We start from the raw sequence: 576,716 nt of genomic DNA on the forward strand, positions 1-576,716 counted from the left end.
GGCATCACGTTTGGCTCAGGATGCATCCCGGGTGCATTGCGGGAAACCCGCGCGAGTAGGTACGCAATTTCAGTCAGTTTTGATTGCGTTCTGTTGTTCAGCTTTTATCGCGCGGGTGCAATGTGATAAAAAACTGAATGTGGTACCCAGACCCGAACTTCTTCACTGAAGTTCAGGTTTGGGTTCAAGGTTGTGTAGATGTAATTATTTTCCCTTATAACTTGGTTATAAGGGAAAATAATAGCATTCTTAATACAGAATGCTTAGTAAATTAGGGCTGGAGGGGTTAAAAATAAATAAAAAATAATTTAACTCACCTTAATTAACTTGTTCGCGCAGCTGGCATCTCTTCTGTCTTCTTTCTTCAGGACCTGGGTAAAGGACCTATGGTGACATCACTGCGCTCATCACATGGTCCATCACATGATCCATGACCATGATGATGGACCATGTGATGAGCGCAGTGATGTCACTACAGGTCATTTTCCTCCTGCACAGCAAAGAAGAAGAAAGAAGAGAAGCCGGGCTGCTCGAACAAGTGGATTAAGGTGAGTTAAATTATTTTTTATTTATTTTTTAACCCCTCCAGCCCTATTTTACTAAGCATTCTGTATGAAGAATGCTATTATTTTCCCTTATAACCATGTTATAAGGGAAAATAATATAATGATTGGGTCCCCATCCCGATCGTCTCCTAGCAACCGTGCGTGAAAATCGTACCGCATCCACACTTGCTTGCTGATGCTTGCGATTTTTACGCAGCCCCATTTATTTCTATTGTGTGAAAAATGCACAAAGTAGAGCATGCTGCGATTTTCACGCAACGCACAAGTGATGCGTGAAAATCACCGCTCATGTGCACAGCCCCATAGAAGTGAATGGGTCTGGATTCAGTGCGGGTGCAATGCGTTCACCTCACGCATTGCACCCGCACAGAAAACTCGCCCATGTGAAAGAGACCTTAGTGTTTGTTCACACAAAGGAAAGTCCAAAGCACAAAAACAGTCACCTTGTTAGCAAGTTCTTTTTGCGTCCACAACAGGCTTCAGGGGGCCTGTTTCCCCGCATGCGGCTCTCAGCCCTCTAGTATGGCACCATGCCTCAGATCCCAAGACAGAGACCCTGATTCTGAGCCCAGCTGCCTATTTAAAGGACAGCCAGGTGCTGCCAAAACCCGAACCGGCACTTAAACTCCGGTCCGGTATTTGATCTCACCTAGCTGGAAATCAGCCCAGCCGCCCATGTTGGGAGGAAAATACCTGCCTTCCCAAACAAAACCCCTTGCTATGTCACATACCCCCCCTTGCCTTTTGTTCAACCCTGAGGGGGTGAACACACGCCAGACAATGTATCCGGGACAGGGCATCTGCGTTTCCCTGTAACAAAACCCCTTGCTATGTATATATACACATCTTAAACAAAGAAGCAATGTAATGTGGTGAGAATAACCAGTAGACCTAAAAATCTGCTTGATGGAGTGAAAGGATATCTGCCCAGCTCATGTAATCAATAAGGATATGCAAGAATATAAAAAGCATACATATTCTAAAACCTCAGACGTTCACTGCCACCCTCTTTGCACAGAAGCATGCTACACATATGCTATGAGGTCTTGATGGATCAGGTGCTCCCCAGACCAATGTACTTCACAGAAGCAGCGCTCTTAATCCTTTTGCAAAGAACATACTGTACATCAATTTTCAGTGTGTTTTTTATTTTTACATTTGAGTATATTTAAATGTCTATAATGTACTTTCCAATTATCAGTTATGTTTTCTAATGCACAGTCTTTTCTATGCACGTACACCTTTAGGGGCAAATATGTTTATGATTTATTTTACCAATTTTTGGCTAAAAATCATATTTTCAATTGGCCTTTATTGAAAATATTGAGCCATTCTGTCACAAACTGTGTGACTGGTACTTTCACTTTGCCGGTCATCTAATAAGCCTTATCTCTAGACTACTAAGAAGTCATAAACACTTATTAAAGCCACATTCTTATCAGTAAGATAAGGATTGAGCTTTTGTGAGTGTTTATAAGGTTAAAGAGCAGAGATAAGGAGTCCATCAGCTCCTCAGATGACGGAAAAGAAAAAAAATACACAGGCTGCTACTAGAGCATCTCAGCTCTGTACAGAAACAATGGCTCCGTATTTTTTAATACCAATTGAAAAAATGATTTTAGCTAAAAATAAGTACAATACAATCTTGAAAAAAAATTGCCCCCAAAGGTTTACATAGCCTTAAAGGCCAATTTCACACAGTCAGTATTCAGTCAGTATATTGCATCAGTATCCAAGTCAAAACCAGGAAAGGAACCTACAGATAAAATTATAAAGAAAAGATATGTGTCTCTTTGGACCCACTCCTGGTTTTGGCTTAAAGGGGTTATTCAGGAATTAATAATGATTACCTATCCTTAGGATCACATTAGCAGGGGTCTGAGTCCCACCACCCCTGTTTATCATCTCTATTAGGGATCTACCACGCTCACCAGAGCTCTGGTGAGTGCATCTGGCTCCCGACAGCTTTCCAAGCACAACACGGTACATTGTATAGCGGCTGTGCTTAGTATTGCAGCTCAGACCCATTGACTTAAGTGGGGCTTAGCTGCAACTAGGCCATGTGACTGATATACAGCCATGTCACGTGACCTCGGATGAGGCCGTGGTGCTCACGGAGCGTCGACCTCTTATAACAGCTGATTGGTGGGGATCCTGTGTGTCAGACCCCTGATAATCTAATATTGATGACCTATCCAGATAAATATACATTTGAAAAATACTGACCACAAACTGGCCATGTGAAAGTTGCCTTACTCAGACTTTTTAGCCATATTGGTCATAGATCATGTTTTTCACAAGCAGTGGTTTAGAGGTTAGAATGTCATGTCCTCCAACTATGGCAGCTGTCCTTACCTTGCTGTTGCCACTGCTCCATAGATTGTGCTTCTCTTCTTTTTCTTCTCCTAGGCAAACCCTATTCCTGATCGGTCAGTAGGTGTAATTCTCAGCATAGATTGAACCAGGAGCTCTGATGCTATCCACTCTTAGATGGCCACAATAACTGTATAAACATCATCACTCCTGGCCCTGTAAATCAAAGTGAAGAGGGCGTGGCAGTTGCAAAGAGAGCTGAGCATTTAAAAGTAATGGTAACACCCCTGGTGCTCCTAGATGCTTGTTTGCATATATTAAAACATAATTTGTCTCAGCAATGCAGGCACATATGAACATAGGACCAACACAGATGCCTTGAGCTGCCAAGCGCACATGTAACAGGTCAGCCAGTTTCATAGGTACAGAACTGCTGACAGATGCCTTTTAAGTAAAAAATTACAGTCACACCTTGATCTCAGTGATACTACATTGCTCAATTGAACAGACGATTGTTGGGAAAGAAGTGTTCCTTCTCAACAATCACCTGTGCAGTTAAGGAGACCATTGCTATTACATGTGAAGAAGCAATCACTAATTTCTTCAGTCGTCTCCATACAGAATCGTTGTTTGCCTGCAGCGGAGGCTGTTTAGACACTATGATCTATTACCTGATGAACGAGTGTACCGTACGTCGGGCAGTCTAAAAAGGCCTTTAAGTGCATTGAATGTTCTTGAAATATGCACCACTGTCATCAGTTTTGTAATGTCATATCTGAATTGCTCATTTTAGAGAGAAAAGAGAAGATAAAATATTTTTCCCTCATAGGAAACATCCTGACATTGTAGATATAATCCAGAATTCTGCTCTGGTTTTATACATGTCTAAGAAGATTGTAAGCATTATTCTTCTTCCAGATAAATGAAAGCTCTCTTGCACACGTGGATATCTCCGTGGGATGAATGTTTGGAATGTGTCTTACTACATTTGTGAAGATGGAGTTCTCAAAAATACTATAAATTTATCTGGAGATTATAAAATTTTTGGCACATACTGTAACCATCAAACCTATCAGACAGACAGCTATTTTCTCTGACACTGTTTATCCCAGGTTCCAAAATGTCTAGGTACATTGGAATTTAAAAATGTTCATGAAACGAAGGGGGGGGGGGCATTTTAAGGGTTTTCCAAAATAAGGAAAAAGTTTTTTTTTTCTGCAGAAACCATACCTGCTCATGGACTTGTCCTGCAATCATTGCAATTCTGGTTTCACTAGTTGCAGTTAGAGATGAGTGAATCGTAGTTGACGAAGTGGAATTCGATCCGAATTTTAGGAAAAATTCTATTCGCACCGAATCTGAATTTCCTCATGCTTTGTGGTAACGAATCACATTTTATCCTAAAATGGCTGCTGCACGTGTTAGGACATGGAGCAAAGAACTCTGGGAACGAGGGATCACTCACAATGCCATGCATGCAGCCAATCAGCATCCAGCCAGCCCTGTGATGTCACAGCCCTATAAATACACTCAGACATCTTGGATTCTGCCATTTTCCAGTGCACTTAGTGCAGGGAGAGACGTCAGCAGGCGCTAGGGACAGTGTTAGGAAATACTTTATTGTGCTGAAAAAATTATTTACAAGTTCAGGGAAAGATTATTCAAGGTGTAGGGAAAGCATAGGGGCTATAAAAGGAGAACAGGGTGCAATTGGAGAGTGTACAGCCTGGGTAATAGGAGCGATTACTATTACACCTTGCTGCACTTGTTTGCACTAGATGATACCTCTGTAATTCCAGCAAACCTTGCTTGTTATTGGGTTGCAAGTTCTGTATTGCAGGGTGAATTTATAGAAAATATACATACGTTATATTAACCGTTCTGCGGTGCATTTAAATTATTCTACAGCTTTTTTTAAGGTGTCTTAGTGTAAAAAAAAAAGTGTTATTTATAGAGTTGAGCGAACACCTGGATGTTCGGGTTCGAGAAGTTCGGCCAAACTTCCCGGAAATGTTCGGGTTCGGGATCCGAACTCGACCTGAACTTGGCCCTGAACCCGAACCCCATTGAAGTCAATGGGGACCCGAACTTTTCGGCACTAAAAAGGCTGTAAAACAGCCCAGGAAAGGGCTAGAGGGCAGCAAAATGTAGGTAAATCCCCTGCAAACAAATGTGGATAGGGAAATGAATAAAAATAAAAATAAAATAAAAATTAACCAATTTCAATTGGAGAGAGGTCCCATAGCAGAGAATCAGGCTTCATGTCATAGCAGAGAATCAGGCTTCATGTCACCCACCACTGGAACAGGCCATTGTCAGATATTTTTAGGCCCCAGCACCCAGACAGAGGAGAGAGGTCCCATAGCAGAGATTCAGGCTTCATGTCATAGCAGAGAATCAGGCTTCACGTCACCGAGCACTGGAACAGGCCACTGTCAGATATGTTTAGGGCCCGGCACCCAGACAGAGGAGAGAGGTCCCATAGCAGAGAATCAGGCTTCATGTCATAGCAGAGAATGATGCTTCATGTCACCCAACACTGGAACAGGCCACTGTCAGATATGTTTAGGCCCCGGCACCCAGACAGAGGAGAGAGGTCCCATTGCAGAGAATCAGGCTTCATGTCACCCACCACTGTAACAGGCCACTGTCAGATATTTAGGCCCCGGCACCCAGACAGAGGAGAGAGGTCCCATTGCAGAGAATCAGGCTTCATGTTACCCACCACTGGAACAGGCCACTGTCAGATATTTAGGCCCCGGCACCCAGACAGAGGAGAATGGTCCCATTGCAGAGAATCAGGCTTCATGTCACCCACCACTGGAACAGGCCACTGTCAGATATTTAGGCCCCGGCACCCAGACGGAGGAGAGGTTCATTCAACTTTGGGTTGCCCCGCAATATAATGGTAAAATAAAAAATAAAAGATTGAATGAAGTTCCCTGGAGTACAAGAATATATTGTTAAGGGGATGTAGTTATAAATGTCTAATCTGCACAAGGGATGGACAGGTCCTGTGGGATCCATGCTTGGTTCATTTTTATGAACGTCAGCTTGTCCACATTGGCTGTGGACAGGCGGCTGCGTTTGTCTGTAATGACGCCCCCTGCCGTGCTGAATACACGTTCAGACAAAACGCTGGCCGCCGGGCAGGCCAGCACCTCCAAGGCATAAAAGGCTAGCTCTAGCCACGTGGACAATTTGGAGACCCAGAAGTTGAATGGGGCCAAACCATCAGTCAGTATGTGGAGGGGTGTGCACACATACTGTTCCACCATGTTAGTGAAATGCTGCCTCCTGCTAACACGTTCCGTATCAGGTGGTGGTGCAGTTAGCTGTGGCGTGGTGACTTTTCCACATCTCTGCCATGCTAACCCTGCCCTCAGAGGAGCTGGCCGTGACACAGCTGCGTTGGCGACCTCTTGTTCCTCCTCTGCCTTCACCTTGGGCTTCCACTCGCGCATCTTCCTATCACGCTCCAGTGCAGGAAGTAAGGTGGGCACATTGTCTTTGTACCGGGGATCCATTAGGGTGGCAACCCAGTAGTCCGAACACGTTAAAATGTGGGCAACTCTGCTGTCGTTGCGCAGGCACTGCAGCATGTAGTCGCTCATGTGTGCTAGGCTGCCCAGAGGTAAGGACAAGCTGTCCTCTGTGGGAGGCGTATCGTCATCGTCCTGCGTTTCCCCCCAGCCACGCACCAGTGATGGGCCCGAGCTGCGTTGGATGCCACCCCGCTGTGAACATGCTGGGCAGATTATTAAACAAACTACCCAGTTTATTATTATAGACGCTTTTGGTGGCTAAAATGGCTTCTAGAAATAGAGGCAGGCCAGCCAGCCAAGTTGTTGCAGGGACTCACATAATCAATAATCTTGAGGGTCTTATGGCTCTTTATCGCTCTGTGCACAGGTATTATTTGAATGTAGCTGAACAGTGGGCCCTCAGAATGAATTTTACTGGTGGGCCGTAGGTACCCCAGTCCAACACTGTTTTGGGGGTGCTCATGTTCTCATATATAAGTACATCCATTCAAATTTGTTTAAGGGGTGAAAGTGCGTCCTGACACTACTGCTCTTTTACCCTTACAGTTACTGTTACAGTACAGTACGTCTGACAGACAGGTCACAGGCCTTTCTAAGGGAACAGGAAGTGGCCAGAATTTGTCTGGAGCTGGCAGAAGTAGCAGCAGAAGAAGGGGGTGGATAGCAGCACTTGCAGACACAGGCTAGAGCTGCCAGTGTCATCCAGCAGTCGTGTTTTGCCCAGCAACCCAGCTGTCCTTGAATGTCTTTAACATTATCTCAAGTGACATCTGACCCCCCCAGCCAGAAGTCGGTGAGTTCTTCTGACACAACTCTTAGTAAGCATGTCCTGGGAGCAAGTTCTTTGCCCCCACCTGTCCTGAACCTGCCTCTTTCATTTTCTGTTCCTTCTGCTCGGGAAGTATTGTATGATTTTCAGCAAAGAAGAGCTTTTAGAGGACAGACAACAGCTACTGCCCAGTCAAGATGTGGAGAAGAGATCCGCTGCTTCCTCCAGTAGGCGGGCAAGTAGAAACAAAGAGAGTAACGTCGGAACTGGTGTTGCGAGCTGTCAGGCACGTGGCCCTGAGACTGGTGAGGGTGACATCAGTGACATGCAGACAGTAGTGGATGATGATGTAGCTGATCGCATGTGGGAGCTGGGTGAAAAGGGGGCTTCATCATCAGGGGATGAAGGTGGCAGCTTGCACGTGAGGCAGGGGCTGAGCCAGCAGGGTGGTAGCTTGGCCATGGGACAGCAGTGTGAGGTATGGAATCAAACGCACCTGGAGCCAAATGTCTGCTACTCAAGAGCCTACCTGTCCGGAAAGAACTAGCAGTGCAGGTTCACGGAGGCAGCTGCAGCAGGCAGTCAGCATGGACTGGTGGAGGGAAAATGGCATACTCGCCAGTGTGGGAAATTTTTCATCAAGCTACCTGTCACGACAGAGGGTAGGGATAAGTGTAGCCCTAAACCCCACCCCACCTCTGTCCCTGCCTACTTGCACGGCCCATCCTAACCGACGGCGTACAACTTGTGCAGCGTCCCACTCAGGACACGTGGGAACTTCAAAATTACTGTGAAACTGCATTATCCTACTGCATGTGATTTTGTATTGCAACACCTGTTGTATCCCTGTTCATAGGCTGGTCTGGTGTAATATATACATCCAACCACTAGATGGAGATAGTACTTAAGTCATATAAATACTTAGGGCAGGCCTAGTGGGATGGTTCTAGAGTCATTAGGAGGTTAGTGAAGAGCAGAGCCAGTTGTAAAACTGAGGCTACACACCACGGAATAGTGGGTGAAGCCAGATACAGAAATGAGGTAGAGCCAAGGTATGAGGCGCAGGAGAGCGTTTTCCTCCTGTGACCCTCTTAGATCCTAGATCCTATAACCAGAGGATAGCGTTTTCGTCCCTGGAAGAAGATAACCAAGCTAAAGAGAGACATCAGTGATAACAGCCACTACTAAAGGCTTAACCACTTAAGGACCACAGGTTTATACCCCCCTAGTGACCAGGCCCTTTTTTACATATCGGCACTTCACAATTACTTACAGAGCTGCCTGTGTCCCCTGGTGGTCGATCCAAGCAAAAGGGTCCACCAGATGACCAGGTAGCAGGTATATCAGACGCTGTTAACAAAACAGCGTCTAATATACCTTTCTGATGCGATTTTTTAAACATCTACAGCCTGCCAGCGAATGATCAGCGCTGGAAGGCTGTAGTTTAACTTCAGAGCTGCGCGCGTTCACGCAAAATCTCTGGTCTCACGAGATGACTCCAATAGGCATCGCTGAGACCTGAGAGCGCTGCCGTACGGACGCCTACCGGCGTTATAGTGACGGCAAGCGATTAATGGGCACCTTTGCACATGGTGGAGGACAATCTAGCTACAGGCAGCCTCACCATACATTGAAGAATACAGACTAGCTACCTGTTCAAGGGCTTGGAAGATACAGAAACAAAAGGACTAAGCATACCAAATAAGCATTACAGGCAACCTCACCAAATTACTCTGGTTTACTAGGGACCTATAGCAAAGTCACCTACCAGAAATACTTATACAGAACCTTCAAGCTAAGCTATACCCAGCCAAACCTATTAACAGTGGATCGACAGAATTCCTCTAAATTGCAAAAGACTGTATTCTGTCTGGATGTATATGCCGCAACTGGAACCAACATCAGTAAAAGTTGTGAGTTGTATCCTACCACTGTCTACTTCATTCTTACCACTGGTTGTACTGTAACATCCCAGAGTATGTCACTAAACTCTTTCTCCCTGCTACAACATGTTGAGTGTATGTATAATGTCATCTTGTGTAATCTAACAATGCATTCTCCATTATATGTATTTTCCAGGCCTGTATAATGTATTATGCTGTAATTTCTATGTACACCAGCAGGTGGCAGCAATATGTTCAGCAAACCTCAGCCAGTTTAGCATTGCTAGACTGGAATAGTTTATTCCAGTCTAGCTCCCCCCTCTTTGAGGAGGAGTGGAATGTTCCCACATCCTACCTCATGGAGAGGAGAGGAAGTTAAGTTAGTGTGCACCAGCCCCCTGCTTGGGGAAGGCTGTGTTAGTAGGAGCTCCCAGACATAGGGATCCCTACCTAGGATGCAGCCTCGACTGAGGCCAAAGATCACTTCTTCCCAGCCTGAATCATCTACCTCAGCTGGTTGACAAAGCAAGCAGCCACCTCCAAAACTACAGACCTCCAGGACAAAATATACCCTGCGAGCAGTCCTGAGAGTACAGATCCAGAAACCAGGAGAAATCAACTACCTCCTCAGCTAGTCAGGCCCACACTAAGCAGAAGACAGAGCAGAAGATAGATACCTGCTAGATCTACTAGGCATATGAATAGAAGCAGAATACATAGTGATTCCTGCCACATATTTCCAATACTTGCTGGGACCCAAGACCTATGCTGTACTTGTATGGATTCAAGCTGCCAATCATTAAGTAAAGACAAGTTGGATCAGATTTCCTGTCTGGATCTCATTCATTCCTCAATTACTCCTACTAACCGCACTCACTTTATTGCATGTGAGCCAGGATCCAGAAGTCCAGCCGTATCAAGGTAGGAAACACCGTTGACATACACAGAGACATTACCCCCCTCTGGCATTCCTCACCTGGTACGTGAGCTATTACATCTTAAAGGGCCCTGTTACAGTACCTGCGCAAGCTGCAATTGTCATCACGAACTAAAAACTATTAATATTGCGCCAGTGTGCAATTGCCCCAATCCGGCTTACTACAGTACCACCATTAACGGTACTGGCGTCACGACAAATAACACCAAGGAACCCAGCCGCCACAAGCACCCTAAACACCATTGCCATCAAGGGCACCTCGACCTCCATCTAGGCTGGTGCTTCCCTACCACAAAGTGTGCCCCGGAGGATTTTGTGCTGTCTTCCTCAACACTGTGCTGCCAGCCCAGGGAGGCTTTCTGCTAACCGTGAGTAAACCGAATAACTGTGTTATTGTTTGGCCCCTCATCGGCCCACCGTGCACCTCACATGCTGCCCCTGCGGTTCTGGATGGCTGCACTTGGCTGCAGTCCCTCACTTAGACACGTTCAGGGGCCTAAGAAGATAAAGAAGCACCGTAACAGAGTTAGGAAAACCAAGGTCAAAGCCAGGAGGTCACGCAGGTACCTAGGAAGCAATAAAATAACGAGGTCAAAACACAATCCGGAGTCAGAAGCCAAGAGGTCACGTCAATTCCAGGGAGGTCACAAGGTCGAGGTCAAAAACAGAGCCGAGGTCCAAACACACACAGAAAGGCACAATACAAAATGCTGGTGAGTGTAGCAAGACCAATCATAGGCAACCTGTGGCCAGCAGGCTGCCTGTTGAAATAACTCCTACAGGTGAGTCACGTGACTTGGCTAGCATCACGTGACTCTGATTGCTCATAACACAACTGAGCGCCGATTCATTAACATCGGCGCTCAGATCCCCTGCTCATTGTCAGGGGACGGAGGAGGCCAGCCACACTGAGGAGGCGTAAGCGGCAGGGTCCTCCCCGCCCCTGGTCCCCATGGAGACGAGGACGCCGACCGCATCCTCACTCTGCTGTATGCGCGGGGTGCCGGCGGCGCTGCGAATGAAGACCGCGCCGCCAGCTCCCCGTGACACCACCACAGGACGTCATCTTGGCCATTTATAGAATCTGTGGGCAGAAGGTGTAGCGTGGCCAGGGTGGCAATGTTGACACCATGGCCCTGCATCAATACATGCAGCGTCACCATAAATTGGCCTATACAGCAGAAGTATCATTTTATATATTTTTTAGTAATTGTAAAAAAATGTACGGCACAAAATAAATATGTAATTACTAAAAATATATATAAATATATAGAATTATAAAACTTAAAAACTTAAATCCACAGGGTGTCCCCAACAGTGAAAAGCTTGACTATGTTGAAAAATGGAGCAAAATGTAAAATATGATCAAATAACACCCATGTTAATCCACGCCAACATTTTTAACTTGTGTAACCAGTATTTTTTATTGGGAAAGGTGGCAACCCTAACAGCACCCCCACTCAGGACCTCTATTGGTCCGCTCACTGCAGCAAGCCCAGCCTCAGTCAGTGCTATAAACGTCAGGACTCATTTTAGAAAAAATGATTTTTTTTTTCTTTGCATCGCAATATACTGACCCTCATAACTTTTTTAAAGTTGTGTCTATACATAACATTCTGTCCGTCTGGAGGAAAGAAGGTTTGTACACAAACATAGAAGAGGATTCTTTACGGTAAGAGCAGTGAGACTATGGAACTCTCTGCCTGAGGAGGTGGTGATGGTGAGTACAATAAAAGAGTTCAAGAGTAGTGTTGAGCACGAATATTCGAAAAAGCAAATTTTTATCTCAAATATCAGCACTTCGAGAATTCGCTAATATTTCTAATATCGTGCTATATATTCGTTATATCGAATAATTGGTATTTTTTTCCATATGAACACATGATTCCTCCTTGCTTCTTGCTTGTGGGCCAATTAGTCAAGACTACGAATATTAAAAAAATGAATATATAGCACGATATTCAATATAGTGCTATATATTTGTTTTTTAGAATATTCGTCAATGACGAATATTCTAAAAAGCGAATATATAACACTATATTGAATATAGTGCTATATATTAGTTTTTTTGAATATTCGTCATTTTTTTCCATCTGAAGTGAACAGTGTTCAGTGTTCACTTCAGATGGAAAAGAAATGCCGACTATTCTAAAATACGAATATACATATAGCACTATATTGAATATAGTGCTATATATTAGTTTTATTAGAATATTCATCAATGACGAATATTCTAAAAAACTAATATATAGCACTATATTGAATATACACTCACCTAAAGAATTATTAAGAACACCTGTTCCATTTCTCATTAATGTAATTATCTAGTCAACCAATCACATGGCAGTTGCTTCAATGCATTTAGGGGTGTAGTCCTGGTCAAGACAATCTCCTGAACTCCAAACTGAATGTCAGAATGGGAAAGAAAGGTGATTTAAGCAATTTTGAGCGTGGCATGGTTGTTGGTGCCAGACGGGCCGGTCTGAGTATTTCACAATCTGCTCAGTTACTGGGATTTTCACGCACAACCATTTCTAGGGTTTACAAAGAATGGTGTGAAAAGGGAAAAGCATCCAGTATGCGGCAGTCCTGTGGGCGAAAATGCCTTGGGGATGCTAGAGGTCAGAGGAGAATGGGCCGACTGATTCAAGCTGATAGAAGAGCAACGTTGACTGAAATAACCACTCGTTACAACCGAGGTATGCAGCAAAGTATTTGTGAAGCCACAACACGCACAACCTTGAGGCAGATGGGCTACAACAGCAGAAGACCCCACCGGGTACCACTCATCTCTACTACAAATAGGAAAAAGAGGCTATAATTTGCATGAGCTCACCAAAATTGGACTGTTGAAGACTGGAAAAATGTTGCCTGGTCTGATGAGTCTCGATTTCTGTTGAGACATTCAAATGGTAGAGTCCAAATTTGGCGTAAACAGAATGAGAACATGTATCCATCATGCCTTGTTACCACTGTGCAGGCTGGTGGTGGTGGTGTAATGGTGTAGGGGATGTTTTCTGGGCACACTTTAGGCCCCTTAGTGCCAATTGGGCATCGTTTAAATGCCACGGGCTACCTGAGCATTGTTTCTGACCATGTCCATCCCTTCATGACCACCATGTACCCATCCTCTGATAGCTACTTCCAGCAGGATAATGCACCATGTCACAAAGCTCGAATCATTTCAAATTGGTTTCTTGAACATGACAATGAGTTCACTGTACTAAAATGGCCCCCACAGTCACCAGATCTTAACCCAATAGAGCATCTTTGGGATATGGTGGAACGGGAGCTTCGTGCCCTGGATGTGCATCCCTCAAATCTCCATCAACTGCAAGATGCTATCCTATCAATATGGGCCAACATTTCTAAAGAATGCTATCAGCACCTTGTGGAATCAATGCCACGTAGAATTAAGGCAGTTCTGAAGGCAAAAGGGGGTCCAACACTGTATTAGTATGGTGTTCCTAATAATTCTTTAGGTGAGTGTAGTGCTGCTATATATTCGATGTTTAGAATATTCGTCATTTTTTTCCATCTGAAGTGTGCACTGAACATGGTTCACTTCACATGGAAAAAAATGACGAATATTCTAAAAAACTAATATATAGCACTATATTCAATATAGTGCTATATATTCATTTTTTACAATATTCGTCATTTTTTTCCATCTGAAGTCATGATACCTCCCTGCTTAAGTTGCTTGTGGGAAAATGAATCATTGGCACCCAAGCAAGAAGCAAGGAGGAATCATGTGTTCAGATGGAAAAAATGACGAATATTCAATATAACAAATATATAGCACTATATTCTAAATATTCGCAAATTCTTGAAGTGCCGATATTCGAGATAAAAATTAGCTTTTCGAATATTCGTGCTCAACACTATTCAAGAGGGGCCTTAATGTATTTCTGTAGTGTAATAATATTACAGAATATAACTACTAGAGAGGGGTCGCTGATCCAGGGAGTTATTTTGATTGCCTGATTGGAGTCGGGAAGGAATATTTTTCCCTAAAGTGAGGAAAATTGGCTTCTACCTCACAGGGGTATTTTTGCCTTCCTCTGGATCAACTTGCAGGATAACAGGCTGAACAGGATGGACAGATGTCTTTTTTCAGCCTTATAAACTATGTTACTATTAGGGATGAGCGAATCGACTTCGGATTAAACATCTGAAGTCGATTCGCATAAAATTTCGTTCTGATACTTTACGGTACCACTTGGAACTGAACCGAACTTCAGGAAATGTTTTTTTACAGTACACATAAATTTATGAAGTTATTGCGCGAAGTCTTTGCGAGATTTCACAAAGCAAAACCTTTGGCTCATCGGAGCCAATACATTCTAATACTGTACAGAGCTCCTGCTCCATACAGTATTAGAACGAAGTTTTATGCGAATCGACTTCGGATGTTTCATCTGAAGTCGATTCGCTCATCCCTAGTTACTATGTATGTCTACGGAGATGTGTGGGGGCTAATTTTTTGTGGGACGATCTGTCGTTTTGACAATATCATTTTGGGGTGTGTATGACTTGATCACTTTCTATTGAATTTTCTTGGGAGATAAAGTGATGAAAAAACGGCGAATCAGCCTTTTCTATTCTTTTCTGTTACGCTATTCGCCATATGGGCTTTTTTATACTTCAATATTTTAGTTCCCCAAGTGGACCACAGCTCGCAATCATCAGATTGCAACTTATACAGAATAATGGAAATTGCTCAATTATTCTGTATAGAAATCACTGCATCACAGTTCAGTGCTGCCACCTAGTGGCCTGATGGAATATCCTAATAATGAGCCTGGAAGCCTAGTACAGACTGGCGCTCATTATTAGAACAGGGTGCTTTCCCCGTTCTCTGCAGGTAGAAGCGCGCCTGAATAAGAAAGCCTGCGCTTCTTGTTTTTTAACACTCCCAGATGCCGTGGCAATATTTGACCATGACATATGAGTGCCTAAATGTCCAAGTCAGCAATACTGCAGATCGTTGACATTAACCTCAGGTACCTGCTGTATAAAACAGCAGGCATCCGGGTGCTATGGCACTGCTCCGCTCCAGAGTGGGCACCATCTTTAAAGACCCAACATGCGCCATACATTTAAGGTAGATGTCGGAAAGGGGTTAATGGTCACCAAATATTTATAGGACAGAGCTTTCTTTCTGCCCAGACACTGGACTATGTGCATGTACTTTTGGAGAGACGGGTTGTGTATGCCTGAAAGGGCCATATGAGGGAGGGCTCCTGACGAAGCCTTTCTCGGCGAAATGCACGTCAAGGTGCAGCTCCGGTCACAGACTCTGGGTTCCAGCATACCATGGGTAATTTATGTTTTGTTTCATGTTTGGTCAGTTTGTTACTTTAGTGTTACTGCTTACACATAGAACTCTTGCTCTGCCTTCACTTGTGATACATTTGGCTATCTGTATTCTCCAGCTGGCTATTTATGTTACCCAGGGTGGGCAAGTCTGCTATGTGTGACCACATTTATTCTTTACTTGCATGCAGCATATACACTCACCTAAAGAATTATTAGGAACACCTGTTCTATTTCTCATTAATGCAATTATCTAGTCAACCAATCACATGGCAGTTGCTTCAATGCATTTAGGGGTGTGGTCCTGGTCAAGACAATCTCCTGAACTCCAAACTGAATGTCAGAATGGGAAAGAAAGGTGATTTAAGCAATTTTGAGCGTGGCATGGTTGTTGGTGCCAGACGGGCCGGTCTGAGTATTTCATAATCTGCTCAGTTACTGGGATTTTCACGCACAACCATTTCTAGGGTTTACAAAGAATGGTGTGAAAAGGGAAAAACATCCAGTATGCGGCAGTCCTGTGGGCAAAAATGCCTTGTGGATGCTAGAGGTCAGAAGAGAATGGGCCGACTGATTCAAGCTGATAGAAGAGCAACGTTGACTGAAATAACCACTCGTTACAACCGAGGTATGCAGCAAAGCATTTGTGAAGCCACAACATGCACAACCTTGAGGCGGATGGGCTACAACAGCAGAAGACCCCACCAGGTACCACTCATCTCCACTACAATTAGGAAAAAGAGGCTACAATTTGCACGAGCTCACCAAAATTGGACTGTTGAAGACTGGAAAAATGTTGCCTTGTCTGATGAGTCTCGATTTCTGTTAAGACATTCAAATGGTAGAGTCCGAATTTGGCGTAAACAGAATGAGAACATGTATCCATCCTCTGATGGCTAACTCCAGCAGGATAATGCACCATGTCACAAAGCTCGAATCATTTCAAATTGGTTTCTTGAACATGACAATGAGTTCACTGTACTAAAATGGCCCCCACAGTCACCAGATCTCAACCCAATATAGCATCTTTGGGATGTGGTGGAACGGGAGCTTCGTGCCCTGGATGTGCATCCCTCAAATCTCCATCAACTGCAAGATGCTATCCTATCAATATGGGCCAACATTTCTAAAGAATGCTATCAGCACCTTGTTGAATCAATGCCACGTAGAATTAAGGCAGTTCTGAAGGCAAAAGGGGGTCCAACACCGTATTAGTATGGTGTTCCTAATAATTCTTTAGGTGAGTGTATATGTTTATATGTCACTTTGGGCGAACTTACAGCTTTCCCATATTTATGCGGTTCTATACCCAGGGTCTGTGACTCTTTTTCCCTGTTAGTCAGGTATATGTGAGGGTGGCTGTTTATGGTCCCGCTACATGGGGCGTCCCACCCTCCTTCACCCTGTGCCTTGTGTCATATTTATTGTTATTTGATTGTGTTTCAATAAATTACATATATTTTATATGTGTGTTCTCTCATTCATATGGGGTTATTGGTTTTTTCGTTGGTTGGTTCCGGCCATGTGAGGGAGGGTCCTGGGGTACATGCTGTATGATGACCTGCTCCATTGCTGTAGCTTTTTATGAGAAAGGGGAACTTATTCCTGTGAGGGAGGGGGCATGTGGCATATTCTGGCGCCATGAGGGTAAAGAACTGTGAAAGGGGCTTTATTGGGTGTAAATCTGTGAGGAAGGGCCGGAATCAACAGAATGTAACTGTGTTGTAAGTATATTATTACAAGATTTGGGGCCACACTTTTTTGATTTTGTCCAGGGCCACATTTTGTCTAAAACCAGCCCTGTCAAGCAGTCAAGGCTCCACTACCTCAGGAGAAAGGAGCTGTGTTTCCTTCCCATCATCTACTGGTACTGATGCTCCTGCTTCTCCTCCTACTCCTTGTCACTCTTTTGGTCAGCAATCACTGAGGTGATTGAAGAAAGACAACAGTATGCATGCACTCATCTAATCAGAAACTGAATGTGTGCTGCTGGACAAATTGCTTTCTATATGGTTGGCTCTGCACCTTTCAGAGAACTGATGGCTTGCGCCGAGCCAAGGTGGAGAGTCTCAAGCCATCATTACTTCTCCAAAAAGGCTGTACCAGCCCTGCACACGTGTGTTGAACAGAAGGTGGGCCCATTGTCGGACTGGACCACCACTAACATTTATTTAGGGGCCCACTGCACGGATACTTTCAAATATTACCTGCTCAAACAGCATCAAGATGCTACCAGATGATAGAATATGGAAGGGGGAGGGTTTCCTGCAGCAACTTTGAGAATGTAGGTCCTGGGGAAAAGAGGATACTTTCTAGCTTTCCTCTATACCTAGAAGTCATCTCAGTTATCTGATTGTGTCTATAATAATAAACTGGGTACTTTCTTTAATAAAGTTTTTTGTATGAATAGGCAGATTGAGGTGCTGTACATTGAATATATGTATGTAGTGCAGTAAGTCTACTGTGTTATGTGCCACTTTGCTCAGGAAACCACCGGGGAATTTACCAGTACCCCTTTGGCCAGTCCGAGCCGGGTAGTAGTACCTTGTACAGGGACAGAGGATGTTAGTCTGAACCGTGGTCAGTACAAGGACATTCCTCTTGTCCTTGTACCTAACCAATAACATGTCCTCATGGAGGAAAGACCTGTTTTTGCCCTTTCTTAGTGGATGCCCTAGCAGCGATCTAAGGAGGCCTCTCTGATTTTTGTGTGCATTTTTACTGTGCGGCAAGCTACAATACCTCTGAAAGTTACTGACTTATACAGTGGAATAATCATAAAATAGTTATCGACATAGAGGTAGTAACCCTGAGCGAGCAGTGGATGCAGTAAGTGCAGTACCCCAGACCTGCAATTGTTGTTTTATTGTATATAGTGTATTGTAATGTATCTTGTATGTTATTTGGTCTTAACTTCCAGTGGGAAATATGGATGGCAAAAGGTTGGCAGGAACAAGTTTACCAACCCTGTTACTCCCCTCTTGTTAGGAGTAGGCTGGTCCCGCTTTCTGCCAGAGAGGGGGAGTTCTTGTGCAGATACAGAAAGGAGAGGAAGCACATTTCAGAGCTCCTGCTTCTGTGAAAATATTCTCAATTTCTGGCCTCATTCTTTAACCACTTTCCGACCACCCATTACCTATAAACTTTCTGGGCGGTCGGATTTATTTTTTAATGGACTTTCTGAAACGTCCTTTCAGAGATGGCAGATGCACACTAATCGTGCAGCTGCCGAACGGGGGTGACAGTGACAGCAGGGCACCCCAGAGAGAAGGCAGGGACCGTTCCTGGGTGTCCCTGCGTTTTAGATCGCTGTATACACAGCGCTGAAGGAGTACTTTGTATGCAGCTGAGGAAGCGATCTGCCACTTCCTGTCCCGGCCTGGTGGTCGTCATATGACCACCGGGGCTGGATGAGTGCAGGAGCTGTCAGGTCTTCCATAGACCACGATCAGCCCTGCACTGAGGCTGTACAGCATAGTATAGTGCTGTGCAGCCTATCTGGGGGGCTACTATGTCAGCCCCAGTTACAGGAGAAGTCAATAGTTTAAAAAATAAAATAAAATAAGTTAAATGTCCCCCAGAGGTCTTGTATGACCTTATGGGGAACACAAAGTGTAAAAAATAAATAAATAAATAAATAAATAAAGTATTTAGAAAAAAATAAATAAAAAAAAAGGTTCACATGAAAAAGAAAATCCCCCCCCAAATCCTTTATTTAAAAAATTTTAAAAATAGAAGAAGAAGAAAAAAAAAGACATATTTAGTATAACCGCGTCCACAATGACCAGCTCTAAAATAATATCATATGATCTACCCCATCAGGTGAACACCGTAAAAAAAAAAAACATTGCGCCAAAACCGTTTTTTGTAGTGAGCTCAACTCCCAAAAAACATAATGTTAATCAATAAATAAACTTTAAAGTACCCCAAAATGGTAGCAATAAAAACGTCACCTCATCCCGCAAAAAATGAGATCCCACACAAGTAAAAATAGTATGGCTCTATAACATGGCTCTTTGAAAATTGCAACACAAAAACATGATTTTTTTTTTTTAAATGCTCTTATTGTGTAAATTGTAAAAAAATAAATAAAAAATAGACATATTTGGTATCGCAGCATCCGTAACAATTTGCTTTACAAAAATATAGCATGATCTACCCCATCAAGTGAATGGTGTAAAATAGAAAAATTCCAAAAAGCTTTTTTTTTGTCACCTCACAAAAAACATAATATGAAAGTCGAATGTACCCCAAAATGGAAGCAATAAAAATGTAACCTTCTCCCGCCAAAAAAAAAAGCTTTCACACAAGACTATAGCCATAAAATGAAAAAAATATGGCTCTAAGAAAATGGCAACACAAAAACATTTTTTTTCTAAGAATGTTTTTATTGTGTAAAACGTAAAAATAATAAAAATAATAGACATATTTGGTTCGTTGCATCCGTAATCCGTAATGACTGGATGTTTAATATCACATGATCTTCCCATCAAGTGAATGGTGTAAAATAGAAAAATTACACCAAACAGCTGTTTTTGATAAAAAGCAACCAGAAAGCCAAATGTACCCCAAAACGGTGCCAATAAAAACTACAGCTTGTCCCACACAAAATAAGCCCTCACACAGCTCATTCAGCAAAAAATAAAAAAAGTTATCGCTCTTAAAAACCATGACAGAAAATTCCATGTTAGAAAATCTAGATGTCGCTCCTTCCCTTCTGAGCCCTGGTGTATCCCCAAATAACAGTTTACAACCACAATTGGGGTCTTACTGTATTCAGGAGAAAATGGGTAGCAAATTGTGGGTGGATATTCTCCTGTTATCTTTAAAAAAAAAAAAAGTATGGGCCTAAAGCACCATTTTCTAATTTTTCATTTTTACACCTAAGTATTAACCTCTTCAGGACACATGACGTACCGGTACGTCATGTTGTCCTGGTACTTAAAGACACATGACGACCGGTACGTCATGTATGGTTCCGATCACTGCCGCCCGGTGGGAGGTGATCGGAACCCGGTGCCTGCTCAAATCATTGAGCAGGCACCTAGGCTAAATCCGCCGGGGGGTCCTGTGACCCCCCCCCCCATGTTGGGGGTTGCAGAAAACCGCAGGTCAATTCAGACCTGCGGTTTTATGCGTTTCCGGGTTATTCGGGTCTCTGGGGATCTGATAATCCGGACCAGGATGGTGATCGGTGGTGTGATTTTACCCCCCCAATCACCATCCTGCGATCCTGAGTGGTGATGGTGACATCACCTCTCAGGATCGCCTCTGATTGGTTGGTGGGCGGGCCGGCGGGAGATTCAAATGTTGCCAGCGCTCCTCTCCTCCTCCTTTTGTGTCCCGGAGCCGGAGGAGAGAGGAGCTGCCTGCACGTCGTCGATCTGTGCCAGCATCACCCCATCTGTGCCCACCAGGACCCGATCTGTACCCCAGCACCCCCCATCTGATTAGCAGGTACTTAGGGAAAGTATAGGGAAATATTGGAAATAGAGAAATATTGTGGACTGGCACTCTGTATATGTGGGTATAAAATCAATAATATATGCAATATAAAGTGATCACATTCATTTAATATCGAAAAACAAAAAATAAGACACAATATAAAATCCCTATAAAATCACATTGAATCATAAAAAATATAACAGATTATGAAACTACTGATAGCAAATAGATGAGGGTCTGTAGTTGGAGTCAAACGCAAACAGATAACAGTAAAGTACTTGCAAAGACAATAAAGTTATACACGTCTTTGTATCGTCCCTCTATTCCAAATAAGGTGCACTATTAGATGGACAAATGTTCTTGTGTTATTAAATCATGTATTATTTATCGGTCCTTCTTAACAGAAAGGTCTTCAGTGGGAGTCAGTAGTCCTATTGTTTTATATTACTACTGAATGTCCAGACTCGATTTTTAAAAAACAATATGGAGTGATGGTTTGCACAATGTAGAACCCTAGGCGGGTCTTACCTTCTCGTTGGACGGTAATGGTACAATGTATCCGGAGTTACGGCCTTATATACCCGATATTATCGTCACTGCTGTGTTGAATGCCCAGCTTGTTCACACGGACGCCGGCATGTCACGTGATCTATTGCGGGACTGTGGTATGTGGTTCACAGCTTAAGTATCGCGGGAGTTGGTGCCGAAGTTTTGGATACAAAGGTTGTTATGCAATTTGGAGCGCTCCAGTTGTTCAGAAATTATCCGAAAATTTCTTTCAGATTATTATAATCGTCCATGTAGAGGCCTCTTTCTTGGATCTGATGGGAGTAGTAAGCTGTTCACGCCAGACGCGTTTCGAGGACCTCTTACCCCTTCCGCAGTGGCAGCTTCTCTCCCATTTTGGGCTGGTTATTTATAGACCGCCCAGGTCTGCCCTAATTAATGGTACGTAATTGGTAATGAAGGATTCAGCTTTGTTTCTTTATATGCGTTTTTTTATATGCGATTTTTGATGCGTTTTTTCCTCACAGCACAGCTGTGTGACCCTAGACCCCTCAAGGGGGCTGCATCTTGCCCCCCCCCCTCCCCCCCACAACTTTTTTGGAGCACAGGCATTTTTTATTTTTTGTGCATACGCTGACTGTGGCCGGCACTCTTAGCGTCCGGCCACTGTTAGCGCATCGCACACCCCACCGCTGATCAACTTCGGACGGTTGATAAGCGGTTTTGAATTTTTTTTATTACTTTTTTATCACATTTTTCCCTCTTTTTTTAGTTTGTCTTTTTTTTTTCTGTTAGTTTTAGGGATAAGTCCGCGAACACCCGTGCCCCCACACACACGCACACCAAATAAAGATTTACACACACTCACATACACACACAGACACACACTCCCCTATGGCCCGCCGGACGTTCTCGGCCGAGGAGGCATACGCCCAGCTTGCCTCCGACTCCGAGAGTCTCAATGAGGACAAGGATGACCCCACTTTCCTGTTGTCATCCGTGTCCTCCTCATCATCTAGCAATGATGATGAGCCCCCAAGGCGGCGTAGACGCCGCCAGGCAGAGCAAGGGGACCGCCATGCTAGGGACCCTGTGGCCCACCCTAGTACTAGCATCTCTGGGGCTCATGCTAGTTTTCGGGCCCACCAGTTAAATCCACCGGAGTACCCTGCCGGTGAACTAGTCTGGTGTACCCCAGAGCGATATGAGCCCGCGATTCCTGATTTTGTAGGCCAATCAGGAATCCAGATTTCCACAGTGGGCTACACTGAATATGACTTTTTTTTTCATTTTTTCTGTGACCCACTGGTAAATCTGATAGTGGAGCAGACGCCCGGGCTCCTTTTTGGCTAGGCCCGGTGGCTGGACGCCGGTCAGTGCAGCCAAGATGAGGACATTTTGGGGCCTCGTGCTGCATATGGGCCTGGTCAAGAAACCCAGTGTCAGGCATTACTGGAGTGGGGACGTCCTCTACCAGACCCCACTTTACAGTACGGCCATGACACGCTCCCGGTTTGAGGCCATCCGGAAAGGTCTGCATTATTCAGATAATGCAGCATGTCCCCCCCCAAGGTGATCCTGCCCATGACCGTCTGTATAAGATACGGCCAGTCATCGATCACTTTGGGGCCAAATTTGTACAGGCCTATGTACCTGGAAGGGAGGTCGCGGTTGATGAGTCTCTCATTGCGTTCAAGGGGAGACTCATTTACCGCCAGTAGGTTCCCTCAAAGCGGGTGAGGTATGGCGTGAAGCTATACAAAATTTGTGAGAGTACCTCAGGGTACACTTACAAGTTTCGTCTATATGAGGGGCGAGATTCCCGTATTCAACCCCCAGAATGTCCCCCCACTCTGGGTGTTAGGGGGAAACTTGTGTGGGACCTTATGCACTCACTGCTAAATAAGGGTTACCACCTTTACGTGAATAACATTTATACTAGTATCCCCTTGTTCAGGTCCCTTGTCGCCAGATCAACTTCCACTTGTGGGACCGTGCAGAAAAATCAACGCGGCCTCCCTGCCCTCCAGGTACCTATCCCCAGGGGTGAGACCCGTGCCCTTACCACTGGAAACCTGTTGCTGGTCAGGTATAAGGACAAGAGGTATGTCCTTGTACTTTCCACAATTCATGGTAACGGCATCACCCGTCCTTGTGCGAGGTACCGCGGCAACGGTCCTCAAGCCCGATTGTATTGTCGACTACAATCGGTATATGGGAGGAGTCGATCTCTCTGATCAAGTCCTCAAGCCATATAATGCCATGCGCAAAACCCGGGCATGGTACAAAAAAGTTGCGGTCTACTTGGTGCAGGTTGCCATGTACAACTCTTTTGTGCTGTCCCGGAGCGCTGGCAACACAGGGACATTCCTTCCGTTCTATGAGGCAGTCCTCAAGGCCCTGATCTTTTCGGACCGGGAAAGAGCAGGCCGGAGTACCTCGGGAACTGTAGGCGCCCGGATCGTCCCTGGCCAACACTTTCCAGGTGTGGTCCCCCATACTGGAAAGAAGGGACGAACCCAAAAAAGGTGCATAGTATGTCACAGGAGGGGGATACGGAAGGACACCACTACTCATTGTGACACGTGCCCCGATCATCCGGGCCTCTGCATTATTGGTTGCTTCAGGGAGAACCACACTTCCATGGAGTACTAAATTTATATCCCAATTTAGCCACTGACATTGGATAAAAAAACTGGTTCTCAGACCCAAAAAAATGGTAAAAACTAAAATAATTTATTAAAAGTATACCTTACCTTACATAACAAAAAGTTTAATAGCAAGGGATCAAAAAGTCATATAGCCACCAAAATAGTGCCAATAAAACCGTCCTCTCATCCCGCAAAAAATGAGCCCCCACATAAGATAATCGGCTCAAAAACAAACCAAAAAATGACTCTTAGACTTTAGAGATACAAAAAAAAAAAATTTTGTATCAAAAAGGATAATATAGTCTAAAACCTAAATAATTGTAAAAAAAAGTAGACTTATTAGGTATCGCTGCGTTCGTAAGAATCTCCTCTATAAAAATACCCCATGACCTAACCCCCCAGATTAATACGGTCAATACGTTTTTTTCCGGTAACAAAGCAAGGGTTAACAACCAAACAAAACTTTATATTTATTACACTGATCCTGCAGTTTACAGAAACGCCACATTTGTGGTCGTAAACTGCTGTATCAGTAAAAGGGAGGCCGCAAAAGGAAAGGACCGACATGGTTTCTGGAAGGCCGATTTTGATGGCCTTTCTTATTGACACCATGTCCCATTTGAAGGCCCCCTGATGCCCCCCTAGAGTAAAAACTCCCTAAAAGTGACCCCATCTAAGAAAATACACCCCTCAAAACTGATTTTACAAACTATTAACCCTTTAGGTGTTCAACAGTTAATGGAAATGGAGATGAAATTTCAGAATTTCAATTTCTGGTAACCTTGCCTCACAAAAATGTAATATAGAGCAACCAAAAATCATATGTACCCTAAAAATAGTCCCAAAAAAACCGCCCCCTTATCCCGTAGTTTCCAAAATGGGGTCACTTTTAGGGAGTTTCTACTCTAGAAGTGCATCAGGGGGGCTTCAAATGGGACATGGTGTAAAGAATCCAGTTTAGCAAAATCTGCCTTCCAAAAACCATATGGCGCACCTTTCCCTCTACGCCCTACTGTGTGGCCGTACAGTAGTGTACAACCACATATGTGGTGTTTCTGTAAAGGGCAGAGTCAGGGCAATAAAGATACAGTCTTGTTTGGCTGTTAACCCTTGCTTTGTTAGTGGAAGAAATGGGTTAAAATTGAAAATTTGGCAAAAAAATGAAATTCTCAAATTTCATCCCCATTTGCCAATAACTCTTGTGCAACACCTAAAGGGTTAACAAAGTTTGTAAAATCAGTTTTGAATACCTTGAGGGGTGTAGTTTCTAGAATGGGGTCATTTTTAGGTGGTTTATATTATGTAAGCCTCGCAAAGTGACTTCAGACCTGCTTTCAAGATTTGCTTCTAAACTTCTAAGCCTTGTAACATCCCCAAAAAATAAAATATCATCCCCAAAATGATCCAAACATGAAGTAGACATATGGGGAATGTAAAATAATAACTATTTTTGGAGGTATTACTATGTATTATAGAAGTAGAGAAATTGAAACTCCTATAAATAAAAGTGAATTTTTTTTACTTCATTTTACCAGTGTCATGAAGTACAATATGTGACGAAAAAACTATCTCAGAGTGGCTTGGATAAGTCAAAGCGTTTTAAAGCTATCACCACTTAAAGTGACACTGGTCAGATTTGCAAAAAATTGCCTGGTCCTAAAGGTGAAATAAGGCTGTGTCCTTAAGGAGTTAAAAATTCGATGAAACACCTGTTGAGTGAAGTGCTTGCTACACCCCTTAAAAATTCCTTGGGTGGTGTAGTTTACAAAATGTGGTCACTTTTTGGGTGTTTTCACTGTGGGGGTACCTCAGGGTCTCTTCAAATGCAACATGGTGCCCAAAGACCATTCCAGCAAAATCTGCCCTCCAAAAACCATATGGCATTCCTTGCCTTCTGTGGCCTGCCGTGTGCCCATGCAGCAGTATACGATCACATATCGGGTGTTTCTGTAAACTGCAGAATTGGGGTAATAAATATTGAGGTTTGTTTTGTTGTTAACCCTTGATGAATTTCTAGGAAATTTTTTTATTAAAATGTAAAATCTGCAAAAAAAAGTGAAATTTCTATTTTGCTTTAATTCTTATGGAATACCTAAAGGGTTAATAACATTTCTAAAACCAGTCTTGAATAGTTTGAGGGGTGTCGTTTGTAAAATGGGGTCATTTATGGGTTGTGTCTATTATATAAGCCCCCCCAAAGTGACTTCCGAACTGAACTGGTGCTTGAAAAAGCTGACTTTGGAAGTTTTCTTAAAAATTTCTGAAATTGCTACTAAAATTCGAAACCTTCTAACATCCTAAAAAAATAAAATTACATTCCCAAAATTATGCCAACACAAAGTAGACATATGGGGAATGCTAATTAATGAATTTTTTATGGGGTATCACCATCTCTCTTAAAAGCAGAGAGATTCAAATTTAGAAAGAAGAATTTTTTTTGTAAATAAAAAAAGGTAAAACACTTAAAATTTACCATTAACATGAATTACAATGTGTCACAAGAAAACAATCTCTGAATGGCTTGGATAAGTAAAATGTTCCAAAGTTATTACCACATGAAGTTCCACATGCCATATTTACAAAATCTAGGCCTGGTCAGGAAGGCGGTAAATGGCCTGGTCTGGAAGTGGGTAAACTTCATTTCCACTGCACCAATCCTAAGGGAGCAATGGCCTGAGGGACAACACCGTAGGGTTGTTGCGGGTATCGAAATTTCGATACCCAATCAATACTTTTTTTTTGTAAATTCTTTATTTTTGAAGTTTTTCAATAAAGAAATAAGCAGTAACAAACAAGTACAGTTCATAAAGTACAAGCAAGGTACACAGTATTGTTGTAGAAGTTCGAATGGACAATCCCCATTCGAGTAGACAAGAAGTATTTAAAAAAAATGCAAGCATATAGTGATAAGAGTTCCAATCAACTGTGCGATTATCACAAATAATATGTTATGAATGAATATTAAGTATATGGAGCAAAATCACTGAGACTAGTGAGGATTGGTAAGACCATCAGCCTTGGACCACAAAATTCAGCTGAACTGTCAGACAACTGGATAAGAAAATTTACATAAAACATAACAGACGGTAGGGTCCGAGCTAGATTCTTATATCTTGGATGTATAAATATATTGAGTAATCATAGCTATATTCAAGGGTAAGCAACCTAAAATATCTTTGAATAAGATTAGTCAGGATACCTTTATCTTGTGCATGGGCGCCAAATGAGACGTCACTGGCAGAGGCCTAATCAATCCATTAATGAATGCTCTAAAGAAGGAGGGGGGGTCTGATCCGCTAGCTGTATATACGAGAGTAAGTGGATAGACACTTGAAAGGGGGAAGGAGAGCCCCGAGCTACCCTTAGGCCCTATAAAAGTTCAACCATGGTTGCCAGATTTTTAGAAAGGCCTTCCTGTTACCCCTTTCCCAGCTCACCATTTCTTCCATAAGACAAATTTGGTGAGTTTTATCCAGCCATTCTTTAATGGAAGGGGGTTCTGGGCTTTTCCATTTAGTTGGCATAATGTATTTAGCTGCAGAGATCATATGCGTGGCCAGATTTCTACCAGAAGGTTGGAAATCGTTCCGTGACAACCATAGTACAACTAGTGCAGGAGTCAGTGAGATATGAGAGCTGCAGACTTTATTGATAGTATGTTCTACCTCTGTCCAGAACTTTGAAATATTACTACAGGATCACCAGATGTGGGAAATGGAGCCACGCTCTTTCTGACATCTCCAGCACTTATCCGTGGGGGAGAGGTGGGCTCTGTGTAAGAAGTCTAGGGTTTTATACCATCTTGATAGCATTTTGAAAGAATTTTCCTGGATGCGTATACATCTCGAAAATCCGTGAGAGTGTTTTAGTATTACTCTAACTTCTTCCTTTGACAAGGAAGTCTGCAGTTCTCCCTCCCATGCTCGCAGGTAAGTTGGCTTCTCACATGAGGAGTCCAATATCAGTTGAGAATATAGTTTTGAGAAGATTTTAGGGGGGGAATTTGGTAAAAGGGTATAATTTTCAAGCCAGGTGGGATCTTTCTGAGTCTTTACAGACTTGCAACAAAGTTCGAGATCTAACTCCACTAGCACAGATCTTAAGTGACTGGGTATATGGCTTTGGACCAGTTTTAGGAATTCTGGGAGATCTAAGTGTTATTACCTTCAAAGGATCCATAGGAAATGGGTGGTTGCAGAGCAATGGAGGAAGATACATCCCAGTGAGATAAATGTTTCTGGACACCGAACCCGTCTTGAGAAACTATATACAGAACAATAAGTACAGAATCAAGCATGTTAATACTCAAATAAATCATAACAGAGTAGTAACCTCCTGCAAGGTGGGAAATACAGAGAGGTAAAAGGAAGAGAGCCGTTGTTTTTGCCTTCTCAACCTTTAACAAAGCCTGCTTGTTCTTCGCCAATTAGCTTAGGGAGCAACTTTGCTATCCTATGGCTTAGGAGCTTGGCCCATAATTTGACATCCACGTTAAGCAGGGAGATTGGTCTATAGCTGCTACATTTAGTGGGGTCTTTTCCCTCTTTAGGGATAACAGTTATGTGGGCGATTAGTGATTGTGGTGGGAGGGGGTGTCCCTTTAGAAGGAAATTACACAAATCTGCTAGTTGTGGGGCAAGAATGCTTTTAAATTTTTTATAGTACACTATGGGTAGCCCATCCGGGCCTGGGCATTTTCCTGAGGGGATACTCGTCAATACTTCTAGCACTTCCTTTTCTGTAACTGGGGAAAGCAGTGTGTCTTTTTCATCTTTTCCCAAGGTTGGGACTTTAACTGTTTCCAGAAAGTTGTTAATTTTGTCGATGGTTTGGCGTGGGTCATTAGGTGTCAAATTATAGAGAGAAGAGTAAAAACTGCCGAATTCTTCTGCTATTGCAGGAGTATTGGTGAGTTGAAGACCCTTATCTGACTTGATGTTGGAGATAAAAGCTTTCTCTCTTTGACCTTTAATCATCTGGGAGAGAAGCTTGGAGCCTCTGTCTCCATGGATATAAAATTTGTATTTAGCTGATCTAAGGGCTTTAGCCGATTTAATGTTTAATAGGTCCTTCAACTGACTTCTTAGCTTAAGAATATCATTGTAGTTAGTATCCGAGGGATTGCTTTTATTGATATTTCCAGGGCAGAGATTTGGGCTAAAATATAATCTATCATAGCTGATCTTTGCTTGCGCACCCAGGATCCAAGAGAAATAAGCTCCCCTCTAATAAACGCCTTATGGGCCTCCCATATCATGGTCTTATCTATAGAGGGGGTATTGTTTAGTTCTAAAAAGGTTTTAAGTTTCTCTTGTAATTTACCTCTATCTTTTTCATTTTCTAAAAGGGTTTCATTGAGTCTCCACGACCATTCCCTAGGGGGAAGACCGTTTAGCTGAATCACCAGAGAGACAGGGGCATGGTCAGAGACTGTGATCTGTCCAATAGTGGAGGATTTAAGTCTTTCCAATACATGGTTGGATATGAACAAGTAGTCTAGACGCTGGTATGATCTGTGGACAGCTGAGAAAAAAGTATAGTTCCTGTCTCTAGGGTGAGCCAACCTCCATGCATCCGAAATTTGGTGAGTAGACAATGCCTTCCTCAGTTTATGAAGTTGTGCAGCGGAATATTTGGGGACACTGGAAGTGGAATCCATAGGGTGGTCGAGTACTAAATTTAAATCCCCTCCCAGGATCAAAGTTCCCTCTCTAAAATCTTGCAGGGTACCTAGCATTTCAATTAGCCAAGGTATTTGATTGGTGTTAGGGGCATAAACATTAACTAAGGTCAATTTATGACCAAAAAGCGTACCTTTTAGGAACAAGTATCTGCTCTCAGGGTCTATGTACTGCGCTTGGGTTTGAAAAGGGACGTTGGCACCTATTCCAATGGAGACGCCTCTAGAGGCTGAATAGTGAGTGCTGTGAAACCATTTTGTATAGTGTCTGGAAGTGAGAACCGGTATATGGTTATGTCTAAAGTGCGTTTCTTGCAAGAACAGTAGGTCTGCCCCCTCTCTCCTGAGCATTTGGAAGACCTGACTTCTCTTTTGGGGAATATTAAGCCCATTTACATTAAGTGTTATTACCTTCAAAGGATCCATAGGAAATGGGTGGTTGCAGAGCAATGGAGGAAGATACATCCCAGTGAGATAAATGTTTCTGGACACCGAACCCGTCTTGAGAAACTATATACAGAACAATAAGTACAGAATCAAGCATGTTAATACTCAAATAAATCATAACAGAGTAGTAACCTCCTGCAAGGTGGGAAATACAGAGAGGTAAAAGGAAGAGAGCCTCCTAATGTAGGGAGGTGGATAAGTTAAATTATAAAGTGGAGAAAAGAAAGTATAAGGGTTAGAGTGAGGGAGAAGTACTGTGAGATACACAAAGCCTGAGTGAGCCCCTCAGCACCTGCTTTTTAAGACAATCCGGGAGGAGAGGGGGGAAGAAAACAAATAGCACAGGCTTACATACCAAGGGTTATTCCTCCCTCTCCTGCCAGCGTCAAAGCTGTCGATTTATTGATAGCTGAGATATTCTATTGATTTCATGGGCATTCCAAACAGTACAGTGAGATGAGGAGAAAACCAGATGGACAGCCGTTAAATTAAATTAAAATAAAAATAAAGTAAGGGAGACCAAGTACTTGATAACTTATACACTCCCTTAACTAAGGGAGAAAATAAAAGGACTCAGCACTCCACCATCACCCCCTTGTATAGAGCAAGTCAAATCTTTAAATTAAAAGATAAAAGATAAATAAGATCTTGTAGGGACAGATAACACTTAGCATTAGAGTGTTATACATTAAAAGAGGCGACAGCTCATTCCCCCATCACATCTCGATTTAGTTAGCCTAAAGTAAGGGGAAGGCGTGATAGGGTTAAGGAGGCGATGGTAGTAGTGAGAGTCACAGATGCCAACATAAAATTATGGCAGCAAAAATATATGTCACAGAAGATGGACTCAAACATATTAAACCAGGGGCTAGGACTAATACCGCGTTACCGGCATTTTACCCCATAAAGAGGGAAATTAAGCCGAAAAAAAAAAATATTAAACTGTCTTCAAGTGTCCTGAAGTTCTGCTTGGCTCTTCTTTGCCTGAGGGGATTTGAACTTTTTGGCGACCCGCCAGTCTTCCGTTGCAGGCAGGGGTGGCATCTTCAGATCGCCAGCCATAGGCATCCATGAGGGGATATCCAAAAGTTCTATCTGCAGAGCGTCCCACATTTTGGTGAGTTCGTCTGGGTGCCGAATAATAACCTGTTTCCCATTAATAGTGGCACACAGACCAAATGGGAAGAGCCAGCGCAGGGGGTGCCTTCTCTCTCTTAGGAGATCCGTAAGTGGCTTTAATTGCCTCCGCTTGGCTAGGGTACTCGCTGCGAGGTCTTGAAAGAGCTGAATTTTACAACCCTCAAGTATTGTGTCCCCTTTGTGTCTAGCGGCAGTTAAGATGGCGGCTGTATCCACAAAGCTGAGTAAGCCGCATATAATATTGCGTGGCGGGGCATCTGGCGGTGGTTTAGGCCTGAGGGCTCTGTGGGCTCTCTCTACGATTATTTTCTCTGCCCTTTCTTGGCCAAGTAGTGCGGAAAAGATCTGACTGACCGTATCGGCAATATCATCTCTTTGCAAACTTTCCGGGACGCCTCTAATGCGAACGTTCTTTCTTCGGCTCCTGTTCTCCTGGTCCTCCAGGTGCAGGAAGGCTGAATTAATCTGTTCACGGACCTCTGTAACTTTAGTTTGCAGCGCCCGGCTGTGCTTTGTCAGAGCAGCCTGAGATTCTTCTAAGGCTGCCACTCTGTATCCCGTTTGTTTGAACTCCGTTTTAATAGCTGAGAGTTCCTTCAGAACGGGTTCATAAGCCAGAGCTAGGGACTCCTTAAGGAAGGCTCTAGTGATAGGTATCGAGCCTAGTTCGCTGTGCGTCTCCGACAGAGTACAGGAACCCTTGTCATCAGAGTCCTCTGTGTAGTTCATTGTGGCGGCTGCCTCCTGCGCCATCTTGGATCTTGCAGCCGGCGAGGCCAATTTCTTTTTCAGGTACTTGTCCAGGTCCGATTGTCCTTTGGCATGCTTAGGAGTCATCTGGGTCTCCTTGGACTTCTCTTTGGTAGGTTTTCCCATGGTGAAGCGAGGTGGGAACCCGTAAAATGGCTATATGGAAGTGCTGCTGTGAGGAGCTCACGGGTCAAGCAGCCATTTCCTGACACGGCTAGCTCCGCCCCAATCAATACTTTTGTTCTGGTATCGATACGATACCGGGATTTCCATTTTTTCGATACTGGGCTGCGCTGCTGTGCAGTCTAGTATCTCTAAACATGAGCGCGCTGGTTCCCTCAGCAGCACAGGGGAGAAGGAAGCAGTCTCTCCCTCCCCCTGTGCTGCTGCCGCTGCCACCAATGAGGAGAGAGGGGCGGGCCATTGCGCCACCAATGATAGGACTTTTCCTGGGTCCAGACTTTAAGTAGCAGGCTACACAGAGCGGCGCCCAGAGATGTCCCAGCACTTACTATTATTCCTGGGCGCCACTCCGTTCGCCCGCTGTGCCCCATTACTGTCTCCTGCTCCATATGCTAATTATTATCGGACCAATGGGGAGAGACATCAGCTTCTCTCCTGGGCGTTCCTTCTCCCTGCGCTGCGCTTGGAAAGCGCTACAGCCAGGGAGAAGGAACGCCCACTAGAAAAGCTGATGTCTCCTCCCCATTGCTCTGATAGTAATTAGCATATGGAGCAGGAGACAGTAATGGGGCACAGCGGGCGAACGGAGCGGTGCCCAGGAATAATAGTAAGTGCTGGGACACATCTGGGCACTGCTCTGTGTAGCCTGCTACTTAAATTCTGGACTTATATAAGGTGGTCTTTAACACATAATACAGGAGGCAGGTGCCGGCAGCAGAATCGCATAGCCGGCACCCTGCCTCTGACAGGGAGCTGCGATCAGCGGCAGTTAACCCCCTTAAGTGCGGCACCTGAGGGGTTAACATCCGCTGATCTGCTGCCAGTACCCGCCTCCTGTATTAAGGGGTAATTATCATTGGTGGCACAGTGCGCCCTCCCCCCCTAACCCCCCACCCTATTAAAATCATTGGTGGCACAGTGTGTCCACCCCTCTCAACCGCCCAGTATTAAAATCATTGGTGGCAGTGGCCACAGGGTCCCCTCCTCTTCATTGGTGGCAGTGACAGCTTCTGATCGGAGCCCCAGCTATGTAAGCCTGGGGCTCTGATTGGTTACCATGGCAGCTAGGACGCTACTGAAGCCCTGGCTGCCATAGTCTGCTCCCTGCTGCTGTGTGCACAGAGCACAGGGCAGCAGGGAGAGTGTGAAGTCCTATTCACCCTCAGAGCTCTATCAGGGTGAATAGGACAAGGGATGAAAAATCCCAGGTTCTAGCCCCTAAGGGGGGGAATAGTTATTAACTAAAAAGTGTAAAAAAAAAAAAAGTTTAAGTATAAATCACCCCCTTTCCCAATTTCACATATAAAATATATAAACAATAAATAAACATATCGCCACGCCAGAAAAGTCCAAACTATTAAAATATTTTAAAAAATCTATGTGGTGAACGCTGGAACAGAAAAAATAAATAAAAACTGCGCAATTCGCCATTTTTTAAATTGCAGAATGTACGTGGCTTTTTTGGTTTATATTTTCGCATGGTATCGAATGGTATCGAGTATCGCAATACTTTTTTATAGTATCGAAATCTAATAAAAAATGTGGTATCGCAACAACTCTACAACACCGTGACACCACACCTCATCAAGGCCACTACCACTCCCATCCTCTGATTTTCTGCAAGTGTCGCAGTCGCAGCATCCCGCATGTTGCAGTGCGACACCATAGCCCATCATTATAAAAATTGTTGAGACAAAATGTTGCGTGACACATATCGTCATGTAGCCCTAGCATTAAAGGGGCAGGAAGCTGTGGAGGTAACTGTTATGGGGGTAGGGACCACTATTAAAGGGGCAGCTGCTGTGGAGGTCGCTGTAAAAGGGGCAGGCACTGTGGAGGTCACTGTTTACGGGGTGTTCACTGTGAATGTTACTGTTAAGGGGGCAGGCCGCTATGAAGGTCACTGTTAAAGGGTCAGACACTGTGGAGGTCACTGTTAAGGGGGCAGGGGCCACTATTAAAGGGGCAACTGATGTGGAGGTCACTGTTAAAGCAGCAGGGCACTGTGAGGTCACTGTTAAGGGGGCAGGGAACAGTGGAGGTCACAGATAAGGGGACGGTCCTCTATGGAGGTCAGTTTTAAGGGGTGGGGTGCTGTAGAGGCCACTGTTAAGGGGGCGGGCCTCTGAGGAGATCACTGTCAAGGGGGTGGGGTGCTGTGAAACTCACTGTTAAAGGGGCGGGCTGCTGTGAAGGTCAAAGTTAAGAGGATGGGCTGCTGTGAAGTTCCCATTTTAAGGAGGCGGGGCACTTTGGGGGCGTCAGTGTTAAGGGGTGGGGGACTGTGGAGAAGGTTTGTACACAAACATAGAAGAGGATTCTTTACGGTAAGAGCAGTGAGACTATGGAACTCTCTGCCTGAGGAGGTGGTGATGGTGAGTACAATAAAGGAATTCAAGAGGGGCCTGGATGTATTTCTGGAGTGTAATAATATTACAGGATATAGCTACTAGAGAGGGGTCGTTGATCCAGGGAGTTATTCTGATTGCCTGATTGGAGTCGGGAAGGAATTTTTTATTCCCCTAAAGTGGGGAAAATTGGCTTCTACCTCACAGGGTTTTTTTTTTGCCTTCCTTTGGATCAACTTGCAGGATGACAGGCCGAACTGGATGGACAGATGTCTTTTTTCAGCCTTATGCACTATGTTACTATGTTACTAATTCGGACACATATCAATTTTTTTATAATATTTCTCAAGTCGGGCACAAAACGAATTTCAAGAAATTTACTCATTTTCACCCCATTTTTTCGTTGAGAAAGGTGGCAACCCTATCTGCCTTGTTGAGTCCAGAGCACATAAGAAATGGCAGGTTGAGACATACCTGAACAAGAGATTGTCCTTAGGGAAAAATGTTTTACATAATTACTAACGCTGACATAGGTGTCACCTCATTGGAACTTGTACATGGTAATATCACAGCTAAAAACTAATAAAATTTGACTTTTCTGCAGCATTAACATAATTTCACACAATCTACATATTAATAATTATTTATTTTAACAATGAAGTCAAGTATGACCAATGTGAATGCAAACCCACATTCTGGGTATTCCTGGACAAAATGAATTATCAAAGGAACCAACATTAGGCTACTTTCACACTTGCGTTCAGAGCGGATCCGTCTGGTGTCTGCACAGACGGATTCGCTCCTATAATGCAGACGTTTGGATCCGTTCAGAACGGATCCGTCTGCATTATAGCTTAGAAAAAATTCGAAGTGTGAAAGTAGTTCAGACGGATCCGTCCAGACTTTATATTGAAAGTCAATGGGGACGGATCCGTTTGAAAATTGAGCCATATTGTGTCATCTTCAAGCGGATCCGTCCCCATTGACTTACATTGTAAGTCTGGACGGATCCGCTTGCCTCCGCACGGCCAGGCGGACACCCGAACGCTGCAAGCTGCGTTCAGGTGTCCGCTTGCTGAGCGGAGCGGAGGCTGAACGCTGCCAGACTGATGCATTCTGAGCGGATCCGCATCCACTCAGCATGCATTAGGGCTGGACGGATCCGTTCGGGGCCGCTTGTGAGCCCCTTCAAACGGAGCTCACAAGCAGAGCCCCGAACACTAGTGTGAAAGTAGCCTTAAATGGGTTTTGTCACAAAAAAGTATTACCTAACCACAGAATAGGAAATTACTAGAGATGAGAGAATTTATACACAAACTGGATTAGTTACAGATTTACCAAAAATTCTACGTACTTCCAAGCGAAGCTGACATTTTGGAGATTCAATTCAGACGAATCACGCAAAAAGGTGCCTTTCCATTATACTTATCAAATTCAGTACACTAGTGAGGGAAACATGGCAGCAAAGATGGAGAATTACATGACCCTGGGACGAGTCCTGGCCAGCAGGCTTGCCCATAATACTTTGCACTTGGCCTCATAGCTTGTCAGGATGAAGGATATTTACTGATCTATTAGACATGATGTAAGCCTCCTCTTCATCATTTACCTATTTTCCCACTCAGACTCCTCCTGTCATAAGTCATCAATAGGGATGAGTGAATAAAACATCCGAAGTTGATTCGCATAATACTTTGTTAGAATACTGTATGGAGCGCTCCGTACAGTATTAGAATGTATTTTTTTACAGTAGAAATTGATTTATGAAGTTATTATGCAAAGTCTTGCAAGACTTCGTGAAGTAATAACTTCGGCTTATAGGAGTCAATACATTCTAATACTGTACGGCTACTGTATTCAAACAAAATGTTATGCAAATCGACTTTGAATGTTTCATCCGAAGTCGATTCGCTCATCCCTAGTCATCAATAATGAAATGTGTGGCCACAAAACAACTCTACACACCTAGCAAAACATTTGTGAGAAAGCTGAACTCCTACCTGGCCAGGTTGCTGTGATTGCAGTTTTGCTCCTTCACCACAATTTATATTCAAATTATATTCTTGTCTATGGCATTCGAACTTCTAGCCAGCTGTATATAAAATGAGTCTCATTGTTCTCCAAATATAGCACAGTTCTACATCTTCACTCTTTGACATTCATAATGCTTGTCAGTTGTCCGTAAAATTCTCCAAATGTTGCACCATAATGCACCTTCACCAAAATGTAATTTATCAGGCAGAAGTACTTCTTGCCAACTGTCCGTGAAAAATCTCTTGCTCGGCAAGTGTGGCGCAGTTCCGCTTTTTCACCAACATTTAAGCCACCACTCTCCCACTGTCTCTACTTCAACAGGTAGCAGAAGCTGCAGCAGTTAGTTCAATTTATGATGAGTAGAGATGGCCTTGCAGTTCGCCTGGCGGTCATTTCACGGTGAACTTTGAGTGTTCGCGATTCGCCGAACAAGCGAACATATGGAGATATTCGCGTCCGCCATATTCTTTTACATTGTAAAGAACTTTGACCCATGACACATCCATCAGGTGGTACAGGACAGCCAATTGAGACGTTTCAGCACATGGACATACCCCCTACCTTATAAATAAACCTGATCTGGCCGCCATTTTAGATTCAGTGTTTTGCCAGTGTAGGGAGTGGTTGCTGTGTGGAGCAGGGACAGGCTGTTAGGGACACCAAACGCTAGCTAATAGGGCCACAAAAGTCATTTTAAGGACTGGTATAGGTGTGCTTTCGATATGTGTGATACACAGGGTGCGATATACTTATAATATACTTTTATAATGAGTGAAAAATACATAGATCTATATAGTGATCACCTGGAAGTCAGGGGCCTAGGGGCTAGGGGCTTACTAGGGCCATTTTTATATAGGGTAAGGTTCCGGACGGGGTCGCTCTTATCAGGGTGCGTGGTCTGTGGTTAGGCTATCAGGGCCAGAATAGCACCCCCCTGTAGGGCAATATCAGGGACCGTTCTTTGCCCACCCTGTCCTTCAATACCACATCATCATCTAGCCCAGGGATGGATGTTTTTTTGCTTTCCCTCCTGGATTCATGGATGTGAACTAGAACCCCCCCCGGATTGTGGTAGGACATATGGTTTCTGATTTGGTGCCGCCGAGCACTTGTTATTGCCTATCACATCTATGCTTTTTGCTTAATTTTAATAATTTTATTTATTTTCATTTTGAGGGATATCTTTTCCATTCACACGTCCACAAAATGGGTCTGCATCCGTTCCGCAATTTTCAATGGGGCTGGAATGTGCTGTCCGCATCCGCATTTGCGGATCCACATCTGCATTTGCGGATCCGCACTTCCGCATCCGTGCTTCCGTTTCCGCAAAAAAATAGAACATGTCCTATTCTTGTCCGCAATTGCAGACAAGATTAGGCATTTTCTATTATAGGGCCGGCGATGTGCGGTCCGCAAATTGCAGAATGCACATTGCCGGTGTCTGTGTTTTGCGGATCCACAAAACACTTACAGACGTGTGAATGGACCCTCATAGTAACATTATTAAAGGTTACGTATCTTTATGTATATTCTAATTGATTGCCTTCCTTGTACAATGTTATAATATACTTTCTATGTTAGAAAGTATATTATAGTGCATTTGTATTGTGCGGCAGTTGTGTGCGGTTCTGCTGCGATACTGCTGGTATATAGAGGGACAAGGGTTATTGGAACAAATAATTTCTACCGGTGTCATATACCAGTCGTCCCTCAAAAAAACTGGATACTGTATAGTGCATTTGCGCATGCGCGTACGCGAAAATTATATTGCCGATATTTCGCATTGAAAAAATAATGAATGGAGATCGCAAATTCGAATAATACATCTGGTATGTCACTGTCCATGTTGTGGGACTATTTTTGCACTTCTAGTAATTATTTATTGGCTGCAAATATGAGCTGAAGGTTTTTCAGGTTCGCCTGCCATTAAAATGAATGGGACCCGCCGCGAACTTGCGGTTCGCGAACATTTGATCGCATTCGCGAACCGTCCCGGCAGATGTTTGACCATCACTAATGATGAGACAGTTTTTTTCCACTGCGACACCAACCTGATGCACATCAGCTAACAGACATGCCCCTCCTGAACAACTAGAATTAGTTGTACCTGGACTGTGTCCCTTCTTGGGTACATACCCTGGGAGGCAGATTCGAACAGTGGCTGGAACTGGCCTTCTGTGTCATTACAAAGACGGTTTTAGTGTGCCAGGTGCCGTCTTCACACCCAGGCGGTCAAACTTGTCCTACACAAGTGCCCAAAATATTACTACTCTCAAAATGAATCAGGCATATGGATCTGTGAGGATTTCCACACATTTCTGCCTAATGAAAATTAATAGATCTGCCATTGCTGACAGTAGCTATTTATCTCCGGCCCAATGATTCAACGGTCACTGTCTTCCTGTTCATTGTGTTCCATACTGCACTTTTTGTACTGGCATACATAAAGAGACATTTTGTGTACTAGAACACATTATAAGTGGCATTTTTTACTGCCACACATTATAAAGGTTTTTTTTTTATGTACTGGCACACTTTAGAAGGGGGCATTTTCGTACAGGCACACATTATGAGGGGGCATTTTCTGTACTGGCACACATAAAGCTTTGGCATCATGGGTGTTCAGAAGGTGGGAAACATTATGGAAAAGTAAGAAACTAAAGATGCATGTGTGTCAAACTCTGAAGAGACAAGGCATGGCTGAAAGAAGTCATCATTGTGGTCTAGTCTGGATGGAGAAGATGAGGAAAGAGAACATTACATCAGAGGAGATATCACTGTATGTAAGAGGTATGTAGTGCTGTATTATCCTGTATGTTTGATAGTGTGGAATGTAACTTAAATAGTAGTAGTTATTCAACATGGGTCCTAATGTGGTGTCTGTCTTTATGAAAGACAGATTAAGGCTTATTGCACACGACAGTATATTTTCACGGTCCGCAAAACGGGGTCCCGTTTTTCCGTGATCCGTGACCGTTTTTTCGTCCGTGGGTCTTCCTTGATTTTTGGAGGATCCTCGGACATGAAAAAAAAGTCGTTTTGGTGTCCGCCTGGCCGTGCGGAGCCAAACGGATCCGTCCTGAACTACAATGCAAGTCAATGGGGACGGATCCGTTTGACGTTGACACAATATGGTGCCATTTCAAACGGATCCGTCCCTATTGACTTTCAATGTAAAGTCTGGAGTCCCTTTTATACCATCGGATCGGAGTTTTCTCCAATCCGATGGTATATTTTAACTTGAAGCGTCCCCATCACCATGGGAACGCCTCTATGTTAGAATATACTGTCGGATATGAGTTAGATCGTGAAACCTCATTTCCGACAGTATATTCTAACACAGAGGCGTTCCCATGGTGATGGGGACTCTTCTAGTTAGAATATACTACAAACTGTGTACATGACTGCCCCCTGCTGCCTAGCAGCATCCGATCTCTTACAGGGGGCCGTGATCAGCACAATTAACCCCTCAGGTGCCGCACCTGAAGGGGTTAATTGTACTATCATATCCCCCTGTAAGAGATCAGGGCTGCCAGGCAGCAGGGGGCAGACCCCCCCCCCCCCCTCCCCAGTTTGAATATCATTGGTGGCCAGTGCGCCCCCCCCCTTCCTCCCTCTATTGTAATAAATCGTTGGTGGCACAGTGTGCGCCCCCCCCCCTTCCTCCCTCTATTGTAATAAATCGTTGGTGGCACAGTGTGCGCCCCCCATCGGCCCCCCCACTCCCTCTATAGCATTAACAACATTGGTGGCACAGTGTGCGCCCCCCATCGGCCCCCCCTCCCTCTATAGCATTAACAACATTGGTGGCCAGTGTGCGGCCTCCCATCTCCCCCCCCCCCCGATCATTGGTGGCAGCGGGTTACTAGCAATAGTACAGTATAGATTCATACTTACCTGGGAGCTGCGATGTTCGTGTCCGGCCGGGAGCTCCTCCTACTAGTAAGTGACAGTTCATTTAGCAATGCGCCGCACAGACCCTGTCACTTACCAGTAGGTGGAGCTCCCGGCCGGACACGAACATCGCAGCAGCAGCCAGCAGCAGGTAAGTATGAATCTTCTACTATTGTACTATTGCTAAGTAACCATGGCAACATGGACTGTAGTAGCGTCCTGGTTGCCATGGTTACCGATCGGAGCCCCAGCAATTAAACTGGGACTCCGATCGGAACTCCGCTGCCACCAATGATGGGGGAAGGGGGGGGGGGGAGATGGGAGGCCGCACACTGGCCACCAATGTTGTTAATGCTATAGAGGGAGGGGGGGCCGATGGGGGGCGCACACTGTGCCACCAACGATTTATTACAATAGAGGGAGGAAGGGGGGGGGCGCACACTGTGCCACCAACGATTTATTACAATAGAGGGAGGGAGGGGGGGGGCGCACACTGTGCCACCAACGAATAATTACAATAGAGGGAGGGGGGGGGGCCGCACTGGCCACCAACCTATTATTACAATAGAGGGGGGGGGGGCCGCACTGGCCACCAATGATATTCAAACTGGGGAGGGGGGGAGGGTCTGCCCCCTGCTGCCTGGCAGCCCTGATCTCTTACAGGGGGATATGATAGTACAATTAACCCATTCAGGTGCCGCACCTGAAGGGGTTAATTGTGCTGATCACGGCCCCCTGTAAGAGATCGGGTGCTGCCAGGCAGCAGGGGGCAGTCTTGTACACAGTTTGTAGTGTATTCTAACTAGAAGCGTCCCCATCACCATGGGAACGCTTCTGTGTTAGAATATACTGTCGGTTCTGAGTTTTCACGAAGTGAAAACTCAGCTATGAAAAAGCTTTTATGCAGACGGATCTTCGGATCCGTCTGTATAAAAAGTAACCTACGGCCACGGATCACGGACACGGATGCAATCTTGTGTGCATCCGTGTTCTTTCACGGACCCATTGACTTGAATGGGTCCGTGAACCGTTGGCCGTGAAAAAAATAGGACAGGTCATATTTTTTTCACGGCCAGGAAACACGGATCACGGATGCGGCTGCAAAACGGTGCATTTTCCGTTTTTTCCACGGACCCATTGAAAGTCATGGGGTCCGCGAAAAAAAACGGAAAACGGCACAACGGCCACGGGTGCACACAACGGTCGTGTGAAAGAGGCCTAATTCTGCATGCTGCACTAATCTCTTGGTCAAATCTGCTGACAGAAGCTTAGAACAGAGCCTATGACAGTGGAGTGAGAATAGCTTTGGGGGGTTTAATAGGTGTAATAGGTTGTCGCTCAGCTTTCCCAGTTCTTGGGTTGGGTACAGAAGTTTTCACTCATCTTTCCCAGTTGGTGGGATTATTGGTTGTCACTCAGGTTTCCCCGTTCTTGAGGGGCTTTATAGGTGTCAGAAAGCTTTCTCAATCTTTTTGGGGGTCATTATAGGTTGTATCTGTTTTCCCAGTTCTTGGGGGTGGGGGGGGGATTAAAGATTGTTAAACTCATACTGTAGTTAGTGTGTGGTCCCCTCCAATAGTGTATTATATTATTCTAATATAGAGAGTGAAATTCCTACACTCACTTTCTATATGCCGGGGATGGAGTGCTTTTTTGATGTTCGCCCTGTTGGTCATATTTAGTGTTGAGCAAATCGAAGCTAAACAAATTGACTTTAATCAGAATTTCTGGAAAAATTTGATTCGCCTGGCACTTTGTGGTAACGAATCAATTTTTCCTGAAATAGCAGTAAAAAAAAACATACTCACGTCATCCATTTGCTCGAAGGTCAAGTCTCGTGCGCACTGACGTGTGACGTCACCATGTCATCATGCTGATGTCACCGCGTCCACCCAGCGCAATGACGTCATGATCATTTTACCTGGTATATGCAATGGAATGTGATTCGTGATAAGGTAATTTGAATTTTATTTTTTTAAAGTTCTCTTATCTCTTGTCATAGAGACTACTGCCACCCCTAAATGTCTGCACATCTCCTCCCTTGTACTTGTCCTACTCTGCTGCTGAAACAATTCATGTATCAGAAAAAACAGAGGAAAGGAGCCAAAGCGCCAGGTACTAAATGTAATAAATCCTTTATTGGAATAAGACAAGTATAAAATACATATAAAAATGCAGGGGAACAAAAAGAGGGGGAAGCAGGGAGGAGAAAAAGAGCGTCACCCTGGGAGGACCACTCCGGTCTGGATAGTGAAGTATATGAGAGGTCAGTGGGATAAAAATGTAAAGTAAATAAGTAAACTGCCCGCAGACAACTCTAATATATAATAATAAATAATAAATAGGTGGGTCAGAAAAAATGATGACAGAGTCCAACATCAAGCTGGATCTAGACGCCCGGCCATACAAAAATCAAATATACAAATGAATGAGTAAATGGATAAAGACCGGGAGAAGCAATAAAACAAGACCTCACCTCAGACAGACCAGGAGTGGACCGACCAGGATGGCGCTGCCCCAACGCGCGTTTCGGCGTGCCTTCGTCAGGGTCCGGCAGTCCCTGATAGTCGGGCCTCTGCTGTATCCGCCGTAATTGATGTAAAAGCCGATGCCGGTGGATTAACCCCTTCTATGCCGCGGTCAGCTGACTGCGGCATAGAAGGGGTTTGCAGCACGTGAGGGAGCCCATCTTGTCCTCGCGCTGCTGTGGCGGGAACCTGATGGGTGAGAAGGCAGCCCAATGCCTTGCTCGGCATCAAGACCTTCCTTCTACGGGGGCCAAGGAGATCCAGCCCCAGGCTGGGTCTGCTGGGCAACCTGTTAGGGCTGTTTCACGCGAGCGGATGCCGTGCGTGACATCCGCTCCGTGAATGACAGCCAAGACCCGATGCAGACTGCAGAAGCACGGAGCATTAACATGACTGATAATGCTCCGTGCCTCTCTGTGATCTCTTTACTACGAAATCACAGTGACAACTTTATCTCACTGTGATTTCGTAGTAAAGAGATCACAGAGAGGCACGGAGCATTATCAATCATGTTAAAGCTCCGTGCTTCTGCAGTCTGCATCGGGTCTTGGCTGTCATTCACGGAGCGGATGTCACGCACGGCATCCGCTCGTGTGAAACAGCCCTTAGTGTATTACTCTGTGTAATACACTAACAGGCAATGTATTATAATACTGATGTATTTTAATGCATTGCAGAGTGGATCAGACCCTCAAAAGTTAAAGTTCCAGAGTGGGACAGAAAGAAAGTTTAAAAAAAAAGAAAAAAAAAGTTTTTAATAAAAAAAATTACGTTTCAAGTAAAAAAAGAAAAATAAAACACCCCTTTCCCCAGACTTTATAATAAAAAAAGGAAAAGAAAGTAAAAAATACACATAATTAGGTATCACCGCATCCTTAACCCATCCAATAAACACCATAAAAAAATAAAAACTGTCAGAAAAAGCTATTTTTGTCACAAAAAGTGCAACACCAAGCGATCAAAAAGGCGTATGTCCCACAAAATGCTTCTAATAAAACCATCACCTCATCCTGCAAAAAATAAGCCCCTACATAAGAAAATCGCTCAAAAAATTATAGCTCTCAGAACATGGAGACACTAAAACATTTTTTGTTTCAAATATGCTATTATTGTGTTAAAGTTAAATAAATTTTAAAAAAGTTGACATATTGCCACGTATTTCCGCGTCCGTAACGACCAGCTCTCTAAAAACATCACATGACCTAACCCCTTTAGGTGAACACCATAAAAAAATGAAATAAAAACAGTGCCAAAAAAGCAATTTTTTTTTACCTAACATTACATAAAGTGCAACACCAAGCGATCCAAAAGGCATATGCCCCCCATATGTACCAATTAAACCGTCACCTCATCTTGTAAAAAATGAGACCCTAACTAAGACAATCGGTCAAAAAATTAAAAATCTACGGCTCTCAGACGATGGAGACACTAAAACATATTTTTTTGTTTAAAAAATTCTATTATTGTGTAAAACTTAAATGAATAATAAAAAGTATGCATATTAGATATTTTCACATCTGTAACGATCTGCTCTATAAAAATGTCACATGATCTAACCCCTCAGGTGAGTGCTGGAAAAATAAATAAATAAAAACTGTGCCAAGACAACCAATTTTTTGGTCACCTTGCCCCATAAAGTGCAATAATGAATGTTTAAAAAATCATATGTACCCAAAAATTGTACCAATAAAAACTTCAACTCTTTCTGTAAAAAAGAGCCCCTGCACAATACGAAAAAAAATAATGGAGTCACAAAAACATATATTTTTTTTTAAATGCTTTATTATGTAAAACTGAAACAAAGTAGACATATTTAATATCATTGTGTCCATAACCTGCTCTATAAAAATAGCACATGATTTATCCCATCAGATGAATTTTGCAAAAAATAAAAAAGGTGCTAAAACCTTGCCTCACAAAAAATGTAATATAGAGCAATTAAAAATCATATGTACCCCAAAATAGTACCAATAAAACTGGCACCTTATCCCCTAGTTTGTGAAATGGGGTCACTTTTTGGGAGTTTCTACTGTTAGGCCCCTTTCACACGAGCGAGTATTCCGCGCGGATGCGATGCGTGAGGTGAACGCATTGCACCCGCACTGAATACCGACCCATTAATTTCTATGGGGCTGTTCACATGAGCGGTGATTTTCACGCATCACTTGTGCGTTGCGTGAAAATCTCAGCATGCTCTATATTCTGCGTTTTTCACGCAACGCAGGCCCCATAGAAGTGAATGGTTATAACATGGTTATAAGGGAAAATAATAGCATTCTGAATACAGAATTCATAGTAAAACAGCGCTGGAGGGGTTAAAAAAAAATAAAAAATCATTTAACTCACCTTAATCCACTTGATCGCGGCCCGGCATCTGCTTCTGTCCCCTTTACTGACTAGGACCTGTGGTGAGCATTAATTATAGTTCAAGGACCTGTGATGACGTCACTCCGGTCATCACATGGTACGTCACATGATCTTTTACCATGGTGAATCATCATGGTAAAAGATCATGTGACGTACCATGTGATGACCGGAGTGACGTCATCACAGGTCCTTGAACTATAATTAATGCTCACCACAGGTCCTAGTCAGTAAAGGGGACAGAAGCAGATGCCGGGCCGCGATCAAGTGGATTAAGGTGAGTTAAATGATAAAAAAAAAATTTAACCCCTCCAGCGCTGTTTTACTATGCATTCTGTATTCAGAATGCTATTATTTTCCGTTATAAGGGAAAATAATACAATCTACAAAACACCGATCCCAAGCCCGAACTTCTGTGAAGAAGTTCGGGTTTGGGTACCAAACATGCGCGATTTTTCTCACGCGAGTGCAAAACGCATTACAATGTTTTGCACTCGTGCGGAAAAATCGCGGGTGTTCCCACAACGCACCCGCACATTTTCCCGCAACGCCCGTGTGAAAGAGGCCTTAGGGTGCATCAGGGGGGCTTCAAATGGTACATGGCATCTAAAAACCACTCCAGCAAAATCTGCCTTTCAAAAACCTTATAGCGCTCCTTTTCTTCTGTGCCCTGCTGTGTGCCCTTATACAGTCCTGATCAAAAGTTTAAGACCACTTGAAAAATGGCAAAAAATCTTATTTTACATTGTTGGATCTTAACAAGGTTCCAAGTAGAGCTTCAACATGCAACAAGAAGAAATGAGAGTGAGACAAAACATTTTTTGAGCATTCAATTAATTGAAAATAACGATTAAACTGAAACAGGCTGTTTTTCAGCTGATCCAAATTTTAGGACCACATGCCTTTAAAAGGCCAAATGTGTGCAAAGATGTGGATTTATTGTCATTTTCTGTCAGGTAGTCACACGTTGTGATGGCAAAAGCAAAAAACTCTCCCTTTTTGAACGTGGTCGGGTTGTTAAACATAATAAGCAGGGTCTCTCACAGCGCGCCATCGCTGTTGAGGTGGGACGCAGTAAGACAGTCATTTGGAAATTCTTAAATGATCCTGAGGGTTATGGAACAAAAAAGTAAAGTGGAAGACCCCAAAAAATTTCATCAGCACTGAGCCGGAGGATCCAATTGGCTGTCGTCAAGACACTGGACGATCCTCGACCCAAATTAAGGCCCTTAATGGTGCTGACTGCAGCCCCATAACCATCAGACGGCATCTGAGACTGAAGGGCTTCAAAAACAAAAACGTCTTCAAAGACCTTGTCTCCTTGAACGCCACAGAACTGCTCGTTTGGACTTTGCAAGAGAGCACCAAACATGGGACATTCTAAGGTGGAAGAAAGTTTTATTCTCTGATGAGAATTTTTTTTACCTTGATTGTCCTGATGGTCTCCAACGTTACTGGCATGACAAGCAGATCCCACCTGAGATGTTTTCTACGCGCCACAGTGGAGGGGGCGCCATAATGGTCTGGGGTGCTTTTTCCTTCAGTGGAACAATGGAACTCCAGGAAGTGCAGGGGCGTGAAACGGCCGCTGGCTATGTCCAGATGTTGCAGAGAGCATTCCTCATGACTGAGGGCCCTCGTCTGTGTGGTAACGACTGGGTTTTTCAACAGGACAATGTTACAGTACACAATGCCCGCAGGACAAGGGACTTCTTCCAGGAGAATAACATCACTCTTTTGGCCCATCCTGCGTGTTCCCCTGATCTAAATCCAATTGAGAACCTTTGGGGATGGATGGCAAGGGAAGTTTACAAAAATGGACAACAGTTCCAGACAGTAGATGGCCTTCGTGAGGCCATCTTCACCACTTGGAGAAATGTTCCCACTCACCTCATGGAAACGCTTGCAGCAAGCATGCCGAAATTAATTTTTGAAGTGATAAGCAATAACGGCGGAGCTACTCATTACTGAGTTCATGTTTGGAAGTTGGATTTCTGTTTTGGGGGGGGGGTTAGTTTTTTTTTGAAGGTGTGGTCCTAAACTTTTGATCAGCTGAAAAACAGCCTGTTTCAGTTTATTCGTTGTTTTCATTAAATTGAATGCTCCAAATTTTTTTTGTCTCACTCCCATTTCTTCTTGTTGCATGTTGAAGCTCTACTTGGAACCTTGTTAAGATCCAGCCATGCTAAATATAATTTTTTGCATTTTTCAAATGGTCTTAAACTTTTGATCAGGACTGTATCAGTTTACGACCACATGTGGGGTGTTTCTATAAACCGCAGAATCAGGATAATCAACATTGAGTTTTGTTTGGCTGTTAACCCTCGATGTGTTAAAGAATTTTTTTTATTAAAATGGAAAATCTGCCAAAAAAGTGAAATTTAATCTCCATTTTCCTTTAATTCTTGTGGAACACCTAAAGGGTAGGAGTGAGCGAACCCGAACTGTAAAGTTCGGGTTCGTTCCGAACTTTAGGGTTTTTTGTACCCTGACCCGAACTAGATCATTTTCGTAAAAGTTTGGGTTTGAGTTCGGTGTTCGGTGATTTAATGGCGCTTGTTGAAAGGCTGCAGCATGTGACCTAGCCCCTATATAAGCTGGAGTCATGTAGCGCCACACGTCACTCTGCTGTTACTAGTTGTAGGGATAGGATGCTGCTGCTATGAGGGAGAGATTAGGAAAGCCTCTGATATCCGCACTTGGTGTGAAGTCTGCGATATACAGCGTTTTTTGTTTTGGGTTGCAATGCAACATTTTTGTACCCTGCCCTGAGCCCAGTGAGAATGATTTTATTTTTTTATCCGTCTGTTAGTTTTGGTGGGCGTTGGCGGCCTTTTTGTGCAACAGCAGTGCACCAGCACTGCATATGTGCCAGGGACAATCATTTAATCCTGTTCGTGTAGTTCAGTGGCCGACATATACCCATTTTTAAAGTGCACCTGCACTGCATATGTGCCAGGGGAAAGGAAAATAATACCGTCTGTGAGTTTAGGGACCCAGGGCGTGACATATCCCCATATTTTTCTGTAAAGTACCCCTGTGCTGCATTTCTGAGAGTGAAATATAATAAGTTAAATCCATCTGTTCCATTGTGGGGTGAATTATTTACATTTTTTGTTGTAAAGTACCTCTGAGGCCTGCACTGCATATGTCACAGGCAGGCACATAAATTCAGCAAATCCATCTGTTCTATTGTAGGGGTGACATATCCACAATTTTGTATGTAAAAAAAAACCCTGTGCTTAATTTGTAAGATTGAAATACAATCTCAGTTAAATCCATCTGTTTCATTTAGGGTTCAAAAAACCCTTTATTTTGTGCAATAAAGGACCTTTTTGACTTGTGCTGCATTGCTCACAGTCCAATAAAACCGCCAGATACTGCAGTTACATGTTTTGTTAAAAAATTTTAAAAAAAATTGCTAGAAAGTACATTTGCGGCCTACGCTGCGTTCCTGTCAGTACAATAAAACCAGTAAATACTGCTGTTACATTTTTGGGCTTCAAATTCCCATTTTTGGGTGTAAAGTATCTCTAAGGCCCGCACATGTGACAGGCAGGCACATAAATTCAGCAAATCCATCTGTTCCATTGTAGGGGTGACATATCCACCATTTTTTATGTAAAGAAACCCTGTGCTTCATTTGTGAGAGTGCAATATAGTCTCAGTTAAATCCATATGTTTCATTGTGTGTGATAAAAAAACTTTTTCTTGGCAATAAAGTACCTTTGCTGCCTGCACTGCATAGCAGACCGGGCAATAAGTTTAAAAAATGTGTCTGTTCCATTGTTGGGTTACAGTAACCCATTTTCCCCGTCAAAAAAAAACCTGCTCTGCCTAGGTGACAGGGACCTAAATTTCTAAAATTGGTCTGTTCCATTGTTGTGTGACATTAACCCATTTTAGCCATCAAAAAACCCCTGCTCTGCATTGTTCACAAGGAACTTAATTTAGTAAAAACCTTTGTTACTTCGGTGGGTGACCGCAAAAAATGAGGAGAGCGTCAAACAAGGGACGTGGCCCTGGTCGTGGTGCTGCAGGTGTTGGTGGAGCTCCTGTTGCAGGGAGAGGACGTGGTCGATCTCTGCCAGCTACACACCCAAATGAAACACCTTCCTCAGGTGCGAGTAGGCGACAGAACCTTCAGCGTTATTTGATAGGGCCAAATGCGGCTCTACGAATGGTGAGGCCAAAACAAATACAGGCGATAGTAGATTGGGTGGCTGACAGTGCTTCCAGTTCCTTCACATTGTCTCCCACCCATTCCCCTGCTGAAAGATCAGAGTTGGCACCTACAGCCCATGGCCACCTGTCTTTCAACTCACCCCCTTGCAAATCAGGCAAGCAGTCTGAGCCCCAAGTCATGCAGCAGTCTCTTATGCTTTTTGATGACTCTGCTGGCAGGGTTTCCCAGGGCCATCCACATAGCCCTGCCCCAGAAGTAGAAGAGATTGAGTGCACTGATGCCCAACCACTTATGTTTCAGGATGAGTACATGGGAAGACCACCGCAGCACGTCTCTGATGATGACGAAACAAAGGTGCCAACTTCTGCGGCTTTCTGCAGTCTGCAGACTGACAAGGAGGGCAATGGTAAAGAGTGGGTGGAATATGATGAGGAGGATGATAAGGTACTAGACCCCACATGGAATCAAGGTCATGCGAGTGACATGTGCAGTTTGGAGGAAGAGGCGGAGGTCGTACAGAGGCACCAGCACAGCAAAAGAGGGAGCAGGGTGCAAAAGCGTCTGTTACATACTTGGGTGACATTTTACAATTTTTATCATGAATAAACCCCTGCTCTGCATGGGTGACAGGGACCTAAATTTCTAAATTTCATCTGTTACATTGATGGTTTACATTAACCCATTTTTGCCGGTGAAAAACCCCTGCTCTGCATTGCTGACAGGGAACTAAATTAAGTAAAAACCTCTGTTACTGATCGGAAGATGCGCGACTACAAGCGCATGCTGGTAGATGCGCTGCTGATGGCATTCCCACCTGACAGCAGGGGCTCAGTGGAAGCACAAGACGAAGGCTGAGGAGGAGGAAGAGGTCGCCAACACAGCTGGGGCACCGCCAGCACCTCAGAAGGCAGGGTTAGCATGGCCGAAATGTGGAAAAGTTTTGTCAGCACACCACAACAACCAGCACCACCAGCTGATATGGAACGTCTTAGCAGTAGGCAGCATTTCAGCAACATGGTGGAGCAGTATGTGTCTACATGCCTACACATACTGACTGATGGGTCTGTCCCCTTCAACTTCTGGGTCTCCAAATTGGGCACATGGCCTGAGCTTGTCCTTTACACCTTGGAGGTGTGGGCCTGCGCTGCAGCCAGTGTATTGTCTGAACATTTGTTTAGCACGGCAGGAGGGTGTTATCACAGAAAAGCGCAGCCGCCTATCCACAGCCAATGTGGACAAGCTCACGTTTATTAAAATGAGCCAGGCAGGGATGCCACAGGACTTGTCTGTACCTTGTGCAGAATAGACATGTATACCGGCCTCACCCAGCCATTGTTGTACTTCAGCACACTTTCTCTTTGTTTTATTTTTTATATTTCCCAATGTTTTGGGGTCTACCCAAATTTAAACAAAAATAAATAAATAAAAAATCAATAAAATAAAAACAAAAACAAAAACCAGTGTTGGCTACCTCCTCCACCGCCACATCCACCGCCTCCTCAACCTCCTACTCCATATGGACCTCCTCCTTCTAGATCAGATTATAATTTTTTCTTTTTACCTATTTTATGTTATTTTAAGTTATTTTCCTATCCACATTTGTTTGCAGAGCACTTGCCATGCTCTTAACCACATTTTGCTGCCTTTTGCAGCCCTCTAGCTCTTTCTATGACTTTTTTAGAGCCGTTTTAGTGCTCCAAAGTTCGGGTCCCCATTGACTTTAATAGGGTTCGGGGTCAAGTTCGGGTCAAGTTTGGGTCCCGAACTCAAACTTTTTTGCGAAGTTCGGCCAAACCCATCGAGCCCGAACTTCCAGGTGTCCGCTCAACTCTACTAAAGGGCTAACAAAGTTTGTAAAATCAGGTTTGAGTAACTTGAGGGGTGTAGTTTCTACAATGGGGTTATTTATGGGGGTTTGCCACTATGTAAGCCCCACAAAGTGACCTCAGACCTGAACTGGTCCTTAAAAAGTGGGTTTTGGAAATTTTCTTTAAAAATTTAAGAATTGCTTCTAAAATTCTCAGCCTTCTAATGGCCTAAAAAAATAAAATCATGAAGTTACAATGTGTCACGAGAAAACAATCTCAGAATGGCCTGGATAAATAAAAGTGTTCCAAAGCTATTACCAAATAAAGTGACACATGTCAGATTTTCAAAAAATGGCCTGGGAAGAAGTGCAAAAACTGGCCTGGGGTAGAAGGGGGGGGGGGGGGAATGAAATAGGAGAATACAATATGAGTCTCAGGAGAACTCAGAGTGTCACACATCAATTTTAATGCAAATTCACTAATTTCTGAGGACCTCTTTGTTTGCACCTTTTTAAATTCCATTGTGCCTAAATCTATGTGTTTCTGTGCTGCCCTTGCCACTTTCTAAAAAAAGGGGCATGGTAAGGGCAGGAAAGAAGAAGGTCAGCGAGCCCAGCACATTTATCATTTATCTTCCTTTATAATAGTTTTTTGGTCGAAAAAAAAAAGACTGAAATTTCTGGCAGCTTGGAGGCAGAGACACTCAAGTACAGCTTTGGCTATCTCTGACAGTCCCATTGAGAATGAATAGCAATGCAGAGCATATGGTTAGGATGCTCTCTTGATCATGGAGGCCCAACTATCATACTCCCAATAATCAGATGCGTATCCCCATTCAAAAAGGTATTCCCACCTGGCCACTTTCCCAATACGCCACACCACCTTGATAAGCTAAGTGCTGTTTTTTCTAAAACTAGAAGCACCAGTTGTGGCAATATGCACCAAGTTTTCACAGATTTTAGAACCAATTCTAGGCACTATCATGTTATTAATAACTTTAAAACGTTTACTTATCCAAGCCATTCTGAGATTGTTTTCTCGTGACACATTGCACTTCATGACAGTGGTAAATTTTAGTCGATATATTTCCCCTTTATTTTAAAAATAATCCAAAATTTACCCCAAATTAAAAAAAAAAATCACAATTTTAGAAATTTCTATTTCTCTGCTTTTAAAACAGAAAGTGATACCTCATAAAATATTTATTACCTAACATTCCCCATATGTCTACTTTATGTTGGCATCATTTTGGAAAAGTCATTTTATTTTTTTAGGACGTTAGAAGGCTTACAATTTTAGAAGCAATTCTAAAAGGACCACTTCAGTTCTGAAGTCACTTTGCGGGGCTTACATAGTGGAAACCCCCCCCCATAAATGACCACATTGTAGAAACTACACCCCTCAAGTTACTCAAAACTGATTTTAGGTGTTCCACAAGAATTAAAGGAAAATGGAGATAACATTTCTAAATTTAACTTTTTTGGCAGATTTTAATCCATTTTTTAACACATCGAGGGTTAACAGCCAAACAAAACTCAATATTTATTACCCTGATTCTGCGGTTTACAGAGACACCCCACATAAGGTCGTAAACTTATGTAAAGGCACACGGCAGGGCGCAGAAGAAAAGGAGCGCCGTATGGTTTTTGGAAGGCAGATTTACCTGAAGTGGTTTTTAGATGCCATGTACCATTTGATGCACCCTTACAGTAGAAACTCCCAAAAAGTGAACCCATTTTGGAAACTAGGGGATAAGGTGCAAGTTTTATTGGTACTATTTTGGAGTACATATAATTTTTAATTGATTTATATAAAAAAAAATTGTGAGGCAAGGTAAATAAAAAAGGCTGTTTTGGCACAGTTTTTTATTTTATTTTTTACAACATTTATTTGACAGGGTAGACCATGCACTAGTTTTATAGACCAAGTAGTTATGGACACAATGATATCAAATATGTCTACTTTCTTTGTTTGTTTCAGTTTTACATAATAAAACATTTTTTATAAAATAAAATATGTTTTTGTGTCTCCATTTTCTGAATGCCATATTTTTTTATTTTTCTGCTGATCGTCTGGTGCAAGGGCTCATTTTTTGCAGGAAGATTTTATTGGTACCATTTTTGGGTACATATGATTTTTTGATCATTCATTATTTTACTTTATGGGGCAAGGTGACCAAAAAAATTGCTTGTTTTATCACAGTTTTTATTTATTTATTTTTCCAGCGTTCATCTGAGGGGTTAGGTCATGTGACATTTTTATAGAGAAGATCGTTACAGACGTGATAATGCCTAATATGTATACTTTTTCTTATTTATTTAAGTTTTACACAATAATAGCATTTTTGAAACCAAAAAAATTATGTTTTAGTGTCTCCATAGTCTGACAGCCTTATTTTTTTTATTTTTGACCGATTGTCTTAGTTAGAGTCTCATTTTTTGCAGGATGAGGTAATGGTTTGATTGCTACTATTTTGGGGGGCATACGCCTTTTTGATTGTTTGGTGTTGCTCGTTATGTAATGTTAGGTGACAAAAAATGTTTTTTTTGGCACAGTTTTTTTTTTTTACGGTTTTCACCTAAGGGGTTAATTCATGTAATATAGAGCTGTTTTTTACGGATGCGGCGATACCTAATATGTCAACTTTTATTTATTTATTTCACTTTAACCACTTAAGGACCACAGGTTTATACCCCCCTAGTGACCAGGCCCTTTTTTACAAATCGGCACTTCACAACTTTAACGGTTTATTGCTCGGTCATGCAACTTGGCACCCAAATGAATTTTACCTCCTTTTCTTCTCACAAATACAGCTTTCTTTTGGTGGTATTTGATTGCTCCTGACATTTTTAGTTTTTCTGATATTAATCAAAATAGACCGCAATTTTCTCAAACAAAAGTGTATTTTTAACTTTTTCGGGTAAAATTGTTCAAATCTAATTACATTTCTATACAAGTTTGTGTCAGAATTTATTGTGCTACATGTCGTTGATAAAAAATCAATAAGTGTATATTTATTGGTTTGCGCAAAAGTTATAGCGTTTACAAATTATGGTACAAAAATGTGAATTTCCGCATTTTGAAGCAGCTCTGACTTTCTGAGCACCTGAGGTGCTAGAATGCCAGGATAGTATAAATACCCCCCAAATGACCCCATTTTAGAAAGAAGACACCCCAAAGTATTCGCGGAGGGGCATGGTGAGCTCATGTATGATTTAATTTTTAGCGGAAAATGACACTTTCTGAGAAAAAAAAAAAATTGAGTTCTGGCAAAAAAAATAATAATCTCCCACGGACTCACTATGCCCCTCAATGAATACCTTGGGGTGTCTACCTTCTGAAATGGGGTCATTTGTGGGGTGTGTTTACTGTTCTGGCATTTTGGGCGGGGCTAAATTGTGAGCAACCCTGTAAAGCCTAAGGTCTAATTCACACGAGCGAGTCCATTGCGGGAATCACGCTCCGTGTGTGAATGTGATCCTCTGCTCTGGACTTGCAGGAGCGCACGGCATTATACTGATTTATAATGCTATGTGTCTCTGCATGGCCTTTTTTCCACAGAATCATAGTGACATAAAGCTGTCAGTATGATTCTGTAGAAATAAGGTCAAGCAGAGACACATAGCATTATAAATCATGACAATGCCGTGCGCTCCTGCAAGTCCAGAGCGGAGGATCACACTCACACACGGAGCGTGATTCCCGCAATGGACTCGCTTGTGTGAAACAGCCTTAAAAGGTACTAGTTGGACTTTCGGCCCCTTTACGCACCTAGGCTGCAAAAAAGTGTCACACATGTGGTATCGCCGTACTCAGGAGAAGTAGGGCAATGTGTTTTGGGGTGTATTTTTACATATACCCATACTGTGTGTGAGAAATATATCTGTAAATGACAACTTTTTCCATTTTTTTTTACAAAGTTGTCAATTTACAGAGATATTTCTTTCACCCAGCATGGGTATATGTAAAAATACACCTTAAAACACATTGCCCTACTTCTCCTGAGTACGGCGATACCACATGTGTGACACTTTTTTGCAGCCAGGACGGGCAAAGGGGCCCAAATTCCAATGAGTACCTTTAGGATTTCACAGGGCATTTTTACGCATTTGGATTCCGTGAGGGGTATGGTGAGTTCATGTAAGATTTTATTTTTTGTCACAAGTTAGTGGAATATGAGACTTTGTAAGAAAAAAATAAAATAAAATAATAAAAAATTTCCGCTAACTTGTGGCAAAAAAAAAATCTTCTATGAACTCGCCATGCCCCTCAAAAGTGATCTTTATAGCTCCGCAGCAATTTTTTCGGTGTTTTTGCAATGATCAGAAAAAAATTAAAATTCTGTCACTGCGGTGGTGTGGACTGAACGCAAGTGTGCGCACAAGATCAGGCCTGATCGGGCGAACACTGTGTTTTTTGTAGAGCCTAAGGTGACCCTAATGTACTGATATAGATCTGATTGCGATCAGTCTTGATTACTTACAGATTCCTTTATAGTACTAGTGCTGATTAGCGACAGCGATGACGCTAATCAGCGACTAATCAGTGACTGTGGTGCGGTGGGCTGGGCGCTAACTACCTAACAAGTAGCTAACTAACTGGCGGTGATAAGGGACCCTTAGGCCCCATTCACACGTCCGCAATTCTGTTCCGCATTTTGCGGAACGGAATTGCGGACCAATTCATTTTTATGGGGACAGACTTTGTCCCGCTCGGATCCGGAATTGCAGATCTGCACTTCCGGGTCCGCACTTCCGTTCCGCAAAAATATAGAACATGTCCTATTCTTGTCCGCAATTGCGGACAAGAAAAGGCATTTTCTATATAGTTCTGGCAATGTGCGGATCCGCAAAATGCGGAAAACACATTGCCAGTGTCCGTGTTTTGCAGATCCTTGGATCCTTGGATCCACGAATCTGCAAAACACATACGGACGTCTGAATGGAGCCTTACAGGGGGGTGATCAATAACAGGGGGGTGATCAGGGAGTCTATATGGGGTGAGCAGGGGTTAATAAGTGACAGGGGGGGGTGTAGTGTAGTGTGGTGCTTGGTGCTACTTACAGAGCTGCCTGTGTCCTCTGGTGGTCGATCCAAGCAAAAGGGACCACCAGAGGACCAGGTAGCAGGTATATCAGACGCTGTTAACAAAACAGCATCTAATATACCTTTCTGATGTTAAAAAAATCGCATCTACAGACTGCCAGCGAATGATCAGCGCTGGCAGGCGTTCACATGAAATCTCGGGTCTCACGAGATGACGCCAATAGGCGTCATTGAGACCTGAGAGAGCCGCCGCACTGACGCCTTTCAGCGTTAGTGTGACGGCAAGAGGTTAATATAATAATAGCAGTTTTGAAGAAAAAATAATATATTTTAGTGTCTCCATTGTCTGAGAGTCATAAATTATAATTTTTTTTGACAGATTGTCTTAGGTAGGGTCTCATTTTTTGCGGGATGAGGTGAATGTTTGATTGGTACTATTTGGGGGGCATACGCCTTTTTGATCGCTTTTTGAGATTTAAGGTGACAAAAAATGGCTTTTTGTGGCACTTTTTCTTTTTTTTTACGGTGTTCATCTGAGGGGTTAGGTCATGTGATATTTTTATAGAGCTGGTTGTTACGGATGCGGCGATACCTAATATGAATACTTTTTTATTTATTTCACTTTAACACAATAATAGCATTTTTTTAACAAAAAATTATGTTTTAATGTCTACATGTTCTGAGAGCTATATTTTTTTTTTTTTTTTTTTGTGATTTTCTTATGTAGGGGCTCATAGGGGTGACGATTTTATTGGTACTATTTTGTGGGATATACGCCGTTTTGATAACTTGGAGTTGCACTTTTATTTTTTTTATGGTGTTTATCGGGCGGGGTGGATCATGTGATATAATTATTGAGCCGGTCGTTTTTATTAGTACCATTGTGATTGGTCAAGACTCTTGGGCAGTAACAACAGTTTAACTCTATGCTTTCTGTTGCTAATTCTGCTGTGTCATAGAGCTTACCTTACATTCACTGAATCTTAAAGGCATATTATCTTTCTGCTTCTGTGAACACAATACATAACTGTTATATGACATCCAGAACATTAAGTCACTGTACATAACTCTCTTTCTGTCTCTAATATATAAACATGGGAACTGTATTGTATAAAAATTATTGGCAAGTATAGCCATATAAACATGTAAGCCATATTAGCAACCTAGGACAGGTCTTAGTTGGCCAGCTACAGTAGCAGCATAGCATGCAACAGACAAGGCAGTAGATCGGCTGTTTATGGATAGTAGTAATAGTAGTAGTAGTAGTGGTTGCTGTGTAGCATTAATAGTGGTGGCAGTAGGCAATTAGTAGCGAGAATGAAGCAGCTGCGACAGTGACGGCAGCAGCAGCCATATGGTATGGAACATGTTGGCAGGAAGGCAGACAACAGCAGTTGCATGATGGTGGCAGTGGCTAGAGATGAGCGAACCCAAACGTCAAAGTTTGGGTTTATACCGAACTTTGCGAGTTTGGGCACTCGTACCCGAACCCAGACTTTTTCACTGGTTTCACTGGTCCGATGGTTATATTGGAAAATAACATAATACTTAAGCCGGAATGCAAAAGGGAAACCTTTAGAAGCATTCCATTTTGCATTCCGTCATAATAGAAGTCTATAGGCAGCAAAACGGATCCGTCCTGGTTTCCGTTATGCAGGTGGGTTTCTATTATGTAAGCCTCACAAAGTGACTTCAGACCTGAACTGGCCCTGAAAAAGTGGGTTTTAGAAATTTTCTTCTAAGCCTTGTAATGTCCCCAAAAAATAAAATGACATTCCCAAAATGATCCAATCATGAAGTAGACATATGGGTAATGTAAAATAATAACTATTTTTGGAGGTATTACTATGTATTATAAAAGTAGAGAAATAAAAATGATTTTTTTTTACTCCATTTTACCAGTGTCATGAAGTACAATATGTGAAGAAAAAACATTCTCAGCATGGCCTGGATAAGTAAAAACGTTTTAAAGTTATTCACACATATTGTGACACATGTCAGATTTGCAAAAAATGGCCTGGTCTTTAAGGTGAAATATGGCGGTGTCCTTAAGGGATTAATATCATTATGGCGACACAATTTTTTCCAATTGTCCGAACATAATATTCAATAACCTTTCTATACAGTTTTGTCATGTAAAAACTCATTTGTATAAACATGGGCATATGGGAAAGACATGCAAATGAGCAGAATCTGCCTTGTTTTTCAGCTGTCATAAGACTATGAAAACCAATAGATGGCACTATGGAGTTATGAATAGCACCCTCTTGTCACGAGGGTATCAAGAGCCACGTCTGACTCTGTTATACCCGGGGTCAGGAAGTCGCAGCGGGTGGCTGCGTGCTCTATATCTAAAGATCACGGTGTTTCTTAGTGATTGTTTTCTGTGTTTGCCTTGCTATCCTTTTTGTCTCTCTCAGGGATCCGTAGCTTCTCCTCCTCAGCTGTTTCTTGTCTGCCACTCCCTACCTCCTTATATTCTCCCCTCACACTTCTCTAGTTGCCAGTTATAGAGCTTCCTGCCTGGACATCTATACTGACCCACTGGAGTGGTTAATCCTGGTTGTCGTTCCTGAGTGCTACCCTCCGGATCCCTGTTTGGCTTATTGTTGTCTCCTGTTGTCGCCCACCTGGGAATATATGTTAAGTCTGTGTTGTCTGTCCTCCCCTTGGTGTTTTCCCTTAGAGTTAGTGGTGCGGACTAGTGTTCCCATCGCCCTGTTCACTACCTAGGGCTCAGCTCAGGGAAAGCCAGGGCTTTAGGCACGTGATCGGCGTACGGGTGAGGAACCCGTCTAGGGACGTCAGGGCAGCCAGGTGCCAGCCGCCAGGTGAGTCAGGGGTCACCATCTTCCCTCTCACTTGGGCAGGGCCTTCCTCGTTCCCTCCCTCTGTGTCACGTATGTGATAGCCACGCCGACCGTGATACCTCTATTGGTTTTACAGTCTTATGACAAGACAAATATTCTTGTCAGAAGACTACGAAACCAATAGAGGGCGCTATGGAGTTATGAACAGCGTCCTCTATTGGTTTTACAGTCTTATGACAAGTCTATTATTCTTGTCAGAGGACTATGAAACCAATAGAGGGCGCTGTTCATAACTCAATAGCGCCCTCTATTGGTTTCATAGTCTTCTGACAAAAATATTAGACTGTATTCTTATGACAAGCTTATTAGCCTTTTGCATGGAAAATTCACGATTAGAATATTAGCGATCTACACTAGGATGATATCTGACACTTGGAAAGCTGGGTAATAACTCAGTGATAAAATCGGACACTGGAAAAGCTGGGTAATAACTCGCGATCTACATAGAGTTATTACCTAGCTTTTCCAGTGTCAGATATTATCACTGACTTACTACATAATTATTACATAATATTCGCTATATTGCTATATATTCTTTTTTTAGAATATTACGAATATTCAAAAAAATGAATATATAGCAATAGCGAATATTATGTAATAATTATGTAGTAAGTCAGTGATAATATCTGACAGCTGGCAGAAGTATGAATATCATACAGCAGAATTACATTTCCACATTGACGCCACATTTCCATGCTGACGAGACAAGTTTTGGCAGAATACACAGCAGTGGAAGAAAGTGTTCCATCATAAAGTAACTAGCAGACTGAACTGGCTGCTGCGGCTTTCAATACTTGTTGTAGCAGAGACAGCTGAAAAGAGGTATCTAAAATGTGGGTGAATGCACAGAAGTGTGCAATATTTCCAGACTATTGAGAGTCAATTTTTTTTAATGCAGCTGTACTCTTGCTTGCTTGTCCAAGAGCCTCACCACACCAACCCCGTTTATGCCAGAGCCCAGAAGAAATATCGGGGTTGTCTGGTTTCAGAACTGAACCTGGACAGACCCACATTTTCACCCAGGCAGGCCCTGGATCGCGCAGGGCAAGGGATTTTTGTTTATAGTAGCACACTGCAGGGCGGTGGATTGTGCACGACAAAGGCATTTTATGGAGTTTCGCCCTGCAGTGTTCCCGGTGACGTCACCGACTCTGATGGGCCTGCTTTAGCACTGCCCTACCCTTTTTACAGGGGGCTGCCTGGGTGAAATTGTGGGTATGTCCAGGTTCAGCTGTGTAATTGACAGCTGACCCACAGGAGGTCAGACACTGGTGCTGGTCACCAAGAGGTCAGGCAAAATCATAGTCAGGAGCAGTCCAAGGTCAGGGCAGGCAAAGAATGTGCTATACTATAGGTTGTCCAAGGTCAGGGCAGGCACAAAGGGTCAGTACTGAGTAAATACACAGGTCAGGTCAAGCAGAGGAGAGTCAGAATCCAGTAGAAAGTCTTTAGCCAAGCAGACAACAGAATACAGCACACCTTTGCAGGGAACGAGCGAGATAGGCAACCTATTGTTCAGGCAACCGCCCACAAGGAAAGGTACCTTAAGTACCCTATGTTTGCCAGCCACTTGCTGGTGAAGATTAGGTTAAATGCTCGCAGGCCAAAGGGAAAGCACATGCTCCATACGAGGAGAGTGTGGGACAATGAGACAGTGGGAGGCTGGGGAGGGTTAGCAGTACAGCGGCCACTGGGAGCTGCAGCTGGCACAGGTCTAAAGTGACTATATCTGCTGACTATCTACAAAATCATGTTGCATCACTAGTGCACCACATGTTGCACTACTAGGCAACTATTTCTTAGAAGTCAGGTAAACCTATTTATGCATTGTTTAGTTTTAAGAGCCCCATAGTGAGAAAACGCAATGGAAAATTGAAATTATTTTAACCAGTTTTTCCCTTTAAAGATGACCACAGACCCCGTAGTTTTTTTTTTCTTTTTTTTGTAATCCCAGCTTGAGAATGCATGCTTCTTATAAATGTGGACAGCTGTATTTTCAGCTTGGTCTGCTCTTTTTGTATGGGTGACTTATTTTTCTTTTGGCACAGACTAGTCAATCACAAGCTGTCTGATATTATTCCTTTCATGTGCCTGTTCCTTTTGCCAGAGTGTCCAAATAAATGTAAAAGAACTCTGTGACATCAACATTTTAACATCTTCACCTACTTTTAACAAATGGAGATTTGTATATGACATAGCTGAAGACTCTATTTAAAATTTATATAGGATGAAATCCAAAAGGATTGATTTGAGAATGATAAAACCATTCAAAACTATAGCCGTTTTAGGAGACCCCATTGAAATGAAGGCACAGATTTGTTTATTCAGTAGTGTTGGGCGTGAATAATCGAATCGCAAATTTTAAATCGCGAATATCGCCACTTCGAGAATTCGCAAAGATTTAGTGCTATATATTCGTATACGCAAATATTCTAGATTTATTTTACATCTGAACCCATGATCCCTCCCTGCTTCTTACTTGTGGGCCAATGAGAAGGCTGCAATGTCTTTGTCTGAGCTTAGCAACATCCCTAGCAACCAATAAAAAAGTTGCCTTACCCTATAAGAACCTCCCCAGCAGTCATTTTCTGCCGTTTTTTGCAGTTCTGAGAGAGACAGCAGTGTCATTGGTTTTGCTCTGTGCTTTTCTGTGTCATTACATTAGATAGTTAGTTAGTTAGTTAATTAGATTATATATAATACAGATAGTTAGTGGGAGATAGTCAGTTTAGGTTATATCCTGATATAGTGTAGCTGATAGGTTCTGCTGTCCATACATACATGCTACAGACATAGTGCTGCGATGTCACAAGTTCACAACAATACTTGCACCAATCAGTAATATGTAGTCAGTCCTGCTGAAATGTGAAGTTGCATGTATTGCGCCAAAATATGCACATCATTAATTGCTGATTTGCTCAATCGCGAATATATTGGAGCACTCTATCTGCATATGAAGCTATTGTAATGTTCTGCCGTGCCGACCATTTTCTCCAGTATCAGGAAACTTCTAGCAGCTTGAAAAATGTAGCAAAAGTGACCCACGCCTGTATTGCACGCATAACACGCGCATATTACATTGCCGATTTTCGCAATTAAGAAAATATTAGCGAATTCTCAAATTCACAAATTTATGACGAATATTCCCCAAAATATTTGCAAAATATTGCGAATTCGAATATTGCCCCTGCCACTAGTATTCAGTACAACATTATACATTCAAACTGCTAAATAGAGCTACCTCACAACCAACAGATCCATCAACAGCAGTTTGTTGACAGTTCCTGGTTAGCAACAAACGAGTAACTGAAATCTAAATAAAATAATAAAAAGATAACATAAAAGATGTGTTCTGACTTTTTTGCTGATTTTTTTGTTCTAAAAGGCTATAACTAGTCATGAGTGAATTCCCTGAAATTTGTATTCGATCTTGCCAAGTGGTCAGCCGATTCGATTAACGCCTCATTCACACGTCAGTGTATTGGTCAGGTGCGGCTCTAAACACAGAACAGGTGCAGATCTTTCCCTTATACCTTATGTCTGTGTAGCTTCCACTCCTGTTTTTGGCTCACAGTTAGGGATGAGCGGACCGCTTAATGTTCCGGTTTGAGGGGTTCGGCGGACCTTCATTTCAAAGTTTGATTCGAGTTCCGAATTTGACCCCAAAAAACAAACCCCATTGAAGTCAATAGGGATCTAAACTTTGGGGCATTAAAATGGGTCTAAAAAAGTAATAAAAAGGGCTAGAAGCCTGCAAAAGGCTCCAAAGTGTGCGTAAAAGCAGTAAGTGGATAGGGAAGTGACTTAGAAAGACATAACACATATACAATCTTGAACTAAGAAGCGGAAGTCCAAAAGGAGGAGGAATTTTAGGAGGCTGTGTACATGGCCGTGTAGGTGGAAGAGGTGGCGGAGACGGGGGAGAAAGCCAACGTTTTTTCAGTTTATTTTTTTCCATGTGTCCATCAATTCTGTGTCAGGTTGCTAAGGGCCACGGCGTGACAGTTTGGTGCTTGTATGTCCTGGGTTAAAAATGGGTAAAACATTTTGCCTCAGTTATAGAGCTCACACGTCCCCTATCTGGGGACTATATTATAATAGAATCTGTCTCCTACTACAGTAAGACGGATGTCAAAAGGGTGTTCTAAATTTTTAAAAAATTGACAGTGTCACAGACAGGAATTTACTCTCATACAACAGACGGATTATTTTTTTAAATATTTCATGTCTTTCACACACACACACACACACTCCACAGAAGAATTTCCTGTTCTACAACAGTTAAGATGGATGAAGTGTTCCTAATTATTATTATTTTTTATTCATGACTTTCACAGACACACTCCGCAGAAGAATTTCCACTCCTACAGCAGTTAAGACAGATGCCATCTGGGCCATTTGCCACCTTCCTGACCAGGCCTAATTTTGCAAAACTGACATATCTCACTTTATGTGGTAATAACTTTGGAACGCCTTTACTTATCCAAGTCATTCAGAGATTGTTTCCTCGTGACACATTGTACTTCATGATAGTCATAAATTTGAGTCAAAATATTTCACCTTTATTTATGAAAAAATTCAAAATTTACCAAAATGTTTAAAAAATTCTCTGCTTTTAAAACAGAAAGTAATACCTCATAAAATATTTATTACTTAACATTCCCCATATGTCTACTTTATGTTGGCATCATTTTGGAAATGTCATTTTATTTTTTTAGGACGTTAGAAGGCTTAGAAGTTTAGAAGCAATTCTTCAAATTTTTAGGAAAATTGCCAAAACCCACTTTTTAAGGACCAGTTCAGGTCTGAAGTCATTTTGTGGGGCCTACATAGTGGATACCCCCATAAATGACCCCATTGTAGAAACTACACCCCTCAAGTTACTTAAAACCGATTTTACAAACTTTGTTAACCCTTTAGGCGTTCCACAAGAATTAAAGGAATATGGAGATCAAATTTTTAAATTTCACTTTTTTGGCAGATTTTTAATTTTAATTTTTTCTTTAACACATCGATGGTTAACAACCAAACAAAACTCAATATTTATTACCCAGATTCTTCGGTTTACAGAAACACCCTACATGTGGTCATAAACTGCTGTATGGGCACACAGCAGGGCGCAGAAGAAAAGGAACTCCACATGGTTTTTAGATGCCATGTCCCATTTGAAGCCCACTGATGCACCCTTACAGTAGAAACTCCCAAGAAGTGATCCCATTTTGGAAACTAGGGGATAAGGTGCCAGTTTAATTGCTACTATTTTTGGGTACATATGATTTTTTGATCATTCATTATAACACTTTATGGGGCAAGCTGACCAGAAAATTGGTTGTTTTAGCACAGTTTATATTTATTTATTTTTACAGCAATCACTTGACGGGTTCAGTAAAGTGACATTTTTATAGAGAAGATTGTTACGGACGTGGCGATACCTAATATGTATACTTTTTCTTATTTATTAAAGTTTTACACAATAATAGCATTTTTGTAACAAAAAAAAATGTTTTAATGTGTCCATGTTCTGAGAGCTATAGTTTTTTTATTTTTTGAGAGATTTTGTTATGTAGGGGCTCATTTTATGCAGGATAAGGTGATGGTTTTATTGGTACCATTTTGTGGGACATACGCATTTTTGATCACTTGGTGTTGCACTTTTTGTGATGTAAGGTGACAAAAATTGCTTGTTTTGACACAGTTAATTTTTTTTACGGTGTTCACCCGAGGGGTTAGGTCATGTGATATTTTTATAGAGCTGGTTTTTACGGATGCGGCAATACCAAATATGTCTTTTATTTTTTCTATTTTTAATTTTTTTTTTCTATTCCTTTCTTGGGGAATTTCTTTTTTTACATGTGAAACCTTATTTTTTTTTTTCAACCCTTTATTTTTTTATTTTACACTTTTCGTCCCCCATAAGGTCATACAAGACCTCTAGGGGACATTTACTTCACTTTTTCTTTTTTTTTTTTCACTGTTGATTTCTCCTGTAACTGGGGCTGACATAGTAGCCCCAGTTACAGGAGAAATACACCCCCCAGAGAGGCTGTACAGCATAATACTGCGCTGTACAGCCTCAGTGCAGGGCTGATCGAGGTCTCTGAAAGACCTCACACAGCTCCTGCACTCTCCGGTCACGGCAATCACATGACCGCCGGGCCTGAACAGGAAGCACATAGCGCTTCCTGCTCTGCATACACAGCGCTCGGTGAGCGCTGTGTATGCAGCGATCCAGAAGGCAGGGACACCTGGGCACTGTCCCTGCCTTCTCTCTGGGTTGCCCTGCTGTCACTGACAGCGGGCAACCCGATCAGCAGCTGCACGGTTAGCGTGCAGCTGCAGTTTCTGAACGGACGTTCTGGAACGTCCATTCAGAAATAGAGATCCACCTCCTGGACGTTTATATCCTATGGGCGGACGGGAGGTGCTTAAATCTTAAAAAAAAAAAATCATGACTTTCACAGACACACTCCACAGAAGAATTTCCTCTCCTACAACAGTTAAGACGGATGAAGGGGGTGTTCCAATTTTTTTTTTTAATTCATGACTTTCACAGACACGCTACACAGAATAATTTCCTCTCCCATTTGGATGGATTCAAATTGGGTCGCCTTATTAGTATTCTTATTTAAAAAAAAAAAAAATTTGGGGGCGGGGAGGTGGTAACTGTCGACCATTAAACATTGGGAGATGGCAAAGAGAACGAACAAACTGCGCTGGAGTACAACAATGGTTAGGTGTGCCCGGTACACTTTTCTACTCTGCCAATATATGACATAACAATCTTGAGCCTGAAGACAGAGGTCACAGTGGAGGAGGAGGTGGATGCGGCTGTGCAGGTAGAAGAGGCAGACGTGGCGGTGCAGGTGGAGGAGGTCACCAAGTTTTTTTTAATTTATCATTTTTTTAAATTCTTTTCTTGTTTTTTTGTTTGTGGAAGCCCTAAAACATTGGGAAATAGCAAAGAGAATGCAAACACTGTGCCGGAGTACAACAATGGCTCGGTGCGTCTGGCATACCTCTCTACTCTGGCCAAGGCATGGACAAGTCCAGTGGGATCCATGCCTGGTTCATTTTAATAAACGTGAGCTTGTCCATAGTAACTGTGGACAGGTGGATGCGCATGTCCGTGATCACCCCCCCTGCCGTGCTAAATACACATTCGGACAATACACTTGCCGCAGGGCAGGCCAGCACCTTCAAGGCATAAAGGGCAAACTAAGGCCACGTGCCTAATTTGGAGATTCAGAAGTTAAATGTGGCAGACCCATCAGTCAGTTCGTGCAGACGTATGGACACGTACTGTTCCACCATGTTGCTGAAACACTGCCTGCTGCTAAGACGGTCCGTATCAGATAGGGGTGCTTGATATTGTGGCGTGCAGACAAAGCTTTTCCACATTTAAGCCATGCTAACCCTCCCTTTTGAGGTGCTGACGGTGCCCCTGCTGCGTTGACAACTTCCTCCTCTGCCGTCTCTGCCTCGTGCTTCGCGCTACTGATGGCTGTCAGGTGGGAATGCCATCAGTAGCGCCTCTAACAGCGTTCGCTTCTACTCGCGCATCTTTCGTTCATGCTCCAGTGACGGAAGTAAGAATGGCACGTTGTCCTTGTAGCGGGGATCCAGCAGGGTGGCCACCCACTAATCAGCACTGGTTAGAATGTGGGCAACTCGGCTGTCGTTGTGCAGGCATTGCAGCATGCAGTCACTCATGTGTGCCAGGCTGCCCAGAGGCAATGACAAGCTGTCCTTGGTGGGAGGTGTATCGTCTGTGTCCTCTGTATCCCCCCAGCCACACTGCATTGATGCCTGTGAGCTGATTTGGGTGCCATCCTGCTGTGAACGGGGATTCTCCTCATCATCATCATCATCATCATCATCATCATCATCATCATCATCTTCCAAAACTGTGCCATGCATGGACAATTGGGTACCTGGCCGCTGTTGGTGCAGGAACCCACCCTTAAAGCCACCTGGCCTGATAACCATTGGAATGATCCATGTTCCTCCTCCTCTTCCTCCTGTGCCACATCCATCAGTGCCTGAAGCATTTTTTCAAGGAGACATAGAAGTGGGATAGTAAGGCTGATGACGCCGTCATCACCGCTGGCCGTGTTGATGGAGTACTTGAAGCAGTGCAACATGGCACACCAGTCCTGCATGGAGGCCCATGGTGAAATGTTGCTGTTTCAAAGAGCGACTCACCCATGTGTGCTGCAGCTGAATCTCCACTATCGCCTGCTGCTGCTCGCACAGTCTCTACAGCATGTGCAAGGTGGAGTTCCACCTTGTGGGTACATCACATATGAGGCAGTGAGCAGGAAGGCCGAAGGTACGCTGCAGCTGAGACAGGTGAGCAGCAGCAGGGTGAGAACACTGAAAGCGTGCAGAGACGGACCTCACTTTCTGCAGCAGCTCTGACATATCTGGATGATTCTTGAGGAACCTCTGCATCACCAAGTTCAGCACATGCGCCAGGCAAGGGATTTGCGTCAAAAAGCAGCTAGCCCCAGAGCTGCTACGAGATTTCGCCTGTTGTCGCACACCACCAGGCCTGGCTTGAGGCTCAGCGGCACCAACCACTCATCTGTTCCTCCATGCCCGCCCACAGCTCCTGCGTGGTGTGGGGTCTTTCCCCCAAACATATGATTTTCAGAACAGCCTGCAGTCGTTTACCCCTGGCTGTGCTTAAGTTGGTGGTGCAGGTGTTGGGCTGACATGATGAGGAGGCGGTACAGGAGGAACCTGAGGAGGAAGAGGAGTAGGAGGAGGAGGCTACAGGAGGCACGAGAAACGTCCAGCAATCCATGGTGGCAGTAGGATATGCACCAAACCACTGTCCGTCTCAGGCCCAGCAGGCACTACATTTACCCAGTTGGCAGTTAGGAAGATATAATGTCCCTGCCCGTACTTACTGGTCAACGTGTCGATGGGTATATGGACCTTGCCACTGTTGATTTTTTTCGCCACTTCTTCGTGCAGGGCAGGGATAGACCGCCTTGAAAAGTAGTGGCAGCTGGGAAACACATACCGTGGGACAGCTGCCATCATTACATTAAAACTGTCCGTCTCCACCACACAGCATGGCAGCATTTCAAAGGCCAGCAGTTTTGAAATGCTGGCATTCAGGGCCAGGGCTCGTGGGTGGGTAGGGGAGTACTTTGTCACGGTCATATTGGTGTTTGACCGTGACGCGGTTGCCGTGCAGACTCGCTGCTTGTGGCAACGTGTAGTTTGGGGTTTGCACTTCCCCTTTAAGTTGTGTCTCCCTGCTGTGTGGTGTGTGTGGGGTTAATATCCTGACTTGGTTAGATCAGGGTGTGGTCTCTTCTAGCTATTTAGCCTTTGCTTGTAGCTTGGAGGTTAGTTGTGCTCTAGCCTTGCTTTGGGCTGGAAGCTATGCTCCATTCTGTGGCTATTCCATCTGCCCAGTCATTGAGGGCCACCTTGTTGGACATCCAGGTCTCTTAGCAATGTCATTCCTTTGTCTCCCTTGTATCCTCTATGTACCCAACCTCACTTGTATGTTTGGTGTGGGTTTATGTTCAGGGTTTGTTGTACATCTTGTTTGTTGTTACATGTCTCGGATGTTCTTGGTGTTTGTCCCTGCAAGATGTTTCCCTGTGTGTGTTGTCCCTCTGAAAGGGGGTTGGTTTTCCGGAGGAGTAAACCATTTTCCTAGGATGTGCAGTTGCTGGAGTCCTGGTTCCTGTTTGTCAGTACTGACTGCATCTGTTTGGGTTCCAGGTTACTTCAGCGGTGTTCTTCTTTGGTGTCTTTCAGCAGGTAAGTGACCAGATTTACTGTTGTGGTTGGTTCAGTTGTCTCTGGCCACGGGTTACTTACCTGTCATTTCCTTGGTGTTGTTGTCCTTTGTTGCTAGGCCTGTGGGAGACTCTGGTTCATCCGTGGCTTGGATGAACCAGTTGGTCTCTTGTCCCTTTCTTCTTACCTCAGGGTAATTCAGGGATTTCATGGTTCTGAGGTTCCGGCATATGGGCCCTCCTACCATCAGGGTCGGCTCATACAGCAAGGAGACTAGGGCCAGATTTAGGGATGCTTTAGCAGGTGACCTGCTCCCTGATCCCAGCATCCTAGCTTAGTTGCTACCTTATATCTCTGACATTGTACGGTGGGATTTTTTCCCCTCTCCCCACCGTGACATACTTCCTCTTTCTCTCCAGTGTTTGTGGGATGGACAACTGAACACTTCCATGGGACAGTGTAGACATGCTGGGTGGTGGTGGTAGTGGAGTGGCTGCCACATCGTCTGTTTGCGGCGTGGCAGATGCCCCTGTTTCTCTGGAGGGGGAGGAAGAGGCCGAGACCACAGCAGAAGAGGGAGCAGGAAGATCCTCTGATCTTTCATGGTTCTTGAGCTGTCTACTCCACTGCAGCTCGTGCTTTGCAGTTAGATCCCGAATGATGCAGGTGGTGCTCTGGTTGAGAACATTTATGCCTCTTTTCAGCCTCTGACTGTACAACGTGCAAGCCACCCGTGTCCTGTCATCAGCACATGCTGAACTGCCACGCCAGGGAACTCATTTGTGCCGGCTTTGGTGTGCTATATCTCTTGGCGCATTAGGCAGAAGCAGGCGTACTGGTTGGGGCAGACCGCTCTGCTTTTGCATCCTGCTCCCTCTTTTGCTGTGTGGCTGATGCTGCATGACCCCCTCCTCTTCCTCCGAAATGCATGCATCACTGGCATGACCTGGATGCCATGTGAGGTGTCACAAGTTGGAGGTCCCAGGAGAGACCACCGCGTCGTCAAGCAATAAACGGAAATCAGGTACAGACACATAAGAGTTTATAGCACAAACAGAAACATGGAAAGCAGCACAGATAAAACATGAGCTCTATGTACCATCAGCACAGTGGGAGAAAACTCCCACTGCGCCACTGTCTAGTAATACTCCAGAGGGGCGTAACTAAGCAACTCCTGGTTTTCACTAGAGCCCTAGATGGTAGGGTTAGACTTAGCCGCAGAAAGTTGCCAGGGTCCACTCTGGAGCGTGACCTAGACAGTGACAGCAGGAGCGAATGGACAACAGGTACCAGAAGGTACCGACGGCACATAGGCAAACATAACAGACAGGTAAATACAAAAGAGGGCAAATAATAACACAAGCAGGAGTTCATGCAAGGGAGCAGGAGTGGCAATGAGCAGAGAAGGACTTGCTCCACCAGTAGTAAACTGCATGGCCTTGTCATGCCACTCTGCTGCAAAGGCTTGCTGAACACAGACATATGAATACAAAACAGGGGAACTAATAATACGAGCAGGAGTTCACGCAAGGGAGCAGGAGTGGCAATGAGCAGAGAAGGACTTGCTCCACCAGTAGTAAACTGCATGGCCTTGTCATGCCACTCTGCTGCAAAGGCTTGCGGAACACGGACATCAGAATAAACACAAAGTAACTAAAACATAACTGGCAGAACAGAAAGACAGGAAAGAGGACAGGAAAAAGGACGCAAATGAACAAGTAGGGAAACTCACAGAGCACAGACAGACAGACACAGATCCCATGGGTCAGCAGCATGGGAGAGAAAGTACAAACCAGGAGCAGGACAGGACAAGACAACACACACCAGGAGAGCTGACCCAGAACTGAGGAAACCTCAGCCTTATATACAGGTTCCATGGGTGCAGCAGAGAGACCACACCCATGGAGCAGACAGAGGATTAACTCCTAATAGGCACACAGGGGAGTTAACCCATACAGAACCACAAATAACACAAAGGAACAGAACTTCAGCGAGGCGCGCCAAACGAGCAAGAACGGAAGGTCACAGCCAGAGATAGTGGCTGTGACATGAGGTCTAGGGCCTCATCATCTTCCACATCATCTTCCACCCACTCCTCACCCCTGCCTTCCTGGCCGGTCTGCACACTGCAGAAAGCACCTGCAGTTGACACCTGTTTCGTCATCAGAGACGTGCTGAGGTTGTTCTTCCACGTCCTCATCCTCAAGCATAAGTGGTTGAGCATCGGTGCACTCAATATCTGTCACTTCTGGGGAAGGGCTAAGTGGATGGCCCACGAAAACCCTGCCAGAAAAGTCATCAAAAAGCATAAGTGACTGCTGCATGACTTGGGGCTCAGACTGCTTGGCTGATGTGCAAGGGAGTGAGGTGGAAGACGGATGCCCGCGTGCCGACGGTACCAACTCTGTGTTTTCAGCAGTGGACCGGGTGGAAGACAGTGTGAAGGAACTGGAGGCACTGTCAGCCATCCAATCTACTACCGCCTCTATTTGTTCTGGCCTCACCATTCTTAGAGCGGTATTCGGGCCTACAAAATGTGGCATAACGTCATGTCACCTGTGTGCACCAGAGGAAGGTATTTTATTTGGGCTCATAGCTGGCATGGATTGACTACGTCCTCTCGCTGCAGCAGGAGCTTCATCACCACCAATATCAGCTACACCACAACCACGGCCACGTCCCCTAGTTGATGCTCTCCTCATTTTGTCAGTCGCCCACAAAATTGCCTGACAGACGAATAATTGTGAATTTGTGTCACAGATGGAAAAGAGGTGTTTGGAAAAAAAAATTGGTAGGACACACCGACCCAATTAACCGACTGTATAACTAATATATATTCCATTTGACGTTGGAAAGTACTGTGTATTTTAACCACTTCCCATCTGGGCCCTTTGCCCCCTTCCTGACCAGGCCAAATTTTGCAAAACTGACATATCTCACTTTATGTGGTAATAACTTTGGAATGCCTTTATTTATCCAAGTCATTCAGAGATTGTTTTCTCGTGACACATTGTACTTCATGATAGTCATAAATTTGAGTCAAAATATTTCACCTTTATTTATGAAAAAATCCCAAATTTACCCAAAAATTTGAAAAATTCGCAATTTTCTAAATTTCAATTTCTCTGCTTTTAAAACAGAAAGTGATACCTCATAAAATATTTATTATTTAACATTCCCCATATGTCTACTTTATGTTGGCATCATTTTGGAAATGTCATTTTATTTTTTTAGGACGTTAGAAGGCTTAGAAGTTTAGAAGCAATTTTTCAAATTTTTAAGAAAATTGCCAAAACCCACTTTATAAGGACCAGTTCAGGTCTGAAGTCACTTTGTGGGGCCTACATAGTGGATACCCCCATAAATGACCCCATTGTAGAAACTACACCCCTCAAGGTATTCAAAACCGATTTTACAAACTTTGTTAACCCTTTAGGCGTTCCACAAGAATTAAAGGAAAATGGAGATCAAATTTTTAAATTTCACTTTTTTGGCAGATTTTCCATTTTAATCAATTTTTTTCTTTAACACATCGATAGTTAACAGCCAAACAAAACTCAATATTTATTACCCAGATTCTGCGGTTTACAGAAACACCCCACATGTGGTCGTAAACTGCTGTATGGGCACACGGCCGGGCGCAGAAGAAAAGGAACTCCACATCGTTTTTAGATGCCATGTCCCATTTGAAGCCCCCTGATGCACCCTTACAGTAGAAACTCCCAAGAAGTGACCCCATTTTGGAAACTAGGGGATAAGGTGCCAGTTTTATTAGTACTATTTTTGGGTACATATGATTTTTTGATCATTCATTATAACACTTTATGGGGCAAGGTGACCAAAAAATTGGTTGTTTTAGCACAGTTTCTATTTATTTATTTTTACAGCGTTCACCTGAGGGGTTCAGTCAAGTGACATTTTTATAGAGCAGATTGTTACGGACGTGGCGATACCTAATATGTATACTTTTTCTCATTTATTAAAGTTTTACACAATAATAGCATTTTTGAAACCAAAAAATTATGTTTTAATGTGACCATGTTCTGAGAGCTATAGTTTTTTTTTTTTTTGAGCGATTTTCTTATGTAGGGGCTCATTTTTTGCGGGATGAGGTGACGGTTTTATTGGTACTATTTTGTGGGACATACGCATTTTTGATCACTTGGTGTTGCACCTTTTGTGATGCAAGGTGACAAAAATTGCTTGTTTTGACACAGTTTTTTTTTTTTTTACGGTGTTCACCCGAGGGGTTAGGTCATGTGATCTTTTTATAGAGCTGGTTTTTACGGACGCGGCAATACCTAATATGTATACTTTTTTTTATTTGTTTCACTTTAACACAATATTAGCATTTTTGAAACCAAAAAAATTATGTTTTAGTGTCTCCATGTTCTAAGAGCTATAGTTTTTTTTATTTTTTGAGAGATTTTCTTATGTAGGGGCTCATTTTTTGCGGGATGAGGTGGCGGTTTTATTGGTACCATTTTGTGGGACATACGCGTTTTTGATCACTTGGTGTTGCACCTTTTGTGATGCAAGGTGACAAAAATTGCTTGTTTTGACACAGTTTTTTTAATTTTTTTTTTACGGTGTTCACCCGAGGGGTTAGGTCATGTGATATTTTTATAGAGCTGGTTTTTACGGACGCGGCAATACTAAATATGTCTATTTTATTTTATTTTTTCTATTTTTAATTTTTTTTTTTATTCCTTACTTGGGATTTTTTTTTTTTTCTACATGTGAAACTTTTTTTTATTTTATTTTTTCAACCCTTTATTTTATTTTTATTTTATTTTACACTTTTCGTCCCCCATAAGGTCATACAAGACCTCTGGGGGACATTTACTTCACTTTTTTTTTTTTTTTTCACAGTTGATTTCTCCTGTAACTGGGGCTGACATAGTAGCCCCAGTTACAGGACAAATGCACCCCTATAGAGGCTGTACAGCAGCAATCCAGCGCTGTACAGCCTCAGAGCAGGGCTGATCGAGGTCTCTGAGAGACCTCACACAGCCCCTGCACTCTCCGGTCACGGCGGTCACATGACCGCCGGGCCGGAACAGGAAGCGCACAGCGCTTCCTTCTCTGCAGACACAGCGCTCGGTGAGCGCTGTGTCTGCAGCGATCTAGAAGGCAGGGACACCTGGGCACTGTTCCTGCCTTGTCTTAGGGTTGCCCTGCTGTCACTGACAGCGGGCAACCCGATCAGCAGCTGCACGATTAGCGTGCAGCTGCTATTTCTGACAGGACGTTTTAAAACGTGCTGTCAGAAATAGACGTCCACCCATAGGACGTTTATATCCTATGGGCGGACGTGAGGCGGTTAAACAAAAAAAATATATCGGTAGGTCACACTGACCCAATTTACCGGCTGAATAACTGTTATATATTCCCTTTGATGGGGGCAAGTATAGTAGGAACACCATACTAATACGGTGTTGGACCCCCTTTTGCCTTCAGAACTGCCTTAATTCTTTAGAAATGTTGGCATTCTTTAGAAATGTTGGCCCATATTGATAGGATAGCATCTTGCAGTTGATGGAGATTTGAGGGATGCACATCCAGGGCACGAAGCTCCTGTTCCACCACATCCCAAAGATGCTCTATTGGGTTGAGATCTGGTGACTGTGGGGGCCATTTTAGTACAGTGAACTCATTGTCATGTTCAAGAAACCAATTTGAAATGATTCGAGCTTTGTGACATGGTGCATTATCCTGCTGGAAGTAGCCATCAGAGGATGGATACATGTTCTCATTCTGTTTACGCCAAATTCGGACTCTACCATTTGAATGTCTCAACAGAAATCGAGACTCATCAGATCAGGCAACATTTTTCCAGTCTTCAACAGTCCAATTTTGGTGAGCTCGTGCAAATTGTAGCCTCTTTTTCCTATTTGTAGTGGAGATGAGTGGTACCCGGTGGGGTCTTCTGCTGTTGTAGCCCATCCACCTCAAGGTTGTGCGTGTTGTGGCTTCACAAATGCTTTGCTGCATATCCGGTTGTAACGAGTGGTTATTTCAGTCAACGTTGCTCTTCTATCAGCTTGAATCAGTTGGCCCATTCTCCTCTGACCTCTAGCATCCACAAGGCATTTTTGCCCACAGGACTGCCGCATATTGGATTTTTTTCCCTTTTCACACCATTCTTTGTAAACCCTAGAAATGGTTGTCCGTGAAAATCCCAGTAACTGAGCAGATTGTGAAATACTCAGACCGGCCCGTCTGGCACCAACAACCATGCCACGCTCAAAATTGCTTAAATCACCTTTCTTTCCCATTCTGACATTCAGTTTGGAGTTCAGGAGATTGTCTTGACCAGGACCACACCCCTAAATGCATTGAAGCAACTGCCATGTGATTGGTTGACTAGATAATTGCATTAATGAGAAATAGAACAGGTGTTCCTAATAATTCTTTAGGTGAGTGTATATATAAGTTTAAAATACACTATACTTGCCCCCGGGAATATATAACAGTTATTCAGCCGGTTAATTGGGTAAGTGTGACCTATATATATATATATATATATATATATATATATATATATATATATATATATTACAGTACAGACCAAAAGTTTGGACACACCTTCTCATTCAAAGAGTTTTCTTTATTTTTATGACTATGAAGGCATCAAAACTATGAATTAACACATGTGGAATTATATACATAACAAACAAGTGTGAAACAACTGAAAATATGTCATATTCTAGGTTCTTCAAAGTAGCCACCTTTTGCTTTGATTACTGCTTTGCACACTCTTGGCATTCTCTTGATGAGCTTCAAGAGGTAGTCCCCTGAAATGGTTTTCCAACAGTCTTGAAGGAGTTCCCAGAGATGCTTAGCACTTGTTGGCCGTTTTGCCTTCACTCTGCAGTCCAGCTCACCCCAAACCATCTCGATTGGGTTCAGGTCCGGTGACTGTGGAGGCCAGGTCATCTGGCGCAGCACCCCATCACTCTCCTTCATGGTCAAATAGCCCTTACTTTCAAAGTTTTCCCAATTTTTCGGCTGACTGACTGACCTTCATTTCTTAAAGTAATGATGGCCACTTGTTTTTCTTTACTTAGCTGCTTTTTTCTTGCCATAATACAAATTCTAACAGTCTATTCAGTAGGACTATCAGCTGTGTATCCACCTGACTTCTCCTCAACGCAACTGATGGTCCCAACCCCATTTATAAGGCAAGAAATCCCACTTATTACACCTGACAGGGCACACCTGTGAAGTGAAAACCATTTCAGGGGACTACCTCTTGAAGCTCATCAAGAGAATGCCAAGAGTGTGCAAAGCAGTAATCAAAGCAAAAGGTGGCTACTTTGAAGAACCTAGAATATGACATATTTTCAGTTGTTTTACACTTGTTTGTTATGTATATGATTCCACATGTGTTAATTCATAGTTTTGATGCCTTCAGTGTGAATCTACAATTTTCATAGTCATGAAAATAAAGAGAACTCTTTGAATGAGAAGGTGTGTCCAAACTTTTGGTCTGTACTGTATATATGTAGGTCACACCAACCCAATTAACCGGCTGAATAACTTATATATATTCCTTTTGACAGTGGCAAGTACAGTGTATTTTCAACCCCAAATGTAGGTAGCTCACACCAACCAAATTAACCGGCTGAATAGCTGTTATATATTTCCTTTGACATTGGCAAGTACAGTGTATTTTAATAAAAGAAAAAATATAGGTAGGTCACACCGACCTAATTAAACGGCTGAATAACTGTTTATATATTTTTCCATTGACGTTGGCAACTACAGTGTATTTTAAACAAAAAAATATATATAGGTATGTCACACCAACCCATTTTTCCGGCTGAATAACTGTTATATATTCCCTTTGATGGTGGCAAGTACAGTATATTTTCAACCCCAAATATAGGTAGGTCACACCAACCCAATTAACCGGCTGAATAACTGTTATATATTCCCTTTGACGTTAGCAAGTACAGTGTCTTTAAAAATATATATATAGGTAGGTCACACCGATCCAATTCACCGGCGGAATAACTGTTATATATTCCCTTTGATGATGGCAAGTACAGTGTATTTTCAACCCCAAATATAGGTAAGTCACACCAACCCTATTAACCAGCTGAATAACTATTATATATCCCTTTGACTGTGGCAAGTAAAGTTTTTTTTGCACCAAAAAAAGTATGTCTCACCCACACATTTAACCACTTCACATCTGGGCCATTTGCCCCATTCCTGACCAGGCCTAATTTTGCAAATATGACATTCGCAATTTTCTAAATTTCAATTTTTCTGCTTTTAAAACAGAAAGTGATACCTGATAAAATATTTATTACTTAAAATTCCCCATATGTCTACTTTATGTTAGCATAATTTTGTAAGTGTTATTGTATTTTTTTAGGATGTTAGAAGGCAAAGAATTTTAGAAGCAATTCTTAAAATTTTTAAGAAAATTGCCAAACCCACTTTTTAAGGACCAGTTGATGTCTGAAGTCGCTTTGTGGGGCTTACATAGTGGATACCCCCCATTGTAGAAACTACACCCCTCAAGTTACTTAAAACTGATTTTACAAACTTTGTTAACCCTTTAGGTGTTCTACAAGAATTAAAGGAAAATGGAGATCAAATTTTTCAATTTCACTTTTTTGGCAGATTTTCCTTTTTAATCCATTTTTTTTCTTTAACACATCGAGGGTTAACAGCGAAACAAAACTCAATATTGATTATCCTGATTCTGCGGTTTACAGAAACACCCCACATGTGGTTGTAAACTGATGTAAGGGCACACGGCAGGGCGCAGAAGAAAAGGAGCGCCACATGGTTTTTGGAAGGAAGATTTTGCTGAACTGGTTTTTAGATGCCATGTCTCATTTGAAGCCCCCCTGATGCACCCTTACAGTAGAAACTCCCAAACAGTGACCCCATTTTGGAAACTAGGGGATAAGGTGCCAATTATATTGGTACTATTTTGGGGTACATATGATTTTTAATTGCTGTATATTAAGTTTTTTGTGAGGCAAGGTAACCAAAAAATGTCTGTTTTGGCACAGTTTTAATTTTTTACAATTTTCATCTGAAAGGGTAGATCATGTGCTATTTTTATAGAGCAGGTTGTTACGGACACAATGATATCAAATATGTCTACTTTCTTTGTTTGTTTATTTCAGTTTTACATAAAGCATTTTTGAAGAAAAAAATATGTTTTTGTTTAGTGCAGGCGCTTGTTTTTTGCAGGAAGTGTTGACGTTTTTAATGGTACAATTTTTGGGTACATATGATTTTTTGATCATTCATTAATACTTTATAGGGCAAGGTGACCAAAAAATTGGTTGTTTTAGCACACTTTTTATTTATTTTTACAGCGTTCATCTGAGGGGTTAGGTCATGTGAAATTTTTATAGAGCAGATCGTTACAAATGTAGTAATACCTAATATGCATACTTTTTCTTATTTATTTAAGTTTTACACAATAATAGCATTCTTGAAACTAAAAAAATAATGTTTTAGTGTCTCCATAGTTTGAGAGCCATAGCTTAGTTAGGGTCTCATTTTTTGTGGGATGAGGTGACAGTTTGATTGCTACTATTTTGTGGGGCATACGCCTTTATGATCGCTTGGTGTTGCACTTTATGTGATGTTAGGTGACAAAAAATGGCTTTTTTTTTATTTTTATTTTTTTTACGGTGTTCACCCTAGGGGTTAGGTCATGTGATATTTTTATAGAGCTGGTTGTTACGGATGCGTCAATACCTAATATGTATACTTTTTTTATTTATTCCACTTTAACACAATAATAGCATTTTTTTTAAACAAAAAAATGATGTTTTAATGTGTCTATGTTCTGAGAGCTATAGTTTTTCTTATGTAGGGGCTCATTTTTTGTGAGATGAGGTAACGGTATTATTGGTACCATTTTTTGGGACATACGCCTTTGTGATCACTTGGTCTTGCACTTTTTGTGATGTAAGGTTACAAAAATGGCTTTTTTAAAATAGTTTTTATTTTATTTTTTATGGTGTTTATCGGACAGGGTGGAACATGTGATATATGACCGTCATGGACGCGGCAACACCAAATATGTCTATTTTATTGAATTTATTTTATATTTTGAACATTTTATTTTAATTCTTTACTTGGGGGATTTTATATTTTTTTACTTTTAATTTAATTATATTATTTTTTATTTTACACTTACTCATACAAGACCTCTGGGGGACATTTAACTTCACTTTTTTTTTTTTTCCACTATTGATTTCTCCTGTAACTGGGGCTGACATAGTAGCCCCAGTTACAGGGGAAATACACCCCCCAGAGAGGCTGTACAGCACTATACAATGGTGTACAGCCTCAGTGCAGGACTGATCGAGGTCTGTAGAAGACCCGACAGCTCCTGCACTCTCCCTGCCCCGGCGGTCACATCTCCGTCGGGCCGGCACAGGAAGCGCATAGCCTGATTTGTATACAGCGATCTAGAAGGCAGGGACACCTGGGAACTGTCCCTGCCTTCTCTCTGGGGTGCCCTACTGTCACTGACAGCGGGCAACCTGCTCTGCAGCTGCATGATTAGCATGCAGATGCGATCTCTGAATGGACGTTCAGGAACGTCCTTTCAGAGATAGAGATCCACCTCCTGGACATTTATAGTCAATGGGCAGACAGGAGCTGGTTAACCACCTCCGGACCGCTGTACGCAGATTCGCGTTCCGGAGGTGGCAGCGCTGCGCACAGTCACGCATATACGCGTCATCTCGCGAGACGCGAGATTTCGCTCCAAGCCGGCCCGCGCATGCGCATCGGCAAAAGTTAAAGAACAAGTTCGTCACCAGCCTGCCAGCAATGATCATTGGCTGGCAGGCTGGCGATTTTTAAAAAATCCAATCACAAGCCATATAACAGATCATATTAGTAAATATGATCTGTTATGTGGCTTCTCTGCTCCTCTGCTGGTCCTTTTCGTCGGTTGGATCCAGCAGAGAAGCAGACATCACTGTGAGTACACCAAACACTTCACTGTAGCCCCTGATCACCCCCCTGCACCCCAATTAACCCTTTGATCACCCCTTTGATCGCCCCTGTCAATCACCAGTGAAAGGAAAAAAAGTGATCAGTGTAAACTGTCACTTTTTTTTTTCACTAGTATTGGCTGTTAGGTTTTAGGGATAGTTTAGGCCCCTTGGTTAGGTAGTTAGCGTCAGTTAGCGCCCACCCCACCACACCGCAGTCACTTTTATTCGCTGAATAGCGTATCGCTAATCAGCATTTGTACTTTTATAGTATCTGTAAGTGATCAAAACTGATCACGGTCAGATCTATAATAGTATTAGTGTCACTTTAGTTCGCCCTCCACCCAAAACGCAGTGTTTGCCCGATCAGGCCTGATCGGTCGCCCACACGTGCGTTCACCCACGCCCGCCCCACCGCAGTGACAAAAAATATATATTTTTTGATCACTGCACATTCACTTTACACGCTCTGCGGCGATAAAAAAATCAGTTTTGATATTTTTTATCAACCGCAGCGGCCTCCGGTACTTCGCTAGCCTCCCCTTTGTAAGACAGGCTTGCTTTTTTTCTTGGGTAGTCTCAGGGAATACCCCTAAATTTAGTAGTCCAAAATGTCAAACAGGGGGTATTCTTCTGAAGAGGCCTACAGGATTCTGACCCAGTCAGATGAGGAGTGGGAACTCTCATCTGATGAATCTAGCGGGTCAGAATATGAACCTGTGGAAAGCAGTGGCTCTCTGACCCAAAGTTCGGACGAGGAGGTGGAGGTCCCTGGCAGCACCAGGCGTACCCGGCCCCGTGTCGCTAGACCACAGGTTATGCAGGATCCGCTTCAAGACCAGCAGAGTGGGGCTGTCGCTGCCGGATCACGTGGTGAGGCATACACCAGCAGCGCAGCCCTCCCTGGACCTAGTACCAGCACTGCCGTACAACATGGTGACGTGGCGAGCACCAGAAGGGCAGTTGAAGCTGGTACGGTGGCACGTGCACTAGTTACCCCGTCGCAGCCACCGCACAGACAGGCCCGTAGAGCCCCTAGAATCCCTGAGGTGCTGGCAAACCCTGATTGGCAGTCACCAACTTCAGCCGCACCTGTAGTTCCCCCTTTCACCGCCCAGTCTGGAGTTCGGGTTGAGACGGCTCAAATCGGTTCGGCCCTGGGATTTTTTGAGCTGTTCTTGACTGCGGAGCTCTTGGACTTAGTCGTGGCAGAGACCAACCAGTATGCCACACAATTTATATCCGCCAACCCGGGAAGCTTTTATGCCCAGCCTTTCCGGTGGAAACCAGTCCAAGTTTCCGAAATTAAATTTTTTTTGGGCCTTCTCCTCAACATGGGCCTGACAAAAAAGCATGAATTGCGGTCATATTGGTCAACGCACCCGATTCATCACATGCCCATGTTCTCTGCTGCTATGTCCAGGGCACGATTTGAGGCCATCCTCCGTTTCCTGCATTTTAGCGACAACACCACCTCCCGTCCCAGAGGCCACCCAGCTTTTGACCGGCTCCACAAAATTCGGCCCCTCATAGACCATTTCAACCAGAAATTTGCAGATTTGTATACCCCCGAGCAAAACATCTGCGTAGACGAGTCCCTAATACATTTTACCGGGCGCCTTGGCTTCAAACAGTACATCCCAAGCAAGCGTGCCCGGTATGGGGTCAAATTGTATAAGCTCTGTGAAAGGGCCACAGGCTATACCCACAAATTTCGGATCTATGAGGGAAAAGATCAGACCCTGGAGCCGGTCGGTTGCCCTGACTACCTGGGGAGCAGTGGGAAGACAGTCTGGGACTTGGTGTCACCCTTATTCGGCAAGGAGTACCATCTTTATGTGGACAATTTTTACACAAGTGTGGGCCTCTTTAGGCATTTGTTTCTAGAACGGATTTGCGCCTGTGGCACCGCGCGAACTAGTCGCGTGGGCTTCCCCCAACGGCTTGTAACCACCCATCTTGCAAGGGGGGAGAGGGCTGCCTTGTGTAACGAAGAACTGCTCGCGGTGAAATGGAGAGACAAGCGTGACGTTTACATGCTCTCCTCCATTCACGCAGACACGACAATCCAAATTGAGCGAGCAACCCGTGTCATTGAAAAGCCCCTCTGTGTCCACGACTATAATGCGCTCATGGGAGGGGTGGACTTCAATGACCAGATGTTGTCTCCGTATTTAGTTTCCCGCAGAACCAGACGCTGGTATAAGAAGGTGTCTGTATATTTAATTCAATTGGCGCTCTACAATAGTTTTGTTCTCTACAGTAAGGCTGGGAGAACACGATCTTTCCTCAAATTCCAGGAAGAGATCATCGAGAACCTCCTTTACCCAGGAGGTTCCGTGGCCCCATCCCCCAGTGTAGTTAGCCGTCTACACGAGCGACATTTCCCCAGTGTCGTTCCTGGTACCTCAACCCAACCGTCACCCCGAAAAAGATGTCGTGTCTGTAGCAGGAGTGGAATAAGGCGTGACACCCGCTATTTCTGTCCTGACTGTTCGGACCACCCTGCCCTATGCTATGGAGAGTGTTTCCGGAAGTACCACACACAGGTACACCTAGCATAGGGATTGCATCTCACAGGACAGGCACACAGGGCTATTAGGGCCCTTTTACTCTCAGCTGCTGCAAACCTCTCCTTTCACCTGGGATAAAGTGCATAACGTACTTCGCCACATCTTTGGGCGATTTGCGCTTTGCACATTGTCCCATGGGGAAGGAGAGGTTTGTTCTATAAAGGTAAAAAAAACTAAACAAAAAAAAAATTACCGGTAAGTAAAAAAGTTAAAAAAGTTTAAAAAAGTTAATATGTTCTGTTCTAAAGTTAATAAAGTTATTGCTTTGCGGCCTGGTTTTTTCTTTTTTGTTTTGTTTTTTTTACCTTCCAGGTGGACCAACCGATCGACCAGCTGCAGCACTGATGTGCATTCGGACAGAAGCATTGCGCTGCTGTCAGATTACACGCAAGTCGGTGTATGCGGCGCTGCAAGACGAGATTTCTCCTCTGCAGTAAAAGATATGTTTGCCGAGGCATATGAGCTGAGGAGGTGGCGGTGTTCATATACTTTGGCAAACACTTTGTATATATATAAAAAAAAAAAAATCCCGGCAATGATTTATTCATCCACATCGATTGATGTGAATGGAGAAATCGGGTTTGCCAGGGCATACGAGCTGAAGTGGGTATGGATGTTGGGCGGAGCTCCTATGTCCTGGCAGACGCCTTTCCCCTCCTTTTTCTTTTTTTGGCAGATTTTTTCATCCACATTGATCGATGCGAATGAAGAAATCTGTGCCGTTCATTTTTTTCTTTCAGCCCAGAGGCTGAACGGAAAAAAAAAATCTCATTACCCGTATGCTCAATATAAGGAGAATAGCAGAAACTCCTAATGCTGGGCATACATGTAATGATTGCGGAGACCCTCAAATGCCAGGGCAGTACAAACACCCCACAAATAACACCATTTTGGAAAGAAGACACCCCAAGGTATTCGCTGAGGGGCATATTGAGTCCATGAAAGATTGAAATTTTTGTCCCAAGTTAGCGGAAAGGGAGACTTTGTGAGAACAAAATCCAAAAAATCAATTTCCGCTAACTTGTGCCAAATTTTTTTTTTTTCAATGAACTCGCCATGCCCCTCATTGAATACCTTGGGGTGTCTTCTTTCCGAAATGGGGTCACATGTGGGGTATTTATACTGCCCTGGCATTTTAGGGGCCCCAAAGCGTGAGAAGAAGTCTGGTATCCAAATGTCTAAAAATGCCCTCCTAAAAGTAATTTGGGCACCTTTGCCCACCTAGGCTGCAAAAAAGTGTCACACATGTGGTATCTCCGTATTCAGCAGAAGTTGGGGAATATGTTTTGGGGTGTCATTTTACATATACCCATGCTGGGTGAGATAAATATCTTGGTCAAATGCCAACTTTGTATAAAAAAAATGGGAAAAGTTGTCTTTTGCCAAGATATTTCTCTCACCCAGCATGGGTATATGTAAAATGACACCCCAAAACACATTCCCCACCTTCTCCTGAGTACGGAGATACCAGATGTGTGACACTTTTTTGCAGCCTAGGTGGGCAAAGGGGCCCACATTCCAAAGAGCACCTTTCGGATTTCACAGGTCATTTACCTACTTACCACACATTAGGGCCCCTGGAAAATGCCAGGGCAGTATAACTACCCCACAAGTGACCCCATTTTGGAAAGAAGACACCCCAAGGTATTCCGTGAGGGGCATGGCAAGTTCCTAGAATTTTTTATTTTTTGTCACAAGTTAGTGGAAAATGATGATTTTTTTTTAAATTTTTTTTTTCATACAAAGTCTCCTATTCCACTAACTTGTGACAAAAAAAAAAAATTTCCATGAACTCACTATGCCCATCAGCGAATACCTTGGGGTCTCTTCTTTCCAAAATGGGGTCACTTGTGGGGTAGTTATACTGCCCTGGCATTCTAGGGGCCCAAATGTGTGGTAAGGAGTTTGAAATCAAATTCTGTAAAAAATGACCTGTGAAATCCGAAAGGTGCTCTTTGGAATATGGGCCCCTTTGCCCACCTAGGCTGCAAAAAAGTGTCACACATCTGGTATCTCCGTACTCAGGAGAAGGTGGGGAATGTGTTTTGGGGTGTCATTTTATATATACCCATGCTGGGTGAGAGAAATATCTTGGCAAAAGACAACTTTTCCCATTTTTTTATACAAAGTTGTCATTTGACCAAGAGATTTATCTCACCCAGCATGGGTATATGTAAAAAGACACCCCAAAACACATTCCTAAACTTCTCCTGAGTACGGGGATACCAGATGTGTGACACTTTTTTGCAGCCTAGGTGGGCAAAGGGGCCCATATTCCAAAGAGCACCTTTCGGATTTCACAGGTCATTTTTTACAGAATTTGATTTCAAACTCCTTACCACACATTTGGGCCCCTAGAATACCAGGGCAGTATAACTACCCCACAAGTGACCCCATTTTGGAAAGAAGACACCCCAAGGTATTCCGTGAGGGGCATGGCGAGTTCCTAGAATTTTTTATTTTTTGTCACAAGTTAGTGGAAAATGATGATTTTTTTTTTTTTTCATACAAAGTCTCATATTCCACAAACTTGTGACAAAAAATAAAAACTTCCATGAACTCACTATGCCCATCAGCGAATACCTTGGGGTCTCTTCTTTCCAAAATGGGGTCACTTGTGGGGTAGTTATACTGCCCTGGCATTCTAGGGGCCCAAATGTGTGGTAAGGAGTTTGAAATCAAATTCTGTAAAAAATGACCTGTGAAATCCGAAAGGTGCTCTTTGGAATATGGGCCCCTTTGCCCACCTAGGCTGCAAAAAAGTGTCACACATCTGGTATCCCCGTACTCAGGAGAAGTTGAGGAATGTGTTTTGGGGTGTCTTTTTACATATACCCATGCTGGGTGAGATAAATATATTGGTCAAATGCCAACTTTGTATAAAAAAATGGGAAAAGTTGTCTTTTGCCAAGATATTTCTCTCACCCAGCATGGGTATATATAAAATGACACCCCAAAACACATTCCCCACCTTCTCCTGAGTACGGAGATACCAGATGTGTGACACTTTTTTGCAGCCTAGGTGGGCAAAGGGGCCCATATTCCAAAGAGCACCTTTCGGATTTCACAGGTCATTTTTTACAGAATTTGATTTCAAACTCCTTACCACACATTTGGGCCCCTAGAATGCCAGGGCAGTATAACTACCCCACAAGTGACCCCATTTTGGAAAGAAGAGACCCCAAGGTATTCGCTGATGGGCATAGTGAGTTCATAGAACTTTTTATTTTTTGTCACAAGTTAGTGGAATATGAGACTTTGTGAGAAAAAAAAAATCATCATTTTCCGCTAACTTGTGACAAAAAATAAAAAGTTCTATGAACTCACTATGCCCATCAGTAAATACCTTAGGGTGTCTACTTTCAGAAATGGGGTCATTTGTGGGGTGTTTGTACTGTCTGGGCATTGTAGAACCTCAGGAAACATGACAGGTGCTCAGAAAGTCAGAGCTGCTTCAAAAAGCGGAAATTCACATTTTTGTACCATAGTTTGTAAACGCTATAACTTTTACCCAAACCATTTTTTTTTTACCCAAACATTTTTTTTTTATCAAAGACATGTAGAACTATAAATTTAGAGCAATATTTCTATATGGATCTCGTTTTTTTTGCAAAATTTTACAACTGAAAGTGAAAAATGTCATTTTTTTGCAAAAAAATCGTTAAATTTCGATTAATAACAAAAAAAGTAAAAATGTCAGCAGCAATGAAATACCACCAAATGAAAGCTCTATTAGTGAGAAGAAAAGGAGGTAAAATTCATTTGGGTGTTAAGTTGCATGACCGAGCAATAAACTGTGAAAGTAGTGTAGGTCAGAAGTGTAAAAAGTGGCCTGGTCTTTCAGGGTGTTTAAGCACTGGGGGCTGAGGTGGTTAAAGAGGTTGTCCGGTCCCAAAATCGAAATTTATTTTTATGTGCTCCTAACACCCCTCACCATGCATATGCCCCCAATACCTGTTTTTCATGTCCAAGCTTTCCTTCCCCCCTGGAAGACATCAGATTATCTTGCCAGATCTGTTTACTTTCTTCCCTTCTTGCTTTGTTGAATACATAACTTTATTGATACACAAGCCTGGCTGCACTGCACAGAAATGAGTCACAGGCTGGATTCGCCCCCACACTGCTCTGCCTGCAGCAGCTACACTCACTACAATTCCTGTGTCCATCTTTCTGAATACAGACATGATTATACTTCTCACTCAGTGTATAAATCCCATTACTGACCGTCCACGAGTTTTTCCATCACCATCTCCAGAGTGTAATAAACAGCTGGAAGTAGCAAGCACACCCAAACACATCTGTATCTAATCCTTTCCTGTGTGATACAGCCTGCTGAGCTGTGATCTAAACTCATCACTGACCATCCACGGGCTCTTCCCTCACCATCTCCAGAGTGTGATAAACAGCTGGAATCGGCAAGCACGTCCAAACACATCTGTATCTAATCCTAACATGTATGTGTGCCTGATACAGAGCCTGTTGTGTGCTATACTGCCTGCTGAAGTGTGTATCTAATCCCATCTTCTATGATAGTCAGCTGAGCTGTGTATCTAATTCCATTTTGTATCATACAACCTGCTGAGCTGTGTATCTAAACCTTTACGCACACAACTATATCCATTTTCAGATCCACATTTTTTGCAGTCCCATTGAGTCCTATGAATTTGAGGACCAGAATAGGACATGTTCTATCTGTACTGGAACTGACATATGTAGTGTCCCCACTAGATAAGCGTGGGCACTACACAAGGGTCAATTGGTGTGTGCGTTACTCCTCCTCACTAGGGACATGAATGTTATCTCTAATTGTGCATTTTATGTAATTTATAAGGTATTGTTTGTATGCAATGTTCCCCTGTAATATGCAATAGCAGGCCTAGTTGGATGCAGTTAGTCATCCCAGACGTTAGAGGGAGTTAGAGAACCCCTAGTATAAAGGTCCAGGCCCAGACAGGGAGAGGGGGTTGAAGGTCAGGAGTCTGCAGAGACAAGCTAGAAGGCACAAGCCAGAGCCTTCTCCTGACATGCAACTAGACAGCCCAGGCTTCTAGCTGCTACCAGGAGACTAGTAGAGGGATCCTAGTCTACCTACTGATCCAGAGAGCCATGGTTAGCTCAGAAGATGTACCCCAAGGGAAGAGTTTACCTCCTGGGAGAGAAACCCTGTAGTTCCCACCAAGTCAAGCAGAGTCAACATGTCCAGCTGATACAAGTAAGCTGAAGGGCAGAAAGGGTAGAAATGTAAGGCAAGACTGAGTACCTGAGGAGGATTATTTACCAAGGATAAAAGCCTACATTGAGGTATCCGGGCCTTGGGATCAAAGCCAGACAGGAGTTCTAAGGAACAGTGTACACTATCTCCGAGGAGTCTGTACAGCCTGATTCTGCGCGTGTGGATGTTTACCCTCTGTGTATCTTGCCAGGAAACAGTATACCTGCCATGATTGTGAAACCCTGCTTGCGAAGTGTACTTGATATGTGGAACTGAGTTGACATCTAACTGTATAAAGTGGAATTGATTACAGTAAAGCAAAGTTTGGTTCAACATACCATCTGTGTTCCTCGCTTATTAAGACCATCCATCGGTGTGCCACCGTTACAGGCACTGGCGTCACGTACTTTAAAGGGACCTTGCCCCAGGCACGTAAAACACCTGCAACATCCAGGGCACCTCATCCACCACCAGGCCTGGTCCCTAAATACAGAGTGTGCCCCAGAGGACTCCTGTGCCAGCCTCTCCTTCACTGCTGTATGCCTGCCCAGGGTTTCCCTACAGAACTGTGAGTAACCCTCGCTTGCCATTAACCGTGACCTCACAATCGCATTACCCTGCAGGTCTGGCGTACCGCACATACGGATGTAGAAAACACATAGATGACATCCATGTGGTTTCCACATCCGTAAGTCAGTTCTGAAAAATATAGAACATGCCCTATTCTGGTCCTCATAATGCAGATCTAAAATCCATAGAACTCAATGGGTGGATAAGTGCAAGATAATGCACCTGGGGCGTAAAAACCCAAGGGCAGAATATAGAATATTTGACACAGTCCTGACCTCAGTATCTGAGGAAAGGGATTTAGGAGTAATTATTTCAGAAGACTTAAAGGTGGGAAGACAATGTAATAGAGCAGCACGAAATGCCAGCAGAATGCTTGGATGTATAGGGAGAGGTATAAGCAGTAGAAAGAGTGAAGTGCTTATGCCGCTGTACAGAACACTGGTGAGACCTCACTTGGAGTATTGTGCGCAGTACTGGAGGCCATATCTCCAGAAGGATATAGATACTCTAGAGAGAGTTCAGAGAAGAGCTACTAAACTAGTACATGGATTGCAGGATAAAACTTACCAGGAAAGATTAAAGGACCTTAATATGTATAGCTTGGAAGAAAGAAGAGACAGAGGGGATATGATAGAAACTTTTAAATACATAAAGGGAATCAACTCGGTAAAGGAAGAGAGCATATTTAAAAGAAGAAAAACTACCACAAGAGGACACAGTTTTAAATTAGAGGGGCAAAGGTTTAAAAGTAATATAAGGAAGTATTACTTTACTGAGAGAGTAGTGGATGCATGGAATAGCCTTCCTGCAGAAGTGGTAGCTGCAAATACAGTGAAGGGGTTTAAGCATGCATGGGATAGGCATAAGGCCATACTTCATATAAGATAGGGCCGGGGGCTATCCATAGTATTCAGTATATTGGGCAGACTAGATGGGCCAAATGGTTCTTATCTGCCGACACATTCTATGTTTCTATGTTTCTATGTTTCTATGGACTGCAAAAAAAAAAAGAAAAAAGGCTAAATCGCAGGGACGCACTAAAAGCTGAATACATAGAAAGAGAGATTAGAGAAAGAGGAGCTGGAGGAGATAACGGCGAATGCGCAGTGCATGTTAGTACGGAGCCGTAGCAGAAATACCAGCGCATGCGCACTGTAATTGTGCGTACTGCGCCTGCGTTAGAGGAAGAAGACGGAGGCCGGCGCTTCCACTTGCAGGAGGCGGTGACGTCATTAGCGATGATCCGTCTCCTGCTATAGGCATGAAGAGAAGAGAGGAAGATTAGAAAACGGACTTCGCCCGGAAGCACAGAAAAGCCATCTGGAGGGACCACGTGACCGGGAGGCAGATCTCAAGAACGGCTGCACTGTGGAAGGTAAGTATGTGAGCAATAATCTTTCCATTACAGGTTAGTTTTTTTTTTAGATAAAAAAGAAGGTTAAGCCCGGAGAACTATTACATCTCCCTGTCACTGGTTCAAAGGAGTCAGATTGTACCAAAAAAAATGCCAACATGTCACCCTCAGTATGGTATTGCTGTCTCACTGGTGCAAAGGAGCTATATTGCATCCCTCAATAATGCCTACAGGTCACTCTAAGACTTAATAAAAAAATAATAAAGGTCTAACACTCTCCCTGCCTGCAGCAGCATCCTGTCCCTACACTAGTCAGAGCAGAATGACGGCACACCATGTCATCCAGCATTTATTCATGCATGGTCACATGGTATGTCAGCCAATCACAGTCATGCCAATACTAAGCATCACTGTGAAGGCTTCCAAGTGCCCACAGCTTAATAGCTTGTTGATTGGCTACGCTGCAGCCTTTCAACAAGCTTTATTTAAAGTACGAACAACGAACCCAGACACAGACTTTGGCCCTAAAATCTGGGTTCAGGTTCGATACACAGACACCCAAATGTCCGCTACGGTCCCGAACGTGGCGGTTCGGGTTCGCTCATCCCTACTCACAAGCACTGATGGAAATCACTGACCAAACACTGACGTGTGAATTGGGCTTCAGATCTGAATTAATTTTACCAGAATCAAAAGTACCCCAATTGCCATGACAAGTTGAGGAAGACATTCTGTCGTCTTCTAGGACTCTATGCAACTCCTTTCAAGCTTTCTAATGCCAAGACATTAGTCATGTCAAAGTGACATCAACATATATGGCTAGAAGTTTTCACATGGTTGCTGGTAGTAACAAATAGCCTCTTTAAAAATACACTGCATTATCAAATATTTTATGTTTTACATTTTTTAAATAGTCAAAAAATGTTTGCTTTTTGGTGGCAAATGTCTGCTGGTGTGTATACACAGACACTTACTGGGGCCACGTGTTCTTCCTTTATCTTTCCTGTCTTCTTATCTCAATAATAACTGCTGCCATTTTAAGAAATTTCACCAAAAATACTGTTTCAAACTAAATGTTTACATGGTTGTATAAACTTCAGTTTCTGGCACATCTGCCTCTTAATAAATTAAGTGCATCTCATGCCAGCACGGGGGGAGATCAAGACTAGTGTATAGGCACGCCTGTCTTGATAAATCTCCCTCAATGTGATGATACAGCCATTTTTGGGCATTTTTCTGCATAGATTTGTCCTTATAATTACAAGAATGCCTGTAGAAATGGCTATACAAAGCAACAGAATTGAAAACGGTTACCAGACAGAATTCACATAGATGAATGCTTAAAATGAAAACAAAAAACCTTTATTACTTCACATAGTTAAAAGTGGGTGAAAAAAACTCCCTCAAAAATATAAACAAAGAAAAACACATAAATACTAGATTGGGTCTAACTGTGCGGCCCCACTGAAATGTGTATGGGAAATGTCCAAGCTGATTAGTAAACCAGAATTTGAATTCATGTTACCATCCCATCCACAGATGGCATGCTTTTATAGGCTACCGAAGATTCACAAGGGTCTTGACCCGCTTAAAGGCAGGCCTATAGTCTCAGGTACAAATAGCCTTACCCATCCGATCAGTACCTATGTTGATCAAATCCTAAGGCCATTCGTCACATCCCTGCCCTCTTACGTTAGGGACACCATGGATGTAATCAAAAAAATTGATGGCATCTAGGTGGAGCAGGGCATCATGCTGGCCAGCTTGGACGTGGAGGCGCTTTACAGTTCTATCCTGCATGGAAAGGGACGTGACGTAGTGGCCTCATTTTTGCGGGAACGGGGTACACATCTTTGTATTACAACTGATGAAGTTTATACTGGAGCATAACATGTTCCTTTTCAATAATAAGATATCTGGGTGGATGGGAACGTGAGATTGTATTCGGGAATGACATGAAAAGCTGGGCATCATCGATTGTGTTATGGCTCAGATATATCGACGATGTCCTGATTGTTTGGAAAGGGGACTCTGAATCATTCGCAACTTTCGTTCAACATTTGAACATTAATGATTGGGGGCTATTCTTCACTTCAGAAATCGATCACACCCCTCATCGATCACATTCCTGGATCTGACCATCTATATAGGAGCGAACAATACGATAGGCACTTGACTGTTTAGGAATAAAACTGCCACCAACAGCTTGTTGGAATGGAACATTTACCACCCAATAGCCTTAAAACGAGGCACTCCTAAGTGCCAGTACCTGAGGCTGCACCACAATTGCTCTACTATGCAGGATTTCCATCTTGCTGCTGATGATTTGCGACAGCGGTTTCAGTGTCGGGCATGCCCTGCCATGGTTCTTAATTAAGCATATCAATATGCTTTGAGCCATGAGAGGGATTCCCTCTTGAATCCAAGACCCAAATGCGATGAAGTGGGTCCCATACTCATCATTGCCAACTATGATGCAGCACACACACAAGTGAGGGAGGTGCTTTCTAGATTTTGTGGTATTGTAAGAGCGGACCCGGATGTGGGACATTTATCGGCCACACGCCACCAATTACCTACCGTCATGGTAGAAATAGCAAGAACCGACTGGTCCATAGTTTCCATCAGTCGCTACCCCAATCATCCTCATGGCTCCAAAACCCACTGAGAGGCACTTTCAAATGTGGTAAGTGTATTGCCTGTGGATCCAGGGGCGGACACAGACAGCAGAGGGCTCCTGTGCAGGGAATGTACCTGCCCCGCCCTCCTAAACCACACATACAATATAAATATATACGTGCAAATAAAAAACATCTTGTGAATATGGATCAATATGTTTACAGTATGTATATATATATATTTTTCATACTAGGTTGCGTCTTTAACTCTGCCCAAAGCATAACCATAGAAAGTAGCTATGCCCAAATGTGCCCCTTCACAGTAGTTATGCCCAGATGTTCCCCCTTCACAGCACTTATGCCCAGATATGCGCCCTTTCATAGCAGTTATACCCAGATCTGTGCCCATTTCACAGTGGTTATGCCCAGAGATGCCCCCTTCACAGTAGTTTTGCCCAAATATGTTCCCCCTGCACAGTAGCTATGTCAGATATGTGCCCCTTCACAGTAGTTATGTCCAGATATGTGCCCTCATTGCTGAGAAAAATGTTTTATTATATGCAAACGGGGGCGTTACGATTCCTCCTAGAGGCTCTGCTCTCTCTGTGACTGCCGCGCCCTCTGCACTTTGACATTGCCAGTTGTGAGCCTCTAGGTGTAATGGCAAGGCCCCCGTTGCTCCTACAGGCTAATTTGCATAAATTAAAACATCCATTTTTCTCAGCAATGTGGGCACATATGAACATGGGACCAACACAGATGCCTTCAACAGCCGAGCGCACATGTAACTGGTCAGTTAGTGTCATAGGTACAGAACTGCTGACAGATGCCCTTTAAAGCAGTTGTCTGGGTTCAGAGCTGACCCGGACATATCCCCCCGCTCAGCCCCTCTAACATTTCATACTCCTATGCTCTCCCTTGGCCTGCGCTATAAAGTGTAGGGCAAGGGCTGTTTAGTTTACATCCCTAGCAGTGTACCCAGTGATGTCACCGACACTTATGGGCTTTACAGGCTAAGGCAGGTCTAAAGCCCATCCATTAGTGCAAGTGATGTCACCGGGCTCACTGCTAGATGGAACCTCATATCTCATGTACCATCAATCTACATTTAACCTCTTTATATTGGGGGGTAATGGCTTTAAATCACTGTTGCCCTGCAGGACATCTGAATCATTGATAACTATATGGGAGATTGTGGTCAATAATACCTGAGGCTCTAGAATAATGACACAGTGGCCTCCTGTGAACTATGGACCAGCCGGTCTTGGTGATTTTTTTTTTGTCAAAATGGTCTTTTTAGACTAGCTGACTGATACAGGATCTGAGATGCCAAACTATATGTGCTGTCACAATCATGCGATTCATGATCAATACAATACGCTGTCTTTCTTTAATCTTTAAATAAATTATATGCTCACTGTTTAATGCCTTACTAAATCATCTTGCTAGATTAAATCCGCCAGATATATCTCTAAAAATAATTGGGGGTGGGCTCCATTTTCCATTATATCCTCCACTATGGGCATTACCTGCGATGTGTCTGCAGCGATGGAGCCGGGGAGTGTGCATTTGCTCGCCACTCCTTCCTCCGGTTCCTTCCCTGCATGATTGGTGTTTGTCCTTCTTGTGGGTGGATTTACTCCACATAAATATCTCTGGAGTCGGCAGCCGCCTTACGGCCACAATAGTACAGGTAGCGCTGCCACACGTGCTGAGGTAGCGAGCGCGGGACTTTGTTTGTCTGTTTCCATAGGGCTTGCTGATAATAGTCAGTTTATTTAGGGAATGAGTTTGGGGACTGCTCCACTTCAATTGCAACATGAGTAGCACAAGTGAAGGGAGCATGTGTACATAGGATGAGATGTATACAACATAACAAGTGAAGGTTCCCCAAGCCTTCCGTTTGGTTACTGATCTGAGACACATCAAGCATTTTTATATCTGCCTAATGTTTTCACACATGCAGTGGTGCGAAAATCCAGCTCTATTTGAGGGAATACACATTTCAGTGGGGCCACACAGTCAGACCCAATCTAGTATGTATGTGTTTTTCTTTGTTTAGATTTTTGAGGGAGTTTTTTTCACCCACTTTTTACTATGTGAAGTAATAAAGTTTTTTTTTCTTCATTTTAAGCATCCATCTCTGTGAATTATATCGATTTAGGATGCTTGTTCAATCTACACGATCTGTTACCCAGACATACCCTGTACTCTCTCACCTAACTTATGATCAGAGATGTCTCTGCATGCAACACAACTGGCTGACTGCAATAAGAGACAAAACTTATTTTACTTTTTTGTCCAGGAATTTTATATTAATGACCTTTGCTTAGGATGAGTCATAAATACCAGATCAGCAGACCCAAGCAGATTAAGTAAATGGGAGAAGCACTACATTAATTTGCTCCGTCTATAACCCAGTGGACTGAGTTGTGTACAGTGCATTCAGAAAGTCTTCAGCCTATTTCACTTTTTTCACATTTTGTTATGTCAGGGGGTTGTGATAAATAAAATAAAAAAATCATTCTGCACTCAATACCCCATAATGACAAAGTCAAAACAGAATGTTAGAAATCTTTGCTAATGTATTGAAAAGGAAAAACTAAAATATTGCATTGACATTCAGACTAGAGACGAGCTAACTTCTTGAACTTAGTTTTATGTCCAATTCATCAGATCATTTTGCTTCCAAATCGATTCTACACAAAACAAAGTTGCTCCAATTGGGGTGAGATTTGGTATATGACACTCTGAGGTCTTCTAGGATTTTTTATTTCCTTCTGTTTATCTCTTTTTTTTTTTTACATTTGACTAAGTTTTGCTCTTTCCCACCTTACTTTCTTTAAAGCTCTTGAACGAAAAGACAGTAATAGCAAATAATGTCAGAGTGACACTGACACATACAGTAGCAATCAGTTAATGCATGGTTGACTATGTTAACAAACATTGTTTTAAAAAGACACTGCGCCATTGAATTTTTTATGCTTTTTCTATAACATAAACATTTAAAGTTAATATTGAAGAGATGCTTAGTCGCACACTGCTTCCTGTGTGCATAGATAAATTGGAGTTGGGTTCCCATCCTACTAGAAAAACAATATTGAGATTAGTTTTGTCTTGTGAAATACAAGTTTCTTTATTAGATATGCGGCTGTTTAGTCACGTTTTGGCCTTTTCATGGCCTTTTTCAAACTGGTGCCGCTATCAAAGAAAGAAAAGAGGTCGTAAGGTATGAGCTCAATAGAATTAGCGTGGAGCAGCACTGCAATGTGTATGAGCCACACACATTGGCCGGAGGTGTGTTTAAATCTTTTTGGATCCATACTTCATTCATTGTGACAAAAATTTATGTTTTGTATGGCAGATTACACCATTTGGGTGTCACAATACACTGTGCCATGCTAAAAAAAAACTCTCTGAGATAACAAGATATGTCTGAACAAGACATAACAGAGAGAGCATACAGAGCAAGTTTGGGCGATTGTTCCATTATGCCTGCCCAGAAGTTCATGAGGTTAGGGAAAACATTATGCATTGGAGAAAGGCCAGCGTCCAGCTCAGGGCAAGGACCTCAAAGGTAGTATTTTCTGAAATACTATCTGTACCACGAGACACACCAGAAAGGCAGCGGGGGATTAGAGAGGTTAAGAAGTGGCTCAAGAGCTGGTATAGGAAGGAGGGATTTGGGTTTCTGGAGAACTGGGCTAACTTCTCTGTCGGCTACAGGTTCTATTGTAGGGATGAGCTGTACCTCAATGGGGTCAAGTTACAGCTGTTTTGGGGGAGAAAATGGCTAGAATGTTGGAGGAGTGTTTAATCTAGGGACTTGGGGAGGGTAATTACATTATTGGAGGGGAAGATAGTGAAGATAGAGAATGGGATGAGGTAATGAAACTTGGGAAGGAATGGAGGGAGGGACTAGAGAAGTTCATAAGGAAAGGTGTAGGGTAAAAAAATATACAGAAAACCTCTTATTTGTATGTATACTAATGACAGAAGACTGACATATACAACAGGTGAACTGGAATTATTGATGCGTGAGAAGGACTATGACATAGTGGGAATAACTGAGAAGTGGGTGCATCTCAATGGAGAAAGTACAGCTGTTTTGGGGGAGAAGATGGCTAGAAGGTTGAAGGAGTGTTTAAAATAGTGGGGGGCGTGGCCGGATGCCGAGCGACGGACGCATAGAAGGAAAGCTCCGTGAGACCAGGCTTACAAGCGGCTCACAGCGCTACTAACAAAAGAAATTTGGAGCCACTTACTGCCTCCTGTGCCTCTAGAACCACCGAGGACGCTGCAGATGATGACCAGGGGCAAGAAAAAAGGTTCAGGGCCACAGAAGATGATGGCCTTCTTCCCCTCAGCTAAGGCCGGTAGGCAAGATGGCGCTGACTCCTGCCATACAGAGGACACTCCACGCTCCTCTCCCAGATCTTCTGGCTCCAGTCCGCCTCTGCTCATGCCGAGCACACAGCAGGACCCCTCCAGCTCTCCTCTGCAGGACAACAATAAGCACAAAAGGGTGAGTGATTACCCACCACACTCCTCACCGTCTGCAACAGGTAATGAATCCTCCATTAACCCTAATAGCACCGTTCTATCAGTAGCCATTATGCAAGACATGCTCACTGAACTCAAACAGTCGATTCATAGAGACTTTAGAGACACTATATCTACTATACATGCTGAAATTGTGGCCATAGGGGAAAGAACAGCTCACTTAGAGGATAAAATGGAGAAATTTGTCGCTGCGCACAACTCTCTGGTGGATGTCCACAACACAGTGGAGGACGAGATTTCCGCCATCAAACTAAAACTGGCAGATCTGGAGGACCGTTCCAGAAGGAACAATATCAGGTTTCGAAACATCCCTGAGTCTGTGAATGACACGCAGCTATCATCATTTCTAACAGACCTCATGGTGGCATATCTTCCTGATGCCTCCAGTACTGATCTGATCATTGACAGAGCGCACCGCGTTCCAAAACCAAAGTCGCTGGCTCCCTCAATCCCCAGAGATGTATTAGCCAGAATTCATTTCTACCATGTAAAGGAAAGACCTCCCAGACAGATTTCAAAATGTCCTTTTATTTACTGATCTATATCCTGCCACTCTAGCAAAAAGAAGAGAGTTCCAGCAATATACAAAAATCCTCAGAGATAATAACATTCCCTATAAGTGGGGGTACCCAGTGAAGCTGTGTCACGGCCACGGTTATGGTCGTGACTCCTTGGGAGTCGCATACAGTTGCCCGCGGTTTTGGTTGTTGTTTCAACCGCAGCTGAGGCATTATGTAGTTGGCCTCGGTGCGGTTGCCGCGGACAACAGCCTTGTGTGCGGTTCCCGGGGAGTTGTTGTGGATGCACGTTTGTATGTCTGGTGTGCACTGTGTTTTATGTTTGTGTGCGCACGGACATCATTCCCCGCACTGTGGTTACCCGTAGCAACCTTAGGTGGTATTATGTACATGTGGTGGCAGTGTCCCGGCCTTCGGGCTGATTCCCTGGACACGTGTGCCACCCATGTCGTTGCTTGCGGCAACGGCCACAGTGTGATCTGTTGGACACTTTTCCTTTTTGTGAGTTTCCCTTCTGTGGTGTGTGTAGGGTTAACTCCCTTCCCAGTGTGTGTGTGATGTCACTGGGTGTGTCCTTCCTTTGGGTGTGGCCACTTTGGGCCTATATAACCTCTCTCTGTGGCAGGGCTCAGGAGGTTGCTTCAGCATGCTTGTTGATAGCAGCCTCCTGTGTTTTTCCATCTGCCTGTGAGAGCCACCACTGTGGTCATAGATTTAAGTTTATGTTTATGCTTCTTGTATGTCATGTTGTGTGTGATGTTCTGTTGGGACCTTCCTTGTCACTTTTGTGCAGTTTACGTTTCTGGATTCCTGTTGCTCAGGGATCCAGTCAGCAAGGCTGTGGCAGGTTGGAGGAACTTCTAGTTCACCTGCCATACCCGTAAAACTGTTTGTGTTCCCCTTTTTCCCAACAGCTTGGCCAGTGAGACTCCTGCTCCTCCGCGTCTAGGAGGAGTAGGTCGTCTTACCCTGACTCCTAGCGCAGGGACCGGACGGAGGGTGAGTTAGGGATCCGAGGTTCCTGCGCATGGGTCCTCCTACCTTTAAGGTCGGCCCATGCAGTTAGGAGTTAGGGTCAGGGTAGGGACGCTGTAGGAGGTGACCTGCTCCCTATTCTGTTCTCCTGGCCGAGTAGGCCTACAGCATCTGGCATTGCACGGCTGAGGATTTCCCCCATCCTCAGCCGTGACAGTATGACCACAGCGGCATCTCATGTGGCGTTTTTCCCTCGAAAGAGGGTGAAGCATGTACCGCCCTCTGCGGAAGGGGTACATGCGCGCTCTTCGGAGGGAGAGCGTTCTGGGGGTTTCGCCTCTGACGGCGCGGTGAGTGGCTTTCCCCGCCATCATCGTTGCCTCGTTTGGCGTTCCCCCTGATTTTAGTTACACGTGGTGTTTGTTTGGTATGCGGTATGCATACCTTCGAAAGAGGGTGCAGCATGCAGTGCCATACCCTTGTGGCCTGCATGCGCGTTCTCCGGAGGGAGAACGTCCCGGGGGGATCATCCTTAGCGGCACGGTTGGTGGCTATTCCCCGCCACCGTACCTTCCGTGTCCATGGTCCCTCGTGCCTCTCCATGTTCCCATCTCTGGTCGTTTGCTGGCAGGCAGCACTCCGTAAGTAGTCCAGCTGCGTGCTGGTTAGGGGTGTCTGCTGGCAGCGACTGGATTGGGGACGTGTGTGGAGAGTCCCTTCGTCCATCTCTCAGTGGTTCTTTCCCCTTTGTTGCTGGTGCGGGCTGCAGTCCTCGTCGGACTGGCTAGTGTGAGCCGGGAGAGGATGCAGCTGACAGCGACCCCTTTTTAGAACCGGTACTGAGAGTGGACGTCCCCTTCTCCTATCCCCTTGTCTGAGTCCCTCACGTATTTTTTTTTGGTGGGGGGGCTTTGAGGGGTGGGAGTGTCACGGCCACGGTTATGGTCGTGACTCCTTGGGAGTCGCATACAGTTGCCCGCGGTTTTGGTTGTTGTTTCAACCGCAGCTGAGGCATTATGTAGTTGGCCTCGGTGCGGTTGCCGCGGACAACAGCCTTGTGTGCGGTTCCCGGGGAGTTGTTGTGGATGCACGTTTGTATGTCTGGTGTGCACTGTGTTTTATGTTTGTGTGCGCACGGACATCATTCCCCGCACTGTGGTTACCCGTAGCAACCTTAGGTGGTATTATGTACATGTGGTGGCAGTGTCCCGGCCTTCGGGCTGATTCCCTGGACACGTGTGCCACCCATGTCGTTGCTTGCGGCAACGGCCACAGTGTGATCTGTTGGACACTTTTCCTTTTTGTGAGTTTCCCTTCTGTGGTGTGTGTAGGGTTAACTCCCTTCCCAGTGTGTGTGTGATGTCACTGGGTGTGTCCTTCCTTTGGGTGTGGCCACTTTGGGCCTATATAACCTCTCTCTGTGGCAGGGCTCAGGAGGTTGCTTCAGCATGCTTGTTGATAGCAGCCTCCTGTGTTTTTCCATCTGCCTGTGAGAGCCACCACTGTGGTCATAGATTTAAGTTTATGTTTATGCTTCTTGTATGTCATGTTGTGTGTGATGTTCTGTTGGGACCTTCCTTGTCACTTTTGTGCAGTTTACGGTTCTGGATTCCTGTTGCTCAGGGATCCAGTCAGCAAGGCTGTGGCAGGTTGGAGGAACTTCTAGTTCGCCTGCCATACCCGTAAAACTGTTTGTGTTCCCCTTTTTCCCAACAGCTTGGCCAGTGAGACTCCTGCTCCTCCGCGTCTAGGAGGAGTAGGTCGTCTTACCCTGACTCCTAGCGCAGGGACCGGACGGAGGGTGAGTTAGGGATCCGAGGTTCCTGCGCATGGGTCCTCCTACCTTTAAGGTCGGCCCATGCAGTTAGGAGTTAGGGTCAGGGTAGGGACGCTGTAGGAGGTGACCTGCTCCCTATTCTGTTCTCCTGGCCGAGTAGGCCTACAGCATCTGGCATTGCACGGCTGAGGATTTCCCCCATCCTCAGCCGTGACAAGCTGATAGTCAGACATCAAAATACTTCATCTGTTTGGAATTCTCCTCAAGATGCTTCTGCTTTTATCACTAAATGGAACCTTCCTTTCCCTGAGATCTGTAATGAAGCTAAGGATCCCTCGTCGTCGACTTCACCTCCAAGAAAAAAGATGTACAACCTATCCCATGAGTGGTCAATAGTAGGATAAAAAGCGGTACTTGATATAGCTGATATACGACATCTTCTTACCCATTGGTAGCATCGGACAAATGTTACTTGGCCGGGCCTATCACGGTTGCCTTAGGATATTGATCCTAGTTCGCACTCTAATCCTAAGTTATAGTTCACCCCTCCTGGAAGAATACACTTAGCTCCTTGAAGAAAGTGGTCCTGGTGGACCTCCTTTGTAATGTTAATACAATGTTGGTTACACGCATTTTTTTTTATTTTTCTACCGCTTTTTCTTTTTTATTTGCTCTAGAAGGTTACCAGAACTTACAATAAGAAGACTACATCTGGACTCAGGTCACTCACATCAGTCACCATATGCCTGGTATTTTACACTACATATATGTTCATATGTGAAAATCAAACAATGTATGTATCCTCTAATGCTTTGTTTACTTTTTCAATTGTTATGTGATTTCAATCCTATTATGGGTCTAAAACTCCTATCCTTTAATGTTAAAGGAATTAATAGTCCTTTTAAAAGGACCAAACTGGTCTGAAGTTAAGAAACAAAAAAGTGATATTATATGTATTCAGGAAACACACTTAAATGCCTACGATACTTACCGATTACATCACCGAGATTTTCCGTTCCTATTCTTTGCTCCTGCTACCCATAAAAAAGGCGGAGTGCTAATAGGCTTCAGGAATTCAATTGCCTTTGTTCTCCATAATATTGTAATAGCCGAAAAAGGCAGATACATAATTATTATATGTGATATCAACAATACTAGATACACTCTAATAAATATGTATACCCCTAATAAACATCAGCTTAGGTTTATTAGGAAAACCATTAGGCTAGCTCAGGATATCAAACAAGGATTGTTTCTAGTCTGTGGTGACTAACTCATGTCCTAACCCTACACTAGATAAATCATCACAATTACAACAAACTAGGGACTATACCTTTTACTCCAATCCTCACAACTCCTTTTTGAGAATAGACCTAACTATTGTAGACAAATGGTTGCTTCAGGAGATCACTTCCTCCAACATACACAACATAACCTGGTCGGACCACGCTCCAATTTCATTAATAATTAAAGACCATTACTCTAACACAGTATACTCTCCTTGGAGAATGAATAACTCTCTACTACAATCAGCCTCCATCAGTAATGACATTACGAACTCCCTTAAGGAATACTTTCTCTTAAATTATAATAATTCAGTACTTGACACGTCCTTATGGTGCGCTCACAAAGCATTTATACAAGGTCATCTGTTAAAGCATGCAGCAACTCAAAAAAATATGCACCAAAAAACCACAGATGCCTTAACATCTACAATCCGGGAACTAGAGAGAAAACATAAGTCCTCATTAGATCCAATCATAGGCTCCCAAGTAAAGAAAGCCAGGCATGACCTATATCTCCACCTCCACCATAAATATGAACTTCACCTTTGAAAACTAAAAGCTGAACAATACTGGCAAGGAAATAAAATATCTAAACTTCTAGCAAGTAGGATCAGGAAGAAAGAATTAAAAAACTAAAATCCCATTTCTGTATGACGAGAAAGGCGGAAAAATTCTGAATCCCAAATTAATTGCAGACGAATTTGCTAATTTTTCCTCCAAATTATATAACCTCCACAACTCCCCAGAGACTTTTCAACCTAACCCTGACACTATCTCTAGATTCCTTAACGAAATCTCTCTCCTCTCCTTGACACCGAATCAAAGGTCAGCGATAAATGAAAAAATATCTGAACCTGAAGTTGTTAAAGCCATCAATGCATTGAAGCTCAATAAATCACCAGGTCCGGATGGACTATCAAATGAATATTATAAAACGTTCTCCAAAATATTATCTCCTTATCTCGTACGTTCCTTTAATTTGATAGCTTCCCTTGAAATGGTCCCGAGAGATATGCTACATGCCCTCATTATAACACTACCAAAACCAGGTAAAACAGCAAATACTCCAGCCAACTTTCGCCCCATATACCTACTCAATTCGGACATCAAAATTTATGCAAAAATATTAGATGATAGACTCTCTAAATTACTCCCCTCCCTGATCAACAGTGACCAAATTGGCTTGGTTTCCAATAGGCAATCATCAGACAGAACTAGAAGATTCATAGATTTAATTGATGCAGCCTGGAAGTCTCGTACGCCTTCTCTGCTCCTCTCTCTGGATGCGGAGAAGTCATTTGACAGAATACACTGGGGTTACGTCCGGGAGACATTAATAAAATTCGGCTTCAAAGTTTTTTTTTAAATGCTGTAATGGCTTTATATTTAAACCCCAGTGCATCAATGTACAGTCGTGGCCAAAAGTTTTGAGAATTATATAAATATTGGAAATTGGAAAAGTTGCTGCTTAAGTTTTTATAATAGCAATTTGCATATACTCCAGAATGTTATGAAGAGTGATCAGATGAATTGCATAGTCCTTCTTTGCCATGAAAATTAACTTAATCCCAAAAAAAACTTTCCACTGCATTTCATTGCTGTCATTAAAGGACCTGCTGAGATCATGTCAGTAATTGTCTTGTTAACTCAGGTGAGAATGTTGACGAGCACAAGGCTGGAGATCATTATGTCAGGCTGATTGGGTTAAGATGGCAGACTTGACATGTTAAAAGGAGGGTGATGCTTGAAATCATTGTTCTTCCATTGTTAACCATGGTGGCAAAGAAACGCGTGCAGCCATCATTGCTTTGCATAAAAATGGCTTCACAGGCAAGGATATTGTGGCTACTAAGATTGCACCTCAATCAACAATTTATAGGATCATCAAGAACTTCAAGGAAAGAGGTTCAATTCTTGTTAAGAAGGCTTCAGGGCGTCCAAGAAAGTCCAGCAAGCGCCAGGATCGTCTCCTAAAGAGGATTCAGCTGCGGGATCGGAGTGCCACCAGTGCAGAGCTTGCTCAGGAATGGCAGCAGGCAGGTCGTGAGCGCATCTGCACGCACAGTGAGGCGAAGACTTTTGGAAGATGGCCTGGTGTCAAGAAGGGCAGCAAAGAAGCCACTTCTCTCCAAAAAAAACATCAGGGACAGATTGATCTTCTGCAGAAAGTATGGTGAATGGACTGCTGAGGACTGGGGCAAAGTCATATTCTCAGATGAAGCCTCTTTCCGATTGTTTGGGGCATCTGGAAAAAGGCTTGTCCGGAGAAGAAAAGTTGAGCGCTACCATCAGTCCTGTGTCATGCCAACAGTAAAGCATCCTGAGACCATTCATGTGTGGGGTTGCTTCTCATCCAAGGGAGTGGGCTCACTCACAATTTTGCCCAAAAACACAGCCATGAATAGAGAATGGTACCAAAACACCCTCTTCCAACAATCCAAGAACAGTTTGGTGAAGAACAATGCATTTTCCAGCACAATGGAGCACCGTGCCATAAGGCAAAAGTGATAACTAAGTGGCTCGGGGACCAAAACGTTGACATTTTGGTCCATGGCCTGGAAACTCCCCAGATCTTAATCCCATTGAGAACTTGTGGTCAATCCTCAAGGCGGGTGGACAAACAAAAACCCACTAATTCTGACAAAGAAGTGATTATGAAAGAATGGGTTGCTATCAGTGAGGAATTGGCCCAGAAATTGATTGAGAGCATGCCTAGTCGAATTGCAGAGGTCCTGAACAAGAAGGGCCAACACTGCAAATACTGACTCTTTGCATAAATGTCATGTAATTGTCGATAAAAGCCTTTGAAACGTATGAAGTGCGTGTAATTATATTTCACTACATCACAGAAACAACTGAAACAAAGATCTAAAAGCAGTTTAGCAGCAAATTTTGTGAAAACGAATATTTGTGTCATTCTCAAAACTTTTGGCCACGACTGTACATTTATTGACACAAAGTGTTTTTGGTACACCACTTAAGGCACCACTGCTATCCATCTCAACCTATTTCCAAAATATGGAAACAAATAACGAGAGTTGAAAGACTTCTACCTATATCAATGATGGATGCTCCCCTCAGAATTTGTGAACTTGCTATCCCTGATCTTTCGCTGAAAGGATGGGAACAAGCAGGATTAACAAAAATTTCACAACTTTGGCAAAGAGGAGGATTGGTAGATTTCGCCCATATACATAGGTCGTATGGCATTTCCAACAAAGAATTTTACAAATTCCTGCAACTAAGACACTTATTGAATTTCCCTCATGTTTTTACTTATGCACCCACAGACAAGAGATTGCACACCTGGTTATTCTCAACAAACGCAGCAGACACAGGGATTACTATTGGGTACCAACTTCTAAAATGTCAGAGTGTAGACCCTTTGTCAAAACTGATTCCTAGATTCCTGGAAAGCAGATCTAAATATAGCTATTTATACTAACGACTGGAAAGAAGCTTTCTCTATTACCTCAAAATATACCAGATGTGCTGATCATTTGGAAGGGGCTAGGAAAATTCTTTATCAATGGTATAGAACCCCTAATTCTCTTAACGCAATATTCCCTAGCTTTTCACCGATATGTTGGAGATGTCACAGGGATACAGGTACTTACCTTCATATGTGGTGGGAATGTTCACAAGTAAAAAAGTTATGGATTGAGTGTTTTTGCTCTTGTCTCGAGCATTGTGGGCGTTCTGATATCTCCATCTCCAGAACTAGCCATTTTATCAATAGGTCTGAACTCACTGCCTAAAAATACAAGATGCTTAGTCATTCATTTCATTATTGCTACTAGGAATAGAATTGCAACATGCTGGAGATCAGACTCTATCCCCAATATTAACAGAATTTCTAGAATGATAGATAATAACTGTATATGAGGGAATTTGGGCTTCCTCTAAAAGCAAAAAGTCTCACTTTAAGGAATTTTAGAAGTTGTGGCTAAACAGTCAAACGTGCCAGATTGATAAAAACTCATTTATTAGAACTTAAGTAGATACACTTGTACAATTATCCGGGCATTGAAATATTGTTATTGTTACGATTAATCTCCTTTTTGGCTCACTTTTTAGTAACTTATCATCCTATCACTAAAACCTTCTATTATTATTTAACTCTTAATTTGCAACTACATTATTATTTACACTGTGCTATTTTTTTTTATCCCTCCTTTGTTATAATGTGTTTTTATATTGTACATTTGTCATATGACACTTCGTTTATACTTTAACACATTGTATTCTATATTTTAAACTTTTGACTGGGTGGAGAATAATTATAATTATAGGAGGAGAAGATAGTGCAGATAGAGACCTAGGGTGAGGTAATGAAACTAGGGGAGGAATGGAAGAAGGGACTAGAACAATTCATAAGGAAAGGTGTAGGGTACACATATACAAAAACCTCTTAATTGTATGAACATCAATGCCAGAAGCCTGACTAATAAAACTGGTGAACTGGAATTAGTAATGTGTGAGGAGGACTATGACATAGTGGGAATAACTGAGACATGGCTGGATGATAGCTATGACTGGGCAGTTAATGTACAGGGTTACCGTCTGTTTTGAAAGTCCTGTCTAAAGCCCGCACTCCTGGAAGATATAAGTGAGGGACATGTGGAGTCCACAGTGACTTCCACAGTGCCCGCCCCTTTAACAGTGACCTTCACAGTGCCTGCCCATTTAACAGTGAACTCCACAGCGCCCATCCATTAAATAGTGGCCCCTGCCCCCCATGCATGTAGCAGTGTAGTTGTGCCGTCATACGTCATATGACTGAATATTTAAGGACCTGCGAACTGCTAAAACCTGTGATCAGTTGTTATGGCAACCTGGAGTAGGACCTGTGAGCTTCTATTGGCTAATAGGGGCCAAGTGACCGTATAAAAAAAGGCAGTTCGGATTTAAGTGAAAGGCTTGCTGGCTTCTATTGGCTAATGCAGGTAATTTTTTGGGAATATCTTGGGAACGGTAAGTCCTAGAGAGCTGAAACCTTCCTGGACACCTGATGTACCTGTGTGCCAAATTTGGTGAAGATTGGTCCAGTCGTTTGGTCGCGCATAAAGAACGTTTAGACAGACAGAGAGAAACTAATTTATATATATACATCCAGGTCCATAAATATTGGGACACAGTTTGCATATGTGCCTCCCACTTTTTAAGGGACCAAAAGTAATGGGACAGAATAATAATCATAAATCAAACTTTCACTTTTTAATACTTGGTTGCAAATCTTTTGCCGTCAATTACAGCCTGAAGTCTGGAATGCATAGACATCACCAGACGCTGGGTTTCATCCCTGGTGATGCTCTTCCATGCCTCTACTGCAACTGTCTTCAGTTCCTGCTTGTGCTTGGGGCATTTTCCCTTTAGTTTTGTCTTCAGCAAGTGAAATGCATGCTCAATCGGATTTAGGTCAGGTGATTGACTTGGCCATTGCATAACATTCCACTTCTTTCCCTTAAAAAACTCTTTGTTGCTTTTGCAGTATGATTTGGGTCATTGTCCATCTGCACCGTGAAGCGCCGTCCAATGAGTTCTGAAGCATTTGGCTGAATATGAGCAGATAATATTGCCTGAAACACTTCAGAATTCATCCTGTTGCTTTTGTCAGCAGTCACATCATCAATAAATACAAGAGAACCAGTTCCATTGGCAGCTATACATGCCCATGCCATGACACTACCACTACCATGCTTCACTGATGAGGTGGTATGCTTAGGATCTTGAGCAGTTCCTTTCCTTCTCCATACTCTTCTCTTCCCATCACTCTGGTGCAAGTTGATCTTGGTCTTATCTATCCATAGGATGTTGTTCCAGAACCGTGAAGGCTTTTTTAGATGTCGATTGGCAAACTCTAATCTGGCCTTCCTGTTTTTGAGGCTCACCAATGGTTTAGATCTTGTGGTGAACCCTCTGTATTCACTCTGGTGAAGGCTTCTCTTGATTTTTGACTTTGACACACATACACCTACCTCCTGGAGAATGTTCTTGATCTGGCCAACTGTTGTGAAGGGTGTTTTCTTCACCAGGGAAAGAATTCTTCGGCTATCCACCACATTTGTTTTCCGTGGTCTTCCGGGTCTTTTGGTGTTGCTGAGCTCACCGATGCGTTCCTTCTTTTTAAGAATTTTCCAAACAGTTGTTTTGGCCACGCCTAATGTTTTTGCTAGCTCTCTGATGGGTTTGTTTAGTTTATTCAGCCTAATAATGGCTTGCTTCACTGATGGTGACAGCTCTTTGGATCTCATCTTGAGAGTTGACAGCAACAGATTCCAAATGCAAATAGCACACTTGAAATGAACTCTGGACCTTTTATCTGCTCATTGTAATTGGGATAATGAGGGAATAACACACACCTGGCCATGGAACAGCTGAGAAGCCAATTGTCCCATTACTTTTGGTCCCTTAACAAGTGGGAGGCACATATGCAAACTGTTTTAATTCCTACACCGTTCACCTGATTTGGATGTAAATACCCTCAAATTAAAGCTGACAGTCTGCAGTTAAAGCACATCATTCATTTCATTTCAAATCCATTGGGGTGGTGTATAGAGCCAAAAATGTTTGCATTGTGTTGATATCCCAATATTTATGGACCTGACTGTATGAGATGTATGTTATTCAGTTATTTTAGAAGGCCATGTGTGAAAGTTGCAGTGTTGATATGTAAAGGAGTTGCTTTGGTATTAAAACATCATGGGCACAAAGCCCAAGACATACGCCTACCCCCCCCCCCCCAACACACACAAAAATGATACCATTATGCAAGGCCCAAAAAGTATCACACAGCAGGGCCACTAGCATTTTCATTCCAGAGTGACTCAATACTATTCCCATATTTTTACTGAATTAAAAAAATACACAAAGTTTAATAATTACTACTAGAGTTGAGCGAACCCGAACTGTAAATTTCGGGTTCGTACCGAACTTTAGGGTTTTCGGCACCCGGACCCGAACATTTAAGCAAAAGTTCGGGTTCGGTGTTCAGTGATTTTTATGGTGCTTTTTGAAAGGCTGCAAAGCAGCCAATCAACAAGCGTCATACTACTTGCCCCAAAAGGCCATCACAGCCATGCCTACTATTGGAATGGCTGTGATGGCCAACTGCAGCATGTGACCCAGCCTCTATTTAAGCTGGAGTCACGTAGCGTCGCCCGTCACTCTGCTCGGATTAGTGTAGGGAGAGGCTGCAGCTGCTGTGAGGGAGAGATCAGGGAGAAATCTTATAAAGATTCCGAACTGCTTCTTTACTCAGCGATCTACAGCAAATGTGTTTTGTGGGTGCAGTGCACAATTTTTTAAAGCCTGCCCTGAGCTAACTACTACTGAAAACAAACTTTTTTTCCTTAGTCAATATCAATACATAATCGGCAGCCATTTTATGCAATGATAGTGCACCAGCACAGGCTATCTGCATGGCTGCAAGTCCAGAAATACAGCTTTTTGCTTACTGGGGTGAAAAATATGCATCTGTTTCATATAGTGCACATCTGGGATTAGACGTGCATAAGTGAGTGTCACATTTAGGCCAGAAATACAGCTTTTTGCTTACTGGGGTGAAAAAAATACATCTGTTTCATATACTGCACATCTGGGATTAGACGTGCATAAGTGAGTGTCACATTTAGGCCATAAATACGGCATTGTGCTTACTGGGGTGAAAAAAACCTCTGATATACAGCACATATGGGATTAGATGTGCATAAGTGAATGTCACATTTAGGCCAGAAATACGGCTTTGTGATTAATGGTGTGAAAAAACCCTCTAATCCCAGATGTGCAGTATATTAGAGGGTTTTTTCACACCAGTAATCACAGAGCCGTATTTCTGGCCTAAATGTGATACTTGGTTGAGCAGGGAGGGCACGGCTCTCCTGGAGAAGTAACTTATGCACGTCTAATCCCAGATGTGCAGTATATTAGACGTGCATAAATGCCTGTCACATTTAGGCCACAAATACGGCTTTTTGCATACTGGGGTGAAAAAACCCTCTGATATACTGCACATCTGGGATTAGACGTGCATTAGTGAGTGTCACATTTAGGCCAGAAATACAGATTTTTGGTTACTGGGGTAAAAAAAAAAAAACATCTGTTATATATAGTGCACATCTGGGATTAGACGTACATAAGTGAGTGTGCTAAACACACCGGTATGAGAAAATACAAATCAATTTTATTCAATATCCATAAAAGACATACATGATACATATTATGAGACAATAAATGAGCAGGGACAACCACAATCCTGCATCACACTGCTACCTGCCCCATCCATTGGACGGACGTAAATGGATCTCCATATATGTGATATATAAATAATCAATTATCCCAAAGGATATAATACCAGGAGCATGGAGAATCTATAGCAAAGGTGCGCTTGCCTCAATACACCGGTGTGCATGAATACCAAAATAGCAGACACAAGATCCGAAAATATAAGGTAAAGCAGGTGTATAGGGCTACATACCAACAGAGCAGGGACAGGTATCAGGGCAATGGCGCTCCTCAACGCGCGTTTCGCGTATAGTATGCTTCCTCCTGAGGAAGCATACTATACGCGAAACGCGCGTTGAGGAGCGCCATTGCCCTGATACCTGTCCCTGCTCTGTTGGTATGTAGCCCTATACACCTGCTTTACCTTATATTTTCGGATCTTGTGTCTGCTATTTTGGTATTCATGCACACCGGTGTATTGAGGCAAGCGCACCTTTGCTATAGATTCTCCATGCTCCTGGTATTATATCCTTTGGGATAATTGATTATTTATATATCACATATATGGAGATCCATTTACGTCCGTCCAATGGATGGGGCAGGTAGCAGTGTGATGCAGGATTGTGGTTGTCCCTGCTCATTTATTGTCTCATAATATGTATCATGTATGTCTTTTATGGATATTGAATAAAATTTATTTGTATTTTCTCATACCGGTGTGTTTAGCACTCTTTTTCTTTATTGTGGTATCATGTAATTGCGGGAGTGTACCGTTTATTTTCAAGACCGCAGGTGATTTAATGTACATAAGTGAGTGTCACATTTAGGCCAGAAATACGGCTTTGTGCTTTTTGGGGTGTAAAAACCCTCTAATATACTGCACATCTGGGATTAGACGGGCATATGTGAGTGTCACATTTAGGCCAGAAATACGGCTTTGTGCTTACTGGGGTGAAAAAACCCTCTGATATACTGCACATCTGGGATTAGACGTGCATAAGTTACTTCTCCAGGAGAGCCGTGCCCTCCCTGCTCAACCAAGTATCGGATAAAACATCAGGGTTTTTATTGGCGGTTAATTATTTTTAACAGACTTAACAACTTTTTACTTTGCTTTGTGAACGCTAACTATGAGGCAAACATCTAATAAGGGACGCGGTCATGGTCGAGGTGGTGGTGTTGGTGGAGCCTCTGGTGCAGGGAGAGGACGTGGCCGTTCTGCCACAGCTACACGTCCTACTGAACCTACTACCTCAGGTCCCAGTAGCTGCCAGAATCTACAGCGATATTTGGTCGGGCCTAATGCCGTTCTAAGGATGGTAAGGCCTAAGCAAGTACAGGCGCTAGTCAATTGGGTGGCCGACAGTGGATCCAGCACGTTCACATTATCTCCCACCCAGTCTTCTGCAGAAAGCGCACAGGTGGTGCCTGAAACCCATGCCCATCAGTCTGTCACATCACCCCTGTGCATATCGGGGAACCTGTCTGAGCCTCAAGTCATGCAGCAGTCTCTTATGCTGTTTGAAGACTCGGTTGGCAGGGTTTTCCAAGGGCATCCACCTAGCCCTTCCCCAGGGGTGGAAGACATAGAATGCACTGACGCACAACCACTTATGTTTCCTGGTGAGGACATGGGAATACCACTTCAGCATGTCTCTGATGATGACGAAACACAGGTGCCAACTGCTGCGTCTTTCTGCAGTGTGCAGACCGAAAAGGAGGTCAGGGAGGAAGACTGGGTGGAAGACGATGAAGGGGACGATGAGGTCCTAGATAGAGATGTCCCGAATAGTTTGCGGGCGAATAGTTCCGGGCGAATAGAATAGAACATAGCTTGTTCGCATTCGCCGCAGTGGGCAAACATATGCGATGTTCGGTCCGCCCCCTATACATCATCATTGAGTAAACTTTGACCCTGTACCTCACAGTCAGCAGACATATTCCAGCCAATCAGCAGCAGACCCTCCCTTTCAAACCCCCCACCTCCTGGACAGCATCCATTTTAGATTCATTCGGAAGCTGCATTCTCAGTGAGAGGAGGGACAGTGCTGCTGCTGCTGATTCAATAGGGAAAACGTTAGCTAGGGCAGTGTTCTGTGTCCACAGACTCATCTGCTGTAAGGACAGCGTCCTAACAGCACCCCAAAAAGCCCTTTTCAGGGCTGGTACATCAGTCTGCTTTTTTTTATTTATATATATATATATATATATATATATATATATTGCAGTTGCCTGCCCGTGTGTGAGAGGCTGCAGGTTCAGTCACAGACAGTACTGTGTGCACACCATTCATACAGGGTGTGACAGAAAATATCTCGCAGATAAAAAAAAATTCTATTTAATCTTTTTCTGTGATCTAATCACAGTTGCAAGCCCGTGTGTGTCAGGCCCACACAGACTGTATTGTGGCCACTGGCTAGTGGCTAGGCCTCCACTTATACCGTTACAGGGTGTCACTCACAAATACCTCGCAGATAAATAAAAATTCTATTTAATATTTTTCTGTGATCTAATCACAGTTGCAAGCCCGTGTGTGTCAGGCCCACACAGACTGTATTGTGGCCACTGGCTAGTGGCTAGGCCTCCACTTATACCGTTACAGGGTGTCACTCACAAATACCTCGCAGATAAATAAAAATTCTATTTAATATTTTTCTGTGATATAATCACAGTTGCAAGCCAGTGTGTGTCAGGCCCACACAGACTGTATTGTGGCCACTGGCTAGTAGCTAGGCCTCCACTTATACCGTTACAGGGTGTCACTCACTCACAAATACCTCGCAGATAAATAAAAATTCTATTTAATATTTTTCTGTGATATAATCACAGTTGCAAGCCAGTGTGTGTCAGGCCCACACAGACTGTACTATGCCCACTGCCCACCACTTATATAGGGTGGCACAGTACCTTGCACGCATAGTAACACTTATCTAATAAAAAATGACAGGCAGAGGCAGGCCACCCCACAGGGGCCATCGTGGTCGTGGTGCTGTGATTTCCACTGGCCCTGGAATAATGCCCAGTGTTCAGAGGCCACGTACCCTGAACCCAAAAAATTTGGAGAAAATAGTTGACTGGCTTACACAGGACACCCAATCTTCAACAGCTTCCACTAAGAACCTTGACGCATCATCCTCCTCCAGCTCAGCTTTGGTCACCTGCTCTCAAGTTACCACTCTCCCGCCCGCCGCCACTACCACCACAGCCACCACAGCCGCTTCACTTCATCCCTCAGAGGAGTTATTTACACATCAGTTGTATGAAATTAGTGATGCGCAACCATTATTGCCAGAGGATGGAGATAACAGGGATATGTCTCAGTGAGGCAGCATTACACACATGGACGTACAGTGTGATGATGATGATGTTGTACCCGCTGCTGCTTCCTTTGCTGAGGTGTCAGATACAAGTGAAGTGGTTGATGATGACGATGTGTCCGTGGATGCCACGTGGGTGCCTGCTCAAAGAGAAGAAGAAGAGGGGGAAAGTTCAGAAGGGGAGACAGAGAGAAGGAGGAGACTAGTTGGAAGCAGGGGGAGGTCGTCGCAAGGAGCTAGTGGCACAGTCAGACAGCATGTATCGGCACCCGGGGTCAGCCAGACAGCACGCCAATCAACGCATACTGTTGCCACCACCAGAATGCCGTCATTGCAAAGCTCAACAGTGTGCCATTTTTTTTGTGTGTCTGCCTCTGACAACAGCAATGCCATTTGCAACCTGTGCCAAAAGAAACAGTCGTGGGAAATCAAACACCCACCTAGGTACAACTGCTTTGCGAAGGCACATGATCGCACATCACAAACGCCTATGGGATCAACACATGATGACGAGTAGAAGCAGCACACAAGCTCAAAGCCACCATCCTCCTCCTGGTCCAGCATCTTCAGCCACGTCAACCACTGCTGTCCTCCTTGCCCCCTCTCAACCACCCGCCACTCCGCCTCTCACCTTCAGCAGTTCCATCTCATCTGCCCACAGTCAAGTGTCTGTAAAGGAAATGTTTGAGCGTAGGAAGCCAATGTCACAGAGTCACCCCCTTGCCCGGCGTCTGACAGCTGGCTTGACGGAACTCTTAGCCTGCCAGCTTTTACCATACCAGCTGGTGGAGTATGAGGCCTTCAAAAAATTGGTCGCTATTGGGACACCACAGTGGAAGGTACCCGGAAAAAATTTTCTTTCACAAAAGGCAATCCCTGATATGGGACGTAACAGGGATTAAACTGATGAGAATAGTACTACAGAAAATACCACTCATATCGGGTGTGAGAGTAAATTGCACGGCGCAGACGCAGTGACCGTGGCGTGGATTCAAACAAAGGGGAGGGAGCCAGCATTTTTTAAACCATCTCCCCGTTCGAAAAATCAATTTAATAAATGGACCCCAGATTGGGGACGTAACAGGGATTAAACTGATGAGAATAGTACTACAGAAAATCCCACTCATATCGGGTGTGACAGTAAATTGCACGGCGCAGACGCAGTGACCGTGGCGTGGATTCAAACAAAGGGGAGGGAGCCAGCGTTTTTTTAACCATCTCCCCATTCGAAAAATCAATTCAATTCACCTTTCGGGGACCCTTGGTGTTGTACGTGGCTGGGTGGAGGAAGAAACCTTCAATGACCTCAACGGGACAAGGCTAGCTTGGTATCCAACCTTGTGCAAATGGGAAGTTTGCGGTTGGGCAAATAGACTGTTTGCGGTTGTTTGCGGTGCATTAAAAGGGGAGTTTGGTCTGTCAATGTCTGTGAAGCGGGCGTAACCCTTACACTACCTGATCGATACAACATCATACCTGATCGTATACACACACTGAATGTTTTAAACCACGTTGTTCAAAAAAAAATTGGATTGTTAGGTGATTTATGCCCTTTATGGATTAAAATCCAACTCTGCGTCAACTATGTAATTGTCCATGAGAGTTTTGCCATGGATCCCCCTCCGGCATGCCACAGTCCATGTGTTAGTCCCCTTGAAACAACTTTTCCATCACTACTGTGGCTAGAAAGAGTCCCTGTGGGTTTAAAAATTCGCCTGCCTATTGAAGTCTATGGCGGTTCGCCCGTTCGCTATAATTTGCAGAAATTTGCGTTCGCCGCTCGTGAACGGAAAATTTTATGTTTGCGACATCTCTAGTCCTAGACTCCACATGGAATGAAGGTTGTGCCACTGACTTTCAGAGTTCCGAGGAAGAGGCAGTGGTGAAACCGAGACAACAGCGTAGCAAAAGCGGGAGCAGGGTGCAAAAGCAGAGCAGCCGTCGCCAAAACATTTTGCCTGCAACTGGCCACCGTCACCAGGGACGGAGCACACCAAAGGCAGCTTCAAGTAGTTCCCTGGCATGGCACTTCTTCACACAATGTGCTGACGACAAGACGCAAGTGGTTTGCACTCTGTGCCATCAGAGCCTGAAACGAGGCATTAACGTTCTGAACCTTAGCACAACCTGCATGACCAGGCATCTACATGCGAGACACGGGCTGCAGTGGAATAAGCATGTTCAAAACCAAGAAAGGGCTCAGGCTCCTCCTGCTCCCTCTTCTGCTGCCTCTGCCTCTTTCTCCGCCTCTGGAGGAACATTGGCACCTGCCGCCCAGCAAACAGAGCATGTGCCACCAACAACACCATCTCCGTCACCAAGTATCTCCACCATGTCACACGGAAGCGTTCAACTCTCCATCTCACAAACCTTTGATGGAAAGCGTAAATTCCCACCTAGCCACCCTCGATCCCTGGCCCTGAATGCCAGCATTTCTAAACTACCTTTGAAATGCTGTCATTCAGGCTGGTGGAGACAGACAGCTTCAAACAGCTCATGTCACTTGCTGTCCTACAGTACGTCATTCTCAGCCGCCACTACTTCTCCAGGAGAGCCGTGCCCTCCCTGCACAACCAAGTATCGGATAAAATCAAGTGTAAACTGCGCAACGCCATCTGTGGCAAGGTCCACCTAACCACAGATACGTAGATCAGTAAGCACGGCCAGGGACGCTATATCTCCCTAATTGCACACTGGGTAAATGTAGTGGCAGCTGGGCCCCAGGCGGAGAGCTGTTTGGCGCATGTCCTTCCGCCGCCAAGGATCGCAGGGCATCATTCTTTGCCTACTGTTGCCTCCTCTTCTTACTCGGCTTCCTCCTCCTCTTCTACCACCTCCTCATCCAGTCAGCAACAGACCTTCACCACCAACTTCAGCACAGCCAGGGGTAAACATCAGCAGGCTGTTCTGAAACTGAAGTGTTTAGGGGACAGGCCCAACGCCGCGCAGGAGTTGTGGCGGGGTATAGAACAACAGACCGACGAGTGGTTGCTGCCAGTGAGCCTCAAGCCCGGCCTGGTGGTGTGCGATAATGGGCGAAATCTCGTTGCAGCTCTCGGACTAGCCGGATTGACGCACATCCCTTGCCTGGCGCATGTGCTGAATTTGGTGGTGCAGAAATTCATTCACAGATACCCCGACATGTCAGTGCTGCTGCATAAAGTGCGGGCCGTCTGTGCGTGCTTCCGGCGTTCTCATCCTGCCGCCGCTTGGCTATCTTCTCTACAGCGTAACTTCGGCCTTCCCGCTCACTGCCTGATATGCGACATGCCCACCAGGTGGAACTCCACCTTGCACATGCTGGAGAGACTGTGCGAGCAGCAGCAGGCCATAGTGGAGTTTCAGCTGCAGCGCGCACAGGTGAGTCGCACTGCGGAACAGCACCACTTCACCACCAATGACTGGGCCTCCATGCGTGACCTGTGTGCCCTCTTGCGATGTTTCGAGTACTCCACCAACATGGCCAGTGGCGATGACGTCGTTATCAGCGTTAAAATACCACTTCTATGTCTCCTTGAGAAAACACTTAGGGCGATGATGGAAGAGGATGTGGCCCAGGACGAGGAGGAGGAAGAGGGGTCATCTCTAACACTTTCAGGCCAGTCTTTTAGAAGTGGCTCAGAAAGAGGATTTTTGCAACAGCAGAGGCCAGGTACAAATTTGGCCAGCCAGGGCCCACTACTGGAGGACGAGGAGGAGGATGATGATGATGAGGAGGAGGAGGAAGGGGATGAAGCATGTTCACAGTGGGGTGGCATCCAATGCAGCTCGGGCCCATCACTGGTGCGTGGCTGGGGGGATACGGAGTACGCAGACTATACGCCTCCCACAGAGGACAGCTTGTCCTTACCTCTGGGCAGCCTGGCACACATCAGCGACTACATGCTGCAGTGCCTGCACAACGACAGCAGAGTTGCCCACATTTTAACGTGTGCTGACTACTGGGTGGCCACCCTGCTGGATCTCCGTTACAAAGACAATGTGCTGTCCTTAATTCCCTCACTGGAGCGTGATCAGAAGATGCGCGACTACAGGCGCACGCTGATAGGCGCGCTTCTAAGAGCATTCCCAACTGACGCCGGGGGACAAGTGGAAGCACAAGGCGAAGGCAGGGGAGGAGGAAGATGTCGCCAACGCAGCTGTGTCCGCGCCAGCACCTCAGAAGTCAGGGTTAGCATGGCCGACATGTGGCAAAGCTTTGTCACCTCGCCGCAAAAAACGGCCCCAACTGCTGATATGGAGCGTGTTAGCAGGAGGCAGCATTTGAACAACATGGTGGAACAGTACCTGTGCACATGCCTACACGTACTGACTGATGGTTCTGCCCCATTCAACTTCTTGGTCTCCAAATTGTCCACATGGCTAGAGCCCTGTATGCCTTGGAGGTGCTTGCCTGCCCTGCGGCCAGTGTACTCTCTGAACGTGTATTTAGCACGGCAGGAGGTGTCATAACAGACAGACGCAGCCGCCTGTCCACAGCCAACGTGGACAAGCTCACGTTTATTAAAATGAACCAGGTTTGGATCCCTCAGGACTTGTCTGTACCTTGTGCAGAATAGACAGTTCTAACAGCCTCAACCATCTATCCTTGTACTCAAGTGCACTTATTATTATTTTTTTTTTATATGTCCCAATATTTTGCGGGATACCCCTATGTAAAAATGCTAAATAACACACATCTGTGTTGGCTACCTATTCGTCCTTCACCGCCGCTTCCACCTAGACCGCCACGTGAGCCTACACGCCCACATCCACCCATTCACCGCCTCCTCAACCTCTTCCTCCTACATCATTCCAAATTTTAATTTTTTTAAGATCGTTTTTTTTTTAAAATTCATTTCCCTATCCTCATTTGTTTGCAGAGCATTTGCCATGCTCTTAACCACTACAGGACCGCCGTACGCAGGATTGCGTCTTTGCAGCAGCCCTGTTATTCTGAGTGGACGCGCCGGCACTCAGGCGCGCGCGTTCACAGGAACTGCAGGTAATCGAGTGGATCTGCAGCCTGCCAGCGGCGATCATTCGCTGGCAGGCTGTAGATCCGATTTTTTTAACCCCTTAAAGGTATATTAGACGCTGTTTTGATAACAGCGTCTAATATACCTGCTACCTGGTCCTCTGGTGGTCCCTTTTGCTTGGATCGACCACCAGAGGACACAGGCAGCTCTGTAAAGTAGCACCAAACACCACTACACTACACCCCCCCATCACTTATTAACTCCTTATTAACCCTTGATCACACCTTATAGACTCCCTGATCACCCCCCTGTCACTGATCACCCCCTTGTCATTGATCACCCCCCTGTAAGGCTCCATTCAGACGTCCATATGTGTTTTGCGGATCCACGGATCCGCAAAACACATACGGACGTCTGAATCGAGTCTTACAGGGGGGTGATCACACCATATAGACTTCCGGATCACCCCCCTGTCATTGATCACCCCCTTATAATACTCCATTCAGACGTCCGTATGTGTTTTGCGGATCCGCGGATCTGCAAAACACGGACACCGCGGATCCGCAAAACATGGACACTGGCAATGTGCTTTCTGCATTTTGCGGATCCGCACATTGCCAGAACTATATAGAAAATGCCTTTTCTTGTCCGCAATTACGAACAAGAATAGGACATGTTCTATAGGCTCTACAAAAAACGCAGTGTTCCCCCGATCAGGCTGATCTTGTGCGCACACTTGCGTTCAGTCAAATCCACAACAGTGACAGAATTAATTTTTTCTGATCACTGCAAAAACACCGTAAAATCGCTGCGGCGCTATAAAAAGATCACTTTTGAGGGGCATGGCGAGTTCATAGAAGATTTTTTTTTTTTGTCACAAGTTGTTTTTTCTTACAAAGTCTCATATTTCACTAACTTGTGACAAAAAATAAAATCTCACATGAACTCACCATACCCCTCATGGAATCCAAATGCGTAAAAATGTTTAGACCTTTATATTCCAGACTTCTTCTCACGCTTTAGGGCCCCTAAAATGCCAGGGCAGTATAAATACCCCACAAATGACCCCATTTCGGAAAGAAGACACCCCAAGGTATTCGCTGAGGGGCATATTGAGTCCATGAAAGATTGAACTTTTTGTCACAAGTTAGCGAAACGGGAGACTTTGTGACAAAATAAATAAATAATCAATTTCCGCTAACTTGTGCCAAAAAAAACAACTTCTATGAACTCGCCATGCCCCTCACGGAATACCTTGGGGTGTCTTCTTTCCAAAATGGGGTCATATGTTGGGTATTTATACTGCCCTGGCATTTTAGGGGCCCTAAAGCGTGAAAAGAAGTCTGGAATCCAAATGTCTAAAAATGCCCTCCTAAAAGGAATTTGGGCCCCTTTGCGCACCTAGGCTGCAAAAAAGTGTCACACATGTGGTATCGCCGTACTCAGGAGAAGTTGGGCAATGTGTTTTGGGGTGTCATTTTACATATACCCATGCTGGGTGAGATAAATATAAAATGCCAACTTTGTATAAAAAAATGGGAAAAGTTGTCTTTTAGAGAGATATTTCTCTCACCCAGCATGGGTATATGTAAAATGACACCCCAAAACACATTGCCCAACTTCTCCTGAGTACGGCGATACCACATGTGTGACACTTTTTTGCAGCCTAGGTGGGCAAAGGGGCCCACATTCCAAAGAGCACCTTTAGGATTTCACAGGGCATTTTTTACACATTTTGATTTCAAACTACTTCTCACGTATTAGGGCCCTTAAAATGCCAGGGCAGTATAACTACCCCACAAGTGACCCCATTTTGGAAAGAAGACACCCCAAGGTATTCCGTGAGGAGCATGGCGAGTTCCTAGAATTTTTTATTTTTTGTCACAAGTTAGCGGAAAATGATGATTTTTTTTTCTTACAAAGTCTCATATTCCACTAACTTGTGACAAAAAATAAAAACTTCCATAAACTCACTATGCCCATCACGAAATACCTTGGGGTGTCTTCTTTCAAAATGGGGTCACTTGTGGGGTAGTTATACTGCCCTGGCATTTTAGGGGCCCTAATGCGTGAGAAGTAGTTTGAAATCAAAATGTGTAAAAAATGCCCTGTGAAATCCTAAAGGTGCTCTTTGGAATGTGGGCCCCTTTGCCCACCTAGGCTGCAAAAAAGTGTCACACATGTGGTATCGCCGTACTCAGGAGAAGTTGGGCATTTTTTACACATTTTGATTTCAAACTACTTCTCACGCATTAGGGCCCCTAAAATGCCAGGGCAGTATAACTACCCCACAAGTGACCCCATTTTGGAAAGAAGACACCCCAAGGTATTTCGTGATGGGCATAGTGAGTTCATGGAAGTTTTTTTTTTGTCACAAGTTAGTGGAATATGAGACTTTGTAAGGAAAAAAAATAAAATAAAAAATCATAATTTTCCGCTAACTTGTGACAAAAAATGAAAAGTTCTATGAACTCACTATTCCCATCAGCGAATACCTTAGGGTGTCTACTTTCCGAAATGGGGTCATTTGTGGGGTTTTTCTACTGTCTGGGCATTGTAGAACCTCATGAAACATTACAGGTGCTCAGAAAGTCAGAGCTGCTTTAAAAAGCGGAAATTCACATTTTTGTACCATAGTTTGTAAACGCTATAACTTTTACCCAAACATATATTTTTTTTATCAAAGACATGTAGAACAATAAATTTAGAGAAAAATGGGGCGTGGCTTGGCTGCCGAGTGGAATAGCTGCTTGAACACATCGCTCCTGCACCTCGGCGACTACAAAACCGCTTCCCAGGGCAATAATTGCTGCCTTCTCCACGCTCTTGCCGGCACCAAAGCTGGACAACATCCAGGAAGCTATGGGGAAGTCTAAAAGGCAGCTCGCTAGGCTGCAGAGCGGAAACCTGGACAGCTTCTTTGAACGAGGCCAGGCCAAAGATGGCGCAGATTCCCGCGCCACAACCCGCGCCTCATCTCCTCGAGACAGCGCATCGCCAAGAAGTACCTCCAGATCCCCACCACCCTTACTGGAGCCCGATGCCTTCTCCCTGACGGAAGCAGAGTTCCCCTCGCTCCCACCAACTCCAAGTGACCTAGGGACTCCAGGGAATAAGGATGCACATAACGCCACCGCGACTAACCTGAATGGGCTTTCACCCTCCAGCAGTCCCCTAAAGCAGAAGCCGCGCCTGGACACGTCATGTTCTCCTAAGGTCAGTGAGGGGCCCTGGACACAAGCAGTGGAGTCTCCTGCTGTGATCCTTATCATCGCGTACCAAACCTCAGACAAACCGCTGTGTGAGGAATTATCTATTAAAAACATGCTGCTGGCCTTACACCAGTCCCTGAGATCAGACATGACAGGGTTAATTAACCCACTGGCGGCCAAAGTTAAAGTCAACACTGACAAAATCCTGCATGTGGAGAATAAAATGGCAGAATTTGCCATGTCACAAAATAGCGTCATAGAAGCCCACAATGATATGGCGGATGAGTTAGAGACCATTAAAAGCAAACTAGCAGATCTGGAAGATCGTTCCAGAAGGAAGAATGTTAAATTCAGGGGCATACCTGAAGATGTGGCACCTCGTGACCTGCAGCCTTATATTAAAAGCCTCATCAAAGCTTTGCTGCCCAGTATCCCTGTCCCTGATATGATAATAGACAGGGCTCATAGAATTCCGAAGCCGTCACACCTGGGGGCAGATATCCCAAGGGACACACTGGCTAGGATCCATTTTTTCCACACTAAAGAGGCCCTAATGCTGGCGGCTAGGAACTGCGACAAACTCCCTGCTCCATTCCAAACTGTCAGGCTTTTTGCGGACCTCTCCATGACAACTTTGAGGCAAAGGAGAGAACTACAGCCGATTACTCTAACCCTCAGAGATAACAACATTCAATATAAATGGGGCTACCCACAAAAGCTGCTAATCCGGAAAGACGGAAAAACCCATGTGGTAAAATCGGTTGCAGATGGAAAGGAACTACTTATAGCGTGGGACATTTCTTTCCAGACGGAAAAAAGTGGAGACCAAAGACGAGAGGATCGGATGTTTGCAACTGGAATCCAAAATGGCTAATGCCCTCAATGAGATTACCATAGTCTCAGATTGAAGATGAAGGCGATGCTATAAATAACCTACGTCGGATCATTAATAGTTCAGAGGAGTGGAGTCGTTTATATGCTCTTTTCATGTGGGGTTTGATGTCTAACCTTTTTATTTAGGTGCAGATTATATGTTGTCACATTCAATACTCCTCTCAGTCTCACTAGTGGACTTACGTCACGTATTCATCACAGACGAGTTTGACCGTCTGGAGTTGGGGTACTATTCCCTGTCTTTGTTATTTTTTCCTAGCTATCTGGACTCCCCAGTAATCTGCTACTTTGTTTATCTGTCTACAAAATTTTGCGGGGTTTACATACTGTTAGACACTTGTCTATTGTTATCAAAGTTGATCTGCTGATCTTTGGTTGCCCGTCTACTCGCACAAGAATTGGTTCCTCCCCCCATTCAAATGGGTCTTAAAATTCTGTCTTTAAATGCCAAAGGACTTAATTGTCCACAAAAAAGAACATATGTTTGGCGGGAGGCAACTAAAGCTGGGGCGGACCTCATTTGCATTCAGGAAACCCATTTATTGCAGGAAGATGCTAAACGTATTCATAATCGTTTATTTCCTTATGTATTGCATTCCCACTTTAGTAAGAAATCCAGAGGGGTGTTCATAGCTGTCAAGAATTCAGTGGCCTTTACAACCTTATCCTCAAAAGTGGACCCCGGAGGCCGATACATCATCCTGGTATGTTCTATCAACAACATCACCTACACCATAGTTAATGTTTACGCACCTAATAACCACCAAATCTCCTTTTTGCGCAGAGTACTGAAACAGCTAAACCAATTGAAACAAGGAAAGGTGATTGTTTGTGGGGATTTTAACTTGGTGATGGATCGGTCGCTGGACTCTACTAGCCTAAACCGGCGTATAGGAGGCGATGCTGCCTCTCTTTTGCGCGCAGAAGGCCTCATTGATGTGTGGAGAGCTCAACATAGTGCAGAAAAAGACTATACCTTTTTCTCATCTCCTCATCTATCGTACTCACGCATTGATATGTTTTTTGTTGATCAAGCCACCTTGCTGCATACAATATCTTCTGATATTGGACTTATTCAGTGGTCTGATCATGCCCCAATTACACTGTCTTTGGAAGATATATACCAATTCCCCCGTGCCCCTATTTGGCGTAATGATAAATTTTTATTTTCCAACCCTGACACCGCTAAGGAAATAACCGCTGAACTAAAGGAATTCTTCACCTTTAATGATGGCTCTGTCACGGATAATTATGTTTTATGGCAGTCCCATAAAGCATTTATTCGAGGCTCCCTGATTAGAATAAAATGCAAACTAAAGAAAGTCAGAGAAAAGGAAATATCTCAGCTGCTCAAATCCATCGCCAATCTCGAGACCCAGAACAAAATATCCCCTACAGCTCAAACAACTGCCCTTTTGAAAACTGAGAGGAACAAATTATGTAGTCTAATGTCCCATAATTATTCTAAATCCATGCTCCGGTTAAAAGCGAGATATTATGCTCAGGGGAACAGAGCTGGTAAACTATTGGCTAACAAACTCAGGACTCAGCAAACCAAATCAAAAATTCCCTTACTTATACATCCGTCATCTAAAGCTAAATTATTAGACCCTAGAGATATTGCAGAGCAGTTCCGCACCTATTATCATAGTCTCTATAATCTTAGAGAAACGGTTGCTTTGCCCCATAACTACTCTGAACTAGTGGAAAACTTCCTATCTCAATCTAAATTGCCCACTCTTTCTCCTGACCAACTCCATTCATTGAATACTCCTCCTACATCTATCGAAATCCAAACACTCATTGCTAATCTCCCATCAGGTAAATCCCCAGGCCCAGACGGTCTGTCTAAAGAATATTATAAACATTTTTATCCCATACTATCCCCGTACATCCTAGATATTTTTAATAGAGCCTTGGGAGGTACTCCATTCCCTCCCGAGATGCTGACAGCCCTTATAGTCACCTTGCCAAAACCCGGTAAGCCCCCAGAGGTTCCTCAAAATTTTAGGCCAATTTCGCTGCTAAATTCGGACATCAAAATCTTTGCCAAGTTAATAGCCAATAGATTGTCAGTCATACTCCCTTCTTTGATCAAAGATGATCAGACAGGATTTGTTAAGGGTCGATTGTCATCAGACAACACTAGACGATTGATCAATTTGTTTGACCATGCTGAACAGAATAGCCTCCCTATGATAGCAGTAACCTTAGACGCAGAGAAGGCGTTTGACCGTCTTCATTGGTCATTCGCATTCTCAGTCCTCAGTAAAATGGGTTTTCAGGTCAACATTTTAAATGCCTTCCATGGCTTATATGCCTCCCCTTCGGCTAAAGTATGGGTTAATGGGGTACTATCTGCTCCTTTCCAGATTACCAACGGCTCGCGTCAGGGTTGCCCTTTGTCACCCCTCCTGTTCATCCTAGCTCTTGAACCTTTAGCCCAACACATACGGCAAGCGCCCAGTATTCAGGGAGTGGATATTCGAGGGAGAGACCACAGGATATCGTTATATGCTGATGACATTATCCTTACTCTTTCGGATACCCTTCGGTCACTGGAATCCGCTTTTGATTTAATAGCACACTTTGGCATTCTTTCATACTATAAAATCAACAACTCCAAATCTCAAGCCTTACTACTTAACACCTCCCGAGAGAATATCGGAGTAATACAGTCCCAATTTCCTCTAGACTGGCAGGAAATGGAGCTTCCATACTTAGGAATCAAGCTGACATATCCCAGTTCACATTTGTACAAACAAAACTATGAACCCCTTCTCGAAACCATGTCGGCTGATTTCTCCCACTACTCCATGAAGGAGATATCCTGGGTCGGTAGAGTGGCAGCGTTCCAGATGATGACATTGCCCAAACTGATATATATATTTAGAGCACTCCCTATCCCAGTCCCAGATCTGTTCTTTCGGAAAGCTCAGGCAACACTGTCCAAATACATTTGGAAATCATCTAAACCCAGAATTGCCCAGAAACAGCTCTTCTTACGGAAGAAAGCAGGAGGGTTAGGTCTACCTTGCATTAGTGATTATCATACAGCCATTAGCCTGTCATTAGCTAGGGAGTGGTGGGATAAAAATTGCAATAAAGCCTGGCACCAAATAGAATCTCACTCGATTAAGGAGGGCTCCTTAAAAGACTGGTTGATTGGCATATTATGGAACAGAAAGGTCCCTGAGGTCCCCCTGCAAACTGTGAAACACGTAGGGAAGCTTTGGTTACAGTTCCATAACACCTATGCAGACTCCACTGACACCCTATTCTCCCACCTAGACACTCGAGCCATGGAATGGATTCTGAGAGATATATCTTTTCGGAAGTGGCAAGAACAGGGAATTAAGAAAGTCTCTCAACTCATTTGCCCAGTAGGGGTCCTCTCGTTCACCACTATCCAACAGTTGTTCCAGCTTTCAGCAGGCGAAATATTTAACTATCTCAGAGTGAAACATCTCCTAACATCGATTATCACTAAACCCCCTCCTATACATGAAGGGATCCTTCAAATATACTGTTCTCAAAACTTGCTGAAAAAAGGAGCGACAGGGCGTATATATGAATATATGGGTGATATCCAAATCCTTCCAGAAGTGGGAAAGTGAACTGGGCAGTTCATTTTCTAAGGCTGAATGGTCCTCTGCTATAAGCTTTTTAGCCTCCAATTTCAAATGTGTTACACATTATGAAGCTGGCGTTAAAACGCTTTTAAACTGGTATTTTACACCCAAGAGACTACATGTTATCTATCCTACATCTTCTCCCATGTGTTGTAGGGGCTGTGGAAACATAGGCTCCCTGCTCCACGTCCTGTGGACATGCCCAGTTGTCACTAGTTACTGGAGACAGGTGTTTGCATTGCTAGGTGAAATATCTGGTCGGAGTAACCCCCCGTCTCCAGAAATTACTCTTTTATTTCTAGGCATCCAGCATTTTTGCCCGTTATACAGGCCAATAGTGGGACATGTTTTGCTAAGCGCCAAATTAGTCATCACCCGTCATTGGAAAGAAACAAACCCTCCTAATTTCTCGGAGGTGATTGCCGAGCTAAATAATACATGCCGATATGAAAGGATGATTCCGCCCTCAGTGCTCTCTCCTATAAAATACAGGCGCATCTGGAACCCATGGATGGTTCATCCGAAATTCTCCAAGTAGAGAATCTTTAATACTCTGATCCCATAGGAGAGGTAGGGGTTGGTGATCCCCTTTGAACCTGCTCTTATAAGTCCCCCCTGCAGCCAAGCTTCCTGATTAGACGGATTTATGTTTGACACTTGTCACTTAGAGTTTTTTTCTTAGTGCTTAATGTAAAACCTTGAAGACTAATGTATACCAAGAAACATGTCCTGGTAATGCAGCCAATTCGATCTTGCGAAATGACCCCTGCTGGACGTTACCAGGTAGTGTTTTCCATTATACCGGAAATTTTTGTGCATGTAATAATATTTGCCATTGGTGGCTGCGTCCACCTCAGATTATATGTGCAGTGACATGATTGCTACTTTTAAATATGAAAAAATCTCAATAAAAATGTTGAACTCAAAACAATTTAGAGAAAAATGTATATAGAAATGTATTTTTTAATTACAACTGAAAGTGAAAAATGTCTTTTTTTGCAAAAATTTCGGTAAATTTCGATTAACAAAAAAAGTTAAAATGTAATCAGCAATGAAATACCACCAAATGAAAGCTCTATTAGTGAGAACAAAAGGAGGTAAAATTCATTTGGGTGGTAAGTTGTATGACCGAGCAATAAACCGTGAAAGTAGTGTAGTGCAGAATTGTAAAAAGTGGTCTGATCATTAAGGGTGTTTAAGCTAGGGGAGCTGAGGTGGTTAAGCACATTTTGCTGCCTTTTTCAGCCCTTTCTCATGACATTTTTACAGCCATTTTAGTGCTCAAAGTTCGGGTCCCCATTGACTTCAATGGGGTTCGGGGTCAAGTTCGGGTCCCGAACCCAAATTTTTTTTTCAAGTTCGGCCGAACCTGCCGAACCCAAACATCCAGGTGTCCGCTCAACTCTAATTACTAGCAAGCTGCTAAAACGCTGAGGTATGTGCCTGAGATGTTTAGTGTGCTAAAGCATAGGGTCCAGATCCAAAGTTCGAATGGTACACCTCAAAAACAAAAAACAATGGGGAGATTTATTGAAACCGGTGTAAAGGAAAACTAGCCTAGTTGCCCGTAGCAACCAATCAGATTCTACCTTTTTTATTTTCCAAAGGAGCTCTGAAAAATGAGAGGTGGAATCTGATTGGTTGCTAAGGGCAGCTAAGCCAGTTTTCCTTTACAGCAGTTTTGATTAGCCTCCTCAATGTCTTTATTATGCAATATCCCTCTTGTCCGAATACTGCCAGCTATAGTTTGAGTCCTTTATTTTAAAATGTTACTGTCGTATATCCTGCCATGCCACCCCATTAGTGTCACCCATTTTCACTCATAGACTTTTTAATTCCCCTCATTGTGCCGTCCACGTCAACCCAACCCACCCAGATTCCTCCATGTCCAAATAGTGCATGCCACAATTACCTTAGCTATTATATAGTATAATTTGCCTCAAATGCCACAGTTTCCTCCGTACTACAAAACCACAGTAAAACCCATTTATTTACAAATGCTCCTCTCATAATGCCAGCCAGTCATCTCCCCCACACACATTTACAAAAATACTAAAAAATAAAATGTCAGAAACACATTGGGGGAGATTTATCAAAACTGGTTTAAAGGAAAACCGGCTTAGCTGACCGTAGCAACCATTCAAATACCACCTTTCATTTTTCACATCTCCTTTGGAAAATAAAAGGTGGAATCTGATTGGTTCCTATGGGCAACTAAGCCAATTCTCTTTTACAGCAGTTTGATATAAAGTTACCCTATTGGGTGAGTAAATACAGTTGTCCTCAGCCTATTGTGTTTACCGATCCTTGCGCTTCTCACTGCTGCTCCAGGAGAATCAATCTTTTCGGCCAGAGCAAAGAAGACCAGCAGCAAAAGGAAGGACTATAGCGCAAACACGGAGGGCCAGAAACGTCAAAAGACTCAGCTGGATAAGAGCTTCTTTGCTTACTGACCAGCTGAACTGTGACATTTTTGGCCATAGCAGTTACAAATAGTGTTGAGCGCGAATATTCGAATCACAAATTTTAATCGTGAATATATCGCCACTTCGAGAATTTGCGAATATTTAAAATATAGTGCTATATATTCGTATTCGCGAATAGTGTTGATCGAGAACATTCAAATCGTGAATTTATTGTGAATTCATCACGAATATCAGCACTTAGTAACATCCCTAGCAAACAATAGGAAAGTTGCCTACCCCTTAGTGTTGATCGCGAATATTCTAATCGCAAATGTTTATCACAAATATATTACATTGCCGATTTTTGCAATCAAGAAAATAATGACTGTAGCTGGCCAGCTAAGACCTGTCCTAGGTTGCTAACATAGCTTATATGTTTATGTTCCTACTGTTAATATAGTGATTAGAACTGTATACTGAACCAGTTATATGCGTGTTTACTTACAGTTCCACCAATTGCAAACTACAAAGTTCACAATCCAAATTCCAAATTGCATACAACTATACAAGATCATACTCAACCAATCTGCAAATAGTTACTGCTAACTGCACACTGCAAATTGTGACCAAATTCAGCAAGTGAACTATTAGTTAGACATCAGATATACCTCTCAGAGAGATCATAAAGTGCTTAAATAACTTAAAGTGAGAGTACAGATACTGAAGGGAGAAATATATCCACCATTTTATGTTGAATGACAAGATTGAACAGTTGAACCACCATCTTATGCATACCTCTATTTTGTGATATCTTTTCAACACGTGTTATGTACATGGACTATCTGCTGCGGAGTCGGCAGTGTTATATATGAAGAAAAGTTGAAGTTAATAAAGAAGTTATTTCAAGCATTTGGTGTGCTCTTTAAACCTACTGTTTCCATAGAATGGCGCTAGAGGAATTACAGAGTAATAGACAGTCTGGTTAGATTAAAAGTCAGAGCTATCAAAAATCTTCTAATGCCACAGCGCAAAAGACACTTCATAGTGCTGTGCCTGCCACAATAACTGGAGATCACAAATTCTCAAATTTGCGATTTTATGGCGAATATTCGGCCAAAAATTTGCGAAATATTGCAAATTTGATTATTGCCTATGCCGCTAATCCCTAGTTACAAACTGGCTGCCTGCTTTCACTATGTGAGACAGATCTCTGAACACAGAAGGAGACAGAGATAGTCGGGCAGCAAAACACATCACACAGGGCCGTTGTGCTATTACAGTGGAATGTGGGCACAGGAGCTGTAACCATGTCATCACTTATGGATACCAGCTGTAATATTCAGCTAGCACCCTGCTCTAATGGGGTTACTGTGAGCATCATTTACATTTAGACCCTCTTCACATCATTTGTGCCCGGCCAGTTGTTTTAGGCCAGGAGCCGGACACAACTTACATGTTTTTACAGTACTTCAATGCACAGATACTGCTTCCATACACTGATATCACCAGACAGAAAAACCAAGCATTTTTCTGTCTAGTGATATTTGACATCTGACCATCAGTGATATGCCAGATGCATGTGTACTATCCCATAAAATAGCTATGGGATCAGTTCTGGCTTTAGTTATCTCCAAGGCCAGCTTCCCATACTGTATATGGGTCAATTAGCATCAGTTTCCCTCCAGCTTGGAGCAGAAAATGGTGGAGGGAACTGAGCCTGATCGCACAATATATGTGAAACTGACTTTGATAATCATTTTTATGGTCGTGTAATCAATTAAGATCAACAATAAACAGTTGTTTTATCAAGATTTATTGCTGATTTGTTTCTTAACTTACATTGGTCAGTAATGATTATGATTTTCAACATATGAACAAATCATAATGCTAATGGACTAGTGCAAATAAGTCTTAAAGAAGTTTTGATGAGCTGCCACTGTCTGGTCTTTACACCGCTCGTACAGATGCTCTAGCATTTGAAAACTGAAATAATCCGCAGATCAAGTAGTGCAATAGCAGACCATTATGTTGCTGCTCCAGGAGGGCATTCCTTGCCACATAAGGATGGCTGAAATGCGAGGACAGTCTACTGGGCCTGGCCAGCACCCTCTGCATGCCACTATGTTTTCAAAAAGTGTTTTAAAACTAAATTTATCTTGCGTGCCATACAGGGAGCGTGTGTTATTTTCCCAAAATGCAGTGTAAGGGTCCATTTGCATGTCCGTAAGTGTTTTGCGGATCCGCAAAACACGGACACCGGCAATGTGCATTCTGCAATTTGCGGACTGCACATCACCAGCACTATAATAGAAAATGCCTAATCTTGTCCGTAATTGCGGACAAGAATAGGACATGTTCTATTTTTTTTGCGAAAACGGGAGCACGGATGCGGATCCGCAAATCCGGATGTGGACAGCACATTCCGGCCCCATTGAAAATGAATGGGTCTGCACCCGTTCCGCAATTTTGCGGAACGGATGCAGTCTCATTTTGCAGACCCTTACCATGATGTTGGTGCTTGATGCTCTTTAGCAAGTAATCGGTTGTGTGGCTACTCTTGCCCAGGCTTCTCAGCTCTAACACGCCGTCGCAATTCTTCACTTCACACATATGATAAGAGGGATGGGAATGGGATCGATGCTTCATCCTGATGCTGTTGGGAACAGGAGGATGTCCATGAAGAAGGAAGTGGAGGAGATGGAAAAGTGCCTCGTGTAGGAACAAGCCCGAAATTTAAAGGGGTTGTCTCACTTCAGCAAGTGGCATTTATCATGTAGACAAAGTTATTACAAACCACTTACTAATGTATTGTAATTGTTCATATTGCTTCCTTTGCTGGCTGGATTCATTTTTCCCTCACATTATGCACTGCTCGTTTCCATGGTTACGAACACACTGCAATCACTAAAAACCATCACATCCTTGCACATTATAGGAAAAATTTCCGGCCTCTATGGTGGCCGGGACCGTGGGAGCACATATAGGCTAGTGCTTTTTTTTATAGTATGCAAGCACGGCCACCGCTGATGGATTGCGGGGTGGTCATAACCATGGAACTGAGCAGTGTACAACTCATGAAAGAATAAAGTTACGTTAAAACCAAGCACACCGTTTTTCTTGTGAAATTCCCAATCAGTTTGATGTGTCACATGACCCTCTTCCTATTGAAAAAACAAAAGTTGGATTCAAAATGGCCGCCATGGTCACCACCCATCTTGAAAAGTTTCCCCCCTCACATATACTAATGTGCCACAAACAGGAAGTTAATATTACCAACCATTCCCATTTTATTAAGGTGTATCCATATAAATGGCCCACCCTGTATAATGTGATGGAAAAATTACTCCAGCAAGCAAAAGGAGCAATATCGATAATAACAATATATTAGTAAGTGCCTTTTATTAACTTTCTCTACATGATAAATGCCACTTGCTGAAGTGAGACAACCCGTTTAAGCTTGCACACCAGTGGATTGCTGGGTGTCTAGAGTTATTTTCTGACCACACATTCCATTATTGATGGCTGACGATGAGGAGTAGTCTGAGTGGGAGAAGCAACAACTGATGACAATGTTGACAAAGACATTGTACTGCATGTGGATGTGGCCAGGCGTCTGAAAGGAGACCACGAGATGGAGGACACTCTTGTTGCACTAGCTGGCGGACACTTCTATTTTACCACTGGATCAGGTGATGCCGCTTCATGTGCTGCAATAGAGCCGTGGTGCCTAAATTTGTTTTTGAATGGCCACAGATTATTTTAATCCTGTAGCTTTTGCACATGGCAATGTTTTTGTCTTCTAGCAATGTCGATAAAAACTGCCAGCCAGGAGATACTCACACACTCCGCACACAGCTAGCGGCAGCTGAGCTTGGCTTAAGTCTGGCACTTTTTGAGCCTGCGCCCACAGTATCAGTGGCATCTCCAATTCCCAAGCGGACCATAATAGAAACTTTTCTGACCATGGCAGTTCTTTTGGAGGTTCTGGCAATACATTGCATCTGCTCTTTATTGCCGTGGCCACTAACCTCCTCCCCTGATGTCACCTCTTCTTCAGCACCCCAATCTGGCTCCAATGTCCCTTCCAACACACAATTATAATTGAGATCCTAACCCTCTATGTCACTGTTGCTACCACTGCCCCTTCTGCCACCACCATGGCTAGAGGTTCCACTACTGCCACCACCCGTACATACTAAATGATAAAACACTCGGTAACACTGACATGGAAAAGGATCTAGGAATTTTAATAAACAGCAAACTAAGCTGCAAAAACAAGTGTCAGGCAGCTGCTGCCAAGGCCAATAAGATAATGGGTTGCATCAGAAGGGGCATAGATGCCCGTGATAAGAACATAGTCCTACCACTTTACAAATCGCTAGTCAGACCACACATGGAGTACTGTGTACAGTTCTGGGCTCCTGTGAACAAGGCAGATATAGCAGAGCTGGAGAAGGTCCAGAGGAGGGCAACTAAAGTAATAACTGGAATGGGGCAACTACAGTACCCTGAAAGATTATCAAAATTAGGGTTATTCACTTTAGAAAAAAGACGACTGAGGGGAGATCTAATTAATATGTATAAATATATCAGGGGGCAGTATAGAGATCTATCCCATCAGCTATTTATCCCCAGGACTGTGACTGTGACGAGGGGACATCCTCTGCGTCTGTAGGAAAGAAGGTTTGTACACAAACATAGAAAAGGATTATTTACGGTAAGAGCAGTGAGACTATGGAACTCTCTGCCTGAGGAGGTGGTGATGGTGAGTACAATAAAGGAATTCAAGAGGGGCCTGGATGTATTTCTGGAGTGTAATAATATTACAGGCTATGGCTACTAGAGAGGGGTCGTTGATCCAGGGAGTTATTCTGATTGCCTGATTGGAGTCGGGAAGGAATTTTTTATTCCCCAAAAGTGGGGAAAATTGGCTTCTACCTCACAGGTTTTTTTTTTTGCCTTCCTCTGGATCAACTTGCAGGATAACAGGCCGAACTGGATGGACAAATGTCTTTTTTCGGCCTTATGTACTATGTTACCACCATAGCTATGCATTGGGTCCCCTGCCTCCCCCTGTACCTCCTCTGCATGAAAGTTCAAATGCTGACAGTTCTCACAAGTCATCAACAGGGAGGTTATCTTAAGTATCTTCTATATGACATGGTTTTTTTGTGTCTTCTTCGTAAAAAACAAGGTGCCTTACTAGTAGGGGGCAGTGAAGACATAGAGGATGCAACTGAAAGGCTTTTATCGGGTTGGAAGGAGGAGGAGAAAGAGGAATGCTGTGACCCTTGGCACCAAGACAGTGTTAGACTCAGAGGTAACATCCACATCATCCTGCTTTGACTGAGAGGAGGAGTGAGTCATCCAATCCTCAATCTCATTCTCTTTATCCTCTGAGGAGCGGCTTCTGCCATAAAGCCCAAATTAATGGAGTGCTGCAGTGATGGCTGACCTTCTGGAAATTGCTCCCATTTGCACACAGCTTTGCAGCTCAGCCTGAGTAATCATTGAGTTCTTAGTCACCTCTTTTACCAAGGCCCTTCTCCCCTGATTGCTTAGTTTAATGGGGTGGCCAGCTCCTGAAAGAGTCCATTTTGATCGAAACGTTTTAAATGTAACAATTATGGAGGCCAATGTGTTCTTGGAAACTTTCAGTACAGTAGAAATTTTTGTAGCCCTATCCAGATCTGTGCCTCCACACAATCCTATATCTGAGCTTTGCGGGCAGTTCTTTCCTCCGTATGGCTTGTTTTCTTTCTTCAATATTTATTGTCAGTAGAAATGAGCAAAGTTTCCAAAAATTAGATTTAGTCGCTTTGCAGAATTCTTCCCAAAACTTTGCTTTGTTACAAATTAACACAAAGTGTGTTAAATCAGGTCTATCCTGGCCTGCCATTAAACTTTAGGGAGAATGTATCCTGGTGTACATCACTGTGCAGTGCAGCAACATGCATAGTTAGTCCTTTCTGGTGGCGAAACAATTACTCTACATCAGAATGACAGCAAGGTCACATTTACAGATGTGCACATCATCATACAGGCCACCATTATTCCAAGCTAATCCCTAGGTAAACAAAAAAAAAGCATACAGCATCCTTCAGTAAAGCAAAAAAAATATGCTGTGGAACAAAATAAGGACATGGAGGCAGCGCCAATACCGTAGTGGAGAAAAAAAAGTTTGTTTTTTATTATGATGTGGCAGTGCAAACCATGCTTTTGATTCCCTTCTGTTAGTTGTAGAATGACTGTACATCACTATTTGGCTTAATTCACATTTCAATTATTTGGTCAGCTATTCTCCTCATTTATTATGAGCCCAAAGCAGGTGCGGGTCTAAACCACAGAACAGGTGCAGATCTATTCATGATACCTAATCCGAGAGTATGCTTGGCTCCTGAATTTGCCTCACAATAATTAGGGTCCATTCACATGTCCACAACTGTTTTGCGGTCCGCAAATTGCAGATGTGCAAATCACAGACACCGACCATGTGTGTTCTGCATTTTGCACTATAATAGAAATGCCTTTTCTTGTCTGTGTCTGCAGACAAGAATAGGACATGTTCTATTTTTTGGCGGGGCCGCGGAGCAGAAGAGCGGATGCGGAAAGCACACTGTGTGCTGTCCACATTTTTTGCGGTCCCATTGAAAATAAATGGGTTCGCACCCGTTCCGCAAAATTGCGTAACGGATGCGGACCCATTTGACGAACGTGTGAATGGACCCTAAGTGATGGAAATAACTGACCAAATAACAGATGTGTAAACTCTGACTTACAGGTTAATTAGCACCAGCTCTAATGTATAGAACTTAACAATGTGGAGGGTGTCAGCAGTGAGGCTGTATTTACATCACTGTTTATTTTTCCGTTCTTCTGATCCACCAGAAGAATAGCCCTAAAAAAGCAGATCCTGTAGTTTGAGCATCCGCCTTCAAACCGTCATTATTTATTTGGTCAGCATTTGATCAGTATTGGTAAGACAAAAACAGATGTGGGTCCAAAACAGAGATAACATGTGAAGAAAATATTTGCATATCTTCTGTGTTTTGGACCTACTTCTGCTTTTGGATTCCAAATCTTGATCAAATCCTGATGCAAAATACTGACTGTGTGATAGAGGCCTTATGCTCAATTTGCATAAGTTTTGTCGATTTGTGTCTGAAATGGGATTTATTCAGATGGAAAAGAAGTCCAGCATGCAGGACTTTAATGGCCTTTATCACACTGTCAGTATGTGGTCAGTGTTTTGCAACAGTTTTGGACCCACTCCTGCTTTCAGAAGAACGGAAAAATAAATGGTGATGTCAAGATGGCCAAAAAAGGACTGTAACAGAGTGGTGAGGATGGCAACAGCATGAAGATTCACAATAGTGGCCCCGTAATAGAGTGGTGAGGTTGGCAACAGCATGAAGAATCACAATACTGGCCACGTAACACAGTGGGGGATAGGAGGCAACAGTAGTGGCGGTAACATCACAAGATGATGGCAGATCACAGTAGGAGCAGATGCAGTAGAGGCAGGTGTGTGGCATCAGGTGGGCAGCAGCATCAGAATAGTGGCAGCAGCACGTGGGCAGAAGTAACGGGCCATTTGTCACAATATTCCAGTGTGGAAGCACAATACAGTCAGATCATTACTGCCAGAATGATCTAGTTTGTTGCATCAGGCAACAGTGTCTGGAAATCCTAGGTGATCCACGCATGTTTCATCTTTATAAAGGTTATTCTCTCACCATTTTGTGTTGAACTTCAAAATCTTTTTAGGGTAACTATACCACCAGCTGCACTAAACACCCTCGCTCTGATGCCACACTACTGCCCTGCAGTTGCAGCCACAACTCAAGTTTGGCTGCCTGGTAGTCCAAGGGATATTGGATCAGGAGTGAAAGGGTACTGTCCAAGTATGACACCACCTGCTGGTTCAGGTTTTGCTCCATGTCCTGCTGCTGCTGCTGCTGGGTGGTTTCTTCAGTAGGTGGGTGAAGAAATGTGCTCATTAGAGACTCAAGACTTAAGTTGCTGCTACTGGAGCTGGTGCTGCTCCTGCCCTTCCCCCCTCCAGCAGTCATGGCAGTGGAACATGAGCGCAGAGGACCCTCCAGGTTAGAACTTTGTGAGGATTGGATATGGCGCGTAGGCAATGACCAATCGACTACAAAGGATGTCTCAATAGTAGCTGATGAACTAGAGTAGGTCATGCCAACTAAGTGTGGTGTCAGAGGAACACTATATACTATGCTTGACAAAGACTACTGCGTAGGTGAAACGTTGCTACTTTTATGGGCCTCTTTGTACATTTTTTCATGGAGTAACTATAAATAAAGAATTTTTGGGAAGAATATGCTGCTGTGGACTACCTTGGATCAGGGGTCAAAAACTGGCTGTTGCACATCTTCCATTACGAGTTATCAAGGTACGGAAGTGCTGCTCTATGTATAAAAAAAAAATTCTCATGAATAGTAAGTCTATGTGTAACAGAACAGTTTGAATGAAAATAGCACAGCAGATGAACTAGATAAAGGTGCCTATATATTAGACTGCCTGTTGAGACTAAGTCTGATCCACAGTAAGTCTATTTATAACATAATAGATAAAGAATGAATGGTGCATCAGATGAACAAGATGCACAAGGCAATTACACTGAGCCTGCACTGTCCCTGCAGTCTCTAATATCTCTCACTACGATCTCCCTACACTGTCCCTATCCAATATTCTACAATTAAAAGACTGCTAAAACACTGTTCCTAGTGCTTGCCACATCTCTCCCTATGCTTAGTTTACAGTAAATTGGAGGAAATTTGGATTCATGGCAAATCAAATTTTTCCTGAAATTCGGATTGAATTCAATCATTTCACTTCGATTCGCTCAGCACTAATTGTCAGCTGTGAGACCTTATATAGACAGATGTGTGTCTTTCCAAATCATGTTCAATCAATTGAATTTACCACAGGTGGACGGCAATCAAGGTGTAGAAACATCCCAAAGATGATCAAGAGACATGGGAGACTCCCAGAGCTAATTGTGAAGTGTCACAGCAAAGACAAAAGTCTGAATACTAACGTCCTTTATAATATATTTGAAAAAAATTCTAAAATTCTGGTTTCACTTTCTCATTATTGATTATCGAGTGCAGACTGATAGGAGAAAACTTGATTATTTCTTTTTTTATTTTAGCACAAAGCCACAACTTAACAAAATCTGAAAAAAGTTAAAGGGTCACTGTCTGAAGCCTTTTTCTGCCACTGGTGCTACTGCAGAACAGTTGATTCGCATGGGTGACGTGAGCCAAACCACCGCTGATAGAGCTGATGACGTATCCTAAGGATAAGCCATCCTAAAAAATTCCAGTAGAACACTTAAAGCACTCCTTTTTACAAACTATTGTCCCTTACCCATGTACTAGCATAAATCTACTGGACATGGAGGAAGAAAATTCAGAAAGTAATGCAGATTGACAAACAATGCAGACAAGCTTGTATTTTTATCTTTAGATTTACTGTTCCTTTAAACAAAACTGAAAAATCAAGAAAAAAACAACAAATGTCACAGACCTTGCTTTTTGCTGCTTCTGATAGTAGAATATTAACTTTTTAGGTGGTTTAGCAAGGTTAGGACCATGTGACTTTATTATTTTTTTAATTTTATTTATTTATTTAATTTTTTATGACATAGATTTAAAAACAGCCAGAAATTTTGACAATGTCGGGTCCGAGTACATCAAAACAGGTTCTGCCAACATAGCAGATATGATACATTATGTGTCACATTAAGCAAAAAGTAGAATGGAGATCTAATTGTCACAGTGGACAGAATCTAAGATACACAGATAACTAAACAAACAAGTTTCTAGGCGAGAAGCTGGGGATAAGGTCACCTCCTAGCCAATCCCTAACAGCTCTCCCTATTCTGCTAAGCCCACATTCAGACCTTTATGGTAGGAATAATGTGTCCTCGTGCCTGGGCTGAAAATACCCTTGAATCCCTGAGATGGTGAAAGGGGAAAAGGGGCAGCCTGCTCCCTCAGAACCAGGAGGGGACAGACGTCACTCAAACAGCCGAGACAGTAAACTAAAGAAATCAGAAACCAACTTATCTTATCAGAGCAGGAACAGCCAATCCTTCCTTCTTTGCTTCCACAGCCTGACAGAAGCTATAACCCGCACGGAACCCTGGGAGTGAGTGTAATTTAAACCAACGACCCCACCCAGAGCACCTGAAGGGAGGCGGATCTAGCACGACTCCAAAACAAAAACATATGACTAGACACGTGCTGCTAATCTGGCAGACCTCCACACATCGTCTGAGCAGGGCATGCCACTAATACATAGTCTGTCCTGTTTCAAAAAGACTAACAAACTTCCCATTCACTTCCGCATTACATTGAACTCAGATCCCCCACCGTCTATCCAAACATTGTCACCCTTACTCCCCCCCCATGGTGGTCATCTCGGTAAACATCGCCACTGGCTGCTCCCATCCCTCTCTCTCCCCCGCTTGTCCCAGCCGTCCCCCCCGAACGGCGGCAGCACTCATCCAGCACCTGTCGCATATTCCTCGTATCTCTCCATCTTCACCAGGAGGTTTTTCCATTCCCTAATACTGGGTGCATTCTTTGCTCCCCACTCTCTCGCAATGATCACTTTTGCCGCCATAAGGCCTCTTATCCATATCCTATTTTTCCCTTTTTCCAAAATCAATGGTGGAAAACACCCTAAAACAGCCACTTCTGGTTTAAATGGGAGGGATATTAGGGATTCTGCACTTAAAAAACCAAAGACCTCTTGCCAATAAGATTGCATACTTGAACAGGTCCATATCATATGGATATAGTCAGCGGGCTCTTCTCTGCATTTCCAAACATTTTGGGTCCCGTTCGTTATAGATCTTATTTAACAATATTGGAGATAAGTATATTTTGTGAATGATATTAAAATAAATAATCCTAAAATTGATAGATATCGTAGTTTTTTAAATATTTTTATATATGTTGCCCCATTCGATTGTATTAGATCCAATGTCCTTTACCCATTTTTTTTCACTATTCAACTTTAGTATTTTCCCCATTCCCTTCCTTATTATCCTATACACCTGAGAAAGTCACCCTTGTTGTAATGTTTTTGTGACAAAAATCTATAAATTCGTGTTTTGTTGTAGTGAAATACTCCCTATTTTGTGTAGCTGCAAATGCGTGTTTTAGTTGGTGATAGCGATATTGACACAATAAATCTGTGTTAATTCCAGGGCATAATTCTTTTAGTGCTTTTATTGTCCCATTCTTCGCTAATTGTGATGCATATATAATACTGTGTTTTACCCAATATTTATAATCCGTAATTAATTGAAATTCTACAATGTTACTATTGCACCACAAAGGTGTGAAATTTGAAGTGTTCGAAATTCCCCCAATTTTTTTTTATCTTCCCCCAAGACAGATCCACCATTTGACATATTTGGCATTTTTTACCTTTATTTTTTATAAATCCTGTCTCCAATATGCTAAATATTCCATATTTTGGGCCATTAAAACCCAATTCCAGAAATTCTTTTATGTTATTTCCCCCTGACTTTATCCACTGGACTTGAGAAGCCAAATAATATCCCTGGAAAAATGGGACCGACAAACCTCCATCCTCTTCCGCTAACCAGAGATATTTTTGCTTAAGTTTTACCCTTTTTCTTCCTAGATTAGGTCATTCAGCAGTCATTCCAGATGGTTAAAGAAATGATCCTCAATTCAAACAGGACAGGCCACCAAAATATACAAGGAAAACCATTTTTATTAATGCAATTCTGTCCGCCTGTCCCATAGATAGTTTCTGCCAAACACCAATTTTGCTTTTACATCTGGTCAATAGGGGGGTGACATTCAGTCTCACGTAGTCTAATATATTTGCACTTAGCTTTATACCCAGATATTCCATAGACTCCGTATTTTTCAATACCCTAATTCCCAGAGGATTCGGTAGATTTCCTTGATCAAGTGGTAGCAATACAGATTTTTCCCAATTAACTTTATATCCGGAGATGTCACTAAATTTATTTATTAGTTCCATAAGATGAGGCAACTGCAATCTTGGGTCCTCCAGGAAAATCAAAATATCATCTGCATACATACTTATCTTATCAAAGGTCCCCCTCATACCAAAACCGGAGATACCCTCATCCGATCTAATTTTAGCTGCCAATGGTTCTAAAAATAGTGCAAACAACAAAGGAGAGAGGGGGCATCCCTGTCTTGTTCCTCTATATAACTCCATTTGCTCCGTCATACTCTATTGATGGTAATTTTGGCTTTAGGATGATTATATAGAATCTGGACCCATTTGATAAAATATTTGCCCATATTCAACCTATGCATTACTTTAGAAAGATATTCCCACTCCACCCAGTCAAACGCCTTCTCAGCGTCTAAAGAGAGGATGGAGCGGGAGCCACCCCCCAGATCAACCTGGATATTCAAAAAAGCCTGACGTATACTAGATTGCACCAATCTCTTGGGTATAAATCCGGTCTGGTCTGGGTGAATTAACCTGTCTATAACTCCCTTAACCTCTTAAGGACATAGGGCGTACAGGTACGCCCTTGTGCCCTGGTACTTAAGGACACAGGGCGTAAATTCAGACCTGCGGTTTGCTGCGATTTCTGCAGTTTCTGGTCCCCGCGGTCCCTGACCGCGGGGATCAGAAACTTTATATGCCTAAATTAACGTTTTATTCACCCCCCCCTGCACCCCCGAATGATTTTATGGTGGCGGGAGGTGCAGGGGGAGGGTTGCGGGCGGTGTGGGCGGTGCGGGAGGCGGGATCGCGATCCCCCGCCCGCCTCCCCTTGTATAATCGTTGGTTTCTAGTGGGTATACCAGGGTGCCAGCACATTGCTGGCACCCTGGTATAAACGGCTGACATCTGCGATGCGATGTCAGCCGTTTAACCCTTTCCATACAGCGGTCCGTACGGACCGCTGTATGGAAAAGGTTAACAGCGCAGGGAGCTCCCTCCCTCTCCCATCGGGGGGCTGCTGTGCCTTTGCAGCCCCCCGATGGGGAGGGAGAGAGCCCCCAGACAGCCCCCCGATAGATCCCCTCCTTACCCTTCCCCGTCTGCGCAGTTCTGACCAGTACTGAGCAGACGGGGAAGGTTCCCATGGCAACAGGACGCCTCTCAGGCATCCTGCTGTCCATGGTGCTGAACAGATCTGTGCTAAAAGGCATAGATCTGTTCAGACAAAGTGTAAAATACAGTACAGTACAATATATATATTGTACTGTACTGTATTATACAGACATCAGACCCACTGGATCTTCAAGAACCAAGTGGGTCTGGGTCAAAAAAAAAAGTGAATAAAAGTGAAAAAAAAAGTAAAAATCTAAAAACACATTTATCACTGATTAAAAATGAAAAAAATAAAATTCCCTACACATGTTTGGTATCACCGCGTCCATAACGACCTGATCTATAAAACGGTCATGTTACTTTACCCGAACGGTGAACGCCATAAAAATAAAAAATAAAAAACTATGATGAAATTGAAATTTTGCCCACCTTACTTCCCAAAAAAGGTAATAAAAGTGATCAAAAAAGTCGCATGTATGCCAAAATTGTAACAATAAAACCGTCATCTCATACCGCAAAAATCATACCCTACCCAAGATAATCGCCCAAAAACTGAAAAAACTATGGCTCTTAGACTATGGAAACACTAAAACATGATTTTTTTTGTTTCAAAAATGAAATCATTGTGTAAAACTTACATAAATAAAAAAAAGTATACATATTAGGTATCGCCGCATCCGTATCGTCCGGCTCTATAAAAATATCACATGATCTAACCCCTCAGATGACCACCGTAAAAAAATAAAAATAAAAACGGTGTAAAAAAAGCCATTTTTTGTCATCTTACGTCACAAAAAGTGTAATAGCAAGCAATCAAAAAGTCATATGCACCCCAAAATAGATGCCAATCAAACCGTCATCTCATCCCGCAAAAAATGAGACCCTACTTAAGATAATCGCCCAAAAACTGAAAAAACTATGGCTCTTAGACTATGGAGACACTAAAACATTTTTTTTGTTTTAAAAATGAAATCATTGTGTAAAACTTACATAAATAAAAAAAATTGTATACATATTAGGTATCGCCGCGTCCGTGACAACCTGCTCTATGAAATTACCACATAATCTAACCTGTCAGATGAATGTTGTAAATAACAAAAAAAAAAAAACGGTGCCAAAAAAGCTATTTCTTGTTACCTTGCCGCACAAAAAGTGTAATATAGAGCAACCAAAAATCATATGTACCCTAAACTAGTACCAACAAAACTGCCAACCTATCCCGTAGTTTCTAAAATGGGGGTCACTTTTTTGGAGTTTCTACTCTAGGGATGCATCAGGGGGGCTTCAAATGGGACATGGTGTAAAAAAAAACAGTCCAGCAAAATCTGCCTTCCAAAAACCGTATGGCATTCCTTTCCTTCTGCGCCCTGCCGTGTGCCCGTACAGCTGTTTACGACCACATATGGGGTGTTTCTGTAAACTACAGAATTAGGGCCATAAATAATGAGTTTTGTTTGGATGTTAACCCTTGCTTTGTAACTGGAAAAAAAAAATTAAAATGGAAAATCTGCCAAAAAAGTGAAATTTTGAAATTGTATCTCTATTTTGCATTAAATCTTGTGCAACACCTAAAGGGTTAATAAAGTTTGTAAAATCAGTTTTGAATACCTTGAGGGGTGTAGTTTCTTAGATGGGGTCACTTTTATGGAGTTTCTACTCCAGGGGTGCATCAGGGGGGCTTCAAATGGGACATGGTGCCAAAAAAACAGTCCAGCAAAAGCTCCCAAAAACCAAACGGCTCACCTTTCCCTCTACGCCCCGCTGTTTGGCCGTACAGTAGTTTACGGCCACATATGGGGTGTTTCTGTAAACAGCAGAGTCAGGGCAATAAAGATACAGTCTTGTTTGGCTGTTAACCCTTGCTTTGTTAGTGGAAAAAATGGGTTAAAATGAAAAATTAGGCAAAAAAATGAAATTCTCAAATTTCATCGCCATTTGCCAATAACTCTTGTGCAACACCTAAAGGGTTAACGACGTATGTAAAAATCAGTTTTGAATACCTTGAGGGGTGTAGTTTCTTAGATGGGGTCACTTTTAGGGAGTTTCTCCTCTAGGGGTGAATCAGGGGGGCTTCAAATGGGACATGGTGTAAATAAACCAGTCCATAAAAATCAGCCTTCCAAAAACCATGCGGCACACCTTTCACTCTACGCCCCGCTGGTTGGCCGTACAGTAGTTTACGGCCACATATTGGGTGTTTCTGTAAACGGCAGAGTCAGGGCAATAAAGATACAGTCTTGTTTGGCTGTTAACCCTTGGTTTGTTAGTGGAAAAAATGGGTTAAAATGAAAAATTAGACAAAAATATGAAATTCTCAAATTTCCTCCCCATTTACCAATAACTCTTGTGCAACACCTAAAGGGTTAACAACGTATGCAAAATCAGTTTTGAATACCTTGAGGGGTGTAGTTTCTTAGATGGGGGTCATTTTTGGGTGGTTTCTATTATGTAAGCCTCGCAAAGTGACTTGAGACCTGAACTGGTCCCCAAAAATTGAGTTTTTGTAAATTTCTGAAAAATTTCAAGATTTGCTTCTAAACTTCTAAGCCTTGTAACGTCCCCAAAAAATAAAATATCATTCCCAAAACAATTCAAACATGAAGTAGACATATGGGGAATGTAAAGTCATCACAATTTTTGGGTGTATTACTATGTATTACAGAAGTAGAGAAACTGAAACTTTGAAATTTGCAAATTTTTCCAAATTTTTGTTAAATTAGGTATTTTTTGGTGCAAAAAAAAAAAAATTTTTTGACTTCATTTTGCCAGTGTCATGAAGTACAATATGTGACGAAAAAACAATCTCAGAACGGCCTGGATAAGTCAAAGCGTTTTAAAGTTATCATCACTTAAAGGGACTCTGGTCAGATTTGCAAAAAATGGCCTGGTCCTAAGGTGTAAAAAGGCTGTGTCCTTAAGGGGTTAAAGTGGACCTTTCACTAGTTTAAAAACTAAAAACGAACTATATCAGTGGGCAGAGCGGCGCCCAGGGGTCCCCCTGCACTTACTAGTATGTCTGGGCGCCGCTCCGTTCGCCCGGTATAGGCTCCGGTGTCCGCAGCTCCCTCTGTTGTACTGGGCAGAGTTTTTGTATTAGGGTTGTCCCTTGCTGCAGCGCTGGCCAATCGTAGCGCACAGCTCATAGCCTGGGACTAGTAAGTGCAGGGGGACCCCTGGGCGGCGCTCTGCCCACTGATATAGTTAGTTTTTAGTTTTTAAACTAGTGAAAGGTCCTCTTTAAGTCTATTGGCAAATATTTTTGCACAGATTTTATATTCTGTATTTGAGAGAGATCGGGCGATACACACCGATCTCTCTCTCATCCTTACCCTTTTTTAGGATAAGTGTGATTACTGCTTCAGATAGGGATGACGGCAAATGGCCTGTCTGATAGGTATTGTTTAAGACTTGCAATAGCATTGGCAAAATTATATCCCCATATTGACAATAGATTTCAAACAGAAGCCCGTCAGTCCCTGGAGAAGAGTTGCCTTGAATGGTTCTAACAACCTCAAATAATTCCCTTAGTTCTATAGGTCGGTTTAATATTTTACACTCCTGATCTGTTAATTTAGGGACATTAATATTCTCCAAGAACTTCTCAACATCTCCAGCCTGCTGATTTTTATTGCTTGCATATAAGCTATTGTAATATTTAACTAATTCTCCGGGCACTCAGTTACATCCCCATTTCCACCTTTAATGTTTTTATTCTGTTAATATTTTTTGGATTTTGAATCAGGGATGAAAGGATATTTCCTGGTTTCCCTGCCTGAGAAAAAATATTTAGCTCCAGTAAAAAAGAGTCTATGTTGTGCTTTTTCAAATAGGTAATTCTTATACTCCAGTCTGGCTTCCTCAAAGTGTGATTGTGAAGCAGTGTTATTAGTAAGTAGTTCTCCCTGTAGGTGCTGGACCTTTTTTTTAAGAGCTAATTCTTTAGCAGCGTATTCTTTTATCCTCCCGTTAATTTTGGCTATATATACTCCGCGCAAAAACGCTTTGAAAGAATCCCATACAATATGCATGGGTGCAGACAGGGCATTCAACAACCCAAATTCCCGGATCTCCCCTGTTATTTTTTCCTGATCTTTGACTAGCTTAATCCAATGAGGGTTTAATCTGAAGTTCCTAGTTTTCATTTTAACATTCCCCATTTTTATCGTAATGACCATTGGGGAATGATCAGAAATCGTATGGAATTCATACTTCATATGGGTCACACAATTTAAAAGATCAGGATTAGCTAAAGCCAAATCTATTTTCGACCTAACAGTATTCGCCCGGCTAAAACAGGAAAAACTTTTTCCCCCCCATATAAATATCACCAGATATCTGTCAATGTCATTTCCTGCGAGATCCTTCTTAATGGTGTTGGTTTGTCCTTATCTACTCTATGGGGATGATGCCTAGAGTATCTATCTTCCTCCCCGTCCATCACATCATTAAAGTCACCAGTTACCAAGACCGGGCAACGTGCTCTAGAGCTAATAAAGTCCATCAAAGATGACATGACAGACATGGAGAAAGGAGGAGGCACAAATGCTAAATCCTCTCGGCCATTCCACGTATATTCTATGTCAATACTCTATTCATATACTTTCTTACAAAAGCTACCGCCCACCGCGGCGACAGACAGAGGGGGGGGAGATGTGACTTTATTTAAATGTCATATGAGCTCTCTTATTTTTGTGGTCACCCGCAGCACTGAGAAAAAGAGATCATAATTTGATGTTACATATGTTGTTGCACAGTCACCTATTTATGTTCTTTATGCCAATTTACCATGCCATGGCAAATGACCAAAGTTACAATAATCAGATCCAAATACAAAGAAAACTTTGCAATTACTGTTTCCCGTTATTGTGCCTGGTACATACAATGGAATGTGATATATGACAAAGTACTTCGTAACAAATAAAATTTCTTGTTGAAGTTCAGTTTAAAAACTTTGCTTATCACTAATAGTGTGGGTAGAAATGTGCTAGATGGCAGTCCCTCAACTGCATTCCATTGTCCAGTTGTCGAATCTCCCAGAATGCTGTGACAATATTAAAACAACTTTTATTTCATATCCCATAAAACAATACCTTATAAAATATCATCCCACCTACATGAAATCTTTTTTTATTTATTTGGTGCTAGGAAAGAATAATTAACCAGCCAATGTGCAATGTATTCTGTGGGTACCTTAATATAGGGACTAGTGTATACAGTGTATATGTAGAATGGGTCCACCCATTTGGTGATTGATATTCCATCCACCTAATCTCCCTCAGTGCAGGTCAGCTGTGAAGCACTGACGGATAGTCATATTGGAGGCTGTATATCCAGGGTTAACAAATATCCACCACCTCTAGTGGTGATCATCTACCACCAGTATAACCCCAATGCATGTTTTAATTACTGCTGGTAATAATCATATTGGAGGCTGTATATCCGGGGTTAACAAACAACCACCACCTCTAGTGGTGATCATCTACCACCAGTACACCCCCAATGCATGTTTTAAGTACTGCTCATACGAGGTTGAATCGTTGGTTAGCAGACAACCACCACCTATCATTGATGATCATCACACTCCAGTATCGCTGTCCCTAACATTCTTTGAAGGACAGCCCAAAATGCTTTTGCATTTAGACAGCCCAAAATGCTGAGAAATGTTTTTTCCCCCCACAATAATTTCTCTTGTACATCGTCTTATTATCTTTTGGGAGACACCTATGTCATTTCCCGTCAAAAAATTACTTGCTGGTTGAATAAAAGTAACTTTAAGTCAAAATTTGCCAGGGGTATGAATAATTATGGGCAGCATTGTAAGCTGCAGAAGAGAAATGGAGTAGAATTTTCAATAAAAACAATTGCATATGTTGTTTTAATCCTATAATACAACCAATGAAATAAAATAAATATGCGCCAAATGTCTCTATAACCTTTAAGTACCATAAATAATATTAAAAAAGCAGGTACTATTTTCTGGGATTTACACCGATAACCCATCTTTCCATAAGCCATCAATGTATGATCTATGAGGGTCCCAGGGCAGAACAATGGAGAGTATCATTTATCTGCAGTACCTGACACAGCAATGTCAATACATTTGTAGGTGTCTTGTACTGCAGCTAAGCTTAATAATGTGAATGAAAGTGAGCTGCCATGCTACAACAGCAAATAGCATTTATCATGTAGAGAAAGTTAATATAAGGCACTTACTGATGTATTGTTGTTATCTATATTGCTTCCTTTGCTGGATTATTTTTTCCATCACATTATACAGTGCTAATTTCCATAGTTAAGACCACCAGAAAGGCCAGTGTGCAAGCATGGCCATCACTACTGGATTGCAGGGTGGTCGTAACCATGGAAATGAGCAATGTGTAATGCGATGGAAAAATGAATCCAGCCAGCAACGGAAGCAATATGGATAATAACAATACATTAGTAAGTGCCTTGTATTAACTTTCTCTACATGATAAATGCCACTTGCTGAAGTGAGACAAGCCCCTTTAATTTTACCTATTGCTGAGAATATCAGGGGTGGATGCCCCTCTTTCTTCGATCACACATTGAAGGTCTATCCTAACTAATGTATTAAATTTAGACAGTGTTGGTATTCATTATTAAATTAAAGGCAGCTGCTGGCTAATTGGTTGCCCGGTCCCTCACCGCAGCACGGACGCTAAGGCAGAGTGGCCTGGGTATACCTGATTTATAGCGATTTGTGACAAATTAATTTGGAACGGATCAAATTTCATGGTAAACTTTGGCGAAGTGGCCAAAATAAATTTTTCAAAACTTCACTAATTTCTAATTATATTCACTTATATTGTATTACTTTACATACAGATGAATATCGGAAGTAGAGTTGGGTGAGAAGGGGAAGTATCTGAATCCTGCCAGGAGGGATTTGATAGATAGTAGCCATAATACATTTTTAATTACATTCAATTACAAAAGTGTTGAAATCGAGGTGCTGGTTTGAAAACTGTAGAATATTTTTCATGAGACAACCCCTTTAAGGATGTATAGCTGTTTTTGGATATAGGGTTTGAACTCAATGTAAAATTTTTCATACCAAGTTGTTTTATGGAGGTAAAACATTAAGCGCCTATTATGATGGTTATTTTTTTTTTATTTTTTCTGATACACAGCTCCAAATCCCTTTTATAGACTTAGTAATTATGGTAAGAGAGAAAATAGAGAGAGGCGCTCATAGGGTAGTAAGCAACGATAATCAGCTTAGCGAAGTTGATGAAGTATGCTCACCTTTTGGTGTTGTGTGTGTGTGTGGGCACAACGTCCGTAAGGGCAGACACACAAGGGGACGGGGGGTGGGGGGGGGTGCGGTGCTGCCGGAACCCCTTAAATCCTTTTGGATGGAGTTGCCAAACCTCCTGAGGACTGTTAAGGAAGTGATGAATGGTTTGTGTGCTAGCACACGGTTTGGGTACCTCTTTGGCGCACAAAGACGACCTCGATTCAGAGACTTTTGGTGTAAATCCTGGTGTAGTCCACTGAACATAATAAATAGCATCTATACCAAAAGTCTCTAAATCGAGGTCGTCTTTGTGCGCCAAACAGTTACCCACACCGCGTGGCATCTGATTAAGACTGGCATAATAACTAATAAATCTGTCCCATAGAGTTAAATGAAAATGTTCTGCCTACCTGCAGATACAGCTAGGGAGGAGCAGATCAGGAGCCTACTGCATATCTTATTACTGAGTTCAATATAACAATATGCAGTAAGTTTCTAAGCTCCCTCTAGTGGTGGCTGCAAGCGGCTAGAATTTTGTTACGTTCCTTGATGTCTACACAGAGAATTTGGAGCTCTGTATCAGAACACAGTTTCACATCCTGATTTTTTTTTTTTAAGATATGAGAAAAAGATGCTTAAAAGATGTACAGATTTGAGTAGAACTATACTTATTTATACGTTTTATAACATTAGGTAACGTTATAAAATTTTGATAGATATTAGTCTATGATTATTATGGTACTCAACTCATGTAATTTATCATATAGAACACATTTTCACACTGCACTGTGGAATGAAAAGCCACACTCAGTTTCATATGGTTCCTGTCTGCAAATCATCTTTTGACAAGACACATATGAGGTCATTTACTGACTAATATACACCAGTTTTCTGGCATATATCTGTTGCAAATTGGGGCTCAAAGGTTATATGCGCCACAGTCTGCGACTTTTCCCCGCTCATGTCAGGTCTAAAAAGAGGAGGAGGGGTGACATAAGTGGGGAAAGGGGCAGGCCGCCAAGCCAGTTTAATGTTTCATTTTCATTGCTTGCTTTAGGCGTAGAAAATGTTATAAATAGGGATGAGCGAACCCGAACTGTATAGTTCGGGTTTGTACCGAATTTTGGGGTGTCCGTGACACGGACCTGAACCCGAACATTTTCGTAAAAGTCCGGGTTCGGTGTTCGGCGCTTTCTTGGCTCTTTTTGAAAGGCTGCAAAGCAGCCAATCAACAAGCGTCATACTACTTGCCCCAAGAGGCCATCACAGCCATGCCTACTATTGGCATGGCTGTGATTGGCCAGTGCAGCATGTGACCCAGCCTCTATATAAGCTTGGGTCACGTAGCGCTGCACGTCACTCTGCTGATTCAAGCATAGGGAGAGGTTGCTGCTGCGATGTTAGGGCGAGATTAGGCAGATTAACTCCTCCAAAAGACTTAATTCAGTGATCGATCTCCAGCTGTGGATCATTGAAGTGCTAATATTGAATTGCTCACTTTTTGTAGGCTGCCCAGAGCGTTTTTATATCACTTTTTTCTGGGGTGATCGGCGGCCATTTTGTGGCTTGTGGTGCGCCAGCACAAGCTACCACCAAGTGCATTTAACCATCAATAGTGTGGTTATTTTTTGCTATATCCTACATCAGCTGCAGGCTGAGCCTGTGTCACCGAAGTGCATTTAACCATCAACAGTCTGGTTATTTTTTGGCCATATACTACATCAGGTGCAGGCTGAGCCTGTGTCACCCAAGTGCATTTAACCATCAACAGTGTGGTTATTTTTTGGCCATATACTACATCAGGTGCAGGCTGAGCCTGTGTCACCCAAGTGCATTTAACCATCAACAGTGTGGTTAATTTTTGGCCATATACTACATCAGGTGCAGGCTGAGCCTGTGTCACCCAAGTGCATTTAACCATCAATAGTGTGGTTATTTTTTGGCCATATACTACATCAGGGGCAAGTTGAGCCTGTCACCCAGCGCCTAAAAAATAGACCTGACATTTATATTCCTCCAAATCAGTACTGTTTTAGCTGGTCAAGTTATTTGTAGTGACCATAAAAGCACAGTTTTTGTTCTGGGTTGAAAAACTATTCCCAAATTTGCCATTCTCAAAATAAGTAGTTTCTGCTATATCAGGCCTAATTTAAATCTATCCCAAAAAGGATATCTTAGATTCAAGGTGCTGATAGTGTCATTCTGAAAAACTTAACACACACGCTACCGTGCAGATACAAGTCTAATTCTGTGATTAAAGGTGTATCTGTCACACAGCGCGTAAAAAATAGGCCTCACATTTCTATTCAACCAAATCTGTACTGTTTTAGCTGGTCAAATTATTTGTAGTGACCGTAAAAGCACAGTTTTTGTTCTGGGTTGAAAAACTATTCCCAAATTTGCCATTCTTAAAATTAGTAGTTTCTGCTATATCAGGCCTACTTTAAATCTATCCCAAAAAGGATATCTTAGATTCAAGGTGCTGATAGTGTCATTCTGAAAAACTTAACACACACGCTACCGTGCAGATACAAGTCTAATTCTGTGATTAAAGGTATATCTGTCACACAGCGCGAAAAAAATAGGCCTCACATTTATATTCAACCAAATCTGTACTATTTTAGCTGGTCAAATTATTTGTAGTGACCGTAAAAGCACAGTTTTTGTTCTGGGTTGAAAAAGTATTCCCAAATTTGCCATTTTCAAAATTGTGGTGAACGGGAACTATGAGGAAAACATCTAATAAGGGACGCGGACGTGGACATGGTCGTGGTGGTGTTAGTGGACCCTCTGGTGCTGGGAGAGGACGTGGCCGTTCTGCCACAGCCACACGTCCTAGAGTACTAACTACCTCAGGTCCCAGTAGCCGCCAGAATTTACAGGGATATTTGGTGGGGGCCCAATGCCGTTCTAAGGATGGTAAGGCCTGAGCAGGTACAGGCATTAGTCAATTGGGTGGCCGACAGTGCATCCAGCATGTTCACATTATCTCCCACCCAGTCTTCTGCAGAAAGCGCACAGATGGCGCATGAAAACCAAGCCCATCAGTCTGTCACATCACCCCCATGCATATCAGGGAAACTGTCTGAGCCTCAAGTTATGCAGCAGTCTCTTATGCTGTTTGAAGACTCTGCTGCCAGGGTTTCCCAAGGGCATCCACCTAGCCCTTCCCCAGGGGTGGAAGAGATAGAATGCACTAACGCACAACCACTTATGTTTCCTGATGATGAGGACATGGGAATACCACCTCAGCACGTCTCTGATGATGACGAAACACAGGTGCCAACTGCTGCGTCTTTCTGCAGTGTGCAGACTGAACAGGAGGTCAGGGATCAAGACTGGGTGGAAGACTATGCAGGGGACGATGAGGTCCTAGACCCCACATGGAATGAAGGTCGTGCCACTGACTTTCACAGTTCGGAGGAAGAGGCAGTGGTGAGACCGAGCCAACAGCGTAGCAAAAGAGGGAGCAGTGGGCAAAATCAGAACACCCGCCGCCAAGAGACTCCGCCTGCTACTGACCGCCGCCATCTGGGACTGAGCACCCCAAAGGCAGCTTCAAGGAGTTCCCTGGCATGGCACTTCTTTAAACAATGTGCTGACGACAAGACCCGAGTGGTTTGCACGCTGTGCCATCAGAGCCTGAAGCGAGGCATTAACGTTCTGAACCTTAGCACAACCTGCATGACCAGGCACCTGCATGCAAAGCATGAACTGCAGTGGAGTAAACACCTTAAAAACAAAGAAGTCTGTCACGGGGTTCCGAAGGTGCACTCGGTCCCCCATTGCCCGCAGAACTGTTGCTTAGCTTTTGGAATGAGGTTCTGTGTTTGACCTCATTCCCAGGGCGGCTTTACTAGCTGGGTGGCTCCTTGCTCCTAAGTCTGCCTTGAGCGTCGAGCTGATCACTCGGTGCTCGACTGGTTGGTCTGTCGGTCATGTGACGCTGGCCACGTCACATGACCCTCACTCCCCACTATAAATACAGGCAGCCTGCTGGCTACAGGTTGCCTGTTAATTTCTAGGTTCCTGGCTATTTGTTGGACTGCTGAATACTTACCTGATCCTGTTCCTTGACCATCCTTTTGCCTGATCCTCCTGTACTGCGCATCCGTCCTGGTATTGTGACCTCGGCTCCCACCTGACTACTCTCTTAGGACTCCTCTTGTACTTCTCGGCTCTCCTGGTATTTATGACCCCGGCTTCTCCTGACAATTCTCTGCTTGCTCCATTTGTACTTTGCAGCTTTCCTGGTATTGACTCGGTCCGTTCACGTCCTGTTGTTTGTCTGTCTGTCATCCCTGCACTTACTCCAAGTTAGGGATTGCCGTCCAGTTGTCCCCTGTCATTAGGACTCGCGAGGCAAGTAGGCAGGGCCAGGGGTAAGGGTGGAGCGCAGTGGTCACTTCCCTCCCCCCTGTGTGTGTGTGTACGCGACCGTTACAGATTAACAGGCACCAATAACCACTGTATTATGAATCCTCTGGTGACCCTGACTGACTATGTCTCTAATCTGACGCAGATGGTGCAGGAGTTAGGGGAAAAACTCAGCTCTTTTGAGTTAGGGCAAGGCTCTTCCACTCCTCAGGCCTCCAGTCCGCATTTTGAGCCCCAGATTAAGCTCCCAGAAACCTTTTCTGGAGACCGGAAGAAGTTTCTCTCTTTTAAGGAGAGTTGCAAACTTTACTTCCGTTTGCGCCCCGTGTCCTCTGGCCCCAAGAGTCAACGCGTGGGCATTATCATTTCCCGATTACAGGGTGATCCCCAGGACTGGGCGTTCTCTTTACCTGCTGGCGCAAGTTGTTTATATTCTGTGGAGGGGTTCTTTCAGGCCCTAGGTACCCTCTATGATGAACCAGACAGGGCTCTAGTAGCCGAGACGGCTCTAAAGGCACTGGTTCAGGGCAATTTACCAGCGGAGGATTATTGCACCCAATTCAGAAGGTGGTGTGTCCCCTCAGGATGGAACGAACCAGCCCTGAAGAGTCAGTTCAGGTCAGGTCTGTCTGATAAATTAAAGGATCTTCTGGTCAGTTATCAACTTCCAGAGACCTTAGAGGAGATGATGACCCTTCTTGTCCGACTTGACCGACGGGTTAGAGAGAGACGACAGGAACAACAGTTCTCTTCCCAGATGGTGGTCCAGCCAGAGGCCTATCCCAGAGACAATGCTGAGGTCTCCACCGAGGAACCCATGCAGGTTGGCATGACCCGAGGGAATCTTCGCCGCAGACGTGGAGAATGCTTTTACTGTGGAGATTCTGACCATTGGATCAACCAGTGTCCTAAGAAGGTCCTCTCTGTCAAGTCTCCTAAGGCAAGGCAACCTAAAGACCAGGTACACCCTGAATTTTCTAAATGTAAGCTTTCGGTACCCATTACGATTTCTCTGGGAGTAGATAAATGGCCGGGTAAGGCCTTTATTGATTCTGGCTCAGCGGCTAGCTTTATTGACTCTGAGTATGCTGTTAGATTGGGTATTCCTATGTTTGCCTTACCAACTCCTATCCATGTCATGGCTATTGATGCTACTCCTCTTATTTGTGGTACGGTGAGCTTATGTACCTCGGAGATTTCTCTAACCGTGGGTGTGTGCCACTCAGAGAGATGTTTGCTTCTAGTCCTGGAGAACCTACCTGTTGAGGTGGTACTAGGGTTGCCTTGGCTCCGACTACATAACCCCACTATAGATTGGTCCAATGGGGAGTTGGTGAGATGGGGGCCTAAGTGTGACTCGTGCCTGTCCGTGGTACAGGCTGGGGTCTCAGTAAAGTCTGGTACTTTACCCTCTGTTGTTAGAGAATATTCTGATGTATTCTCATCACCAACCCCGGAGGTTCTACCCCCCCCATAGACCTTATGATTGTACCATAGAGCTAGTAGAGGGGGCCAAGTTTCCTAAAGGACGAATTTATAATCTTTCTATGCCCGAACGCAAGGCCATGGAAGATTATATTAAGTAGAGCCTTGGTAAAGGGCATATTAGACCTTCTGTCTCTCCTATGGGGGCGGGGTTTTTCTTCGTTAAGAAAAAAGATGGTGGTCTTAGGCCATGTATCGATTACCGGAGATTAAATAAAATCACTGTCCAGAATAGATACTCCCTCCCATTGATTTCGGATTTATTTAACCAGGTCCTGGGGGCAACCTGGTTTTCCAAAATTGACCTGAAAGGGGCATACAATCTAATCCGAATCAAGGAGGGAGACGAATGGAAGACGGCGTTCAATACTCCGGTAGGACACTTTGAATATCAGGTGATGCCTTTTGGACTCAGCAATGCCCCAGCTGTGTTCCAAAACTTCATGAATGACATTCTTAGGGAGTTCTTAGGTAAATTTGTTATTGTCTATCTTGACGACATTTTGATATTCTCTCCTGACTTCGAATCCCATGTGTCTCATGTTAGACAAGTATTAGAGGTGTTGAGGGAGAATCAGCTATCCGCTAAACAAGAGAAATGTGTCTTTGGTGTGCAGGAGATTCTGTTTCTAGGGCATGTTCTGACTCCTCACGCCTTCAAGATGGATCCTGGTAAGGTACTAGCAATTAAGGAATGGGTAAGACCTTCATCCTTAAAGGCCTTACAACGGTTCTTAGGTTTCGCCAATTACTATCGTAAATTTATTATGAATTTTTCCGTAATTGCTAAACCGTTGACCGACCTTACTAAGAAAGGGGCGGATTTGGAGAATTGGTCTACTGAGGCCATTTCTTCATTTGAAAAATTAAAAAAGGCATTCAGTAGCGCTCCCATTCTGATCCAGCCTGATCAGGAGAAACCTTTTATTGTGGAGGTGGATGCGTCCGAGGACGGCGCAGGAGCAGTCCTTTCACAAGGTCCTGCCAGCCTCACTAATCTGAGACCATGTGCCTTCTTCTCCAGGAAATTCTCTCCCACGGAGAGAAACTACGACATAGGGAATAGGGAGCTGCTGGCCATTAAATGGGCATTTGAGGAGTGGAGGCATTTTCTGGAGGGGGCAAGGCATTGTGTAACTGTTGTCACTGACCATAAAAACCTTATGTTTCTCGAGTCTGCTAAGAGGTTGAATCCCCGTCAAGCCAGATGGGCTCTGTTTTTTACTCGTTTAGATTTTTCCATCACGTTCAGGCCGGGAAGTAAAAATGTGAAGGCGGACGCATTATCTCGGAGCTTCCAGGCTTTTCAACCTACTGAGGTACCACCTGAATCCATCCTACCAGCAAAAATCTTCTTAGCAGCTCTTACCCAGGATATCTCGGCTCGCATTAGGTCGGAACAACATCTGGCACCGGTATCCACCCCAACAGATAAGTTGTTTGTTCCTGTAAAATTTCGTCTCCAGCTGTTGGGTGAGTGTCACGATTCTGCCTTTTGTGGACATCCGGGTGTTGAGGGCACTAAGGATCTGGTTTCTAGATCTTATTGGTGGCCCACTCTAACTAGGGATGTCAAGTCCTATGTGTCAGCCTGTGAGGTTTGTGCCAGGTCCAGGACACCTAGGACTCGCCCTGCTGGTAACCTACGACCCCTACCCATTCCCAGTAGACCCTGGTTCCATATCTCGATGGACTTTATAACTGACCTACCGCTGGCGGAGGGTAAGACTGTAGTGTGGGTAGTGGTGGATAGGTTTAGCAAGATGGTCCATTTCATTCCCCTGTCTAAACTATCGAATGCCAAAACCCTGGCGTCTATTTTTGTGAAAGAAATTGTTCGATTGCATGGTATCCCGGAAAATATTGTTTCGGACAGGGGTGTGCAGTTTGTGTCCAAATTCTGGAGGGCCTTCTGTCAAAGATGTAAAATTTAGTTGTCTTTTTCTTCCGCCTACCATCCTGAGAGTAATGGGCAGACTGAACGCCTTAATCAGTCTGTGGAACAATTCCTGAGGTTGTATGTTGCTGATGACCAGCAATTATGGGTCAAATTCCTTCCGTTGGTTGAATTTGCTCTGAATAACCGTGTCAATTCTTCTGCTGGGGTCTCCCCTTTCTTTTGTAACCATGGTTTTCATCCCCGTTTTCATTCTGGGTCGTCCGTCTCCTCCTCTAACCCTGAAGCTGATGAACTCTCCTCCGAACTGTGCACAGTTTGGGCCCGGGTTCAATCGAACCTAGAAAAGGCTCAATGTTCTCAAAAACTCAAGGCCGATAGGAGACGTTCAAGGGGGGTAAACTTTCAGGTTAGGGATAAAGTATGGTTGTCCTCAAAGAATCTATCTCTCAAGGTAACTTCTAAAAAATTTGCTCCTCGTTTTATTGGACCATATAAGATCACGGAAGTGATTAACCCGGTATCTTTTAGGTTGGAGCTGCCTGAGTCATTCCACATTCATAATGTGTTCCATAAATCTCTGCTTAAAAAATATTTTGAACTGGTAGTACCATCAAAAGCCTCGCCTCCGCCAGTTCTTGTTAATGATGCTGTCGAGTATGTGGTGTCTAAAATAGTGGATGTCAGGAAGGTGCGTAATTCCTTGCAGTACCTGATTCACTGGAAGGGGTATGGACCTGAAGAGAGATCTTGGGTACCTGCCAGGGAGGTTCATGCTCCTAGACTTGTTCGTAAATTTCATTTAGAACACCCTGAAAAGCCATCGCCTGAAGTCTTGGGTCCGGTTGCCCCTCGTAAAAGGGGGGGTACTGTCACGGGGTTCCGAAGGTGCACTCGGTCCCTCATTGCCCGCAGAACTGTTGCTTAGCTTTTGGAATGAGGTTCTGTGTTTGACCTCATTCCCAGGGCGGCTTTACTAGCTGGGTGGCTCCTTGCTCCTAAGTCTGCCTTGAGCGCCGAGCTGATCACTCGGTGCTCGACTGGTTGGTCTGTCGGTCATGTGACGCTGGCCACGTCACATGACCCTCACTCCCCACTATAAATACAGGCAGCCTGCTGGCTACAGGTTGCCTGTTAATTTCTAGGTTCCTGGCTATTTGTTGGACTGCTGAATACTTACCTGATCCTGTTCCTTGACCATCCTTTTGCCTGATCCTCCTGTACTGCGCATCCGTCCTGGTATTGTGACCTCGGCTCCCACCTGACTACTCTCTTAGGACTCCTCTTGTACTTCTCTGCTCTCCTGGTATTTATGACCCCGGCTTCTCCTGACAATTCTCTGCTTGCTCTATTTGTACTTTGCAGCTTTCCTGGTATTGACTCGGTCCGTTTACGTCCTGTTGTTTGTCTGTCTGTCATCCCTGCACCTACTCCAAGTTAGGGATTGCCGTCCAGTTGTCCCCTGTCATTAGGACTCGCGAGGCAAGTAGGCAGGGCCAGGGGTAAGGGTGGAGCGCAGTGGTCACTTCCCTCCCCCCTGTGTGTGTGTGTACGCGACCGTTACAAAGTCACTCAGGCTCCCCCTGCTACCTCTTCTGCTGCTGCCGCCTCGGCCTCTTCTGCTGCTGCCGCCGCCTCGGCCTCTTCCTCCGCCTCTGGTGGAACGTTGGCACCTGCCGCCCAGCAAACATGGGATGTACCACCAACACCACCACCTGCATCACCAAGCATCTCAACCATGTCACACGGCAGCGTTCAGCTCTCCATCTCACAAACATTTGAGAGAAAGCGTAAATTCCCACCTAGCCACCCTCGATCCCTGGCCCTGAATGCCAGCATTTCTAAACTACTGGCCTATGAAATACTGTCATTTAGGCTGGTGGACACACACAGCTTCAAACAGCTCATGTCGCTTGCTGTCCCACAGTATGTTGTTCCCAGCCAGCACTACTTCTCCAAGAGAGCCGTGCCTTCCCTGCACAACCAAGTGTCCGATAAAATCAAGTGTGCACTGCGCAACGCCATCTGTGGCAAGGTCCACCTAACCACAGATACGTGGACCAGTAAGCACGGCCAGGGACGCTATATCTCCCTAACTGCACACTGGGTAAATGTAGTGGCGGCTGGGCCCCAGGCGGAGAGCTGTTTGGCGCACGTCCTTACGCCGCCAAGGATCGCAGGGCAACATTCTTTGCCTCCTGTCTCCTCCTCCTCCTACTCAGCTTCCTCCTCCTCTTCTTCCACCTGCTCATCCAGTCAGCCACACACCTTCACCACCAACTTCAGCACAGCCCGGGGTAAACGTCAGCAGGCCGTTCTGAAACTCATATGTTTGGGGGACAGGCCCCATACCGCACAGGAGTTGTGGCGGGGTATAGAACAACAGACCGACGAGTAGTTGCTGCCGGTGAGCCTCAAGCCCGGCCTGGTGGTGTGCGATAATGGGCAAAATCTCGTTGCAGCTCTGGGACTAGCCGGTTTGACGCACATCCCTTGCCTGGCGCATGTGCTGAATTTGGTGGTGCAGAAGTTCATTCGCAACTACCCCGACATGTCAGAGCTGCTGCATAAAGTGCGGGCCGTCTGTTCGCACTTCCGGCGTTCACACCCTGCTGCTGCACGCCTGTCTGCGCTACAGCGTAACTTCGGCCTTCCCGCTCACCGCCTCATATGCGATGTGCCCACCAGGTGGAACTCCACCTTGCACATGCTGGACAGACTGTGCGAGCAGAGGCAGGCCATAGTGGAGTTTCAGCTGCAGCACGCACGGGTCAGTCGCACTGCGGAACAGCACCACTTCACCACCAATGACTGGGCCTCCATGCGAGACCTGTGTGCCCTGTTGCGCTGTTTAGAGTACTCCACCAACATGGCCAGTGGCGATGACGCCGTTATCAGCGTTACAATACCACTTCTATGTCTCCTTGAGAAAACACTCAGGGCAATGATGGAAGAGGAGGTGGCCCAGGAGGAAGAGGAGGAAGAGGGGTCATTTTTAGCACTTTCAGGCCAGTCTCTTCGAAGTGACTCAGAGGGAGGTTTTTTGCAACAGCAGAGGCCAGGTACAAATGTGGCCAGACAGGGCCCACTACTGGAGGACGAGGAGGACGAGGATGAGGACGAGGTGGAGGAGGATGAGGATGAAGCATGTTCACAGCGGGGTGGCACCCAAAGCAGCTCGGGCCCATCACTGGTGCGTGGCTGGGGGGAAACACAGGACGATGACGATACGCCTCCCACAGAGGACAGCTTGTCCTTACCTTTGGGCAGCCTGGCACACATGAGCGACTACATGCTGCAGTGCCTGCGCAACGACAGCAGAGTTGCCCACATTTTAACGTGTGCGGACTACTGGGTTGGCACCCTGCTGGATCCCCGGTACAAAGACAATGTGCCCACCTTACTTCCTACACTGGAGCGTGATAGGAAGATGCGCGAGTACAAGCACACGTTGGTAGACGCGCTACTGAGAGCATTCCCAAATGTCACAGGGGAACCAGTGGAAGCCCAAGGCGAAGGCAGAGGAGGAGCAAGAGGTCGCCAACGCAGCTGCGTCACGGCCAGCTCCTCTGAGGGCAGGGTTAGCATGGCAGAGATGTGGAAAAGTTTTCGGATCCCGAACCCGAACATTTCCGGGAAGTTCGGCCGAACTTCTCGAACCCGAACATCCAGGTGTTCGCTCAACTCTAGTTATAAATCTACCTACGGCAGCTTCCTTGCTTATTTACATTGGCGGTGGATGCGCCAAAGTTATGTAGAGGCCGGTGCCTCTACATAACTTTAGTGGTTCCACCGCCAGTGCAGGGGTTATTAAGACCGGCATCTAAAACGCCAGTCTTAATAAATGACCCCCATAGATTTTTAGAGGGAGAATAAAGGCAAGTCTTCTCAACCTTCACTCAGCGCAGGTCAACAGCTGAAAAGTTTTTGTACATTTCCCTACTTGATCTGCTTTTATCTTACAGACTTCCACAGCCAGAAAGTGCCACAATGACAGTCTCAAATGGAGCTGGTCACTTTCTATTTCAGTGGGAGCTAGTTTCTTATCACACTTGGCTGAAAGTTTTCCCTGTGTGGGCAGTGAGTAAACAAGATGCTAGACATAGTGTCTCTCCAACTTTGCTTGCATGGCACAAATTTAAAGGGACTGTCCTGACTCATATAGATACGTTTTTTTTCTTGTATTGTTTGCAAATGATTATTATATTATTTTTTTGCAATACACAGATTACTTATAGGTTTAGGATATATGTGTAGTTGTATTTAAAGTACAGTAAGGGTTAATTAGTCCACTATTTCTTGTATTCCAGGAAAAACAGATAACCATTGCCGTTCTGTGCACATAACTATTCTGTGCATCAACAGTATATTTAGAGCAAAGGACAAGATCAGATCCCATCCTGTGAGATCCGAGAATGTTAGAGAAATGCTTTCCTGGTCCCACAGGATGGGATCTGATCTTGTCCTTGGCTCTAAGTTTGCAGCTTAACCACAAAGCCATAATACAGCCATGTTCTTTAGTATTAAATGGACATGTGCCTTAATAGCCATGTACTGATTTGTAAAAAATCTAATATAGTCAACTTGACTGCCACTAGCAGATCGCTGATATAGGATTGCAACAGGAACCAGGAAATTGTCAGAAGACAACAATCATAGAACCAGCCATCATTATGGTCAGAAATTCAAGCAATGAGCATATTTTTATGGGGAAAAAGTTCTGTAGTAGCTCAAAGTGAATGAAGGACTCTGGAATGTATGTAATTGGGTTAATAATGAGTTAAAACTCAGGTACCCAGAGCAAATAGCTAATTCTGGTGGGGGCACCTGTGACCAGCAAGGTATCTAAAAGGTAGGATGCCAGAACAGGAGTCAGTAAAAGTAAGGTGTCCATATACCCTATTAAGGCATGTGGACAGGGGTTGTCTTCATAAGATTAACGCTTTATAGAAGTTGCCCAGATTTTTTTTAAAATCCTTCCTCATCACCTGTGGAGTTATGTGAAGATTTTTATACATGCCTGTTCCCCACTGCTCCATTCAGGCTCTGTGGCTCCCAGACTGCCTTCATTGGACTTCCTGTAAACTTCCTGCATGGACAGGTCACTTATGCCACTCTGACCAGTGACTGTCCGCTGGATCACCTGCCACTTGGGGTACATCACAGCTAAGGCCAACCACTTTCTGCAGCAGCTTACTTCACCCCGCCCATGCAGGAAGTTCACAGTTGGTCACTGGAAGACCAGTAAAGATAGCCCTTGAGCCACAGAGCCTGAACTGAGTTGTGGCGAGCAGTTAAGTATACTGTGCATCTCATCACAGGTCTTAATGGGAGGGGTGGGGGTATGGATATTTAAGAAAGAAATCCTGGACAACTCTGTAGGGACAGAAAAACAAGTGTAATTATTAAAGGTTAAATATTCAGTTTAATTTACTAGTAGGTTACTACACAGGTCAGTATCAGGCCCTCTTCTTTTCCGTATATTTATTTGTGACCTTGTAGGGTACTTACAGAGTGAAGCCTGCCATACTCATTAATGTTTTGTCGGATGAATCTGTTAAGAATGGTGGCTTTGGCCTACAGTCTAATGTGTGTGGGGAGCTCCTGACTCTCCCCAACAGATGATGTCAGAAATTATTTTGCCTGATCCTTTTGTTTTCCTTGGTGATAAGCTGCCGCTAGAGGTGTCTGGCAGTGGCTTTCTCCCCTCTCCTCATTGCATATGCATGCATGTTCAGACAAAGTGAACATGTACTGTATGTGTATGGGGCAGTCTGGAGAGATACTGTAGCTGTCAGCTGAGCAATTTTTTGAGCTATTGAATATGTATGGCCGCACAGCAAGGATTTTCATGCAGAAAAAAAGCTGCATAATACAGTACCAGCAAACAGTATCCGATTGGACTAATATCATGTACACTGTGTTTACTTCTTAGGTGGGGAAATTGATCTGCCGTGCAGATTTTTAATTCTGCAGCATGTGCAATGTGCCGCCCCCCCAGGGCCAATCATGTCCAAGGTTTTTAGGAATGCCAAGTGGTATGTTGCCGACCTGCTAGTTCTGTGTGTCATGGTGCTCCTACCTGGATACCGTTGCTCCCCAGGGTTAGGCTCCTCAGCATTTAAAGTAGCTGCAGCTGAAGCAGAATAAGTAGAGTCCAGACTTGATAAAGTTCAACAGTTTTACTTGAATAAACATCCAGATAATGTTTGCTCTTTCTCTGGCTCCAGCAGGTTTTGGGGAGTACTGGCGGGTGAAATTGAATACTCTGCTTCATTCCTCTCTGCTTTACTAATCTCTGACTTCAGTATGGTTACTGGACTTTCTGGCAATTCTTGAGTGGGATGCCTTTGGCCGTTGACCGTCTCGTGATACTTTATCTATAAACTGCAAGGAGTCGAGGTGCTCTATGAGCTGCTTCTCCTCTGGAAGACTCCTGCTGCAGGAGGGGGGATGCTCTTTGTCTTGTCTCTTTCCAATTCTTCTATTGACTCCTATAGATTTCCGCACCCCCTCCCTTGGTAGGAAATAGGACTAGCCCACTTCTGTCTAAAAGGGGGAGAATGGAATAGTAAGTTCCATTCTATCTAAAGGTGTCTCTCTCTCTGACAGATACACCACCACCTGCTGGTAAACCAGGCACATTACATGTAATAACAATACATAAATTACATAGCTATGTTAGTAAGGCACAATATTAAAGGACCTGGAATCAAATACAGAGATTACAGTATTTGTTAGCCATTAGAGACAGTAGCAGGGTGTCAGAATGGTAGTCCCATTCTTTCATACTACACATGTTAATTGTATATTTCTTGTGCAGATTTAACCCTTTTTAATGGAAGGATGATATCTGCAGAAAATCTGCTTCAAATTCGCACCAAAAACGCGATAAATAAGGCAGAGTTATGCAGGGTGTTTTTTGTGTGGTTTTGGTGCAGATTTCATATGGATTTTCTACACATAAATCTACACTGTGTGCAGCCACACTATAACATTTCAAGATTTGCAGATGACACTATAATTGTAAGTAATCAACATAGAAGTGAACTATTATTATTCTAGGGGAGTTTGAGGAAGTTGGAGGCTTTGGTAGATAAATGTATGGTTATGCAGTTGGTTTAAGAAAACAAATGTTATAGTTAATGAATGTGACATTAGTAGGCAGATAGCTGCTACCAAGGCAAATAAAATCATGGAATGCATTAAAAGTAGCATAGATAAACATAATGAGAACATAGTATATAAAATCAGTATTCAGACCATATTGACTACAGTTTGGGAATAAAGCAAAGGAAGCCCCTAATGTTGACAGATCATTAAAGTTGATGTTAGGGACATGCTAATCCTTACACATACGATATAAACAAAAACATAAATCAACATTATACTGATATGTCTAATGGTATTTTATGCCCAGGGTTTAAACCATGACAAGGTGGCATCCAATGCATTTAGGGGAAAAGAGATACTATCTATAACATCTTAGAAATGTGGTTACTTTAAGAGTTTGGATGCATTTTTTCATTTTTTGACATATATATCCGGACTTATACTGTATGTACTAGATGACTGGAAATGGGTATTGATCCAGGGATTTCCTCAGGGAGAATTTTTTTTATTGTAATATGAGGCAACTGGCAACTGCATCATATGTTGGCCTCTCTTTTTCTGGTTCAACAAAGTAGGCCAGTAGTTTAAATTTGATCATTTATTTGTTTACCTTAATCTGTTATATTGATGATGGTTTAGCTATATATATTTTAAGCTGCATGTTTGTTCTTTTCTAAAAGAAATTGTGATGTCATGTACTGATCACAGTAGATTGTCACTTCTAAATATAGAATGGTGACAACCAAAGCAGATGTGTGGTTATGACAAGTAACAATTCTGTTTTCCTCTACATGCAACTTCCTCAAAATGTTTGCTTGACAGGTTATTTAGTTGTTTAAGAACATTTAATGCACTCTAGATTAAACATATCACCATTAGTTAGGGGATGAAAGTAATGACCCATTAGGAACCATAAGTATCAGACTATAGTATCTTCAAGATCATATCCAAGCTAAAAATGGTAAATTGAAGTCTCTCATCCATGCCTCTCTTGTACTTTTATATTAATATAGCTTACAAATACTTACATATACTATTTTAGTCCTTGGCTTTGCAGCAGCACTGTAGCTACTCTTAACTAGGTGGGGTAGCATGAAATGGTCTTCTGTGAGCCAGGGCATTTTATAGCAGTACTCCAATCTGAGGTCCAGGTTGTCTACATGCACTTCACAGTTGAATGAAATGTAATATTCCCTTTTGTAAGCCATTTCATGGTGGACTGAGTCTGATCATAGAGTTCTTTTACAGTGACACATATCCTTTTTTCTAGTTTGCTTTGACCTTTTGGTTGTAGATGTTTTTGTTTTGTTTGTTGATATGTTGTTTGATGATTATGGAGGCAGCCATCTTATCTAAGCTCCTGATTTCTACATTTATCGCTGTAAGTTTTGAATATATGCCGTGGGCTTTTTTTTATTTTAATTCAATTTTTATATATGAGAACATTTTGTGATTTTTATTATTTTGTATTCGGGAAAACCGAAAATTACATGTTATCCTAAGCTCATGTGATCAGGGATTATTTAAATCAGAGTTCGGGTGGATTTGATTGTGACGCCCCAGACAAAGCGAAGGCAAAACCCAGGTCGGGCAAGTTTACACGCTATATGTAAGTTGTATTATTGTAAGTACAATAAATTATACTTTTCAAAGAAGATTTGGGTATTGCACTATGATCTGTTCCTCTTGAAGGAAGTCGCTTTGCTGGTTGATATCGAGACCATATACCGGAGATGCATCTGTGAAGCTGCAAAATCTCAGTGAAGACTGCCTGTTTGTGAAAAAACTCCCCATTCCAGTTTAGCGCGGACCCATATGTATGCACTCTTTTGATTTAATTGGAGAAGGGACTTACTCCAAATTTGTGACTGCTGCTCATTTTATATTCCTGGGATCGCACAGAAATTTTATTTGTATCTTATCTAAGTGGATATGCTTTACAGCAGCCTCCATGGGCCATAGCTACAATTATTTGGGGGTGGGGTGGTATTTACATCTAAGCATGCTCTATGAGGTCATTGTACAAGGAAAGAATAGATAAGATTTGACAATTACCTATTGTGAATAGTAGATCCTGTGTTACCTATACATAAAAGTGGTATCTGTCATTGTAATTCAGTATGTGAGAATAAGAAGATGACTACTGAAAAATCACCTGTAGAGACCAACAAGTGGCACCTATTAGGCTTAGTGGCCAGTGCAAAAACTGCAGGATTTTAGTATATTTTAATTATAGCTAGTGGCACAAGAAATTAAAAATAACATCACCAAAAAGATTTTTTTTTTTTTTTTTTTACATATAAATAACTTGATTTAAAGAATAGCCAATTTTCTAATGATACCTTCCCTTTAATAGGATTACTGACAAGAAGTGCCGGAAAATGTCCTTCATGGCTTGATATTTCCAGCAACACATGTGTACTGTATGTGTATGATTTATATTAGCAGCTATCTTTGTAAGTTCTTGTGGTTTATTACATGTGAGGGTTATCCCGCTGCTGTGACCAGTTTTTCCCTATATACATATGCGAGATCTGACAAACTAAACTGGGTAGGGATAAGACAGAGATTTCGTCCAATGAACAGTTGTTCCCAGTGTGACATGTAACACCATCCCAAGCCATCCCTCTCCTGATGAAGGCAAAAGGCAAAACACGCATTGGGGCGCGAGATCTTCCTGGTTAGCACTACTTTATGTTTTTGCACATTTTAATCTATGTATTATGGATGATTGCTTCACTAGCACTCTCATATGTATTGGAAGGCAATTTTTTATATTATTGAGCTGCTAATGTGTTTTTTGGGCTAAGTGCAATATGTTTACACAGAATTATCTATTCCAACCGGGGTTTTCCCTGAATTGTCTGTTACTTCTATATACAGTATGTCATATATCACCGCTATTTATTTTACTTGGATGGCATTTTAAATTACTGAATGCAGTTTCTAATATTTGTAATCCTGGTGTCTTTTTCTAATTTTGAGTTTACTATCCACAAGCCAGTGTAAAAACTATAAGGGGAATTTATCAAAGCATGTATATGTATTTCACTTTCCTTGTGCACAAAAGTTGCAAGGTTTTTGTGCATGCAGCATTTTATTTAAAATTTTTTGATCTTTTTAACCCTTTCCCATTAAGCGCCATACATGCACATCACAACGGGGAAGCCAGTTTCGACATTCCACCATTCAGGTATGGTGCACTGATCAGGCGTGCACAGGAGCTGGGCTTGCTTGATCAGTACAGGGGCCTGGCTGTTACTGACAGCAAGGCTCCTGCTCTAACAGCTGGCATAGGTGAATACTCTGATGCTGGCGGATTAACCTCTTAGATGCTGTGGTCAATGCTGACTGCTGCATGTAAAGAGTTTACAGAAAGAGGTGGCTCCCTCTTGCAACCCATAAGCTTCATACAATGTGATCATGGGATTCTGGCACCCAAAAGCCTTTCAAAGGCTTCTGAGTCTTCCAGCAATGTAAGCCTACTGTGACGGTCACATACACTACACACAGGGGGGAGGATAGTGACCACTGCGCTCCACCCTCACCCCTGGCCCTGCCTACTTGCCTCGTAAGTCCTAATGACAGGGGACAACTAGACGGCAGTCCCTAATTTAGGATACGTGCTGGGAAGACAGACAAGACAAATATTGGAATGTGAACAGACCGGGTCAGAACCATGAGAGCTATGCAGTACAAAGGGTTAAGCAAAGAATGGTCAGGAGAAGCCGGGGTCAAATACCAGGAGAGTAGAGAAGTACCAGAGGAGTCCACAAAGAGTAGTCAGCTGGGAGCCGAGGTCACAATACCAGGAAGGATGCGCAGTACAGGAGGAGCAGGCAAAGGAACATCAGGGAACAGGATCAAGTGAGTAATCAGTTGTCCAACAAGTGTCCAAGTGTGACCAGCAGGCTGCCTGTATTTATAGTGGGGTCTGAGGGTCATGTGACGTGGCCAGCGTCACATGACCGACAGACAGACAAGTCGAGCACCGAGTGATCAGCTCAGCGCTCAAGGCAGACCTAGGAGCAGGGAGCCTCCCAGCTAGCAAAGCCGCCCTGGGAACGAAGCCAAACACAGATCCTCGCTTCGCTGATGGGAGACCGAGTGCGCCTTTGGCGCCCCGTGACACCTACGAGGCTCGGCCCCAGACTGGATCTCATAGGTGAACTGGCAGTGTGAAACTGGCAGTTTAAATGCAGGAAGCAAAATCCAGCACTCCAGTGACCTCAAGTAGAAAAATTTTAAACACTGGTGCTCCCCTATCCATGTTCCTCTTTAAGATGCCTGAATAACATGGAAATATTATCACACAAATTACATCTGATTCTGACCTTTTAGGGGGTTGTGGTGCATCCAACCTTGTTTTTGACAACTAGAAGATGGAAGATACAACACATTAAGGCCTCATGCACACGACCGTTGTGTGCATCCGCGTCCATTCCGTCATTTTTCACAGTTTAGCGGAGGTCCCATTAATTTCTATGGGGCTGTGAAAAAAAACTGATAGTCATCCGTTTTTTCTCCACGTCCGTGATCCGTGATTCCAGTCAAGCAAAAAAATATAACCTGTCCTATTCTTGACAGTGGAAAACGGAGGACGGACCCATTCAAGTCAATGGGTCCGTCAAAAAAAACGGATGCACAACTGGTATGTCATCCGTGTCCGCGTCCGTGTCCGTTTTTTTCTACAAGACCTTGGTGCAATAAAATTACATTTTTCATTAAACTTCCTTTTTTTCCCCTGTCAGACAAAAAAAAAAGGAAGACACAAGGAAACACAACTGAAGCAAAATCGGACACGGACCACTGAAGCCAAAACACTGACAGTGTAAAAACACTGTCGTGTGCATGAGGCCTAACAGTGTTGCAATTGATCTAACTCTTGATTTCTGGGTGACAAAAGATGAAAAACACTTTTCCTCTTCAATTTAGGGGAAGTTTTGTACTTTCATGGCCACATTTGTAACAACCCATATAAGAAAGCCATGTTATATTATTATTATTATTATTATTATTATTATTATTATTATTATAATAATAATATATTTTTTTGCTGGTTGGACACATCTTGATAGAGACTTGGAGATAAAATTGAACAGAAAGCATTGGCCCTTCAAGCAGAAAAATTCACCCCTTTCCAAAATGGTTCTCAAGCTGTAATTTTGATTGTTTTAACTTCATAATACTGTTTGCTGTAACCTGTAACAAAAACAGTGTTGTGTTCTTGTTGATCATTTTAAGGAGGGACATCGCAGCACATTTATCCTTGATTAGTAGCATGTTTATCCTTGAATCCTTCCTGTTCAGAGATTCTGCCCTGTGATATGCAGCATTTAAAATTTCACTAGAATAACCCCAGGCTAGAAACCTGTTATAAAAAACTGATGACTCCTTGGAAAAAAATGTCCTTAGAGGACCAGTTTCTTCTTGGGTGAACCCATTCACCATAAGGAATATTATTGGTAATATGTTTAGGGTGACGAGCTCGCCAAAAGTAGAATTCCCGCTGTTTCCTTTCTGAACAGTTCAGTCTGTACCCTATTATTGTGACCATTAAGTTGTATGTCCAGATAAGAAATACTTTCCCTCATAATATTGGCTGAAAATGTTAATATGATTTGAATTATCCATATGATCTAAAGGTCGTCAATAAAATAACCTAGTTAGACTATGGAGGAAATAAAAGGATTGGAAGGTGAAAATATGTTGTGAGCCTCCCAACTAGTGAAATCGGGCATCTTATAATTTTGATCCCTCCCATATGTTCAAGCAAAAAAATAGGACTAAAAGTAGGGTGTTTCTAAAACCAGAAAACACAGCATAATAATAAGAGGTCTTAGTTTTCATATTGGCACACGATGGTCACAACATATTGGGTTTCCAAAATGGGTTAACTTTAGTGGTTTTACACTGTATTGGTACCTCAGGATCTCTGGAAATATATAATATGGCACACGAGAACCATTCCAATGAAATTTTCCCTCGTAAAACCAAATGGGGCTCCTTGCCTTCTGAGCTCTGTATTGTGCCCTTACAGCAGTTTACGACCACATACACAGTATGGGGAGTTGCCATATTCAACATACAATAAGTAACAAATTGTAGGGTACTTTTGTCTCCGGTTATCTCTTGTCTTAAGGTAATAAATTTGTCTGACACTGACGGAGGCACAATTGGAGGTTTTAAGCCTAGGTCTGAGTTTTATTCCTAAAACCAAATTTGATCTCTTTACAGCATTAAAGGAATTAAATATGTTTACACGTAATTAGATTTTTAAAAAGTTTTATCATATAGATGGTGATGGCGAGACAATATTCACTGAAGAATGAAGGGCCGTACAACTTTTATGTGATCTGTTGGATGAACAGGATAGTACGACCTCGGTGAGTAGAATACCTAAGTCACTAATGTCTAAAACAAAGAAATTTCCATCAGCAACATTATATGCAAACAGATATTTTTGTCAAACTAGTGACAATAGTCCTGAGAGTGATTTTGAGGTTTACGTCAGGTGACAATCTGAATAGACAGCAACACTTAGCACTGAAACTATTAAATTAAATCGAAGATGTGGTAATAAAACCCTCCGATAAAGGAGGTAATGTAGTGGTTTAGCCGACAATTATGAGTGAACGAGAGGCGTTTTGACAACAACGCAACTCTAAATGCTACAAGAAACTAACGTATAACCCATTGAATGCTTTTCAGTGTGCACTTGGGGAAATTCCTCAAAAAGCGTTTGACAAGGGAGTGATCAGCCAAAGAGAACAAAAATGTCTATTAATTGAGAACCCGACATTAGCCACATTTTATTTGTTACCTAAAGTACAGAAGAACAAGAAGGTTCCACCAGGCCGTCTGATTGTCTCAGGTACGAACAACATGTGTGAAGCTATTTGTAAATTGATAGATCACACCCTGAGACTGTTGGTTGAGATTCTTCTATCTTATCTCAAGGATACAGGTGACATTTTAAAATTTTACAGAAACTAAACGGATTACAATTGGAAGAAGATATGATTATTGTCACCTGTGACGTAAAATCGCTTTACACATCGATTCGCTGTGAGGATGAGATGTTGGCTGCCACCCACTTCCTAATGATCTCTAACATAGATGGTAAGTACGGGAAATTTATACTAAAAATACTCAACTTTGCATTGCGGCACAATATTTTTACATTCAGGGGTTCCTACTAGCTCCAGCTCCAGGGAACCCCTATGGGGCAGCCTGTGTGCCCTCGTATGCTAATCTTTTCATGGGCTGTGGGAGAGGAGGATCTTTTTAACTGATCCAATTGATCAGATTGAGAAAGTCCATTTATGGGGTCGATACATCGACGACATCCTCATTATTTGGCAAGGGACATTGGAAGACCTACAGAAATTTAGGATGTCCCTTGATGACAACAATATGAAAATTCATTTAATGTACAAGACCGGCAGAGGAAAATTGACTTTTTAAATTTGCTATTGCAAGTCTGTAATGATAGTTTTATCTAAACAGATTTGTTCCGGAAACCCACATCAGTGAATATTCTCCTCCATGCTAACTCTTTTCACCCAAAGAAGCTGATTAACAGCATTCCCATAGGCCAATTTTTGCGACTAAGAAGAATATGCTCTCGTGATGAAGTATGGTATTTGAGGTACGAGCAAAAGAACTACATAACAGATTCAAAAAAGAGGATACAGTAATTCATCACTAAGAGGATATTTACGTGCGAAACACTCAAAGAGAGATGCTTTACTACATAGTCGGGTTACATCGAAAGACAGAAAAGTAGAGATAGTGAGATTCATCACTTCATTTAACTCGGGCCATAAAGAAGTATCCTCCATTTTGAAGAAGTATTGGAACATCTTGCTCATGGACAATACCCTGCGGAAGTATTTGCCTCCAAATCCCTTCCTTACCTACAGATGGGAGAAAAATCTAAAAGACATTCTAGTACACAGTCACTATCAAGGTACAAATCCAAACAGGTGTTTGGTTCAAAGGGATCAAAATGGGGATGTCGTCCTTGTGGTAACTGTGTTGCCTATCTCAATATAGTGAGAACTACAACTTTCACAGATGGTACGGGCCACAGATCTTACCACATTACGCATGCCATATGTAGCATGATTGGTGTTGTTTACATAGCCAGCTGCCCATGTAATCTTCTTTATGTAGGCATGACATCACGTGAATTGAAAAAACGCACTAGAGAACATGTCTTGGGGATCAGTGCGGCCAAGGACGAAAAGGATCCAAGATTGAAAACTATTCCCCGTCACTTCAAAATCCACCATGAATGTGACCGCTCTCTCCTAAAAGTAAGGGGTATTGACAGGGTATTAGTTGGGAATAGGGGAGACAACTGGAAACATCTAGTGGCACAGAGGGAGGCAAAATGTTTTTTTTAACTTAACATGGTTGCCCCACATGGCCTGAATGAAGGTCTGAGTTTCTCTCCATTTTTGTGATAGGATATTCATGCTTCCATTCCAAATATATGAATTGTGATTTAATAAATCTGTTTGTATCTCATTGTTTAATTTTTGAGTTTAATATGTGCTGATGTATTTGTTAATAATATTTTAAATGTCTTTTCATGTGTATCTCATATTTTTCTACTTTATATTATTATTTTTTCTTAGAGGGATACAAGTGTTTGAATAGGGACAGAATGCAACATATTTGATTATGGGGTATAATATGGTTCGGGATTTTATATTGATTCTGCAAAATAGCCATATAAGAGAAAGTTATTGAAAGAAAGATAACAAAGGATATATGAAAGGGAAGGATTGTAAGAAAAAGCTGTATCATGGACCATCAATCAAAAACAACATTCATCTTGCCTACCTGAAATATCTTTATGTTAATATTGATTATATATGAATTTGGTTTTTTTACACATATTTAATACCTATATTTGTTAAATTTACTTTTATGAATTTTAAGTATTTAATGTGGAGTTTAGAGCACGTTTGTTGCACTTTGCACTTTAATGTTTATATACTTTATATATTTATATATACACTGAGCAAAAATATAAACACAACACTTTCGGTTTTGCTCCCATTTTGCATGAGCGGAACTCAAAGATCTGAAACATTTTCTATGTACACAAAAGACCCATTACTCTCAAATATTGTTCACAAATCTGTCTAAATCTGTGTTAGTGAGCACTTCTCCTTTGCCGAGATAATCCATCCCACTTCACATGTGTGGCATATCAAGGTGCTGATTAGACAGCATGAATATTGCACAGGTGTGCCTTAGACTGCCCACGATAAAAGGCCTGCATTTATATTTTTGCTCAGTGTGTGTGTGTGTATATATATATATATATATATATATATATACACACACACACCTTTTTTTTACAAATTAATTATGTTATGAATTTAGGTAAATATTATGTCACCAGCATAATCATGGTATGTAATTGATATAAAGTAATCATGTGTCACTAACATCCACATAATTATGGTATGTAATCGATATAAGGATAATCATGTGTTAATAACATAAGCATAGTTATAGTATTCACTGAAATTGAGAGTAATCATGTGTCACTAATATAAATATAATTATGGTATGTGATATATAGCAGGTGTTGTCATGTGGTGTTGTTGATTTGTATTTTCATTATGTATATATAAGGTTTTATTTGTTAAGAGTAATTGTGATTGATTTTTGATTATAGTCAACTCATATATATATCATCTACAATCATGACATTGTAATTAGGTATTTATGGTCATTTTTCTTAATATTGTTGATCAGATGACATTGATGGTCAGTGGATTTCTATAGCTACTGCAATACTGAAGCAAATGATGCGTTCTAGGTTGAAACGCAATCAGACGTCTGGAGGGGGTGGATCAGGACTTGCGTTCCACGGTCGAGCGCGTACCAGGTATCCGGCCTGGGTATATGTGTTCCACCATGGACTGTGCTTCTGATCCGCCTCCTCCCACGATATGTTTATATATATATATATATATGTCTGAATTGGCATTTCACCTTGCCATGAAGTTCAGATTCTTCCCCCATGCTCTATCATTAGTTTATATCAACTTTTCATTATTTCTGGGCTAATTTTTAGTAAGTTAACCAGTAGCCGATCCTTTATTAAGAACCAGTGTGGTGCGCACGCCATATCCATATCCTAAACACATGTGCCATCACATTTCCAGTAGGTATTTCCAAATTTGTTTTACATTTGTTTTAGATTTTCCAATTAGTAGGGTATATAAGGATAAGGAGCATATTATACTCTTATGACCTGAGGAAGCAACTGCGAAATGCGTGTTGGGGTCCGGACTACATTGGTCGGTATTATACTATAGTATTACTGCTTGATGAATTGTTTATTTTATAGCACTAAGCACTTTATTTGTTATGGATATGGGAATTTTTACTCTGACCCACACTTTTTCCAACAAGGAGGAGGCATTTTGCAGATTGGGGTAAACTTTATGCCCCTCTCTCCCATTGGTTCAAGTGGTATATGTATGCTGCTAGTACTGAATTTTATATATTTTTGTATATTTGAACAATAGAATATGTACTTTATACATATATTGCTGTGTATTCTTGTTTTGGGGTGCTGTTATCTCCAAAAATGTGGAGCTAAAACAACATTTTATTACAAAAAATTTAATTTTTAATTTCCACAACCAAGTGTCTCTCAATTAAATGAATTGCCTGTTGGGTCAAAGCACTTCAATATAACCCCCTCGATAAATTCGTGAGGGTTGTAGTGTCCAAAATGTATGAGTGAGTACTGTAAAGGCGCCTCAGGGTCTCTTCAAATATGACATGGTGGCAAAAAAACATTCCAGCAAATCTTGCTCTCCAAAATCCATATTGTGCTCCTTCTTTTCTTAGCCCTTCCATGTACCCATGTAGCAGATTACAACCACATATGAGATGTTTATGTAAACTACAGAATCAAGGCAATGCATATTGATATGTTGGGGCTTTTAACCCTTGCTGTATCACAGGAAAAAATGTATCATTAAAATGGAAAATCTGTACAAAAAAAAACCCCAGTATTTAAATTTCACATCCATTTTTGACTAAATTTCTGCACAGCACCTAAAGAGGTAACAAAGATCAATTATGAATAATTTGAAGGGTGTAGTTTTTAAAATGGGGTAATTTATATTGTCTTCCTGTTCTTCCGGGAGAACACAGTAGAGTTTAAACCTAATTGTATATAACCACTAGAACACCCTGCTTATCATTGATTTTTTATAAATAAGGGCCTAAGACTGATAGAACATAAAATATATGTATTATTAACCTCTTAAGGACACATGACGTGTACGTCATGATGTCCTGGTACTTAAGGACACATGATGTACAGGTACGTCATGTATGGTTCCGATCACCGCCTCCCGGCGGGCGGTGATCGGAACCCGGTGCCTGCTCAAATGCGTCCTGCCACTGTTAGCGAATCGCACACCCCACCGCTGATCAACTTCGGACGGTTGATCAGCGGCTTTGAATTTTTTTCCCCACATTTTTTGCCCTTTTTTAAATTTATTTTTAATTGATTTTTTCTGTTAGTTTTAGGGTGAGTTCGTGAACACCCGTGCCCCCACACACACGCACACCAAATAAAGTTTTACACACACGCACATACACACGCAGACACACACTCCCCTATGGCCAGCCAGACGTTCTCGGCAGAGGAGGCATACGCCCAGCTTGCCTCCGACTCCGAGAGTCCCAGTGAGGACGAGGATGACCCCACATTCCTGTTGTCATCCGCGTCCTCCTCATCATCTAGCGATGATGATGAGCCCCCAAGGCGGCGGAGACGCCGCCAGGCGGAGCAAGGGGACCGCCATGTTAGGGACCCTGTGGTCCACACTAGTACGAGCGGCTCTGGGGCTCGTACTGGTTTCCCGGCCCACCAGTTAAATCCACCGGAGCACCCTGCTGGTGAACTAGTCTGGTGTAGCCCAGAGCGATAGGAGCCAGTGATTCCTGATTTTGTAGGCCAATCAGGAATCCAGATTTCCACAGTGGGCTACACTGAATATGACTTTTTTTGTCATTTTTTCAGTGACCCACTGGTAAATCTGATGGTGGAGCAGACGAACCTGTACGCCCAACAGTTCGTTGCTCAACACCCGGGCTCCTTTTTGGCCAGGCCCGGTGGCTGGACGCCGGTCAGTGCAGCCGAAATTAGGACATTTTGGGGCCTCGTGCTGCATATGGGTCTGGTCAAGAAACCCAGTGTCAGGCTGTACTGGAGTGGGGATGTCCTATACCAGACCCCACTTTACAGTACGGCCATGACACGCTCCCGGTTTGAGGCCATCCGGAAATGTCTGCATTATTCCGATAATGCAGCATGTCCCCCCCAAGGTGATCCTGCCTATGACCGTCTGTATAAGATACGGCCGGTCATCGATCACTTTGGGGCCAAATTCATGGAGGCCTGTGTACCTGGAAGGGAGGTCGCGGTTGATGAGTCTCTCATTGCGTTCAAGGGGAGACTCATTTTCCTCCAGTATCTGTCCTCCAAGCGGGCGAGGTATGGCGTGAAGCTATACAAAATTTGTGAGAGTTGCTCAGGGTACACTTACAAATTTCGTGTATACGAGGGGGTGAGATTCCTGGATTCAACCCCCAGAATGTCCCCCCACTCTAGGTGTTTACCCGGGAAACTTGTGTGGGACCTTATGCACCCACTGCTGGATAAGGGTTACCCACCTGTACGTGGATAACTTTTTATACCAGTATCCCCTTGTTCCAGTCCCCTTGCCGCCAGATCCACGTCCGATTGTGGGACCGTGCGGAAAAATCAACGCGGCCTCCTTGCCCCCCCCCCTTCCAGGTACCTATCCCCAGGATGAGACCCGTGCCCTTACCACTGGAAACCTGTTGCTGGTCAGGTATAAGGACAAGAGGGATGTCCTTATGCTGTCCACAATTCATGGTAACGGCCATCACCCCTGTCCCTGTGCGAGGTACCGCGGCAACGGTCCTCAAGCCCGATTGTATCGTTGACTACAATCGGTATATGGGAGGAGTTGATCTCTCTGATCAAGTCCTCAAGCCATATAACGCCATGCGCAAAACCCGGGCATGGTACAAAAAAGTTGCGGTCTACTTGGTACAGGTTGCCATGTACAACTCTTTTGTGCTGTCCCGGAGCGCTGGCAACACAGGGAAATTCCTCCAGTTCTATGAGGCAGTCCTCAAGGCCCTGATCTTTTCTGACTGGGAAAGAGCAGGCCGGAGTACCTCGGGAACTGTAGGCGCCCGGATCGTCCCTGGCCAACACTTTCCAGGTGTGGTCCCCCATACTGGAAAGAAGGGACGAACCCAAAAAAGGTGCAGAGTGTGTCACAAGAGGGGGATACGGAAGGACACCACAACTCAATCTGACACGTGCCCCGATCATCCGGGCCTCTGCATTGACGGTTGCTTCAGGGAGTATCACACATCCATGGAGTACTAAATTTATATCCCAATTTAGCACTGACATTGGATAAAAAAACTGGTTCTCAGATTGAGACACCCAAAAAAACTAAAATAATTTATTAAAAGTAGACATATTAGGTATCGCCGCATCGGTAATAATCTCCTCTATAAAAATACCCCATGACCTAACCCCCCAGATTAACACGGTCCAAAAAAAAAAAAAAAAAGTGCAAAAAAAGATATTTTTTTTGTCACCTTACATAATAAAAAGTTTAATAGCAAGCGATCAAAAAGTCATATAGCCCCCAAAATAGTGCCAATAAAACTGTCCTCTCATCCTGCAAAAAATGAGCCCCTACATAAGATAATCGGATAAAAAAAAATAAAAAAAATGACTCAGACTTTAGAGATACAAACACATTTTTTTTGTATCTAAAAGGATAATATAGTCTAAAACCTTAATAAATGTAAAAAAAGTAGACTAATTAGGTATCGCCGCGTCCGTAAGAATCTCCTCTATAAAAATACCCCATTACCCAACCCCCCAGATAAACACTGTCAAAAGAAAAAAAAAAGGTGCAAAAAAAGATTTTTTTTGTCACCTTACATAACAAAAAGTTTAATAGCAAGCGATCAAAAAGTCATATAGCCCCCAATATAGTGCCAATAAAACCGTCCGCTCATCCCGCAACAAATGAGCCCCCACATAAGATAATCGGATAAAAAAGAAATTAAAAAAATGACACTTAGACTTTAGAGATACCAAAAAAAATATTTGTATCAAAAAGGATAATATAGTCAAAAAACTAAATAATTGTAAAAAAAAAGTAGACTTATTAGGTATCGCCGCGTCCGTAAGAATCTCCTCTATAAAAATATCCCATGACCTAACCCCCCAGATTAACACGGTAAAAAAAAAACGGTGCCAAAACCGCTATTTTTGGCACTTTTCCATTTCAATCCGTTTTTTCCGGTAACAAAACAAGGGTTAACAACCAAACAAAAGTTAATATTTATTACCCTGATACTGCAGTTTACAGAAATGCAACATTTGTGGTTGTAAACTGCTGTATCAGTAAAAGGGAGGCCGCAAAAGGAAAGGACCGACATGGTTTCTGCAAGGCCGATTTTGATGGCCTTTTTTATTGACACCATGTCCCTTTTGAAGCCCCCCTGAAACCCCCCTAGAGTAAAAACTCCCTAAAAGTGACCCCATCTAAGAAACTACACCCCTCAATGTATTCAAAGCTGATTATCCAAACTTTATTAACCCTTTAGGTGTTCCTCAACAGTTAATGGCAAATGGAGATGAAATTTCCGAATTTCAATTTTTGGTAACCTCGCCTCACAAAAATGTAATATAGAGCAACCAAAAATCATATGTACCCTAAAAATAGTCCCAAAAAAAATGCCACCTTATCCCGTAGTTTCCAAAATGGGGTCACTTTTAGGGAGTTTCTACTCCAGGGGTGCATCAGGGGGGTTGAAACAGGACACGGTGTAAATAAACCGGTCCATAAAAATCAGCCCTCCAAAAACCAAACGGCGCACCTTTCCCTCTACGCCCCGCTGTGTAGCCGTACAGTAGTGTACGGCCACATATTGGGTGTTTCTGTAAAAGGCAGAGTCAGGGCAATAAAGATACAGTCTTGTTTGGCTGTTAACCCTTGCTTTGTTAATGGAAAAAGGGGTTAAAATGGAAAATTTGGCAAAAAAATGAAATTTTCTAATTTCATCCCCATTTGCCAATAACTCTTGTGCAACACCTAAAGGGTTAACGACGTATGTAAAATCAGTTTTGAATACCTTAAGGGGTTTAGTTTCTTAGATAGGGTCACTTTTAGGGAGTTTCTACTCTAGGGGTGCATCAGGGGGCTTCAAATGGGACATGGTGTAAATAAACCAGTCCAGCAAAATCTGCCTTCCAAAAACCAAACGGCGCACCTTTCACTCTACGCCCCGCTGTGTGGCCGTACAGTAGTTTACGGCCACATATTGGGTGTTTCTGTAAACGGCAGAGTCAGGGCACTAAAGATACAGTCTTGTTTGGCTGTCAACCCTTGCTTTGTTAGTGGAAAAAATGGGTTAAAATGGAAAATTAGACAAAAAAATGAAATTCTCAAATTTCATCCCCATTTGCCAATAACTCTTGTGCAACACCTAAAGGGTTAACAACGTATGTAAAATCAGTTTTGAATACCTTGAGGGGTGTAGTTTCTTAGATGGGGTCATTTTTGGGTGGTTTTTATTATGTAAAAGCCTCGCAAAGTGACTTCAGACCTGTAGTGGTCCCTAAAAATTGGGTTTTTGTACATTTCTGAAAAATTTTCAGATTTGCTTCTAAACTTCTAAGCCTTGTAACATCCCCAAAAAATAAAATATCATTCCCAAAATAATTCAAACATGAAGTAGACATATGGGGAATGTAAAGTCATCACAATTTTTGGGGATATTACTATGTATTACAGAAGTAGAGAAACTGAAACTTTGAAATTTGCAAATTTATCCAAATTTTTGGTAAATTAGGTATTTTTTTTATGCAAAAATAATAATTCTTTTGACTTCATTTTACCAGTGTAATTAAGTACAATATGTGACGAAAAAACAAGCTCAGAATGGCCTGGATAAGTCAAAGCGTTTTAAAGTTATCAGCACTTAAAATGACACTGCTCAGATTTGCAAAAAATGGACTGGTCCTTAAGGTGAAATAAGGCTGTGTCCCTATGGGGTTAACATTTCTAAACTTTTGTAAATGTACTGCATATGAAAGCTAATAACTTAATTACACAATTTATGTTGTCTTCCTGTTCTTCCGGGAGAACACAATAGAGGTGAAACCTGATTGTATATCCCCACTAGAACACTCTACTTATCAATGATTTTGATAAATAAGGGCCTTAGACTGATAGAACATAAACTTTCTAAACTTTTGTAAATGTACAGTACAGACAAAAAGTTTGGACACACCTTCTCATTCAAAGAGTTTCTTTATATTCATGACTATGAAGGCATTAAAACTATGAATTAACACATGTGGAATTATATACATAACAAACAAGTGTGAAACAACTGAAAATATGTCATATTCTAGGTTCTTCAAAGTAGCCACCTTTTGCTTTGATTACTGCTTTGCACACTCTTGGCATTCTCTTGATGAGCTTCAAGAGGTAGTCACCTGAAATGGTCTTCCAACAGTCTTGAAGGAGTTCCCAGAGATGCTTAGCACTTGTTGGCCCTTTTGCCTTCACTCTGCGGTCCAGCTCACCCCAAACCATCTCGATTGGGTTCAGGTCCGGTGACTGTGGAGGCCAGGTCATCTGGCGCAGCACCCCATCACTCTCCTTCATGGTCAAATAGCCCTTACTTTCAAAGTTTTCCCAATTTTTCGGCTAACTGACTGACCTACATTTCTTAAAGTAATGATGGCCACTCGTTTTTCTTTACTTAGCTGCTTTTTTCTTTCCATAATACAAATTCTAACAGTCTATTCAGTAGGACTATCAGCTGTGTATCCACCTGATTTCTCCTCAACGCAACTGATGGTCCCAAACCCATTTATAAGGCAAGAAATCCCACTTATTAAACCTGACAGGGCACACCTGTGAAGTGAAAACCATTTCAGGGGACTACATCTTGAAGCTCTTCAAGAGAATGCCAAGAGTGTGCAAAGCAGTAATCAAAGCAAAAGGTGGCTACTTTGAAGAACCTACAATATGACATATTTTTAGTTGTTTCACACTTGTTTGTTATGTATATAATTCCACATGTGTTAATTCATAGTTTTGATGCCTTCAGTGTGAATCTACAATTTTCATAGTCATGAAAATAAAGAAAACTCTTTGAATGAGAAGGTGTGTCCAAACTTTTGGTCTGTACTGTATATGAAAGCTAATAACTTATTTACACAATATTAATAACATAATATTCTTTAAGTTGGAGTCACATTTCTACTGTCTCCGACTCTACCCAAAACTAGCTTTGACTCCATTTCCATGAATGCAACTCCAGTGCCCTGAGAATGTCCTAGCAAACTATTTTTCTGAGGTTTCACTATCTGTCTTAAAAGCAGAGAAATTCATATTTAGAAAATTGCTAATTTTTCCAAATTTTCTGTAAATTTTTAATATTTTTAAAAAAAAGGTACAACATATTATACCAAGTTTACCAGTTACATGAAGTACAATATGTCATGAAACATTGTCTGAATAATTTGATTAAGTAAAAGCTTTGCAAAGTTATTACCACATAATGTGACATATTTGTAAAATGTGGCTGTGCCAGGAAGGTGAAAATTGGCTATGTCTGGAAGGGGTTAAATACTGCTCTTGAAACTTTTGGTGCAAAAAAAAAGTGGGCTTTGCTCAGTGGCAACTCATAGCCTCTGTGGCCTGAGAGACTTTTATTATAACTTATGCCAGAAACTGGTGTAAAGTTTTTCACTATGAATTGTTTTTCTGGCAAATTAAACACTGAATAATATAGTAAAACATGGCTCAAAAGGAATGTGGCCTTTTTATTCAAGCATGCTGCTGGTGGTTAGGCAGCACCTTCTTTAAAGGGGTTTTACAAGACTTTAATACTGATGACCTATGCTCTGGATACCCAGGACCCCTGCTGATCAGCTGTTTGAGTAGGCACCGGCACTTGCAGTAGAGCTGCAGCCTTTTCTCAGCTCACCAAGCACAGCGCCACACATTGTACACTGGCTGTGTTTGGTATCACAACTTGCTCATAAACCATGTGACCAATGAACATGACATCACATGACCTCGCCTAAGCTGCATGAAGACCATGGTACTACCGCGAGTGCCGGTGTCTTCTCAAGCAGCTGATCAGCGGGGGTCTCGGGTGGTAAACCCCCACCGATCAGATACTGATGACCTATCCAGAGGATAGTCCATCAGTTTAAAAAGTCTTGGGAAACTCCTTTAATGCTCCATGATTTTCCCCGCCCCCCACAACCTGCTGGGAAAAACTGGAGGCAGGGCTTGGGGTTTCACTAGGTCCCAGCCTACCTGTTCTGAAATCGCCACCCTGCTATCTCATTTGTGGTGTGCAAATGGGAGACAGAGGGAGTTCACTCCCTCTGTAACCACTTACATGCCATAGCCGCTATCAGCATTACTACCTGTCCGGGCAGTTCGAGCAGGAGCTTGGCTCTCATGGGACAGCCAAGCACCAGCTCTCCACTACATGGGAGACCCATGCAGCACTTATATTGGATCGGTATAAAAAGGCAGCAGACCAGCCTAAGTCTCCTTAGTGACTGTCATAAAAGGCGTATTGGTGGCCACTAAGGTGTTAAGTTACATTTCAAATTAGATGTTACTAATTTAGTGTATTTAATTCCATAAAATGGTTGTTGAGGTGTATGTGTATGTGTGAGTGGGGAGGGCACAAAAAAACTACCCACAAAGGACATCATGCAACCTAAGGCCTTAACCTAAGGTTAAATGTTATTGCATGTAAAATTATCTTTATAATGCTCAGTTTGGGTAAAAAGGGTACTGAAGGGAAGAGGTCACATAGCAGACTTAGACATTATGCCAGGGAAGAATTTCACAACGTAACCACTTCTGCAGCTGCTAATGTGCTCTTGATTCCGAGAATATGCATAGCCACAACATTGTCCCCATAGTACTTTCAGAAAATAGAAACTAGCCTGAGTAGCTCTTACCCATTCTAGTTAATGGTGTCTCAGATAGAGCTGGAACGGACAACACTTCCTGCTAACACCATTTCATAACAAGGTCAGCCCCTGGAGTCTCAGCATGTACAGAGAAACCATAAAGTGACTACAAAAGTATAACAAGTCAATTTCACATGAAGCCTTCCTGGGTACTGGTAGTGTGGTTGAGAACCACACCTAAATCACCAATCAAAAACTAATGTACAGTACATGCAATTCTTTTTTTGATAATACAAAGTGGTTCTATACAGATAAGATTTACACATCACATATATTTAATATACATTTTTGCTGTTATTGTTGTGATGTTTTGTTACTTATGAAACAGCTATAGGATATGTTCCTACTACAGTTTCTATGAAGTGATGCATGTGAATAACTTTTTCCTTAATATTTGCTAACTTCGTGCAGTATAAGGTCTCATGCACACAAACGTATTTTCTTCCCGTGTTAGTTATGTTTTTTTGCGGACCGTATGCGGAACCATTCATTTCAATTGGTCCGCAAAAAAACGGGAAGTTACTCCGTGTGCATTCCGTTTCCATGTGTTCATATTTCCATTCCACAAAAAAATAGAACATGTCCTATTATGGACAAGCATTGGTGTAACGGGGCGCCAAAAGCACACTCTGTCTCCAATCAGCTGCAGACCTGCTGCTTAGCTTCGGGAGCGAGGATCTGTGTTCGGCCTCTTTCCCAGGGCGGCTTTACTAGCTTGGAGGCTCCCTGCTCCTAGGTCTGCCTTGAGCGCCGAGCTGATCACTCGGTGCTCGACTTGTCTGTCTGTCAGTCATGTGACGCTGGCCACGTCACATGACTCTCACTCCCCACTATAAATACAGGCTACAGGTTACCTGTGATTTTGGTCCCTTTGGCTGTGTTTTATTATTGTTATTAAGCTTACCTTTGGATTTGACCCTTGATCTGCTTCCTGACACCTCTTCTGCCTGCTCCCTGAACCTTGACGCTACCTCTCGGATTTTGACCTCGGCTTGCTTTTGGATTTTGTCTTTGCCTCTTCTCTTGTACTGACGTGACCTCCCGGATTTTGACCTCGGCACGCTCTCGGATCTGTCTCTGTCTCCTCCCTAGTACTGACGTGACCTCCTGAACTGACCATGGCTAGTTGACCCGCCTCACCCTTCCGTTTTTGGTGGTACCTTGGTTGCTCCACCTCTCTGTCCGCTCGAGTGCTACATCTCATTGGCTGTCCGCTTCCCTGCCGTCTAGCTCAGGGGGTGCACCGCCACTCTATCTTTATACCCATGACGCTACCCCGTGACACATAGGACTACTATATTATGGTCCAGCTGCTCTGTTCTGCAAAATACAGAATGTACACGGACGTCATACGTATTTTTTGCAGATCCGTTTTTTGCGGCCCGCAAAATAAATAAAATTGTGTGCATGAGCCCTAACTATGTGGTTTGTTTTAAAGGTTCTGATGTGGTTTCAACTTTTGAATTATCTGTGCACAAAGGACACTACTAGCTATAAGGCATAATTAGTTATGTCATACAAAGGATAAACAGAATAATCACACAGTATACAGATAATGCAACATTGAGTGAACAGCTAGCTATATACAGGGCATATATTATACATTGTGCTAATCACGGATACTACAGGGTGGCCTATTTATATGGATACACCTTAATAAAATGGGAATGGTTGGTGATATTAACTTTCTGTTTGTGGCACATTAGTATATGTGAGGGGGGAAACTTTTCAAGATGGGTGGTGACCATGGCGGCTATTTTGAAGTCGGACATTTTGAATCCAACTTTTGTTTTTTCAAAAGGAAGAGGGTCATGTGACACATCAAACTTATTGGGAATTTCACAAGAAAAACAATGGTGTGCTTGGTTTTAACGTAACTTTATTCTTTCATGAGTTTTTTACAAGTTTCTGACCACTTATAAAATGTGTTCAATGTGCTGCCCATTGTGTTGGATTGTCAATGCAACCCTCTTCTCCCACTCTTCACACACTGATAGCAACACCGCAGGAGAAATGCTAGCACAGGCTTCCAGTGTCCGTAGTTTCAGGTGCTGCACATCTCGTATCTTCACAGCATTGACAATTGCTTTCAGATGACCCCAAAGATAAAAGTCTAAGGGGGTCAGATCGGGAGACCTTGGGGGCCATTCAACTGGCCCATGACGACCAATCCACTTTCCAGGAAACTGTTCATCTAGGAATGCTCGGACCTGACACCCATAATGTGGTGGTGCACCATCTTGCTGGAAAAACTCAGGGAACGTGCCAGCTTCAGTGCATAAAGAGGGAAATACATCATCATGTAGCAATTTCGCATATCCAGTGGCCTTGAGGTTTCCATTGATGAAGAATGGCCCCACTATCTTTGTACCCCATATACCACACCATACCATCATTTTTTTTGTTCCAACAGTCTTGGAGGGATCTATCCAATGTGGGTTAGTGTCAGACCAATAGCGGTGGTTTTGTTTGTTAACTTCACCATTCACATAAAAGTTTGCCTCATCACTGAACAAAATCTTCTGCGTAAACTGAGTTTGTAAGGGTGCCATTTGTGAGTAGTTAATATCCGCCAAAGGGATGTTCGACTAATGCCACTCTCCAGTGACATGCGGCGAGTGCTACGCTGTGGGCTCTTGCTGAATGAAGCTAGGACAGCCACTGATGTTAGTTCATTAGAGACAGATTTCATGCGTCCACATTTTGGCAAATCCAACACTGAACCAGTTTCATGAAACTTAGCAAGCAGTTTGCTAACTGTAGCATGGGAGATGGGTGGTCTCGTAGGGTGTCTTGCATTGAAATCTGCTGCAATGACCCGGTTACTGCGTTCACCAGACATCAACACAATTTCTATCCGCTCCTCATGTGTTAACCTCGGCGACATGTCAATGGCTGTAAACAAAGAGAAACTTGCAAATAACCATTGATTTTCTTGTGAAATTCCCAATAAGTTTGATGTGTCACATGACCCTCTTCCTATTGAAAAAACAAAAGTTGGATTCAAAATGGCCGACTTCAAAATGGCCGCCATGGTCACCACCCATCTTGAAAAGTTTCCCCCCCTCACATATACTAATGTGCCACAAACAAGAAGTTAATATCACCAACCATTCCCATTTTATTAAGGTGTATCCATATAAATGGCCCACCCTGTAGATTTCACTGCCATTATCGGACATCATCAATGTGCAACATCATCACTTAGACAAAGCTCAATCATTCTATTGTACTGGTATAACATACAGATTAATCAGGTCCTAAACACAGATCTGTAGTGGACCAAGCAACTTGGGTAGACATCACTTTTCTAGAATAAACTTTTATTGTACATAAGCAGGTGCCACTTTATTGTACATACACAGCAAACACTTGGAGGCATTGTCTGTGATTGGCAATAGCACCGGTCACAGATTTTTATCCCCTAGCATGCCATGGTCATTTGCAACCCTGGCATCTGAGAGGTCCCAGGACTGCTATATTGCTACATTGATTAAATAAGAACTGTACTCTTAAATGGAATCTGCCACCAGCTTTATGGTGTCCTAACTAAGGGCAACATAAATTAGTGACTGGTCTCTTTAGTGAAATGCTGGGTCACTTTCTTTAATTGACCCAACCATTTTGCCAAAATCTTGTATAGCTCCTTCACATGCCAATGAGTCCCCATATTCATGAGCTCATGGCTCTCCCCACCCACCAGCCATGAGCTCATGAATATGGGGACTCATTGGCATAAACTGGAGCTGCTGATGATTTGGAGAACTGGAATTTCTGTGTAAGGACGAGTTCACATCTGTGCTGTTTACTCCGGCAGCCTGCTCTGGCAGAGAAACAGACTGCCAGATTTCACTGTATCCAGCATAGACAGATACCACCGTACACTGCCAGATCCCCATTCACTATAATGGGATCTTAATGTTGAGGCCATATACTCCTCCATTCCTTATAACTGTGGCTTGCAGGCAGTTAAGTTCTTCCTTAAAGCAATGGGTTATCAATTTCATGCCCATAGTCAGTTTGCCCTAAAACTTGTGGAGTTTACCCTGACCAAGAATTACTTCACATTTAACGACAGTTTCTTGTGCCCTGTCATATACTAATTTGCTTATTGGTTGGTGGTAGGAGCTCCTGGTAGAAGACACTGACAATATTTGACTATGGGCCCATAATATTGATGATATCTTTGTCATATGGAATGGAGACAGGGAGGGCTTTCAAAGGTTTGGTGCCTGACTTTACATAAACTACCTAGGATTGAGTTTCACATGTGAAATTAATAGGGAATTTTTACCTTTCTTGTATGTGAGCATCAAGGTAGGCCCCGGGGGTGATCTGGTAACTGGTGTCTATTGAAAACCCACAGAGACTAATTCCTTCCTAAAATGGGAGAGCAGTCATGCTCTACCACTTAAACAGGGCATCCCAGTAAAGTAGCGCCTGAGGCTGAGGAGAAGTTGTTTCACCAAACAAGATTTTACAGAAGCACAGTCTTAGATTGAGGTTCACCAAAAAGGGGAACCCAAATATGGTCTGAAACTGCTCTTTCAGAGAGCTCTTAAAAGCGACTACACACAACTACTGAACTCACAGAATATGAAGGAAATCTCAGAGAAGAAAATTAAGCCATATTGGACACTGAAATTGGACCTTGTCCTTATAGATGCAATTGCAGCCTCCCCACGAATTACGTTTAGGAAGGCTTACAACCTGAGAAATTGTCTGGTCCACAGTCACTTTCAGGATGTCTTGAGTTCGGCCACATGGTTGCAACGGCCAACAGTTTGGCTGCTTCTGATGTAGCAGATGCATAGCCTGAAGGTTTATAAAACAGGAAGGAAAATTTCCAACACCCAGAACCCTCGCCAATCAGCTGTTTAAGAAGGCTGTGCTTGGTATAGTGCTCAGCGCTATTCAGTTCTATAAGGCAGAGCTAACTGAACGTGCCATCAGTGGCCAAGGAAAGGTGAAAGAAGGCCCCGGCCCTCACAGGAGTGCTCTCAAACAGCTGATTGGTGGGGGGTGCCAGGTGTCAGACCCCCACCGATCAGATACTGATTACCTATCCAGAGGAAATCCCTTTTAACTTGTCTCCATGTTGTTCATTCTATTTGTTCCATTTATATTCTCCCAAATTATTATTTTTTTTTTACAATTCCCTTAATTTTTCTTTCATTTTGCCTGCTGACCAGCGGATTAATGTTTTTCTCCTTACTTTTATATATTAAATATGGCTCCAATTCTTGCATTTCTGCCAACAATGTTTGTTTGTCTTCCTGATATCAGAATTCGGGCCATGTCACTATGTTGTAATCACTATGGGCCTGCAGTGGGAATTTTTCGGTGGGATTTGACTCTCCTTGTCACTGCAGCTCATGGGCGGAGCTATTTGTCACATAACGCTATTTAAATAAGCACGTGGGACAACGCACTTGTGACTGTCATACAAATGTCTGACTGCCCTTCTGCTCTGTCTATTACATCTAGATATTAGCAAATAACAAAGTGGAATTTGATCTGAATTACCTGACGAATCGCATTTTATCCTAAAATGGCTGCTGCACACGTTAGGACATGGAGCACTCTGGGAACTAGGGATCACCCACAATGCCATGCATGCAGCCAATACGCAGCCAGGGCAGAAAATATGAAGAAAGACGGCTTCAGATTCAATAAACGTCCTCTAAAACTTCTCCTTTATTTTTATAATAAATAGTACAGCAGACACATCCACCCTGTATACAGTGATTGTTGACGCGTTTCAGACACCTCGTCCTTAGTTGCAACAGAGTATCACAATGGAGAGCATGAATTTAAGTGTGCACTAATCCCTCCTCTCCAAAGTCAAGGGGAGGGAAAGGCCTCCACCATTGGTCACTCCATTATGATTTTCACCTGTTACCTAAACACACATAGCACGGTGTTATAAGCATCTATGATTTGACTATGTGTGTTTAGGTAACAGGTGAAAATCATAATGGAGTGACCAATGGTGGAGGCCTTTCCCTCCCCTTGACTTTGGAGAGGAGGGATTAGTGCACACTTAAATTCATGCTCTCCATTGTGATACTTTGTTGCAACTAAGGACGAGGTGTCTGAAACGCGTCAACAATCACTGTATACAGGGTGGATGTGTCTGCTGTACTATTTATTATAAAAATAAAGGAGAAGTTTTAGAGGATGTTTATTGAATCTGAAGCCGCCTTTCTTCATATTTTCTGCGTTGCCTTAAACTGGGACTCACGGGAGTCGGGAGCAATACAGAACCAGAGAGGGGAGCTGGATAAAGTATGTGTGCAATATAAATCAGCAGATTATGTAATCAGTTGGCCACTGCCTATCTGCACCATCCTCCATCCTCTCGCAGATGTGACCGGGGGGGCCCTCTGCGCTCTCTTTTCACTGCCATAGCTGCTGTGGCAGGGTGGGGATAGGAGCAGTACCAGCTCCCCACTCCCCACTCAGGTCTCCTCATGCTGCTGCTCCCACCTCCACACTAGGTCACCTTGACAATCTGTCACCTCCTCATGCTGCTACTGCCACCTCCACACTGTCATTGTGCCACTCCGTGGTCTTCTCATGCTGCTGCTGCTACCTCCACACTATGGCACCTTGCCAATCTGTTGCCTCCTCATGCTGCTACTGCCACCTCCACACTGTGTCATTGTGCCACTCTGTGGTCTTCTCATGCTTCTGCTGCTGCTACCTCCACACTATGGCACCTTGCCACTTTGTGGCCTCCTCATGCTTATGCTGCCACCTCCATACTATGTCATTGTGCCACTCTGGTTTCCTCATGCTGCTGCCACCTCTACACTCTGTCATTGTGCCACTCTGTGGACTACAAATGCTGCTGCTGCCACCTCCACACTATGTTACCTTGCCAGTCTGACCTCCTCATGCTGCTGCTGTCACCACCTCCACACTCTGTCACTGGGCCACTCTGTGGCCTCCTCATGCTGCTGCCACCTCCACACTACGTCACTTTGCCAGTCTTTGGCCTCCTCATGCTGCTGCCACCTCCACACTATGTCACTTTGCCACTTAGTGATCTCCTCATGCTACTGCTAACTCAACAATATGTAACTGGGTCACGCTGTGGCATCCTCATGCTGCTGCTAACTCAACAGTATGTCATTGGGCCACTTTGTGGCTTCCTCATACTGTTGCTTCTGCTGCCACCTCCACACTGTCATCTTGCCAGTCTGTGGCCTCTCATACTTCTGCTAACTTAACACTATGTCACTGGGCCGCTCAGTGGCTTCCTCATGCTGCTGCCACCTCAAGACTATGTAAATGGACCACTCTGTGGTCTCCTCATGCGGCTGCCATGTCACCACTATGTCATTGGGCCACTCTGTGGACTTCTCATGCTGTTCCCACCATCCCCACTTCATGACTGGGCCACTATTTTGCCTTTTTGGTCTGGTTGACATAATTTATTTGACACTTCTGATCTGTCAGAAGGAAGGAAAAATGAGATGCAAAATGGATCCTGTCTATGTAGCAGCTGTAAGACCTGAATGGTTTCATCAGAATTGGGTTTTGAATTGGTAGCCAAAAGCAGAAGTGGGTACAAAACACAGAAGACATGCAAATATTCTATTCACGTGTCATCTGTGTTTCGGATCCACTCCATTTTTTGGGGCTTTAGCAATACTGATGGCTAACTTACAAAATGCTAACCGAGAGAAGGCAGATGCTCAACAGACAGGATCCGTTTTTTGGGGGTTATTGTTCTGACGGATCAGACGATGGGAAAAATAATAAGTGACATCAACACAAACTTACTGCTGACTCCCTCTCCACTCTTTTGGGGGGCTCTATTTGTATAAGAGTTTAATAAAACAGGTTCTGTAGACATCTATGTGGAATCATCTGACAACGGAGTAAAAGGAGTGCACTCTTTTATGCTACAGTAGGATCTTGGGCCTCTGCACAGTTCTTTATACCTGGCGCTTACATCAACCTGTAAGGCTGAGTTCACACTTAACTTATTTGGTCAGTCTTGGCCACGTAACTGCACAAATAATTGAAATGTGCAGTGATACTAAGAGCGACGCCTGTCATGTGCTTGTCATGCTGACTCACAGTATTGTTTCACTACCACAGCGGACTTCTTATGCATACGAAAAATACAAATGTGATAGCACTCTACATCCAGCAATTTGCCTCCATGCTGGATGAGGCATTGGTGTACATTTTGGCCAAAGCGTAGTAAGCCACTCACCACGTCAAGGTCGCCTCTATTTGAGTGCTCCCTAACTCTAGTTCCTACCTGTTCATGGGCCATGACAGCCACACAAAATCCAGGGAAAGCAGGTCAGCGTGCACGCCAAGCACACTCTGCTTTTAACCCCGTCCGGTGCCATTACAGCTTTCATCGGATCCAGGGATGCAAGTACCAACATGCACGCTGAGCCCACCATATACTTCTCCTGGAGCCAAATGGCTACTGGTAGGCTCTATATAAACAGACTCAGTTTTATACTGACTTTAAAACCAGCCTCCAGGACAGATTGACTGGTCAGGTGTGCAATGACTCCAAGGAGATCGCCACGCCTCCAATATATACTGCAAAGAAAAAATTTGGGGAATTGGGTCAGCACAACCTGTATGTGGTGCACATCACTATGGCGAAATACATATACAAATGAAAAATACAAATGTGATAGCACTCTACATCCAGCAATTTGCCTCCATGCTGGATGAGGCATTGGTGTACATTTTGGCCAAAGCGTAGTAAGCCACTCACCACGTCAAGGTCGCCTCTATTTGAGTGGTCCCTAACTCTAGTTCCTACCTGTTCATGGGCCATGACAGCCACACAAAATCCAGGGAATGCAGGTCAGCGTGCACGCCAAGCACACTCTGCTTTTAACCCCGTCAGGTGCCATTACAGCTTTCATCGGATCCAGGGATGCAAGTACCAACATGCACGCTGAGCCCACCATATACTTCTCCTGGAGCCAAATGGCTACTGGTAGGCTCTATATAAGCAGACTCAGTTTTATACTGACTTTAAAACCAGCCTCCAGGACAGATTGACTGGTCAGGTGTGCAATGACTCCAAGGAGATCGCCACGCCTCCAATATATACTGCAAAGAAAAAATTTGGGGAATTGGGTCAGCACAACCTGTATGTGGTGCAGGTATAAAACTGAGTCTGCTTATATAGAGCCTACCAGTAGCCATTTGGCTCCAGGAGAAGTATATGGTGGGCTCAGCGTGCATGTTGGTACTTGCATCCCTGGATCCGATGAAAGCTGTAATGGCACCGGACGGGGTTAAAAGCAGAGTGTGCTTGGCGTGCATGCTGACCTGCATTCCCTGGACTTTATGTGGCTGTCATGGCCCATAAACAGGTAGGAACAAGAGTTAGGGACCACTCAAATAGAGGCGACCTTGACGTGGTGAGTGGCTTACTACGCTTTGGCCAAAATGCACACCAATGCCTCATCCAGCATGGAGGCAAATTGCTGGATGTAGAGTGCTATCACATTTGTATTTTTCGTTTGTATATGTATTTCGCCATAGTGATGTGCACCACATACAGGTTGTGCTGACCCAATTCCCCAGACTTCTTATGCATGTTACTGAAAGGCACAGTGTTCTACACCACTATACATGCTTTCTGCAGCCAGGAAATAGCTGTTTTTTAATGTGATTAACCGAAAAAAAATTCGGATTGAATGAAATCTTTTCGGAAAATTCGTCGAACCGGCGGAATCAAATTTTTGAGAAACTTGCTTATCTCTAATTACATCCATACACTTTGAAAACTAAGGGACAGGCAACTGGCAAAGCTATAAGAAATTGCCTGGCTAGACTGACAATATATATCGTGGATAACTGTAGGCTATATGGTAGTATATATATTATGTCATGTTGAAGGACCTACATTGACAACGGTCTGAAACGCGTAACAAGTGCAAGTCTGTATGTACCGCAAGTTTTTAAAGCTGCTGAAATAGTTTACTCCTTGAACACTTGAGCTGGACTTGACAAGTTCTTTTTCCAGGTTTGATATAGTGAAAACCAGGCGCGATGTCCGTGCTCTTGGCAAGAAGACGCAGGTGAGAGCTGCACTTTTCTGTTTTGCTATATGGTAGTATATTCTCATCTAATCTGCCTGTATATTCTTTAACTTTATTATTACCGTAAAAACCACAACACTTACAGTTATATGCTAAATCATGTTACTTTATTAATCCATCCAGTATCTCAGAGTAATCTGCTTAACATTGCTCACGTCCTATAGAAGAGAGAAGTTGTGACTAGGGATAAGCATAACTCCTGCATAACGGAAATTGGACAGGTCTGTTATGCAGGCCATGGACTTCTATTATGTCGGAATGCATAACGGAATTCTTCTAAAGGCATTCCATTATGGAATTGCATTATAGTACGTGGTAACGGAATCCATAATGCAATTCAGCATATACCCGAACCTCAAAACTTGAAGCTTGCTGATCCCTAGTTGGAACATGGCGATCATATTGCCAGATGGATTATGCTGGCATCTCAGCTGCTTATTGTTCATTTTTGAGGCACAAGTTCCTCAGGTTGTTCGAGAGGTGACAACGGATCAAAGGATCCTCTGCTTCTTTCTGTTTTAAAACTGGATAAGAGATCTACTTTCCCACAAGCTTGTACAGTATGTGCTCAGGCACATTTATGCCTGATGGGCAAAAGTACACAATGACACTCTGCTCTGACTCCTATGCTGTCTCAAAAAAGCTATCGCTCTGTCACTTAATTAAACCTAACTATTGTCTTCCCTATTGTCTAAAGCATAGTCTTCTCTCTCTGTCAGAAAGCCTATGCCAGCAATGAACAAGCCCAGAAAACATATGCATTTCTCTTAGGCTCGTATATAGTACCTATGATACGTGTCAGTTTAGTCCCTCCTGATTGGCTGAGGCTCACTGCAAGGGAAGCTGGCCGGCCGAGGCACCCCCCAGGTTTCTGCAGTCCTCCTTCATCTTCTCTACTGTCTTGTGAAGCTCAGAATGATCTGTTAGCTATGTTGACTGTTTCACCTGAAATGAACACTAAAAGTTTTGTAGTCGGTGGAAACTGAAGTTTTGAGAAAATTCAAAACAAATTAAATTAATTTATTGATTTTCTATTGTGTTGCAGTGAGTAAATCTCCTGCAAAAAAAATAAGTAATATGACTGAAGGCCTGTAAGGTAACCTTCAACTAACGATTTAAGGATGAGTTCACATCACTATTTACCTTTCCGTTCTTATTTATCCATCAGAAGAAGAGGGGGGGGGAAGGAAGTTTCCTGTAAAAAAAAAAAAAGGATTCTGTTGCATCAGTTGTCATCCATTGAGCCATTTACATCTGAGATCTGTTTTTTTAGACGGAAAAAAAAAAGTACTGCATTCATGGATCCTGTTTTTTTTTTCTTCTGTCTCTTCTTCTGATGGATCACAGGAACGGAAAGCTAAACAGGGATGTGAACTAAGCCCAATTAAATAATCTATACACTTTTTAATGCCAGGCAACTCAGAATGTTATACTTTTGTATATATCTAAAATATTAATCTACAGTATTTCTCTCCTTTTCTAGTGTAGGCTTAATTAAATATAATGCTTGTCTTTGGATGAACTGCTCCCTGTCACATAACCTGCGTACCGCCCACCCTTTTCTGTCACTATGAAACACCAAGTATGTTTTGTAAAGCCTCTCCCTTAATCATTGTCCAACAGGCACTCAACCAAATTGATGTCTAATGAGTTGACTGGTTAAATTTGGATGTCAAAGTACAAGTGCTTTACATGTAATCACAATGGTCTAAAAATGGTTGTAGCCTCATAATGTGTGAGAAAACACATGTAATTTTTTTTTAAATTACAGTTTTATTCCTATAATTATTTATCCAAATTACCGTAATATAATTCATAGGAGAATAGTTGTTGAAGTAACAAAAAATAGCTTAGCACATTGAACACAGTACAATGTATAATTATAGAGACAGGTACTGCTTAAGGAATATAACTTAACATTTAGCCCTGGGAAGCACAACTGCATTGTCACACTGCGGTGTTCCCTTGCTGACAGGGTAAAAATGTATGGGAATTAAATTATTGTATGAATTCTGTCTACATGCTGCAAAAAGGTTAATTGACCTTAGAGATTCAGTTTCTAGGTGGGGCTGTTTCCACCCTCCCTTTAGAAAGTGGCTTAGATAGGCCAATGTAATTAATTGAGAGGAGGCAGTGAGAGACAGGGAAGAGCTAGAGGCCATCCTGGGGAAAAAGTTATCCAGCCAGCCTGAGACAGAGCCACAAACCGAGCCTCCGAGGAAACAATTAAGTCATTTTGGAGCATGACAGTCTGTGTAAAAAGAGGTGTGTGCTTAAAGACTGTGGAGATAACCTGCATAAAGCTTTGTGACTCCGTGGCACTTTGGGAGAACTGGAACCCTGGCATACGTGAGAGACAGACTGTCCATCTGTATCAAGTGACTACATCCCTAAGAGGAAATCCATAGTACCATTTACTAGGAGTACAATAGTCTGAAAAAGAAACAGAATTTAGGGGGAGATTTATAATTTTCCTTGCACCTCAAAAGTGGCATTAAAAAGTCTCAGGTGCGACTTTAAAAAAAATTGTTGCTGCTCTATAGTAGTACTTGGCACCCTATATATCAGAGGAGGAGCACTCTTATATTATATGACCAGGCAGAGTTTTTTTTACCATAGGTACAGTAGTCTGTGCCCATGCTTATTGAAATTGTATATAATGTAATGGCTGTATAGCTGATGAGCTATACGAGCTGGCCCAGAATGCTGAGCTGCTGAATCATTTTGGGGCCGGTTGGTCTCACGATGTGTCAACATAACCGGCCCACCAGGATTGATGCTGATATTCTTCCCCCGCAGTGAATGGCAGCCTAGACACATACCACATAACTTTTTGGACGGTCAGAGGGACGCTTACACCTCAATGTGAGAAAGATGCAATCACTGCATTTGCAGCCATTTCTGTCGAGGCAGCAGCAGGAAGTGAGTTTTAGCGGGGACCTGACGTTGTCAGAAATGCCGTGGCAGGGGATCAAACAGGTTAGTATAAATTCTGTTATATCATTTACAACATGTGCAGCCCCAGGGACAGCTTTTTCCTTGTGTCACAATACACCTTTAAATATTAGCATACAAATCTTCTGAGTAGAGATTGCAAATTCCAAATTGCACCAAATAATGAAAAAAAATATATAAGCTAAGGTCTTATAAGCAGGTAGGAGCCAGATGGAGAGTTTCTGGAGCCATCTAGTAAGTTTCATGTTTTGGGGAGTACTATTATTCATTGGGGAAAGAGTTTCATATTGCACATTTATTTCCCAGGCCAAAAAAGGGACATTAAAGGAGCAAAAAGGGACAAAGGGACTTGGGTCAAAAAGAAGCACCGTCCCTCCAAAAGAAGGACACTTGGGAGGCATGTAGACATTCCATTTTCACATTAACTGATCTGCTGAGTAGATAAGGAAGGCAGCAGATTGGGGCTTTACATCTGCTGAGAACTAGAACCATCTATATTTACTCACAGTTAGCTCTGAGCTGGCATTGGCTTTATTATGTTCCCTTAGCGACCCTGTGAATACAGAGCATATGATATACGCACAGATGATAATGGGAATTAGTGTGATTCATAGCACCAATAGCCTTTTTTGCCTTGTTATGTCATAATTTGTTCGTGATGACCCAGACTTAAAGAAAACATTAGGTTCTTCCAATGCCGCAATGATTTTTTTTGTGTGTGGCTGCCTCAATTAAAGGATTAGCACTGCAGGTCTTTTTTTTTTCACGGTTATGAAAGGCTGAGTAAAACTGGGACTTGTTAGACCTGTCTTGCAGAGCAGATCACTTGGCTGTGATTCTCTGCGTATGTGATCAACACATTTAATTAAATACCATTCATGATCTTATACAATAAAACATTGCAAAATCACGTGAACAGAATGCTACTTCAGTGCACACAGGACTCTTTATTTACACGGCAGTGCCTTTTCAAAGTCAGCTGCCAATGTGCAAAAATACATGAGTGCTGATAGTTGGAACATCATCATTGTCATTCTTTCTATTTGAGTAGTTCAATCCTATTTTCAAATCTGTTTATGACACAGCCTAATGGACCAGAATGTACAGTATACCGAGATACAAAGATGAATAAACATGCTGTTCTTAACGCCATGTCTAGGGTATAATGGGAAGAGCCCAGCATGTTGAGTAGAGTTAAGGTAAGTTGTAGTAGTTTATATTTTACATTGCCTCTGGCATCAGCTTACCTTTCTGGGTACAAAAGGATTGGCATGATTCAGGAGGTGGGTAATCTAAAATTTAACATTTATTGATAATGCAGATAAAATAATTCCAAAATAAAGAGTGCAATAACAGACCTTGGGATAGAACAGATGAAAATACACTGGCGGACAGCCTAAGTGTCCATCCCAATTGAAAAATACATGTAAACACTAAAAATAGTGCACGGCGGCACCAGAAACCAGTTGTCCTACCGGTACCGTGAGACAGGAAACGGGACGTTCACCCTTGACAATGCTCATAAGCAGCTTCTCCATAGAAGATGAAAAAAATGAAAAAAGACAATATCAGGCAGTGATACACAGGAGTGCTGACTAGCGAACATGACCCTAATTCTAAGATTGGGTAGCAGCCTCACCACAGGGCACTCGTCCTTACAAGGACGACCCCGTCCGGAACCTGTCCCTGAAGATAAGACTAGAAGTCCCTAAAAGGATCTAGAAAAAAAGCTCCCTACACGCATGTTTCACTGCCTGCAAACAGATGTGTATATAACGCAGGTAGTTCATCAGGGGAGATAGAGAAAAGAACACCAGGGATAAGTATAAGGTAAACACTAAATCCCTAGAGACCAGCCTGAACAAATTCGTCAGCCAGTGATGGAGATTTGCCCAGATGGTGGACAAATCCTGGGGCGGTCTCTATAGATGGAGAGACTGTGGATATGCAGCTAAATAATATGTAGTAAGCTACAACTGGAACGCCAACTATACTGGCGTGCCAGACACTTTTAAATAGTTTACCTACTTGCCGCCTTCGCCGCCCACACTATGGTCAGGCCAATGGGCGCATCCGTGCGGTTGCATGTTATCGCCGCGCATGCGCCCATCGCGGAGACGGAAGCGAGGCTTGAGGCGCACGGAAGTGCTATGGATGCCAGCTACTTCCTGCGCATGCGCGGCATCGCCAAATATCGCGATGCCGCGGCTGCCAGCTGAGTTAGCCGCAGCAATACAGATAGGTAAGAATAATGGTCCTACTGTACCTGTAATCACTATTGGGTAACAGGGCGATCGGAACTCACCCCGCTCCCAAAGTGCAATGGTCCCCAATCGGACCATCAGAAAATACACAGTATTTGGGCAACCGGTCATATGAACCAGAATAAGACATCTGGACAATGACAGGCACCGACATATCGATGTGGTGGCCAGAAAATCGGACAAATTATAAAGCATTGTATTCAATACATAGGAGGAATAATAAAATGTGTTAGGGACACCTAAGACGTAGTATATACACACATGCAACCTCCATGCCAAATCAGTATATAAACATAAATTGGCTAAGTGGGCCTGAATGAACGCCGAAACCGTCTGTATAGAGCTAGACCCAGCTAGTCCCATCATAGGAAGCAGCTGAAATTCAACTGTTCATTCAGGCCCATCGGTACAACTGTGCGCAAGAGGAAAATCCAGCGGGCTTCTCGCTGTAATATGATTTTATCCCAGTCTCCTCCACGTTTTGGGGGGGAGACTGCCTCAATACCACAAACTTTGATAACCCGCGGGTCGCCTTGGTGGAAATCACACACATGACGGGCCACAGCCGTGTCCCGTCCTTTTTCTATATCAAGGAGATGTTCTCCGATTCGCCTTCGCAGCTCGCGCTTGGTCTTGCCAATGTATTCTTTGTTACAAATACACGTGATCTTATATATCACGCCTGCGGTTCTGCAAGAGATAAAATCTCTGATATCAAAGGTCCGTTTGAGATTGTTACTAAAGAAAGTCTTGCCTGTGGCAATCCTGTCACAGGCTATACAGCCGCTGCACCTGAAACTGCCAACCGGCCGCCGGCTCAGCCAGGTCTCAGGGGCAGCGGGTGGTGAGAGATGGCTATGCACAAGCAAGTCCTTGAGGCTCTTACCTCGTCTGTAGGTCACTTGTGGGTAGTCATGTAAAACATCACTGATGTCAGGGTCCATCATAAGAATGGACCAGTGACGATTAAGTATCTCCCTTGATTTGTTGGCTAAGCCATCAAAGGTGGTTATAAACCGTACCTTCTTCTCTGTCTCTTGTTTTGGCTTAGGGACTAGAAGTGTGTCTCTATGGATGTGGGCAGCTCTCTGAAATGCTTTTTTCAAAATGCAGTCGGGATAGCCTCTGGCCAAAAACCTTAGTCGGAGGTCTGCCGCCTGGACTTTGAATTCATGCTCCCCTGAGCAGTTCCTCCGTAGGCGCAGATACTGCCCATAGGGGATACCTCGCTTCAGGGGCAATGGGTGGCTACTCTGCCAATGGAGGACTGAGTTGGTTGCCGTGGTCTTTCGATAAATGCTAGTAGAGAGTTCCCCCCCAGGGTTTTTGAATATACAGACATCCAGAAACGGAAGTTTTTCTTTGTTAATCTCAAACGTGAAACGGAGACCGATAGAGTTTATGTTGAGCGAGTCCACGAATAATTTAAAGGCTGCATGGCTGGAATTCCAAATGATCAGGATATCGTCGATGTACCGGGCCCATAGGGAAACGGGCCCGGTCATCGACTCCCCTTCTCCAAAGACGGTTACGGCCTCCCACCAGCCCAGGAGCAGATTTGCGTAGGACGGCGCACAGGAACAACCCATCGCCGTGCCCCTGAGCTGGTGGTAGAGACGACCGTCAAACATGAAGAAGTTGTGTGTAAGTAAAAATTTAAGCAGTTGTAGAACAAGCTCATTATGAGCCGCAAACTGTTGGCCTCGCATGCTCAAATAATATTCAACTGCTCTCAAGCCCGCTTCGTGGGGTATCGAGGAATAGAGGGCCTCAACATCGACACTGGCCAGGTATGAGTGGTCGTCGATGCATACTCCATCTACCCGCTTCAATAGATCCATAGTGTCGCGGGTAAAGGACGGGAGGGCCGTGACGAAGGGCATTAGAATTTTATCAATATATACCCCTATATTTTGTCCTATACTACCAATACCGGCCACGATCGGTCTCCCCTTGAGTGGTTTTAGCCCTTTGTGGACCTTAGGGAGGCTATAGAACGTGGCCGCTACTGGATGTCGAGGGTACATGAAATCAAATTCCTCCTGGGATATAAGATTGTTACTTTTTCCCATAGACAAAATATCCCTCAATTCCACCAAATACGGAGCAGTAGGATTAAGAGTAAGTATCTGATAGCTGGTCTTATCTTTCAGAATCTGTTCACACATAGATTTATAGCTCTGTCTATTCATGATAACAGTATTACCACCTTTGTCAGACGGTTTTATAACTATGGTGGTATCTTCTCTCAAGGATTTAATAGCATCGAGTTCCTCTACAGAGCAGTTATTATATCTACGGTTTTTCTGAAGTTCCATAAGATCTGCGGTAGCTAATTGTAAGAAGACATCTAAGCATGATACATCTCCTATCTGTGGCATTTTGTTGCTCTTATTACGTAAGGGTGTGAATGGGCCCTGCGCATGCGAGGCCAACAGTTTGCGGCTCATAATGAGCTTGTTCTACAACTGCTTAAATTTTTACTTACACACAACTTCTTCATGTTTGACGGTCGTCTCTACCACCAGCTCAGGGGCACGGCGATGGGTTGTTCCTGTGCGCCGTCCTACGCAAATCTGCTCCTGGGCTGGTGGGAGGCCGTAACCGTCTTTGGAGAAGGGGAGTCGATGACCGGGCCCGTTTCCCTATGGGCCCGGTACATCGACGATATCCTGATCATTTGGAATTCCAGCCATGCAGCCTTTAAATTATTCGTGGACTCGCTCAACATAAACTCTATCGGTCTCCGTTTCACGTTTGAGATTAACAAAGAAAAACTTCCGTTTCTGGATGTCTGTATATTCAAAAACCCTGGGGGGGAACTCTCTACTAGCATTTATCGAAAGACCACGGCAACCAACTCAGTCCTCCATTGGCAGAGTAGCCATCCGTTGCCCCTGAAGCGAGGCATCCCCTATGGGCAGTATCTGCGCCTACGGAGGAACTGCTCAGGGGAGCATGAATTCAAAGTCCAGGCAGCAGACCTCCGACTAAGGTTTTTGGCCAGAGGCTATCCCGACTGCATTTTGAAAAAAGCATTTCAGAGAGCTGCCCACATCCATAGAGACACACTTCTAGTCCCTAAGCCAAAACAAGAGACAGAGAAGAAGGTACGGTTTATAACCACCTTTGATGGCTTAGCCAACAAATCAAGGGAGATACTTAATCGTCACTGGTCCATTCTTATGATGGACCCTGACATCAGTGATGTTTTACATGACTACCCACAAGTGACCTACAGACGAGGTAAGAGCCTCAAGGACTTGCTTGTGCATAGCCATCTCTCGCCACCCGCTGCCCCTGAGACCTGGCTGAGCCGGCGGCCGGTTGGCAGTTTCAGGTGCAGCGGCTGTATAGCCTGTGACAGGATTGCCACAGGCAAGACTTTCTTTAGTAACAATCTCAAACGGACCTTTGATATCAGAGATTTTATCTCTTGCAGAACCGCAGGCGTGATATATAAGATCACGTGTATTTGTAACAAAGAATACATTGGCAAGACCAAGCGCGAGCTGCGAAGGCGAATCGGAGAACATCTCCTTGATATAGAAAAAGGACGGGACACGGCTGTGGCCCGTCATGTGTGTGATTTCCACCAAGGCGACCCGCGGGTTATCAAAGTTTGTGGTATTGAGGCAGTCTCCCCCCCAAAACGTGGAGGAGACTGGGATAAAATCATATTACAGCGAGAAGCCCGCTGGATTTTCCTCTTGCGCACAGTTGTACCGATGGGCCTGAATGAACAGTTGAATTTCAGCTGCTTCCTATGATGGGACTAGCTGGGTCTAGCTCTATACAGACGGTTTCGGCGTTCATTCAGGCCCACTTAGCCAATTTATGTTTATATACTGATTTGGCATGGAGGTTGCATGTGTGTATATACTACGTCTTAGGTGTCCCTAACACATTTTATTATTCCTCCTATGTATTGAATACAATGCTTTATAATTTGTCCGATTTTCTGGCCACCACATCGATATGTCGGTGCCTGTCATTGTCCAGATGTCTTATTCTGGTTCATATGACCGGTTGCCCAAATACTGTGTATTTTCTGATGGTCCGATTGGGGACCATTGCACTTTGGGAGCGGGGTGAGTTCCGATCGCCCTGTTACCCAATAGTGATTACAGGTAGGACCATTATTCTTACCTATCTGTATTGCTGCGGCTAACTCAGCTGGCAGCCGCGGCATCGCGATATTTGGCGATGCCGCGCATGCGCAGGAAGTAGCTGGCATCCATAGCACTTCCGTGAGCCTCAAGCCTCGCTTCCGTCTCCGCGATGGGCGCATGCGCGGCGATGACGTGCAACCGCACGGATGCGCCCATTGGCCTGACCATAGTGTGGGCGGCGAAGGCGGCAAGTAGGTAAACTATTTAAAAGTGTCTGGCACGCCAGTATAGTTGGCGTCCCAGTTGTAGCTTACTACATATTATTTAGCTGCATATCCACAGTCTCTCCATCTATAGAGACCGCCCCAGGATTTGTCCACCATCTGGGCAAATCTCCATCACTGGCTGACGAATTTGTTCAGGCTGGTCTCTAGGGATTTAGTGTTTACCTTATACTTATCCCTGGTGTTCTTTTCTCTATCTCCCCTGATGAACTACCTGCGTTATATACACATCTGTTTGCAGGCAGTGAAACATGCGTGTAGGGAGCTTTTTTTCTAGATCCTTTTAGGGACTTCTAGTCTTATCTTCAGGGACAGGTTCCGGACGGGGTCGTCCTTGTAAGGACGAGTGCCCTGTGGTGAGGCTGCTACCCAATCTTAGAATTAGGGTCATGTTTGCTAGTCAGCTATAGGGTGTATACAGGGACCCTACACTCCTGTGTATCACTGCCTGACATTGTCTTTTTTCATTTTTTTCATCTTCTATGGAGAAGCTGCTTATGAGCATTGTCAAGGGTGAACGTCCCGTTTCCTGTCTCACGGTACCGGTAGGACAACTGGTTTCTGGTGCCGCCGTGCACTATTTTTAGTGTTTACATGTATTTTTCAATTGGGATGGACACTTAGGCTGTCCGCCAGTGTATTTTCATCTGTTCTATCCCAAGGTCTGTTTTTGCACTCTTTATTTTGGAATTATTTTATCTGCATTATCAATAAATGTTAAATTTTAGATTACCCACCTCCTGAATCATGCCTTACCTCTGGTAATCTGGAGCGCAGACCTTTTACCACGGTTTGACCTCCCTAATCAGTGTTTGTAGTTCTACAAAAGGATTGGGCATTGAAATTCAGCATGCTCAAATCTTCTTTCCTTCATCACATATTGGGGTGCAATCGGAGTCCCCGATCCTAGTGACCAGCTGACTATCTTATGTGTTTGGGGACCTCCATATACTAAGACAGTCAGCTGGTCACTAGGTTCAGCTGCCTTATGGAGATCTTTATTTTATTCAAAATGGAATTGAACTCTTAGGGGGTCATTTATTAAGACCAGCGTTTTAGACCCTTCCTCCCCCCACGCTGGAGTTATGAAGAGGTGCTGGCCTCTACATAACTTCGGCGGATCCTCCGCCACTTCTAAATGTAAGACAGCTTCCTAGATGCCCACTTTTTTAGACCTGGCATGAGCAGGAAAAAAAAAATCACAGATTACGATGCAAAGGACCTTTGTGCCACAATCTGCGCCAGAACTATATATAATTTAAGCATATTTCTGTTTAATAAATGACCCCCTTAGTACTTAAAGGGGTTCTCTAGTTCTATTTAAATAATGCCAATACTCTGAGTCAAGTGTATCATAATCATCTGCATAAATCTCTCTGGTAGCTTGCTACTATCTATCATTCTGCAGTCTTAACTCCAGAACATTGCATAGACTGGATATAATGTAACTGTATCCACTTCTTAGCTGAGAGCAGGACTAGCTATGCACGGATTTGCTGACTCCAAATTTAAAGAAAAATTTATTTATTTACTGACACCAAATAAATAATTATGTTGAAATTGGTGAGGAATTGAAACATACAATGTATTAGAAAGTTGCGAAATTGTTGATCTATACAAGCATTAAAAGGAACCTGTCAGCAAGATCATAATGTCATAGGCTTCAGGCAGCATTATGTGGTGACAGCTGCCCATATTCTAAGTTCGGCAGCCTCTTAGAGAAATCATAGTTTTAACTCTGCCTTGCAGTCATTGTTATGTACCAGGTTAACGGAGACCTGGTTCTCTCCGGGTTCTCCCCACACAGCTCAACATGCCAGTACATTATGTTGTCTGCTATTGCAGCTTATTGGAGTACTGTAATGCTCAGCTGTTTCTGTAGATCTCATAAATTACTATGGAGTTATCCACGTGCATGGGTGACTACCTCATCTACTCATTTTTGGAATGGGAAACAGGGAACTCCCATTCTCCCAATAGGTAGGAGTCTCACAAAATGAACCTGCACTGACAACAAACACTGACAATAAACAAATATGTCCCTCTAAAGGTCTATGCTAAGAGTATAGCTACGCTGGGTCATGTGCTGCATGGTTAAAAGACCACCACTGTGGCCAGTGATTGACTGCAGCGGTCACGTGACCTCCATCAACAAGATGTTGATTCTGAGATCCTGGGATCCGTGGAGACAGCTATGGAGCGATGGAGCTGGAACCCAGCAATGAGGACTAGACAAGTATGATCACCCCCACGATTCCGGCCACTCTGTAAGGTCTGTTAAAAAAGTTTGAAATTGCACATCCCCTTTAAAAGGAAAAAATTGGTCAACATTTTATAATTAGTAAAATGGACCCACCAGGGGCATGTAACTCTGAAAACTTGCATTTGGTGGACCAGAGTGAAAGAATAATGGCTCTGTTAACAATCCCTAGTAAGTCCTTATAATGAACATTTGCCTGAAATTTTACAATTCAAACAAATAGACCCATCAAGATTACCCTTTTTTAAAAAACAGCTTCCCAGTCACAGCTGATCACTGGTGACCATATAATGCATGGTCATGCCAAGTCTTCTAAAGCGGAGAGCACTCATTCTATCAGTTCTCCATTAGTGCTTACAGAGTAGAATAAAAAATGGGTACCTCCTAATCTCCTCCATATGCTTTAGCAAGCAATATCGAAAGGGGTCATCTTGATTCTGTGTCAATACTATACATATGATGTAAATCTTGACTTTTGGATTGTGTCTGGACTTGGGCAATCCTTCTTTAATTACTATGCATTAAAATACTCTGTGGTGTCCTGTCCTCTGGACTGCAGATAAAAGGTAGGTTGTCATAAAACAGCTCGGGACAATTATGATAAAAATGTAACAGGTATATAAGGATCTCATAAAGATTCATAGAAAACCAAACTCAGAATACCTGTATGGTCTATTGTCCCCTCAAGTCATGAACAAGAAACCGTACACTACAGTGTTTTACTAAGGCGAGGTTCACACTTCAGTTATTTGGTTAGTTATTTCCATCAGTTACTGTGAGCCAAAACCAGTAGTTAAGCCTTCTCAGAGACAAGGCATAATGTAAAGATTTCCTCATGTTCTGTGTTTTTGACCTATTCCTGATTTTAGCTCATTGGAAATAACTGACCAAATAACTGAAGTGTGAACTCAGCTGAAGGGCTTGTTCACACAACCGTGCCATGTTTTGATTTATAGAAATGCCTATTCTTGTCCGCAAAACGGACAAGAATAGGACATGACTTATAATTTTTGCGGAGCCACGGAACAGAGCAATGGATGTGGACAGCACACGGAGTGCTGTCGGCATCTTTTGCGGCCCCATTGAAGTGAATGGTTCCGCACCCGAGCCGCAAAAAATGCGGCTCGGATGCGAAATCAAACCACGGTCGTGTGAATGAGCCCTAAGAGAGCTTCTTAAATACAATATCATAGGAAAGACATTTAGGCAGATTTTTTTAATAGGTTTTTCACCAGTTTTCTTATACAGTATGAACTACAATTTGTGACTTTTTACACTTCTTGCCATTCACAGTATTGGTTAAGAAATTGGGCATGGTCAGCTGTGGCCCGACAGACTGACTATAACTTACATCAGAATCTAGTGTAAATTATAATTCAAATCAATACCACATTGTAGCTGGCATAGATTTGATTTTCTGATGCACTGACTGCCAGCAAATGTGCCAAATATACTAAAAGGCATAACTCCAGCAGGGAATGCCAGGTTTAGTAATTCTGCTCCACTTTTTAGTAGAGATGTCCCGGACTATTCGCCAGCGAACAGTTCCCGGTGAACATCGCTTGTTCGCGTTCGCCGCGGCGTGCGAACATATGCGATGTTCGGTCCGCCCCCTATACGTCATCCTTGAGCAAACTTTGACCCTGTACCTCACAGTCAGCAGACACATTCCAGCCAATCAGCATACCCTCCCTCCCAGACCCTCCCATCTCCTATCAAAAAGCAAAGACAGCATCCATCTTAGATTCATTCTGAAGCTGCAGCGTTAGTGAGAGAAGGGAGAGTGCTGCTGCTGCTGAATTAATAGGGAAATTGTTAGCTAGGCCAGTGTTCTGTGTCCACTCCAGTCCTCAAAGACTCATCTGATCTGCTGTAAGGACAGCGTCCTGACAGCACCCCAAAAAGTCGTTTTTAGGGCTAGTACGTTAGTCTGCTTTTTTTTTTTCTTTCTCTAATATAATTGCAGTTGCCTGCCAGTGTGTGTCAGGCCCACAGAGTGTACTGTGCCCACTGCCAGTGCCCACCACTCATATCTGGTGGCACAGTAGCTTGCATTTAAAACAGTAAAACAATTTTTTCTCTGTAATATAATTGCAGTTGCCTGCCAGTATGTGTCAGGCCCACAGAGTGTACTGTGCCCACTGCCAGTGCCCACCACTCATATCTGGTGGCACAGTAGCTTGCATATAAAACAGTAAAAAAAAAATCTCTGTAATATAATTGCAGTTGCTGCCAGTGTATGTCAGGCCCACAGAGTACTGTGCCCACTGCCAGTGCCCACCACTCATATCTGGTGGCACAGTAGCTTGCATTTAAGACAGTAAAACAATTTTTTCTCTGCAATATAATTGCAGTTGCCTGCCAATGTGTGTCAGGCCCACAGACTGTACTGTGCCCACTGCCCACCACTCATATCGGGTGGCACAGTACCTTGCACGCATAGTACCACTAATCTAAAAAAAATGACAGAGGCAGGTCACCCCGCAGGGGCCGTCGTGGTCGTGGTGCTGTGATTTCCTTTTACCCTGGAATAATGCCCAGTGTTCAGAGGCCACGTACCCTGAACTCGAAAAGTTCTGAGGACATGGTTGACTGGCTAACACAGGACACCCAATCTTCTACAGCTTCCGCTCGGAACCTTGACGCACCATCCTCCTCCAGCTCAGCTTCGGGCACCTCTCAAGTTACCACTCGCCCGCCTGCCGCCACCACCAACACTAGCACCACAGCCGCTTCACTTGATCTGTCAGAGGAGTTATTTAGACATCAGTTGGAAGAAATGAGTGATGCGCAACCATTATTGCTAGAGGATGTAGATAACAGGGATATGTCTCAGTCAGGCAGCATTACACACATGGACGTATGGTGTGATGATGATGATGTTGTACCCGCTGCTGCTTCCTTTGCTGAGTTGTCATATACAAGTGAAGCGGTTGATGATGACGATGTGTCCGTGGATGTCACGTGGGTGCCCGCTCGAAGAGAAGAAGAACAGGGGGAAAGTTCAGATGGGGAGACAGAGAGGAGGAGGAGATGAGTTGGAATCAGGGGGAGGTCATCGCAAGGAGCTAGTGGCACAGTCAGACAGCATGTATCGGCACCCGGGGTCAGCCAGACAGCACGCCAATCAACGCATGCTGTTGCCACCACCAGAATGCCGTCATTGCAAAGCTCAGCAGTGTGGCATTTGTTTTGTGTGTCTGCCTCTGATAACAGCGATGCCATTTTCAACCTGTGCCAAAAGAAACTGAGTCGTGGGAAGTCCAACACCCACCTAGGTACAACTGCTTTGCGAAGGCACATGATCTCACAATCACAAACGCCTATGGGATCAACACATGATGAGTACAAGCAGCACACAATCTCAAAGCCTCCATCCTCCTCCTCCACTGATACCTGGTCTGCAAAGCACGGTCAGGGCAGGTATATCACGTACACTGCACATTGAGTAAACCTGCTGACGGCTGCCAAGCATGGAATGCGTGGTTCTGGAGAGGAGTTGGTGACACCGCCACGACTTGCAGGCAGGCCTGCTGCCATCTCCTCTACTCCTCCTACTCCATCCTCTTCGCTAACCTCCTCAGCTAAGTCCTCTTCTGCTGCTGCGTCTTGCTCCACATCAACTGCACCCCCCCAGCTCCCCAGGGGCTATTCCACATCCCGGATATGATAGTGTCATGCCGTCTTGGGGTTGACTTGCCTGAAAGCAGAGAGTTACACCAGACCAGCACTCCTGTCCGCCCTGAACGCACAGGTGGATCAGTGGCTGACCCCGCACCAACTGGAGATCGGCAAAGTGGTGTGTGACAACGGAAGCAATTTGTTGGCGGCTTTGAATTTGGGCAAGATGGCACATGTGTTGAATCTGATCGTACAACGCTTTGTGCATAAGTACCCAGGCTTACAGGACGTCCTCAAGCAGGCCAGGAAGGTGTGTGGCCATTTCAGGCGTTCCTACACGGCCATGGCGCACTTTTCAGATATTCAGCGGCGAAAAAACATGCCAGGGAGACGCTTGATTTGCGACAGCCCGACACGTTGTAATTCAACACTCTTAATGTTCGACCGCCTGCTCCAACAAGAAAAAGCCGTCAACGAGTATTTGTATGACCGGGGTGCTAGGACAGCCTCTGCGGAGCTGGGTATTTTTTTGCCACGTTACTGGACGCTCATGCGCAATGCCTGTAGGCTCATGCGTCCTTTTGAGGAGGTGACAAACCTAGTCAGTCGCACCGAAGGCACCATCAGCGACATTATCCCATTTGTTTTCTTCCTGGATCGTGCCCTGCGAAGAGTGCTGGATCAGGTCGTAGATGAGCGTGAAGAGGAAGAGTTGTGGTCACCATCACCACTTGAAACAGCCTCATTAGCATCGCTTGCTGGACCTGCGGCAACGCTAGAAGAGGATTCTGAGGAAGAGGAGTCAGAGGAGGAATGTGGCTTTGAGGAGGAGGAAGACCAACCACAGCAGGCATCCCAGGGTGGTCGTTGTCACCTATCTGGTACCCCTGGTGTTGTACGTGGCTGGGGGGAAACAACAGACCTTCAATGAGATCAGTGAGGACGAGGAACGGGACATGAGTAGCTCGGCATCCAACCTTGTGCAAATGGGGTCTTTCATGCTGTCATGCCTGTTGAGGGACCCTCGTATAAAAAGGCTGAAGGAGAATGACCTGTACTGGGTGGCAACTCTACTAGACCCCCGGTATAAGCAGAAAGTCGCTGAAATGTTGCTGAATTACCGGAAGTCGGAAAGGATGCAGCAGTTACAAAACAAGTTAAAAAGTATGCTTTACGCACCGTATAAGGGTGATGTCACAGCACAACGGGAATCTAACAGGGGAAGAGGTGAAAGTAATGCTACTCCTACCACAACCACGCCGGCAAGGACAGGACGCTTTACAGATGTGTTGTTGATGGAGGACATGCAGAGCTTTTTAAGTCCTACGCATCGCCACAGCCCTTCGGGGTCCACCCTCAGAGAATGACTCGACCGACAGGTAGCAGACTACCTCGCCTTAACTGCAGATATCGACACTCTGAGGAGCGATGAACCCCTTGACTACTGGGTGTGCAGGCTTGACCTGTGGCCTTAACTATCCCAGTTTGCAATAGAACTTCTGGCCTGCCCCGCTTCAAGTGTCCTGTCAGAAAGGACCTTCAGCGCAGCAGGAGGTATTGTCACTGAGAAGAGAAGTCGACTAGTTCAAAAAAGTCTAGATTATCTCACCTTTTTTAAGATGAATGATGCATGGATCCCGAAGGGACTGACAGTGGGGGATGCATTTGACTAAAAAAGGCCTGATGAGATGCCTTGGGCTAAAAATGGTCCACACGCTGCTGTATTTAATCTCTGCATGCCGGATGATTTGCGTGACTTCTCCACCACCAACTAGGGTTCAAGCTGCAATGTTTTAGTGCACTTTCTGCATGGAAAACAAAAAATTTTCGGCAGTGGCTGCAACAATACCTAATTTTTCAGGCATATGTACATGCCTAATTTTTCTGGCCTCTGGTGCTGCACTGTGGCTGCAAAAACAAAACAAAAAAAAAGGCACATTCATGTGTCAATTCCCCTTCGTGATCGTTACCTTGTTGTGGTGAAGGGGCTTGCGTATCACAATAATTTTGCATAGAAAAAACTAATTTTCTTTGTGATCATCTAAGGTGATCATTAAAGCCTACTAGGCCAACAATGGGCCCACACTGCAGAATCATTGTTTACTGGGTCACTTAACTGTCACTGAACTACCTCAGCACGACCATAGGCTTTAAAAAACCACCATCGCCTGCAATCTCCCAAACGTGCGCACGAGCACAGTCATCACTAAACCAAGATTGACGCATAGAGGAATAAAATTTATGTCATGAGTGTGTCAACTATTGACAACTCTTTGCAGTTGTCTAAACTCTATTTGATACACGTCCCCTGATAGGGGACGTAACAGGGATTAAACTGATAAGAATAGTACTACTTAACACACCACTCATATAGGGTGGCACAGTACATTGCACGGCGCACGCGCCGTGCCCCAAATTGGGAGTAAGAGGACCGACCAAGCATCTTTTTCCATCTCCCGGTTCCTAAAATCTATTCCATACACCGGCCCCTGATAGGGGACAAAACAGAGATGATGACCTAATACACAGAAAGTGATACCTAATAAAATATGTATTATTTAACATTCCCTATATGTCTATTTTATGTTTACATCATTTTGGAAATGTCACTTTATTTTTTTAGGACATTAGAAGGCTTAGAATTGTACAAGCATTTCTTAAAATTTTTAGGAAAATTTCCAAAACCCACTTTTTAAGGACCAGTTCAGGTCTGAAGTCACTTTGTGGGGCTTACATAGTGGAAACCCCCCATACATGACACCATTGTAGAAACTACACTCCTAAAGTTACTCAAAACTGATTTTACAAACTTTGTTAACCCTTTAGGTGTTCCACAAGAATTAAAGAAAAAAATGGAGATTACATTTCTAAATTTCACTTTTTTGGCAGACTCCATTTTCATCCATTTTTTTCTTTAACACATCAAGAGTTAACAGCCAAACAAAACTCAATATTTATTACCCTGATTCTACGGTTTACAGAAACACCCCACATGTGGTCGTAAACTGATGTAAGGGCACACGGCAGAGCGCAGAAGATAAGGAACGCTGTATGGTTTTTGGAAGGCATATTTATCTGAACTGGTTTCTAGATGTCATATCCCATTTGAAGCCCCCCTGATGCACCCTTACAGTAGAAACTCCCAAAAAGTGACCCCATTTTGGAAACTAGGGGATAAGGTGCCAGTTTTATTGGTACTATTTTGGGGTACATATAATTTTTAATTGCTCTATATTAAATTCTTTGTGAGACAAGATAACCAAAAATGGCTGTTTTGACGCTGTTTTTACTTTTTATTTTTTACAAAATTCATCTGACAGGGTAGATCATGTGCTATTTTTACAGATTAGGTAGTTACGGACGTAATGATATAAAATATGTCTACTTTGTTTGTTTCAGTTTTACATAATAAAGCATTTTTGAAAAATGCCACGTGTGCCAATAACTGATCATATCTTCTATACTGTATTCAGTGAACTATTTTTCTTTTAGCCCCATTATCTGGGGTGAATTGTATCTGTTATGTATTGTGTTTTACATTTTATGCTTGATTGACTATTTTTATTTTAATTAATAAATTGCAATTATTACCTCTGCACGATTCCAGATATAGAGTGCCTGTCTAAAACAATACTTATTCTATTATGTTTGTGTCTCCATTTTCTGAACGCCATATTTTATTTATTTTTCTGCCGATTGTATAGTGCAAAGGCTCGTTTTTGCAGGAAGAGTTGACATTTTTATTGGTACCATTTTTGGGTACATATGATTTTTTGATCATTCATTATTTCACTCTGTCTATTTTATTTATTTATTTTCTATTTTAAAAATTTTTTAAATTACTTAATTGCACTTAATAGCACTTCCTGATCTGTATACACAGCGCTTGCTGAGCGCTGTGTATACAGCGATCTAAAAGGCAGGGACACCTGGAAACTGTCCCTGCCTTCTCTGGGTTGCCCTGCTGCAGGGACTGTGGGCCCCCCTCTTGGCAGCTGCACGATTAGCGTGCAGCTGCCATCTCTGAATGGACGTTCCAGAATTTCCATTCAGAGAGAAACATCCACCCATAGGACATTTATATCCTATTGGCGGATGTGAAGTGGTTCACCTGATTCCAGGTTCCCTTTAATGATCAGGCTGGGTCTTCCTCTTTTGCATATTAAATCATTTGTTGAGAAACTTCCTTAAAAATACCAGTACACCGTCATATAAAAGGAAATAAATTTGGAACACATGCAAAATATTATTATTATAAGTATTATTTGGATACTAATAAAAATATACATAGTATTGTTGCTTGACCCCAGATAGTAAGCACATATAAAAAGAATTAAATGAATGTGATAATTTTTCTGGTAATAATTTCACAGGCATCCAGCTTGCCATGGTATATCTGCGAAAGGCAGGAGCCTGATCATGCTAAGTGTAAGGCTGGGTTCAGACCTTAGCGTACGGGATGGAGCGCTCTGTATGCGCGATTGTACGTGCGTTTACAGACGCGGCTCCGGAACAAGCGAACGCCCATTGTCGCGCGTTCCCGCTGAAGTCTATGTACGGGAACGCGCGACAAGACGCCCCAAAGAAGCTCCTGTACTTCTTGGGGCATCGGGCGTTTTACAGCGCGATCGTACGCGCTGTAAAACGCTCAGGTGAGAACCAGGCCCATAGGAAAGCATTGGTTCTTGCCTGTTGAGCGTTTTACAGCGCGTAGGAACGCGCTGTAAAACGCTCAGGTCTGACCCCAGCCTAAGTGAAAATACACTGCTCTACACTATACAGTGTACTGAAATGTATTGTAGAGCCATCAGACCAACTGAATCTTCAAGAATCAAGTGTGTCTGGTGCAAGAAAGTGTAAAAAAAAGTGAAGTTAAAAAAAATCTAACTTCTTCCTATATCCACACATATAATTGTTAAAAAATTTAGAAAATAAAAACAAACTAAACGTTTGGTATTGCCGCCTCCGTAATGACCTGTACTATAAAAGGATCATGTTACTTTTACCGCACAGTGAACGCCATAAAAAAAGGAAAACTATCATGGAATTTTCCCACTTCCCAAAAAATGGTATGAAAAGTGATCAAAAAAAGCCATATGTACCCAAAATGGTACCAAATTGTCATCTCATCCCACAAAACATGAGCCCCTACATAAGACAATCACCCCCCCAAAAAAATACGGCTTTCATAAAGTGGAGACATAAACATGTTTTTTTTTTCCAAAAATGCTTTTATTGTGTAAAACCAAAACAGTTAGGTCCATATATATTTGGACAGAGACAACATTTTTCTAATTTTTGTTCTGTACATTACCACAATGGATTTTAAACAAAACAATTCAGTTGAAGTTCAGACTTTAATTCAGTGGGTTGAACAAAATTATTGCATAAAAATGTGAGTAACTACTGTAAAGCATTTTTTAAACTCAATCCCTTCATTTCAGGGGCTCAAAAGTAATTGTACAAAATAATTTTTAATAAAATGTTAATTTCTAATACTTGGTTGAAAACCCTTTGTTGGCAATGACTGCCTAAATTCTTGAACTCATGGACCTCACCAGACACTGTGTTTCCTCCTTTTTAATGCTCTGCCAGGCCTTTACTGCAGCGGTTTTCAGTTGCTGTTTGTTTGTGGGCCTTTCTGTCTGAAGTTTAGTCTTTAACAAGTGAAATGCAAGCTCTATTGGGTTCAGATCAGATGACTTGGCCATTCAAGAATATTCCACTTCTTTGCTTTAATATTCTTCTGGGTTGCTTTGACTTTATGTTTTGGGTCATTATCCAACTGTATTCTGAAACAACGACCAATCAGTTGGCTGCATTTGGCTGGATTTGAGCACACAGTATGTCTCTGAAAAGCCCAGAATTCATCTGGCTGCTTCTTTCCTGTGTCACATCATCAATAAACACTAGGGACCCAGTGCCACTGGCAGCCATGCATGCCCAAGCCATCACACTGCCTCTGCTGTATTTTACAGATGATGTGGTATGCTTTGGATCATGAGCTGTACCATGCCTTCACCATACTTTTTTCCTTCCATCATTCTGGTAGAGGTTGATCTTGGTTTAATCTGTCCAAAGAATGTTTTTCCAGAAGTGTGCTGGTTTTTTAAGATTTTTTTTTTTTAGCAAAGTCCAATCTAGCCTTCTTATTCTTGAGGCTTATGAGTGGCTTGCACTGTGCAGTGAACCCTCTGTGCAATGGGCCCACGGGTTCAGCGTCTAGGGCAGTGATGGCTAACCTTGGCACTCCAGCTGTGGTAAAACTACAACTCCCAAGATGCCCCCCTTGCTTGTCTGCTCTCAGAACTCTATAGAAATAAATGGAGCATGCTGGGAGTCGTAGTTTCACCACAGCTGGAGTGCCAAGGTTAGCCATCACTGGTCTAGGGTATCCCTTGCCCCTTAGGAGGTTTCTACGAAATATGTCCCTTTTATAGAGCAAGTAAAAGTGACGCCAGCTGCGGTTAAACATGCGGAAGCACAAGGCTCCCTTTTGTAGTTGGTAATGTTGGTACCCAGAGTGGGATTGTTAGATTGGCGCAGAGTAGCCTACAGTCTCTGTAGATGTTATATACACGTGTCACGATGCTCCTTACCTGGATACGGTTGGATCCCAGACGTGGCCGTCTGCAGTAGTGCAGAAGGGTAGTTAACTTGGATAGTGTAGAAATAAATGTTGTGTAAAAGACTGCGCAGATCCTAAATCCTCAGTGGAAATGTCAGTATTCAAAGGCACACAGACAGCATCCTCTGATACAATCGATCACTAGATTGAAATCTGGACTTCAGCTCCAGTCGAAGCTTTTGCCTCCTAGATATTATGCAAGACAACTCGACATAGTGAAGTACCACAGATGTTCTAATAATCACGCCTTTTTATTATACTCACAATGTTAAAACAGGTAAATTCATATAAAACCAATTAAAATGAATCTGGTTTCTCCGCCTGCCCGACCCAGGTTTCGCTCCTCGCTTCGTCAGAGGTATCTCCATACTAAGCTAAAAACACTTCCTTTTATAATGCTATGGGCGTTGTCCATAAAACCTCTATAATCAAATAGCTGAATAACAACAATTTCCCTTCTAAACATCCTGGCAACCTCATGATTAATGCTCACCTCGCACACCTTCTCAACCAACTTATCTCCACAACTATTCCCTTAATTCATTTATCCACATAATATTTAAATGACATACCTCCCTTCCATTTTTCTATTACGATCATGTGATGCAGTCCCTTCCGTTCCCGATCTCTCATTCATCCAAAGGGGATCCCAAGGGCTGCATGCATCGCTCTCCACCAAAAATAAACCCTGACATCGAACCCCAAGATGTATGTTACACTTATTACTCACTTTATACAGGTCTTAATATCAAACTCAATTTTAAATCCGGTCGGTTGTAATGTACCCAAACGGTAAATCCATTTGACTTCATTTTTATTCATTTTTTTAACAGGATCCTCCCCCCTCCACTTTGTTTGCATCATTTCCAACACCACAAATTTTAAGCCTACTGGATTTTTATTATGTTCCTTCTTAACCAGTAGAGGACCGTAGATTAACCCTTGATGTGCCGCGGTCAGTGCTGACCGCGGCACATGTGATGTCTTTCCGGGTATCGGAGCTGCCATCGGGTCCGGACCCGATGGCATGGAAGGCAGCACGATGCCCTCCTTAGGCATCGTGGCTGCCTTTCAGGAGAGCCTGTGAGATCAGCCCCCTGGATTTCACAGGTAAGAAGGCTGTAAGTGTATTACAGTCTGTAATACACTTACAGCCAATGCATGACAAATTCTAATCACAAAAAATGCATCACAAAAAAGTATTGTGATGCATTGTAAAGGGGATCAGATCCCCAAAAGTTGAAGTCCCAGAGTGGGACAAAAAAGAAAGTGAAAAGAAAGTTAAAAAAGTAAAGTTTCCCCAAAACATTTAAAGTTTCAAGTAAAAATAAAATAAAAAGTATCCTTTTGCCAAAATAAAGGGAACAAAATTGTAAAAAATAGGGGAACATATTAGGTATCGCCGCGTCCGTATCGACCGGCTATACAGGGAGTGCAGAATTATTAGGCAAGTTGTATTTTTGAGGATTAATTTTATTATTGAACAACAACCATGTTCTCAATGAACCCAAAAAACTCATTAATATCAAAGCTGAATATTTTTGGAAGTAGTTTTTAGTTTGTTTTTAGTTTTAGCTATTTTAGGGGGATATCTGTGTGTGCAGGTGACTATTACTGTGCATAATTATTAGGCAACTTAACAAAAAACAAATATATACCCATTTCAATTATTTATTTTTACCAGTGAAACCAATATAACATCTCAACATTCACAAATATACATTTCTGACATTCAAAAACAAAACAAAAACAAATCAGTGACCAATATAGCCACCTTTCTTTGCAAGAACACTCAAAAGCCTGCCATCCATGGATTCTGTCAGTGTTTTGATCTGTTCACCATCAACATTGCGTGCAGCAGCAACCACAGCCTCCCAGACACTGTTCAGAGAGGTGTACTGTTTTCCCTCCTTGTAAATCTTACATTTGATGATGGACCACAGGTTCTCAATGGGGTTCAGATCAGGTGAACAAGGAGGCCATGTCATTAGATTTTCTTCTTTTATACCCTTTCTTGCCAGCCACGCTGTGGAGTATTTGGACGCGTGTGATGGAGCATTGTCCTGCATGAAAATCATGTTTTTCTTGAAGGATGCAGACTTCTTCCTGTACCACTGCTTGAAGAAGGTGTCTTCCAGAAACTGGCAGTAGGACTGGGAGTTGAGCTTGACTCCATCCTCAACCCGAAAAGGCCCCACAAGCTCATCTTTGATGATACCAGCCCAAACCAGTACTCCACCTCCACCTTGCTGGCGTCTGAGTCGGACTGGAGCTCTCTGCCCTTTACCAATCCAGCCACGGGCCCATCCATCTGGCCCATCAAGACTCACTCTCATTTCATCAGTCCATAAAACCTTAGAAAAATCAGTCTTGAGATATTTCTTGGCCCAGTCTTGACGTTTCAGCTTGTGTGTCTTGTTCAGTGGTGGTCGTCTTTCAGCCTTTCTTACCTTGGCCATGTCTCTGAGTATTGCACACCTTGTGCTTTTGGGCACTCCAGTGATGTTGCAGCTCTGAAATATGGCCAAACTGGTGGCAAGTGGCATCTTGGCAGCTGCACGCTTGACTTTTCTCAGTTCATGGGCAGTTATTTTGCGCCTTGGTTTTTCCACACGCTTCTTGCGACCCTGTTGACTATTTTGAATGAAACGCTTGATTGTTCGATGATCACGCTTCAGAAGCTTTGCAATTTTAAGAGTGCTGCATCCCTCTGCAAGATATCTCACTATTTTTGACTTTTCTGAGCCTGTCAAGTCCTTCTTTTGACCCATTTTGCCAAAGGAAAGGAAGTTGCCTAATAATTATGCACACCTAATATAGGGTGTTGATGTCATTAGACCACACCTCTTCTCATTACAGAGATGCACATCACCTAATATGCTTAATTGGTAGTAGGCTTTCGAGCCTATACAGCTTGGAGTAAGACAACATGCATGAAGAGGATGATGTGGTCAAAATACTCATTTGCCTAATAATTCTGCACTCCCTGTATAAAACTATCACATGACCTAACCCCTCAGATGAACACCGACAAAAAAATAAAATGAAAAACTGCTTTATATCACTAAAAGTGCAACATAAAGCGATCAAAAAGGTGTATACCCCCCCAAAATAGTATCAATCTAACAGTCACCTCTTTCTGAAATAAAAAAAAATAAAAAAAATGACTCAGAATATGGAGACGCTAAAACATTGTTTTTTTTGTTTGAAAAATGCTGTTATTTTGTAAAACTTAAGTAAAAAAAAAAGTATATGTATTAGGTATTGCCACGTCCGTAACAACCTGCTCTATCAAAATACCACATGACCTAACCCCTCAGATGACCACCGTAAAAAAGAAAATAAAAACGGTGTCAAAAAAGCAATTTTTTTGTCACCTTACATCACAAAAAGTGTAATAGCAAGCGATAAAATAGTCATATGCACCCCAAAATAGTGCCAATAAAACAGTCATCTCATCCCGCAAAAATCATACCCTACCTAAGACAATCGCCCAAAAACTGAAAGACTATGGCTCTCAGAATATGGAGAATATGGATTTTTTGTTTCATAAATGATATTATTGTGTAAAACTTACATAAATAAAAAAAGTTGACATATTAGGTATCACCGCACCCCTAATAACCTGCTCTATAAAAATATCACATGACCAAACCCCTCAGGTGAATACCGTAAAAAAATTAAAATGGTGTAAAAAGAGCCATTTTTATCACAAAAAGTGTAATAGCAAGCGATCAAAAAGTCATATGCACCCTGTAATAGTGCCAATCAAACCGCTATCTCATAAAAAAAAAAAATGAGCCTCTATTCAAGACAGTCGCCCAAAAAATAAATAAAACTGTGACTTTCAGAATGGGGCGACACTAAAATATATATATATATTTTTTAAATAGTTTGTTATGTAAAACTGAAACAAACAAACAAAAAAAGTAGTCATATTTGGTATTGTCGCATCCGTAACAACCTGCTATATAAAAATACCACATAATCTAACCTGTCAGATGAATGTTGTAAATAACAAAAAATAAAAACGTTGCCAAAAACAGCTTTTTTGTTACCTTTCATCACAAAAAGTGTAATATAGAGCAACCAAAAATCATATGTACCCTAAAATGGTACCAATAAAACTGCCACCTTATCCCGTAGTTTCCAAAATGGGGTCACTTTTTTGGAGTTTCTACTCTAGGGATGCATCAGGGAGGCTTTAAATGGGACATGGTGTCAAAAAAACAGTCCAGCAAAATCTGCCTTACAAAAACCGTATGGCATTCTTTCCTTCTGCGCAATGCTGTGTCCCCGTACAGCAGTTTATGGCCACATATGGGGTGTTTATGTAAACTACATAATCAGGGCCATAAATATTGAGTTTTGTTTGACTATTAACCCTTGCTTTGTAACTGGAAAGAATGGATTAAAATGGAAAATCTGCCAAAAAAGTGAAATTCTGAAATTTAATCTCCATTTTTTATTTATTCTCGTGGAACACCTAAAGGGTTAACAAAGTTTATGAAGTCAGTTTTGTATAACTTGAGGGGTGTAATTTCTAAAATAGGGTCACTTTTTTGGAGTTTCTACTCTAGGGAAGCATCAGGGGAGCTTCAAATGTGACATGGCAGTTTAAAATTATCCCAGTGAAATCTGCTTTCCAAAAACCACATGGCGTTCCTTTCCTTCTGTGCAATGCCGTGTGCCCGTACAGCAGTTTACGACCACATATGGTATGTTTCTGTAAACTACAGAATCAGGGAAATAAATATAGAGTTTTGTTTGGCTGTTAACCCTTGCTTTGTTAGTGGCAAAAAATGTATCAAAATGGAAACTCAAAAAAGTGAAATTCTGAAATTTAATCTCCATTTTCCATAAATTTTTGTGGAACGCATAAAGGGTTAACAAAGTTTGTAAAATCAGTTTTGAATACCTTGAGAGGTGTAGTTTCTAAAATAGAGTCATTTTTGGGTGGTTTCTATTATGTAAGCCTCACAAAGTGACTTCAGACCTGAACTGGTCCTTAAAAAGTGGGTTTTTGAAATTTTCTGAAAAATTTCAAGATTTGCTTCTAAACTTCTAAGCCTTCTAACGTCGCCAAAAAATAAAATAGCATTCACAAAATGATCTAAACATGTAGCAGACATATGGGAAATGTAAAGTAATTATTTTTGGAGGTATTACTATCTATTATAAAAGTAGAGAAATGGAAATTTGCTAATGTTTCCAAATTTTTTGTAAATTTGGATTTTTTTTTATAAATAAAAATACTTTTTTTTTTACTCAATTTTACCACTGTCATGAAGTACAATATGTGACGCGAAAACAATCTCAGAATGGCCTGGATAAGTAAAAGCGTTTTAAAGTTATCACCACATAAAGTGACATGTCAGATTTGAAAAAAATGGCCTGGTCCTTAAGGTGAAAAATGGCAGGGTCCTGAAGAGGTTAAAATGAGCTAATACACTATGTGTTTCCACACCCTTCTTAATATTTTGGATGTGCTCCTGCACATGTGTTTTTAATTTCCTCAAAGTCCTCCTTACATACTGGAGGCCACACGGGCACTCCAGCATGTAGATCATCCCCATACATTCACATGACAGTTCACCTTCTATTTTGAAGGTTGTCCCTTTACTCCTAGAGACAATCTCCCCAATGCAACCTTGCCTATTTGCCCTAGAGCGATTTTTGCAAGGTGCACAAACACCACACCATGTGAATTGGTGTTTTCTATTTTTTTGTTGCTTCTTGGGTAAAAAAAACTATGTACCAGTTTATCCTTAAAATTGGGAGCTTTTCTGAAGGTAACTGTGGGTTTATTTGGAATTAGCCCCACCCAAGTGTAGAAATAAAGTTGAGTCCAGACTTGAGTCCAGGTTGTATGGAAGTTCAACAGTTGCTTTACTTTGCATAAACGATAATTCAAACAATCCACAGAACTTGTCTTGGTTCCCAGCAAGTTTTAGCAGGACTTTGGCAGGCAAATACTTCTGCAAAACAAACTTCCCTCTGCTGAATCTGTAGTGTAATCACTTAGCTCTGCTATGTCAGCAATATTAAATAGAAGTGCTTTCCTTTCTGCTTGTTGCTCTTGTTCTAAGTCTGTCTCTCACTGTGATTCCAGGAACTTCTTGTCCTGGCTTGCTTTTATGGAGAGCTCAGTCCCTCAGGGAGAAGCATTTGCTGTTTCTCTCTTCAGCATGGCATACAGGAACTAACTGGATCCCACTAGACCATACTGTCTCCTCGGAGGGGAGTGTCTAAGAGAGCTGGAAAGCCAGGTTCCACCCTCTGTAAAGTAGCACTGCCAAGTCTTCTGCCACCCGCTGGGGAACCAGGTTATTACATGAAGAATACAAATGCATAGGAAGAAATGCACACTACATGGAGGACCTGGAATAAAGACATAACATGAAATGGTTATTGCATATACAGACATAAGCAGGGTGTAGAACAGTGATGAGGGGCAGGGGCAATATTCGAATTTGCGATATTTCTCAAATATTTGGGCGAATATTCGTCACATATTCGAGAATTTATGATCTCCAATCATTATTTTCTTGATTGCGAAAATCGGCAATCAGAAAATTTGTTATAAAAATTCACGATACCAAAATTCGCGATCAACACTACTCCTAAAGTCAAAGATATTACAGCCTTTTCATTGGCCCACAAGCAAGAAGAAGTGAGGGATCATGGGTACAGATGAAAAATATCTAGAATATTCACGAATTCTCGAAGTGCCAATATTTTCACGATAAAAATTTGCTATTAGAATATTCATGATCAACACTAGTGTAGAAGTGGTAATGCCACTTGGGGGCGTTACATTCCCCGGCACTTAAGAGGCAAGCCGCCCTTGGCTTGTGCTTAGGGCAAGTTCCAAGGGTACCCAAGGGAAGTTAATGTGCTGCATTAGACTATATATACAGTTACTAACTGATGTAACAACGGCTACCACAAAGTCTCTGCCCGGATGAGTAGGGTGTCTGAGAACAGTTTCCCTCTCGGGTATAACCAGAGAACCAAACAGGTGTGCACTAAGCGCTCATTCCTGACTAACTTTGGAGTGTTCTGGCTATGAACACCAAAGAAAGCCCGGGGGTGTCTTTACTCTGTTATCTCACCACTATGCAATGAAACGCCTGCAGTTATAAGAGTGGCCTTATCCGATGTTCCCTTCCGGCAACAAGGTCTAATTATGCTTCACGCTTTGTCACCTTGATAATTGAATTAGGTAGCTAAAACATAAGTATCCATAAGGCGGTGCGCAAGGCCTTAAAACACAGACAAGTAGGAGGTGGAACCTGTATTCTCCCATATTTTCATGAGGTCCTCAAAACGTACAGATTAGCTGCGGGTTACCCTTTACAAAGTGTTAGACCAGCTTGTGACTTTAACACTTGGTCCTACCTGTGCAGCAACAATACATTACGATATCATACCTAGGCTTTCTAGTTAACACAAGAGAAATACAGGACCATTAGTAGTTTTAAGCCCTCAGAGTAAGTCCGTATGAGTAATAAAGCGAAAACGCTAACTATCTAATGTTAGTGCAAAAATGTGAAAGTAGGAATCACAAAGAGCTCAGGTATACGCTTGAGTCTATTCTTTGGGTGCTTACTTGTAACGTTGCGAAACAGGAACACATGGTGTAAAAAAGTTATTTGTAATCCAAATGAGTGGCACTGTCACTTTTGTAATCCACATGAGGAAAAAGCAATTTTGAGCACAACCGTATGCAACTTGGATTATTTCTGTAGCTGGGGGGGGGGGGTCCTTGTTAAACATGACCATCGGGGTGAGGACAATAAAGGGAAACCTGTAGTAGAAAAACATTAAAATACTGCCAACAGGTCCTCACCTTTCAGGTGCAGTCCACACCGTGGCTCCCAGTAATCCAATGGATGGGGCTCTCACAGCAGCAAGGGCTGGAAGTCTCCCTCCTAGGTCCCATAGTTTAAAGTGCAAAAGTCCTTCTTTAAGCTGTGTGACATCCTCATTGCTGTCACTGCTAGCTCTGATGCTCTCAGCAGCCTGTAACTCCAGCAGAAACTTCATCTGCGGCCTCATGGTAGCTTTCTGTGGCAGGACGTTTAATTTCCAGATCACCCTCTTATGGAGGATCCTCTGTGAGCCTTGGCTTTTTCCGGGTAGGTGACAGATTCTCCGGACAGCAATAAAGTATAGACCCTTGGTCTTTCATAGCAAGAAGCTCTGGATTTGGTGTTGGTTCCGGAGTGCATGGAGCAGTATCAATGTACTCCTCCTTAACCTTGCACACCTCAGGGCAGTGCTCCTGCTTGGTGGGCTCAGGCTGTACAGCAGCAGTAGTAGTAGGCCCAGAAATTTCTGTAGTGGCAGTGAGAATGGCCACAGATTGGCTCTTTACTGGTCCTGCTACTCCAGTAGTCAGGGGCAACTGTGGAAAAATTTGCCTGGCAGATAGCCTGCTGTTCCCTACCAGAGGGACAGGAAGTCTTCTGCGCTGTTGTTGCAGCGGTTGAAAGTCCCTAGAGGCAGTGACAAGGACTACAGGGCAGTACTTCTCTGACTCCATTAATGTAATAGTTGGAGGCATGATGCAAGTGGCTACAGCTGCTGCAGGTGGATCACTGCAGTCCAACTGGTTGTCATCTTCACTATCAGACATGGCTTTTGGGTATTTGCTACCAGACTAGAGAGGTAAATGTAGGCTAGATTGCGTTTTTTTGTGCGCGTTACTACGGACAACTGCAGCGGAATTGGTGCGTGGCTCCTTTAAGAGTTGCTGTGATTGCGCAATTTCGTGGTGTATAATGCTCTGGCAGGCACACACAGTCCCAAACAGTCTTTAATAAGGTTATTTTCCCCAGTAGTACTCACTCAGATCTCTGGACGGAGTTTCTCAGGATCCTCTGTAGAGAACTGCATTAGCCCTTTTCCAAGATGGCCACTGCTTCACTTCCTGTACGGGCACCGTCTATTTCCTTTGTCTTTTCTGGTGCTGGCGTGAGCTGAAGACGAAGGAGCAGCTTTGGGGGTGGAGCTGCCACTTTCCTTCTCTTTGCCATGCGACAAAGTCTAAGATTGAGTCAATCATTCAAGAACTACTGGGCTGCTGGTCACGACTAGTGATGAGTGGCAGGGGCAATATTCGAATTAGCGATATTTAGCGAATATTTTCTAAAATATTCGTTATATATTTGCAAATTCGAGATTGTATTCTTGATTGTGAAAATCGACAATGTATAATTTGCGTAATGCGTGCAAAATACCGGCGTGGGTCACTTATGCTACATTTTTCAAGCTGGTATGTTTCCTGAGACTGGAGAAAATGGTTGACACGGCTGAACATTAGAATAGCTTTATATGCAGATAGAGTTCTCCAATATATTTGCGCTTGCGAATTTTTGCCAATTAATGATGTGCATATTTTTTCACATTACGTGCAACTTGTATAGTAAGGGGCTGGCAACTTTTCTATTGGTTGCTAAGCTGTGACAAAGCCTTCTCATTGGCCCACAAGCTAGAAGAAGGGAAGGATGATCACCTGATGTGTACTGTTTAAAAAAAAAAAATGTATTCGTCATTACAAATATATAGCACTATATTCTAAATATTTACGAATTCTCGAAGTGCCAATATTCGTGATAAAAATTTGCTTTTAGAATATTTAGAGCTCAACACTAGTTCACGACACAACCACTAGCTGACACTGGGAGCTCAGGCCTCTAGAAGTGACCCCTGCTGCCAATGCTCCTTACTCTGCTGCGACCACTGCCTGCGCCAGAAACATTTAGGCCTCTGCCACTCCCATGTGCAGTGCCTGGCACTTCTCTGCCTGACATACTGTTAGATCAAATAACTAAATGCTAGATCAAATATTTTTTATTTCGGCACTAATACAGAGCAAACAGGGCTTTAGAATATCTCACTGCACCGCTGAAAGGCAAATAGGCCCTAATTTCTTTCTATTTTTACACAAAAGGCTTTTCAACAAATAAGTGCAACAATGAAAGGCGTATATATTTGTATTTCGCCAGTAATACAGGGCAAACTGGGCTGTAAAATATCTCACTGCACCATAGAACGGCAATAAGACCATTTTTTTTTACTATTTTTACACAAAAGACTTTTCAACAAATAAGTGCAACAATGAAAGGCGAATATGTTTGCATTTCCCCAGTAATATACTGCAAACTGGGTTGTAAAATATCTCACTGCACCACTGAATGGCAATTAGGCCCAAGATTTTTCTATTTTTACACAAAAGGTATTTCTACAGATAAGTGCAATATTTTTCATTAGATCTCAGATCAGGCCAGCAATCAGACCCCCAATCTTAATCAGACCTCATCTGACAGCCCCAATCAGACCCCCAAAATTAATAAGCCCCTTAATCAGACCACAGATCAGACCCCCATGCCTCAGATCAGCCCCCATGCCATTTATGAGCCCCTATTATGAGCCCCCATGCCATTTATGAGCCCCCATGCCAGTTATGAGCCCCAGTGCCATTTATGACCCCCATGCCATTTATGAGCCCCTATTATAAGCCCCCAGTGCCATTTATTATGCCCCCAGTATCAGCCCCAGTGCCACAGAGCAAATAAAATTAAAAACCCACTTACCTCTCCTGCTTCTGGACGCAGCCGCTCCTCACCTCCAGGCAGTCTGTCTTCTTCCTGCTGTCGGCTGTGCTGTGACCTGGCGCGCAAAGCGTGAGGTCACAGTGCACCCTCTCACTGTGCGCAGCCTTCACAGCCGAGGACCAGGAAGCGGTGAGTACAGAGCCTTCTCCTCTTCCCGGTCCTCTGGTACTAATGAGTGCTTCCAAAATGGAAGCGCTTCATTGGTATTCACCCCATAAGAGGCAGGGGCATTTCCCCCCCAAAATAAATGCGTCTTATGGGGCGAAAAATACGGTATTTGTATTTTGACAGTAATACACTGCAAAGTGGGCTGTAAAATATCTCACTGCACCATTAAGCGGCAAATATATTTTTCCTTTTTCGACTAATACACGCAAAAAAGCGCAGTGTAATTTTCGCACTTCACCACATTGGCTAATAAGCCCTTTTCCCCCACTAATAAAAGCCAAAAAATGCTTTAGAACATATAACTGCACCGCACAAGGGCAAATACAACGTAGAAATATTGCCTTATGAACCCTGTTAATGCCTGTATCAAACAGCACTTGCACCCTAATAAGAACGGTTTGCTGGAATTACAGAGCTGTATAATGGCAATTTGTATTGCCAGTCAGTGCAGCAAAGTGTAATCTGATTGTTCCTATTACCCAGGCTGTCACCTCCCCGACTGAACCCTGTTCAACAGAAATGCAGTGGAATGATTCCTCCCTATCCTTTCCCTACACCTTGAATAATCTTTCCCTGCACTTGTAAAACATTTTTTTTTAGCACAATGACAATTTGTCTATCACTGTCTCTAGCGCCTGCAGACACGTCTCTCTCTGCACTAAGTACGCTGGTGAATGGCAGAATCTAAGATGGCTGCCGTATTTATATGGCTGTGACATCACAGGGCTGGCTGGCTGCTGATTGGCTGCATGCATGTCAGTATGGGTGATCCCGCCTTCCCAGACTTCCTTTCTCCATGTCCTCACACGTGCAGCAGCCATTTTAGGAAAAATGTGATTCGTTACTACGAAGTGCGGGGAAATTTGCATTCAGTGCAAATAGAATTTTTCCTGAAATTCGTAACTAATTCACTTTGTCAGCTTCAATTCGCTCATCTCTAATTACAATCTAAATTCCCTATTAGTATGTTTTGAAATGTAGGAGAAAACCCATGCAAACACGGGGAGAACATACAAACTCCACGCAGATATTATCTTTGGCAAGGCACCAGTGCTAACCACTGAACCACCCTTATAAAGCCTCATTCACACATCAGTGTTTTGGTCAGCAATTTCCATCAGTGATTCTGAGCCAAAACCAGGTGCAGCTCTAAATAGAACAGGTGCAGATCTTTCCCTTATACCTTATGTCTGTGTAGCTCCACTCCTGGTTTTGGCTCACAATCACTGATGGAAATCAGTGACCAAAACACTGACGTGTGAATGAGACTTAGGCCTCTTTCACACTACAGTATGTCAATTTCAGTGTTTTGCGTTCCGTTTTTCACGGATCCGTTGTTCCGTTTTTTTGTTTCAGTTGTGTTTCGGTTCCGTTTTTCCGTTCCGTTTTTCCGTATGGCATGTACAGTATACAGTAATTACATAGAGAAAATTGGGCTGGGCATAACATTTTCAATAGATGGTTCCGCAAAAAACGGAACGGATACATTTCCGTATGCATTCCATTTTTTTTGCGGACCCATTGACTATAATGGAGCCACAGAACGTGATTTGCGGCCAAATATAGGACATGTTCTATCTTTCAACGGGACGGAAAAATGGACATACGGAAACGGAATGCATACGGAGTACATTCCGTTTTTTTTTGCGGACCCATTGAAATGAATGGTTCCGTATACGGACCGTATACGGAACGCAAAAAACGGCCCGCAAAACGGAAACAAAAACAGTAGTGTGAAAGAGGCCTTATTCAGTGTTTTCTCTGAACAGAGGTTTTAGCAGTTTGTAGAGTCATTAATAGTTTTTTTTGCCGTTATCCTTCTTTCTCATCTATTTCAGTACTGCCAGTTGTGCTGTTGAAGGGAACTTAATAGGACACTCACTCCTAGCAAAAGCAGTAACAGTTCTGAATTTTTCTCCATTTGTGGATAATTTGTAGATTGATATACAACAATTTCTTTAGCAATGCTTTTGTAGGTTCCGAGGTCTTCTGAAAGTTGGTTGCATTGACACATGGTTCACACTAAACAATCTTTCATGAGAACAACAGATTTGTCAGTAACCAAATCTTTGAGAGCCTTTATTCAATTGTCCATACACCTGTTAAACTCATGCCTCCAATCTCATCTCCTTAAGGCCTCTTGCACACCACCGTATGGCTTTTTCTGTATTTTGCGGTCCGCAAAAAACAGATCCGCATATAATACGGATTCCATATAAGGAATGCAAAAAACGGAACGGAAACGAAAAAAAAAAAATGTGTGCAAGAGGCCTAAGGCCTCATGCACACAACTATATGTATTTTGCGGTCCTCAAAAAACGGATCTGCAAAAAATACGGATGACGTCCGTGTGCATTCCGTATTTTGAGGAACGGAACAGCTGTCCCCTAATAGAACAGTCCTAACCTTGTCTGTAATGCGGACAATAATAGGACATGTTCTATTTTTTTCGAAATGGAAATACAGACATACAGAAATGGAATGCACACGGAGTAACTTCAGTTTTTTTTGCAAACCCATTGAAATGAATGCTTCCTGCACATGGACCCATTGCAGGACAGGAATGTCCCATCAGTTTTCCCCCTTTTTGTGGAAATATTTTAGAATCTATAAAGAGAGGGATCCCTGTGTAGGTTCTCTAACACCTTAATGGGCTGCCATTATAGTATACACTCACCTAAAGAATTATTAGGAACACCATACTAATACGGTGTTGGACCCTCTTTTGCCTTCAGAACTGCCTTAATTCTACGTGGCATTGATTCAACAAGGTGCTGATAGCATTCTTTAGAAATGTTGGCCCATGTTGATAGGATAGCATCTTGCAGTTGATGGAGATTTGAGGGATGCACATCCAGGGCACGAAGCTCCCGTTTCACCACATCCCAAAGATGCTCTATTGGGTTGAGATCTGGTGACTGTGGGGGCCATTTTAGTACAGTGAACTCATTGTCATGTTCAAGAAACCAATTTGAAATGATTCGAGCTTTGTGACATGGTGCATTATCCTGCTGGAAGTAGCCATCAGAGGATGGATACATGTTCTCATTCTGTTTACGCCAAATTCGGACTCTGCCATTTAAATGTCTCAACAGAAATCGAGACTCATCAGACCAGGCAACATTTTTCCAGTCTTCAACAGTCCAATTTTGGTGAGCTCGTGCAAATTGTAGGCTCTTTTTCCTATTTGTAGTGGAGATGAGTGGTACCCGGTGGGGTCTTCTGCTGTTGTAGCCCATCCGCCTCAAGGTTGTGCGTGTTGTGGCTTCACAAATGCTTTGCTGCATACCTCGGTTGTAACGAGTGGATATTTCAGTCAACGTTGCTCTTCTATCAGCTTGAATCAGTCGGCCCACCCATTCTCCTCTGACCTCTAGCATCCACAAGGCATTTTGGCCCACAGGACTGCCGCATACTGGATGTTTTTCCCTTTTCACACCATTCTTTGTAAACCCTAGAAATGGTTGTGCGTGAAAATCCCAGTAACTGAGTAGATTGTGAAATACTCAGACCGGCCCGTCTGGCACCAACAACCATGCCATGCTCAAAATTGCTTAAATCACCTTTCTTTCCCATTCTGACATTCAGTTTGGAGTTCAGGAGATTGTCTTGACCAGGACCACCCCCCTAAATGCATTGAAGCAACTGCCATGTGATTGGTTGACTAGATAATTGCATTAATGAGAAATAGAACAGGTGTTCCTAATAATTCTTTAGGTGAGTGTATATCAGACAGAACTATATGTAATTATAATCATATAAATATTCTGCAGTTTAAACAAATCAGAGGGTGAACAGAACAAAAACCAAACTGCAAACATTTCCTGTTCTAAAGTTGAAACCACACCACTGAAAACTGCTTCTTGAGTGATTTCTGGGACAATAATAGATTTGTAGAAAGAGGATGTAAGCTGCTGAGACTCGAATGTTTATTTTATTGATTTTACATCACTTTTCTAATGATAAATCTTCCTTCAGCATAACCCTGCAGGTATTCATAATGTATATGGAGTCTTTGTATCCTAAAGCAATAAAACACAGAATGCAAGTATCTTAACATCAATATGTGGTCGACATGGGTTCCTTGACACAGTAATGCCCAGCACAGGACAAGACTATTTATTGCCTGCCTGCTGAGTCTACCTATAGAACAGATTTAAAATGACCGAAATGTAACCAGTCTTCAGAGTATCTTATTTGTGGAGCTGCACGCTATATTTCTCATCCAGTATTGATTAGTTCATCTAATTAAAAAGTGGTATTTTATGGCTTAATTATACATTGCAACTGTAAAGGTGGATTTAGACGGGTAGATAATTGGGCAGATTGCTGGAAATGAATGTATGTGTGAACGCTCGTTCCCGACATTCTGCCCATCTAAATGGGTAGTCGATCACCTGATGAGCAAGTGAAACGCTCATTCATTGGGTGAAATGATAGTTAGTGCAGGCACATAGAAAATGTATGGAGGGCGGCTGTGCATGCGCAGTGTGCTCTAAGCCACTTTCGGGGTTCCGTTCTTAATATAGGATTGGGACCCACACCTAGCGATATGCCCCCATAGTTTGTGATGAGACAACCCCTTTAATGAGCAGATGACTGTCGGGAAGGAACGATTCCTTCCTGGCAATCTGCTGCTCATCTGCCTGTTTAAATCCACCTTTGGGTATTGGAATATGATGGAGGGGTTAGAGATTTGTTTCTTTGGGGTGTGGAGTTAGGGTCAATGGAGCTTGGCAGGCTGTATTTAATCTACAGCCTCTATTCCTTAGGGTGCAGGACAGTAAACATTTTCTGCTCACCCGAATTTGTTTTCTCTGATAAGGGAGAGTGCTGATTGGTCAGACTCAGTGTTTAGTATAACATATATAACAGTATAACATAGCAAGATACAAAGTTCAGTTCACAGTTGAACTCTGGCCTGGTCAAAGGTCAACTTAAAAGATTGTTCAGGAGAGGAAAAAGGGGCAGGATAACGAGTTGTCTGATGGCTTTATGACGGCATTCTGTAGCTTGCTATACATTGTGAAATAAAAATATAACTGAAGCAAACTATTTAAAAAATTTGTTACAAAAAATGTTAGCAGAAAATATATATTTATCAATAAAAAATAGCTTGAAAGGTGTCCATAGTTTTAAGCATCCGGGCTGGAATGGAAATGAGTAATTACCTAGAGCCTCCACCATATAAAACCTCAACCGCTTAGATTCCTCCTGTGCTTCCAGACAAAAATACAGTTTCAATTGTGACAATAGAGTTTGCGCACTCATTTTACTAATATACTGTATAATACCAAGGGTTAGATCTCTGGTCTCCTTGTTCAGACCTCTGATTCCCCACCTTTCTGCTTTGAGGACTAGAAGAAATCTGGAAGCTGATGAGGCTTTCCTATTGCTGTATATTTCTCAAAAATTTGATTCGGACGGATTGCCAAATTTTTCAAAATTTTTTTGTTTGATCCGAATTCATTCATGGTGAATCACGTTAAAAAAACTGCTATTTCCTGGCTGCAGAGAGCCATAAGGCTCCATTCACACGTTCGGAGCGTGTTTTGCGGATCCACGGATCCTCAGATCTGCAAAACACGGACACCGGTAATGTGCGTTCCGCATTTTGCAGAAAGGATGTTCAGCAGAGCAGGGGGGGGGATCGTGACCGATAAGCGCACTCGCCTAGCTCACAACAGTGTGGACTATGGCATGGGTCTCGGAGGAATTCAACACCGGTGATGAACCACATTTTATAGAATTTCCTCATCCCAGCCCACACATATCCGCTACCACACAGAACAAATAATGGTCCCTGTATTATGTAAATACAGCGGCATAAAAGGCCTTTTCTGTCCGCTAAATGCCAATTGTTTGGGACCTCGTAGGAATTCAACACCTGTGACAACCACGTGTTATCGAATTTCAACTATCATTTTTTATTTTTTTTTAAAAAGGGGCGATTTCGTTAGCCATGTTTTTAATCTGATTTTATATTTTTTGTTCTTTTAAACATATGTATTTGACATGTATCTGTACTGGCCTGCAGTAAAATTTATATCCAATGACTGTCTAATATACCTCCAGCCACATAATCACTTGATGTTTTCTGTTCGGTGAATTAATTATTTTTGGGGCCTGTAGTCCACTGGCCTGCAGTAAAATTGATATCCATTGACCGTCTAATATACCTCCAGCCACATAATCACTTGATCTTTTATGTACCATGAATGCATAACTTTTGGGGCCTGTAATCTAATTGTCTAAAAGTAAAATTGTTGTACAGTGACTGCCTAATGTACCTCCAGCCACATTATCAATTGTTCTTTTCTGTCCAGTGAATGAATCATTTTTGGGGCCTGTAGTCCACTGACCTGCAGTCAAATTTATATCCACTGACCATCTAAGGGTACTTTCACACTTGCGGCAGGACGGATCCGACATGCTGTTCACCCTGTCGGATCCGTCCTGCCGCTATTTCGCCGTGCCGCCGGACCGCCACTCTGTCCCCATTGACTACCCAAAGCCGCCAGACTAAAAAGTCGGACATGCAGGACTTTTCAGTCCGGCGGCTTTCGCCGCGCACCGCCGTGCTGCGCCGGAGCTCCGCCCCGTCCCCATTATAGTCAATGGGGACGGAGCGGCGGTCCGGCGGCACGGCAAAATAGCGGCAGGACGGATCCGACAGGGTGAACAGCATGTCGGATCCGTCCTGCCGCAAGTGTGAAAGTACCCTTATATACTTCCAGCCACATAATCACTGGATCTTTTCTGTACGGTAATTGCCTAATTGTTGGGGCCTCGGAGGAATTCAACACCTGTGACGACCATGTGTTATCGAATTTCACCTATTATCATTTCAGGTTTATTCAGGTGTATTTCGTTAGCCATGTTTTTAATCCAATTTTATATTTTTAATTATTTTAAACATATGTGGCCTAAAATAAAGGTTTTTCAGGTCCGCCTGCCATTAAAGTAAATGGGGCCCGCCACTTGCATTTCGCGAATCGTCCCGGCCGATGTTCTTTTATCACTACATATGCACCGCTGAACGGCAAATATATATATTTTTATAATACACGCCAAAAAGTGCTTTAGAACATATAACTGTACTGCTGAATGGCAAATATATATTTTTTTCCACTAATACACGCCGAAAAGGGCTGTCATTTTCTTACTTCACCACACAACCGGAAATACTTTTTTTGGGCCAAAAAGGGCTTTAGAACATATAACTGCACAGCTGAATGGCACATAGGCACTTATTTTTTTTCCACTTATACACACCACAATAGGATTTAGAACATATAACTACTCTGCTGAATATATATTTTTTGCCACTGGTACACGCCAAAAAGGGCTTTAGAACATATAACTGCACCCTTGAACGGCAAATATATATATTTTTTGCCACTAATATATGCCAAAAAGGGCTGTAATTTTATCACTTCACCACAGAACAGCAAATCTTTTTATTGTGCCACTAATGCACGCAAAAAAGGGCTTTAGAACTTATAACTGCACTGCTGAACGGCAAATATATATTTTTTTGCCACCAATAAACGCCAAAAAGGGCGGTAATTTTCTCACTTCATTACACAACAGCAAATGATTTTTATTTGTACCACTAATAAACGCCAAAAAGGGCTTTAGAACGTACAACTGCACCGCTGAACGGCAAATAGGCCCTTACTTTTTTCTACTTATACATGCCATAAAAGGCTTTAGAACATATAACTGAACCGCTGAATGGCAAATAATATATATTTTTTTGCCACTAATACACACCAAAAAGGGCTTTAGAACATATACAGTAACTGCATTGCAGAATGGTAAATAGGGCCTTATTTTTTCCACTTATACATGCCACAAAAGGCTTTAGAACATATAACTACACCGCTGAATAGCAAATATATATTTTTTTGCTACTAATACATGCCAAAAAGGGCTTTAGATCATATAACTGCACCACTGAGCGGCAAACATATATTTTCGCTATGCTCGGCACATGGCAGTACTCGGCCGAGTACCACATGTGCTCGAGCGTTATGCTAGAGTCTCCTCCCCGCATGTTTTGCAGCTGCTAAGCAGGCAATAAACGTGCAGGTAAGTACTGCCATCACTGTAATGCCAGTAGCCATGTTGGCTGCTGGCATTACAGTGATTGGCTGGCCAGAAAGAGTCATCGGGTGCTATATAGTAACCGATGACGCGGGTTCGGCTCATTGCGAGTCAGCGAGAGCTGCGCTTAGGAAGGGACAGATAGTGTAGGGAATTAGTGATCGCAATCTATTCAATTTTAAAAAGTTTCAAAGACCAAATAAGGACTATTGTATGTGGTAGCAGCAATTTGATTGAGCAAAGTTGTACTCAAATAAATCTGTCCACATTTTAGCTGTGAACGGTGTAATCCATGAATTGTGTTATCTGTGCTTCAATACATTGTGTGGATGTCAGGCCTAGATATAGAAAAAAAAAAATTCTCACATAATCTGTCCACATTTTTTCTGTCAACGGTGTAATCCGTGAATTGTGTGATCTGTGCTTCAATACATTGTGTGGTTGTCAGGCCTAGATATAGGGAAAAATATAAAGATAAATATAAACTACATCAGAAAACAGTGTCTGTACAGCAGATTCCAATAATCTGGGCCTAAAATAGTGTCCATATTCTGTGGTGTTCTGTGACATATACAGTACACTATCCGAAAACTTTATTTAAGCAAATTCCAAAAATGGCCTACTATAGTGTCTATATTCTGTGTTTCTGTGACATATACTGTCCTGCATCAGAAAACTGTGACTTTAACGGACTGTAAAAAAAAGTGACAAAACCATTACACTGCGTGCAGAATTATTAGGCAAATGAGTATTTTGACCACATCATCCTCTTTATGCATGTTGTCTTACTCCAAGCTGTATAGGCTCGAAAGCCTACTACCAATTAAGCATATTAGGTGATGTGCATCTCTGTAATGAGAAGGGGTGTGGTCTAATGACATCAACACCCTATATCAGGTGTGCATAATTATTAGGCAACTTCCTTTCCTTTGGCAAAATGGGTCAAAAGAAGGACTTGACAGGCTCAGAAAAGTCAAAAATAGTGAGATATCTTGCAGAGGGATGCAGCACTCTTAAAATTGCAAAGCTTCTGAAGCGTGATCATGGAACAATCAAGCGTTTCATTCAAAATAGTCAACAAGGTTGCAAGAAGCGTGTGGAAAAACCAAGGCGCAAAATAACTGCCCATGAACTGAGAAAAGTCAAGCGTGCAGCTGCCAAGATGCCACTTGCCACCAGTTTGGCCATATTTCAGAGCTGCAACATCACTGGAGTGCCCAAAAGCACAAGGTGTGCAATACTCAGAGACATGGCCAAGGTAAGAAAGGCTGAAAGACGACCACCACTGAACAAGACACACAAGCTGAAACGTCAAGACTGGGCCAAGAAATATCTCAAGACTGATTTTTCTAAGGTTTTATGGACTGATGAAATGAGAGTGAGTCTTGATGGGCCAGATGGATGGGCCCGTGGCTGGATTGGTAAAGGGCAGAGAGCTCCAGTCCGACTCAGACGCCAGCAAGGTGGAGGTGGAGTACTGGTTTGGGCTGGTATCATCAAAGATGAGCTTGTGGGGCCTTTTCGGGTTGAGGATGGAGTCAAGCTCAACTCCCAGTCCTACTGCCAGTTTCTGGAAGACACCTTCTTCAAGCAGTGGTACAGGAAGAAGTCTGCATCCTTCAAGAAAAACATGATTTTCATGTAGGACAATGCTCCATCACACGCGTCCAAGTACTCCACAGCGTGGCTGGCAAGAAAGGGTATAAAAGAAGAAAATCTAATGACATGGCCTCCTTGTTCACCTGATCTGAACCCCATTGAGAACCTGTGGTCCATCATCAAATGTGAGATTTACAAGGAGGGAAAACAGTACACCTCTCTGAACAGTGTCTGGGAGGCTGTGGTTGCTGCTGCACTCAATGTTGATGGTGAACAGATCAAAACACTGACAGAATCCATGGATGGCAGGCTTTTGAGTGTCCTTGCAAAGAAAGGTGGCTATATTGGTCACTGATTTGTTTTTGTTTTGTTTTTGAATGTCAGAAATGTATATTTGTGAATGTTGAGATGTTATATTGGTTTCACTGGTAAAAATAAATAATTGAAATGGGTATATATTTGTTTTTTGTTAAGTTGCCGAATAATTATGCACAGTAATAGTCACCTGCACACACAGATATCCCCCTAAAATAGCTAAAACTAAAAACAAACTAAAAACTACTTCCAAAAATATTCAGCTTTGATATTAATGAGTTTTCTTGCCTAATAATTCTGCACTCCCTGTAATATGGAGAAGGCGAGCACTAAGGGACGGGAAAGTGGGCGTGATGCTGATGGTGCACGCAGAGGCCGTGGCCCTGGGCGCAATAAAACTGTGCCTGCTGCCAGTGCACCAGAAAAAAAAAATCCACCGTACCCAGCTTCATGTCCAACTTAGCTGGGTGGCGCAGGACAACACTGTCCAAGTCGGACCAGTGCGAACAGTTGGTCAGTTTGATTGCTGAAGATAATGCTTCCAGTCGGTTAAGCACCACCCTCTCTTCCACCAAGTCCAGTCTTTGTAGCCAAGAGTCTGGTCAACCGAATCTTCTCTCTGATCATCCTTCCTCGCACCATGGAGAGGCTTGCCAAACGAGTGATCCCACCCACACTTGGATATTCCAAGGAGCTCTATCCAGCACCACTATTACATTTGGCCCTCGCGCCCAGCACGCTTAAAGAGGGACCTGAGATATTGTGCCGATTCCCAACCTCTTGAGCCTTCAGACTCAAGAAGATGATGGTGATGAACGGCAATCATTCGTTCTCGATGTGGATGATGATGAGACACAGTTACCAATCACTGAGGTTGTGGTTAGGTCAAGTCAGGAGGATGAGGAGAGTCAGGAAGTGGAAGAGGAGGTGGTTGACGATGAGGTCACTGACCCAACATGGGAATGTGAAAAGCCGAACGAGGACACCAGGACACCAGTACAGAGGGGGAGGGATCCGCAGCACCGTAACAGGCTGGAAGAGTCAGTGGGGTTGCAAAAGGGAGAAGTCGGCCCACACCAAACGGGCCCAAAACCGTTACACCGAGCACCCCCATGCGTAAATCTACCTTGCAAAGGGGTAGGTGTTCTGCAGTATGGCGCTTTTTGGAGTAAAGTGCAGACGAAAAAAGAGTGGTGGTTTGCAACCTGTGCTGTACCAAAATGAGCTGGGGCATGAACACTAGCAACCTCACCACCACCAGCATGATCCGCCACATGGCATCCAAGCACCCTAACAAGTGGGCCAAATGCCTGGGTCCACAATCTGGGTCTACGGGTCACACCACTGCCTCCTCTTCCCCTGTGTTATGCACTGCTTGCCAATCCCCTGTTGAAGGTGCAGGCCCGGATGCCCCTTGCCCTGCACCTTGACCTTCGCATGAACCATTAGCAACAACATCCACTTCCCTGTACCAGTGCAGCATCAAAATGTCCATAACACAGTCATTTGAACGGAAGCGCAAATACCCACCCCCAACCAAGCAAAAGGCCATAGCACTAAATGCGCAACTTTCAAAATTACTGGCCCTTGAAATGTTGCCATTTAGGCTTGTGGACACTGAGGCCTTCCGCAGCCTGATGTCGGCGGCTGTCCCTCGGTACGCAGTCACTATTTTTCACGGTGTGTCGTGCCCGTCTTACACCAGCATGCGTCCCAGAACATCACCCATGCCCTGACCAACGCAGTTACTGGGAAGGTCCACTTAACCACAGACACATGGACGAGTGCTGGTGGCCAGGGATTCTACATTTTCCTGACTGCACACTGGGTGAATGTTGTGGAGGCCGGGAGTAAGTGGTACTCTGGGATGGCACAGGTGCTACCCACGCACAGGATTGCGGACCCTACGTCCATCAGGGTCTCCGCCAGCAGCTATATTACTGGCTCCAACCCCTACTCCTCCTCCGCCGCCTCCTCCTCCACCACTTCCACCTCCAGCAGCAGTCAGCCATCAGTCGCTAGCTGGAAGCAGTGTTGCACTTTATATACAAGTAAATATACAAGAAAGAATGGTTTCAATAAATTTTTCCTATAAAATCGATTTTTTACTTTGGTTTTGTGCGTAAAACCTTAGATTGTGGGCCTGGTGATCACTTTAAGCCCCTTTAAGCTGCATCAGCAGCAGCATGATGATAAAAAGGTCTGGATAAAAGTCTAAGGCCACAGATTGTTTCCATCTGCATCTTTCTAAACAATCTGTGGAGCTGTATCACGTCACCTGCAGATTAAGGCCTCATGCACACGGCCATGTTCCGCGGGCGATAGCGGTCCGTGGTAACACGACCTATATTGCTGTTGAGAGCAGGAGTGCACGGCGTCATTGGTTGCTATGACGCCGTGCGCTTCATGCCGCCACTGCACTACAGTAATACACTCGTATAGGTTATTACTGTAGTGCAGCGGCGGCATGAAGCGCATGGCGTCATAGCAACCAATGACGCCATGCACTCCTGCTCTCAACAGGAATCCAGGCCGTGTTACCACGGACCACTCTCGGCCGTGGAACAGGGCCGTGTGCATGAGGCCTAATGCAGACCAGGGCCGTAACGATAGGGGAAGCAGGGGAAGCTGCAGCTTTGGGCCCTGACCCAGAAGGGGCCCATCCAGGAGTAGGAGGACTAAAGGATTTGGTCAGGGCCCCCTCAACAGTATTACACAATGAAATTATATACAGTGACAGTATAGACAGTGTATAAAACGGATGGAACAGCTCCTGGCCCTGGTCTGAGAGAGCGATCTTTACTAGCCACAGGAATGGGGGCAGCATGAAAGGAAGGGGGTCGCTAAAAAATTACTGTGGGATGGAGCCCCATTCAAAAATTTGCTGTGGGGCCCAGTCAATTCTAGCTACGCCACTGATGCAGCCCACAAAAGAAAGTTGGGTTTATCGATTACAAAACCTTAATTAAATCGTGGGCCTGGTGATCAGTTTAAGGCCTTTTAAGCAGCATCAGCAGCAGCATGGTGATCAAAATGAGTGGCAAAGTGACATGTGGAGATGGCAGCATGAGGAGGCCACATGAGGAGTCTGAATAAAAGACTAAGGCCACAGATTGCTTAAAAAGATGCAGATGGAAACAATTTGTGGAGCTGTATCACACCTGCACCTGCAGATTAATGCAACCATCAAAATCAAGTTGGGTTTGTCGGTTCCACCTCAGCTCACCAGCAGGCCCACACCTAAAATCTTTTACAGGGTCAGCTCACATGCAGGCCCTCGCATAGAACTTTTTAGAGGGTCAGCTCAGCTGCAGGCCATCGCATAAAATGTTTTACTGGGTCAGCTCACCAGCAGGCCCGAACCTAACGTCTTTTACAGGGTCATCTCACCTTTAGGCCCGCAACTCAAATCTTTTACAGGGTCAGCTCACTGCAGGCCCGCAACTCATGCTGCCTTGCTTTGAAGTAGTAGTCATTTATCAGGCTCCCTCTCCGAAATCGAACAATGATTCCCCGTTACCGTCAGCATGTTAGGCGCATAAAAGAACATCGAAAGTTGATAGGGAAGATATCCAAACAGATCGTGGATGTCACGTGGACGTGCGATCAGGCAGAAGTTATCTAGAGTCAACAAAGTGGCAGCAGGGCCTCTCCTGTATAACGTTTCCTCATCCAAAATACCGCAGTGACATTCCCTGCACTTTTTATTACTCATTCAAATAACAGGGCATCTTAAGAGTCCTGTATTGTTATTTATCGTCACTACCTCCCCGAGTCGGGAGTGGGTAATTGCCGCGCGCCTGCTGCCTTCCTTGGATGTTTCTGCTTTAATAACTTGACCCACCCTCTCCACCCAATCAGATTTCAGCCATTGACCTCCCTTGGATGTGGTATACCTTTCTCAAGCTCCCTCTCCGGCATCGAACCCTGATTCCCAGTTATCTGTCATCACCATGATAGGCGCAGAAAAGAACATCGAAAGCTGATAGGGCAGACATCCAAATGGATCGTTGCCATCACGGGGATGTGCAATCAATACGGCAGCAGGCCCTCGCCCCTAAGGTTTTAGATGGTCAGATCAGTAGGCCCTTGTTCCAAATGTTTTTGAGGGTCACAAGCAGGCCTTTACCCATAATTTTTCAAGGGTGTATATGATGCCCTCCTTTATGTGTAACAAAGGGTGTTTTGGAGTGTCGGTTCCTTGTAATTTTTGGCAGCCCTTTCACTTAGTGTATAGGCTTTATGAGTGTAGGAGTCCCACTACCTGAACAATTGTACCACAATGTGAATGAGGCCCTCCTTTATGTGATATACAGGCTGTTTCGGAGTGCATCTTCCTTGTATTTTTGCACATAATATACAATTGAATATACAGGAAAGAATGTTTCCTAACAATTTTTCCTGTAAAATAGATTTTTTTTTGTGCATATTTTTGTCAGTCTGTAAAAGTGGCGTACAACATGGTTCCCAGCAGTGACCAGGGAGTCGAAGATGCATCAAGACATCGTCCCCATGGCGTTCCCGATCCATTTTGTGGTGTTTGTCACTTTCTGACCTTTTCCAATGGACCAGGCACCCTTCCCTCTTCAGAGCAGGGGGTGCCTGGTTGTCTCCCATTGACTTTCATTATACTCGGGTGCTCGGCCGAGCACACAAATATAGCAATGTGTTCGGGCCGAACACCCGAATACTCTGGTGCTCGATCATCACTACTTTAGAACATATAACTGCACCGCTAAATGGCAAATATATATTTTTTGACACTAATACACACCAAAAAGGCCTTTAAAATACATAACTGGACCGCTGAATATCAAATAATATATATTTTTGCCACTAATACATGCCAAAAAGGGCTTTAGAACATAACTGCACCGCTGAATGACAGATAGGCCCTTATTTCTTTCCATTTATACACTCCACAAAAGGCTTTAGAACATAACTGAACCACTGAACGGCAAATAATATATATTTTTTTGCCACTAATACACTCCAAAAAGGGCTTTAGAACATATATCACAAATCACTGCAAAAAATGCACAAAAATGATACGCAACTAACAATACTAGCTAATTCCTCAAGCCGATGTTAAAAGCTGAGAACTTTGCCAATATCTTCCAGTCAGGAACATATCGGAACCCCTCATGCACCACGTCACGGTGTCTCAGCACGCATGGGGTCCTACCACTAAACGGCCCGTGGTGTGTGAACAGGGTTGGAACAGAGCTAGAAATGAACTCACATAGAACATATAACTGCACCGCTAAATGGCAATAATTAGGGATGAGCGAACCCGAACTGTATAGTTCGGGTTCGTACCGAATTTTGGGGTGTCCGTGACACGGACCCGAACCCGAACATTTTCGTAAAAGTCCGGGTTCGGGTTCGGTGTTCGGCTCTTTCTTGGCGCTTTTTGAAAGGCTGCAAAGCAGCCAATCAACAAGCGTCATACTACTTGCCCCAAGAGGCCATCACAGCCATGCCTACTATTGGCATGGCTGTGATTGGCCAGTGCAGCATGTGACCCAGCCTCTATTTAAGCTGGAGTAACGTAGCGCCGCACGTCACTCTGCTATGATCAGTATAGGGAGAGGTTGCAGCTGCGAAGTTAGGGTGAGATTAGGCAGATTAACTCCTCCAAAAGACTTCATTCTGTGATCGATCTGCAGCTGTGGATCATTGAAGTGCTATTATTGACTTGCTCACTTTTTTGAGGCTGCCCAGAGCGTTTTTAGATCACTTTTTTTCTGGGGTGATCGGCGGCCATTTTGTGACTTGTGGTGCGCCAGCACAAGCTATCACCAAGTGTATTTAACCATCGATAGTGTGGTTATTTTGTGCTATATCCTACATCAGCTGCAGGCTGAGCCTGTGTCACCGAAGTGCATTTAACCATCAACAGTCTGGTTATTTTTTGGCCATATACTACATCAGCTGCAGGCTGAGCCTGTGTCACCGAAGTGCATTTAACCATCGACAGTCTGATTATTTTTTGGCCATATACTACATCTGGTGCAGGCTGAGCCTGTGTCACCCAAGTGCATTTAACCATCAACAGTGTGGTTATTTTTTGGCCATATATTACATCAGGGGCAAGTTGAGCCTGTCACCCAGCGCCTAAAAAATAGACCTGACATTTCTATTCAACCAAATCTGTACTGTTTTAGCTGGTCAAGTTATTTGTAGTGACCGTAAAAGCACACTTTTTTTTCTGGGTTGAAAAACCATTCCCAAATTTGCCATTCTCAAAATAACTAGTTTCTGGTATTTGAGGCCTACTTGAAATCTATCCCAAAAAGAATATCTTACATTGAAGCTAGTGATAGTGTCATTCAGAAAAACCTAAGACACATGCTAGCGTGCTGATAGAAATCTGATTCTGTGATTAAACCTATACCTGTCACACAGCGCAAAAAAAAACAGGCCTCACATCTCTATTTAACTAAATCTCTACTGTTTTAGCTGGTCAAGTTATTTGTAGTGACCGTAAAAGCACACTTTTTTTTCTGGGTTGAAAAACCATTCCCAAATTTGCCATTCTCAAAATAACTAGTTTCTGGTATTTGAGGCCTACTTGAAATCTATCCCAAACAGAATATCTTACATTGAAGCTAGTGATAGTGTCATTCAGAAAAACCTAAGACACACGCTAGCGTGCTGATAGAAATCTGATTCTGTGATTAAACCTATACCTGTCACACAGCGCAAAAAAAAACAGGCCTCACATCTCTATTTAACCAAATCTCTACTGTTTTAGCTGGTCAAGTTATTTGTAGTGACCGTAAAAGCACACTTTTTTTTTCTGGGTTGAAAAACCATTCCCAAATTTGCCATTCTCAAAATAACTAGTTTCTGGTATTTGAGGCCTACTTGAAATCTATCCCAAACAGAATATCTTACATTGAAGCTAGTGATAGTGTCATTCAGAAAAACCTAAGACACACGCTAGCGTGCTGATAGAAATCTGATTCTGTGATTAAACCTATACCTGTCACACAGCGCAAAAAAAAACAGGCCTCACATCTCTATTTAACCAAATCTCTACTGTTTTAGCTGGTCAAGTTATTTGTAGTGACCGTAAAAGCACACTTTTTTTTCTGGGTTGAAAAACCATTCCCAAATTTGCCATTCTCAAAATAACTAGTTTCTGGTATTTGAGGCCTACTTGAAATCTATCCCAAAAAGAATATCTTACATTGAAGCTAGTGATAGTGTCATTCAGAAAAACCTAAGACACATGCTAGCGTGCTGATAGAAATCTGATTCTGTGATTAAACCTATACCTGTCACACAGCGCAAAAAAAAAAAACAGGCCTCACATCTCTATTTAACCAAATCTCTACTGTTTTAGCTGGTCAAGTTATTTGTAGTGACCGTAAAAGCACACTTTTTTTTCTGGGTTGAAAAACCATTCCCAAATTTGCCATTCTCAAAATAACTAGTTTCTGGTATTTGAGGCCTACTTGAAATCTATCCCAAAAAGAATATCTTACATTGAAGCTAGTGATAGTGTCATTCAGAAAAACCTAAGACACACGCTAGCGTGCTGATAGAAATCTGATTCTGTGATTAAACCTATACCTGTCACACAGCGCAAAAAAAACAGGCCTCACATCTCTATTTAACCAAATCTCTACTGTTTTAGCTGGTCAAGTTATTTGTAGTGACCGTAAAAGCACACTTTTTTTTCTGGGTTGAAAAACCATTCCCAAATTTGCCATTCTCAAAATTGTGGTGAACGGGAACAATGAGGAAAACATCTAATAAGGGACGCGGACGTGGACATGGTCATGGTGGTGTTAGTGGACCCTCTGGTGCTGGGAGAGGACGTGGCCGTTCTGCCACAGCCACACGTCCTAGTGAACCAACTACCTCAGGTCCCAGTAGCCAGCAGAATTTACAGCGATATTTGGTGGGGCCCAATGCCGTTCTAAGGATGGTAAGGCTTGAGCAGGTGCAGGCATTAGTCAATTGGGTAGCCGACAGTGGATCCAGCACGTTCACATTATCTCCCACCCAGTCTTCTGCAGAAAGCGCACAGATGGCGCATGAAAACCAAGCCCATCGGTCTGTCACATCACCCCCATGCATATAAGGGAAACTGTCTGAGCCTCAAGTTATGCAGCAGTCTCTTATGCTGTTTGAAGACTCTGCTGCCAGGGTTTCCCAAGGGCATCCACCTAGCCCCCCCAGGGGTGGAAGAGATAGAATGCACTAACGCACAACCACTTATTTTTCCTGATGATGAGGACATGGGAATACCACCTCAGCACGTCTCTGATGATGATGAAACACAGGTGCCAACTGCTGCGTCTTTCTGCAGTGTGCAGACTGAACAGGAGGTCAGGGATCAAGACTGGGTGGAAGACGATGCAGGGGACGATGAGGTCCTAGACCCCACATGGAATGAAGGTCGTGCCACTGACTTTCACAGTTCGGAGGAAGAGGCAGTGGTGAGACCGAGCCAACACCGTAGCAAAAGAGGGAGCAGTGGGCAAAATCAGAACACCCGCCGCCAAGAGATTCCGCCTGCTACTGACCGCCGCCATCTGGGACCGAGCACCCCAAAGGCAGCTTCAAGGAGTTCCCTGGCATGGCACTTCTTCAAACAATGTGCTGACGACAAGACCCGAGTGGTTTGCACGCTGTGCCATCAGAGCCTGAAGCGAGGCATTAACGTTCTGAACCTTAGCACAACCTGCATGACCAGGCACCTGCATGCAAAGCATGAACTGCAGTGGAGTAAACACCTTAAAAACAAAGAAGTCACTCAGGCTCCCCCTGCTACCTCTTCTGCTGCTGCTGCCTCGGCCTCTTCTGCTGCTGCCGCCGCCTCGGCCTCTTCCTCCGCCTCTGGAGGAACGTTGGCACCTGCCGCCCAGCAAACATGGGATGTACCACCAACACCACCACCTGCGTCACCAAGCATCTCAACCATGTCACACGGTAGCGTTCAGCTCTCCATCTCACAAACATTTGAGAGAAAGCGTAAATTCCCACCTAGCCACCCTCGATCCCTGGCCCTGAATGCCAGCATTTCTAAACTACTGACCTATGAAATGCTGTCATTTAGGCTGGTGGACACACACAGCTTCAAACAGCTCATGTCACTTGCTGTCCCACAGTATGTTGTTCCCAGCCGCCACTACTTCTCCAAGAGAGCCGTGCCTTCCCTGCACAAACAAGTGTCCGATAAAATCAAGTGTGCACTGCGCAACGCCATCTGTGGCAAGGTCCACCTAACCACAGATACGTGGACCAGTAAGCACGGCCAGGGACGCTATATCTCCCTAACTGCACACTGGGTAAATGTAGTGGCGGCTGGGCCCCAGGCGGAGAGCTGTTTGACGCACGTCCTTCCGCCGCCAAGGATCGCAGGGCAACATTCTTTGCCTCCTGTCTCCTCCTCCTCCTACTCAGCTTCCTCCTCCTCTTCTTCCACCTGCTCATCCAGTCAGCCACACACCTTCACCACCAACTTCAGCACAGCACGGGGTAAACGTCAGCAGGCCATTCTGAAACTCATATGTTTGGGGGACAGGCCCCACACCGCACAGGAGTTGTGGCGGGGTATAGAACAACAGACCGACGAGTGGTTGCTGCCGGTGAGCCTCAAGCCCGGCCTGGTGGTGTGCGATAATGGGCGAAATCTCGTTGCAGCTCTGGGACTAGCCGGTTTGACGCACATCCCTTGCCTGGCGCATGTGCTGAATTTGGTGGTGCAGAAGTTCATTCGCAACTACCCCGACATGTCAGAGCTGCTGCATAAAGTGCGGGTCGTCTGTTCGCGCTTCCGGCGTTCACACCCTGCCGCTGCTCGCCTGTCTGCGCTACAGCGTAACTTCGGCCTTCCCGCTCACCGCCTCATATGCGACGTACCCACCAGGTGGAACTCCACCTTGCATATGCTGGACAGACTGTGCGAGCAGCAGCAGGCCATAGTGGAGTTTCAGCTGCAGCACGCACGGGTCAGTCGCACTGCGGATCAGACACACTTCACCACCAATGACTGGGCCTCCATGCGAGACCTGTGTGCCCTGTTGCGCTGTTTCGAGTACTCCACCAACATGGCCAGTGGCGATGACGCCGTTATCAGCGTTACAATACCACTTCTATGTCTCCTTGAGAAAACACTTAGGGCGATGATGGAAGAGGAGGTGGCCCAGGAGGAAGAGGGGTCATTTTTAGCACTTTCAGGCCAGTCTCTTCAAAGTGACTCAGAGGGAGGTTTTTTGCAACACCAGAGGCCAGGTACAAATGTGGCCAGACAGGGCCCACTACTGGAGGACGAGGAGCGTGATAGGAAGATGCGCGAGTACAAGCGCACGTTGGTAGACGCGCTACTGAGAGCATTCCCAAATGTCACAGGGGAACCAGTGGAAGCCCAAGGCGAAGGCAGAGGAGGAGCAAGAGGTCGCCAACGCAGCTGTGTCACGCCCAGCTCCTCTGAGGGCAGGGTTAGCATGGCAGAGATGTGGAAAAGTTTTGTCACCATGCCACAGCTAACTGCACCACCACCTGATACGGAACGTGTTAGCAGGAGGCAACATTTCACTAACATGGTGGAACAGTACCTGTGCACACCCCTCCACGTACTGACTGATGGTTCGGCCCCATTCAACTTCTGGGTCTCCAAATTGTCCACGTGGCCAGAGCTAGCCTTTTATGCCTTGGAGGTGCTGGCCTGCCCGGCGGCCAGCGTTTTGTCTGAACGTGTATTCAGCACGGCAGGAGGCGTCATTACAGACAAACGCAGCCGCCTGTCTACAGCCAATGTGGACAAGCTGACGTTCATAAAAATGAACCAGGCATGGATCCCACAGGACCTGTCCATCCCTTGTGCAGATTAGATATTAACTACCTCCCCTTAACAATATATTATTCTACTCCAGGGCACTTCCTCATTCAATACTATTTTTAATTTCATTTTACCATTATATTGCGGGGCAACCCAAAGTTGAATGAACCTCTCCTCTGTCTGGGTGCCGGGGCCTAAATGTGTGACAGTGGCCTGTTCCAGTGGTGGGTGACGTGAAGCCTGATTCTCTGCTCTGACATGAAGACAGATTCTGCGCTGACATAAGGCCAGATTCTCTGTTACGGGACCGCTCTCCTCTGTCTGGGTGCCGGGGCCTAAATGTGTGACAGTGGCCTGTTCCAGTGGTGGGTGACGTGAAGCCTGATTCTCTGCTATGACATGAATACAGATTCTGCGCTGACATAAGGCCAGATTCTCTGTTACGGGACCTCTCTCCTCTGCCTGGGTGCCTGGGCCTAAATGTGTGACAGTGGCCTGTTCCAGTGGTGGGTGACGTGAAGCCTGATTCTCTGCTATGACATGAAGACAGATTCTGCGCTGACATAAGGCCAGATTCTCTGTTACTGGACCTCTCTCCTCTGCCTGGGTGCCTGGGCCTAAATGTGTGACAGTGGCCTGTTCCAGTGGTGGGTGACGTGAAGCCTGATTCTCTGCTATGACATGAAGACAGATTCTGCGCTGACATAAGGCCAGATTCTCTGTTACGGGACCTCTCTCCTCTGCCTGGGTGCCTGGGCCTAAATGTGTCACAGTGGCCTGTTCCAGTGGTGGGTGACGTGAAGCCTGATTCTCTGCTATGACATGAAGACAGATTCTGCGCTGACATAAGGCCAGATTCTCTGTTACGGGACCTTGCTCCTCTGCCTGGGTGCCTGGGCCTAAATGTGTGACAGTGGCCTGTTCCAGTGGTGGGTGACGTGAAGCCTGATTCTCTGCTATGACATGAAGACAGATTCTGCGCTGACATAAGGCCAGATTCTCTGTTACGGGACCTCTCTCCTCTGCCTGGGTGCCTGGGCCTAAATGTGTGACAGTGGCCTGTTCCAGTGGTGGTTGACGTGAAGCCTGATTCTCTGCTATGACATGAAGACAGATTCTGCGCTGACATAAGGCCAGATTCTCTGTTACGGGACCTCTCTCCTCTGCCTGGGTGCCTGGGCCTAAATGTGTGACAGTGGCCTGTTCCAGTGGTGGGTGACGTGAAGCCTGATTCTCTGCTATGACATGAAGACAGATTCTGCGCTGACATAAGGCCAGATTCTCTGTTACGGGACCGCTCTCCTCTGTCTGGGTGCCGGGGCCTAAATGTGTGACAGTGGCCTGTTCCAGTGGTGGGTGACGTGAAGCCTGATTCTCTGCTATGACATGAAGACAGATTCTGCGCTGACATAAGGCCAGATTCTCTGTTACGGGACCGCTCTCCTCTGTCTGGGTGCCGGGGCCTAAATGTGTGACAGTGGCCTGTTCCAGTGGTGGGTGACGTGAAGCCCGATTCTCTGCTATGACATGAAGACAGATTCTGCGCTGACATAAGGCCAGATTCTCTGTTACGGGACCTCTCTCCTCTGCCTGGGTGCCTGGGCCTAAATGTGTGACAGTGGCCTGTTCCAGTGGTGGGTGACGTGAAGCCTGATTCTCTGCTATGACATAAATACAGATTCTGCGCTGACATAAGGCCAGATTCTCTGTTACGGGACCTCTCTCCTCTGCCTGGGTGCCTGGGCCTAAATGTGTGACAGTGGCCTGTTCCAGTGGTGGGTGACGTGAAGCCTGATTCTCTGCTATTACATGAAGACAGATTCTGCGCTGACATAAGGCCAGATTCTCTGTTACGGGACCTCTCTCCTCTGCCTGGGTGCCTGGGCCTAAATGTGTGACAGTGGCCTGTTCCAGTGGTGGGTGACGTGAAGCCTGATTCTCTGCTATGACATGAAGACAGATTCTGCGCTGACATAAGGCCAGATTCTCTGTTACGGGACCTCTCTCCTCTGCCTGGGTGCCTGGGCCTAAATGTGTGACAGTGGCCTGTTCCAGTGGTGGGTGACGTGAAGCCTGATTCTCTGCTATGACATGAAGACAGATTCTGCGCTGACATAAGGCCAGATTCTCTGTTACGGGACCGCTCTCCTCTGTCTGAGTGCCGGGGCCTAAATGTGTGACAGTGGCCTGTTCCAGTGGTGGGTGACGTGAAGCCTGATTCTCTGCTATGACATGAAGACAGATTCTGCGCTGACATAAGGCCAGATTCTCTTTTACGGGACCTCTCTCCTCTGCCTGGGTGCCTGGGCCTAAATGTGTGACAGTGGCCTGTTTCAGTGGTGGGTGACGTGAAGCCTGATTCTCTGCTATGACATGAAGACAGATTCTGCGCTGACATAAGGCCAGATTCTCTGTTACGGGACCGCTCTCCTCTGTCTGGGTGCCGGGGCCTAAATGTGTGACAGTGGCCTGTTCCAGTGGTGGGTGACGTGAAGCCTGATTCTCTGCTATGACATGAAGACAGATTCTGTGCTGACATCAGGCCAGATTCTCTGTTACGGGACCTCTCTCCTCTGCCTGGGTGCCGGGGCCTAAATGTGTGACAGTGGCCTGTTCCAGTGGTGGGTGACGTGAAGCCTGATTCTCTGCTATGACATGAAGACAGATTCTGCGCTAACATAAGGCCAGATTCTCTGTTACGGGACCTCTCTCCTCTGCCTGGGTGCCTGGGCCTAAATGTGTGACAGTGGCCTGTTCCAGTGGTGGGTGACGTGAAGCCTGATTCTCTGCTATGACATGAATACAGATTCTGCACTGACATAAGGCCAGATTATCTGTTACGGGACCTCTCTCCTCTGCCTGGGTGCCTGGGCTTAAATGTGTGACAGTGGCCTGTTCCAGTGGTGGGTGACGTGAAGCCTGATTCTCTGCTATGACATGAAGACAGATTCTGCGCTGACATAAGGCCAGATTCTCTGTTACGGGACCGCTCTCCTCTGTCTGGGTGCCGGGGCCTTAATGTGTGACAGTGGCCTGTTCCAGTGGTGGGTGACGTGAAGCCTGATACTCTGCTATGATATGAATACAGATTCTGCGCTGACATAAGGCCAGATTCTCTGTTACGGGACCTCTCTCCTCTGCCTGGGTGCCTGGGCCTAAATGTGTGACAGTGGCCTGTTCCAGTGGTGGGTGACGTGAAGCCTGATTCTCTGCTATGACATGAAGACAGATTCTGCGCTGACATAAGGCCAGATTCTCTGTTACGGGACCGCTCTCCTCTGTCTGGGTGCCGGGGCCTAAATGTGTGACAGTGGCCTGTACCAGTGGTGGGTGACGTGAAGCCTGATTCTCTGCTATGACATGAAGACAGATTCTGTGCTGACATCAGGCCAGATTCTCTGTTACGGGACCTCTCTCCTCTGCCTGGGTGCCGGGGCCTAAATGTGTGACAGTGGCCTGTTCCAGTGGTGGGTGACGTGAAGCCTGATTCTCTGCTATGACATGAAGACTGATTCTGCGCTGACATGAAGCCAGATTCTCTGCTTTGGCATGAAGAGACTGATTCTCTGCTGACATGAAGCCAGATTCTTTGCTATGGCATGAAGAGACTGATTCTCTGCTGACGTGAAGCCAGATTCTCTGCTATGGGACCTCTGTCCAATTGATATTGGTTCATTTTTATTTTTTTTATTTTTATTTTAATTTATTTCCCTATCCACATTTGTTTGCAGGGGATTTACCTACATGTTGCTGCCTTTTGCAGCTCTCTAGCTCTTTCCTGGGCTGTTTTACAGCCTTTTTAGTGCCCAAAAGTTCAGGTCCCCATTGACTTCAATGGGGTTCGGGTTCGGGACGAAGTTCGGATCGGGTTCGGATCACGAACCCGAACATTTCCTGGAAGTTCGGCCGAACTTCTCGAACCCGAACATCCAGGTGTTCGCTCAACTCTAGCAATAATATATATTTTCTTGCCACTAATACACGCCAAAAAAGTGTTTTAGACCATATAACTGCACCGCTGAACGGCAAATATATATTTTTTGCCACTAATACACGCCAAAAAGGGCTGTAATTTTCTCACTTCACCACACAACGGCTAATAAGCCCTTTTTTTCCCACTAATACAAGCCAAAAAATGTTTTAAAACATAACTGCACCACACAAGGGCAAATAAGACGTAGAAATATTTCCTTGTAATAAACCATGGTAAGGGCTGTATCAAACAGCACTTGCACCCCAATAACAAGAACAGTTTGCTGGAATTTCAGACCTGTATAATGGCAATTTAGATCCCCAGTCAGTGCAGCAAGGTGTAATAGGATTGTTGATATCACCCAGGCTGTAAACTCCCCTACTGAACCCACTTCTGCTTCAATACTGTGGAATGATTCCTCCCTATCCTTTCCCTGAACTTCTATACAGCAAAATAAAAGTTTTAAAGTTTTTCTACCACTGTCCCTAGCGCCTGCTGACATCTCTTCCTGCACTAAATACACTGGAAAATGGCTGAATCCAAGACGGCTGAGGCTACATATAGGGCTGTGACAACACAGGGCTGGCTGGCTGCTGATTGGCTGCATGTATGGCATTGTGGGTGATCCCTCGTTCTCATAGTTCCTTGCTCCATGTCCTAACATGCGCAGCAGCCATTTTAGGAAAAAATGTGATTCGTTACCACGAAGCTTGAGGAAATTCGGATTCGATGTGAATCAAATTTTTCCAAAAATTAGGATCGAAATACACTTGGTCAACTTTGATTCACTCATCTGCATTGGTGTGACTGGCTGTCTTGGTCTGATGAAGTGGAAAAACTATATTCACACATTACTGTAAACAAGGAGGTAAAAGAGGTACAGTCCTGATCAAAAATTTAAGACCACTTGAAAAATGGCAAAAAATAATATTTAGCATGGCTGGATCTTAACAAGATTCCAAGTAGAGCTTCAACATGCAACAAGAAGAAATGGGAGTGAGCAAAAAAAAAATTGGAGCATTCAATTTAATGAAAACAACGAATAAACTGAAACAGGCTGTTTTTCAGCTGATCAAAAGTTTAGGACCACATGCCTTTAAAAAACCTAATCTGTGCAAAGATGTGGATTCATTGTCATTTTCTGTCAGGTAGTCACACGTTGTGATGGCAAAGGCAAAAAACTATCCCTTTTTGAACGTGGTCGGGTTGTTGAACTGCATAAGCAGGGTCTCTCACAGCGCGCCATCGCAGTGGGACGCAGTAAGACAGTCATTTGGAATGTCTTAAATGATCCTGAGGGTTATGGAACAAAAAAGTAAAGTGGAAGACCCAAAAAAATTTCATCAGCACTGAGCCGGAGGATCCAATTGGCTGTCCGTCAAGACACTGGACGATCCTCGACCCAAATTAAGGCCCTTACTGGTGCTGACTGCAGCCTCATAACCATCTGACGGCATCTGAGACTGAAGGGCTTCAAAAACAAAAAACATCTTCAAAGACCTCGTCTCCTTGAACGCCACAGAACTGCTCGTTTGGACTTTGCAAGAGAGCACCAAACATGGGACATTCAAAGGTGGAAGAAAGTTTTATTCTCTGATGAGAAAAAAATTTAACCTTAATGGTCCTAAAGGTTTCCAACGTTACTGGCATGACAAGCAGATCCCACCAGAGATGTTTTCTACACTTTCTACACGCCACAGTGGAGGGGGTGCCATAATGGTCTGGGGTGCCTTTTCCTTCAGTGGAACAATGGAGCTCCAGGAAGTGCAGGGGCGTCAAACGGCCGCTGGCTATGTCCAGATGTTGCAGAGAGCATTCCTCATGACTGAGGGCCCTCGTCTTTCAACAGGACAACGCTACAGTACACAATGCCAGCAGGACAAGGGACTTCTTCCAGGAGAATAACATCACTCTTTTGGCCCATCCTGCGAGTTCCCCTGATCTAAATCCAATTGAGAACCTTTGGGGATGGATGACTAGGGAAGTTTACAAAAATGGACAACAGTTCCAGACAGTAGATGGCCTTCGTGCGGCCGTCTTCACCACTTGGAGAAATGGAGAAATGTTCCCACTCACCTCATGGAAACGCTTGCATCAAGCATGCCGAAACAAATTTTTGAAGTGATAAACAATAACGGCAGAGCTACTCATTACTGAGTTCATGTTTGGAAGTTGGATTGGTTTAGTTCTTTTTTGGAGGTGTGATCCTAAACTTTTGATCAGCTGAAAAACAGCCTGTTTTCATTAAATTGAATGCTCAAAAAATGTTTTGTCTCACTCCCATTTCTTCTTGTTGCATATTGAAGCTCTACTTGGAACCTTGTTAAGATCCAGCTATACTAAATATGATTTTTTGCCATTTTTCAAGTGGTCTTAAACTTTTGATCAGGACTGTATTTGTTAGGCAAGTATGTTTTAATCACCTTAAACCTTTAAAGTTAGCAATACATTTCAAGAACAGTATAGCTTGGAAAGGAGCCACCAACGGGATTTTTTCATGGCCCTCCATCTGTTTTGAACTGGTCTTGTTATCATATAATTTGACCAAGAGAAAGACCATACAAAAATTCACAACTGATACTAATATTTGAATGCATAATATAAAAATCCTAAGCTAAGTAACTGCAGTATATATGGAATAGTTATCATGGAGTACCAAAGGATTTTAACAATCTTCTCGGGATCAAACTCAATAGATTACACCAGGCAAAAATGCATGAATTTGTTAAATAGGGTTTACCATGGAAGATGTTAGTAGACATGTTGAAATAGATCACATAAACCCTAATTAAATACATTCTAGCTCTTTCGCTAAAAATGCCATGTTCAGCAACCAGATTTTATTCCAGAGTTATGCAGTACAGACGTATTAAATCTCTGGGCATACAACCAGGATTCCCTGTTGACTTTGGCTCAGGGCAGTCAAGATAATTTAAAATGAGTTTCCTTTGCATCCCTGACCAGGCTAATTATGTACCAAGTTTGAAGAATGACTTCAATTTTTCTGGTTCTTGGGTCATCAAGCTATTCCATTAGGCTGTTCTTTCTTATCCCTTTATACAATAACAATGGGACTATCCACACTCTTTTACCAGGCACTCTTCCAGAGCAGCTTCCTACTTCAGAACCTGTTACATTTTAACCAGCTGCCTCTACTTGAGGAGAAGTGCAATCATACATCACAGCATTCTGAAAATTAAAATATTGTAGGTCCACTGCCCTCTACTCCACCCAACCCTACTCCAGCCTGGAAGTGAACATCTTATTCATTTATGGATTGTGTCCTTGCAGAAAAAGATATTTTTTTTTTCCTAATATTTTGTGATTAGAGATGAACGAAGTTTTGATCAATTCAATTTATTATTATTATTATTATTATTATTAATTATTAAAGCGCCATTCATTCCATAGCGCTGTACATATGAGAAGAGGTATACATACATAATACAGACAATTGCAGTAAGCATGAACAAGACGAGTTACAAACCGGTACAGAAGGAGAGAGGGCCCTGCTCGTGAGGGCTTACAATCTACATGGATAATGATAAGGAACCTATATATAGCCCAAAATAAAGTCCAGGACCCACCCCTAACTATATCATGAAAACCAACCAAAAGGAATGGGTCAATTAGGTACAAAAACACTTATAGTACTGAAGTATTCAAAAAATAACATGATTTTATTGAGAATCACAAAAGGACATAATTAGCACAAGTCACTCCCCGGTGATGTTCGTGTGTGGTATACTACGTTGGTTGGTCAGTATTTTTCTATGTGCCTACTACATTTTCAGTTGCTCTATTGCCTCAGTCAGCCCTTGTGGTGTGTATTATCACCCACATGCTTTGGTGTCTGTTGTACAAATATGCATATGAGTTTTTTTGTACTATGTATTTTTGAGCCATAGTGGTTTGGTGTAATATACCTTTCTACTAGTGACCAATCATAATTATTACACTTGCACTTTATTAATATATACCCACAGTCCACCATCGTTCCCCTTGGTTTTTAATACTTTTATGTATTATGACCTGTGTTAAATGTGTTTTGTGACTTGTGCCAATTATGTCCTTTTGTGATTCTCAATAAAATCATGTTCTTTTTTGAATACTTCAGTACTATAAGTGCTTTTGTACCTAATTGACCCATTCCTTTTGGTTGGTTTTTACAATCTACATGGTATGGGAGAAGGACACAGTAGGTGCGGGTAAAGTTGGTCATGGCGGTATAGAGGCAGCAGGGTCACTGGTTGTAGGCTTGTCTGGAGAGGTGGGTTTTCAGGATTCTTTTGTAGGATTCCACAGTAAGTGAGAGTCTGATATGTTGGGGTAGCGAGTTCCAGAGTATGGGGGATGTGCAGGAGAAATCTTGGAGGCAATTGTGGGAAGAGGTGATAAGAGGAGAGGAGAGAAGAGAAGGAGGTCTTCTGAGGATCGGAGAGTGCGTGTGGGGATGTATCGGGAAAGTAGCTCAGAGATGTAGGGAGGGGACAGGTTATGGAGGGCCTTGTATGTATTTGTTAGTACTTTGAAGTGAATTCGCTGGGCAATAAGGGGCCAATGAAGGGATTGGCAGAGGGAGGAGGCGGAGGAGTAACCAGGTGAGAGGTGGATTAGTCGGGCAGCAGAGTTGAGGATAAATTGGAGCGGTGCGAGAGTGCTAGATGGAAGGCCACAGAGGAGAGTGTTGCAGTAGTCTAGGCGGGAGATGATGAGGGCATGTACAAGCATTTTCGCAGATTCAAATTTAAGGAAAGCGCAGATGCGGGAGATGTTTTTGAGATGGAGGCGGTGGAAACAGCTTGGGTTTGCGGTCGGAAGAAAAGGGCAGAATCCAAGGTCACTCCAAGGCAGCGGACTTGGTTGACCGTGGATAGTGTGCAGCCATTGATCGTGATAGATAGGTCTGTTGGGGGGGGGGTTGAGCAAGATGGGAGAAAGATGATGAATTCTGTTTTATCCATGTTAAGTTTTAGAAAAAGTGAAAGGCAAAGAAGGATGATATAATAGATAGACATTGTGGGATTCTTGATAGTAAGGTGGTGATGTCTGGACCAGAGAGGTAGATTTGTGTCATCAGCATAAGAGTGATACTGAAAGCCATGGGACTTTATGAGCTGTCCCAGGCCAATTCTGCATCTTCACCTAAGTTTGAAAAGAAATTAGATTAGTCACAAATTAATTTGTCACAAATCGCTATAACTCAGGTATACCCAGGCCAATCTGCCTAAAAGCAGCATTTTCAAATCCTGTATAAAAACGTATTTCAGATGGAATTGGAGCAAACGGATGTCAATACAATGACATCCTTCCTTCATTGAAGTGTAGTAACGTTTGTTTCTGTTTTCTTTCTTTTTAAAATCTTTTTATTGATTTCAAAGGTATGAATAATTCCAAAAGTACATAGACTTCTGAATGTATATAAACATTTAAAAGTATGTAAACATTTCAAACGTATGTAAACATTTTGAACATACGGCATACATTAAGGAATTAATGGCATATCCAATAGGCGTACAGACATTTAGATAGGCCACCACTGTCAGGTGATCCAAAAGATGCATCATATCATAGTAATACCTCTCACATCTGCTAGTGTGACACATTAAGATTCAAAAGTATAACTTCAGTGCAGTGTGGTCAAATTAGCTGTGATGTACTTCTGAACTTAGTTAAGACTGAAAATAGCATGGAGTAAATATGATTGTTTCAGAGGAATCCAAGACATAATGTCAAACACTTATGCCATAAAATAAAGCCATGCTGTGTGGCGGGGGGTGGGGGGGGGGGGAACAACAGAGACACACAATTTAGACAAAGGGATAAGAACGTGAGGGAAGAGGGGAAGGGTAGAGAGTGAAGAAGTAGATATTATGGAGTGGTCTGTGCAGTAACCTGCCTCGGAATGTCCGATATACGGGTAGAGGGTAAGAGTCCGCCAGCTATGACGACTTGTCTCTACCAAAGGTCCCTAATGGTGAATATGGAAGTGCAAGGTTAGAGGAAAAACTAAAACATTACTCGTCATTTGTGGCTATCCCCAAACCTTTCCTCCAGAGTCTCCATCCATGCCATATGGCTACATATTTATCATGGGATCTCAGTTCCCAGTGGGATCATTCTTCTAGTCTAGCTAGTGATTCTGCTCTGTCGACCCAATCTGACACTTTGGGGGACACGTTAGATTTCCAGTTTGAGACGATCATAATCCTAGCTACTGACAACAATTGTCTGATTAGCTGTTTCTGTACGTAGGGAATAGTGTCTGGAAGTAAATTTAAGAGAGCTATTTTGGGGCATTGAGGTAGTGTGCGACGTTTGTCATTAAGTATGTTGTTGAGAATGCCTAGTATTTCTGTCCAGAAAGTGCTTATTTTAGGGCAGGACCACCATATGTGTAGGTATGTGCCTCTATCAATATAGCATCTCCAGCAACGGTCCGAAGTGGAACTGTACATCTTACTTAATCTGACTGGGGTAAGATACCATCTAGCTATTACTTTGTATGTGTTTTCTTGAACCGTAATACATCTAGATGTATTTTTTGCCAATGTAAGTACTGTGTTAATTTCTGATTTGGAGAGTTTAGTCTTAAGATCACTTTCCCATTCTCTCGGAAAGTACAGGGAGGGTGGGGATTCTAAAGTAAGTAGGTTCTTGCAAATAATCGACACCAATTTTGAAGGTTGTTTAGTTTGTATAAGAAGGTCTTCAAACCATGTTTTTTTTTTCCCCAATTATCATTTGAGAATACAGGTTTTAGTGCAGTGCGAAGGTATATATATTGGAGGTCATTAAGTGTTGGGAGTTTAAATTTGTCTTTGATAGCATTTAAGTCTAAGATAGCTCCATCAGGATCTAAGAGCTCTATAGGGGCTATTTGTGAATTCCGGAGTTGAGGTGGTAAAGATTGAAAGCCATCCTCAGACATTTTGAAACAATCTCCAATGGTTAACAGTGGAGATGGGTATTTAGAACAAAGGTCTCTTATTTCCGGGCGTTGCCAGATACCGTAGGTAGCTGTGGGAAGGTTATTATCTCTAGTAATAGGGATGAGTGTTGAATGTTCTGAGAAAATCAGCTTCCTCAAGGGGGTTTCCATTAGACTCTCCTCTATGGTTATCCAATGTTTGTGGGCTGGTTTGCGGATCCAGTCAACTATACGGCTGATATGAACAGCTTTGTAAAATCTTTCTAAAGAAGGGAGACCAATTCCACCCCTATCTGGAGGGAGTAAGAGAATTTTATGAGCGAGTCTGGGTTTTTTCGCTCCCCAAACATATGCTGAACAAATCTTCCTAAAGGAGGCAAAAAAGCTACGTGGGAGTTTTAATGGAAGTGTGTAATGCAAGGCACCAACAAACAGACCAGTGATGAAAGCAAAAAATGTGTTTATTCACCAGAAACATAAACGTCCAGGACACTTGCTGGTAACAAGGAATAATAACAAAAACTAGGCAAGGAGATTCCAGGAATAGTCCCAACCTGTGCTGAATGATGCTGTGCACTTGGCAGTCGAGTCACTCCAGATCTTGGGTCCGTTGCAAAGGACAAAGTTCCTGGCAGTCTTCAGTCACTAGCAGTTGTGACCTATACCTGGTTGAGGGAAAATAACAGTGGGCACTGATCACCCTGAGAGACCTCCTTTTAAATGCCTGCTGACCAATCCCAGGGTGCCAAGTGTCCACTACCATAGGTGAACAAATTGCCCTGCACCTGAGTACATGGCCTAAGGCAATCACAAGTTGATTAACCCATGGCTGGCTCCCTAATCCACTTTGCTCTTGTGAGTCAGTATATTATGCGCCACTGGTCGACGAAGCGCATAAGAAGCGCGTACTCGCGACCGTGTATCCCTTTGCGAACCTGCCCTCGTGCGTACGCACGGACGCATGAGTGACTCAGCGCGAGTATGCGAGCGCGTGGACCCAGATGCGGAAACAGAAGTCGCAGGAGACACCGGAGACAACCCTGGCCGCGGCGTCTTGTCACTCGCCTGGCCACTCTGTCCCCAGGACTCCGACGGTCCTCCCCTCCGATGTCCACGCGAACGCATCCCCGCACTAGTTCGCAAAGGGGTCAGCGCTGGTGCATCAGAGACACGCATAACCTGTCCCGCAACTCCACGAGGACCCCTCTTGGTTCCCCTGGAGTGCAAAGCAGGTGAAGATCTTACATTACCCCCCCCTCGAGGAGGCGGCTCTGAAGACTCCAAGCAAGCTTTCCCCGGATTATCCCGGTGAAAGGCTGCCACCAACTCATCCGCATGCACCTGGCGAGCAGGTATCCAACATCTCTCCTCTGGACCAAAACCCTTCCAGTCCACCAAGTATTGAAGAGACCTTTGGACAAAACGAGAGTCCAAAATTCTGTTCACCTCGAACTCCGGTACCCCTTGGACCTCCAGCGGGGATGGGGTCTGAATGAAGGGAGCGGAGTCGGCTGCCGATTTGAGAAGTGAAACATGAAAGGTGTTCACTCCTCGGATCGACGGTGGAAGAGCAACCTTGTACGTAACTCGGTTGATCTTTTGTGTCACTGGGTATGGGCCAATGAATCGAGGACCCAACTTGGAAGATGGCTGACGCAGCGGAATGTTCCGGGTGGAGACCCACACCTGATCTCCCACCTTAAACTTTTGCTCTACGGTGCGATGACGATCAGCAAATTTCTTCTGTTGCGCCACCGCACTGCGGAGATTCCGCTGGGCCGACGACCAAATGGGACGTCTATCCTCGAACCATTGATCCACCACCGGTGAGTCAGTGGAGGGTCCGGCCAAAGAAGAGAGTCTTCTATCCCTGCCCCCCACGCACCTGAACGGAGACATCTTAGTGGAAGCATGCTCAGAGTTGTTATAAGCCACCTCCGCAAAGGGTAGATACGCTGCCCATTCCTCCTGGCAGTCTGACACGAAGCACCGGAGATATTGCTCCAGGGTCTGGTTAGTCCTTTCCGTCTGACCGTTGGTCTCTGGGTGAAAACCAGAAGAAAAAGACAAATTAATACCCAATCGGGAGCAGAAAGAACGCCAGAAGCGAGAGATGAATTGCACTCCTCTGTCTGAAACAATGTCATCCGGCGCTCCGTGTAATCGAAAGACATGATTCAAGAACAGATCTGCCAATTCTCTGGCCGAGGGCAATCCAGGGAGTGGGATAAAATGGGCCATTTTACTAAAAGGGTCCACCACTACCCAGATTACCGTACTTCCAGAGGACCTTGGCAAATCTGTGATGAAATCCATGGAAATGTGAGTCCATGGAGCCTGGGGAATTGGCAGTGGGAGTAAAGTCCCAGAAGGGGCAGACCGGGACGGTTTACATCTGGCACAAACAGTACATGCCTGGATATAGGCCTTAACATCCACGGACATGTTGGGCCACCACACATGACGTTTAACAAGGGCAAGTGTTTTCTTAACACCCAAATGCCCGGCAGACTTTGAGTCATGAAGCTGTTGGATGACCTTCAATCGAAGGTTAATGGGTACAAACCATCGACCCTCGGGTTTGTCAGGTGGACTCTCTGCCTGTGAAGGCTCAAGAAGAGAGGACAAGTCCTCCATTACTTCTGCGGCCCCCAGGGCAGCAAGAAAACATTTAGTTGGGAGAATGGTTTCTGGCTCAGAGTCCAGGACGGAAGCAACCTCAGGGAAGCAGCGGGACAGGGCATCTGCCTTCACGTTTTTGGAACCTGGTTTATAAGTGAGGCGGAAATTGAAGCGGGTGAAAAACAATGCCCACCGGCTTGTCAGGAGTTGAGTCTTTTGGCACTCTCTAGGTACTCCAAATTTTTGTGGTCAGTGTAAACCGTGATGGGATGTTCTGCACCCTCTAGCCAATGTCTCCACTCTTGAAAAGCCAATTTTACTCCCAGAAGCTCTCTATTGCCGATATCATAATTACACTCGGCTGGAGAGAGCTTCCGAGAGAAGAAGGCACAGGGATGTAACCTCTCAGGGTCCCCAGAATACTGTGAGAGAACTGCCCCTACACCGACCTCTGAGGCATCGACCTCGAGAACAAAAGGTCTGGAGGTGTCTGGATGAGTAAGAATTGGTGCAGTGCAAAAGGCCTGTTTCAGCGTTTCAAAGGCTCTGAATGCCTCTCTCGTCCACTTAGAAGGATTAGCTCCCTTCTTAGTGAGGTTGGTGAGAGGTACTACTATCGCAGAAAAATTCTTAATAAACTTGCGGTAGAAGTTGGCAAAGCCTAAGAAACGCTGCAACCCCTTAAGATCCTTAGGCTGAGGCCAATCCAAGACAGCAGAAAGTTTGGATGGGTCCATAGCCAATCCCTTTTCTGAGATAATGTACCCCAGGAAAGGCAATTCCTTCACCTCAAACAGACACTTCTCAAGTTTGGCATAGAGGCGGTTCTCCCTCAGCTTCTGGAAAACCTGACACACGTGTCTCCGATGAGAGACCAGATCCGAAGAGTAGATTAGTATGTCATCTAGATAGACAACAACACATCTATCCAAGAAATCTCTGAGAACATCGTTGATGAACTCCTGGAAGACCGCGGGAGCATTACAGAGACCGAAAGGCATCACGAGATACTCGTAATGCCCGTCTCTGGTATTAAATGCGGTCTTCCATTCGTCACCCTCTCTAATGCGAACTAAATTATAAGCACCCCTTAAATCAAGTTTGGTGAAGACTCGGGCCCCTGCCACCTGAGAAAACAGATCATCAATCAGAGGCAGTGGATACCGATTCTTCACCATAATCCGATTAAGGGCACGATAATCGATGCAAGGTCTCAAGCCTCCATCCTTCTTCTCCACAAAGAAGAATCCAGCTCCAGCAGGGGAAGTGGATGGACGAATGAAATTCTTCTCAAGGTTCTCTTTAATATACTCCCACTGAGCCTGAACCTCAGGCCCAGTGAGATTATAAAGATGCCCTCGTGGTGGCATGGTACCTGGCAACAGGTCTATAGGACAATCATATGACCTGTGGGGAGGTAACACATCAGCCCCCTGAGGACTGAACACATCTCGGAAATTATGATACTGCTGTGGTAAAGTACTTAATACTTCCATGGAGGCTAGTGACAGGTCGGGACGAATGCACTTAGTAAGGCATTCCGTACTCCACTGACAAATAAGACCCGAGCGCTAGTCCACTACTGGATTATGGAGCCTTAACCAAGGGAGACCCAAAATCACGGGAGTGGATGGCATGTCAAGGACAAAAAGGCTTAAGGTCTCCCGATGATCAGCCCCCACCGTTACCTGTATTCCCGGAGTCATCCACACTGCACGACCATCTTGAAGAGGGGAACCATCAATCGCGGTCACTGACATGGTGGTTTTCGGCTGGATCAACGGGATGCCAAGTCGACGAACCAAGGTTGAGTCCACAAAATTCCCAGCGGCCCCAGAATCGATTAGTGCTGAAAACTCATGGACCTTGTCTTGCCACCGTAAGGATATGGATACCATCACCCGGCTTGGAGGAGGGATAATAGCACCTAGGGGGTTCTCCTCTATGCCCCCTAGGTTCATTCGTTTCCCGCCGGCAGGAGGGGACAGGTTTTAACGAGGTGTCCAGACTTTCTGCAAAATAGGCACAGGCCTTTCTGTTGGCGACGAGCTCGTTCTGCCTGTGTGAGATGGGAGGATCCAACCTCCATTGGCTCTTCGGCCGATTTAAGAGGCCCTGGATGTGGTCGAGAGGATGAAAACCGAGACGACCGTTCCACTTGCCTCTCACGGATTCGCCTGTCGGCATCGATTGCCTGAGAGATAGCCATTTCCAACGAGAAGGGGGTAGGCAAGGCCAAAAGAAGATCCCGGACCGCATCCGAAAGTCCCAAACGGAAGCGATGGCGTAGGGCTGCGTCGCCCCAGGTGGTGAAAGCTGCCCATCGCCTGAATTCTGCAGCGTATTCTTCAGCTGGGCGGCGGCCTTGTTGAATATGCTCAAGATTGGTCTCTGCGGTGCGAGTACGATCCGGGTCATCGTAAATCACAGCCATAGCCTCGAAGAAGGCGTCCACTGACGAAAAAGCTGTATGGTCTTGAGGCAAATTAAATGCCCAACGTTGGGGGTCTCCACGTAGCAGTGACATTACAATCCCAATTCTCTGCCTGAGAGTGCCAGAAGCCATCGGACGCAACTGGAAATAAAGGAGACAGGAGTCCCTGAAGTTTAAGAACTCCTGTCGCTCTCCTATGAAGGGGTCAGGCAGAGGGATCTTAGGTTCTGTTTGATGCCTTGCGATAGTGATGGGTAGCGCTGAGGCTCCCTGGATAAGCTGCTGAACCTCCTCCATCACAGTTGTCAGTTGCTCTTGGATTTGCGCTGCAGCGGCTGCTGGTATATTTGGGCGTCGTTGGAACAGCAGGTTAACGGCTCCCGTTAATTCACTCAGCTGCTGCTGGATATTGTCCATGGCAACTGTTAGTTGGGCCCACTGTTCTGTAATGCAAGGCACCAACAAACAGACCAGTGATGAAAGCAAAAAGGTGTTTATTCACCAGAAACATAAACGTCCAGGACACTTGCTGGTAACAAGGAATAATAACAAAAACCAGGCAAGGAGATTCCAGGAATAGTCCCAACCTGTGCTGAATGATGCCGTGCACTTGGCAGTCGAGTCACTTGCAAAGGACAAAGTTCCTGGCAGTCTTCAGTCACTAGCAGTTGTGACCTATACCTGGTTGAGGGAAAATAACAGTGGGCACTGATCACCCTGAGAGACCTCCTTTTAAATGCCTGCTGACCAATCCCAGGGTGCCAAGTGTCCACTACCATAGGTGAACAAATTGCCCTGCACCTGAGTACATGGCCTAAGGCAATCACAAGTTGATTAACCCATGGCTGGCTCCCTAATCCACTTTGCTCTTGTGAGTCAGTATATTATGCGCCACTGGTCGACGAAGCGCATAAGAAGCGCGTACTCGCGACCGTGTATCCCTTTGCAAACCTGCCCTCGTGCGTACGCACGGACGCATGATTGACTCAGCGCGAGTATGCGAGCGCGTGGACCCAGATGCGGAAACGGAAGTCGCAGGAGACACCGGAGACAACCCTGGCCGCGGCGTCTTGTCACTCGCCTGGCCACTCTGTCCCCGGGACTCCGACGGTCCTCCCCTCCGATGTCCACGCGAACGCATCCCCGCACTGGTTCGCAAAGGGGTCAGCGCTGGTGCATCAGAGACACGCATAACCTGTCCCGCAACTCCACGAGGACCCCTCTTGGTTCCCCTGGAGTGCAAAGCAGGTGAGGATCTTACAAAGTGCTTGCAAAATATATGTGACTTTCGGTGCTATTAGGGAATTAAATATGTTCCTACGTCCTAACCAGGATATAAAGGAAGGTGACCATGAACCAAGAGTCTCCGGTATATCTCTCAGTAGTGGGCGGTAGTTGTGTTCAAAAAGTTTGTTATAATCTGCTGAAATGTTGATCCCTAGAAATTTCAAAGTGGTGGGGGTCTATTCAAAGGAAGAGATGGTCTTTAAGATTCGGATTTCTTTATCCGGGATATTAACTCCTAGCGCTTGTGATTTTGAAAGGTTAATTTTAAAATTAGAGATGTAGCCAAAATCGCGAAACAGGTTAACAATTGCTGGAAAAGCTCTTCTAGGGTTGGTGATCATTAAAAGGAGGTCATCTGCATATGCAGCTTGCTTAAATTCCATTTCATTGCAAATTAGACCCTTGATTTCTTGGGATTGCCTAATAGATTGTAGCAAGGGTTCAACTGTCAATATGAAGAGAATTGGGGATAAGGGACAGCCCTGTCTGGTTCCATTGTTAATATTCACCTCTGAGGAGATGATATCATTTACTTTAATAAAGGCACTCGGTTTTTCATACATTGTGAAGATTGCTTCAATGAAAGAAGATGGGAATCCCATCGTGGACAACGTATTCTTGATAAAGGGCCAGGCCACTCTATCAAATGCCTTTTCTGCGTTTGTACCTAGTAAGACCATGGAGCCATTTACTTTTTTCACTAAAGCAATAGAATTTATTATCTTGTAAGTATTGTCTTTTCCTTCTCTGCCAGGTATAAACCTTGTCTGATCTGGGTGAATCAAGTCTTTTAATAGCGGTTTTATTCTAGCTGGAAGAATGCGAGCAAATATTTTGATGTCTAGATTCAACAATGAAATGGGTCTGTAGTTTGAGCACATTGTAGGGTCTTTCTGTGGCTTGTGGATTAGGGTTATATGGGTGCTTAGAGTTTGTGGTGAGAAAGGGCTACCAGACAGGGCTGCATTGTAGGTTTTAAGTATAAAGGGTGTTAAGGTGTCCCTAAAGGCTATGTAATAAAGGATAGGAAGACCATCTGGGCCGGGGGACTTTCCCTTGGCTATTTGGGAAAGAGTTGAGGTGATTTCTGTTTCATTAATAGGTAAGGTAAGTTTGAGAGCTTGTTCTTTAGTGATGGAGGGAAGGTTGATGTTCTGTAGAAATTCTCTTGTTCTAGTTAATTTATCTGCTTTGATCTTTTCAGAGTCAGACTTATTTATATTGTAAAGGTCAGAGTAAAATTTCCTAAATGCGTCTGCTATGTTTTTGTCATCTTCAGTTAATGTGTTGTCTGGGCCCTTAATAGCTGATATTCTTTGCTTTCATTTCCGTTGACGTAGTGTGGCCAACATGAATTTAGTGGGCTTATTTCCATGAGCAAAACATTTTTGTCTCAATGACAGGTATATTTTAGCTGATTGAGTATTTAATATCCCTTTTAACTCATTTCTAGTTGACATAAGCTCCTCTAGTTTTTTCTAGTTTGGATATCTTACTATAAAGATTCGCTATTATCTCTTTCCTTTTCTTATTTAAATGTGAAGCCACAGAAATAAATTCCCGTCTTATAACTGATTTATGTGCCTCCCAGACAGTGTTGGGAGAAATATCTTCTGTTGAATTAATAGAGAAGTATTCCTGAAGTTTATTCTTAATCTTAGTTTTAACCTCTGGGCTATCTAAGAGTGTTTCATTTAATCTCCACAGAAAGGACTTAGGGTAGGCATTGGGTTGTTTATGCGACATAAAAATTGGAGCATGGTCTGAATGTAATATTGGGCCAATATGGGCTTCAGTGCATATCGGTAGTTTGTCTGATGATATGAATATGTAGTCAATTCTATGGTAGGAATTGTGCGGTGCTGAGAAATGAGTGAAATCCGCTGACGTGGGGTTAAGAGAGCGCCAAACATCTGCCAGGGAACTTTTATGCAGGAGTTTTTTAACCTTGACTAGTGTAGATTTTGGAACGTTTGATTTACCTGTGGAGGTATCAATCCTTGGGTTGAGAGGTAGATTGAAGTATGCCCTCTCTGAAACCCTCCAGTTTTTCCCAGAATGAACTAAACCATTGACTATGTTTCGAATTAGGAGCATAAATGTTTGCTAAGGTATATCTTTGTTTATTAATGTTTCCTTTCACGAGAATGAATCTACCCTCATTATCAACTTCGGAGTCAATTAAGTCAAAATCCAGATGTTTGTGAAATCCTATACTGACCCCTAATCTGTTTGAATATGGAGATGAACTATGGAACCATAAGTTATAATAGGAACGGGACAAATTAGGTACTTTATTGTGCTTGTAATGTGTTTCCTGTATAAATATGATGTTAGCTTTCTCTTTATGCAATTGTTTTATGATTTGACAACGTTTAGCTGGGGTTTTAAAGCCCCTAACATTGTACGAAGCTATCCGTGTCTCCGCCATAAAACAAGTGCATGATTGTGGATGTAAAACTCGTACATACCCCTGAGTGTGTATGTTGTAGTTGACGTCTTCCAGGCAAAGTTGAAGGTTGATGGACTTAAGTATCCCAGGACACATATAGGAAAGGGGGAGAAGGGAAGAGTTGTTGCAACTACACTGCGTGCAGAATTATTAGGCAAATGAGTATTTTGACCACATCATCCTCTTTATGCATGTTGTCTTACTCCAAGCTGTATAGGCTCGAAAGCCTACTACCAATTAAGCATATTAGGTGATGTGCATCTCTGTAATGAGAAGGGGTGTGGTCTAATGACATCAACACCCTATATCAGGTGTGCATAATTATTAGGCAACTTCCTTTCCTTTGGCAAAATGGGTCAAAAGAAGGACTTGACAGGCTCAGAAAAGTCAAAAATAGTGAGATATCTTGCAGAGGGATGCAGCACTCTTAAAATTGCAAAGCTTCTGAAGCGTGATCATCGAACAATCAAGCGTTTCATTCAAAATAGTCAACAGGGTCGCAAGAAGCGTGTGGAAAAACCAAGGCGCAAAATAACTGCCCATGAACTGAGAAAAGTCAAGCGTGCAGCTGCCAAGATGCCACTTGCCACCAGTTTGGCCATATTTCAGAGCTGCAACATCACTGGAGTGCCCAAAAGCACAAGGTGTGCAATACTCAGAGACATGGCCAAGGTAAGAAAGGCTGAAAGACGACCACCACTGAACAAGACACACAAGCTGAAACGTCAAGACTGGGCCAAGAAATATCTCAAGACTGATTTTTCTAAGGTTTTATGGACTGATGAAATGAGAGTGAGTCTTGATGGGCCAGATGGATGGGCCCGTGGCTGGATTGGTAAAGGGCAGAGAGCTCCAGTCCGACTCAGACGCCAGCAAGGTGGAGGTGGAGTACTGGTTTGGGCTGGTATCATCAAAGATGAGCTTGTGGGGCCTTTTCGGGTTGAGGATGGAGTCAAGCTCAACTCCCAGTCCTACTGCCAGTTTCTGGAAGACACATTCTTCAAGCAGTGGTACAGGAAGAAGTCTGCATCCTTCAAGAAAAACATGATTTTCATGCAGGACAATGCTCCATCACACGCGTCCAAGTACTCCACAGCATGGCTGGCAAGAAAGGGTATAAAAGAAGAAAATCTAATGACATGGCCTCCTTGTTCACCTGATCTGAACCCCATTGAGAACCTGTGGTCCATCATCAAATGTGAGATTTACTAGGAGGGAAAACAGTACACCTCTCTGAACAGTGTCTGGGAGGCTGTGGTTGCTGCTGCACGCAATGTTGATGGTGAACAGATCAAAACACTGACAGAATCCATGGATGGCAGGCTTTTGAGTGTCCTTGCAAAGAAAGGTGGCTATATTGGTCACTGATTTGTTTTTGTTTTGTTTTTGAATGTCAGAAATGTATATTTGTGAATGTTGAGATGTTATATTGGTTTCACTGGTAAAAATAAATAATTGAAATGGGTATATATTTGTTTTTTGTTAAGTTGCCTAATAATTATGTACAGTAATAGTCACCTGCACACACAGATATCCCCCTAAAATAGCTAAAACTAAAAACAAACTAAAAACTACTTCCAAAAATATTCAGCTTTGATATTAATGAGTTTTTTGGGTTCATTGAGAACATGGTTGTTGTTCAATAATAAAATTAATCCTCAAAAATACAACTTGCCTAATAATTCTGCACTCCCTGTAAGACAAAACACAAATAAAACAGAATACTAATGAGATCATAAAGACAGTTGGTCCTCCCGTTTGCTAAAACTGCTGGAGGAACTGTTAGTCCTAAAAGGGACTTAGTAAATGTTAACTTTCTGAAAAATATCAGAGGGAAGCAGGTCACTAACAATTTAGGGAGCTGCATAGTAGTTGTAGCAAACCATGAAGAGGCAAATTTTTTAAACATTTGAACAGAGTCAAAAACAAATTAAGTGAAGGAGTATTCATGTGTTAAATTAAATTAAATCAGGCGGACCCACATGCAATCCCTATCATCTGAGAGGTGAGTGATGAACAAGACATATTAGGGAAAAGAAAACCCTGTGGGAACGCCTGTACATGAATCAGACCATATGAGGTCTATATTGTGTTGAAGCGATGCCTGCTTAATTGCAGGACGGTAGGGTCTCCTCTGGACGACTCTGTCAGTCCTCCTCCATAATAATACGTTGTGGAGTCATCTTCCCATGTTTCTTCTTATTCTTCAGAGCTTTTCCCGTAGGTACCGTCTCCCACGGTGTAGATGGTGGGATCTCCTCTGGAATAATGACATCATTGGAGGTGGTCCAATCAGAAACGTCCACATCTGTAATATTCATGGTAGACAATATCTCCGGTAAGTCCCTCGGGGTTCTAATGACGAATTTCTTATCCCGCCAGGTTATTAGCAAACCAAATGGGAACAGCCATCGATAAGGGATGCGTTTATGTCTCAAAAAGTCCGTCAGGGGTTTGAGAGCGCGTCTTTTGTTAAGGGTAGCTGGTGCTAGATCTTGGAAAAGAAGTATTGTTGAGCCCTCATATACAACTTGTGCCCCTTCTCTTGATTTTTTCATAACTTGTTCTTTTTGAGCAAAGTTAAGGAGTTTACATATGACATCCCTGGGTGGTTCATTTATTTTAGGTTTGGGTCTCAAGGCCCTATGTGCTCTTTCAATAATTATAGAGTCTGAGTAATCTTCACCTAGCAGTGATAGACAGATCTCTGAAACCGCTTTAGGTATTGCGTCTGAAGCTACTGATTCTGGGATTCCTCTTAGACGTATATTGTTCCGTCTGCCTCTATTGTCTTGATCTTCTATGTAGTCATATAACTGATCTATATGCAGTTTGTAGACAGCTAGGGCTTCTGAGTTTTGTTTTGTGTAGTTGGTTAAAGTCGACTGTGTAGCTTCTAAAGCTTCTACTCTGTGGCCGATCTGTCTCATTTCATTTTTTATTACATTAAGTTCTTCCATCACTGGGTTTAAAGCCTTAGACAAAGCTTGAGAAATGAATGACCTGGAGATGGGTAGGTCTGAATGGGACTCCACCTGATCTTCATCATCACTATCTCTTCCAAGGTGCTCATTTTCTAGTTGAGACAGCGTGCCTTTTGTTGCGGCTGGGTGCAAAGATGTTGGTGGTTGAGATTTTTTCATGACGTAATTGTCTAAGTCAGATTGAGCTAAAGCTGAATTTTTGTAGGGCTTTTGAGATTCCTGTGTATGGCCCTTATATTTGCCTATTTTCACGAAATGTGCACTCGAGTGGACTCTTTATTTAGCTTCTAAATGCCTCTTCTGGTATGTTAGATTAGTACATTGGCATGTGTAAGATGATTCTCTGGATTAAGGATAGGGGCTTCCTTTTATGTTGACGAAGGTCCCATAAAAATTAGGGCTGTGGCCCTTTAAATCAATTAGATTATGCAAAGTGTCTGATTAAGATTAGTAATGGTGGACTTCTCACAGACAGAAGTGCAATGTCCCTTTAAATAAAGACTTAGATTAGATCTCCTATATTGAATGTGGAGGTCCAGAAAAAATTAAGGCTATGCCTTTAGTAAGGGTGAATGAAGCGTGGTTTTGGGGATAAGGGGGTTGAAAGGCCACTCAGTCCTATGGGGATTGGTCTAAACCCCGATCAGGCACTGTCTCCTTACCTAAACCCTCCGGCCAGCACTTTCTCTAATGAGAGCTCAATATCGCACTTGAGATGCGTCTGACTGGTACCTCTGTTTGTAGGTATGTGGCCTGGGGTTAGAAGGTGAGTGCTACTATATGTTGGGGGATCTTGTCGCTGAGTCTGCGACTGTTAATAAAAACAGGTCCTCCTGCAGGGCAAGATGGCGGGTCTCCATGCTGTCCAGGTAAGTGCTGTTTGTGGCGGTAACCTGGAGTACGGCACTTGTGGTGATTCTCCGCCTAGTGAAGATTATCCCATCCGATCCCAGGGAGGGAACATAGGAGGTAACAGCCGGCTCTGTATGTGTAGGTCTTCTTCGGCGCAGCGCGATCTTATTGAAACTTCAGGCCGCGGCTTCTCGGGTCTGAGCTGGCGTTCCGGTCCGAGGTAAGCTCCTCCAAGTCCGGTCGGAGTGTATTTTGTAGTCTCACCGATCTTATTATAACCGGACTTGCGATATTTTGGTTCTTGCGGACTCGGACAGAAGTCAGGTTCTGTAATCCACCGCGCCCCCTTGCAAATCTAGGCCGGGGATTCCTCCTCCGGTAGGCTTCACAGATATCTTCGGAACGGGGCTGTCCTATGTTCCCGGACAGGTCTCAAATCCGGGCAGATGTTAGCAGCAGTCCCCTAAGATCAAAGATGAGGTCTTTATACTTTATAAAATGAGCTGATGAGGTCAGATTAGGTCTGCAGTCTCAGAGCTGAGGAGAGAGACGTCTTCCTCAGTCCGCAGATAGCCACGCCCCCACGTTTGTTTCTGTTTTAAAGAATACGCAGGAGGATCCATCGGACGGAAGGCTAATAACCAGCAAAACACAGATGTGAACCCACCCTTCACTGCACCAACTCTTACCTCTTCAAAGGGAAAGTGTCACCTATATTTTTTCTGCTACTTAAGTAGTAACACATATTCTTTCTTAACTGTTTTAACTATCTATTTTAGAAGGAAGCAGTAAAGCTCCAAGTTGGAGGGTGTTATCGCTCCAGGACTCAAGGCCAATGTTCTGCTAAATGCATTCCAAAAATGAGGCAGCACTCATGTGTGATGGGTTAATTAGGGACACCTGTGTATGTAAACTTAGGCTGTACACTAAGGCCCCTTTCACACGGGCGAGTATTCCGCGCGGATGCGATGCGTGATTTGAACGCATTGCACCCGCACTGACTCCTGACCCATTCATTTCTATGGGGCTGTGCACATGAGCTGTGATTTTCACGCATCACTTGTGCGTTGTGTAAAAATCACAGCATGCTCTATTTTGTGCGTTTTTCACGCAGCGCAGGCCCCATAGAAGTGAATGGGGCTGCATGAAAATCGCAAGCATCCGCAAGCAAGTGCGGATGCGGTGCGATTTTCACGCACGGTTGATAGGAGATGATCGGGATGGGGACCCGATCGTTATTATTTTCCCTTATAACATGGTTATAAGGGAAAATAATAGCATTCTTAATACAGAATGCATAGTACAATAGGGCTGGAGGGGTTAAAAAAATAAAAATAAAATTTAACTCACCTTAATCCACTTGTTCGCGCAGCCCGGCTTCTCTTCTGTCTTCATCTTTGCTGTGCAGTAGGAAAAGGTTCTGTGGTGACGTCACTGCGCTCATCACATGGTCCATCACCACAGGTCCTTTTTCTCACAGATGAAGGCAGAAGAGAAGCCGGATTAAGAAGTGGATTAAGGTGAGTTAATTTATTATTATTATTTTTTTTTTAACCCCTCCAGCCCTATTGTACTAAGCATTCTGTATTAAGAATGCTATTATTTTCCCTTATAACCATGTTATAAGGGAAAATAATACAATCTACACAACACCTAACCCAAACCCGAACTTCTTCACAGAAGTTCGGGTTTGGGTACCAAACATGCCGATTTTTCTCACGCGCAAAACGCATTAAAATGTTTTGCACTGGGGGCGGGGAAAAAAAAAATCGCACATTTTCCCGCGATGCACCCGCATCTTATCCGGGCCAAAAACATGACGCCCGTGTGAAAGAGGCTTAATACTGTGGTGATAGTCTAGAGGGGACTAGGCATATATAGCGCATTTTAACAAGAATACTTTGGAGTCTGGATATTTGTGGAGATTTGCCCCTGTTGCTACAATGCAAAGCCATCAACTCACTACTTAAGTGCACTTTGAAGGGTTAACTTGCACTGTGATTTATGCCGTTGTTTGCATAAATCACAATGTCGTTATACTGTTGAATTGCATTTTATGATATATTCTCTCATTTGCACTGTTATTGAACTGTATTTGCACAGAATTGTGGAAAGGGTTAATGCACAGCCAGTTCACACCACATCAATTCTATTGACTTTCATTGAGGCTGATACAAGTCTATGACAGCCTTGAACTTCACCATGTTTCTGTTAGGCTATGTTTGGGAGAGAGCAGCAATATGTGGGGACACCTCAACGGTGTCTGGGGGACTCAGTTCTGTGACCTATGCGGCGGTCATTGTACAATGAAGGAGTAAATAAGCTGTGCCCATCACCTATTGTGAATGATGGTCCCTGTGTTATCTATACATAGGTGTTATTTGTCAGTGTATTCCTGCGTATGATAATAATGAGATGACTTGTGATTAGGGTTGAGCGAACCCGTGGAAGTTTGGGTTCGCCGGGTGACGTCACCGCAGGTCCTTTTGCAGGTCCTGAAGAAAAGAAGATACCGGCTGCGTGATCAAGTGGATGAGGTGAGTTTTTAATTTATTTTTTAACCCCTCAGTAGACATTTTATTTAGCATTCTGTTTTAAGAATGCTATTATTTTCCATTATAACCATGCTATAACGGAAAATAATAAAATCACCCGAACACCGAACCTGAACCCGAACTTCAGTGAAAAAGTCCAGGAACTTTGTAGTTCGGGTTTGCTCAACTCTACTTGTGATAAGTTATCTGTACAGACCAAGAAGTGGTACTTATTATTAGGCTTAGTATCCAGTATGAAAACAGGTTTTGGATAGTGACATTAAAAATTAAAAATACCTTTACAAAAATTAAAAATATGTTAAACTTAAAAACTTGATTTAAACAATACTATATTTTAATGATGACATATACTCTTTAAAGGGAACCAGTCACCTGGATTTTGGGTATAGAGCTGAGGACATGGGTTGCTAGATGGCCACTAGCACTTCTGCAATACCCAGTCCCCATAGCTCTCTGTGCTTTTATTGTGTAAAAAAAAAAACTATTTGATACATATGCAAATTAACCTGAGATGAGTCAGAGCTTGAAAATATGACTCTTCTCTGGTCACACAAGTAAGATATGACCCTTTTATGTATATATATATATAAAAGGCGGGAAGTACAACACGTGATCAGCAACACAGATATATACAGAGACTGTCAGGGACCATCAGATCGGCAACACTTGAGCAGCGGGGAATTATTATTTTTTAGAAAAAAAAAATGTATACTCTGGACAACCCTTTAACACTGATCGTATTGATAATGCAGAAAATACTTTAACTAGTTTTATTATTGAATTAACTAAGTATTACATTGTTTCCTTTTCATGGCCTTAAATAAAAACTAACTATACAAGTTATCTACATAATCTACCTTTATAAACATAAGCCACACAAAGACAACCACTGAAAAATATGAAAATAATGGGGTAGCAGGTAGAACACACAAAGACAGAAAAAGTGAGCAGTAACCACAGTGGAAATGATATGTTTAATGGGTTACCAATCTAAATTACTTAAAAGGAACCCGTCTTTAGGATTTAGCATCACCCAATCTGTCACCAATCTTTTATTCATTCTGGTACACAAGGATGATTTTCTATCTTCTGTTTGTTACATAATGATGAGAAAAAAACTTTGACTGATGCTTACAGATGCCAGTAATGAGTCACAGGGTGGAGCCGCTCTCCAGAGGAGTCATGATGGTTGGTGCCTCTCCTGTAGAGATGTCGGCAAACAGTTCCCGGCGAACATCGCTTGTTCACGTTCGCCGCGGCGGGCGAACATATGCGATGTTCGGTCCGCCCCCTATATGTCATCATTGAGCAAACTTTGACCCTGTGCCTCACAGTCAGCGGACACATTCCAGCCAATCAGCATACCCTCCCTCCCAGACCCTCCCACCTCCTATCAAAAAGCAAGGACAGTATCATCTTAGATTCACTCTGAAGCTGCAGTGTTAGTGAGAGCAGGGAGAGTGCTGCTGCTGAATTAATAGGGAAATCGTTAGCTAGGCCAGTGTTCTGTGTCCACTCCAGTCCTCAAATACTCATCTGCTATAAGGACAACGTCCTGACAGCACCCAAAAAAACCTTTTTAGGGCTGGTACATCAGTGTGCTTTTTTTTATATATACTGTATATATATATATATATATAGATCCATAGAAAAGGTTAGGCAGCACTCCTTCACTTGCAATAAATGATGATACCGTGCTCGCAGTGGTCCCTCGATACAGGACAGGTAAACAGACAAAGAAAATCCGCAGCACTCCTTGAAGTAAAAATGTGCAGTTTATTCACACATGTCAGAAATTTTACAACGTTTCAGTTCTCTCACAGAACCTTTCTCAAGTCAGGTGAACATAAAGTGCATACGTGCATGTTTAAATACATTTTCACATTGTGACCAATTAATTCATTAACTAATACAACAACAGTGCACTCCCCTCATAGGATGAGCTACAATCCACATAATTGGTCCCACATGTTACCATAGGTGCCAATAAAACTATGTATGTTTACTGATACATTCAATAGTGAATATTCATTATCATGACAAGTGTATAGAAGTGCATATAATAAAGTGCAAAGTGCGCTAAAACAACATAACTAAGCTACTATAATACCTTGCTGAGGGTTTTTTCCACGGAGATATATGGGGAGAAGACGTCTTAACTTCTATGGAAGCACGCTGATCTTCCGCGTCTCTTCCTCCTCAATGCGCATGTGTCAATCCTCCCCCCTTTTTTTGTGACGCAGTACATATCAATCATGCGTCACCAATAGGCGGAGACTCAGCGTAGTGACGCGCGATTGACCGCGTGTGTCCGCACCCAACGCGCACGTCATCCATGCGCCAGCGTGCTACACCAGACGTCCGCGCCACATCACCAGTCTACTCAGCCATTTTACATTTGGGCACTCATTAGGGCAATACCTTGCGTCTCTATTTCTCCCTATAATCCCCGTTACAGAACCCCGTCGACCAGCTCAGGCAACAATCTAGATTACAATTCAGACAATACATATATGTAAACACATCACATTTTAGCGTGGACACATCCCTGTAGCTTTCATTGGATCCACCTCATACAGAATGCTAAAAATACATCGGAAAACAGTCCTCACGGACGGATATTAGCAGGAATGGTCAGCTAATATCCGTCCGTGGATGTCACGTGGGTGCCTTCTAAATGCCTCTTCTGGTATGTTAGATTAGTACATTGGCATGTGTAAGATGATTCTCTGGATTAAGGATAGGGGCTTCCTTTTATGTTGACGAAGGTCCCATAAAAATTAGGGCTGTGGCCCTTTAAATCAATTAGATTATGCAAAGTGTCTGATTAAGATTAGTAATGGTGGACTTCTCACAGACAGAAGTGCAATGTCCCTTTAAATAAAGACTTAGATTAGATCTCCTATATTGAATGTGGAGGTCCAGAAAAAATTAAGGCTATGCCTTTAGTAAGGGTGAATGAAGCGTGGTTTTGGGGATAAGGGGGTTGAAAGGCCACTCAGTCCTATGGGGATTGGTCTAAACCCCGATCAGGCACTGTCTCCTTACCTAAACCCTCCGGCCAGCACTTTCTCTAATGAGAGCTCAATATCGCACTTGAGATGCGTCTGACTGGTACCTCTGTTTGTAGGTATGTGGCCTGGGGTTAGAAGGTGAGTGCTACTATATGTTGGGGGATCTTGTCGCTGAGTCTGCGACTGTTAATAAAAACAGGTCCTCCTGCAGGGCAAGATGGCGGGTCTCCATGCTGTCCAGGTAAGTGCTGTTTGTGGCGGTAACCTGGAGTACGGCACTTGTGGTGATTCTCCGCCTAGTGAAGATTATCCCATCCGATCCCAGGGAGGGAACATAGGAGGTAACAGCCGGCTCTGTATGTGTAGGTCTTCTTCGGCGCAGCGCGATCTTATTGAAACTTCAGGCCGCGGCTTCTCGGGTCTGAGCTGGCGTTCCGGTCCGAGGTAAGCTCCTCCAAGTCCGGTCGGAGTGTATTTTGTAGTCTCACCGATCTTATTATAACCGGACTTGCGATATTTTGGTTCTTGCGGACTCGGACAGAAGTCAGGTTCTGTAATCCACCGCGCCCCCTTGCAAATCTAGGCCGGGGATTCCTCCTCCGGTAGGCTTCACAGATATCTTCGGAACGGGGCTGTCCTATGTTCCCGGACAGGTCTCAAATCCGGGCAGATGTTAGCAGCAGTCCCCTAAGATCAAAGATGAGGTCTTTATACTTTATAAAATGAGCTGATGAGGTCAGATTAGGTCTGCAGTCTCAGAGCTGAGGAGAGAGACGTCTTCCTCAGTCCGCAGATAGCCACGCCCCCACGTTTGTTTCTGTTTTAAAGAATACGCAGGAGGATCCATCGGACGGAAGGCTAATAACCAGCAAAACACAGATGTGAACCCACCCTTAGCTATGACTCTTGGTGCACTGCACCAACTCTTACCTCTTCAAAGGGAAAGTGTCACCTATATTTTTTCTGCTACTTAAGTAGTAACACATATTCTTTCTTAACTGTTTTAACTATCTATTTTAGAAGGAAGCAGTAAAGCTCCAAGTTGGAGGGTGTTATCGCTCCAGGACTCAAGGCCAATGTTCTGCTAAATGCATTCCAAAAATGAGGCAGCACTCATGTGTGATGGGTTAATTAGGGACACCTGTGTATGTAAACTTAGGCTGTACACTAAGGCCCCTTTCACACGGGCGAGTATTCCGCGCGGATGCGATGCGTGATTTGAACGCATTGCACCCGCACTGACTCCTGACCCATTCATTTCTATGGGGCTGTGCACATGAGCTGTGATTTTCACGCATCACTTGTGCGTTGTGTAAAAATCACAGCATGCTCTATTTTGTGCGTTTTTCACGCAGCGCAGGCCCCATAGAAGTGAATGGGGCTGCATGAAAATCGCAAGCATCCGCAAGCAAGTGCGGATGCGGTGCGATTTTCACGCACGGTTGATAGGAGATGATCGGGATGGGGACCCGATCGTTATTATTTTCCCTTATAACATGGTTATAAGGGAAAATAATAGCATTCTTAATACAGAATGCATAGTACAATAGGGCTGGAGGGGTTAAAAAAATAAAAATAAAATTTAACTCACCTTAATCCACTTGTTCGCGCAGCCCGGCTTCTCTTCTGTCTTCATCTTTGCTGTGCAGTAGGAAAAGGTTCTGTGGTGACGTCACTGCGCTCATCACATGGTCCATCACCACAGGTCCTTTTTCTCACAGATGAAGGCAGAAGAGAAGCCGGATTAAGAAGTGGATTAAGGTGAGTTAATTTATTATTATTATTTTTTTTTTAACCCCTCCAGCCCTATTGTACTAAGCATTCTGTATTAAGAATGCTATTATTTTCCCTTATAACCATGTTATAAGGGAAAATAATACAATCTACACAACACCTAACCCAAACCCGAACTTCTTCACAGAAGTTCGGGTTTGGGTACCAAACATGCCGATTTTTCTCACGCGCAAAACGCATTAAAATGTTTTGCACTGGGGGCGGGGAAAAAAAAAATCGCACATTTTCCCGCGATGCACCCGCATCTTATCCGGGCCAAAAACATGACGCCCGTGTGAAAGAGGCTTAATACTGTGGTGATAGTCTAGAGGGGACTAGGCATATATAGCGCATTTTAACAAGAATACTTTGGAGTCTGGATATTTGTGGAGATTTGCCCCTGTTGCTACAATGCAAAGCCATCAACTCACTACTTAAGTGCACTTTGAAGGGTTAACTTGCACTGTGATTTATGCCGTTGTTTGCATAAATCACAATGTCGTTATACTGTTGAATTGCATTTTATGATATATTCTCTCATTTGCACTGTTATTGAACTGTATTTGCACAGAATTGTGGAAAGGGTTAATGCACAGCCAGTTCACACCACATCAATTCTATTGACTTTCATTGAGGCTGATACAAGTCTATGACAGCCTTGAACTTCACCATGTTTCTGTTAGGCTATGTTTGGGAGAGAGCAGCAATATGTGGGGACACCTCAACGGTGTCTGGGGGACTCAGTTCTGTGACCTATGCGGCGGTCATTGTACAATGAAGGAGTAAATAAGCTGTGCCCATCACCTATTGTGAATGATGGTCCCTGTGTTATCTATACATAGGTGTTATTTGTCAGTGTATTCCTGCGTATGATAATAATGAGATGACTTGTGATTAGGGTTGAGCGAACCCGTGGAAGTTTGGGTTCGCCGGGTGACGTCACCGCAGGTCCTTTTGCAGGTCCTGAAGAAAAGAAGATACCGGCTGCGTGATCAAGTGGATGAGGTGAGTTTTTAATTTATTTTTTAACCCCTCAGTAGACATTTTATTTAGCATTCTGTTTTAAGAATGCTATTATTTTCCATTATAACCATGCTATAACGGAAAATAATAAAATCACCCGAACACCGAACCTGAACCCGAACTTCAGTGAAAAAGTCCAGGAACTTTGTAGTTCGGGTTTGCTCAACTCTACTTGTGATAAGTTATCTGTACAGACCAAGAAGTGGTACTTATTATTAGGCTTAGTATCCAGTATGAAAACAGGTTTTGGATAGTGACATTAAAAATTAAAAATACCTTTACAAAAATTAAAAATATGTTAAACTTAAAAACTTGATTTAAACAATACTATATTTTAATGATGACATATACTCTTTAAAGGGAACCAGTCACCTGGATTTTGGGTATAGAGCTGAGGACATGGGTTGCTAGATGGCCGCTAGCACATCCACAATACCCAGTCCCCATAGCTCTCTGTGCTTTTATTGTGTAAAAAAAAAAACTATTTGATACATATGCAAATTAACCTGAGATGAGTCAGAGCTTGAAAATATGACTCTTCTCTGGTCACACAAGTAAGATATGACCCTTTTATGTATATATATATATAAAAGGCGGGAAGTACAACACGTGATCAGCAACACAGATATATACAGAGACTGTCAGGGACCATCAGATCGGCAACACTTGAGCAGCGGGGAATTATTATTTTTTAGAAAAAAAAAATGTATACTCTGGACAACCCTTTAACACTGATCGTATTGATAATGCAGAAAATACTTTAACTAGTTTTATTATTGAATTAACTAAGTATTACATTGTTTCCTTTTCATGGCCTTAAATAAAAACTAACTATACAAGTTATCTACATAATCTACCTTTATAAACATAAGCCACACAAAGACAACCACTGAAAAATATGAAAATAATGGGGGTAGCAGGTAGAACACACAAAGACAGAAAAAGTGAGCAGTAACCACAGTGGAAATGATATGTTTAATGGGTTACCAATCTAAATTACTTAAAAGGAACCCGTCTTTAGGATTTAGCATCACCCAATCTGTCACCAATCTTTTATTCATTCTGGTACACAAGGATGATTTTCTATCTTCTGTTTGTTACATAATGATGAGAAAAAAACTTTGACTGATGCTTACAGATGCCAGTAATGAGTCACAGGGTGGAGCCGCTCTCCAGAGGAGTCATGATGGTTGGTGCCTCTCCTGTAGAGATGTCGGCAAACAGTTCCCGGCGAACATCGCTTGTTCACGTTCGCCGCGGCGGGCGAACATATGCGATGTTCGGTCCGCCCCCTATATGTCATCATTGAGCAAACTTTGACCCTGTGCCTCACAGTCAGCGGACACATTCCAGCCAATCAGCATACCCTCCCTCCCAGACCCTCCCACCTCCTATCAAAAAGCAAGGACAGTATCATCTTAGATTCACTCTGAAGCTGCAGTGTTAGTGAGAGCAGGGAGAGTGCTGCTGCTGAATTAATAGGGAAATCATTAGCTAGGCCAGTGTTCTGTGTCCACTCCAGTCCTCAAATACTCATCTGCTATAAGGACAACGTCCTGACAGCACCCAAAAAAACCTTTTTAGGGCTGGTACATCAGTGTGCTTTTTTTTATATATACTGTATATATATATATATATATATAGATCCATAGAAAAGGTTAGGCAGCACTCCTTCACTTGCAATAAATGATGATACCGTGCTCGCAGTGGTCCCTCGATACAGGACAGGTAAACAGACAAAGAAAATCCGCAGCACTCCTTGAAGTAAAAATGTGCAGTTTATTCACACATGTCAGAAATTTTACAACGTTTCAGTTCTCTCACAGAACCTTTCTCAAGTCAGGTGAACATAAAGTGCATACGTGCATGTTTAAATACATTTTCACATTGTGACCAATTAATTCATTAACTAATACAACAACAGTGCACTCCCCTCATAGGATGAGCTACAATCCACATAATTGGTTCCACATGTTACCATAGGTGCCAATAAAACTATGTATGTTTACTGATACATTCAATAGTGAATATTCATTATCATGACAAGTGTATAGAAGTGCATATAATAAAGTGCAAAGTGCGCTAAAACAACATAACTAAGCTACTATAATACCTTGCTGAGGGTTTTTTCCACGGAGATATATGGGGAGAAGACGTCTTAACTTCTATGGAAGCACGCTGATCTTCCGCGTCTCTTCCTCCTCAATGCGCATGTGTCAATCCTCCCCCCTTTTTTTGTGACGCAGTACATATCAATCATGCGTCACCAATAGGCGGAGACTCAGCGTAGTGACGCGCGATTGACCGCGTGTGTCCGCACCCAACGCGCACGTCATCCATGCGCCAGCGTGCTACACCAGACGTCCGCGCCACATCACCAGTCTACTCAGCCATTTTACATTTGGGCACTCATTAGGGCAATACCTTGCGTCTCTATTTCTCCCTATAATCCCCGTTACAGAACCCCGTCGACCAGCTCAGGCAACAATCTAGATTACAATTCAGACAATACATATATGTAAACACATCACATTTTAGCGTGGACACATCCCTGTAGCTTTCATTGGATCCACCTCATACAGAATGCTAAAAATACATCGGAAAACAGTCCTCACGGACGGATATTAGCAGGAATGGTCAGCTAATATCCGTCCGTGGATGTCACGTGGGTGCCCGCTCGAAGAGAAGAACAACAGGGGAAGTTCAGATGGGGAGACGGAGAGGAGGAGGAGACGAGTTGGAAGCAGGGGGAGGTCGCCGCAAGGAGCTAGTGGCACACAGCATGTATCGGCACCCGGGGTCAGCCAGACAGCACGCCAATCAACGCATGCTGTTGCCACCACCAGAATGCCGTCTCTGCAAAGCTCAGCAGTGTGGCATTTTATTTGTGTGTCTGCCTCTGATAACAGCGATGCCATTTGCAACCTGTGCCAAAAGAAACTGAGTCGTGGGAGCTATGACCGGGGTGCTAGGACAGCCTCTGCGGAGCTGGGTATTTTTTTGCCACATTACTGGACGCTCATGTGCAATGCCTGTAGGCTCATGCGTCCTTTTGAGGAGGTGACAAACCTTGTCAGTCGCACCGAAGGCAATATCAGCGACATCATCCCATTTGTTTTCTTCCTGGAGCGTGCCCTGTGAAGAGTGCGGGATCAGGCCGTAGATGAGCGTGAAGAGGAAGAGTTGTGGTCACCATCACCACCAGAAACAGCCTTGTTAGCATCGCTTGCTGGACCTGCGGCAACGCTGGAAGAGGAGTCTGAGGAAGAGGAGTCAGAGGAGGAATGTGGCTTTGAGGAGGAGGAAGACCAACCACAGCAGGCATTCCAGGGTGCTCGTTGTCACCTATCTGGGACCCGTGGTGTTGTACGTGCCTGGGGGGAAGAACAGACCTTCAATGAGATCACTGAGGACGAGGAACGGGACATGAGTAGCTCAGCATCCAACCTTGTGCAAATGGGGTCTTTCATGCTGTCATGCCTGTTGAGGGACCCTCGTATAAAAAGGCTGAAGGAGAACGACCTGTACTAGGTGGCCACGCTACTAGACCCCCGGTATAAGCAGAAAGTGGCTGAAATGTTACCGAATTACCGCAAGTCGGAAAGGATGCAGCAGTTCCAAAACAAGTATGCTTTACACAGCATATAAGGGTGATGTCACAGCACAACGGGAATCTAACAGGGGAAGAGGTGAAAGTAATCCTTCTACCACAACCACGCCGGCAAGGACAGGACACTTTACAGACGTGTTGTTGATGGAGGACATGCAGAGCTTTTTAAGTCCTACGCATCGCCACAGCCCTTCGGGGTCCACCCTCAGAGAACGACTCGAGCGACAGGTAGCAGACTACCTCGCCTTAACTGCAGATGTCGACACTCTGAGGAGCAATGAACCCCTTGACTACTGGGTGTGCAGGCTTGACCTGTGGCCTGAGCTATCCCAATTTGCGATAGAACTTCTGGCTTGCCCCGCTTCAAGTGTCCTGTCAGAAAGGACCTTCAGTGCGGCAGGAGGTATTTTCACTGAGAAGAGAAGTCGCCTAGGTCAAAAAAGTCTAAATTATCTCACCTTTATTAAGATGAATGAGGCATGGATCCCAAAGGGACTGACAGTAGGGGATGCATTTGACTAAAAAAGGCCTGATGAGATGCCTTGGGCTAAAAATGGTCCACACGCTGCTGTATTTAATCTCTGCATGCTGGATGACTTGCGTGACTTCTCCGCCACCAACTACGGTTCAAGCCGCAATGTTTTAGTGCACTTTCTGCCTGGAAAACATACATTTTTCCGGCTGCTGCTACAGCAGCGGCTGCAACAATATCTCATTTTTCAGGCATGTGTACAGGCCTAATTTTTATGGCCTCTGGTGCTGCACTGTGGCTGCAAAAACAAAAAAAAAAGGCACATACATGTGTCAATTCCCTTTTGTGATCGTTACCTTGTTGTGGTGAAGGGGCTTGCGTATCACAATGAAGTGATCACCTCTATGAGTGTGTTGGCAATGGCAATGTTGGCACACCCCAGATGATAAGGTCGTTGCTTCATTGTGAACAGACCAAAAGCAATCGGCTGGATAATTTTGCATAGAAAAAACATTAATTTTCTTTGTGATCATCTAAGGTGATCAATAAAGCCTATTAGGCCAACAATGGGCCCACACTGCAGAATCATTGTTTTCTGGGTCACTTAACTGTCACTGAACTACCTCAGCATGGCCATAGGCTTTGAAAAACCGCCATCGCCGGCAATTTCCCAAACGTGCGCACGAGCACAGTCATCACTACACCAAGATTGACACATAGAGGAATAAAATTTATGTCATGAGTGCATCAACTATTGACAACTCTTTGCGGTTGGCTAAAATCTATTCGATACACGCCCCCTGATAGGGGACGTAACAGGGATTAAACTGATAAGAATAGTACTACTTAACACACCACTCATATAGAGTGGCACAGTACATTGCACGGCGCACGCGCTGTGCCCCAAATTGGAAGTAAGAGGACCGACCAAGCATCTTTTTCCATCTCCCGGTTCCTAAAATCTATTCCATACACCGGCCCCTGATAGGGGACAAAACAGAGATTAAACTGGTAAGAACAGATTTTTTTAATTTAAAAAAAGGACAGCCTCTGCGGAGCTGGGTATTTTTTGGCCGAGTTACTGAACGCTCATGCACAATGGCTGTAGGCTCATGCGTCCTTTTGCGGAGGTGACAAACCTGGTCAGTCAAACCGAAGGCAACATCGACCTCATCCCATATGCGTTTTTTCTGGAGAGTGCCCTGTGAAGAGTGCTGGATCAGGCCGTAGATGAGCATGAAGAGGAAGAGTTGTGGTCACCATCACCACCAGAAGCAGCCTTGTCGTCGTCGATTGCTGGACCTGCGGCAACGCAGAGGAGTCTGAAGAAGAGGAGTCAGAGGAGGAAAGTGGCTTTGAGGAAGTGGAAGACCAACCACAGCAGGCGTCCCAGGGGGCTTGTTGTCACCTTTCGGGGACCCTTGGTGTTGTACGTGGCTGGGTGGAGGAAGAGACCTTCAATGATGTCAGTGAGGACAAGGAACGGGACATGGCTAGCTTGGTATCAAACCTTGTGCAAATGGGGAGTTTGCGGTTGTGCAAATGGAGTTTGGTCTGTCACTGTGAAGCAGGCGTAACCCTTACACTACCTGATCGATACAACATCATACCTGATGTTTTAAAGCACGTTATTCCAAACAATTTAGGAATGTTAGGGGATTTATGCCCTTTATGGATTAAAACCCGATCCCCCTCCGGCATGCCACAGTCCAGGTGTTAGTCCCCTTGAAACAACTTTTCCATCACTATTGTGGCCAGAAAGAGTCCCTGTGGGTTTTAAAATTCGCCTGCCTATTGAAGTCTATGGCGGTTCGCGAACATTTGCGAAAATTTGCATTCGCTGTTCGCGAACGGAAAATTTTATGTTCGCGACATCTCTACTCTCCTAGCTTGATTGTTGTCCCACAGTCTAGGTAATTTATCACAAGTTTTCTAAAGTGGCATTCGATGCAAGCAAATGCCACTTTTGGACGCTTGTGAAGATTTACCTAGTCTCTGGATTGTCAATCAACCCAGCAGGAGGGCCAGTCAACATGACTGCTTGGGAGAGTTGCACCACATCATTGGGCATCTGCTATACACATTATGCATCCGCCTGTTCCTTCAGAGATCCGTTGTTTAAGAATGGAGAAAAAGTCTTGCCTGCATCTCAGCCAAAATGGATGTAAAATGAGCACAATGGATGCTCAAAATAATCTTTTTTTATTACATTCTTCTGTTCTGCTGATGGATCAGAAGAACGGAAAACAGAATAGTTATGTGAACCTGGCCTTACTGGTATATGAAAGCATCAAAGTTTTTTTTTTCTTTATTATGCAAAAACAGTCAGAAGATAGAAATGGGAAAAGAGTAAATAGTACAGTGGCTCAAACCTCCTATATCACCTGGATACGGTGCACAACCCTTGCGGCCTACCCTTGGTCGCAGTGGAGAAAATGGATAAAGTAGATAGTTAGGGGGCACTCGACTATCTGTAACCAATGGATATTCAATAGTGTTAGAGTTGTAATATAATGGATTTATTTAATCACTTATATATGTATTTAAAAAAATTTCATCCACAAATTTCTATCACAATTTATAAAAGGCGCCAATACAATAGCATACACAATCCAATCACCATAAATAAAACTCTAGATAGACCACTAGATATAACACTACTAAATAAAACACTAATGAATAAAAATATGAATATATAAAAATATATAAACATATATAAACATATATAAGCGCAGTCTTGTATTAGGACAGCTGTTCAGAGAACTCCTAAAAATTGCAAGTTGAGGGTTACTGTGGCTGTCCTCACACTTTGGCCATAACAAATCAGTGTGTTCCAGTCCTCAATGTCACAGAGTAAATGCTAGTCCACAAGGGGTTAAAAGTGCAGTCTATGCAACGAGGGTTAACAGCGCTGTGTAGTTGCAAACTGTCAATAAATGGCCCCTATAGTTATAGATAAGCACCCGGATTTCGGTATGTTATTCCGTCACTTATAATTCGGACCGACGTATCCGATCAAGGCATCAGGACAGGTAAATGTATAAATAAGTTTTATGCGTATATTCAATGCGTTATAAATATATTTGGTACGTATGTTCGGTACGTTACCCTTCCAAACGCCACATACGATACTTTGATCCTCCTAGACCGGATTCTATCTTCATGCGGTCAGAACGCCGGCTTAATATGTAGGACCTTCCTGTTGAGTCACGTGTTATCTGATCAGGCAGAGGAAGAGGCAGGCCATTCCACAGGGGTGGTAGGGTTCGGGCAGGTGCACCAGGCCGAAGCCTAGGTGGGAAGTTGCAGAAGGTGCGTGCGATTACGTCAAAGGACGCACCAGAGTTGGTTGAGTGACTCACTCAACCTTCCGCTACTGCACCCTCCTCATTCGCTCTATCTGCACCCTTTTCACTCTCTGCTGTGTGCACCCCCAAAGACACCACCACCATATCCCTTCCACTAAAGGAGGAATTATTTTCCCATTCATTCCAAGACCTTACCGATGCGCAGCCATTCTTGGTATCAGATCAGGAAGAGGAGGTATAAACGGTCGCCACACAGCAGTCCGACGACAGTACCCAGATCAGCCCAAGGAGGGTGGTCCCTGCTGTTGCTGCCTACTCCAAGACCTCTGTCAGTGGTGGTGAAGGTGAGGATGATGATGATGAGTCGATGGACGTCACATGGGTGCCCACAAGAGATGAAGAGGAGGGGAGTTCAGAGGGAGAGACGGAGCAGCAGATAGGAAGGAGAAGCAGGCAGAACTTACAGTGCACAGGAGGCAAAAAGCAGACTGCTAATGTATCTGGAACGAGCAATCCACCATGCACGGTCACATCTGGTGCTCCCAGGACGCCGGCACATGGCTCCGCAGTGTGGACTTTTTTTAAAGTGTCCGCTGCTGAAAATAGTGTTGCCATCTGCAGCCCGTGCTGTCAGCACATAAGTCGCGGTAAGCCCAACACTCACCTAAGGAGGACGACCGCCTTAAGAAGGAACCTGGCCTCCCATCACCGAGCCACTCCACCTTCCATCGTGCCATCGTTGCGTTTATCTGACAAAAGGCAGGCTTCCGTGTCTCAAATGTTCGAGCGTAAAAAGATGATGACGCCGGATAATCCTCTTGCCCAACGGCTGACTGTCGACTTGTCGGAACTGCTAGCCCGCCAACTAGTGCCATATAAACTGGTGGACTAGAGGCCTTTAGAAAATTTGTGGCCATTGGCACAGCAATAAAAGGTCCCCGGAAGGAAATATTTCTCCCCAAAGGGCAATGGCCATGTTCAGAGGAAAGTGAATGTATCTCTGGCACACAGTGTCGGTGCCAAGATACATCTGACCACAGACACGTGGTCTAGCAAACACGGGCAGGGAAGGTACATAACTTTTACTGCCCACTAGGTGAACCTTCTGACGGTCATCAAGCATGCAACCCGTGGCACCCATGTGGATTTGTTGTTACCGCCACGGATTGCATGCAGGCCTGCCTCTTCCTCTCCTACTCCATCCTCCGTCTCCTCCTCGACTGACTCCTCCTTTCTCACTGCTACCGCCTCTTCCGCTGCGTCCCCCAAGCTCCCCAAAACCTATTTGACGTGCAAGGTGAGACGTTGCCATGCTGTGCTGCGGCTGTTGTGCCTGGAAGCCAAGAGCCACACCGGTCCTGCACTCCTTTCAGCTTTGCGGTCACAGGTCGATCAGTGGCTATCCCCGCTCAATTTGACAGTTGGTAAAGTGGTGTGCGACAACGGTGTCAATCTGCTGAGTGCACTTAAACAGGGCAAAATGACACACGTGCCGTGCATGGCACACGTCTTGAACTTAGTTGTGCAGCGATTTGTTGCCAAAAACCCCGTGGTCCAGGACGTCCTGCAGCAGGCCAGAAAAATCTCTGGCCATTTTTGAAAATCTTACACGGCCATGGCTCACCTTGCTGAGGTTCAGCGGCGACACCACCTGCCCGTCAGACGTCTGATTTGTGACTGCCCGACATGCTGGAACTCCACCTTGTATATGCTTGATAGGCTGCTCAAGCAGAAACATGTAGTTAATGACTACCTGTACAAACTCTGCGGCAGGACAGTTTCTGGGAAACTTGTTTTTTTTTCACCACGCCAGTGGTTGCTCACCGCGCATGCAGACTTCTGCGGCCATTTGATGAGATCACCAAACTGGTCAGTCGCAGCCAGAGCGCCATCAATGACATCATACCTTACGCCTTCTTTCTGGAGCGTGCATTGCGTCGTGTCATTGATCAAGCCATCGAGGAGCAGGAGCAGGAAGATGAGGAAATTGCAATGCTTGATGAATTCCCAGGGGGGGCTACTCTATCAGACACAAGTCAACAGGAGTCTTAAGTAGAGTCAGAAGAGGATGGTGTCGGGGCAGAGGAGGAGTAGGAGCAATAAAAGCATGCTTTAAACTTTTCTGGGATCCCTGGTGTTGTCAAATGTCTGGGGGGAGGAGACCGAGGACGATATTATCCTGGAAGATGAGCAGGATCCAGGCCACTCAACCACTTCCAGCTTAGTGCAAATGGGGGCCTTCCTGCTCCATTGTTTGAAGAGCAAAAAGCATAAAGGGCAAGGACGTGTACTGGGTGGCAACACATTTAGAACCCCACTACAAACCCCAAATGGCGGACATGTTACCAGCATCACAGAGGGCTGTCAGAATGCAGCATTTCCAGGCTTTGCTTAGAAAAATGCTGCATTCTGCTTTTGTGGGTGCTGGCAGAGGAATTTCCACTCACGGAGAAACAGTTGCGGGTACCAATCCAACAGCGCAAGCAAGAAGAGGGTGGTTTGAAGATGTGTTAGTCACTTTGGATATGATATCATTCTTGCAGCCAATCCATCGACAGCCGCCCTCCGAGTCCAGCCTCAGGGAACGCTTAGACGACAGGTGTCCGACTACATCGGGTTAACGACCGATGTGGACACTCTGTGAAGCGAGGAACCCTTGGACTAATGGGTGTGCAGGCTTGACCTGTGCCTAGAGCTGGCACAATTTGCCATGGAATTCTTGGCTTGCCCCTCGTCCAGTGTACTGTCCGAAAGGACATTCAGCGCAGCGGGGAGGGGGGGGGGATTATGACCGATAAGCGCACTCGCCTAGCTAACAACAGTGTGGACTACCTCACATTTCTAAAAATGAATGAGGCATGAATCTCAGAGGAACCTGTGATGACCATGTTTAATTAAATTTCCTCATGCCAGCCCACACATATCTGCCACCACACAGAACAAAGAATGGTCCCTGTCTTATGTAAATAATGAGGCATAAAAGGCCTTCTCTGTCCGTTGAATGCCTAATGTTTTGGGCCTTGTAGGAATTCAACACCTGTGACGACCATGTGTTTCAACTATTATCATTAGGGTTTTTTTCAAGAGGGGGGATTTCGTTAGCCATGTTTTTAATTAAACTTTGTATTTTTAGTTCTTTTAAACATATGTATTTGACCTATTTTTTTAGAGGCATTCCATTTTGCTCCGTCCTAATAGAAGTCTATAGGAAAACATAACGGATCCGTCTGGGTCCCGTTATGCAAGACGGAAAACAAAGTCCTGTCGACAGGACTTTTTTTCTGTCTTGCATAACGGGAATCAGACGTATCTGTTTTGATTCCCATAGACTTTTATTAAGACAGAGCAAACGGAATGCCTTTTAAAGGCGTCCGTTTTGAATTCTGTCATAATGCAAGTCTATGGGCAGCAAAACGGATCCATCCTTCCGTCTTATGGATTCTGTTATGTTCCGTTATAACCCTGTTATAACGAAAAGCCATAACAGATGCCATAACGCTAGTGTGAACCCACCCTTACCTAGACTTTTTAAGGGCTCTTTCCTCAGCAACTTGTGCATAAGCAATACATTCATTTTGTTTCCTCTGTTCTGCTAAGGTGTCCTTCTTATTGTATTCTTGGATTCAGATATGGTTTGTTCTCTGTCTGACCTTCTCCTCTGGCTGTCCTCACTACCTGTCTGCTGCCCATCTTGACCTTCTGCCTGGTTTTGGCGTTGCATGACCTCTGCAAGCTTGACTAAATTTCTTTATGTACAGAATTGTACTGCATCCTGGTGTCTATCTATAGCTACAGTTATGTCAGTTATTGCTGAGACTACTCCTATGGCTGTGACCTGGGAGTTTCCAGCAGGGAAGTTCATATCTTTGTATAGGGGTTAAAGGGTAAATTCCAGGAAATCCCTTAGACTGCACTCCCAGGTTTAGCCTTCTGTAAGTTTTGTATTTTGTAATAAATCTATCACATAAAGTTCTATTGCCATATGAATTGATGCTGAAGGGATAATGGAGACAGTAGTTGATGTGTGATATGGAAATTTACTCACATATAATTTATGTGTATTTTTGGGGATGTCTGATAGACATCAATACATGTGATTTAAAAAATATTTGCTCAGCTTCAACTAAGCGCGGGTTCACATCAGCGTTATGGATTCCATAACATGGTTATAACAGAAAATAACGGTATTCATAAGATGGAAGTCAAAACAGAAGCCTTTAAGAGACATTCTGTTTTGATCTGTCTTAATAGAAGTCTATGGGAATCATAACGGACTCTATACTGACAGGGAATGTCCCACAGGATTGGCACATGGCAAATGTGGTGCCAATATTCAAGAAGGGTCCAAAAACAGAACCTGGAAACTATAGGCCGGTAAGTTTAACATCTGTTGTGGGTAAACTGTTTGAAGGTTTTCTGAGAGATGCTATCTTAGAGCATCTCAACGGAAATAAGAAAATAACGCCATATCAGCATGGCTTTGTGAGGGATCGGTCATGCCAAAATAATTTAATCAGTTTCTATGAGGAGGTAAGTTCTAGACTTGACAGCGGCGAATCAATGGATGTCGTATATCTGGACTTCTCCAAAGCATTTGACACTGTACCACATCAAAGGTTAGTATATAAAATGAGAATGCTCGGACTGGGAGAAAACATCTGTATGTGGGTAAGTAACTGGCTCAATGATAGAAAACAGAGGGTGGTTATTAACGGTACACACTCAGATTGGGTCAATGTCACTAGTGGAGTACCTCAGGGGTCAGTATTGGGCCCTATTCTCTTCAATATATTTATTAATGATCTTGTAGAAGGCTTGCATAGTAAAGTATCAATTTTCGCAGAAGACACTAAACTGTGTAAAGTAATTTACACTGAAGAGGACAGTATACTACTAAGGAGGGATCTGGATAGATTGGAGGCTTGGGCAGATAAGTGGCAGATGAGGTTTAACACTGACAAATGTAAAGTTATGCACATGGGAAGGAATAATGCAAGTCACCCGTACATACTAAATGATAAAACACTCGGTAACACTGACATGGAAAAGGATCTAGGAATTTTCATAAACAGCAAACTAAGGCCTCTTTCACACTTGCGTTGTCCGGATCCGGCGTGTACTCCATTTGCCGGAATTACACGCCGGATCCGGACAACGCAAGTGTACTGAAAGCATTTGAAGATGGAACCGTCTTCCAAATGCGTTCAGTGTTACTATGGCACCCAGAACGCTTTTAAAGTCCTGGTTGCCATAGTAGGAGCGGGGAGGGGGGGAGCGGTATACTTACAGTCCGTGCGGCTCCCGGGGCGCTCCAGAGTGACGTCAGAGCGCCCCATGCGCATGGATGACGTGTCCAATGCGATCACATGATCCATGCGCTTGGGGCGCCCTGACGTCACTCTGGAGCGCCCGGGGAGCCGCACGGACGGTAAGTACACTGCTCCCCCGCTCCCCGCTACACTTTACCATGGCTGCCAGGACTTTAGCGTCCCGGCAGCCATGGTAACCATTCAGAAAAAGCTAAATGTCGGCTCCGGCAATGCGCCGAAACGACGTTTAGCTTAAGGCCGGATCCGGATCAATGCCTTTCAATGGGCATTAATTCCGGATCCGGCCTTGCGGCAAGTGTTCCGGATTTTTGGCCGGAGCAAAAAGCGCAGCATGCTACGGTATTTTCTCCGGCCAAAAAACGTTCCGTTCCGGAACTGAAGACATCCTGATGCATCCTGAACGGATTTCACTCCATTCAGAATGCATTGGGATAATCCTGATCAGGATTCTTCCGGCATAGAGCCCCGACGACGGAACTCTATGCCGGAAGACAAGAACGCAGGTGTGAAAGAGCCCTAAGCTGCAAAAACCAGTGTCAGGCAGCTGCTGCCAAGGCCAATAATATAATGGGTTGCACCAGAAGAAGCATAGATGCCTGTGATAAGAACATAGTCCTACCACTTTACAAATCGCTAGTCAGACCACACATGGAGTACTGTGTACAGTTCTGGGCTCCTGTAAACAAGGCAGACATAGCAGAGCTGGAGAGGGTCCAGAGGAGGGCAACTAAAGTAATAACTGGAATGGGGCAACTACAGTACCCTGAAAGATTATCAAAATTAGGGTTATTCACTTTAGAAAAAAGACGACTGAGGGGAGATCTAATTAATATGTATAAATATATCAGGGGTCAGTACAGAGATCTATCCCATCATCTATTTATCCCCAGGACTGTGACTGACGAGGGGACATCCTCTGCGTCTGGAGGAAAGAAGAAAAGGATTCTTTACGGTAAGAGCAGTGAGACTATGGAACTCTCTGCCTGAGGAGGTGGTGATGGTGAGTACAATAAAGGAATTCAAGAGGGGCCTGGATGTATTTCTGGAGCGTAATAATATTACAGGCTATAGCTACTAGAGAGGGGTTGTTGATCCAGGGAGTTATTCTGATTGCCTGATTGGAGTCGGGAAGGAATTTTTTATTCCCCTAAAGTGGGGAAAATTGGCTTCTACCTCACAGGTTTTTTTTTTAGCCTTCCTCTGGATCAACTTGCAGGATAACAGGCCGAACTGGACGGACAGATGTCTTTTTTCGGCCTTATGTACTATGTTACTACTATGTTACTATGTTGCTATGTCTGGTTACCGTTATGCAAGACAGAAAACAAAGTCCTGTCGACAGGACTTTTTTTACCGTTCTGCATATCGGGAACCAGACGGATCCGTTATGATTCCCATAGACTTTCATTATGACGGAAAGCAAAACGGAATGCCTTTTAAAAGGCTTCTGTTTTACATTTCATCATAATACAAGTCTATGGGCAGCATAACGGATCCGTCCTGGTTTCCGTTATGCAGGACTGGACTCCTGCATAATGTAAATAAGGACAAATTCATTATGCTGCCCATAGACTTGTATTATGAAGGATCAAAAGGGAATGCCTCTTAAAGGCTTCCGTTTTGACTTCCATCTTATGGATTCCGTTATAACCATGTTATAAGGGAAAACAAAAGCGGCATCCATAATGCTGATGTGAACCCAGCCTAAGCTAATTCATGAAACTGTATTTCACAGTAGCATTGAGCGAATCGAAGTATCTGTAGGGGACTTTGATCCGAATTTCAGGGAAAATTTGATTCGCCACGAAGCTGAATTTCCTTACATAACAAATCAATTTTCACTGAAATGGCGGTAAAAAAATAAATCATACTCACCTCATCCATATGAGTGTAAAGAGGCCGCTACGGCCATCTTCAATCAAGATCTTCACGCTCAAATGGATAAGATGATGTTTTTTTTTAACTGAAAGCCCTCATTTTTCATCTCAGATGCCGCGATCAGCAAAGAACGCGTCATCTGAGGGGTTCAATGACAGGGGCGGTGCCATCGCCATTCTCTGTCATTGCACCCGCTACTTAAAAAGAAATGTGGTTCGTGACAAAGTAAATTGTCACGAAGTGAATTTCTTTGTGAAATTCGGTGAAACAGCCAAATTAAATTTTTGCAACTTCGTTCATCTCCATTTCACAGCTTCAGCAATAAATTTTGACAGAGTTGGCACTCACAAATAAATTTCAACATATTCAAGCACAAATTTGTATGCCTTAGGGCAGTGATGACGAACCTTTGAGAGGCCGAGTGCCCAAACTGCAACCCAAAACCCACATATTTATCGCAAAGCGCCAACGTGGCAATGTAACCTGAATACTACAGTCCACTATAGTATAACTTCCATGTACTTTATCATTTAGCTATCATATTCTGCCCACATTCAGTGCACTGCCTGTGCTGTTCATAGTGCGCCCTGCGCTGATGAAGGGCAGGAAGAGTCTAAGGCATATTGGTACACCATAGACTGTTTCCAGGGTGTTGGTGCCCACAGAGAGGGCTCCGAGTGCCGCCTCTGGCACCCGTGCCATAGGTTCGCCACCACTGCCTTAGGGTGTTTTTTAAATGACAGAAGGTTTCAAATGTTACTCCGTGCTATGGCAGCGATTGCCTTGCCACTATCCGGGGTGAGCATGGATGCTTCATCTCTCACCCCCCTACTGCTGTTGCTAAGGTCTTTGAAAAAAACTTTCTTCCTTTCCTGGGCTATATAATATCTAATCAAGGGATTCAAATGGATCCCAAAAAGTTGTCAGCTGTGTTAAACTGACCACAGCCCACCAGTCTACATGCCATTCAATGTTCCTGGTTTTTGCAAACTACTACAGGCAATTCATCCCCCCCCCTTCTCCACATTAACTGCACCAGTTTCAGCTTTGACCCAAAAATGGGTGAATACCAAGGAGCGGGCACCAGGCCATTAAGCGGGCCTTCTCATCTGCACTTGCTCTTCATCATCCTGATGTCTCTAAGAAATTATTTTTGCAGGTGTATGCATCCTTCATGGGAGCATGAGCATTTCAAACTCAGAAGACCACTTCTGGCAAGATGGTAACTTGTGGTTCTTCTCCAAAGTGGAATTGCGTTAAATATGGTGCCCAATCAGGTGCTGATCGGACATCATAGCCACTGGGTGCCTTCTGTTTTACACAGCAGACACCCGAAGCTAATGTCTGTGATTGATGATAACACCGATTGCAGACATTTAACCCCCTCCCCCCTCAGATGCCATGGTCAATTGTGATAATGTGCATCACCGACCTCCTAATTCTTGTTATTATTATTAGTGGTGGTGGTAGTAGTAGTAACATATCATTAGAAAATAGATACCTTAAGCATGATAACTCTATTCTGTGATATTGGGAAAAGTTCCTTGCACTTAAAAGGGTTGTCCAAGATTTTACTATTGATAGCCTATCCTCTGTAGGGGTCCTAGACCGGACAAACCTGTGGATCAGCTGTTTCAGGGTCTCTGTACCGGAACTACACAGTTCTGTACATTGCTCCAATCTATGGTCAGGGTGTAAACATGGGTGCTTTCTTTCAGAAACTGTGCCTCCACCTGTCTAGAGGTTGTGTCTGAACTGAAGAGAGTCCTTTTGGGTTCTGTCTGGTTCACTGCCAGGGGAACCCTGGGAAACTGCACTACCAAAAACTCTAGTATCTCAGAATATTATGATTAGTGTTGAGCAAAGTGAGCTTAGGTCAAAACTTTGAATGCAGTAATAACGTCGGCATTCGTTTATTCAACTTGAAAACCATTTCAGAACTGCAATCCAAAGTTGGCTTCAGTACCAGTATCGGTACTGAAGGCGACTTTGGATCCGAGTTTTAAAATTATTTTCAGGTTAAAAAAATCAAAGTCCGAAGTTATTCACTGAAGTCTCATAAGATTTCAGAGATAGCTAATTTCACCTCAGTGAAGCCCATACATTTAAATGCTGTATGGAGACAGATCTCTGTACAGCATTCAAGCTATTTTGGATCTATAATCAGAAGCTCACTTCACTCAACACTAATTATGATTTGTATGATGCCACGCCTGGGATTTCTGTTCCAAGAGAGAGGGTGGTGGCTGTGTGGGCATTGTATCCCACTGTACACCTATACAGTGTAATACGCTATAGCCTTCTGAAGTAGTCAGGAGTCCTCATGACGAAATATGTATAGCATAGGCTATGTGATATGTACCCTATTATACTCTTTGCAACTCCTTTAAAGGGTTTTGTAGCAGGAAATTCAGGTTAAACACATAATTATTACTTATTATTACATTGTAAGAGCAGTCAAGGAAGTTTTTTGACACATTTTCAGAATTTGTTAGCAAATGAATGAAACTTTCTATCATATATACAGACCTCACATTTACAACAGTCACTCTGGTACCTGGACAGATGATACACTAATTACTGACCTCATTTCTCCTTCCTGTGGCTTCAAGACAAAAGTATTTGCATCAGCAATGGCACTGTGGTGGTCACAGCTTGTTCGTAATGTACTTCCTTGTCCAAAAATCTAAATTATCAATATGACAAGGACTTTTGAGCAGCAATGTTTCCAGATGAAAATTCATTAAAAGGAAAGGTCTTTTATATTGTGCTTATCTCTTTCCAACACATCCTGCTCGGTATATTGGATTTTAAACCACGTGATTATGTCTTCTTACGGTAATGACTGGACATTTGATGTCACAAATGATTTTGTCAGGGTATAGTATTCATATTTTCTTTTATTTTTAAGGCATGTGTTTTCAGAACTATAAAATAGTATACACTACACAGAATACTCACAAGAGAAAAGGTAGATGGCCTAATTGAAGAACCAACAGTTTAGGGCGGGTTCGCATTCACGGTGAATATTGCTGAACTGTAATATCACACACAACCTGCAGATAGTGTTGGCACTGTTGTCAGGGAAATCGGCAATAGTGGTAATAGATGCAAGTCTGCTTCCAGCAATGCAATGGCTGACAGGGCAGTAGTAGGAAATATTTTATTATGGAATCTCCTGCTGGAAGAAGATTAAAGGGGTTGTCCCATAAATAAAATTCTGCAGTGTTCAAACCAGCATCTGGATGTGAATACTAATACAAACAATATTAAAACAGATTGATAAAAATTTTGTAGAGAAACTGGAGCAATGAATGGGGAGATCTCTAGATCCATGTGAGGTGCAGGGTTGGCTCTAGCTTTTTTTAGAAAGAGACATGTATGATATGATGTCTGATTTTCATGTTTTACATTAATCTTGGATAACTCCAGAACATATTATTGGATGAGAGCGCCCAGAAGAAGAGATGCCTATGATCAACTTGTTTTAGGGGGAATGCCCACAGAACGGCACCTGTGTATTGCAATACGGCAATGGGGCGCACACGTTCCGGTGTGCAGGAGGCCTAAGTCAACTATTTCCTACTTAAATTATTTGCACATACATTTGTCTATAAATAATGTCATGCAATACACATATTGCCATACAGTAACCAAGGCATGGAGCCCTACATTTTCAGTACCCCAGAATAGGGTACTTGCATATTGTATTTAATGATATTTGATATATTGTTTTGCACCTGCATAGTTTTGTATGAATTGGTGAGGGTTAACCATTGTCTATGCTTCCATCCATAGGTCTGGCGGATGGGAAGAGAAATCAAAAGCTTTAAACAAGTTGGTCATCCCCTTTAAAGGGAACCTGTCACCATGAAAATGCAATGTAAGCTAGAGACATCATGTTATAGAGCAGGAGGAGCTGAACAGATTAAAATATAGTTTTATGGGAAAGGATTCTATATAACTTGTATTTCATTCATTTAAATTCTTACTCTATCTGGGCTTTGTAGTCCAGGAGGCGGTCCTATCAGTCATTGACAACATTCCCTCTATGACTGTGTACAGAGAGAGCTGCCAATCACTGATAGGACTGCCCCCTTGACTTCAAAGAATGAGCAGGAATTTAACTGTATAAAATATAGTTGTACAGAATTATTTTCTATAAAACTATACATCAATCTGCTCAGCAACTCTTTCAGCTCAAACATCATGTTTAATGTGACAGGTTCCCTTTAAGGCCTTTTCAGCCCTGGTCATTAAGGGGTTAAAGACTAGAAATTCGTTTGGCTGAGCTGAACCTAACAAATTTAAATTGGAAATATATATTTTAGATGGAGGAGCCACTTTCAAGGCATGTATGTTTCACTATTTCATGCGCTATAAATTTGCCCCTCGGGGCATAGGACAATCATGATCCAATACCTTGTGCTCACGTTAACTACTCTATGTTTGCTGTTCCCACAACAAATCCACAGCTCCAGGCTTACAGCTGCTGCTTTGTGATGCAAGCCCGCATAAGATCCATTTACACAACAGTTTTGGAAAATGTACTACGTTTAACTTTGACCTACAGGTATGTAAAAGAAAATCTAAATTTAGATATAGGATACAGTAGAAAGGTTTCCCTATGACCATATGAAATGTGGATGCCATGGATATTCCATTCACGTAGCATTGCATAATCATTCACAATATAAAAAATTTACCTTAAAGGATAACTGTCTTATTTTCATAATTTTTTTTTTTTTTTAGCATATGTTACTGCTGCAGCAGCATTATGCATAAACAATCTTTAGTTTCTTCACTTACCACTGTTTTCCTTGAGTTTTCCCCTTAGTTACGGCTGTTTTGAATCCTACATTATGAGGATGTTCTCAAGATGCCTCCTCTGCCAGTTCTCTGAGGCTAAAACTGCATTCCCTTTAGGTCACATACAAACTGCTGTAGCCAGCAGCTTCCTGCAGCCAATCAGATTGGATTACTGAGAGACACGCCTCCTCACTCTGAAGCCTAATGCAGGCATGCAGTGTGAAGGACCCGCCCCTCTGTCTTCCTAGCCGGAGACAGATGAGCCATAGCAACGGTCTTTTAATGGAGCAATGGAAAGGGACAGAGGAAATTAATGAAAGCTGTTATTATAAGGTAATTACAGATCTTTTGGCAATCATTGACAGACTAACTCAGGTATACATGCCTAGCTCTAATAAACTAGCAAATAAAACAAATATGACAGTTATCTTTTGGCTGCAATGGGGTTATCTGTGCTAGAATTCTAAGGAGTAGTAGTACAAATTTGGGGAGTATGAGAGGCTTTGACGCTGGGGAGCATGTGTGGCTGGCACTCTGGGGAACATATGATGAGTGAGGATGTTTCAGATGTTTGAGGGTATCCACTGTGTGTACCACTAGATGCAGTTTGTTCTGCAGCTCCTTATAGTTTGCTGCAAAAGCATCTGCAGCCGTCACGTGGTTGTCTTAGTTTACACAGCTTCAGCAGGGCATGGAAGACAGAATGAGTTGAAAGCACACAATGTCACCTCATTAGCATTGCCACAGGTGCTGAGACAGTGACTAACAGGATCTAATGAACTGTGGCTAAGGATGCCTAGCACAAAGAATGTCCTTCCTCACCTGCCTCTCCTGTTTCTAAGGCTACTTTCACACTAGCGTTTTTTGCCGATCCGTCATGCAAAAACGCTTCCATTAACAATAATTCAACCGCACGCATCTGTCATGAACGGATCCGGTTGTATTATGTCTTCTATAGCCATGGCGGATCAGTCATGAACACCATTGAAAGTTAATGGGAGACGGATCCGTTTTCTATTGTGTCTTGGTGCGGAGCAAGACGGATCCGTCCTGACACACAATGTAAGTCAATGGGGACAGATCCATCTTGCTCCACACCACATCGCGGACAGAAAAACGCTGCTGGCAGTGTTATTCTGTCCATGATGGGGACGCAACCAAATGGAACGGAATGCTTTCTGGTGCATTTCGTTTCGTTCAGTTCAGTTTTGTCCTCATTGACAATTAATGGGGACAGAACTGAAGCGTTTTCTTTCGCTATTGAGATCTTATGACAGATCTCAATAGTGTGAAAGTTTTTTTTTTTAAGGGTTTTGGTCACTGGGGCTACAGGCTGTGGTGTGGGCTAGTGGTGGTGTTTTATTATCATTATTCTTTATTTTTCTTTATTTTTTTTATTTTAAGCGTTGTGCCCCCTACAGAGCCCAGCTAGAGCCTTCAGCCTATCAACAGAACTACAGAGCCCAGCTAGAGCCTTCAGCCTGTCAGGAGAACTACAGAGCCCAGCTACTGCCTAAAACCTGTTAGGAGAACTACAGAGCAAAGCTAGAGCCTTCAGCCTCTCAGCAGAACTACAAAGCCCAGCTAGAGCCTTCAGACTGTCAGGAGAACTATAAAGCCCAGCTACAACCTGTTAGGAGAACTACAGAGCTCAGCTAAAGCCTTCCGCCTGTCAGGAGAACTACAAAGCCTAGCTAGAGCCTTCAGACTGTCAGGAGAACTATAGAGCCCAGCTATTGCCTACAACCTGTCAGGAGAACTACAGAGCACAGCTAGAGTCTTCAGCCTGTCAGGAGAACTACAGAGCACAGCTAGAGCCTTCAGCCTGTCAGGAGAACTACAGAGCACAACTAGAGCCTTCAGACTGTCAGGAGAACTACAGAGCACAACTAGAGCCTTCAGACTGTCAGGAGAACTACAGAGCACAGATAGAGCCTTCAGCCTGTCAGGAGAACTACAGAGCACAGCTAGAGCCTTCAGACTGTCAGGAGAACTACAGAGCACAACTAGAGCCTTCAGACTGTCAGGAGAACTACAGAGCACAACTAGAGCCTTCAGACTGTCAGGAGAACTACAGAGCACAGCTAGAGTCTTCAGACTGTCAGGAGAACTACAGAGCACAGCTAGAGCCTTCAGACTGTCAGGAGAACTATAGAGCACAACTAGAGCCTTCAGACTGTCAGGAGAACTACAGAGCACAACTAGAGCCTTCAGACTGTCAGGAGAACTACAGAGCACAGATAGAGCCTTCAGCCTGTCAGGAGAACTACAGAGCACAGCTAGAGCCTTCAGACTGTCAGGAGAACTACAGAGCACAACTAGAGCCTTCAGACTGTCAGGAGAACTACAGAGCACAACTAGAGCCTTCAGACTGTCAGGAGAACTACAGAGCCCAGCTATTGCCTACAACCTGTTAGGAGAACTACAGAGAACAGCTACAGCCTTCAGCCTGTCAGGAGAACTACAGAGCACAGCTAGAGCCTTCAGCCTGTCAGGAGAACTACAGAGCACAGCTACCACCTACAACCTGTTAGGAGAACTACAGAGCACAGCTAGAGCCTTCAGCCTGTCAGGAGAACTACAGAGCACAGCTACCACCTACAACCTGTTAGGAGAACTACAGAGCACAGCTAGAGCCTTCAGCCTGCCAGGAGAACTACAGAGCACAGCTACCACCTACAACCTGTTAGGAGAACTACAGAGCACAGCTAGAGCCTTCAGCCTGTCAGGAGAACTACAGAGCACAGCTACCACCTACAACCTGTTAGGAGAACTACAGAGCACAGCTAGAGCCTTCAGCCTGCCAGGAGAACTACATAGAGCCTTCAGACTGTCAGGAGAACTACAGAGCCCAGCTACCACCTGCAACCTGTTAGGAGAACTACAGAGCACAGCTAGAGCCTTCAGCCTGTCAGGAGAACTACAGAGCCCAGCTAGAGCCTTCAGCCTGTCAGGAGAACCACAGAGCCCAGCTATTGCCTACAATCTGTTAGGAGAACTACAGAGAACAGCTACAGCCCTCAGCCTGTCAGGAGAACTACAGATCCTAGCTAGAGCCTTCAGACTGTCAGGAGAACAACAGAGCCCAACTACTGCCTACAACCTGTTAGGAGAACTAAAGAGCCCAGCTACTGCTTACAGCCTGTCAGGAGAACTACTCGGCCATGGTACGAACCCCAGTCTTTCAGGACAGACAAAGAATGTGAATAACTATCAAGAAGGGCCACTAGAGACATCACTGCCTGACTCCCTGCTTTTTACTCATCTATGGAAATCTCCTCTGAGTCCCTGTGCTTAGTTATGTCTAAGTTGCCGTAGAAATGCTATCAGATGCTATTGGGGGAGACTGAGGGTATAGAAAGCAACTGTAAGGTAAATGTCAGCCTGGGGATTAGAGGTGAGGACAGATTTAAAAGAAGCCAATAGTCCTATTACTACTTTCGACTTCTGTATGACTGTCTGCACTCCCATCTAAACTCGCCAACGGTCCCAGTAGCTACCAACATTGGGGACTGTTATGTATTGTTTAATCTTAGCCCTCAGAGATAGCGAGCTAGTGAGGTAGATAGGTTGATGCTACTGGAGTGTGTGGACCTGGTGTGAGGGTGAAATGACAGTTTTGTTGTTACTTGTTGAAATGCACTGTAGTAATCTTGTATTGTGTTTTCTGTGTTATATGACTGCTATTATAATTCATCTGTTTGCTAGTAGATTAATTATCTTTCTTTTTGTGTCTTGCACTTGCACTTCGCACTAGACCCACCAGTAATGCCTACTTGTTGACTCATTCTTTTATTATACTTGCCTATTATTAGATTATGTTAACATTACTACTTAGTGAGTATTGGGCAGGGCTTCCTTGAGTCACCCCTGGTGGAAGAATCCCCCACTACCCAACTTACAATCGAGGCACTGTACAGACAAATGATAAGTGAAATAATTTGAACACGCTGAGGAATCCAAGTGTTAAATAAAAAATAAATAAATAAAGTAAATTGTACAAAAAAATATTTTACAATTATTTACTTAACCAAACGGGGCAAAAAAAGGTAATGTTTTCACAGACATGTACTAATAAAATAAAAAAGTGTTTGGTCAGTTAAATGGCCCAGTCTTGAACTGCTTAAGAAATGAAAGCTGCACTGCACTGTAATTGTTATTTTATGGGCAACAATGAACGTTTTTCTTTTTGGTTTCATTCTGCACCAAGTCCATAAATCTGTCAGGTGTGTTGTACCAATATTGTACTTAGTAGTGATCAATTAATTTGCAAGGTCAATCAGCTTTATACATATTTCTAGATTGGTTATAGATACTCGCTAGAGATGAGCGAATTTCATATTTTGAAATTCGTTCACACTTCGTTTGGTAGTAAAAGCAGAATTGTGTTATGGATTCCATTACCACGGACCATAACACAAATCTATGATGGAATGCATAACGAAATGCCTTTAACCCCTTAAGGATCGGGCTCATTTTCACCTTCACAACCAGGCCATTTTTTGCAAATCTGACCAATGTCACTTTATGTGGTGATAACTTTAAAACGCTTTGACTTATCCAGGCCATTCTGAGAGAGTTTTTTCGTCACATATTTTACTTCATGACATTGGTAAAATGGAGTCAAAAAAATTCATTTTTATTAATAAAAATACCAAATTTGCCTAAAAATTAAAAAAAATTAGCAAATTTCCAAGTTTCAATTTCTCTACTTCTATAATACATATTAATACCTACAAAAATAGTTATTACTTTACATTTCCCATATGTCTACTTCATGTTTGGATCATTTTGGGAATGACATTTTATTTTTGGGGGACCTTACAAGGCTTAGAAGTTTCTCAGAAATTTTCAAAAACCAACTTTTTAAGGACCAGTTCAGGTCTGAAGTCACTTTGTGAAGCTTACATAATAGAAACCACCCAAAAATGACCCCATTCTAGAAACTACACCCCTCAAGGTATTCAAAACTGATTTTTTTTGACACCATTGTCCAGGGGCGTAGCTAGAAATGCATGGGCCCCATAGCAAAAAAATTGTATGCCCCCCCCCCCCCGTGCCATCCACAGATCCCCCTCCCCTAAACAGTGCCATCCACAGATCCCCCTCCCTAAACAGTGCTATTTACAGATCCCCCTCCCCTAAACAGTGCCATCCACAGATCTCCCCTAAACAGTGCCATCCACAGATCTCCCCTTAAACAGTGCCATCCACAGCCCCCCCCCTAAACAGTGCCATCCACAGATCCCCCCTAAACAGTGCCATCACAGATCCCCCCCTAAACAGTGCCATCCACAGATCCCCCCTAAACAGTGCCATCCACAGATCCCCCCTAAACCGTACCATCCACAGATCCCCCCTAAACAGTGCCATCCACAGATCTCCCCCCTAAACAGTGCCATCCACAGATCCCCCTAACAGTGCCATCCACAGATCCCCCCTAAACAGTGCCATCCACAGATCCCCCCTCCCCTAAACAGTGCCATCCACAGATCTCCCCCCTAAACAGTGCCATCCACAGATCCCCCCTAAACAGTGTCCATCCACAGATCCCCCCCTAAACAGTGACATCCACAGATCCCCCTACAGTGCCATCCACAGATCTCCCTCCCCGACGCTCACAGCAGTATATTTATAAACTAATCAGTAACTAATTTTACTTTAATCATTGCTCATTGCTGAGCTCTTTACTTGGATTAATTGGATATCTTACTCTGTCTTAGCTCCGGTAATAGCAGGCAGTGCGGGGGGCGGCGCTCACTCACTGACATCACACGCCTGCTCCTCCCACTAGGCAGCGCAGTTGCGTGACGTCAGTGAGTGGCCCTGTATATTCTAACCCCCAGGCAAGCGTCCCTGTCACCATGGGAACGCCTGGGGGTTAGAATATACCATCGGATTTAAGTTTTTACGATCTCACTGAGCTCGTAAAACTCAGATCCGATGGTATATTCTAACCCCCAGGCAAGCGTCCCCGCCACCATGGGAGCGCCTGGGGGTTAGAATATACCATCGGATCTTCTGAGTTATTGGGTGCGCCCTGATCCAGTCCTGACTCCTCCACAGCCAGGCCCGAGCCTCGGACCGCCCGCGTCCCGCCCACTAGACTAGTCTAGTATAGTGGGCGGGCGGTCCGCGGCTCGGGCCTGGCTGCCTGTGTGTAGTGTGTGTGTAAATTAAAAAAAATAAAATCAACAGAAGGCGGCACGGACGGGCCCCCCAGTGGTGTAGGGCCCCAAAGCCACTGCTATGGTTGCTATGGCGATCCCTACGCCACTGCCATGTCCCATTTGAAAGCCCCCCTGATGCACCCCTAGAGTAGAAACTCCATAAAAGTGACCCCATTTTAGAAACGACACCCCTCAAGGTATTCAAAACTGATTTTACAAACATTGTTAACCCTTTAGGTGTTCCACAAGAATTAATGGAAAATAGAGATACAATTTCAAAATTTCACCTTTTTGGCAGATTTTCCATTTTAATATTTTTTTTCCGGGTTACAAAGCAAGGGTTAACAGCCAAACAAAACTCAATATTTATGGCCCTGATTCTGTCGTTTACAGAAACACCCCATATGTGGCCGTAAACTGCTGTACGGGCACACGGCAGGGCACAGAAGGAAAGGAATGCCATACTGTTTTTGGAAGGCAGATTTTGTTGGACTGTTTTTTTTTGACACCATGTCCCATTTGAAGCCCCCCTGATGCACCCCTAGAGTAGAAACAAAAAAGTGACCCCATTTAGAAACTACAGGATAGGGTGGAAGTTTTGTTTGTACTAGTTTAGGGTACATATGATTTTTGGTTGCTCTATATTACACTTTTTGTGAGGCAAGTAACAAGAAATAGCAGTTTTTGCACTGTTTTTTTTTTTTGTTATTTACAACATTCATCTTACAAGTTAGATCATGTGGTATTTTTATAGAGCAGGTTGTCACGGACGCGGCGATACCTAATATGTATACTTTTTTTTTTACGGGATGAGATGATGGTTTTATTGGCAATATTTTGGGGTGCATATTCTTTTTTGATCGCTTGCTATTACACTTTTTTGTGATGTAAGGCGATAAAAAATGGTTTATTTAGCACTTTTTTTTTTTTTTTTTTTACGGTGTTCACCTAAGGGGTTAGGTCATGTGATATTTTTATAGAGCCAGTCGATACGGACGCGGCGATACCTAATATGTATACTTTATTTTTATTTATGTAAGTTTTACACAATAACAGCTTTTTTAAAACAAAAAAATGATGTTTTAGTGTCTCAATATTCTGAGCCATAGTTTTTTTTATTTTTTAGGAGATTATCTCATGTGGGGGCTCATTTTCTGCGGGATGAGGTGACGGTTAGATTGGGTACTATTTTGGTGGCGTACGCCTTTTTTTATCGCTTGCTGTTGTACTTTTTGTGATGTAAGGTGACAAAAATATTGTTTATTTAGCACAGTTTTTATTTTATTTTTTACGGTGTTCAACTGAGGTGTTAGGTCATGTGATATCTTTATAGAGCTGGTTGATACGGACGCGACGATACCTAATATGTCTATATGTCTTTTCCCTATTTTTTACAATTTTTTTTACTTTATTTTTGGAAAAGACGCTAACAGTTGCCTAGGATACCCAGCCTGGGGGCTGGGCCTTTTAGGCCTCCGTACATGCTTGGCTTGGGGCTGCCATGGCACCCATCGAGTCCCCGCTACAGCAGCGCGGGGACCGATGGATGAGGTGAGGGAGCGCAAACCTCCCATATGCCGCGGTCAGTGCTGACAGCGGCATATGAAGGGTTAATCCTGCGTTATTGCCGATGCTGGTGGATGCAGCAGGGATCCGTCTGTCAATAACAGCCGGATCTCTTCCGCTGATCGCGGCACCGCACGCAGGGGGAGGAACGACTGCAGGACGAGAACGCTCGTCCTCTAGCACTAAGTGCCGGCGATTTAGGACGAGCATTCTCGTCCTGGGTCGTTAAGGGGTTAAAGGCATTCCATTATTCATTCCGTCATAATAGAAGTCCTATGGGCTGCAAATGGATCCGTCCCGTTTCCGTTATGCTGGGAAGTTGGGACGGATCCTTTATGCAGGCCATAGACTTCCATTATGACGGAATGAATAACGGAATACCTCTAAAGGCATTCCGTTATGCATTCTGTCATACAATTGCGTTATGGTCGGTGGTAACGGAATCCATAACGCAATTCTGCTTTTACCACCAGACAAGGGTGAACGAATTTCATAACATGAAATTTGTTTATCTCTAATATTCACCATTCCGTAGTGAATTGTAGCAGTACTAGCAGTGTCATAGTAAGTGTTTTTTTCAAATCAATGTCTACAATACCTCACTTACTGTACAACTCATAATAATTTCTTGTGAGGGAAATTTTAACACATGTATATATTAAGGAGGAACTATAAACAGCAACTCGGCCACATTTCACACATTTAAGACCTGTCAAGACTGAGTAGCATGTGCCAGAAATAGCTAGGATGAAAGAATATTTACAATAATCATTTTACAAAACTGTGATGATTGCATCTGTCTCTACATGGTGAACTTTTTGTAAACTTTGTTGACCAAGTAAAAAAATAGCTAAAGCACAGTGAGTCAGATTTACTATGACTTACTAGGATGGAAGAATTTTCCTCCGGCTAGCCTTACCAAACCCCTTCCCTTCCAATAACCACACAGAAACCTTCTTGCTTTGGTAAAATGACCATTACGGCCAACTTTATTATACACACACAATAATAATAATAACAATAATACTAACAAGCATTTTAACACATCCTTCAACCTTATGAGCCACTGTACCGTAACAAGGATCCTGGAGGGCAACCCAAACAAGCGGTATCTTCCTTAAACATCTCTCCTTATACTTCAAGGTTACCCTTGGCCGCACTCACCGACCCAAGGGCACCAAATCCTTGAAGTATCCATGTATCTCCTCCTGTAGGCCTTTTAGCCCAAACAGGAGCCCCATCCTCGGCAATCACCATCCACATGAGATACAGGCTCCAACATGTCCTGCATCTCTTAAACCATTGTATTGCTCCCCCAGGATCCCATATCAATCAGCCACCAGAAGACCACCGGTGACACCTCACCTGTGGGCGTCCCGCCACACCCTCAGGGCCGTTTCCAGACCCTCCTAAATACCTAACGCCCACATATCAATCCTCACATCATTAAGATGCACACCATCGGATCTCAAGAATTGAGGCGATGCAGCCTCCAATTCCCGATGTCGAACCACCAGACCACCCTGTCTGCGAACAAAACGTCCCACATCCTTGTTCAACTTGGCCCGCGCTTTATTGAGCCGCTCCATCGACCTGGCAAACCGCCAACTGCTCCTCGCAACCACCTCTGACCACACCACCAGCAAATCCGGAAAATCCGACATCAAACGCAAAACGTCTAACTTAATATCCCGTATCACATCACGGGACCGCCGAACCCCCAAATCATTACCCCCCGCATGAAGAACTAAGATATCAGGCGGGCGATCTAACAGTACGTTGGTATGGATCTCGGGCAAAACGCGCCCCCAGAGAAGCCCCCTCAAACCAATCCACCTGACCAGCCAAATCCTCATCGGAAAACCAAATGACGACCGTTCCGCCGCACATCAGCTCGTAAGGCCCCCCCAGTAGACATACGAATGCCGAAAATCCATGCCAAGCCAAGGCGCCCGCCTGCAAAATACAACAGAGTCAAAAATAGCACTGCAAACTCCAATTCAATAAAGAACAGACACAAACTAACTCCTCCCTGCAACACTATAACAGATGAGGCCCTGACATATGATCGAAAAACAATCAGACTCCCAGCGCCCGATACGCTTTATAACCTCCTCCCCCAGGCCCCACCTAGAAGCCTTAGTCGCGGCACCAATCCTGAATGAGTGAGATGCAAAATCTTTGCAGGAAGACCCGCGGCAGACAGACATTTTCTCGAAGACAGCCACAAATTGGAAACGCGACAACCGCGAACATCCCTATGAACCAGCAACGCACCGGACCGCCAGGACGCAGCTCCAAAATTCCTTCACACAATGCACTGGACAAAAAACTGACCCCAATAGCGGCCTAAGCCACAAAACCACACCCTTACCTTCTGATCAGTCTTAGGACTTACGGAGCATACATCTCAAAGCACCGTCTACAATCCAAACTCCTCCCACAACAAACCACCACCACCCATGCGACTAGCTGCAACCAATTCCGATATACGAAAAGCCCCGAAAAAAGCTAACGCAAAAGCCGCCCTAAACAAACACACTTCATATGCCGACACACAAACAGACTCAGCCACCTTCCATAGCATCTGCAACACATCAAACAAAACCGGCCTACGACTATCCTTCCGTAACGCACTACGACGGTAACCCTTTAAAGCTTGCCGCACATAAAAATTTAGACAGTCAGCCAGTCCCCGCAAGCGCAACCAGAAGGCAACAGCCGCCACCCTCTTAGATGCAACCGAGAATGACAAACCCGCAGCTAAGATGACCCACCCCAAAAAAACATAACGTCTGAAAATCCTTAATGAACTCTACCACCTACCTGCTCGATCAACTCCTCCTCAACGCCCACACTGATGAATAGGCCGACACGTACCTCTACTAAGAGACTGCTAATCAAGCCTGCCGATACCCCAAGGCCACGCTCCAGAGCCACTGGGACAAGGCAACCCCTGTAACTCGGCACCCGGCGCCAAGCTGCGGGAAACGATCCCACTGAAAACGATAAAGGGAATCGGCGAGTGAGTTATCCACTCAGGAACATGAACCGCAACAAACATGCATTCAACTGCAAACCCTTGCACTACAAGATGCCTCAGTAAATTCAACACGGAGGCGAGTTTCGCCGTTTGGCTATTGATCGCCTGCACCACACCCATATTGTCACAGTAGAAACGAACACGCCGATTCCTGAGCCAGTCCCCCCACAACTCAGTAGCCAAAACAATAGGAAAAAGCTCCAACAATGCCAAGTTAGTAAGAAAACCCGCCTGCCTCCATTCAACGGCCACGCCCCGCACTCATTGTCCCCCTACAAAAACACCATATCCACACGAACCTGATGCATCAGAGAACAACTTCCAATCACATTACTAATCCACTGCTCCATCCACATAGACGCCCATTGTACTCGGCAGAAACGTCTCCCACACCGCCAAATCATCCTTCACTGCTGCTGGTAACGCAAGTAGTAAAACGGGGCAGTAACCCCCGCAGTCGCAAGCGCCAAATGACGACAAAAAACCCGCCCCATCGGCAGGATGCGACACGCAAAGTTCAATTTACCAAAACGATTGAACCCGCTTAAGCTGAACTTCTTCGCCTTCCGTAAGAACACAACCTCATCCAACAGATCGAACCTTGTTGTCAGGCAAAGACATTCCATGCACACTATCAATCTCGATACCAAAAACTTTAAAACCGTGGAAGGGCCTTCCGTCTTATTCCACAACTAGCGGGATACCGAAGCGCGCCGCCACTCTTCCATCGTATGCAACAACACAGCAAACACTCTGGACCCAGCCGGACCCAAAACAAAAAATCATCCAGGTAGTGCAAAACCGAACTCCATCCCGCCTCCTATTTCACCACCCATTCCAGAAAAGAACTAAACGATTCAAACAATGAACACGAATCGCACAAACCCCATCGGCAAACAACAATCAACGTAATAACTGCCATCCCACTGAAAACAAGTAATGCACGCTATCGGGGTGAATAGGCAACAAACGAAAAAAGCGGCCTCAATGTCCGTTTTCGCAAGCAGGCCGCCTTGCCCAAACGCCGGACCCACCGTACCGCCTCATCAAAAGACGTGATACGAAGCAGAGCACAACTCGTCCGCTATACCATCATTCACTGACCCACCCTAACGGATAGGACAAGTGATGAATAAGCCGAAACTTATTAGGCTCCTTCTTAGGGCCTAAGCCCAAAGGAAACCCACAAGTCCGGCAACGGACAAAACAGAAAAAGGACCCACCACCCTTCCGGCAGAGACCTCCCCATCAATCTTATTTCTCACAACTGCCGGATGGCGCAGCGCCGATGACAAATTCCGGAGTGCCCATTTCGGCCCAACCAATCCGCACGGAATAACAAAACCCTTCATAAACCCTGCCAACAACAGCTGCGCTACCTCCTTATCTGGATACTTCTTTAAATAGGGCTCCATCTCTTCCACCCTCACCGGCGTCACCCCTCTTCTGCACAACCTCGGGTCCCTTACCCTTGCCGCGCTTGAAACACCGCAACAAACTATGGGAGCCGCCGCAACCGGAGCACTCATGCTTGTACCGGCAATCAGACAAGAACCTGCAATGCCCTTCGTTGTACTGCCAGCAACAACCCCTCCTATTACCCCCATGCGACTCCGAGGCCGAGGCGCCCCCGGCCGTTCCACGAAAGGGCTGAGGGCCCATCCTAGGTGCCGCCATCAACCGCATCCACAGACCAATGTCTTTATGGTCCCAACGAATGCTAGGCCTGACCGCCTTCCGCTGCCAAAACTGCTCGTCATATCTAAGCCACGCAACACCCCCTTACGTCCGATGCGCCTCACCAATAGCATTTATATTAGCAAAAGAGCGCGGAGCAGTGCTCAGGCGCCTTTTCCCCAACTACGCTAGCTCAGAATTGCAAAGGCCTTGAAGCCAATTTTGAAAGGTACGCGGGATAAGCCTGTACCGCCCTCCTCTCTTCCTCCTCCTTCTTACTCTCGTTCGGCTTTCCCTATCTAAATTTAAATTTTTCCAATGGAAGCAACGAAAAAATTTACACGTATTCATCCTTCCCATATCTTATCCTTCATCTCCCTGCTTCAAGTGAGCCCCCAGCGGCCCCCTCAAAACACACATAAAATCTCCCCTTTCGCTGCATCCGCCAACCGAACGCCATCACCCATGTCTCCCCCTAACACACGCAACCGCCCCAGACTCCCTGGGTACCAGCCGCCACACCGTCTTCAAACTGCCCCCATTTAAACCCGCACCGGCCCCTGTTCCAACGAACCTGCTTGCGCCGGAGCCCAGACTGGCACCGGGGACGCAGCAGATCCCGTACCCAGCCGTGACAACAATGACATCATGCCTGACAACACATCACGCACCAAAACATCAGAACCCCCCGCATTATGAGAAACAGCAACCCCACCTCCCCCAACAATGTTCTGACCCGCCGATCTCTCACCTGGCCGTCCCCGGATAGCTTCTCCGGCAGCCGCAGAACTCCTCCCAGGTGTCCTCAGTAGTGCGTCCATCCTGCACGGCACGGCGTCGTCCTCCAGAGGAAAGTCCAAAGCGCCTGCCGCCAATTCTTCGTTTGGGCCGACTTCTCCTTCTTCCAATGTTGACATCCCCCCGTCACCCTGCAACTGCAGTTGACCGTCATCCGCTAAATTGACTGCAGCACAGGCCTCATCACAAGGCCGCATATTGTCTCCTCTGTCACCCATCATAATTTCGGGCCCCACAGCAAGAGGGCTGTGAGCCGCATCAAGTGACAAGATGTCAGGAGACGGAGCCACAGGCCACAGTCCCTGCGATGCCGCAATGTTGCCGCCCACAGCCAGGGGGCGCGACGCACACTTGCTCCTCTCAGTATCCCTCCCTGCTCCCTGATCCCAGCGCTTGCATGCCGCGACCGAAGCAGAAGACATCTCCTCTCTGACTAATGAAAGGCCCAGGCTCTGCCGGACCGCCGACCGCACTGCTCCTCCTCTCAGACGGTAAGGCCGCCAGGGTTCGCTCCTCCAAAACGCCGCAACCTGAGAGGAGACACCGCATGTCTGCGCTCCCTTCTCTCGCCGCCTGGGAGACAGGGGCGGGGACATCCCGTCCCTCACCCGCTGACCTGCTTCGCGCCGACACACTCCTCCCGCTGCGTCTGGGCGCCGGACCGGGCACAGGCACCGCAGACTGCAGCGGAGGGCCATAGGTGGGCTTCTAACGGCGACGACGTACCCGAGGTGTAGACTCGGACTCAGGCGCTCTGGGGGAACCGACCTCCTGGTCCTGTGTGGACGCGCCGGCAAGGCCGCCGTAGAAGGGGGGATCAAAGCAGCCTGGATGGTCTGCTGCAAGCGCTCAGCTCCATGCACCTGAACCGCAGCCCGGACCGCTTCCAATAACTCCTCCAGCGACGACATCTTGGCCCTAAACACTCTAGCTTACACTGGCAACTGCCTCACAAACTCCACCCACAAACCTATATACTGCCCGCGAAATTGCTACTCCTCCCCATTCACCTGAACCTAACCCCCAACACACTTCCTACCAGTAACCCTTTCCTAGCCTGCGGTCTTCCCCCCAAGTCAAGACGCACTCCACTATGTCTGCGCCTCGCTCCGTTGTCTGTAGAAAAAATCGGCAAGTAATGTTTGACAGACTTTTTGTCAAAAAAGTGGAGTGTTGTTGGCTGGTTTAACGGACTAGATATTAAGAAAAATGTATGACGCGTATGGTTTGCACCATGCTACATAGGGTCACAAGGATGTTTTTGGGGCAGAGTTACATTTATCACTTGTGACTTTATATATACAGTATATATACAGGGTGAAGCAAAGTCTGAAAGTCTAGACACACTCTTTTGACTGGTGTAAGTTGTAGAAAATTTACTTCCAATGTTTGAAAGTACTAATTGAGAGGGAGGCTGCAATATTTGTTGGAGGAAATGTTTTTTGTCAACCTTTTTGAAATTTGCTTTATTGAATTCAGTTCAGTTTTTTTTATGGGAAGAAGGTCATATAATATGTAATTCTTGGCTAGATTTTACATACTGGAAGTGTAAATTTTGACCTATTTTGTACCTGTTTAAGAGTTAAGCAACGTCACACTTTCCTTAAGTGCTTTGCATAATGTGTTATATGTGTCCACCATTCTGCTGGATGCACATGATTAAACATTTAATCCAGTCTTCATGAACAAGCTAAAGAACTGCAGGTGATACTTCTTTACAGCACTGTAGGATTCGCCAATTCTGGCTCACCTTAAGGCCCCTTGCAGACGAGCTTGTCCGGATTAAGTCCGGAATCGTTGCGTCTGTGGTCAGGGAAAATCGTATGAGTAGGTACGCAATTGCAGTCATTTTTGACTGCGATTGCGTTCCGATGTTCAGTTTTTATTGCGCGGGTACAATGCGTTTTGCATGCGCGCGATAAAAAACTGACTGTGGTACCCAGACCCGAACCCGGACTTCGGGTTTGGGATCGGTGTTCTGTATATTTTATTATTTTCCATTATAACATGGTTATAATGGAAAATAATAGCATTCTTTAATTCAGAATGCTAAGTAAAAGGTCCATTGTGGGGTTAAAAACCAAAAAAATAATTTAACTCACTTCATCCACTTGATCGCGTAGCCGGGCTCATCTTCTTTTTTTTTCTTCTTTTTGCAGGACCTGGATGGAAAAGGACCTTCAGTTCTTCTATCTTCATTCACCAGGACCTGCGCTGACGTCACCGACCTCACCACGTGGTGAGAGTGATGACGTCACCGAAGGTCCTTTTCCAGCCAGGTCCTGCAAGAAGAAGAAGAAAGAAGACGAGCCTGGCTGCGCGATCAAGTGGATGAGGTGAGTTACATTTTTTTTTTTTTTTAACCCCACAATGGACATTTTAGTTAGCATTCTGAATTAAAGAATGCTATTATCTTCCATTATAACCATGTTATAATGGAAAATAATGAAGTAAATGGGGTCCTTGGGTAACTCATTCCTCGTCTACTTAGCAACCATGCGTGAAAATCGCATTGCATCCACACCTGCTTGCGGATGCTTGAGATTTTCACACTTCCCCGTTCATTTCTATGGGGCCAGTGTTGCGTGAAAAACGCAGAATATAGAACATGCAATTTTCACGCAACGCACAAGTGATGCGTGAAAATTAGTGCTCATCTGAACAGTCCCATTGAAGTGAATTGGTCCGGATTCAGTGAGGGTGCAATGCGTTCACCTCACGCATTGCACCCGTGCGGAATTCTCGCCCGTGTGAAAGTGGCCTAAATGGCTCAATATTGCTAAATCTTGCCTAGACACTTTGTCTAACCTTATGCCACCTATTAGTTGGCACAATTTTGGCACATCTTTAGTCATGCCTCATTTTAACCTAAGCATAGTTTACTATTCTTTTGGTGCATTTGCTCAGAAATAGGTGTAAATCTTGATTTTATATATGATGCACTAGAAATACCCAAATATTTTGCTATATTTTATATAAGATCCTAGGCACATTCATGTTACTTCGGCCAGTGTTTGTACAGTTCACATATGTTTTCTCAACCTGTATTTGTTATTTTCCCTGTATTCAAGATTACACTATGGTTTCTGCACTGTAGCAGCTTGCAGCTTTTATTTGCAAAACAATTTATCAGGAAATGAGTGAATCACATGTTACATACTTATCTTTCCATACAGAGATGTCACTTGGCAGGTGCAATAAGTGACAACTAAGTTCATCCCAAGGTAGAAAAAAAAGTAGACTTCAATGCTATATTTATGGACCCCAATAATAACTACTATTTTTTATAAATCACTAGAAAAGATCAGCATGAATTTAGACTTCTCTGTACTGAAAAAACAAGCTTTCTGCACTCTGCACAGATACACATGGAAGCTGCTGGCTGGGAACAAGCGTAACTAAGAGACAGCACAATCAGTCTATGGATGAATATCTATTAGTTATGCACTCAGCTGATTTTTTGCAGTCTGCCCAATGGAGAGAGACATTTTCGGGCTAAATCATTAGTGTGAAGGACTCTAATGAATAATTACAAGAGAAAGCAAATAATAATTTAATCTACTTGTGCAATAACTTATTAGTGAGGTGCTAAAATAAAAGCTGATCTTTATTGTTACTAATCAATATAAACAAACAAACAAAACAAAAAAGGGGGTACCAATAGTAATCCTCAAAAGGTTCAAATAAAGACCCATTTCTTCCCTTCAGAACAGATAAAAATGTGACCGCTGATGAAGGTCTGATGTGACCGAAACGTCCGGTCTAGATATTCTGCTTATGTAACTGAGAATAAAAAATTGGGCAATTGGATGAAACTACTGCGAAACTGAATAAATAATTTAATTGCAACACCAAAAAACTCTGTTGTGCCTCACTCTCACTGCATGTACATTGGCTGGTTTCAGCCCTTGATTGGCACCAGAGTCTCATCGAATTGAGTGCGGTTATCCATTTCATCATACCCTCCCAAAATACAGTCCTATGTAAATAGCATCACTCCCCTCCCTGCACTCCCTCCAACATATAGTCCCATGTAAATAACACTATTTCCCTCCCTCCGCCATACAGTCCCATGTAAATAACATCCGTCTCTATCTACAGCCACCTCCAAAATACAGTCCCATGTACATAGATCCACCTCCTCCCCCAGCCCGCCTTCAACATACAGCCCCAAGTAAATAATATCACCCCCTCCCCAGACGCCTCCAACATGCATTCCATGTAAAATCACAACCTCAACATTCTGTCCCATGTAAATAACATCATTCCCCCCCCACAGCCATCCTTCAAATACAGTCCCCACGTAAATAACATCGCCCCCTGAACATACAGTCCATGTAAATAACATGACCCCCTCCCCAGCCACCTCCAACACACAGTTCATGTAAATAACATCCCTTCCTTCAGCCCTAACATACAGTCCCAGTTAAATAACCCACAACTCCCAGCATTGCCTCTGCCTCTCCCTTCACTTACCTCTCCTGATGTAGCAGACATCACTCAGCTTCTTCCCCTCTTCACTGCCGCCCCCTCTCCTGCACTGGTAACATGATGGTGACATCATCGCAGGTCTTTCTCAACTACTGACTGTTTTACTGGTCACAATGACCTGTGATGTCACCACAGGTCCTTCAGCTCTTCCATCGCATTAGATTCAATTTTATTGCTGTCCTGTGGATGGCAATACAGTTGTATCTAGCAGTCAGGCAGGATATTTGGGGCCTGGGACAAAACATCAGGGGCCCAGGCCCCGAATGTTTTAACCTAGCACTGCCCCTGGTTGACACATAAATGAAGATGTTGAAAAACATTTAATGTTGGTATAAGAATTAGTCAATGAAGCAGTCATTAAGTTATTGGGACAGACTGTGCCCAACCTAAAGGTCTACTGGGCTTCCTTTTGGAGGACCCGTTGATCGAGCATTGCCCCCCCCCCTCTAGGAGAGGGTCTCACAATCTTCTATTCCCTAAAACAAGACTGATCGAATATCACCCGAGAGTGGTATGTGTTATTGTGCCGCGCAATTGGGGTATCCGCTTCTTCTTTACATCATTTAGATGTTCTCCAATTCTACGGCGAATTCACGGATGGTCTTGCCTACGTACTGCAAGCCCACATACACAAGTGGCCAGATAGACCAGGCCAGAGGACTACCGTTAACAAAAGAAACTAAATACTGTAGGATTTAGAAGTGGTTGTGCTTCAAAAGTACATCCCAATTAATGGAGTCACATGCCACACAACCCCCACAATGGAAATGCCTGTAGTGCCGGGACATGAACAATACCTTAAAATGTGTCTAGATATCCTAAAAGACAGTAATTACTTTCTGCTAACCCCTACCAGGCAATATATAAAAGAGCTGAAGGACATCTTGACTAGTGTTGAGCACGAATATTCGAAAAGTGAATTTTATCTCGTATAATATATATTGCCCTACTTTGAGAATTTTGCGAATATTTTGAATATAGTGCTATATATTTGTTATATCGAATATTGGTATTTTTTCCATCTGAACCACATGGTTGCCTCCCTGTTTTTGCTTGTGGGCCAATGAGTCAAAAATGACGAATATTCTAAAAAAACCTAATATATAGCACTATATTCAATATAGTGCTATACAGTAAATTCGTATTTTGGAATATTCGTCTTTTTTTTTTTCTATATGAAGTGAACAATGTTCAGTGTTCACTTCAGATGGAAAAAATACTTGAATATTCTAAATTACGAATATATAGCACTATATTGAATATAGTGCTATATATTCTGCTTATAGAATATTTCGTCATTTTTTTTCCATCTGAAGTCATGATTCCTCCCTACTTGAGTTGCTTGTGGGCCAATGAGTCATTGGCCCACAAGCAAGAAGCAGGGAGGAATCATGTGTTCAGATGGAAAAAATGAACAATATTCTAAAAACGAATATATAGCACTAAATTCTATAGTGCTATATATTCGTTTTTGACCCACGCCTGTATTAATTGCGTAATATTCGCATATTCCGTGATCATTACCTTGCCGATTTTCGAGTAAAAAAAAGAATGTAGAATATTCGAATTTGCAAATATTCAACGAATATTCAGCAAAATTTCCGCGAATTACTAATCTTGCCTCCCTCATTGGTATCAAATCTTATCAGTAAAGCGGAGTTTCAGGTACTTCTACTGACATACCCTCAGCTAGCCTGCTTCTATAGTCTTCCTTAAGTCCATAAGTGGCTATACACCCCCTCAAAGGTAGGCCCAAAGTTTCTGGCACAAATCGCCTCACACACCATATCAGTAACTATGTCAATGTCATTTTGACACCCTTCGTACTGTCCCTTCCCTCCTATGTAAGGGATTCTATGGAGATTGTGAACAAATTGGACGGCCTCTACGTGGAGGAGAATACCCTTCTTGCCAGTCTCGACGTAGAGGCCCTCTATAGTTGCATTACCCACAAGGAGGGACTTGGGGCCGTACAATATTTCTTGCAGGAACATGGCAGGAAATTCAGGCCCCATAATCAAATTGTCATCCATCTCCTGGACTTTTTCTTGCATCATAATGTCTTTCTTTTCAATCGTCGTTTCTACCACCAGCTCAGGGGCGTGGCCATGGGGAGTCCATGCGCCATCGTAGCCAATCTGTAACTGGGCTGGTGGGAGAAAGAGGTGATTTTTGGGGAGGAACTTACGGAATGGCCTTCTCACTTCTCGGTGTGGCTAAGGTACATCGATGATGTTCTCATCTTTTTGAATAGTACTCAGGAGGAGTTTAGTAAATTCATTAGGGCCCTTAATATTAAAGGGACTCTGTCACCACTTTCTAACACCCCCTTTTAAAAGTATTGTTCTCTCCATGGCGCCTTGTGATTACAAAGGTGTTGTTATAACATAAATTCGCGTCTCGTTTTGATAAAAATACCTTTTATCTAAACCATGTCAATCTTGTGGTTAAGGTTGCCCAGGGCCGTTTCTGAAGGTCTGAAGCTGACCGCCCGCCTCGCCGCCGTTGGTGCCCCAGCTCCTCCCCTGATCCTTTCAGCGCCGCCCTGAATGTAAAGAAATCCGCCTCCGGCTCTCGCTCAGTGCACCCTCCCTCCTTTTCAAAGATCCCGCGCCGTGCGCACAGGCCTGTGCCTGATGCGCCCGTAGCGGACATTTAGAATCAAGCCTCATTGAGCGAAGTGCGCATGCGCGCACTTCGCTCAACCTCCTCATAAGACGAGCACTGCAGCCAGCCCACTCAGAGCTGCCAAGCAGTAGAATTTGAGAACATCTGAATGATGTAAAGAAAGAAGCGGAGCAATCTTGATCAACGGGTCCTCCAAAAGGATGCCCCAGTAAACTTTTAGGCTGGGGTACGGTCCGTCCCCATGTCCTATGTCTGCTTCATTGACTACTCCCTGTACCAACATTTAATGTTTTCAAACATCTTTATTTTATGTGTCAACCCCCATACCCCTGTGACACTATATATGGTTATGCCACTTACTGGTGGCTTATATATATAGCCTCATTCTGCTATTCTGCACTCGTGGGCTAACTATTTTTATACCTATTATGGTCCTTTCTGCCTCCTTATTACACTACTCAATACGGGTTATTTATTCTCTGGGTTTTTACACTGCCCAACAATGTTATCTTATAGTGTTCCCCTGACACTTCACTTAGATTGGTTGCAGGTTTTGTTGTAAATTGTTTCCTCTTCCATTTAGGAACTATTTGGTATGTTGAGTTTGTCTCATTTTGACGGCACCATGTAGTAGTTTTATACTAGCATTTTTGTTGGTGGGTGTTATATGTTAACAAGTTACACACATTATCATTTGACTCTGTTTTCGTCCCTATAGATCAAATCATATCTATAGAGCCGTTATAGGTTTTGTTTTATTGCTTCTTTCTCTCATTGTACTTCTAATCCTTTCTTCTCTATTTGTTTTGCAGCATGTTATTTATGAGTTAGTTCAACGATCAGCTGCCATTGCATCCCGCTCATTCCTCTTACCTAGTTAGGGTCAGGTGACTGATCCTGTGAGGCTGCTCGATGTTGGAGAGTGTACGAACGGGTACCCGCCTCTCCGCCATCTGATTGTCCGCACATCACCCCTGCTATTCCTATGGGGGAGTTCCTCCCTCTATTTAACCCTGCTTTCCAGGAGGCCGCTTCACGACCATCCTAGTACTGGGCACACCGCCACACACCACCACGTGCGCGCCACTCTCTTAGCTATACTTACCATGTGCACACCAGTAGCTCCTTATGATTAATTCCTGAAGAAACGTGTCGAGCTTAGATGCATTATGTGGAAGTCTTAGCTAGTTACTCTTGCTAGGTAGTTGGGGTGATTACCTATCTCTATCACAGGTTATGGACACTTAAAACTATAGTGAAAATAATCCTGAGAGGATTTATTTGTATGGGGCTGTTACCTGAGGGCCTTAAACTCATATTGCCAATGACAGGCACACATCAGCCTGCAATCAACCCTAATCCATAGATTTTCTATACTATGCTGCATTACCCGGATAACCGGTAGTCAATTACTCGACACCGCCATATATACTCATAAGCACTTCCTACTTTGCTCTTGCTATATATATGCTAGTGAATGTGAATAGTAATGCTCTTCTAGTGCAATGTTTTGTTTTTCTTCTAGTGTAATGCTTTAGTTTAAATGTCAGTTATGTTCCTCTGTCCATGGCATCTAGGATTGCTCCAAACAAACATTCATTGTATTGTACATTGTATTACATTGTATTGTACAGTGACAATAAAGGCATCTTATCTTATCTCTATCAATCTTACCCTCCACACTGTCATTGTGCCACACTGTGGCCTCCTCCTGATGCTGCTGCGCCACCTCCACACTCTGTCATTGTGCCACTCTGTGGCCTCCTTATGCTGCTGCCACCTCCATATTCTGTCATTGGGCCACTCTGGGGTCTCCTCATGCTGCTTCCACCTCACCACTTCATGACTGGGCCACTATTTTGCCTTTTGGCCTGGCTTACATCATCATTTATTTGACCCTTCTTCTGATCTGTTAGAAGGAAGGAAAAATGAGAAGTACAACGGATCCTGTCTATGTAACAGTTGTAAGGCCTGCATGACATGGTCCCTATTTTGCATCAGAATTGGCATATGATTTGGTAGCCAAAAGTAGAAGTGGGTACAAAACACAAAAGACATGTAAATATTCCATTTACGTGTCATCTCTGTTTTAGATCCACTTTTTTTTGGGCTTTAGCAAGACTGATGGATTACTGACCAAATGCTGAGTGAAAGCGGATGCTCCACAGACGAGACATGTTATTTAGGGGTTATTGTTCTGACATACTGTTAGATCAAATAAATAAAAAGGAAATTAAAACACCCCAAAAAGTCAGTAATTTTCTTACTTCACCACACAACGGCTAATAAGCCCTTTTCTTCCCCGACTAATACACACAAAAAGGGCTTTAGAACATATATGGTAACTGCACCGCTGAACGGAAAATATATATTTTTCCTTTTCCACTAATACACGCCACAAAAGGCTTTAGAATATATAACTGCACCTCTGAACGGCAAATATGTCCCCCCCCCCCCCCAATACATGCCACGATAGGTCTTTAGAACATATAACTGTAACTCTGAACGGCAAATATATTTTTTCGTTTTCCTCTAATACACGCCACAAAAGAATTTAGAACATTTAACTGCACCGCTGAACGGCAATATATATTTTACTTTTGCCACTAATACACTACAACAAGGGCTGTAATTTTCAAACTTCACCACACAACGGCTAATAAGCCCTTTTTTTCCTACTAATACAAGCCTAAAAATGCTTTAGAACATATAACTGCACCGCACAAGGGAAAATAAGACATATAAATATTTCCTTTTAATAAACCCTGTTAATGGCTGTAATACCCCAATAACAAGAATGGTTTGCTGGAATTACAGAGCTGTATAATGGCAGTGCCCAGTCAGTGCAGCAATGTGTAATAGGATTGCTCCTATTACCCAGGCTGTAACCTCCCCTACTGAACCCTGTTCAACATAAATGCTGTGGAATGATTCCTCCCTATCCGTTCCCTGCACCTTAAATAATCTTTCCCTGCACTTATAAATAGTTTTTTTTAGTACAATGACGTTTTTTCTAGCACTGTCCCTATCGCCTGCTGACATCTCTCCCTGCACTAAGTACACTGGAAAATGGCAGAATCCAAGATGACTGAGGCTAGTTATAGGGTTATGACATCACAGGGCTGGCTGGCTGCTGATTGGCTGCATGCATGGCATTATGGGTGATTCCACCTTCCCAGAGTTCCTAGCCCCATGTCGTCACACGTGCAGCAGCCATTTTAGGAAAAAATTGAACGAATTCCACTTTGTCAGCTTCGATTCACTCATCTCTCGGCATAAGAAGCCTCAGTTGAGAAGACTCATTTAGTTCTATGGAAGCGTGTGGATATGCCTCTGAGACATGTTCGAAAGAATGAAATGAACAATTTTTTATCATCTGTGGTCAAATTCATCCTATGTTGTCTTCTTCCCGCTTTATACTAGAGGTGGTTCATCTGTAATCTTGCTTGTGGTGATGATGAGAAGACTGCTAAACAATTTCATCTGTACAGGACAAGAATTGTATGCCTATTACGTGGCCTCAGTGATCACTGTGAAAACTGCATGATTTCAGGATGTTTTTTTATTTTTTTTTTTCAATTAAAGACCTGGTAATAAATTCACAAAAACTGTAAAAACTATATTATCCTTGAGGCTATAATAAATATAAGATTTTGTGATGGTACAAGTCTCTTTAAAAGCATCAAAGCTAACTTTATTTAATACAAAAGAGAATGGACTTAACATTGATGTTTTCTTTTTGACTCAATCTCAGATTGTGATATTTCTCCCACTATTTGTTAGCTAACCCCAATCTCTCAATTTTACTTATAGTAGACTAATTATTATCATACCTGTTTACAAATCTGATTGGCTTAATTGAATAACCACACTGGACAAAATTATCTGGAAGTTCTAAGAGAGAATCAAAAAACACAAGGAGGCACTGAAACACGTGTATCAGCAATATCTACATACAGGCACATTTAAAAAAAAAAGTAAATAAAAGTTAAGTTATGTCAAATCTAACAGAGGAAGTGTATTATTTATTACATGGACAATCACATGATTAATGTAAAGAATGAAAAATCAGAGATCATATAGTACTCTGGACATCTCTTAATAACAAATAAACCTACCCTGTACCTCACATGGATCCAGAGATCTCCCCATTCATTGTTCTCCTAGATTTATATCCAGTTGACAGCACAAGGAGAGTGTTTTTTTCTGCTGCAGATAAGGGGGGAGCGGGGGTGTCCATGCTCTCCCTATCACAGCTCAGGAGGCGTGTCTCAGCCTCTCCTATCACAGCTCAGGAGGCAAGTTGAAAGATGAAACTGAGCATGGCAGCCTTCTCAGTGAGCAGGACAAAGAAATAAGAGAAAGAACAAACCAGCAGATGGCGCTATACAGATACATATTATTGAATAGCTCGCTGGCTACACTAAACGTTTAATTACATGCAATTACAATAGTATTCAGATCCAGGTGCTGGTTTGAAAACTATAGAATATTTTTTCCTGGGACAATTATAAGGATCAGGACTCCCTGTTGTAAATTGTGTTTGTACTGTATTTGCAGAATTTTAATCTGCATGTGAAATGTAGTGATTTGGCTTGTCAAATGAAGCATCATACATAGCAATCTGGTATCAATAATTCATTTAATTTATTGGACAGAAACAATTAGATTTTTTAATTCGAATACACTTGCTTATATAAAGAAATACCCTGCACTGACTCTATATATGTCCAAGTTCATTAATAGTCAAAATCACTATTAGAAAATGTTACATATATCAAACTCTATTTACTTGCTACTGGTGGAGATAGTGAGGGAGCGAGAGATCTCGCTTGTTAGATGTTCACTCGCAGCGCTCTTCTTCTGCTTCTACACACACAGACATACGGCCCCAGTCGGTCGCTCGTGCAAACAAGGGGGGGGGGTGAAGCCGGTAGGTAGTTGTTTGGAAAACCTTCTGTGTGATGTCACACTGTCCTATAGATATTTTGCAGACGTATGCAACATCAATGAACAATAAGGCTGACCACAATTCAGGGCAGAAGTCACAAACACTGGTCAGGATAGTGAGCAGCCAGATTTCCTGCAGACACAAGAAAAGCAGTTTTTAATAGTGATTTAGAATATTAATGGAACTTGAATATATACGGTATAGAGTCAGCACAGGTATTTCTTTATATAAGCAAGTTGTTTTGAACTACAAGGAGGGCCTGTGGCAGTCAGCCCATATTTCAGTACCTGGCAGCCACGAGCTGACTTGTAGTGTTAAAATATACATTGAATTGTTTTAGTAGAAGTGCGGAACGTGTGGGTTGTACACAGTCATATACTAGATATGATTTATCTTCCTACATTTATCAACAATCCAAACTATCGAGATTTAGAAGAACAGTATATCGCACATGTGTCAGATGAACTAACACATTTATGTATGGCTACTTTCACACTCGTGTTTGGTGCGGATCCGTCATGGTTCTGCACAGACGGATCCATTCAGATAATACGATTGTCTGCATCCGTTCACAACATCTTTAACATAGCAAGACGGATCCGTCTTTGACACCATTGAAAGTCAATAGAGGATGGATCAGTTTTCTATTGTGCTATAGAAAAGGATCTGTCCTCATTGACTTAAACTGACTTACAGTTTCGTCAGATGGACACCAAAACGCTGCAAGCAGCGTTTTGGTGTCCACCTCCAAAGCGGAAGTGGAGAAGGACGGAGTAAAACTTAGGCAAAACTGATGCATTTCTGAGCGGATCCTTTTCCATTCAGAATGCATTAGGGCAAAATGTACACTTACCTAAAGAATTATTAGGATCACCTGTTCTATTTCTCATTAATGCAATTATCTAGTCAACCAATCACATGGCAGGTGCTTCAATGCATTTAGGGATGTGGTCTGGTCACAGACAATCTCCTGAACTCCAAAGTGAATGTCAGAATGGGAAAGAAAGGTGATTTAAGCAATTTTGAGCGTGGCATGGTTGTTGGTGCCAGACGGGCCGGTCTGAGTATTTCACAATCTGCTCAGTTACTGGGATTTTCATGCACAACCATTTCTAGGGTTTACAAAGAATGGTGTGAAAAGGGAAAAACATCCAGTATGCGGCAGTCCTGTGGGCAAAAATGCCTTGTGGATGCTAGAGGTCAGAGGAGAATGGGCCGACTAATTCAAGCTCATAGAAGAGCAACGTTGACTGAAATAACCACTCGTTACAACCGAGGTATGCAGCAAAGCATTTGTGAAGCCACAACACGCACAACCTTGAGGCGGATGGGCTACAACAGCAGAAGACCCCACTCATCTCCACCACAAATAGGAAAAAGAGGCTACAATTTGCACGAGCTCACCAAAATTGGACTGTTGAAGACTGGAAAAATGTTGCCTGGTCTGATGAGTCTCGATTTCTGTTGAGACATTCAAATGGTAGAGTCCGAATTTGGCGTAAACAGAATGAGAACATGTATCCATCCTCTGATGGCTACTTCCAGCAGGATAATGCACCATGTCACAAAGCTCTAATCATTTCAAATTGGTTTCTTGAACATGACAATGAGTTCACTGTACTAAAATGGCCCCCACAGTCACCAGATCTCAACCCAATAGAGCATCTTTGGGATGTGGTGGAACGGGAGCTTCGTGCCCTGGATGTGCATCCCTCAAATCTCCATCAACTGCAAGATGCTATCCTATCAATATGGGCCAACATTTCTAAAGAATGCTATCAGCACCTTGTTGAATCAATGCCACGTAGAATTAAGGCAGTTCTGAAGGCAAAAGGGGGTCCAACACTGTATTAGTATGGTGTTCCTAATAATTCTTTAGGTGAGTGTATATGTTTTGGACAGCTTGTGAGACCCCTGAACGGATCTCACAAACGGAAAGCCAAAATGCCAGTGTGAAAGTATCCTATTCTTTTTTTTTTTTTTCACTTTGTTCTTATGCCATTTCTTCCATTAATGCTAATTATTACTTCAAGTGTAAGGTACATTGTCATGTTCAGGCATTATCTACCATGAAATCTTTACAAGGATGGGCTGAATTATCACTTAACCTCGATTCTAGCTAAGGCTTGCAGAGCTGGGGTGTGGTACTGATATTCAAATCAGAATTCTCAGAATTTTGTCCAGGCATCTTCTCTGACTCAATACATAATTGTTGATTTTCAACTCCTACTAAAAATAGTAGATGATGAACAATCATCTGGTGTCAAGAAGTGTTTATCTGATCATCAGAATATAGAAATAATGACAGGCTATGCGTAAATGAGTTACACTATTATACAGTAAAACTACAGAACTTTCTAAACATGTTGACATAGATGTATTGTATGACAATTATCTCTGCAGTACACAAGCGCTGCTGGCACAAAGATCATTAAAAGAGTTGTTGGGAGGTTTTTATTCTTCCAAAAGAGCTAAAACTGTGCTAAAAAAATTTAAGTGATACACTCATCTTTTCCTAGCCACCTGTGTTCTTGTCACTTTCCTGCCTGGTCTCTACATCCTGGTCTGCTCTTGACACAGTGGTGATACAACTCAGGTAGTGATTGAACAGTTATCTCTGGGCATTTCCTGCATGTTGAGAGTGGATCAGGTAGCAGAGACTAGGCAGGATTAGGATAGATGAAGGGTAAGTGTCCCTTTCACACGAGCAAGTCTCATGTATCCAACTCGCCTCTCCCTGAACCTCTCCGCATGGCAGTCCAAGCACAAACTGTTCTCACATAAGTCATCAACAGGGAAACTATCTTGAGTATCTTCTATAACATATGGGGTTTTGTTGCCTTTTCTTTTGAAAAAAAAAGAAGGCACCCCACTAGCAGGGGGTAGTGATGACAGAGAGAATGTAACTAAAAGGCTTCTCTGGGGTTGTAAGGAGGAGGACCAGGCGGAATGCTGTGACCCCTGGCTCCAAGGCACAGTGACAGACGCAGACATCCACATCATTCTGGAAGGAGAAGTGAGCCACTCAGTCAACAATCTCATCAACTTTGTCCTCAATAATAATGTGGTACCTATTTAAAGCCAGGGAGAACTTTAGCCTACTTTAGCCTACTACTACTACTGACCAGATGGCTAGTGCTGTTACTGCTGCTACTACTCACATTCTGACTCTTGGATGATAATGCACTCTTCAGTAGTGTTGGTCGCGCACCAAAGTGCTCGGGTGCTCGAGTAGAACACCTCAGGATGCTCGGGTGCTCTACCGAGCACCTGAGCACAATGGAAGTCAATGGGAGAACCCGAGGCATTAAACCAGGCACCACTGCTAAAGAGGGGAGGGTGTCTGGTTCATAGTAAAAGGTCAGAAATTGATCGAAACACCACTGAAATGGTTCGGGAACAGCATGGGGAGGATGTCTGGATGCATCTTGGACTCCCTGGTCGCTGCTGGGAACAATGTTCTCCTAGTAGTACGCCACTTTTACAGACTCACAATAATACACAGCAAACCGAGGATGAAATCGATTTTAGAGGAAAAATTGTTAGGAAACATTCTTTCCTATATATTTACTTGTATATAAAGTGCAAGTGCTGCCAAAAATTACAAGAAAGAGGCACTCTGATACAATCTGTTTATCACATAAAGGAGGGCCTCATTCACATTGTGGTACAATTGTTCAGGTAGGGGGACTCCTACACTCATAAAGCCTATGCACTAAGGGAAAGGGCTGCCAAAAATTTACAAGGAACCAGCACTCCACTACAACCTTTATTACACATAAAGGAGGTCATCATACGCAGCCTTGAAAAATTATGATTGATGGCCTGCTGGTGACCCTCAAAAATATTAGGATCAAGGGCCTGCTGGTGACCCTCTAAAACATTAGGGGCGAAGGCCTGCTGCTGATCTGACCATCTAAAACATTAAGGGTGAGGGTCTGCTGCGTAGCTGACCATCTAAAGCATTAGTGGTGAGGGCCTGCTGCCAAGCTGACCATCTAAAAAATTTTGTGGATGAGGGCCTGCTGCCGAGCTGACCATCTAAAACTGTATGGGCCAGGGCCTGCTGACAAGCTGGTCATCTAAAAAATTTAGTGGGCGAGGGCCTGCTGCCGAGCTGACCATCTAAAAAATTTAGTGGGCGAGGGCCTGCTGCCGAGCTGACCATCTAAAAAATTGTGTGGGTGAGGGCCTGCTGCCAAGCTGACCATCTAAAAAAATTGTGGGCGAGGGCCTGCTGCCAAGCTGACCATCTAAAAATTTAGGAGTGAGGGTCTGCTGCTGAGCAGACCCTCTAAAACATTATGGTTGAGGGTCTGCTGGTGACCCTCTAAAACATTATGGGTGAGGGTCCACTGCTGAGCTGACCCTCTAAAACATTAGGAGCGAGGGCAGCTTAATAAGCATGTTGATATGATGGAGAAAAGGGAGATTAAACCATATACCATTTTTAGTGGTGGAAGGGGTGCATGGGAATACATTGTATTCAGTACACCATAAAAGCCATATTTATAGTGCCTTTATGTTCAGCCGCTTTCCTCTGGTGGAGTAGAGAAGTCAGGGGCAATCCAGGCCTTGTTCATTTTTATGAGAGTTAACCGGTCAGCATTTTCAGTTGACAGGCGGATGCGCTTATCAGTTATTATACCCCCAGCAGCACTAAATACACGTTCTGACAAAACGCTGGCGGCGGTGCAGGCCAGCACCTCCAAGGCGTAGAGCGCCAGTTCGTGCCACATGTCCAGCTTGGACACCCAATAGTTATAAGGCACATAGGGATCACTGAGGACGCTGACACGGTTTGCTACGTACTCCTTCACCATCTTCCAAAATATTTCCCTCCTTGTGACACTAGGCCGCGCATCAGGTTGAGGGTGCTGGCGGGGTGTCATAAAACTGTCCCAGGCCTTCGAGAGTGTTGCCCTGCCTCTGTTGGAACTGCTGTGTGTTCCCCTTATCTCCCCTCGTCAGTTCAAGGAATTACGTACTCTGCAGCCAGTGTTGTCAGCTGGAAATATTTGGAGCAATTTTTCCACATTGACCTTCTGGTATTACACCATTTTGCTTGTCCTCTCCACCACAGGAATGATAAATTCTATTTGTAACAGGGGTCGAGAAGGGTAAAAAAACAGTAATCGAGGGTTCACGGGAAAGGCAGCCTAACATTAAGTCAGCCATGTGTGACAGAGTCCCAGCAGACAAGACTTCGCTGTCCTCATCAGGAGGATGACTCTCAATCTCCTCATCTGCTTCTTCCTCTTCTACCCATTCACGCTGAATAGATTGAATAAAACTTCCATGGGTACTACCCTCTGTAGCGGAGGCAACCGTCTCCTGCTCCTCCTCCTCATCATCATCCAATTTGCGCTGAGAAGATGAACTGAGGGTGGTCTGGCTATCACCCTGTGTATTGTCTTCCCCCATTTCCACCTCTTCCACATGCAAAGTAGACACAGAAGTAGGATGATTACACTGATAATAGTGTTATCGCCGCTCACCATCTGTGTTGATTCCTCAAAGTTGCGTAAAACCTCACAGAGGTCTGACATCAATGCCCACTCGTCGCTTGTGAAGAGCGTAAGTTGACTGGAAATGCGACGACCATGTTGCAGCTGGTATTCCACTACTGCCCTCCGCTTCTCACAAAGCCTGGCCAACATGTGGAACGTCGAGTTCCAGCGCCGCACAACAGTCAGTGAGCTGGCAATTGCAAGCGCTGCTGCAGCGTTGCCAGACCGGCGAAAGCTGTTGATTACTTGCTGAAATGGGCACACACGCAGTGCACCTTCACCAGTAGCTCAGGCAAATTGGGGTAGGTTTTGAGAAACTGCTGAACCACTAAGTTTAAGACGTGGGCTAGGCATGGTATGTGTGTGAGCTTGCCGAGTTTCAAAGCCGCCACCAAGTTACGGCCATTATCACACACAACCATGCCTGGTTGTAGGTTGAGTGGCGAGAGCCACAGCTCAGTCTGGTCTCTTATCCCCTGCAACAGCTCTGTGGCAGTGTGCTGTTTGTCCCCTAAGCACATCAGCTTCAACATGCCCTGTTGACGCTTCCCCACTGCAGTGCTGCACTGCTTCCAGCTACTGGCTGATGGCTGACTGGTGCTGCACTCAGATAATTCGGAGGTGGAAGTGGAGGAGGAGGCGGAGGAGGAGAAGTAAGGGTTGGAGCCACTAACGTAGGTGCTGGCGGAAACCCTGATGGAATTAGGGCCCGCAATCCTTGGTGTCGGTAGCACCTGTGCCATCCCAGGGTACTACTCTCTCCCAGCCTCCACAACGTTCTCCCAGTGTGCCGTCAGGGAAATGTAGCATCCCTGGCCAAAAGCACTTGTTTATGTGTCAGTCATTAAGTAGACATTCCCAATAACTGCGTTGGTCAGGGCACGGGCGATGTTATGAGACAATGCTGGTGTAAGGCTGGGACTGCACACTGTGAATAATATTGGGGCCTGGGGACAGAGAACCGCAGCACAGCCACCGCCATCAGGCTGCGGAAAGCCTCAGTGTCCACAAGCCTAAATGGCAACATTTCCAGGGCTAGCAATTTGGAAAGGTGTGCATATAGTGATATGGTCTGTGGGTGGGTGGCTGGGCATTTGCGCTTTCATTCAAAGGCCTGGGGTATAGACATCTGTACGCTGTGCTGGGACACAGAAGTGGATGTGCTAGCTTGTGAAGGTCCAGGTGCATGGCGGGAGGCATTCGGGCCTGTGTCTTGGACAGGGCATTAGCCATCACGTAACACAGAGGAATAGGAGGCAGTGGTGTGACCCGCAGACAATAGTTGTGTACCCAGGCGTTCGGACCACCTATTAGGGTGCTTTGATGTCATGTGGCGGATCATCCTGATGGTGGTGAGGTTGCTAGTGTTCACGCCCCTGCTCATTTTGGTATGGCACGGGTTGCAAATGACAATTATTTTATCGTCCGCACTTTCCTCAAAAGAGTGCCAGACTGTGGAACACCTACCCCTTGGCAAGGGAGATTGCCGCAAGGGGGTGCTTCGGGGAACAGTTGTGGGCCTGTTTGGTGTGGCCTGTCTTCTCCCTTTTGCCACCCCACTGCCTCTTCCAGCCTTCTGCGGATCCCTCCCCCTCTGTACTGCTCTCCTTGCTCGGTTTGCCACCTTCCAGGTTGAGTCAGTGATTTCATCGTCCAGCACCTCCTCTTTCACTCTGGTCATCCTCCTGACTTGTTGACCTAACAACAACCTCAGTTATTGACAACTGTGTCTCATCCTCATCATGAACCTCTTGAGACACTAATTGCGGTTGACTTATTGGCAACTGTGTCTCATCATCATCATCCACCTCGTGAAACACTAATTGCCGATCCCCACTGTCATCTTCTTCTGACTGTAAATGCTCCAGAGTTTGGGAATCAGGGCACAAGATCTCCTCATGTCCCTCTTCAAGTGGGCTTGGCGAGAGGCCCAAATTAAGGAATGGCGATGAAAACAGCTCCTCGGAATAGGTGTGGGATCATTTGTTTGCTTAGACTCTCCATGGTGGGTGGAAGGAGTATCAGGGTGAGTATTTTGTTGACTGGACTCTTTGCTACTGAGACTGGACTTTGTGGAAGAGGGAGGTGCTTAATCGACTGGAAGCATTATCTGCTGCAATCCAACCGACCACCTGGTCGCACTGGTCTGACTTCGAGAGTGGTATCCTGCGCAGCCCTGCAATCTGGGACATGAAGCTAAGTAACCATATGGTGGATGAGTGTGTTTCTTGTGCTCTGGCAGCAGGCACAGTTTCACCACGCCCAGGACCACTGCCTCTGCGTTCACCATCAGCATCAGGGCCACTTCCCTGTCCCTGACTGCTCGCTTTGCGCATATTAAATGGTATATGTACTTGCAAGTATGTCACAAATACAGTAGTACAGGTTTTGTAAGTGTATTTGCAAATAAAGTACACAGAATGTCACAGATATTTTTAGGATGCGAACACGTTAAACAGGAGGTATAGCGCAAGTAATGTCGCTGTCACCGCCACCTAAAGAAAAATGACACTGAATGAATGTCACTGATATTTAGGATGCGCATACATTAAACAGGAGGTATAGTGCAATAAATGTCGCTGTCACCACTGCCTAATAAAAAATTACACTGAATGAATGTCTCTGATATTTAGGATGTGCACACGTTAAACAGGAGGTATAGCGCAAGTAATGTCGCTGTCACCACCGCCTTATAAAAAATTACACTGAATGAATGTCACTGATATTTAGGATGCGCACACGTTAAAAACAGGAGGTATAGCGCAAGCAATGTTGCTGTCACCAGCAGCTAAAAAAAAATTACACTGAATTAATGTCACTGATATCTAGGATGGGCAAACGTTATACATGAGATGTTGCGCAGGTAATGTCGCTGCCACCAGCAGCAAAAAAATTGGACTGAATGTCACTGATATTTCTGATATGCAAACAATATGTAGCGCAGGTAATGTAACTGTCCGCAGCAGACACCGTCTACAGAAAAAGTACACTGAATGTCACAGATATTTTTTGGCTGCGCACACGTTATACAGGAGATGTAGCGCAGATAATGTCACTGTCTGCAGCGGCCGAACAATTGCAAGCTATTTAGCGCAGGTTGCGCTAAAAATATATATTGCTGCCAGATATAACTATAGTCCTTAAAAGAACTTTTGGGTCTCTAACAAGTTTTAGCAATTTTGCGCAGGTTGCGCTAAAAAAAATATATATTGCTGCCACACACAACAATAGTCCTTAAAAGGACTTTAGGGTCTATAACAAGTATAAAAGCTAAAATATTCCTATTTTACTCCCTACACTATCTCTCCCTTATGCTCTCCAGCTCTCCCTGACTAAGACTGAGCCGAACACGTGTCATCAGGTGCTATATAACATGGCTACAGCATTACAGTGAATGGCAGTACTTACCCGCAGTTGTATTCGGCCAAACACCACAGTGTGCCAAGCATCGCGATGCTCAAGTAAAATTAGTGTTCGGCCAAACATGCTCGCCCAACACTACTCTTCAGTTTTCGAGACATTTTATTATGAGGCTTATAAATGAAAAGCCATGGGTTTGGTGCACAGAATTGCACATTACACCAAATTGTAAGCGTGTTTTCTATCATTTAAAGACAGAGGCACAATTAAATTTCCCTGCCCTTCTACAAACACACTGCACACTAGTATTGACAATTCCCTTTGGTAAGAATGCAATGTTTGTAGTAAAATGTATTGGAATTATATAATATGGGTATAATAATGCAATCTTTGAGGTAAAATGTCTTTCAACTACAAAGTCTGATGCAGTAGTGTGTCTGCTAACTGGAATATAACAATGCAAAGTTTGTGGTAAAATGTACTTGAACTATGCATTCACTAGCACATTTATTACTGCAATTTTGTAGTAAAATGTCTTCGAACTTGTGAGACAGTGACAGGTCTCACTCAGGTTAGAGGCATGGAAGGGGTGGATAGTGTGGTCCACACCCCTGTTCCACCTCAGGTGAGACAAGCTGGAGGTAATCAGCCTGGCATAAGGCACCTCCCAGAGTGTCAGAAAGGGGGTAGTGTGTTACCTGTGGACAGAGGCCTGGAGGCTCTGTCTGTGTGGTCTCAGCTGGGCAAGGCTGAGGGACCACAAGGCTGGGAGATAGCCTGGAGTTGGGGGACGCAGCGACGCCTGGGAGGGTCGCAGGGCCATAGTCAGGCAGACTACTGAGCCCCAATCCCCCACAAGAAATACTGAACTGGAGACAGTGGGCGTACTGTGCTCTGTACAGCCAGGAGGCTGTGGGACATTGGCTGACAAAGCCGCATGTGTTCACAGGGTGTGAACTGTGACTTTAGGTGAGTCAGGATATTATATGTTTAGTTAGAGCCCAGCCGGGCAGGTGTTTATTTTGTACCATTTATGTTTGCATTGCTGAGGAACCAAATAAAGTGATGTTTGGACCAGAAACTTGGTGTCTGGCGATTGATATTTGTGTGAATCACCCCCGGAGAAGAGCTAACCCCCCACAGAACTATACAGTCTGATGTAGCAATGCATCCATTAATACTGATATAACAATGCAATGTTTGCAGTAAAATGTCTTTAAACTATTTATTCAATAGCAGTGGTATAACAATGCAATTTTTGCAATAAAATGTATTTGAACTAAACAGTCTGATACAGTCATGTGTTTGCTAACATGGATTCATCAATGAAATGCTTGCGGTAAAATGTATTTGAACTATGTGTTCAATAGCACGAGTATAAAAATAGTGTTATTGCCATAAAATGTTTTTGCTATAATGTAACTTGTTTAATAAAATAGATATAACACACTGAAACGGTTTTCAGAAGAAAAAAAGCACAATTGCTCAGCTTTTGCAGCAGAATGGTGTTAAGATGCTGTGCTGGTAATACGCCTATACACTGTAAAAACTTGTGGTTTTGGAAAAACAAGATGTCAAAATGAGTTTGTTTCTTGCAGCGAGTTTTATAATGCAGAACTAGCTGCCAGGCTGAGCTGCCAGCAGCATCTTTATTAAATACAATATGTTCAGCCCTCAAAACTTTCTCTGATCAAATTCCCTGAAATCCACACAATTATATAATTCTATTCTATTTTTATAGTGTCCCTATAACACAACATTAGTGGGTTGTGTCTGAAATTGCCTTTGTCAGACAGTCCTCGCCATATACTGTACTTCAGAAGCTGAACACAGTATGGTGATTTTTCTCATTAAGGATAACAATCTCCCTGCCTACTGTGCCCCTAAATGGCTGATAAGGATGTCTTTCAGTTTCTGAGCTAATCAAGGAAAGCCTTCCAGCCACTTTCTACCAGTGTCATGTAATACAGACCAGCTATATGTCTATAAAATGTGTCTCATCATTCTCCAAATGTGGCACAGTTCTGTGCCTTTTCCCACATTTTATTCTTCTCTATAGCATTCATACTTCTAGCCAGGAGAAAAAGGGAGGAGGGGGGGGGGGGAGCAAAAATAAAAAAATTTAAATGAAAAAGACAAGAGAGAAAAAATATAAGTCCTAGGAGACCTCAGAGTGTCATATACCAGGGATGCCCAACCCGCAAAACATCTTCCATAATTCCCAGACAGCCTACAGTTATCAGGGCATGCTGGGAGTTGTAGTTTTGCAACAGCTGGAGTGATGCAGGTTGGGCATCCCTGTTATTTGATTTCACTTTATTGTCATTATACATGTATAAATACAGGGTAACGAGATACAGTTAGCATCTAATCAGAAGTGCAAAGAGCAGCAAGTGCAATAAAAAACAAGTTACATACAGATAAGGATATAGAAAGTATGTAGAAAGTAGGAATAGTTATTGTGCAGATTATGTACAAATAAATTAAGTATACAGGTGTTTATATTGCTATATAGAGAGCAAATATACAGAGGTACTATAGACAAATGTACTGATGTATACATATATACAGATATGCTGATGTATACATGTATACAGTCGTGGCCAAAAGTTTTGAGAATTACATAAATATTGGAAATTGGAAAAGTTGCTGCTTAAGTTTTTATAATAGCAATTTGCATATACTCCAGAATGTTATGAAGAGTGATCAGATGAATTGCATAGTCCTTCTTTGCCATGAAAATTAACTTAATCCCCAAAAAACCTTTCTCAGGACCTGCTGAGATCATTTCAGTAATCGTCTTGTTAACTCAGGTGAGAATGTTGACGAGCACAAGGCTGGAGATCATTATGTCAGGCTGATTGGATTAAAATGGCAGACTTGACATGTTAAAAGGAGGGTGATGCTTGAAATCATTGTTCTTCCATTGTTAACCATGGTGACCTGCAAAGAATTCCACAATTTTTCTGGCCTTGCAGCATCAGCCCGTGTGAAATTCCAGGGTTATATACTGCTGTCAAATTCAGTTATTAACCCCTTAAGTACACAGCAGTATTTCACCTTAAGGACCAGGCCATTTTTTGAAAATCTGACCAGTGTCACTTTAAGTGCTGATAACTTTAAAACAGTTTGACTTACCCAGGCCGTTCTGAGATAGTTTTTTCGTCACATATTGTACTTCATAACACTGCTAAAATTGAGTAACAAAAGTTAATTTTTTTACATTAAAAAATACCAAATTTACCAAATTTCAAAGTTTCAGTTTCTCTACTTCTGTAATACATAGTAATACTCCCAAAAATTGTGATGATTTTACATTCCCCATATGTCTACTTCATGTTTGCATATTTTTGGGAATGATATTTAATTTTTTGGGGATGTTACATAGCTTAGAAGTTTAGAAGCAAATTTTGAAATTTTTCAGAAATTTTCCAAATCCCACTTTTTATGGACCAGTTCAGGTCTGAAGTCACTTTGTGAGGCTTACATAATATAAACCATCAAAAAATGACCCCATTTTAGAAACTACACCCCTAAAGGTATTCAAAACTGATTTTACAAACTTTGTTAACCCTTTAGGTGTTCCACAAGACTTCATGGCAAATGGACATAAAATTTAAGAATTTCGATTTTTTTCCAGGAACAAAGCAAGGGTTAACTGCCAAAAAAAATTCAATATGGGTTGCCCTGATTCTTTAGTTTGCAGAAACACCCCATATGTGGTTGTAAACTACTGTTTGGCCAAACGGGAGGACATAGAAGGAGGGGAACGCCATATGGTTTTTGCAAGGCAGATTTTGCAGGACTAGTTTTGTTTATACCATGTCCTATTTCCAGCCCCCCGTTGCACCCCTAGAATAGAAATTCCAAAAAAGTGACTCCATCTAAGAAAGTACACCCCTCAAGGTATTCAAAACTGGGTTTACAAACTTTGTTAACCGTTTAGGTGTTCCACAAGAGTTAATGGCAGATGGAGAAACAATTTTGGAATTTCTATTTTTTGGAAAAGTTTCCATTTTAACCCTTACTTTATTACTGGAAAAAATGGGTTAACAGCCAAACCAAACTCAATATGGGTTGCCCTGATTCTGTAGTTTGCATAAACACCCCATATGTGGTCGTAAACTACTATTTGGCTAAACGGCAGGACATAGAAGAAGGGGAACGCCATATGGTTTTTGGAAGGCAGATTTTGCTGGACTGGTTTATTTACACCATGTACCCTTTCAAGCCCCCTGCTGCACCCCTAGAGTAGAAACTCAATAAAAGTGACCCCATCTAGGAAACTACGGGATAAGGTGGTTGTTGTTTTGGGACGATTTTAGGGTAAATATGATTTTTGGTTTAAATTCTAAAATTGTTTCTACATTCGCTATTTAGTTTTGTGGAACACCTAAAGGGTTAACAAAGTTTGTAAAGTAACTTTTGAATACCTTGAGGGGTGGAGTTTCTAGTCTAGGCTACATCAGGGGGGGGGCTTCAAATGGGACATGGTGTCAAAAAAAACAGTCCATCAAAATCTTCCTTCCAGAAACCATATGGTGTTCCCTTCGTTCTATGCCCTGCCGTGTGGCTATATAGCCATTTACGACCACATATGAGGTGTTTCTGCAAACTACAGAATCAGGGAAATAAATATTTAGTTTTGTTTGGCTGTTAACCCTTGCTTTATTACCGGAGAAAAAAGGATTAAAAAAATAGAAATTCCAAAATTGTTTCTCCATCTGCCATTAATTCTTGTGGAACACCTAAACGGTGTTTTGGCACCGTTTTTATTTTATATTTTTAACGTTGTTCATCCGAGGGGTTTGGTCAAATGTTATTTTTATAGGGAAGATTCTTACGGACGCGGCGATACCTAATATGTCTACATATTAAAATTTATTTTGATTTTACACTATATTATCATTTTAGGAACCCAAAAAAATTATTTTAGTATCTACACAGCCTGGGAGCTACAGGTTTTTTTTTTTTTTGTTGGGCGACTATCTAATGTAGGGGCTTATTTTTTGCGGGATGAGATGGTGATTTTATTGGCACTAATTGGGGGTGCATATGACATTTTGGTCGCTCGCTATTACACTTTTTGTGATGTTAGGTGACAAAAAATGGCTCTTTTTTTTTTTTAACGCTGTTCATCTGGGGGGGTTGGGTTAAATGTTATTTTTATTGAAAATATTTTACGGACGCGGCGATGCCCAATATGTATGGCTCTCAGACTTTGGAGACACTAAGCAGGCATCCTAAAACTGCGGCCCTCCAGATGTTGTAAAACTACAATTCCCACAATGCCCTGCTGATAGCTGTAGGTTGTCTGGGCATGCTGGGAGTTATAGTTTTACAACATATGGAGGGCCGCAGTTTGAGGATGCCTGCACCAAAACTAATATTTTTTTGGGAAAAAAAATTTGTTTCCGCGTCTCCAAAGTCTGAGAGCCATAGTTATTTATGTTCTCTAGGGGACTGTTGGGGATTATAAAAATGTTGTACTCCATGGAAGTGTGATACTCGCTGAAGCAATCGATAACGCAGAGGCCCGGATGATCGGGGCAAGTGTCACATTGAGTGGTGGTGTCCTTCCGTATCCCCCTCTTGTGACACACTCTGCATCTTTTTTGGGTTCGTCCCTTCTTTCAGTATGGGGGACCACACCTGGAAAATGTTGGCCAGGGACGATCCGGGCGCCTCCAATTCCCAAGGTACTCTGGCCTGCTCTTTCCCGGTCTGAAAAAATCAGGTCCTTGAGGACTGCCTCATAGAATTGGAGGACTGTCCCTGTGCTGCCAGCGCTTCGGAATAGTACAAAAGAGTTGTACAAGGCAACCTGTACCAAGTAGACCGCAACTTTTTTGTACCATGCCCGGGTTTTGCGCATGGCATTATATGGCTTGAGGACTTGATCAGAGAGATCAACTCCTCCCATATATCGATTGTAGTCGACGATACAATCGGGCTTGAGGACCGTTGCCGCGGTACCTCGGACAGGGGTGATGCCGTTACCGTGGATTGTGGACAGTACAAGGACATCCCTCTTGTCCTTATACCTGACCAGCAACAGGTTTCCACTGGTAAGGGCACGGGTCTCACCCGTGGGGATAGGTACCTGGAGGGGGTGGGCAGGGAGGCCGCGCTGATTTTTCCGCACGGTCCCACAAGCGAACGTGGATCTGGTGGCAAGGGACCTGAACAAGGGAATGCTAGTATAAAAGTTATCCACGTATAAGTGGTAACCCTAATCTAGCAGTGGTTACGTAAGGTCCCACACAAGTTTCCTGCTAACACCCAGAGTGGGGGGACATTCTGGGGGTTGAATACACACGAAATTTGTAAGTGTACCCTGAGGCACTCTCACAAATTTTGTACAGCTTCACGCCATACCTCGCCCGCTTAGTGGGAATGTATTGGCGGAAACTGAGTCTCCCCTTGAACGCAACGAGAGACTCATCAACCGCGAACTCCCTTCCAGGTACGTAGGCCTGTACAAATTTGGCCCCGAAGTGATCGATGACCGGCCGTATCTTATACAGACGGTCATAGGCAGGATCACCTCGGGGGGGACATGCTGCATTATCTGAATAATGCAGACATTTACGGATGGCCTCAAACCGGGAGCGTGTCATGGCCATACTGTAGAGTGGGGTCTGGTAGAGGACGTCCCCACTCCAGTATTGCCTGACACTGGGTTTTTGCACTAGACCCATGTGCAGCACAATGCCCCAAAATGTCCTCATCTCGACTGCACTGACCGGCGTCCAGCCACCGGGTCTAGCCAAAAAGGAGCCCGGGTGCTGAGCAACGAACTGTTGGGCGTACAGGTTCGTCTGCTCCACCATCAGATTCAAAAATGGGTCACTGAAAAAAAAACTAAAAAAGTCAATTTCAGTAAACCCCACTGTTGGAATCTGGATTCCTGGATTGGCAACAAAATCCGGAATCTCGGGCTCAAAATCCACTGGGGGACACCAGCTAAGTTCACCGGCCGGGGGCTCCGGTGGGCTTATTTGGTGGGCCGGGAAACCAGAAACCAGTACGAGCCCCAGGGCGGCTCGTACTAGGGTGGGCCACAGGGTCCCTAGCATGTGGGGCCCCTGGCTCCGCCTGGCGGCGTCTCCGCCGCCTTGGAGGCTCGTCGTCATCAGATGATGATGAGGAGGATGCGGATGACAAGAGGAAAGTGGGGTTATCCTCATCCTCACTGGGGCTCTCGGAGTCGGGGGCAATCTGGGCGTATGCCTCCTCCACCGAGAACATCCGGCGGGCCATGGGTATGTGTGTGTGCATGGGTATGTGCGTGCGTGCGTGTAAAACTTTATTGTATGTGCGTGTGTGTGGGGGCACGGGTGTTCGCGTACTAAAAAGTTTAAAAAAAGTGGCAGGGGGGGTCTAGGGTCTCAAAGCTAAAAAACAATAAGTTTAGATAAAGTTTTTTTTTGTTTTTTTTGCCCTAACTAACTTTTCCCTTCTATCCCTGCCTAACTGTGCCTCTCCCTCACTGACCCTAACCTACCTGGAGGGTGATGGGTGCAGGAGGGTGATGGGTGCCGATGGGGGGAATCGCAGGAGCCTGGTGAGGACGGTGCTGCAGGGTGCAGGTGCTGAACAGGAAGAGGAGGGGAGAGAGGAGCGCTGGAAGTTTGAATCTCGCACCTCTCTCCCTGCACCAATCAGCACCCTGACAGCGACATTCAGCACCACGGCCAGCACCGCCTCTCCCAAATGTTCGTACTGTGATTTGTGGTGTGTAATCACACCACCGATCAGTCTTTTTCCGGTTCATCGGGTCACCGGAGACCTGAATGGACCGGAAATGCAGCAAACCGCAGGTCTGAATTGACCTGTGGTTTTCTGTGATTGCCGATACATGACCCCCCCCCCGGCGTTGTGACAGGATGCCCGCTGAATGATTTCAGCGGGCATCCTGTTCCGATTAACCCCCACGGCGCAGCAATCGCGTTTTAAAGCCATGACGTACCGGTACATCATGTGTCCTTAAGGACTCGGGAAACATGCCGTACCGGTATGTCATGTGTCCGTAAGGGGTTAAACAAACACCCGTTTGGGCAAAAAAAAAATATTTGGCAGCCTTTGCTACAGATGTCATTGTGAGATACAGCCTTTACATAGTGGGGTTCTATTCAGGTATTTGAAATACCGCCATTTGGTGCGCAAATCTTTAATTGAGGTCTAGTTTGGGTCAGGCTGTGTGAGATACACCCTGTATATACAGGGCTTATATTCTTCTATTAATAAAACACCCTTTTTGGGGCAAAATACACAATATTTCAGGCCTTGCAGCATCTTGACGTTTGAAATTCCTGGGTTATATACTGCTGCCATATTCAGTTATTAAACAAACAACCGTTTGGCCCAAAAAAAAATTGTTGGAAGCCTTTGCTACAGATGTCATTGTGAGATACACCCTTTATACATTTGGGTTATATTCAGATAATTGAAATACCGCCATTTGGTGTACAAATCTTTAATTGAGGCCTAGTGTGGGTCAGGCTGTGTGAGATACACCCTGTATATACAGGGCTTATATTCTTCTATTAATAAAACACCCTTTTTGGGGCAAAATACACAATATTTCAGGCCTTGCAGCATCAGCACGTTTAAAATTCCAGGGCTATATACTGCTGCCATATTCAGATATTAAACAAACACCTGTTTGGGCAAAAAAAATTATTTGGCAGCCTTTGCTGCATATGTCATTGTGAGATACACCCTTTATATATTTGGGTTCTATTCAGATATTTTAAATCCCGCCATTTAGTGCACAAATCTTTAATTGAGGCCTATTGTGGGTCAGGCCGTGTAAGATACACCCTTTAAATACAGGGGTTTGATTCAGGTATTTGAAATACAGCCATTCTGGGCAAATTTTTTTTATTAAGGCCTAGTCTGGTTGAGGCCGTGTGAGATACACCCTGTACATACTGTCGTTCTATTCTACTATTAAGTAAACACTCATTTAGGGCAAGATCCGAAATTCGAGAAATATGAGGAGAGTGTCAAATAAGGGACGTGACTCAGGTCGTGGTGCTGCTGGTGGAGCTCCTGTTGCACGGAGAGGACGTGGTCGATCTGTGCCAGCTACATGCACAAGTGAAAACCCTTCCTCAGGTGCGAGTAGGCGAGAGAACCTGCAGCGGTATTTGGTCGGGCCTAATGCCGCTCTACGAATGGTGAGGCCTGAACAAGTACAGGCGATAGTAAATTGGGTTGCTGACAGTGGATCCAGTTCCTTCACATTGTCTCCCACCCAGTCTCCTGCTGAAAGACCACAGTTGGCACCTGCAGCCGATGTCCATCATCTTTCATCTCACCCCCTTGCAAATCAGCCAAGCAGTCTGAGCCCCAAGTCATGCAGCAGTCTCTTCTGCTTTTTGATGACTCTGTTAGCAGGGTTTCCCAGGGCCATCCACCTAGCCCGGCCCCAGAAGTGGAAGAGATTGAGATCACCGATGCCCAACGACTTATCTTTCCAGTTGAGTTCATGGGAGGACCATCACAGCACGTCTCAGATGATGACGAAACACAGGTGCCAACTGCTGGGGCTTTCGAAAGCGTGCAGACAGACAAGGAAGTCAGGGGTGAAGACTGGGTGGAAGATGATGTGGAGGATGATGAGGTCCTCGACCCCACATGGAATCAAGGTTATGCGAGTGACCGATGTAGTTTGGAGAAAGAGGCGGTGGTCGCCCAGAGCCACCAGCACAGCAGAAGAGGGAGCAGGGTGCAAAAGCGGAGCGGCCGTCCTCTAGACAGTACGCCTCCTACTGCCCACCACAGCAAGGGACCGAGCACACCAAAGCCAGCTCCAAGGAGTTCCCTGGCGTGGCAGTTCTTCAGGCAATGTGCTGACGACAAGACACGAGTGGTTTGCACGCTGTGCAATCAGAGCCTGAAGCGAGGCATAAACATTCTCAACCTGAGCACAACCTGCATGACCAAGCATTTAAGTGCAAAGCACGAGCTGCAGTGGAGTAGACACCTCAAAAACCAAGAAAGGTCTCTGGCTCCTCCTGCTTCCTCTTCTGCTGCAGTCGCGGCCTCTTCATCCACCTCTGGAGTGACAGTGCCACCTGGCACCCCACAAACAGAGGATCTGCCAGCAACACCACCACCTGGGTCACAAAGCATCTCCACAATGTCCCATGGAAGCGTTTAACTCTCCATATCCCAAACGCTGGAGAGGAAGAGGAAGTACCCCCCAAGCCCTGAATGCCAGCATTTCTAAATTACTTGCCTTTGAAATGCTGTCATTTCATAGTTTTAAAGGCCTTATGGTGGTGGCTGTCCCACAGTACGTCGTGCCCAGCCGCCACTAATTTTCAAGGCGAGTCATCCCTTCCCTTCACAACCAAGTAGGGGACAAAATCGGGTGTGCACTGCGCAACGCCATCTGTGGCAAGGTTCACCTGATTACGGATACGTGGACCAGTAAGCACGGTCAGGGCCGTTATATCTCCATAACAGCACACTGGCTAAATGCAGTGGCGGCTGGGCCTGAGGCGGATAGCAGTTTGGCGCATGTCCTTCCACCACCGAGGATTGCAGGGTGCTTCAGTTTGCCTTCTGTTGCTTCCTCCTCCTACTCTGCTTCCTCATCCTCTACCAGCTCCTCATCCGGTCAGCGTAACACCTTCACCACCAGCTTCAGCACAGCAGGGGGTAAACGACAGCAGGTAGTTTTAAAACTTATCTATTTGGGGGACAAACCCCACACCGCGCAGGAGCTGTGGACGGGCCTTGAACAACAGACCGATGAGTGGTTTGTGCCAGTCAGCCTCAAGCCCGGCCTGGTGCTGTGCGATAATGGGTGAAATCTCGTAGCAGCTCTGGAACTAGCCGGTTTGACGCACATCCCTTGCCTGGCGCATGTGCTGAATTTGGTGGTGCAGAAATTCCTTAAAAATTACCCCGACATGTCAGAGCTGCTTCATAAAGTGCGGGCCGTCTGTGCGCGCTTTCGGTGTTCTCACCCTGCTGCTGCTCGCCTGTCAGCGCTGCAGCGTAACTTCGGCCTTCCCGCTCACCGCCTCAAATGCGACGTGCCCACAAGGTGGAACTCCACCTTGCACATGCTGGCCAGAATGTGCGAGCAGCAGCAGGCGATAGTGGAGTTTCAGCTGCAGCACGCACGTGTGAGTCGCTCGGCTGAACAGCACCACTTCACCACCAATGACTGGGCCTCCATACGAGACGTGTTCCTTGTTGCGCTGTTTTGAGTACTCCACCAACATGGCCAGTACCGATAACACGGTTCTCAGCGTTATTATCCCACTTCTATGCCTCCTTGAAAAAACGCTCATGGCGATGATGGAAGAGGATGTGGAACAGGAGGAGGAGGAGGAAGAGGGATCATTTCGTAGGGTTTCCGGCCAGTCATTCCCAAGTGGCTCCGAGGGTGGGTTCCTGCACCCACAAACCCAAGGTACACAATTGTCCAGCCAGGGCACAGTTCTGGAGGATGACGAGGTGGAAGTTGAGGAGATGGAGGAGGAGGAGGAACCATGTTTACAGCAGGGTGGCACCCAGACCAGCTCATGGCCATTACTGGTGTGTGAATGGGGGGATACAGAGGACACAGACGATACACCTCCCACAGAGGAGAGCTTTTAGTTGCCTCTGGGCAGCCTTGCACACATGAGCGATTACATGCTGCAGTGTTTCCGCAACGACCGCAGAGTTGCCCACATTCTAACTTGTGCTGATAACTGGGTGGCCAAGCTGCTGGATCCCCGTTACAAGGACAACCGTCCTTAATTCCGTCACTGGAGCGTAATCGTAAGATGCGCGAATACAAGCGCACGCTGGTAGACGCGCTGCTGGTGGCATTCCCACCTGACAGCGGGGGCACAGTGGAAACACAAGGCAGAGGACGAGAAAGAGGTCGCCCACGCAGCTGGGGCACTGCCAGCACCTCAGAAGGCAGGGTTAGCATGGCTGACATGTGGAAAAGCTTTGTCAGCACGCCACAACAACCAGCACCACCCGCTGATATGGACCATCTTAGCAGGAGGCAGCATTTCACCAACATGGTGGAGCAGTATGTGCGCACACGCCTACACGTACTGAATGACGGGTCTGCCCCCTTCAACTTCTGGATCTCCAAATTGGACACATGGCCTAAACTTACCCTTTACGCCTTAGAGGTCCTGGCCTGCCCTGCAGCCAGTGTATTATCTGAACGTGTGTTTAGCACAGCAGGGGGCGTCATCACATACAAGCGCAGCCGCCTGTCCACATCCAACGTGGACAAGCTCACTTTCATTAAAATGAACCAGGCTTTGATCCCACAAGACTTGTCTGTACCTTGTGCATAATAGACCTTTATACCACCATCAAACATACATTCTTCTACTCAAGTCAAGTGCAATGATTCTTTGTTTTCTTTTTTTTATTTGTCACAATATTTTGGGGGGCTACCTACCCCTATAAAAAAAAAATTAAAAAAACGTTGGCTACCTCCTCCTCCTCCATTGCTGCCTCCACCTACAACACCACATTCACCGCCTCCTCAAACTCCGACTCCATATCCACCTCCTTCTCTGAGTTGCAGGTTAATAATTTGTAATTTTTAGTTATTTTATTTTAAGTTATTTCCCTATCCACATTTGTTTGCAGAGCAGTTGCCATGCTCTTAAGCACATTTTACTGCCTTTTACATCCCTCTAGCCTTTTCAAGGACTATTTTATAGCCATTTTAATTTTAGTGCCCTAAATTGAAAAAATTCGTATTTTCAATTGTCGGGTGACATTTTACCATTTTTGGCGTATACAAACCCCTGCTGAGCCTGGGTGACAGGGGCCTAAATCTTTCAAAATCCTCTGTTCTATTGCTGGGTGACATGAACCCCCTTTTGCCGTGAATAAACCCCTGCTGTGCCTGGGTGACAGGGGCCTAAATCTCTCAAAATCCTCTGTTCTGTTGCTGGGTGACATGAACCACCTTTTGCCGTGAATAAACCCCTGCTGTGCCTGGGTGACAGGGGCCTAAATCTCTCAAAATCCTCTGTTCTATTGCTGTGTGACATGAACCCCCTTTTCCCGTGAATGAACCCCTGCTGTGTCTGTGTGACAGGGGCCTAAATCTCTCAAAATCCTCTGTTCTATTTCTGGGTGACATGAACCACCTTTTGCCGTGAATGAACCCCTGCTGTGCCTGCGTGATAGGGGCCTAAATCTCTCAAAATCCTCTGTTCTATTGTTGGGTGACAAGATCCCCCTTTTGCCGTGAATGTACTCCTGCTGTGCCTGGGTGACAGGGGCCTAAATCTCTCAAAATCCTCTGTTGTATTGCTGGGTGACATGAACCTCCTTTTGCCGTGAATGAACCCCTGCTGTGCCTGGGTGACAGGGGCCTAAATCTCTCAAAATCCTCTGTTCTATTGCTGGGTGACAAGATCCCCCTTTTGCCGTGAATAAACCCCTGCTGTGCCTGGGTGACAGTGGCCTAAATCTCTCAAAATCCTCTTTTCTATTACTGGGTGACAAGATCCCCATTTTGCCGTGAATGAACCCCTGCTGTGCCTGGGTGACAGGGGCCTAAATCTCTCAAAATCCTCTTTTCTATTACTGGGTGACAAGATCCCCATTTTGCCGTGAATGAACCCCTGCTGTGCCTGGGTGACAGGGGCCTAAATCTCTCAAAATCCTCTTTTCTATTGCTGGGTGACAAGATCCCCCTTTTGCCGTGAATGAACCCCTGCTGTGCCTGGGTTACAGGGGCCTAAATCTCTCAAAATCCTCTTTTCTATTACTGGGTGACAAGATCCCCCTTTTGCCGTGAATGAACCCCTGCTCTGCCTGGGTGACAGGGGCTTAAATCTCTCAAAATCCTCTGTTCTATTGCTTGGTGACATGAACCCCCTTTTGCCGTGAATTAACCCCTGCTGTGTCTGGGTGACAGGGGCCTAAAACTCTCAAAATCCTCTGTTCTATTGCTGGGTGACAAGATCCCCCTTTTGCCGTAATTGAACCCCTGCTCTGCCTGGGTGACAGGGGCCTAAATCTCTCAAAATCCTCTGTTCTATTGCTGTGTTACATGAACCCCCTTTTGCCGTGAATGAACCCCTGCTGTGTCTTTGTGACAGGGGCCTAAATCTCTCAAAATCCTCTGTTCTATTGCTGGGTGACATGAACCACCTTTTGCCGTGAATGAACCCCTGCTGTGCCTGAGTGACAGGGGCCCAAATCTCTCAAAATCCTCTGTTCTATTGTTGGGTGACAAGATCCCCCTTTTGCCGTGAATCAACCCCTGCTGTGCCTGTGTGACAGGGGCTCAAATCTCTCAAAATCCTCTGTTGTATTGCTGGGTGACATGAACCCCCTTTTGCCGTGAATGAACCCCTGCTGCTCTGCCTGGGTGACAGGGCCCTAAATCTCTCAAAATCCTCAGTTTTATTGCTGGGTGACAGGGTCAGGACAGACTTCAGCATCAGCACCAGGTAGATGTTAAGGGTCCAGTATAAGGGCTACACATAGCTCGGCCTGACTCAGCACGACAGCCAGCAGCATGTTCGAAGTGTGCAGCCAGCAGCATGTTCGATGTGTGCAGCAGGAATTTGTTCCCCGGAATGGGCCCCTACCAGACCAGGACAAAACCGAAAATAAACCAAGACACCTCTGACAGCATCATGTTGTAAGTGTGCAGCAGGAATGGGCTAACATGAAAAAAATTACACTATTTGACTTTCTAAAATTTTTGTTTAAATAAAAAATATTTTTTTTAAACAACAAGATAAAGAAGTATAACATTAGCTACACACGACACTACACATTCGTCTGACTGATAGAACTTTCAAGATCGGACACCAAGTCTGGGGCAGATAAATATTTTTATAACATTTTAACAATAACAGTCATTTTTGGCTTATTTTTAATTTTTTTCATGAAATGCAACTATATGTTTTATTATTTTACGGTTCTTCTGATCCATCCTCCAAACCTTTTTTGAAACTTGCCGCAGAAGCTTATGTAGAGCCAATTGATCCTTTTCTTGCTCCTTCTGGTACTTGGCCATTCGTTTATGGCATTTATTGATTGCTGTATGTTTAAAAGTAAAGAAAATATTAATGTAATTTAGTTTATCAGACAATTAGTGCATTGTGTGGAGTAGGGGTATAAACACTTAAGATTTACATCTAAATCCAAAAGTTACACATGTTTATGGTCATTATAGTGTTTTTTAGATTAGAGATAGTTCGGATACAGTTTAATGTTATTTTTTTGGGTAGTTTATATTTATTAGCTACTTTAAACACTTACGCCACTTGCACACGACCGTATGCCCTTCGAGACATACAGTCCATGAGCATGCCATATGTACCTGAGCGGCATACTACAAACCGGATTCCAAAAAAGTTGGGACACTAAACAAATTGTGAATAAAAACTGAATGCAATGATGTGGAGATGGCAAATGTCAATATTTTATTTGTAATAGAACGTAGATGACAGATCAAACGTTTAATCCGAGTAAATGTATAATTTTAAAGGAAAAATAAGTTGATTCCAATTTTCACGGTGTCAACAAATCCCCAAAAAGTTGGGACAAGTAGCAATAAGAGGCTGGAAAAAGTAAATTTGAGCATAACGAAGAGCTGAAACCAATTAACACTAATTAGGTCAATCAGGAAACAGATTGGGTATAAAAAGAGCTCTCAGAGTGCAGTGTCCTCTCAGAAGCCAAGATGGTAGGATCACCAATTCCCAAATGTTGCGCGAAAGATAGTGAGCAATATCAGAAAGGTGTTACCCAGCGAAAAATTGCAAAGACTTTCATCTATCATCATCAACTGTGCATAACATCATCCGAAGATTCAGAGAATCTGGAACAATCTCTGTGCGTAAGGTCAAGGCCGAAAAACCATACTGGATGCCTGTGATCGTCCGGGCCCTTAAACGACACTGCACCACAAACAGGAATGCTACAGTAAAGGAAATCACAGAATGGCTCAGGAATACTTCCAGAAACCATTGTCAGTGAACACAATCCACCGTGCCATCCGCCATTGCCAGCTGAAACTCTACAGTGCAAAGAAGAAGCCATTTCTAAGCAAGATCCACAAGCCAGGCGTTTTCACTGGGCCAGGATCATTTATAAATGGAGTGTGACAAAATGGAAGACTGTTCTGTGGTCAGACGAGTCATGATTCGAAGTTCTTTTTGGAAATCTGGACGCCATGTCATCCGGACCAAAGAGGACAAGGACAACCCAAGTTGTTATCAACGCTCAGTTCAGTAAGCCTGCATCTCTGATGGTATGGGCATTGCCTGAGTGCATGGTGGCATGGGCAGCTTTCATGTCTGGAAAGGCACCATCAATGCAGAAAAATATATTCAGGTTCTAGAACAACATATGCTCCCATCCAGACGTCATCTCTTTCAGGGAAGACCCTGTATTTTTCAACAAGATAATGCCAGACCACATTCTGCATCAATCACAACATCATGGCTGCATAGGAGAAGGATCCGTGTACTGAAATGGCCAATCTTTCACCTATAGAGAACATTTGGTGCATCATAAGAGGAAGGTGCAACAAAGAAGGCCAAGACGATGAAACAGTTAGAGGCCTGTATTAGACAAGAATGGAGAGCATTCCTATTTCTAAACTTGAGAAACTGGTCTCCTCGGTCCCCCAGACGTCTGAGTGTTGTAAGAAGAAGGGGATATGCACACAGAGGTGAAAATGGCTTGTCCTCAACTTTTGGGATTTGTTGACACCATGAAATTTTGATTCAACATATTTTTCCCTTAAAAATGTTGGCACCTCCACATCATTGCATTCAGTTTTTATTCACGATTTGTATAGTGTCCCAACTTTTTTGGAATCCGGTTTGTACTTCCAGCACATGGGAGCGCACAGCAGCAGGGGTTACTATGATACTCTCCACATCGTCCGCCCGTGGAACTATAGTCCTGTGTTCATATGAGTGCAGGACAATCGACTCGCGGGTGGCCGATGCGCACAGCATCAATAGTAACCTATGGTTAATATACATTATTGCCATAGTAACCAATGATGCTGCGCGCTACCGTGTGCACGTTGTATGCCACTCCGGGACATATGGCATGCTCATGGACTGTATGTCTCGGAGGGCATATGATCGTGTGCAAGGGGCCTTAGGCTACATGCACACGACCGTTGTGTGTTTTGCATTGCGCGTTAATGGTGTATCTGAAAAACCCATAAGGCTTCCCTGTGCGTTATGCAATTAGCGTAACTGCCCAGACAACCATTTCAATAACTGCATATTCTTGTCCACAAAACGGACAATAGGACTGGTAATATTTTTTCTAGGCACCACATAACGGAGCTTCGGATGGGGACATCACACAGATTTCAGACCGCATATTTTTCTGTATATACATAACATACAAGTGTGAAACAAATGAAAATATGTCCTATTCTATGGTTCTTCAAGTAGCCCCTTTTGCTTTGCACACTCTTGGCATTCCCTTGATGAGCTTCAAGAGGTAGTCCTCTGAAATGTTTTTCACTTCCACAGGTGTGCCCTGTCAGGTTTAATAAGTGGGATTTCTGCCTTAGAAATGGGGTTGGGACCATCAGTTGCGTTGAGGAGAAGTCAGGTGGATACACAGCTGATAGTCCTACTGAAAAAAACTGTTAGAATTGGTATTATGGCAAGAAAAAAAGCAGCTAAGTAAAGAAAAACGAGTGGCCATCATTACTTTAAGAAATGAAGGTTAGTCAGTCAGCCGAAAAATTGGGAAAACTTTGAAAGTAAGGGCTATTTGACCATTGAGGAGATTGATGGGGTGCTGCGCCAGATGACCTGGCCTCCACAGTCACCGGACCTGAACCCAATCGAGATGGTTTGGGGTGAGCTGGAACCGCAGAGTGAGGCAAAAGGGCCAACAAGTGCTAAGCATCTCTGGGAACACCTTCAAGACTGTTGGAAGACCATTTCAGGGGACTACCTCTTGAAGCTCATCAAGAGAAATGCCAAGAGTGTGCAAAGCAGTAATCAAAGCAAAAGGTGGCTACTTTGAAGAACCTAGAATATGACATATTTTTCAGTTGTTTCACACTTTATGTATATAATTCCACATGTGTTAATTCATAGTTTGATGCCTTCATAGTCATGAAATAAAGAAAACTCTTTTGAATGAGAAGGTGTTCCAAACTTTTAGTCTGTACTGTATATATACTCTTTAAATCCCATGCAAATTACGAGGGGGATGTATGTAATGGATGGGGCCTTTCACCGAATATTGAAAGATGTTGATGTGTATATATAAACAACGAGACGTATATATATTTATGTGTGTGGAAATGTATGAAATCATCCGTTGACATCATACATGGGTACCGCGCTGTGTGTATAACAATATATATGTATACAATCACAGCAAGGGAGAGATGTATGACGTAACCGGATGATTTTGAACATGTGAAAACCGGTATTAACCACCTCAGCTCCCCTAGCTTAAACCCCCTTAATGACCAGACCACTTTTTTACAATTCTGCACTACACTACTTTCACGGTTTATTGCTCGGTCATACAACTTACCACCCAAATGAATTTTACCTCCTTTTCTTCTCACTAATAGAGCTTTCATTTGGTGTATTTCATTGCTGCTGCCATTTTTACTTTTTTTGTTATTAATCAAAATTGACCGAAATTTTTGCAAAAAAATGACATTTGTTTCACTTTCTGTTGTAAAATTTTTCAAACAAAACTACATTTCTATATAAATTTTTCTCTAAATTTATTGTTCTACATGTCTTTGATAAAAAAAAAATGCAATAAGTGTATATTTATTGGTTTGCGCAAAAGTTATAGTGTTTAAAAACTATGGTACAAAAATGTGAATTTCTGCATTTTGAAGCACCTGTCATGTTTCCTGAGGTCTACAATGCCCAGACAGTAGAAACACCCCACAAATGACCCCATTTCGGAAAGTAGACACCCTAAGGTATGCGCTGATGGGCATAGTGAGTTCATGGAAGTTTTTATTTTTTGTCACAAGTTAGTGGAAAATGATTTTTTTTTTTTTTTTTTTTCTTACAGTCTCATATTCCACTAACTTGTGACAAAAAATAAAATTTTACATGAACTCACCATACCCCTCACGGAATACCTTGGGGTGTCTTCTTTCCAAAATGGGGTCACTTGTGGGGTATTTATACTGCCCTGGCATTTAGGGGACCTAAAGCGTGAGAAGTAGTTTGGAATCCAAATGCGTAAAAAAAGCCCTGTGAAATCTTAAAGATACTCTTTGGGAATTTGGGCCCCTTTGCGCACCTAGGCTGCAAAAAAGTGTCACACATGTGGTATTGCCGTACTCAGGAGAAGTAGGGCAATGTGTTTTGGCATGTATTTTTACATATACCCATGCTGGGTGAAAGAAATATCTCTGTAAAAGAAAACTTTTCCCATTTTTTTATACAAAGTTGTCATTTTACAGAGATGTTTCTCTCACCCAGCATGGGTATATGTAAAAATACACCACAAAACACATTGCCCTACTTCTCCTGAGAACGGCGATACCACATGTTTGACACTTTTTTGCAGCCTAGGTGCGCAAGGGGCCCAAATTCCAATGAGTACCTTTTTAGGAGGGCATTTTTAGGCATTTGGATTCCAGACTTCTTCTCACGCTTTAGGGCCCCTAAAATGCCAGGGCAGTATAACTACCCCACAAGTGACCAAGAACACGACAGTTCGAACGCGTAGATCCGGGAACCGGTGGGCACCAGTGTTTTCTTTCTGACTGCTGTATTTACCTGAATTTTGGTGACAATAAAGACCGGGATTATCACATTATCCATCGTGGTGCTGGAGCATTTCTTCTATTTTCCTTATCCACAACCAGGACTGGCTTGAGTCCGCTCCGTGCACCGCTGTGCAGGACGTTGAGGTGAGCTGGCTGTAACCCCTTTCATACCCCACAAGTGACCCCATTTTGGAAAGGAAGACACCCCAAGGTATTCTGAGAGGGGCATGGCGAGTTCATAGAAGGTTTTTTTTTGGGCCCAAGTTAGCAAAAATTGTTTTTTTTTTTTTGTTTTTTCTCACAAAGTCTCCCCTTTCCGCTAACTTGTGACAAAAATTTCAATCTTTCATGGACTCAATATGCCCCTCAGCGAATACTTTGGGGTGTCTACTTTCGAAATGGGGTCATTTGTGGGTGTGTTTACTGTTCTGACATTTGGGTGGGGCTAAATTGTGAGCAACCCTGTAAAGCCTAAAACGTACTCGTTGACTTTCGGCCCCTTTAAGCACCTAGGCTGCAAAAAAGTGTCACACATGTGGTATCTCTGTACTCAGGAGAAGTAGTGCAATGTGTTTTGGGATGTATTTTTACATATACCCATGCTGGGTGAGAGAAATGTCTCTGTAAACTGACAACTTTGTATAAAATTTTTTAAAAAAGTTGTCATTTACAATGATATTTCTCACACACAGTATGGGTATATGTAAAAATACACCCCAAAACACATGCCCTACTTCTCCTGAGTTCGGCGATATCACATATGTATGACACTTTTTTGCAGCCAAGGGGCCCAAATTCCAATGAGAATCTACAATTTCACAGGGCATTTTTTACCGCATTTGGATTCCAAACTACTTCTCACGCTTTGGGTCCCCTAAAATGCCAGGGCAGTATAAATACCCCACAAGTGACCCCATTTTGGAAGAAGACACCCCAAGGTATTCCGTGAGGGGCTGGCGAGTTCCTAGAATATTTTTTTTTTGGCACAAGTTAGCGGAAAAAGATTTTTAGATATATTTTTTCTTACAAAGTCTCATATTTCACTAACTTGTGGCAAAAAATTTAATTTTACATGAACTCGCCATGCCCCTCACGAAATACCTTGGGGTGTCTTCTTTCCAAAATGGGGTCACATGTGGGGTATTTATACTGCACTGGCATTTTAGGGGCTCTAAAGCGTGAGAAGAAGTCTGGAATATAAATGTCCTAAAAAAATTTACGCATTTGGATTCCGTGAGGGGTATGGTGAGTTCATGTGAGATTTTATTTTTTGTCACAAGTTAGTGGAATATGAGACTTTGCAAGAAAAAATTAAAAAATGAAAAAAATAAAAATTTCGCTAACTTGTGCCAAAAAAAAAAAAATCTTCTATAAACTCGCCATGGCCCCTCAAAAGTGATCTTTATAGCGCCGCGCAATTTTACGGTGTTTTTTGCAGTGATCAGAAAAAAAAATTCTGTCACTGCGGTGGCGCGGACTGAACGCAAGTGTGCGCACAAGATCAGGCCTGATCGGGCGAACACTGCATTTTTTGTAGAGCCTATAGAACATGTCCTATTCATGTCCGCAAATGCGGACAAGAAAAGGCATTTTCTATATAGTTCTGGCAATGTGCGGATCCGCAAAATGCGGAAAGCACATTGCCGGTGTCCGTGTTTTACGGATCCGCGGTGTCCGTGTTTTGCGGATCCGCGGATCTGTGGATCCGCGGATCCGCAAAACACATACGGACGTCTGAATGGAGCCTTACAGGGGGGGTGATCAATGACAGGGGGGTGATCAGGGAGTCTATATGGGGTGATCACCCCCCTGTCATTGATCACCCCCCTGTAAGGCTCCATTCAGAAGTCCGTATGTGTTTTGCGGATCCGCAAAACACATACGGACGTCTGAATGGAGCCTTACAGGGGGGGTGATCAATGACAGGGGGGTGATCAGGGAGTCTAATATGGGGTGATCAGGGGTTAATAAGGGGTTAATAAGTGACAGGGGGGTGTAGTGTAGTGGTGTTTGGTGCTACTTACAGAGCTGCCTGTGTCCTCTGGTGGTCGATCCAAGCAAAAGGGACCACCAGAGGACCAGGTAGCAGGTATATTAGACGCTGTGACAAAACAGCATCTAATATACCTTTTTGGGGTTAAAAAAATCGCATCTACAGCCTGCCAGCGAATGATCGCTGCTGGCAGGCTGTAGATCCACTCGTTTACCTCCCGATCCTGTGAACGCGCGCTCCTGTGTGCGCGTGTTCACAGGAAATCTCGCGTCTCGCGAGATGACGCGCCGATGCGTGAAGGAGGAACAAATCGACCCGCTGCTAGAAACGCATCCCTGCGTTAGGCGGTCCAGAGGCAGTTAAGTAATCATTTGGAAAAAAAAAGATTGTTTTATTAATGCCCAGACTCTTGTATTTCGTCTGCTGTTCATTTAGTTAACCGTATTTAGCCCTTTAAAATGTACACAAACTACCTTATCTGCCTGTGACGTAATTAGCGAACACATGGAGATTAGCGAACACAATGTATATTGCCTGTGACACAATCCACAAACAATGGTCTTAGTCATCGACCGCATGTCTGGCCCCTTTATCCAATTATCTCCAGGAGAGAGAGGAGAGATTTTACTATTCATATGGGAGTGTGTTATTCTACTTTCACAGCTGCGTTAGGTGCGGATCCGCACCGATAATGCAAACGCTTGTATCCGTTCATAAACGGATCCGTTGTGCATTAACATGAACAAAAAATATATATATATATATATAAGTTTTCTTTGTTCATGATAGTGCAAACGGATCCGTTTTGACTTGCACTGAAAGTCAATGGAGGCGGATCCGTTTTCAATTGCACCATATTGTGTCAATGAAAACGGATAAGTCCCCATTGACTTACAATGTAAGTTAGGACGATCAGTTTGGCTCTGCATCGTCAGGTGGACATCAAAACGCTGCAAGCAGCGCTTTGGTGTCAGCCTCCAGAGCGGAATGGAGGCTGAACGGAGGCAAACTGATGCATTCTGAACGGATCCTTATCCATTCAGAATGCATTGGGGCTAAATTTTTCCGTTTTGGACCGCTTGTGAGAGCCCTGAAACGGATCTCACAAGCTGACCCAGAAACGCCAGTGTGAATATACCCTTACTGTATATTGATTGGTGACTGTTAGAGATGTCCCGAACTATTCGCCGGCGCACAGTTCCCGGCGAACATCGCTTGTTCGCGTTCGCCGCAGCGGCGAACATATGCAATCTTCGGTCCGCCCCTATACGTCATCATTGAGCAAACTTTGACCCTGCCCTCACAGTCAGCAGACACATTCCAGCCAATCAGCATACCCTCCCTCCAGACCCTCCCACCTCCTATACAAAAGCAAGGACAGCATCCATCTTAGATTCATTCTGAAGCTGCAGTGTTAGTGAGAGCAGGAGAGTGCTGCTGCTGCTGCTGAATTAATAGGGAAATCGTTAGCTAGGCCAGTGTTCTGTGTCCACTCCAGTCCTCAAAGACTCATCTGCTGTAAGGACAGCATCCTGACAGCACCCCAAAAAGCCCTTTTTAGGGCTGATACATCAGTCTGCTTTTTTTATTATTTTGTATATATATATATATATATATATATATATATATTGCAGTTGCCTGCCCGAGTGTGAGAGGCCACAGGCCCACAGACTGTACTGTGTGCACACCACTCATATAGGGTGGCACAGTACCTTGCAGATAAAAAAAGTCATTAAATTTTTCCTCTGTAATATAATTGAAGTTGCCTGCCAGTGAGTGTCAGGCCCACTGACTGTACTGTGCCCACTGCCAGTGCCCACCACTGATATCGGGTGGCACAGTATCTTGCAGATAAAAAAGTCATTACATTTTTCCTCTGTAATATAATTGCAGTTGCCTGCCAGTGAGTGTCAGGCCCACTGACTGTACTGTGCCCACTGCCCACCACTCATATAGGATGGCACAGTACCTTGCAGATAAAAAAGTCATTACATTTTTCCTCTGTAATATAATTGCAGTTGCCTGCCAGTGTGTGTCAGGCCCACAGACTGTACTGTGCCCACTGCCCACCACTCATATAGGGTGGCACAGTACCTTGCAGATAAAAAAGTCATTAAATTTTTCCTCTGTAATATAATTGCAGTCGCCTGCCAGTGAGTGTCAGGCCCACTGACTGTACTGTGCCCACTGCCCACCACTCATATAGGGTGGCACAGTACCTTGCATGCATAGTACCACTAATCTAAAAAAAAATGACAGGGCAGAGGCAGCCACCCCGCAGGGCCGTCATGGTCGTGGTGCTGTGATTTCCTTGGCCACGTACCCTGAACTCGAAAAATTCGAGGACATAGTTAACTGGCTTACACAGGACACCCAATCTTCTACAGCTTCCGCTCGGAACCTTGACGCACCATCCTCCTCCAGCTCAGCTTCGGGCACCTCTCAAGTTACCACTCGCCCACCCGCCGCCACCACCAACACTAGCACCACAGCCGCTTCACTTGATCTGTCAGAGGAGTTATTTACACATCAGTTGGAAGAATGAGTGATGCGCAACCATTATTGCCAGAGGATGTAGATAACAGGGATATGTCTCAGTCAGGCAGCATTACACACATGGACGTACGTTGTGATGATGATGATGTTGTTGTAACCGCTGCTGCTTTATTTGCTGAGTTGTCAGATACAAGTGAAGCGGTTGATGATGACGATGTGTCCGTGGATGTCACGTGGGTGCCCGCTCGAAGAGAAGAAGAACAGGGGAAAGTTCAGATGGGGAGACAGAGAGGAGGAGGAGACGAGTTGGAAGCAGGGGGAGGTCGTCGCAAGGAGCTAGTGGCACAGTCAGACAGCATGTATCGGCACCCGGGGTCAGCCAGACAGCATGCCAATCAACGCATGCTGTTGCCACCACCAGAATGCTGTCATTGCAAAGCTCAGCAGTGTGGTATTTTTTTTGTGTGTCTGCCTCTGATAACAGCTGTACCCACCTAGGTACAACTGGTTTGCGAAGGCACATGATCTCACATCACAAACGCCTATGGGATCAACACATGAGTACAAGCAGCACATAAACTCAAATCCACCATCCTCCTCCTGGTCCAGCATCTTCAGCCACGTCAACCACTGCTGTACTCCTTGCCCCCTCTCAACCACCTGCCACTCTGCCTCTCACCTTCAGCAGTTCCTGCTCATCTGCCAACAGTCAGGTGTCTGTCAAGGAAATGTTTAAGCGTAAGAAGCCAATGTCACAGAGTCACCCCCTTGCCCGGCATCTGACAGCTGGCTTGTCGGAACTCTTAGCCCACCAGCTTTTACCATACAAGCTGGTGGAGTCTGAGGCCTTCAAAAAATTTGTAGCTATTGGGACAATGCAGTGGAAGGTACCCGGCCAAATTTTTTTTTTCACAAAAGGCAATCCCCAACCTGTACTCTATTGTGGAAAAGGAAGTCATGGCATGTCTGGCACACAGTGTTGGGGCAAGGGTCCATCTGACCACTGATACCTGGTCTGCAAAACACGGTCAGAGCAGGTATATCACGTACACTGTGCATTGGGTAAACCTGCTGACGGCTGCCAAGCATAAAATGCGTGGCTCTGCAGAGGAATTGGTGACACCGCCACGACTTGCAGGCAGGCCTGCTGCCACCTCCTCTACTCCTCCTACTCTATCCTCTTCGCTAACCTCCTCGGCTGAGTCCTATTCTGCTGCGGCGTCTGGCTGCACATCAACTGAATCCCCCCAGCTCCCCAGGGGCTATTCCACATCCCGGATACGACAGTGTCACGCCGTCTTGGGGTTGACTTGCCTGAAAGCAGAGAGTCACACCGGACCAGCACTCCTGTCCACCCTGAACGCACAGGTGGATCAGTGGGTGACCCCGCACCAACTGGAGATCGGCAAAGTGGTGTGTGACAACGGAAGCAATCTGTTGGCGGCATTGAATTTAGGCAAGTGGACACATGTGCCATGCATGGCACATGTGTTGAATCTGATCGTACAACGCTTTGTGTATAAGTACCCAGGCTTACAGGACGTCCTTAAGCAGGCCAGGAAGGTGTGTGGCCATTTCAGGCGTTCCTACACGGCCATGGTGCACTTTTTCGATATTCAGCGTCAAAACAACATGCCAGTGAGGCGCTTGATTTGCGACAGCCCGACACGTTGGAATTCAACACTCCTAATGTTCGACCGCCTGCTCCAACAAGAAAAAGCCGTTAACAAGTATTTGTATGACCAGGGTGCTAGGACAGCCTCTGCGGATCTGAGTATTTTTTTGCCACGTTACTGGACGCTCATGCGCAATGCCTGTTGGCTCATGCGTCCTTTTGAGGAGGTGACAAACCTAGTCAGTTGCACCGAAGGCACCATCAGCGACCTCAACCCATTTGTTTTATTCCTGGAGCGTGCCCTGCGAAGAGTGCTGGATCAGGCCGTAGATGAGCGTGAAGAGGAAGATGAAGAGTTGTGGTCACCATCACCACCAGAAACAGCCTTATCATCATCGCTTGCTGGACCTGCGGCAACGATGGAAGAGGAGTCTGAGGAAGAGGAGTCAGAGGAGGAATGTAGCTTTGAGGAGGAGGAAGACCAACCACAGCAGGCATCCCAGGGTGCTCGTTGTCACCTATCTGGGACCCGTGGTGTTGTAAGTGGCTGGGGGGAAGAACAGACCTTCTATGAGATCAGTGAGGACGAGGAACTGGACATGAGTAGCTCGGCATCCAACCTTGTGCAAATGGGGTCTTTCATGCTGTCATGCCTGTTGAGGGACCCTCGTTTAAAAAGGCTGAAGGAGAATGACCTGTACTGAGTGGCTACGCTACTAGACCCCCGGTATAAGCAGAAAGTGGCTGAAATGTTACCGAATTACCGGAAGTCAGAAAGAATGCAGCAGTTCCATAACAAGTTAAAAAGTATGCTTTACACAGCGTATAAGGATGATGTCACAGCACAACGGGAATCTAACAGTGGAAGAGGTGAAAGTAATCCTCCTCCTACCATGACCATGCCGGCAAGGACAGGACGCTTTACAGACGTGTTGTTGATGGAGGGCATGCAGAGCTTTTTAAGTCCTACGCATCGCCACAGCCCTTCGGGGTCCACCCTCAGAGAACGACTCGACCGGCAAATAGCAGACTACCTCGCCTTAACTGCAGATATCGACACTCTGAGGAGCAATGAACCCCTTGACTACTGGGTGTGCAGGCTTGACCTGTGGCCTGAGCTATCCCAATTTGCGTTAGAACGTCTGGCCTGCCCCGCTTCAAGTGTCCTGTCAGAAAGGACCTTCAGCGCAGCAGGAGGTATTGTCACTGAGAAGTCGCCTAGGTCAAAAAAGTCTAGATTACCTCACCTTTATTAAGATGAATGAGGCATGGATCCCGAAGGGACTGACAGTGGGGGATGCATTTGACAAAAAAAGTCCTGATGAGATGCCTTGGGCTAAAAATGGTCCCCACGCTGCTGTATTTAGTCTCTGCATGCCGGATAACTTGCGTGACTTCTTCGCCACCAACTAGGGTTTAAGCCGCAATGTTTTAGTAGACTTTCTGCCTGGAAAACATGCATCAATACCACATTTTTCAGGCATGTGGCTGCAAAAACAAATCAAAATAAAAGGCACATACATGTGTCAATTCCCCTTCGTGATCGTTACCTTGTTGTGGTGAAGGGGCTTGCGTATCATAATGAAGCGATCACCTCTATGAGTGTGTTGGCAATGTTGGCACACCCCAGATGATAAGGTCGTTGCTTCATTGTGAACAGACCAAAAGCGATCGGCTGGATAAGTTTTCATAGAAAAAACATAAATTTTCTTTGTGATCATCTAAGGTGATCATTAAAGCCTACTAGGCCAACAATGGGCCCACACTGCAGAATCATTGTTTTCTGGGTCACTTAACTGTCACTGAACTACCTCAGCACGACCATAGGCTTTAAAAAAACTGCCATCGCCTGCAATCACTACACCAAGATTGACGCATAGAGGAATAAAATTTATGTCATGAGTGTGTCAACTATTGACGACAACTCTTTGCGGTTGTTTGCGGTGCGTTAAACGGGGAGTTTGGTCTGTCAGAGTTTGGTCTGTCACTGAAGCGGGCGTAACCCTTACAGTACCTGATCGATACAACATCATACCTGATCGTATACACACACTGGATGTTTTAAAGCACGTTATTCCAAACAATTTAGGAATGTTAGGTGATTTATACCCTTTATGGATTAAAACCCGACTCTGCGTCAACTACGTAATTTTCCATGGGAGTTTTGCCATGGATCCCCCTCCAGCATGCCACAGTCCAGGTGTTAGTCCCCTTGAAACAACTTTTCCATCACTATTGTGGCCAGAAAGAGTCCCTGTGGGTTTTAAAATTCGCCTGCCTATTGAAGTCTATGGCGGTTCGCCCGGTTCGCCCGTTCACGAACATTTGTGTAAATTCGCAAATGGAAAATTTTATGTTCGCAACCTCTCTAGTGACAGTATTTTGTGTGTCTGTTCCCCACAAGGGCCCCGTGTGAGTAACCCTTGCCGGAGGTTACCCCTACTACATCTGTACGGATTAGCAGCCATACTGTATATATACATTACAGAGTGTTGTAGAGAGAGGGACCAAATTCATGTAAGCATTGTACCTGGGCATAATCTTGAACTGTACTCAATCGTACTTTAGCCTCTTGATGTTACACCATTTTTTTTGGATGGCCGGTATCTCATGCTGCACTCCATATTTGGCATATAACTCAGATTGAAGAGCCAGTACTATCTCCTTTTTGTCTTTTCTTTTCGTGGTTCGGTCATATCCCCGAAGAAGAAATTGCTGATGGATAAAGATGAAAGCATATATTCAAAACATTTTTAGTATACCACATATTAAACATATATCCGGAAAAATAATAATAATTTTGAAAACCAAATAAAAATTTTCATTTTACTGTTAAGAATCCAGATTCTATTGCGATTGTATTTGTGTGGGTTCTGACCAATCAGATATTGCCCAAGTAAGCTGAGATGTACCTGTCTTGTTAAAACATGCTACCGTATGTATAGCTGGGTCACCTTGCCGTGGTGCACCCTGTGTAATGCAAAATGAACCAGTAAAACCTTACATTCAGACTAAGAAAGCTCTTGGTCATAAAATAGAATCTCTATATATATTGTGTGTGTGTTATATAGTGTGTGGTATATACACTCACCTAAAGAATTATTAGGAACACCATACTAATACAGTGTTGGACCCCCTTTTGCCTTCAGAACTGCCTTAAAGGGAACCTGTCACCGGGATTTTGGGTATAGAGCTGAGGACATGGGCTGCTAGATGGCCGCTAGCACATCCGCAACACCCAGTCCCCATAGCTCTGTGTGCTTTTATTGTGTAAAAAAAAAAACGATTCGATACATATGCAAATTAACCTGAGATGAGTCAGAGCTTGAAAATATGACTCTTCTCTGATCACACAAGTAAGATATGACTCTTTTATGTTAATTTGCATATGTATCAAATCGGTTTTTTTACACAATAAAAGCACACAGAGCTAAGGGGACTGGGTATTGCGGATGTGCTAGCGGCCATCTAGCAACCCATGTCCTCAGCTCTATACCCAAAATCCAGGTGACAGGTTCCCTTTAATTCTACGTGGCATTGATTCAACAAGGTGCTGATAGCATTCTTTTGAAATGTTGGCCCATATTGATAGGATAGCATCTTGCAGTTGATGGAGATTTGAGGGATGCACATCCAGGGCACAAAGCTCCCGTTCCACCAGTATCCCAAAGATGCTCTATTGGGTTGAGATCTGGTGACTGTGGGGGCCATTTTAGTACAGTGAACTCATTGTCATGTTCAAGAAACCAATTTGAAATGATTCGAACTTTGTGACATGGTGCATTATCCTGCTGGAAGTAGCCATCAGAGGATGGGTACATGGTGGTCATGAAGGGATGGACATGGTCAGGAACAATGCTCAGGTAGCCCGTGGAATTTAAACGATGGCCAATTGGCACTAAGGGGCCTAAAGTGTGCCCAGAAAACATCCCCCACACCATTACACCACCACCACCAGCCTGCACAGTGGTAACAAGGCATGATGGATGCATGTTCTCATTCTGTTTACGCCAAATTCGGACTCTACCATTTGAATGTCTTAACAGAAATCGAGACTCATCAGACCAGGCAACATTTTTCCAGTCTTCAACAGTCCAATTTTGGTGAGCTTGTGCAAATTGTAGCCTCTTTTTCCTATTTGTAGTAGAGATGAGTGGTAACCGGTGGGGTCTTCTGCTGTTGTAGCCCACCTTTCTTTCCCATTCTGACATTCAGTTTGGAGTTCAGGAGATTGTCTTGACCAGGACCACACCCCTAAATGCATTGAAGCAACTGCCATGTGACTGGTTGACTAGATAATCGCATTAATGAGAAATAGAACAGGTGTTCCTAATAATTCTTTAGGTGAGTGTATATATAGTGGCAGGAAAATTTATGTGCTATGTACATGTGATAGAGTTTTTCCATGGACCATACATGCTTCTAACATCGTGCGGCGACGAAACAAGAATGCTAATTTCACCAATTCGCTATATATACTGTAACCAGTTAAAATGTGTTGAATTGACTTTCAGACAAAAAAATAAAATAAAATCGTATCAATATAGATATCAATCGCACCTACGAATATTTCAGAATTCGTGATCTACAGAACAATCATTGTGCTGCAAGCAATATCTACACAAACAACATATATGCTTTAAGAGAATATTACTTACAGTTAATATGATGTCGTCCTCATCTTTCTCAAATATGTGTCTGAACTTTGACGTACTTCCAGTAGCCATTGTAGTCATTTACTTGTAAAGTTCAAATAGTGATGATGAATGCTTTATAGACACTGGTCACTGTCACTGGGCGGTTCTAGTACTGTAAATTACGTCATACGCTTTTTCACGCATGTTTACGTTACCCGCTTTATTTAAATTAGGGACAGCAATAGCGAATAAAAAAAACTTCGGCATACACCTCCCCGACAAGCGTCCCCGTCACCATGGGAACGCCTGTGGGTTAGAATATACCATTGGATCAGAGTTTTCCCTGAGATCGTGAAAACTCAGATCTGATGGTATATTCTAACCCACAGCCTTTACCATGGTGACGGGGACACTTGTCAGGGAGCAGTCTGCAAAAGTGGAATAATAGTACAGATTGAAAAAAATATATACGAATATTCTAAGTAACGAATATATTCGCTATATTGCTATAACTTCGTTTTTTAGAATATTCTTCATATTCTAAAAAACGAAGTTATAGCAATATAGCGAATATTCGTAAAATACACATATAGACTGCAATTTAGCTAATATAGTGCTATAATCTTTTTTTTATAGTCTAATTTTTTTCTCTTCTAAAGCTCAGAAGAGACCAAAAAATGAGACTATAAAAAAAAATTATAGCACTATATTAGCTAAATTGCAGTCTATATGTGTATTTTACGAATATTCGCTATATTGCTATAACTTCGTTTTTTAGAATATGAAGAATATTCTAAAAAACAAAGTTATAGCAATATAGCGAATATTCGAAAAATACACATATAGACTGCAATTTAGCTAATATAGTGCTGTAGTATTTTTTTTTAATAGTGTACATTTAAAAAAAAAATGAAGTTCAGAAAAGACCAAAAAATAAGACTATAAAAAAAAGTTTAGAGCACTATAAAATAGCTAAATTATGTGTATTTTACGAGTATTCGTGATATCGCTGTAACTTCGTATTTTTGAATATTCGTAATATTCTAAAAATCAAAGTTATAGCAATATAGCGAATATTCGGAAAATACACATATTAGCCATAGACATAACCAACCAATAAGTTGCCTTATACAGTGTAAAGAAAATAGCAATACGCGAATAATTAAATCGCATATTATTCGAGATAAATAGAATAATGCCAAATATTCAATTTCGACTAATATAAGTCGAATATTCAATCGAATATTCGCGAAATATCGCAAAATCGAATATGGCACCTCCCGCTCAACACTAATGATAATAGTTGAAATTTGATAACACGTGGTCGTCACTGGTGTTGAATTCCTCCAAGACTGCAACAATTATGCATTCAGCATACATAAAAGAACAAGTATGTATGTGGCTGGAAGTAGATTACACGGTCATTCGATATCAATTTTACAGCCGGACAGTGTACTACAGGCCCCAAAAATTATGCATTCAGCGTACATAAAAGAACAAGTAAGTATGTGGTGGAGGTAGATTACACGGTCATTGGATATCAATTAAACAGCAGACCAGTGTACTACAGGCCCCAAAAATTATGCATTCAGCGTACATAAAAGAACAAGTGAGGCCGAGTTCACACGAACGTGTGTGACCCGTGCCTGTGCTGCGGCCCACAAATAGCGGGCCGCAATGCACGATCGCCGGCCGTAGGTCAGCCGCATCGGATCGCGGACCCATTCACTTTAATGGGTCCGCGATCTGCCCGTTCCGTTAAAAGATAGGACATGTTCTATCTTTTTGCGGAACGGAAGTACGGGACGTAACCCCACGGAATGAATGAATGGGTCCGCATCCGTGATGCGGAATGCACACGGAACTGTGGCCGTATTGCGGCCCGCAATTTGCGGGCCGCAATACGGCCACGGATCACACACGTTTGTGTGAACTAGGCCTAAATATGTGGCTGGAGGTAGATTACACGGTCATTGGATATCAATTTTACAGCAGGCCAGTGGACTACAGGCCCCAAAAATTATGCATTCAGCATACATAAAAGAACAAGTAAGTATGTGGCTGGAGGTCTATTAGACGATCAATGGATATCAATTTTACTGAAGGCCAGTACAAATTCACGTCAAATTCATGTTTAAAGGAACTAAAAATATAAAATTGAATTAAAAACATGGCTAACGAAATCCCCCTCTTGAAAAAAAAACCCTAATGATAATGCTTAAAACATGTAATCGTCACAGTTGTTGAATTCCTCCAAGGCCCAAAACATTAGTCATATGTATCTTGGCACCGACACTGTGTGCCAGAGTTACATTCACTTACCGCTGAATGTGGCCATATAGCTCCGAGATGCCCTTCTGGGAGAAATATTTCCATCTGGGGACCTTCCATTGCGGTGTGCCAATGGCCACAAATTTTTTAAAAGCCTCCGAGTCCACCAGTTTATATGGCAGTAGTTGGCGGGCTAGCAGTTCCGACAAGCCAGTGGTCAGCCATTGGGCAAGAGGGTTTTCCGGCGTCATCATCTTTTTTTGCTCGAACATTTGGGCCACGGAAGCCTGCCTTTTGCCAGAAGAACGCGACGACAGCATGGTGGAAGGTGGAGTGGAGGACAAATGGGAAGACAGAGGAGAAGGAGAACAGGCAGGGCGTGGAGCACCAGGAGTGTGTCTTTGTGAATTCTGACGGTGTTGCTCCCACTGGGCTCTGTGATGGGAGGCCAGGTGCCTTCTTTAGGCAGTCGTCCCTAGGTGAGTTTTGGGCTTACCACGACTTATGCGTTAACAGCACAGGCTGCATATGGCAACTCTATTGTCAGCAGAGGACATGTTAAAAAAAGCCCACACTGCGGAGCCATGTGCCGGCGTCTTGGGAGCAGCAGATGTGACCGTCCATGGTGGATGGCTCTTTCCAGATACATTAGCAGTCTGCTTTTTGCTTCCTGTGCACTGTAAGTTCTGCCTCCTTCTCCTCCCTATCTGCTGCTCCGTCACTCCCTCTTAACTCCCCTCCTCTTCCTCTCTTGTGGGCACCCACATGACATCCATAGACACATCATCATTGTCCCCTTCACCAACACTGACATTAGAGATCTCCGAGTAGGCAGCAACAGCAGGGACCACCCTCCTTGGCCTGATCTGGGTACTATCGTCAGACTGCTGGGTGGTGACTGTTGATACCTCCTCTCCCTGATCAGATGCCAAGAATGGCTGCACATTGGTAAGGTCTTGTAATGGATGGGAAAATAATTCCTCTGACTCGAGCGGAGGTGATATGGTGGAGGTGGTGTCTTTGGGGTTGCACACAGCAGGAAGTGAAGAGGGTGCAGATAAAGAGGATGAGGAGGGTGCAGAAGCGGAAGGCTGAGTGAGCCACTCAACAAAGTCTGGTGCTTATTTTGACGTAATCGCACGCACCTTCTGCAACTTCCCACTTATGCTCCGGCCTGGAGCACCTGCCCGACCCCTACCACCCCTGCGGAATGGCCAGCCTCTTCCTCTGCCTGTCATTTTGAAAATGACCCTGTGACAAAAGTCCCTATGGAAGAGCAGTATTTGTAGAAGAAGGTAAATCACACCTTCAATCACTTTTTTGGGGGGGCAACTGGTATATCACACCAGTAGAAATTATTTGTTCCAATAGCGTTTGTCACTCTGTGTAGCTGCGGTAATGCAGCAAAACCGCAAACAAATGCTGCACTACCCAAATGCACTATATAGAAAGTACAGGGTGGGCCATTTATATGGATACACCTTAATAAAATGGGAATGGTTGGTGATATTAACTTCCTGTTTGTGGCACATTAGTATATGTGAGGGGGGAAACTTTTCAAGATGGGTGGTGACCATGGCAGCCATTTTGAAGTCGGCCATTTTGAATCCAACTTAAATTTTTTCAATAGGAAGATGGTCATGTGACACATCAAACTTATTGGGAATTTCACAAGAAAAACAATGGTGTGCTTGGTTTTAACTTAACTTTATTTTTTCATGAGTTATTTGCCAGTTTCTGACCACTTATAAAATGTGTTCAATGTGCTGCCCATTGTGTTGGATTGTCAATGCAACCCTCTTCTCCCACTCTTCACACACTGATAGCAACACCACAGGAGAAATGCTAGCACAGGCTTCCAGTATGCGTAGTTTCAGGTGCTGCACATCTCGTATCTTCACAGCATAGACAATTGCCTTCAGATGACCCCAAAGATAAAAGTCTAAGGCGGTCAGATCAGGAGACCTTGGGGGCCATTCAACTGGCCCACAAAGACCAATCCACTTTCCAGGAAACTGTTCATCTAGGAATGCTCGGACCTGACACCCATAATGTGGTGGTGCACCATCTTGCTGGAAAAACTCAGGGAACATGCCAGCTTCAGTGCATAAAGAGGGAAACACATCATCATGTAGCAATTTCGCATATCCAGTGGCCTTGAGGTTTCCATTGATGAAGAATGGCCCCACTATCTTTGTACCCCATATACCACACCATACCATCAGTTTTTTTGTTCCAACAGTCTTGGAGGGATCTATCCAATGTGGGTTAGTGTCAGACCAATAGCGGTGGTTTTGTTTGTTAACTTCACTATTCACATAAAAGTTTGCCTCATCATTGAACAAAATCTTCTGCGTAAACTGAGGGTCCTGTTCCAATTTTTGTTTTGCCCATTCTGCAAATTCAGTGAGCCGATCTGGGTCATCCTCGTTGAGATGCTGCAGTAGCTGGAGTTTGTAAGGGTGCCATTTGTGAGTAGCTAATATGCTGAATGAAGCTAGGACAGCCACTGATGTTTCTTCATTAGAGTCAGATTTCATGCGTCCACATTTTGGCAAATCCAACACTGAACCAGTTTCACGAAACTTAGCAAGCAGTTTGCTAACTGTAGCATGGAAGATGGGTGGTCTCGTAGGGTGTCTTGCATTGAAATCTGCTGCAATGACCCGGTTACTGCGTTCACCAAACATCAACACAATTTCTATCCGCTCCTCACGTGTTAACCTCGGCGACATGTCAATGGCTGTAAACAAAGAGAAACTTGTAAATAACTCATGAAAGAATAAAGTTACGCTAAAACCAAGCACACCATTGTTTTTCGTGTGAAATTCCCAATAAGTTTGATGTGTCACATGACCCTCTTCCTATGGAAAAAACAAAAGTTGGATTCAAAATAGCCGACTTCAAAATGGCCGCCATGGTCACCACCCATCTTGAAAAGTTTCCCCCCTCACATATACTAATGTGCCACAAACAGGAAATTAATATCACCAACCATTCCCATTTTATTAAGGTGTATCCATATAAATGGCCCACCCTGTATAGTATTGGTATAAAAAAAACCTGCTTCAATCAGTTTTTTTGGGGGGGCAATTGGTAGTTCATTCCAGTTGAAATTATTTCTTCCAATAGCGTTTGGCACTCGGTGTAGCTGAGGTAACGCAGCAAAACCGCGAACAAATGCTGCACTACCCAAATGCACTATATAGAAAGTATATTATTGGTATATAACACCCCTGCTTCAATCAGTTTTTTGGAGGGGCAACTGGTATATCACACCAGTAGAAATTATTTGTTCCAATGGTGTTTTTAACTCTGTGTAGCTGCGGTAACGCAGCAAAATTGCAAACAATTGCTGCACTACCTAAATGCACTATACAGAAAGTATATTATTAGTATATAACACCCCTGCTTCAATCAGTTTTTTAGGGGGGCAACTGTTATATCACACCAGTAGAAATTATTTGCTCCAATGACTTTTGTCACTATATGTACCTGCGGTAACACAGCAAAACCGCTATCAAATGCTGCACTACCCAAATGCATGATATAGAAAGTATATTATTGGTATTTAACACACCTGCTTCAATAAGTTTTTTTGGGGCGCAACTGGTATATCACACCAGTAGAAATTATTTGTTCCAATGGTGTTTGACACTTTGTGTAGCTGCGGTAACGCAGCAAAACCGCAAACAAATGCTGGACTATCTAAATGTACTATATAGAAAGTATATTATTGGTATATAACACCCCTGCTTCAATCAGTTTTTTGGGGGGGCAACTGGTATATCACACCAGTAGAAATTATTTGTTCCAATAGCGTTTGGCACTCTGTGTAGCTGTAGTAGCGTAGCTGAACCGCACGCAACTGTTGCACAATACAAATGCACTATAATATACTTTTTATGTTAGAAAGTATATTATAAGTATATTACACCCTCACTAAGTCACACCTATCGATAGCACACCTATACAGGTCCTTAAATGGACATTTGTGGCCCTATTAGCTAACGTTTAGTGTCCCTAACAGTCTGTCCCTGCGCCACACAGCAATCTCTCCCTACACTGCCAAAAGACTGAATGTAAACTGGCGGCCAGATCGGGTTTATTTATAAGGTAGGGGGTATGTCCATGACGGGGGTATTGGTCATATTTTGCTCGCCCCTACTACAACTAACTGTTCTTACCTGTTCCGCCTCCACCATATACCAACATACCCAACCATCCCAAAAAGACTCAGACACCTGTTGGAATATATTGGCCACAGCAGCCGTTTATTAATATAAATACAACATAACATAAACCATAACAATGACTCCTCCTAACGGGGGAGGTCCTTAGAGCCCCACAAACCCCCCAGCTGCTGATCCGGGGTGAGCCATTTTGCCTCCAGCCGTGACCCCCAGCTCGGAAGCACCACAGAATGGCCCCCCCTCAACAGCTGGGCCACCATGGGAGTCCAGCCCCAACCGTGGGGGCCCTCCCAATGTCCTCCAGCTCCACCGTAACCAACTCCAAGGACCCCCCACCGCCACCAACGCACAGATTAGACTCCTCAACTCTGTGCGTTCCTCCACATCCTCAGGGCCACCTCAATACCCTCCTGCAGCGCCAGGCTCCACATATCCACCCCTACTGCATTCAGGTGCACCCCGTCTGCTCTCCAAAAGGAACCAACCCCGCTCTCCAAGTCCCTATGCCTGACCACCACTGCCCCGTTCCGTGCCATAAACCGCCCAACCGCCCGATTAACTTTAACCCGAGCCTTATTTACTGCCTCCAACGACCTCGCCTCCCTCCAGACTCGCCTCGGTACTATGTCTGACCACACGGTCACCAACCCAGGGAACAATGACCACAACCGCAACATGTCCCATTTTATATCTTTCACCAGCTCCCTGATAGGTCTCGCAGCCAAATCATTTCCACCCGCGTGGATCACCAACACGTCAGGTGCCCTATCCATCCGAGCAAAACGATGCACTTCCGGCAGCACCCCTCTCCAAATCATGCCCCTGCGCCCTATCCATCTTACCACCACCGACGCCCTGTCGAAACCTAGTTGCTGACCGTCCGGCCGAACTGCTGCCCGAACGGCCCCCCAGAAAACATAGGAGTGTCCCAAAATCCACACCAGGGCGGGTGCTGCACCTGAAACGAGAAAAATAATGCAAGAACAACACTGCCAACATAAAGCAAAATATCATCCCCCCCCTTTTTTTTTTTTTTTATAAACGATTCAGCCGAACATATGACCTAAAACGCGTAGATTCCCATCGTCCTATGCGTTTTATGACCTCATCCCCCAAACCCAGCCTTGCTGCTTCAGTGGCTGCACCAATCCTAAACGAATGACTGGAGTACCCCTCCCGATCCAGCCCCAACCCCTGCAAACATTTTGCAAACACTGCCGAAAATTGAAAACGGGACAAATAGGACCCATCCGCGTGAACTAACAGTGGACCTAGCCCCACCTCCACCCGTGAACCATACTCCCGAAGACAGCTGACCGGACACATATCACAATCCTCCACCGCAAACAACACCACCCTATGACCCCGACCCTCCACATCGGTCTTTGATCTACGGATAACGAACTCCACCCTATCCGGAAACAAATCCACATCATCCCTCATCAACCCCCCCGGTCTATACACCGACGGACAAACTAGTTCACCCAAACGAAGCGCCCCAAAGAACGCCAGCGAAAAAGCCAGTCTAAACAAACGGACCTCCTTCACTGAATTACACACACCCCTCAACTGCTCCCCCAATTCCAAAAATAACGCAAACGATACCGGCCTCCTGGTATCCACCCCTGATCGCAGCCTACGCCATCCTTTTAACGCCTGCACCACCAGAAATGACTTAGTAAAATCAAACATCCGTCTCATTTTAAAACCGAAAGCCAGCCCAGCCATACAACCATTAATTTTACTAACTGACCATCCCTCTTCCTTACAATGGCCCAAAAACATCAACAACGCTACCTCCAAATCCTCCATCCTAGCCCCCAGATCCACACACCAAGCCTCCCAATGATCCCAAGCTCTGACATACATAGCCCACGTACCGGGCGCCAACGACGCTTGAATGAGCCCATTCACGGTTCTTCCAGCAGATCCCACAGGCAAGCCGGACAAGGTAGGCCCATAGCTTCCGCGTCCGGAGCCAACTGACGAAAACGATCCCACTGTGAATGAGAGAGGGCGTCAGCAATACAGTTCTCCACCCCCGGGACATGCACCGCCACCACCCAGGCATTAAGCGACAGGCACTCCAACACCAACCGCTGAAGAAGCCGTACCACTAAAGGCGAAGATGCCGACAAACCATTTATAGCCTGCACCACCCCCATGTTATCACAGTGAAAACGAATCTTCCTATTCCGAAAACGGTCCCCCCACAATAACACCGCCACCACAATTGGGAAGAGCTCCAATAACGCCAAATTCCTCACCCAACCGCGCTCAAACCACCCTACCGGCCACTGCCCAGCACACCATTGGCCACCACAAAATGCACCAAAACCGGAACCACCCGCCGCATCTGTAAACAGCTCAAAGTCAAACGAGTCCATCACATCCCCCATAAATAACGAGCGACCGTTATACTTTTCCAAAAATGACAACCACACCTTTAAGTCCGCCCGCAATTCCTTCCCCAGCCGAATGTAGTGACGAGGCGAAACCACACCTGCTGTCGCCCTAGCCAGTCGTCTACAGAAAACCCTTCCCATAGGCATGACCCGGCAAGCAAAATTAAGTTTCCCTAACAATGATTGAAGCTCCCGTAGCTGCAACTTCTTCTTCCTCTGGGCATTCACCAAATTCCCTCTTAAATCCTCTAATTTATCTACTGGCAGTCTACACTCCATCTTTTCGGAATCAATCACAATCCCCAAGAAACTCAATACCGTTACCGGACCCTCCGTTTTTTCCGCCACCAACGGAACCCCAAACCAACCAAAAAGCGAACGTAACGTTTCCAACAACAAGGAACACACCACGAACCCGGGGGGCCTATACACAAAAAATCATCCAGGTAGTGAATCAGAGATGCACAACCTGATAAGTCTATCACAGCCCATTCCAGAAACGAACTGAACGTTTCGAAGTAGGCACATGACAAAGAGCACCCCATGGGCAAGCATCGGTCCACAAAGAAACCCCCCTCCCAAAAACAGCCTAACAAATGGTGACAATCCGGATGTACCGGCAGTAACCTAAACGCCGCTTCAATATCCGTCTTTGCTAGGAGTGCCCCCGCCCCAAAGCGCTTCACCCACGCGACCGCTGCATCAAATGACGTATATACCACCGTACAAAGTGCGGGGTCAATACCATCATTGACCGAAGAACCCTTTGGAAAAGACAGGTGATGAATAAGCCGAAACTTATTCACCTCCTTCTTAGGGACCACTCCCAGCGGTGACACTCGCAAATCCGCAAAAGGCGGCTCCTGAAACGGTCCCGCCATCCGACCCAACAACACTTCCTTATTTAGTTTATCCGTCACCACCTCCGAATGCTCCCTAGCCGAACGCAAATTCTTTTTTAACAACACTGCCCCCCCTGGTACAAACGGAATCCTAAACCCCTCCCCAAACCCTGCCTCAAGCAATACCGCCGCTGCCCTATCCGGATACCTAGCGAGAAAAGGCACCATCCTTTCCAGTCTGACCGGCGTCGCCCCCTTTGCTATTGGCGTCCCCTTTCTGCTTCCCGCCCCTAAAGCATCTTGCCGCTCCATGGTTCCCCCCACAACCTGAGCATTCGTGTTTAAATTTGCATTTAACCCCGAATCTACAGTTTCCTTCATTAAAGGCAAAGCACAAGCCTCTTGCTGAGGCCGACGCCATGCTGGAAGACCCCCCGCTCCCTCCTTCCCCCCGAAAGGGCTTCCCAGATCTAACAGGTGCCGTCACCCTCAGCCATAAGGCAATATCTTTGTGATCCCACCTTATGTCTGGACGCACCGCTTTTCTCTGCCGGAATTGTTCATCGTAACGCAACCAGGCAACCCCCCCGTAAACCCTATACGCTTCGCCTATAGCATCGAGATAACAAAACAGCGCCGAACAATTTTCCGGCGCCTTCTCCCCAATCACACTCTCCAAAATAGCGAACGCCTGCAACCAATTAGTAAACGTCCGTGGAATCAACCTGAACCGTCGTTTTTCCTCCTCATCTTTTTTACCCTCGTCCTTTTTTGCCCTATCTAGATTAAACCTCTCCAAGGGGAGCAAAGAAAAAATCTCTACATACTCCCCCTTCCAAATCCGCTCCCGCACCTCCGCCTTCAAATGAGCCCCCAAAGGCCCCTCAAAGCAAACATACACCTCTCCCTTTGCCTTATCGTCCACCCGCACCGTCTCCTCCTCCGCCTCAGCCCCCGCCTGCGTCTGCACTGACACCCCCACTTCCGGTAATGCCCGCCGAGGCTCACCCCCCAACCCGAAACCTCCCGACGGACCCTGTACACCCCACGCCTGTAAAAGGGATCCCCCCGCCACCCCCCAACTAGCCATCAATCCCGCCAAACCCCCCAACAATTGCCCTAAACCCCTGCTGACATCCGCCTGCGGGCCACTACCCCCCCCAACCCCCATGCCCTGCATTACCTGCGCTAACGGTCCCCAAGTAATCTCACCTGGCTGCCTGGGTGCTGTGTCCCCATCAGCCGCGATTCCTGACTCCAGACGAACCGTCCCTTGAGGCAGATCTTCGGATCCCGCCGCCAATCCATCTTCATACTGTCCCCTGGAAACGCTGGTACCAGGGACGATGCGTCTCTCCACGACTGGATCCTGAGGGGCAGAGCTCTCCTCTTCACTCTGCCTCCTGGCAGAGCTGGGGTCAGCAGCAAGGCAGCACTCTCTATGGCAATCTGGATCCGTCCTGCTGCATCTTCTCCCTTCTGCCTGTCCCCTGGCCAGCCTCAGACCAGGGACGCTAGGGTTAACTGAGGCACGGTGGGCGGAGCTACTGTGGGCGGAGCTACCCCTCACACACTGAACGGAGGGCCTGCTGCTCGTTTCTCCTTCCCTTGCAGCAGCCCCGTATTGCAGCCTATTCCTCCCACGCCGGGCGGTCACCCCCCTGCCAGGAGTTAGGGGGGCCCCCGCCGCACCTGGTCCAGAACCCCCGCCGCTGCCGCTGGATGAAGGAGATGGCCGGGCCCGGCCACCCCTGGGGCTCCGCCTACCAATTGGATTCCTTCCACGTCGGGGCCTTGAAGCAGCTGGCACCGGAGGCGCCCGACGTGAAGGGTCCTGTGAAGGGCTCCGGACACGGCGCTGAGCCCGAGGGGGGGATGAAGAAGGACTAAAGCGCGCCGGAGGCCTTGCCCGCCGCGGCCGTATTAAAGGTGGCTGAGGCAAGACAGGAGCCTCAGCCTCCCCCCTCAGCAACAACCGAACCTGCTCCTGGGCCCATGCCGATCCGTGGACCGCTGCTGCCGCCCGCAGCTCCTGAATCGCCGCTTCCAACTGCTCCATCTCTGCAACAGGTCTGGCCAGCTTTCTCAGGTAACCAAAATGGCTACCGTCCACTGTCCCCCTACTCTATTTAACCCCTACGCTTCTCCCCTCCTGCTCAAACCCACCAATACGACCCCCCTGCATCCACCCCACCCCCTGCTACCCCAATCCTAATCTCCCTGGGGCTCACTAACCAAACCCCCCGTCATAGAAACATAGAAACATAGAATGTGTCGGCAGATAAGAACCATTTGGCCCATCCAGTCTGCCCAATATACTAAATACTATGGATAGCCCCTGGCCCTATCTTATATGAAGGATGGCCTTATGCCTATCCCATGCATGCTTAAACTCCTCCACTGTATTTGCAGCTACCACTTCTGCAGGAAGGCTATTCCATGCATCCACTACTCTCTCAGTAAAGTAATACTTCCTGATATTACTTTTAAACCTTTGCCCCTCTAATTTAAAACTATGTCCTCTTGTAGCAGTTTTTCTTCTTTTAAATATTCTCTCCTCTTTTACTTTGTTGATTCCCTTTATGTATTTAAAAGTTTCTATCATATCCCCTCTGTCTCGTCTTTCTTCCAAGCTATACATGTTAAGGTCCTTTAATCTTTCCTGGTAAGTTTTATCCTGCAATCCATGTACCAGTTTAGTAGCTCTTCTCTGAACTCTCTCCAAAGTATCAATATCCTTCTGGAGATATGGTCTCCAGTACTGAGCACAATACTCCAAATGAGGTCTCACTAGTGCTCTGTAGAGCGGCATGAGCACCTCCCTCTTTCTACTAGTAATGCCTCTCCCTATACACCCAAGCATTCTGCTAGCATTTCCTGCTGCTCTATGACATTGTCTGCCTGCCTTTAAGTCTTCTGAAATAATGACCCCTAAATCCCTTTCCTCAGATACTGAGGTTAGGACTGTATCACTGATTTTATATTCTGCTCTTGGGTTTTTACGGCCCAGGTGCATTATCTTGCACTTATCAACATTAAATTTTAGTTGCCATATTTTTGACCATTCCTCTAGTTTTCCTAAGTCCTTTTCCATTTGGTGTATCCCTCCAGGAACATCAACCCTGTTACAAATCTTTGTGTCATCAGCAAAAAGACACACCTTACCATCGAGGCCTTCTGCAATTTCGCTGATAAAGATATTAAACAATATGGGTCCCAGAACAGATCCCTGAGGTACCCCACTGGTAACAAGACCTTGGTCTGAATATACTCCATTGACTACAACCCTCTGTTGCCTGTCCCTCAGCCACTGCCTAATCCATTCAACAATATGGGAGTCCAAGCCCAAAGACTGCACTTTATTGATAAGCTTTCTATGTGGGACAGTATCAAAAGCCTTACTAAAGTCTAGATAAGCGATGTCTACTGCACCTCCTCCATCTATTATTTTAGTCACCCAATCGAAAAAATCAATAAGATTAGTTTGACATGATCTCCCTGAAGTAAACCCATGCTGTTTTTCATCTTTCACTCCATGGGATTTTAGATGTTCCACAATCCTCTCCTTAAGTATGGTTTCCATTAATTTCCCCACTATTGATGTCAGGCTTACTGGCCTATAGTTGCCCGATTCCTCCCTACTACCTTTCTTATGAATGGGCACAACATTTGCTAATTTCCAATCTTCTGGGACGACTCCTGTTGCCAGCGATTGGTTAAATAAATCTGTTAATGGTTTTGCTAGTTCAACGCTGAGCTCTTTTAATAGCTTTGGGTGTATCCCATCAGGCCCCTGTGACTTATTTGTATTAATTTTAGACAGCTGACTTAGAACCTCTTCCTCTGTAAAGACACATGCATCAAAAGATTCATTAGTCTTCTTTCCTAACTGAGGTCCTTCTCCTTCATTTTCCTGTCATGTGGGCCTACCCTTAGGGGCCCCCCTTTCTCCCCCCTTCCAGTCCGGCCATTTCCTTTGCTGAAACGTCTCAATTGGCTGTCCTGTTCATTGTGCAAGGACTTAATAGTTCAGACATTTTACATTATTTTTACCATTTCATTTGCTTTTGTGAAGAACTTTACCCCAGTCATTATTACAAGTGAATGCATTCTTCATAGGCGCTAAACATTATCATCTCTACTCTCCTCAAATGTTTAAATAAATAGAAGGCTAGTCTTGGGCATCTGAAAATCAAATGATTACGCAGGTTCTCCTGTCATCTCAGTAGGCACCATTGATTTATTGTAAGTTAGGTTTACTTTAATAGCATTCAGCCAACAGGTATGTAGTTACAATTTAACAAGGATTGCATTACATAGGGTTATATAAAAGTACATGTTATACAAAGATATACAGTACCATAAAGGGTATATATCACCTTTATTTTGTACTAATTAAAACCAGATACTGACAATTTTTTCCCCCAAATGTATATATTTTCCATTTATACATTTTTATTTTATGTACATCAATATGAGGACAGCCTTCTTGTCTGAGCTGCGTTACATGTAGAGATTTGTTTTACAGCAGTCTCATGGACCATAGAAACCTGTAGACTAGAGATGACTCTGATGGGAGAGTGTTTTTAGGATGCACTGTGACTTGTGCAAAGGCCATTGTGCAGGGAGAAGGAGGAGCTGTGAGCATCACCTATGGTGGATCATGTGTCACCTATACAGTATGTAAGTACATTTATAACAAACACATATTTATATATTGTGAATCGTGTGTCCCTGTGTTACCGATGTACTGTATTTAGGTGGTATCTGTCTTTGGAATCCTGCCTGTGATGGAATAAATGCTAAAAAGTACTCTGTACAGAACAGGAATTGTAGCCTATTATTAGGCTTAGTAAACTGTGTGAAGACTGCAGGTACTACGATGTCAAATGATGATGAGACCAGTCATGTATTGAGAAGATACACAATGTAGGGGTTATGCTACTAATATTATTATTTTTATTATCTATTCATTTATTTATTTTTAAAGCGCCATTAATTCCATGGCACTGTACATCCAGCCAGGGTTACACAAATATAATAATACAGTAAACCAGTAACTATTAACAGACTGGTACAGAGGGGAAAAGGACCCTGCCCGCAAGAGCTTACAATCTATAACATAATATAAATGTATGCGTCTCAACAGATGCCATTTATCAAAAATTACACCCTATGGCAAATGTGTTTTGATATTCAGTTACTGTAGGTTATGTTGAGGAGCGGTTGAGACGTATGCATATATATCCATGCATGCCTGCAAACACGTGCGGGCATGTATGGTATATATATGCATACATTAACCACCGCATCATGGGGTGATGCCCATGGTGATCCCCAGGGGCTCATGGTAGCCCCTGTGGGAAATATGTGGTCCCTGGAAGCTGTGCCCCCTTATAATCCCCCTTATATTAGTATATATATGTGCCCCCTTATATATGTCCCCTGTATGCCCCAGATATATGCGAGGGTGTGTGTATATATAGATATGTGTGTATGTATTTGCACACGTGTCTATGTATATACACTTATGTCAGCATGACAGTATGTGTTTATAGATGAGCCCCCAAGCATCTGTGGATATATATATGCATATATGCAATTCCAACTGTTATCAACAGAGTTGTTTAGCCTGTAGGATAACAGCTGATTAGCATCTAGTCCCCTTTTGTTCAGGCCCAAAGCAATCAGACGCTTTGGCACCATTTGTGAGGGGACCTTCTAATCAGAGAACCTGTTTTTCCACACCTCTGCCCATGGCTAAAACTCCATCCCACTACTCCCAGCATCTTTGGGACTAGGGGGGGGGGGGGGGACTCTGGGGATTGTAGGCAGGCATACGTCACAGTGACACTATGATGTCACATCCCTGAGGAAGGAGGAGGGGTTGCTTTTGGGATATAAAACCCCCAGCATGGCAGACATGCGGGCTCTTGCAACCAGACTAAATACATGGGAGAGTGCAGCTCCATGATGAACGCCTGGAAATGGCCTACTAACGCTGGAAGGATTAAGTATATCCCCTGACCCCCGACCGCTATATCTCTCCCCTGGTTAACCCACACCCCTGGTCCTGTAACCCCTATATTTGTGTCCCTGATGTGTACCCTGGGCCCTGATTTACCCTTGATGTGATGTGACCCTGGGCCCTGATTTACCCTTGCCGTGTTACTGGACACCCTGATCCCCAAACCCTTGCCTTATTGGATACCCCTGTTGTACCCCTGATCCTGTGGCCCTATTAGTACCCCTGATTACCCCCACTCCCTGCTGTGTCCCTGATCCCTGCTGTACACCCCTGGTCTCCCCTGGTTACCCCTGTTTCCCTGTGTGCCTGCTCTCCCCTGGTTCACCCCCCATAGACCCCTGTACCCTGAATAACCCCTGTTTCCCTGCCTTGGTTCCTTTGTAGAGCATGCTTCTGCTCTGCAAACCAATCCTTTTAACCCTTCGTCGTACCCCGTAGGGACAGTGAATAGTCAGGTGGGGTGGATTGTTGATATTGAATGTGTGAATTGTATAGTTAGTTGATGGGTGGAAATGGGAATGTGTTAGTGTAGTTAGTATTGTTACTTATATTGTGGTGTGCTGCTATAAATATATATATCTATTCCATTGATATAGATATATATAATTATAAGCAAATATTAGACTGTGAATGCCTGATCCCTGCTACCACTGTCCTGATAACTCATAACCCTGTGTCCCTTGGCCTGCAGGTAATAACCCCTGCAGAGCCACCATTGTGTTTAACTCCTTGTACCCCTTAGGGACAGTGATTAGTCAGGCGGGTGGGTTGCTGATATTTGTGTGTATGCGAATGTATTATTGTATTATATAGATAGTGTGTGGGGTGGAATTTGGGATTGTGCTGTGTAGTGTAGTTTAGGATTGTATATTTAGTGCTGTATTGTTAGTATTGCGTGCGTAGTGTATTGTTAGTAATAAATACTGTGTTTGGTTTATAACTATCTGTGTGGCGTGTGGTTATTGGCGATAGTTAGTTTAGTAAGGCGCATGCAGCTAGCATAGTGATCAGTGTGAAGCATAGCGAAGGTATTGTTATTATTATATAAAGGCATAAATGGGCGGAGTTATCACTAGGTGGCTCCTCCCATTTATGAATATTAATTATCGATATTTGCATAAATATTGGTGATTAATATTCCCCCCTTTACATTGGCGAGTCAGGCCCACTGCTTAGATTTTGAAATCTGTGTTTGGTTTTGGGGTTAGAGGTCAGTCATCCTGTGAATTGTCAGGCAAGAGAGACGTGGTCAGCTGAGCGTCTAGGACCTGATAATTCGGACGGGTAACGTGACTCTTCCTTACGGCACCAGGCGCAGATCAAAATCTTTAGCAGAGAATCTATTGTCTATCTGTGTATTAATATTTTGCTGTTTGCTTTACACGGTCACTGCATCGCTCAAGTGATTGCAAGGGAGAAGAAGACACGTCACTGAAGGAGATCCATCTTCGTGGGAGCGGCGTACAAGTCAGGCTGGTCGGGAAGAGGCGATCCGGGAAAATGGACTTCTTCCAAGCAGCTGCGAGGTACGGCGCCAAGAAGAAGATGGACACTCATCAAACGGTGAGTATGGACCTCCCCACACTGCAACACTTGAGCAAACACAGCACATTTAACCCCATCCTCCCCACTACATACAAGTCAGCAGAAATGCTGTGGTCCGATTTGTTAGCACAGGCTTGTAGTTACGACAAGCTTTGTGTTAACAAACGGACGGTTTTGAACAAGGCCACCAAACGGCTTCGGATGCTGGCCAAACTCGTTCATACGTTTGAGGCTAGCATCTGTAAGCCAAAGGAAGTGGCGCTGGTGTCTCAGTCAACGGAGACAATTCCTCCGGCCATTCACTGCCAATGCTGTGCTAGTAATTCGGACCAGGTTTCGGCATTGCGGGCACAGCTGGCAGAGAATGTGCAGTCTACTGTTGACCGAGATGCGCAGGTGGCTGGGATAGAGTCACAGTTGGTAGAGCTGCAGAGGCAGAAGGAGGAAATTGAGGCTAAGTTGACTCAGTCTTATACTGAAGTCAATGCCTTCAAGGAGCGGACTGCCTCTACTGACGTGACGGTAGCCAAATTGAAGGCTCAGGTTGCTGTAAGGTCCCAGCTAATGTCTGGCATGCAACAGGTTATCACCAAGTTGGTGCCGGCCCTTTCTTTTTCCGTAAAGCCAGGGTCGGATTCTCCCAAAACGTTGCCCTGTGCAGGGCCACAAGGGGGGGAGAGTAGTCTGTGACCGGTCAAATCATCAGGTCAAGCCGGTCCAGACTAACAGAGATTTTTCCCTGACTTTAGGAAAAAGAACTGTGTTGAAGAGTGCGTCCCTGAGGATGGTACAATTCAGGAGAAGGGAGCACGACTGCAGTGTAGATGGACCTGGGCCATGCAGAGCAAACATCAGATGTTTTGCATGTGGTGGCCTAGGTCACATAGCGAGACACTGCAAAACACACAGGACAGGAAACCAAGTCACGTGTTTCAGGTTTGGGAACAAAGGACACATTGCAAGGAATTGCCCTTGTGCAAGTAATTGCAATGTGTCCAACAGTATCAGCCAGGTAACAAATTGTGCAGTGGGGTCTAGTCAGCTTGGCCATAAAGGAGTTACCTCTCAGCAGCATCACCAGCTGCTGAGGGGTCAGAGTGGCCAAGCTAGGCTAGGCAACATTTGACACCCCTGTACTATTTGTTACACCGTTTGTTCCCTGTGTATGTCCATGTTATGTGTTTTGTTATCTGTTTGTAAGTTTTTCTTGATGTTGATGGTGGTAGTCCTTGTCTACGGATGTGTTCTACCATGCTGATTTATGTAGTGTTGTAAGTCCCGTCTGCTGTCTTTGTTTCATTCTGTGTCCCCTTGGAGTGGAACAGTGTTATACTGTGGATCGAGAACGTATAGGTTCGCGAGCAGATAATATCACACGGGAAATCCTGCTGGTCGGGAGAAGGCATAAGGACCTTCTCCATGCAGCACACAAAGGATGATGTGATATTATTCTGGGCAACCAGGGTCTCAGATCGATACAGATAGCACTGTTGTGCTCCAGGTTTTCGGTAGGGCTGTGTTGCGCTGGGGACTGGGGCGGACAGACAACATTGGTGTAATGTTGTGCTGCGCACTTAATTCTAGTCCGGTCAGGTAGCACAGCTCTGATAGGGATTGGACGCAGAGTGTTTGGCAGCAGAGTGTGGACTGTGTTCTTGTGTTGTGGGGTCCTGGGGAGCCGGGGCATGCCTATGCCATTGGTTCTGCGGGCCTCCACAAGATGGGATCACAGGGGGAAATCGGCCTGGGTACACACGAGCGGACGGGGATACGGTGCCATCAATAACAAGATGGTGCTTTGTCCACAGAGCTCCAGTTATCCCAACCTAGTAGGGTGGCCATCCTTATCTGTTGGTGCAGAGGGATGTGCAGCAGAGGATGCAATCCTCTGAAGGTACGGTGTTAAGACACCAGTGTTGGGATAACGAGGGGTCCTGTGAGATAAAGGGCAGCTCAATGCCTTTCTCTACCCATGGGTCAAAGGTATTGGTGCTGGAAATTTTCACATTAATTGCACTGTTAGGGGAGAAATTCCCCTGGGAGCGCCTGGTATTTTCTTCTGCCATAGGTGTGATTTTATATGGAGCGGAAGAAAAACCTAGGAGACGCCACAGAAGAGACCAGCTATTCCCCCTGACACTGTTGTGAAGCTCCAGAGGATCCCACTGGATTTTGGCAACAAAGCGACCTCTGTCTAGAGGTGTTATAGCAATGAAGACTGCCACAATCCAGCGGGAGCATTATTTAGGCTCTGGAGGAAGACTTGGGAGACGTTCGGGTGGAAGAACTTATCACTTGTTTCACCCAGTGAAACTTCTTCTGGTTCTGGTCATCGTAATCGGAGGGTCAAGGGACTTATTGACCAAATACACCAGAACCAGACAGAACTTTACAGAACTATCCGGAGGAGGAGGCTCAGGACATAACTCAAACATTGTTCCTGTAGCCAAATATTGTAATAAATACACACTTTGTTTCCTATGAGGGTTCGGGACGTATAACTTGTACTACCCTGAAACCCCATAGCACATTGTATTGTACATGTATTGATTGTGTTTGTTGCTCGATGGTGTACCCATGGACACTCTAGGTACAAATGTGTGACAGCCTATATTCGGCTGTACACATTTGCATCCTATAGTCGTTTCCCATTGACACAGGGGTCTGCGACCTACCTGTGTCTTTGGAGGTGTAGAGATATGCCAGGTTGCATGAGTCTCTATGGGTACACATACATATAATGATTTTGGTGGTGTTGGGAGGGATGTGACATGTGTTTTGTATGAATGGGGATAAGGTTAGGTCACGATAGGGACAGGCATCATTCATTTGCCACCTTGAACCCTGGAACGGTGAGGTTCTTAAGGGAAGGGCTGGAGGTGTAGTGTGGCGGAGGTGTTCTCCGCAGTAGAATTTAGGTACTATGACATCACCGCTTAAGAGTCTGACCTGCCTTGTAAAGACCTATTAATCTGTCCACGGGAGAACCGCACCCATCAAGATGGAAACAGATGTTGGATAGAAGAAAGTTGGGACAAAGACTGTAAGGGTGAACCCGCTCCAGAATTGGGGGGGGCGAAGATACCTGAAGATCGGCAGAATTACCGAGAGACTGTGGGGGTGTGGTCACTCCAAAGTGGGGGTGGCCGACACCAAGAGACTGTTATAGAAAGGTAAAGACTGTAAGGGTGAACCCGCTCCAGAATTGGGGGGGACGAAGATACCTGAAGATCGGCAGAATTACCGAGAGACTGTGGGGGTGTGGTCACTCCAAAGTGGGGGTGGCCGACACTAAGACTGTTAAAGAAAGACCAGCTAACCAAGAGACTGTGGGTGTGTGGTATCCTAAAGATGTCAAGAAGAAGACAGAAGGGCAGGTCGGAGGAAGCTGGATTGGGGATGTCTAAGTACCTAAAGATCAGTGTGCACTACAGTTCTTCCTGAACTTCCACCAAAGATGGGGTTGAAGGGGGGCAAACATATCTCAACCCGTTCCCCCATTATATTGTCGTATTATATTCCGACAACAGGGGGATTGTTGAGGAGCGGTTGAGACGTATGCATATATATCCATGCATGCCTGCAAACACGTGCGGGCATGTATGGTATATATATGCATACATTAACCACCGCATCATGGGGTGATGCCCATGGTGATCCCCAGGGGCTCATGGTGGCCCCTGTGGGAAATATGTGGTCCCTGGAAGCTGTGCCCCCTTATAATCCCCCTTATATTAGTATATATATGTGCCCCCTTATATATGTCCCCTGTATGCCCCAGATATATGCGAGGGTGTGTGTATATATAGATATGTGTGTATGTATTTGCACACGTGTCTATGTATATACACTTATGTCAGCATGACAGTATGTGTTTATAGATGAGCCCCCAAGCATCTGTGGATATATATATGCATATATGCAATTCCAACTGTTATCAACAGAGTTGTTTAGCCTGTAGGATAACAGCTGATTAGCATCTAGTCCCCTTTTGTTCAGGCCCAAAGCAATCAGACGCTTTGGCACCATTTGTGAGGGGACCTTCTAATCAGAGAACCTGTTTTTCCACACCTCTGCCCATGGCTAAAACTCCATCCCACTACTCCCAGCATCTTTGGGACTAGGGGGGGGGGGGGGGGGCCTCGGGGGATTGTAGGCAGGCATACGTCACAGTGACACTATGATGTCACATCCCTGAGGAAGGAGGAGGGGTTGCTTTTGGGATATAAAACCCCCAGCATGGCAGACATGCGGGCTCTTGCAACCAGACTAGATACATGGGAGAGTGCAGCTCCATGATGAACGCCTGGAAATGGCCTACTAACGCTGGAAGGATTAAGTATATCCCCTGACCCCCGACCGCTATATCTCTCCCCTGGTTAACCCACACCCCTGGTCCTGTAACCCCTATATTTGTGTCCCTGATGTGTACCCTGGGCCCTGATTTACCCTTGATGTGATGTGACCCTGGGCCCTGATTTACCCTTGCCGTGTTACTGGACACCCTGATCCCCAAACCCTTGCCTTATTGGATACCCCTGTTGTACCCCTGATCCTGTGGCCCTATTAGTACCCCTGATTACCCCCACTCCCTGCTGTGTCCCTGATCCCTGCTGTACACCCCTGGTCTCCCCTGGTTACCCCTGTTTCCCTGTGTGCCTGCTCTCCCCTGGTTCACCCCCCATAGACCCCTGTACCCTGAATAACCCCTGTTTCCCTGCCTTGGTTCCTTTGTAGAGCATGCTTCTGCTCTGCAAACCAATCCTTTTAACCCTTCGTCGTACCCCGTAGGGACAGTGAATAGTCAGGTGGGGTGGATTGTTGATATTGAATGTGTGAATTGTATAGTTAGTTGATGGGTGGAAATGGGAATGTGTTAGTGTAGTTAGTATTGTTACTTATATTGTGGTGTGCTGCTATAAATATATATATCTATTCCATTGATATAGATATATATAATTATAAGCAAATATTAGACTGTGAATGCCTGATCCCTGCTACCACTGTCCTGATAACTCATAACCCTGTGTCCCTTGGCCTGCAGGTAATAACCCCTGCAGAGCCACCATTGTGTTTAACTCCTTGTACCCCTTAGGGACAGTGATTAGTCAGGCGGGTGGGTTGCTGATATTTGTGTGTATGCGAATGTATTATTGTATTATATAGATAGTGTGTGGGGTGGAATTTGGGATTGTGCTGTGTAGTGTAGTTTAGGATTGTATATTTAGTGCTGTATTGTTAGTATTGCGTGCGTAGTGTATTGTTAGTAATAAATACTGTGTTTGGTTTATAACTATCTGTGTGGCGTGTGGTTATTGGCGATAGTTAGTTTAGTAAGGCGCATGCAGTTAGCATAAGTGATCAGTGTAGAGCATAGCGAAGGTATTATTATTATATAAAGGCATAAATGGGCGGAGTTATCACTAGGTGGCTCCTCCCATTTATGAATATTAATTATCGATATTTGCATAAATATTGGTGATTGATATTCCCCCTTTACAGGTTACATCCTGCATTAGAGCCTTATAATATAGGGTGTAGGAAGCGCCATTGGCAAGAAAAAGGTGCGTCACATTACCTGTTGATGTCAGGACACATCTCACTGCTCTAAGGCATGATGGGACAGTAGACAAATGATAAACCAGGAAGTGGAATTCAATTAGGGGGATAAGAAAAAACTACAAATTAGGTAAATTTGAAAAATAAATAAAGTAAGAATGGAAGCAATTGAGAATAATTAAAAGTAATTGATAAAAAAACACTGTAGAGTGGAAAGTAGTTTACAGTATGTCAAATATTCTTTAGAAGGCAAGTTAGTTACAGTAAGCCCAAGGGAGGTTATGGCATCCTAGACTATAATTTACTGTATTCCATCTATGCGTGCCACAGGGTCAAGAACTTGAGTTTACAACGATATTCCAAATGGGAAATTTCTACAAATCCTAATCCAGTGTTCCATTGAAGAAAGTTCAGTAGAAAGCGAAAACAAAACAATCTCCAGAAAAATATGGGTTTCAGAAAGTAGTGACACAAAAACATAATAAAAAAAATACATTATTTTAATAAGAGTGGAAAAAGTAAAATAAACTATATAAAATTGGTATCTCTGTAATCGTACTGTGCAGCAGAATAAAGAACATGTACCGTATTTTTCGCCCCATAGGGTGCATTTTCCCCCCAAAAAAAGTGGGGGGGAAATATCCCTGCGTCTTATTGGGTGAATAGTAATGAGCGCTTCCATTATGAAAGTGCAAATTAGTACCGGAGGACCGGGAAGCGGTGAAGGCTCTGTACTCACTGCTTCCTGGTCTTTGGCTGTTGACAGTACTGTGGCTGCGCACAGCGTGAGGGCGCTCTGTGACCTGATGCTGTGCACTTCGGTTCACAGCACAGCCGGCTGCAGGAAGAGCAGGAGGAGCGCTGCAGGAGAGGAGCAGCAACGTCTGGAGCAGGAGAGGTAAGTTTTTCTTTATTTTATGTGCTCTGGGGCATGGGGCTGATATGACGCATATGGAGGCTGATATGGGGGCTGAGGGGAGGCATATGGGGGTTAATGAGAGGCATATGGGAATGATGCGAGACATATGGGGACTGATGAGAGGCATATGGAAGCTGATGAGGCATGGGGGCTGATGAGAGGCATGGGGCTCTTATCTGAGGTCTGATATGGGGTCATTCACATTAGGGTATGATCTGAGGTCTGATCTGAGGTCTATTGGGGTCTTATTAACCCATTCAGGACCCTGCCATTTTTCATCTTAAGGACCAGGACATTTTTTGCAAATCTCACGTGTCACTTTATGTGCTGATAACTTTAAAACGATTTTACTTATGCAGGCCATTCTCAGATATTTCTCGTCACGTATTGTACTTCATGACAGTGGTAAAATTGAGTAAAAAATAAATAAATTTTTATTTATAAAAAATTTCCAAATTTCCAAATTTCAATTTCTCTACTCTTATAATAGTTAGTAATACCTCCAAAAATAGTTATACTTTACATTCCCCATATTTCTACTTCGTGTTTGGATGATTTTGTGAATGCCATTTTATTTTTTGGGGACGTTAGAAGGCTTAGAAGTTTAGAAGCAAATTTTGAAATTTTTCAGAAAATTTCTAAAATCGTTAATTTCTAACGATAATTTGTTTTTCCTTAGTCCTAACAGCAGCACAGATGGGGTTAACTGCCCCTGTGGACTGGTAGGACCGGCGGAATTTTAATGAGCCCAAGAACCAATAAACGATCTTCAGCTCCCTGAAAGGGAGGAGATTACCCCCCAGCCCACCGTGTTTTTAACAAGCATAATGTATTTAGGGTGGGATATTTGTGTGCTGCTGTTAGGACTAAGGGAAAACAAATTATCGTTAGAAATTAACGATTCCCTTACGTCCTCAACAGCAGCACAGATGGGGAGATAGCAAGAAGAATCCCCTAGGGAGGGTCCACATGCCTGGCAGAACTAAGAACAGTCTGCCCAAAAGCCGAAAACTCTGCCATCCTAGCATCTATCCTATAATGGGAGATGAAGGTTGACTCAGAGCTCCAGGAGGCCGCCTTACAGATCAACTCTAAGGGGAGGAGTCTTCTCTCCGCAACCGAGGTGGAGACCGCCCTAGTAGAATGGGCCCTCACAAACTCAGGAGGATCTAAGGATTGGGAGACGAAAGCTTCCATAATGGCCTCCTTGATCCAGCGACTAATGGTGGCTTTAGACGCTTTACGGCCTTTAGACTTACCGGCAAACAGGATAAGAAGATTCTCATCTATCCTGAACTCACTAGATCTATCCACATAGATCTGGAGGCATCTTGAAATATCCAGTGGGTCTCTAGCTGGAGTATCAGAGGAGGAGGCTGTAAACAAAACTGGTAAAGAGATTACCTGATTGATGTTCTGGAAAGTAGGCACCTTAGGCCTGAAGTAAGGTAAAAACTTCAGGAGTACTCTATCCTGTAGAAAAATAATGTACGGGTGAATTGCGGAGAAAGCCTGCAATTCAGAAACTCTTTTGGCTGAAGCTATAGCCAGAAGAAAGACCATCTTTAAAGTCAAAAATTTAAAATTTACCTCCTCCAAGGGCTCGAAGGGGGGAGATGCTAGCCCCCTGAGCACTACTGAAAGATCCCACTGGGGGATAGGTTTCAGTATAGTAGGCTTTAGTCTTTCAGCTCCCTTAAGGAAGCGTTTGATGAGTGGGTCCCGAGAATGTGGCCTGTTGAGACAGGCCGAGATGGCATAAACCTGTACCTTCAAGGTAGCTGGAGATAGGCCTCTATCTAATCCATCCTGAAGAAATTGAAGTATCGCAGGAAGGGGCGGATCTGCAGACACCACCTGTCTGGAATCACACCATGCCTCGAAGATTCTCATGATCCTGGAGTAGGCCTTCTTTGTAGACTCTGCTCGGGAATGCGACAAAGTTCTCAGGACCGACTCGGAAAGCCCTTCTATGTTGGGAAGGGACTGATCAACCTCCAGGCTGTCAGGTTGAACCTGTGCAGATCTAGGCAGAGGTGAGTGTCCCACGACACCAGGGTCTGCTCCGGGGGGAGTCTCCAGTATTGTCCCCGACTCATCTGAATGAGCTGGGTAAACCAGGATCTTCTGGGCCAAAACGGTATGATGGCTATTACCGAGGCCTGATCCTGACGGATTTTCATCAATACCCTCGGTATCATGGAAAAGGGAGGGAAGATGTAAGCCAGCCTGAACCTCCACGGTATTGACAGAGCATCTATCGCCAGGGGGTTGTCTTCCCTGTAGAGGGAACAGAACCTCATCACCTTGGCGTTGAACCTGGTTGCCATGAGATCCACTTCTGGCATACCCCATCTGTGAACTAGCTGCCTGAAGATCTCCGGATGCAGAGACCACTCCATGGTCGGTAATCCTCGACTTAAGCGGTCCGCTATCATATTGAGGGAGCCTCGAATATGAACGGCAGATAGATGGGAAAGGTTCAGCTCTGCCCACCGAAGAATTACCCCGATCTCTGACAGAAGGGGCAATGATCTTGTGCCTCCCTGTTTGTTTATATAGAGAACTGCAGTCATATTGTCTGACTGGACTTTCACTGCTTTGCCCCGAATCTGAGGCGCAAAGTTAAGGAGGGCTAGGCGGATAGCTCGCATCTCGCGAAGATTGGAGGAAAGATGCCGCTCCAGAGGAGACCAAGATCCCTGAATTGGGGATCCGTCCAGGTGAGCGCCCCAGCCTACAAGGGACGCGTCTGTAGTCAACATGACCCAAGCTGGTTGGGTCATAGACTTCCCTGCTGGTAGCTGAAACCACCATCTGAGGGAATTTCGGGTTTGACCGGACAGGGAGCACAGGGAATCTAGCCCCGCAGGGCTGCCGTTCCATAGGTGTAAGACCTCCGACTGAAGAGGACGGAGGTGCCATAGCGCCCAAGGGACCGCATCCGCAGCCGCTGACATGAGCCCCAGCATCTTCATGAGAGTCCGGATAGAGACTCGACGAGGGACATAAAGGACCTTTGCCAGGTCCTGAATCCGCGCTCTCCTTTCTGGAGTCAACCGGAGGGACATCTCCACAGAGTCGACCACGAATCCTAAGTAATGAATTGAAGTCGATGGGCTCACATTCGACTTCTGCCAGTTGATAATCCAGCCTAGGCGGAAGAGAAAAGAGATTGCGACCTGAAGATTGTGGGTAAGGATCGGAACTGAAGAGGCTATGAAAAGCCAATCGTCCAAATAAGGAATAATAGTCAGTCCTTGGAGTCTCAAAGCTGCCACCACCGAAACCACCACCTTGGTGAAGATAAGGGGGGCAGAAGAGATTCCGAAGGGAAGCACGGCGAACTGAAAGTGCCTGCAAACCCCTGAAATCTGGACCGCGATCCTGAGGAGTTTCCGGGAAGCGGAATGGATCGGAATGTGAAGGTACGCATCCTTGAGGTCCAGAGTAGCCATGACGTCCCCAGGATTGAGGATATGGCTGACTGACCTTATGGTTTCCATGCGAAACCTTGTTTTCCTTATAAATCGATTGAGGAATCTCAAATCGATGATCATCCGGAGATCTCCTGTCTTCTTGGGAACCAGGAACACTGGTGAATAAATCCCTAGGCCCCTCTCCCCTGCCGGTACCTCCTCTAGGGCTCTCTTGGAAATATAGTCCTGAATGTAAGATTCTAGGACCACCTGTTTGGCAGACCCGAAGTTTCGTGTGGCGATGAATCTCTCTGGGGGGAGAGAGATAAGATCTACCCGGTACCCGGCGGAAACTATGTCCTGGACCCAGGGGTCTGCAATCAACCGGCTCCAAGAGTCTTTGAAATGGGTAAGACGGCCCCCCACGGGAATCTGGGGGAGGGGTACGGGAAAATCTAGAGGAGACACTGCAGGGGCAGCAGGGCTTATCCAAGAGCCTCGAGGAGGCCCATAGTCAGGAGGGTTTTGCCTCCCTGGTGGGTTTGCGGGGGCGTCTCGGATATTTACGAGACGGCCCCCCCCAATCTCTGCGCCTAGACTGCTGCCCAGGACGACCTCCGCCCTTCTTTTCCTGTCTGGGGCGTCCCCGAAAGGGCTGCTGGGGGAGGCTCTTCCCTTTTTTATCGGAGAGCCCCTCCATTATTTTGTCCAATTCGGACCCGAATAACCTATCTGGTTCGAAGGGAAGCCCACAAAGGTTAAACTTGGATGCGTTATCCGCGATCCATGGTTTCAGCCAGAGTGGTCTGCGAGCTGCTGAAACTAGGGCCATAGTTTTGGCGGCCAGCTTCAGCTGCATCTGGGAGGAATCAACTAAAAAGTCCATAGCCAGGTTGGCTGACTTGAAGGCTGCCAGGATTTCGTCTCTTGATACGCTCTGGTCCACATCCCGCTGGATTTGATTAAGCCTAGAGCGTAGATAGGTGGCTACCTCAGTGGCCGCAATGGAAGTAGAAGCGGAGGCAGCGGCCGCCGCGTAACCCCTCCCAAGGGTGCACTCTGCCCTCCGGTCTAGAGGGTCCTGCAGGCTAGACCCATCGTCTGCAGGGACTAGAGTGCACCGGGACAACTTGGCTATAGCCATGTCCACCTTGGGAACGGAACCCCACGATTCCACCAAGGGTTTAGCCATCGGGTACATGAGTCTGAATTTTCTGGTAAGCACTGGACCCTTCTCAGGCTTTTTCCACTTTTTCCACCATGTCAACATCCTGGTCCCCCGACCTGATGGACTTGAGTAACTTCTGCGTCTTTTCTGGAGGGAAAAAGCAAGAAGTAGATTCTTCTTCCTCAGAAGAAGAAGACCCCACTGAACAGGGGGTAGGTCTTTCGACCGGTGCGACCACCTCCATGGGAGTCTGAGAGGGACCTGGTAGCCTCTCATTAAGCAGCTGAACTACTCCCTTAATGGAATCATCCACGTATGTCTTGGTCCATTGGAACATCTCCTGCATCGTCGGTTCCGTGGATGCCGTGCGACAACTCTCACATCTGGAGTAAGAACAGCTGTCATCTAGGGGTGTGTTACATTCGTAACATGGCAAATGCTTCCTCTTGGCCCCAGCCTTCCGCTGATCCTGCTCCTTAGGGGAAGCCATAGTCTGTAATGGAAGAAACAAAACAGGTCATAACACCTACAATATCAGGAGGTGGAGAAAACCAGACCTTAAGGGGGCCCACCAGCACTAGAAGAAATAGAGCTGAAAGAAGAGGAAGTACAAAACCCAAGCAAAGCAATACTGCAGGAATATCACAAAGCACAGGAGAGCTCTGGAGCTAACTTGTGAAAGCAACGCAACCAGAGCACTGACTGATGGGCTCTGGGCGCTTAAAAGGAGGAAGCCCCGCCCAATGGGCGGGTTCCTGAAACGAAATCGGCACCCCTCCCTTTTTTTTTTTTTTTTTTTTTTTTTTTTTTTTTCTCTTGTAGAAAAACCAGAGCCTATACTGGCTCTACCTATACGAAAATTGTCTCCCCAGACTAATCCTAAGTCCAGGATGTCCTTCTAGGGAGCCAGTTTAAAAGAAAGGTGAGTTTTATACATCACCGCAACGCTTTGGAAAACCGGAAGTGACGTAGCGCACCTAGGGCGCGTCACTTCCGGAAAATGGCGGCGCCCATAGCGCCGCACACATGCGGTAACGGAGGGATGGAGCACCGTCTACAGATGATGAGAGAAGAGGGGAGGGGACGCCCCCCTCCCCGACGGTACCCCAGACCGAAATCGCCATGATCAGGCCTAAAATAAAGGCACTGAGATCCCTAGAAAGCGAGCTAAGCTTAAGGAGGAGAAAAGAACCCCTAAGCAATCTTCAGCTCCCAGAGAGGGAGCGACACGCCAGTCCACCTGTCCAGAGGACAGAAAAAAACACGGTGGGCTGGGGGGTGATCTCCTCCCTTTCAGGGAGCTGAAGATCGTTTATTGGTTCTTGGGCTCATTAAAATTCTGCTGGTCCTACCAGTCCACAGGGGCAGTTAACCCTATCTGTGCTGCTGTTGAGGACGTAAGGGAACCCACTTTTTCAGGACCAGTTCAGGTCTGAAGTCACTTTGTGAGGCTAATGAAAAATATATTTAATAAATATATTTTATTATTGTTCTCCTCCCAGCATGATGTTTGCTGCAATAAAAAAACTCAAAAAGCAATGGCAGAGTTGCTGCCTCTTCTTTATACCGTTTCCCAAAAAAAATAAAAAAATAAAAAGTGATTAAAAAGACGTATTTACCTGAAAATAGAGCCAATAATAATGGCAATTCATTGCACAAAAAAAAGTCCTCAAACAGATCTTTTGAGAGAAAATTAAATACAGTCAGGTCCATAAATATTGGGACATCGACACAATTCTATCATTTTTGGCTCTATACACCACCACAATGGATTTGAAATGAAACGAACAAGATGTGCTTTAACTGCAGACTGTCAGATTTAATTTGAGGCTATTTACACCCAAATCAGGTGAACGGAGTAGGAATTACAACAGTTTTCATATGTGCCTCCCACTTGTTGAGGGACCGAAAGTAATGGGACAATTGGCTTCTCAGCTGTTCCTTGGCCAGGTTTGTGTTATTCCTTCATTATCCCAATTACAATAAGTAGATAAAAGGTCCAGAGTTAATTTCAAGTGTGCTATTTGCATTTGGAATCTGTTGCTGTCAACTCTCAAGATGAGATCTAGAGAGCTGTCACTATCAGTGAAGCAAGCCAACATTAGGCTGAAAAAACAAAACAAACCCATCAGAGATATAGCAAAAACATTAGGTGTGGCCAAATCAACTGTTTGGAACATTCTTAAAAAGAAGGAATGCACCGGTGAGCCCAGCAACACCAAAAGACCCGGAAGACCACGAAAAACAACTGTGGTGGATGACCGAAGAATTCTTTCCCTGTTGAAGAAAACACACTTCACAACAGTTGGCCAGATCAAGAACAGTCTCCAGGAGGTAGGTGTATGTGTGTCAAAGTCAACAATCAAGAGAAGACTTCACCAGAGTGAATACAGAGGGTTCACCACAAGATGTAAACCATTGGTGAGCCTCAAAAACAAGAAGGCCAGATTAGAGTTTGCCAAACAACATCTAAAAATGCCTTCACAGTTCTAGAACATCATCCTATGGACAGATGAGACCAAGATCAACTTGTACCAGAGTGATGGGAAGAGAAGAGTATGGAGAAGGAAAGGAACTGCTCATGATCCTAAGCATACCACCTCATCAGTGAAGCATGGTGGTGGTAGTGTCATGGCGTGGGCATGTATGGCTGCCAATGGAACTGGTTCTCTTGTAATTATTGATGATGTGACTGCTGACAAAAGCAGCAGGATGAATTCTGAAGTGTTTTGGGCAATATTATCTGCTCATATTCAGCCAAATGCTTCAGAACTCATTGGACGGCGCGTCACAGTGCAGATGGAGAATGACCCAAAGCATACTGCAAAAGCAACCAAAGAATTTTTTAAGGGAAAGAAGTGGAATGTTATGCAATGGCCAAGTCAATCACCTGACCTGAGTCCGATTGAGCATGCAATTCACTTGCTGAAGACAAAACTGAAGGGAAAATTCTCCAAGAACAAGCAGGAACTGAAGACAGTTGCAGTAGAGGCCTGGCAGATCATCACCAGGGACGAAACCCAGCGTCTGGTGATGTCTATGCGTTCCAGACTTCAGGCTGTAATTGACTGCAAAGGATTTTCAACCAAGTATTAAAAAGTGAAAGTTTGATGTATGATTATTATTCTGTCCCATTACTTTTGGCCCCTTAACAAGTGGGAGGCACATATGAAAACTGTTGTAATTCCTGCACCGTTCACCTGATTTGGATGTAAATACCCTCAAATTAAAGCTGACAGTCTGCAGTTAAAGCACATCTTAGTTTGATTTCAAATCCATTGTGGTGGTGTATAGAGCCAAAAATCTTAGAATTGTGTCGATGTCCCAATATTTATGGACCTGACTGTATATGGTTGTCAGAAAATGGCTGCACTGGTACTCCAGAGGCTGTTCAATAGCAACATGGCATTTGTAAACTAAGCCATTAAAATCTCATCTGCAAAAGGCAAATGGCAGTCTTAGGCTGGGTTCACACGGGCGAGATTTCCGTGCGGGTGCAATGTGTGAGGTGAACGCATTGCACCCGCACTGAATCCGGACCCATTCATTTCTATGGGTCTGTGCACATGAGCGGTGATTTTCACGCATCACTTGTGCGTTGTGTGAAAATCGCAGCCTGCTCTATATTGTGCGTTTTTCACGCAACGCAGGTCCCATAGAAGTGAATGGGGCTGTGTGAAAATCGCAAGCATCCCCAAGCAAGTGCAGATGCGGTGCGATTTTCTTGCATGGTTGCTAAGATGAAAGTCTATTCACTGTATTATTTTCCTTTATAACATGGTTATAAGGGAAAATAATAGCATTCTTTAATACAGAATGCTTAGTAGAAGGTCAATTGAGGGTAAAAAAAAAAATTATTAACTCACCTCCTCCTCTTGATCGCGTATCAGTCGATGTCTTCTTACTTCTTTAATCATGAGCTGCCAGCTAAAAGACCTGTGGTGACGTCACATTACATGGTCCAATCACATAGTCCATCACCGTGGTGATGGACCATGTGATTGGACCATGTGATGAGTTCAGTGACGTCACCACAGGTCCTTTGACAGGTCCTGAAGAAAGAACAGGAGACCGGCAGCTACGCGATCAATTGGAGGAGGTGAGTTAATTTTTATAACCCTCAATTGACCTTGTACTAAGCATTCTGTATTCAAAATGCTATTATTTTCCCTTTATAACCATGGGAAAATAATTACATCTACACAACACCAAACCCAAACCTGAACTTGAAGAAGTTCGGGTCTGGGTACCACATTCAGTTTTTTATCACGCGCGTGCAAAACGCATTGCACCTGCGTGATAAAAACTGAACAACGGAAAAGTTTGGGTTCGAGTTCGGTGTTGGGGCATTTAATAAAGCTTTTGAAAGGCTGCAGGTCAGCCAATCAACAAGATCTTAAGCTGTGGGCACTTAGAAGCCATCACAGCCATGCCTAGTAATGGCATGGCTGTGATTGGCCGGTGCATCATGTGACCCAGCCTCTATACAAGCTGGATCACGTGTAGCACCGCCCATCAGCTCTGAGTAGGGCAGGGACAGGAATCAGGCAGCTAAAGCGAAGGAGAGGTTAGGAATCTGGCTTTTTGTTTTGTGGGTGACCTATAATGATTTTTTGTGGGTGCAATACACCAGCTTTGCACCCCTGACACAGAAATATAATAATAAATCTGGCTGTTAATTCTGTGTGGGACCTATAGTGATTTTTTGTGGGTGCAATGCACCATCTTTGTACCCCTGACACAAAAATATAATAGTTAATCTGTCTGTTAGTTCAGTGGGTGACATATACCTATTTTTGGTGTGAGATACACGTTCACTTTATATGTGACAGGGAAATTAATATAGTTAATCTGACTGTTCGTTCGACTGGTGACATATACCCATTTTTGGGTGCACTGCACTGCATATGTGAAAAATAAATTATTATATTTAATCCATCTGTTAGTTAGGTGGGTGACATATTCCCATTTTTGGTGTACGATCCACGTGCATTTTGTACGTGACAGGGAAATTAATATAGTTAATCTGACTGTTAGTTTGGTCGGTAACATATCCCCATTTTTGGTGTGAAGTACACCTGCACTGCATACATGACAGGGAAATTAATATAGTTAATTCATCTGTTAGTTTGGTGGATGACCTCAAAGAATGAGGAGAGCATCAAATAAGGGATGTGGCCCTAGTCGTGGTGGTGCTGGTGGAGGACATGGTCAATCTGTGCCAGCTACTTGCCCAAATGAAACGCCTTCCTCAGGTGTACGTAGGCGACAGGACGTTCAGCATCATTTTGTAGGCCAGAATACCAGTGTATGAATGGTGAGGTACGAACAAGTAGAGGCGATAGTAGATTAGATGGCTGACAGTGTCTCCAGTTCCTTCACATTGTCTCCCACCCGGTCCCCTGCTGAAACCAGTTCGGAGGAAGAGGTGGTGGTCACACAGCGCCAGCCGCACAGCAAAAGAGGGAGCAGGGTGCAAAAGCAGAGTGGCCGTCCCCTAGCCAGTATACCTGCTACTGCCCACGACACCCAGGGACTGAGCACACTAAAGCCAGTGACAAGGAGTTCCCTGGCATGGCAGTTCTTCAGACAATATGCTGACGACAAGACGTGAGTGGTTTGCACACTGTGCAATCAGAGCCTGAAGCGAGGCATAAATGTTCTAAACCTGAGCACCACCTGCAAGACCAGGCATATAAATGCACAGCAAGAGCTGCAGTGCAGTACACACCTGAAAAACCACAAAAGATCTCAGGCTCCTCTTGCTCCCTCTTCTTCTGTGGTGTTGGCCTCTTCCTCCCCCTCTGGAGTGACAGTGGCACCTGTCACCCAGCAAACAGAGGATGTTGCAACAACACCACGAGCTCCACCACCGTCACCGTCACCAAGCATCTCCACACTGTCCCATGGAAGCATTCAGCTGTCCATCCCTTAAACACTGGAGAAAAAGAGGAAGTATTCCCATACCCACCAGCGATCCCTGGCCCTGAATGCCAGCATTTCAAAATTCCTGGCCTTTGAAATGCTGTTGCTCTGTCTGGTGGAGACAGAGACTTTTAAAAATCTTATGGCGGTAGCTGTCCCACATTATGTGGTTCCCAGCCGCCACTACTTTTCCAGGTGAGCCATCCCTGTCCTGCACAAAGTGGCGGACAAAATCAGGTGTGCACTGCGCAACGCCATCTGTGGCAAGGTCCATATAACCACCGATACGTGGACCAGTAAGCACGGGCAGGGATGTTATATCTCCCTAACTGCATACTGGGTAAATGCAGTGGTGGCTGGGCCTGAGGCAGATAGCAGTTTGGCACATGTCTTTCCCCTACCGAGAATTGTAGGATGTTTCTCGTTGCCTCCTCTTGCCTCCTCCTCCTCCTACTATGCTTCCTCTTCTACCGCCTCCTCATCCGGTCAGTGTAACACCTTCACCACCAACTTCAGCACAGCCATGGGGGAAATGACAGCAGGCTGTTTTGAAACTTATCTGTTTGGTGGAAAAAACCCACACAGCGCAGGAGCTGTGGACGGGCATGGAACAACAGATCGATGAGTAGTTGGTGCCACTGAGCCTCAAGCCTGGCCTGGCGGTGTGTGATAACGGGCAAAATCTTGTAGCAGCTCTGGAGCTAACCGCTTTGATGCACATCCCTTGCCTAATGCATGTGCTGAATTTGGTGGTGTAGAGGTTCCTGAAAACAGGGCCGATCCTAGGGTCACAGGCGCCTGGGTGCAGAAATATTTCTGGCGCCCCCACATGGGCGTGGTTATCTTACTAACTCCTCCCCTTTACAATGTTTCTATGGCAACAACTTCAGCCCCCAACTTCAGCCCCACCAATTTGCTTTGACAATAACTTAGTCAACGGCTTTGACAAGTCAAAATAAATGTCATGTGCCAGTAGCCAGAGCCCCCCCATATCATGTGCCAGTAGCCAGAGCCCCCCATATCATGTGCCAGTAGCCCCCCTTATGTGCCAGTAGCCCCCCTATGTGCCAGTAGCCCCCCTTATCATGTGCCAGTAGACCCCCTTATCATGTGCCAGTAGCCCCCTTATCATGTGCCAGTAGCCCCCCTTATCATGTGCCAGTAGCCCCCCATATCATGTGCCAGTAGCCAGAGCCCCCCCCCCTTATCATGTGCCAGTAGCCAGAGCCCCCCCCCCATATCATGTGCCAGTAGCCAGATCCCCCCCATTATCATGTGCCAGTAGCCAGAGTGCCCCCATATCATGTGCCAGTAGCCAGAGTGCCCCCCCTTATCATGTGCCAGTAGCCAGAGCCCCCCCCTTATCATGTGCCAGTAGCCAGAGCCCCCCCCCCCCATATCATGTGCCAGTAGCCAGATCCCCCCCATTATCATGTGCCAGTAGCCAGAGTGCCCCCATATCATGTGCCAGTATCCAGAGTGCCCCCATATCATGTGCCAGTAGCCCCCCATATCATGTGCCAGTAGCCCCCCTTATCATGTGCCAGCCCAGTAGTCCCCCCTTATCATGTGCCAGCCCAGTAGTCCCCCCTTATCATGTGCCAGCCCAGTAGTCCCCCCTTATCATGTGCCAGTAGCCAGAGCCCCCCCCTTATCATGTGCCAGTAGCCAGAGCCCCCCCCCCATATCATGTGCCAGTAGCCAGATCCCCCCCATTATCATGTGCCAGTAGCCAGAGTGCCCCCATATCATGTGCCAGTAGCCAGAGTGCCCCCATATCATGTGCCAGTAGCCCCCCATATCATGTGCCAGTAGCCCCCCTTATCATGTGCCAGCCCAGTAGTCCCCCCTTATCATGTGCCAGCCCAGTAGTCCCCCCTTATCATGTGCCAGCCCAGTAGTCCCCCCTTATCATGTGCCAGCCCAGTAGCCCCCCTTATCATGTGCCAGCCCAGTAGTCCCCCCTTATGTGCCAGCCCAGTAGCCCCCCTTATGTGCCAGCCCAGTAGCCCCCCTTATCATGTGCCAGCCCAGTATTGTACCTATATAAAAAAATAAAATAAAATAATACACTTATACTTACCTCCAGCAATGCGATGCGATGCAGGCCGCCTCTTCCGTCTGTGTCCCTCGCTATACGGCTCAGGCGACGCGATGACGTCATCGCGCCGCCTGCACCGGCCTCTGATAGGCTGCCAGCACTAAGCCGGCAGCCTATCAGAGGAACAGGAGGGGACACACCTCTCCCTCCTCTGCCGCAGCACAGGCATCTGTATTGCCGTCCTGAGGACGGCAATACAGATGACTATGGAGATGAGCGCTTCCGCAATGGAGGCGCTCATCTCCTGCTCTGCCCGGCCGCCGGCCGCGGCCGCCCCCCACTTGTCACCAGGGCCGCGGCCTTGCGGCACTCAGGCTTGCCGGCCCACCGGGAAATTTCCCGCTATCCCGGTGACAAGTGGGGGGCGTGATAAATTTCCCGCTATCCCGAAATTTCCCGCTATCCCGCTTTCGGCGTTCTCACCCTGCTGCTGCTCGCCTGTATACGCTGCAGCGTAACTTCGGCCTTCCCACTCACCACCTCATATGCGACGTACCCACAAGGTGGAACTCCACCTTGCACATGCTGGAGAGACTGTGCGAGCAGCAGCAGGCGATAGTGGAGTTTCAGCTGCAGCACGCACGGGTCAGTCGCTCTGGAACAGCACCACTTCCCCACCAATGAGTTGGACTACATTCGGGACGTCTGTGCTGCGTTGCGCTGTTTCGAGTACTCCACCAACATGGCCAGTGCAGATGACGCAGTCCTCAGCATTACTATCTCGTTTCTATGTCTCCTTGAAGAAACACCATGGGCGTCCGCAGGGGGGGCCCTGGAAATCTGTGAACTGAGTCAGGGGCGTAGCGTAGGGGGGGCCGGGGAGGCCGTTGCTCCGGGGGCAAAATTGCAGGGGGTGCCCAGCAGCAGGCATTTCCATTCTGTCTCATAGGCTTCAGGACAGGTCTAGAATGTATTGGCTTCTTCGAGGGCATGACGTCATGCGATCATGTGACCGCTTCCTCCCGCCCCTTACAGACTGTGCCAGATGCAGGAAAAGGGCTGTAAGGAGAAGCAGAGCAGCGTCCAGAGCAGGGAGAGTGCAGGCACTTACAGTATGCTGTGGTCAGTGATTTCTGGTGAGGGGTTTGGAAGCTGTATTTTTATGTAGTTTGTAGTGGAGTATATGAGGGGTGTGAGAGCTGCTAGAAGCTTTTATAAAGTCACCCACAGTTACATTGCTCACCATACAGTACATCCCCTAACAAGGTATTTTAACTCCATAAGGTGGTTTTGCCTCGTCTGTGCACTCTCCACACTGTGGGTTTTGTCTCCTCTGTGCCCCCTCCACACAGTGGTAAAGATGAGCGAATTTCAGATTTTGAAATTCGTTTACACTTCGTTTGGTTGTAAAAGCAGAATTGCGTTTTGGATTCCGTTACTACGGACCATAACGCAATTCTATGATGTAGAATGCATAACGGAATGCCTTTAGAGGCATTCTGTTATTCCTTCCGTCATAATAGAAGTCTATGTATGGGCTGCATAACGGATCTGTCCCGTTTCCGTTATGCAGGGGAGTCCTCTCCTGAAAAAAATATTAGTTTTCACAAAGTTTGCTGCTAAACTGCTTTTAGATCTTTGTTTCAGTTGTTTCTGTGATGTAGTGAAATATAATTACACGCACTTCATACGTTTCAAAGGCTTTTATCGACAATTACATGACATTTATGCAAAGAGTCAGTATTTGCAGTGTTGGCCCTTCTTTTTCAGGACCTCTGCAATTCGACTGGGCATGCTCTCAATCAACTTCTGGGCCAAAAACTGACTGATAGCAACCCATTCTTTCATAATCACTTCTTGGAGTTTGTCAGAATTAGTGGGTTTTTGTTTGTCTACCCGCCTCTTGAGGATTGACCACAAGTTCTCAATGGGATTAAGATCTGGGGAGTTTCCAGGCCATGGACCCAAAATGTCAATGTTTTTGTCTCCGAGCCACTTAGTTATCACTTTTGCCTTATGGTACGGTGCTCCATCGTGCTGGAAAATGCATTGTTCTTCACCAAACTGTTGTTGGATTGTTGGAAGAAGTTGCTGTTGGAGGGTGTTTTGGTACCATTCTTTATTCCCTGGCTGTGTTTTTGGGCAAAATTGTGAGTGAGCCCACTCCCTTGGATGAGAAGCAACCCCACACATGAATGGTCTCAGGATGCTTTACTGTTGGCATGACACAGGACTGATGGTGGCGCTCACCTTTTCTTCTCCGGACAAGCCTTTTTCCAGATGCCCCAAACAATCGTAAAGAGGTTTCATCGGAGAATATGACTTTGCCCCAGTCCTCAGCAGTCCATTCACCATACTTTCTGCAGAACATCAATCTGTCCCTGATGTTTTTTTGAAGAGAAGTGGCTTCTTTGCTGCCCTTCTTGACACCAGGCCATCTTCCAAAAGTCTTCGCTTCACTGTGCGTGCAGATGCGCTCACACCTGCCTGCTGCCATTCCTGAGCAAGCTCTGCACTGGTGGCACTCCGATCCCGCAGCTGAATCCTCTTTAGGAGACGATCCTGGCGCTTGCTGGACTTTCTTGGACGCTCTGAAGCCTTCTTAACAAGAATTGAACCTCTTTCCTTGAAGTTCTTGATGATCCTATAAATTGTTGATTGAGGTGCAATCTTAGTAGCCACAATATCCTTGCCTGTGAAGCCATTTTTATGCAACGCAATGATGGCTGCACGCGTTTCTTTGCAGGTCACCATGGTTAACAATGGAAGAACAATGATTTCAAGTATCACCCTCCTTTTAACATGTCAAGTCTGCCATTTTAACCCAATCAGCCTGATATAATGATCTCCAGCCTTGTGCTCGTCAACATTCTCACCTGAGTTAACAAGACGATTACTAAAATTATCTCAGCAGGTCCTTTAATTATAGTGTCGAGTACCCCCTTATCTGCAACATTCTACGCAAACATTTTCCAGTGATAGGCTTTGATGAAGGTTGGGGGGAAATTGCAGAGGCAGGCAATACGTGCATTGCGAAAAAAGCACCAACTATAGGACAAAAAGTCAGTCCTAGCCTGTTTATGGAAAACGCAAGGTGTGAAACAGTATGGCTAACCACCAAGGGAAATTTTAAATGTGGAAGTAAAAAGTGTATATGTTGCATGCACATGTCAGTTAGCAAAGATATTGTTTCTACATCAAATGGGAGCGTGCATAAATTGCAGCAATATATTAATTGCAATACGGAATATGTTGTTTATGTCATCACATGTCGTGCCTGCGCATTGCAATATGTGGGATGTACGATTAACCAGCTCAAGGTGAGAATTCGAAAGCATCTGAGCGACATTCCCCATATTGCATCACACAATGTCTCAGCAGCCACATCACACTTTGCGATAGTACATAAGGGCGATATTTCTGCGTTTTATGTACAAGGTGTGGAGAGAGTCACCATTCCGGTCAGAGGAGGAGATCGAAGACAAAAATTATATAGTCGCGAAACATACTGGATGTTCAATCTTGGAACATGTATACCTAAAGGATTGAATAGGAAGCATGATCTAACTTTACAATATAAATGAAGTGGTTTTCTTAAGTTAGGAATGACTTCCCACCCGATTGGGATTGTTTTCCCGGTGATTAACAGGTCAGGAACACCTGGCATTGTTCTAGAGGAGAATAACTGACCAATCAGATGGGAGGGGTGGTTCTTCACTGTGTATAAAAAGGAGATTTTAAGTTTGTTTATTTGTCTTGATGAAGGGCTAAGATGTAACAGCCCGAAACGCGTCACAGCATACTGTTCTGCTTTTGATGTCTGATTTTAAAGAAGTGGAATAAAGAAGCCTTTTATTGTGAAGAGCTGGAATCTTTGTTCTTTTTCACATAATGGCCCCTCTGTATTATTATACTATATAATTGCCCCCTGTGTATTATTATAATATATAATAGCCCCCTGTGTATTATTATAATATATAATAGCCCCCTGTGTATTATTATAATATATAATAGCCCCCTATGTATTATTATAATATATAATGGCCTTTCTGTATTATTATAATATATAATGGCCCCTCTGTAATATTAGTTTATATGAGTGTGCCTCAACTCTGGTCCTCCTATCTGTCTGGCTCTACCACAGTATTGTGGGGCAGCAGGATAACAGTGTTGAGGTACAAGGAGGGGAGGATGATAGTAAAGTGAGGAATCTAAAAATGCTTTCTGTGAAACTCTGTAGAGACGCAGCTGAAAGAAGGTATCATGGCGGTCTTATCTCCGAATGAAGACATTGAGGAAAGTCTACATCACAAGAGAGGTCACTTGATGGATGAGGTATGTGGTGCTGTATTATACTGTATATTTCGTAGCAATGTATGTTATGTCCATCCACATATCTGTTTCACGGTAGTGTTGGGGGGTGGATATAGAATTTGGCCCACCCTGCTGCATCCTGGCCCCAGACTTCAGGTCACACTGTGCGTGTTCTCAATTCTGGGGTCTCACACCCATCTACTACATTATCTGTACTCAGAGAGTTATCACTGTGTTATCTGTGGTGTTACATAGGACTGCAGGTGACATCTACTACATTATCTGTACTCAGAGTTATCACTGAGTTATCTGTGGTGTTACATAGGACTGCAGGTGACATCTACTACATTATCTGTACTCAGAGTTATCACTGAGTTATCTGTGGTGTCACATAGGACTGCAGGTGACATTTACTACATTATCTGTAAAAAGGGACGAGTCCACAGGTTTGGGGGTGGGGCGCAATACATGGCTTGCCCCCGGGTGCTGGCAACCTACGCTACGCCACTGAACTGAGTTCTGCCTCTGCTCTGCAGCTGCTGCACTGCACAGCGCCACAAAGTGAGGAGCAGTATCTATCAGGAGCATGCACGCGCCCTGATGAATCACCAGGGCCGCGAGCGCACTGCAGTACAAAGCTCCGCCCACCTTCCGGGCGGGAAAGACATTGAGGAGCCGGAGCAAGAAGAAGAGCCGCCCACAGTGTGCCGGCCGCTTCAGGAATCCACAACCACAGGCAGCCTGAATGAATGAGCGAGAGCGACACTAACACAGTGAGTGACAGTCAGTGTCACAGACCAGTCAGTGTGACAGTACTCCCTGAGTGTTAGGTGTGGGGTGACCAGGCGGTATATGAAGGGGCAATACTGCCTGGTATTATTTGGACAGCAGATATGGCATCCTCTGGGCAGTACTGTCTATGGTCAATTCATCCTTCACAAGCAACCTGACTGCCACCTGCTTGACTATCAGTGAGTGACAGTCAGTAGGTGTCACCTGAGTTTTAGGTGTGGGGTGAGTCACTGATAGCCAAGCAGCAGGCAGTGAAGTGCCATGACAGTCAGGCCAAGCAGGTGGCAGTCAGGGTGCTGGTGAAGGATGACCATAGACAGTACTGGCCAGAGGATGCCATCTCTGCTGTCCATATACCAGGCAGTATTGCCCCTGCAGTTTCTACATTTTTTATTCGGTTATAGTGCCTTGATCATGGGTGTATGACTAATGTGGTGTATTGAATAATGTTTACATTAAAGGCACACTATAGTCACCAGGTCCAGAACAACTACAGCTTATTATATTAGTTCTGGTGAGTATAATCAGCCCCTTCAAGCTTTTTGCAGTAAACCCTGTGTTTTCAGAGAAAATCCAGTGTTTACATTACTGCATAGGAATACATCCACTGACCACTCCTCATATGGCAGCTAGAGGTACTTCCTAGGGCAGTGCTGCACACTGTGACTGCAGACTGGAATAAAAGTACCATTTTATTATATATGAGGGGGCAAGGAGGGAGAGGGGAGGCAGAGGGAGCTATAGAACCAGGGATAAAACGTTGTATTCCTGGCACTTATAATATACATTTAAGCTTTTCCATCACGTTGCACAGCTCATGCGTTATTATACTTTGTGATAATGAATATGCCCCTCCCTTTCATTACATTCTCAGAAACAAGCAGAGCATGGATGTCAATAAAATTATGCCCCCCCCCCCCCCCCCCTGGAAAAATTTCTGCGGACACCCATGATTTTCACGGTTATCAGGCCAGTCATTCACAAGTGGTTTGGAGGGTGGGTTCCTGCACCAACAGAGGCCAGGTACACAACTGTCCAGCCAGGGCACAGTTCTGCAGGAGGAGGAGGATGATGATGAGGAGGAACCGTGTTCACAGCAGGGTGGCACCCAAAGCAGCATATGGGCCTCAATGGAGCATGGCTGGGGGGATACAGAGGACACAGATGATACACCTCCCACAGAGGACAGCTTGTCGTTACCTCTGGGCAGTCTGGCACACATGAGCGATTACATGCTGCAGTGCATGCGCAATGACCGCCGAGTTGCCCACATTCTAACCAGTGATGATTACTGGGTGGCCACGCTGCTGGATCCTGCTACAAGGACAATGTGCTGTCCTTAATTCCGTCACTGGAGCGTGATCGGAAGATGCGCGAGTACAAGTGCACACTGGTAGACGCACTGCTGATGGCATTCACACCTGACAGTGGGGGCTCAGTGGAAGCACAAAGAGGAACAGAAGTCGCCAACGCAGCAGGGGCACCGCCAGCACCTCAGAAGGGAGGGTTAGCATGGCCGAAATGTGGAAAAGCTTTGTCAGCACGCCACAACAACCAGCACCACCAGCTGATACGGAACATCTTCACAGGTGGCAGTGTTTTAGCAAAATGGTGGAACAGTACGTGTTCACATGCACATGCCTACACTTACTGACTGATGGGTCTGCCCCAGTCAACTTCTGGGTTTCCAAATTGGGCACATTGCCTGAGCTTGTCCTTTACACCTTGGAGGTGCTGGCCTGCCCTGCAGCAAGTGTATTGTCCGAACTTGTGTTTAGCACGGCAAGGGGGGTAATCACAGACAAGCGAAGCTGCCTGTCCACAGCCAACGTGAACAAGTTCACGTTCATTAAAATGAACCAGGTATGGATCCCATAGGACTTGTCCGTACCTTGTGCTAAGTAGACAAGTATACTGGCCTCACCCAGCCATTTTTATACTCCGGTGCACTTTCTCTTTGCATTCTATTTTCTATTTCCCAATGTTTTGGGGTCTTCCCAAATTTATAAAAAAAAAAAAAAAAAACTGTGTTGGCTACCTCCTCCACCGCCGCTTCCACTGCCTCCTCAACCTCCTACTCCACTTTGACCTCCGCTTCCTAGTTCAAAATTATAATTTTAAATTTTTTTCATTCTATCTTATTTTAAGTCAGTTCCTTATCCACATTTGTTTACAGGACAGCTCATTTTGCTTCCTTTTGCAGCCCTCTAGCCCTTACTACGACTATTTTACAGCCATTTTAGTACAACAAAGTTCAGGTCCCCATTGACTTCAATGGGGTTCGAGTTTGGGTCAAGTTCGGGTCCCGAACCCAAACTTTGACCCGAAGTTCATCCGAATCTGGCAAACCTGAACATCTACGGGTCCACTCATCTCTACTTACAATATGCGCTGGTACAAAAAATACCCCCTTATAATGTGCACCAGTACAAGAAATGCCCCTTTATAATGAATGCCAGTACAAAAAATACCCCCTTAAATTGTGTGCCAGTAACAAAAATTTTCCTTTTAACAAGTGCCAGTAGAATAAATGCCCTCTTAAAATGTGTGGCAGGAGGAAAAAAATGCCCTTTATAATGTGTTCCAGTAGACAAAATGCCCTTTATAATTTTTACCAATATAAAAAATGTCCTTTTATGTGTGCCTGTACAAAAACTCCCCCCTTATAAAGTGTGCCAGTATAAACATAATGCCTTTCAGTGCCCCCAGTAGAACCAATGTCCCTATAGTGCCCACTAGTGTTGAGCGAGCATGCTTGGCCGAATACCAGTTCGGCTCAAGCATCGCTATGCTCGGCACATGGCGGTTCTCAGCCGAGTACCGCATGTGCTCGAGCGCAATGCTCGAGTCTCCTCCCCGCACGTTTCGCGGGTGCTAAGCAGCCAATAAACGTGCAGGTAAGTACTGCCCATGTTGGCTACTGGCATTACAGTGAGTGGCTGGCCGGAACACGTCATCGGGTGCTATATAGCACCTGATGATGCGTGTTCGGCTCATTCTAAGTCAGGGAGAGCTAAGGATAGGAAGGGACAGAGAGTGTATGGAGTGTAATTGAATATTATAAGTGTACAAAAACGTTTCAGAGACCCAAAAGTTCTTGGAAGGACTATTGTGTGTGACAGCAGCAATAAATTTTTGTAGCGCAAACTGCGCTAAATTGCTCAGTGAAGAGATGTGCATAGGAAGGGACAGACAGTGTAGGGAGTGTAATAGGAAGATTTTTATACCAAAAAAAAATTTCAGAGACCCAAAAATCTTTTTAAGGACTATTGTGTGTGACAAGAGCAAAATATATTTTTAGCGCATCCTGCACTAAATACCAAGTAATAGGCCGCTGCGGACAGTTAAATTTTATCCGCGCCACATCTCCTGTTTAAAGTGTGCGCATCCCTAAAATATCAGTGACATCCAGTGCAGTTATTCCGTAGATGGTGTCCTCTGCGGACTGTTAAATTATCTGCGCCACATGTCCTGTTTAAAGCGGGTGCATCCTGAAAATATCAGTGACATCCAGTGCAGTTTTTCCGTAGATGGTGTCCCCTGCGGACAGTTAAATTATCCGCGCCACATTTCCTGTTTAAAGTGTGCGCATTTCTTAAATATCAGTGACATCCAGTGCAGTTTTTCCGTAGACTGTGTCCGATGCGGACTGTTAAATTATCCGCGCCACATCTACTGCTTAAACTGTGCGCATCCCTAAAATATCAGTGACATCCAGTGCAATTTTTCCATAGACAGTGTCTGTTGCGGACTGTTAAATTATCTGAGCCACATCTACTTTTTAAACTGTGCGCATCCCTAAAATATCAGTGACATCCAGTGCAGTTTTTCCGTAGACAGTGTCCGTTGCGGACTGTTAAATTATCTGAGCCACATTTCCTGTTTAAAATTTGTGCATCCCTAAAATATCAGTGACATCCAGGGCAGTTTTTCCTTAGATAGTGTCCCCTCTGGACAGTTAAATTATCCATGCTACATCTCCTGTTTACAGTATGCGCATCCCTAAAATATCAGTGACATCCAGTGCAGTTTTTTCGTAGACGGTGTCCGCTGCAGACTTTTAAATTATCCGCCCCACATCTACGGTTTAATGTGTGCGCATTTCTAAAATGTCAGTGACATCCAGTGCTTTTTTCCCATATACGGTGTTCGCTTCGGACTGTTAAATTATCCGCGCCACATATCCCGTTTAAAGTGTGCGCATCCCTAAAATATCAGTGAAATCCAGTGCAGTTTTTCCGTAGACGGTGTCCGCTGCGGACTTTTAAATTATCCGCCCCACATCTTCTGTTTAAAGTGTGCGCATCCCTAAAATATCAGTGACATCCAGTGCAGTTTTTCCGTAGACGGTGTCCGTTGCGGACAGTTAAATTATCTGAGCCACATATCCTGTTTAAAGTGTGCACATCCCTAAAATATCAGTGACATCCAGTGCAGTTTTTTCAAAGACTGTGTCCGCAGCGGACTGTTAAATTATCCATGCCACATCTCCTGTTTAAAGTGTGCACACTTCTATAATATCAGTGACATCCAATGCTTTTTTCCCATATACGGTGTCCGCTGCGGACTGTTAAATTATCTGCGCCACATCTACTGTTTAAAGTGTGCGCATCCCTAAAATATCAGTGACATCCAGTGCAGTTTTCCGTAGACGGTGTCCGTTGCGGACAGTTAAATTAGCTGAGCCACATACCCGGTTTAAAGTGTGCCCATCCCTAAAATATCAGTGACATCCAGTGCAGTTTTTCCGTAGACAGTCTACGTTGCGGACTGTTAAATTATCTGCGCCACATCTCCTGTTTAAAGTGTGTGCATCCCTAAAATATCAGTGACATCTAGTGCAGTTTTTCTGTAGACGGAGTCCCCTGTGGACAGTTAAATTATCCGCCCCACATCTGTTCTTTAAAGTGTGCGCATTCCTAAAATATCAGTGACATCCAGTGCAGTTTTTCCGTAGACGGTGTCCGTTGCGGACTGTTAAATTATCTGAGCCACATATCCTGTTTGAAGTGTGTGCATCCCTAAAATATCAGTGACATCCAGTGCAGTTTTTTCGTAGACAGTGTCCGCTGCGGACTGTTAAATTATCCGCACCACATCTCCTGTTTAAAGTGTGCGCATTTCTAAAATATCAGTGACATCCAGTGCAGTTCTTCCGTAAGCGGTGTCTGCAGCGGACTGTTAAATTATCCGCGCCACATCTACTGTTTAAACTGTGCGCATCCCTAATACATTAGTGACATCCAGTGCACTTTTTCCTTAGACGGTGTCCGCTGCAGACTGTTAAATTATCAGTGCCACATCTTCTGTTTAAAGTGTGCGCATCCCTAAAATATCAGTGACATCTAGTGCAGTTTTTCAGTAGACGGCGTCCGCTGCATACAGTTAAATTATCCGCCCCACATCTCCTGTTTAAAGTTTGTGCATTTTTAAAATATCAGTGACATCCAGTACAGTTTTTCCATAGATGGTGTCCCCTGCGGACAGTTAAATTATCCGCCCCACTTCTCCTGTTTAAAGTGAGCGCATCCCTAAAACATCAGTGACATTCAGTGCAGTTTTTCCGTAGACGATGTCCCCTGCGGACAGTTAAATTATCCGTGCCACATCTCCTGTGTAAAGTGTGCGCATCCCTAAAATATCAGTGACATCCAGTGTACTTTTTCCATAGACGGTGTCTGCTGCGGACAGTTAAATTATCCGTGCCACATCTCCTGTTTAAAGTATGCGCATCCCTAAAATATCAGTGACATCCAGTGCAGTTTTTCCATAGATGGTGTCCCTTGCGGACAGTTAACCACCTCAGCTCCCCTAGCTTAAACACCCTTAATGACCAGACCACTTTTTACAATTCTGCACTACACTAGTTTCACGGTTTATTGCTCGGTCATACAACTTACCACCGGAATGAATTTTAACTCCCTTTCTTCTCACTAATAGAGCTTTCATTTGGTGGTATTTCATTGCTGCTGACATTTTTACTTTTTTTGTTATTAATCGAAATTTACCGAAATTTTTTAAAAAAATGAAATTTTTCACTTTCAGTTGTAATTAAAAAAAAAATAAAATACATTTCTATATAAATTTTTCTCTAAATTTATTGTTCTACATGTCTTTGATGCAATAAGTGTATATTTATTGGTTTGGGTAAAAGTTATAGAGTTTACAAACTATGGTACAAAAATGTGAATTTCCGCATTTTGAAGTAGCTCTGACTTTCTGAGCACCTGTCATGTTTCCTGAGGTTCTTCAATGCCCAGACAGTAGAAAAACCCCACAAATGACCCCATTTCAGAAAGTAGACACCCTAAGGTATTCTCTGATGGGCATAGTGAGTTCATAGAACTTTTTATTTTTTGTCACAAGTTAGTGGAAAATGATGATTTTTTTCATTTTTTTCTTACAGTCTCATATTCCACTAACTTGTGACAAAAAATAAAAACTTCCATGAACTCACTATGCCCATCACGAAATACCTTGGGGTGTCTTCTTTCCAAAATGGGGTCACTTGTGGGGTAGTTATACTGCCCTGGAATTTTAGGGGCCCTAATGCGTGAGAAGTAGTTTGAAATTCAAATGTGTAAAAAATGTCCTGTGAAATCCTAAAGGTGCTCTTTAGAATTTGGGCCCCTTTGCCCACATAGGCTGCAAGAAAGTGTCACACATGTGGTATCGCCGTACTCAGGAGAAGTTGGGCAATGTGTTTTGGGGTGTATTTTTACATATACCCATGCTGGGTGAGAGAAATATCTCTGTAAAAGTCAACTTTTCCCATTTTTTTAATACAAAGTTGTCATTTTAGAGAGATATTTCTCTCACCCAGCATGGGTATATGTAAAAAGACACCCCAAAACGCATTTCCCTACTTCTCCTGAGTACGACGATACCACACGTGTGACACTTTTTTGCAGCCTAGGTGCGCAAAGGGGCCCAAATTCCTTTTAGGAGGGCATTTTTAGACATTTGGATTTCAGACTTCTCACGCTTTAGGGCCCCTAAAATGCCAGGGCAGTATAAATACCCCACATGTGACCCCATTTTGGAAAGAAGACATCCTAAGGTTTTCCGTTAGGGGCATGGCGAGTTCATAGAAGTTTTTTTTTTTGGCACAAGTTAGCGGAAATTGATTTTTTTTTTTTTTTTTTTACACAAAGTCTCCCTTTCCGCTAACTTGTGACAAAAAGTTAAATCTTTCATGGACTCAATATGCCCCTCAGCGAATACCTTGGGGTGTCTTCTTTCCGAAATGGGGTTATTTGTGGGGTGTGTTTACTGTTCTGGCATTTTGGGCAAGGCTAAATTGTGAGCAACCCTGTAAAGCCTAAAGGTACTCGTTGGACTTTCGGCCCCTTTACGCACCTAGGCTGCAAAAAAGTGTCACACATGTGGTATCGCCGTACTCAGGAGAAGTAGGGCAATGTGTTTTGGGGTGTATTTTTACATATACCCATGCTGTGTGAGAGAAATATCTCTGTAAATGACAACTTTTTCATTTTTTTTATGCAAAGTTGTCAATTTACAGTGATATTCCTCTCACCCAGTATGGGTATATGTAAAAATACACCCCAAAACACATTGCCCTACTTCTCCTGAGTACGGCGATACCACATGTGTGACACTTTTTTGCAGCCTAGGTGCGCAAAGGGGCCCAAATTCCAATGAGAATCTTTACAATTTCACAGGGCATTTTTTACGCATTTGGATTCCAAACTACTTCTCACGCTTTAGGTCCCCTAAAGTGCCAGGGCAGTATAAATACTCCACAAGTGACCCCATTTTGGAAAGAGGACACCCCAAGGTATTCCGTGAGGGGCATGGCGAGTTCCTAGAATATATTTTTTGTCACAAGTTAGCGGAAAATGATTTTTATTTTTTTATTATTTTTTTTTCTATTACAAAGTCTCATATTCCACTAACTTGTGACAAAAAATAAAATTTTACATGAACTCGCCATGCCCCTCACGAAATACCTTGGGGTGTCTTCTTTCCGAAATGGGGTCACTTGTGGGGTATTTATACTGCCCTGGCATTTTAGGGGCCCTAAAGCGTGAGAAGAAGTTTGGAATATAAATGTCTAAAAAATTTTACGCATTTGGATTCAGTGAGGAGTATGGTGAGTTCATGTGAGATTTTATTTTTTGTCACAAGTTAGTGGAATATGAGACCTTGAAAAATAAATAAATAAATAAATCAATTTCCGCTAACTTGTGACCAAAAAAATGAACTCGCCATGCCCCTCAAAAGTGAACTTTTTATAGCGCCGCAGCGATTTTACAGTGTTTTTGCACTGATCAGAAAAAATTACATTTCTGTCACTGCAGTGTGGCGGACTGAATGCAAGTGTGCGCACAAGATCATACCTGATCGGGCGAACACTGCGTTTTTTGTAGAGCCTATAGAACATGTCCTATTCTTGTCCGCAATTGCGGACAAGAAAAGACATTTTCTATATAGTTCTGGCAATGTGAGGATCCGCAAAATGCGGAAAGCACATTGCCGGTGTCCGCGTTTTGCGGATCCGCGGTGTCCATGTTTTGCGGATCCGCGGATCCATGGATCCGCAAAACACATACGGACATCTGAATGGAGCCTTACAGGGGGGTGATTAATGACAGGGGGGTGATCAGGGAGTCTATATGGGGTGATCACCCCCCTGTAAGGCTCCATTCAGACGTCAGTGTATGTTTCGTGGATTTACGCGGATCCGTGGGTCCGCGGATCCGCAAAACATACTGACGTCTGAATGGAGCCTTACAGGGGGGTGATCAATGACAGGGGGGTGATTAGGGAGTCTATATTTGGTGATCACCCCCCTGTAAGGCTCCATTCAGACGTCCGTATGTTTTTTGCGGATCCGCAGATCCGTGGGTCCGCGGATCCGCAAAACACATACTGACGTCTGAATGGAGCCTTACAGGGGGGTGATCAATGACAGGGGGGTTATCAGGGAGTCTAATATGGGGTGATCACCCCCCTGTCATTGATCACCCCCCTGTAAGGCTCAATTCAGACGTCCGTATGTGTTTTGCGGATCCGTGGGTCTGCGGATCCGCAAAACACATACTGACGTTTGAATGGAGCCTTACAGGGGGGTGATCAATGACAGGGGGGTGATCAGGGAGTCTATATGGGGTGATCAGGGGTTAATAAGGGGTTAATAAGTGACAGGGGGGGTGTAGTGTAGTTGTGATTGGTGCTACTTACAGAGCTGCCTGTGTCCTCTGGTGGTCGATCCAAGCAAAAGGGATCACCAGAGGACCAGGTAGCAGGTATATTAGACGCTGTTATCAAAACAGCGTCTAATATACCTTTAAGGGGTTAAAAAAATCGCATCTACAGCCTGCCAGCGAACGATCGCCGCTGGCAGGCTGCAGATCCACTCGTTTACCTTCGGTTCCTGTGAACGCGCGCTCCTGTGTCCACGCGTTCACAGGAAATCTCGCCTCTCGCGATAGGCGGTCCGGAGGCGGTTAAATTATCCGCGCCACATCTCCTGTTTAAAGTGTGGGCATCCCTAAAATGTCAATGACATTCAGTGCAGTTTTTCCGTAGACGATTTCCCCTGCGGACAGTTAAATTATGCGTTCCTCATCTCCTGTTTAAAGTGTACGCATCCCTAAAATATCAGTTACATCCAGTGCAGTTTTTCCATAGATGTTGTCCCCTACGGACAGTTAAATTATCTGCGCCACATCTCCTGTTTAAAGTGTGGGCATCCCTTAAATATCAGTGACATCCAGTGCAGTTTTTTCGTATACGGTGTCCGCTGCGGACTGTTAAATTATCTGCGCCACATCTCCTGTTTAAAGTGTGCACATTCCTAAAATATCAGTGATATCCAGGGCTTTTTTCCCATATAGGGTGTCTGCTGCGAACTGTTAAATTATCCGCACCACATCTACTGTTTAAACTGTGCGCATCCCTAAAATATCAGTGACATCCAGTGCAGATTTTCCATATACGGTGTCCGCTGCGGACTGTTAAATTATCCGCGCCACATCTCCTGTTTAAAGAGTGCCCATCCCTAAAATATCAGTGACATCCAGGTCAGTTTTTCCGTAGTTGCTGTTAGCTGTAGACAGTTAAATTTTCCGCGTCACATTTCCTGTTTAAAGTGTCCGTATTTCAAAAATATCAGTGACATCCAGTGCAGATTTTCCGTAGATGGTGTCCCCTCTGGACAGTTAAATAATCTGCGCCACATCTTCTGTTTAACCACCTCAGCCCCCAGTGCTTAAACACCCTGAAAGACCAGGCCACTTTTTACACTTCTGACCTACACTACTTTCACCGTTTATTGCTCGGTCATGCAACTTACCACCCAAATGAATTTTACCTCCTTTTCTTCTCACTAATAGAGATTTCATTTGGTGGTATTTCATTGCTGCTGACATTTTTACTTTTTTTGTTATTAATCGAAATTTAACGATTTTATTGCAAAAAAATGACATTTTTCACTTTCAGTTGTAAAATTTTGCAAAAAAAACGACATCCATATATAAATTTTGCTCTAAATTTATTGTTCTACATGTCTTTGATAAAAAAAAAATGTTTGGGTAAAAAAAAAATGGTTTGGGTAAAGGTTATAGCGTTTACAAACTATGGTACAAAAATGTGAATTTCCGCTTTTTGAAGCAGCTCTGACTTTCTGAGCACCTGTCATGTTTCCTGAGGTTCTACAATGGCCAGACAGTACAAACACCCCACAAATGACCCCATTTCGGAAAGTACACACCCTAAGGTATTCGCTGATGGGCATAGCGAGTTCCTAGAATTTTTTATTTTTTGTCGCAAGTTAGCGGAAAATGCTGATTTTTTTTTTTTTTTTTTCATACAAAGTCTCATATTCCACTAACTTGTGACAAAAAATAAAAACTTCTATGAACTCACTATGCCCATCAGCGAATACCTTGGGGTCTCTTCTTTCCAAAATGGGGTCACTTGTGGGGTAGTTATACTGCCCTGGCATTCTAGGGGCCCAAATGTGTGGTAAGGAGTTTGAAATCAAATTCTGTAAAAAATGACGAGTGAAATCCGAAAGGTGCTCTTTGGAATATGGGCCCCTTTGCCCACCTAGGCTGCAAAAAAGTGTCACACATCTGGTATCTCCGTATTCAGTAGAAGTTGGGGAATGTGTTTTGGGGTGTCATTTTACATATACCCATGCTGGGTGAGATAAATATCTTGGTCAAATGCCAACTTTGTATAAAAAAATGGGAAAAGTTGTCTTTTGCCAAGATATTTCTCTCACCCAGCATGGGTATATGCAAAATGACACCCCAAAACACATTGCCCAACTTCTCCTGAGTACGGCGATACCACATGTGTGACACTTTTTTGCAGCCTAGGTGGGCAAAGGGGCCCATATTCCAAAGAGCACCTTTCGGATTTCACTCGTCATTTTTTACAGAATTTGATTTCAAACTCCTTACCACACATTTGGGCCCCTAGAATGCCAGGGCAGTATAACTACCCCACAAGTGACCCCATTTTGGAAAGAAGAGACCCCAAGGTATTCGCTGATGGGCATAGTGAGTTCATGGAAGTTTTTATTTTTTGTCACAAGTTAGTGGAATATGAGACTTTGTATGAAAAAAAAAAAAAAAAAAAAAATCATCATTTTCCACTAACTTGTGACAAAAAATAAAAAATTCTAGGAACTCGCCATGCCCCTCACGGAATACCTTGGGGTGTCTTCTTTCCAAAATGGGGTCACTTGTGGGGTAGTTATACTGCCCTGGCATTTTCCAGGGGCCCTAATGTGTGGTAAGTAGGTAAATGACCAGTGAAATCCGAAAGGTGCTCTTTGGAATGTGGGCCCCTTTGCCCACCTAGGCTGCAAAAAAGTGTCACACATGTGGTATCGCCGTATTCAGGAGACGTTGGGGAATGTGTTTTTGGGTGTCTTTTTACATATACCCATGCTGGGTGAGAGAAATATCTTGGCAAAAGACAACTTTTCCCATTTTTTTATACAAAGTTGGCATTTGACCAAGATATTTATCTCACCCAGCATGGGTATATGTAAAATGACACCCCAAAACACATTCCCCAACTTCTCCTGAGTACGGCGATACCAGATGTGTGACACTTTTTTGCAGCCTAGATGCGCAAAGGGGCCCAAATTCCTTTTAGGAGGGCATTTTTAGACATTTGGATACCAGACTTCTTCTCACGCTTTGGGGCCCCTAGAATGCCAGGGCAGTATAAATACCCCACATGTGACCCCATTTTGGAAAGAAGACACCCCAAGGTATTCAATGAGGGGCATGGCGAGTTCATCGAAATTTTTTTTTTTTGGCACAAGTTAGCGGAAATTGATATTTTTTATTTTTTTCTCACAAAGTCTCCCGTTCCGCTAACTTGGGACAAAAATTTTAATCTTTCATGGACTCAATATGCCCCTCACGGAATACCTGGGGGTGTCTTCTTTCCGAAATGGGGTCACATGTGGGGTATTTATACTGCCCTGGCATTCTAGGGGCCCTAAAGCGTGAGAAGAAGTCTGGAATATAAATGTCTAAAAAATTTTACGCATTTGGATTCCGTGAGGGGTATGGTGAGTTCATGTGAGATTTTATTTTTTGTCACAAGTTAGTGGAATATGTGACTTTGTAAGAAAAAAAATATATAATTCCGCTAACTTGGGCCAAGAAAATGTCTGAATGGAGCCTTACAGAGGGTGATCAATGACAGGGGGGTGATCAATGACAGGGGGGTGATCAGGGAGTCTATATGGGGTGATCACCACAGTCATTGATCACGCCCCTGTAAGGCTCCATTCAGACGTCCGTATGCGTTTTGCGGATCCGATCCATCTATCAGTGGATCCGTAAAAATCATGCGGACATCTGAATGGAGCTTTACAGGGGGTTGATCAATGACAGGGGTGTAATCAATGACAGGGGGGTGATTAGGGAGTCTATATGGGGTGATCACCACAGTCATTGATCATGCCCCTGTAAGGCTTCATTCAGACGTCCGTATGCGTTTTGCGGATCCGATCCATCTATCAGTGGATCCGTAAAAATCATGCGGACGTCTGAATGGAGCTTTACAGGGGGGTGATCAATGACAGGGGGGTAATCAATGACAGGGGGGTGATCAGGGAGTCTATATGGGGTGATCACCACAGTCATTGATCATGCCCCTGTAAGGCTTCATTCAGACGTCCGGATGCGTTTTGCGGATCCGATCCATCTATCAGTGCATCCGTAAAAATCATGCGGACATCTGAATGGAGCTTTACAGGGGGTGATCAGGGAGTCTATATGGGGTGATCACCACAGTCATTTACTCCCCTGTAAGGCTTCATTCAGACGTCCAGTTGCGTTTTGCGGATCAGATCCATCTATCAGTGGATCCGTAAAAATCATGCGGACGTCTGAATGGAGCTTTACAGGGGGGTAATCAATGACAGGGGGGTAATCAATGACAGTGGGGTGATCAGGGAGTCTATATGGGGTGATCACCACAGTCATTGATCACGCCCCTGTAAGGCTTCATTCAGACGTCCGGATGCGTTTTGCGGATCCGATCCATCTATCAGTGGATCCGTAAAAATCATGCGGACGTCTGAATGGAGCTTTACAGGGGGGTGATCAATGACAGGGGGGTAATCAATGACAGGGGGGTGATCAGGGAGTCTATATGGGGTGATCACCACAGTCATTGATCATGCCCCTGTAAGGCTTCATTCAGACGTCCGGATGCGTTTTGCGGATCCGATCCATCTATCAGTGGATCCGTAAAAATCATGCGGACGTCTGAATGGAGCTTTACAGGGGGGTGATCAATGACAGGGGGGTAATCAATGACAGGGGGGTGATCAGGGAGTCTATATGGGGTGATCACCACAGTCATTGATCATGCCCCTGTAAGGCTTCATTCAGACGTCCGGATGCGTTTTGCGGATCCGATCCATCTATCAGTGCATCCGTAAAAATCATGCGGACATCTGAATGGAGCTTTACAGGGGGTGATCAGGGAGTCTATATGGGGTGATCACCACAGTCATTGATCACTCCCCTGTAAGGCTTCATTCAGACGTCCGGATGCGTTTTGCGGATCCGATCCATCTATCAGTGGATCCGTAAAAATCATGCGGACGTCTGAATGGAGCTTTACAGGGGATTGATCAATGACAGGGGGGTAATCAATGACAGGGGGGTGATCAGGGAGTCTATATGGGGTGATCAGGGGTGATCAGGGGCTAATAAGGGGTTAATAAGTGACGGGGGGGGGTGTAGTGTAGTGTAGTGGTGCTTGGTGCTACTTTACTGAGCTACCTGTGTCCTCTGGTGGTCGATCCAAACAAAGGGGACCACCAGAGGACCAGGTAGCAGGTATATTAGACGCTGTTATCAAAACAGCGTCTAATATACCTGTTAGGGGTTAAAAAAAACACATCTCCAGCCTGCCAGCGAACGATCGCCGCTGGCAGGCTGGAGATCCACTCTCTTACCTTCCGTTCCTGTGAGCGCGCGCGCCTGTGTGCGCGCGTTCACAGGAAATCCCGGCTCACGCGAGATGACGCGTATATGCGTCGCTGAGCGCAGGGCTGCCACCTCTGGAACGCGAATCTGCGTACAGCGGTCCGGAGGTGGTTAAAGAGTGCGCATGAAGAGGGCATTGGCTATTTGTTCAGTCCCCCTAACTCCACAATCATCTTACACCCAACCCCACACCCTAACCCAGGAAATAAACACACCACACCACTGCTTGGATTTAATCGGCCACAGCAGCCGTTTATTGAAATAAATACAAACATATATAACATAAGTTAACCAATGACGAGGGAGGTCCTAGAAGCCCCAATAACTCCATAAACGCTGGAACACCTGCGTCTCCATCTTGCCCCCAGCCGTTGAACCCAGCTCGGAGGCAGCAACTGATGGACGCGTAATTAGTTCCTACCAGCTCCTCAATGAGAGTCCAGCCCCTCCCGCTGGGCCCTCCCATCCTCAGGTACCACCATATTCCTCCACTTCAAGGACCTCCCCCGCCTCCAAGAACGCGCAGCTTGACCACCTCAACCCTGCGCGTCCCTCCACACACGCAAAGCAATTTCAACCCCACTCTGGAGCCCCAGAGCCCACAAATCCGTACCCACCGCATTCAGGTGCACTCCATCTGCTCTCCAAAATGCACCCTCCCCCTTCTCCAACACCTCATGCCGCACCACCACACCGCCATTCCTTGCCATAAACCGGCCCACTGCTCTATTTACCTTAATCCGAGCCTTATTAAGGCTCTCCACTGACCTCGCACCCCTCCACGCCTTCCGCGGCACAATGTCAGACCAAACTGTGATCATCCCTGGAAACAACGCCCAGATCCTGAGCAAGTCAAACTTGATGTCACGAACCAATTCCCTAAAAGGACGCTTGCCCAAATCATTCCCCCCCACATGCAAAACTAACACATCTGGAGAACGATCCAACCGCACAAAATGATGCACCTCCCGCAACACTCCACCCCACAACATACCTCTCACACCTAACCACCTGACCGTAGCACACTCCGGACTAATACCCAACTGTCGCCCATTCGGCCTCACATCTGCTCTGATCGCACCCCAGAACACATAGGAGTGCCCCAGAATCCACACCAAAGCCGCCACCGTCCGACCTGTGAACACAAAAAGAACAAATTAAGACCCACCTACCACCCACCGTACATCTACAGTAATGCAGGCCGCACATATGATTTAAAACGCACCGACTCCCAACGCCCAATCTTCCTAATAACCTCCTCACTGGCGCCCCACCTGGCTGCCTCAGTTGCCGCACCAATTCTGAACGAATGACCAGAATAATCCTTGACCGGCACACCCAAGAACTTTAAACATTTTTTAAAAACCGCCAGGAACTGAAACCTAGACAAAAAGGAATCATCCTCATGCCTAAGAAAAGGAACCTCTATACGCTGTAGCCCCGCCCCATAAGACCCTGCACACCGCACCAGACACATACTACACCCAGGTACCGGAAACAACGTAAAACGCTGCCCCCTGCCCTCCTGATCAGTCTTCGACCTCCGAATCCGGACATACACCCTATCACCCGCCAACTCAACATCCTCACTCCTAAGTCCCCCCGCTCTACTAACACTATCACACACCAACTCCCCCAAGCGAAAAGCACCGAAAAACGCCAAAGCAAATGCAGCCCTAAACAGCACTAACTCCCATCCAGAGCTACAAACACAACTCAACTTATCACCCATTTGCACCAGCAACTCAAAAGACACCGGCCTCCGATAGTCCGGCACCCTGCCTGCCCCCCTACGCCACCCCTTCAAAACCTGCCTAACCAAAAAACCCTTAGTCAAATCCGGCAACCCCCACAACTTAAAACCAAATGCTACACCCGCAATCAAATGATTCACCTTTGACACCGACCACCCCTCGCTCTTCAACTGTCCTAGCAACATCAACAACCTCACATCACCATCCCCAACACCAGCCCCCCAGGATCCATTCCAAGTTTCCCAGGTCGTCCACGCCTTACCGTACTCCCTCCAAGTACCCGGGCTCAATGAATCCCTCAACATCCCCATCACTTCTCCTCCAGGATCCCCCACAGCCACGGCGGACACTCCAGACCCTCCACCTCCGCTTCTGGCGCAAGAAGCCGGAACCGCTCCCACTGTAAACGAGAAAGAGAATCCGCCACCGAATTAGACACTCCGGCCACATGTTCTGCCACCAACCACATATTAATCGAGAAACATCGCAATACCAGAAACTGTAACAGCCTAACCACCGGCGGAGAAGATGCGGACAAACTGTTGATAGCCTGAACCACCCCCAAATTGTCACAATGAAAACGCACCTTCCTGTTTTCAAATTTCTCACCCCACAACACCACCGCCATCACAATAGGAAAAAGTTCCAACAAAGCCATGTTCCTCACCCACCCACGACTTACCCACGAATCCGGCCATATGCCCGCACACAATTGTCCCTGGCAATAAGCCCCAAAACCCACTCCATCCGACGCATCAGTATATAACTCAAACTCCACACTATCACACAACTCCGCCATCATTAAAGACCTGCCATTGTACTGACCCAAAAACTCCGCCCACACCCTCAAATCCCCTTTTAACTCCTTACGTAACCTGATAAAATGATACGGCGCTAACACCCCCGCCGTAGCAGCGGCCAATCGTCTACAAAAAATTCTACCCATTGGCATAATCTGACAAGCAAAATTTAATTTACCCAACAATGACTGCAAATCCCTCAACCTAATCTTCTCCCTGACCAAGGCCCTACCAATCTCCAGACGCAAATCCACCAACTTATCCTGTGGAAGCCTACCCTCCATCCGCTCAGTATCTATAACAATCCCCAAAAAACACAACTCTGTCACCGGCCCCAGCGTCTTCTCCCGCGCCAACGGTACCCCAAACCGCGCAAAAACCGACTGCACCGTGTGCAGCAACAAAGAACAGGCCCTAAACACAAAAAATCGTCTAAATAATGGATAACGGATGAACAACCAGAAACTTCCACCACTACCCATTCCAAAAATGAGCTAAAGGTCTCAAAATATGCACACGAAAGAGAACACCCCATCGGCAAGCACCTATCCACAAAATAATCCCAATCCCAAAAACAACCCAACAAACCCATGCTCTCCACGTGTACCGGAAGCAAACCAAAAGCTGCCTCCACATCCACCTTAGCCATCAACGTCCCCTGCCCCAACCGCCTCACCCATCTTACAGCCGCGTCAAAGGAGGTATATACCACCGAACAAAGTTCAGGATCTATACCATCATTGACCGACGCACCTTTTGAATAAGACAAATAATGAATGAGCCGAAACTTGTTCGGCTCCTTTTTTGGCACCACACCTAGCGGGGACACCCTCAATCCCATAATCGGCGGCTCCTTGAATGGACCCGCCATCCGCCCCAACTCCACCTCCTTCCTCAACTTCTCCGCCACTACACCCGTGTGAACAAGCGCGGACCTAAGATTCTTATGAACCGTAGGCCCCGCCGTAACCACCGATGGAATACGAAAACCAAACCTAAAACCATCCCCCAACAAACCAGCCGCAACCCGATCCGGATATCTATCTAGGAACACCTGCATCTCTTCCACCCGCACCGGCGTCCGTCCCTTTTCCAGCACCATCACCCCCCCCTATTCCTTCCTCCTTTGAAGCAACGGTTAGCTCCATGGGCTCCCCCACACCCCGTGCACTCGTGCTTAAATTTGCACTTGGCCCCAAATCTGCAATTTCCTTCATTAAAAAGGAAGCACAACCCTTTTGCCGATGCCGCTGCCAAAGCCCCCGGGGATGACCCCCCGGACTCACCACGAAAGGACTGCCCAGCCCTAGGAGGCGCCGTCACCCTCAACCACAACCCAATATACTTATGATCCCACCGGATATTGGGTCTCACCGCCTTACGCTGTCGGAACTGCTCGTCGTACCGGAGCCAACCCACCCCACCCCACCATAGACCCTATAAGCCTCCCCAATAGCGTCCTGGTAGCAAAACAGCGCCGAACAGCATTCCGGAGCCCTTTCCCCAATGACACTTGCTAATATGGCAAACGCCTGTAGCCAGTTAGCAAAGGTACGTGGAATCAATCGATGCCTACGCTTATCCTCATCCTCCTTTTTCCCCTCATCCTTCTTACCCCTATCCAGGTTAAACCTTTCCAATGGGAGCAGCGAGAATATCTCCACATACTCTCCCTTCTAGATCTTGTCTCTCACTTCCTGCTTTAAATGAGCCCCCAGCGGCCCCTCAAAGCACACTTACACCTCACCGCGAGCCCTATCATCCAACCTCTGCACCTCTTCCTCCCTCCCCGCCTGCGTCTCCACCGACACCGACCCCGCCGTAACCACCTGCGTCCCTGTTCCTAACCCCGGCAACGGAGACCCAGCACCAGCACCCATACCCGACAACCAACCCGCCAATCCCCCCAAAAACTGCCCCAAACCCTTACCAAATTCACCCATGGTCCCCCCCCCCACCGCCCGGGAAACCCTGCGCTAACACGGATCCCCAAGCAATCTCACCAGGCACCACGGGCGCTGTGACTCCCGCTGCCGTAGATCCTGACTCCCGCCGTACAGACACTTCACCGTCAAAGCTCCTGGATGTCGACGGCTGTTCCTCCTGGACCACCTGCACGACCCTCTGCACCACGCTGGACGGACACCTGGACGAGACCGCGGCGCCCACCACCGCAAGGGGATCTTCCTCCACACTGCTCATATCTTCTCTGGGCCTGCCCTGGAATTCGTCTCCCACCAGAGCAGCCCGAGGAACCCGGATGCTATCTGACAGCCGAGTAGACCGCCCGCTGAAGGAAGGACTGGGCCGGTCCACCGTTCCTGGTCCCGAAACCATTTGCCCTGCCGCAGGGAACGGGGGAAGGAGCGTCCCGCTCCTCTCAGGGCCCCGCCGAGAATCGGGATTCCTCCCACGGCGAGAGCGGCTCGCAGAAGGCTGAGCGGCCGCTCTCCGCCGCCGAGGGTCCGCAGGGGGGCTCCCTATTCGGCGCCAGGCCCGGGGGGTGATTTCAGGGCTTAGGCGCGCCGGCGGGATACTCCACCGCGGCCGGGCAGCCCGAGCAATGGGGGTAGCCACAGGAGCAGGAGAAACTATGCAGGCGCCCACCTGCTCCTGCAGCCAGCCAGGCCCCCTCACCTCCGCCTCTCGCCGCAACCTCTCCAGCATCTCTTCCACTGACATCACCGGCGCCGGCATCCTGGAGTCCGTCCTGCTCGTTCCGATCCCCTGGCCGCACTGTCCTCACTTCCGCCTTCTTCCTCCGTCTCCGCTCTGGCCACGCCCCTCACCCTGGCAACTCGCGCCTCTTCTCCTATACCGCCCCCACAACCAACTAACCCTTTCCTCACCTGTCCTTCACCGCCAAGCCTCTTCATGCGCCTCCTCCCCCACCGCTGTGCTCCAGTCCGGCCTGACTTCCCTAAATTATCAGTGAAATCCAGTGCAGTTTTTCCGTAGACGGTGTCCGCTGCGGACTTATAACCCCTTAGGGACTTAGGACGTATTAGTACACCCTGTTTCCCGAGTCCTTAAGGACTCAGGGCATACCGGTACGTCCTAACTTTAAATCGTGATTGCGGCGCGGCGGGGGTGGTCCCGTGGGCATCCTGTCACCTCCCCCGTGTCGGCGATCCCCGCAAACCGCAGGTCAATTCAGACCTGCGGTTTGCGGCTTTTACCTTATCCTGCGGGCGGCGGTGCCATTGGGTCCCCATGCGGCTGTAGGGGGGACCCGATGGCATGGAAGGCAGCGCGATGCCTTCCTTAGGCATCTGCGCTGCCTTCCGGTGACGAGCCTGTGAGATCCAGCCCCCTGGATCTTACAGGCCGGAAGCTGTATGAGTAATACACACACAGTATTACTCATACAGCCAATGCATTCCAATACAGAAGTATTAGAATGCATTGTAAAAGGGATTAGACCACCAAAAGTTGAAGTCCCAAAGTGGGACAAAAAAAATAAAGTAAAAAAAAGTTGAAAAATTAAGTTTTCCGCCCCAAAAATTTTAAGTTTCAAGTAAAAATAAACAAAAACGTCATTTCCCCCAAATAAAGTTAAAAAAAAATGGTAAAAAATAGGAAAAAAAAAAAAGTATACATATTAGGTATCTCCGCTTCCGTATCGACCGGCTCTATAAACATATCACATGACCTAACCCCTCAGATGAAGACCGTAAAAAATTAAAATTAAAAACAGTGCTAAATAAACAATTTTTTGATCACCTTACATCACAAAAAGTACAACAGCAAGCGATCAAAAAGGCGTTTTGCCCACCAAAATAGTACCAATCTAACCGTCACCTCTTACCGCAAAAAATGAGCCCCTACCTGAGACAATTGCCCAAAAAATAAAAAAACTATGGCTCAGAATATGGAGACACTAAAACATAATTTTTTTTGTTTCAAAAATGATATTATTGTGTAAAACTTACATAAAAAAAAAAAAGTATACATATTAGGTATCGCCGCGTCCGTATTGACCGGCTCTATAAAAATATCACATGACCTAACCCCTCAGATAAACACTGTAAAAAATAAAAAATAAAAACTTTGCTAAATAAACCATTTTTTGTCACCTTACATCACAAAAAGTGTAATAGCAAGAGATAAAAAAGTCATATGCACCCCAAAATAGTGCCAATCAAACTGTCATCTCATCCCGCAAAAAATGAGACCCTACCTAAGTTAATCGCCCAAAAACTGAAAAAACTATGGCTCTCAGAATATGGAGACACTAAAACATGAAATCATTGTGTAAAACTTACATAAATAAACAAATTGTATCACCGCGTCCGTATCGACCGGCTCTATAAAAATATTACATGACCTAATAGTGCCAATAAAACCGTCATCTCATCCCGCAAAAATCATACCCTACCCAAAGTAATCGCCCAAAAACTGAAAAAATTATGTCTCTCAGACTATGGAAACACTAAAGCATGTTTTTATTTGCTTCAAAAATGAAATCATTGTGTAAAACTTACATAAATAAAAAAAGTATACATATTAGGTATCACAGAGTTCGTAATAACTTGCTCTATAAAAATATCACATGACCTAACCCCTCAGGTGAATACCGTAAAAAAATAAAAATAAAAACGGTGTAAAAAAAGCCATTTTTTGTCACCTTGCATCACAAAAAGTGTTATAGCAAGCGATCAAAAAGTCACACGCACCCCAAAATAGTGCCAATAAAACCGTCATCTCATCCCGCAAAAATCATACCCTATCCAAGGTAATCGCCCAAAAACTGAAAAAATTATGTCTCTCAGACTATGGAAACACTAAAACATGATTTATTTTGTTTAAAAAAAGAAATCATTGTGTAAAACTTACATAAATAAAAAAATAGTATACATATTAGGTATCGCCGCATCCGTCACAACCTGGTCTATAAAAATATCACATGATCTAACCTGTCAGATGAATGTTGTAAATAACAAAAAATAAAAACGGTGCCAAAACAGCTATTTCTTGTTACCTTGCCTCACAAAAAGTGTAATATAGAGCAACCAAAAATCATATGTACCCTAAACTAGTACCAACAAAACTGCCACCCTATCCCGTAGTTTCTAAAATGGGGTTTCTACTCTAGGGGTGCATCAGGGGGGTTTCAAATGGGACATGGTGTAAAAAAAACAGTCCAGCAAAACCTGCCTTCCAAAAACCGTATGGCATTCCTTTCCTTCTGCGCCCTGCCATGTGCCCGTACAGTGGTTTACGACCACATATGGGGTGTTTCTGTAAACTACAAAATCAGGGCCATAAATATTGAGTTTGGTTTGGCTGTTAACCCTTGCTTTGTAACTGGAAAAAAATTATTAAAATGGAAAATCTGCCAAAAAAGTGAAATTTTGAAATTGTATCTCTATTTTCCATTAATTCTTGTGGAACACCTAAAGGGTTAACAACTTTTCTAAAATCAGTTTTGAATACCTTGAGGGGTGTAGTTTATAGAATGGGGTCATTTTTGGGTGGTTTCTATTATGTAAGCCTCGCAAAGTGACTTCAGACCTGAACTGGTCCCAAAAAATTGGGTTTTTGAAAATTTCTGAAAAATTTTAAGATTTGCTTCTAGACTTCTAAGCCTTGTAACATCCCTAAAAAATAAAATATCATTCCCAAAATGATCCAAACATGAAGTAGACATATGGGGAATGTAAAGTAATAACTATTTTTGGAGGTATTACTATGTATTATAGAAGTAGAAAAATTGAAACTTGGAAATTTGCAATTTTTTACAAATTCTTGGTAAGTTTGGTATTTTTTTATAAATAAAAATGATTTTTTTTTTACTTAATTTTACCAGTGTCATGAAGTACAATATGTGACGAAAAAACAATCTCAGAATGGCCTGGATAAGTCAAAGCATTTTAAAGTTATCAGCACTTAAAGTGACACTGGTCAGATTTGCAAAAAATGGCCAAGTCCTTAAGGTGAAAGAGGGCTGAGTCCTTAAGGGCTTAAATTATTCGCGCCACATCTCCTGTTTAAAGTGTGCGCATTTCAAAAATATCAGTGACATCCAGTGCAGTTTTTCTGTAGACGGTGTCCCCTGCCGACAGTTAAATTATCCACGCCACATCTCCTGTGTAAAGTGTGCGCATCCCTAAAATATCAGTGAAATCCAGTGCAGTTTTTCCATAGACTGTGTCCGTTGTGGACTGTTAAATTTTCTGAGCCACATATCCTGTTTAAAGTTTGTGCATCCCTAAAATATCAGTGACATCCAGTGCACTTTTTCCATAAATGGTGTCCGCTGCAGACTGTTAAATTATCCGCCCCACATCTCCTGTTTAATGTGTGACCATCCCTAAAATATCAGTGACATCGAGTGCAGTTTTTCCGTAGACAGTGTCCGTTGCAGACTGTTAAATTATCTGAGCCACATATCCTGTTTAAACTGTGCGCATCCCTGAAATATCAGTGACATCCAGTGCACTTTTTCCATAGACGGTGTCCGCTTCGGACTGTTGAATTATCCGCGCCACATCTCCTGTTTAAAGTGTGCCCATCCCTAAAATATCAGTGACATTTAGTGCAGTTTTTCCGTAGACGATGTCCCCTGCGGACAGTTAAATTATTCTTGCCACATCTCCTGTGTAAAGTGTGCGCATCCCTAAAATATCTGTGAAATCCAGTGCAGTTTTTCCGTAGACGGTGTCCGCTGCAGACTTTTTAATTTTTTCACGCCACATCTGTTGTTTAAAGTGTGTGCATTCCTAAAATATCAGTGACATCCAGTGCAGTTTTTCCGTAGACGGTGTCTGCTGCGGACAGTCAAATTATCCGCACCACATTTCCTGTTTAAAGTGTGCGCATTGCAAAAATATCAGTGACATCCAATGCAATTTTTCTGTAGATGGTGTCCCCTGCCGACAGTTTAATTATCCGCACCACATCTCCTGTTTAAAGTGTGTGCATCCCTAAAATATCAGTGACATCCAGTGCAGTTTTTCCGTAGACGGTGTCCGCTGCAGACTGTTAAATTATCCGCGCCACATCTCCTGTTTAAAGTGTGCAGATTTCTAAAATATCAGTGACATCCAGTGCAGTTTTTCTGTAGACGGTGTCCGCTGCGGACTGTCAAATTATCCGCGCCACATCTCCTGTTCAAAGTGTGCGCATCCCTAAAATATCAGTGACATCCAGTACACTTTTTATGTAGACACTGCAAACTGTGACATTACCTGTGGTACCTTTTTCTATATAACGTTTCCTAATCACAAATACTGTTGTAAATATTTTTGCACATACACTTCCAAATCCTACTAACTGTACGTGTGACATACTTACAAGAATATATAACATTTAAAATAAAAAAGGCAAGCAGTAGGGGACAGTGAAGTGTAGTGATGCTGATGGTTCATGCAGAGGCCGTGGCCCGGGACGCAGAGAAACTGTGCCTGCTGCTAGAGCACAAGAAAAAAAATCATCCAAAATACCTAGCTCATGTCCCAGTTTGCAGGGCGGCGCAGAACATCACGCTTGAAGTCAGCCTAGTGTGAGCAGGTGCTCGGTTGGATTGCAGCAGATAATGCTTCCAGAGGCAGTGGGGTGCCAAAAGGGAGAAGGCGGGCTACACCAAACAGGCCCGCAAATGTTCCACGGAGCACCCCCTTGCCGAAATCCCCTTGCCAAGGGGTAAATGTACCGCAGTCTGGCGCTTTTTTGAAGAAAGTGCGGACGACAAAAGAATAGTAGTTTGCTATCTGTGCCATACAAAAATTAGCTGGGGCGTGAACACTAGCAACCTCACCACCACCAGCATGCTCCACTATTTGGCATCCAAGCACTGTAATAAGTGGGACGAACGCCTGGGTACACAATCTGCATCTGCGGGTCACACCACTGCCTCCTCTTCCCGCTTGTTGCTGCCACAAGCCATTTTACAGCCGCATCCGTGTGGACCGAGACATGGGGGGCAAAGATAAGTATTGAGACTCATGTGATTTAATGCATTACTTTATTGGGATTTAATCTCCCTCTTGCATTGGATATTTGCATTATAGGCCAGTGATAAGAGGTGGGCCTGGGTTTGGGTGTGCAGCCAGGGATCACTACCTCTGAAACTGAGTTTATTGCTAATAGGTCCCCTGATGAGTTGGACTGATGTCCAACGAAACGCGTTGGTACGTTTAGAAGGACCAAACAAAGTACACGATTTATGACCAGAAGATTGACCTACTGGTAACAGGGCTCTCCACCACAGTGTGACAAAGCTGGGCAGTCTCCATTGCTGCGCAGGGACAGGGAGGGCCTAATAGGTTTCCACGGACAACTATGGGAATTGATGTGGATGGTGCCACAGACACCCTAAATCCATTGTAGGGAGAGACTAGCTGCTAGAGACCCAGTATTAGTCTCCCCCATCCCTAGTTCCTGGTTACCATTGGCACAGCAAATGGTGTTTATCACTTATATTTAGGGATTTATTTGCATACTATTAAAAGTTATGTTTTAAAAGGTATCTATTTGGATTATAATTGAGAAACTTAAGGTACCAGATTTTTCACCAAGCAGTGACCAATGCTCAATTTGGTCGTGTTATAAGCCAGGCTTTGTGAGCAGCAGAGGGCAGTAGTGGAATAGCAGCTGCAACATGGTCGTCGCCTTTCCAGTCAGCTTCCGCTATTCACAAGCGAGGAGTGGGCATGGATGTCTGACCTCTGTGAGGTATTAAGAAACTTTGAGGAATCAACACAGATGGTGAGCGGCGATAACTATATTATCAGCGTAACCATCCCACTTCTGTATCTACTCAGACACTTGCTGCTCACAATTAAGGATGACGCTTTGCACGTGGAAGAGGTGGAAATGGGGGAAGACATTACACTGGGTGATAGCCAGACCACCCTCAGTTCGTCTTCTCAGCGCAAATTGAACGATGAAGAGGAGGAGGAGGAGCAGGAGAAGGTTGCCTCCTCTACCGAGGGTAGTACACATGGAAGTTTAATTCCATCTGTTCAGTGTGGGTGGGTAGAAGAGGATGAGGAGATTCAGAGTCATTCTCCTGATGACGATAGCGAAGTCTTGCCTGTTGGTACTCTGTGTAACGGGGTGCCGAAGGCGCACTTGGTCTCCCATGAGCAGCAGACCTGCTGCTTAGCTTCGGGAGCGAGGATCTGTGTTTGACCTCGTTCCCAGGGCGGCTTTGCTAACTGGGAGGCTCCCTGCTCCTAGGTTTGCCTTGAGCGCCGAGCTGATCACTCGGTGCTCGACTGGTTGGTCTGTCGGTCATGTGACGCTGGCCACGTCACATGACCCTCACTCCCCACTATAAATACAGGCAGACTGCTGACCACAGGTTGCCTGTTAATTTAGGTTCCTGGCAGTTGCTGGATACCTGTGTACTTACATGATCCTGTTCCCTGACGATCCTTTGCCTGCTCCTCCTGTACTGCGCATCCTTCCTGGTATATTGACCTCGGCTTCCACCTGACTATTCTTTGCGGACTCCTTTGGTACTTCTCGACTCTCCTTGTATTTATGACCCCGGCTTCTCCTGACCTTTCTTTGCTTATCCCTCTGTACTGCGTTGTCCTCTTGGTTTTGACAAGGTCCGTTCACTATCCGTTATTTGTCTTGTCTGTCCTTCCCGCACGTATCCTAAGTTAGGGACTGCCGTCCAGTTGTCCTCTGTCATCAGGACTCGTGAGGCAAGTAGGCAGGGCCAGGGGTGAGGGTGGAGCGCAGTGGTCACTATCCTCCCCCCTGTGTGTGTGTGTACGTGACCGTTACACTCTGGCACACATAGCTGACTTCATGTTAGACTGCCATTTACGCAACCCACACGTTATACGCATTTTAGACAACACGGATTACTGGGTGTTCACCCTTCTCGACCCATGCTACAAAGAGAACTTGTCATATCTCATTCCTCTGGTGGAGAGGACGAGCAAAACGGTGCAATACCAGAAGATCCTTGTTGAAAAATTACTCCATAAATTTCCATCTGATAACGCTGGCAGCAGAGTCTGTAGTTCCTTGGCCAACCGAGGAGTGGAGACAAGGGGAACACACAGCAGTTCCAACAGAGGCAGGGCAACACTCTCCAAAGCCTGGGACAGTTTCATGACACCCAGTCAGCACCCTCACCATGATGCGGGTCACAAGGAGAGAAAAATTTTGGACGATGGTGAAGGAGTACATAGTAGACTGTGTTAGCATCCTCAATGATCCCTCAGTGCCTTAAAACTACTGGGTGTCCAAGCTGGACATGTGGCACGAACTGGGGCTCTACGCTCTGGAGGTGCTGGCCTGCCCTGCTGCCAGCGTTTTGTCTGAGCGGGTATTTAGTGCTGCTGGTGGCATTATAACAGATAAGTGTATCCACCTGTCAACTGAAAATGCTGTCAGATTGACTCTTATAAAAAAGAACAAGGCCTGTATTGACCATGACTTCTCGACTCCACCAGAAGAAAGCGGCTGAACATAAGGGCACTTTAAATGTGTTGTTTATAATGTACTGAATACACTGTATTCCCATGCACCTCTTCCACCACAAACAAGGGTATATGGTTGAATCTTCCTTTTCTCATCCTCCTCTTCCATCATATCAACATGCTTATTCCTCACATATAATGCCCTCGCATATATGCCCTTCAAATATAATGTTTTACAGGGTCAGCTCATCTGCAGGCCCCTCGCATATAATTTTTTAGAGGGTTAGCTGAGCTGCAGGCCCTAGCATATAGTTTTTTAGATGGTCAGCTCAGCTGCAGCCCCTCACATAAACTTTTTAGAGGGTCAGCTCAGCTGCAGGCCCTCGTATTTAATTTTTTAGAGGGTCAGCTCACCAGCAGGTCTTTACCTACAATCTTTTACAGGGTCAGCTCACCAGCAGGTCTTCACCTACAATCTTTTACTGGGTCAGCTCACCAGCAGGCCCGCACCTCAAATCTTTTACAGGGCCAGCTCACCAGCAAGCCCGCACCTCAAATCTTTTACAGGGTCAGCTCACCAGCAGGCCCGCACCTAAAATCTTTTACAGGGTCAGCTTACCAGCAGGCCTGCAACTAAAATCTTTTACAGGGTCAGCTCACCTGAAGGCCCTCACATATCATTTTTTAGAGGGTCAGCTCACCTGCAGTCTTGCACCTAAAATCTTTTACAGGGTCAGCTCACCTGCAGGCCCGCACCTAAAATCTTTTACTGTGTTAGCTCACCTGCAGGCCCTCAACTAATTATACCTAATACCATAAGAAAATTGTGCGCAAGCTGCCTTGCTTGGATGTGGTAGCCGTAGCCATTTCTCAGGCTCCCTCTCAGGAATCAAACACTGATTATACGTAGTTACAATGGTTTGCACTGACAATAACATCAAAAGTTGATAGGCCAGACATCTGAATGGATCTTCGCCGTCACGGGGACTTGCGATTGGCCCCAGGTTAACTAGAGTCACTAAAGCGGCAGCAAGCAGCAGGCCCTTGATCTAAATGTTTTTGACTGTCACCAGCAGGCCATCAATCATAATTTTTTAAGGGTGTATATGATGCCCTCCTTTATGTGTAATAAAGGGTATATTGGAGTGCCGATTCCTTGTTATTTTTGGCATCCGTTTCCCTTAGTGCATAGGCTTTATGAGTGTAGGAGTCCCACTACCTGAACAATTGTACCACAATGTGAATGAGGCCTCTTCCTTGTAATTTTTGGCAGCACTTTCACTTTATATACAAGTAAATATACAGTAAAGAATGTTCCCTATCAATTTTTCCTCTAAAATCAATTTTTTTATTCGGTTTGGTGCATATTATTGTCAGTCTGTAAAAGTGCCGTAGTATTCGGACAACATCGTTCCCAGCAGCGAACAATGAGTCCAAGATTTATCCAAACATTCTCCCCATGCTGTTCCAGAACCATTTTGGTGGTGTTTTCATCAATTTCTGATATTTTCCTATGAACCAGGCACCCTCCCCTCTTCAGAGCAGGGGGTACCAGGTCAAATGCTCGGGTTCTCGTATTGACTTCCATTATACTCAGGTGCTCGGTTGAGCACCCAAACTTCCCAATGTGTTCGGCCCGAGCACCTGAGCACTACGGTGCTCGATCAACACTAGTGCCCACCATTATAATGTGTGCCAATACAAAAATTACCCTTTATGGTGATCCCCCATTGTGGTCCAATGGATACTGCCAAATAAAAATAAAAAACTCAAATACTTACCTACATGACGCTGCCAGGACTAGGCCTGAAGCCTATCAGAGGGAATAGAGGGGAAAGGAGACATCGCTCCCACAATGGAAGTGCTCATTGCCCAGGGCCCTGCCATTGCCTCCCACTTTAGATTAGGTAGTGCCACCTAAGGCAATTGCCTCATCTCACCTCATTGGCGGTGCTCCCCTGATAGGCAAGAGTGGAAGGGGGCATTAGAGAAATAGGCTTCTTGTAAAATAAAGAGCATAATTTCTCAGTATGATGGGAAAAGAAGATGAATTCTTTAAACCAGGTAAGAGGGTTTGCTGGATCATATTTTTCATAAATAGTTTTATGGAAGATCTCATGAAAGAAATAATCTGGAAATGGAGTTATGAATGCCAGTGGGAGTGCTCTCCAGGTCTGATTTGTAAAAGAGGGTAGGGGATGGGGCCATGGTGAGGTGTGTTTTGAAACCATTTCGAGGCTGAAAAAGAAGCCCTAGCCAGTGCGCTAATTATGCACAAGTGTTAAGGGATTCACTGCCTAGAAGCAGAGAGCATAAGGGACGCTGAGCCAAAGCTTGTATGATGCTAAGATATATATATTTTTGTGGTGGGGGAGGGGGGTTGCAAATCATAGGCCTGTTTCACACTGACATACTCATTCTGGCAGGCTGTTTCGGCAGGGGAACAGCTTGCAAGATACGTAACTACCGTGTACAACAGTGCGCTGCCTGAAGTCCGTCCGACCCCATTCACTATAATGGGGACCGCAGAGATTCGGCTACAGCATGGCAAATATACCGAGAGACAGTCGGACAAAAACAGTTGTGTGCAGGCATCCAATTTATGTTTCAGTCCTGCACTGGTAACTCCTTTTAGAACAGTCTGCATCAAAGATTTCATCACCAGAGCAAAGAGGGGGGGGGGGGGGGGAAGCAGCGGGACAACCTTGATGGGTACCATTACGTATGGAGAAGGGCTCTGACAGGACCCTATTCACCACAGTCAATGCAGAAGTATGGGTATACACAGGGGTGCACCTAGCCTTTCTGCTTCCTAAGATGAAAACTGAAACAGCGCCCCCCCATGCCAATATCTTAACCTAACCGCTTTGCCACAATAAAAGCGCTCATTGCTCATGGCCCTTCCGCTGCCCACCTCTTCCCCTACCTCTACCTGGTGCTGCCTGAGGCGATCACCTCACCTGGCCTCAGTGGTGGAGCAGCCCTGGGTATACATAGAAAAAAATGACTTAATAAAGGGGTCAAGGATAGAAAACTTAATAAAGAATAGAGAATCTGCCACATGAAAGCCCAGCTAAGGGCAGGTTCTTACCAGCACTAGGAATTCCATTATAGTGTTCCATAATAACAGAGTTATAACAGAATATTACAGAATTTTAGGACGGAATGCAAAATGGAACCCTTTAAGAGGCATTCAGTTTTGCTTCATTCTAATATATATCTATGGGCAGAAATAACGGTTCCGTTTTGCTCTGTCTATGTGACGGAAAAAAAATTCCTGTCTTCCAGTGGCTTATTGAGGTAAGCTTTGGTTTACTCTGAACCCAGGAATGATTCATTTAGCCGCCAAATAGGGAATCTATGAGACAGGTTTGAGATAGAAAGGGAGAGAAAGATTGGTGACTGGTCTGAATGTAGAATTGAGCCAATAAACACATGTGTACAAAATTAGAACAAATTGGAGACTATAATCTAGTCTCTGATGTGATTGATGTACAGAGGAGCAGAATGTATAATAGACGTTGAAAGGATTTCAAAACATCTACAAGATGAGCTTCTCAGGGCTTTTTCTTAAAGAAGAAAGGGGCTTTATAGGATAAGGCAGATTTTTTAGACAATGAGTTTAACAGAGGTTCTAGGAGGAGCTTTAAGTCCTTCCCTAATAAGGTTAGGCCTTCTCTGAAAAATGTGATCAAGATTCAGCACTTTTTCTAACCACAAAATCTGACCAGTGTTGGTCATATAGATAGTAATAAACATAAACATTTGTGGACTGATATAGCTATTCAGCATAATGTATCTCCCCTCAACATTTTAAATGTGAGAACTATATAGAAAGGGTATGTGTTTTTGGAATCAGATGCTCACTTCGCTAGGGGAAGAGCTATTCGCTCCACAGTGAAACCACTGTGAGTAATGAAAGAGAGAGATTTGTGTATTGAGTAAACTTAAAATGGGTTTCCTGCAGGAACAGTATGGAGCAATTCCCCTTTTTCAATAGAGAGAAAATTTTCTTGCACTCAGATGTGAGTATTTCTTCTTAACCTTCTACGAGACTACCTTCAAATCAGCCATTTTCATTTAGAGAGTTACTGGGGAAACCAGACCCTACAAAAGTAGGTATCATAAAGTAAGAGGAACAAGAATCGGATACTGCGAATCCACAGACTTGCATACATGAAATAAAAGTACGAATGATGGGTTATCTGAAAATAGAAGAAACTGTTAAACAGGTTACAAAAATGCTAGCGACAATGTAAAAGGATAGATAATGTAAAATACAGCAAAAGCCTAAAAGGCTAGATGCAAAATATCATATTGGACGACAGCCTCTGAATCCAAGCTATGACTATATGGATGACACAAAACTGAGAGCCTGAAAATGAGAGGGAGCGGAAAAGATAAACAGTAAGATAAAAATAGGAAAGCCTGGGACAAGAAATGGGAAAGAAAGACAAAGGAATGATGCAAGAGTTAAATGTGAGATATAACTAGGCAAATAAACTCAGGTCAGTCGCCAGACTGGATGGAGATTAACATGAGAGAAAGAAGCTCCATGCTTGTGGAGAGACAAAACAGAAGAGACGAGCCTAGATATAGCCAGAAGACAACTTCTTTTCAGGTGTTGTTCATGATGATCCTTTTGGGCGTGAGGTAGGCAGATTGTTTATTGGCTATGTGGACTGAGGGTACGAGGATGTTCTCACACAAGAGAAAAGGAAGGAAGAGAAGCAAAATCGTTAACCAGATCACAGTTGTCAATGACCAGGGGTGAAATGTTCAGATTATCGAATACCTGTGCCAGGTCAAAAAATAATTAAAGGGGTAGCCAGCTGCCGGAATAAAGTAAGAAAAGTCCAAAAGGGACCTTGTTGGAACTGATCCAATCTGTCAGAGGCTTTAACAGTCTACAATCTGGAAAGTAATTTGGGGAAGGTCCTGAAACACTTAGTTATCTGGGAACCTTCTTCGATAAGTTGTAGGATTCATGGGCCTTAGAGAACACTCCCTCTTTGTCATTGAAGTTAAATCTATAGATAATGTCCCTTGGGGGATCAGAAGGTTCGAGTTTGGGTTACAAGGCTCTATGAGCTCTCAATTATCACTCGTGCAGTGCAGTCTTGGCTTTACAGAGTATGGCAAAGCTGATGAATAGTCACCAGGAAGGCACTGGACAAATCTTATTCTAATATAAAACAAAGATTATTTCTTCTCTTGCGATTTTCTTGGTCTTCTAGGGCTTTATAAAGGGAATTCAGGTAAGACCGGCAGCTCCCAAAACAATGAGAGGTAATGGAGTGAATGTTCAGCATGGAGATCTGTATTGATTCCAGAGCCTCTGTGGCTAATATGCCGGATGTTTAGGTTGATTAGCTTGATGGAGAATAGTTCACTGATTACCAGCAACAGCGCTTTAGATAGAGCTTGCTTGATGATGGCTCTAGAGGACAATAAGTGACTAGAGATAGATGTGCCCTCTGTATTACTCTCTCTGTTGGAAAGACCTGCAGCACGCTCCTCTGCAAATGCTTGGTCAGCAGCACCATGTCTCTACCCAAACTTAATTTTAGAGGAGCTAAGAGTGTCCCCAGATCTCTTCCCACTGATTTTCACCATCTTTAGGCACTCTAAAGTGCTAGCTTTATCAGAGAACAGCCTTTGTGACCAAGCTTTAGCGAACAAGCCCTGCCCCCCTCACCGCCCGCTGTAAGTAATTTACTGATGACATCTTCACCAGACATTTGTATGCTGCCTCTGACATACATGCTGCTCCACTGGCACAGTCTTCAGCACCTGTCGTGTTTTAGACATGAATCTGTGGCTCGCCATCATCATGCTTACAATTTGGAAAGATATAACTATGACAAGTGATAGATGTGATCTATAGGAAGACAAACATATACATGATGGTAATTCATATATACTCTGCTGAGAGGAGCTGAGAGGATAATAGACTTCCTTGCTGGACTAGATGTTATTGGAATTATTTCACTGTGACCACATGGAAATGAGCTTTTCTTCTGCTGAATGAGATATTAATTAACAAAAAATGTCAAGGCATTCAAAGAACCTGAGAAGGGACATGAAATAATATTCAAAGAACTGTGGAAAGAAAATAAAGAAATATGTAGTTTTATTGTAGATACACATTGGAGGGCAGTCACGTTATTTTTCAAAATGAAAGATAAACCTCATTTATTTGAGAATTTGTGATAAAAATAATCATCTGCAATGAAATTAAGTGAACTGTTAAACATTTCTGTACATCTCAGCACACTTGATATACTTAGCCACACTAACTGATATACTGTACAGCAGCAAATGTGTCATGTCTAAGTCCCACCCCTTGTAATCATGACCATTCCTCTAAAACAAACCTGTTTATACATTATTGTCACAAAGTTCCTGCACAGTGGTGCTAACAGGGGTGGATTGGCCATAGACCCTACAGGGAATTTTCCTGGTGGGCCAATGCCCATGGGGCTGCCTGAGCCCTCCTCATGTGTGCTGGCCTGGTACATAACAATCTGATGATCTCAGCATTAATTCATTTAGGAGCATCAGATTCCTATGCACCTGACCAGTGGCACTTTGGTATTTTGTAATGCACTATGGTATTGTAGACCCTGTCTACTTGAATTGGACCAGCCTACTTGTGTTGGTCTGCCTTCTGTCAATTTGCACCTGCCTAGAACATAGAGGCACTTTTAGTTTTTTTTCTAGGGTCTAACTTACTGTTCCTATTCCACAGCAATGCACTGCCCGTGGTATAGGCTGCACAGTAATGCTGGCACAGTAACAGCATTTGCAATTGTTGCTCCCCTGCTTTACTAACAGGTACAATGGTGGATTATTATATGGGCAGTTTGGGCGGCTGCCCAGGGCACCTAAAGTACCAATAAGATAATGTGCCACGGATTTACAGCTAATTCAACCAAATGTAGCTGATCATTGGCACAGGCCCACTGCTGCAGACCGCCGATGATGAAAATTCACAAATGAAACAGTTCCCCCTCAAATATGCCGCTCTTCTCCTCTCTTCCTTTCAGCAGTGGAACATGCTGCCTGCAAAGAGGTGTTGGAGACATGCAGACATTAAGAGATGCAGACAGACAGTAAGTGAGTCTGCACTGTCTATTCTCTGTGGGAGGTACTGTAGGTCCGAGAACTTGTGAAGCTGCTGCCTGTTTGTGTTCAGCAGCAGCTTCAATGCTTATTTAATAGTTTTTACTGCCTCATTAAGCACAGTTTGTTTTCCTGCCACCTCCCCCACAGATCACCATCATTCTGTTATGTCAGCCTCACAGAGCCCCTGCTATCCCCCCCCCCCCCCTCCCCTCTTTATCTCTTTAAAAAAAATTCTCCCCATGTTCCACTCCCGCTTCTTGCTGTTGCATCATGTCAACCGGCAGGGGAAGCATGGTGGCTGGAGCAGAAGAGTATGGAAGTGGTAACAGTGGCAATGAGGGTGGTCATAGTCCTCACTGTGGCTAGTCCCTATCCCACTAGCAGTCCCTGGGCCACGTGTGTACTGCATTTCACTTGATGGGGTAGATCATGTGACATGTTTATAGAGCCGGTTGTTATGGATGCAGTGATACCAAGTGTGCTTTTTTAGGCCTCTTTCACACTTGCGTTGTCCGGATCCGTCGTGTACTCCATTTGCCGGAGGTGCCCGTCGGATCCGTAACAACGCAAGTGAACTGAAAGCATTTGAAGACGGATTCGTCTTCAAAATGCGTTCAGTGTTACTATGGCACCCAGGACGCTATTAAAGTCCTTGCTGCCATAGTAGTAGTGGGGAGCGGGGGAGCAGTATACTTACCGTCCGTGCGGCTCCCGGGGCGCTCCAGAATGACGTCAGGGCGCCCCATGCGCATGGATGACGTGATTCATGCGACACGTCATCCATGCGCGTGGGGCGCCCTGACGTCACTCTGAAACACCCCAGGAGCCACACGGACGGTAAGTGTACTGCTCCCCCGCTCCCCACTACACTTTACCATGGCAACCAGGACTTTAGCGTCCCGGCAGCCATGGTAACCATTCAGAAAAAGCTAAACGTCGGATCCGGTAATGCGCCGAAACGACGTTTAGCTTAAGACCGGATCCGGATTAATGCCTTTCAATGGGCATTAATTCCGGATCTGGCCTTGCGGCAAGTGTTCAGGATTTTTGGCCGGAGCAAAAGGCGCAGCATGCTGCGGTATTTTCTCCGGCCAAAAAACGTTCCGGTCCTGAACTGAAGACATCCTGATGCATCCTGAACGGATTTCTCTCCATTAAGAATGCATTGGGATAATCCTGATCAGGATTCTTCCGGCATAGAGCCTCGACAACGGAACTCTATGCCGGAACAGAACAACGCAAGTGTTAAAGAGCCCTTACATGTAAGGGTTAGTTCTTATCACTATTATGGATTCTGTTATTGTTTTCCGTTATAACATGGTTATAACGGAAAATAACGGAATCCATAAGAAGGAAGCCAAAACGGAAACCTTTAAGAGGCATTCCATTTTGCTCCTTTATAATAAAAGTCTGTGGGTAACATAACGGATCCGTCCTGGTTTCCATTATGGAGTCCAGTCCTGCATAACGTAAAAACAGGATGGATCCGTTATGCTTGCCCATAGACTTTTATTATAACGGAATGCAAAATTGAAGCCTTTAAAAGGCATTCTGTTTTGCTTTCAGTCATAAGTCGACAGGACTTTGTTTTCTGCTTGTACAACGGAAACCAGATGGATCCACTATGCTGCCCATAGACTTCTATTATGACGGATCAAAATGGAATGCCTCTTAAAGGCTTCCGTTTTGACCTCTGTCTTATGGATTCCGTTATTTTCCGTTATAACCATGTTATAATGGAAAACAATAACGGAATCTATAACGCTGATGTGAACTCACCCTAAAATGTTTATTTTTTAAAATTTTTATAAAACACTTTGGGGCACATTTATTAAGACTGGTGTTTTAAACGCCGGTCTTAAAAACCGCCATACGTATGCATCTACATAACTTCGGCGGATCCTCCGACACTTCTAAGGTGTCTAAAGACAGCTTCCGAGCTGTCTTACATTTAGACCACTTTCTACGCCTAAAACAGGTGTAGAAAATGGTAAACAAGACAGACCTGCCAGCCGGTCCCCTGCCCACGCCATACCTACTTTTTTTAAACCTGGCGTGAGCGGGGAGAAGTTGCAGATTGCAGAGCAAATCTGTTCCATAAATACACATAATTTAGGCATATTTTAGTTCGATAAATGACCCCCTTTTTTTTTAGTTTATTTTACACTTTGTGTCCCCCAGAAAGACATACAAGACCGCTGGGGGGCATTTAACATCACTTATTTTTTATTTTTTTTTACTATTGATTTCTCCTGTAACTTGTGCTGACATAGGAGCCCCAGTTACAGGGGAACTCCCCAAAGAGGCTGTACAGCATATTACTAGACTGTACAGCCTCACCAGCTTCACTGCCTGCAGAGCTGATCTAGGTCTCAGGAAAACCCAGCAGCTCCTGCAGTTTCCCAGCTTCGCTTCGATTCCTTAGCTGTATACATAGCACTCCTTCAGAATTATGATTATCGTGCAGCTGCAGTCTATGAATGGACGTTCTAAAACATCCATACATCCAACTCTGTAGATCTCTATTATGGTGAATAGAAAAGGGGATCAAAAGATCCCATGTACGAGGCAGCTATGGGAGCTAATTGTTGTAAAAAAAATAGTTAAATAAAGTTAAAAAAAAGTATAAAAAAAACACCAATATATTAAAAGTTTGAATAACCCCCCCCCCTTTCCCAATTTTACATTTAAAAATAAATAAACAATAGAAAAATAAACATATTGGATACCTCCGCGTCCGAAAATGTCTAAACTATTAAAATATTTTTTTTTTTATTCTTGTGCGGTGAACGCTGTAACAGAAAAAATAAAAAAAAACACTTGATTTGCCATTTTTTTGTCATTTTGTCCCCCCAAAATTTTTTATAACGGTGATCAAAACGTTGTATATACTATAAAAATGGCATCAATGAAAACTACACTTCGTTACGCAAAAGACAAGCCCTTAAAAAGCTCTGTAGACCGAAATATAAAAAAATTATGGCTGTCAGAATATAGCGATGCAAAGAAAATTTTGATTTTTCAAAAGTTTTAAATTTTAGTAGTAAAACAAAAAACTGTTCAAGTTTGGTATCGCCGCATTCATATTGAACCGCAGAATAAGAATGTCAGGTCATTAACCCCTTCCCTCCCAGCGTCATAATCCTCTGTGGGTGAAAGGGTTAACCCTTGACATAAATCCATCATCAACCACAAATCTTTACATAGTAAACAATAAGACATTCAACAAATACATAAAAAAAATTAACATTTATTTTCTAAATTTCATTATTATAAAAAACTAACACGGTTTTATTATATTTGTTCATCCACAGTGCAGCATGTTACACAGAGGACACCTCTCCATTGGTTCAGTGATTTGGGAGGTAATACATTTATCATACAGAGAGTGACTATTGGTTTACACCTGTGGCCGTTGTGTTTTTGTAGTGACGAGGGTCCACACCATAGGCTAGTGGTTTAGACAATGCCTTTTAGGAGGTATTATAAGCAGTGGTCATGGCATCCCACGCTAGTTCTGTCCATTACCCCTGATGAAGCCAGGTCGACTGGTGAAACATGTTTGGGGCAGTGAACTGTTTTTAGATGTCTACCACTAACGATCTGAGACTCTGCTTAAAGTCAGTGCTGTTAAATGACTACGCAAGCGACAGATAGTAGCAATAGGAGGACGTCTATGTGCAGTGTACACCCATAGTCCCTCACTGCAATATTTGTTTAGACATTAATGTTTAGTGCTTGCCAGTTTTAACAGAGCACTACTCACAGTATGGGTCCATTCACACATCCGTATGTGTTTTGCGGATCCGCGGATCTGCAAAACACAGACACCGTGAATGTGCGTTCCGCATATTGTGGACCGCACATCACCGGCACTATAATAGAAAATGCCTAATCTTGTCTTCAGTTGAGGACAAGAATAGGACATGTTCTATTTTTTTCGGGAATGGAATTGCGGACCCGAAAGTGCGGATCTGGAAATTCGGATCCAAGCAGCAGATAATGTGGCCCCATATAAATGAATGGGTCCGCGATTCCATTCCGCAAAATGCGGAACAGAATTGCGGACGTGGGAATGGACCCTGTTATACTGTATATACCATTTTAATAATATCAGTAAAGATTATATTTTATACAGTTTATTTGTATCTAGGTCAAGCAGGGCAAATTAGCCTAATATGGTATTTATATAGGGTTCATCCACAACTATGGAACAGCCATGGTCAAAGAACTGTATGTGGTGTAGTGAATCTGTATGAATCCGCTGCCTGTAAGGTATAGAGTCCCTGTTGCATGTAAACCATAGATGGACATAGAAAAAGCTTGGATTCAGTAGCTGAAACTTCCTGTAATCATCCTTTTATGTCCTTTTATGTCCTTCATATCTGCAGATATGAAGATGATGAAACCTTGACCTTCCATGTATGGAATGAAGCGATATATTAAACCTTATACAGTAAAATAAACTTTTCCAAGATCTATGGAATATGACAAGCAGACTTCAGACGTATATATGCCTTCCCAAGCTTTTAAACAAAATAAACTGATTTGATGAACCAGATGGTTCTTATTTGCCATCAATGTGCATTTCTAATATTGTGTATGTGAAAAATGCATTTGAGTAATATTTTTCATAACCCTTTTCCCAAGATCTAAACAGAAATTAAATCTGGTTTAACGCTTTGTTGATAAGAGAGAAGTGAGAAGCACAAGTGCAGCGTACTCAAGTTGTGTGCAATAGGTGTTTCTGGGTGATGTAGTGCAATATACACTAACCTGGTACAGCTGACTCTCTGCAAGGGCAGGTATAGGTAGAAATAGTTCGTGACGCCAGTGCCAAGTAAACGGTGGCACGCCGTTTGCGGATGCAGGAATAAATTGAGGAAACGTAGTCTTAAAACAGAACTCCAACTTTAGTAGTTTTGCAAGCAGAGACAATATAGGAAATGCAGTTCCTAAGCATACAGTCGATTTTGCAATTCGGTCGATGCAGGCAATTCAGTTATAGCAGGGTAATTACAGAGTGTTGAACACAGGACTTGCAGCACAGGAGCTTGCACTCTAATTCTGTCTGATCCTGGAATACAGCAATTCTTCACCAAGGCCCATTAACCTAATTCTGGCTTTATATCCTTGGCTATGGCTTCTATAAGTACCTCCTCTGTCTTTCTGAGTACCTCTGGCTTTCCTGATCTTTGCCTCTGTCTCTCTCAGCTTCTGGACACTTCCTCAGGCTCTAGAAACTTCTGAGCTGTGGTCTAGACTGACTTTTACTTCCTTGTCTGAGCCTTATATAAACTAGGGCTCCCTAGCTCCCTCTATTGACTAGAAGCTGGAATGACACCCCTGCAGGCCTGTACATGCAAGTTTCACAGCAACAGGGAAACACATAGCATTGCATTACATGACATTTTATAAAACTGACATATAACAACTTCTCCATAACTAAGGAGGGACGACAGCACACCAAGTGACACTTTGGTAGTGACGGGTATTACAGTCCCCGTACACTACATACCCCACTGCTTTAAGCTGAGTACGACCTCGTACTCCATCATGGGTCGCCCAACTGGAATCTCTACCTGAAATAGAAAATAGAGACATGCAGGCATACATACATGTAATTCATCCGCATTTACATTTACATCAGGTCCAATTGGCAAAAGTGAAGGGTAGTGACAAGGGGCGTCGTTCTCTTCTCTCAGGATAGGGAATGGAACGGGGGCGCTGACCTGGCACAGTGTAACATTATAACCAGGATAGTCCATGACAATGAATAAGTCCATGATAAAACAGTAGAAAACGGTATAAAAGTTCTTGGAGGCTCAAATAACAAACATGAGTCCGTACCCAGGTTATTTCTTATTAATCACAGAGGCTCTCATGCGGTGGAGTCCATCTCTGGGCACATTACTTTTAAAAGAATAAGAATCTCAGAGGCTCAGGTACTTTTGAGTCTGTCTCCGGGCACGGTTCCTTAGTATGAAGTTGCACAATAAAAGGACAGCAAAGACAAGTGCTGTAATACCCCTGATCAACCTGAAAAGGGGGTGAAGGGTAAAAGGTGCAACTAAAGGAACAGGCACAACTTGGCGTGGGGTAACAAAAGCAGGCAGGAGGTCCTGGAAACAAACGTGGCCTTGTTAGCTTTGTTATTTCAGTGGTCAACACCTACCACTGAGCCGTGGACAAACTGGCAGCCGCAACAAAGGACCAGAAACATAGGACTCCTGTCCTGAAAGAGTTAACATCACTTCTGATGAAATCAATCAAAGGCCTAGCAGGCTGATTCACAGTGAAATATTGTAATCAATTGGCTCCGCTGGCAAGTATCGTCTGTAGTAGTCCTCTACAGGAGGATGGGCCCACATAACAGTGTCAGGGGGCAGCTGTAGAGTAAAGGGGCCCCTAATAGGTATTGGCCCCATAGGCCTAGGGGTGAACCCTCTGATGGACCGTGCCGGCCCTGGCATGATCACTGCAGGGTGTGACGTGCTTGGCACCGCCGCAGCAAGCGGTCCGGTGCTCTGGGTGCAGCAGTTTACGGCAATCGCGGGTCCGGTCTGGGGCACTGACGGAGCGGTGGCAACAGAAGGCGGTCTACGGGTGGTGACAGGCACCCTTACCTCATCCTTCCTCGGCGGTGTCTGGATCCTGGCGGTGTACCTCTTGCGCAACTCCCGCAACTTCTCCTCCAGCCGGACGATCTGCTCACCGATGCTCTCCGTGTCGGAGTCGCTGTCCTCTGCTGGCGCCGCCGGCGCAGGTACAGTCACCGATGACGCAGACTCGGCCTCTGCAGGTTCTGGCGATGCGTCTGGTCTCCGTCCCATCCGGATGTTCTGAAAGGTAGCACTAAGTCCTTTTAACTGCTCCAGCTCCGATATTGTCTTCTCCCGACGAGGCAGCTCGGGGGAAGGATAGGGGCTCACCCATTTCTCCAACACGGTTGGCTGCCAGAAGACGTTTGGCCCAATGAAGGAGCTCCGCTCCTGAAAGGCGTGATGGGCCGGCTCTGGAGAGCGTTCAGGTTCCCGCTCGCAGCCAGAGTAGTCTTCTCCTTCTTCTGCCTCCCAGTCCTTAGATGCACGCTTGGGACGGGTCACAGCAGTCGCATAAGGGCCTCGTAGGCTCTCGGCAGGGGTGTACTCCACTTCCTCTCCCTCGCGGAGGCTGTGCTGGTACGAAGGGAGGTAGTCTCTTTTGACAGACCTTCGATTAACATAGAGGTCTCTGCCAGTTAGATAGTCCTGAATAAACCCGTAGCCACGGGTTTGTCAAATGACAGCACCACTCCCTTTCTCCTTTCCAGGCGGGGTTGGGTGTGCGTATGCTTCTCATGTTTGGTCTTGGTTAGTTCCTCATAGATGATTTTGGTCTTTGTATTCCGCTTGATAGCGGCCTCTCGGATCTCCGCCATCAGGGAGGACCATTTAAAAGATGGTTGGAAAAAGTCCCTCCACGAGCCATAGCAGGGCTCGGGTTCTTTCTCCCTTGGGCGGCAGGCGGGTTGCTCCGGTCCCGGAGCGTAGGCCGGTGGAGCCTCCTCTGGCTCTACACCAACATTAGACATCTGTGCAATTTCAGGTGCGGACATTGCAGCAACGCTCTGTTCACAATCCAACATGCTCGATCCTTCTGAGGAGAGCGATAGGGTCGCGTCAATTAGAGTAGCCAGCTCCTCCCACTGCACTGGGGAGCCGCCCCCCAGGTATTCCAGTATATGGAAGGCGGTGTCCATGCTGGCAGACATGCAAATGTCCAGATAAGCCGTGGCGCCTGCCCTTGACCTTCTTCCCGCTTTTTCCTCAGAAAGGCGCCAATTTTTCCCACCTTTTCGGGATGAAGGTGACGCAGCAGTAAATTCAGCAAGCCCAGCAGCCATCTTTGGGTATAAACGCTGTCTATTCACTGACAGCAAGCAGGATTGTAAAAAGTCCACAAAACCACACTCCAATGCGGCGATTTTCTTCCTCTGTGTAGCGCAACACTGCACAGCGCTTTTTAGAAGTTTTGGGTACACTTTGGGTATGATTTTCAGTCCACAAAGTCCACTTGAATAAAACAGGCAAATTGTCACTTTGGTCACAGGGCAACTGTATAAGGCACAAAGTTCACGCTTCTTGCACTAGAAAGCGTGCGTATCCTGTTCGTGACGCCAAAAGAGAGGTGCAGCGTACTCAAGTTGTGTGCAATAGGTGTTTCTGGGTGATGTAGTGCAATATACACTAACCTGGTACAGCTGACTCTCTGCAAGGGCAGGTATAGGTAGAAATAGTTCGTGACGCCAGTGCCAAGTAAACGGTGGCACGCCGTTTGCGGATGCAGGAATAAATTGAGGAAACGTAGTCTTAAAACAGAACTCCAACTTTAGTAGTTTTGCAAGCAGAGACAATATAGGAAATGCAGTTCCTAAGCATACAGTCGATTTTGCAATTCGGTCGATGCAGGCAATTCAGTTATAGCAGGGTAATTACAGAGTGTTGAACACAGGACTTGCAGCACAGGAGCTTGCACTCTAATTCTGTCTGATCCTGGAATACAGCAATTCTTCACCAAGGCCCATTAACCTAATTCTGGCTTTATATCCTTGGCTATGGCTTCTATAAGTACCTCCTCTGTCTTTCTGAGTACCTCTGGCTTTCCTGATCTTTGCCTCTGTCTCTCTCAGCTTCTGGACACTTCCTCAGGCTCTAGAAACTTCTGAGCTGTGGTCTAGACTGACTTTTACTTCCTTGTCTGAGCCTTATATAAACTAGGGCTCCCTAGCTCCCTCTATTGACTAGAAGCTGGAATGACACCCCTGCAGGCCTGTACATGCAAGTTTCACAGCAACAGGGAAACACATAGCATTGCATTACATGACATTTTATAAAACTGACATATAACAACTTCTCCATAACTAAGGAGGGACGACAGCACACCAAGTGACACTTTGGTAGTGACGGGTATTACAGTCCCCGTACACTACACAAGTTGTGTCACGCTGAAGGTAAAATATTCTGCCTTTTATTGAAAGAAGACTTGTGAGGTCACACTTCACTAACAAGACTAGGGATGAGCGAATCGACTTTGGACGAAACATAGTAAGTCGATTTGCATAATGCTTTGATTGCTCTTTACAGTATTAGAATGTATTGGCTCCTTCGTGAGACTCCGCATAATAACTTCATAAATTAATTTTATACTGTAAAAAAACTTTTCCCGAACTCGTTGGGCTTCAAGGTACCACTTGGAACCGAACCAGAGTTTGGGAAATGAAGTATTATTTGAATTGACTTCGGATGTATGTTTCATCCGAAGTCGATTCGCTCATCCCTAAACAAGACTTGTGAGATCATACTTTACTAATCAAGACTTGTGAGATCATACTTTACTACATAAGACGTGTGAGATCATACTTTACTAAACAAGACTTGTGAGATCATACTTTACTACACAAGACGTGTGAGATCATACTTTACTACACAAGACTTGTGAAATCATACTCTACTAACAAGACTTGTGAGATCATACTTTACTAAACAAGACTTGTGAGATCATACTTGTGACAAACTGCCATTTGCCACTGGGCATTGTAGAGGACTTATGGCTAGCCTCCTGCCCTACGACTATGGCCCCGGGACATGTTGCCCTTCAGGAACAGTGTGACAGAACTGTGCCGCATGTCTGGACTGTTGGTGGGACCGAACGCGGTCAGCGGTGTATGCTGGGGATTCTGGGGAGCTGGAATCGGATGCGCAGATACACGAACGCCGCTGACCCTTACCATCTTCCATACTGAACTTTCAGCTCCAGAGACTAAGTCCCGTTCGAAGATGGGACTTAGTCGTTTTTCTGCATGAAATTGACCGACCGCACAGCCCAAATCTATGGAACTGTTTTGGGCAGGAAATTGTGCTTGCGGTCGGTCATAAAGGACTTCCACTAAACTTTTGATCCGCTGGAGGGATTTGTGTGATTTTTGGAAGTGTTTATGTTTGATGTATGCTGAGTTTAAATATGTAAATTTTATGGAGATGGAATGTATGGTTTTAAAGTTACAGTGTATGTTTAAAAACTGTATTTTTACTGTCTGTGATAGTTATGTTAATCCATAATTATATCCCAGACAGAAGGGAGGATTTTGTGTATTTGGATGGTGATTCCTCTCCTATTGTTCCCACATGTGTATTGGTGATTTCCCTTTGTCCTGGGAGATAATTGGATTGCTCTTCGGGTGTCTCCAGGGCAGAGAGGAGGAAACCATGATGCATTGTGGGGACCTGCATAAATACGGGCGGGTAGCCCTCAATAAAGAGTTCAGTTCAGTTCATGTTTTTCTAACCCTTCAAAACGCAGCCTCGTCTCGTTATTGGAGGGAATTGCTGTGTCACGCTGGGGATTGCTATGCTCTGCATATTCCCTGGAGGAGAGATCTTTCCCACACGGTCCTGAATGCTGGAGGTTCATTCAGGGTGTAAGGAAGACGGCGCGGCTCCAGTTAAGCTACGGCGGTTGTGGAGTCTGCAGTGCTTGTGGTGTCCAGTGCGGTGCTTGTGGTCCTCGGCGCAAGCTAGGAAGCATCCACTAACGGAAGGGGATCCGTCACAATACTTTACTAAACAAGACTTGTGAGATCATACTTTACTAAACTAGACTTATGAGATCATACTTTACTAAGCAAGACCTGTGAGATCATACTTTACTAAACAAGACTTGTGAGATCATACTTTACTAAACAAGACTTGTGAGATCGCACTTTACTAAACAAGACTTGTGAGATCATACTTTACTAAGCAAGACCTGTGAGATCACACTTTACTAAACAAGACTTGTGAGAACGCAATTTACTAAACAAGACTTGTGAGATCATACTTTACTAAACAAGATTTGTTAGATCATACTTTACTAAACAAGACTTGTGAGATCATACTTTACTAAACAAGTATTCCAAATTGAAAACAAAGTTGGATATTTATCAAGCCCACTGTATCTCAACTGAGGCCCCAGAAAGCGGCAAAGTTTTGCCTAATTCCCAGACAGAAGAGTGCGTGAAAACCAACATTAAAGACACTGCTGAAAGGTGAAAGATAAGATGCCAATCACTCACCTAAGTGATACATTTTGACCATCCAACATGCCTCCATAATCATTTCTAGTGCCAGAGAAATTTTGCACTTGAAATCCGATGCTACTGCATATACTACGCTGCACTGATTAAAAAGACTTTGTTATGTTTAATTCTAGTCTCATTCTTTATTACTGAATTTCCACTGCACCGATCCCCAGGAAGCAACGGCCTGAGGGAAAATACTGTGACCACTGTGACACTTCATCAGAGCCACTACCACTCCTATAGTCTGCACTTGCTCTTCTTGGGCTCACTGCAGGCACATGTCATGCCATTGTAAACTTCATGAAGACTGGCCTTACAAACACCGGTCTTGGTAAAGCTCGCCCATTGACTTTAATAATATATAGCTCATATCGGTTCTCCTAACATATTTCTGATAAGATGACGTATCCTTCATGATGATATCACCTCAGTAACAACATCAGCCAGTCTCAGTCTTCATAAAAACTGTCTATCTTTAGTGACATCAGGCCCTAACAGGAAGGAGACTAGTATAGGACAGCAGCTAAGGGTTTGAGAATTAAAGTCCTTATAATAAAAGGACCTTAAGGAGGTTTTTCCATTGTTGTAGAAGCTCATTAAAAAAGGATTGCTCCATCTGGGACATTTATAGCAAATTGCTAGTATATGGCTAGAATATAAATGTGATATAGGTGCAGGTAACAGCTCTAGGACCTTCTCCAATCTCCACAAAAGGTCCAAGAAGTTCATGGAAAGCATATGATGACTTCCAACAATAGCCAAGATAGTGCTGGCTCAGGTAATCTAGGAAGTCCCATACCAGTGAATTTAGAGCTGGGCAAGCACAGCCACCCCTTCATTTACCACTATGGGACTTCCAAAAATTGCCAAACCAGCACATTATTTTTCAGAAGTCCCATAGTAGTGAGTGGTGGATGCCCTAGAATGCGCAACTTTTCACTTTTGGACCTCAGTTTGGATATAAGAGTAGATCCTAGAAGTGGAACCAGCATTTATTGGACATTTATTGCATATTCATACCATATACGATAAATGTGCCAGATTGGATACTCCTTCAAATTCAGTTTCGAAAACTTTCTAACATGATGTGGTGTATTCTAAACTTGTGAATGCATTGTGTATTCAATGATTCTCATTTATTGCCTATACCATATACACATGATCAACTGTGACTGTGGCACTGCAGATGTGAGCTGCAGTACCAGATATAACTACAATCAAATGTATGGCACTGTGCCTGGTAAACAATAAAGGGGACCCAGCACCTTGCTGAAGTACCATATGCCCTTTCATTTATGCTTCTGACTCCATTCTCAGTGGTAGTTCTGGTGGCTGTAGGTAACAAGCGATTGGTGGGGGTACTAGATGTCCATCAGACCACCACTGATCTGATATTAATGCCTTATACAGGGTATATAAAATAATGAGAGAGAAAAAGAAATGAATCGCACATCCACTGCTAATGCTATGATCTCATCCCTGCATTTCTGCAGGAGACAGCACTAAATAGCGCATGTGTACTACCTCCATGCTACACGCTAAATGAGGCATTTGTGTACATTTTGATCAAAAGGCAATAAGCCCACTCACCACGCCAAGGTTGCCTCTATGAGTGGGTCCTAACCTAAAATTGGAGCGGCGCTGCACGGCGACCGCCAGCGCTGTAGTGCCATCCCGGCCGGCGGCGGGACCCAGTGGCCAAACAGCACACCTGCTGCTTGACCATGCCATACCTAGCTCTGGGTCCCACCAACCAGCCAGGAAAACAGCACAGCGGCCCCCACGCAGCACCGCACCATGTGAACAGTTGTAAAGGCTCACCTGCTCTGAAGCTCACAGGAACTCCAACTAAGAGCATGATAGGCTAATTTAACCCCTACTACTGAATGCTAGGCTAATTAAAATCACCTGGCTAGTGGAAGGAGTGCAGATCCAGGGACAGAGTTCTATGTATAAAATCAAGCAGGGGTGCTGTTTGGCCACTGGGTCCCGCCGCCGGCCGGGATGGCGCTACAGCGCTGGCGGTCGCTGTGCAGCGCCGCGCCAATTTTAGGTTAGGACCCACTCATAGAGGCAACCTTGGCGTGGTGAGTGGGCTTATTGCCTTTTAATCAAAATGTACACAAATGCCTCATTTAGAGTGTAGCATGGAGGTAGTACACATGCGCTATTTAGTGCTGTCTCCTGCAGAAATACAGGGATGAGATCATAGCATTAGCAGTGGATGTGTGATTCATTTCTTTTTCTCTCTCATTATTTTATACTTATACAGGGTATAGGTCATCTATATAATTATCCTGAAAAAATCTTTTTAAATAATAAGATGGTTAGAAGCCATCATTTGACATAATGCTGGGAATTAGATTAGCACCTACTGTAAATCTTATATTAGACAAGCAGATCACACAGGCGATTGTCAGGAGGGAAGCTTTCCTTTACAGCAATTGGCTGCTATGGGCAACTACTGTAAGCCAGTTTTACTTTACATCAGTTTTGATAAATCTCCCCAATGGTCTTATTTTTTGGCTTTATTTGTTTTTAGACATTGAATCACATCTTGAACCAGTTAGCAATAGCTTCAAAAAATAAACAGCATCCTTGTGCAATATGCCTTTCCTGGAGCCTGTTCACTGGAAACTTACAATCGGGATTAGGGATGAACGAATCGATTCACATAAAGCTGTATATCCCAATTAGGGATGAGCGAATCGACTTCGGATGAAACATCCAAAGTCAATTTGCATAAAACTTTGTTCTAATGCTGTACGGAGCAGGAGTTCCCTACAGTATTAGAATGTATTGGCTCCGATGAGCCGAAGTTATTGCTTCGCAAAGTCTCGAGAGACTTCACACAATAACTTCATAAATTAATTTGTACTGTAAGAAACCATTTCCCGAACTCGGGTTCGGTTCCAAGGTACCACTTGGAACTAAACCCGAGTTCGGGAAATGTTTTTTTACAGTTCAAATTAATCTATGTAGTTATTACGGGAAGTCTCTCGAGACTTCGCAAAGCAATAACTTCGGCTCATCGGAGCCAATACATTCTAATACTGTAGGGAGCTCCTGCTCCGTACAGTATTAGAACGAAGTTTTATGCAAATTGACTTTGGATGTTTCATCCGAAGTTGATTTGCTCATCCCTAATTGGGATATACAGTGTCCGGTGTGAGGTAGAATGTTTTGTGCACTGAATAGGGTTTTGTGCGGTATGTAAAGTACATAATGCATGATGTATGGATTACACCTTGTGTAATAATTGCTGCATCCTGTTTTCTTACATAACTAACATCACAGAGGTTATTAAAACATTGTTATTCAGCTCACACCAGGAATTTTATAGTTTTATAGTTGTATGCTCACATCTGACATATATGTAATATGACACACTTACTCAGGCACGTATAAAACTGTACAACTCTGTTAACCAGACATGGGGAGTAATCACAACCCTTTTCATGCTGTACTATTGAGACACTGGGATGGCATAGACACCAGGGATCTGAATGTACAATCAACAGCTGCGAACAGCTGAAATATATATTATAGACGTCTAGTTGCAAAAGCCAGAGTCAAAGACAACTCCAATACTGACTATTTAACCCCTTAGATACTGCAGTCAAAAGCTCCCCTGGGACCTAGGTGGTTTTACAGATATGGAGACTATGTAATCGTTTAGACTCCCCCCCTCCCTACCAAGATCACTGAGTGGTGACTGTTGCCAAGACACAACAGAATGCACATAGTGGCACATTTATTAAGACCGGCGTTTTAGACGTCGGTCTTAATAAAGCCCCATAGCTGGTGGAGGATCCCCCGGAGAAGAGCTATCACCCCCTATCTTATGCACCTATCGACGACATCTGATTACTGTATATATATAGAATCTGTATTGTAACCGACTAGTATACATCATTTCTCTTGATTTTAACCTCTATGAAGATACCAGCTACAGCATTATTTTGTTCTTTTGGTCCAGCGTGAACTAAAAAATTTCATATTTATTTTTTATTTAGGCCGTGATCAAGGTCCTGGTAGGGGCGAAACGTTGGTCTTGCCTACATTTATGTAACTGGATGTATAAATAAAAGCTCACTATTTGGCATTATAACCGTGTGCCGTGATATTTTCTATGTTACATTGGGATCTCTACCCTATCACTGAGCACCAGGTTTGCTTTCTTAAAAAGAAGTGGAGTGCCAACCAATTCTCTTCTATGTGTTTAAAATTTTCATGACAAATGCAATGTTGTGGTCCCTCACACATAGGCACCCATGTTAAGAAATGTATGCCACACTGTATATATTTTTTTACTGTGTACTGTTAAATGGAATGGCAAAGTCTATTATATTGTTCTCCCCTATTTTTTGTGGCATATTGACATACACATACAGTACAGACCAAAAGTTTGGACACACCTTCTCATTCAAAGAGTTTTCTTTATTTTCATGACTATGAAGGCATCAAAACTATGAATTAACACATGTGGAATTATATACATAACAAACAAGTGTGAAACAACTGAAAATATGTCATATTCTAGGTTCTTCAAAGTAGCCACCTTTTGCTTTGATTACTGCTGTGCACACTCTTGGCATTCTCTTGATGAGCTTCAAGAGGTAGTCCCCTGAAATGGTTTTCACTTCACAGGTGTGCCCTTTCAGGTTTAATAAGTGGGATTTCTTGCCTTATAAATGGGTTTGGGACCATCAGTTGCGTTGAGGAGAAGTCAGGTGGATACACAGCTGATATTCCTACTGAATAGACTGTTAGAATTTGTATTATGGCAAGAAAAAAGCAGCTAAGTAAAGAAAAAACGAGTGGTCATCATTACTTTAAGAAATGAAGGTCAGTCAGTCAGCCGAAAAATTGGGAAAACTTTGAAAGTAAGGGCTATTTGACCATGAAGGAGAGTGATGGGGTGCTGCGCCAGATGACCTGGCCTCCAGAGTCACCGGACCTGAACCCAATCGAGATGGTTTGGGGTGAGCTGGACCGCAGAGTGAAGGCAAAAGGGCCAACAAGTGCTAAGCATCTCTGGGAACTCCTTCAAGACTGTTGGAAGACCATTTCGGGGGACTACCTCTTGAAGCTCATCAAAAGAATGCCAAGAGTGTGCAAAGCAGTAATCAAAGCAAAAGGTGGCTACTTTGAAGAACCTAGAATATGACATATTTTCAGTTGTTTCACACTTGTTTGTTATGTATATAATTCCACATGTGTTAATTCATAGTTTTGATGCCTTCATAGTCATGAAAATAAAGAAAACTCTTTGAATGAGAAGGTGTGTCCAAACTTTTGGTATGTACTGTAGGTCCAAATTAACTAATGTGTATGCGCCAAAAAAAAAGCTTGGATAATTTTTACAGTTTTCTACATTTTTTCCTCTTCAGAAGGAAAGGTGGGCCTTAATAGAAAGGGGTGGAGCTTCACATGAGAGGGGGCGATATTTTGTGCCAAAATTGTGCCAAAAATCTGTCTGTAAGTAAGCCAACCAACAGTTGGTATAGAGTCAGAGAAAGTGGCTATCCCTGCACCAGATTTATCATTCAGTCTGAGCCACTGAGATATGCAGTAACCAGGAACGGGTACACTGACGCCACTTATGCAGTGGGTCTGGAGGAATAATAGTCTGTACTTTGCTTGTGATGCCAATTGCAGCGTGCGCAGGGTATGATCACAGGGCCCTTCCAAGGTGTTATAACGCACGTCCCAGGTTAGGAATGCCAGAGTGGTGTGATTGCCTATAATGTCTCTGTATGTTGATGATAGGAGGAGTAATAGAGGGATTTTGCAGCAGAAACTGATATCCAGACCTTTGGTAAAGTTCAAATTCGTCTTTACTGAGAGTAACTTGTATCCAAGCAAGGTACAGCTTTGATCTTAGGTCCCAGCAGGCTTTCAGCAATGGTTGGCAGGAATTAATCTTCTGCTCTATAAACCTGGAGCTTTCAGGAAAGGATGTCTGCTTGTTAGCTCTAAACTGTGGCAGGAATTTGGCTTCTGCACTTTCTCTCTGTCTTCTGCTTTATGGGGACTGACTAGCTGAGGAGGAATATGACTTCTCCTGGGTCTCTGGACTTTGCTCACAGTTATATTTTCAGGGAATGCTTTCTTCCTGGAACTGGAGGTTGTCTGCTTGCTTCATCCAGCTGAGGCTGCAGGGCTCAGGCTGGGGATTGTGATCAATGTCTCAGCCGAGACAAGATCCTGGCTTGGTTCCCTATACAGGGGGACTCCTGAAGGCTATCACACAGCCTTCCCCAACAGGGGTGACTGGCACACTGACTCTAACTTCCTTCCCCACCCAAGCTGCAGGATGTGGGAACAGCCCACACCTCCACAGAGGGGGAGCTAAGCTGGAATGAACCATTCCAGCTTAGAAATACTAAACTGAAACTAAGTCCTTACCAACGCATTTCTGCCACCTGCTGGTGAACATGGAAAATACAACAATAGTAGAATTTAACATGGTTTATGCACATTTGTGAAATACATAATGTAAAATCACATCATATGACAAGGTAAAGGCTCTTAACAGACTGTAGCGGGGTAGAAGAATTCTGTAACACAACTCTGGGGTGTTACAGATAAATCTGGTGCAGGTCTAGACAGCCTTTCTAAAGACTTTATTACACCTGCTGATTTTTGGTAGGTGATCGCGAACGAGCGTTCGATCATCTTGCAGTGTATACTGCCACCGACTCGACACTCATTCGCCGGCCAATCCATATCTTTTGACATGTTAAAAAATTATAATTTGCTAGTGACAGATTGTGGTGTCTAATCACGATCTACCGCCACCAAACCACTATGCAGAGTGGGGACAAGCAGTGACATAGTGATTGCTCCTTCCCATGCTCTGGAGGAGATCGCTGCATATAATGTCAGCAGTCTCCTCTGCTAGCGGGCAGGCAATTGCCAGGAGGGAACGCTTCCCTCCCGACAATCGACTACTACATTGGGCTGTGTAAACCAGCCTTAAGTTTACGCCATTCATAGGGTTAGTAAATCTGGCCTATGGTGTGATTTCAGGGAGGGAACAGCATTATTTTGCACCAGACTGCAGAGTGTGTAAGGCCATGATTGCAATTAAAGGAACACACTAGTTAAAAATGAAAACTCATTGCACATCTGCTATCCCTATGTAAATCTCAGTACATAGGTGAACACAACATAACTAATTTTCTAAAGCCAAACTAACAAAAAAAATTAAGGGGGACATTTATTAAAACTGGTATAAAGGAAAAGTGGCTTAATTGCCCATAGCAACCAATCAGATTCCACCTTTTATTTTCCAAATGAGCTCTGATAAATGAATGGTGGAATCTGATTGGTTGCTATGGGCAATTAAGACACTTTTCCTTTATACCAGTTTTGATGAATCTCCCCCTAAGTATTTATAAATCATACAATTTTCTAAGCTGCTTCTCTAGTGTCTTCTTGATATTGTGCAGAGATATACCGTAGTCATCAGAAGCAGAAACAAATAACAGAAGGCCACATTAGAACAGTATACTAACCTCCAAATGCACTCCATAGAGCAATTCACCAATAACTGTGAGCTATATAATGCATCAGCTTAGTCATTTAGACTGGGGCACTGTTCATAAGTTGGAAGTGCGACCTACTGACTACTCCACACCTTAACCACATTAATTAATCTTAGTACATAATCCCTCTCTTAGATCAGTTAGGCTCACTGCTATATTTCAAGAATGTGAACTGTCAGAATAAAACTAGAGACAATGATTTGTTTCAGCATTTCTTTCTTTCATAGAATTCCCAGTGGATCAATAGTTTTTAATTACACCAAGTTGAATGCACCTTTAAATCACTTGGAAAATTCCCCCCCAAAAAACAATATTATGGCTTTAGAAGCTTAGAAGCAAACTTAACATTATTTGAAATAATTACGGGTGTACCTGTGGCAGTATTTTAAGGCCTACTTCAAGGCCTTAAAATACATTTTTGTCATCTGGAGCGGGACAAAGAATGACTGCGGATTTCGTAGCAAAATTGAATGTGAACATCAGTGATAATGAAAGACTGTTTACAGTTTTTGGATATACTGATCCATAGGAATGCTCAGGGAGGTTTAGACACTACTATATATTGTAAACCCACTGTGAAAAATTCTTTGCTGAGATGGGAAAGTAACCATCCCATCCCACTCAAGCACAGGATACCTATTGGACAGTATCTGAGATTGAGATAAAATTGTTCGGATCAGACTGAATTCAAGGACCTCAGAGCAATATTTCAGGAACGGAGCTATCCAGACAGCATTCTACGTACATCCAATCAGCAAGCATTGCAACATACACGCACTTCCCTATTGCACCCTACTGGTCGTTCTGACCAGACTACATCTGGTGGGATTAGAGTAATAGTAACTTTTGATGCAGCTGCTACAGAAGTTAGGAACATTATCGCCAGAACTGGGATACTTTACAAATAGACCCTGACCTAACAGATGCTGTAGGCCCTCAACCAGCCATTACCTACAGAAGAGGCTTGAGTTTGAGGGACCATTTTGTACACAGCCACTATACCCCACCATATAGACAACGCACTTGGCTTGATGGTCAACTGAGAGGCTGTTTCAGATGTGGAGATTGCAGTTTTTGTAGCTTCATACAGCCTGGAAAGTCCTTCACTGGGGGTTAGACGTCCATCTTATACGTGATTTCATTAATTGCCGTACCACGGGGATTATATATTTATTGACCTGTGATTGTGGTACCAAATACGTAGAGAAAACACGTAAGGAATTTTGCCATTGTGTGGGCGAGCATTTAAATGACATACGCAACAATAGGGAGACCCCAGTTACTAGACATGTCCATACAACTTATGAAGGACGAGTAACTGCTGTCAAATTTGAAGGGATTGAACATGTCCATAGGTCATTGCGAGGAGGTGACTGGGAAAGACATATTCTACAAAGGGAGTTCTGGTGAATTTTTAAATTGAACACCTCCAGCCCCCATGGCCTCAATGAGTAGCTGATTTTTAGCTGCTTCATCTGATCTGCCTGTGTACACGTAGATGGCTTAATTAACACCGTAAATTGTTTCCTAAACACACAGCAGCATATTTTGTTCATTCCAGATTTGTTTTAATTTTAATTCCCCTTCAAATATATCATTGGTCAGCTCGGCTGACCAGTTTTGCTTGTTGGGGCCTGCTAGCCAGATAGCCAGCCTTTAAATGTCTAATTTCTGCCCTGAGCGTTTGTAGAGTATATAACACCCGTACAGCAGAGTGTCCTTGACCATGCCCCATCCCGGCTTCTCCTGACCGCGGCACGCATGATTCAGTTGATGTAGGAATGTGCTAGCCTCATAGGATGCGGCGCGAGGCGGGCAAACGGGGGAATGCCGGGGAGCATTTAAATCATTAAACCGACGTGGCCCACAGGTATGCGCTGAACATTTGGTACACTAAACTGGGGCACTGGGACCAGTTAGTGCTCCCTCGTCGAGGTGAGACTAGTTCTGCTATACAAACGCTGCCACCCTCAGCACGGAGTAGGGATCGTGACTATGTCCCCCATGTAAGATTTTGAGGTGCTGGATCATTTATACTTTTTTTTTCCATCTTCAATAGGGTTAGTGACTTCCTATTTTTATTTCCAGCTAAGTGGACTAAGTAGATTGTCCATGGCTGTAAAGGACACCTCACCCCCGTGTCTCCTGATGATTCTGGGGCTAAAAAACGGATGAAACGCGTCGTGACACTACAAACTCCCTTGTGATTTTATATACTCTTTTTGAATCTTGTTGTTTTTTACTTTAAATATTTTTTTTATTTTGGGGGAACTGTTCTAACAATATAGTTTTGTATAGTGGTAGGGCTGTCTAGGGTTTACAGAAAGGGAAAGGTTCCGGATGGGGCAACTCTTTTCAGGGCGATGACTCCATATTAGGAGGTCATTAGACACGACAACAAGATAGACACAACATCTGTAACCTGTTCCTGAGTCATGTATTGTCCATATCCCACAAAATGGATGGACCAAAGCAATACTAGATGAACATGAAGGCTGAGGCATCAAAGGAACAGAGCTACCATACACCTATCCTGATCCAACGCCTTGTCCACACCCTGTAGAATCTCTGGACTGGTAAGAACCATCAATTTTTTTACCAATCCACCCTATACACCCTATTCAGGGTTATTTGTTGTATGTTGGTATGGTATAGGTCCATTGGGACCTTCTGGGAGATAATTGGGGGCTGGAGTTACCAGAAGGATTGTGTACCTTTCTCCTAGCTTCATTTATTTTCTATATATTAAAAGTTACGTTTTATGAGTTACTACTGCCCCCTCTAATACTTCTAGTTCAAGGCATACTTAGCACTTTGCTTGATATCATGGTAAAATATAACTACAGTAAATTAGCAAAGGCATCATAAAAAGAATTGTGAACCTTCACAAGTCTTGTACTCTAACGGTAGGGAGCAGTAAACCCTAAACTCACCTGTCTCACTGTAACTACCCTGACAACTGGACACCAGCGGCTCTGCCTGCTGAATTGCGTGCCTGCTGGTCCCAGAATGGATGTAACAGGTAAATCCTTGGGAGAAATTTCCAAACACCTGACAGTACCACATTCATCTGTTTAAGGGTCCATTCACACATCCGTGTGTGTTTTGCAGATCCACGGATCCGCAAAACACGGACACCGGCAATGTGCGTTCCACATTTTGCGGACCACACATTGCCGGCACTATAATAGAATATGCCTAATCTTGTCCGCAATTGCGGACAAGAATAGGACATGTTCTATTTTTTTCGGGAACGGAAATGCGGACCCGGAGGTATGGGTCCGCATTTCCAGATCCGGGCAGCACATCGTGCGGCTCCATAGAAATGAATGGGTCCGCAATTCCGTTCCGCAAAATGTGGAACAGAATTGCGGACGTGTGAATGTACCCTTACAATGACAAGTAAGTTTAAAAACTGTGGAACTACTGAACCATCATACTGCTCAAGAAGGAAACACATTCTGTCTCCTAGAGCTGAACATACTTTGGTGTGAAAAATAGAAATTAATCCAAGAACAATAGCGAATGACTTTGTAAAAATGCTGGAGGAAAGAGATACAAAAGTGTTTATAACAACAGTAAAAACTATATCAAAATGACTCAAAAGGTCACTCAGTAAGGAACAATTGTTGCAATGGCAGCCCATGCCCATCGCTGTCACTCTCCTCTAGGCAGGCATGGGTGCTGCACCTCTCATCCCCCTGGTCTTGTCTGGTGGCCCAAACCTGCTGCCCCTCCTCTGCTCATGCGCAGGGGACCCGACTGCTAGAGTTGCAGCCTGTGCTTCTCTGCCTGCCTACTTTTCCCTCTCGTATGGTGCGTGCCGTGCATACGCTTCATGGTTCTTTTTTTTATTTTTTATATTTCTTTATTGTTTTCTAAGAAGGAGGACAAAGGAGGACAATAACATATATGCAAGACATCAATGTCTACATGGATGTATTACAAGTTCTACCGCAGCAGAAAAATACATAGAGCTCATCATTAGAGTTGAGCGAACACCTGGATGTTCGGGTTCGAGAAGTTCGGCCGAACTTCCCGGAAATGTTCGGGTTCGGGATCCGAACCCGATCCGAACTTCGTCCCGAACCCGAACCCCATTGAAGTCAATGGGGACCCGAACTTTTGGGCACTAAAAAGGCTGTAAAACAGCCCAGGAAAGAGCTAGAGGGCTGCAAAAGGCAGCAACATGTAGGTAAATCCCCTGCAAACAAATGTGGATAGGGAAATGAATTAAAATAAAAATTAAAAAAATAAAAATGAACCAATATCAATTGGACAGAGGTCCCATAGCAGAGAATCTGGCTTCACGTCAGCAGAGAATCAGTCTCTTCATGCCATAGCAAAGAATCTGGCTTCATGTCAGCAGAGAATCAGTCTCTTCATGCCATAGCAGAGAATCTGGCTTCATGTCAGCGCAGAATCAGTCTTCATGTCATAGCAGAGAATCAGGCTTCACGTCACCCACCACTGGAACAGGCCACTGTCACACATTTAGGCCCAGGCACCCAGGCAGAGGAGAGGTCCCGTAACAGAGAATCTGGCCTTATGTCAGCGCAGAATCTGTCTTCATGTCATAGCAGAGAATCAGGCTTCACGTCACCCACCACTGGAACAGGCCACTGTCACACATTTAGGCCCCGGCACCCAGACAGAGGAGAGCGGTCCCGTAACAGAGAATGTGGCCTTATGTCAGCGCAGAATCTGTCTTCATGTCATAGCAGAGAATCAGGCTTCACATCACCCACCACTGGAACAGGCCACTGTCACACATTTAGGCCCCGGCACCCAGACAGAGGAGAGCGGTCCCGTAACAGAGAATCTGGCCTTATGTCAGCGCAGAAACTGTCTTCATGTCATAGCAGAGAATCAGGCTTCACGTCACCCACCACTGGAACAGGCCACTGTCACACATTTAGGCCCAGGCACCCAGGCAGAGGAGAGAGGTCCCGTAACAGAGAATCTGGCCTTATGTCAGCGCAGAATCTGTATTCATGTCATAGCAGAGAATCAGGCTTCACGTCACCCACCACTGGAACAGGCCACTGTCACACATTTAGGCCCAGGCACCCAGGCAGAGGAGAGAGGTCCCGTAACAGAGAATCTGGCCTTATGTCAGCGCAGAATCTGTATTCATGTCATAGCAGAGAATCAGGCTTCACGTCACCCACCACTGGAACAGGCCACTGTCACACATTTAGGCCCAGGCACCCAGGCAGAGGAGAGAGGTCCCGTAACAGAGAATCTGGCCTTATGTCAGCGCAGAATCTGTATTCATGTCATAGCAGAGAATCAGGCTTCACGTCACCCACCACTGGAACAGGCCACTGTCACACATTTAGGCCCCGGCACCCAGACAGAGGAGAGCAGTCCCGTAACAGAGAATCTGGCCTTATGTCAGCGCAGAATCTGTCTTCATGTCATAGCAGAGAATCAGGCTTCACGTCACCCACCACTGGAACAGGCCACTGTCACACATTTAGGCCCAGGCACCCAGGCAGAGGAGAGAGGTCCCGTAACAAAGAATCTGGCCTTATGTCAGCGCAGAATCTGTATTCATGTCATAGCAGAGAATCAGGCTTCACGTTACCCACCACTAGAACAGGCCACTGTCACACATTTAGGCCCAGGCACCCAGGCAGAGGAGAGAGGTCCCGTAACAGAGAATCTGGCCTTATGTCAGCGCAGAATCTGTCTTCATGTCATAGCAGAGAATCAGGCTTCACGTCACCCACCACTGGAACAGGCCACTGTCACAAATTTAGGCCCAGGCACCCAGGCAGAGGAGAGAGGTCCCGTAACAGAGAATCTGGCCTTATGTCAGCGCAGAATCTGTATTCATGTCATAGCAGAGAATCAGGCTTCACGTCACCCACCACTGGAACAGGCCACTGTCACACATTTAGGCCCCGGCACCCAGACAGAGGAGAGCGGTCCCGTAACAGAGAATCTGGCCTTATGTCAGCGCAGAATCTGTCTTCATGTCATAGCAGAGAATCAGGCTTCACGTCACCCACCACTGGAACAGGCCACAGTCACACATTTAGGCCCAGGCACCCAGGCAGAGGAGAGAGGTCCCGTAACAGAGAATCTGGCCTTATGTCAGCGCAGAATCTGTATTCATGTCATAGCAGATAATCAGGCTTCACGTCACCCACCACTGGAACAGGCCACTGTCACACATTTAGGCCCCGGCACCCAGACAGAGGAGAGCGGTCCCGTAACAGAGAATCTGGCCTTATGTCAGCGCAGAATCTGTATTCATGTCATAGCAGAGAATCAGGCTTCACGTCACCCACCACTGGAACAGGCCACTGTCACACATTTAGGCCCCGGCACCCAGACAGAGGAGAGGTTCATTCAACTTTGGGTTGCCCCGCAATATAATGGTAAAATTAAATTAAAAATAGTATTGAATGAGGAAGTGCCCTGGAGTAGAATAATATATTGTTAAGGGGAGGTAGTTAATATCTAATCTGCACAAGGGATGGACAGGTCCTGTGGGATCCATGCCTGGTTCATTTTTATGAACGTCAGCTTGTCCACATTGGCTGTAGACAGGCGGCTGCGTTTGTCTGTAATGACGCCCCCTGCCGTGCTGAATACACGTTCAGACAAAACGCTGGCCGCCGGGCAGGCCAGCACCTCCAAGGCATAAAAGGCTAGCTCTGGCCACGTGGACAATTTGGAGACCCAGAAGTTGAATGGGGCCGAACCATCAGTCAGTACGTGGAGGGGTGTGCACAGGTACTGTTCCACCATGTTAGTGAAATGTTGCCTCCTGCTAACACGTTCCGTATTAGGTGGTGGTGCACTTAGCTGTGGCGTGTTGACAAAACTTTTCCAAATCTCTGCCATGCTAACCCTGCCCTCAGAGGAGCTGGGCGTGACACAGCTGCGTTGGCGACCTCTTGCTCCTCCTCTGCCTTCGCCTTGGGCTTCCACTGGTTCCCCTGTGACATTTGGGAATGCTCTCAGTAGCGCGTCTACCAACGTGCGCTTGTACTCGCGCATCTTCCTATCACGCTCCAGTGTAGGAAGTAAGGTGGGCACATTGTCTTTGTACCGGGGATCCAGCAGGGTGGCAACCCAGTAGTCCGCGCACGTTAAAATGTGGGCAACTCTGCTGTCGTTGCGCAGGCACTGCAGCATGTTGTCGCTCATGTGTGCCAGGCTGCCTAGAGGTAAGGACAAGCTGTCCTCTGTGGGAGGCGTATCGTCATCGTCCTGTGTTTCCCCCCAGCCACGCACCAGTGATGGGCCCGAGCTGCTTTGGGTGCCACCCCGCTGTGAACATGCTTCATCCTCATCCTCCTCCACCTCCTCCTCATCCTCGTCCTCCTCGTCCTCCAGTAGTGGGCCCTGTCTGGCCTCTTCCTCCTGGGCCACCTCCTCTTCCATCATCGCCCTAAGTGTTTTCTCAAGGAGACATAGAAGTGGTATTGTAACGCTGATAACGGCGTCATCGCCACTGGCCATGTTGGTGGAGTACTCGAAACAGCGCAACAGGGCACACAGGTCTCGCATGGAGGCCCAGTCATTGGTGGTGAAGTAGGTCTGATCCACAGTGCGACTGACCCGTGCGTGCTGCAGCTGAAACTCCACTATGGCCTGCTGCTGCTCGCACAGTCTGTCAAGCATATGCAAGGTGGAGTTCCACATGGTGGGCACGTCGCATATGAGGCGGTGAGCGGGAAGGCCGAAGTTACGCTGTAGCGCAGACAGGCGAGCAGCGGCAGGGTGTGAACGCCGGAAGCGCGAACAGACGGCCCGCACTTTATGCAGCAGCTCTGACATGTCGGGGTAGTTGCGAATGAACTTCTGCACCACCAAATTCAGCACATGCGCCAGGCAAGGGATGTGCGTCAAACCGGCTAGTCCCAGAGCTGCAACGAGATTTCGCCCATTATCGCACACCACCAGGCCGGGCTTGAGGCTCACCGGCAGCAACCACTCGTCGGTCTGTTGTTCTATACCCCGCCACAACTCCTGTGCGGTGTGGGGCCTGTCCCCCAAACATATGAGTTTCAGAATGGCCTGCTGACGTTTACCCCATGCTGTGCTGAAGTTGGTGGTGAAGGTGTGTGGCTGACTGGATGAGCAGGTGGAAGAAGAGGAGGAGGAAGCTGAGTAGGAGAAGGAGGAGACAGGAGGCAAAGAATGTTGCCCTGCGATCCTTGGCGGCGGAAGGACGTGCGCCAAACAGCTGTCCGCCTGGGGCCCAGCCGCCAATACATTTACCCAGTGTGCAGTTAGGGAGATATAGCGTCCCTGGCCGTGCTTACTGGTCCACGTATCTGTGGTTAGGTGGACCTTGCCACAGATGGCGTTGCGCAGTGCACACTTGATTTTATCGGACACTTGTTTGTGCAGGGAAGGCACGGCTCTCTTGGAGAAGTAGTGGCGGCTGGGAACAACATACTGTGGGACAGCAAGTGACATGAGCTGTTTGAAGCTGTGTGTGTTCACCAGCCTAAATGACAGCATTTCATAGGCCAGTAGTTTAGAAATGCTGGCATTCAGGGCCAGGGATCGAGGGTGGCTAGGTGGGAATTTACGCTTTCTCTCAAATGTTTGTGAGATGGAGAGCTGAACGCTGCCGTGTGACATGGTTGAGATGCTTGGTGACGCAGGTGGTGGTGTTGGTGGTACATCCCATGTTTGCTGGGCGGCAGGTGCCAACGTTCCTCCAGAGGCGGAGGAAGAGGCCGAGGCGGCGGCAGCAGCAGCAGAAGACGCCGAGGCTGCGGCAGCAGCAGAAGAGGCCGAGGCGGCAGCAGCAGAAGAGGTAGCAGAGGGAGCCTGAGTGACTTCCTTGTTTTTAAGGTGTTTACTCCACTGCAGTTCATGCTTTGCATGCAGGTGCTTGGTCATGCAGGTTGTGCTAAGGTTCAGAACGTTAATGCCTCGCTTCAGGCTCTGATGGCACAGCGTGCAAACCACTCGGGTCTTGTCGTCAGCACATTGTTTGAAGAAGTGCCATGCTAGGGAACTCCTTGAAGCTGCCTTTGGGGTGCTCGGTCCCAGATGGCGGCGGTCAGTAGCAGACGGAGTCTCTTGGCGGCGGGTGTTCTGATTTTGCCCACTGCTCCCTCTTTTGTTACGCTGTTGGCTCGGTCTCACCACTGCCTCTTCCTCCGAACTGTGAAAGTCAGTGGCACGACCTTCATTCCATGTGGGGTCTAGGACCTCATCGTCCCCTGCATCGTCTTCCACCCAGTCTTGATCCCTGACCTCCTGTTCAGTCTGCACACTGCAGAAAGACGCAGCAGTTGGCACCTGTGTTTCGTCATCATCAGAGACGTGCTGAGGTGGTATTCCCATGTCCTCATCATCAGGAAAAATAAGTGGTTGTGCGTTAGTGCATTCTATCTCTTCCACCCCTGGGGAAGGGCTAGGTGGATGCCCTTGGGAAACCCTGGCAGCAGAGTTTTCAAACAGCATAAGAGACTGCTGCATAACTTGAGGCTCAGACAGTTTCCCTGATATGCATGGGGGTGATGTGACAGACCGATGGGCTTGGTTTTCATGCGCCATCTGTGCGCTTTCTGCAGAAGACTGGGTGGAAGATAATGTGAACGTGCTGGATCCACTGTCGGCCACCCAATTGACTAATGCCTGTACCTGCTCAGGCCTTACCATCCTTAGAACTGCATTGGGCCCCACCAAATATCGCTGTAAATTCTGCTGGCTACTATGACCTGAGGTAGTTGGTTCACTAGGACGTGTGGCTGTGGCAGAACGGCCACGTACTCTCCCAGCACCAGAGGGTCCACTAACACCACCACGACCATGTCGACGTCCGCGTCCGGGTCCCTTATTAGATGTTTTCCTCATTGTTCCCGTTCACCACAATTTTGAGAATGGCATAATTGGGAATGCTTTTTCAACCCAGAACAAAAAGTGTGCTTTTACGGTCACTACAAATAACTTGACCAGCTAAAACAGTGCAGATTTGGTTGAATAGAGATGTGAGACCTGTTTTTTTTTGCGCTGTGTGACAGGTATAGGTTTAATCACAGAATCACACTTCTATCAGCACGCTAGCGTGTGTCTTAGGTTTTTCTGAATGACACTATCAATACCTTCAATGTAAGATTTTCTTTTTGGGATAGATTTCAAGTAGTCCTCAAATACCAGAAACTAGTCTTTTTGAGAATGGCAAATTTGGGAATGCTTTTTCAACCCAGAACAAAAAGTGTGCTTTTACGGTCACTACAAATAACTTGACCAGCTAAAACAGTGCAGATTTGGTTGAATAGAGATGTGAGACCTGGTTTTTTTTTGCGCTGTGTGACAGGTATAGGTTTAATCACAGAATCACACTTCTATCAGCACGCTAGCGTGTGTCTTAGGTTTTTCTGAATGACACTATCAATACCTTCAATGTAAGATTTTCTTTTTGGGATAGATTTCAAGTAGGCCTCAAATACCAGAAACTAGTTATTTTGAGAATGGCAAATTTGGGAATGCTTTTTCAACCCAGAACAAAAAGTGTGCTTTTACGGTCACTACAAATAACTTGACCAGCTAAAACAGTGCAGATTTGGTTGAATAGAGATGTGAGACCTGTTTTTTTTTGCGCTGTGTGACAGGTATAGGTTTAATCACAGAATCACACTTCTATCAGCACGCTAGCGTGTGTCTTAGGTTTTTCTGAATGACACTATCAATACCTTCAATGTAAGATTTTCTTTTTGGGATAGATTTCAAGTAGGCCTCAAATACCAGAAACTAGTTATTTTGAGAATGGCAAATTTGGGAATGCTTTTTAAACCCAGAACAAAAAGTGTGCTTTTACGGTCACTACAAATAACTTGACCAGCTAAAACAGTGCAGATTTGGTTGAATAGAGATGTGAGACCTGTTTTTTTTTTGCGCTGTGTGACAGGTATAGGTTTAATCACAGAATCACACTTCTATCAGCACGCTAGCGTGTGTCTTAGGTTTTTCTGAATGACACTATCAATACCTTCAATGCAAGATTTTCTTTTTGGGATAGATTTCAAGTAGGCCTCAAATACCAGAAACTAGTTATTTTGAGAATGGCAAATTTGGGAATGCTTTTTCAACCCAGAACAAAAAGTGTGCTTTTACGGTCACTACAAATAACTTGACCAGCTAAAACAGTGCAGATTTGGTTGAATAGAGATGTGAGACCTGTTTTTTTTTGCGCTGTGTGACAGGTATAGGTTTAATCACAGAATCACACTTCTATCAGCACGCTAGCGTGTGTCTTAGGTTTTTCTGAAAGACACTATCAATACCTTCAATGTAAGATTTTCTTTTTGGGATAGATTTCAAGTAGGCCTCAAATACCAGAAACTAGTTATTTTGAGAATATCAAATTTGGGAATGCTTTTTCAACTTAGAACAAAAAGTGTGCTTTTACGGTCACTACAAATAACTTGACCAGCTAAAACAGTTCAGATTTGGTTGAATAGAGATGTGAGACCTGTTTTTTTTTGAGCTGTGTGACAGGTATAGGTTTAATCACAGAATCACACTTCTATCAGCACGCTAGCGTGTGTCTTAGGTTTTTCTGAATGACACTATCAATACCTTCAATGTAAGATTTTCTTTTTGGGATAGATTTCAAGTAGGCCTCAAATACCAGAAACTAGTTATTTTGAGAATATCAAATTTGGGAATGCTTTTTCAACTTAGAACAAAAAGTGTGCTTTTACGGTCACTACAAATAACTTGACCAGCTAAAACAGTGCAGATTTGGTTGAATAGAGATGTGAGACCTGTTTTTTTTTGCGCTGTGTGACAGGTATAGGTTTAATCACAAAATCACACTTCTATCAGCACGCTAGCGTGTGTCTTAGGTTTTTCTGAATGACACTATCAATACCTTCAATGTAAGATTTTCTTTTTGGGATAGATTTCAATTAGTCCTCAAATACCAGAAACTAGTTATTTTGAGAATGGCAAATTTGGGAATGCTTTTTCAACCCAGAACAAAAAGTCTGCTTTTACGGTCACTACAAATAACTTGACCAGCTAAAACAGTGCAGATTTGGTTAAATAGAGATGTGAGACCTGTTTTTTTTTGCGCTGTGTGACAGGTATACGTTTAATCACAGAATCACACTTCTATCAGCACGCTAGCGTGTGTCTTAGGTTTTTCTGAATGACACTATCAATACCTTCAATGTAAGATTTTCTTTTTGGGATAGATTTCAAGTAGGCCTCAAATACCAGAAACTAGTTATTTTGAGAATAGCAAATTTGGGAATGCTTTTTCAACCTAGAACAAAAAGTGTGCTTTTACGGTCACTACAAATAACTTGACCAGCTAAAACAGTGCAGATTTGGTTGAATAGAGATGTGAGACCTGTTTTTTTTTGCGCTGTGTGACAGGTATAGGTTTAATCACAAAATCACACTTCTATCAGCACGCTAGCGTGTGTCTTAGGTTTTTCTGAATGACACTATCAATACCTTCAATGTAAGATTTTCTTTTTGGGATAGATTTCAATTAGTCCTCAAATACCAGAAACTAGTTATTTTGAGAATGGCAAATTTGGGAATGCTTTTTCAACCCAGAACAAAAAGTCTGCTTTTACGGTCACTACAAATAACTTGACCAGCTAAAACAGTGCAGATTTGGTTGAATAGAGATGTGAGACCTGTTTTTTTTTGCGCTGTGTGACAGGTATACGTTTAATCACAGAATCACACTTCTATCAGCACGCTAGCGTGTGTCTTAGGTTTTTCTGAATGACACTATCAATACCTTCAATGTAAGATTTTCTTTTTGGGATAGATTTCAAGTAGGCCTCAAATACCAGAAACTAGTTATTTTGAGAATGGCAAATTTGGGAATGCTTTTTCAACCCAGAACAAAAAGTCTGCTTTTACGGTCACTACAAATAACTTGACCAGCTAAAACAGTGCAGATTTGGTTGAATAGAGATGTGAGACCTGTTTTTTTTTGCGCTGTGTGACAGGTATAGGTTTAATCACAGAATCACACTTCTATCAGCACGCTAGCGTGTGTCTTAGGTTTTTCTGAATGACACTATCAATACCTTCAATGCAAGATTTTCTTTTTGGGATAGATTTCAAGTAGGCCTCAAATACCAGAAACTAGTTATTTTGAGAATATCAAATTTGGGAATGCTTTTTCAACTTAGAACAAAAAGTGTGCTTTTACGGTCACTACAAATAACTTGACCAGCTAAAACAGTGCAGATTTGGTTGAATAGAGATGTGAGACCTGTTTTTTTTTGCGCTGTGTGACAGGTATAGGTTTAATCACAGAATCACACTTCTATCAGCACGCTATCTTGTGTCTTAGGTTTTTCTGAATGACACTATCAATACCTTCAATGTAAGATTTTCTTTTTGGGATAGATTTCAATTAGTCCTCAAATACCAGAAACTAGTTATTTTGAGAATGGCAAATTTGGGAATGCTTTTTTAACCCAGAACAAAAAGTGTGCTTTTACGGTCACTACAAATAACTTGACCAGCTAAAACAGTGTAGATTTGGTTGAATAGAGATGTGAGACCTGTTTTTTTTTGCGCTGTGTGACAGGTATAGGTTTAATCACAGAATCACACTTCTATCAGCACGCTAGCGTGTGTCTTAGGTTTTTCTGAATGACACTATCAATACCTTCAATGTAAGATTTTCTTTTTGGGATAGATTTCAAGTAGGCCTCAAATACCAGAAACTAGTTATTTTAAGAATGGCAAATTGGGAATGCTTTTTCAATCCAGAACAAAAAGTGTGCTTTTACGGTCACTACAAATAACTTGACCAGCTAAAACAGTGTAGATTTGGTTGAATAGAGATGTGAGACCTGTTTTTTTGTTGCGCTGTGTGACAGGTATAGGTTTAATCACAGAATTACACTTCTATCAGCACGCTAGCGTGTGTCTTAGGTTTTTCTGAATGACACTATTAATACCTTCAATGTAAGATTTTCTTTTTGGGATAGATTTCAAGTAGGCCTCAAATACCAGAAACTAGTTATTTTGAGAATGGCAAATTTGGGAATGCTTTTTCAACCCAGAACAAATAGTGTGCTTTTACGGTCACTACAAATAACTTGACCAGCTAAAACAGTGCAGATTTGGTTGAATAGAGATGTGAGACCTGTTTTTTTTTTGCGCTGTGTGACAGGTATAGGTTTAATCACAGAATCACACTTCTATCAGCACGCTAGCGTGTGTCTTAGGTTTTTCTGAATGACACTATCAATACCTTCAATGTAAGATTTTCTTTTTGGGATAGATTTCAAGTAGGCCTCAAATACCAGAAACTAGTTATTTTGAGAATGGCAAATTTGGGAATGCTTTTTCAACCCAGAACAAAAAGTGTGCTTTTACGGTCACTACAAATAACTTGACCAGCTAAAACAGTGCAGATTTGGTTGAATAGAGATGTGAGACCTGTTTTTTTTTGCGCTGTGTGACAGGTATAGGTTTAATCACAGAATCACACTTCTATCAGCACGCTAGCGTGTGTCTTAGGTTTTTCTGAATGACACTATCAATACCTTCAATGTAAGATTTTCTTTTTGGGATAGATTTCAAGTAGGCCTCAAATACCAGAAACTAGTTATTTTGAGAATGGCAAATTTGGGAATGCTTTTTCAACCCAGAACAAAAAGTGTGCTTTTACGGTCACTACAAATAACTTGACCAGCTAAAACAGTGCAGATTTGGTTGAATAGAGATGTGAGACCTGTTTTTTTTTGCGCTGTGTGACAGGTATAGGTTTAATCACAGAATCACACTTCTATCAGCACGCTAGCGTGTGTCTTAGGTTTTTCTGAATGACACTATCAATACCTTCAATGTAAGATTTTCTTTTTGGGATAGATTTCAAGTAGGCCTCAAATACCAGAAACTAGTTATTTTGAGAATGGCAAATTTGGGAATGCTTTTTCAACCTAGAACAAAAAGTGTGCTTTTACGGTCACTACAAATAACTTGACCAGCTAAAACAGTGCAGATTTGGTTGAATAGAGATGTGAGACCTGTTTTTTTTTGCGCTGTGTGACAGGTATAGGTTTAATCACAGAATCACACTTCTATCAGCACGCTAGCGTGTGTCTTAGGTTTTTCTGAATGACACTATCAATACCTTCAATGTAAGATTTTCTTTTTGGGATAGATTTCAAGTAGGCCTCAAATACCAGAAACTAGTTATTTTGAGAATGGCAAATTTGGGAATGCTTTTTCAACCCAGAACAAAAAGTGTGCTTTTACGGTCACTACAAATAACTTGACCAGCTAAAACAGTGCAGATTTGGTTGAATAGAGATGTGAGACCTGTTTTTTTTTGCGCTGTGTGACAGGTATAGGTTTAATCACAGAATCACACTTCTATCAGCACGCTAGCGTGTGTCTTAGGTTTTTCTGAATGACACTATCAATACCTTCAATGTAAGATTTTCTTTTTGGGATAGATTTCAAGTAGGCCTCAAATACCAGAAACTAGTTATTTTAAGAATGGCAAATTTGGGAATGCTTTTTCAACCCAGAACAAAAAGTGTGCTTTTACGGTCACTACAAATAACTTGACCAGCTAAAACAGTGCAGATTTGGTTGAATAGAGATGTGAGACCTGTTTTTTTTTGCGCTGTGTGACAGGTATAGGTTTAATCACAGAATCACACTTCTATCAGCACGCTAGCGTGTGTCTTAGGTTTTTCTGAATGACACTATCAATACCTTCAATGTAAGATTTTCTTTTTGGGATAGATTTCAAGTAGGCCTCAAATACCAGAAACTAGTTATTTTGAGAATGGCAAATTTGGGAATGCTTTTTCAACCCAGAACAAAAAGTGTGCTTTTACGGTCACTACAAATAACTTGACCAGCTAAAACAGTGCAGATTTGGTTGAATAGAGATGTGAGACCTGTTTTTTTTTTGCGCTGTGTGACAGGTATAGGTTTAATCACAGAATCACACTTCTATCAGCACGCTAGCGTGTGTCTTAGGTTTTTCTGAATGACACTATCAATACCTTCAATGTAAGATTTTCTTTTTGGGATAGATTTCAAGTAGGCCTCAAATACCAGAAACTAGTTATTTTGAGAATGGCAAATTTGGGAATGCTTTTTCAACCCAGAACAAAAAGTCTGCTTTTACGGTCACTACAAATAACTTGACCAGCTAAAACAGTGCAGATTTGGTTGAATAGAGATGTGAGACCTGTTTTTTTTTGCGCTGTGTGACAGGTATAGGTTTAATCACAGAATCACACTTCTATCAGCACGCTAGCGTGTGTCTTAGGTTTTTCTGAATGACACTATCAATACCTTCAATGTAAGATTTTCTTTTTGGGATAGATTTCAAGTAGGCCTCAAATACCAGAAACTAGTTATTTTGAGAATGGCAAATTTGGGAATGCTTTTTCAACCCAGAACAAAAAGTGTGCTTTTACGGTCACTACAAATAACTTGACCAGCTAAAACAGTGCAGATTTGGTTGAATAGAGATGTGAGACCTGTTTTTTTTTGCGCTGTGTGACAGGTATAGGTTTAATCACAGAATCACACTTCTATCAGCACGCTAGCGTGTGTCTTAGGTTTTTCTGAATGACACTATCAATACCTTCAATGTAAGATTTTCTTTTTGGGATAGATTTCAAGTAGGCCTCAAATACCAGAAACTAGTTATTTTGAGAATGGCAAATTTGGGAATGCTTTTTCAACCCTAGAACAAAAAGTGTGCTTTTACGGTCACTACAAATAACTTGACCAGCTAAAACAGTGCAGATTTGGTTGAATAGAGATGTGAGACCTGTTTTTTTTTTGCGCTGTGTGACAGGTATAGGTTTAATCACAGAATCACACTTCTATCAGCACGCTAGCGTGTGTCTTAGGTTTTTCTGAATGACACTATCAATACCTTCAATGTAAGATTTTCTTTTTGGGATAGATTTCAAGTAGGCCTCAAATACCAGAAACTAGTTATTTTGAGAATGGCAAATTTGGGAATGCTTTTTCAACCCAGAACAAAAAGTGTGCTTTTACGGTCACTACAAATAACTTGACCAGCTAAAACAGTGCAGATTTGGTTGAATAGAGATGTGAGACCTGTTTTTTTTTGCGCTGTGTGACAGGTATAGGTTTAATCACAGAATCACACTTCTATCAGCACGCTAGCGTGTGTCTTAGGTTTTTCTGAATGACACTATCAATACCTTCAATGTAAGATTTTCTTTTTGGGATAGATTTCAAGTAGGCCTCAAATACCAGAAACTAGTTATTTTGAGAATGGCAAATTTGGGAATGCTTTTTCAACCCAGAACAAAAAGTCTGCTTTTACGGTCACTACAAATAACTTGACCAGCTAAAACAGTGCAGATTTGGTTGAATAGAGATGTGAGACCTGTTTTTTTTTTGCGCTGTGTGACAGGTATAGGTTTAATCACAGAATCACACTTCTATCAGCACGCTAGCGTGTGTCTTAGGTTTTTCTGAATGACACTATCAATACCTTCAATGTAAGATTTTCTTTTTGGGATAGATTTCAAGTAGGCCTCAAATACCAGAAACTAGTTATTTTGAGAATGGCAAATTTGGGAATGCTTTTTCAACCCAGAACAAAAAGTGTGCTTTTACGGTCACTACAAATAACTTGACCAGCTAAAACAGTGCAGATTTGGTTGAATAGAGATGTGAGACCTGTTTTTTTTTGCGCTGTGTGACAGGTATAGGTTTAATCACAGAATCACACTTCTATCAGCACGCTAGCGTGTGTCTTAGGTTTTTCTGAATGACACTATCAATACCTTCAATGTAAGATTTTCTTTTTGGGATAGATTTCAAGTAGGCCTCAAATACCAGAAACTAGTTATTTTGAGAATGGCAAATTTGGGAATGCTTTTTCAACCCAGAACAAAAAGTGTGCTTTTACGGTCACTACAAATAACTTGACCAGCTAAAACAGTGCAGATTTGGTTGAATAGAGATGTGAGACCTGTTTTTTTTTGCGCTGTGTGACAGGTATAGGTTTAATCACAGAATCACACTTCTATCAGCACGCTAGCGTGTGTCTTAGGTTTTTCTGAATGACACTATCAATACCTTCAATGTAAGATTTTCTTTTTGGGATAGATTTCAAGTAGGCCTCAAATACCAGAAACTAGTTATTTTGAGAATGGCAAATTTGGGAATGCTTTTTCAACCCAGAACAAAAAGTGTGCTTTTACGGTCACTACAAATAACTTGACCAGCTAAAACAGTGCAGATTTGGTTGAATAGAGATGTGAGACCTGTTTTTTTTTGCGCTGTGTGACAGGTATAGGTTTAATCACAGAATCACACTTCTATCAGCACGCTAGCGTGTGTCTTAGGTTTTTCTGAATGACACTATCAATACCTTCAATGTAAGATTTTCTTTTTGGGATAGATTTCAAGTAGGCCTCAAATACCAGAAACTAGTTATTTTGAGAATGGCAAATTTGGGAATGCTTTTTCAACCCAGAACAAAAAGTGTGCTTTTACGGTCACTACAAATAACTTGACCAGCTAAAACAGTGCAGATTTGGTTGAATAGAGATGTGAGACCTGTTTTTTTTTGCGCTGTGTGACAGGTATAGGTTTAATCACAGAATCACACTTCTATCAGCACGCTAGCGTGTGTCTTAGGTTTTTCTGAATGACACTATCAATACCTTCAATGTAAGATTTTCTTTTTGGGATAGATTTCAAGTAGGCCTCAAATACCAGAAACTAGTTATTTTGAGAATGGCAAATTTGGGAATGCTTTTTCAACCCAGAACAAAAAGTGTGCTTTTACGGTCACTACAAATAACTTGACCAGCTAAAACAGTGCAGATTTGGTTGAATAGAGATGTGAGACCTGTTTTTTTTTGCGCTGTGTGACAGGTATAGGTTTAATCACAGAATCACACTTCTATCAGCACGCTAGCGTGTGTCTTAGGTTTTTCTGAATGACACTATCAATACCTTCAATGTAAGATTTTCTTTTTGGGATAGATTTCAAGTAGGCCTCAAATACCAGAAACTAGTTATTTTGAGAATGGCAAATTTGGGAATGCTTTTTCAACCCAGAACAAAAAGTGTGCTTTTACGGTCACTACAAATAACTTGACCAGCTAAAACAGTGCAGATTTGGTTGAATAGAGATGTGAGACCTGTTTTTTTTTGCGCTGTGTGACAGGTATAGGTTTAATCACAGAATCACACTTCTATCAGCACGCTAGCGTGTGTCTTAGGTTTTTCTGAATGACACTATCAATACCTTCAATGTAAGATTTTCTTTTTGGGATAGATTTCAAGTAGGCCTCAAATACCAGAAACTAGTTATTTTGAGAATGGCAAATTTGGGAATGCTTTTTCAACCTAGAACAAAAAGTGTGCTTTTACGGTCACTACAAATAACTTGACCAGCTAAAACAGTGCAGATTTGGTTGAATAGAGATGTGAGACCTGTTTTTTTTTTGCGCTGTGTGACAGGTATAGGTTTAATCACAGAATCACACTTCTATCAGCACGCTAGCGTGTGTCTTAGGTTTTTCTGAATGACACTATCAATACCTTCAATGTAAGATTTTCTTTTTGGGATAGATTTCAAGTAGGCCTCAAATACCAGAAACTAGTTATTTTGAGAATGGCAAATTTGGGAATGCTTTTTCAACCCAGAACAAAAAGTCTGCTTTTACGGTCACTACAAATAACTTGACCAGCTAAAACAGTGCAGATTTGGTTGAATAGAGATGTGAGACCTGTTTATCAATACCTTCAATGTAAGATTTTCTTTTTGGGATAGATTTCAAGTAGGCCTCAAATACCAGAAACTAGTTATTTTGAGAATGGCAAATTTGGGAATGCTTTTTCAACCCAGAACAAAAAGTGTGCTTTTACGGTCACTACAAATAACTTGACCAGCTAAAACAGTGCAGATTTGGTTGAATAGAGATGTGAGACCTGTTTTTTTTTTGCGCTGTGTGACAGGTATAGGTTTAATCACAGAATCACACTTCTATCAGCACGCTAGCGTGTGTCTTAGGTTTTTCTGAATGACACTATCAATACCTTCAATGTAAGATTTTCTTTTTGGGATAGATTTCAAGTAGGCCTCAAATACCAGAAACTAGTTATTTTGAGAATGGCAAATTTGGGAATGCTTTTTCAACCCAGAACAAAAAGTCTGCTTTTACGGTCACTACAAATAACTTGACCAGCTAAAACAGTGCAGATTTGGTTGAATAGAGATGTGAGACCTGTTTTTTTTTGCGCTGTGTGACAGGTATAGGTTTAATCACAGAATCACACTTCTATCAGCACGCTAGCGTGTGTCTTAGGTTTTTCTGAATGACACTATCAATACCTTCAATGTAAGATTTTCTTTTTGGGATAGATTTCAAGTAGGCCTCAAATACCAGAAACTAGTTATTTTGAGAATGGCAAATTTGGGAATGCTTTTTCAACCCAGAACAAAAAGTGTGCTTTTACGGTCACTACAAATAACTTGACCAGCTAAAACAGTGCAGATTTGGTTGAATAGAGATGTGAGACCTGTTTTTTTTTGCGCTGTGTGACAGGTATAGGTTTAATCACAGAATCACACTTCTATCAGCACGCTAGCGTGTGTCTTAGGTTTTTCTGAATGACACTATCAATACCTTCAATGTAAGATTTTCTTTTTGGGATAGATTTCAAGTAGGCCTCAAATACCAGAAACTAGTTATTTTGAGAATGGCAAATTTGGGAATGCTTTTTCAACCCAGAACAAAAAGTCTGCTTTTACGGTCACTACAAATAACTTGACCAGCTAAAACAGTGCAGATTTGGTTGAATAGAGATGTGAGACCTGTTTTTTTTTGCGCTGTGTGACAGGTATAGGTTTAATCACAGAATCACACTTCTATCAGCACGCTAGCGTGTGTCTTAGGTTTTTCTGAATGACACTATCAATACCTTCAATGTAAGATTTTCTTTTTGGGATAGATTTCAAGTAGGCCTCAAATACCAGAAACTAGTTATTTTGAGAATGGCAAATTTGGGAATGCTTTTTCAACCCAGAACAAAAAGTGTGCTTTTACGGTCACTACAAATAACTTGACCAGCTAAAACAGTGCAGATTTGGTTGAATAGAGATGTGAGACCTGTTTTTTTTTGCGCTGTGTGACAGGTATAGGTTTAATCACAGAATCACACTTCTATCAGCACGCTAGCGTGTGTCTTAGGTTTTTCTGAATGACACTATCAATACCTTCAATGTAAGATTTTCTTTTTGGGATAGATTTCAAGTAGGCCTCAAATACCAGAAACTAGTTATTTTGAGAATGGCAAATTTGGGAATGCTTTTTCAACCCAGAACAAAAAGTCTGCTTTTACGGTCACTACAAATAACTTGACCAGCTAAAACAGTGCAGATTTGGTTGAATAGAGATGTGAGACCTGTTTTTTTTTGCGCTGTGTGACAGGTATAGGTTTAATCACAGAATCACACTTCTATCAGCACGCTAGCGTGTGTCTTAGGTTTTTCTGAATGACACTATCAATACCTTCAATGTAAGATTTTCTTTTTGGGATAGATTTCAAGTAGGCCTCAAATACCAGAAACTAGTTATTTTGAGAATGGCAAATTTGGGAATGCTTTTTCAACCCAGAACAAAAAGTGTGCTTTTACGGTCACTACAAATAACTTGACCAGCTAAAACAGTGCAGATTTGGTTGAATAGAGATGTGAGACCTGTTTTTTTTTGCGCTGTGTGACAGGTATAGGTTTAATCACAGAATCACACTTCTATCAGCACGCTAGCGTGTGTCTTAGGTTTTTCTGAATGACACTATCAATACCTTCAATGTAAGATTTTCTTTTTGGGATAGATTTCAAGTAGGCCTCAAATACCAGAAACTAGTTATTTTGAGAATGGCAAATTTGGGAATGCTTTTTCAACCCAGAACAAAAAGTCTGCTTTTACGGTCACTACAAATAACTTGACCAGCTAAAACAGTGCAGATTTGGTTGAATAGAGATGTGAGACCTGTTTTTTTTTGCGCTGTGTGACAGGTATAGGTTTAATCACAGAATCACACTTCTATCAGCACGCTAGCGTGTGTCTTAGGTTTTTCTGAATGACACTATCAATACCTTCAATGTAAGATTTTCTTTTTGGGATAGATTTCAAGTAGGCCTCAAATACCAGAAACTAGTTATTTTGAGAATGGCAAATTTGGGAATGCTTTTTCAACCCAGAACAAAAAGTGTGCTTTTACGGTCACTACAAATAACTTGACCAGCTAAAACAGTGCAGATTTGGTTGAATAGAGATGTGAGACCTGTTTTTTTTTGCGCTGTGTGACAGGTATAGGTTTAATCACAGAATCACACTTCTATCAGCACGCTAGCGTGTGTCTTAGGTTTTTCTGAATGACACTATCAATACCTTCAATGTAAGATTTTCTTTTTGGGATAGATTTCAAGTAGGCCTCAAATACCAGAAACTAGTTATTTTGAGAATGGCAAATTTGGGAATGCTTTTTCAACCCAGAACAAAAAGTGTGCTTTTACGGTCACTACAAATAACTTGACCAGCTAAAACAGTGCAGATTTGGTTGAATAGAGATGTGAGACCTGTTTTTTTTTGCGCTGTGTGACAGGTATAGGTTTAATCACAGAATCACACTTCTATCAGCACGCTAGCGTGTGTCTTAGGTTTTTCTGAATGACACTATCAATACCTTCAATGTAAGATTTTCTTTTTGGGATAGATTTCAAGTAGGCCTCAAATACCAGAAACTAGTTATTTTGAGAATGGCAAATTTGGGAATGCTTTTTCAACCCAGAACAAAAAGTGTGCTTTTACGGTCACTACAAATAACTTGACCAGCTAAAACAGTGCAGATTTGGTTGAATAGAGATGTGAGACCTGTTTTTTTTTGCGCTGTGTGACAGGTATAGGTTTAATCACAGAATCACACTTCTATCAGCACGCTAGCGTGTGTCTTAGGTTTTTCTGAATGACACTATCAATACCTTCAATGTAAGATTTTCTTTTTGGGATAGATTTCAAGTAGGCCTCAAATACCAGAAACTAGTTATTTTGAGAATGGCAAATTTGGGAATGCTTTTTCAACCCAGAACAAAAAGTGTGCTTTTACGGTCACTACAAATAACTTGACCAGCTAAAACAGTGCAGATTTGGTTGAATAGAGATGTGAGACCTGTTTTTTTTTGCGCTGTGTGACAGGTATAGGTTTAATCACAGAATCACACTTCTATCAGCACGCTAGCGTGTGTCTTAGGTTTTTCTGAATGACACTATCAATACCTTCAATGTAAGATTTTCTTTTTGGGATAGATTTCAAGTAGGCCTCAAATACCAGAAACTAGTTATTTTGAGAATGGCAAATTTGGGAATGCGTTTTCAACCCAGAACAAAAAGTGTGCTTTTACGGTCACTACAAATAACTTGACCAGCTAAAACAGTGCAGATTTGGTTGAATAGAGATGTGAGACCTGTTTTTTTTTGCGCTGTGTGACAGGTATAGGTTTAATCACAGAATCACACTTCTATCAGCACGCTAGCGTGTGTCTTAGGTTTTTCTGAATGACACTATCAATACCTTCAATGTAAGATTTTCTTTTTGGGATAGATTTCAAGTAGGCCTCAAATACCAGAAACTAGTTATTTTGAGAATGGCAAATTTGGGAATGCTTTTTCAACCCAGAACAAAAAGTGTGCTTTTACGGTCACTACAAATAACTTGACCAGCTAAAACAGTGCAGATTTGGTTGAATAGAGATGTGAGACCTGTTTTTTTTTGCGCTGTGTGACAGGTATAGGTTTAATCACAGAATCACACTTCTATCAGCACGCTAGCGTGTGTCTTAGGTTTTTCTGAATGACACTATCAATACCTTCAATGTAAGATTTTCTTTTTGGGATAGATTTCAAGTAGGCCTCAAATACCAGAAACTAGTTATTTTGAGAATGGCAAATTTGGGAATGCTTTTTCAACCCAGAACAAAAAGTGTGCTTTTACGGTCACTACAAATAACTTGACCAGCTAAAACAGTGCAGATTTGGTTGAATAGAGATGTGAGACCTGTTTTTTTTTGCGCTGTGTGACAGGTATAGGTTTAATCACAGAATCACACTTCTATCAGCACGCTAGCGTGTGTCTTAGGTTTTTCTGAATGACACTATCAATACCTTCAATGTAAGATTTTCTTTTTGGGATAGATTTCAAGTAGGCCTCAAATACCAGAAACTAGTTATTTTGAGAATGGCAAATTTGGGAATGCTTTTTCAACCCAGAACAAAAAGTCTGCTTTTACGGTCACTACAAATAACTTGACCAGCTAAAACAGTGCAGATTTGGTTGAATAGAGATGTGAGACCTGTTTTTTTTTGCGCTGTGTGACAGGTATAGGTTTAATCACAGAATCACACTTCTATCAGCACGCTAGCGTGTGTCTTAGGTTTTTCTGAATGACACTATCAATACCTTCAATGTAAGATTTTCTTTTTGGGATAGATTTCAAGTAGGCCTCAAATACCAGAAACTAGTTATTTTGAGAATGGCAAATTTGGGAATGCTTTTTCAACCCAGAACAAAAAGTGTGCTTTTACGGTCACTACAAATAACTTGACCAGCTAAAACAGTGCAGATTTGGTTGAATAGAGATGTGAGACCTGTTTTTTTTTGCGCTGTGTGACAGGTATAGGTTTAATCACAGAATCACACTTCTATCAGCACGCTAGCGTGTGTCTTAGGTTTTTCTGAATGACACTATCAATACCTTCAATGTAAGATTTTCTTTTTGGGATAGATTTCAAGTAGGCCTCAAATACCAGAAACTAGTTATTTTGAGAATGGCAAATTTGGGAATGCTTTTTCAACCCAGAACAAAAAGTCTGCTTTTACGGTCACTACAAATAACTTGACCAGCTAAAACAGTGCAGATTTGGTTGAATAGAGATGTGAGACCTGTTTTTTTTTGCGCTGTGTGACAGGTATAGGTTTAATCACAGAATCACACTTCTATCAGCACGCTAGCGTGTGTCTTAGGTTTTTCTGAATGACACTATCAATACCTTCAATGTAAGATTTTCTTTTTGGGATAGATTTCAAGTAGGCCTCAAATACCAGAAACTAGTTATTTTGAGAATGGCAAATTTGGGAATGCTTTTTCAACCCAGAACAAAAAGTGTGCTTTTACGGTCACTACAAATAACTTGACCAGCTAAAACAGTGCAGATTTGGTTGAATAGAGATGTGAGACCTGTTTTTTTTTGCGCTGTGTGACAGGTATAGGTTTAATCACAGAATCACACTTCTATCAGCACGCTAGCGTGTGTCTTAGGTTTTTCTGAATGACACTATCAATACCTTCAATGTAAGATTTTCTTTTTGGGATAGATTTCAAGTAGGCCTCAAATACCAGAAACTAGTTATTTTGAGAATGGCAAATTTGGGAATGCTTTTTCAACCCAGAACAAAAAGTGTGCTTTTACGGTCACTACAAATAACTTGACCAGCTAAAACAGTGCAGATTTGGTTGAATAGAGATGTGAGACCTGTTTTTTTTTGCGCTGTGTGACAGGTATAGGTTTAATCACAGAATCACACTTCTATCAGCACGCTAGCGTGTGTCTTAGGTTTTTCTGAATGACACTATCAATACCTTCAATGTAAGATTTTCTTTTTGGGATAGATTTCAAGTAGGCCTCAAATACCAGAAACTAGTTATTTTGAGAATGGCAAATTTGGGAATGCTTTTTCAACCCAGAACAAAAAGTGTGCTTTTACGGTCACTACAAATAACTTGACCAACTAAAACAGTGCAGATTTGGTTGAATAGAGATGTGAGACCTGTTTTTTTTTGCGCTGTGTGACAGGTATAGGTTTAATCACAGAATCACACTTCTATCAGCACGCTAGCGTGTGTCTTAGGTTTTTCTGAATGACACTATCAATACCTTCAATGTAAGATTTTCTTTTTGGGATAGATTTCAAGTAGGCCTCAAATACCAGAAACTAGTTATTTTGAGAATGGCAAATTTGGGAATGCTTTTTCAACCCAGAACAAATAGTGTGCTTTTACGGTCACTACAAATAACTTGACCAGCTAAAACAGTGCAGATTTGGTTGAATAGAGATGTGAGACCTGTTTTTTTTTGCGCTGTGTGACAGGTATAGGTTTAATCACAGAATCACACTTCTATCAGCACGCTAGCGTGTGTCTTAGGTTTTTCTGAATGACACTATCAATACCTTCAATGTAAGATTTTCTTTTTGGGATAGATTTCAAGTAGGCCTCAAATACCAGAAACTAGTTATTTTGAGAATGGCAAATTTGGGAATGCTTTTTCAACCCAGAACAAAAAGTGTGCTTTTACGGTCACTACAAATAACTTGACCAGCTAAAACAGTGCAGATTTGGTTGAATAGAGATGTGAGACCTGTTTTTTTTTGCGCTGTGTGACAGGTATAGGTTTAATCACAGAATCACACTTCTATCAGCACGCTAGCGTGTGTCTTAGGTTTTTCTGAATGACACTATCAATACCTTCAATGTAAGATTTTCTTTTTGGGATAGATTTCAAGTAGGCCTCAAATATCAGAAACTAGTTATTTTGAGAATGGCAAATTTGGGAATGCTTTTTCAACCCAGAACAAAAAGTGTGCTTTTACGGTCACTACAAATAACTTGACCAGCTAAAACAGTGCAGATTTGGTTGAATAGAGATGTGAGACCTGTTTTTTTTTGCGCTGTGTGACAGGTATAGGTTTAATCACAGAATCACACTTCTATCAGCACGCTAGCGTGTGTCTTAGGTTTTTCTGAATGACACTATCAATACCTTCAATGTAAGATTTTCTTTTTGGGATAGATTTCAAGTAGGCCTCAAATACCAGAAACTAGTTATTTTGAGAATGGCAAATTTGGGAATGCTTTTTCAACCCAGAACAAAAAGTGTGCTTTTACGGTCACTACAAATAACTTGACCAGCTAAAACAGTGCAGATTTGGTTGAATAGAGATGTGAGACCTGTTTTTTTTTGCGCTGTGTGACAGGTATAGGTTTAATCACAGAATCACACTTCTATCAGCACGCTAGCGTGTGTCTTAGGTTTTTCTGAATGACACTATCAATACCTTCAATGTAAGATTTTCTTTTTGGGATAGATTTCAAGTAGGCCTCAAATACCAGAAACTAGTTATTTTGAGAATGGCAAATTTGGGAATGCTTTTTCAACCCAGAACAAAAAGTCTGCTTTTACGGTCACTACAAATAACTTGACCAGCTAAAACAGTGCAGATTTGGTTGAATAGAGATGTGAGACCTGTTTTTTTTTGCGCTGTGTGACAGGTATAGGTTTAATCACAGAATCACACTTCTATCAGCACGCTAGCGTGTGTCTTAGGTTTTTCTGAATGACACTATCAATACCTTCAATGTAAGATTTTCTTTTTGGGATAGATTTCAAGTAGGCCTCAAATACCAGAAACTAGTTATTTTGAGAATGGCAAATTTGGGAATGCTTTTTCAACCCAGAACAAAAAGTGTGCTTTTACGGTCACTACAAATAACTTGACCAGCTAAAACAGTGCAGATTTGGTTGAATAGAGATGTGAGACCTGTTTTTTTTTGCACTGTGTGACAGGTATAGGTTTAATCACAGAATCACACTTCTATCAGCACGCTAGCGTGTGTCTTAGGTTTTTCTGAATGACACTATCAATACCTTCAATGTAAGATTTTCTTTTTGGGATAGATTTCAAGTAGGCCTCAAATACCAGAAACTAGTTATTTTGAGAATGGCAAATTTGGGAATGCTTTTTCAACCCAGAACAAAAAGTGTGCTTTTACGGTCACTACAAATAACTTGACCAGCTAAAACAGTGCAGATTTGGTTGAATAGAGATGTGAGACCTGTTTTTTTTTGCGCTGTGTGACAGGTATAGGTTTAATCACAGAATCACACTTCTATCAGCACGCTAGCGTGTGTCTTAGGTTTTTCTGAATGACACTATCAATACCTTCAATGTAAGATTTTCTTTTTGGGATAGATTTCAAGTAGGCCTCAAATACCAGAAACTAGTTATTTTGAGAATGGCAAATTTGGGAATGCTTTTTCAACCCAGAACAAAAAGTCTGCTTTTACGGTCACTACAAATAACTTGACCAGCTAAAACAGTGCAGATTTGGTTGAATAGAGATGTGAGACCTGTTTTTTTTTGCGCTGTGTGACAGGTATAGGTTTAATCACAGAATCACACTTCTATCAGCACGCTAGCGTGTGTCTTAGGTTTTTCTGAATGACACTATCAATACCTTCAATGTAAGATTTTCTTTTTGGGATAGATTTCAAGTAGGCCTCAAATACCAGAAACTAGTTATTTTGAGAATGGCAAATTTGGGAATGCTTTTTCAACCCAGAACAAAAAGTCTGCTTTTACGGTCACTACAAATAACTTGACCAGCTAAAACAGTGCAGATTTGGTTGAATAGAGATGTGAGACCTGTTTTTTTTTGCGCTGTGTGACAGGTATAGGTTTAATCACAGAATCACACTTCTATCAGCACGCTAGCGTGTGTCTTAGGTTTTTCTGAATGACACTATCAATACCTTCAATGTAAGATTTTCTTTTTGGGATAGATTTCAAGTAGGCCTCAAATACCAGAAACTAGTTATTTTGAGAATGGCAAATTTGGGAATGCTTTTTCAACCCAGAACAAAAAGTGTGCTTTTACGGTCACTACAAATAACTTGACCAGCTAAAACAGTGCAGATTTGGTTGAATAGAGATGTGAGACCTGTTTTTTTTTTGCGCTGTGTGACAGGTATAGGTTTAATCACAGAATCACACTTCTATCAGCACGCTAGCGTGTGTCTTAGGTTTTTCTGAATGACACTATCAATACCTTCAATGTAAGATTTTCTTTTTGGGATAGATTTCAAGTAGGCCTCAAATACCAGAAACTAGTTATTTTGAGAATGGCAAATTTGGGAATGCTTTTTCAACCCAGAACAAAAAGTGTGCTTTTACGGTCACTACAAATAACTTGACCAGCTAAAACAGTGCAGATTTGGTTGAATAGAGATGTGAGACCTGTTTTTTTTTGCGCTGTGTGACAGGTATAGGTTTAATCACAGAATCACACTTCTATCAGCACGCTAGCGTGTGTCTTAGGTTTTTCTGAATGACACTATCAATACCTTCAATGTAAGATTTTCTTTTTGGGATAGATTTCAAGTAGGCCTCAAATACCAGAAACTAGTTATTTTGAGAATGGCAAATTTGGGAATGCTTTTTCAACCCAGAACAAAAAGTGTGCTTTTACGGTCACTACAAATAACTTGACCAGCTAAAACAGTGCAGATTTGGTTGAATAGAGATGTGAGACCTGTTTTTTTTTGCGCTGTGTGACAGGTATAGGTTTAATCACAGAATCACACTTCTATCAGCACGCTAGCGTGTGTCTTAGGTTTTTCTGAATGACACTATCAATACCTTCAATGTAAGATTTTCTTTTTGGGATAGATTTCAAGTAGGCCTCAAATACCAGAAACTAGTTATTTTGAGAATGGCAAATTTGGGAATGCTTTTTCAACCCAGAACAAAAAGTGTGCTTTTACGGTCACTACAAATAACTTGACCAGCTAAAACAGTGCAGATTTGGTTGAATAGAGATGTGAGACCTGTTTTTTTTTGCGCTGTGTGACAGGTATAGGTTTAATCACAGAATCACACTTCTATCAGCACGCTAGCGTGTGTCTTAGGTTTTTCTGAATGACACTATCAATACCTTCAATGTAAGATTTTCTTTTTGGGATAGATTTCAAGTAGGCCTCAAATACCAGAAACTAGTTATTTTGAGAATGGCAAATTTGGGAATGCTTTTTCAACCCAGAACAAAAAGTGTGCTTTTACGGTCACTACAAATAACTTGACCAGCTAAAACAGTGCAGATTTGGTTGAATAGAGATGTGAGACCTGTTTTTTTTTGCGCTGTGTGACAGGTATAGGTTTAATCACAGAATCACACTTCTATCAGCACGCTAGCGTGTGTCTTAGGTTTTTCTGAATGACACTATCAATACCTTCAATGTAAGATTTTCTTTTTGGGATAGATTTCAAGTAGGCCTCAAATACCAGAAACTAGTTATTTTGAGAATGGCAAATTTGGGAATGCTTTTTCAACCCAGAACAAAAAGTGTGCTTTTACGGTCACTACAAATAACTTGACCAGCTAAAACAGTGCAGATTTGGTTGAATAGAGATGTGAGACCTGTTTTTTTTTGCGCTGTGTGACAGGTATAGGTTTAATCACAGAATCACACTTCTATCAGCACGCTAGCGTGTGTCTTAGGTTTTTCTGAATGACACTATCAATACCTTCAATGTAAGATTTTCTTTTTGGGATAGATTTCAAGTAGGCCTCAAATACCAGAAACTAGTTATTTTGAGAATGGCAAATTTGGGAATGCTTTTTCAACCCAGAACAAAAAGTCTGCTTTTACGGTCACTACAAATAACTTGACCAGCTAAAACAGTGCAGATTTGGTTGAATAGAGATGTGAGACCTGTTTTTTTTTGCGCTGTGTGACAGGTATAGGTTTAATCACAGAATCACACTTCTATCAGCACGCTAGCGTGTGTCTTAGGTTTTTCTGAATGACACTATCAATACCTTCAATGTAAGATTTTCTTTTTGGGATAGATTTCAAGTAGGCCTCAAATACCAGAAACTAGTTATTTTGAGAATGGCAAATTTGGGAAGGCTTTTTCAACCCAGAACAAAAAGTGTGCTTTTACGGTCACTACAAATAACTTGACCAGCTAAAACAGTGCAGATTTGGTTGAATAGAGATGTGAGACCTGTTTTTTTTTGCGCTGTGTGACAGGTATAGGTTTAATCACAGAATCACACTTCTATCAGCACGCTAGCGTGTGTCTTAGGTTTTTCTGAATGACACTATCAATACCTTCAATGTAAGATTTTCTTTTTGGGATAGATTTCAAGTAGGCCTCAAATACCAGAAACTAGTTATTTTGAGAATGGCAAATTTGGGAATGCTTTTTCAACCCAGAACAAAAAGTCTGCTTTTACGGTCACTACAAATAACTTGACCAGCTAAAACAGTGCAGATTTGGTTGAATAGAGATGTGAGACCTGTTTTTTTTTGCGCTGTGTGACAGGTATAGGTTTAATCACAGAATCACACTTCTATCAGCACGCTAGCGTGTGTCTTAGGTTTTTCTGAATGACACTATCAATACCTTCAATGTAAGATTTTCTTTTTGGGATAGATTTCAAGTAGGCCTCAAATACCAGAAACTAGTTATTTTGAGAATGGCAAATTTGGGAATGCTTTTTCAACCCAGAACAAAAAGTCTGCTTTTACGGTCACTACAAATAACTTGACCAGCTAAAACAGTGCAGATTTGGTTGAATAGAGATGTGAGACCTGTTTTTTTTTGCGCTGTGTGACAGGTATAGGTTTAATCACAGAATCACACTTCTATCAGCACGCTAGCGTGTGTCTTAGGTTTTTCTGAATGACACTATCAATACCTTCAATGTAAGATTTTCTTTTTGGGATAGATTTCAAGTAGGCCTCAAATACCAGAAACTAGTTATTTTGAGAATGGCAAATTTGGAAATGCTTTTTCAACCCAGAACAAAAAGTGTGCTTTTACGGTCACTACAAATAACTTGACCAGCTAAAACAGTGCAGATTTGGTTGAATAGAGATGTGAGACCTGTTTTTTTTTGCGCTGTGTGACAGGTATAGGTTTAATCACAGAATCACACTTCTATCAGCACGCTAGCGTGTGTCTTAGGTTTTTCTGAATGACACTATCAATACCTTCAATGTAAGATTTTCTTTTTGGGATAGATTTCAAGTAGGCCTCAAATACCAGAAACTAGTTATTTTGAGAATGGCAAATTTGGGAATGCTTTTTCAACCCAGAACAAAAAGTGTGCTTTTACGGTCACTACAAATAACTTGACCAGCTAAAACAGTGCAGATTTGGTTGAATAGAGATGTGAGACCTGTTTTTTTTTTGCGCTGTGTGACAGGTATAGGTTTAATCACAGAATCACACTTCTATCAGCACGCTAGCGTGTGTCTTAGGTTTTTCTGAATGACACTATCAATACCTTCAATGTAAGATTTTCTTTTTGGGATAGATTTCAAGTAGGCCTCAAATACCAGAAACTAGTTATTTTGAGAATGGCAAATTTGGGAATGCTTTTTCAACCCAGAACAAAAAGTCTGCTTTTACGGTCACTACAAATAACTTGACCAGCTAAAACAGTGCAGATTTGGTTGAATAGAGATGTGAGACCTGTTTTTTTTTGCGCTGTGTGACAGGTATAGGTTTAATCACAGAATCACACTTCTATCAGCACGCTAGCGTGTGTCTTAGGTTTTTCTGAATGACACTATCAATACCTTCAATGTAAGATTTTCTTTTTGGGATAGATTTCAAGTAGGCCTCAAATACCAGAAACTAGTTATTTTGAGAATGGCAAATTTGGGAATGCTTTTTCAACCCAGAACAAAAAGTCTGCTTTTACGGTCACTACAAATAACTTGACCAGCTAAAACAGTGCAGATTTGGTTGAATAGAGATGTGAGACCTGTTTTTTTTTGCGCTGTGTGACAGGTATAGGTTTAATCACAGAATCACACTTCTATCAGCACGCTAGCGTGTGTCTTAGGTTTTTCTGAATGACACTATCAATACCTTCAATGTAAGATTTTCTTTTTGGGATAGATTTCAAGTAGGCCTCAAATACCAGAAACTAGTTATTTTGAGAATGGCAAATTTGGGAATGCTTTTTCAACCCAGAACAAAAAGTGTGCTTTTACGGTCACTACAAATAACTTGACCAGCTAAAACAGTGCAGATTTGGTTGAATAGAGATGTGAGACCTGTTTTTTTTTGCGCTGTGTGACAGGTATAGGTTTAATCACAGAATCACACTTCTATCAGCACGCTAGCGTGTGTCTTAGGTTTTTCTGAATGACACTATCAATACCTTCAATGTAAGATTTTCTTTTTGGGATAGATTTCAAGTAGGCCTCAAATACCAGAAACTAGTTATTTTGAGAATGGCAAATTTGGGAATGCTTTTTCAACCCAGAACAAAAAGTGTGCTTTTACGGTCACTACAAATAACTTGACCAGCTAAAACAGTGCAGATTTGGTTGAATAGAGATGTGAGACCTGTTTTTTTTTGCGCTGTGTGACAGGTATAGGTTTAATCACAGAATCACACTTCTATCAGCACGCTAGCGTGTGTCTTAGGTTTTTCTGAATGACACTATCAATACCTTCAATGTAAGATTTTCTTTTTGGGATAGATTTCAAGTAGGCCTCAAATACCAGAAACTAGTTATTTTGAGAATGGCAAATTTGGGAATGCTTTTTCAACCCAGAACAAAAAGTGTGCTTTTACGGTCACTACAAATAACTTGACCAGCTAAAACAGTGCAGATTTGGTTGAATAGAGATGTGAGACCTGTTTTTTTTTGCGCTGTGTGACAGGTATAGGTTTAATCACAGAATCACACTTCTATCAGCACGCTAGCGTGTGTCTTAGGTTTTTCTGAATGACACTATCAATACCTTCAATGTAAGATTTTCTTTTTGGGATAGATTTCAAGTAGGCCTCAAATACCAGAAACTAGTTATTTTGAGAATGGCAAATTTGGGAATGCTTTTTCAACCCAGAACAAAAAGTCTGCTTTTACGGTCACTACAAATAACTTGACCAGCTAAAACAGTGCAGATTTGGTTGAATAGAGATGTGAGACCTGTTTTTTTTTGCGCTGTGTGACAGGTATAGGTTTAATCACAGAATCACACTTCTATCAGCACGCTAGCGTGTGTCTTAGGTTTTTCTGAATGACACTATCAATACCTTCAATGTAAGATTTTCTTTTTGGGATAGATTTCAAGTAGGCCTCAAATACCAGAAACTAGTTATTTTGAGAATGGCAAATTTGGGAATGCTTTTTCAACCCAGAACAAAAAGTCTGCTTTTACGGTCACTACAAATAACTTGACCAGCTAAAACAGTGCAGATTTGGTTGAATAGAGATGTGAGACCTGTTTTTTTTTGCGCTGTGTGACAGGTATAGGTTTAATCACAGAATCACACTTCTATCAGCACGCTAGCGTGTGTCTTAGGTTTTTCTGAATGACACTATCAATACCTTCAATGTAAGATTTTCTTTTTGGGATAGATTTCAAGTAGGCCTCAAATACCAGAAACTAGTTATTTTGAGAATGGCAAATTTGGGAATGCTTTTTCAACCCAGAACAAAAAGTGTGCTTTTACGGTCACTACAAATAACTTGACCAGCTAAAACAGTGCAGATTTGGTTGAATAGAGATGTGAGACCTGTTTTTTTTTGCGCTGTGTGACAGGTATAGGTTTAATCACAGAATCACACTTCTATCAGCACGCTAGCGTGTGTCTTAGGTTTTTCTGAATGACACTATCAATACCTTCAATGTAAGATTTTCTTTTTGGGATAGATTTCAAGTAGGCCTCAAATACCAGAAACTAGTTATTTTGAGAATGGCAAATTTGGGAATGCTTTTTCAACCCAGAACAAAAAGTGTGCTTTTACGGTCACTACAAATAACTTGACCAGCTAAAACAGTGCAGATTTGGTTGAATAGAGATGTGAGACCTGTTTTTTTTTGCGCTGTGTGACAGGTATAGGTTTAATCACAGAATCACACTTCTATCAGCACGCTAGCGTGTGTCTTAGGTTTTTCTGAATGACACTATCAATACCTTCAATGTAAGATTTTCTTTTTGGGATAGATTTCAAGTAGGCCTCAAATACCAGAAACTAGTTATTTTGAGAATGGCAAATTTGGGAATGCTTTTTCAACCCAGAACAAAAAGTCTGCTTTTACGGTCACTACAAATAACTTGACCAGCTAAAACAGTGCAGATTTGGTTGAATAGAGATGTGAGACCTGTTTTTTTTTGCGCTGTGTGACAGGTATAGGTTTAATCACAGAATCACACTTCTATCAGCACGCTAGCGTGTGTCTTAGGTTTTTCTGAATGACACTATCAATACCTTCAATGTAAGATTTTCTTTTTGGGATAGATTTCAAGTAGGCCTCAAATACCAGAAACTAGTTATTTTGAGAATGGCAAATTTGGGAATGCTTTTTCAACCCAGAACAAAAAGTCTGCTTTTACGGTCACTACAAATAACTTGACCAGCTAAAACAGTGCAGATTTGGTTGAATAGAGATGTGAGACCTGTTTTTTTTTGCGCTGTGTGACAGGTATAGGTTTAATCACAGAATCACACTTCTATCAGCACGCTAGCGTGTGTCTTAGGTTTTTCTGAATGACACTATCAATACCTTCAATGTAAGATTTTCTTTTTGGGATAGATTTCAAGTAGGCCTCAAATACCAGAAACTAGTTATTTTGAGAATGGCAAATTTGGGAATGCTTTTTCAACCCAGAACAAAAAGTCTGCTTTTACGGTCACTACAAATAACTTGACCAGCTAAAACAGTGCAGATTTGGTTGAATAGAGATGTGAGACCTGTTTTTTTTTTGCGCTGTGTGACAGGTATAGGTTTAATCACAGAATCACACTTCTATCAGCACGCTAGCGTGTGTCTTAGGTTTTTCTGAATGACACTATCAATACCTTCAATGTAAGATTTTCTTTTTGGGATAGATTTCAAGTAGGCCTCAAATACCAGAAACTAGTTATTTTGAGAATGGCAAATTTGGGAATGCTTTTTCAACCCAGAACAAAAAGTGTGCTTTTACGGTCACTACAAATAACTTGACCAGCTAAAACAGTGCAGATTTGGTTGAATAGAGATGTGAGACCTGTTTTTTTTTGCGCTGTGTGACAGGTATAGGTTTAATCACAGAATCACACTTCTATCAGCACGCTAGCGTGTGTCTTAGGTTTTTCTGAATGACACTATCAATACCTTCAATGTAAGATTTTCTTTTTGGGATAGATTTCAAGTAGGCCTCAAATACCAGAAACTAGTTATTTTGAGAATGGCAAATTTGGGAATGCTTTTTCAACCCAGAACAAAAAGTCTGCTTTTACGGTCACTACAAATAACTTGACCAGCTAAAACAGTGCAGATTTGGTTGAATAGAGATGTGAGACCTGTTTTTTTTTGCGCTGTGTGACAGGTATAGGTTTAATCACAGAATCACACTTCTATCAGCACGCTAGCGTGTGTCTTAGGTTTTTCTGAATGACACTATCAATACCTTCAATGTAAGATTTTCTTTTTGGGATAGATTTCAAGTAGGCCTCAAATACCAGAAACTAGTTATTTTGAGAATGGCAAATTTGGGAATGCTTTTTCAACCCAGAACAAAAAGTCTGCTTTTACGGTCACTACAAATAACTTGACCAGCTAAAACAGTGCAGATTTGGTTGAATAGAGATGTGAGACCTGTTTTTTTTTTGCGCTGTGTGACAGGTATAGGTTTAATCACAGAATCACACTTCTATCAGCACGCTAGCGTGTGTCTTAGGTTTTTCTGAATGACACTATCAATACCTTCAATGTAAGATTTTCTTTTTGGGATAGATTTCAAGTAGGCCTCAAATACCAGAAACTAGTTATTTTGAGAATGGCAAATTTGGGAATGCTTTTTCAACCCAGAACAAAAAGTCTGCTTTTACGGTCACTACAAATAACTTGACCAGCTAAAACAGTGCAGATTTGGTTGAATAGAGATGTGAGACCTGTTTTTTTTTTGCGCTGTGTGACAGGTATAGGTTTAATCACAGAATCACACTTCTATCAGCACGCTAGCGTGTGTCTTAGGTTTTTCTGAATGACACTATCAATACCTTCAATGTAAGATTTTCTTTTTGGGATAGATTTCAAGTAGGCCTCAAATACCAGAAACTAGTTATTTTGAGAATGGCAAATTTGGGAATGCTTTTTCAACCCAGAACAAAAAGTCTGCTTTTACGGTCACTACAAATAACTTGACCAGCTAAAACAGTGCAGATTTGGTTGAATAGAGATGTGAGACCTGTTTTTTTTTGCGCTGTGTGACAGGTATAGGTTTAATCACAGAATCACACTTCTATCAGCACGCTAGCGTGTGTCTTAGGTTTTTCTGAATGACACTATCAATACCTTCAATGTAAGATTTTCTTTTTGGGATAGATTTCAAGTAGGCCTCAAATACCAGAAACTAGTTATTTTGAGAATGGCAAATTTGGGAATGCTTTTTCAACCCAGAACAAAAAGTCTGCTTTTACGGTCACTACAAATAACTTGACCAGCTAAAACAGTGCAGATTTGGTTGAATAGAGATGTGAGACCTGTTTTTTTTTGCGCTGTGTGACAGGTATAGGTTTAATCACAGAATCACACTTCTATCAGCACGCTAGCGTGTGTCTTAGGTTTTTCTGAATGACACTATCAATACCTTCAATGTAAGATTTTCTTTTTGGGATAGATTTCAAGTAGGCCTCAAATACCAGAAACTAGTTATTTTGAGAATGGCAAATTTGGGAATGCTTTTTCAACCCAGAACAAAAAGTCTGCTTTTACGGTCACTACAAATAACTTGACCAGCTAAAACAGTGCAGATTTGGTTGAATAGAGATGTGAGACCTGTTTTTTTTTTGCGCTGTGTGACAGGTATAGGTTTAATCACAGAATCACACTTCTATCAGCACGCTAGCGTGTGTCTTAGGTTTTTCTGAATGACACTATCAATACCTTCAATGTAAGATTTTCTTTTTGGGATAGATTTCAAGTAGGCCTCAAATACCAGAAACTAGTTATTTTGAGAATGGCAAATTTGGGAATGCTTTTTCAACCCAGAACAAAAAGTCTGCTTTTACGGTCACTACAAATAACTTGACCAGCTAAAACAGTGCAGATTTGGTTGAATAGAGATGTGAGACCTGTTTTTTTTTGCGCTGTGTGACAGGTATAGGTTTAATCACAGAATCACACTTCTATCAGCACGCTAGCGTGTGTCTTAGGTTTTTCTGAATGACACTATCAATACCTTCAATGTAAGATTTTCTTTTTGGGATAGATTTCAAGTAGGCCTCAAATACCAGAAACTAGTTATTTTGAGAATGGCAAATTTGGGAATGCTTTTTCAACCCAGAACAAAAAGTGTGCTTTTACGGTCACTACAAATAACTTGACCAGCTAAAACAGTGCAGATTTGGTTGAATAGAGATGTGAGACCTGTTTTTTTTTTGCGCTGTGTGACAGGTATAGGTTTAATCACAGAATCACACTTCTATCAGCACGCTAGCGTGTGTCTTAGGTTTTTCTGAATGACACTATCAATACCTTCAATGTAAGATTTTCTTTTTGGGATAGATTTCAAGTAGGCCTCAAATACCAGAAACTAGTTATTTTGAGAATGGCAAATTTGGGAATGCTTTTTCAACCCAGAACAAAAAGTCTGCTTTTACGGTCACTACAAATAACTTGACCAGCTAAAACAGTGCAGATTTGGTTGAATAGAGATGTGAGACCTGTTTTTTTTTTGCGCTGTGTGACAGGTATAGGTTTAATCACAGAATCACACTTCTATCAGCACGCTAGCGTGTGTCTTAGGTTTTTCTGAATGACACTATCAATACCTTCAATGTAAGATTTTCTTTTTGGGATAGATTTCAAGTAGGCCTCAAATACCAGAAACTAGTTATTTTGAGAATGGCAAATTTGGGAATGCTTTTTCAACCCAGAACAAAAAGTCTGCTTTTACGGTCACTACAAATAACTTGACCAGCTAAAACAGTGCAGATTTGGTTGAATAGAGATGTGAGACCTGTTTTTTTTTGCGCTGTGTGACAGGTATAGGTTTAATCACAGAATCACACTTCTATCAGCACGCTAGCGTGTGTCTTAGGTTTTTCTGAATGACACTATCAATACCTTCAATGTAAGATTTTCTTTTTGGGATAGATTTCAAGTAGGCCTCAAATACCAGAAACTAGTTATTTTGAGAATGGCAAATTTGGGAATGCTTTTTCAACCCAGAACAAAAAGTGTGCTTTTACGGTCACTACAAATAACTTGACCAGCTAAAACAGTGCAGATTTGGTTGAATAGAGATGTGAGACCTGTTTTTTTTTGCGCTGTGTGACAGGTATAGGTTTAATCACAGAATCACACTTCTATCAGCACGCTAGCGTGTGTCTTAGGTTTTTCTGAATGACACTATCAATACCTTCAATGTAAGATTTTCTTTTTGGGATAGATTTCAAGTAGGCCTCAAATACCAGAAACTAGTTATTTTGAGAATGGCAAATTTGGGAATGCTTTTTCAACCCAGAACAAAAAGTGTGCTTTTACGGTCACTACAAATAACTTGACCAGCTAAAACAGTGCAGATTTGGTTGAATAGAGATGTGAGACCTGTTTTTTTTTTGCGCTGTGTGACAGGTATAGGTTTAATCACAGAATCACACTTCTATCAGCACGCTAGCGTGTGTCTTAGGTTTTTCTGAATGACACTATCAATACCTTCAATGTAAGATTTTCTTTTTGGGATAGATTTCAAGTAGGCCTCAAATACCAGAAACTAGTTATTTTGAGAATGGCAAATTTGGGAATGCTTTTTCAACCCAGAACAAAAAGTCTGCTTTTACGGTCACTACAAATAACTTGACCAGCTAAAACAGTGCAGATTTGGTTGAATAGAGATGTGAGACCTGTTTTTTTTTTGCGCTGTGTGACAGGTATAGGTTTAATCACAGAATCACACTTCTATCAGCACGCTAGCGTGTGTCTTAGGTTTTTCTGAATGACACTATCAATACCTTCAATGTAAGATTTTCTTTTTGGGATAGATTTCAAGTAGGCCTCAAATACCAGAAACTAGTTATTTTGAGAATGGCAAATTTGGGAATGCTTTTTCAACCCAGAACAAAAAGTCTGCTTTTACGGTCACTACAAATAACTTGACCAGCTAAAACAGTGCAGATTTGGTTGAATAGAGATGTGAGACCTGTTTTTTTTTGCGCTGTGTGACAGGTATAGGTTTAATCACAGAATCACACTTCTATCAGCACGCTAGCGTGTGTCTTAGGTTTTTCTGAATGACACTATCAATACCTTCAATGTAAGATTTTCTTTTTGGGATAGATTTCAAGTAGGCCTCAAATACCAGAAACTAGTTATTTTGAGAATGGCAAATTTGGGAATGCTTTTTCAACCCAGAACAAAAAGTGTGCTTTTACGGTCACTACAAATAACTTGACCAGCTAAAACAGTGCAGATTTGGTTGAATAGAGATGTGAGACCTGTTTTTTTTTGCGCTGTGTGACAGGTATAGGTTTAATCACAGAATCACACTTCTATCAGCACGCTAGCGTGTGTCTTAGGTTTTTCTGAATGACACTATCAATACCTTCAATGTAAGATTTTCTTTTTGGGATAGATTTCAAGTAGGCCTCAAATACCAGAAACTAGTTATTTTGAGAATGGCAAATTTGGGAATGCTTTTTCAACCCAGAACAAAAAGTCTGCTTTTACGGTCACTACAAATAACTTGACCAGCTAAAACAGTGCAGATTTGGTTGAATAGAGATGTGAGACCTGTTTTTTTTTGCGCTGTGTGACAGGTATAGGTTTAATCACAGAATCACACTTCTATCAGCACGCTAGCGTGTGTCTTAGGTTTTTCTGAATGACACTATCAATACCTTCAATGTAAGATTTTCTTTTTGGGATAGATTTCAAGTAGGCCTCAAATACCAGAAACTAGTTATTTTGAGAATGGCAAATTTGGGAATGCTTTTTCAACCCAGAACAAAAAGTCTGCTTTTACGGTCACTACAAATAACTTGACCAGCTAAAACAGTGCAGATTTGGTTGAATAGAGATGTGAGACCTGTTTTTTTTTGCGCTGTGTGACAGGTATAGGTTTAATCACAGAATCACACTTCTATCAGCACGCTAGCGTGTGTCTTAGGTTTTTCTGAATGACACTATCAATACCTTCAATGTAAGATTTTCTTTTTGGGATAGATTTCAAGTAGGCCTCAAATACCAGAAACTAGTTATTTTGAGAATGGCAAATTTGGGAATGCTTTTTCAACCCAGAACAAAAAGTGTGCTTTTACGGTCACTACAAATAACTTGACCAGCTAAAACAGTGCAGATTTGGTTGAATAGAGATGTGAGACCTGTTTTTTTTTGCGCTGTGTGACAGGTATAGGTTTAATCACAGAATCACACTTCTATCAGCACGCTAGCGTGTGTCTTAGGTTTTTCTGAATGACACTATCAATACCTTCAATGTAAGATTTTCTTTTTGGGATAGATTTCAAGTAGGCCTCAAATACCAGAAACTAGTTATTTTGAGAATGGCAAATTTGGGAATGCTTTTTCAACCCAGAACAAAAAGTGTGCTTTTACGGTCACTACAAATAACTTGACCAGCTAAAACAGTGCAGATTTGGTTGAATAGAGATGTGAGACCTGTTTTTTTTTGCGCTGTGTGACAGGTATAGGTTTAATCACAGAATCACACTTCTATCAGCACGCTAGCGTGTGTCTTAGGTTTTTCTGAATGACACTATCAATACCTTCAATGTAAGATTTTCTTTTTGGGATAGATTTCAAGTAGGCCTCAAATACCAGAAACTAGTTATTTTGAGAATGGCAAATTTGGGAATGCTTTTTCAACCCAGAACAAAAAGTGTGCTTTTACGGTCACTACAAATAACTTGACCAGCTAAAACAGTGCAGATTTGGTTGAATAGAGATGTGAGACCTGTTTTTTTTTGCGCTGTGTGACAGGTATAGGTTTAATCACAGAATCACACTTCTATCAGCACGCTAGCGTGTGTCTTAGGTTTTTCTGAATGACACTATCAATACCTTCAATGTAAGATTTTCTTTTTGGGATAGATTTCAAGTAGGCCTCAAATACCAGAAACTAGTTATTTTGAGAATGGCAAATTTGGGAATGCTTTTTCAACCCAGAACAAAAAGTGTGCTTTTACGGTCACTACAAATAACTTGACCAGCTAAAACAGTGCAGATTTGGTTGAATAGAGATGTGAGACCTGTTTTTTTTTTGCGCTGTGTGACAGGTATAGGTTTAATCACAGAATCACACTTCTATCAGCACGCTAGCGTGTGTCTTAGGTTTTTCTGAATGACACTATCAATACCTTCAATGTAAGATTTTCTTTTTGGGATAGATTTCAAGTAGGCCTCAAATACCAGAAACTAGTTATTTTGAGAATGGCAAATTTGGGAATGCTTTTTCAACCCAGAACAAAAAGTCTGCTTTTACGGTCACTACAAATAACTTGACCAGCTAAAACAGTGCAGATTTGGTTGAATAGAGATGTGAGACCTGTTTTTTTTTGCGCTGTGTGACAGGTATAGGTTTAATCACAGAATCACACTTCTATCAGCACGCTAGCGTGTGTCTTAGGTTTTTCTGAATGACACTATCAATACCTTCAATGTAAGATTTTCTTTTTGGGATAGATTTCAAGTAGGCCTCAAATACCAGAAACTAGTTATTTTGAGAATGGCAAATTTGGGAATGCTTTTTCAACCCAGAACAAAAAGTGTGCTTTTACGGTCACTACAAATAACTTGACCAGCTAAAACAGTGCAGATTTGGTTGAATAGAGATGTGAGACCTGTTTTTTTTTTGCGCTGTGTGACAGGTATAGGTTTAATCACAGAATCACACTTCTATCAGCACGCTAGCGTGTGTCTTAGGTTTTTCTGAATGACACTATCAATACCTTCAATGTAAGATTTTCTTTTTGGGATAGATTTCAAGTAGGCCTCAAATACCAGAAACTAGTTATTTTGAGAATGGCAAATTTGGGAATGCTTTTTCAACCCAGAACAAAAAGTGTGCTTTTACGGTCACTACAAATAACTTGACCAGCTAAAACAGTGCAGATTTGGTTGAATAGAGATGTGAGACCTGTTTTTTTTTGCGCTGTGTGACAGGTATAGGTTTAATCACAGAATCACACTTCTATCAGCACGCTAGCGTGTGTCTTAGGTTTTTCTGAATGACACTATCAATACCTTCAATGTAAGATTTTCTTTTTGGGATAGATTTCAAGTAGGCCTCAAATACCAGAAACTAGTTATTTTGAGAATGGCAAATTTGGGAATGCTTTTTCAACCCAGAACAAAAAGTGTGCTTTTACGGTCACTACAAATAACTTGACCAGCTAAAACAGTGCAGATTTGGTTGAATAGAGATGTGAGACCTGTTTTTTTTTGCGCTGTGTGACAGGTATAGGTTTAATCACAGAATCACACTTCTATCAGCACGCTAGCGTGTGTCTTAGGTTTTTCTGAATGACACTATCAATACCTTCAATGTAAGATTTTCTTTTTGGGATAGATTTCAAGTAGGCCTCAAATACCAGAAACTAGTTATTTTGAGAATGGCAAATTTGGGAATGCTTTTTCAACCCAGAACAAAAAGTGTGCTTTTACGGTCACTACAAATAACTTGACCAGCTAAAACAGTGCAGATTTGGTTGAATAGAGATGTGAGACCTGTTTTTTTTTGCGCTGTGTGACAGGTATAGGTTTAATCACAGAATCACACTTCTATCAGCACGCTAGCGTGTGTCTTAGGTTTTTCTGAATGACACTATCAATACCTTCAATGTAAGATTTTCTTTTTGGGATAGATTTCAAGTAGGCCTCAAATACCAGAAACTAGTTATTTTGAGAATGGCAAATTTGGGAATGCTTTTTCAACCCAGAACAAAAAGTGTGCTTTTACGGTCACTACAAATAACTTGACCAGCTAAAACAGTGCAGATTTGGTTGAATAGAGATGTGAGACCTGTTTTTTTTTTGCGCTGTGTGACAGGTATAGGTTTAATCACAGAATCACACTTCTATCAGCACGCTAGCGTGTGTCTTAGGTTTTTCTGAATGACACTATCAATACCTTCAATGTAAGATTTTCTTTTTGGGATAGATTTCAAGTAGGCCTCAAATACCAGAAACTAGTTATTTTGAGAATGGCAAATTTGGGAATGCTTTTTCAACCCAGAACAAAAAGTCTGCTTTTACGGTCACTACAAATAACTTGACCAGCTAAAACAGTGCAGATTTGGTTGAATAGAGATGTGAGACCTGTTTTTTTTTGCGCTGTGTGACAGGTATAGGTTTAATCACAGAATCACACTTCTATCAGCACGCTAGCGTGTGTCTTAGGTTTTTCTGAATGACACTATCAATACCTTCAATGTAAGATTTTCTTTTTGGGATAGATTTCAAGTAGGCCTCAAATACCAGAAACTAGTTATTTTGAGAATGGCAAATTTGGGAATGCTTTTTCAACCCAGAACAAAAAGTGTGCTTTTACGGTCACTACAAATAACTTGACCAGCTAAAACAGTGCAGATTTGGTTGAATAGAGATGTGAGACCTGTTTTTTTTTGCGCTGTGTGACAGGTATAGGTTTAATCACAGAATCACACTTCTATCAGCACGCTAGCGTGTGTCTTAGGTTTTTCTGAATGACACTATCAATACCTTCAATGTAAGATTTTCTTTTTGGGATAGATTTCAAGTAGGCCTCAAATACCAGAAACTAGTTATTTTGAGAATGGCAAATTTGGGAAGGCTTTTTCAACCCAGAACAAAAAGTGTGCTTTTACGGTCACTACAAATAACTTGACCAGCTAAAACAGTGCAGATTTGGTTGAATAGAGATGTGAGACCTGTTTTTTTTTGCACTGTGTGACAGGTATAGGTTTAATCACAGAATCACACTTCTATCAGCACGCTAGCGTGTGTCTTAGGTTTTTCTGAATGACACTATCAATACCTTCAATGTAAGATTTTCTTTTTGGGATAGATTTCAAGTAGGCCTCAAATACCAGAAACTAGTTATTTTGAGAATGGCAAATTTGGGAATGCTTTTTCAACCCAGAACAAAAAGTGTGCTTTTACGGTCACTACAAATAACTTGACCAGCTAAAACAGTGCAGATTTGGTTGAATAGAGATGTGAGACCTGTTTTTTTTTGCGCTGTGTGACAGGTATAGGTTTAATCACAGAATCACACTTCTATCAGCACGCTAGCGTGTGTCTTAGGTTTTTCTGAATGACACTATCAATACCTTCAATGTAAGATTTTCTTTTTGGGATAGATTTCAAGTAGGCCTCAAATACCAGAAACTAGTTATTTTGAGAATGGCAAATTTGGGAATGCTTTTTTCAACCCAGAACAAAAAGTGTGCTTTTACGGTCACTACAAATAACTTGACCAGCTAAAACAGTGCAGATTTGGTTGAATAGAGATGTGAGACCTGTTTTTTTTTTGCGCTGTGTGACAGGTATAGGTTTAATCACAGAATCACACTTCTATCAGCACGCTAGCGTGTGTCTTAGGTTTTTCTGAATGACACTATCAATACCTTCAATGTAAGATTTTCTTTTTGGGATAGATTTCAAGTAGGCCTCAAATACCAGAAACTAGTTATTTTGAGAATGGCAAATTTGGGAATGCTTTTTCAACCCAGAACAAAAAGTGTGCTTTTACGGTCACTACAAATAACTTGACCAGCTAAAACAGTGCAGATTTGGTTGAATAGAGATGTGAGACCTGTTTTTTTTTTGCGCTGTGTGACAGGTATAGGTTTAATCACAGAATCACACTTCTATCAGCACGCTAGCGTGTGTCTTAGGTTTTTCTGAATGACACTATCAATACCTTCAATGTAAGATTTTCTTTTTGGGATAGATTTCAAGTAGGCCTCAAATACCAGAAACTAGTTATTTTGAGAATGGCAAATTTGGGAATGCTTTTTCAACCCAGAACAAAAAGTCTGCTTTTACGGTCACTACAAATAACTTGACCAGCTAAAACAGTGCAGATTTGGTTGAATAGAGATGTGAGACCTGTTTTTTTTTGCGCTGTGTGACAGGTATAGGTTTAATCACAGAATCACACTTCTATCAGCACGCTAGCGTGTGTCTTAGGTTTTTCTGAATGACACTATCAATACCTTCAATGTAAGATTTTCTTTTTGGGATAGATTTCAAGTAGGCCTCAAATACCAGAAACTAGTTATTTTGAGAATGGCAAATTTGGGAATGCTTTTTCAACCCAGAACAAAAAGTGTGCTTTTACGGTCACTACAAATAACTTGACCAGCTAAAACAGTGCAGATTTGGTTGAATAGAGATGTGAGACCTGTTTTTTTTTTGCGCTGTGTGACAGGTATAGGTTTAATCACAGAATCACACTTCTATCAGCACGCTAGCGTGTGTCTTAGGTTTTTCTGAATGACACTATCAATACCTTCAATGTAAGATTTTCTTTTTGGGATAGATTTCAAGTAGGCCTCAAATACCAGAAACTAGTTATTTTGAGAATGGCAAATTTGGGAATGATTTTTCAACCCAGAACAAAAAGTGTGCTTTTACGGTCACTACAAATAACTTGACCAGCTAAAACAGTGCAGATTTGGTTGAATAGAGATGTGAGACCTGTTTTTTTTTGCGCTGTGTGACAGGTATAGGTTTAATCACAGAATCACACTTCTATCAGCACGCTAGCGTGTGTCTTAGGTTTTTCTGAATGACACTATCAATACCTTCAATGTAAGATTTTCTTTTTGGGATAGATTTCAAGTAGGCCTCAAATACCAGAAACTAGTTATTTTGAGAATGGCAAATTTGGGAATGCTTTTTCAACCTAGAACAAAAAGTGTGCTTTTACGGTCACTACAAATAACTTGACCAGCTAAAACAGTGCAGATTTGGTTGAATAGAGATGTGAGACCTGTTTTTTTTTGCGCTGTGTGACAGGCATAGGTTTAATCACAGAATCACACTTCTATCAGCACGCTAGCGTGTGTCTTAGGTTTTTCTGAATGACACTATCAATACCTTCAATGTAAGATTTTCTTTTTGGGATAGATTTCAAGTAGGCCTCAAATACCAGAAACTAGTTATTTTGAGAATGGCAAATTTGGGAATGCTTTTTTCAACCCAGAACAAAAAGTGTGCTTTTACGGTCACTACAAATAACTTGACCAGCTAAAACAGTGCAGATTTGGTTGAATAGAGATGTGAGACCTGTTTTTTTTTTGCGCTGTGTGACAGGTATAGGTTTAATCACAGAATCACACTTCTATCAGCACGCTAGCGTGTGTCTTAGGTTTTTCTGAATGACACTATCAATACCTTCAATGTAAGATTTTCTTTTTGGGATAGATTTCAAGTAGGCCTCAAATACCAGAAACTAGTTATTTTGAGAATGGCAAATTTGGGAATGCTTTTTCAACCCAGAACAAAAAGTCTGCTTTTACGGTCACTACAAATAACTTGACCAGCTAAAACAGTGCAGATTTGGTTGAATAGAGATGTGAGACCTGTTTTTTTTTTGCGCTGTGTGACAGGTATAGGTTTAATCACAGAATCACACTTCTATCAGCACGCTAGCGTGTGTCTTAGGTTTTTCTGAATGACACTATCAATACCTTCAATGTAAGATTTTCTTTTTGGGATAGATTTCAAGTAGGCCTCAAATACCAGAAACTAGTTATTTTGAGAATGGCAAATTTGGGAATGCTTTTTCAACCCAGAACAAAAAGTCTGCTTTTACGGTCACTACAAATAACTTGACCAGCTAAAACAGTGCAGATTTGGTTGAATAGAGATGTGAGACCTGTTTTTTTTTGCGCTGTGTGACAGGTATAGGTTTAATCACAGAATCACACTTCTATCAGCACGCTAGCGTGTGTCTTAGGTTTTTCTGAATGACACTATCAATACCTTCAATGTAAGATTTTCTTTTTGGGATAGATTTCAAGTAGGCCTCAAATACCAGAAACTAGTTATTTTGAGAATGGCAAATTTGGGAATGCTTTTTCAACCCAGAACAAAAAGTGTGCTTTTACGGTCACTACAAATAACTTGACCAGCTAAAACAGTGCAGATTTGGTTGAATAGAGATGTGAGACCTGTTTTTTTTTGCGCTGTGTGACAGGTATAGGTTTAATCACAGAATCACACTTCTATCAGCACGCTAGCGTGTGTCTTAGGTTTTTCTGAATGACACTATCAATACCTTCAATGTAAGATTTTCTTTTTGGGATAGATTTCAAGTAGGCCTCAAATACCAGAAACTAGTTATTTTGAGAATGGCAAATTTGGGAATGCTTTTTCAACCCAGAACAAAAAGTCTGCTTTTACGGTCACTACAAATAACTTGACCAGCTAAAACAGTGCAGATTTGGTTGAATAGAGATGTGAGACCTGTTTTTTTTTTGCGCTGTGTGACAGGTATAGGTTTAATCACAGAATCACACTTCTATCAGCACGCTAGCGTGTGTCTTAGGTTTTTCTGAATGACACTATCAATACCTTCAATGTAAGATTTTCTTTTTGGGATAGATTTCAAGTAGGCCTCAAATACCAGAAACTAGTTATTTTGAGAATGGCAAATTTGGGAATGCTTTTTCAACCCAGAACAAAAAGTCTGCTTTTACGGTCACTACAAATAACTTGACCAGCTAAAACAGTGCAGATTTGGTTGAATAGAGATGTGAGACCTGTTTTTTTTTGCGCTGTGTGACAGGTATAGGTTTAATCACAGAATCACACTTCTATCAGCACGCTAGCGTGTGTCTTAGGTTTTTCTGAATGACACTATCAATACCTTCAATGTAAGATTTTCTTTTTGGGATAGATTTCAAGTAGGCCTCAAATACCAGAAACTAGTTATTTTGAGAATGGCAAATTTGGGAATGCTTTTTCAACCCAGAACAAAAAGTGTGCTTTTACGGTCACTACAAATAACTTGACCAGCTAAAACAGTACAGATTTGGTTGAATAGAAATGTCAGGTCTATTTTTTAGGCGCTGGGTGAGAGGCTCATCTTGCCCCTGATGTAATATATGGCCAAAAAATAACCACACTGTTGATGGTTAAATGCACTTGGGTGACACAGGCTCAGCCTGCACCAGATGTAGTATATGGCCAAAAAATAATCAGACTGTTGATGGTTAAATTCACTTGGGTGACACAGGCTCAGCCTGCAGCTGATGTAGTATATGGCCAAAAAATAATCAGACTGTTGATGGTTAAATGCACTTCGGTGACACAGGCTCAGCCTGCAGCTGATGTAGGATATAGCACAAAATAACCACACTATCGATGGTTAATTACACTTGGTGATAGTTCGTGCTGGCGCACCACAAGTCACAAAATGGCTGCCGATCACCCCAGAAAAAAAGTGATCTAAAAACGCTCTGGGCAGCCTCAAAAAAGTGAGCAAGTCAATAATAGCACTTCAATGATCCACAGCTGCAGATCGATCACAGAATGAAGTCTTTTGGAGGAGTTAATCTGCCTAATCTCGCCCTAACGTCGCAGCTGCAACCTCTCCCTATACTGATCATAGCAGAGTGACGTGCGGCGCTACGTGACTCCAGCTTAAATAGAGGCTGGGTCACATGGTGCACTGGCCAATCACAGCCATGCCAATAGTAGGCATGGCTGTGATGGCCTCTTGGGCCAAGTAGTATGACGCTTGTTGATTGGCTGCTTTGCAGCCTTTCAAAAAGCGCCAAGAAAGCGCCGAACACCGAACCCGAACCCGGACTTTTACGAAAATGTTCGGGTTCGGATTCGCTCATCCCTACTCATCATCTCCCGCCTAGACTACTGTAACACTCTCCTCTGTGGCCTTCCATCTAGCACTCTTGCACCGCTCCAATCTATCCTCAACTCTGCTGCCCGACTAATCCACCTCTCACCCTATTACTCCTCTGCCTCTCCCCTCTGCCAATCCCTTCACTGGCTCCCCATTGCCCAGCGAATTCACTTCAAAGTACTAACAAATACATAGAAGGCCGTCCATAACCTGTCCCCTCCCTACATCTCTGAGCAACTTTCCCGATACACCCCCACACGCACTTTCCGATCCTCACAAGACCTCCTTCTCTCCTATCCTCTTATCGCCTCTTCCCACAATCGACTCCAAGATTTCTCCCGTGCATCTCCCATACTCTGGTACTCGCTACCCCAACATATCAGACTCTCACCTACAGTGGAATCCTACAAAAGAAACCTGAAAACCCACCTCTTCAGACAAGCCTACAACCAGTGACCCTGCTGCCTCCATACCGCCATGACCAACTTTACCCGCACCTACTGTGTCCTTCTCCCATACCATGTAGACTGTAAGGGCTCTATCTACTTCTGTACCAGTTTGTAACTCGTCTTGTTTATAATTAGTGCAATTGTCTGTATTATGTATGTATACCTCTTCTCATATGTACAGCGCTATGGAATGAATGGCGCTTTAATAATAAATAATAATAATAATAATAATAATAATAATAATAATAATAATAATAGAGCTAAAACATTGAGATCTCAGATACATATGAAAAAAAGGGAAACAAAAAAAAGGATTAATACTTGTGTGACCCCCCCCATAATCCCATCCATGCCCGACCCCCCACCCCACCGCGGTTGTCGCCAGGGTAGTAGGCGATTCCCACCAGCTTTCCTGTTGTAATCCGTACAATTCATACAGTTCGTACAATTCGTGCGAGGGCAATTCATACGAGGGCAATCCTTATCAATCCCACCCCAACCAAATCTTCTCCCATAGATTCAGTTGTTTTCCCTCTTTGTATTTGATGCGTTTGAAATTCCTTTATTCTGCACATATATCTTTCCCATTCTTCCAGGACTGGGGCCTTGTCCAGCGCCCATTTCCTGAGAATCAACCACCGAAGGTGTTCACCTTTTGAGATCTTGTTTTTACTATCCTGGGTAAGTATGCCTAATATGGCGAATTCAATCGTGGGTACAAATTTTGTAGTACCTCTTGACCTTATTGCCTGAAATATACTTTGCCAGAAGCTGTTAATAGCCGGACAACTACATAGCATATGAATATATCCAGCTTCCGGACACAGACATTTCAGACAACAAATTTCTTTCTCTTTATTCTTGTACATTTTTATCACGGTCGGCGTGGCTATCACATACGTGACACAGAGGGAGGGAACGAAGAAGGCCCTGCCCAAGTGAGAGGGAAGATGGTGACCCCTGACTCACCTGGCGGCTGGCACCTGGCTGCCCTGACGTCCCTAGACGGGTTCCTCACCCGTACGCCGATCACATGCCTAAAGCCCTGGCTTTCCCTGAGCTGAGCCCTAGGTAGTGAACAGGGCGATGGGAACACTAGTCCGCACCACTAACTCTAAGGGAAAACACCAAGGGGAGGACAGACAACACAGACTCAACATATATTCCCAGGTGGGCGACAACAGGAGACAACAATAAGCCAAACAGGGATCCGGAGGGTAGCACACAGGAACAACAACCAGGATTAACCACTCCAGTGGGTCAGTATAGATGTCCAGGCAGGAAGCTCTATAACTGGCAACTAGAGAAGTGTGAGGGGAGAATATAAGGAGGTAGGGAGTGGCAGACATGAAACAGCTGAGTAGGAGAAGCTACGGATCCCTGAGAGAGACAAAAAGGATAGCAAGGCAAACACAGAAAACAATAACTAAGAAACACCATGATCTTTAGATATAGAGCGCGCAGCCACCCGCTGCGACTTCCTGACCCCGGGTATAACGGAGTCAGACGTGGCTCTTGATACCCTCGTGACAGTACCCCCCCTTTCACGAGGGGCCTCCGGACACTCAGGACCAGGTCTCTCCGGATGAGAGGCATGGAAAGTCTGAATTAACCTGTTGGCGTTTACCTCTGACGCTGGAACCCACATTCTTTCCTCGGGACCGTAACCCCTCCAATGCACAAGATACTGAAGAGAGCGGCGGACCCGACGAGAATCAACAATTCTGGCTATTTGAAACTCCAGATTACCATCCACAATAACAGGAGGAGGTGGCAGCGGCGATGGTTCTAGAGGTGGAACATACTTCTTGAGTAACGATTTATGGAAGACGTTATGGATCTTAAAAGTCTGAGGTAGCTCCAGGCGAAAAGCCACAGGGTTAATGACGGCTACTATTTTATAGGGACCAATGAACCTAGGACCCAGTTTCCAAGAAGGAACCTTCAACTTAATATTCCTAGTAGACAACCACACATAGTCATTCACTCCTAGGTCCGGACCTGGCGACCGTTTCTTATCGGCCATGCATTTATATTTACCACTCATCTTTTTCAAGTTAACTTGCACCTTCTGCCATACCGATGAAAGAGATGAAGAAAACCTTTCCTCTTCAGGAACCCCAGAAGACCCCCCCTCTTTGAAAGTACAAAATTGGGGATGAAAACCATATGCACCAAGGAATGGTGAGTTGCCAGTGGACTCCTGATAATGATTATTTATGGCAAACTCAGCTAACGGTAAGTATGATGACCACAACTCTTGGTTTTCAGACACAAAACACCTTAAATATGTTTCTAGGTTTTGGTTGGTACGCTCAGTCTGTCCATTCGACTGAGGATGGAAAGCTGAGGAAAAGGACAAGTGAACCCCCAAACGGGAACAAAAAGCTTTCCAAAACTTAGAAATAAACTGGGTTCCCCGATCCGAAACCACATCGGAAGGGACCCCGTGAAGCTTCACGATTTCACTGATAAACACCTGAGCGAGAGTTTTAGCATTAGGAAGTGCGGGTAGCGCAATAAAGTGTACCATTTTGCTAAACCTGTCTACTACTACCAAGATAACTGTTTTACCCGCCGACAACGGTAAGTCAGTGATGAAATCCATTGACAGATGTGTCCATCGCCTATTGGGAATGAAAAGTGGCAATAAAGAACCTGCTGGACGTGTATGAGAGACTTTCGCGCGTGCACAAGTAGAACAAGTAGACACGAAATCCATTACATCCTGACGCAACCTTGGCCACCAAAAACGACGAGATAAAAGCTCCAAGGTTGCTTTACTACCCGGGTGTCCAGCAAGTGCCGAATTATGATGTTCTTTTAATAATTCAAGACGTAGGTTTAACGGTACAAACAATTTCTCTGAGGGGCAAGAGGCCGGGGCGTCCCCCTGAGCCTCTAACACCTTTCCCTCTAGAACAGAGTGTACAGCAGAGACAACCACTCCTCTTTGTAAAATAGGTACCGGATCACAAACATTACCCCCTCCAGGGAAACTACGAGATAATGCGTCTGCCTTGGTATTTTTTGCCCCAGGACGATAGGTGATTACAAAGTTAAATCTGGTAAAGAATAGCGACCACCTAGCTTGTCTAGGGGTGAGACGTTTAGCCGATTCTAGGTACAGAAGGTTTTTGTGATCCGTAATCACCGTGACAGGGTGGATTGCTCCCTCTAAGAAGTGACGCCACTCTTCAAGCGCCAGTTTAATCGCCAACAGTTCCCTATTTCCAATATCATAATTCTTCTCTGCAGAAGATAATTTTTTGGAAAAGAAAGCGCAAGGACGCCATTTGCCAGGAGACGGACCCTGAGACAATACAGCTCCCACCTCTGACGCATCTACCTCGACAATAAAAGGCTGGGAGACATCAGGTTGAATTAGAACAGGTGCCGAGGTAAACCTCTCCTTTAGAGAGGAAAATGCATCTTTAGCGGCGTCAGACCATTTGGAAAAATCCGTCCCCTTCCTAGTCATGTCGGTAAGGGGTTTAACGATCACTGAATAATTTTTAATGAACTTTCTATAGAAATTAGCGAAACCCAAAAACCGTTGTAGGGCTTTAAGGTTCTCAGGAAGATCCCAATCTAAAATTGCCTGGACCTTCCCAGGATCCATGCGGAAACCTGAAGCAGATAATAGATATCCCAGGAACTGTAATTCCTGAACAGCGAAGACACATTTTTCAATTTTCGCATATAATTTATTCGTCCGTAGGACCTGCAGTACTTGCCTGACATGCACCTCATGTGTTTTCAGATCAGCCGAATAAATTAAGATATCATCTAGGTATATGACTACAAACCTGCCGATGAGATGACTAAAAATATCATTAACGAAATGTTGGAAGACAGCAGGGGCATTGGTCAGACCGAAAGGCATAACAAGATTTTCATAATGCCCCTCAGGGGTGTTAAAAGCTGTCTTCCACTCATCCCCTTCCCTGATACGAATCAGATTGTAGGCCCCCCTAAGATCAAGTTTGGAGAACCACTTAGCACCCGCAATCTGATTAAAAAGGTCAGGAATGAGAGGAAGAGGGTATGGGTCACGGATGGTTATCTGGTTTAACTCACGGAAATCTAAGCAAGGACGCAGGCCCCCATCTTTCTTTTTAACAAAGAAAAACCCTGCAGCCACGGGTGAAGAAGAGGGTCTGATGTGTCCCTTAGCCAGACTCTCGGAGATATAATCTTTCATGGCTTGTCTCTCGGGACCCGAAAGATTATACAACCTGGACTTGGGTAATTTTGCCCCGGGAATCAGGTTAACCGGGCAATCATAAGGACGATGAGGTGGTAGTTTCTGACAACCCTTTTCAGAAAAAACGTCCTCAAAGTCCGAAATAAATGTAGGTAGGGAAGCTATGGAGGCGATTAAGCAATTATTATTTAAGCAATTCTCTCTGCAATGCTCACTCCACTCCAATATCTCCCTGGCCTGCCAATCCACCACTGGATTGTGCGCTACCAACCAGGGAAGACCCAATACCACCGGAGAGGGAAGGCCCTCCAGAACGTAACATGAAAGACACTCATTATGGTGGTCCCCTACCCGAAGGTGTAAATTACGAACAATGTGGGTGAGGTTTCTCTGAGACAGAGGAGCAGAATCTATAGCGAATACGGGAATAGGTCTCTGCAGCGTACAGAGAGACAAACCCATAGTGCGGGCAAAATGGGCATCAATCAAGTTTACCCCTGCTCCACTGTCTAGAAAAACAGAAATAGACTCCGTCTTAACACCAAAAACAATGACCGCTGGTAACACAAATTGAGATGTTCGTATGGAGGAAACGTATACCCCCCGGCTGACATCCTCCGCACAGCCCGGGGTTAGTAGTTTGCCGACGGTCTTTTGTTTTTGAGAAAGGAGGGACAGACATTAATGAAATGACCCCTCCCCCCACAGAAAAAACAAGCCCCCCCCTACGGCGAATCTCGGGAGGACGGACCTGACGAGAAGTTCCGCCTAGCTGCATAGGCTCATCTAAGTCAGTACAGGCTGACTGTTGCTTGGGAGAGGTAACCAATTGCTCCGGAATTTTCGATCTCTCCCTAAGACGTCTATCTATTCTGATAGAGAGGGACATAACAGCATCAAGGGAAAGGGGGGTCTCATACAGCGCCAGTGCATCCTTAACCCTTTCAGATAACCCAGAGCAGAACTGACTCCTGAGAGCCGGGTCGTTCCACTGAGTATCCGTAGCCCACCTACGGAACTCTGAGCAATATTCCTCTGCTGACCGATCTCCCTGTAGGAGTCTCCGTAACTTCGACTCAGCCAGGGCGACTCGGTCAGGGTCATCATATATGAGACCCAAAGCCCCAAAAAATCCCTCCACTGACCGAAGAGCCTGAGAACCAGGGGGTAACGAGAACGCCCAGGATTGCGGATCCCCCTGAAGCAGGGAAATGACAATCCCAACCCGCTGTTCTTCATGACCTGAGGAGTAAGGGCGCAACTTAAAATATAATTTGCAGGCCTCACGGAACGTTGCAAATTTGTCCCTTCCCCCAGAAAATCTGTCGGGAAGAGCAACCTTGGGTTCAGTGACAACCTGGTTACCCATAGCAACCGCTGGGGGTGCGGTCTGCTGCATTTGCTGCTGTTGTTGGAGAACAGATGCCTTCAATCCTGCCACCTCCAAAGACAGGCTTTGAAGCTGTTCTGCCAAGGCATCAATAGGATCCATATTGGATTCTAAGTAGAGAGAGAAAAAAAAAAAAACAACAAGCAAAATTTTATTTTTTTTTCTCAAAAAGTAAGGGCCAGTTATAATATCACGGTCGGCGTGGCTATCACATACGTGACACAGAGGGAGGGAACGAACGAGGAAGGCCCTGCCCAAGTGAGAGGGAAGATGGTGACCCCTGACTCACCTGGCGGCTGGCACCTGGCTGCCCTGACGTCCCTAGATGGGTTCCTCACCCGTACGCCGATCACATGCCTAAAGCCCTGGCTTTCCCTGAGCTGAGCCCTAGGTAGTGAACAGGGCGATGGGAACACTAGTCCGCACCACTAACTCTAAGGGAAAACACCAAGGGGAGGACAGACAACACAGACTCAACATATATTCCCAGGTGGGCGACAACAGGAGACAACAATAAGCCAAACAGGGATCCGGAGGGTAGCACACAGGAACAACAACCAGGATTAACCACTCCAGTGGGTCAGTATAGATGTCCAGGCAGGAACCTCTATAACTGGCAACTAGAGAAGTGTGAGGGGAGAATATAAGGAGGTAGGGAGTGGCAGACACGAAACAGCTGAGTAGGAGAAGCTACGGATCCCTGAGAGAGACAAAAAGGATAGCAAGGCAAACACAGAAAACAATAACTAAGAAACACCATGATCTTTAGATATAGAGCGCGCAGCCACCCGCTGCGACTTCCTGACCCCGGGTATAACGGAGTCAGACGTGGCTCTTGATACCCTCGTGATAATTTTAGAAAGAAGCGCCGGAGTATAGTATAGCCGATGTACAATTTTAAACTGTACCATGGAGGCAATTTCCCCACAGACTGGGATTCATTTAATACCTGCAGTAACCCTGGCAGGAGGACCTCCCCATGACACTTATATATGTCAAACAGGAGACCATCCGACCCGGGCGATGGAGATCCCTGAATCCCAGATACAACCTCCTGCAGCTCTCCCAAGAGGATTGGATTGCTGCAAGTAATCTTCTATAAGTGCCGCTTTATCATTTGTCTCAAATCTATATAGGGTATTGAAGTACTTTAGAAATTCCCCCTCAATTTCCTCTGGATTGTTCGTTATCTGCTCTTCACTTGTTTGGATCTGCCTAATTTTATTACAGCCTGTTTGATTAGATATTATGGAGACTAGTAAGTTACCTGGTTTACCAGCCTCACTATAATGATCATAGCCTTGAAAAAACAGTTTGTTTTGTGCCTTGTTCGTCATGTAGTTTGTGTATTTATCTTTAGCTATTTTGAGCTGGGCCCGGATACTCTCATCATTATTTAGTATGAGGGTTGCTTCCAGATGTTTTAAGTTCTCCCCCCTTTCTCTACCCTTTTTACTTTAATTATGCTATAATACAGGCCGCGAAGATACGCTTTCATCGCGTCCCACACGAAATGAATATGGGTTGATCCCATATTTTGTATCCAAAATTGGGATAGCTCCTTATTTATCCGGTCTTGATCTTTTATAATAGATAACCAGTGAAGGTTCAATCTAAAAAAGTCTAAAAAAAAAGGTCTAACGCATATGTGTTGATCCCTCGCCTTAATCGCTATCAAGATTGGCGAGTGGTCCGAAATTCCATGAGCCTCATATTTCATTTTATCACTGTTGGCCAATGCGATATCAATTCTAGACATGGCCTTATATGTCTTGCTAAAGCATAAGAATACCTGCCTATTGCCATATAGCTTCTGCCAAATGTCTATTAGCCCCGTTTCCTGACAAAACCCCTGGAGTAATAAATGTTTTCCCTGAATCCCATTATATTTTGCGACATTAGATACTCTATCCATTTCGGGGTCCAACACGCAGTTAAGGTCCCCCGATACTAATACCGGACACCGCTCTCTATTATATACAAACGTGGCTAGTTGATTAAGGACTGTCATGGCAAATGGAGGGGGGATGTATAAAAATGTCAAAATACAAATCCGACCATTCCACCGGCCATAAAGTAAGACATATCTCCCATCGCTATCAATCTGATGTTCCAGCGGTTCATAATCAACACTTTTGTGCACATATCTGCTGACCCCACGGGAGTGTGAAGAAAAGCTGGAGTGGAATTGATGTTTTGCCCATTTCTTCAGTAGGTATGCGGGGATCTCCAATGACACGCGAGTTTCAAGCAATGCGACAATTGCGGGGAGATGTCTAGAAATCAAGTCAAAAACAATGATTCACTTTGTTTTATCCCCTAGCCCTCGTACGTTCCATGTTAGAACTTTATCGTTCATTTAATTTGGCTTTTATAAGGGAATCGTCCATTACCCCATGTTGACAACCGTGGCCACTCTCCCACCCACACCACCCCCCCACCCCCACCGCCCCCCCACCCCCATGCGACTCCCACCCCCCCTCCCCCACACTGGTTCACAAATGGAATTAACCATGTCAACCTCTTCCAATACACCCCACCCACTCCGCAGCCCCCCCCCCAACCCGCCAACTCCCCGCCATCACTCCCCTACGCTGGGCCGGGGTCCTATTTATCGACGGAATCCAACCATTCAAGGACATCCGCAGATTTAAAGAAAAAATGGACGGTATCCCTGTAGACAATTCTTAACTTAGCAGGGTAAATCATGGAATATTTGATACTAGCCTGTAACCTTTTCTTTATGTCATAATACTCTCTACGCTTATTTTGCGTGTCTTTTGAAAAATCTGGGTATATCTGTATCAGATTACCATTGTATTCAATCTCCTGCAATTCCCTGTTATGCCTAAGCACCCAGTCTCTGTCACTCAAACATAACATTTTTGCCAAAAGAGGGCGAGGGGGTCCACCAATCGGAGGCTTTTTAAATGGAATTGTCTGAGCACGCTCTACACAAAACACGGGCGACCCTGAACTGGGCCCCAGTGCCTGTGTAAGCCATTTTTGTACAAATCCGATCGGATTTCAGGTCTGTCCTCCAGGTCTGTCAACTTCACATTTACCCTCCTACGTTCTTGGTCTAGATCGTCCACCACTCTGTTTACCTGATCCTTTTTTACTTCCACTAGTCCTGTTTCAATGTCTTTAATGTTGGCCCTAATTTTATTCATATCATCTCTGATATCACAGTAGTGGCAATATCTATCACTGATTCATTGGTGGTCTGTACTACCCCCAATATATCCACCATCTTCCTGTCTATCATATCTAGGTGGTCTATGTCAGCATCCCCAGCCTTTACGGTTGTGTTCTCCAACCGCCGCGGTAGATCCTCTCCACCCTCTACTGAGTCTAGTGTTTTTTTAACAGTTGACATTGACAGTTAACATTAAACATGGAATTCCCAGATCCCACATCACCCAAATATTGGCCTAGGGTGGGTATGTGTACCAAGTGCCACTCTGCACTAGACTCTACTGCAGGCAGAACCCTGTCATAGCCACTCAGACTCTTTTACATCTCAGCAAAGGACAATAGAAAAGAGAAATAAGACGTCGTTAGCACCAACAAAAAATAGATGGACTCTAAAGCATACGGCCCAAGAGGCCATCGTCCCACCTCCCCCCAATGATGCACAGGATCCTGGAACACAAGTATGGAGAAAATCTCTCCTCATAATACAAAAGGGGAAGAACGACAGGGACCCCACAATCGTAGTGGTATTGGCAGTAAATGCTGGGGAAAAAATCCGGTGGTCAGCTCATTGGACGACAGTATTATACTGTTCAGATACCGTTCAGAATACCAAGGAAGGGTGCCACATATGTGAGTTCCAACAATTTAATATGTTAGATATGTCCCGGTGGGCCCCATTCCATTTTCCCGATTATACCCTATCCCACACACACTCTGATTCTGTATTTGTAAGTTAGTGGGTTAAGAGGGTAGGATACAGATCAGTAGGACAAGGGGAAAGGCTCGATCTCAACGATCTTCGGCCAATAAGATGTCCGGGCGGCTGCCTGCAGGCGGTTCAGCTCCCAATCGTCTCCCCCATGTGGAAATCCAGCGCACGACGGTTTCTCACTAGCGAGAGACAAATCTTCCAGGTGCGGCACTACGGAAGCAATCCTCCAACATCCACTAGGAGGTAGGCATAGTGTTGTTCCGTTACTCCAGCGCCGCTCCTACTTGGAAGTCGATCTCTAACTCCAGGCACCCAATCCCATTCTCTCAAGACTCTCTGCCGGGCTTCTCCACGCGTTTGCGAGCATTCTCTCTGGGGATCTCTGCCCTCGTCGGCCGGTACGGGATCACCTGCTCATCGCGAGCCCGAGTTCAGCGCAGGATGCCACGCAGGACGCCAAGGAGGGAGGGTGAGCAGGCAGGTGGGGGAGAGGTTCACAAAGCAGGTGCGCGGCACACCCATGTAACTACGTTGCTACGTCATGCCGCTCCCAGCGCTTCATGGTTCTTAAAGGGCCAGCATGTGCCCTAAGTCTTTCCTAGCCTATGTGGGAGGGTACCTGAGCAATATGTGGTCTAGTATAGTATACCCAGCTATGTTGTTCTATTATGTTTGTCTTTCTGAGTAGCAACCTCAGCACAATCCCTGACGCTGGCCCTCTGCTGCCTGCCCTGAACCTGGCCTGTTAATGACTATGTGTTTGCCTGTTCCCTCAGTGCTACCCACCAATGTCTATAACTCCCATGAGTCTGAAGTGCTCCCTGCAGCAAAGTCCAGATAATTTATAGGAGTTAAAGGGTGAAAACCAGGGAACCGCCAGGATAATGCCCTTAGGTTTATCTCAAAGTCAAATCCGTTGGTTGTCACAGTGGTTCCACACCCAGTGATAATTACACCACTGCTCCAAAACCCTTATTAAAAAGCCAGGTTTAAGTTTGTAGCTGCACATGAGGACAAAGATCTTACTTCTTTGAGAAATTTCCTCTGGTCTGATAATTTTTTTTTGCCATATTGGAAAAAGGGGAAGGCTTGAAAGCCAAAGAACATCATTCCGACCTTTAAGCAAGGGGGTGGCAGCATAATGTTATGTGGGTGCTTTGCTACAGAATGGACTGGTGTCCTCCACAAAAAAGATGGCATTATGAGGAATAAAAATTATGGCGATATTGAAACAAGATAAAGCTAAAAAAAAGGGGGGGTCTTCCAAATGGACAGTGATCCCGAGCATTCTTCCTAAGCAAAATGGCTTAAGGATAGCAAAGTAACATAGTAACCGTTTATAAGGCTGAAAAAGATATCTGTCCATCCTGTTCAGCCGGTCATCATGCAAGTTCATCTAAAGTGAAGGTAATGGAGTAGCCATCACAAACCCCTGACCTCAAGCTCATAGAAAATGCATGAGCAGAACTGAAAAAATGTGTGTGAGCAAGAAGTCCTACACACCTGAGTCAGTTGCTCAAATTCTGTCAGGAGGAATTGGCCAAAATTTGAGTAATTTATGGACAAAGCATTTGCAAAGGTTACCCAAAATGTTTGACCCAAGATAGACAATTTATAGGTAATGCTACCAAATACTAACTATGTGTGTGTAAACATCTGGCAATGTGATGAAAGAAATAAAAGTTGGAATAAATCATTGTCACTAGTATTATTCTGACCTAAATGATCTTAGAGAAGGAACGAATACTAGAATTAAATGTCAATAATTCAAAAAAAACAACTGAGTTTTAATTAAATGGCAAAGGTGTATGTAAACGTATGATTTCAACTGTATACATCCTTCCCTAGTCATTGTTATAAAATTATGTGATGCAGATGGTGTATTTTCTTTATACTGAGTCCAAAGTAGTTCATGACAGTACTTTTCTGTTTGCTCAGGCTTCATCTGTGTCCAAGTTTAGGACACCACAGGAACTATGTAATGGCATTGATATGATAAAATAAACTATGTTCATGTAGCACTCCATGACTCCAGAGAAATTGCAATTTTTTTTTCCTGGAATGGTTTAGCATACCTCCCTTTTGGAGGGACAATCCCTCTTTTTCACCCAAGTCCCTCTTTGCTCCTTAAATGTCCCTCTTTTTGATCTAAAGGTATAGTTTTGCATTATTACATTTACAATATTGATCTAGAATGTGTTTCTCTAGTTCCTATCTATATATTAAAGCCCGCCTTGCATATTATTTCCTTATTTGATGTAATTTTGATTTTAGAAATCTTTATATTCAGATAATTTTTGCGCTATTGTGTAAAAAAAGCTATTGAAGTATATAAATATGCAGGAAAAGTGGACCTTTCACATAATAAACCATAAGTGTCCCTCTTTCACCGTCAAAAAAGTTGGGAGGTATGGTTTAGGGAATGAATATTCAGCCTGGAGCCAAGATTACAATGGTGGGCTCCAGGAGCACTTCAGAATCAGCCATACTTTGCAAGGAGCTGCTTTCTACACAAGTGACAGTCCTGGTTAGTCACTGTGGTTTGATTTGTACTGTAGATGAGCTGTTACGTTATCCTAACCTCAACTATTGCCTGTCCTGAAAGACTGACGCTGTCATATACTTCCTTCATCCCAGTGCTAAATTATCCTGCTAGCAAATTCCAGTGGCTATAACTATGAAAATTAAAGGTGCCATGTATAAAAATAGTACTCCATTTTTCTCAGTACCAGTTATAATGTCATTACCCTAGCCAGGCTCCCAGTGTCCTCTATTGCTGCATTGTATTTTGTCTCCTGATTGATCCATCTTCTTTGACCTCTATTTTTGCCTTCCCATACCACATACATAGGTCTTCATTACTATAGCGCTGCACTCCCCGAACTGCTATCCACTGTACTGCATACCCTGCATTGCTGCATCTCTGTTACTTTAAAGGAGTATTCCAAGATCTGCCTGCTGGCACCCTCACCGATCATGAGAACCGAGGTCTTCTTGCAGAGATAAATGGAGTGGTAGTGAGCAAGTTTGACTATTGCTCAATTCAAATGCTGGTATAGGACCCCTATCTCATTATAGTGGGATTTCGAGTAGTGGACCCCTACTAATCTAAAGGTTACTTGAACCCTAACCAAAATTATTGGAAATAGAGTTGCAGAGTTGAAAACTGTGTCGTCTTGTTACAGGTACATATTCTGGCAATGCACAGAACTTGGGTATGGTTTATTTTGAAGTTCATTCATAGGTTTTAAATAATGTGAATTAATTTGTCATAGACAGCAGACGTCTACTAATTTCAATGGATGTCCTGCAATGTTTTATCTTCTGCAGGCACTACAGGACAAAGGAGTTCCCCAGAGAACAGCTGAGCCTGGGAGTCAACATAATCATGAATGTTTTAAATGCAGCCATGTTCCAACACATTCTTCAGCCTAGTACAAAACAACTCACTTCAAAGTAGTTCTTTGCTTATCAAAATATTCATTGGAATACTGAATTCAATGTACTCTATAGAACCAGTCAATACATAGTTGTATTATTGTGGCTCCCAGCATATAGGAGGATATGTGTGACTTCTCTCGGCTATAGACTAAAGTAAAATTTAATTATGAATAAAGTGCATTGCAGTTAATTAAAACTGAATTGTTTTAATTGAAAAGCCTAAACACCTCTGCTTACCCAGGGTATTTAAAGTAAAGTAGGAATCTATTCACATATAATCCCATTGCTCTTTTACTTATAATTCACTAAGCTGCTGTATGGAGAAATTGACTGTACATACAGTACTTGTATATCAATTAGTATAAGCGCAGTTTATGGGAAAAATAAATCAACCACAAGGTAATTAACACATTAACATTGCCTGTTAACATTTTGTATCATACAATTAAGGTATTATAGTAGTACAGAACGTAATACACAGTTCATTTATATTTCATATGAAAGACTCGATATTCGAAAGTTGCCTTCTGTACCTTTTTTAATGCACTAAGTTTTAAGCTAGGACTCCATGTCTCCACTTATGGGGTTAAGTTAGGCATTACAGAGAGCCAGGCACATAAGGGGAAAATGTTGGAGACGTGCAAGAAACACAAAAATATCCCCATCTGGAAATGTATCCTGTCACGGTGCGCTCTGTGCGGAGGCGGGGACGGCCGAGGCACCCTCGCATCATCAGCGTGCACGGCATCGCCCGTTCCCATGGTAACCGCAATGGGGCTAAATGCCGAGCTGCTCTCTCTGCGCTCAGCTGTATTAGAACTCAGGAGTCATGTGACACTGGCCAGGTCACATGACTCCACCAGCGCCCTATTTAATCAGGCAATCTGCTGGCCACAGATTGCCTGTTATTGAGGTCCTTCCTGCGATTACTTACCTGGTTTGCTGTTCTCCTGCTCGTGTTAGACTTCCGTCCATCTCATCCCTTGGTCTTGTCTTTCCCTCCTGGTTCTGACTTTGGCTTCCTCCTGACGATCCTCTGCTTGTTCCTCTGGTACCTTGCTTCTCTCCAGGTTTTGACTCGGCTCATTTGACTGCTCTGTTGTGTGTTTGTCCGTCTTCCCTGCGCTTATCCTAGTTGAGGGTTTTTTGACCAGTTGTCCCTTGTCACTAGGACTTGCGAGACAAGTAGGCAGGGACAGAGGTGCGGGTTGAGCTCAGTGGTCACTTCCCTACCCCCTGTGTGTGTGACATTTCTACATTGGAGATAAAGATAAAATTCTGGCTTCCTGCAGCCACCACTAAGGCCTCCTTCACACAGGCGAGAATTCCGCACAGGTGCAATGCGTGAGGTGAACGCATTGCACCCGCACTGAATCTGGACCCATTCACTTCAATGGGGCTGTGTACATGAGCGGTGATTTTCACTCATCACTTGTGCGTTGCGTGAAAATCACAGCAAGCTCTATATTGTGCATTTTTCATACAACGCAGGCCCCATAGAAGTGAATGGGGCTGCGTGAAAATTGTAAGCATCCTTAAGCAAGTGCGGATGCGGTGCGATTTTCACGCATGGTTGCTCGGAGACGATCGGGATGGGGACCCGATCTTTATTATTTTCCCTTATAACATGGTTATAAGGGAAAATAATAGCATTCTTAATACAGAATAATAAACAAATTTAACTCACCCCATCCACTTGGTCATGTAGCGGATCTCCTCTTCTTTCTACAGGGTGGGCCATTTATATGGATACACCTTAACAAAATGGGAATGGTTGGTGATATTACCTTCCTGTTTGTGGCACATTAGTATATGTGAGGGGGGAAACTTTTCAAGATAGGTGGTGACCATGGCGGCCATTTTGAAGTCGGACATTTTGAATCCAACTTTAGTTTTTTCAATAGGAATTTTACATGAAAAACAATGGAGTGCTTGGTTTTAACGTAACTTTTTATTCTTTCATGAATTATTTTTCAAGTTTCTCTTCGTTTACAGCCATTGACATGTCGCCGAGGTTAACACGTGAGATAGAAATTGTGTTGATGTCTGGTGAACGCAGTAACCGGATCATTGCAGCAGATTTCAATTCAAGACACCCTACGAGACCACCCATCTCCCATGCTACAGTTAGCAAACTGCTTGCTAAGTTTCGTGAAACTGATTCAGTGTTGGATTTGCCAAAATGTGGACGCATGAAATCTGTCTCTAATGAAGAACCATCAGTGGCTGTCCTAGCTTCATTCAGCAAGAGCCCACAGCGTAGCACTCGCCGCATGTCGCTGGAGAGTCGCATTAGTCGAACATTCCTTTGGCGGATATTAGCTACTCACAAATGTCACCCTTACAAACTCCAGCTACTGTAGCATCTCAACGAGGATGACCCAGATCGGCGCACTGAAATTTGCAGAATGGGCAAAACAAAAATTGTAACAGGACCCTCAGTTTACGCAAAAGATTTTGATCAGTGATGTGGCAAACTTTTATGTGAGTGGTGAAGTTAACAAACAAAACCACCGCTATTGGTCTGACACTAACCCACATTGGATAGATCCCTCCAAGACTGTTGGAACAAAAAAATTGATGGTATGGTGTGGTATATAGGGTACAAAGATAGTGGGGCCATTTTTCATCAATGGAAACCTCAAGGCCACTGGATATGCGAAATTGCTACATGATGATGTGTTTCCCTCTTTATGCACTGAAGCTGGCACGTTCCCTGAGTTTTTCCAGCAACATGGTGCACCACCACATTATGGGTGTCAGGTCCGAGCATTCCTAGATGAACAGTTTCCTGGAAAGTGGATTGGTCGTGGGCCAGTTGAATGGCCCCCAAGGTCTCCTGATCTGACCCCCTTAGACTTTTATCTTTGGGGTCATCTGAAGGCAATTGTCTATGCTGTGAAGATACGAGATGTGCAGCACCTGAAACTACGGATACTGGAAGCCTGTGCTAGCATTTCTCCTGCGGTGTTGCTATCAGTGTGTGAAGAGTGGGAGAAGAGGGTTGCATTGACAATCCAACACAATGGGCAGCACATTGAACACATTTTATAAGTGGTCAGAAACTTGTAAATAACTCATGAAAGAATAAAGTTACGTTAAAACCAAGCACACCATTGTTTTTCTTGTGAAATTCCTAATAAGTTTGATGTGTCACATGACCCTCTTCCTATTGGATTCAAAATGGCCGACTTCAAAATGGCCGCCATGGTCACCACCCATCTTGAAAAGTTTCCCCCCTCACATATACTAATGTGCTACAAACAGGAAGTTAATATCACCAACCATTCCCATTTTATTAAGGTGTATCCATATAGGACCTTTGATGACGTCACTGCACTCATCACATGGTCCATTAAATTAGTTTATTATTTTTAACCCCTTAATGGACATTTTACTAAGCATTCTGTATTAAGAATGCTATTAATTTCTCTTATAACCATGTTATAAGGGAAAATAATAAAATTAAAAGACCACCTAACCCAAACCCGAACTTCTGTGAAGAAGTCCGGGTTCAGGTCTGGGTACCAAACATGCAGATTTTTCTTAAAATGCTTTGCACTTATGCGGAAAAATCACGCATTTTCCCGCAACGCACCTGCATCTTGCCGGCCCTCACACCGATGCCCGTGTGAAAGAACAAACTACAAATTGGCGTGGTATTAAAAAGCAGGAAGTGCTCAACCCCATATGCAGTGGTGCATCTATACCGGGGGGGCAGATCCTGCACTTGTGGCCCGTTGCTAATGGCAATCCCCAGCAAAAATGCATACAATGGAGGATGCCTGCAGCGGACCACAAGTACCACAATGAACATCCTACACAGGATAGCAATTGTGTGGATGTGATAAACAGTCAAAATAACATAACAAAAACAAAGACAGGTGCACTCTGCGGTCATACTAACCCTCGTACTGGTGTAAAATTAAGAATTAGCCAACATATCCTGCTTGGAGGACATGTCTGAGCCCGAGCACCGCACCAAGGTTTCTAAAGTAGCTCGGGAACCTAATGCTAAACCTACCTAGGCCGTATGGGCAATACCAGGAGCCAGTGGGCGAATTACAGGTGCGCAAGGTCAGACTCAAAGTAATCTCCCAGTAACCTCCAGCATGTGACCATGCATGCAATGGGAGGAGGCAGAGAGCTCTGAGCCCCACCCAAGACTGGCTGATATATCCCAGGCCTCACATGTGCACCAGAATGCTGCCAGTGGATGGAAATGAAGGCACATTCAGACTAGGAGTTTCTACACCTCCAGAAATTCAAAATACAAACTACAAATTGGCGTGGTATTAAAAAGCAGGAAGTGCTCAACCCCATATGCAGTGGTGCATCTATACCGGAGGGGCAGATCCTGCACTTGTGGCCCGTTGCTAATGGCAATCCCCAGCCAAAATGCATACAATGGAGGATGCCTGCAGCGGACCTCAAGTACCACAATGAACATCCTACACAGGATAGCAATTGTGTGGATGTGATAAACAGTCAAAATAACATAACAAAAACAAAGACAGGTGCACTCTGTGGTCTTACTAACCCTCGTACTGGTGTAAAATTGAGAATTAGCCAACATATCCTGCTTGGAGGACATGTCTGAGCCCAAAAACCGCGCCAAGGTTTCTCAAGTAGCTCGGGAACCTAACGCTAAACCTACCCGTGTGAAAGAAGCCTAAGAGTTTACTACAGTCAGGTCCATAAATATTGGGACATCGACACAATTCTAACATTTCTGTCTCCATACACCACCACAATGTATTTGAAATGAAATGAACAAGATGTGCTTTAACTGCAGACTGTCAGCTTTAATTTGAGGGTATTTACATCCAAATCAGTTGAACGGTGTAGGAATTACGACAGTTTGCATATGTGCAAAAATGAAGCTTATATTTTTGTAAATATATATTTTTTTTACAGTAGAAGCCAATCAGCAAAGATGTCTGGACAAAAAAATGGTATTACTATGTAGTGATATGTAGTAAGTAATGTCCAAATTGTTTTCCATATATGTTCAAACATAACCTTTAGTGTACAGCGCAGATGAGAGCTGAGCTGGATATATCATGTAATGAAACCAAATAACGATTTCCTGAGAAATCTAGATGTTGATGACGGTATAAGGAAAAGCAAAGAGACATTTTAGGGCTGTGCAAAGTTGTCACAAGGCATATAAAAAATATTATCATATTCCCTGACACATGAAATTGCACTATTTATAAATTTCTACTTATATTCTAAATTTATTGACACTAATAAACTTACTCAGAGAGCAGAAGTAAATCAATATTTTATTCTAAAAGTAAACATCATCACATTCAGTGCTAAGTAGTTTTTCTTGACCCAATTAAAACACAGACATAGCTTCTTAAGGCCTCATGCACACGACCGTTTTTTTTTTAAGGTCCGCAAAAACGGGGTCCGTAGGTCCATGATCCGTGACCGTTTTTTCGTCCGTGGGTCTTCCTTGATTTTTGGCCGTGCGGAGCCAAACGAATCCGTCCTGAATTACAATGCAAGTCAATGGGGACGGATCCATTTGACATTGACACAATATGGTGCAATTGCAAACGGATCCGTCCCCCATTGTCTTTCAATGTAAAGTCAGGAGTCCCTTTTATACCATCGGATCAGAGTTTTCTCCAATACGATGGTATATTTTAACTTGAAGCGTCCCCATCACCATGGGAACGTCTCTATGTTAGAATATACCATCGGATTTGAGTTAGATCGTGAAACTCAGATCCGACAGTATATTCTAACACAGAGGCGTTCCCATGGTGATGGGGGCGCTTCAGGTTACAATATACTAACAGAACTGTGTACATGACTGCCCCCTGCTGCCTGGCAGGTGCTGCCAGGCAGCAGGGGGCAGACCCCCCCTCCCCCCCCTGTATTTAACTCATTGGTGGCCAGTGCGGCCGGCCCCCCTTCCCTCCCCTGTAGTTTACACATTGATGGCCAGTGCGGCCGCCCCCCCTCCCTCCCCTGTAGTTAACACATTGGTGGCCAGTGTGGCCTGCCCCCCCTCCCTCCTAATTAAAATCTCCCCCCTATCATTGGTGGCAGTGGAGAGTACCGATCGGTCCCAGTTTAATCGCTGGGGCTCTGATCGGTAACCATGGCAACAAGGACGCTACTGCAGTCCTGGTTGCCATGGTTACTTAGCAATTTTTAGAAGCATTATACTTACCTGCGAGTTGCGATGTCTGTGTCCGGCCGGGCGCTCCTCCTACTGGTAAGTGAAAGGTCTGTGCGGCGCATTGCTTATAGCACAGACCTGTCACTTACCAGTAGGAGGAGCGCCCGGCCGGACACAGACATCGCAGCTCACAGGTAAGTATAATGCTTCTAAAAATTGCTAAGTAACCATATGGCAACCAGGACTGCAGTAGCATCCTGGTTGCCATGGTTACTGATCGGAGCCCCAGCGATTAAACTGGGACTCCGATCGGTACTCTCCGCTGCCACCAATGATAGGGGGGGAGATTTTAATTAGGAGTGGGAGGGAGGGGGGGCCCACTGGCCACCAATGAATCTACAGTACTACAGGGGAGGGAGGGGGGCCGGCCGCACTGGCCACCAATGTGTTAACTATAGGGGAGGGAGGGGGGTCGGCCGCACTGGCCACCAATGTGTTAACTACATGGGAGGGAGGGGGGGCCGGCCGCACTGGCCACCAAAGTGTTAAATACAAGGGAGGGAGGGGGGGCCAACTGGCCACCAATGAATTTAAAACTGGGGAGGGAGGGGGGTCTGCCCCCTCCTGCCTGGCAGCACATGATCTCTTACAAGGGGCTATGATCCGCACAATTAACCCCTCAGGTGCAGCACCTGAGGGGTTAATTGTGCGGATCACAGCCGCCTGTAAGAGATCAGGTGCTGCCAGGCAGCAGGGGGCAGTCATGTACACAGTTCAAAGTATATTCTAACTAGAAACGTCCCCATCACTATGGGAACGCCTCTGTGTTAGAATATACTGTCGGATCTGAGTTTTCACGAAGTGAAAACTCAGCTCTGAAAAAGCTTTTATGCAGACGGATCTGCGGATCCATCTGTGTGAAAGTAGACTACGGCCACGGACCACGGACGCGGATGCCAATCTTGTGTGCATCCGTGTTTTTTCACGGACCTATTGACTTGAATGGGTCCGTGAACCGTTGTCCGTCAAAAAAATAGGACAGGTCTTATTTTTTTGACGGACAGGAAACACGGATCACAGATGCAGCTGCAAAATGGTGCATTTTCCGATTTTTTTCACGGACCCATTGAAAGTCAATGGGTCCGCGAAAAAAAACGGAAAACGCCACAACGGCCACGGATGCACACAACGGTCGTGTGCATGAGGCCTAAAGAGCATTATTCACCATGATCAACTCTATTAAACCAGGCATATTGCCTGGTAGGTTTGATCATAGTGACTAAATGATCCATTTTTCTCTGCAATCAATATAATCGAGACGTTCTTACATGTTGTTATATGTAAATGAGGTGCTCAGAGAACTAAGGGGGCTGACTTAACCCTTCAGAGCACCTTTTTTTTATCTCGGCCTCTTTCTGCAAGCACTCCACCTCCCAGTGAGAATGATATGCCCAGAGATCCTTACTGTCCCCTTTGCCTGCCCTGAAATATTGGCACAGTAAACATCTCAGAGTAGTGGCCATTGCCGATGGTACTGGCATTGGGGCATATGCAAGATTTTAGGGATGGGGAAAGAAGATGAGAGTATGTATGGCTCTTTCAATCTCACTAGGAGGGGGAGTGGCAGTAGGGAGAGGCAGAGTCAAAGTGGTGCTCTGAGGACCTAATTTATATATACTGTAAGTAATATTAAGAAATTCTCTGCATTGGCAAGAAAAAGGGCTTATTTTAGTCACCATAATCATGGCGACAGATTCTCTAAAAGGGGTTTGTATGGAGACTTAGTGGCATTGCTCCATGGTAAAATAATATGCAAAGAGGTATCTCCAAGGGAAAGATAACTGTCTCACTAGTGCCACCTTTTGGAAGTGGTTCCCTATCAAATTGAATTACAGTACAAATTGACAATTATATAAGAATTATATAGATTAACAAGTCTTGGGTCAGGACAAGGGAAAATAGCCAAGTCAAATATCCATCCTTAGACAGCTGTTTAAGGCTCAGCAGTAAAGAGTAGGATTCTGGCTGGCTGATTGAGATGCCTTGGATGCTGCTTGGGAGTATGGTACTGGCTCTCATTAAGGAGACCAGCTGTTTATGGAAATTAAGTGGCAATTAGTGTTGATCGAGCGCCAGAGCACCTCTCGTGCTCTGGTGCTCGAGTAGAACACTTTGGGATGCTCGGGTGCTCTACAGAGGGCACTCCCTGCTCTGAAGAGGGGAGGGTGTCTGGTTCACAGGAAAAGGTCAGAAATTGATGGAAACATCACTATTCAAGAATAGTGAGAATAGTGATGAGTGCGAATATTCACAATTTTTTATTTTATCTATCATTAATAAACTTTTATTTTAAATATTTTACCTTTCATTAGAAAGACATGCAAATAGTGTTTCAGCTGAAAAACTGATTCTGCTAATTTGCATGTCTTTCCCATATGCCCATGTTTATGTAAATAAGTTAACATGACAAAACAATATAGAAAGGTTATTGAATATAAATGTTAGGACAATTAGAAAACTGAAAATTTTTATGCAGCCCTCCTAAACAGTGAGAGAAGAGTTAGCTTGCATCCAAAAAAAAATATTTCAATTTTTATCACCCTAATGATAATGATCTAGGGCCGCAGGTCCCCCAAGCCATCCAACTCAAATCAGGCAACTTTGAGTCTTACCAGCTCTCAGTCAGATGAGAGATGGGTGTGAATGTGAACTTAGGGAGGTCTATATAGCCTGGCGGAATGACAAATGCTTGTTTCAACAGACTAGTGACTGGTAGGAGTATGTTAAAGTCCAGTTTTGTTGTTTCTTTCAGGCCAAGCAACAACATCAGGCATGTAAGAAGAAGAGGGTCTTCAGAGCGCTGCAGCGTGAGCTGTGGTCCCTGCAAGACCTTCACCGGTGCGGCTGGAAAGTTAGACAGGAGCTGGAGGAGGCCAAAAAGAGCCTGAAAAGGCACTTTGAGGAGTAATCCAAGCGAATCGTCTTCCGTTCCAAAGTGGAAAACCTGGAGAAGGGTGAGAAGTGTAACTCGTTCTTTTTCAGGAAACTCCATGCCGGCCACACGCCCCTGAATGAACTTCGAGACAAAGACGGCAACATGCGTTCGGGGAAGGAGGAAGTAATGGGAGTCGTCACAGACTACTACAACGACCTCTACTCCCTGAAGAACACCGACCAGACGGCCGCCGATAAATTCCTGTCAGGTATCACTAACCACCTTGACCCTGCAGGTACAGAGGCAATGGATGACCCTCTGACGGTGGGGGAGGTGCTCTCTGCCGCTAGATCCTTTAGGTCCGGCAGGACCCCGGGCAGTGACGGCCTCCCAGCGGAGCTCTATGTAGCACTGGGGGACCTGATCTGTCTGGACCTGCTGGAACTCTATGAGGAGATAGTGGTGGAGGGTAGGATGCCCCCATCGTTGAGGGAAGGAATGATCACGATCCTGTATAAGCGGAAGGGGGAGAGATGTGACCTGAAAAACTGGCGTCCCATCTCTCTCCTGAAAGTGGACTACAAGATCCTCACCAAGGTGCTAGCCAACCGGCTGAAGGTCGTCATCAGCAGAATCATCCACCCGGATCAGACCTGCGGCATTCCTGGCCGCAGGATCGCAGACAGCCTCGCTCTCATGAGAGACACTGTACAATATATCAAAGACCGTCGTGTACATGCGGCCCTAGTCAGCCTGGACAAGGAGAAGGCCTTTAACCGAGTGTCTCATGAATTCATGGGCAGGGCTTTGCGCAAGCTGGGTCTAGGCAGGAGGTTCTGTTCGTTTGTTGACCTGATGTATTTTGACATTTGCAGAACGGTGTTGGTGAACGGCTGGAAGACTGACCCCTTTTCGGTTCGCTCCGGGGTCAGACAAGGCTGCCCTCTTTCACCTCTCCTTTTTGTTTGTGTTATAGAATCCTTCGCGGAGTCTGTCCGGCAGAATGGAGAGATCAGAGGGATCACCGCACCAGGACCTGGACACTATGAGGTCAAGTGCTCGCTGTACATGGACAACGTGACCGTCTTCTGCGCTGACTGGCGTTCGGTGACACTGCACTCGTCCAGACCTGCGAGGAGTTCGGACAAGCTTCAGGGGCCAAAGTCAACTGCGGCAAGTCAGAAGCCATGCTCTTCGGGGACTGGCAACTGGCCTCTTCTGCCCCATTCCCATTCACCATCAAATCGGGCTTTTTCAAAATTCTGGGAGTCTGGTTCGGGAAGGAAGGTGCAGCCCTCAAGTCTTGGGAAGAACGCTTGGCCAAAGTCAACCAAAGAATAGGACTGTGGACCCTCAGACACCTCACGATTGAAGGCAAAGCACTCGTCCTGCGAAATGAAGTTTTGCCTGTGCTCCAATACACCGCACAGGCATGGCCCCCTCTTGCCACCGTTTCCAGGGCCATCACCAGGACAGTGTTTCGCTTCATCTGGGGATCTAAGATGGACAGAGTGAAGCGAGCCATCATGTACAAAGAGCCCTGCAAGGGCGGAAAGGGCATACGGGACCTGCCCACCTTACTGCGGATCGCCTTTGTTTGTGACAGCGTTCGCCGGACTCTAAGAACTGCCAATGGCTCTGCGGGCAAGGCTATGTCTCGCTTTTTCCTCCTGCCCCTCTGGAGTGGTCTGGACTGGGACAAGTGGGACAGCTCCATCCCTTACAACTGGCACGCTCCCTGGTTCTACGGGGACGTCGTCAGGTTTGTGAGGGAACATCAGCTGGAGGGCCTTAAACCCGACTTGTGGAAGCCAAAAACTATCCACAAACTCATCAGAGAAAAGGATGCGATGGAGTCAATTCCAGGGATCCATGACGACACCTTAGAGACAGTTTGGACTAATGTGTCGTCAAACAGGTTGACCAACGGACACAAAGACTTGTCATGGATGGCCATTCAGGGCGGACTGTCAATCCTGTCATTCATGCATGCCCGTAATCTGTGCAAAACCCGGTACTGCCCCAGGTGCCCTTTCGTGGAGGAAATATCTTATCACCTGTTTTGGGAGTGCCCCTTTGCACAGCGCCTGTTGAACGCCCTGGAACATGAACTCAAAGACTCTGTGCCCAGGAACAGCCTGCAATGCACTTCGGTGCTGTATGGATTATTTCCTGGGACTCATACTGTTGGAGCCATCAAGGAGGCCTGGCGCCTTATGAACTGTTTTAAGGACGCTATTTGGTTTGCTAGGAACCGGCTCATACTCAGGAGGGAGAACAAGTCCGTCCTGGACTGCCACAGACTTATCCATAGTCTGCTGCAGGATTACAACATCTTGGACGTCGACGAAGAAGAAAAAGACTAAACCCCTCTCCTTCCCCCTCTCCCCCCGTTTGTTTTTGTCTTCTCAATAAAGCTAAGGGCATGTGATCCCCCCCTCCCTACCCCCTCCTTCCCACTTCCCCTTCCCTCATCACTGTCTAAATGCTTTGTTGAAAGGTTTTGTGATTGAATAGGTATGCTAGTGTAGCATTCATTGCGATGTATAGTGTAGGTTAGCCTGTGCGTTACATAACAATGCCATGCTCGCAAAGACGATTGTAAGTAATTTATTAAGTGCTGATTCGTGGCCTGTGCTGCGTCACAGTACTAAAGTATGTATGTATGACAACTGATTGTAATAAAGATGTTTCAATCAAAAAAAAAAAAAAAGGGTGTAAATGTATCATTGCACACAAGGCTGCCACTGTAAGGTATGCTGACTACCTGTCAGCATACCCAAGAAGCAGTAGACAGGGCCTTGGACTACAATATTTTACTGAAATTTTCTATTTGAAGAAGACCTACCAGAAAAAATACTGAAGCAGTTTTGTACTGGAAAACAGTGGCGTACTGCCAATATAGGCAAACCACGCAGTTGCTATGGGGCCCACGGCACAGGGGGGCCCGGAGTGCATGGAAGGCCCTGCCCCCTACGTCTACTCTGCACAAGATGGTTTATTCATGTCATGGGGTATTGAGGCGGGTCGTCCACTTGTGTTCTCCCAGCAGTGCCACAACGGCCCCCCCCCCCCACCGCGTTGGCATAACCACTCCCGGTCTAACCTCTTCCAGGCTGCGGGCTCCCAGGCATTGTGTCTGTTCTCTGCTCTGCTGCATTTCACACTGGCCAATCAGCATTTAGCAGTGCAAAGATCCTGCTACTGATTGGCCAGTGTATCGCTGGCAGGCAGCAGGAGCAGCAGGCTCAAGCACACACAGAGGCGCGCACCCGGCATGCACTCTCCTCTCAAGTCATCAGCGACAGCCAGTGAGTGCAGTCCAGACTGAAGGACCGCTCCGGATCAGGGTCACTGACTGTACACAGTGAACACAGAACCCGGCCAGTATAAACAGGTAGTGTGCCATGCCACAGTAAGAGCGTCACTTACTCACTTTTAATAAAAAGTTCATATATGGTTCTGATTGGATGGATTTTGGTATTTTTGATGGGAGGAGGGCAGCAGCAAGCAGTGTTTTTTTTTGTTTTTGGGGGGCCCTGTAGTCTCATAGAGGACTCAGAAGGACTGTCCTTCTGAGTCCTCTATGAGCCTACAGGCCCCCCTCCCCCCCCCCAAATAAAAAATATATATATATCATATGGGTATTTTTGATGGGGGGAGGGCAGCAGCATGCAGTGTTTTTTTTTTTGTTTTTTTTTGGGGGGGGGAGGCCTGTAGGCTCATAAAGGACTCAGAAGGACAGTGTGCTTTCCTCCTACTCCCCCAAAGCACATGTGGACACTTAGCATCAACAGCAAGGTGTTAATGCCACCCAAAATGCCCGGGCACCTTACTTACTTCATTCCACGGCACCCCCATTGCTCCTGATGCCCGCACAGCCACCACTGCCTCCCTCCGATCACGCAGATGAAAATATCCAGCAACATGGGGGGCAGTCAATAGCAGGCCACGATGGGAAAGAACCTCACTAGCATCGTGGGTGACCCTAGGGAGGCTCATTTCCGAAGCGGCCTGCTATTGGCTGCATCCCCTCATTGGGCATAAGTATTATCTGTATGCAGTGCCTGGACATTTTGGGGGGCATAAAAAGGGTTAGATAGCCTCTTTAACCCTTAGGATACTGGAGTTTTTTTTGTTTTTGCATTTCCTTTTTTCCCCCCTATCTTCCTTGAGCCATAACTTTTTTATTTTTCTGTTCACATAGATGTAAGAGAGCTTATTTTTTGTAGGACAAGTGTACTTTAATATGGCATACAATGTAGTGGGAAGCGGGCAAAAAAATTCCAAATGGGGTGAGGGGTTAATTGTGCGGATCACAGCCCCCTGTAAGAGATCAGGTGCTGCCAGGCAGCAGAGGGCCATTATGTTCGCAGTTCTTAGTATATTCTAACTTGAAGCGTCCCCATCACTATGGGAACGCCTCTGTGTTAGAATATACTGTCAGATCTGAGTTTTCACGATCTAACTCAAATCCGATGGTATATTATAACATAGAGGCGTTCCCATAGTGATGGGGACGCTTCAAGTTAAAATATACGATCAGATTGGAGAAAACTCCGATCCGATGGTATATTAATATTATCCGAACACCGAACCCGAACCCGAACTTTTACTGAAATGTTCGGGTTCGAGTGCCGAACACCATAAAGTTCGGTACGAACCCGAACTTTACAGTTCGGGTTCTCTCAACCCTAATCATTAGTAAACTTATTATAAGTATTACTTTTCCTACAATTAATAATTTCTTTTTATAGATGCTATATCATTACCTATAACATACAATAGACAACATATAATCACACAAAGGCTGTATGCCAAAAAACAGGTATGTGCAAGCCAACAATCTATCCATGAGACAGGTTTTTTGATTGAAACACTTTTATTACAATCAATCGTCATACAAACATACTTTAGTACTGTGACGCAGCACAGGCCACGAGTCAGCACTTAATAAATTACTTACAGTCGTCTTTGCGAGCATGGCATTGCTATGTAACGCACAGGCTAACCTACACTATACATCGCAATGAATGCTAAACTAGCATACCTATTCAATCAATCACAAAACCTTCCAACAAAGCATTTAGACAGTGATGAGGGAAGGGGAGGTGGGAAGGAGGGGGTAGGGAGAGGGAATCACATGCCCTCAGCTTTATTGAAAAGACAGAAACAAACGGGGGGGAGAGGGGGAAGGAGAGGGGTTTAGTCTTCTTCTTCTTCGTCGACGTCCAAGATGTTGTAATCCCGCAGCAGACTATGGATAAGTCTGCGGCAGTCCAGGATGGACTTGTTCTCCCTCCTGAGAATGAGCCGGTTCCTAGCAAACCAAATAGCGTCCTTAAAACAGTTCATAAGGCGCCAAGGCCTCCTGGATGGCTCCAACAGTATAAACCCCAGGAAATAGTCCGTACAGCCCCGAAGTGTATTGCAGGCTGTTCCTGGGCACAGAGTCTTTGAGTTCATGTCCCAGGGGCTTCAACAAGTCGGGCTTGAGGCCCTCCAGCTGATGTTCCCTCACAAACCTGATGACGTCTCCGTAGAACCAGGGAGCGTGCCAGTTGTAAGGGATGGAGCTGTCCCACTTGTCCCAGCCCAGGCCCCTCCAGAGGGGCAGGAGGAAAAAGTGAGACATAGTCTTGCCCGCAGAGCCGTTGGCTGTTCTCAGAGTCCGACGAACGCTGTCACAAACAAAGGCGATCCGCAGTAAAGTGGGCAGGTCAGGTATGCCCTTTCCGCCCTTGAGGGGCTCTTTGTACATGATGGCTCACTTCACTCTGTCCATCTTAGATCCCCAGATAAGGCGGAACACTGTCCTGGTGATGGCCCTGGAAACGGTGGCAAGAGGGGGCCATGCCTGTGCGGTGTATTGGAGCACAGGCAAAACTTCATTACGCAGGATGAGTGCTTTGCCTTCAATCGTGAGGTGTCTGAGGCTCCACAGTCTGATTCTTTGAATGACTTTGGCCAAGCGTTCTTCCGAAGACTTGAGGGCTGCACCTTCCTTCCCAAACCAGACTCCCAGAATTTTGATGAAGTCCGATTTGATGCTAAATGGGAAGGGGACAGAAGACGCCAGTTGCCAGTCCCCGAAGAGCATGGCTTCTAACTTGCCGCAGTTGACTTTGGCCCCTGAAGCTTGTCCGAACTCCTCGCAGGACGAGTGCAGTCACCGAACGCCGGTCAGCGCAGAAGACGGTCACGTTGTCCATGTACAGAGAGCACTTGACCTCGTAGTGTCCAGGTCCTGGTGCGGTGATCCCTCTGATATCTCCATTCTGCCGGACAGACTCCACGAGGGATTCTATACCACAAACAAAAAGGAGAGGTGAAAGAGGGCAGTCTTGTCTGACCCCGGAGCGGACCAGTCTTCCAGTCATTCACCAACATCGTGCTGCAAATGTCATGATACATCAGGTCAACAAGTGAACAGAACCTCCTGCCTAGACCCAGCTTGCGCAAAGCCCTGCCCATGAATTCATGAGACACTCAGTCAAAGGCCTTCTCCTGGTCAAGGCTGACCAGGGCCACATATACACGGCGGTCTTTGATATATTGTACAGTGTCTCTCATGAGAGCGAGGCTGTCTGCCATCCTGCGGTCAAGTATGCCGCAGGTCTGATCCGGGTGGACGATTATGCCGATGAGAACCTTCAGCCGTTGGCTAGCACCTTGGTGAGGATCTTGTAGTCCAAGTTCAGGAGAGAGATGGGACGCCAATTTTTCAAGTCACATCTCTCCCCCTTCCACTTATACAGGATCGTGATCATTCCTTCCCTCAATGATGGGGGCATCCTACCCTCCACCACCCACTCCTCATAGAGTTCCAGCAGGTCCAGACAGTTCAGATCCCCCAGCGCTATATAGAGCTCCGCTGGGAGGCCGTCACTGCCGGGGTCCTGCCGGACTTAAAGGAACTAGCGGCAGAGAGCACCTCCCCCACCGTCAGAGGGTCATCAATTGCCTCCGTACCTGCAGGGTCAAGTTGGTTAGTGATACCTGACAGGAATTTACTACAAGATATGTTCTGCAAACTCAGAAGTCCATAACTGCATCTTTGTCGACTTATCAAAGGAGACGGTAAGACCGTACGATTTTATCCAGCAATTATTTTCCAGCGATTTAAAAACTGCATTATTATTCCAGTGGGACGCTGCTGGTGGATGCTATTAGCGGGACGCCGCTTGAGTTTGTTCTTTGATTGCTCATTGGGACTTTGCTTTTTTTCGGATATCCCTGTCATTTATCGAAAGAGACATACATAAAGGACATTGGATTATCGCCAAATTTTAAATATTTGACTTTCCCATACACATATCTGCCGAATATTTATACGAGTTTTTATTCTATTGTATTCCTCGAATTTTAGTATTTTATATTGTAGTATTTGTCATATTGGAGTACTGCACATTGTGTATTATGGTGTAGTGGACAGGTATTTTTATTACAGTTTTACATTATCATTGTCAATAAGTACAGTTATTCATGCTATTATATGTTAATAAATTTCAAATGGTCCAGATATCCTGAGAGTGCCCAGTTACTTTTGTTCAAGTTGGTTAGTGATACCTGACAGGAAATTATCGGCGGCCGTCTGGTCGGTGTTCTTCAGGGAGTAGAGGTTGCTGTAGTAGTCTGTGACGACTCCCATTACTTCCTCCTTCCCCGAACGCATGTTGCCGTCTTTGTCTCAAAGTTCGTTCAGGGGCGTGTGGCTGGTGTGAAGTTCCCTTTTCAGGCTCTTTTTGGCCTCCTCCAGCTCCTCTCTAACGTTCCAGCCGCACCGGTGAAGGTCTTGCAGGGACCGCAACTCACGCTGCAGCGCTCTGAAGGCCCTCTTCTTCTCACACGCCTGATGTTGTTGCTTGGCCTGAAAGAAACAACGAAACTGGACTTTAACATACTCCCACCAATCACCAGTCCGTTTAAACAAGCATTTGTCGTTCCACCAGGCTATGTAGACCTCTCTAAGTTCCGCAAGCACGTCCTCGCAATTCAGCAGGGCGCAGTTCAGTTTCCAGGACCCGCGGCCGGGGTGCACTGGACCTGAACGGCCCTGTGATCGGAGAAGAAGCAAGGGACCATAGAGTGCCTACACCGCCTGACTGCCTGGGAGGTAAACACAAAGTCGATCTGAGAACGGAGTGAGCCATTGGGTCGGCTCCACGTATAATTAATGGAGTCTTTCCCCCTGGAGCCCACAACGTCCTGCAGGGATGCTTCGGTCACCATCTCAATGAGCAGTTTGGAAGTGACATCAAGCTTGCTTGATGTTCCGGAGCTGCGTCCGTCCTCCTCGATCGGGCAGTTGAAATCCCCGGCCATCACTACGGTTTTAGTGGTAGCGAGTTGCAGTCGGAGGGCCTGGAAGAGCTCCAGTCGCTCACCCTTGTCACGGGGGCGTACACGTTGATGAGCCTAACCGGCTCTCCTGCCCAGGAGCCATCTACGACAAGAAGTCTGCCGCAGATGAGCTCCTAGACGGAGTCAAGTGTGAACGCGTTTCCCCTGAGGAGGATGGAAACCCTGGCCGACTTACAGTCACCACCACCGGACCAGTAGGAGGGGCCGTGGGACCACTCCCTGGCCAGATGGTTGTATGACCTAGAGGGGGAAAAAGTACACTCCTGCAACATAAACACGTCGGCGACCTGTGAAGTAAGAAAGGTTAGTAGTACCATCTGACGTCTGAACCTGTCCCTGATGCTCCTAACATTGATGGAAAAAAGGTTAAAATTTGCCATCATGTAAGAGAAAGAAGGAGGTTAGCGTAAACATTTTAGTTACCACTCCGGACATCCGGCAGCTTCTCTTCATCTTGCCCGCTGTCTGTGAGTGACCTCTCCAACAGCCGACACTGTTCTGCGATCTCGTCGAGGGCTTCGGATTTCTGGGGAACTTCTTGCGGCTCGGTTGTTTCCCCGCTGGCCACTGTTACCTCCACATTCGTCTCGTTGATGCTCTCTGTGGTGTGGAGGTTTTGCTGTTCGGGCCTCGTTGGCGGCTTCCGGGTCTTCCACCTGCTGCTCCATTTCTTCTGCTTCTTTTTTGTCAGGCAGGAGGATTTCCACCGCCTCGACCATCTTTTTCTTGGAGTTGTCAGCAGCTGGGCTGTCCCTCACCTTTCTTTTCCCCTTTCTTTGGCTGACACCTGGGGATTCAAGAGGGGGAAATATCTCCATAGAGAGGGCTGCAGCAGCTGGAGGAGGGGTTAATGCTGCTGCAGTGGTGGCGATGGGGCGTGTTGGGCTGGGGGCGGTGGAAGGTGCCACTGAGGTAATGGGAAGTTGGATATGGGAATCCTCAGTGGTGGTGACGACCGGGCGGGAGAGGGAGCACAGGGGCATGGCCTAGGGCAGGTGTCTGCTTACCCTCCTTCTTTTTGGACTCCTTCAATTTTGGTCTTTTTGCTGCCGGAGGTGCGGCTGCAGTGGGGTTCCCGCTGGCCGGCGCTCTAGCTGCGACCGCTGCCCAGGTGTGTACTCTTTCTGGGCAGTCCTTGTAGATGTGTGAAGCCAGTCCACACAGGTTGCATGCCGTCTTCTTAGGGCAGTCCCGGGTTTTGTGCCCTGCCACACGACAGATCCAGCAGGCCGCCTCCTTGTAGTCGCTCAGCCTGTGCCCCTTCTTCCCACACTTCCTGCAGGTCTGCGGCATGTCGGAGTAATAGATGAGCACTTGAGAGTTGCCCAACGAGAAGGTCGGGGGCAGGTGTTGCACACCATCCGGGTCTGTGGGGTCCCTGTTCAGGCAGACGATGACTGACCACTTGCCTGTCCAGAAGCCGTTTCCATCCAAGATGTGGGTGGGGTCCCTCACAACAGTGCAGAACCGCTTCAGGTAGGTGACGATATCCTTGCCTGGGATGTGTGGGTTCCGCATGGCGACGGTCACTCTCCTTTCTTCTCTCTGGACTGGGCAGCCGCCCACGAAGCGTCTGAAAGGGGAGTCCGGTTGTGCGGCTTTCACCATCTCCCAGTACCTCTTGCAGATGGCCACGGAGGCGAAGGTGATCCAGAACATCCCAGCGAGGAGGGAATGGATGCTCTTCACTTCCGGCTTGGCAAATCCCTGTTCCAGGACAATCTTCTTGCCAAACACATCCTGGCTGATGTCTGGCGCTCTCCCGTCCACTTCCTTTAGCTTCAGAACGACCGTCTGCGTCATCCAGGGCTCCAGGGAAGGGGAGCTGGGTCCGGGCTTCTGGACTTCCTGTTGCTTCGGGGAAACGGACGCTGCCGGATCAATAGCCGATGAATTGGAGGCTGAAGGGTCCTGGAGGGCCTCTTCCGTGGCCTTTCTTTTTCTGTAGCCATCTTCTTATCCTTGGTCTTGGGAGGCTTGGAGGTTGAGGCCATGGCTTCTTCCTAATTCCTGCCTTCCTTTCCCTGGAAAATCTTCTCAAAACATCCATTTTTACACAGGGGGCGGGGCTATGCAGATTCCTTCTTGCTGGGCAGAGCTTCTTCCGGGGAATGTCTTCGCCAAGATTCTTTTCCTCATCAGGGTCCCCCGAGGCCGGAGTCTTCAGGCCGGAGTCTTCCGTTCATCGTCGTAGGGTTTCCTCGTCGAGTCTTCGCAAAGTCTTCTCCTTGATCGCAGGCGGAGAAAATCTTCCAGTAGTCGTCTTCAGGCTGTCGAGATCCAAGTAAGCACTGTCTAACGTCGTACACCAAGACTATTAAGCCACAGGCCAAGAGGAGGTCGGAGACCAGAGCACTCTTGTTCCCTGGGGAATAGCCCTACACTAAATTGCAGCAGTGAGCTGAAGCTGAATTTAATCAACGATGCTCAAAGGCAGAGTGCAGGGGGTACCCACAAGGACCTGGGCCGGCAAGTCAAGGCAGACTGATAAGAACAGATACTACACTTGATCTTAGCCAAAAGGCTGAGAAGCGGTAAACAGGGCCTTGGACTATGATATTTTAGTGAAATTTTCTATTTGAAGAAGACCTACCAGAAAAAATACTGAAGCAGTCTTGTACTGGAGAACAGTTGCGTACTGCCAATATAGGCAAACCACGCAGTTGCTATGGGGCCTGGAGCGCATTGAAGGCCCCGCCCCCTACGTCTACTCTGCACAAGAAGGATCCGTTTCTGCACAACAGAAGGGAGGTGACAATTAAATGGGTTGGCCATTAACAAATCTGAAGGAAATATTAACCTTTGTAAATTGTCAATATACACTCACCTAAAGAATTATTAGGAACACCTGTTCTATTTCTCTTTAATGCAATTATCTAGTCAACCAATCACATAGCAGTTGCTTCAATGCATTTAGGGGTGTGGTCCTGGTCAAGACAATCTCCTGAACTCCAAACTGAATGTCAGAATGGGAAAGAAAGGTGATTTAAGCAATTTTGAGCGTGGCATGATTGTTGGTGCCAGACGGGCCGGTCTGAGTATTTCACAATCTGCTCAGTTACTGGGATTTTCACGCACAACCATTTCTAGGGTTTACAAAGAATGGTGTGAAAAGGGAAAAACATCCAGTATGCGGCAGTCCTGTGGACAAAAATGGATGCTAGAGGTCAGAGGAGAATGGGCCGACTGATTCAAGCTGATAGAAGAGCAACGTTGACTGAAATAACCACTCGTTACAACCGAGGTATGCAGCAAAGCATTTGTGAAGCCACAACATGCACAACCTTGAGGCGGATGGGCTACAACAGCAGAAGACCCCACCGGGTACCACTCATCTCCACTACAAATAGGAAAAAGAGGCTACAATTTGCACGAGCTCACCAAAATTGGACTGTTGAAGACTGGAAAAATGTTGCCTGGTCTGATGAGTCTCGATTTCTGTTGAGACATTCAAATGGTAGAGTCCGAATTTGGCGTAAACAGAATGAGAACATGTATCCATCCTCTGATGGCTGCTTCCAGCAGGATAATGCACCATGTCACAAAGCTCGAATCATTTCAAATTGGTTTCTTGAACATGACAATGAGTTCACTGTACTAAAATGGCCCCCACAGTCACCAGATCTCTACCCAATAGAGCATCTTTGGGATGTGGTGGAACGGGAGCTTCGTGCCCTGGATGTGCATCCCTCAAATCTCCATCAACTGCAAGATGCTATCCTATCAATATGGGCCAACATTTCTAAAGAATGCTATCAGCACCTTGTTGAATCAATGCCACGTAGAATTAAGGCAGTTCTGAAGGCAAAAGGGGGTCCAACACCGTATTAGTATGGTGTTCCTAATAATTCTTTAGGTGAGTGTATAATTTTAGAGGTTCTGCTCTTGATATAATACTTTCATCTGCACTTGGACATGTCCTGGGAGTCCAAGAAACTTGCAGTTTGTTTCAATGGAAATTGCTGATGAACCTTGTCTCACTGCATGTACCTCTATCTGTGGTCATTTACTGGATGGGAGCAGCGTGCTTTCACTAGAGAAGCCATAGCCTCACAAACCGAGAAAATGGGGAATAGCTTGTAAATGGTACATATCAATAAGTTGCATATACTTATTTTTCCCACACATTTCTTAATATTAAATATAATGTGGCCAGTCCATTTAAGTCAAGAAGGTTCTTTAACTGGAATATTAGGGAATGGCATTCCGTGGGAGTGAACCGGGTTATAGGGCTAAGAAGCATTTTTCCACTGCTGAAGTCTTTGCCCCAGATCAAAAAAATATGTGCTGATTAAAACAAATGCATTAGAGACAAAGTGGAGGAAGGTAGGACTAAAGCAAAACCTTTGAATGCATTGAATCATTTATTCACATAAAAAAACACGGTTATAAAATAATTTCTGGTCATTGGTGGCCACTGACGAATTAAAGTTTTTCTATACCATACGTACGTCATGCTGCTCTACAAATCTCTTCCTGATGAGCCAGTATGATAACGGTGAAATACATACCACGTGTAAAGGGGTTCCGAAGGTGCACTCGGTCCCCCATTACCCGCAGACCTGTTGCTTAGCTTTGGGAATGAGGATCTGTGTTTGACCTCATTCCCAGGGCGGCTTTACTGCTGGGTGGCTCCCTGCTCCTAAGTCTGCCTTGAGCGCCGAGCTGATCACTCGGTGCTCAACTGGTTGGTCTGTCGGTCATGTGACGCTGGCCATGTCACATGACCCTCACTCCCCACTATAAATACAGGCAGCCTGCTAGTCACAGGTTGCCTGTTAATTTCTAGGTTCCTGGCTATTTGTTGGACTACTGAATACTCACCTGATTCCGTTCCCTGACGATCCTTTGCCTGCTCCTCCTGTACTGCGGATCCGTCCTGGTATTGTGACCTCGGCTCCCACCTGACTACTCTCTTAGGACTCCTCTTGTACTTCTCTGCTCTCCTGGTATTTGACCCCGGCTTCTCCTGACCATTCTTTGCTTAACCCTTCGTACTGCGTAGCTTTCTTGGTTCTGACCCGGTCCGTTCATGTTCCGTATTTTGTCTTGTCTGTCTTCCCTGCACGTATCCTAAGTTAGGGACTGTCGTCCAGTTGTCCCCTGTCATCAGGACTCGTGAGGCAAGTAGGCAGGGCCAGGGGTGAGGGTGGAGCGCAGTGGTCACTATCCCTCCCCCTGTGTGTGTGTGTGGACGTGACCGTTACACCAGGTAACCAGAGATGATGTTATAAACAGGCTTTTTTTACTTGTTCCAAGTAAAAATGCTCTTTCACACTTCAGAATTTGTTGCAGAAATGTCCACGACTGAAGATTTTAACCTCAGTTTCCCACAAATTTGCCTTTATTTTGACAAAGAGAAGTAACCTGGAAGAAGCCACAAGACGAAACTTGTGTTAGAGTCTAAGGCAGAGGTCACTACCCCGTTACATAATATGTCTAATGGTTGTTATTTTTCAATATGTTTGGTCCTGGATGACAATTCAACCTACCTATGGTGGCTTAGCTTTTTAACTGCTCTACCAGGTTGATACTTATCAAACCTACAATATATGAGCATACACAAAGAACTAGAGTTGCTGTCGCCAAAACCCCTAAAAAAAGCTATTAGTAAACCATAGAAGACAAAGTGGCATCTAAATGTAAATACATCTTTATTAATTAAGCATTGCCATGATAAAAATATCTAAAAGTACTTCTCCCACCATAGAAGGGATATAAATACCAGACAAAATAGTGTCACCACCTACATGTGCAGTATGTATTTACATTTAGATGCCATTTTCTTTGTTTTTTGGGGTATATATTAAACAGATTACTTTATTGATGCATACATTTGATACTGTACTGTATATAGAGGTGGGACCTTCCTTATGATGGTGTGATTATTTCAATAGAGGATGTTCTTTTATTGTAATTTATTTATTTTGTGCCTTGGGGACATTGTTCAACCCAAATTACTAAAAGTTGGAATGCTGTGTAAAATCTAAATAAAAGAAGAATGCAATAATTTGCAAATCTCATAGACCCATATTTTATTCACAATAGATCACAGAACACATGAAAAAATAACCTGATGGCAGCAACACATCTCAAAATAGTTAGTACAGGGCCATGTCGACCATTGTGTAGCTTTCCTTCTTCTTTTAAAAACAGATTGTAAATGTCTTGTAAGTGCGGAGACTCATTGCTGGAGTTTTGAGGGAGGAATGTTGGCCCATTCTTGTCTGATGTAGGATTCTAGCTGCTCAACAGTTCTGGGTTTTCTTTGCTGGATTTTTTTGTTTCATGATGAGCCAAATGTTTTCTGTTACGGAAAGGTCTGGACTGCAGGCAGGCTAGTTCAGCACACTAACTCTTCTATGTTGTGATGGATGCAGTATTTGGTTTAGAATTGTCTTGCTGAAATATGCAAGTCCTTCCCTGGAAGAGATATTGTCTGGATGGTTGCATATGTTGTTCTAAAACCTCTATATTGTTCAGCATTGATAGTGGCTTTCCAGATGTGTAAGCTGCACACTCCATAAGCACTAATGCAACCCCATGCCATCAGAGATGGAGACTTTTGAACTGTGCACTAATCAGCTTGACCTTCATCTCCTTTAGTTCATAGGACACAGCATCCATGGTTTCTAAAAATAATTTCAAATTTAGATTCATCTGACCACAGAACAGTTTTCCATTTTGCCTCTGTCCATATTAAATGAGCCTCATCCCAAAGACGATGTCAGCATTTCTGGATCGTGTTTACATATGGCTTCTTCTTTGTATGATGCATTTGTGAATTGCATGGTATCTGTGTGTGTAGACAATGTTTTCTAGAAATGTTCCTGAGCCCATGCAGTGATTTCCATTACAGAATCATACCTGTTTTAATGCAGTGCCACCAGCGTAGGAATGGCCCACCGGAGCACTGGAGGTTCCTCCAATGGGCCCTCTGACAATGTCACATGACGGCATTCCTCCCCTGCCCATCTACAGTGTTGTCAGTGTAGTGCTGCTTTGTTATAATTCTATGCTATGATGAAGACCTCTTGAGGTTGAAATCCATAAACTATTTTATTGAAGTCTTGTCCATGTGTCTACATGCATCAATAAAGGATTGAAGATTTTTATATATCCTCTATCAGAGCCGGAATTTTCTTTTTGTTTTGCTTGGTCAAAATGTTTGGGCCCCGCAGCGACACTGCCTGTGGGCTGTTTCTGTGTTCTGCTAATTGAGAATGTGCAGGTAGAGGGAGTGTAGGTGGAGCCTGTTGTCCTCGGAAAGGACTAAGTTGTTTCTCTGTGTTTGACAGTGGTACACAAACACACACATACAGCACAACCTACTGGTGGGGACAAGCCGGGCTGGAGAGGTTTAGAGTCTCCAGATAGTGGTATAAACCTAAGGTTGGTTGGCTGAGCCTCTCACTGATAGGCTTGTTTTCTCCTCCAGGACATCATGCCATCATCAAAGCAAACCTGCTAGAGCTGGCTGTGATTGTAGGGCCCTTGTATAGCACATTAGAGGAGCTCAGCCTCAGGATGACACAAGGTACATGGCCACACCTCTATCCATGCTATTATTAAGGGAGCTCTGCACATCACTAATCCCCCTCACTGACATATCCATCCCATCACTCCAGTGATTCCCCCCCCCCCTCCAATTAGCATCTGCTGCATTATCTGTATTCTGAGAATTATCACTGTGTGTCATCTGTGGTGTTACATAGGACTACAGGTGGCATCTACTACATTATGTGTACTCAGAGAGTGAAGGTGGATTTACACAGCACAATATTTGGGGCGATTATTGGGAATGAATGTTCCTACGAATGCTCATTCCTGATAATCTGCCTGTCTAAAGCTGTCGCAGATCACCCATATAAATGAGCAAAACAGAAGTTCATTGGGTGAAATGATCAGAGGTGCAGACATCAATCATTGTTCCTGGGCAGCAGATCATGCTGTCTAAACAGCAATCTGCTGCCCAGGAGCAATGATTCTGTATAGGGACTAGAGATGTCCCGAACTATTCGCCGGCAAACATCGCTTGTTTGCATTTGCCGCGGCAGGCGAACATATGCGATGTTCGGTCCGCCCCCTATACGTCATCATTGAGCAAACTTTGAACCTGTACCTCACAGTCAGCAGACACATTCCAGCCAATCAGCAGCATACCCTCCCTCCCAGACCCTCCCACCTCCTATCAAAAAGCAAGGACAGCATTCATCTTAGATTCATTCGGAAGCTGCAGTGTTAGTGAGAGGAGGGACAGTGCAGCTGCTGCTGATTTAATAGGAAAATCGATAGTTAGGCCAGTGTATTCAGTGTTCACTCCAGTCCTCAAAGACTCATCTAATCTGCTGTAAGGACAGCGTCCTGACAGCACCCCAAAAAGCCCTTTTTAGGGCTAGTACATCAGTCTGCTTTTTTTTTCTTCTCTGTAACCTAATTGCAATTGCCTGCCAGCATGTGTGTCAGGCCCACAGCGTGTACTGTGCCCACTACTGCCAGTGCCCAGTGCCACCACTCATATCTGGTGTCACAGTAGCTTGCATTTAAAAAAAAACAAAAAAAATTTCCACTGTAATCTAATCGCAGTTGCCTGCAGCATGTGTGTCAGGCCTACAGCGTGTACTGTGCCCACTACTGCCAGTGCCCAGTGCCACCACTAATATCTGGTGTCACAGTAGCTTCCATTTAAACAAAAAATATATATTTTTTCACTGTAATATAATTGCAGTTGCCTGCAAGCGTGTGTGTCAGGCCTACAGCGTGTACTGTGCCCACTACTGCCAGTGCCCAGTGCCACCACTAATATCTGGTGTCACAGTAGCTTGCATTTAAAAAAAATATATATATTTTTTCCACTGTAATCTAATAGCAGTTGCCTGCAAGCGTTTGTGTCAGGCCTACAGCGTGTACTGTGCCCACTACTGCCAGTGCCCAGTTGCAACACTCATATCTGTTGTCACAGTAGCTTGCATTTAAAAATAAAAAACAATTTTTTCACTGTAATATAATTACAGTTTACTGCAAGCGTGTGTGTCAGGCCTACACCGTGTACTGTGCCCACTACTGCCAGTGCCCAGTTGCACCACTTATATCTGGTGTCACAGTAGCTTGCATTTAAAAAAATAAAACACATTTTTCACTGTAATATAATTGCAGTTGCTTGCAAGCGTGTGTGTCAGGCCTACAGCGTGTACTGTGCCCACTACTGCCAGTGGCCAGTTGCAACACTCATATCTGGTGTCACAGTAGCTTGCATTTAAAAAAATAAAACAAATTTTTCACTGTAATATAATTACAGTTTACTGCAAGCGTGTGTGTCAGGCCTACAGCGTGTACTGTGCCCACTACTGCCAGTGCCCAGTTGCACCACTCATATCTGGTGTCACAGTAGCTTGCATTTAAAAAAATATATATATATTTTCACTGTAATATAATTGCAGTTGCCTGCAAGCGTGTGTGTCAGGCCTACAGCGTGTACTGTGCCCACTACTGCCAGTGGCCAGTTGCAACACTCATATCTGGTGTCACAGTAGCTTGCATTTAAAAAAATAAAACAAATTTTTCACTGTAATTTAATTGCAGTTGCCTGCAAGCATGTGTATCAGGCCTACAGCCTGTACTGTGCCCACTACTGCCAGTGCCCAGTGCCACCACTCATATCTGGTGTCACAGTAGCTTGCATTTAAAAAAATAAAACAAATTTTTCACTGTAATTTAATTGCAGTTGCCTGCAAGCGTGTGTGTCAAGCCTACAGCGTGTAATGTGCCCACTACTGCCATTGCCCAGTTGCACCACTCATATCTGGTGTCACAGTAGCTTGCATTAAAAAAAAAAAAAATAATAATTCACTGTAATATAATTGCAGTTGCCTGCAAGCGTGTGTGTCAGGCCTACAGCGTGTACTGTGCCCACTACTGCCAGTGGCCAGTTGCAGCACTCATATCTGGTGTCACAGTAGCTTGCATTTAAAAAAATAAAACAAATTTTTCACTGTAATTTAATTGCAGTTGCCTGCAAGCGTGTGTGTCAGGCCTACAGCGTGTACTGTGCCCACTACTGCCAGTGCCCAGTTGCACCACTCATATCTGGTGTCACAGTAGCTTGCATTAAAAAAATATATATATATTTTCACTGTAATATAATTGCAGTTGCCTGCAAGCGTGTGTGTCAGGCCTACAGCGTGTACTGTGCCCACTACTGCCAGTGGCCAGTTGCAACACTCATATCTGGTGTCACAGTAGCTTGCATTTAAAAAAATAAAACAAATTTTTCACTGTAATTTAATTGCAGTTGCCTGCAAGCGTGTGTGTCAGGCCTACAGCGTGTACTGTGCCCACTACTGCCAGTGCCCAGTGCCACCACTCATATCTGGTGTCACAGTAGCTTGCATTTAAAAAAATATATATATATTTTCACTGTAATATAATTGCAGTTGCCTGCAAGCGTGTGTGTCAGGCCTACAGCGTGTACTATGCCCACTACTGCCAGTAACCAGTTGCAACACTCATATCTGGTGTCACAGTAGCTTGCATTTAAAAAAATATATATATATTTTCACTGTAATATAATTGCAGTTGCCTGCAAGCGTGTGTGTCAGGCCTACAGCGTGTACTGTGCTCACTACTGCCAGTGGCCAGTTGCAACACTCATATCTGGTGTCACAGTAGCTTGCATTTAAAAAATAAAACAAATTTTTCACTGTAATTTAATTGCAGTTGCCTGCAAGCGTGTGTGTCAGGCCTACAGCCTGTTCTGTGCCCACTACTGCCAGTGCCCAGTGCCACCACTCATATCTGGTGTCACAGTAGCTTGCATTAAAAAAATAAAAAATAAAAATTCACTGTAATTTAATTGCAGTTGCCTGCAAGCGTGTGTGTCAGGCCTACAGCGTGTACTGTGCCCACTACTGCCAGTGGCCAGTTGCAACACTCATATCTGGTGTCACAGTAGCTTGCATTTAAAAAAATAAAACAAATTTTTCACTGTAATTTAATTGCAGTTGCCTGCAAGCGTGTGTGTCAGGCCTACAGCGTGTACTGTGCCCACTACTGCCAGTGCCCAGTCGCAGTACTCATATCTGGTGTCACAGTAGCTTGCATTTAAAAATAAAAAACAATTTTTTCACTGTAATATATTTACAGTTGCCTGCAAGCGTGTGTGTCAGGCCTACAGTGTGTACTGTGCCCACTACTGCAAGTGCCCAGTTGCACCACTTATATCTGGTGTCACAGTAGCTTGCATTTAAAAATAAAAAACAATTTTTTCACTGTAATATAATTGCAGTTGCCTGCAAGCGTGTGTCAGGCCTACAGCGTGTACTGTGCCCACTACTGCCAGTGCCCAGTTGCACCACTCATATCTGGTGTCACAGTAGCTTGCATTTAAAAAAAATAATAATTTTTTCACTGTAATATAATTGCAGTTGCCTGCAAACGTGTGTGTCAGGCCTACAGCGTGTAATGTGCCCACTACTGCCAGTGCTTAGTTGCACCACTCATATCTGGTGTCACAGTAGCTTGCACGCATAGTACAACTAATCTAAAAAAAATGACAGGCAGAGGCAGGCCACCCAGCAGGGGCCGTCGTGGTCGTGGTGCTGTGATTTCCTTTGGCCCTAGAATAATGCCCAGTGTTCAGAGGCCACGTATCCTGAACTCGAAAAGTTCTGAGGACATAGTTGACTGCCTTACACAGGACACCCAATCTTCTACAGCTTCCACTCGGAACCTTGACGCACCATCCTCCTCGAGCTCAGCTTCGGGCACCTCTCAAGTTACCACTCGCCCGCCTGCCGCCACCACCAACACTAGCACCACAGCTGCTTCACTTGATCTGTCAGGAGTTATTTACACATCAGTTCGAAGAAATTAGTGATGCGCAACCATTATTGCCAGAGGATGTAGATAACAGGGATATGTCTCAGTCAGGCAGCATTACACACATGGACGTACGGTGTGATGATGATGATGTTGTACCCGCTGCTGCTTCCTTTGCTGAGTTGTCAGATACAAGTGAAGCAGTTAATGATGACGATGTGTCCGTGGATGTCACGTGGGTGCCCGCTCAAAGAGAAGAAGAACAGGGGGAAAGTTCAGATGGGGAGACAGAGAGGAGGAGGAGACGAGTTGGAAGCAGGGGGAGGTCGTCGCAAGGAGCTAGTGGCACAGTCAGACAGCATGTATCGGCACCCGGGGTCAGCCAGACAACACACCAATCAACGCATGCTGTTGCCGCCACCAGAATGCCGTCTTTGCAAAGCTCAGCAGTGTGGCATTTTTTTTGTGTGTCTGCCTCTGATAACAGCGATGCCATTTGCAACCTGTGCCAAAAGAAACGGAGTCGTGGGAAGTCCAACACCCACCTAGGTACAACTGCTTTGCACATGATCTCAAATCACAAACGCCTATGGGATCAACACATGATGAGTACAAGCAGCACACAAACTCAAAGCCACCATCCTCCTCCTGGTCCAGCATTTTCAGCCACGTCAACCACTGCTGTCCTCCTTGCCCCCTCTCAAACATCCGCCACTCCGCCTCTCACTTTCAGCAGTTCCTGCTCATCTGCCCACAGTCATGTGTCTGTCAAGGAAATGTTTGAGCGTAAGAAGCCAATGTCACAGAGTCACCCCCTTGCCCGGCGTCTGACAGCTGGCTTGTCGGAACTCTTAGCCAGCCAGCATTTACCATACAAGCTGGTGGAGTCTGAGGCCTTCAAAAAATTTGTAGCTATTGGGACACCGCAGTGGAAGGTACCCGGCCGAAATTTCTTTTCACAAAAGGCAATCCCCAACCTGTACTCTATTGTGGAAAAGGAAGTCATGGCATGTCTGGCACACAGTGTTGGGGCAAGGGTCCATTTGACCACTGATACCTGGTCTGCAAAGCACGGTCAGGGCAGGTATATCACGTACACTGCGCATTGGGTAAACCTGCTGACGGCTGCCAAGCATGGAATGCGTGGCTCGGCAGAGGAGTTGGTGACACCGCCACGACTTGCAGGCAGGCCTGCTGCCACCTCCTCTACTCCTCCTACTCCATCCTCTTCGCTAACCTCCTCGGCTGAGTCCTCTTCTGCTGCTGCGTCTTGCTCCACATCAACTGCACCCCCTCAGCTCCCCAGGGGCTATTCCACATCCCGGATACGACAGTGTCACGCCGTCTTGGGGTTGACTTGCCTGAAAGCAGAGAGTCACACCGGACCAGCACTCCTGTCCGCCCTGAACGCACAGGTGGATCAGTGGCTGACTCCGCACCAACTGGAGATCGGCAAAGTGGTGTGTGACAACGGAAGCAATTTGTTGGCGGCATTGAATTTGGGCAAGTTGACACATGTGCCGTGCATGGCACATGTGTTGAATCTGATCGTACAACGCTTTGTGCATAAGTACCCAGGCCTACAGGACGTCCTAAGGCAGGCCAGGAAGGTGTGTGGCCATTTCAGGCGTTTCTACACGGCCATGGCGCACTTTTCAGATATCCAGCGGCAAAACAACATGCCAGTGAGGCGCTTGATTTGCGACAGCCCGACACGTTGGAATTCAACACTTCTAATGTTCGACCGCCTGCTCCAACAACAAAAAAGCCGTCAACGAGTATTTGTATGACCGGGGTGCTAGGACAGCCTCTGCGGAGCTGGGTATTTTTTTGCCACGTTACTGGACGCTCATGCGCAATGCCTGTAGGCTCATGCGTCCTTTTGAGGAGGTGATAAACCTAATCAGTCGCACCGAAGGCACCATCAGCGACATCATCCCATTTGTTTTCTTGCTGGAGCGTGCCCTGCGAAGAGTGCTGGATCAGGCCATAGATGAGCGTGAAGAGGAAGAAGAAGAGTTGTGGTCACCATCACCACCAGGAACAGCCTTATCAGCATCGCTTGCTGGACCTGCGGCAACGCTGGAAGAGGAGTCTGAGGAAGAGGAGTCAGAGGAGGAATGTGGCTTTGAGGAGGAGGAAGACCAACCACAGCAGGCATCCCAGGGTGCTCGTTGTCACCTATCTGGTACCCGTGGTGTTGTACGTGGCTGGGGGGAAGAACAGACCTTCAATGACATCAGTGAGGACGAGGAACGGGACATGAGTAGCTTGGCATCCAACCTTGTGCAAATAGGGTCTTTTATGCTGTCATGCCTGTTGAGGGACCCTCGTATAAAAAGGCTGAAGGAGAACGACCTGTACTGGGTGGCCACGCTACTAGACCCCCGGTATAAGCAGAAAGTGGCTGAAATGTTACCGAATTACCGGAAGTCGGAAAGGATGCAGCAGTTCCAAAACAAGTTAAAAAGTATGCTTTACACAGCGTATAAGGGTGATGTCACAGCACAACGGGAATCTAACAGGGAAAGAGGTGAAAGTAATCCTCCTCCTTCCACGACCACGCCGGCAAGGACAGGACGCTTTACAGTGTTGTTGATGGAGGACATGCAGAGCTTTTTAAGTCCTACGCATCACCACAGCCCTTTGGGGTCCACCCTCAGAGAACGACTCGACCGACAGGTAGCAGACTACCTTGACTTAACTGCAGATATCGACACTCTTAAGAGCGATGAACCCCTTGACTACTGTGTGTGCAGGCTTGACCTGAGCTATCCCAATTTGCGATAGAACTTCTGGCCTGCCCCGCTTCAAGTGTCCTGTCAGAAAGGACCTTCAGCGCAGCAGGAGGTATTGTCACTGAGAAGAGAAGTTGCCTAGGTCAAAAAAGTCTAGATTACCTCAACTTTATTAAGATGAATGAGGCATGGATCCCGAAGGGACTGACAGTGGGGGATGCATTTGACTAAAATAGGCCTGATGAGATGCCATGGGCTATAAAATGGTCCACACGCTGCTGTATTTAATCTCTGCATGCCGGATGACTTGCGTGACTTCTCCGCCACCAACTAGGGTACAAGCCGCAATGTTTTAGTGCACTTTCTGCCTGGAAAACAATACCTAATTTGCAACAATACCAAATTTTTCAGGCATGTGTACATGCCTAATTTTTCTGGCCTCTGGTGCTGCACTGTGGCTGCAAAAAAAAAAAGGCACATACATGTGTCAATTCCCCTTCGTGATCGTTACCTTGTTGTGGTGAAGGGGCTTGCGTATCACAATGAAGCGATCACCTCTATGAGTGTGTTGGCAATGGCAATGTTGGCACACCCCAGATGAGATGAGGTAGTTGCTTCATTGTGAACAGACCAAAATCGATCGGCTGGATAATTTTGCATAGAAAAAACATTAATTTTTTTTGTGATCATCTAAGGTGATCATTAAAGCCTACTAGGCCAACAATGGGCCCACACTGCAGAATCATTGTTTTCTGGGTCACTTAACTGTCACTGAACTACCTCAGCTGATAGGGGACGTAACAGGGATTAAACTGATAGGAATAATACTACTTAACATACCACTCATATCTGGTAGCACAGTAAATTGGACGGCGCACACGCAGTGCCCCAAATTGGAAGTAAGAGGACCGACCAAGCATCTTTTTCCATCTCCCGGTTTCTAAAATCTATTCCATACACGTCCCCTGATAGGGGACGTAACAGGGATTAAACTGATAGGAATAGTACTACTTAACATACCACTCATATCTGGTAGTACAGTAAATTGCACGGCGCACGCACAGTGCCCCAAATTGGAAGTAAGAGGACCGACCAAGCATCTTTTTCCATCTCCCGGTTCCTAAAATCTATTCCATACACCGGCCCCTGAAAGGGGACGTAACAGGGATTCAACTAATAGGAATAGTACTACTTAACATACCACTCATATCGGGTAGCACAGTACATTGCACAACGCACGCGCAGTGCCCCAAATTGGAAGTAAGAGGACCGATCAAGCATCTTTTTCCATTTCCCGGTTCCTAAAATCTATTCCATACACCACACTGGCCCCTGATAGGGGACAAAACAGAGATTAAACTGGTAAGAACTGATTTTTTTAATAAAAAAAACGAGGACAGCCTCTGCGGAGCTGGGTATTTTTTGGCCGCGTTACTGAACGCTCATGCACAATGGCTGTAGGCTCAGGCGTCCTTTTGCGGAGGTGACAAACCTGGTCAGTCAAACCCAAGGCAACATCATCGACCTCATCCCATATGCGTTTTTTCTGGAACGTGCCCTGCGAAGAGTGCTGTATCAGGCCGTAGATGAGCATAAAGAGGAAGAGTTGTGGTCACCATCACCACCAGAAGCAGCCTTGTCGTTGTCGATTGCTGGACCTGCGGCAACGCAGAGAGAGGAGTCTGAAGAGGAGGAGTCAGAGGAGGAAGGTGGTGTAATGAAACGCCTAGCACCCCGACCGGGTACCTCCGTCGATTGATGCTCCTAGTGCTTCCAGAGGACTCCAAGCACTCCACTTGACACCGTCAGCGCTGCAGACCCCACGAACCGCCGAAGCTTGGTGGAGGTCTCGCCGTCTCCTACCCACCCTGGACCTACGACAAGGCTCCATAATGTATACATCCATGGATAGCTCTGATCTGGGTGTACAACATATCCAAAAATCACCCAGATCCGAGCAGGGGTTCCCGAATTCCATGGAAGTCACATTTGGCCGGCCGCAAGCATGGCTTTCCTGCCCAAAACAGTTCCACAGATTTAAGCTGTGCGGCCGGTCTGTCTTCTCTTTCAAAGTTAGTATGGGCCATAATCCTGGGGCAGGAGGCTGGCAAACAGGCCCCTCCAAAACACTGTGACAAGGTTGGTTTTGCCACACATCTCCCCCTCCCAGGGAAGACTAACCAGATACCTGACCTCACGGTCAGTATCTGAGTTAGTCTGGCAGTCCAACCACAACCCAATACTGGACCTGTTGAATTTTGGGGCCTGGCTCTGTTCTGTATGTCCCCAGCTGTTGAGTGGGCATCTGCGACTCATTGCTTCCTTGTGGTTCTCTAGCTTGGAGCTGTAGGTACTTGGTGGGCAGAGGCCGACTGCGCTCTGCCCAGATGCCAGCTCTTCCGCTGGGGTAGCCTGTGGGAAGTCCGGCTCTGGAGAAGAGGATAGGGGAGGGCAGAGGCCAGCGGCGCTCTGCCCTGATGCCAGCGCTTCAGCTGGGGTGCATGGTGCCAACTCCTGCTGGGTAGTAAATGAACGGTTAGGGCAGAAGCCAGCGGCGCTCTGCTCTGATGCCAGCTCTTCTGCTGGAGAGGGGTCAGTGGGGTTTAAAGTCTTACCCACTACCCTCAGTATTGGGCTGGGAGAGAGCTGTGGAGGGGGGCTATCACTTACCCCCTCCTCTGGATACCCCATCTGCCGCTGGGGAGAGAGACCAACTGTCTCCTCTCCCTGTAGAGTATACTGCTGCTGGGTAGTGAGACCGACTGTCTCCACTACCAGTGATTCTGGTTGTTGCAGAGATGAGGGACCGACAATCTCCTCTCCCTGTACTACCAGTCTATGAAGTCCCCTACCTCCACAGTTGGTGAGGAAGTAGGGGATACCTCAGCTGTGACTTGCCAGGGGAAGGGGTGCAGGTCTGGGCCTGGTATCCAACTGTCTTGTATCTTGCACTGGGCTTGAATGGAGCGAAACAACTGTTGATAATCCTGCTCCAGCTCCCACTCTCTTTGGACCAGAAAGGTCAGATCTGCCCTCACCCCACTAGTTGTAGGCCAATTGTGCAAGTCCCACCTGTAGTCAGTAATGTCCCAAAATCTAGACTCTTCTGTGCTCCCAAAGTCAATGTCTTCAAAAGACTCCCACAATAAACCAGGGCAATTATATTCCTCATCTTCGGGCTTGGCGTACTCCTCCATCCATGGAGACTGTCGTACTGTGTCCCACCATAGTGCTTGGTAAGCGTCATCCAGCCAGGTTTCCTGCCATACCAGTGTCTCAAGCTCTGACACCCACTCCATCAATGGTTGCTCTCCCAGTATAGGTAGTCGCAGCGCCAATCGCATTCGTAATCTCTGCTCCTCACTGGGAAGACTCTCACCCCTCCGACGCTGCATGTCCTCCAGGGCCTGGTGCCATACGCCTTTCCGCTCTGCATCCCTGTAATCCGGGTGATCTTCCTCATGGAATGCTGTGCAGGAACCAACGGCATCCATATTGCTGTAGCCAGATATAGCGTTGCCCTCAATTGTAAAATCCACAAACGGTGTCTCCGAGCTTCTTCTCCTCTCACTAGGATGCCATCCCACTGCTTGCCACCAATGTAACGAAACGCCTAGCACCCCGACCGGGTACCTCCGTCGATTGATGCTCCTACTGCTTCCAGAGAACTCCAAGCACTCCACTTGACACCGTCAGCGCTGCAGACCCCACGAACCGCCGAAGCTTGGTGGAGGTCTTGCCGTCTTCTACCCACCCTGGACCTATGACAAGGCTCCAGGCTCCAGTGGGTGAACCTCTCCTAAATGCAGAGAGCAGGAACCATGAACAAGCTCTTACAAGAGCTTATACTCAGGGGAGTATTGTGATATAGCAATCCCCAAGAGTGTAGTTATCCCATTCCCCAAACATGAGCCAAAACTTCATGAAGGTATAAAAACAGGAACTCTCTTTATTTGAACACACAAGCATTGATTTATACACATCTTCCAACAAGGTTACCACCCACAGGGTTTTGTAAAAACAGCCAATCACATGCATTTACAGTATTCAAACCTTCCCAGTAATTGTACACAAAATCCCCTTCCCTCTGTCTGTAACGCAATCAACAAAATACAATGAGCATTGTCTGAGACGCAATTAACTAACACACTGCATTGTCTGAGACGCAATCCACAAAATACAATTACCAAACATAATGGGCTAACTTAATTACTACCAGACAGAAAACACACATTTTTCCCCAAAACACAGAAAACACCTCAAAACCCCACACATCCCCATAATGTATACATCCATGGATAGCTCTGATCTGGGTGAACAACATATCCAAAAATCACCCAGATCCGAGCAGGGGTTCCCGAATTCCATGGAAGTCACATTTGGCCGGCCGCAAGCATGGCTTTCCTGCCCAAAACAGTTCCACAGATTTAAGCTGTGCGGCCGGTCTGTCTTCTCCTTCAAAGTTAGAAGGACAGCACATTCCAGCCCCATTGAAAATGAATTGGTCGGCACCCGTTCCGCAAAATTGCGGAACGGATGCAGACCCATTTTGCGGACGTGTGAATGGAAAAGATATTCTTCAAAATGAAAATAAATTAAATTATTAAAGTTAAGCAAAAAGCATAGCTGTGGTAGGCAATAACAAGTGCTTGGCGGCACCAAATCAGAAACCATATGTCCTACCACAATCCGGGGGGTTCCAGTGCACATCGATGAATCCAGGAGGGAAAGCAAAAAAACATCCTTCCTTGGGCTAGATGATGATGTGGTATTGAAGGACAGGGTGGACAAAGAACTGTCCCTGATATTGCCCTACAGGGGGGTGCTATTCTGGCCCTGATAGCCTAACCACAGACCACCCGCCCTGATAAGAGCGACCACATCCGGAACCTTACCCTATATAAAAATGGCCCTAGTAAGCCCCTAGCCCCTAGGCCCCTGACTTCCAGGTGATCACTATATAGATCTATTAGTTTTTGACTCATTATAAAAGTATATTATAAGTATATCGCACCCTGTGTATCACACATATCGACAGCACACCTATACTAGTGCTTAAAATGACTTTTGTGGCCCTATTAGCTAGCGTTTGGTGTCCCTAACAGCCTGTCCCTGCTCCACACAGCAACCTCTCCCTACACTGGCAAAACACTGAATGTAAAATTGCGGCCAAATCAGGTTTATTTATAAGGTAGGGGGTATGTCCATGTGCTGAAATGACTCAATTGGCTGTCCTGTACCACCTGATGGATGTGTCATGGGTCAAAGTTCTTCACAATGTAAAAGAATATGGCGGGCGCAAATTTCTCCATATGTTCGGCGAATCGCGAACACGCAAAGTTCTCTATCCATAACAGTACCACTGGTATCTGTGGTGTTACATAGAACTGCTGGTAACATCTACTACATTATCTGAACTCAGTTATCACAATGTTATTACATAGGACTGCAGGTAATGTCTCCCGCTTTCCCTGATTCCTCTACATTGCTGTGTCCAGGGCCGGGGTCAACACCCGGCAAACCCTAGGGGGCCCACTCAGGTCTATGCTGAAGATCGCTGTACAGGGAATCCCCCAGTGTTACTGAACAGTCAGGACTCTAGTTCCCAGCTTAGGAGTCCCTGCTCTGACTCCATATATGGCGATGTCCATATATGGAATCAGTGCTATAAACATGAAGGGGGTATCCCCAAGCATTATCAGTATGCTTGGGGAAACCCAGTGTATTTAAGTCTAATTTAGCCTCTTTTTCTGAAATGTTTCTGCCAGGATTTGAACAACCTTCTACATTAGAGGCAAGAACCTTAACCACTGAGCTATGAATCTCAATGCTAAACTGTGCTAGAAAAACCTCATAGTAGTTTCTCATGTATTAGATATTCCTATACAGCAGAAGTATATATATATATATATATATATATTTATTTATTTTTTACTAATTGTAAAAAAATGTATGGCACAAAATAAATTATATATATATACTTCTTATATATATATATATATATATATATATATATGAATGCATAATATGTGGTATGTACAGCAGGTTAACATGAGACTCTATAGCCCAGTGGTTAAGGTGCTTGACTTTATTGTAGAAGGCTATGAGTTCGAATGCCAGCATAATCATTAAAAAAATAGAGGCTAGATAAAACTTAAATAGACACACCAAACTTTTTAATTTGTGTAACTATTATTTTTTGTTGGGAAAGGTGGCAACCCTAACAGAACCCCGGTGACCCCCATAACTTTTTTTTATAGTAATGTCTACAGAGATGTGTGGGGCCTCATTTGAGGGAAATATGTCTTTTTTTACAATTCCATTTTGGGGTGTGTATGACTTAAAGTGGTGAAAAAACAGCAAATCTTTTTTTTTTTTTTTTATGTTGCGACCTTCACCATATGGGCTAACTTTTTTTATATTTTAATAGTATGGGTGTTTTCGCATGTGACGATGCCCATAATGAACAAAACAACGGGGTGCATGACTGCAGGTATGTAGAGCTTAGTTCACTGTGATGAATGTTTGGGGGGGCCTGAAGTTTAGACCCCCATGATCAGTATTAATGGCCTACAATATTAGAAACATAGAAACATAGAATGTGTCGGCAGATAAGAACCATTTGGCCCATCTAGTCTGCCCAATATGCTGAATACTATGAATAGACCTTGGCCCTAGCTTATATGAAGGATGGCCATATGCCTATCCCATGCATGCTTAAACTCCTTCGCTGTATTTGCAGCTACCACTTCTGCAGGAAGGCTATTCCATGCACCCACTACTCTCTCAGTAAAGTAATACTTCCTGATATTACTTTTAAACCTTTACCCCTCTAATTTAAAACGATGTCCTCTTGTAGCAGTTTTTCTTCTTTTAAATATTCTCTCCTCTTTTACCTTGTTGATTCCCTTTATGTATTTAAAAGTTTCTATCATATCCCCTCTGTCTCGTCTTTCTTCCAAGCTATACATGTTAAGGTCCTTTAATCTTTCCTGGTAAGTTTTATCCTGCAATCCATGTACTAGTTTAGTAGCTCTTCTCTGAACTCTCTCCAAAGTAACACTATCCTTCTGGAGATATGGTCTCCAGTGCTGAGCACAATACTCCAAATGAGGTCTCACTAGTGCTCTGTAGAGCGGCATGAGCACCTCCCTCTTTCAACTGGTAATGCCTCTCCCTATACACCCAAGCATTCTGCTAGCATTTCCTGCTGCTCTATGACATTGTCTGCCTACCTTTAAGTCTTCTGAAATAATGACCCCTAAATCCCTTTCCTCAGATACTGAGGTTAGGACTGTATCACTGATTTTATATTCTGCTCTTGAGTTTTTATGCCCCAGGTACATTATCTTGCACTTATCATCATTAAATTTTAGTTGCCAGATTTTTTACCATTCCTCTAGTTTTCCTAAATCCTTTTCCATTTGGTGTATCCCTCTAGGAACATCAACCCTGTTACAAATCTTTGTGTCATCAGCAAAAAGACACACCTTACCATCGAGGCCTTCTGCAATTTCGCTGATAAAGATATTAAACAATATGGGTCCCAGAACAGATCCCGGAGGTTCCCCTCTGGTAACAAGACCATGGTCTGAATATACTCCATTGACTACAACCCTCTGTTGTCTGTCCCTCAGCCACTGCCTAATCCATTCAACAATATGGGAGTCCAAGCACAAAGACTGCAATTTATTGATAAGCCTTCTATGTGGGACAGTATCAAAAGCCTTACTAAAGTCTAGATAAACGATGTCTACTGCACCTCCGCCATCTATTATTTTAGTCACTCAATCAAAAAAATCAATAAGATTAGTTTGACATGATCTCCCTGAAGTAAACCCATGCTGTTTTTCGTCTTTCAATCCATGGGATTTTAGATGTTCCACAATCCTCTCCTTAAGTATTGTTTCCATTAATTTCCCCACTATTGATGTCAGTTGCCCGATTCCTCCCTACTACCTTTCTTGTGAATGGGCACAACATTTGCTAATTTCCAAAATTCTGGGACAACTCCTGTTACCAGTGACTGATTAAATAAATCTGTTAATGGCTTTGCTAGTTCACCGCTAAGCTCTTTTAATAGCTTTTGGTGTATCCCATCAGGCCCCTGTGACTTATTTGTATTAATTTTAGACAGCTGACTTAGAACCTCTTCCCCTGTAAAGACATTCATCAAAAGATTCATTAGTCTTCCTTCCTAACTTAGGTCCTTTTCTTTCATTTTCCTTTGTAAAAACTGAAAAGAAGTATTCATTGAGGCAGTCAGCTAGTTCTTTATCTTCTTCCATATACCTTCCTTCTATTGTTTTTAATTTGGTAATTCCTTGTTTTAGTTTCCTTTTTTCATTTATGTATCTGAAGAATGTCTTATCACTTTTTTTTCACTGACAGCTAATTTCTCTTCTGCCTGTGCTTTAGAAGCTTTTATAACTTGTTTAGCCTCTCTGCCTAATCGTAGAAATTTGCATGTCATCCTTGTTTATTTTTTTTTTTATAATTACTAAATGCTATCTTTTTGTTTTTAATGATTTTGGCCACTTCTGCTGAGTACCACAGTGTATATCACACAAAAACTAATAAATAGGTAGACGTTCGTTGATACTAATAGATTCACAGCCTGATGAACGTTAAAAAGAACAAAACAAATCTTTATTATAATCCGTTTAAAAAGGGGCAAATAGCCTATATGTCACAGTCTGTGACCACCAGGCACCAGTATCAAAGTGCACAGAGGACGAGCATAAATAAGTCCTATGTGCAATTGAGAGACTGGACTAAAAGAACTGGCTTGCTAGCTAGTAGTTGCTAATATGCAAGTCCAGATATGGAACACGGACTCAGTGTAGAGGGGACGCTGGTGTGCTACTAGCCGGTGATTGTATGAGGTGTATATATATACTGGTGCGGCTGTGCCACTTTGATCATAGGTCGCATGTGAAACACGGTAGGTCGCACTGTCTCTACCCGGATAAAGTCTCAGGGGACTGTACCATCAGGCAGTGCAGAGATCAGACCAATATCCGTGTATAACTGCAGTTATACACGGATATTGGTCTGATCTCTGCACTGCCTGATGGTACAGTCCCCTGAGACTTTATCCGGGTAGAGACAGTGCGACCTACCGTGTTTCACATGCGACCTATGATCAAAGTGGCACAGCCGCACCAGTATATATATACACCTCATACAATCACCGGCTAGTAGCACACCAGCGTCCCCTCTACACTGAGTCCGTGTTCCATATCTGGACTTGCATATTAGCAACTACTAGCTAGCAAGCCAGTTCTTTTAGTCCAGTCTCTCAATTGCACATAGGACTTATTTATGCTCGTCCTCTGTGCACTTTGATACTGGTGCCTGGTGGTCACAGACTGTGACATATAGGCTATTTGCCCCTTTTTAAACGGATTATAATAAAGATTTGTTTTGTTCTTTTTAACGTTCATCAGGCTGTGAGTACCACAGTGGTCTCTTCCTTTTTTTGCTTTTACTGACAAGCCTAATGCTATTATCTGTTGCCTTCAATAGTGCCACTTTTAAGTAGTCCCATTTCTCCTGGACTCCATTGAAACTGTTCCAATCTGATAGGGGCTCGTATGCCACTAATCTAATTTTAGAAAACTTCATCGCAGTGTCTGACGAAGGCCTACGCGCTGAAAACGTTAACACGAACTGCCACATGTCTATCTAATGTACTCAGCAAATAAAAGCATTACAATTGAAGATCATCTGCTGTGATATTTAATTAATTGTATCCGGGGGTGGGAATCCTTTGCACAGCAACACCAATACGGAGTGCGACAAAGTTCTTATAATTATAATCAAATTTTAGAAAAGTCAGTTTTTCTAAAATCTAAAACTTTTGTTTTTGTGTGGTGTGACTCAGTACTTATAGTAAACCACACTGACTGGTGATCACTACATCCCAAGATTTCCCCTACAGCAATATCAGATACCAAATTCCCATTTGTGAATACTAAATCTAAAATGGACTCCTTCCGGGTTGGCTCCTCAACTACTTGCTGTTGAGATAATCCCAGTAGGGAATTTAGAATATCTGTACTCCTGGCAGAACTAGCTATTTTGGTTTTCCAGTTTACATCAGGAAGATTAAAGTCTCCCATAATGATAACTTCCCCTTTCAATGTCATTTTAGCTATTTCCTCAACTAGTAGATCATCTAATTCTTTGACTTGGCTAGGTGGTCTATATATCACACCTACACGAGTTACCTTATGATTATCAAGCTGCAAGGTAACCCAAACTGACTCTAAATTGGTCTCGCTAACTTGTATTAAATTTGATTTTATGCCTATACCAGCATAAACCTGCCTGAGAAAAACCGCTAACACTATCTTTCACATACAAGACCACCCTTCCCCCTTTCTTGCATTCTCTATCTTTCCTATATAGAGAGAACCCTGGTATTGTTATATATTGATGTATGACAGGGCACAATATACTTCTGTTTGGTGAAATGTTCTTGTGGGTTAACAACTAAATAAAAACAGGTGAGGCTATGTTCACATGTAAATCTGTAGCAGCAAAATCCACCCCAAATTATGGTATTGATTCAAAACTATGCGTCAAAATGGCAAGAAGCCCTGCCATGAGAGACAACACATGTAGCTTCAGGATGTCCTGCTTATATCGTTGAGCTAATAGTGTCCTTTGTATTGCAGTGAGTCCCTGTGGAGCTGGTGTAGAGGATGGGAGTGGTAGTGGCCCTGAGGAAATGTTGTGTTATTATGTACTCCTTAAACCTCCTTGAGGTTTAGTGCAGTGAAAGTGGGATTTGAAGAATCAGGCCAGAAGTAAACATATAACAGTCCCTCTTTAATTAGTGTGGCACCAGATGAGAAAATACGGTGGCTGATTGGAAGACAATAGGTTGGCACTTGGCACCAGCAAGTACGTGTGGATTTAGGTGTCCACTGTAATACTGGCTTGATGTTAGTTTGGCCTAGCCGTGGTTAGGGTAGGTGTTGGTGTCTGAGCTGTAATCCCTTTACCTTCCAGCAGTGTCTGTAAAGCTGTATTTCGGTGATCACTCTGCTGTCTGGTCGCACTGATGCTTTCTGAAAGCATTATTATATTTTCAGAAGATCTCTCTGGAGTGTTGGTCTCACAGAAGAACTGGATCTGGTTTCTGAAGATCTCTCTGCAGTGTTGGTCTCACAGTGGAATTAGATACATTTTCTAGGAGTAGGAGCTCTGACATGTGCTTCCTCACGCCTCCCATTATCTCAACAGGAACTCTCCTCTCTTCCTAGCTAGACTGTATCTTGCCCTCCAGGCAGGAAGCAGGACAAGCCCACTTCTACCAAGAGGGGAGGAACAGGGTGGTTAGCCCTGTTCTTGCCAACCATTGCCAACCATTACCTCCTCTGCTGGAACACACAGCCACTACAATGAAAAATGCATAACATTACAATATATTATAAACATTTGCAGATACTGAAGCTCTGGGGTACTGCAGTATCACTACTAGGGGTGACCAATTGTCATATACGATGGCTCCTCAGATTTTCATACCAGCAGTTGGGATACCGTGGCACTCCCCATCATAGGCAGAATTGAAGTGCTCACCACAAGACCTCCTTCTGAACAGAACCTGGATTGGTTGCTAAAGACGATAGAACCGAGTCTGTAGCAGTCCAGGTTTCTTGTTCATGACAGCACTGCAAACAAAGGCGATGGTGGCTGGCTGTCAATGGCAGAACATGTAATGGGTGCTGTACAGGGCTGGATCATCACTGATGCAGTAGGAGCACTTGCACCATTACTGGTTGGGGGCAGTCACCAGCTTGATTCACCTGGATTCCAGGACCCATGCACACAATTGAGTCTATACCCAAAGGATACAGATACAATTGAGCACCTGTGATATTCTGTGATACATGCGGTGCAATGACGACATTGCACTGCTGACATGTTCCACAGGAGCAGATCTGGCTAGAAGAGGACAGGCACGCATCACTGCATTGTGGAACCAAGGGCAGGTGTGTATACCGTGTCTGTGCACTATATTTAAGGGACACCAAGATGTGAAACAACAGAAAGGGGGCACAGACAAGATAAGAAGCAATATATTGAATGGGCACAGATAAGAGGCAAAATATTGAGGGGGCACAGATAAGAGGCGATATATTGAGAGGGAAAAAAGAAGAGGATAATATATACGGTGTATATATATATATATATATATATATATATATATATATATATATATATGTAAAAACGGGCAGCACTCCAACGGATAAAAATAAAAATTCACTTTATTTACCCATAAGGATCATGAGACGTTTCGGCTCTACACAGGAGCCTTCCTCAAGGCTTGAGGAAGGCTCCTGTGTAGAGCCGAAACGTCTCATGATCCTTATGAGTAAATAAAGTGAATTTTTATTTTTATCCATTGGAGTGCTGCCCGTTTTTACATTTTTGTATTCATTTGGATTGGCTTATATCCACATTGGGCTGGTGCACCCTTCATCCGTTTACATTCAGGACGGTGCTGCCAATTTTTTCATTTTTTTATATATATATATATATATATATATATATATATATAGCAAGTGTTCAGTAACTGTGAACAGCACAACACTAATCTGTGATGGCGGGTGCCAGCGGCTGATGAAGCAATCCAGGCTTTAAAAACGAATAAATCCAGGAAATCCACAGCACTTCCTTCAGTAAAAACTTAAGTGTTTATTCACCAGAAATACCACCCTTCACAGTAACTCCCTACGTTTTAAGAACTTGGATCTATTGCCACCACGTCTAGGTAGAGGTATGTGGTCTAGAATCCAACATTTCAAATCATTCTCCTTATGTCCTGCTTCAGTGAAGTGTTTGGATGCCAGCAGGTCAAGGCGCTTTTTCCTAATACTGTACCAGTGATTGTTGAGGCGAGTTTTTTATTCCGTAGATGTCTCACCCACATAAAGTAAATTACATGGACAGGACAACACGTATATAACAAAACTGGAATCACAAGTTAAATGAAACATGATATCATAGGATATGCCTGAACTAGGGTGTGTAAATTTCTTCCCCTTACGAATATACTTACAGTTGACACAGCCTAGGCAGGGAAAACAACCCAGTCCAGGCTGTGTCAACGTAGTCTGTCTACTGGTCCCCTTGGAACCAATATCCGCCCTCACCAGCTGGTCTCGCAAGTTCCTAGACCGTCGATATGAGAACAACGGAGGATGTTTGAACTCGGGAATGTTCCTACAACAGGTACCCAATATATCCCAATGTTTCCTGATGATCCTGTTGATGGAGGGACTTAATTCATTGTACACAGAAACAAACGGAATTCTATCTGATTTCTGAACAGAGTGGCAATGAGGCCCAGTTGGTGGACTTTCATGTGTTTTTGAACAATCAGGACAAGAACCTGCAATTCACACTTGTATACTCTAATACTGAGATCCAGTTTTTAGATACCAGGGTTATATACAGTGGAGGTACATTGCATACTCAACTTTACACGAAGCCCATAGACACTAATACATTTTTGTGCTATAACAGCTCCCATCCTAGGAAGATGATTCAGTCGCTCCCTTTTTCCCAATTTCTCAGGGTGAAACGTATAGTGACTGATCAAAGTAAACTTGATCTTGCCTTGGATTCCATGACAACTAAATTCCGAGACAGGGGTTATCCCCATCGGTTGCTGGTTGAGCATACAGAGTATGCAGCTTTGATAGGAATGACATGCTGTCCAAACGGAGAATTGTTCAGAAATCAGATAGAATTCCGTTTGTTTCTGTGTACAATTAATTAAGTCCCTCCATCAACAGGATCATCAGGAAACATTGGGATATATTGGGTACCTGTTGTAGGAACATTCCTGAGTTCAAACATCCTCCGTTCTCATATCGATGGTCTAGGAACTTGTGAGACCAGCTGGTGAGGGCGGATATTGGTTCCAAGGGGACCAGTAGACAGACTACGTTGACACAGCCTGGACTGGGTTGTTTTCCCTGTCAACTCTAAGTATATTCGTAAGGGAAAGAAATGTACACACCCTAGTTCAGGCATATCCTATGATATCATGTTTCATTTAACTTGTGATTCCAGTTTTGTTTTATACGTGTTGTCCTGTCCATGTAATTTACTTTATGTGGGTGAGACATCTACGGAATTAAAAACTCGCCTCAACAATCACCGGTACAGTATTAGGAAAAAGCGCCTTGACCTGCCGGTATCCAAACACTTCACTGAGGCAGGACATAAGGAGAATGATTTGAAATGTTGGATTCTAGACCACATACCTCTAACTAGACGTGGTGGCAATAGATCCAAGTTGTTAAAACGTAGGGAGTTACTGTGGATACATAGGTTGGGCAGTCTTAAGTCCAATGGTTTAAACGTTGAATATAATTTTGGGGATATTACGTAAAACGTTTGGTTTGCCTCTTCTGACCTGTGATTTGTATCTTGGTCTCATGTGTGTAGACGTGGAGAATTACAATATTTTCTATAATGTTTTAAAAAAAAAAAATCTTTCTCTTTAGATCACTTGCACAATATGAAGAAAGAAGGGATGGAGAACAAAGTCGAGTGGCTGCAGCACATCCATCGGTAATTTGGCACTCTTAATGTAATGTTTTATTGAGTACACACTGCCCTTAATGAGGAGTGCCAGAGGGTACAAGTCACACTAGCCCTGGTGGTTTAGTTTTTATTGTTCCAGGCATTTTAATTCACCCGCCCTCTATATATATTGGTTCACCGGCCTGAGGAGATCCCTCTTGAGTTGAATGATGCCCGCATAATTTTCATGGTACCCCCCCTAGATAGCCACATGATATTTGGTGGTCTTCAGGGTTTTGCCCTGAATGGTAGGGTTGCAGCCCTGTGAAGGGGACTGCCCCTGCCGTCTTGCGGTGCTATACTCGATCATAAGGCTGGATTCTGGTGGCAGCAGCATTGATATGCGAAGTTAGGTCAGCTGACCAGTAGCCAAGATGGCGAGTATGTGTCTGGATTACACTGGGCATGCGCGGAGTATTCTATCACTATGGATCGTAGTTTTTTTTGATATAAGGATATTAGATTACAATATATATCACAATCACTGTATATGACCATGTCTTTATTATGCAATATTGTATACTTTGTACGCAGTTCTTCTTTTTAATTACATTGTATGCTAATTTTGTCAACACCCACTGATCTGATTGGGTCACATGACCTTGATGTGTGTATTTTTACCTATATATACTCACCACATGTATGTGTTCTTCGCTTGAAAAAGGCTCTAGTATTAAGCCGAAACGTTGCACTGCACGGGTGAATAAAGGAGTTATTTGTCCATGATCTATTGGAGTGCCGTTCATTTTCTTGACTATATATGCAAAGCACCAAGGGATCAGACAATACATGTAGTCAGGAGATAGGCAGAAGTTAAAGGGATTGTCTTATAGGTGCGGGTCCCATCCTCAATACAATTTTTATGGGGCCAGTGAAAATAGCAGAGTGCTGGCTCGGCTATTTCCGTCGGCCCCCTAGAAATGAATGGAAGCTGGGGTCGTGCATGCACGGTACGCTCCCATTCACTTCTATGGGGAGACGGCTTAGTGGTGGCCGGACCGGAGTCCTCCAGCCGCCACTTTGCGGGGCTCTGTTCTCAATATAGGTGCGGTTCCCAGCGGTGGGACCTGCACCTATAAGACAACAACTGAGATCAAGGCTGGTGGCTCAGGATCAGTATGGAGAACAGACACGGGTCAGGTGGCAGAGAGTCAGGAAACAGGAAAATCTCAGTGCACAGACAAATGGATTATAGTTCTTTGTAGGGCCTAGAAAGCAAGTAAAACAAAAAGGAATCCATTGTTCAGGCAAGGGGTGGAACAATCAGCCAAACATACTGTATATATGAGTGCTGATGAGCTCTACAGTCAAACAGCAGAACACAGAGCATATAGTGGAATTACCTCTTGCAGTGCTGCAGGGAGAGGTACAATACATGAACATTAAAACACACAGAAAAAGACTTAGCAGTCATGCTGCAGCCTGCAGCATGGGACACAGGAGTGGTCCCAGGCAGAAGTTAGGTGAGTGATGCATTTCCTGTCCCGTATAGTGGTGGAAACAGAGCATTGAAATGACATCTTTTATACTTTAAATTAGTTGTATGAGGTTAAAGCAACCCTCCTGTTCCTCACTATAATGTTATATTGTTTCCTCTTTTTTGTTAACAAGCTTCTAGGCTTTTTCTTTTTACTCTCACTTGTTCTTTTTTATGGCTCCCCTTTGGCTACCGGATGATTCGGGCTACTCACTGCATGGCCAAGTGAGTGCAGCAGTATCTGGAACCCCTCCCTTCGCAAGGTCCCAGGCACAGCACTAATCACCTCAGCGTTGTGTTCAACTTGAAATCCTTCCCTCTCAGCCCCTCGGAAAACACTAACAGGATGTTTAGCAGGATAACATGGGGACATCTATGGAGTGGGTGGTGTGTACAGTAGTACACTGCGTCATCTTGCTCCCAACCTGCGATTTCACCACCCATTCAGCAGACCAAGAGATGGAGCAAACATCTGTCTGCAAGACAGAGGGTAAGTCAATTGACCTGAAGGGGAGCAAAAACAGTAAAAATATTGCCAAGGATGGGTTTAAGAGACCAATACAGCTAATATATGTGTTTAGCGCTCACATGCTGGAGGGTCGCTTTAAAAAAAGGAGAATATTATTTTCCAGAAACAGCACCACTCTTGACCATAAGCTCTGTCTGGAATTTCAACAGTCTCATTCACTTGAATCTGCAATACAGTCTATTGACAAGATTGGCTTGGTTTATCAGAAAAAAGGCAAACCCTTTTTTCTCTAATCTTGGCTAAGTCCTTTTAGTAAGTACTGTACCTCATACTGGAATGAAAGCCTGTGATGACAGGACACTATAATGCAGTATAAAGATCGCCACATACAAACAGCCTTTTAAACATCAAATGAAATTGTTTCTTCTCTGAGACAAGAGTCAGTAGCAGATTAGAGACATCTGGAGAGTTTATTCTCTTGTAGATTTATGCGTCTCTTATCTGTCTACGTAACGTAGGCTAAAGTATGTATTAAGACTAACTAAAAGGTTATAAAGCAAATATTTTTGGTGCGGAATTAACAATATTTATGTAGTCAGATAATGGATAGAGTTAGTATTTCTTTCTGCACTGTGTTGGCTGCAATGTTTCACCTGTTTCCTTCTAGTTTTCTAAGCCCTCTCCTTCTCAAGCACCATGCTCTCACCTCTGTCTAACACTCTCTTTCAGTGACTGTACTCATAAGTATGATAATTGCCTAATAACAGGTGTCCAGATGTTTCCTAATATTAGCTATGTTTATATTGTCTGTCTGTATGAACCATTTAACCTTTCCTTTATAGGCACTAAAACTGGAACGAAGCCATCTACATTTAATGGGAGATGTAAAATAATGAGTTTGAAGTGTAGAATTGAACTATTAATGAGTAGCTTTCATGTCAGCATTAGCGGGTCTGTTGTTCTATATACTAATGTGACATTGTCAAGTGCAACAGATCAAGCTCACAGTGTCCAAAGTGACCAAACGTGAGTTGATGGAAATGTATTGCATTTACATTGGTTTATGTTGGTCTAAGGTTTACTACATATCTTTTCTTTAGGTAAAATAAGTGCTCAGACATTTCCATTCATACATACATTCACCATTCAAATCCAACAGCAATCTAGTTGAGTTGTTCTCAATAGGCACAACTCTGTGTAGAGCTTGTTTATAAGAGTCAGGTGTCCTGTCTCTGCACGTCATATTGTCCTGAGTGTATCAGCAAAAAATGTCCAAGTCCATCTGGTAAGGGTGCTAACTGCTAACTGTGCCTATATCATTCCTAATAAAAAAAATCTGTGTTGGTCACACTGAATAGTTAAGGCTACTTGCGTTAGGTGCGGATCCGTCTGGTATCTGCACAGACGGATCCGCACCTATAAATGCAAACGATGGTATCCGTTCAGAACGGATCCGTCTGCATTCTATGTAAAAAAAAAGGCTAAGTCTAATTGTTAGTCAGACGGATCCGTCCTAACTTTACATTGAAAGTCAATGGGGGACGGATCCGTTTGCAATTGCACCATATTGTGTCAACGTCAAACGGATCCGTCCCCATTGACTTGCATTGTAAGTCAGGACGGATCCGTTTGGCTCCGCACGGCCAGGCGGACACCAAAACGCTGCAAGCAACGTTTTGGTGTCCGCCTCCAGAGCGGACTGGAGGCGGAACGGAGCCAAACTGATGCATTCTGAACCGATCCTTATCCATTCAGAATGCATTGGGGATGAACGGATCCATTCGGGGCCGCTTGTGAGAGCCCTCAAACGGATCTCACAAGCGGAACCCCAAACGCAAGTGTGAAAGTAGCCTTAAGCTAAAGAAACTTTTACTCATTGTAACAGTATCTAGACATTATTATTTTGAAGGAAGGATGAGGATAATGATAATTATAAAGCTATGGGATTACAAAAATATATTTACTTCATAGATTAACCCGTTCCCAACTGATTAAAGGGGTATTCCCATCATAATGATCACTGTTAACCACTTAAGGACCACAGGTTTATACCCCCCTAGTGACCAGGCCCTTTTTTACAAATCGACACTTCACAACTTTAACGGTTTATTGCTCAGTCATGCAACTTGGCACCCAAATTAATTTTACCTCCTTTTCTTCTCACAAATACAGCTTTCTTTTGGTGGTATTTGATTGCTGCTGACATTTTTAGTTTTTCTGATATTAATCAAAATAGACCGCAATTGGTTAAATTGTTCAAATATAATTACATTTCTATACAAGTTTGTGTCAGAATTTATTGTGCTACATGTCTTTGATAATAAAAATCCAATAAGTGTATATTTATTGGTTTGCGCAAAAGTTATAGCGTTTACAAACTATGGTACAAAAATGTGAATTTCTGCATTTTGAAGCAGCTCTGAATTTCTGAGCACCTGTCATGTTTCTTGAGGTGCTAGAAGTTAGGTGAGTGATGCATTTCCTGTCCCGTATAGTGGTGGAAACAGAGCATTGAAATGACATCTTTTATACTTTAAATTAGTTGTATGAGGTTAAAGCAACCCTCCTGTTCCTCACTATAATGTTATATTGTTTCCTCTTTTTTGTTAACAAGCTTCTAGGCTTTTTCTTTTTACTCTCACTTGTTCTTTTTTATGGCTCCCCTTTGGCTACCGGATGATTCGGGCTACTCACTGCATGGCCAAGTGAGTGCAGCAGTATCTGGAACCCCTCCCTTCGCAAGGTCCCAGGCACAGCACTAATCACCTCCGCGTTGTGTTCAACTTGAAATCCTTCCCTCTGAGCCCCTCGGAAAACACTAACAGGATGTTTAGCAGGATAACATGGGGACATCTACGCAGTGGGTGGTGTGTAGTACACTGCGTCATCTTGCTCCCAACCTGCGGTTTCACCACCCATTCAGCAGACCAAGAGATGGAGCAAACATCTGTCTGCAAGACAGAGGGTAAGTCAATTGACCTGAAGGGGAGCAAAAACAGTAAAAATATTGCCAGTAAAAATATATTTACTTCATAGATTAACCCGTTCCCAACTGATTAAAGGGGTATTCCCATCATAATGATCACTGTTAACCACTTAAGGACCACAGGTTTATACCCCCCTAGTGACCAGGCCCTTTTTTACAAATCGACACTTCACAACTTTAACGGTTTATTGCTCAGTCATGCAACTTCTTTAGAAAGAAGAGACCCCAAAGTATTTGCGGAGGGGCATGGTGAGTTCATGTATGATTAAAAAAAAATTCACAAGTTAGCGGAAAATGACACTTTCTGAGAAAAAAATAAAATAAATAAAGTTTCCATTTCTGCGAACTTCTGGCAAAAAAAAACTCCCACGGACTCACTATGCCCCTTAGTGAATACCTTGGGGTGTCTACTATCCGAAATGGGGTCATTTGTGGGGTGTGTTTATTGTTCTGGCATTTTGGGCGGGGCTAAATTGCCCTACTTCTTCTGAGTACGGCGATACCACATGTGTGACACTTTTTTGCAGCCTAGGTGCACAAAGGGGCCAAAATTCCAATGAGTACCTTTAGGATTTCACAGGGAATTTTTTACGCATTTGGATTCCAAACTACTTTTTTAGGGCCCCTAAAATGCCAGGGCAGTATAAATACACCACAAGTGACCCCATTTTGGAAAGAAGACACCCCAAGGTATTCCGTGAGGGGCATGGCGAGTTCATAGAAGATTTTTTTTTTTTGGCACAAGTTAGCGGAAAATGATTTTGAAATAATTTTTTTCTTACAAAGTCTCATATTCCGCTAACTTGTGACAAAAAATAAAATTTTACATGAACTCGCCATGCACCTCACTGAATACCTTGGGTTGTCTTCTTTCCAAAATGGGGTCACTTGTGGGGTATTTATACTGCCCTGGCATTTTAGGTGCCCTAAAGCGTGAAAAGTAGTTTCGAATTCAAATGCGTAAAAATGCCCTGTGAAATCCTAAAGATACTCATTGAATTTGGGCCCCTTTGCGCACCTAGGCTGCAAAAAAGTGTCACACATGTGGTATCGCCGTACTCAGAAGAAGTAGAGCAATGTGTTTTGGGGTCTATTTTTACATATACCCATACTGTGTGTGAGAAATATCTCTGTAAATGACAACTTTTTAAGTTGTCAATTTACAGAGATATTTCTCTCACCCAGCATGGGTATATGTAAGAATACACCCCAAAACACATTGCCGTACTTCTTCTGAGTACGGCAATACCACATGTGTGACACTTTTTTGCAGCCAAGGTGCGCAAAGGGGCCCAAATTCCAATGAGTACCTTTTAGGAGGGCATTTTTAGACATTTGGATTCCAGACTTCTTCTCACGCTTTAAGGCCCCTAAAATGCCAGGGCAGTATAAATACCCCACATGTGACCCCATTTTGGAAAGAAGACACCCCAAGGTATTCCGTGAGTGGCATGACGAGTTCATAGCAGATTTTTTTTTTTGCACAAGTTAGCGGAAATTGTTATTTATTTATTTTTTATCACAAAGTCTCCCTTTCCGCTAACTTGTGACAAAAAGTTCAATCTTTCATGGACTCAATATGCCCCTCAGCGAATACCTTGGGGTGTCTTCTTTCCAAAATGGGTCATTTGTGGGGTGTTTGTACTGCCCTGGCATTTGAGGGTCTCCACAATCATTACATGTATGGCCAGCATTAGGAGTTTCTGCTATTCTCCTTATATTGAGCATACGGGTAATGAGAATTTTTTTTTCCGTTCAGCCTCTGGGCTGAAAGAAAAAATTAACAGCACAGATTTCTTCATTTCCATCGATCAATGTGGATGAAAAAATCTCTGCCAAAAAATGTGCAAAAAAAAAAAAGAGGGGAAAGGCGTCTGCCAGGACATAGAAGCTCCGCCCAACATCCAAACCCACTCAGCTCGTATGCCCTGGCAAACCCGATTTCTCCATTAACATCAATCGATGTGGATGAATAAATCATTGCCAGAATATTTTTTTTTATATAAAAAATGTTTGCCAAAGTATATGAACACCGCCCCTCAGGTCATAAGCCTCGGCAAACGTATCTTTTTTTACTGCAGAGGAGAAATCTCGTCTTGCAGCGCCGCATACACCGACTTTGTGTAATCTGACAGCAGCGCAATGCTTCTGTCAGAATGCACATCAGTGCTGCTGCTGGTTGATCGCTTGGTCCACCTAGAAGGTAAAAAAAAAAAAACAGGCCACAACGCAATAAATTTATTAACATCAACTTTTATAAACTTTATATAACATTTGAAACAGAACATTAACTTTTTTGCTTACCTGTGTTTTTTTTTTACCTTTAGAGGACAAACCTCTCCTTCCCCATGGGCAAAGCGCAAACGCCCAGAGATGTGGCGAAGTACATTATGTACTTTGTCCCAGGTGAAAGGAGAGGTTTGTAGCAGCTCTGTGTGAAAGGGCCCTAAGACCCCTGTGTGCCTGTCCTGTGTCACGCGATCCCTACACTAATAGTGTACCTGTGTGTGGTACTTGCGGAAACACTCCCCTATGCATAGGGCAGGCTGGTCAGGACAGTCAGCACAAAAAACTGTGGTGTCACGCCTTATTCCAGCCCTGCTACAGACACAACATCTTTTTCTTGGGGAACGCTGAGTTGGGGTACCAGGATAGACACTCAGGAAGTGTCTGCCATGTAGTCGGCTAACTACATCAGGGACTTGGGGCACGGACCCTCCTGGATACAGGAGTTCTGAAATGATCTCTTCCTGGAATTTTAGGAAGGATCCCGTTCTCCCAGCCTTACTGTAGAGAACAAAACTATTATAGACAGCCAATTGAATTAAATAAACAGACACCTTCTTATACCAGCGTCTGGTGCGTCGGGACACTAAATAGGGAGCCAACATCTGGTCATTGAAGTCCACCCCCCCCATGTGAAGGTTATAGTCGTGGACAGAGAGGGGTTTCTCAATGACTCCAGTTGCCCTTTCAATTTGTACTGTCGTGTCTGCGTGAATGGTGGACAGAAGGTAAACGTCCCTCTTGTCCCTCCACTTCACCGTGAGCAGTTCTTGGTCACACAAGGCAGCCCTCTCCCCCCGTGCAAGTCGGGTATTAACGAGCCGTTCGGGGAAGCCCCGGTGACTAGGTCGCGCGGTGCCACAGCATGGAATTCCGACTAGATGTAAGTGCCGAAAGAGGGCCACGCTTGTGTAAAAATTGTCCACGTATAAGTGGTACCCCTTGTGGAGTAAGGGTGACACCAAGTACCAGACAATCTTGCCACTGCTCCCCAGGTAGTCAGGACATCCGACCGGCTCCAGTTTTGGGTCTTTTCCCTCTTAGACCCTAAAACGATATGTATAGCCTGTGTCCCTTTCACAGAGCTTATACAGTTTGACCCCATACCGGGCACGCTTGCTGGGGATGTACTGTTTGATGCCAAGGCGCCCGGTAAAATGTACTAGGGACTCGTCTATGCAGATGTTCTGATTGGGGGTATACACATCTGCAAACCTGGATGACAAACGGTCTATGAGGGGCCGAATTTTGTGGAGCCGGTCATAAGCAGGGTGGCCTCTTGGATAACAGGTTTTATTGTCAGTAAAATGCATAAAGCGCATGATGCCCTCAAAACATGCCCTGGATATAGCAGCAGAGAACATGGGCATGTAATGTATTGGGTCTTTAGACCAATAGGACCGCAATACATTTTTTTTTGTTAGACACATGCTGAGGATAAGGCCCAAAAATATTTTAAATTCGGAAACTGTGACTGGTTTCCACCGGAAAGGCTGGGCATAGAAGCTTTCCGGATTGGCGGTTATATACTGTGTGGCATAGCGGTTGGTTTCTGCCACATCTAAGTCATAGAGATCCGCGGTGAAGAACCGCTCAAAAAACTCGAGGGTTGATCCTAAATGAGCTGTCTCCACGCGAACTCCAGACTGGGCGGTGAAAGGGGGCAATACGGGTGCGGCGGAAGCAGGGGAGTGCCAAATTGGGTTTGCCAGCACCTCTGGGAGACTAAGGGCTCTACTGGCCTGTGAACGTGGTGGCTGCGACGGGGGATTTGCTGCACGTGCCACCGTACCAGCTTGAACTGCCCTTCTGGTGCTCGCCACTTCACTAGGGAATACGGCAGTGCTGGTAGAAGGTCCAGGATGTGCTGCGCTGCTGGTGTATGCCGCACCATAAAAAAGTTTAGCACTAGCACCACTCTGCTGCAAATGAGGCTCATCACGTTGGGTATGCAGAACACTGACATGGGATCGGGTACACCTGACCATAGCAGGGACCTCAACCTCGTCATCTTCACTAGCGGTTAGAGTGCCACTGCTGTCTACAGGTTCATATTCTGAACCACTGGATTCAGCGGGTGAGGCATCCCCATCGCTTTCATCCATCAGGGCCAGAATCCTGTAGGCTTCTTCAGCGGAATACCCCTTGTTTGACATTTTGGGCTAACTACATTTAGGGGGTATTCCTCTGAGACTACCCAGGAAAAAGAGCACACCTGCCTAGTAAAAAGGAGTGCTTGCGAAGTAAAGCTGCGATCGCTCTTAAAGATCCCGAAAGCTCGAAAGTGATCTTTATAGCGCCGCAGCGATTTTACGGTGTTTTTGCAGTGATCAGAAAAAAAAATGTTGTCACTGCGGTGGGGCGGACTGAACGCAAGTTTGCACACAAGATCAGGCCTGATCGGGCGAACACTGCGTTTTTTGTAGAGCCTAAGGTGACCCTAATGTACTGATATAGATCTGAATGCAATCAGTCTTGATCACTTACAGATACTATATAGTACTAGTGCTGATTAGCGACAGCGATGACGCTAATCAGCGACTAATCAGTGACTACCTAGACGCTAACTACCTAACAAGTAGCTAAGCAACTGGCGGTGATAAGGGACCCTTACAGGGGGGTGATCAATGACAGGGGAGTGACAGGGGGGTGATCAGGGAGTCTAATATGGGGTGATCAGGGGTTAATAAGGGGTTAATAAGTGACAGGGGGAGTGTAATGTGTGTGTGTGGTGATTTGGTGCTACTTACAGAGCTGCCTGTGTCCTCTGGTGGTCGATCCAAGCAAAAGGGACCACCAGAGGAGCAGGTAGCAGGTATATCAGACGCTATTTACAAAATACCATTTCATTGGTTATTTTAAAAATCTACAGCCTGCCAGCCAATGATCGCTGCTGGCAGGCTGTAGATGAACTTGTGAACTGCGCGATCCTGTGAACGCGCGCTCCTATGAACGC

General features: G+C 43.9%; 1 pseudogene; it reads right to left on the reverse strand.

The window, feature by feature from the left end:
• Window positions 1-539,822: 539,822 nt before the first annotated feature.
• Window positions 539,823-539,916, reverse strand: LOC120987341 (annotated as a pseudogene).
• Window positions 539,917-576,716: the final 36,800 nt, after the last annotated feature.

This window comes from Bufo bufo, chromosome 1 (assembly GCF_905171765.1).
Source record: "Bufo bufo chromosome 1, aBufBuf1.1, whole genome shotgun sequence".
Lineage (NCBI taxonomy): Eukaryota > Metazoa > Chordata > Amphibia > Anura > Bufonidae > Bufo > Bufo bufo.